At 46.8% G+C, this 566,373-nt stretch overlaps 19 protein-coding genes and 3 long non-coding RNA genes across 63 annotated transcripts; 13 read left to right on the top strand and 9 right to left on the bottom strand.

The window, feature by feature from the left end:
- The first annotated feature begins 6,083 nt into the window (after positions 1-6,083).
- On the top strand, positions 6,084-8,678 carry FRAT1 (FRAT regulator of WNT signaling pathway 1). The gene has a single exon (XM_017664919.3). The coding sequence runs from the start codon at positions 6,291-6,293 to the stop codon at positions 7,125-7,127; it is 837 nt and encodes a 278-aa protein (XP_017520408.2). The 5' UTR covers positions 6,084-6,290; the 3' UTR covers positions 7,128-8,678.
- A 6,815-nt stretch (positions 8,679-15,493) lies between these two features.
- Positions 15,494-22,719, bottom strand: FRAT2 (FRAT regulator of WNT signaling pathway 2). Its single transcript, XM_037015793.2, has 2 exons — positions 20,777-22,719; positions 15,494-19,987 (listed from the first exon to the last, which is right to left on the bottom strand). Exon 2 carries the CDS (start codon positions 17,535-17,537, stop codon positions 16,836-16,838), a length of 702 nt encoding a protein of 233 aa, XP_036871688.1. The 5' UTR covers positions 17,538-19,987; positions 20,777-22,719; the 3' UTR covers positions 15,494-16,835.
- Positions 22,720-41,331: 18,612 nt separating this feature from the next.
- On the bottom strand, positions 41,332-68,011 carry RRP12 (ribosomal RNA processing 12 homolog). Of its 2 annotated transcripts, XM_073240601.1 has the most exons (35): positions 67,218-68,011; positions 66,462-66,691; positions 64,073-64,156; positions 62,911-62,987; positions 62,221-62,326; positions 61,921-62,037; positions 60,762-60,900; positions 60,530-60,657; positions 59,578-59,676; positions 58,836-58,927; positions 57,060-57,171; positions 56,752-56,849; positions 55,446-55,560; positions 54,296-54,438; positions 53,966-54,087; positions 53,004-53,068; positions 52,751-52,913; positions 52,130-52,284; positions 51,796-51,863; positions 51,141-51,234; positions 50,244-50,402; positions 50,045-50,125; positions 49,722-49,827; positions 49,394-49,501; positions 48,720-48,877; positions 47,214-47,305; positions 46,883-47,044; positions 46,590-46,762; positions 46,226-46,357; positions 44,662-44,711; positions 44,312-44,569; positions 43,253-43,325; positions 42,585-42,652; positions 42,190-42,272; positions 41,332-41,828 (listed from the first exon to the last, which is right to left on the bottom strand). In XM_073240601.1, exons 1-35 carry the CDS (start codon positions 67,354-67,356, stop codon positions 41,726-41,728), a joined length of 4,152 nt encoding a protein of 1,383 aa, XP_073096702.1. In that variant the 5' UTR covers positions 67,357-68,011; the 3' UTR covers positions 41,332-41,725. The 2 variants fall into 2 exon arrangements, with proteins under 2 accessions (XP_073096702.1, XP_036871605.2); XM_037015710.2 differs by lacking the exon at positions 44,312-44,569 and having other exon boundaries at positions 67,218-68,001.
- An 8,557-nt stretch (positions 68,012-76,568) lies between these two features.
- Positions 76,569-80,843, bottom strand: LOC118971911 (uncharacterized). Of its 2 annotated transcripts, none has more exons than XR_005060662.2 (3): positions 79,140-80,843; positions 78,372-78,480; positions 76,569-78,290 (listed from the first exon to the last, which is right to left on the bottom strand). It is a non-coding gene; the product is annotated as an uncharacterized lncRNA (long non-coding RNA). The 2 variants fall into 2 exon arrangements; XR_012133093.1 differs by having other exon boundaries at positions 76,569-78,480; positions 79,140-79,728; positions 80,139-80,843.
- Positions 80,844-81,081: 238 nt separating this feature from the next.
- Positions 81,082-87,730, top strand: PGAM1 (phosphoglycerate mutase 1). Its single transcript, XM_017664876.3, has 4 exons — positions 81,082-81,347; positions 84,823-85,097; positions 85,666-85,846; positions 86,625-87,730. The coding sequence occupies exons 1-4, from the start codon at positions 81,209-81,211 to the stop codon at positions 86,792-86,794; spliced, it is 765 nt and encodes a 254-aa protein (XP_017520365.1). The 5' UTR covers positions 81,082-81,208; the 3' UTR covers positions 86,795-87,730.
- A 1,557-nt stretch (positions 87,731-89,287) lies between these two features.
- Positions 89,288-94,974, bottom strand: EXOSC1 (exosome component 1). Its single transcript, XM_017664886.3, has 8 exons — positions 94,865-94,974; positions 94,643-94,758; positions 92,687-92,761; positions 91,607-91,695; positions 90,817-90,850; positions 90,259-90,309; positions 90,045-90,129; positions 89,288-89,713 (listed from the first exon to the last, which is right to left on the bottom strand). Exons 1-8 carry the CDS (start codon positions 94,893-94,895, stop codon positions 89,607-89,609), a joined length of 588 nt encoding a protein of 195 aa, XP_017520375.3. The 5' UTR covers positions 94,896-94,974; the 3' UTR covers positions 89,288-89,606.
- Positions 94,975-95,083: 109 nt separating this feature from the next.
- On the top strand, positions 95,084-111,615 carry ZDHHC16 (zDHHC palmitoyltransferase 16). 2 transcript variants are annotated; one of them, XR_012133091.1, is made up of 12 exons: positions 95,085-95,280; positions 98,948-99,195; positions 99,356-99,550; positions 99,685-99,773; positions 100,104-100,132; positions 100,727-100,860; positions 100,991-101,038; positions 101,875-101,960; positions 102,586-102,709; positions 102,918-102,988; positions 103,782-104,345; positions 111,497-111,615. XR_012133091.1 is itself a non-coding variant. In XM_073240592.1 (11 exons), the coding sequence occupies exons 2-11, from the start codon at positions 98,953-98,955 to the stop codon at positions 103,894-103,896; spliced, it is 1,134 nt and encodes a 377-aa protein (XP_073096693.1). In that variant the 5' UTR covers positions 95,084-95,280; positions 98,948-98,952; the 3' UTR covers positions 103,897-103,963. The 2 variants fall into 2 exon arrangements, 1 of the variants encoding a protein (XP_073096693.1); XM_073240592.1 differs by lacking the exon at positions 111,497-111,615 and having other exon boundaries at positions 95,084-95,280; positions 103,782-103,963.
- On the bottom strand, positions 104,615-142,474 carry MMS19 (MMS19 homolog, cytosolic iron-sulfur assembly component). Of its 6 annotated transcripts, none has more exons than XM_037015789.2 (31): positions 142,316-142,474; positions 123,933-123,981; positions 121,869-121,969; positions 121,021-121,106; positions 120,538-120,612; positions 120,052-120,121; positions 119,560-119,688; positions 119,411-119,472; positions 114,351-114,437; positions 113,832-113,906; positions 113,304-113,381; positions 112,636-112,774; positions 112,232-112,386; positions 111,892-111,970; positions 111,502-111,627; positions 111,224-111,305; positions 110,822-110,922; positions 110,569-110,718; positions 109,493-109,648; positions 108,576-108,675; positions 107,954-108,056; positions 107,745-107,813; positions 107,400-107,493; positions 106,823-106,923; positions 106,619-106,675; positions 106,284-106,470; positions 105,895-105,977; positions 105,598-105,762; positions 105,456-105,515; positions 105,079-105,179; positions 104,615-105,006 (listed from the first exon to the last, which is right to left on the bottom strand). In XM_037015789.2, exons 1-31 carry the CDS (start codon positions 142,425-142,427, stop codon positions 104,979-104,981), a joined length of 3,060 nt encoding a protein of 1,019 aa, XP_036871684.2. In that variant the 5' UTR covers positions 142,428-142,474; the 3' UTR covers positions 104,615-104,978. The 6 variants fall into 6 exon arrangements, with proteins under 6 accessions (XP_036871684.2, XP_036871681.2, XP_036871683.2 ...); XM_037015786.2 differs by having other exon boundaries at positions 107,400-107,526; positions 142,316-142,473; XM_037015788.2 differs by having other exon boundaries at positions 107,400-107,526; positions 109,493-109,633; positions 142,316-142,473.
- Positions 111,634-114,344, top strand: LOC118971913 (uncharacterized). Its single transcript, XR_005060664.1, has 3 exons — positions 111,634-111,881; positions 112,618-112,804; positions 113,989-114,344. It is a non-coding gene; the product is annotated as an uncharacterized lncRNA (long non-coding RNA).
- A 163-nt stretch (positions 142,475-142,637) lies between the features above and the next one.
- Positions 142,638-190,887, top strand: UBTD1 (ubiquitin domain containing 1). Its single transcript, XM_017664823.3, has 3 exons — positions 142,638-143,364; positions 188,179-188,406; positions 189,785-190,887. The coding sequence occupies exons 1-3, from the start codon at positions 143,295-143,297 to the stop codon at positions 190,168-190,170; spliced, it is 684 nt and encodes a 227-aa protein (XP_017520312.1). The 5' UTR covers positions 142,638-143,294; the 3' UTR covers positions 190,171-190,887.
- A 1,447-nt stretch (positions 190,888-192,334) lies between these two features.
- ANKRD2 (ankyrin repeat domain 2) lies at positions 192,335-200,698 on the top strand. 2 transcript variants are annotated; one of them, XM_017664744.3, is made up of 9 exons: positions 192,335-192,527; positions 195,573-195,671; positions 196,475-196,633; positions 196,732-196,839; positions 198,217-198,315; positions 198,671-198,769; positions 199,568-199,666; positions 199,774-199,872; positions 200,399-200,698. In XM_017664744.3, exons 1-9 carry the CDS (start codon positions 192,453-192,455, stop codon positions 200,546-200,548), a joined length of 987 nt encoding a protein of 328 aa, XP_017520233.1. In that variant the 5' UTR covers positions 192,335-192,452; the 3' UTR covers positions 200,549-200,698. The 2 variants fall into 2 exon arrangements, with proteins under 2 accessions (XP_017520233.1, XP_073096697.1); XM_073240596.1 differs by lacking the exon at positions 192,335-192,527 and adding an exon at positions 193,189-194,638.
- Positions 200,699-201,119: 421 nt separating this feature from the next.
- Positions 201,120-224,914, top strand: HOGA1 (4-hydroxy-2-oxoglutarate aldolase 1). 5 transcript variants are annotated; one of them, XR_012133092.1, is made up of 10 exons: positions 201,136-201,668; positions 211,428-211,556; positions 211,750-211,877; positions 212,416-212,550; positions 212,785-212,881; positions 213,403-213,483; positions 214,553-214,686; positions 221,882-222,038; positions 222,604-222,654; positions 224,780-224,914. XR_012133092.1 is itself a non-coding variant. In XM_073240595.1 (9 exons), exons 1-8 carry the CDS (start codon positions 201,458-201,460, stop codon positions 222,607-222,609), a joined length of 921 nt encoding a protein of 306 aa, XP_073096696.1. In that variant the 5' UTR covers positions 201,120-201,457; the 3' UTR covers positions 222,610-222,654; positions 224,780-224,914. The 5 variants fall into 5 exon arrangements, 4 of the variants coding, with proteins under 4 accessions (XP_073096696.1, XP_073096695.1, XP_073096694.1 ...); XM_073240595.1 differs by lacking the exon at positions 221,882-222,038 and having other exon boundaries at positions 201,120-201,668; XM_073240593.1 differs by lacking the exon at positions 224,780-224,914 and having other exon boundaries at positions 201,138-201,668; positions 222,604-222,832.
- On the top strand, positions 204,915-211,370 carry C7H10orf62 (chromosome 7 C10orf62 homolog). The gene has a single exon (XM_037015723.2). The coding sequence runs from the start codon at positions 205,056-205,058 to the stop codon at positions 205,734-205,736; it is 681 nt and encodes a 226-aa protein (XP_036871618.2). The 5' UTR covers positions 204,915-205,055; the 3' UTR covers positions 205,737-211,370.
- MORN4 (MORN repeat containing 4) lies at positions 223,960-235,028 on the bottom strand. 13 transcript variants are annotated; one of them, XM_073240597.1, is made up of 8 exons: positions 234,571-234,714; positions 231,001-231,890; positions 229,865-229,940; positions 228,011-229,013; positions 227,773-227,870; positions 226,110-226,224; positions 225,573-225,682; positions 223,960-225,314 (listed from the first exon to the last, which is right to left on the bottom strand). In XM_073240597.1, the coding sequence occupies exons 5-8, from the start codon at positions 227,837-227,839 to the stop codon at positions 225,166-225,168; spliced, it is 441 nt and encodes a 146-aa protein (XP_073096698.1). In that variant the 5' UTR covers positions 227,840-227,870; positions 228,011-229,013; positions 229,865-229,940; positions 231,001-231,890; positions 234,571-234,714; the 3' UTR covers positions 223,960-225,165. The 13 variants fall into 13 exon arrangements, with proteins under 13 accessions (XP_073096698.1, XP_073096700.1, XP_036871643.2 ...); XM_073240599.1 differs by lacking the exons at positions 228,011-229,013; positions 234,571-234,714 and adding an exon at positions 234,760-235,025; XM_037015748.2 differs by lacking the exon at positions 228,011-229,013.
- A 3,182-nt stretch (positions 235,029-238,210) lies between these two features.
- PI4K2A (phosphatidylinositol 4-kinase type 2 alpha) lies at positions 238,211-269,815 on the top strand. 2 transcript variants are annotated; one of them, XM_017664684.3, is made up of 9 exons: positions 238,221-238,781; positions 245,515-245,715; positions 255,574-255,705; positions 256,081-256,234; positions 261,513-261,574; positions 263,073-263,172; positions 263,907-264,040; positions 264,469-264,528; positions 267,392-269,815. In XM_017664684.3, the coding sequence occupies exons 1-9, from the start codon at positions 238,347-238,349 to the stop codon at positions 267,551-267,553; spliced, it is 1,440 nt and encodes a 479-aa protein (XP_017520173.3). In that variant the 5' UTR covers positions 238,221-238,346; the 3' UTR covers positions 267,554-269,815. The 2 variants fall into 2 exon arrangements, with proteins under 2 accessions (XP_036871650.2, XP_017520173.3); XM_037015755.2 differs by lacking the exons at positions 263,073-263,172; positions 263,907-264,040 and having other exon boundaries at positions 238,211-238,781.
- Positions 269,816-270,825: 1,010 nt separating this feature from the next.
- Positions 270,826-279,102, bottom strand: AVPI1 (arginine vasopressin induced 1). Of its 3 annotated transcripts, XM_073240590.1 has the most exons (4): positions 278,944-279,091; positions 278,603-278,853; positions 273,301-273,597; positions 270,826-271,428 (listed from the first exon to the last, which is right to left on the bottom strand). In XM_073240590.1, exons 3-4 carry the CDS (start codon positions 273,585-273,587, stop codon positions 271,269-271,271), a joined length of 447 nt encoding a protein of 148 aa, XP_073096691.1. In that variant the 5' UTR covers positions 273,588-273,597; positions 278,603-278,853; positions 278,944-279,091; the 3' UTR covers positions 270,826-271,268. The 3 variants fall into 3 exon arrangements, with proteins under 3 accessions (XP_073096691.1, XP_073096692.1, XP_073096690.1); XM_073240591.1 differs by lacking the exon at positions 278,603-278,853 and having other exon boundaries at positions 278,944-279,102; XM_073240589.1 differs by having other exon boundaries at positions 278,603-279,051.
- LOC140850372 (uncharacterized) lies at positions 273,574-274,279 on the top strand. Its single transcript, XR_012133090.1, has 2 exons — positions 273,574-273,709; positions 274,084-274,279. It is a non-coding gene; the product is annotated as an uncharacterized lncRNA (long non-coding RNA).
- A 12,581-nt stretch (positions 279,103-291,683) lies between the features above and the next one.
- Positions 291,684-294,683, top strand: MARVELD1 (MARVEL domain containing 1). Its single transcript, XM_037015721.2, has one exon. It carries the CDS (start codon positions 291,836-291,838, stop codon positions 292,355-292,357), a length of 522 nt encoding a protein of 173 aa, XP_036871616.1. The 5' UTR covers positions 291,684-291,835; the 3' UTR covers positions 292,358-294,683.
- ZFYVE27 (zinc finger FYVE-type containing 27) lies at positions 293,721-401,839 on the top strand. 11 transcript variants are annotated; one of them, XM_073240586.1, is made up of 15 exons: positions 293,721-293,853; positions 302,892-303,004; positions 307,397-307,594; positions 310,725-310,795; positions 312,456-312,642; positions 315,148-315,243; positions 316,371-316,483; positions 317,222-317,367; positions 317,948-318,019; positions 319,467-319,487; positions 319,616-319,760; positions 323,539-323,585; positions 323,889-323,970; positions 362,390-362,440; positions 401,706-401,839. In XM_073240586.1, the coding sequence occupies exons 3-15, from the start codon at positions 307,398-307,400 to the stop codon at positions 401,837-401,839; spliced, it is 1,362 nt and encodes a 453-aa protein (XP_073096687.1). In that variant the 5' UTR covers positions 293,721-293,853; positions 302,892-303,004; position 307,397. The 11 variants fall into 11 exon arrangements, with proteins under 11 accessions (XP_073096687.1, XP_073096686.1, XP_073096688.1 ...); XM_073240585.1 differs by lacking the exon at positions 293,721-293,853 and adding an exon at positions 297,856-298,206; XM_073240587.1 differs by lacking the exons at positions 293,721-293,853; positions 302,892-303,004 and adding an exon at positions 303,049-303,921.
- On the bottom strand, positions 331,405-339,188 carry SFRP5 (secreted frizzled related protein 5). Its single transcript, XM_017664511.3, has 3 exons — positions 338,416-339,188; positions 336,171-336,248; positions 331,405-334,518 (listed from the first exon to the last, which is right to left on the bottom strand). The coding sequence occupies exons 1-3, from the start codon at positions 338,933-338,935 to the stop codon at positions 334,172-334,174; spliced, it is 945 nt and encodes a 314-aa protein (XP_017520000.2). The 5' UTR covers positions 338,936-339,188; the 3' UTR covers positions 331,405-334,171.
- A 39-nt stretch (positions 401,840-401,878) lies between the features above and the next one.
- GOLGA7B (golgin A7 family member B) lies at positions 401,879-412,918 on the top strand. The gene is made up of 5 exons (XM_017664575.3): positions 401,879-402,010; positions 409,032-409,157; positions 411,616-411,768; positions 411,855-412,014; positions 412,789-412,918. The coding sequence occupies exons 1-5, from the start codon at positions 401,999-402,001 to the stop codon at positions 412,806-412,808; spliced, it is 471 nt and encodes a 156-aa protein (XP_017520064.1). The 5' UTR covers positions 401,879-401,998; the 3' UTR covers positions 412,809-412,918.
- Positions 412,919-413,055: 137 nt separating this feature from the next.
- Positions 413,056-560,835, bottom strand: CRTAC1 (cartilage acidic protein 1). 4 transcript variants are annotated; one of them, XM_037015780.2, is made up of 15 exons: positions 560,394-560,717; positions 543,151-543,350; positions 476,778-476,974; positions 464,528-464,664; positions 459,274-459,430; positions 450,399-450,533; positions 447,042-447,187; positions 444,312-444,448; positions 440,650-440,732; positions 439,730-439,830; positions 439,180-439,348; positions 429,927-430,072; positions 428,591-428,633; positions 426,550-426,693; positions 413,056-413,531 (listed from the first exon to the last, which is right to left on the bottom strand). In XM_037015780.2, the coding sequence occupies exons 2-15, from the start codon at positions 543,348-543,350 to the stop codon at positions 413,167-413,169; spliced, it is 2,160 nt and encodes a 719-aa protein (XP_036871675.2). In that variant the 5' UTR covers positions 560,394-560,717; the 3' UTR covers positions 413,056-413,166. The 4 variants fall into 4 exon arrangements, with proteins under 4 accessions (XP_036871675.2, XP_036871676.2, XP_036871679.2 ...); XM_037015783.2 differs by lacking the exon at positions 413,056-413,531 and adding an exon at positions 425,450-426,087 and having other exon boundaries at positions 560,394-560,628; XM_037015781.2 differs by lacking the exon at positions 450,399-450,533 and having other exon boundaries at positions 560,394-560,738.
- Positions 560,836-566,373: the final 5,538 nt, after the last annotated feature.

Below are 566,373 nucleotides of genomic sequence, written 5' to 3'. Positions count from 1 at the left end.
TAGGGCCCAGACACAAGTTGCATGAGCCCAGGCAAAGAAACAAAAAGGGCATCAGCAGTGGGGCCAGAAATAGGGCATGACTACTGGTAAAGGAATTGAAGATCTTGTGGAATAAGAAGTAAGCAGAGTTAAAGGCCAGATTGCAGAGCCTGGGTAACCTATGTAAGGCAGTGATTTGAGAAGGGCCGACTCTGGCATCAACCAATACCTGGCTTTGAATCCTGGCTCTGACCCTGGAGGGTTTGTGTGATCTCAGGCAGTTTTTCTTATCTCTGGGCTTAGTTTCTTTATCCATGAAAGAGGGAAATACCAGACTCAGAGGTTACTGGAAGACTAAAGGAAATAATATCTGTGAGGCACTTTTCTGTATAGCTAACAGGTACAAAGTCTCTTTTTGGGGTGATACAAATGTTCTAAAGTTAGATTATGGTGATGGTTGCACAACTCTGTAAATATATGAAAAACCTTTGAATAGCACATTTTAAATGGGTGAATTTTATATAAATTGTATCTCAATAAAACTGCTAAAAAATAATCCGTATGTGGTAGTGTTATTTCCACTCCTCTGACACCAAATGCAAAGGAGTATTTTTTTCCTACATTATATATATATATATATATATATATATATATAAAACAATACAATATTATACACAGCTGTAATAGTAGTATAACTCCATTCAGGTTACCAGACCCAGTTCCAATGTATATAAGTATGTGGGTATGTGGGAGAGGGTCTTCCTGAAATTCTCGAACACCAGCAAGGTGTCTGAGAACTCAACTCAGTTCCTATGTTGTCTACCTGGAGACAGCACCAGATTCCCCAGATTAAAGACTTGGTCCTACCAGACTGCCCTTCACCCCCAACTCCAGATGCCAGTCACAAGCCCCAGGCAGTTACCCGTGCCTCTGACCTACCGGCTACAGGTTAGAGGTACCCATGATCTTCCCCTTAGGTTTGATTAATTTGCTAGAATGGCTCACAGAACTCAGCAAAACACATTTACCAGTTTAATAGAGGATACTGTTAAGGATACAAAATAACGGCCAGATGAAAAGATACATTGGTCCCGAATAAAGGAGTTTCTATCCTCCTGGAGCTTGGGGCCTGGCTCAGAGGCATGTGAGAGGTGTTCTGATGCCCCAGGCGTAAAACTTGTTCTCTGACCAACAAGTAGGATATGATGAGCAGGATAAGGCAGAACAGAAAGCAGAGAGCAATAAGCTATAAACTCTTCTCAGGGGTTTTCGTGAAGGATTCATTGCATAGTCATGATTGACTAAATTATTGGCCATTGGCTAACTCACCTCCAGCCCCCATCCGTGGGTGGGTGTGTGGGGTCCAAAATTTTCTCATTAACATGACAAAACACCTTTCCACCTTTAAGACTGCAGTGTTTTCAGGAACTGTGGATGAAAACCAAACGTATCTGGGAAATATGTATTTCTTATGACTCATTATATCGCTGGTGATTACTATTATTATTTGCTTTGTTTCCTGATTTGAATACTTCCCATAGGCTTGTCTGACTGGCATTGCTCTCCAAACCACGTTTGTCGATTTTCTGATATTAGAATCGTCTTTAAAAAGTTCCCGGTTGGCTTAAACAGAAATAGAATGTTATTTCTTTCTCCCATAAAAGAGATCCAAGGTAGGCAGGTTAGGATTCTATTTGTGTCTTCAGACATTGACGATTCCTTCAGATTCACTGACTGCTCTTTCATAGTTTAATATGCTAGCTGCAGCTCCATCTATCACATCCACATTCTGGGCAACAAGAAGAAAGAAAAAGAGAAGGTCTTGGCTTCCTGCTTCCAAAAGTACCACACTACACTTACCACTTACATATATCTCATTGGCCGGAAAATAAATCACATGGTCCCAAACAGCTCTCAGAGAAGCTAAGAAATGAGGTCTGTGGCTATGGTGCTGCTACAACTTGGGGCTTTTAAAAAAGGAGAGAATGGTAATTGGGAGGCAAACAGCAGCCTCTGTTACAGCTACAACTTAATAAAGGGAAGCAGAACACAAAGAAACATGTCTGTAAATGCACAAAATATCTTTGAAAAGAATACACAAGAAATGATAATACAGTTTGCCTCCAGGGAGGGAAATTGGGTGGCTGGAGACAGGGATGAAGGGAGAGCCTTAGCAGCTACTCTACTGAGAGGTGTTTAATCATTAGCACCTCTTTGCATCTCAGTGTGAATCCCCTAATCTCTTAAATTCTTTCAGTACAAATCTCTCCTCCCCAACCAGCCCAGCCCCTCGAGCCCTCCTGCCTGAGAGTTGGGCAGCAATGAAAGGGGCAAGCCTGTGTCTGCCTGGCTGCTTCCAAGGCCCATCCCTCAAAGATGCTGCTGGCCTCTAAAATAGCATCAAGCCTCATTCCTGCCCTACACCTTGAAATCCTCCACAGTGGGCAAGAATTTAGTAAACCCACAGTCGTCTGTTTACATCCTTTCAACGGTGGGTATGAGTCTACACAATTCCCCTGTCATACAATAGGCAAACTGCCAGCAGGGTGTAGACTTCCTCCCTTCCTTCTTCTCAACAGTCAGCCCTGAACCCCCATGCCCTGGCCAGTTCTAGAGGAAGTCACAAAAGTAATTATCCCTTTTCAGCGGCTTTTTTTTTTCCTAACATTTTATCCTAAAAATTTTCACCCAACAAAATTGAAAAATGTTGACAGTGAACTACCCTATTACCCAGCACCTAGATTCTACCATTAACATTTCTGAGTACTTAAAAAATTGAGATATACTTCGCATCTAAAACGCACTTTAAAGTGAATGTTAAAGTGTACATTTTTGAAATCTATACTTCCATGGCTTTTAGCATATTCACTATGTTGTGCAAACATCGCCACTAATTCCAGAACATTTTCGTCATCCCAAAAGAAACCCCCTACCCATTAGCAGTTAGTCCTGTTCCCCTTCTCCTCCCTCCTCTGGCAACCATCAATCCACCTTCTGTCTCTACGGATTTGCCTATTCTAGATATGTCAAATAAATTGAATCATAAAATATGTGGCCTTTTGTGTCTGATTTCTTTCACTTTGCATAATGTCTTCAGGCTTCATCCATGTTGTAGCATGTAATAGTAATTCATTCTTTTTTATGGTGAGTAATATTCCATTGTATGAACAGACAACATATTATTTATCTATTCATTAGATAATGAACATTTGGGTTATTTTTGGCTATTATGAATAATGCTGCTATGAACACTTGTGTACAAATTTTTGTGTATACATGTTTTCAATTCTCTCAAGTATATACCTAGGAGTGGAATTGTTGGGTAATACAGTAACATTAACATTTTACTGTACATGATTTATGATAATCTACCTGTCTTAACAACCCTTCTATCCATATATTAATCCATCACACATTTTTGTGTATTTGAGAATAAATTGCACATATCAGTACAACTCACCCTTAAACTCATCAGCATGTCTATTAACTAGAATTCAGTATTTGCTTTCTCTGTTTACAGAAATGTACATACAATGAATTCTAAGTGTATGATTCGATGAGTTTTAACACCTGCATACACCCGTGAAACCCGAATGAAGATATCAAGATATAGAACACCACCACCACCCCCTCAAGTTCCCTCAGTCCTCTTGCCAGTCAGTCCTTGCCCCCACCCCACCCTCTCCAAAGGCAATAAGTCTTCTGATTTTTTTTACCACCATAAATTAATTCTACCTGTTCTGGAACTTCATATAAACAGAATCAAAAGACATGTGCCCTTTTTGTCTGGATTCTTTCACTTTGAGATTCATCCATGTTACTGCGTGTAGCAATACACCAGTCCTTTTTGTTGCTGATTAGTATTCTGTCATAGTTGTATGAATGTACCAAGTTTATACATTCATCTGCTGATAAATACTTGAGCTGTTTACAGTTTATGACTTTTATGAATAAAGCTGCTATGATCATCCACCTGTAGTCCTTGATGTGGAACTATGTTTTTATTTCACTTAGGTAAAAATCTAGGATTGGAATGTATCATAGGGTAGGAAATCTAGGATTGGAATGTATCATAGGGTAGGTATATATTCAGTTTTTTAAGAAACCACCAAGACTTTTTCCCAAAGTGATTGTATTATTTTTCATGACCGCTTGATATACGATGCTTACAAACTTTGAATCAAAGAATAAAAACACGAATTTTTTCGTAAAGTGCTACTATTTTCATCTTAAATCTTAAATAATTAGTTTCAGGATATTCTAGTTAATAAATGGCTGCCTTGTACACATTCTCATATCAACAATTATTTAAAATGAGAGAAACACCCTTTCATGATAAAAAAAAAACACACTCAACAAACCAGGCAGAGAAGGGAATGTCTTCAACATGATAAAGACTATCTATGAAAACCTCCAGCCAACATCATACTTTATGGCCAAAGACTGAATGCTTTCTGCTAAGATCATGATAAAACAACTGTCTGCCTTCACCTCTTCTACTCAACATTGTTCTAGAAGTTCTAGCCTGGGCAATGAGGCAAGAATAAATAAAAGGCATCCACATTAGAAAGGAAGAACTAAAATGATCTCTATTTGCAGGTGACATGATTTTACAAATGAAAAATACTAAGGGAGGAATCCACTAAAATGAGATGATGAATTTTTATGATACCCTGTAGAATTCAGATTTCCAAGAAAAATCCAGTGGCTTTCTTCAAACTGCCTCTTCCCTTAGTCTCACCTTCTTCCCTCCATACTTGACCAAAATAAGCCCCAGTCTTTTTTAACAACTTCCCATCTGTTCCCTTCACCCCATCCTTCCCTAAAGGCTTGCTCCTGTAATTGCCATCTTTGGAATTGCCCTCTAAGACCCTTGTTTATACTTACCTGGATGCACAGGCTCAGGCTCTTCTTCTAGCACTCTCTTTCTGAATCAGGCTACTCTCCTGCTCAGTATTTTTAAGTAGCTCCCTACTGCTGCCTTCTGTGTGTGTGCTTGCTTTGTGGCAATTTTAAAAACAGCTTTATTGATGTAGAATGTTCACTTAAAATTCACTCATTTTAAGTGAACAGTCAATGATTTTTAGTAAATTTACTGAGTTGTCCATCATCATAATCCATCTATAATCCGTTTTAAATATTTCCATCACCCTGATAATATCCCTCCCCCGGTCGGCTTGTAAAGGATGGGCGCCACCAGAAGCCTACCTACAAGTGTAGTATTTGGAAGTTAGGCCTGAGTGGTTTGAGATTTTGAATATGGTCTAAAACCTCCAGGCAACGTGACGATAAAGATCACTTTGCTGACCCACCTCCGTTTAAAAAATGAAGCCTTGGTTAATTATTAAGCCAACCATACCATGAAGGGTTAAAAGCTGGGTCATATCTCCATTTCTATCCAAACAACTCAACTATTTTCCTCTCCTGCTACCCGCTCAAAGACAATACTACCATATTGAGCGGAGGCATTTTTTAAAAAACTTTCTAGTTCACAGCCCCTCCCAAGAGGAGCGACCTCCTCCTCTCAGGTAATGCCAGCCTCAGTCCAGCCCCAGCACACGCATATTCCTGATCAAGAAACATTAAACTGTGCCCTTTCTTTGCCAATTCCAACTCTACTACCCCCATTGCACCACAGGGTCCCCTTCTTCCTTTTCATCACTGTCAGAGTTTCCTTAATCTCCATACAGATCCCTAACCTGACTTCTCCTCTCCATCCTTGCCTCACTGGCTGGGGCTTCACTTCCCAGGCGCTGGCACTCAGGACCTCAAAAGCGCAAGTGCCAAAACCAGACAAACTGACGCGCCTAGACTAGGGGAGTGTATGGGTGTGTGAGTGTAAGTGTCTGTGCTTGTGTGTAGAAGAAACCAATAGAGTCCACGTTGGTGTGCCTCTTCTGGGAATGCCAGCCACGCCCGGCTAGGACAGCAGGGATCAGCACCCTAGTGCGCCCGGGCACACAGCACTGAGGGATGTTGAACTCAGAGAGAGCGAGGCTTCACCCGGGACCGCAACTCAGCGGTCGCCCCATCCCTCAAATGTACGGCGCACCCCTGCCCCGGCGCGGTGGTAGGACCCGGCGGCGACGTCACCCATTGTTTACAAATCAACCCGAGCCGGTAGGACTCCGGCTCCCGCGGCTGCAGGCGCGCGGCGCGACTACCCGGTGGGCTCCGGCTTCCGCGTCCGCCCGGCCCCGGCCTCAGCGCCGCGTCCCCCTCCGCCGCGCCCCACCGAGCCCCACCGAGCCCCGCGGGCAGACGAGCCGCCAGTGACGCCCGCAGAGCCCCGGGTGCCCGGGAGGGGGGCCATGCCGTGCCGGAGGGAGGAGGAAGAGGAAGCCGGCGAGGAAGCGGAGGAAGAGGAGGAGGACGGCGGCTTCCTCCTGCTGGAGCAGTCGGTGACGCTGGGCGGCTCGTGCGAGGTGGACCGGCTGGTGGCCCAGATCGGCGAGACGCTGCAGCTGGACGCGGCTCAAGATAGCCCGGCCTCCCAGGGCGCGCCCTCGGTGCCGCCGCTGCGGCCCCCGCGACCCCCGGCGGCGGTGCGGGCAGACAAGGCCCGAACTCCGGCGTTGCCGCTGCTTCTGCCGCCCGCGCCGGCCGAGGCGGTGGGTCCGGCGCCCCCGGGGGCCCTGCGCTGCGCCCTGGGGGACCGCGGCCGCGTGCGGGGCCGGGCTGCGCCCTACTTTGTGGCCGAGCTCGCTGCAGGCCCCAGCGCGTTGTCCCCACTGCCCCCTCAGCCCGGCCTTGACAGGCCTTTGGGAGCCGACAAGAGGGGTGCCCCGCAGCCGCTATCTGGTCCGTGTCGGCGAGGATGGCTGCGGGGCGCCGCCGCCTCCCGCCGCCTGCCGCAACGACGTGGACCCCAGCCCGAAGCCCGCACCGGCGACGACGACCCGCACCGGCTCCTGCAGCAGCTAGTGCTCTCGGGGAACCTCATCAAGGAGGCGGTGCGGAGACTTCATTCGCGACGGCTGCAGTTACAGGCAAAGCTTCCCCAGTGCCCGCTCCTAGGGCCTGCGTCGGCCCCGGTGCAGGAGCCCCCTTCGCCCCACAGCCCTCGCGCGGCCTGCAGCGACCCTGGCCCGTCCGGGAGTGAGGCGCAGCTCAGAACTGGCGACGGCGTACTTGTCCCCAGCAGCTAACATCCCGGGAGTGGCTACAGTGCCAGCCTCTGCGCAGAGGGCAAAGAGGCTCCTTTGAAGGCTGTATCCCTACTCAGACTTGCTGAACTCGCGCTTTTGGAAGCGGGAAAATAAGCTAATGACGTGGAATCAGAAAATCGCTAATGATTTCGCGGGGAACTGCGGCCCCAGTGTGTTTGAAAAGCAGGACTTCTTGGCCCTATTTAAGGCAGATTACAGAGCACACCCAAAGCTCATAGTTAACCGGACCCCTTATTTGGCTTGACCAATCCTGGCGGCACAGCGTGCAGTTACACGCAGCCACTCGCAGGGTGCCCTCCAGCCCCGCGACCATGTGGCCACAGCCCTTAAGTCTCAGGATCGCCGAGCACCCGAAGGACTAGAAAGATCCCAGTAACTTGCTTTCCATTTCAGGGCTGGTTCCTGATCCAATCTGGGGGAGGGAAACACGAGTAGACTATCATTTAAGGGAGTACCTCCAACTGCCAGGCATGAAATTTTACGACACTTACAAAAACCATCTCGTGTCTTTTGGGGTGCTGATTCTTAATACAAAACACGCGGTACCGTGAAAGGACCTTTTTGGGAGTTGAATAGGAGTAACCTTTTTTCTCCTTTCGCTTTGCAACTGGCTGCAGTTGTCAGAGCTGCGGGGGAAGGTCGTAAGCCAAGGGTGAGGATGGGAGCTGGGGCGGGAAAGGGTAGTGGTGAGGTGCGGAGTGAACCTTCCGTCCTCTCCAGAGTATTTTCCCAGCCTGCCCGCCCCTCCTTGGCTTCAAGGTCATTCTTTTCCTGGGCAACCCCCACTGGGTTGTGGGGCTCTAGCAAGGCAGAAGAATAGCCCGGTCTGCCTGTTACCGGAGAACAGCTCAGTGTTTTGCAGGTGCTGGAGTCTCCTGAGGACACGGGCACCGCCGCCACTGCGGGTGTGGGGAGGCGGGGACGTGCTGGGCGCCGGTGCCACCCGCGGGCCGCCGCGCCCGAGGCTTTCACGGAAACTGGTCTGAGATGTGGCCTCGGGGCCCTCCTCCCCCTCTGCTGTGCTGCCCCTACGCTAGCAGGGTGGCGCTGGCACTCCTTGGGGCCCGGGCAGGGGGCTGGAGAGATGCCATGTGACGGGCACTCCAGGGACAGAGCCTCGCACAACAGCTTATAATGGACTCTCCGGGGCCATTTGCAATAACAGCTGCAATTCCCTGGGTAGACTGAGTTGATTTCCTCCCTCTGCCCCTCCCCCAGTCATGCCAGCTCGCCTTTGTAAGTGAAGGAAACCGAGTAGAAAATACGACCCTCCAAATGGAGAAAGCTGCAGGCTTTGCCATTGTGAACAGTGGTGAAGTGCTTTTAACATACTGTGCACTCACTCTGTGGGATCTGAAACCTTTTGTTGGTGTTTTAGTTTTATAAGATTCAATGGCTTGTTCATCATCCAGATGTGGCTATTGACATATCTACACTTCGAACCGGAGTGTCTGGAATTGTGGCTATCCTGATCATAGGATTTTAACTTAACTGAAATACCTGTTTCTAATAAATATGCCGGGTTTTTGGTTTGGTTTTATTTTATACTTGCTGTTGGTGGGAAAGATGCACAGAACACATTTCTCTGATTTCCATTAACATGAAAACACTTGAAATCCTTGTCCGCCTGGCTTGTGGATGGTAATTAGAGTGCCTTTGTGTCTGAGCCGCTCACTAGTTAGACAGAGTCTGTGCAACCTGGGTGTGTATCGACGCTGGCATGAAATTAAATGAAAGTGAGGTCAGGTTTTGGACCAATCCCATTCACTAAAACCAATGATGGAGATGTTTTATGAAGCTGCCTCTGACTTAGCAAAGGACATCAGATCAGTCTGCCACTGCAAGTGGAGAGGCTTATGATGTTTTCCTTCTATTGTGGTTATTATGAAGAGTTGTTCCACAAGGTGGCCCTTAAGCCTGGGGCTGCTCAAGATGCAAACCTGCGGTGGGAAAGCTGGCAGGGTGTGTATGAAAGGACTTCGCTCTTTGCCCTTGGCAGGTCTGCTGCCATTCTTTCCCTAAGAATTCATAGTGAGGGTAACAGCCCATCTCAATCCCTCCGGTTCTGAGTTACTTCAGTCTGTTCCCTCCACATGCTAGGCAACAAGAATTCAGGGTTCAAGTCCACTTACTAAATGGGGACCTTGCCTTTGTGGGCTTCAGTCTCCTGTGTACAACAGATAAGAAATGAGATGGATGAGAAAGTGGGTTCATAGTGACTGGCAAGTACTGGAGATGAACAGTCTCTAGGCTTTTCTTGCCCAGGACTGTCCCTTGGTAGCCAAACAACTGAGTCCTCTGTTTCTCACGAAACAAGGGCAGGCTACGATTCCAAAAGTACTTTCTGGTTTGGGTGGGTATGATTTGGAGTCCTGATTTTCTAACTCCCTTTTGGACTCTGCTTGTTGTCCATACTTACCCATTCTCTCTCTTAAATACACATACAGACCCTGATGAACACACCAAGCCAGTCATTTCCCACAACCTGCCCAGAAAGGGTCGTGGCGGGCTCAATCCAGTACTGCCCAGCAAGGGAAGGGTGACTTCAGAGGCTCCAACAAACTGATGGGGGTGGGGGCCTTCATCAACGCAGTAGGCTACAGCTTCTAGGTGCTGAGCAGAACAAAAGTGGTCAGCTGCTGGCTTCCCCTAGCACTGGAGTAGCCCTGAGGTCCTTAGCCCATCTTCTTAGTTGGGGTGGGATTTCACAGAGGTCAAAGGGTTAGAAGGAATCCAGGGCTAAATTGGCCATTATTCAAGGCTACTTCAATAGTGTTGGCTTCTTGGAATGACTGATTAAGGCTAGACTCCACTGTAGGGCTCACACAGTACAAACCCCTGCTTAGAAAAGGAAGACTGGAGAAAACTAATGCCTATTGTCAGGCACTTAAATGCACTACAACCCTACAACCTCCCATCTTTTTAAAAATTCTGCAAGGTCTTAATAGTCACCCCCAAATCCTTTTTTGGAATAAGGGTTTACACAAATGACTTCTTAAAATTACTAGACCATTTTTCACGTAGAAAAAATGGTCTAGGAAGGGGACAGGACAGAGCGACCTACCAAAGTCATTTATGAAGTCAAAGACCTAACAGTCTAAAACTCAGGTCTCCAGGCTTCCAGTTCAGGCCTCTTCCCAATAGCTTAATGCCACCATACATTCAGTATTGTTCACTGCGCGACTCCAGAAATATACTACAATGTGAAAAACACCCCTCCAGTGTGGTGAACCTGCCATTGGAACCCTCAAAAACCATGCCCCAGATCCCAGGCAGAGCTCGGGAAGGCCAAGTATGTCTTAACCATTTTCTAACAAAATATTTGGCATCCTATACAGACTGATGACCCCAGAAAATGGCCTAGGTGAGATAAAATACCAAAGCTATAAACTCAATGAAAAAAACACAGATACTGGCAAATCAGTGATTTGGAGAAAAGAATGCCACACCTCACAGCTCGAGAGTCCGCTACCCCAAGGTTTCATTCTAAATTAGGCATAAATGCTACAATATTTGGATTCAATTTTTACCGTTTTTTGTTCTTTCCTTTTCCAGCTCAGAAGCAGAAACATGGAGCAAAGAACAGACACCACTTTCCTACCCAGCAAAGTCTGTGTTGAACCCTGTGATCCCTTCCCTCCAATCAGGAAAGAGTTGCCCTGGCAACCAAATTACTAACTCACTCAATTAGCTCCCCGCCTTCCACCAATGTTCAGTAATCACAGAATGTGAGCCCAGGGAAAGCTTCGCCTAGGCGGTCTAGTGCTACTACCTCATTTACAGATGGCATCCTAGAGAGGTTGCCACTCGGACGGAGGTGCACTCCATTTGAATACCGTGAAAACTGGTGGAGGCAAAGGGACAGAACTCTTCCATGTAGCACTTCCTCCTGGTCTTCCATCCATCACAGAAGGGAGAACAAGTGATCTGCCTGCCCTTAACGGTGTTTCCCAGAAGGGTAACAGATAAGAGCGTGAGCTCTGCCGGGAGCCCCTCATTGTTAAGCTGTTGTTATTTGGGACAGGGTCCTTAACGTCAGTAATCTCATCTGCAAAAAGGGATATGAACAAATCCTACCTTGAAGAATTGTGTGAAGATAAAATTAGACAGTGTATGGGAAGAAAATAAATAATAAACACTCAAATTGTGAAACAATAGTTCCTGGAAGGTATTGCATGAAGACCACTACTTAAGTCTTTTGTGGGAAATTCTGCCTCTTACTGACTTCTTCAGTCTGTATCTTAAAAGGCATACACCTGTTTCCTCTGGAGAGACCAGGTTCTTGAGCATATAGGTAAGTGCTAAAGAGAAGTGCAGAGGAAGGGACACAACAGGCTAGAGGTTTGATCAGACAAGGGTGGAGGCACCCTTCTACCCCAACCTTGAAAGCAGCTCAGAACTGGGACTGGCAGAGTAGGGACAGCAGGAAGTATTACAAAGGGGATGTTTGTGGTGAGGATAACCTGGGGCCACAGCTCTTAACACACCCTATCAGAAAACCCATCCTTTTTTAATTAAAATTTGGTGCTCAACTATAGTTCTGCACGCCTACCCTATTCACTCCCATCTATAATTGGTAGTGAGGAAATCGTGCAGTTTCTTTGCAAAAGTGATCTTCATTTTGTTCTTACTCTTCATTTCATTTACTGTCATTATAGGATTATCTCAGGACCTCATATGTGCATGTTTTCTTTTCCCAGAGAGATTATATATTCTTTGATGGCACTAGAGTGACAAGATGAAGAGGATGCTTTAGGCAGATATCAGGCAACACAGCACATGAGGGATGAACTGAAGTTGAGGGGGGATCATTGATGGTCAGCCAGATCAGTTGGATGGCTGTTAGAACATCCAGGCACCAGGCGATAAGGGCTTGGGTGAGAAGAGAGAGGAAAAGACAAGGGACACGTGTAAAAGAAAACCCATAGGCTTCTCAGTATGGTACTGTGTAGCTGTTAGAAGGTTGTCTCTGGGGGCAGACTGCCTGGGTTGCAATCCTGGTTCTGTCCTCTAAAGCTCCTTCCTGTGACCTTGGACAGGTATTTCACCTTTGTAACTTCATGTCCCTCATCTGTGAAGTCTGATAATAAAACTGCCTCATAGGGTTGTGAGGCTTCCCTGAGTTAAAGCCAGTAAAAATGCTTAGGCCACTGCCTGCATTTAGGAACACCACCTGTGTATTGGCATTTAGTAAATATTTGCAAAGCAAACAAATAGGGTGATTTCAACAGACTTGTAGAGACCAAGGAAGTAGGTGCTTGGGGCACAGATATGAGTTGTGGTGCCTACAAGTTCCAAGAAGATGAGAAAGGAGGGACAGTAGCTAAAAAGGGAAAACAGGGCCAACAGAAGGATTTGCTCAACTAGGAGAGACCCCATGCTTGTCTGAGTGGGAAGGAGAATGTGCCAACAGAGGAAGGGAAAGGAACATGCTATAAAGGACTAGTTTCCTCGATGAGGAAGGAAGGATGGGGGTACCTAGTCTGGACAGGTTTGAACATCAGGGTTCAGGGGGATTGCAGGGGTGGGTGTCCCACATGGCAGCGCCTTATGTCACAAACTGTCCTACCACAGTGAGGCCGGGGACCTGACAGTTGGCTATTGAAACAGCCTGGTATAAACGTTTCATGCCTGGGATGGCTGGGTATGTTTCTGTTGTTTTTGAGTGAATGAATCCTCCTTCTCTGTACCTTCCATTACAATAGAATGAAAACTGAATCTGATACCAAGGAGTTTATTAACTGCTCCCCCTTATCAATTGACTGACTCATAGGAGGAGAAATTCACAACCCCCAGATGATAGATAGGCCATACAGGCAGTTTGTTTGACTTATTGATCTGAGTGGGTTAAAAAAAATCACAAGCTGGCTATCATCTTGTTACCTTTGCCCTGCCTTTTGCCCATTTCTTTTTTATTGTCTAAATCAGATTCCACAGCCTAACATAGGTGAAAAAATGGTTTCCTAGGCTTTCTTGAAGGTCTTCCCCAGACGCAGGAGTCATAGTCACCTTTCTCCAGATGTACCACAAATAGACTTTTCTTCAGCTGGGCTACGGAGGGGAAGAACTCACAGTGCAGATGTTCAAAATACACTATTTAATGGTGCTGATGAAGTGAAATTGGATTAACTTCAGGGTTCAAAAAAGATAGTGAAAGTCACTGAGCAAGATCAGATTCCATATACCCTGGACCTGATGACAGAGGATTATGCAGAGATAACACTGGTCCAGCTGTTCATATGTGGGTACCTGGGCACGTGTGTAGACACACTCACATACCCACTAATCTCTTACTCGCCCTTCAGCCTCCTTGGGCTTTTCTCTTGGTTCTACTCTTACTTTCTCTCTGCTCCTTTTATTTACTCTTCCTCCCACAGAGATTTGATGAGTTGGTCTTTGTAAAGTGCTTAGAACAAAGCCTGGCATGTGTAAACACTATGTACATTAGCTAGTATTATTAATACTTCCCAACTGACAGAAACTCCCAGGCTCCATCCACCCCTTAGCAGTAACTGCCAAATCTTTATCTTGAGCTCTGATCTCTCTCCAGCTCCTAGTCATTTATGAGGCAGCAGAGTGCTGTCCCTATAACTTCCCATATGAAACTTCTGATCAGCCTCCCTCAACACACACACATACACACACATACTCACACAACCAGCTTCTCCTTGCCACTTCCCTATTGTTCTGATCCTTCTGGGCTTAAGACTTGGAGAATGTTACCAGGGAAACCTAGGCCTTGGCCCCTTTAGAAGACAGTTTTCTCAATGCTGCCTGCTCCTACACCCTTGATTCTGTGCCCAACAACTCCAAGGGACTGAAGATATCCCAGCAACAATCATTCCTGGGCCGAGTAGTAGAAATGGTCTCCACCACATCACGTGTGTGGTGGAAATGGCCATTGCTTCCTTGAGCAGCTTTCCCAGGCCCAGGCTCTCTACAACCTTTGCAAATAACTGGATCAGTGGCAGAGGCTGAGGTTCATGAGGAAAGGTTTGAGTAAACTCGGACAGAAGACAAGAGGATTGACTTAAGATGAGGTCAGATCTGGCTCTACCACCACCAAGTCCTTCCTCTTCCCATTGTAAAGAGGGAAGTAACATCTTATAAAAGGTGCCTACCAGAGTGCCTGCCCATATGCAGGGCTCAGTTCCCTTTCCCTCCTCCCTCCACCTTGCTTCTCAGGTCCTGTAGATTTTCTCTCCTTGTCTGCGGTCACCATGCTTCATTCCTCAGGGCTGTTCTGGCCATGGTGCAGACCCACCGGAAATCTGCACAGGGCAAGACCTCACCATCTTGGCCCCATGCCCTCATCTTACAGACAATTCAAGCTTCTAAAAGCAGCAGCCATAAACCACTTGTTGTCTGTGCCTCCCTTATGCAATCTTATGGCCCCAAAGCTGCTTGTCGGTTCTTCCACAAGATGTCAAACCTTGCCTCACTCCCAGGGCTCCTTGAAAGAAGGGACAGTGGTGGTGCCAAGAATTATTAGCAGCTATCATTTTTTGAGCACTTAAGTGTTCCAGGCACTTCAGGTCCTTGTTTAACCCTCCCAACTACCCTATTAAGTATTATTGACTAGAGACGGGAAAAGCACAGAACCATGATCTGACCACTGTGACACAGCTGGTAAGCAGGAGGGTTGAGTCAAACTGAGTCACTAGCAGTCCCTACAGCCCCATAGTGGGAGAGTGCTGGGCAGGCAAGGGAGGAGGAGGTGCTGAGCAGGAGAGGTCCCCAAGGAGGGCTGGTTAGCAGAGCTGGGCTATACCAAGAAAGGCTTCTAAATAGGAAGGGGCTCAGCAAGGTTCCATACCCGAGTAAGATGGGGCTGAGGACTGAATAAGGGGTAACTTTGGTTAATCTAACCCATGCCTGCTCAAAGCAAGCCGTTTACAAATGATGGATATATTGCTGTAAAGCCATTTTCCTTTCCTTAGGTCACTGCTCAAGATTGGGTCTCAAAGGAGAAATCAGGCTGGCTTTGCCTGTGCCCTCCCCATTCTTCACACACACAGAATCCAGAGGAAAACTCACCTCCATCCACCCCCACCAGACACAACAGGTCACTTGGCTTCTGCCCTCTGGTCTAGAAAACATTTCTGGAATATGTTCTTATTCCACAAAAGGAGTGGAAGCCCATCTAGTAGCTTTAAAAAACCTGGACTTAATTGTTTGATCTTGTAGAACATCAACCCAGAAGTACTCAAATCCTACAGCTCTGTCAGGATTCTGCTGAGCAAACTGGCTCCAACCATTTGCCTAGGTCTCTCGAAGTGCATGCTTCATTATTAAGTTACCCTCCTTTTCTTTTCCCCACCTTCCACCAAAAAGCCAAACTATGCTCCAAAACAAAAACAGAATTTATTCAGCAGACATTTTAATTAAGAAATCCTATAAATCAGGACCACCACAATTTCAAACACTCCGGTGCGAAGTGTACATCAACAGCTACATCTGGAGGATGAACAAGCCATTGAATCTTTTTTAAAAAATTGGTTTAGCTACCTTAAAGTTTGAGGGTGGCACCTTCCTTAAAGCACCATCAAGTTTTCACAAGTAAAGCCAGAGGTTTCTCCTCTCCGAGACTCACATTTTAAACACGGCTTCCAGTCATTCACAAAGAAGAGCTGTGAGAGGTGAGGATCCTTGGAGACTCAGGGCCCTGGCTCCACAGAGAGCCAGGACAGAGCATAAGAAACAGCCCCGGGGGCTCATCCAATCCCATGCAGACACCAAAGAGGTGGAATAAGAAAGGCCAGCTGGGAGAACAGGAGAAACTCAAGGGATTGTTTACTGCTGTTTCTGAGAAAGCTCAAGGCACAACCAAGAGTGGCCTCAGGGGCAGAGGAAAAGTAGTAGTTATGGAAAGCACAGAAAAAAACAAATAAATCTCCCCACACGACCCTATCTGCCTGTGCATCCTTGGGAAACTCCAAGAGGTAGCAAAGCAGACAGGGCTCTTCTTGAAGCAAAATGAAGAAAATACTACTGTAGCTCTCCCAGGAACCCCCACAGCCTTTCAGGTACAGCAAATCTTGACTTTGAACCACAGCTGACAAGGTTGTCATTTAAAATTCTCCACTTTCCTCTGACCCCTTAATGAAGTTCACATCTCCGGCCTCCACACCTGTTGGGTGGGGGAAAGGAGGGAGCGATGCTAACCCACCAACCACCACGGTTTTACTTTCTTTTTCCCTCCCGAAGTTCTTTGCACAGCAGTTGTAGCACCATTTTCACCGAGCTCCTCCACCGGAAAATAAAGAAAATGTATGCGTGCCATTAGTTTTCAAGTATTGTTATAAAGCCCTCGCGATTCTCGCCCCTTGGAGCCCTATCTTTAAATAATCCAAGCACACGACGCCCCCAAGGGTTCAATCAGGTACAAGTCAATGCAAGTAGCTGCCATAGTTCTCCCAGTTTATCCCAGGTCCTTGGCCCCGAGGTGGCCGAGATAATTCTCACGCGCCGCGGACAAGCTTTGGCCCGTGCATTTTTCCCCATGCTCAAGTGTTCTCCGGCAGCCTCACCGGGGCTGGTACCCTCGCTTGGGAGCTCTCCGCACGCGCCTCCCAGCAGCCTAGGCGGTCGCTCCCCGATCACGACGGCGGCTTCAGCTCAGGGATGGTGACAGGAGGCTGTTGAGTATGCGCAGAGACCTCCTCTTCCTCTTCCAAGGCCCCCAGGTCAGTACAAGGTGCCAGAAGGCTGCAGGGCGACGGAATCCGGTCCGCTGCGGCCGCCTCCGGGTCCAGGGACGCCCGTGGGGCCCGTGACTGCAACCGCGGCGACGGCTCTCTGAAGCCTCCGCACCGCCTCCTTTATGAGGTTCCCCGAGAGCACTAGCTGCTGTAGGAGCCGGTGAGGGTCGTCATCCCGGGCGCGCGCCCCGGCTGGGGGCCATCGTCGCTGCTGCAGGCGGCGCGAAGTGACGTTGCCCCGCAGCCATCCTCGCCGACACGGCCTGGGAAGGGCGCTGAGGCCTGGGGCGAGCTCAGCCACAAAGTAGGGCGCAGCCCGGCCCCGCACGCGGCCGCGGTCCCCCAGGGCGCAGCGCAGGGCTCCCGGGGGCGCCGGACCCACCGCCTCGGCCGGCGCGGGAGGCACAAGCAGCGGCAACGCAGGAGTCCGGGCCTTGTCCGCCCGCACCGCCGCCGGGGGTCGCGGGGGCCGCAGCGGCGGCACCGAGGGCGCGCCCTGGGAGGCCGGGCTATCCTGAGCCGCGTCCAGCTGCAGCGTCTCGCCGATCTGGGCCACCAGCCGGTCCACCTCGCACGAGCCGCCCAGCGTCACCGACTGCTCCAGCAAGAGAAAGCCGCCGTCCTCCTCCTCTTCCTCCCCCTCCGCTTCCTCGCCGGCTTCCTCTTCCTCCTCCCTCCGGCACGGCATGGCCCCCCTCCCGGGCACCCGGGGCTCTGCGGGTGTCGCTGGCGGCTCGGCTGCTCGCGGGGCTCGGTGGGGCGCGACGCTGAGGCCGGGCCGGGGTCGGGGCCGAGGCCGGGGCCGGGCGGACGCAGAAGCCGGAGCCCACCGGGTAGTCGCGCCGCGCGCCTGCAGCCGCGGGAGCCGGAGTCCTACCGGCTCGGGTTGATTTGTAAACAATGGGTGACGTCGCCGCCGGGTCCTACCACCGCGCCGGGGCAGGGGCGGCGGAGCGACGAGGAGCTGGGGCGCGGGTACGTGCGACCAGCGCGGGTCGCGCCCAGAGCCTTCCTGTGTTTAATCTCTCGGTACCTGCCTGTAAGAGGAGCCGGGCGTGGGGAGAGCTTCTTACTCCCCTGGGCCGCAAAGCAGCACAAGAAAAAGGTGACACCGAGGTGCCCTGGGTTGGTTTCTCCCACTGGCAAGCACACACCCAAGCCCTCCTCCTCGGACGCTCCCTCCCTCCCCACGTGTCGGCAACTCTTGGGCGGGCGGTCTCCCAGCGCACCCGTAGGGGTCCGCACCCGGGAGTGGAGCCCGACTGCTGGGCGCCGCCGTGGGGTTTCCGAGTGGTGGGCGGCGGAAAAAGAGTGGGGAAGCTGGGGTGCAGAGGGCCCATTGCAAAGCAGGGCAGAATCGTTCTGAGGTCGGGTCCTTAGAGCCTTTCTCTTCCTCCCAGTGCTCCAGTCCCCAGGCACAGCGTAAGACGGACGCACCACCGCACCGCAGAAGAGTTGACTTCGTTCATTTATATAAAAAAAAAAGTTCAAATAGACATGAAGCGGCAGTGGAAAAAATCTCATAATCATAGGACTCAAACATACTGCACATTTAAAAAGTTTTTCCTTTACAGCCTTTCTCTTTGAAAGTATATTGTACAAACAATATTACACTTTCCCACTTCACATTACACTAAACGGTGTTCACGCTGTTGCATAACTTTGAAAACGTATATTACATAAATTTCCATCAAGTGGCTGTACCATAAACTATTAATTCCTTTAGCGTTTTCTGTTTACCTAATTTCACCGTTGTGTGTGACCTAACATTTTTGTGTGTAGGAATTTTTCCATGTTGATTTTTTCCTAAGGACATATTCCCCAGCAGTCCAGCTGAATTTCAGGTCAAAGAATATGGATATTTTAAGGTTCCTGATAAATTTACCAAATTGTTTTACAAGAGCTGGGTAAATTTACTCTCCCATCATTAGCATGTGAGCATACATTATTCATTGCAACTTCACTAATATTTTGAGTATTTAAATTTTTTTATTTCATAGGCAAAATTGACATCTTTCAGTTTTCATCTTTGGTTTTAATTAGAGCAGTTTTTCTAAATATATGTTAACTAACTGCACTTCCTTTTTTGTGAATTATTTCCCAGTAAGTTTTTATTCCTCAGTTTTTCATATGTATTTTCATGACTGCTTTAACCCTTTCATAAATTTTAATGTAGTCAAATCTACAAAATCCCTTCCTTTGAGACTTCTAACAGTGCTGAAGTTAAGAGTCTTCTTGATACTAGAAAGTTATTAAATATTCAGTTCTATTTTCCTTAGATTTTTCTAATGCCTTGATTTTTTTCAAATCCGTCTGGGATTAATTTCGGTCTTTGGTGCAGGGAGACAATACAAACAATTTTTTTTCCCCAGCGACTTTGTCAGTCAGGGCTGTTATTTCATCATTAGGACAGAGGTGTGTGGGCAGTGTAAACACAAGCTCTGTCCTGGGAAGCTCCCACTTGCTGGTTAAAATGAGAGGAATGGGTGGGGCTACGAAAATTTTGCTCAGTCTGTTGTATAGAGTTGAAAGAACCCTGAACAGGTTGTACAGAGACCTAGATTCTAGTCTCATTCCTGCCTCTTCTTGAGTGTGTGGCTCCTGGCAAATCAGTTTACAAGTGTTTACACTTGTAAAATGGAAAAAATACTCTGTCCTGCCTCCCTCTGAGGATTGTTGTTGGGATCAAATAAGATAATGGGAACAGGCTTTGTTAGGCATTACACAAATGCAATGTGGGATGAGATCCAATGATTTACTAACAGAGGCCTGGCTCAATTCCAGCGATTCCCTCAAGGAAACAGCCAAAATATGAAGGATAAAGGTTCCTGCTTGTAGCCCACTAAATAAATGTACCCTGAAGCCATTACTTCCCTGAACTTGCCCAGTCCCTGGAATTCGGCCTCTCTTGTACCCTGACCTGGGATTGTTTCAGCTTTCCTGAAGTTAGCCCAGGGGCTCCCAGGCCCAAGGTGTGTCACTGTGACTAGTTCTGCAGGTTTTGGTGATGGATCCTTTCCAGACAGGCAGTCTCCCTCCTCCGTCTCCATGGAGGGCTCTTCACACACTTTACTGAAGAGGATTGGAAGCCATTCCCCTCTGAGAGAGTGATTCTCATTTTCATTCCGATGGTACTTACTGGAGAATTTCAAAGGGAATAAAAATTAGAGGAAGGCTTATGGATTTCAGTACAGTTAAATGGTAATTTTTCTCCCTCCTCTCTGTAAAATGATGCCTGCCTGTAAATAGAGAAAAGCAGTTTTATGCTCCATTGACTTTAAACATTAATGGAGCTGGTGTAGCTATTGTCTCTAACCCAGCATCCCTGGAAGTCGTTTTTGTCTTCTTGTCAGGGTAATTCCCATAGTGTTCTTTAGTACTATAGGAAATGGAGCTTTGAGATGACATTAAAAAAAAAAACAACACTTCGCTTTGTAATGTTGCTTTTGTGTAGAGATTGCTATGTAAATCTGCCAGGACTTGGATGTTATACTCTTCATTATAAAGATGAGTTCATTATAGAAGACCAACTCCATTTTCTGGGGGCACATCTCTGGAGAGCTCTGAGAGAAAGGAGTGCTGTGCGGGGTCAGTGGGAGGCTGAGAAATACCCTGGATTAGGAATCACAATGCAAGATACTAGAGAGGCTCAGATGCAATTAAAAGTAATGAGAGGGTATCAAAAAGGGAGGGGATGAGAGCTGTGTGCCTGGCAGGCTACCTGTCTGCCTGGAAAGAGACACTCACAGAGGCTATTCAAAAATCACTTGTGGAAGAATACAGAATTCAAGGGGTTTCTGCATTAGCTTAGACTGCACTGAAATACTCTCCTAGGAGTTTGTCTTCCAAGGACTTTGCTTTCAGTTATCTTCACTCAGAGCCACCAGCCTAGGTGAAGTAGGATGGATACTGAGCTTGAAATCTTACCTGGATCTGGTTACTTCATCCTTCTGTGCTTCAGATTCTGAATGTATAAAATGGGAATGGTCCCTTCTTTACAAAATTATTACATGACCTGTATGGGAAGAATTATCACATGGAAGTCAGGGAGGGGGGAATATTGGAGTCAGGCTCTGAGGAGCAGAAGTAATCTTAGTGATACTCAAATTGAAAAAAAGGTATTGTGAGATTAGTTCTTTCTCTCACCACGGTTTGTTGAGGGTTTGGGGTTTTTTTGGCTCTTTCTGGGCTATATAGTTCTTTCCAGACTACTTTGTAGCATTTGAGGCTTGAGCATCACCTTCCACTGCAAACCAGAGATCTAGGAAGAGCTGCAAGCTGTGTCTAGAAGTCTGATGGACTATTCAAAGTTTAACCCAAACTGGACCCCGGAGATGCCTGGTGAAGAAAATTCCCAGGGAGTTCATCTGCCTCTCAATCTATCTCAGACATATTGATAAAGTACCTTGGTAATTTGACTCCCAACCCTAGTACAAAATTCTCTTCCCTTGTACCAGAATATCTGCCCCAACAGCAGGACCAAGAAAACATTCAGAGGTTTGGAGAAGGCATGCTATACAAGAGGAGGCATGGAATAAGGACACTGTTAACAGCTCGGAAAGAAAGGATGGAAAGGATGATACAGATTATTAAATACCACTACTTCAAACAGCTTTCCTAGATGCGAAGAGAAGAAAAGCAGAAGGCAGTTGAGGTTGAATCGAAGGTGGAAAGGTTTAGAGATAGCTGTCATTATTGCCTGTATCATAGAGATCTTTCTGAGGATACTAGCACAGAGAAAATTACAGCATAGAGAATAATTATGATGACAAGAGTCGATTTAGCTGTAAACCTTATTCTCATACTGTTTTTCTTTGTAGTAATTTTAGGATCATTATGCAGCAGCTTGGCTAGGCTACTCTGCTAGGACAGACTGTATACCAGTATTTAGATCTAAGTTCTGTGATGTCTTTTTCTTGCATCTTTCTATCTTGATACCAGTAATTTATAAGGAATCTATGCAGTTTGCATTTGAATGACTTCACTGTACTTTAGTTCACCTTTTAATTTTAGTTCCAAAGCAGCACTAATAATTCTCTAGGGTTACCCCTGTGTCTTAGAAGCCTTAAACCAGTAAGATAAAATCCAACATCAAGAATTTGAAGCCAACTAACTTATGCAGAAGAAATATAAAGAAAATACCTGGTGGTTTGGCTAGAGCCTTGTGAGGACAGGAAGAATTATAGTTTTCAAAAATTTGAAATGCTGTTTTCAGTAGCAAATAAATGTATGTATACAGGATCTTATCAAACTTTGAGTATGTTTTTTAAAAAGGAATTGTATATTGGTTTGTTATGATTTCAAATCCTAACCTGATTATGGCTTAAGTGAAGTTGTTCAGATCTAAGGTTACATTTGTTTATATTGTGGAGGAGGGTGATATCATCAAAATTGGGCTACTGAGTGCTTATTGATACGAACGCATGGAGGACCAACAATGATGTACCAGGCATTTAAACTTTAAATACCAAGAATTTATAAGTACTTATAAAGAGTGTTTGATTTGGGCAAAACAACTGTTTGTTCATCTATATAGCTCTCCAGGGACTTCGGGGCATTAGCTCCAGCCCTAGCAAGCTACTTACTCCTTGCTAACAATAGTGAAAACCATGCGGCAGCCCCATGTAGGAAATCATCATACCTGACAACACAGCACCTTTGTTCTGTTAGCAGTGAGTTCTAGCAAGCGACTTCCAATTCACGCTGGCAGCTAGACATTAGCTGTTGGTCAGCTAAGCCGATTCTTCTAAGAACCAACTTGTAGAAAGGTGTACCTTAGCTAAATTTAGACTTTATTTCTTTCCTCTCCCCTCTTGCCTGGAACAATAGTGTAATAAATCTATCATTGATTTGGAATATACTTTTTATTCGCTTATTAAAAAACCTTATCCTAGATGCTATGTCTTGTGAAATATTAATTATAATTCCTACAGTGAACCTGTGTTAAATAAATTATTGGCAAAGACAACCTCAGTTTCTGAGCATAATTTCTCCAAACAAAAGGCAAATTCTATGCTGTAGTCCATCAACAGATGAATGAATAAACAAAATGTGGCATATGCATACAGTGGAATATTACTTAGCCATGAACAGGAACGGAGTGTTAATATACTATATTATGCTAAGTGAACAGAGCCAGACAAAAGGTCACTTATGATTCCAAATCTAAAATATCCAGAATAGGTACATTCATAGATATAGATAGCAGGTTGCCTAGATCTGGGGCCAGGGGGAAAGAGGGTGGTGAGAATGTGGCAGGGAGGGGGAATGCCCGCTCATGGGTACAAGGTTTTCTTTGGGCAGTTGAAAATGTTTTGGAACTTGACAGAGGTGGTTGTTGGCATAACACTCTGGATGTACTAAATGCCACTGGATTGTACACTTTAAAGTGGCTAATTTTATGTTATGTGAATTTTATCTCAATAAGAAAAATTCAGTGCTGTATCTGGTATTTGAACTAGTTCTTTGTAACTGCAATCTATCTGCTGATATGAAGTAATCCTGGCTTCATGCTTCCAGTTCAGGTTGCAGATCTTTTTCAACTTTGCGGTCACATTGAAAACACCAGATCACCTGATTCCCTCACTCCCACTACATTGTTTTCCTGGCTGAGGTGAATGGGGTCGTTGTTCTCCCTCAGCATGGAAGTAAAGGCTAGTCCAGAGGCAGGCAGGGGAGCACGGCAGCCTGATGAAGATCTTTAGTGATCCTTCCCATCCCAAAGCTTTCTCCTGGTTCTCTCCCTCTCTCCTTTGTGCTAAGGATATGTGCTGGGGAAGTGGATACCATACAGTGCAGTAGAGGGGAAGGGGTTGTTTTTAATAAAATGACTGCCATCATGATTAACACAGATCAGTGGTTAACAAGGGGGTAGAAGCAGGGAGCTCAGGGAAATTTCGGAAGATGATAGAACTCTTCAGCATTCTGATAGTGGTGATGGTTACACACATCTACATGGGTCTTAAACCTCAGCACTGTACACCAAAACAAGTAAACAAACTACGTACACAGCACCATCTGTTGCTTATGTTGGTGGTTGCATAGGTATATACATTTGTCAGAGCTCAAGGAACACTTACGATGAATGAATTAATTATATGTAAGTGATACCTCAATAAAGTTGATTTTTAAAAGTTTGCCTTAGAACACAAAGGCCAAATGCCCTATGATTTCTCTATAAATCGCATCATATGGGGAAGAAGGAAAGATAACAAATGGGCCACTGGTTACAGGCCATCCCAGGCCTCATGGGAGAGAGAATTTCTTGGCAGAGTCACTATGGCCTGGGGCACAGCTTGGGAGGCTGTAACTCCACCCATCCCATCACCCAACACATTGAAGAGCATCTGCACTGTCCAAGGGACTGTGCCCCCATCCAAGGCCACAGTAACAAACCACAGAGGCAGACTTTATAAAGCCTCAGTTTGTGGTGGACCAAATAATGGCCCTTCAGGGACGTCTTATGCTGTAACCCTGGAGACTGTGAATATGTTACCTCACATGGCAAAAGGGACTTGGCAGATATGATCAAGTGAAAGATCCTGAGATGAGGAACTTATCCCAGATCGTCCAGGTGGGCCCAATGTTACTCATAAGGGTCCATATAAGAAGGAGGCAGGTGGGTCAGAGTCAGAGAAGAGAGGTGCTGATGGATGCAGAGGCTGTTCGGGTTGCTATGGTCGCTGACTCTGGTGGAAGCGGCCTCTAGAAGCAAGGGAACAGGTTCTCCTCTGGAACCTCCAGAGAGGCACACAGTCCTGCTGACACCTCCATTTCAGCCAAGTAAGACCCACTTCAGTCTTCTGACCACCAGAACTATAAGGTATCTGTGTTGTTTTAAGTCACTAAGTTTATGGTAACTTGTTACATCAGCAACAGTGAAGTAATACCCAGTCTAAAACAGAAACTTGTGAATCAATCATTATTATGTCCTAACTTAAACATGGGCTAGAAAAGGATTAGGTACCAAGTGTGGTGGTTCAACCAAGAAGGAACAACTCAGCCCAGTTATAACGAGTTAGGAAATGACTTCCTGTGAATGTAACCCAGGCTGACACCTCAAGGATGGTGTGGTAAAGCATTCACAAAAACCCATTCCCTCTTCCCTGGGAACACAGCTAGAATATGTTTCCCAGACTCCCTTGCAGTTAAATGTGACCAACTGACTGAGGTTTAGCCAGTGAAAGGTGAGCATAAACTGTGGGCTGACCCATAAAAACCTCCCTTAAATAATCACCTGGTGCTCCTTCCTGTTCTTAGAGAGGTGTCAGTGCCCAGGACAATCTTGGAAGCCATTTATGGAAGATGGCAACCTCTGCCCCTACCACCATCACACAACATCTAGGAACACCAGTAAAGACTGCTGGGAGAATTTGAAAACAACTCTACTGTGTTAAGCACTGAATTTCTGAGATTTTTACCACATCTAGTTTACACTAATACAGATGGGAAACGATTAACAGGGAAAAGAGGTGGCGAGAGTTGCACACCAAAGCAACTTGAACAAGCTCAGTATGGCTGGACCAGTATCTGGGGGAGGTAGAGGGGAGTGTGTGAAGGCTGGGGTGAAGAGCAAGCTGCACTGGTGAGCACTGGGTCAAGTGGTGAGCACAGGTGGGCCAAGACCTGATTTGCATTTTAAAAGAGCAGTACTTGGGGGGTGGAGCCAAGATGGCGGCGTGAGTAGAGCAGTGGAAATCTCCTCCCAAAACCATATATATTTTTGAAAATACAACAAATACAACTATTCCTAAAAGAGAGACCAGAAGACACAGGACAACAGCCAGACTACATCTACACCTGCGAGAACCCAGCGCCTCGCGAAGGGGGTAAGATACAAGCCGCAGTCCAGTGGGACCCGAGCGCCCCTCCCCCCAGCTCCTGGTGGGAGGAGAGGAGTCGGAGTGGGGAGGGAGTAGGAGCCCAGGACTGCTAAATACCCAGCCCTAGCCATCCGCACCCAAGGGGAGACACACAATGCGTGCGTGGGGTGCTGGAAACTAGGGAAACAGGACAGTAAGACCTGTGAGTGGGTCCCCGCAGCCAGCACCCCTGGGACAAAGAAAAAAGCAAGTGCTTTTTGAAAGTCTTAAAGAGACAGGGACCCTACACCTGGACGGAAACGTCCTGGGACACTTAGCCCAGCTGCTGGGAATCTTGGGGAACTCCAGGCACCCTAACCTCCTGGGCGGCAGCACAGCTCAGAGGCCTCTCACGGAGATAAACAGCCTCCCGCCCATTTTCCCTCCAACGGGGCTCTGCCATAGTGGAGAAGCAGCCTGAGGCAGTAGGGCAGAGCTTCTCTCACAGTGGCAGGGTAAGAATTAGAAACCCCGTCTGCGCGCAGCTGCCCAGCACAAGCCACTAGGGGTTGCTGTTCTCCCAGGAGAGGAAGGCCACAAACCAGCAAGAAGGGACATTCTCCCAGCCAACACACGCACCAGCTCCCCACAAATACCTTTATCGCCATGAAAAGGCAAAAGAATTTGATACAGACCACACTAACCCAGACATTGTTCCCTGACAAGGAATCTGGGGAGATAGACCTAACCAATATCCCTGAAAAAGAATTCAAAATAAAGGTCATAACCATGCTGATGGAGCTGCAGAGAAATATGCAAGAGCTAAGGGATGATGTTCGGAAGGAGATTACAGAAATGAAACAATCTCTGAAAGGATTTATAAGCAGAACGGATAAGATGCAAGAGGCCATTGACGGAATAGAAACCAGAGGACAGAAACGCATAGAAGCTGACACAGAGAGAGATAAAAGGATCTCCAGGAATAAATCAATATTAAGAGAACTGTGTGACCAATCCAAATGGAACAATATTCACATTATAGGGGTACCAGAAGAAGAAGAGAGAGAAAAGTGTATTTGAAGAAATCATTGCTGAAAACTTCCCCAAACTGGGGGAGGAAATAATCGTTCAGATCACAAGTACACAGAACTCCCAACAGAAGGGACCCAAGGAGGACAACACCAAGACACATAATAATTAAAATGGCAAACATCAAGGACAAGGACAGGTTTTAAAGGCAGCTAGAGAGAGGAAAAAGGTCATCTACAAAGGAAAACCCATCAGGCTATCATCAGACTTCTCAACAGAAACCTTACAGGCCAGAAGAGAATGGCATGATATATTTCATGCAATGAAACAGAAGGGCCTTGAACCAAGAATACTGTATCCAGCACAATTATCATTTAAATATGAAGGAGGGATTAAACAATTCCCAGACAAGCAAAATTTGAGGGAATTTGCTTCCCACAAACCACCTCTACAGGGTATTCTAGAGGGACTGCTCTAGATGGGAGCACTCCTAAAGCTAAACAGATGTCACCAGAGAAAATAAAATCACAGCAAAGAAAGCAGACCAAACAAATACTAACTAAAGGCAAAAAATAAAATCAACTACCCACAAAGGCAGTTAAAGGAAACACAAAAGACCACAGAATAAAACACCCAACATATAAAGAATGGAGGAGGAGGAATAAGAAGGGAGAGAAATAAAGAATCACCAGAAAGTGTTCATAATAGCTCAAAAAACAAGTTAAGTTAGGCAGTAAGATACTAAAGAAGCTAACCTTGAACCTTTGGTAACCACGAATCTAAAGCCTGCAATGGCAATAAGTACATATCTTCCAATAATCACCCTAAATGTAAATGGACTGAATGCACCAATCAAAAGACACAGAGTAATAGAATGGATAAAAAAGCAAGACCCATCTATATGCTGCTTACAAAGAGACTCACCTCAAACCCAAAGACATGGACAGACTAAAAGTAAGGGATGGAAAAAGATATTTCATGCAAACAACAAGGAGAAAAAAGCAGGTGTTGCAGTACTAGTATCAGACAAAATAGACTTCAAAACAAAGAAAGTAACAAGAGATAAAGAAGGACATTACATAATGATAAAGGGCTCAGTCCAACAAGAGGATATAACCATTATAAATATATATGCACCCCACACAGGAGCACCAACATATGTGAAACAAATACTAACAGAATTAAAGGAGGAAACAGAATGCAATGCATTCATTCTAGGAGACTTCAACACACCACTCACTTCAAAGGACAGATCCACCAGACAGAAAATAAGTAAGGACACAGAGGCACTGAACAACACACTAGAACACATGGACCTAATAGACATCTATAGAACTCCACATCCCAAAGCAACAGGATACATATTCTTCTCAAGTGCATATGGAACATTCTCCAGAATAGACCACGTACTAGGTCACAAAAAGAGCCTCAGTAAATTCAAAAAAATTGAAATCCTACCAACCAACTTTTCCGACCACAAAGGTATAAAACTAGAAATAAAGTGTACAAAGAAAGCAAAAAGGCTCACAAACACATGGAGGCTTAACAACATGCTCCTAAATAATCAATGGATCAATGACCAAATTAAAATGGAGATCCAGCAATACATGGAAACAAATGACAACAACACAAAGCCCCGACTTCTGTGGGAAGCAGCAAAAGCAGTCTTAAGAGGAAAGTATATAGCAATCCAGGCATATTTAAAGAAGGAAGAACAATCCCAAATGAATAGTCTAATGTCACAATTATGGAAATTGGAAAAAGAACAAATGAGGCCTAATGTCAGCAGAAGGAGAGATATAATAAAGGTCAGAGAATAAATAAATAAAATTGACAAGAATAAAACAATAGAAAAAATCAATGAAACCAAGAGCTGGTTCTTTGAGAAAATAAACAAAATAGATAAGCCTCTAGCCAGACTTCTTAAGAGAAAAAGAGAATCAACACATATCAACAGAATCAGAAACGAGAAAGGAAAAATCATAACAGACCCCATAGAAATACAAAGAGTTATTAGAGAATACTATGAAAAGCTATATGTTAACAAGCTGGAAAACCTATTAGAAATAGACAACTTCTTAGAAAAATACAACCTTCCAAGACTGACCAAGGAAGAAACACACAATCTAAACAAACCAATTACCAGCAAAGAAATTGAAGCGGTAATCAAAAAACTACCCAGGAACAAAACCCCCGGGCCAGATGGATTTACCTCGGAACTTTATCAGACATACAGAGAAGACATAATACCCATTCTCTTTCTCCTTAAAGTTTTCCAAAAAGTAGAAGAGGAGGGAATACTCTCAAACTCATTCTATGAAGCCAACATTACCCTAATACCAAAATCAGGCAAAGACCTCACCAAAAAAGAAAATTACAGACCAATATCCCTGATGAACATAGATGCAAAAAATACTCAACAAAATATTAGCAAACCGAATTCAAAAATACATCAAAAGGATCATACACCATGACCAAGTGGGATTCATCCCAGGGATGCAAGGATGGTACAACATTCGAAAATCCATCAACATCATCTACCACATAAACAAAAAGAAAGACAAAAACCAAATGATCATCTCCATAGATGCTGAAAAAGCATTTGACAAAATTCAACATCCGTTCATGATAAAAACTCTCAACAAAATGGGTATAGACAGCAGATACCTCAACATAATAAAGGCCACATATGTTAAATTCACACCCAACATCATACTGAACAGTGAAAAGCTGAAAGTTTTTCCTCTGAGATCGGGAACAAGATAGGGATGCCCACTCTCCCCACTGTTATTCAACATAATACTGGAGGTCCTAGCCATGGCAATTAGACAAAACAAAGAAATACAAGGAATCCAGACTGGTAAAGAAGAAGTTAAACTGTCATTCTTTGCAGATGACATGTTATTGTACATAAAAAAACCCTAAAGACTCCACTCCGAAACTACTAGAACTGATATCAGAATACAGCAAAGTTGCAGGATACAAAATTAACACACAGAAATCTGTGGCTTTCCTATACACTAACAATGAACTAATAGAGAAATCAGGAAAACAATTCCATTCACAATTGCATCAAAAAAAATAAAATACTTAGGAATAACCCTTACCAAGGAAGTGAAAGACCTATACCCTGAAAACCGTAAGACACTCTTAAGAGAAATTAAAGAGGACACTAACAAATGGAAACTCATCCCATGCTCTTGGCTAGGAAGAATTAATATCATCGAAATGGCCATCCTACCCAAAGCAATATACAGATTTGATGCAATCCCTATCAAATTACCAACAACATTCTTCAACGAACGAGAACAAATAGTTCGAAAATTCATATGGAAACACCAAAGACCCCAAATAGCCAAAGCAATCCTGAGAAGGAAGAATAAAGTTGGGGGGACCTCACTCCCCAACTTCAAGGTCTACTACAAAGCCACAGTAATCAAGACAGTTTGGTACTGGCACAAGAACAGAGCCACAGACCAGTGGAACAGAATAGAGACCCCAGATATTAACCTATATATGGTCAATTAATATATGATAAAGGAGCCATGGACATACAATGGGGAAATGACAGTCTCTTCAACAGAGGGTGCTGGCAAAACTAGACAGCTACATGTAAGAGAATGAAACTGGATCACTGTCTAACCCCATACACAAAAGTAAATTCAAAATGGATCAAAGACCTGAATGTAAGTCATGAAACCATAAAACTCTTAGGAAAAAAACATAGGCAAAAATCTCTTGGACATAAACATGAGCGACTTCTTCATGAATATATCTCCCCAGGCAAGGGAAACAAAAGCAAAAATGAACAAGTGGGACTATATCAAGCTGAAAAGCTTCTGTACAGCAAAGGACACCATCAATAAAACAAAAAGGTACCCTACAGTATGGGAGAATATATTCATAAATGACAGATCCAATAAAGGGTTGACATCCAAAATATATAAAGAGTTCACGCACCTCAACAAACAAAAAGCAAATTATCCAATTAAAAAATGGGCAGACGAGCTGAACAGACAGTTCTCCAAAGAAGAAATTCAGATGGCCAACAGACACATGAAGAGATGCTCCACATCGCTTATCATCAGAGAAATGCAAATTAAAACCACAATGAGATATCACGTCACACCAGTAAGGATTGCCACCATCCAAAAGACAAACAACAAATGTTGGTGAGGTTGTGGAGAAAGGGGAACCCTCCTACACTGCTAGTGAAAATGTAAATTAGTTCAACCATTGTGGAAAGCAGTATGGAGGTTCCTCAAAAAACTCAAAATAGAAATACCATTTGACCCAGGAATTCCACTTCTAGGAATTTACTCTAAGAATGCAGCAACCCAGTTTGAAAAAGACAGATGCACCCCTATGTTTATTGCAGCACTATTTACAATAGCCAAGAAATGGAAGCAACCTAAGTGTCCATCAGTAGATGAATGGATAAAAAAGATGTGGTACATATATACAATGGATTATTATTCAGCTATAAGAAGACAAATCCTACCATCTGCAACAACATGGATGGAGCTAGAGAGTATTATGTTTAGTGAAATAAGGCAGGCAGAGAAAGACAAGTACCAAATGATTTCAGTCGTATGTGGAGTATAAGAACAAAGAAAAAGTGAAGGAACAAAGCAGCAGCAGAATCACAGAACCCACGAATGGACTAACAGTTACCAAAGGGAAAGGGACTGGGCAGGAGGGGTGGGAAGGGAGGGATAAGGGCAGGGGAAAAGAACGGGGCCTTACGATTAGCATGTATAATGTGGGGGGAGGCACAGGGAGGGATGTGCAACACAGAGAAGACAAGCATTGAGTCTACAGCATCTTACTATGCTGATGGATAGTGACTGTAATGGGGTTTGTGGGGGGGGGGGACTTGGTGAAGGGGGGAGTCTAGTAACCATAATGTTCTTCATGTAATTGTAGATTCATGATAAAAAAAAAAGTAGTGGTACATATACACAATGGAATATGATTCAGCCATAAGAAGAAAACAAATCCTACCATTTGCAACAACATGGATGGAGATAGAGGGTATAATGCTCAGTGAAATAAGCCAGGTGGAGAAAGACAAGTATCAAACGATTTCACTCATATGTGGAGTATAAGAATAAAGAAAAACTGAAGCAACAAAACATCAGCAGACTCACAGAACCCAAAAATGGACTAATAGTTACCAAAGGGAAAGGGACTGGGGAGAATGGGAGGGAAGGGAGGGATAAGGGCGGAGAAAAAGAAAGGGGGTATTACAATTAGCATGTATAAATAGAATGTAGAGGGGGGGCATGGGGAGAGCTGTGTAACACAGGGCAGACAAGTAGTGATTCTACGCTGATGGATAGTGACTGTAATGGGGTGCGTGGAGGGGTACTTGGTGAAGGGGGGAGCCTAGTAAACATGATGTTCTTCATGTAATTGTAGATTAATGATAACAAAATTAAAAAAAAAAAGAGCAGTCTTGGGGCCAAGAAGGAGCAAGCCTCAAAGAAGTGAACGTAAAGGCCAGATGCCAGTTTTGACTGATGGCAAGATAGAGGCCTCCTGCAGGAGGATGGGCTCGAGAGTCTGATCTGGTGCAGCCCAACGCCTTCCTGTCAAGCCACAGCCCAGTTGTTACTGCAAGCCTGCCTTCTAGGCAGCCCAAGTTCCATTTCCCAAGTCTCACAGGCCCAGTGTTTCACAGAATCTTAGTGAGTCTTTCCTAAAGAGGGCAGGTCACTTCAAGCAGGCCATTCTGAGTTTCCCTCCCTGAGTAGTTTTACTTCTCATTTCCTGGGAGAGGAAAGGACAGGAAAGTCCACGCACCTGTAGAGCCAGACATGCGGGTACACTTGAGGCCTTCTCTTTTGCATCTCAGATTGCTGCAGGCAGGCACCAGGACCTCCTTGGAGAGAGTGCTGTTCTGATCCACAGACCCACGTGACCTCATCTGGGAAAACAGACTTCACCCACTGCCTGCCCATTTGGAAATGCAGGTTTGCAGATATTATCTAAATCCATTCTTACCCATGGCAGGCCTGTGTCCCTGGGTCTGGTGAGCTGTCTGTGGCCTGTAGCCTCCCTGTGTAGTCCTGATCAGCTTCAGCAGGGAGCACTGGGTTGAGAGTTGAGTGGCCTGGGTTCTAGCCCTCATTCCTCCAGTACCCACATGCTGGGAACAGCAGTCCCCACTCTAGGCCTCACTGTTCTTATCTGCAAAGCAAGAAGTGTGGACCCAATTCCCGAAGGCTCCCCTGGCTGTGGGATGCTGTGAGAGGCCCGGCTATGATATCCAGACCTGTAATTCTGAACCCTTTCTCATATTCCTCTCACAATGTCAGGATGACCAGAAGCTAGTCCCTAAAAGGCTGACAAGACTGGCAGGCATTTCTGTGGTTTTTGCTATTTCCAACTCTGTAAAATGGACATAATAAAACATCTAACTCAGGACCTGCTCTAAGCAGGGACTGAAGAGGCAGCTGGCAGCCAGCATCAGCTTCTCAGCCCCAAGTGAGCCATGGCTCTTGCCTTGTGGCCTGCCCCGCCGAATGCCCACCTCCAGAGGTCTTCTAGCCTCGTGGTTCATTCTTTTCTCTCCTCTACTATGTGGTTTTAGTAATTCTTGCCTAGCAAGCAGTCTTAATGTATATTTGGTTTTTATTATATAAGTTGGTGGATGTAGATTAACTACACATTTAAATAAAAACTGCTATCTCCCCTAAAAGACAGACAAACCTTGCCTGGTTAAATTAGATAAGAATTTAGGTAATAATACCTAATATTTATTTGTAGTTATTACATGCTATGTACCGAACTTAATGCTTTATGTATATATTTTATTTTATCCTCAAAACAAATGTATGAGTGAGGTATGAGTGAAGTTTCTCTTAGGAAACTGAGGCTGGAGAAGTAGAGTAACCAGCCCAAGGTTGCACTTCAGAAGTGGGGGACTGGACTTAGCAGGAGCAATTATCCCAATTTGCCTGGGCCTCTCCCAGTTTTAGCCTGAAGGTCCAGCATCCTGGAAACCCCCCAGTCCCAGGCTAACCAGGACAGTTTGTCACTCTTGACTCATTCTCAGCGGGGCGCAATGTTGCTCCTCAGGGGACATTCTGTAATGGCAGTTATCATGATGTTACTGTTGCTGCTAGATAACCTCCCACCTTCTCCTTAACACGACATCCCTACAGAAGTATTATTATCTCTACCAAAGCACGTCCCTCCTCCCAGGAGGGAAGGGGGTTGATTTGGGAATACTCAAGATGAAGGGCACCTACGTTTTATTTTTAACCAGAACCCACTTTCCTGCCTAGGTTGGGGCTCCCTGGGACATACTGCTTTGACAATCAACTGGTCAGAACCATTTCTGTGGGCTCTGAAGGTAGGGCAGGGTGTTTCAAGATGTTATTTGATTTTGGTTTTATTCAACTATGATGAGAAAAACAATCAGGAGATGACTGCCATTGAAAAGGCAGCTCGTTACTCATAGGTCCCGAGATCTCTGAGCCTGCCTGTCCCATGCCGCCTTCAGCCAGAAGAACAATGGCTGCCTGTATCAGAAGAGCAAAATCAATGAGTAATTCCCTGAGCTGTTGCCTCTGAGAGTTTGGTGCTCTCCTCTAAACCTGGATTTTTTAAAGGGGAATTTCCCTTTCTCTTTTCTGAACAATAAGAATACATTGCAAATAAAACTGTCTTCAAACATGGTTGAATAGTGGTTTCCACACAAAGAGAAAATCCTCTAAAAGGTAAACAAGTATAAGGTAGGAACTTCAGGGGCCAAGTGTTTTTAAATAGTGGTGACTACTCTGCAGAAGTGGTCTGAAGCCTCAAAAAAATTAAACAGGATTACCATATGATCCAGCAATTTCACTGCTGGGTACATACCCAAAATGGAAAGAATTGAAAGCAGTGACCCAAATAGATATTTGTACACCCATGTTCATAGCAACATTATTCTCAATAGCCAAAGGTGGAAACAACCCAATTGCCCATCAATGGATGACTGGGTTAACAAAGTGGTATATCCATTCAGTGGGATACTATACAACCTTAAAAGGAGGAAAATTCCTACACGTGCTACCACATGGATGGGACTTGAGGACATTATGCTAAGTGAAATCAGTCAGACACAAAAGGCCACACATTGTATGACTCCATGTATATGAAATGTCCAGAATAGGCAAACTCATGGAGACAGAAAGTAAATGGCAGGGGATGGTGGCAAGGGGAGTAGGGCACGGGGAATGACTGCTTAATGGGTACAGACTTTCTTTTTAAGGTGATGGAAATATTCTGGAATTAGTGGTAGTGGTTGTTCAACACTGAACATATAAAAAAAAGTTATATACTTTGAAAGGGTGAATTTTATGGTATGTGAATTATATCTCAATAAAGCTGTTATTAAAAAAGATAACAATAAAATACCATGAAAATTAATTAATTAAAAATTGGACAAAAGATTTGAATAAGCATTTCACTAAAGAAGATATACAAATGGCTAATGAGTACACAAAAAAAGATGCTCAATATCACTAATCAAAGGGAAATGCAATTTAAAAACCATGAGATTCCAGTGCACGCCCACTAGAAGGCTATTAAAAAAGAGAGACAATACCAACTGTTGGCAAGGATCTGTAGGAAGGTGGGAATCTTAAGATGTTGGTGGGACTGTAAAATAGCTGCTTTGGAAAACAGTTTGGCAGTTTCTTAAAAGATTAAACATAAACTTAGCATATGACCCAGGTATTCTACTACTAAGGCACTACTCAAGAGAAGCAGAACCATACACCTGTACAAAGACTTGGATGTGAATGGCTCATAAGTGCGTTAATCATAATAATCCCAAACTAGAAACAATCCAAATGTCTATCCACTGGTGAAAGGATAAACAAAATGTGTGTATATCCATGAAATACTATTCAGCAGTGAAAAGAATGAACTACTGATACATGTCAAAACACATGTGAATCTCAAAAACTCTATGCTAAGTGAAAGAAGTCAGACACAAAAGACTACATATTTTATGATTCCATTTATATGACATATCCAGAGAAAGAAAACCTATGGAGACAGAAAGGACAACAGGGACTGTCTGGGACTGTGAATTGGAGCAGAGAGTAACACCAAACAGGCATGAGGGAACTTTCTGGATTGATCGAAATGTTCCAAAACTAGAGGCTGGTGATCATTGCACAATCTATAAATTTACTAAAAGTCATAGAACTGTACCATAAAAAAGGGTTTTTGACAACTGAATGAACTTTGTCCAGCCTCTGCAGTCAGTAAACAAGGGGCCCAGCTTCTCTCTGCTGAAGGTAAAGTTCCCTCCAAGCACAGCACTGAACTTCAGGTTTCAGTTTGCATACCACTAACAGCCACGTCTCGCCCTCTCCTCCACTGGCACCACCACCCAGCACCAGCCAGCACCCCAGCCTAATGCACCACCTGCTCCTGCCAGGATTGTAACAGCAACTTCCCAACAGGTCTCCTTGTTTTCCCTTGCCTGTTCCAATCTGTGACTCACACAACAGCCAGTGAGCTTTAAAAAAAAAAAAAGCAAGTCAGATCAGGTCAGTCCTCTGGATACTGCCCCCACCCCCAGAGTTAAGGCTCCATGCAACACCACAAGCGGCTTCTCTAGTCTTTGGCTGCTCTGCTCTCTACCCTGTTGCCCTGGTAAAGCACCCCTGGCCACCAGTCAGTTCTCTCAAGAGGCCAGACTCTTTTTGGCTCCAGGGCCTCTGCACAAGCTATTCCTTAGTCTGGAGCATGGCCCAAAAGCGCATGAGAGTTTTATGTAGCAGCACTGCCTCCCATCCCCAACTGCACACATAGGCACACACACTGCAAGTAAAAACAGTGAGCCTGGTAGGCAACAGAGCTTCAAAAGCCCACCTTCCAACCAGATTGCTGCCTGGAGGCCTGGCATCTGGAAATTTTGGAGTGAGCCCTAATTAATCATTTAGGCAAACAACCTAACCTAAAAGTCTGCTCACCCTTCAGGTATTGGATAAACATTTTCTCCAGGAGACCTTCCCCTGATGGTCCCCTTGTCTGTACCAGATCCATTCACAGTAGCTGCACTTAGACTTCATAGTACTATTCTGATTATGTGTCTTACTTACTAAATTTTATCTGTCCCTTCCTCATAAACTCTATGAAAGCAAAGATCTTGTCTATTTTGCTGACTACTCTATTTCCCATACCTCACAAAATGCTTTTTTGGAAGGAAGTCTTTTGCTCAAAATGAAGGTGCAAGTGTGTGTGTGTGTGTGAGAGACAGACAGAGAGAATAATAAGGTATGTGAAGGCAGAAAATGTCAGGAAGGAAAGACTTGCAGGCCATGTCTTTCCTTCCAAAAAAGCATTTTGTGAGGTATGGGAAATAGAGTAGTCAGCAAAATAGACAAGATTTTTACTCTCAAAGCAAGTCCTAGGGCCTTGGGGGTAAAGAACCTGCAAGATGGCGAATGGCAGAAGACTCTGGCATCCCAACTGCATGCCCATTTTGAACTTCACAGCCATAACTCCTCGCAACACCATGTACTCCCTGGGGCTAAGTTACATAGGTTGCCGCAGATTTGGCTTGAACTCTGGAGGCCTAGAAGCCACCTTCTGCCACCTGCGCAATTCAGCCTCTGGGTTCTTAGCTGTAACGTGGGAATCATGATGGCCATAATCATGTGACTGTGGAACCGGAAGAGATGGTGGGTGTGAATGCATTTGGTAAACTGGAGGGTTCTGTTCAGCATGAGTTGTAACTGCCTCTGTACTTGTGTAAGGGATTCATATCTGGTAGGTGTGGATCAGGTGTGACTGTGCCTCTGGTGAACTCTGGAGGGAGAGGATCATGTGACCCTGGTGTGGGCAGGGTAAGATTCTCTTCAAAATATATTAGATGACAGTTTTTGTTAACTGAGTATTATTTGTTTTGGAGGTGTACCCCATCTACTTGCTAGGAGTTTAACTAGCTGTTGGAACGATTAAGGAAAGGATTTTCAGATATTGTCAGACAAGGATCCAATCAATATATGTGGCTGTGCAAAATCTGCTTGGGTAATCTGCACCTCATCATTTTTATGAGCACATTTACAACTGAGGACTGGTCTCAGGTTATTGGCTATGTTATGTACTTCAGGATTTGTGGCCTCAAGCCCAAGAGCTACAGCATAACAATCAATCCAGTTCAAAGCAAGACTTTTCAAGTGTCCTAAACCAAGAGAAGAGCCACAAAGGCAGTGCTGGTTATCCCCAGCACCATTCACCCGCCCATCTGCCAGCCATCAGTGCCTGAGAACCTCTCTGAAATCCCGACCTCAAATTGTGTCAGCTCCTTAATTGGTACCTGTAAGTCTCAGGGTGCCATCCCTAGAATCTGGAAATCAAGCTGCTCTCTAGAAGTGAAACCTTTCAAGTCCACATACGGTGGATACAATTGGTTATCTGTACAAGGCCCTAGAGAGAACAAGATGTCTCTCCAGTGAAAGCCAGAAGAGCTGGGCTTGGAACTAAAGCTAGGAATGGCTGCATCTGAAAGAAGCAGGAGCCGAATTACATCTCAGAAAAGCTTCTGAACAGCAGGTAAGTGGCTCCACAGAACATAGAAGACACCGGAGAAGGTGCCTGCCTTCTCTGGCCCTTTCAGCAGCACTAACAGAGGGGGAACCTTGGGCAGGAATGTCCTGTGGAGATGATACTGTCCCACTCACACGATTCCCTTTGTCCTCATACTAACGCTTCCGGTTTTGGCTTCCTGTGCCTGGGAGAGTATGTACTGAGCTATTACCATATACCCAGTCTTAAGTCCCTTGGCAGTTACAGGTCTCATTACAGATTTTTAAATTGTAATTTTGATTAGGCCTCTTGAGTCTGTTTTCTCCTCTCTTAACTTGCACAGCTGATATCCAGACTTCAGCCCAGGAATGAGTACGCAGCCTAAGTATTTGGGAGAAGGCCACCACGCCCTCCACCCACATTCTTAATATTTACTAATTCTTGACTACAGCCTCAAAATCTTGCTCTAGGCACTTCCATGACTTGGAATCATGGGACTTGGATTGGGAGAAAACTTCTGCAGGCCTGGCCCTGTATGATTCCGCCTACCTCTCTACCAGCTTGGTAAATGTGTCTAATGGCAGCAGCTACATGCAGCATTTTAGGAAATAGTGGGGCCAGTTTCCAGTGTCCCAAATCAGGGTTATTTCTGGAGTACAGTCATCTCTCTATTCATAATACATATATTGAAAATAGAACAAAGAGCAGTCAACGTGTCATTTTCCAAATATTGCTTTGCACATGATATAGCACCTAGTGATGGCATTAAATCCCTGCATACATCAAAGGCAACATACTTATGGACTCAAAGATCCTTTGTAAATAAAATGCTGTACGTCTGCTGGGTAGATGTTTAAGCTGGACAACTGAAAACAATGTTTGTGAATGTCCACATTGTTAGGATAAAAACCTTGTGAGAGTTACATGCAAATTTAGAATATAAACTTATATTTTAAAGCTCTATTTTGGTATAAAAAATCCTCATATATAGAAGAGGGAGGAAATATACTGGGGTTAACAGAATTTGGTGGAAGAATTCTACCCCCTGCCTTTACTTTTTTCCCCAAATGTCCTGTGACTATTACTTTACAGTATAATGAAATATAAAATTCATTCTAATTTTCTAAGTTACCTGTGAAAAAACATAAGCAACCAAGAAAAAAAAAGGGCTACTTGAGCATTGTAAGCAATTTTCACATGTTGCAAACAAAACAGAAAAACGCGATCATGCACATGGACTGAGGCAATCTTGCAAATGCGACATTTGACCTAATATGACGACCTCTGCCAAACATGAACTGGGAGAATAATCACCACCAGGCCTGCTGCCACAATCATGAGAAGCTACATTTCCTGAGAAGGAGTAGGGTTGGTTTAACCTGACCCACCTGTGCCCAATGGGGGACACAAGCAGACTGCTTTTGCAAACCCGCAGTGTTGCCCATGTCCTCAGTCAACACAAGAGTTGCTCTTTTGGCACAGTCAGGTGGGGTATGTTCTTTCTTCCATGTCTGAGAACGAGGAGATGGATGGACCCCAGAAAAGAAAGCTTGAACAGTCTCAGATTCTGACTTTCCCAGAAGCATAATGAAATTAAAGCAGTAAATCTGGATTTCGGGAAGGTCTTCAATTTTTTAGTTGCCCTGACATTGAATGAGCCCTGTGTTGTTGACAACTCCTGATTCCCTTTCACTCCCGCTGTTGAAACAATAGTAGTACTGACTTACCTGACAGATGTTTCAACCACCTTAATTTTCTGGGGCACATTAATTCTTGCTGCTACCAAGATAATTTGAAGTCTACTTCCAAAAGAAATTATGGGAGTTCAGCACACCACCAACCTTCTAGATCATCTGCCCCTCCCCGCCTTTGAAAGAAAACAAAACTCCTTGGAAAACAGGCTCTAATAAGCAAGTTGGCTTCAAACTCTCTTAAAAGACACCAATACTGGGCAATTGGCTCATACTCCTACCTATTTACATGAAGTTTCCTACTGCATGTGGTTAACTTTCTGAGAAAGGAAATAGGAAAGGGCTGGGATAGGCTTAATTAGACTTACCTTGTGGCTAAAGTGTAACCACAGGGGTCATGGTTAGACCACCTTGGCTACTAACAGCCACCTCTTTTTGACCACCTTTCCTGGTTGCTCACCAATTCAACTGTGAACAAGGTATGTAAAGGGCGCCACCTCTGGGCGAAGTGTGGTTCTTCTCAGTTTCCTAATCCAAAATCAGTGGGAGGAAATGCCCTCATTTGGGAGGGCAAAGGAATTAAGTCAAGACTTGAGCTCCCTTGGAGGAGGAATGCACAGAGCCTCCTGGGAGTATTATCTGAACCAAGGGCATTAAACTAGAATTATGTGTATGTATGTGTCTCATGTTTTCATCTCAAATGGGCAGAGAATCTGAGATGGGAAAACCTTCACTGAATGTCAAGGGACCATTCCTCATATTTGGGTGTGGAGGGAAAACCCTGGGGTCTTGTTTCTTGCTGAAAAAACACACACAGGTGTACCCTGGACTGATGGGAAAGTGACCTTATGAGCAATGGGAGGTCAGCACCTCTCCCTTCTCTGCTCTAGACCAACAAAGCTGGCTAGTGGGAATCATGTTGCTCTTTGCACAACTTGATCCACTTGTCTGGGAAAAAGAAAACGTGATGATCAGGGAGGTGGGTGATCAGGCTGAACTTGGCACAAGGAGGGGCTCAGTAAACTCTGTTGAATTAATGAACAAAGGTGCTGGGGGAAACCTGTGCCCAGGGGCAGCCTGGCACAGAGCTGCAGCTGTAAACAGCTCTCAGCTGTTGTCTCCTCTTTCTATTCTGAGTCCCTGGTGCTCAATGACAGCTCCACAGACCAGCCCTGGAGCATTCACTGCCTCTCCTGACCCCTAAGTTTCACTTTCTGACTAGGACTGTAAAGTCAAATCAAGGAGACCTCCTGAACCAGTGGGTGAACGTGGGCAAATTCCACAGCCTAACCTGGGGCTTTCATGCTATGCCCTAGACTCGATGCCAGGACTTGGTCAGGAAGGGGTCAAGCCACTGTTGCCAACCACTGGACACTGTTCCTGTCCCTGGAGGGGGCAAGTGGTGAAACACTGTCTCTACAGGTAATTCATGGTGGTGCATGTTTATTCTACATCTGGTCATAGCAAATCTCACATGTCTAGACCACAGAGCCAGGCTGAGTGCCATGTGGCTACAGGCAGCTGGAGGAAACAAGACCGTCCACTCTGAGCAGGAAGCACAGCCACCTTCCTGGCCTATTCAAAGACACTAAGGCCACATTCCCATCTCCCAGCCCCAGGGCCATCTCTAAAGTGTGGTTTCTGTTTGGAGCTCTCAAAGTCCTGCGTGCCTCTCTGGAAGCTAAGCCTTGGTTCCAACAGTCATTCCAAGGCCAAGCTCTGCCAGAGCCTCGAGCCTCTGGAGTTGGTGTCAAGACATCTTGGGGGCTGAGAAGAGGACTTAGGCTAGACCTCAGAGGAGCCCCAGGGACCTTCGGGCTTCAGGGCCGCTGATCCTTTCTGCGGGGTTTATGGCCCACCTGGGACCCCCGCTGGGAAGCCTTCACCAAGCCTTTGAACTGTCCTTGGAGCTTCACCTTCTTCCTGCAGGGACAAGGAAGGGAAGGGTCACATCTCGCTGAGAACAGGAGGTCTTGCTTCCCACGTTAAAAGATGGCCCCCCCCAGCACCAGCAGGAATAGGGGAGAAAGGGTGCTGCCAGGAAGCGGGCAGCACATGACAGGGCAGGCCATGTACTACAGTGTTTAAAAGGGCAGCTCAGCTCAGGTCAACAGTACATGTGGGTACCAACTACATGAAGATGTATGTGAAAAACCAAAAATAAAAAACTAGACGAGACTTGAGCAATTGAGTTGAGAGTTTACTGAGAATGAGGCCTTCCTTTCTATGGAGCCTGGAGCTCTGGCCCTAATGCCACCATCCCAGCCAACCCCGCACACCATACCTGCAGTTGAACTTTGTTCTGTTGAGGGGGATATAGGCATAGGGTTCAAGCCGACCTTTCCTCTTCATGTCACCCTTTGCTTTCTGCGCAGTGAGTGAAACAGAAAAACAGTCAGCTAGAGTGTGGGGTTCCCCTTCCCCCTTCCTCCTTCCCCTGCCCTGGCAGGTCTGTGTCCTCCTTTCCCTTCATTCTCTGCCTTAGGTGGCACCAAGGAGTTCCTGTAGGCCTGGAATGCCACCCAGAAATGGCCCTGAGTGTAAATGCTACCAAGACTGCAGCCTCCATCTGGCTGCACAGAAGTGCCTCTACAGAAGGGTGATGGGCACAGCTGCCCTCATCCTTCCCCAGTGAGTCTGTCTGGGCCACTCCTCCTCGCCCCAACCCACGGCTCTCACCTTGGCCTTGTATTCGGCCCCAGGCGTAGCCTTCTTGGCCACAGGGCGATGGATGCCAGAGCCTCCAGCTAGAGTGAGAACACAGGGACATGAGTCAGACAAACCAGGGCACTCCTTTCTACAGGAGCCTCTGGCCCTCCAGAGGTACAGCAGGAGCTCTGCTCCAAAGGTTTGGGTGCAGGGACTGCCCTCGGGGGAAGGAGGTAGGGTGAGGCAACATAGGTGCCTCTAGCCTTGGTGCCCCTAGCAGCTGCTCTGGGGAGAGCAACAGTCTGGGAGCCCAGAGGGGCAGGCCCGATACTACTACTCCCAACGGCCACCTCCAAGACAGGCCAAAGTGGGCTCCCTAAACTGGCCTGCTCAGCACTGGACGAGAGAGGTAAACACCTCCCAGGAGAAGTGGTGGGTTGCAAACCTCCCAGAGGCATGTGTGGTTGGGGAAAAATATAGGACTCAGGGCCAATTCTCCTAGCCCCCAGGCAGTCTCTCATCCAAGCCCTTCTTGGCCCCCAGCCCAGTCTTGGGTGACACATCAGCCAATCTTTGTTGGTAGCAACTGAGTACAACCAGGCCATGCAACCTTGTGGCTCTGCCTTCAAGTCCCCTGTCCCCTGTCTAATGCAGGTGATAGGGGACAGTGTCCCAACAGAGGAAAGTGGGGGCCTCACCTTGGTACTGAGGGGGCATCTCCAGCTCCTCGTCATCAGCCTCTTTCTGATGCTTGAGCTTCTGATGTTTTTTCTATGAAGCAGCAAGCAAAGGTTGTGAACAAGGGGACATGATCATCCTCATTAATAATAATAGCACAAGCAGTTGTAGCCTGAGTTAGCAGTAAAGGCCCTCTGCCAAGCACTAGATCATCCCCCGCTTACAGATGAGAGAGTAAGTAAGCGTCCAATCACATGGCTAGGGAGCACGGAAGTGAGGCCCCAGCCCAGGTGCTGACTGCAGAGCTCATCTTGGCTGCTTGGCTGCTTGGCTGCTCGGCCAGTCCAGTGAACCCCTACCCAAGAGCTACACCTGCCTATCTGGGGCCCTGACCTCAGCTTAGCTAGGCAACACTGCTATTCAACAGCATCCCACAGTGGGCACCCTACATCAGGGTCTCCAAGACCCAAACCCACTCTCTGACTCCCTAACTCTGATCCTTTATGTCTGGTTATTACCCAGTTCTCCAAACAGAATCCCGCTTGGGTGTAATGCTCTGATAAAGAAGTTCCTCGGGCCCTGGTGGGCAGATGGGCATTTGGTGAGGCATATGGGAATTCATGAATATGGTATTAATGAAAATTGTGATTTGGGAGGAAGTTTATCAGACATGGACTCATGTACTTTCTATGTCCAAACTCATCAAGCTGTCCCAGTAATTCTACCAGATTTACAGATGAGGAACTGAGGCCTTGAGAGAGGTCAGGGAGAAGCCAGGATGGGACTCCAGAGCCTGCATCTGTACTAATAATGTATCAGCATTAATACCAGGGGTACCCAGGAAGGCCGGATGCGCCGGCCAGTCTGAGAAAATGGAGAGAGAAAACTGCTCTAAGATGCCCCAGCAATGCTGTTCACTGGGCTTGGGAAAGGCAGGTGATGGACGGGTGCAGGCTGGGGAGCTGGGAGGCTGTGCTCCATCCGGGGAGGTAGCAAGGGGCTCAGGAAGACGGGAAGGCCAGGGTTCAAGTCCCCAGTTTGCAGCTAAGAACCCCTGTGACCTTGGGCACACTACTTACTTCCTGCAAGTCCTGTCTGGAAATGGGGATGATAGGGTCCCCATGTCCTGGGGGGAGCAGGTGAGGTAACACGTGGGGTCCCTCTGCACTCCACCACAGTGGGTGCCCCAATCCCATGCAGGAGCCTGTCCCAGGGAGCACACAGGCCAGCTGTGGCCCTTCAGCCTGCACAGCACGTGCCCTCAGTGCAGACAATGCTTTCAGCTGGACACCCAGCCACCTCTGAAGGAAGCACTGGGTGCTGCAGAGCTCCCCGCTCTGCAGGGGAGGGGAGGAAGACGGTGTGATGGGCTGTCAGCCCAAGGCTTAGGTGTGAGGGGCCAGGCCCTCATTCAGCAGGAATTACTTACACTCCTGACATCCATGCTTTCCATGAGGTCTGCCATCTCTTCATCCTCCCCTGGAGCCAAAAGGAAGAGAGGCCTATTAAGATTAGCATGTATAATGTGGGGAGGTGGGGGGCAGGGGAGGGCTGTGCAACACAGAGAAGACAAGTAGTGATTCTACAGCATCTTACTACACTGATGGAGAGTGACTGTAATGGGGTATGTGGGGGGGACTTGATCAGAGGGGGAGTCTAGTAAACACAATGTTGCTCATGTAATTGTAGATTAATGATACCAAAATATCTGTATCTATATCTATATCTAATAAATATATACATAAATGGAAGGAGGGAGGGAGGGAGGGAGGAAGGGAGGGAGGAAGGGAGGAAGGAAGAGAGGCCTGTGAGCACTCAGAGTGCCCATTTTCCTGAAGCACATACAAATTACACCTTGCCTCTTCCTGGTTCATCAGGCTAAGGGAGCTGGCAATGCCAGTCCCAGAACACCTGCATCTTCCGAGGGAAGTGAGAGCCCTGAACGCTGCTCCTTTCTCCTTTCCCATCCTAGGCCCCAGGGACAACAGTCCCTGCAGGAAGTGACGGCTCCTCCTCTGAGGTAAATACAGGTCTTTGTGAGACTCTAAGAACACCGAGGCTTTCTGGTAAGTCAGTGATACCCCAGCCCCCAGACATTCTGCTCTGCAGGGAGTACTGCTTCATTCTCCTACTTGAGAATACCCCACCTTTTTTTCCTGTCCTGTATGTGCTGGGTCCTGTGTGGGGATATAAAGTATGATGTGACCCGATGACAAAGCAGCACAGTCACTTTTACACCAAGCACACACATATGCTGCTGCCCGGGTTACCCATTTTGTCTTCACAACAACCCTCTCAAGAGGGTATTGGCATTATACCCATTTCAGAGTGAGGGAACTAAGGCACAGAGAAGTCAAATAAATGTCCACAGTCACACAGCAGGTAAGCTAGGTGCAGAGGACACCAGTCAGGATGCTGTAGTGACTCAAGGCGGTGGGAACCACAAAGAAGAGGAAGGCAGGTAAATCTTAGAAGACACAGGCTTTTGTGACCTACCAGATGATGCATGGAGAGAGGGAGCAGGGAAGACTACATAGGCCTCAAGAGTCGTTATGCGTGAGTGTTCCTGGAATCAGGAAGTTAGGAGCACCTGGCTCTTTCCAACTGTAAATGAGCTTCAGGGTCTCAACCAAATTTATGTTTAAAAAAGTAAATAAATGAAAAGGTGAAGGACGAGAAGAAAAGAAACCCAGTGGAATAGAAGAGAGACCAACAGAGTATACCACATATGGTAGGAGGAAGTACTGCATTTTGAAAGTTCCAACCATCTGAATTACATGTATATTGTATGAATGGCTGGGTTACAACATAAAGAAATTTCCTAATGTGGCCAAAAAGTTTGAGAAAGTTGTCTCAGACACCAGCTCCTTGTATCTGGTTTTACCCATGCTCCCCCAAGAAGTGGTAACTGAATGAACGAAGGAGCAAACAGTGAGCACAGCCCCAGCCCAGGCCAGCAGCAGCTGTGTCCTGAGACGGGTGGGTGGTCCTACCTTTAGCGCCGTCCTCTTCCTCCATCTTGGCGGGGGCCACGTCCTCCTCCTCCCGGATGATCAGCCGGCCATCGGCACTCACCTTGAAGCCATGGTCCTTCTTCTTGCCCTGGCCCAGCCCAGGCCGTGTGGCTGGTGTGGCAGAGTCGGGCAGTGAGGAGGTGGAAGGCCAGGCCTCACCCACTCACACCCTTCATAACTACCAGGCCCAGGCTGTGCCCCAGCAGGCACCTACTGCACTGTGAGGTGCCTATGTGAGGGTGTGGGGTACCCGCTGGCTCCCATGGAAGTCTCCCCCACCGTGGGACCTCGCACCAAGGCAAGTCTGTTTTCTGAGCTCCTGGGCCAGTTGCTTCTTGCTCACCTAGAACTCGCTGGACCACCCTAGGGTCCAGGAAGTTGAGGGGCTCGTCCCCTCCACCGTCCTTCAGCCACACCCGGCTCCTTTGTCGGGTCAGCCTCCGTTGCTCCTTAGCCTGGCTCCTTTCTTCTTCCTCATTGTCCTCATCCTCTGAGTCGGCCAAAATCTCCTCAATGCTAAGGACAGGGAAGCCCCACGTCAGGGTGTTCCCAGGAGAGGCAGGGCTGCTAGCACTGCCCCTGCCTCTTCTGGGATTTGGGGAGACCAGGCCTCCAGGACCCCGCCAAGAGGCTCACCTATCACCTTTGCCCTGGGTGGGCTCTTCCTCTTCCTCCTCCTCCTCTTCCATGGCAGCCTGGTTCAGAACGCGGTGCCTCTTGGCCCGGGCCTCAGCTTTCCGGATGTTAAGCAGGACTTTGTGGTACTCCTCAGGCAGCAGCCCCTTCACCAGCTCAAACCTGAGGGGAACGGAGGGCTGGTGAGGCGCACTGGCCAGAGAGCACTAACCACGGTTAGGAGGGTTGGCCAGAGCCCTTCCAGCCCAGCCAAGCCCCTTCTCTGCAGGCTCCCTTGGGGTACTGGAAACCCTAATCTCCTCCCCTGCTCCTCTGCATTCAGTGCACAGACCCAAACTTGCGGATGAACTTGGTGAACAGGTTCCGAAGCTTCATGCGGAAGTGCCGCCGCATATCATCTGAAAGCTTCCCGATGGCTTCCATCTGCCAGGCAGAGCACCAAGGTTTCAGGGGTGCCCCAACCCTGTCTGCCCTTTGACTGCTGTCCAGACCAGGGACAAAAACAATCAGGCCCTGCAGTAGCGCTGCTCCTGTCCCACCCCTTGGTCCAGTCACGCTTCCAGTCTGGACACCCTCCCATCTTTCCCCTAAACCCTCCTTTGTGACAATCCCAAGCACCACACCAAGATGACAGCTTTAGAGTAATGTGAATGTACTTGGCACCTTATATGCATTATCTCACTGAATCCTTAAAACAACCCAGTCAGGCAGATTCTATCATCATCCCCAATTTATTATAGACAAGGAAACTGAAGAAGAGTTAAGTGGCTGCTAAGTGGCCACAGAGATAGGAGTTACCCTAGGTCTAAGTCCAGGGTGTACACTCTGCCCCCCACACTGCCAGGTTTCTCTTGGTTCATGTCCTTTCTACTGCCCTGTGCTTATCTTAGGCTGTACTGTTTGTTCTCAAGCCTTCATCCAGCCTCGGGGGACCCATGTGTCTCTGGGGGCAGATCTCATATCCTGCAGTGCCTCTTGACGGGGCCAGGGGTTAGGGCCATCAATCCTTTGAAGGGCTTTTACAAGTTCTCAGAACCAGTGATAGTTCACTGCTCTAGCCCTTCTCCTCATCTTTGTTCCCCAGTCAGGCTACTCCTCATCTTTGTTCCCCAGTCAGGCTACAGGCTTTGGAGGGTGGTGGCAGGCTATCCTAATTACCATCTGCCCTTTCTTGCCTTGACCCAAGGCCAGATATGAAGACAAAAGGCAAAGGACAGACCTGGAGTTCTGACTGTGAATCAATCCAGCTGCACATGGGAAACTGAGGCAGTAGATGCAGTGGACAGAGGGTTTGGTTAGTCCCAGCTTACTGTCCACATTATACCCAGCTGGAAGGGGCCAGGGACCCAACAACAGAGGGCTCTTCGAGCCCTTCTACAGCCCAGCAGGGGCATCGGAAGGAGACTCCTCAAACACTGGATGTCAAAATGTAAGAGAAGAAAAAACAGGCGACATGGGGGCCCTGCTGGGGAAGAGCGCAGAGTCTCAGTCCTGAGCTTTGGGTTCTGTTCCCAGCGTTGCTCTCACCAGCACTATGACAGGGGGATATCTCTGGTCTTAGTTTCCCCATTTGTAAAAACCTGAGAACTGATTTTGCCCTGCAGAGCCCTTGCCTCCATGGAGGGGCTGTGGGATGGGGGGTGACAAGGGGCAGCACTGCGCCCCTTCCTCGCCCCCACCAGGCTGCCATTCCCCTGCTGGTCTCTCCCAGGGCCCCTGCATGACCTTCTGTTCTGTAAGGAAGCAGCTAGCTAAACCGTTTTAAATTTGCTGGCTCACTGGGTTCACGCCTATTGCTCAGAGACCATGCTGGGGGAGGGAGAAGAGGAACACTCACCACCAGCTGCACCTGCTTGGCCAGGTGTGACACGTCCATGACAACCACAGCCACCTTGATGAAGCCCAGCGCTGATTTGACCACATCGCGGGTGCGGGAGGCCAGGAGCAGGCACACATTCTCCAGCAGCTGTTCCACTGTGCTGGTCCCCATTAGACCTGTGGTGACCAGAGGGCCACTGTCAGAGACACCAGAACCGCAGCCAGACCCGAGATCCCTGCTAGGTTACAAGAGTAGGAGCTAACGCTTGGGGGACTTGTGTGTGCCTGGCACAGTCCTACTCATTTTGCATGGTGGTGTCCTTTTGACCTTTTGCCACCCTGTGAGGAGGTGCTATTTTTCTCCACCACTTAGAGGGAAGAGAGTGAGGTTCCAATAGGTTTGTAAACTTACTCTAGGTTTCATGTGGTTACTAAGTGGCAGAACCAGGACTAACATCTGGGCATGTGGGACCTAACCGCCACTCTGATACACTCAATGGCAGAACACAGGGCAGCTGTGGGGAGGGAGGAAGGCCAAGCTGAGTAGCAGTTGGAGGGGGGAGGCAGCTGGGCTTGGTTTCAGCTCTTCCTCCCCCATAGGAAATTTCCCCATTCTGGTATGGTAGCTTCTCTGTCCTGACCTTCTAGGCATTTTCCTACCCTGAGGGTTTCCTTCCAAGAAGCAGCATTTACCTTTAAACTCAAAAAGGAGGTGGGTCAGGGCCAGGATGCTGCAGCTGACCATGGTCACAGCACCCACCAGGCCGGGATAGATCAGGACGAGGTAGCGCTGTAGGGCTTCTGGGAGGGCAGAGACCAGGACAAGTGGCACCAGGGCACAGGCTGCACACTGCATCTGGGGCCCACCAGGTAGGGGGATTCCCCGCCTGAGGAGCAGCCTGCCCAGGTGCAGAGCCAGGCAGCTCTCCCTACCTTTTCTTTCACCAGTGGTTTTGAGGGGTGCCTTCCCTAGGCCTGTGAGCATAGCTTCCTCCCCAGTCCCATGTCATCCAGGACTCACCTTCCTGGTTCGGGCCAAACCGAAGGAAAGCACGGCCCATCTCCACGAGCAGGGCAAAAGCGTTCTTCCGAGCGCCCACGGACACCTCCTTGGTACACAGGATCACCTGCCCAGACGGCCCCATGGGCACATATTCCTGAACCGGCCACCCTGGGGTTGATGGCCTGAGGCAGGAGGCAGGTAAGGGCACCCACCACCCCTAGGCAGAGAATGGGACCACTCCTGCCCCCAGTACTGCCCTCCCCCAATCAGGACAGGCCCTCAGGAGCCACACTCCAAGGAACCCCTCAAAACCCAGATATTCCTCACTCTGCACCCCTCACCTCTGGGACGAGCGCAGTGATGAACTCCTCGTGCTCAGCTGAGAGCTTCTTCACAATATGTATGAGGCACTTCAAACGGGGCTGTGGGCCAAGGAGGGAGCATCAGTCAGAACCCCGCAATGCCACCCACTGCTCCCATGGTGGTCCTCTCCTGGGGGTGCCCACCCTGCCCTGGGAGGGGCAGCCCTGGAGTCCTCACCCTCTTGGCAGGTGAGGAAGTGCTCCGCAGCGAGTCCAGTAAGGTCATCTTTAGGTCCTCCAGGTGGCTCTGCACGAAGCGGGCTCCAGGGCCCTGCGGGCTGGCGCACACCTCCTCCAGCACACGGTAGGCCTTTTTCTGTACCCCATGGGCCTTGCTCTGGGAGATTACGTGGTGAGTGGGGATGGGTGAGGAAGGCGGGCTGAAGGTCCTCCACCTGTCCATCCATTCACTACCCTCCTCCTGTCCAGCAACATTCACAATGGCCAGCCCTGGAGGGGATTCAGAGAAGCGGCCCCCCTCCTGCAGCCCATGTGGTCTGACAAGAAGGCTGGTGGAGTCTGGACAGTGAGAGGCTAACCGTGCCAGGCAAGGGATGCTGCAGGGAGTGAGATCAAGTCAGCCTTGCCTCACTACACTCACCCCCTCAGTAACGCTCACCGCACACTATAAACTCCAGTGCCTGGGATGCATCAAGGCCTGCATGCCTCTCTCTCTAGCTGGAGCACTCTCCTCTCTCCTTCCTTACCTAACTCCTTGCTGTTGCAAAGGAGCACTCTGTCACTGCATCCAGGGCACCTCTCCTGAGGTCAGCAGCCCTGCCCTGGACTTCAGTGTCCACCTGCATCTTCCACCCCGTATACTCCTCACACTGTTGGGAAACTGCCTATTACACTGCTGCCATAGTGGCAGCTTTCCCGAGGTCACTAGGGCCTGAGTTTTGCCTGGCCACACCTACATACATTCTAAACAGAGCACAAAGGCAGCCACTCCACAAGAAAGCAGATGGGGACCTGATCCTGGGCAGCAGCAAGGGATGGAAATGCTCCTGCCTTTTTAAGCAGCCCCCTTCTTTCCGAGTGTGGTCATGTGGGACTTGCAGGCTCCACGGCTCACCTCCAGGTACGGTCGGATGGTGGAGTACAGCTTGCTGATGGCGGCTTCATCAGCGTGAGGAGCCAGGGCCACCACCAGGTCCAGGACAGACAATCTGCTCAGAGGCAGGAGACCAAGGAGGGGCTTAGTGGGGCGTAGAGCAGGGCGCAGACTACCAGTGCTTATGTCTACTGTGTTCCAGGGAGGCAAGAGAAGTCAGAGTGAGCAGAACAAGGTGCCTCCAAGGAGCCAGTGAATAATCACTGCTTGCATCTAAGTTAGCACTCATAAGGTAACACACACTGTTCCAGGTGCCTAATGTGTTAACCCCTTCAATCCTCACAGCGGCCCTGTTACAGATACTATCATCATCAAGCCCGTTTTACCCATGAGGACATAGAGGCACAAAGGAGCTAAGGAACTGTCCAAAGTCACACAGCTGGTAAGTGATGGAGCTGGGATTTGAACCCAGGCAGTGTGTTTCCGAGGTTCTCATCCTTCCCTAGCCAGGTGTAATGCCTCTCCAGGAAGACAGAGCCAGTCAGACCTCATGGTAGAGCAAGGACATTCACTATCTCAAGACTTTCCTAAATAATTCTAGAGAGATTCCACAGGGCTTCTGCTAGACATGTCTTCTAGCTCCCTGGGCTGCCCCAGCTCTAGTGAAGCCTTTTACCTGGTAAAGGCAGAACTAGCAGGGTCGAGCACCTTCTCACTGGCTTTTTCCAGGAAACCATTCACCAACTGGCAGCCACCATGGGATGAGAAGGAGGGAGTTGATGAAGAAATACAGATGAGCAGTGGGTCACAGAATCAACACCCTCTTCCCTCCTGCCCACCATTTGGAAGCCTCCAGCCCAGCTCAGGCCAACCAGCCACACTGGTATCCGGTCCCCTGTTCCCCAGGCGACAGAGGCCCAGGTGAGCCCTGGTGAGTACGGCCTTCCCAACAAACATAACCCAACACTCACCCACCTCAGAGTATTCCTCCCTGCCTTCCGCCAGCTCACCTGCGGGTCAGTAATGGTGAGGTAAGCTTTGATGGTTTCTAGCACAGGCCGGCGAGGGGCTGGGGTGTCTCCAGCTGCAACAGGCTGCCCATACAGGTTGAAGAGGATGGGCAGAAAGTTCTTGGCAAAGCGGCTCACTTCGGCACGGTCGGCCTCTGGCAGGAGGACCAAAATTCGCATGAAAGGGGCAGGAGTTGACCCCACCTCAAAGGCTACTAGGGCTGCAGCCCAGAGGCATCATTTTGGAGGACCCATGACAGGACCTGGAGTCACGGGCTCGGGACTTCTGGGGAACAGGAGTCAATGAGGGCAGATTACCGAGAACTAAGTGCCACCATGGTCTGTGCTTCCCCATGGCTCCTGACCTGGGGGGTCAACCAAGTGTCAGCCTTTAACACTGACCGGGTAACCCTCAGCATCTGTCAGCACACTGAAGCAAAGAGCAAAGGGGTAGTTTTCAGTGTCCTACTAACTCCTGAGGTCCCCTCAGAGGCCTCAGGCCCTTGCAGAGGATAAGCTATAGTTCAGGCAGTGAGCCACAACAGGCCACGGCAGGGGGTCAGGACCCATGCTGTTGCAGCCATCATCCTAGCAGCCCCCCAAGCCAGAGGCCACACGCACCTGCCTCACAGCCCTTGGCAATAAGGGTGCGAAGGGCCTGGCACACAGTGACCCTCAAGTCTGGGCGCTCGCAGATAGCTGTGCCCAGTGTCCGTGCCAGCCCTCTGAAGGACGCAGCCACATCTGTGGGCTTTGTGCAGAACCCAGGCAGGAGGGTCCAGATCTGGGGAGTGAGGGGACAGTAAAGGAGAGTGACGCCCAGCAACTCATGACCCCGCACTATCCAACCCCATCCCACCAATTGACCCCTTACCTGCCACTGGAGTGTGTCATAGATCTTAGACTCCACTGTGCTACCCGCCTGGGCCAGGTCCATTGCTGGAGTGTGACACAAGGACACAGCATGACCCTGGGCACCCTCCTAGCCCAGCAGGCCTGATTTTTACCAAAACCAACAGTCCAATGATGATAGGAATTGGGTGACTACCCCTCCCCATAAACTGAAGTATTTGTTCATTCTGAAAAACTGTAAGACTATAAAACAGAGGATGCCTCCCCATAATCTTGCTCCCAATGGATAGCCAGTTTCTTCTATTTTTTTAAACACATGCAGACTTTTGAAAACATAAGTAGTATTTTATACTGTTCTAAAACCTTGTTCTGAAACCTTGTTTTACTTGACAAAGTTGGTGACACTTTTTGAGCAATTTCTACATGGCAGCCTGTGTAATGTTCACTTATGTGATTATTTCATTTAACCTTCACAATGTCACAATTATGACCCCCCTTTTACAGATGAGAAATAGACCCAGAGTTGAATAAACTTGCCCAATGTTTCCAAAATGTGGAGTGGCTAAGCTGAGATCTGAATCTAATCTGTTCAACTCACCATCTACTAAACAGGCCCACTTTCTTTCTTCACGATGACCACAACATGTCCATAGTGGGGTTTTACCATCATGGACTTAACGAGGACCCAACTGAGGGACATGTAAGCTGTGTCAGACTTTTTGCTAAGAACATCTCTGCATAGATATAAACTGGTGTGTACTTATGCCCCAAATACTTCAAACTGGTCTAATTATGTCCCTACTGGGAGAGGCGGCCAATGTCTGCCTGCCACAGGGCAGGGTCCTATAATGGGGCAGGGAAGCAGGGTACTGAATGCCTCGCCAAGCCTCAGAGCAGGGGGACACTGCTGAATGCCCTAGGACTGGGGGTGCTGCATGAGGAGACCTTCCAGCTCAGGTTCCAGGGCTGAAGTGGGGCCCATACCTTTGCTCTTCAGAGTGGTAGCCAGGGGCAAGAAGTAGGTAGTGAAGAAACCAAGTCGTGTTTCCCGGACATGGTCCCGGATGACGGGCAGCAGCCAGCTCCGTGGGAAATCCAGAGTCTCTCTGGGAGAAGGTAGGGAGGGCCCGGTGGGGAAGAGATGGTGGCTTGGAGGGCAGCACACCCAGAAGTGCATCCCCCACTCTGGCCTCTCCCGCTGATTGCCACATGGCATAGGGAAAGTTGCCCCAAGGCAGAGACGCCCCCCCTGAGGAAAAGCAAGCTGTTTGCTCTCCTGGGGCTCACAGGGAAGCCAAGCAGGGTCACACTTACTCAGAGCCGTCAATTTCCAGAGGCACAGCCCCTAAAATCACCTCGGGTCCCATGCTGGCCACCGCGGCCCCCACAGCCTGGTCTAGAGCTGCTGTGTGGGGGAAGTGCGGGGAGAGCCGCAGGTCACACAGGGACTGGAGGCACTGGAGCAGAGAGAGAGAGAGATTAAGAGATTATACATTGAGATGTGCTCCCAGGGCAGGCACCACAGCTGAGTTCTCTCCAAGAGGATGAGGCCAAGAGCAAGGACCCAGGCGACACACTCTAGGTCAGAGGTCACAAACCGATAACCAAATTTAAACAACTGATGTGTTTGACCCCTCCCCCAATGCCCCAGGATTTTTAAAAATTTTGTATTCATTAATAACATGTAAAAAATCAGAAAATTTTATATACAAATGTAGATTTCGTTTATCTTGAAAAATGGGAAGAAAGGTCTGGCAAAGGCAGACTCACACAGAACAATTAGCAAATTAGAAGGCACTGAGGAGCGGTTGCTTCTTGAGAGCTGTCACCCTCTGGTTCACCACAGCCCTGCAGAGCCCCACGGAGAATCTCACTCCTCAGAACTGTCTAGACTCTCACAGGAAGCCAAGTTTGCCAACCTAATCTATTAGGGCCCAGGCCAGGCTTCTGGAGGAAGGCTGGCTCCTTTCATCCAACCAGCCATGGGGACAGTCCACGGAAAGGGCCGCGTGACACTGGGAGCTGCCCCACCTGCAGATGCAGGGGTCTGCGGCCCGTCCTCAGGCCCCTGCCCTCTCCCAGAGCTGGGGAGGACCCCTAGCTGATCCCTGATCCTTAAATGTACTCTGGGCTATAGAAACCTCTCTGGAATCTAGGGTTGCTTAAAATACTGTAATCACTCATTACAGAAAATGAAGAGAATTAGAAATTCAAAGAAAACAGGAGTGAAAGAATCACACTGGTTCCCTATTCAAAACCATCAACTTCAACCAGGACTAGTGAGCAGGTAGAGGGGAGAGGGCCTGCCCCTCTTCTTGTTTCTCCCACATTGGCCCAGTGACCTTCCTGGGCACACAGTCCTGGGGGAGGGGGAGTAAAGTGCAGAGATAATGCACAGGCCCGTGAGGAGCCCACAGTCCAACAGCACCACCTCCTTCCCTGGCCCAGCAGCTCCAAAGCTCACCTTCTTCATCACAGGATGAGCCTGCCTCCCACATGCCTTGAAGAAGACACACAGCAGCTGCAGCACGGAGCTCCACGCTGCATGGAATTTGTATGTCAGGCCCTCCTCCACTGCCCTGTCAAGAGAGCAGGCAGTCAGGGCCATGGTCATGCTCACCAGGGCCCCAACCAGGAAGTCCATGACTGGTCAGGAAAGGTGGGGCCCAGGAAAGGCCGAGGAGGAAGAACTAGTACCTACAAAATGTCCCCTGTGCTAGGAGTTTAATTTATGTGATCCTGGCGTTTAAAGAAAAATCTATGAGGTAGGCTATTTGTTTCATCTTCAGACAGGGAAAAGGAGGCTCAGAGAGATGAAATAACCTGCCACAGTCACCCTGCTAATGGCTAATCTGGGCTTGCAAAGCCCGAGCTTTGTCACCGTCCCTGCTTCCTCAGTCTGACCTGAGATGGAATGGCAGGGTAGCAACAGGTGGTCTGGGAAGTGGCAGAAAGTTGCAGCTTGTGGGCTGGGCTGGCTAGCTGCTGGCCCCTCCAGCCTATGCACCCTTGGTGGGCTCCACCTCCCAGTGTAGCCCCCTAGAGATTTTAGGCAAAAAAGGCCAACAGGGGTGAGAGTGGGAAAAGAGGTGAGCTAGGGGTAGGGCAGCTCTGTTCCTAAATTGTTCATCCCAGATCTAGTCACAGGAAACAGGCCTATTTCCTCACGAGAGCCATGCCCCAAGCGCCACACCTGGAGCTGACAGACCAGGGAGAAACACAAAGGATCCCCGCCCTTTTCTTGGGACACCTGTGTGCTTGGTGCTCTGAGGCACCTCACTGCCTGCTGGGAGGCGAGGGTGGTCAGTGCCCATATCTGCATGGATTCTCGCCTAAGCATTGAGGCAGCACAGCACATGAGCAAGGGCGGACTGTGTGGTCAGGCTGTCACTTTCTAGTTGGTGACCTCAGCTTGTGCACTGGTAAAATGAAGGTCAGTATCTATCTCCAAGGACCGACCCTAAGGACCATCAGCAGTTTCTACTGAGTGCTTTACTATGTGCCAGACACTGTCTGAGAACTGTACACATCACCTCATTTAATCCTTATCTCTGTTAGCAACTCTGATGAGGACCCTGAGGGACCAAGAGGTGGAGGAAATGTCCCAGAGTCCATGCTCATGAGCACCACGTGACGGCACCTACGTGGGGCCAGCACTCAAACTGACAGCTGCTGCTCTGGCAGTGAAAGTGAGAGGGGCCTCTGTCATTACAAGGAACTTTCAAGAAGGTACACTTTATCCCTTCCTATTTCAGATGCTACAGTCTTACCTGAACATCTTGGCAATGTACTGGGCAGGGCCTGAGGCCGAGAAGGTCACGGAGCCAATGCTGGCCATGTGAGGAGTCACACCTTCCTTCAGAATCTCCTGCAAAAAGAGGCCATGGCTGTTTGGGCACAAGATGGCCCCCCAGTGCCACTCAGCCCTCCCAGGTAACTGCTTCCTGAAGCTTCTAAGAAGCCCATCCCCATCCCTAGAACACAGCTGGAGGTCTGGAGCAAGTTCTGGGAGACAGGGCAGCCAGCATAACCTCATGCACTCTCTGCTTCCCCCACTAAAGCTGGGAGTTCTGCATACCTGGAGGCTCTGAGTGGCAGCTGTCACCACCTGCGAGTGGGCAGACAGAAGGCAGGTCATCGCAGTTCCAAAAAAGCGAGGGAAGTGGCCCAGCCCCAGGTCCCACTGCAGCCTGTCAATATAAAAGACTTTGATGGTGCCAGGGCTTGGCCCTTGGGAACCCAGGTGGCCCAGGTCTGGCAATGGTCACTGATCTGCAGGGCTCTACAAGGCCCTTCTGGTGGCAATTTTTTTAAAGTGCTGTTGTTTAAGTAATAGCTATGTGTGGCAAAAAATTCATACATGTCTTCAGACTATAAAATGAAGAGCATGCCTTCCCTACAACTTTCTCCCAGGCTGACCCTCGGATGCACTTCCCAGAGGAAAATCAAGATTAAGTTTCTCAAATACTGTTCCATAAGTTTTTACACACATATAAAATAACATTTGCTAGCATTTATGTAATACTTATCATATTCCAAGCACTGATATAACACGCATTAACTCATTTAAACTGGGATTAACTTCCATTACAATTCCCATTTTATCAATGAGGAACTGAGGCACAGAAAAGTCAGGTAATTTTTGCCCACCCAGAGGGGGTGTGGGTGTGTCCAGAATTCACACCCTGGTAGTTTGGCTCCATAATAGGCAAATAATCACACCATCTATCCTATTCTGTACCTTACGTTTTTCTCAGTATATCTTAGAAGTCTTTCCATATCAGTGTGCACACATCTAATTTCTAACAGCTAACTTACTAATTTCTAACAGCTGTGTAATATTTCACTGTTTGTATTTAACTATTCCCCTCCTGGGCTGTTTCTAGTTTTTTTTTGTTTTTTGCCATTATCTATAGTGCTACAACAAACATCCTGGGACACGGACTGTGGCACAGCTGTGACAGCGACAGCCCTCCTATGTAGTAAATCCTGAGAAGTAGGGAATGAGGTTATTTTGCCATTTTCCAGCACCTCCAGAAAAAAGGTGGACAGTGCAGAAAAAAGGACATGTGTCTGGCAGATACAGGCTGGAGATCTGGCTTTGCTCCATGGCAGCTGCCTGACCAGCTAACACATTTTCAGAATGGGCCAGGACCTTCCTCATGCGGTGGTTGTGATCAGTGGGATGAAAAGCAGCAAAGCACTCAGCCCAGTGCCTGAGAGAGAGCAGGCCAAGGGGAACCCTTCCGTGGGGGGAGGACAGACGTTGTGTGGTGGAGCCTGGGCAGCCTTGGAGACCCTTGGTTCAGGCTAAATGCAAGTCACAACTGATATACTTATTTTCTTCTCAGGCTTATTCTGGAAAAGTGGAATTATCAAGCAACCACTATTAAGTGGTCAAGCTCAACTATGAGTGTTACAACAGAGACACAAAGCAGAAACTGAGTTTGCGAGACTATGACTCCCCAAGGGAACCATTAACCCAGGGGGGCGCGGCGCGGAGCCACAGAGAGGGGATGTCCTGAGAAGGAAACCAATTGCACAAGATGACAGCCAGGGGGTGACACGAATCAGGTTGGAACTTGGGCCCCAGCCCGGGTGTGGTGCTCTCAGCATGTCTTGTCACCCCACACAGCTGGCTGGTAAATGCTCTGGCAAGAAAGGCATTGGCCTGGCTAATGGAGGCTGTAGGATCTTGCTCCATCCTCCATGAACAGCAGAGCTGGTCTTCAGCACGCTTGACAGAGAAATGCTGCCACCCTCTCTCCAGCTCCTGGTTCCTGTCCCTCTCATCTGCACTGCAGAACAGGTAGCCTGGCTGGAGGACCTGGGACATCCTCCGCAATGTCCCTACCTGACCAGGTTGATGTGGGCTTTCTCCATGACCTTAAGCCAGGCCAGCAGGGGCTGTAAGTCATTCTCGCTGGGAACATAGTCATATAAGGCCTAGAAGCAGGACAGGGAAGAGGAAGGTGAAGCAAGTGCATTCAGCAGTAGCCTAACGACAATGACCTCTCTCCATCCCGACACCAGCATGTTCAGTGACAGAGCTGCACACGCAGCCCCAGAACTCACAGCCCCTTAGCCTTCCCAGCTCCTGCCTTTCCAAACTCCATGAAGCCTCTTCCAGTCTGTTTTTATGGGAGAAGAGTCTCTAGAAGCAGTCAAGTAAAACTTGGGTCACATGACCCTTTGTGAACCTGACAAAGGCCATGGAACCCTTCTCTGGAAAAATGCACATGGGCACAAACACACACATTTTGCAAACAATTTTGGGAAGCATTTATGTTCCTTTCCCCCAGATCCATCGAAGGATCCCTAAAGTTGACAGCCACTGCTCAAGGTATCTGTTAACACCATGAGACTATGATGAAATAGTTTAACTACCACTAGGTCAAGAATCAGGGTCCCCAGCTTCCATGGACACTGAAGTAGCTTTGGTGGCCAGTCTCCCAGCTGCCCACCTCCTTTTGGCCTACCTACTGGCCGCCTCCACTGTGGCAGCCCAGCCTGGTCCATTCCACCTCACTCTGTAATCAAGTAACAGTGCCCCCCACTTCACTGACCCTCCCTTACCCCCCACCACCAGGCCTCACCGTGATGATCTGGGCATTGAGCTCTGCTGACAGGGTACCTGGGCCAGGCTTGGCATGGAAAAGGCTGTGAAAGGCCTGCATGGCACAGGCTGTCACCAACTGGAGAGGACACACAGGCTTAGTAGGGAGCCACAAAGCCCAGGGCTGTACAGGGCTCCTCAACCTCCCACTGGCCTACCAGTGGGCTAGTGAGGAGACCTGGGCCCCTGACTTCAGACATGCTCCCCATACCCGGACACAGAGAGGACTGTCACTTTAGTAAATCTTGGCAGTCACCAAAAAATTTTTTAATGATTCAAATAAAGACAGTGGAGAAACACGAACAAAATGTTTTTAATATAAAGAGCTAAAAAAGCACATTATAAATTGTTTGTATACTATAATTATGGCTGTATGTTCACATGTTTTTATGTATGTTTATCCAATGAGAAAACTTCTGAAAGGATACACAGCAAGTTGTTTTAAGTGGCTTTTTTCCTTTTAAACAGTGGGAGTGTTATTTACATAATAAATATTTAAAAATATGTATGTGAACAAACACAAGAAGAGAATATATAAAGATGAAGAGAATTGTGCTAGGATGGCAGAAATGGACAGGATTGTTTTTATGTACCTTTGAGGTCACTACACTGATTTGCTAGTGGGCAAAAGAAGAAAAAAGAACTGCCGCCGTGGCTGGAGTGGAGCTCCAGGCTGGGAGAGGACTGATGCTTTGCCAGCCCTCACGGTGCCACCCTCACTCTGCCCCGACCTCTGAGGCCAGGCCCTCGCTGGACCAGATGGCCCTGTCTAGCCGGCACCAGGAGGAGATGGCGTCCTTGGTTGTAGCACCAGCAGGGTTGGGGCAGGGAGGCCCCGGGCCCCGAGCACCAGCACTGTGGGCCTGGGTCTGAAGCTGCGTGTCCCCACCCGTGGCATGTCCCCGCCTGCTGGCTCTCAGGCCTGAGCTCACCACATGGCTCAAGGTCATGACCCTGAGGAGAGTCTCACTGCAGCTCTTCACCAGGCCTTCCGGGAAGCAGGGCAGCAGGTCCTGCAGCAGCGTCAGCAGGTGCAGTGTGGTAGTGGCCTCTTTGGAGCCTGGCAGAAAGAAGGGAGCTGAGACTCCAGCCCACACTCAGCAGCCCTGCCCTCCCCCACTGGCTTCTGCCCCCACCCACCCTGCCCTCCACCTGGCTCCCTACCTCCAGATTTCTCAATCTCCTGGATGCAGAACTTGGCAGTGGAAATGGCAGCAGGGTGATGGGCAGGGGTCTTTTCACTAAACATGAATTCACTGCCCTTGAGGACAGAGCACACTCCATGCTGGGCAGCCTTCCGGATCTGAGGGGCAAGGAGAGTAGGGAAAGGGCTGTGTGTGTACAGACTGCGGAGCTGAGGAGTAAGATAAACCTCAGCTCCAACCCTGCTCTCCTAACTCACCCAACAGCCTTCAGCAAGTCAACTACTGAATCTCTAAGTTTCCACGTTCTCATCTTTACAGCAGGGATTCAGTCGTTCACTCAGTCACCCACCCAGCAATAAATACCAAGTGCCCATCAAGTCAGTCACTATTCTTGGTGCTGCCAATTCGGCAACAAACAGAGCAAATGACTCACATGATACTTAGGAGGCAGAAAATAAACAAATGTGCGCCAAAAGGCAAAAGAACTTTGCAGATAATAAAGCGGGGGTTGCTACTTTTTATACGGTGCTCAGGGAAGTCACTCCAGTGAAGTGACATTTCAGCAGACACCTGAAGAAAGTGAGGGGAAGACCACATGAATACACAGGGAAGGAGGCGGAGCCCACCAGGGAGAAAAGCACTTAGCACACATGGACTCCTATGACATGAGCACTATTCTGTGCTCCCGCTCTCAATTTCAGGAGGAAACAGGAGTGGCCCACCACTATTTACTGAGCACCTGCTATAAGCCAGGAACTGCACCAGGCTTATGAAGAACACTGAAGTCTCCCCACCCACTTGCAGTAAGTTTGGTATTATTATTCCTCTTTTACAGCTAAACCAAGTAACTTGCCCAAAGTCACAGTATAAGCAGTGAATCCAGAATCCACTTGAGGTCTATGAGACTCCAAAGCGCTGCCCTATCTCCCCTCCCACCCTCCTGCCACTGTAGCTAAACTAATGAGGCCCTGACTAAGGAGGCAGCAGAGACTGGGCAAGGCCTGACAGGGAACCTCCTACCTGTCTAGAGCTAAGCACCTGAGGCCTCAGGGGCAGGAAGCAGCTCTGGGCAAGTCTAGTACTCAGGGCAGCCTCCCCAGCCCACCCGGGCAGCCCGGCCAGCCCAGCCTACTGGAGTGGCTGGCCCCTCCCATATTCAGGGGGCCCAGCAGCCTCACCTTGGGCTTGGCATGCACAGTGAAGCTCAGCAGCCCGTGGTACACCTGCAAGGTCACAGGGTAGCTCCAGGCCTCCAGGTCCTGCTTCCGCAGAAGGGTGGCCAGGCAGGACAGGACCTTGAGACAAGAGTCAGAGTCTCTCAGCCAGGTGGAAAAAGAGCCCAGGTTCTCAATGACTCCAGAAAATCCCGAAGGATCTGTCTGAAGGTCCACAGAGTGCCTAAGCGCCTCCGAGGGAGCATACAAGCTTCAACCAAATCAGATGGGCTCTGGAAGATGGCACAAAGACAAAACACTAACCCATCGGAGGGCAGAGGTAGAACCAATGCTGGCCTGGGCTGACATGATATCCATGAAGGCTTTGGAGGTATCAGAAAACTTCCTGATGAGCACAGGGCTGGGTACGCTGTGGGGAGAGAACAGAGAAGGTCGGAACCCGAGGGGTCTCCTAGAGCGGCTGGGGCAGCCCTGGCCCTGGTCTGAAGGAGGGAGCTGGACAGAGGGAGGCAGTGCTGGCCCAGTCACTCACTCAGTGAGTGAGCAATGGTCAGGACAGAAGCTCACCCTCGTGACACCCAGTTCAAGTGTCCCTGCCATGGCACCCGAGCTCCCCACCTCCCTGTTCTCCTCTGCCCATTCTCTGTACTGCCTAGAGATGGGCCCTTAGAAGCTCACCCCAATCCACCCTCTACCTACTTCCCAGCTGACTGCAGGCCTCCAGGGATCCTGGCACCTACATTCCTCCCCACTCTCCTGCCCACTCACTGCACCAGGCCTGCTCCCTCCCAGGCACCAGCACTCACACCCTGTCCCCTAACATCCCAAGCCACCCTGGAAGCCTGATAATGAAGAATGCCACCTGATACATAAGTATCCTCCTGTTCTTTTTAACAAGTCCAAGTCCTGGTGCTCCCATCCATCTGTAGATTCTGTAGAGAGATTCTCCCCTCTACAAAAAGATTTGGGGTTCAGAGAGCAGCCAGGACTCACCGCTTCAGGACAAGGTTCAGCAGGTAAGCAACAGCAGCCAGAGACTCTGGGGATTCCACCGCTTCCATTGTTGTCATCTGAGGACCACATCACAGGGTGTGGATGGGAAATGTGTCATATGGGAAAATGGAGTCTGGGGGCACCATGTGCACAGCACAGTACTCATGACTAAGAACCCTCCTGTCAGAGGTTCAAATCCCAACTCTGCCACTGTGTGACTTTGGACTAGCAACTTAACCTTTCTATGATTCAGTTTCCTCATTTATAAAATAGGGATAAATGGTTGTGGAGTTTAACTGAATTAATATATGTGAAACACTTAGTGTCTGGCACATGACAAAAACAGTATGTTGCCATCTAATTTACTTCATTATTCTAGATCAGAGGTTTGAAAACTTTTTCTGGAAAGGGCCAAGTAATAAATATTTTAGGCTTTGCAGGCTACATATGGTCACTGTTGCATATTCTCCTGCACTGCATATTATCCTTTAAAAATGTAAAAGCCATCCTTAGCTCTCAGGCTGTTACAGGCCTTGGGTCAGTTATGCCCATGGGCTGTAGTCTGCCAACCCCTGTTCTAAAGAAGTGCTTCTCAAACTCTTACACCCTTAAAATTGAGGATTCCCCAGAGAGGTTTTGTTTACATAGGTTATATCTACTGGTACTTACCATAAATGTGTGCCATAAAAATTAAAAGTGAGAAAATTTTCAAATATAAAAATATACAAGCACAAGTCCATTAACTGTCAAAATAATGTCATCAGACATCATGTTACTTTTGGAAAACTCCATGGTGTGCTCATGAGGCCACAAGAGTGAAAAAGGTAAATGATGTGCTAGTATTATTATGGAAATAAGTTTGATCTAGGACCTTGGGAACCCCAGACCACATTTCGAAAACCATTTTTCTAGAGGATCCCCTGGGCCTAACTCAGGTAGTTCCATGGATCAAAGGCAGGGGAGGCGGAACCAGAGTAGTGGGTTTTTATAAGAACAATGTAATAAATGCCACCAGCCTTACTAAGCCACCTGAGAATGACTGAAGCATTCACCTGTTCAAGGTTGTCCTACCCAATTTCCACACGTCAGGGGCACCCCCTTCCCTCTACAGGTGGAATAACCTGCTCCTCTGAGTACCCACCCCCAAGTCATACCCACTCACCAGTGCAGCAAAGTACTCAGTCTCTGTCTCCTTCCCTCCTTGGGAGCGAATCACCTCGGTTACAGCAGCCAGAACAGCACAGATCTGCGCATGAGGGAGAAGGCACCTGTGACATCTATTTTAGATCTAACCCTACCGCAGGGTAGCCTCTTTTCCTTGCTCCTTAATAAATTAATCTCCTGGCAAGGCCTAGTGATAGACAAGATGAGCTGCCTTCAGAGCCAGGGTATACACCACAAGGCCTAGCAAACAGGAAGACTCAGACATATTTGCCAAAACCCCATCTCTACGACTCTATGTCTTACTGAAATACCTGCACAAAATTGTAAACATTTACGTACAGGTGTGTTCACCAGAGCAACAAACTGGAACAACCAAGCAGCCAACAACAAGGGATTAATAAAGTACTATTATTAAGAAATAAATGATAGATTCAAATGCTACTTAACTATTGAAAAGAATGAGGACCAACTCGGTATCAACTTAGAAATACTGTTCAGTGGGGAAAAAAAGTTGCAGAACAGTGTAAATGAAATATAATCAGTAAACCTTAACAAAACACGGGTAAAAAATATACAAAAAAGTCTAGAACAGTAATGTTAATTATAGCCTATTGAGTACTTGAAACGTGGCCAGTGTGACTGAGGAACTTAATCTTTAATTTTTAAATTTTAGTTAAATTTAAAAACAAACACTTGATCCCATTATTGGAAAACACAGATTTTGAACAATTGGGTATATGAATTTACTGTTGCAACTAAGTTTTATGAACTCAAAATACAAATTAAGTATGTCTAATGAAGATTTAGCATCCAAATGGAGAGGTAAGGATAAAATACTGCTAGATTTTGAAGATGTAATATGCTACAACTAATATAAAACATCTTATTTTTTATATTAATTACATGTTGAAATGATCTTTTGGGTATATGGATTAAATAAAACACATTATTAAGACTAATTCCACTTGCTTTTTACCTTTTTTAGTGTGGCTACTAGATAATTAAAAATGACATATATAGTAGTATGGGGAGATGCACTATGTCCCGCTATCAGTAACTACCATGAAGGAGTTAAGTTGAGAGAACAGTTTTCAAGTTTTATTCTACTTACATCACAGGTACCATTTATAATTTGACATTTTTCATTTAAATATTGAAATATGAATGCATATAATTTTTAAGTATTAATAAGAGGAAATGAAATTTAGTTCTTGTTAGATACAATATTTCTAATATTTTCTATTTATTTCACATTAATTTACCAACAGATGTTCCTTGAAAATACTCTATGTAAAAAGTTCTGTGTTAACATGGATGGAGCTAGAGGATATTATGTCCAGTGAAATAAACCAGGCAGAGAAAGACACATATCAAGTGATTTCACTCATTTGTGGAGAATAACAACAAAGCAAAACTGAAGGAACAAAACAGCAGCAGACTCACAGACTCTAAGAAGGGACTAGTGGTTACCAAAGGGGAGGGGAGAGGGAGGTTGGTAGGGACGGAGGGAGAAGCGGACTGAGGGGCATTATGATTGCACAGGGTCCAGGGAGGGTCACAGGGAAGACAGTGTAGCACAGAGAAGACAAGTAATAACTCTGTGACATCTTACTACACCGGTGGACAGTGACTATGGTGGGGTGTGTGGGGGGGACTCTATAATATGGATGAATGTAGTAACCACAATGTTGCTCATGTGAAACCTTCATAAGATTGTGTATCAATGATACCTTAATAAAAAAATAGGTAATAACTTGTTATTTTTATAAAAAGAGAAGCTCATTATAAAAAATTATAATACAGAACATTCAAATCACCTAGAGTTTCACCATCAATAAATAAATAATTATCATTTGTTTAACACCATTATCACATAAATGTCATGTAAATGTTATATAAATGCTTTTTTCCACTTGGCATAAATTCCCTGGAGATTCATCCAAGCTTTTGCATGTATCAAGAGCTTATTACTTTTTATCACTGAATATTCTATGGATATATCACAGGTTTAGTCACTCATTCAAGGACATCTGGGTTGTTTCCATTTTTTTGCTATTACAAGTAAAGCTGCTGTGAACTATTATGAGGAGAAAAAAAAGAAGTTCTGTGTTAGGCATAGCTGACAAGAGAAATGTTTGGAAAATATTTCTACCCTGAAGGGCTTTACACATGAGCAGGAGAGATTTTATAAAAAGCAGAAAGTGGAACCTGCCCTCGGAAAGGTAATAAGTAGGGGACGCACTCGTATTACAAAAGATGGGACAGATGACACATCATCCAGAAATACCAGCTGATGTTAGCCCACTGCAGTCAGCCAGCGCTGAAGAAAATAAATAGTGGGAGTCTGGCCCCTCCACACTATCCCAGGCCCTCTTGATCCCTCCTACCTCTTTGTGGGCAGCCGAGTTGGACTCCCAGAAACGCTGCACTTTGCTGAAGGTGACGTTTGTGCAGTCGGAGAGGCCGCTCAGGAAGGTGGTCGAGGACTTCTCCGTGAGAGCCGGCACCACCTCTTCTTCTATGGCAGTCTCGGGGGCTTCGCTCCCGCCCGGGCGCAGGGACCCCGACTGCAGCTCATTATGCAACTTCACTGCATCAACTGTCAGGTCGCTCTTACCTGAAAACCGGAGGTACAAGGTAAGGCCCCCTCTTTAACCTGAAACTCCTTTTGGCCGAAAGAACAAGAATCACCGGTATGAAACAAACCAGCCGAGTCCAGGACCCCAACCCCAAGAGCCTGAATTCCGCACATGGCCTGCCTCTTAAGCCCATTCTACTTCTCGAACTCAAAACCAGAAAGCGAACCCTCCAGGTCAAAGTTTCTGCTTCCCTGTTACGATGGCAAAGCGTCGGTGGATGCCGGCTGGCGACTGCACTCAGAGACTTGGGAAATAAACGGAAATGAAAGCGCTTTGCAAAGAGCCTGCCGAAGTTAATTCTAGCTAAGAGTCCCAAATCATATCCGTGCTACCCTAGACAAGTCACTGCCCTACGGTGGTCTCGATTTCCGCGTGCTAAATAGGGAGGGTGGGGCCTTTAGGCTGCAGATAGGAAGGTCTACAAAGTGAAAGACCCAATGCCTGGGGTCCGAACTTCCGAGAACCCGGCCGCCGCCGGCCGCGCCCGGGTCTCGATCCTGCTACCTGAGGGCCGGCTGAAGAAGCGGCTGCGGGCGGCATGGCGGTGGCGGCAGATGGCGGGGTTGCTGTCGCTGCTATGGCCTTTCTTCCAGCGCTTCAACTTTGCCGAGACACCAGAGGGCAACTTCCCCGAGCGACCCATGTTGACTACGCCGGTACCGAGCTTAAAGGACCAGCTTCTTGGGACCTAGAAACACGAGCATGACGAGCAGGACCCACATGCGTCTGAAGCCGACTTTACTGCCTCTTCCTCCTGCGTAACTTCCGGATTTGAGTGAGTTAGTACGGCGAAAGAGTCAACATCCGGTCTTAGCTTTCTTCCAGGCTCGGGCTCCGAGGAGATCCGTTGTTAGGGAGGAAGTTCTGTTGCTAGGGAGTCCCCAGGACCCCTCCAGGCCCACGATTCTTGGCCAAAGGAGGGAGCTTTATAAAATTAGATTCCTTTGGAGGTTGAAAAGCAAACGTACGTTTATATTATTTTTTAAAATCTAGTATCAAAAGTAAAGCATAGAAACAAATTCATTTGAGAGTCAAAACCTGGCCAGATCTTAAAGAGTGGAAATCAGTTTGGCCTGAAAAGAGAAAAAAAGCAGCCAGTGATGCTCTAAACACAGCTATTTTCATTTAGTAAACTGGATACCCAATTGCTAAACTGTCCTTGCCTTATTACCACACTCAATCCCCTCTTCTCCTAATTCCACATCAGATCTGCAACCAATTCAGAGCAGATTTCCACTCCCCTGCCATCCTCCCCAAAATCCTTTAGTCAGATCTCAAAGCTTGCAAAAGATGCCTCCCTCCCGTCTCTTGCAGCTCAGCATATCAAGATTCCTCCAGAATTCCCTTCCTCATTTTGAATCAATAAATCTGATTTTGCCAGATTATGGCTTGATCCTGGTGGGTTTCGGCTGGTAAGGCCAAAAGGGAGTTCACACTTACAATATAATGAGTCATAATGTTGTGGGCAGCTGCATCTGGGTAGGTCTCCCTCTGTGCACTAGGTGAAGCACTAGGAGAAGCTTCAACCTGGATGGCAGAGAGTTCTTGACTCTGAATTAGAAAGAATTCTTGGAGCAGGTCGGAGGAGTGTAGGTAAGGAAGGAATTCATTAAAGCAAGAGTAGCAGGGAATGTCTGCTGCCCAGGCAGCAGAGAGCAAGGAAGAGCAGAGAGATGAAAGAGAAGCTCATTGAACTTCCCGGCATGGGAAGAATCCCTTGCTCATTCCTAAAGTCACGATGTCCAGTGTCCACTTGGATCTGCAAGGCATGGGAACCAAGTCTCTACTACTCTAGGATTTGGGGGAGCTGCAGAGCACTGGATGGAGTGAGATTATGTTCTGAGAACTTCTTAAAGGCAAAGAAAGGAGATTTTTAGGCAGGCTAAAAGAACATGATCATACAGCTGCAGTTTTGTCTGGGTCACTTGCAAGCCAGATCAGAGATCTCAGTAGCCCCTGCCTACTTGTCTGAAGTAGGACAGAAAGAGTGAAGACTTGTGCTTAAGTCTAGAAACTAGAATGAAATAGCAAAGTAATAAAGATGCTTACTGCTGGAAGAGTGCAGAGACAAAATGCAATAATTTAAGCACAGAGAAGTCTTTATTTAAAGCAAAAAAGTATACACTTGAAGAAAGGGGAGTGTGGGCAATTTCAGAGAGGAGGTGCATTTAAAGACAGGATTCTGTCTTTTAAGGCTTTCTAGAATGGGGCAAAGGGTGGTGGAGTGGAGTGGGGGCAAAGGCTTGATAGGTGTTGTCCTGATGTGTCTCCATGAGGTGTCATCATCTATAGTCAGCCTTCTAGATAATTCTGTAAGATAAACTTACACAAGGAATTTACTGATCTTATTCTTCTCTAAGACGGTGGTTTCCCTCAAGCACTGAGAACATATCAGTTAGGACTGCTTGCCCTGCCTTAAGGTAGGGTGGGTTATTGTCTGATTAGCAAAGAATATGTTAGGAATCTTCTTAACTCCCTGGTTTTTAAAATGGAATCTTAGACTTCAGACAAACTCTTTCATTTTTACTATACTATTTATATCTTGGCATTTTTAATCATAGACAGGAAAAATTAATCATGATGCTTGTCCCATGTCCCTGCCCTCCCTCAATAAGAAATACATATTTCCCAGGTTATTTAGTATTCAATCACAGTTTGTGAAGGCACCGCGGAGTGTTAAAAGTGAAATGGGTGTCTTGTCATGTTAATGAAGACTTTTGGACCCCGCCCAAGGGCAGGGCTGGAGGTTGAATAAGCCAATGGCCAATAATTTAGTCAATCATGACTATGCAATGAAGCCCTCACAAAAGCCCCTGAGAGGAGTTTACTGCTGTCCTGCATCTTGCTTCTGAGTTGGAGAACTTCTACACTTGGGGAATCAGAATGCCTCCATGTGCCACTGAGCCAGGCCCCAGCCCAGCAAGGACAGATGCTCCTTTATTTGGGACCCTGTCCTATCTATCTCTTCATCTGGCTGTTAACTTGTATCCTCTACGGCATCCTCTATTAAGCTGGTAAAGGTAAATATTTTCCTGACTTCTGCGAATCGCTCTAGCAAATTAATCAAACCTAAGGGGAAAATCCTGAGAACCTTCAACCTGTAGCTAGTAGGTCAGAAGCACAAAAGCCTGGGACTTGCAACCAGTCTCTGGGTTGGGGGTGGAGGGCAGTCTTGAAGGACGGTGGCCTTAACGTGGTGCTGTTTTCCTTTCTGTTATCTAAGTGAGGAGGCTTTGGGCCCCACAGAGCTGGGTTCTCATTTCAGAGATGGGGAAGCACCCCAAGGTCAAACAGTCAGTCAGTAAGCAGAAGCCAGGAGATCCAACTTTTAGCCTAGAGTATCTATCTGGTACTGTCCCCAGGCAGATAGCGTGTGGGCAAAATTGTAACATTTCCAGAATATCTCGCCTGGGTTTAGTACATCTGCATATCAACAGGCGTTCAGAGGTGTAAACAAGTAGGCTTTAGTACATTTGCATCTTTCCTCAGGGGTGGAGAAGTTCGTTTCCATGTCAATGGGTAATTACCTGGGCAACGGAGGGCTTATCTATACCTGAGAGTTGAGGGGGAGGGCTGGTGTGGTTGCTGCTTGAGCAGAGAATAAAGATGGCCTGGGACTGCAGTTTGTGAGCAATAAACAGGTTTTAAACTTTATTTCTCCCTTTGACTGATTTTGGTTTTTAGGGGTATTTTGCCCCGGGATTTCCTTTCCCCAGACTTACATAGTGTCAAGATTGAATTGAGTTCTTGGACACCCTGTTTTGATGTTTGCAAATTGCTTGGTGTGTATGTGGGAAGACCACCCCTAACCGCCACCCCCAACACACGTATTGGGATTGGGTCCGAGAACCTGAAAGGAGTTATAATACTGTTACACTGCTGTAATATACTATTGTTGTATATGTATGGAAAAACACCCCAACAACATGGATGTATTCATTGTGTGATAATTCACTGAGCTGTGCACTTAAAATTTGTACACTCTTCTGTATATATATTACATTCACTGGTTTACTAAAAATACAAAGTGGTCCTTGCATGCAGAGCGGAGAGAGCACAAAGACTGTTAACAGCAGAGAAAGTAGCTTAGCGCTGACTCTGGGCCCCGTACCTCTATGGCAGCAGTCAACAACAGCAACTTTCAGCCAGGGCCGTTCCTGGGACACGGTCAAAGATCTGGGAGGGAAGGCTGAAAAGGGGAAACTGCTGGCCTGGAGAGGAAGAGGCAGAGAAGTTTGGAAACTGCTGTAAGCAAGCTGGTGTTCTAGATGTGGCAACAGTTACTGAGAGATGATAGAGAAAGTGTAGGATTCTAGTCTAGACTTACTTTACCGCATGACACTGAGCAAGGATTTATCTTCTCCGAGTCTCCCCATCACATTCTGTAAAGCGGTGATAATGCCAGAAGCCTCTGGGTTCCTCTGAGGAATCAATATGAAAGTGTGTGTGTATTTCACAATATGCACAACTCTTTGAGAACATCTGTGGGACCACGTGAAGGGGGCGGTGCTGCACCTTTGCCACCAGAGGGAGCTCTGCCAACAACCAATTAAAGTTAAAACCCTACTCTGAGGCAGCTGAAGCGCTGAACAGGTTGGGATTTTGCAAATTAGATGGGAAGATGAAAAGGCTCAGAATAGTGGCAGCCTTCCTATCCTGTTCCTAGGCAGCAGAAACTGCTGGTCTCCAAACTGAGTCTGTATTATAACCGGATACAGTCCCTGGATGAATCACCAGTCTGGAATGGGCATGAAGGGCCTATGGGCCACCTGCTGGCTTTCCATCCTGAGGCATCTACTTATACCTTCTCCAGAAGGCATGTGCTTCCAGGGGAGGGGTCAAGAGGCATCCAGATGGCCTGAGCACACTCTTCCACACTGTACCCCAAGGCTCATCTTTCTGATGAAGGATCAACCTCCCCAGTCCTGAATTCCAGCAGTGTCTCCCACCCAGGGGAATTAGCTATCTCTATGATCAGCCATACTACAGATGGCTAACAAGGACCACTCAAATTTGTAGGAGGGGTTAGACCCTATGGGTTAGAATCCAAATATTGCCCCTTGGCTATGTGACCTTAAGCAAGTCACCTTGTTCTCTAAGCCTCAACTTTTCTCCCTATAAAATGGAGATAAGAATGACTACCCACAGAACTTAGGACAACTAAAGAATACATGTAAAATACTTAGTATACATCTGGCACATAGGGAGGAGGCAATAAATGTGAGCTAATTATTATTGTCTAAAAAACTCTTCTTGAAGAGTTCCCAAACACCTTCCTACCTGTTATCTAAGTAAGTGCAAGATTCTCATTTTACAGACAGGGAAACATGGTTCCATGGGGTTCAGTGACTCCCCAAGGTCAAACAGTCAGTCAATAAGCAGAAGCCAGGAGATCCAACTCTTAGCCTAGGAACCACCAGTGTAGCCACTGCCCTTGAAACCTCCATCTGCGAGGCTCATGTAGTCGGGGCAGGGCTGCTGCACCCAGAGCTCTGAGCCCAAGGCAAGCAGGAAGGCCATTTTTAGGTTAGCAGGGCTGTAATCTGTTATGACACTGACCAGGAGGAAAGGGAAGTTGGGGGGCTTATCCTCTTGCCTCAAAGAGGAAGTGATGGTTTGGGTGTTTAACTTAGAGCTCAAGTTGTGGGGGAGGGAGAAGGGCTTTGGCTAGGCAGCCCATCATGACCAAGGTGGTCAAGTTGCTGCCCCAAAGGGTTTTCCTAACTGCTGGAGCCATGTTAAAGCCCAGGCTTTGGGCTTAGGCAAGCCCACATTTGGAGCCACACCTTAGGTGTGACTGAGTGACTGAGCTTTATCAGCCGCAGTTTCCTTATCTGAAAATGAGGCTGCTGTTCTGAGGCTAAAATAATAAGAATGCTTAGCACCATGCCTGCACATCACTGTGGCAGAGAGCTGAGTGTCCCTCAGCTGCTGGGGCATTAACATTCCATGTGGCCAAAGAAGAGCTTTCAGGAACAAGAAGAGCTTGCTTCCTAGAATTAGTCTGGGGGGACAAGTAGATGGCCTGGTGTACCAAAGAGGACACGTGTTTCCCTCTGAGTGCAGAGGACTAGAATCAGGACATGGCAGATTTGCTCTTGCTTAAAAGGGGAACTCTCTCCAAGGTGGAGCCCACCCTTTTTTCTCTCAGACAGTAGGTGTCCATGAGTGGCAGAAGGGAGTCTGGGTAAAGAAAGACAGCATAATCATCATTCTAACTTGGTGTCTTGGTCCCCCCCCAAATTCATTCTTACTCCAAAATTAAATCTTTCACTATTTACTACTTCAAACCCCTCCTTGTCAGGGCCTCTGTATCAGTAAGGAATTATGTTCAGCTGCTATAACAGAGCTCCCACTACAGTGGCTTAAACACACAGGGTTAATTCTTTCACATTGAGGAAATCAGGAGAAAGGTGGGCAGTCCAGGCTGGCATAGTGCCTCCACAGAGTCTTCAGGGTCCTGGGCTCCCTCTCCTGTTCTGTTCCATTCTCCATGGTGTGCATCTTCCATCCTCGGTGTCACCTCATGCTCCAAATACAGGCTGCAGGAGCTCCAGCCATCACACTCAAAATCAAGACTCCGTGAGAAGGAAGGAAGGAAGAGCCAAAAAAGGTGCACCTCCCAGCCAAGTCAGTTCCTTTAAGGCAGTTCTACTTACATCTGATCAGCCAGAACTTAGTCATTTGGCCGAACTTGGCTGCAGAGGGAGCTGAAAAATGTAGTCTTCTAATTGGCAACACTGCAGCCCTCCCTTCTCCCCCCTGGGGATTCTATTTTTAAGGGAAAAGGGAATAATTGATATTGGATAGGCAATGAGCAGCCTTTGGCTCTCAGCTAGGTGTTAGGAGGACTAGTTCTGATCAATTTAATTCAGTTACATACCCAAAAGTTATATGTTGAGCACCTATTATGTGTAAGGTATTGTACTAAGTAAGCATATGAAGATATGTAAAGATGCTTAATGATCCACTCTGCTCTTAAGAGAAACTTGCAGGTTAATCATGCTTAGACAAGACATTTATAAATTGAAAATGTTGCATGTAATTCTTTCTAGGGCCCTTAGTAATGTTAATGTTCACTGATGCTCAATTCACAGAATTGCATTTTGTTTCTTTGCCTCCCTCCTATGAACCCCTGAGGACAGGGACCATGCCTGGTCCACTCTTGTACCTTCAGAGCCTGCCACAGTGTCTGGCACACAGTAGGTATGCAATGCATCTGTTGCCAAATGAATACATGACACAAGCAGAGCACAACTAGAGGCACAAGAGAAGTTCAGGTGAAGCTTTGGGGGTCCTAGAAGATGCCCCCACATTGGGGGGCTGCAGAGGGCTATCTTTGATGAGAAGGTGACTTCTTGAAAGTGGAGTGGGTGAGAAGATGGGGAGCAGATCCTGAAGAGCCTTGATGGCCAGTCTAGCACATCTGGATTTTAATAGAGTTTTTGAAGGTTGCCATCTGGGAAAATAACTTACAGGGCTTGTACTTAGAAGTACTGGCCCTTCGTTTACTCAACCAATACATATTGCTGCTGAGCATATGGGGCATTGTGGCAGAGAGGAGGAGAGGAAAATAACATTTAGTGGATGTCTATGTGTCAGGGATTCTGACATATGATGATATCAACTACCGTTTATTAGCCCGTACAGAGCTGGGCACTATGCCAAGCAACTCACATGCACAATCCCGCTGAGTCCTCACAACCACACTGCACAGGAGGTGCTATTATTATCACATTTTGCAGATGGGGAAACTAAAGCTTTTCACTTGCTTAAATTCCCAACAGCATTAAGTGGTGAAGTTGGAATTGTAACTTACGTTACTCCCAAGTCCTGTTCTTCACAACTATCTAGTTACAAAGAGATGAAAGTAGCCTAGGTCTTATGTATAGCACTCACGGGCTGGTGGGGGTGACAGCAAGGAAACCCAGGGATGATGGTCAGTGCAGTCATCCAGATATGCCCAGGAGCTATAGGAACCCTGGGCCTGGCAGGGACAAGCCTAGGAGGAGAGTCAGGGACAACTTTTAGGTAAGAGCCGTCTTGGTCTCTTTGGGCTGCCATAACAGAATATAATAAACTGAGTGGCTTATAAATAAAAGAGATTTATCTTTCACAGTTCTGAAGGCTGGGAAGCCCAAGATTAAGGCACTGAGGTTCACTTCCAGATTCTGAGACCACTGTGTCCTCATGGCAGAAGGGGCAAGGGAGTTCTCAGGACTCTCTTTTATTAGAGCACGAAGCCCATTCATGGGGCTCCACCCTCATGCCCTCATCACCTTTCCTAGGCCCCGCCTTGTAACACTGTCACACTGGGAGTTAGGATTTCAGTGTATGGATTTGGGGGGGACACAGACATTCAGCCCATTGCAGTGATGTTGGGGCTGACTCCTGCAGGTAAGCTGGAGTTGACCAGGAAGGTGAGGGTTCAGGCTGGGCTCAGGGCACAGGGGCCGGCAGGAGTATGACGTGTTTGCTCTAGAAGTGGCCAGGACTGGAGTCGGGGATGCCAGTACAGGCAAGAAATGACGAGGCATGACGCTGAGGCTGCAGCAGTGGGGGCAGAGTTGGTGGGGACAGATTGGAACACATCTGTAGGAGACAGAGTGGGCAGCAGTAGCCAACTGACCAGTGGTAAGGGAGAAGCAGGGTGGCTGTGTGCAGTTATACAGACTGGACTGCTCAGTTTCCCAGCTGAGGGATCTGCAATCCAGTCCTCACTGGGGCCTTGTCTAGCAGAAGCGTTGGCCCCGAGACTAGCAATAGCCTTAGGAGTGAGGATAAGTTTTTCCCAGGAAGGGGATATTCCAGAATATGAGTACTGATGGAAGAGAGCACCTGCCAGTATCTGAAGGAGGGCAGAACAATGACTGTAGGGTGCAATCTCTCAGAGCAGAGCGTGGAAGTGATCTGTAGGGTGCTGGGAGGTGTGAAGGTCAGCGACCAGTACACTTAGAGGAGAGAGGTTAGGAACTGGGTGGCAAACCAGAGTGTGGCTGTTGCTGATTGGAAGGCTTTCAGAAGTGTGGTCACTGAGGCATATTCTCTTTGTTCAGTTAAATGGATAATTCTCTTTGTTCAGTTAAATGGATATGAGTTGTCATTGATTAAATGGTTTAAAACCCTTTGTGGAAGTTACTTGTTGCCAAGGCAACAGGACAGTGTTTAGGGTGTGAGAATTTTTTTTCCTCAATTGACTTCTGCTAGCTCAAACCATTGACTCTGCCAGTGGCGTTTGCTCAAGGGGATAAATCTCCAGAGGAATTTAGAGTCTGGGGGCTTGGGGGGGCACCTATCTGGTCCAGGCTATGGCAACAAGGTCATTTCTGTCATCTCCCTCCCTCCAGGATCCTGGGGCTGGGGTGTTCCCAGTACAGGGATTAGGGAAATTAGTTGCATAGCAGGGCAAGGCCCTGGTGCGGGGTCACATATGAAATGTGAAATGGGACCTCGGAGCCCAGACCACTCAGTCCCTTGTCTTGGGAGGAGATGTGAGGCACCAGGGGACAGCTTGAGGCCAGGCCTCACAGCCAGTTTCTGTCCTGCCTCCGCTGAGGCCTCTCCTCCCTCACTCCTTCCTGTTGCTTGCTGGTCTAGCAGGAGGTACAGTGCTTGCCCAGCCACACCCCTGAGGGTCAGCCCTGGAGCTGCTGGGAGACTCAGCTGCATTAGGACTGGGACTGAAAGCAGACCGCTGCTTCTCTGCAGCAGCAGCCATTTTAGAGTCTGCGAAGCCCTCCACTCACACCCACCTCCCTGCCATTGAGCAACGGCTCTTGGTGGCTAAAGCTCAGGCTGGTTTTGTAAAAATAATTTTGAAAACTTAAAAGAACCCAGCTTTATTGAGATATAACTCACATACTATCCATTTCACCATTTAAAGTATAGAATTTAATAGTTTTTAGTCCAAAGATAAGTACACCCTTCACCATAGGCAATTTTAGAACATTTCATAACTTCAGAGAGAAACTCCACATCCCTTTTTTTTTTGTTGTTAATCATTAATCTACAATTACATGAAGAACATTATGTTTACTAGGCTCCCCCTTTCACCAAGTCCCCCCCACAAACCCCATTACAGTCACTGTCCATCAGCGTAGTAAGATGTTGTAGAATCGCTACTTGTCTTCTCTGTGTTGCACAGCCCTCTCCGTACCCCCTCCACATTATACATCTAATCTTAATACTCGCTTTCTTTTTCCCTGCCCTTGTCCCTCCCTTCCCTCCCATTTTCCCCAGTCCCTTTCCCCTTGGTAACTGTTAGTCCATTCTTGGGTTCTGTGATTCTGCTACTGTTTTGTTCCTTCAGTTTTTCTTTGTTTTTATATTCCACATATGAGTAAAATCATTTGGTATTTGTCTTTCTCCGCCTGGCTTATTTCACTGAGCATAATACCCTCTAGCTCCATCCATGTTGTTGCAAATGACACCCCTTATTTTTTATCTTTCAATCTCCCAGTACTAGGCAACCAATAAACTACTTTCAGTCTCTAGATTTACCTATTCTGGACAGTTCATGTAAATGGAATCCACAATATCTCACCTTTTGTGTCTGGCTTATTTCACTTAGTATAATGTTTTCAACGTTCATCCACGTTGTAGCAGGTATCAGAACATCATTCTTTTTATGGCTGACTAATGTCCCATTGCATGGCAATAGCATGGTTTTGTTTATCCATTCACCAGTTGATGGACTAATGCCATTAAAAAGATTTGTGTATGAGTTTTAATGTGGACATATGCTTTCATTTCTCAAGTGTACATCTAAGGAGTGGAGTTACAGGATCATATGTAACTCTGTGTTACACCATTTGAGGAACTCATGTGGGTTTCTGATAGTTATTATTTCTTGTTGATATTTCTTAGGCAGGACAATTCTGAGCTGGCTCCTATTGTTACCTCTAGGAGACAATCATTTTCCTCCACTGCAGTCAGAAACATGATAGCCACCAGCTTCCCTGCTCTACCTAAAACAAAATACTTAACAGACACACAGGAAACCTGGTCACCCTGCTGTGGGTTGAAAGGCACCTTTAATAAATAGCTTTCCTTAGTCAGCCAGTAAGTAGTTACTAAACGTTGACCTAAAAACATTTCTGACAAACTTAGAGAATGTACTTGTGCAGGCCTTGAGAATGTGCCCCTCAGGTCTCACACAGCTGATGAACAGAGGGTCCCATGGGTCACTCTGAAACTGCTCACAGCATTCAGACAGAGGCCACACAGCCCACGGCTGTCCAGCTTGACAGTATCCCTGTGTGAAGGACACAGAGGCAGGCCTGTCCTGGGAAACTGGGCACTCCTCTGGTGGGTGGTTTGGGCTCAAGGATTCCCTGCCAGATAATCTTTATGAATTCCCTCACAAATGTACTGCAGTCTCAGAGGCCTCCACCCGCCCAGGCTTCCCAGTTCCAGCTCTGTTTATCTTCAGATGGCAACTATAGTGGCCGGAGTGTGAGTCTTACCCACCTTGAAGCACTGCTTCTTTTTCTAGGTGCTCAGTCTTGAGGCCTTGGCTTCCATCATCTGGGCTCCCTCTTTCCAAGGCCAAAATGCTCTCCTCAGACACCAGCCGAGCTGGGGGGATCAGAACATCAGGTGATGAGTTTGCAAGATGTTCAACAAGAAAGACCTGCGGGGTTCTGGCAGGGAGCCTACCGAATGGCCGCTGCCTTCCTCTCACCCAGCAGAGAATTTGGCTTGCCCCGCTGCAGCTCTAGATTGAGTCCTTCACAGAATGTTCAGTACCTGATAAAGGAATTATTCTCTGGAAAAAATAAATGGGAAGGGAAGGCTGAGAGAAGTCTTTATTGTTCTAAGGGACAGTGGAGGATAATGTAGCTGTGACCACTGATTATCCTCATCTGAGTTTTTGTAACAGCATAATCAACAATTTGTTGGTTGTTTGAAAGCTGTTAAAATCCTGGGAATTTCCCTGAGGCCTGAGGAATTCAAGCATGGTCTAGAAGGGAGGCTGTCTGCCCTAAGAGCTCAGGGTTTAGAGGCTGGCTGGAGGCCTCATGTAGAGATGTGGGCTTCTCATTGATGAGTGCCCCCGGCCCAGAAGCTGACAGCTAAGAAAGCTCTGGAGCACAGATCTCCACCCCCACACTTCATGCTGGAAGGTGACTTAATTTCACCACATTGACCTCTGCAGGGCACAGAGGGAGAGCAGTGACCTGGTTAGGAGCCATACCGTGGGTGCCTCACGCTGTTCCCAGGAGCCGGCTCCCAGCTGTGATCAGAGCCCCTCACAGCTGTTTTGCTCTCAGGATAGGTGAATGCTCTCCTGCATCCACCCACTTCTTTAGGAGGGCCCAGGAATCAGCCTTAACAAATGTCTGTATGTCTTATGTTTAGTAGAGATAACAATTAAGATTTCTTAAAAAAGAAGTAGCGAAGGGCAAAACACTGGTTTATCCTTACCCTTTACTGACATCTGAGAAAGCTCTTTGATTGGCTTTAGGCTTCTTCCCAAATTTGTGATGTTTTGATAGATGGCTGAATGAATCCCCATCTCTGCCCAGGAATTATGGTTTCCAGCTGCCAAGCCTTCACGGCCTTGGTACAGTCCTGTACAAAAAGTATAGTCTGGGAAACCCAGGATAGGGCTGGAAAAGCTTTCTCTGTGAGGGCCTGAGCATCAGGATTGGGATGATCTGAGAAAAGGAACCACTAGAGAGAGTTTATAGAGAGAGAGTCATTCAAGGACACACGTGGGCCCCACTGGGACTTGAACAAGGGGGTCTTTGAGGGCAGTTCTCCCTTCACAACCATGGGATGCTGTGAGCTCCGGGTGCAGTTTTTAGTGCTGGACCTTATACCAGTCACCTCTGGTTACTGAAGTCCCATCTTCTCTCCACAGCAGAGGAGCGAGGCAGTGGAGCTTTGTGGTTAAAGGTCACGCTAGGTCATGGAACTGCTTGGGTTTGAGTCCTGATTTCTTGTCCACTTCTGATCTGTGACTTTGGACAAATTATTTCTGGGTCTAGGTTTCCTCATCTGTGGAATGGAGCTATAAGAACACCTACGTCATATGAATTGCTAAAACATTGAGATAATACAACACTTGACACACTAAACTTTCACAAACAGTAGATGATATATTTACAAACCGTCTTAATGCATTTTGGTTCATGTTCCCAAAGTGCTTTTTTCTCTGCCTCTCAAATCTTTCCCACTCTTTAAATGCCTAAAATGCATTTCCCCCCACCCCCACCCCCACCAAATGTGGAGGCTTTAGAGAGTGACAGGCAAGAGCATATATGGACTTGGGAGCCAGCCAGCCTACACTTGAGCCTGGGTCCTATAACCTTGGGCAAATGACCTCATCCCGCAGTTTTCTCATTAAGTAGGGAAATGACAGCACCTGCCTCCTAGAGTCATTCTGAGGATTAAATGAGTTGTCATTTGTAAAGCACTTACATTGCCTGGATCATAGAGATGGAGATTAAAAACTCTTCTGGAATCTGTCAAAATACAGCACACGGCACAATTTCAGTTAGCTATTTACATGTGCATCTTGTTTGTTGTCCACCTGTTGTGAAGGGCAGAAAATACATCCAACCAATCTCATGTTTGACCTTGACTCATGTTTGGTGCTCAATAAAGTGGCTAGATTGAAAAACCAGGAGACAGTGCCACGGCAGCAGAGAGCTGTGCAGATAAGCAGATGTGTAAACTGCTGACTGGGTGTAGGGGAGGAACGACTCTCCTCTTCCTGGAACTTTCAAAGGGGCCTAGAGGTTGACTGTTGGAGGCCCAGGAGGCACTGATTAGAGGCGGTGAGAGACTAAAAGAGGTGGAATAAACAGTCCTGTGTTTGATGAAGAGCAGGGCTTAGGAACCGGCAGTCAAGCTTGTCTCCTTAGATGTAAAATAGATCAATGTCCACTGAAACGAGCTAGCAATAGTTAACTATTTACTGAGCACCTTCCAGGTAGATAGGCATCAACTAAGTATTGTGTCCATTTACAGATGAGGCTGGGCATGGTTAAGTGAATAATAAGAAAATAATAATAAGCAAATAAATTATTACAGTGAAGATCCATTCAATGTGTGAATCAAACATTGCATAAGGATGGAAAAGTAACCTGGCAACAGCTATGCCCCGTTCAAATGACAAGAACCATTTTATTGCAACGAATGGGTTATGAATGATAGAAGTCCTAGGCTGGCGGGTGACTCTGAAACACGCGGGCCAGCACGCACGTCCGGCGCCGCCCAAAGGTCTCGCCGCCCTTCGTCGCTTACGTGCGCTCCGTGACCGCCGCGGCGGCCGCGAGCGTGCCCCTTCCCCACGGCGGCAGCTGCGCCTGCTCGGGGCGCATGCGCACCCCCAGTCGGCGGAGGGCGGCCCCGAACGAGTGGAAAGATTTGGGCCAGCAAGCGCGCGGCGACGGGCGGGGAGCGAGCGCGCAGGCGCAGCCGGGGGCCGGACTACGACTCCGGAATCTCAGCAAGCCCCAGTGTGCGCTGAACTCCGAACCGAAGCCATGGCCGCTTATAAGCTAGTACTGATACGGCACGGCGAGAGCGCGTGGAACCTGGAGAACCGCTTCAGCGGCTGGTACGACGCCGATCTGAGCCCGGCGGGGCACGAGGAAGCGAAGCGCGGCGGGCAGGCGCTGCGAGGTGCGGAGCGGGCCGGTGCGGGTCGTGGGAGGGGGCTGTAAGGCCCGGGCCGGCGCGGTTGAGTCTCGGCCGCTGGATCGCCCCCGCGCCTTCCCGGAGAGGGCCGAGATCTTGGGTTTCACCTCTCCATCAATTTATTTTGCAATTGAGAAAATGGGTCCAGAGTAGGGAATTGACTTGCTCAAGGTCACCCGGTGGAGTGTGAGGGGCCGCGCCAAGAAGAGGACCCAGGGCGGTTGCCTTGCAATTCACTGCGCTCTCCATGACACCGGCTTGTGAAATTCCCGCTTTCTGGTCTTAGCATTAAGTAATTCGGAGACGGGTTATTAAATTGAATGCCGGTGTCTTTCAGCAACTGTAACCAAATCTCAAGAGGCAACTGCGTATCCCAGTGAAGTGTGTGCACACACTTATCCCCGACTGTGGGGTGGTCTACAGGCCTCAAGATACCGAGAAATACACGTGTTTATGTGGGCCTTTGCTGTTCAGTATTCCACAAATCCAGTGTTGAAATTGTATCCAACATGTAATTGAGTGAATGAATGAATGAATGATTTGAGTAGATGCTCTCCACAACACCGCAAAGTAGACAGATTTTATCCCCTTCCTTCCCATCCCTTCCTGGCCCTCTTTCATAGTAGGGAGAAGTGAGAATTAGAAAAATAACTAGTCCAAGGCCCTGTATTATTCCTAATCCAGTGCCTTGACCTCAGTTTTAGGTTGAGTGACAGGCGCTGGGCTTAGATGGAAGTGACAGTGAGGTAAGCTTGCCCATCCAGGCTTGACCCCTGGGGCAGTCAGCTCTCTGATTTTGGAATGCTAATAAGGAAGCATTTCCTGCTGCCTGCAACTCAAATCTCTGGACTGAGGAGATGCTTCCACTGGCAATTAGGGCAGGTCCTGCCCTGCTCCCTTCTAACCTCTAGACAAAGTAGCAGCTTTTTAGAAGGATCATGATGTCTGGTTGATGAGGAACAGATATGTGGCCCCAGATTGCTGTCTGTGGCTTCTTGCCTTCACTATAGATGCTTTTTTTTTTTTTTTTGAGAGGGCATCTCTCATATTTATTGATCAAATGGTTGTTAACAACAATAAAATTCAGTATAGGGGGGGTCAACGCTCAATGTACAATCATTAATCCATCTCAAGCCTAATTCTCGTCAGTCTCCAATCTTCTGAAGCATAACGAACAAGTTCTTACATGGTGAACGAATTACTATAGATCCTTTTGAAATGAACTAAAGGTTTGGAAAGTCTGGGGAATGCAGTTTTGTTGGAGGTGCGTGTGAATGCTTTGGGATGGCCTAGTGTGACCTCACCCCATTTAGGAGAGCCCGGGAAAGAGAAAGTGCTAGTAAAGGAGGCCATTTTCTCTCCTACTGTCTAACAGGAAGAACTGTATGGGTCTGTGGTTATTTGCTAATGACTATCCTCAGGCAAAGCTGTTCTCTAAGGGTGATCAAATGGTTAGATTTGTTCTCTCTCTTTAAAATAACGATCCTATTTCAGTTTTTAAGTAAATGTTGGTAGCATTACTTTCAGAAAATTCTATTTAAAATCTTAATATCTATATTGGCATCACAGATGATTATATTAAAAAATGAAAGACCAGAAGCAGAAACTCTTAATGACAAAGACCATTATGAATAATCTAATAAATTGAGACCTAAAATAAATAGAATAAACTCACCAGAGCCTTAAACGATACTAGGATTTATAAAATCTTGATTCATTTCAGGAGGAGACTAGCAAGAACTGGGTTTCCTCATGCAGTCTTACTCCTGGGAAAAGATGAGCTCCACTCCATCCCTGGGAGTGTTCTAGGCTATGCTTTTGTTTAATAGGCAAGTTAAAGGAAGAGGCTTTAGAGTTCCCTATTAAGAGCCCTAAGGGGAACTGCTTTTCTCCTGGGGGGACCTATTGTGTGTATTACATGTGAGGCACTCCATTGCAAGTAGAAATAATTGCAGTGAAACAGCCAATAGCTTTTCATTCTGGGAGTGCGGGCTTGCACTATGGATAGCCTCTTCCCAGTGACTCAGCCTTTACTGGGAAGCCTTTCTCCCTTGATGGTTAGGGGAGGATATGGTAACTGAGTCTACTAGGACTTGTTCTGAGGCTGTGATGAGATCTGTCATCTTTTTCCTTGTAGGTGGCATGAATTTCCTGGTGATTAATCCTTCCCCCATCAGTGTAGTTCTTACTGGCTGCATTCTCAGTTGAATGACTGACAGGAAGTTACTTCACATTTCATTAATTACTGTTAGCAACCTCAATGTGAGGCAATACCCTGGAAAGTTTGTCTTGAATTTCAGGGAACCTTGTAGCCTCTTGGAGGAAAACAGGAATGTTTTCTTGGCCTATTACATAAGGAAAGGGACATCTCCCCACTAAGTAGGTGGCAGAATAATCTTTCATGAAATACAAAGTAAGGTAAGATTAATCGTTGTAACCTTGTGGTTGAGCCAACATAACTCTTGGTTACCACCCCTTAATAACTACTGTGTATGGAAGAGTGATGCTTTTACTCCAGTGAGTGATTTCTCCTAAAGCTGGTTTCACAGTTTAACTAAGTAGGTATATTCCTCCCAGGAATAGGCTGGCACTTGACTTTAGCAGAGAGGGGCTGTGGATGTAGAGAATATGGTGATTTCCATCCTCTATAGTGGAAATATAATTTTGTGCAATAACTGAAGTTAGCAGCATCCTCTAAGAGTTCTTGTTGTGTCCTGATTTTTGGAGGTTCAAAAACCCATTTCCCTAGACAATTTCAGAAGTGACAATTCTAACCTAAATTACAAACATCAGGATCCTTAGGAGTGAGGGAATTATGGAGGTACCTAGAAATGGTAGTTATGAGTTGGATTCTGGAGTCACACAGCCTGGGTTTTAGTTCCTGTCTTGTAACAGCTGTGACCTTCAATAATCTGCTTAGCTTCTAGTCTTTATTTTCCTCATCTGGTAAAATGGGTTGTAGGGATTGTAACCTCATAGAATTATTATGAAGTCTAAATAAAACCCGAAGTATTAAGTCCACTGCCTGATACATGATAAGCTTGAATATTAGCTATTACTGTTTTTACTAAGATAGTCCCAAGTTTTCAGGATCATTTTCTTGAAAGAATGGAAGCAGAAACAAATTCTTAAAATGTGTGTCCGCACAGCACTCTGGGGATTAGGATAAGTAGCACAGATGGAAGGTTAACTGGCTGGCAGAACAGTTAGGTCTTAGGTTAGATGAATTATTGGGGAACTGCTGGGAGGTATGTTGTCACCTGTAACATAAGTCAACAAGGTTTATCTTCCCTGAAGGCACAATACTGTTGTTGTTGTTGTTTTCCTGCTAGAATATACAAAATAAAATATTTAGCCAAATAGTTTTCTTTTGGACTACTTGTTTGGGAGATTTATATGTAAAAATTCTGGTTCCAGAGTGGACCTGATTAGCTCATCACTTTGAATTTAAAATTTCCAGATGCTGGCTATGAGTTTGATATCTGCTTCACCTCCGTGCAGAAGAGAGCAATTCGCACGCTCTGGACAGTGCTGGATGCCATTGACCAAATGTGGCTGCCAGTTGTGAGGACTTGGCGCCTCAATGAGCGGCACTATGGGGGTCTGACTGGCCTCAATAAAGCAGAAACTGCTGCCAAGCATGGTGAAGCCCAAGTAAAGATCTGGAGGCGCTCCTATGATGTCCCACCACCTCCGATGGAACCTGAGCATCCCTTCTACAGCAACATCAGTAAGGTATGGACAAACCAAGGCTTGGTTCACTCCACCCAGGACCCAGGAATTAGAATCTGGGCCTCACTCTTTTCCAGCTTTTATTAGTGTTCTATCTAGTCCATTGAGTTTATAATTTATGATAAAGTAGTTAGTTGTAATCCCCCTTTCCAAAGAATGACCTTCGTTTGTTAAAAACTTTTGTTGATGGTTTATGTTGTTTATCTAAAATGAATTTCTATCTGCTTTCTTATATCTCCATTGCTATATTTTATGAAACCCAACCATAGCCATAGATATGGCCTTCCTAAACCAATTACAAGATAAAGTGAATTGGGAAGAGCCTGTAGCCAGCCTACCTTCCTCCCAAACCTCCCTTTCTACGTTGTGTTTTGAACTGTTAATCTCAGTGGGAGGAATGGGGGAGAGAGGGGCAGGATAATAATTATTCCCTTCCCCAAGCAGTCAGCTGCATTCTGTGCACAGATGAGAGAACTTCACCCATCACTTTGACCCCTTAGGGGATGAGGAATGGGCAGAACAGATACAACTGTTCATAATTTGTGAGCTTGGATTTTTTGTTACTGTTTAGGATCGCAGGTATGCAGACCTTACTGAAGATCAGCTACCCTCTTGTGAGAGTCTGAAGGACACTATTGCCAGAGCTCTGCCCTTCTGGAATGAAGAAATAGTTCCCCAGGTCAAGGAGGGGAAACGGGTACTGATTGCAGCACATGGCAACAGCCTTCGGGGCATTGTCAAGCATCTGGAGGGTATGTACATTTTTTCAGAGGAGCCCTCAAGGAGGGATAAAGCAGAACTGGCGCTAATCAGGGACTTATTTACTGTGAAGGAGACCTTCAGGAAAGGACCAGACAGAGTGATAGCTTTAGACAGTCTAGATTGACTCCTAGTGGAAACACATCTTCTACCCTATTTCTCAAACCATTATCTGCAAAAGCAGAGGTGGCCACACCCCCTGGGTGCTTGTTATACATGCAGAACCTCAGATCCCACTTCAGACCTGATTCCAAGCTGCCTCAACCACCCGGGTGATTAAGAATCACATTTAAGTTTGAGATGTCCACCTCTAGACTAGGATTGCAGTTGGAAATGTTGATAAAGTTAATCACAACCTTGTACAACTTTATACATGAATCTGTTTACATCTTAAATTGTTTCACCTGAGGGCCTAGAGGTCCAGATGTACAGGTTTTTGGTAGGCTGGACAGACTATATAGGATATTTGAGATGTGTATAGTCCTTCTTCACTCTGGGTTTCCAGGTCCCACTTTGGGAGAGATCTACAGTATATACTTTTCATACTCTTCTTGATTTTCAGTGGCTGAGGAGTAAGTATCAGGGACATCCCTTGGGTGTCTCACTAGGCTGGCGAGCTGACATGGGGTGGGTAGCTCATAACACACATAATTACTGTTATTACAAATATCAGAAAGGATGTCCTGTTTTAATTTCTACCAAAGTCTTTTGTCACCCGGAGGAGTGATGTGGATTCACATCTTGTTGGCTGATCATGGTGGGTATTTTCAGGTCTCTCTGAAGAGGCCATCATGGAGCTGAACCTGCCTACTGGTATTCCCATCGTCTATGAATTGGACAAGAACTTGAAGCCCATCAAACCCATGCAGTTCCTGGGGGATGAAGAGACTGTGCGCAAAGCCATGGAAGCTGTAGCTGCCCAGGGCAAGGCCAAGAAGTAAAGGCGAGCCAGCAGACCGCTTTCCCCAAGGACACCCTCCCTGCCCGTCCCATTCCTCTGCGCCTCTCCCCTGCACATGTCACACTGATCACATCTGTAGGCATCTTAAGTTGTAGCTGCAGGTGGGGACTGGTGGCTCCCAATTTGAGGTTAGCTGTTTTGGCTCTTGCACCCACTCCCTTCATACAGTCTGGTCAGAATGGCACCTCTGGGACCTGGGTCCTCCTTCCCAGCTGAGGGAAGACTCACCCAAGAGAGGATAGTAACTGGTTTTTGCTAGTGCTTTACTACTAAGGACCTCCTTAAGTGGGGAAGCAGAAGGAACCACGCTAAGGCACGACCAGTGCAGAGAAGTGGGGAGTCTGTTTGTGTTGCGGGAGCCAGTCTAGTACTGCTGTGTAGTTGGGTGACTGGGAGGGATGGGGCTCCAGTCATTCCACTGGAAGATGAGTGTAACCTGAACAGTGATCACAAACGCTTTCTCCCTGACCGCTTCCTCCCTGACCGCACAAGTTTGGGATCAATCCTGAATGTTTACGTGTTGCATTTGCTTTTACAAAAAAAACCCCAGTAATATATATATATATATATATATATAATAGAAAACAAGAACCCTTTGAGTTTCTAGTGGCAGTTGAAATATGTCCACATGGTCATCATAAAATAAGCCATTCCTCACACCAACGTGGGATAAGCTCCTTGACTTTAAGGTGTAGGAGCTCATCCTGCTGTGTGTTTTATAGTCCCTCCCCTGCCTTAACTGTTTTATGGCAGTAAGATGTCTCTTGATCACATCCAAATGTGTGTCTCACTGTGTCTGATTGCTGAATCATATTCTAGTTGCTTGGCTCTGCCACTTGGGCCCAGTACTTATTTTGAGCGTAATTGTACTAAATCTTTTTTCCAGATCAGTATAATAAAGGAGTGATGTGCAATATTTTCTGTGCAGTGTATAATCTCTCTTTTCTGAGGAAATAAGCTTGAACATTCAACTTGAAATGTCTCATTACCAAATCCTTGTATGATGGCAACCAGTCACAACTCTTACACAGCCCGTTTCAAAAATTGTCTCACTAGGCTGGCGAGCTGACATGGGGTGGGCAGGTCTTCCTGCCTGAGCTCTCCATTCCTATGCCTCTAGTACAGCTCTTGCTTAGTGGTGCCAGTTTCTGAATACCCCTTGACTGGAATGTCAAACTCTCAAACTCCATTATGTCCTCCTTAGAATTAAAGGTAAAGCCTTGTTTACTAGATTGTTTTTAAAGTCAATCCTTTGTATTAGCAATTTGTACAATATGCTTACCCTTTGACCCAGCATTCCACTTCTAGGAATTTGTTTTACAGAAGAATCATAGGCTTGCACAAAGATACACGGTATAGCGGTTTTCTCTGCAGTACTGACTGCAAAAGAAAAATCTGTAGATTTAAAATACTTAACAATAGGAGACTGATTAAATAAACTAGATCAAAGTGCCTAGCATAAGTCCTGGCATTTAGAGGATACCTGATAGAAGGCAATCAGATATATATAATAATATATAACAATAACATTGGCAGGTACTAAGCACTTTCACGCATTCTTCCTCATAATAATCCTGTAAGGTCATAAACAGATGAGGAAACAGATTTAAATAAAAATAACTTGCTAAGTATCAATGTCCACATCCTGATTACTTTCATATAGAGTAGTTTTGCAAAATGTCACTATTGTGGGAAACAGCAAAGTGAACAAGGATCTCTCTATGTTATTTCTTAAAAGGGCATATGGACCTACAATTAGCTCAATAAAATGTTCAATTTAAAAAAAAACCCAACTTACCCTGCTCAAGGCTAGCAACTAGAGGATACAAACCTAGGTGGGTTGATTGCAAAGCTCACCCCAAACCACTGTCACTACACATGGAAGGTAAGAGCTCCTTGAATAACATCTCAAGAAGTGACACCTCATAATTCATCTGTCCTCCCATTACCTGTGTGACCATTCCATGCTTAACCCTTGTCCTCTTCTCATCCTCAGACTTTTGTGTTCATTCCTCTTCTGTCCTTTGCTCAGCTTCTCTCTGGCTTGAACAGCTTCACTTCACTTAGATCTAAGTTCTTTAATTCCTTTTACTTCATGTCACAAATCCTTCCATGGCCACCTCCCATGATACTGCTGTCCCTCTAACATTTCCCCTAAATCAGCAATACTATATAAGTTACTTTCAGACCTATTTAGATGCCACCTGAATCATCATGGATCCTGTAATTTTCACTAAACCATCATCTCTAAATGAGGGAATATAAAGTACCTGACCTAGAGCCTGGCATGTAGTAAGTACTCAATAAGCACAAGTACTTAAGACATAATATGAAAACAAAAAAGACGAGATTAGCCTTTGTCCAGAGCAAGTAAGCACGTGACTGTGTCAGTTAATGGGTGCCACCAGGCAAACCTCTGCTCTAAATCTTGAAATGATTCTTTTCCCTAATCAAGACAATAGACACCATAAAATCCTTTTAGCAAAAATGTTTTTGTTACAGTAAAAAATATGAATTTGTAAGACTGTCAGGACTAGGCTATTTCCAACACCTTACAGTTTGTTTGCTGGTGCCTCCAAAAGAAAGATTTAACACTCAAGGGAATGGAATCTACTGAAAGGTTCACAAGAAAATTATTCCACCTACAAAGTAAGTTCCTGGTAGATTTTCCTACGAGGTGGTTGCTGGCCAGCCCCAGGTGTCTGAATAAAGACAATGGCATCTTGATGTTACTTTGATACATGCACTGTTAGAAACAGCTCATGCTCCTCCAAGTGGTAAAATGTGGCTTCTTAGGTCTGCAAGAATTCAGGTTGTACTCGGGCCACTTTTCGGAATTCTTTAGTGTGGGTCTTGGGGCACTGCATCTCACACCAGCTGATGGGAACCATCTGGACACCTGGAAGGGAAAAGCTGGTGTTGGAGCTAGGACCTCAGATACTTGCTTGAGAGCCTTCTCTTTTCTTGCCAACTGGGTATGAACTGAAGCGTCACTAAGCTACCTAGTGAACCTCACCTCACACAGAAAAAACCTTGTTAATGCCACTGACTTAAGGAGTGAGTTCCCCTTTTCCTAGGATTTATATAAGATCATTTTAGTCTCAGTAGTATATACACTCATATTGCTTCCTAGATAATTAAAAAATAAGGAGAACAAAGAAAAACAACGGATTAGTCTCAACTATAGCTCCCAGGGAAAGGTAAGTGTGAGGAAGCATGGACCAACTCACCTGACTCACTGTGAGCCACCACCACCCCCAGCTCATTTTCAGCAGTGGTCAGGAGGTAGTTGGATTGTGCATCACCTAGGGAGATCTAGTACATACCACTGGTGAAGGAAAATGACAGGTTATAAATCTTCCCTCCCATAACCACTTGAGTTGTCTCTCTACTTCCATTTCTTGTTTTGACAAAGGACCACAGTCTGCTGGGAATAAAGGATACCACTTTGGCCAGGACAATATCTCCCGGGCGGAAACTCTTATAAATTTCAACCTGTAAAGAAAGAACAGGAGTGTTAACTGAAAGCTCTAAATCAGGTCCACATGAAATTACTAACCCCTCTGGTAGAGCCACTTTACTTCCTAATCCCAGAGGATAGAAGTCGTCATTGCTCAAGTCAATCAACACCTTTTATTGCTTGTACAGCATCATCATATAAATGAAAAGATTTTGAATTCAGTAAACTGATCAGGAATCTGACTTGGACAAAAGGTACTGTAGTTGCCTCTGGAAGGATCCAGAGAGTAAGTCTGAGGGAACAGCAAGGAATAAATACATGACCTCAAAGGCAAAAGTAAACTAGATCCTTTCTGGTCAACAGAGTGAATAAAAATCATATGGAGAGGAAAGAGACAGTGAGGTGAATTCCACACTCTGCAATAGGCAACACCTTAAACTTCCTTGGACTCCACATTCCTATGGATCTTTGAAATTCACTGGACTAAGTTAAAAGGATTGAGATTCTCAAGCCATGGGAGAAAAAAAAAAACAACCAACAACCTTGTCTTTTTCAGTAGCTCGGACATCTTCCTTTCTATAAAAAAGAATTAACACAAAGATTAATTATTTGTCAGAAAGAATTTTTCTGCAGAATCCTAGTAGACAAAGAGCTACAAGAGCAGAGAGAACAAGTCATAACTGGGACCCAGATGCCACTCAGAGGAGCACTCCCAGTCCTCACCAGGAGGTGAAAATCTCCTTTCTCATTGTTGGCTCACATGGAGCAGCAGTATCCTCTGTATAGAGAAAAGCAGATCAGACTTGGCAGGAGAGGATAAGGAACTTTGCTGCCTTAGGAGAGCTTGAACAGAGGCATGATGGAGCTACATAGAACCCTGACGGCAGAAAGGGCTCTCAGAAGTTAAATGATCTAGCTCACAAGAATTCTTTGTCCTTCCTCAAAGAACCTGCAGGATAAATAAATCTACCATTTCACCCACTAATACTTTTAATGTCTTACAATCCTTGATTTAATGTACAATAAGTTAAAAAAAAAAAGTACTGCCTAAAATGCCATCTATTTTGTTTAATATGAATTATTCTGCACTGCTAATCGCCAGCACAGCACAATTGTTTTAATTTATTTTAAAGCCCTATCTCATTTTTCCTTTTGTTCTAGCTCACATATCATGCTTTTTTTTTTGGACACCACCTGGAGAGAATCAGAGCACAGAGAAGAGAAATAGGCAGGAGTACTACTAGTAATTGTTCCTAAAAATTCTAGTCTCCTGTTCTACCCTAATCTTATTCCAGATACTGAGACACATGTGAAGGCAAGACTACTACTTACCGGATAGTTCCTCGAAAAGAGTTCTTAAGAGGTGTGGATCCCACATATAGGATGTGCACTTTGGCAAAGCGTGAATTGATGCTAGAGACCTGTGGAAGAGAGGAAAGATCAGCATTAGGGTATGAGCAGTTGTCAGCTTGAGGAGGCAGCAATACACTAGGAATTCCAAGGTTTTAATCCAAGCAACTCTAGAAAATATAGAATTTAAGATAAGTTAACTCTTACTTATCCCTGCACAAGTGACATATGTAAGTGGAATAAGATACACTCTGGCCACCTAAAAGTGTTATTGCAGGAATCAAATGAAATAATATGGTGTAGATTTTGAAAAATACAGACATCTAACCTAAACACAGGGCATCACGGCAAATCTACATCTTTACAGATCTTGCTAACAGGCCTGTAGAGTGGACGAAATTTAAGTCTACATTTCAGCTGTTGTGTAATGTTTGGATCACTGCCTCTCCAGTTATTTTCAGAAAAACATATAGATTTCCCGGCGCAACTTATAAAGAGAGAAACTAAAAGCTAAAGTTAATTTAACCTGGCAGAGAGTAGGGATGGGCAGGGAGTACTGATGTGTTATATTTACTGATCAGTACAGCATTGATTTGTACTTCCCATGAAACACTAACAGACTTTAACTGAAATGCTAGAATGTAAGATCTTTTGGTTTTCTTCAGAAAAAGGTGTCAGCTCCAGACATTCAAAAACAGGCCTCCTTTTCACCCTTTGGTACCCATTTTGCAAATGACAAACTCAGTAAAAGAACTATGCTTGCTTGAACTTTGCTGCCCTGATCAATATCTTAGAAATCTCTAGACCAGCAAAGTCCAGTGCTGTGATGATAGAAATGTTCTGTGCTGACCAGCAGGGCAGCTCTAACTACATGTAGCTACTGACTATTTGAAATGTGGCCAGTGGGACTATGGAAGGGAATTTAAATTGTGGTTAATTTTAATTCATTTCAACTTAATGGCCATTAGCCAGTGGCTACCATATTAGACAGGGCACTTCTACAATGATCATGATTTCAGCATTGGACAAGTGTCCTAAGCAGGGAGATTAGTACCAACTTACCTTACAGGTTACAACAGCCCCCACATCTGGCAGCAATTGGGACTCTGTTTCTCTCATCACAGATATGACAGGAAGCTACAGAGGAAACAATAATTCATGAGTTTCATGGCTGAGGCCTGGGTAAAGGTATTTGTGGCTCTAGAGTAACACAGAAATGCCTTGGTCCATAGTTGAGGAAATAAGGGAGGTGGCCTACAGATCTGTGCCCACAGTAGAAAGCCTTAGAAATTTTAGGAAATAGGAGGGACAAGGGGGGCATAGGAAGAATGTTGCTAGAAGTCATCATCTAACCACTTTAGATTAGTTCTAGTAGGTTTTTTGGTTATTTTCTTGGAATTCTTTAGTATACAACCATGTTGTCTATAATCATGGATATTTAACTCTTTTCTCCAAAGTTATACTGCTTGTTTCTGTTTCCCATTTTATTGTACCAGCTAGAATCTCCAAATAAATGTTATATAATAGTGGTCGTACTTGATTACTTTTATTTTAAGAGAATACTTGTGGAGTTCTCTCTTTGAGCATGACATGGGCTGTTGGTGTTAAACAGATGTTTTTGAATCTTATCTTTTATTAATCTCTCCCTTGTTCACTATGCTTCAGCTCTCCTGGCCTTTCAGTTTCACCAACGCACTAAATTTTTTCTCATCTCAGGATCTCTGTTCAATTTGTTCTTTCTGCCAGGACTGTGCTTTCCCCACCCACTTAACTCTTATTTATCCTTTAGATTTGGGTTGAAATGTCACTTCTGCTGATTAGTGGGCTTGCTTGTTACCTGTTCTCATGGTACTTTATAACATTCTTTCAAAGCAGTCATCACATTTATAACCATACATTCATATGACCATGTATTTGTTTACAATTTGTGTCTGTGTCCCTTGATAGCAGAGATCATGTATATTTGGCTCATTACTATATCCCCAGAGGTCAGTACTGTGCCTGGCACATGAAAATGCTCAACAGATATCTATATTTATGAAATGAGTAGACTTAGGAATGTTAAAGACATGCCCAAAATTGACTGAAGAAATAAATAAGCCTCATTTTACAGATGAGGAAGAACCTAAAACCGGAGAGTTTAAGTTCCTTACCCAAAACAGAATCCAGGTCTAGTTAGCTGGTACTTAGGTGTTCTGATTCTGAATCTTTCTACTCTGTTACCTGTCTTTATGCTGCTCCTCCAAATCTGCTTACCCGATCCTGAACTAATCCTAGATTAGCCTCTGAAGCAAGGGAGGATGATATTACTCACGCATTCAACAAAAGTTTATTGAACATTTATCTTGTGCTAGGCGCTGAAGGTATGGTGGTGAGGCCTGCTTTCTCAGAACTTAGTAGGGGAAGAGTCTATTGGGGAACATACAACTGAGGGTTTAGTTACATGCTGAGATAAGTGCTTGGAAGGAAAATAATTTTTTTAATTTTGTGTTTAAAAACTCACACACAAAAAAAGGTGTTTTGGGTTTTAAAACCCAAGAAAATTCCTTTACTCGACTAGTGGGTCTAGGAAGGCCTCTGAGATAGTGATTCTAGAAAGGCTATCTGAAAGGTAAGAATTAAATAGGCAGAGAAGGAGAGGAGCGTTCCGGATGGCTGGCAGGAGAGAGCTTTAGCGACATTAGCGACACTGAAAGAAGCAAAATGACTAGACTGCAGAGTGAGGTAGGAACAGTGGAGCGAGATGACGCCGGGTAGGCTTCGGCTCATTGTCAGGGCTGAGCTCGCCTCTGCGCTTCCCCTACTTTCTTCCGCGAGTATTTGCAGCAAAAGGAAGCAAGATCAACACAACTGGTCTGTGGTGGCTAAGTGCCCAGCTGCGGGGACCGCAATTGGAAAAAATTTAGAGACCAATTTAGAGATGCACTTAGAAATACCTCCGCAGTACCCTGACAGCGAAAACAAACGCAGCTTAAGAGAAAGGCAGAGACGGAGGAGTTGGGAAACCGCCCCCTTTACCGTGCCGTTCTCGCTGCTCTTCATCAGGCAGCCAGCAAGCGACGAAAAGATGCAGCCGTGCCGGATGTAGGTGCCGCTGCCAGGGCTGCCCTCCTCCAAATTACAGAGGCGTTCGCCTGCAGGAAAAAACGCTGCATCAGCCACGATACCCAGAAGCTGTTGGCCATCCAGCCCTCCTGTCTCTGTGCCATCCAGAATTGGCTATGGGCACAGCTCACTCACCCGGGATGCAGTACCTCACGGGTGGCGCCATGACTGCCACTGTCCTAAACCGGAGGATAAGGAAGCCGACTTCTCATTTGCCAAAATACAGGAACAGTTCCAGAGTAAAAAGCACGCCAATTGGTGCTTTATATCACGTGTTCTCCTGGAGCGCCTCCTGGAGCAAACTCCATTTCCCAGGTTGCCCCGGGACAGTCCGGGGGCGGAGCCCCCAAGCTCCTGAGGTTGCGCTTGCGCCTGGGACCAGGATGGGCTGGCGGTGGGTCCGTGTCCGCAGCCTGTCGCTGCGGGCGGCGGGCCATGGTTGGTCGGGCTGAGGCGATCCGGGTCTGGGTGCCGAGCTGGAGGGGGTGGCAGTGAGCGGCAGCAGAAGCTGTGGGGTTTGAATTACTGATTGGGGAGTCGGCAGGCGGCAGGTAAGAGCAAAGCCGTCGCCCTTGCTCTCCAGTCCTGCCCCTTCTAGGGTCGGGCCCTGTTGGGGGCCTTAACTGCAAGCCCGAGTTCCTGCTCTCTCCTCACCCTGCCTTGTGCGGCGGAATCCTCCACAAACCCGCGGAGCGCACTCTCAGTTACCAGCAGCCGTAACACCTAAGGCTGGAAGGCCGTCCACCAACCCAGTTCGCCCATTTCACATATTTGGAAACTTGGATCCAGAGATAAGATTTGACTTGTCCAGTGTCTAGGAGATAGTTCAAAGTAAAGCCCAAGCCCGAGCCCAAGTTTTTTGGCTCCCAGCCCATCTCACTTTGACCACGCCATCCTCATTGAGAAATAAAACCTTTCCCCAGCTTTTTGACTGCAGCTTCTGATCTTGCAGTCGGATCAAGTCGTGTGGGCCCATCCTTAACTTTCTCTCTTTCCAGCATGTTAGTCCGGAAGGGGAGTCTGCACACGAATAAAATGCTGCTCTTACGGATGACTGACATCTTTTGCTTGAGACTGCAAATATCCTGAGAGCAGCATCGTTGTCCAGATATTTGCCACGACTTTGATCTGTTTCCTCTGCCTTGTGGTGGCTTTGGAATATGTCCTTTCCTGTGCAAACCCCCACTCTCACACCAATCCGGTTTCCTCTAGGGAAACGGTGGCTTAGAGTCTGGGGAAGAGGGCAGTGCTGTGGCCTGCAATTCCCTCTTATCTGATGGCAGATGGCACCAGGGACTCACTCTACTGCTGAGGAATCACTATTCAGGACTAGTGCTTGGGGTGATAATGGAGCTGTGCTTTGCTGTTTCATCTCCTGTTCATTCTGATCACCAGACCCCCACCCCCCAATTTTTTGAGTTTTGCTTTGCTTTACTTCAGTTTCCTGAGATGAAGAGTTTGCATATTCAGTTGTGGCCCCATGAACTACATATCTCATATGGCATCCCCATAGCCCCCAAACCGCACTAGCTAAAATGAGGGTGCAGGGAGGTGGTGGTGGTGGTGGTGGGTGAGTTAGGATTGGGTTGAGACTTTGTTCACTCAACTCTCATCTGTAGCCCTGAAATTTCATTTGTATCTCTGAACTACAAGCTTTCTGTTTACATGCATGGGTTGATTTCTGGTTGGACTTGTTTTCTAAAATGCTTTCTAGCTCTTGGGTACTATTATGATTCTAACAGTTGTTTCTATTTCTGTATTGATCATAAAGAATGATAGCACTTTTTGTGTTAACACATTGGCAGGAGTGCCCTTACTGTTATTTGTTGGACAGATAGACATCTGGCCAGCCTCTCCAGTACTGCAAACCTCCAGATCATTCATTCAAGTATTTATTGAGTGCTCCCATGAGCCAAATATTGTGCTAAGTACTTTTTATTTATTTATTTATTTTGGTATCATTAATGTACAAGTACATGAAGAACATTATGTTTACTAGGTTCCCCCCTTCATCAAGTCCCCCCCACATACCCCTTCACAGCCACTGTCCATCAGTGTAGTAAGATGCTGTAAAATCACTATTTGTCTTCTCTGTTGTGCTAAGCACTTTATAAACATTTCATTTATACCTTAACAAGTGTATAGAGAGAAATCACAAAGAGTTAAAGCTGGCAAGGACTTTAGCATTTAATGCTACCCTGTCATTGAATGGGAACACAAGGAAATTGAGTCCCACTGGGTTCACTGACTTGTCCAAGATCACAGAATTACTTAAGGGCAGAATTGAACACTAAGTATTCAAGTTATGGGGCTGATGAGAATTGGTAAGTCTAGTCTTTGAAGCAGGCATTTCCTATAGAGCTTAGGAGTTCCAGAGGTGTTGAAAATATGAAAAATGGAGAATCTGAGAAGAAAGATATTTTTGTAGACAGGAGCGATGGCATATAATTCTTGTTCATTATAGATGAGGAATACATTTCTTTTGCAAGCCATTGCTGTAAAAAGTATTTTAGCAAATAGGAAACTCTCCATTAGCCATAGTAAGGGAATGAACAGTGGTGTGAACTATTTTGTCTTGGATTTGTTTTAAGGTAAAATGTGTCTCACTCTTATATTTGACTGTGGTTGTATGCTATTTTGAAAATTTATACTTTGCGTCAAATCATGATTCTAGACAATAGGAGTCTAGCTCAGAGAAGTTAGAAAGTTTGAGCTTTTCCTTTTTTCTCTTTTCTACATTGCCCCTTTGTTCTCTTAGCTCTTAGGAGGTGACGGGAATGGCTGATTTCTTTATCCTGGTGCAGAGTAGGCCTCTACTGAATTGTCTTTCTTCTTTCTCTGCTGGCATTTGTATGCTGGATTTCTTTTTGCCTTAGATTGTTACAGAATTACTGAAGGAGATAATTAAGTGTTTTCTTTGAAAGCCTTCATGGTGATGAGCCAGGGTGCAAGGAGTACCTTGATCCAGTTACTGAACTGAAACCATCCCTACAGTGGAGCAGCCTCCTCCAGTTTCTGCTGGGTTTTGAGCTGCCTGTTAAATAAGTCAGTGGAGTTACTCAGGACAAAGTAGCTATAGGAGAAAATTAGGTAATTTCTTTTCTGGTAAAGACTTAAATCTGCAGAATGTGACTTATCATCAAAAGAATCTGTGCTTTCTGTTCTGGGCATTGCCTGGGTGGCTGACCTCCCATGGCTGTGGGATGAGGGGTAAAAACTATATAGAGGAGATGAAGGTACTTTCAGAGGATCTGTGCAAAGGGCCAGAGAGCCTGGAAGGCTGGTTGGGAAGTTGGGGGTCAAGGGAAGGAGCCACAAGAAAGGTTCTTGAGTGTCTTAACTAGAATAGCACAGAGGAGAGTCATCACTGATAGGGCAGGCCCTATGGTCTCATGAGCCACTAGCATGAAGGCCCGTTTCCACTACCAGTGTCTCCTGCCTGTGGTGATATTCTGCTCTGTGTATCTGAAGTTGGCTTGGCTTCTGTATCCTGGAACTGGAATTAGAGACAAAGCACTTTATGTCATGCAAGTAGCTGAGATGTCCTCACAGGAGACAGACTCCATGCTATCAGGTTGTGTCTGGTGGCCTGTAACATCAGCCCAGAGGGAGTAGGAAGGGTGAGTATCTTTTGCTAAGACTCAGATAGCACCAGGGAAGATGTAGGTGCAGATCCATATGCTGTGCATTCACTCCCCTACTGGCCGTTGCATAGTGAAAAGCACTTGTTAGGATGTAGGTCCATGGCCCAGGGCAGACAAAAGACCTCTGGAAACCTCTGTACAGTGGTCATGCCCACAGACGTGGGGCGGCTTTGTGCTTATTGGCCATCTAGTGGTCTGTCTACACAGACTGCTCCAAAGAACCTTGTTTGGCTTGGAGCCACCTACCTCTTTTATTTTTATTGTGGCCCTTTACTCTAGGTGTGCATCACTTTGGATTTGCTGTGCACCCACTTGGTGTAATGTTAAGTAGGATTTCGTCAGACTCAGAACCTCCAGATTCTACTCCTAGTAATCTGGTTGGGACACTGACACCACACATTCTTTAAGAGAAGTGAAGTGACATTTCTACCTCCCATAGCCAGGTGACTGGCCCAGCTAGGCCTGTCTTACGTCTTAGCCTCTAAGCTGGTGCTCTGGGCCTCCCCACTGGTGGGTAGGGAGGGAGGGAGGGGCAGGACCTAGGCTGGCCCCTCATAATGGTGTGCTCTCCTAGGAGCCATGTGGGGCCAGCGGAGCCTGCTGCTGGGCCCTGCCCGCCTCTGCCTGCGCCTGCTTCTGCTCCTGGGCTACAGGCGCCGCTGCCCACCTCTGCTCCGGGGCCTGGTACAGCGCTGGCGCTATGGCAAGGTCTGCCTGCGTTCCCTGCTCTACAACTCCTTTGGGGGCAGCGACACTGCTGTTGATGCTGCCTTTGAGCCTATCTACTGGCTGGTGGACAACGTGATCCGCTGGTGTGGGGTGGTGAGTGATGCCCAGGGACCAGGAAACGGGATGTTTGGGGGTAGCAGAGACATGTGTCTGATGGACCCACACCAGCCCCGTTCCAGGGAAATTCCTTTATCTACTCTGCGTGTTTGGCAAGCTCTCTCACTGCATCTGCCTGACCTCCCTGTGTTGCCAGGTGTTCGTGGTGCTGGTGATCGTGCTGACCAGCTCCATTGTGGCCATTGCCTACCTGTGTGTTTTGCCCCTCATCCTCCGAACCTACTCAGTGCCACGACTCTGCTGGCATTTCTTCTATAGTCACTGGAATCTGATCCTCATCGTCTTCCATTACTACCAGGCCATTACCACTCCACCTGGATACCCACCCCAGGTGGGTTCTTGCCAGGGCACATGGAGGGAGTGAGCTGCAGGCTTTGGGGACTAGTCCAAAGCACTGGGAGGTATCTTTTGAAGTGCAAAATTGGTGTTGCACAGCTGTCATGATGCTTTTCTCTCTTTGCACAGGGCAGGAATGATATCGCAACCGTCTCCATCTGTAAGAAGTGCATTTACCCCAAGCCAGCCCGAACACACCACTGCAGCATCTGCAATAGGTAGGGCTTGGCTTTATCTCTGTCAACCCTGCTGTGGCCCTCTGGCTGTAGCCCTAGGGCAATACCTATACCTGGAGTTTGACACATTTCTGAAGCTCTGGTCACGTACCAGGCTATATTGTGACACCAGGTCCTCAGGATGGTCTATTAGGCATTATTATCACTTTTGGAAGCTTGAGGTTCAGAGATGAGTTACCTTGTCCCATATCATGTCTTCAAACTCTGTGCCTTTTCCACCTCAGCAGGATGCTGGTCCTTGTAGGAAAGGATTGGCACTGATATCTCAAGAGCCTTGGTCACGGTAACAGAGCCTGTGTCCCTCCCTCACAGGTGTGTGTTGAAGATGGATCATCACTGCCGTATCCTTTTACCATCACGTATGCCTGAGGCCTCCCTTATCTCCAGAGCACCACACAGAGTTAAAGGCCACAACCCAAGGCTTCCAGCATCACCCTGCAGAGAACACTGGCCTCATGAAGAAGAGTTGTGGGGGGGGCTGACCATCTCCTGGGGGAAACAGGCTCTCTCAGATGGGTCTTGGAGTATAAGGCATCTAGTCTAACCCCTCTTGTTCTGTAGACTTTCATGCTAACATTTGTTGGATGGAAAGAGATGTTTGAGCTTTAGTGGTTGTCCACTGGATGTATAGAACCACTGGTCCTGTTCTGCTGTCCCACATAGATGTCTCAACCCATGAGGGTTTTGGCAGATTGATTTTCCTGAAGGATTTCAGTTTTCATGATTTCTTGGTGGGGCTTGTGAGGGCTCTGAAAAGTTTTAACACTTTCACCTCAACCTCTGGAAATAGCCCCATATTTTCTGCCTTTGGAGAAATAGGTCTTGGTGACAAGAAACCCTTTGCTTGGATGATGTCATCATGAAGCAAGGATGAACCAGAGGCCTGGACACCCCCCTGAAATTATGTTTGATGTCCTTAATCCTTCCCCCACCAGCCTGGCTAAATAACTGTGTGGGCCACTATAACCATCGGTACTTCTTCTCTTTCTGCTTTTTCATGACTCTGGGCTGTGTCTACTGCAGCTATGGAAGTTGGGACCTCTTCCAGGAGGCTTATGCTGCCATCGAGGTGAGACCGTAGGAGCAGGGCAGCTCAGGAGAGCTTTGGGGTGTGGAATCTGTCCCTGAGGAGTGGGGCTGGTAGCACCCCCACCCTAGAGTCCTGAGAGTATAACCAGCACTGTTTTCCATCCCATTAGAAAATGAAACAGCTCGACAAGAACAAACTGCAGGCGGTTGCCAACCAGGTGGGCTGTCCCCACCCCACTGCCTCCTGCTGCTCAGGCCAGGGGGTAGAGAGCTGCCTAGGCAACTGCTGAGTTGTAGAGTTGGCTGAGGGGCCACTTGAGACTAGATCAGGGGTGTTCTGGGAGGCCGTCTACTGGGCAGACAGTGGCAGGGGGGCAAGCTAGAAGTCCCTGGTATGTGATAGTTTTTGGCTCTCTATCCTATCACCTTCCTTGGGCTGAGCAAGGACTCTGCCTTGGTGGTGGCCTGAGCAGCAAGGGGTCTATGTTAGTCTGTGTAATGGGGTTCCAGGGGACAGAGGTCAGGCTGGGCCAGTCTGATCATCTTTCACTCTTGGGCTTCTGCACCTGTGGAAGGGTCATCCCTTCTCCACTGGCCTTCTAGGACTCCTTATCCTGAGCAGATCTGGGGCTCATGATTGTACCTCTGCTGCCTTTTGGTCTTTGGTGAGGCTCACAGTTCTCCCTCCTCCCATCATTCCATTCTGGGTGTGGGTCTGGCCCCCTCTCTTGGGGACTGCAGTCATACGGTAAGGGAGTTCTAGCTGGGGAGCAGAGTGGCTTCCCCTGGAGCCCCATCTGTGTTGTCGAATCTAAAGGCCCAGGCTTGGCTCCTCCTGTGCTTTGCCATCTTGTCCAGACCTGCCCTGCCCAGTGTTTGTCGACGATGATGCTGCCAGTCTTGGTCCACCCATCTGGCTGCTGCCCTGACTCCTCTGTGGTTTAACCTCTTCTTTTCTCATCCCGGGCTTGGATCACTTCCCTGCCTGAAGGTGCTGGGGGCTCTGGTGACCAGCAGAACAAATGAGTGAGACTTAGCTGTTTTCTTTTTCTAGACTTATCAGCAGACCCCACCATTCACCTTCTCCTTTCGAGAAAGGGTAACTCACAAGAGTCTCATCTACCTCTGGTTCCTGTGCAGGTATCTCTCATTTTTGACAGTCTGAAGAGCTTCAGAAAAACCCTTTGAGGTGCCTGTATGCAGGCAGAGACCCATCCCTGTGGGTTGCTACCATACTCAGTCTAATTTAGGTTGGTGAAGAGTTAGCACTTAATTTTCTTCAGCCTTTTGGGGCAGGGAACATTAAGGATAATAGCATTGAGCGTTACGTGCCAAGGTAAGTTAGACTACCCAAAAGTCAGGCAGCAGCCTTTTATATATGTGAGAAGCTACAGATCAGAGGGGTGAATGATTTGTTCCATGATACACAGCTAGGAACAGCAGACCTGGAATCCGAATTTTGTACCATCCCATTCTTTTCCCTGGTGCTCTGCTACCTTCTGCAGTCTCCCAACCATGGATATTTTAAGAAAAACAGAACATTTTAACTCATCACATGGACTTATTTTCCCACCCCTCTTTCCACATAATTTATTCTTAGCCTATTTAGTGAAGTAAAAGTTCACGTAGGTATTGGCTGGGAGATAAGGAAGACTTAGGCAGAGGGCTCCCTAACCAATCATTATTGCTTAGCTCAATTTCAGACCTACTTATAGCCTCCAATCCCATCTAAGCTACCCACCAATCTTTGCCCCTCTTTTCTTAGCTCCGTAGCACTTGCCCTGGGTGCTCTAACCATATGGCATGCTGTTCTCATCAGTCGAGGTGAGACCAGTATCGAAAGGCACATCAACAGGAAGGAGAGACGTCGGCTGCAGGCCAAGGGCAGAGTGAGTAGTGTTGAGGGCTTGGGATGGAGGCTGGGTAACTGAACCTGCTGTCCTGAAAACAGAGGCTGTTGTCAGGGCCAGCCGGGGTAGGCATCATAGAAGGCCAGAACTTGCCTAGCTGAGCTTCAGTTTAACCAATTTGGGCTCAGGTATTAGAAGGGAATTAAGTATAAGTGGTTTGTTAAAACATGTTTTTTTTTGGCTCCAGGTTTTTAAGAATCATTATAACTACGGCTGCTTGGATAACTGGAAGGTGTTCCTGGGTGTGGACACAGGAAGGTAACGTAAAATTTCTAGACCAGTGCTAGTCAATAGAACTCAGCAATGGAAAAACTGTTCAGTATGCCTGTGGGGTCCAAGACATCAGCCATGAGCCACATGTGCTACTGAGCACTTGATATGTGGCTGATGAACTGAATTTTTAATTTAATTTTCACTAATTTAAATAGGCACACATAGCTAGTGGCTACTATATTGGACAGTGCAGTTCTAGACTCTAGGAATAGAGATCATTGCTCATTTGAGCTTAAGGGGCTTAAGACTAAAACTGTGTAGTTTAAGCAGCAGATGACAACAGAATCCTGAGAGGCTTGTTCTTAAGAAGGAACCTCTAGGTAGGCTATGGTAGCCACCAAACCCCTCCCATTAGTATGGCAATGTCTGGAGTTCAAGCCAGTAATTTGTGGGATTGAAGTAACCTATTTGTGACAGAGGCCCTAAGACAAAAAAGTGAAGCTAGCTCTTTCAGCTCAAGAGACAAAGGTGCATCATTTTCAAATTGCAGCTACTGAGGCTGTAATAATTAGGTAGCCCTAAACCTGCGCTCCTCCATTTCCCAGCCTGATTACATTCCTGCCTGTCACTGCTTATTTTCAGTGGCCCCTGAGAAGTTTAGCTTGAAACCCAAGGCACCAGAGGGCACATGTATTGGACAAAATTTGAACTTTGTTACTTTTGAGATTAACGCCAGTATTGCTCAGGATATCTTGATGTATCCTTGCTGAGGAGTGAGGATCAGGAAGGAAGACCAAGGATTCTTGGAACTCAAGAGATATTCTATCTTCTCTTGTAGGCACTGGCTTACCCGGGTGCTGTTACCTTCTAGTCACCTGCCCCATGGGAATGGAATGACCTGGGACCCCCCTCCTTGGGTGACAGCTCACTCAGCCTCTGTGATGGCCGTGTAAGCTGGACTGCATCAGCCACAACTTGAGCATCATTCTGCTTCCTGCATTGTCTCAAGGGCCTCCAAAGGTAGCTCCTTGAAATCCTTGAGCAAAAAGAGCCAGTGGGCCTGCCTTAGGGTACCATGCAGGGACAACTCTTGGACCAATCTCCTGGCCACTGTAGGAACAAGAATGATGTGGAAAAAGCCTAAGACTGATGTCCCTTTACTCAGGCAAACAGAAGCTCCAGCCCCAGACTGGAGATTAGGCAGCTAGCCACCTTGCCGGGTGCTGACCCCAACCTCCTCCAGGTTACAGCACTGGGTTGGCCACCATCTCTTCCACTTGCTGTCTGAGAAAACACCTGAATGATAGAGCTGAGATCCTGGCTTCTCAACAGGGCAAAGATACCAGGCCTACTGCTGAGGTCACTGCCATTTCTCACATGCTCTGAAGGAGCAAAAATAAAGGTATTTGGTTTTTAAAGATATGTAGCTTCTCTCTCTTTGCCATTACTGCAGAGCTGGGGTGGGGGTAAGGGTGGGGGAGTCAGGGTCCAGCCTAAAGAGCAGGAGTTCTGGTCGTGTTCCCTGGGCTCCACTTGGAGGGGGTTGGATGCACTGAAGAATTCTTGGCTAATCCCTATCATTACTGTTCCTCCAGCTTATGCAGTGACTTCACACTTCTGGTTATGTGTTACTGAGGCATAAGTGGGAGGGGGACGTATCTGACAGCCCCATTATCAAAAGAAATCTTTATTCTCCAGCAGATACAGACATCCACTGTCCCTGGTCCTCAGGGCCACACTCATTTCATTTACCCCTCAGCAGCATATCTCCTCTGACATATAAATGGAAGAACCCAGGACCAAGATTTTTCTTCAAACACAAGTAGTCTCATACTCAGTTACTTCACAAATCCATTGGAAGTCATTTCCTTTTGTTTCTTGTACAGCCATGCAACAGAGGCCCAGCATTTGTGCTGTGTCTATGGGAAAGGCAGTCAGAGGCTGGTGGTCTCCCTGCCTCAGGTGAGATGGCTCGGTACTTAGTAATTTCCAGGTTAGATTGTCTGTTAGAACAGTCTAGGCCGGGACTGAGGGCTCAGCTGCCAGGGCTTCCCAGCAGAAACCTGTAAAATGTTGGTGGCATTAGTGGTGAGGCTCATTTTAATCCCACCTTTCCCCATGACCTAGAAACTCACCATTCTCCCCTGGCTGACACTGCTTCCTTGCGCACCAGTCTCTTCTTGTCATCGAGGGGTTTGGCTAAGGCCCGGATCACCTGTGGTTTGTATGGCAGCAGCTATGGAGTTAAAGGAGCCAATCTTAGCTTTATTCAACCAATGCAACTGAAAGAGCTGCTTCTTTGACTCTATAATATCTTCCTATTCTTTAGTGATTCCAGAGAATGCAATGTGGCAGGACAGCCTACAGCAGGCAAATCCTTGCTTGTCTGTATCTTGCAGTTCATTCCCCAGTCACATAGCATGGTGGCCAGCCCTGCTTGACTAAGGCAAAACGGTCCTTCTCTGGCTCTTATGAGAAGTTTAGGCCAGAGAGGGACACCTGAGGTACTCACCACAGGGGTAGGCAGGCGAGTGAGGGCATGCATACACTGCAGTGCAGCAATCCGGACAGCCTGGAACACAACCATAAGGAGGTGAGGGGAGACCCCTGGAAGACAGACGTAGGTGCCAAAGACTTGCTGGGGCTTAACGCACCATGGAAGCACTAGAGCTGAGGGTTAGAAACTTGGTGACCAGGGTGTCAACATGAAGGCTCATGACTTGCGGTGCTTCCAGTAGAAGAGGCTGGAGGCAGCTGAGGGTGGAGAGCTGTACCACACAGTCAGGGCAGGACAGGGCCTCCAGCAGCAAGGAGAGCAGCTAAGGGGCCATAGGAAAGGCAGGCATGACCACACATGTGATGAGCCTACTGCTCTTCCTCCTCCCCTTTCTGAGCTCAGCTGGGGGCCAGTGGCTTAGTCCCTGCTTAGAGGCTCTGACTGCAAGGCTTACCGTGGGCAGCTCTGGTAAGAGCACAGGCTTAGGCAGCCTGTTAAGTACATGAGACAGACCTTTCAGGTAATTTGGCTTCACATCTGTAAAAAATGGAAAAGCTTAGGAAGAAATTGATCCCAGACATACAGCTTGAGAATTCACTTTAATCTCTGATGAATCTGGACATCAGCCTACATAGAGTTTTTTATTTTTAAGTCCCTCAGGCTCAGAACAAACAAGATACACCCATGAGAGGAAAAAAGTGGGATTAAAGTCTGGAAGATTAGCCTTTTAGGTACACACTACAGCTCTATGGTAGCACTCAGGTCTTAAATTATTTGAGGGAATGTGGCCTGAGCAGAGGAGAGGTCGATGTATTTGGGGACTTTCTTTCAGACTGTCCTCACCTTGGGAAGCAGCATGGAAGCCCTGGACCAAAGCAGGCACATTATCTGTGAAGAACCGCTGGCGGAACATGATCCGCACGTCAGCGTGGCCAGCACGAGTCAACACATCAGTACAGTCAGACATGAGCAGAGAGAAGCCATCGGCAGCTGCTGGGCCTAGTTCTGGGTCACTCAGGAGGCCCACGAGCTGGAGAAAAGAGAGCCTTTGAGGTGCATCAGGGGAGAAGAATCTTAAATAAACTCAAGGAGGATGGCAGTCATTTCTAGGAGGAACAGGATCAACAGGGAAGTTCTTACTTAGGTCCTAGGTTTTATTGTATCCAGAATGGACTTACCCGGTCTGTAAGGCAGGAGCTGAGAGGATGATATCTGAGCACTAGGGCCTTTGTTACCTGTAATCAGAGAGAAAAATAAAGGTCAGGGCATGACACTCAAACCTCAGAGCCCTGAGAAGCATGCTTATAGTTCAAAAATAGAGAAATTTTACTTAACCAGATATAACTGTCTCTGTCTAACAAGAATTCATTCTGACTCCTTACCCAGAGAAGCAGTGCGAAGGCTTGACTACGATAGGGCCCAGAACTCAGGCCCGTCTCCACTTTGTCCATAGCCAGCTGTAGGAATTCATCCAGCTGTTGCCCTAAAAAGGAGGGAGGAAATGCTGATGCAAAGGCTACATATTTTTCCTTTAACAACAAAGGATTAAAATTATTTCAATGCAGAGTTCCCGGAGAAGCCATTAGAAAAGAATCCTATTATTTTGGCTCTGGGCTTTGCCCACTCAGTTCTAGACGTCAGCATGAGAGCTTGGTGTTATGATAAGACAGGGGTGCTGGCCTTCACAAAGACTTGTCTACTTCAAATAACGAAGCATCCCTAATTGCTCCCTGTATGGGGCAAGATGACGGAACTAGAGCGCTCTTCTTGTACTCCCTTATCTTATGTCCTGTAATGCTTTGCCCAACTCTGATCTTGACTCTTCTCCCAAGGGCTGTCTCTTGAGAGGACCTATTATATTACTGGCAGCTCTTTTTTTAAAGAGAATGAGGACCGAACTTCAAAATGTCATCATTAGTTGACTGAGGAAGGCTCCTGACCCCAGCTTCATCCTGGTACCTGCAGGGAGCTTGTTGAGGAGTCCTGCAAAGCACTTGGTGGCAGCAGTGGAGGAGAAGGTGCAGCTGTGGTAGCAGCTCAGCTCTAGAAGTTCCTGCATGAGTTGGTTCAGCTGAGGGATTTCCACCTACAGGAAACCTGACCATGTAATGGACCCCGCACTCCAAGAGAAACATGGTAGGGAAGTAACAGCAGGGGCCAGGATGAATAAGAACTAAATTCTCCAGTGGGCAAAGTAGAAGATCAGCTTAGCCTGTGACAAATTTCAGCCTGTTAGTCACTTGGGATCCAGCTCCCCTTGTCAGGGTTATCCTAGGGCACTCCCCAAATGTTGGGCTCACTCACATTTCGAGGCAGGGAGCAGACAAAGGCCATAAGCAGTGCAACCAGCCGCCTCTGTGCTGCGGAGCCTCCCTGTAAGGAAGAAGAGCACTATCAGGCCTGTCCTGTCAGCAATAGGCTTGTCTTCCCAGATAGCCCATCCCAGATTAGCCTAAAAATTTGAAGGACGGAAGTCCCAAGATTGTCCCCAGTCTGATCCATCTGACCCTCACCTGGAATGGCTGGAATCTGCAAGGGAAGCTGTTTTCAGGCAGAAAGGAGATGTTGCCATCCAAGAAAAGGGGCACAATGTGGCCGACACTCTGGGCAGCTAAGCTGGGGGTAGAGCACTAGGTATCACCAAGGAGCCAGGGTTCTAAAGCAGCCCTGGGGTCACATTAGTCACTGAGTTAATGGGCCAGAACATGGTCATTCACACATTCAACAAGTATTAATTCAGAATACATTATATACCAGGAACCACTGCCATTCTAGGTCCTGGTGATACAGCAGTGAACCAGACAAATCAAATCCTTAGTCTCCTGGAGCCTACAATCTAGTGAGAGAACTCAAGGTATATTTTTAAAAATGCTCCATAGGTGGTTCTTATGCCCACATGCAGCTAGGAACCAATGGCTTCCCCAACCACGGCTCCCCAACCCCCCACAGTCCAATCTATGGTGCTAAAAGCCCCTTTCTTTTGCTTTGCCAACAAAACTTATAAAACAAATAACTGCCTCCAATGCCTCCACATTGATTCTGAGTTCAAGGACAGCTCAGAAGGCAACTAGCTGATGCCTCTTCCCAAGATTTCTATCCTTCTTGGGATCAAGCCACGTCCATAATCATACTCACTCTGGGCTCAAGTGGGTAGTGGCAGTGCCAATGACAGACGCCATGGCAGCCAAGACCTTATCCTCCAACAGTACTTTTCTCAGAACTGAGTGTTCCTTCTCTGCAAAATTGAAACACACACACAGAATCACAAGGCCATGACTATGGTTCAGATGATTATGTCCTATAATCGTGACTCTGGGGCTTGACTCTAGTCACAACAGAGGCAGTTTTTAACCTGTCGTCTAGTGGTGGTGTAGCCCTTAGAATCAGCAAGGTACCAGATGCAGGAGTGGTTTAACTTGGGTCACACAGCACTCTTTAGAACTTTGTGCAGTCCTTAGACTGGGCATTAATGGAAAGTAAGGCTGCCTAAAATGAGCACTCTTAACACCAGAAATTGTTATGTTAGTCTTTTCAAACACTTAAAGATAACATGGATTTCCCTTTATGGGTTCTTGTTATTATAGCAGCTACCACACGTTCATTACTATCCAGGCTCTATGCATTTCCTTATTCAATCTCACCAACTATCCTGTGATACAGATGTTACCCGCCCCCCACCCTTTACAGGAGGAAACAGAGGCTTAGAAAGGCTAAATATCTTCACCTAAGTTAGAACAAGGGGTAGAACTGAAGATGAAACCCAAGCAGATCAGCCCGACTCCAGAGACTAATTCTAACTAAACAAACTACACAGCATTTAAAGGGGGAAAGGTGTGCTGCTAACTAGTAGATTTGGGTTCCTGCCTTTGGTCAGGTTTATACCCTTGGCTTGAAGTGAAATCTCACCATGGGGACAAAGGATTCAAAGGAAGCCTCTGCTGCTACAAACTGCAATGCAGGTGATACCCCAAGGGTGGCAGCGCTGTTCAATGTCAACACTAGGGGGAGGCCCAAGTCCAGAGGAAGGATGGGGGTGAGGTGGTAAAAGTTACCTGGCAGGGAAGCCTGCACAGCCAAGGCAAGCAGGTGAGGTACAGCTGTCTGATGGAAATACCAGCAGCTCTCCGGGTCCTGCTGGCATTTTTCTGCCACCTGCTGGAGGCTCTGACAGACAGCAATAACTTCATTTGTCCCTGCAAACAGATTCCCTGTGCGGTGACAGAGTTCTCTGTAAGGTTTTCTTAAAAGCACTTCTTAAAGATAACAGAATAATCAAAGACAAATGACCAAAGAAACCAAGAATGTCTTATAAAAAGCCAAGTCATTTTGTTTCCTTGGCTATTCTTTTTCATCTATTCAGTTTTCAGAGCTGAGACCTGCTCTGTGCCAGCTGTGTGACAGAAGCATTCATTTGCATTTTTCCATTTAGTTTTCATGACAACACTAGAAGTATCATTTCCCCCATTTTATAGAGGAGGATGTGGAGTCTCAATGAAACTCCCAGTGGTTTTTCCAGGGTCACAGTAAGTGCAGCCAGGAATCAAACCCAGGCCACACTCTGAGTGTTGTGTTCTTTCTACTATGTAACGGCTGCTAGATCAGTCACCGTTGACAATCTACCACAAAGGGTTGGGCAGCAAAAAGAGGGAGCTTAGGAAATTAGTGAGAGTTCATGGTGAGCACACAGTAGCAAGAGCTGCTGTCACTATGCCTTGGAGCAGTTCTCAAAGTCAAGGGTGCTTACCAGTTGCCCGGAGAGCCTGTTAAAATGCGTATTTTGATCAGTGGGGCCTGAGAATATTTTGCACTTTTAACAAGCTCCTAGATAATGCCCATGCTGCTGGTTGATGGACCATATTTTGAGAAGCATGGCGTTGGAGTAGTACTTTTCTCTTCTGACTCCACAATAGAATCACCTAGGCACTCTTAACAATTATTGTTGCCCCAAAATCCCATCCATCCTCAGAGACTGAATCAGCTGGAGTGAGTGAGGCCCAGGCATCAGCACTTTTAAACAACTCTTAAGTACAGCCATCAGCTGAACCACTCACTGCCTTACAGGCATCAACTCCAAACCTGACTATGGTTCCCCATTCAGCCCAGCTCCTCGATTATCCCTGGGAGCTACCTTTGTTCATCCAACAGAGGTGCTGCAGCAGCAGAGGTACGGTCTCCCTGACAATGCTCGGGTGGGTTGACACAGCTGACAAGGCTTGCAGACAGCACAGGTGCCGGGAGCACTCGTTGAGTCTGTCCCCTCTGGCCAAATCTGACTCCCCTAAAAGGAGCACAGCAGACAAGGTTTCACTGTGTGAGAGCACATTCAAGTCCTCCAAGCCTCCCTGGGAAGGGGTGAGCTACAGAAGACTGGAGACACATACCTATGCACAGCTCCTCAGCAAGCTTGGATACTAGATGGCTGCTGAAGGCCCCAGGGTAAAGAGTGGCCAGGGTTCCCGATGCTTCCAGTGCTGCCACCCTGCTGGGGTACAGGGCAAATGAGCATTAGCAGAGGCTTAAACCACGGTTCTCTTGGCTGGGACTGCCATTCTGCAGATTCAGGAGCACGGGCTCCCAACACCACCTTGCTGAAGAGCAGGGCTCAAGCACTACATTACTAAGACAGGCTTCTTAATGCCCACGAAAAGAGAGCACTTCCACATCTTAGAAGTGGGAGTTAGAAGTCAGAGCCAAGCCGAGTCCACCTCCCCTACGGAGAGCCAAGGGCCAGACACACAGAGCCCGGGAACAGACCACTCTCTCTCGCTGCTTTAGATTCTCACCAACTCTGGGAATCCTCCTCCAGGAAGCTCAGTCTGTATAGGTGACCCACTGCCTGGTCCATGTCCCCAGAAGACAGGAGATCTATGTTAGAAGGAAACACGAACACCATCTTTCTTCCCCTGTAGCCACCACAACCCTTCCAAAAGTTCTATTAGAAATCCCAAATCAGCCAGAGTTGTGGTTTAGAGCCAGGGAATTAGGACTGCTCTTCACTTATGACAGAAAATTGTAAGGAAGGGACCAATATCCCCATGTTTTATCTTTCCCTTTAGTGTACCTGGCTGGGCACCCAAGACTGTCAGTGTACGGATGCCAACAAGCTGAAGGTGGGTGCTGGGGTCTGTCAGGGCCATGAATACCAGTGAACACAGCTGGTCCTTGAAGCCATTCAGAGGCCTTTCATCTGGAGAGAGACAGTGTTCCGGTTAGAGGGAAGCCCTGCCTCAGCACTGATGCAAAGACACCTTGGGGCATAAAGTGTCCCAGAAGTACACTGGAAAAAAAGATAAACAGGTCCCATCCATTAAGTGTTTTCTTGTACTACAACCTCAGAACAACAGGACCACTGTTCTAGAATACTTCTCTGTAACACTCTTTGCCTGCCATCTTTTATAGGGTTACAGTGCTCAGCCACCCACAGGATACCACATTTGGAAGGTAACCTCACCCTTGTCTTCACAGCTCCATTTCTGTTGCAGCTTCAAAAAACCCAGGATCATTTCAAGGATTGTCCGCCGTTGGCTGCTCTGTAATGTTACACGGGGTATTGGAGTCAAAGAATATTTTGATGAATTTCAGTCCTGCTACTTTTTAAGTGGGGAGCATTATTTATCCTTGTATGTAGAGTGTTGGAAAAGGAGCGAACAAGGAAACCAGCAGCAACTAATGGGAGCAAAAACACAAGACCTACTATTTGAGCTCAAGCTCAACACTTGGCTCATGCTCTATGAGAATGAGACCCTACCAAGGTTATCCCATCATTTCCTCAAAACATTTGGTTTCCTTACCTGACTGTGCTTCTGGAACTGTTCCAGCAGTAAAGGCAGTACGTTGCTGGTGATATGGTCACAGGCCCGGGCAGATGCACCCGCAGCTGCCTGCAACAGTTTGGCACTAGGCCATACCAGTTTCATGTCCGGTTCGCACAGATGGTGCCTGCAGTCTAGAGGGGCAGCATGTCACAAACTGGGGAGTAGGGTAAATGCTGCCTAATACCTCTGCAGCCCTCAGAATTTGGAGCTTGAGACCTGGGACTGTTTGCTAGCAGAACAACTCAAATTATTTTTAATTCAAAGTAGGGCTCCAGAACCCAAATCATTGAAAAATGGGGGCTACTCATGAAAGGTCATTGGCTTTAAGGAATTTTCTCTGTTGTGCTCACTCCCCTTTGTAGCTGCCATGGCCCCATTACCCTGTAGAATGTTGCTAAGGAAGGAATCAACGAGGTCCTCAGCATCAGCCCTCAGCACAGAGCGAGACAGACACGCCGTCAAGGAGCGGAGGGCTGCCAGGCCCTCGGTCTCCACCCGCTCACTTGCTGTCTGGAACACCTGTCAGGGAGGGATCCCACAGCTACTGAGGTGAGCGTGCACCAGGTGAGACTCCACCCACCCACTGCCTATTTCCTTTTGGGTGGCAGTTGAAAATTTTAGGGCACAGCAATGGAAACTAATCCCTTAAATGAGTTTCTTCTCAACAGGTATGCTCTCACCAAGTCCTCAGTCCCACTAGGGTTGATGCACATACTTTTTGAGGCAGTGGTTATTGGGGTCCCTTATCCTAAGTGTTTTCCTCTTCCCCTCTATTCAGCATGGTGCCAAAGGCACCATGACCTATGCTCCTTTCTGTGGAAGGACAGGAAGTAGACACAATGCAAAGGTGAGCATGCACTATAATCAAGTAGCTGACCCTATGCACATATGGACTCTCTTCCTTGTCATTCAACTATAAATGTATCCTTTTTGCTTGCTTCTTAATAACTGAGCATAACACCAGAAGCAAAAGAGTAGGGTATGCTCTTTCTCCTCCTGCCTGATATCCGGGGGCTAACAGTCATGAGTTTATCTCAGTAACACTCACCTCTCTTCGGACTGATGCCCAAAGGCTGGGGAGGAAGTCCTTTAGTTCCTTCTGCCCATACACAGCACAGCAAGCATTCTGCCAAGGAAAACACAGGTATCAGCTATCTATATGCTCAGACTTCCTAGGATATGTGTTGGTGATATAGTGGTGAGTATAGCTGCCTTCATAGGATATGCAGGCATTTCAGCATAATGGCACCTGAAGGAGCCTGGCTCTCAGCAGGAAAACCAGCAGGATTTCATAATAGTCCTACCTAAGTCACAGAAAAATAAGAGGTTCTCCTCAATGATGAAAAATAAGCATAAAGAGGGAGGCCCAGTCAGCCTTTCCTCAGTAGCCACCCAGTTACTATAGCATAAGACAATATGCAGCTGCAGGTTTTCAGTCAACATATAGGCTCAGATCCTCAGTATCCTCTCCTGAGGTCCACTGGACTGTTCCATGGCTCTCCAAGAATCTGTAATCCTTTAGAACTCCTCAATTATCTAAATTGAGCTGGATCCTGGAAAAAGAAAATTCACTCACCAGAGTCTGCAGAGAATCCAGCTTGGCACTCAGAATCTCAGAATCCACTTTCTCTATCAGCAAAGGCAGAAGGAACTACAGGAGAGAAGGAAGAACTGAAGCTGGCGACAGGTGTGTTGACACCACAGCAAGGCCAACCATGTCCTTACTCCCACAGGTCCCCAAAGGCAAGGCGCCACACTGAGGAGCTGCACAGAAGTCAGGAATTACGGATGTAAGCCGACTTTCCTGACAAGCTGTGGCCAGACTCCCAGTTACCTGAAAAATGGGCTAGTTGGCAAAGTTATAGGAGTTCAAGAGAGAGCACCAAATATGGCTTGAATTACTACTTTAGATGAAGAGATGGTAAAGTTTTCTACTTTGGAGTCTGAAGATACTTGCCATGCAAGTAAGTATGAAGACATTTGCAGGATGCCATACCCTAAATTTCCACTGGCCCTTTCTCCCGGTGCTTTTGCTGTCTTCCTTCAGATCCTCCTATGGGCTGAGACAACATACTCTAACCTTGGTCAGACCCACCTCAGCAAATCGGGGTGTGGAAGCCAGCACAGCGCGAAGACTCAGGATGAGATCTTCTCTCTGGATACCATGGGGATCATTTGGTGGCTAGAAAAGGGAGAAGGGCTGTGGGTTTGCACAACTCTCAGGACTCTTGGGACCACCCGTGGACAAGGGATTGAACCTGGCAAACCTGAAGAATAGGTGATCTTTACATTAATCTGGTCAAAGGGTGTGATACAAGGCAGGAAGACATGCTTGCTCTTTTATGTTCCATAGGAATTTCTGTCTGTTGGGTGCTTATTTTCTTTCTGATCTATCATCTTAGCATCCAGAGATAAGCATCCTTAATCTCTGGTGCATAACTTTCTTTTGTGTATGTATGTATTATGACTACATGTTAGTAGACACTGTTTCCCTTTAAAACATATACACTTTTTAAAAATGTGATTGTTTTGAACATGTGGTTTGTAGTCTAGTTTTTCACTTACTACATTAGGTACATTTTTCCATGGTATTAAATTATCCTTTTATAGAAACATTAGTTTTGGTGGCTAATACTATTTCATTGTGTGGCTTAATTTAAATAACATTTAAATTTATTCAATAATTTATTTAAATAATTTCCCTTTGATGGACATTTTCATTTTTTAACCCTTATAAAAAACTAATTTTAGTAGTATAAAGAGCATTCATTGTTTCTACAGCAAGAAGACAGATGGAAAACATGCATCAGATTTTCCTTTTCCTCGAAATGCCACCAAAAACACAGTAAAGGCATATTTTTAAGACATAAAGCTAAAGGTTGGAGAGAATAGGATAAAGAGATTTAGCAACAAAATTTTAGAAGCTGAAAAGCAGGTAGAAAAGACAAAAGTGACTTAACAGAGCCAAGACAACAGAATCTTCAGTAGGTTTATGGAAAGCTGAGTAACTACCCATACATACTTTTTGAGAGTCTTAAAAAGCTTTGCACCTAACTGACCATACGGGGTACCTTTGGAACTGGGAGTGGGGTTAGGGAAGCAATCTGACCTAGACTGCTTTCCAACTCCTCCCTAACTGCAGCAGAATCTGGAGACTTTATTCTCTGGAGAGAGTAAGAGACAGGTCTCTAGCCTTAGAGAGGTAAAAGCAGTTGAGGACCTGGCTGCTGTACCAAAAGAGGAGGTTTAAGTGATAGGGTACTGAGTGCTAAGATTTTTCCAGCCCCTTCCAGACTCATCTACTCTTAGACCTTTCCCTCTGGACAGATCTAAGGTGTTTTTCTAGAAGAATCTGACTAGCCCAAGAGGAAGAATACACTGGAAGTTCCCCAAACTGTCCATGTAAACCACTCTACAGTGAAGCTCATACTCAACAAGCCCATTCTATGTGCTCAGAGCTCCCACTCAACTTCATAATTCTTACTTTGAAATGTGCAAACTCCCAAGGATTACCAGATAATCTGAGGAAAGCCTCTAACCTGGAAGTAGAAGCCAAAGAAAACTGAAAATATTTGGAGGAAACAAAGGCCACATATGTGGGGAGAAGTAATATTTTAAAAATATCATAATGTTTTCAAAAATTATAATTCATCCATGAATGAATGAAATAAGAACATAATGCTATAATGCTATGTTATCAAAAAAAATTTAGAGGTCATCAACAATGAAAAAAGCCCCTTGGAATCAAAGCATGAGGGCAGAAATGAAAGAAACAAAATCAACTGAAGGGGTTACTGGAACATAAGCTGCTCCTGGGTGTTTCTGCCCTCAGATCCATTCCTTTGGCTGACCATCGCAGGCTGCCTTATCCAGACTCCCATACTGGCTTGGGTTTGGACAACTGGAGACACTTGTAGAAGAATGCAGGGCAGAAGAAAGGGAAAAGGTATTTTTCCCATCTATCTGGTTCAGTTGGCACCTTCAGCATGGGCAGCATGTCGTTCATGGCTCCAGCTGCACTAACAGGCCCACTGTGGTTCCAGATACTCTTAGCCCTTGGGGTTCAGTAACATCAACTCTTCCATTTCTCCCTTTAGCCTAGGGGTTGTATGGCTTCCTGCTATTAATACTCTCTGGGTTGCATTACTATCCCTGTCTGGCTTCTCAGCTCTCCCATCACTTGTATAAACAATTTCCTGTACTAAATTATTTCTGTTTTAAACACCCAAGTGGTTTCTATTTTCATGGATGGATTTTGATAGAAAAGATAAAATTGTGGAATTCTTTTAGAAAGTAACAAAAACATAGAGGTAGAAAAGACAAAGGAAAGGGTAAGAGATTCAGAGGTCTAACAAAAGATTAATAGGAATTCCAGCAAGAAGGAAAAAAGAACACAGAAAAGAAGAGATCAGTAAAAGAATGTAAGAAAATTTCCCAGGACTGAAGGACATGAGTTTCCAGATTGACAGAGCCTACCAAGTACCTAATACGATGCATGAAAACAGACTCACACTAAGGCACATCATTGTGAAATTTCAATAGATTGAGGGCAAAATCAACCTTAAGACCTCCCATAAAGGAGAGCAAAAAAAAAGTGAACACAAAGGCTTATAAATCAGAAGAAACTTAGACTTCTCCACAGCAACTGAAACCTAGAGGTAGATGTAACAATGCTTTCAAAATCTTGGGGGAAAAAATTCTCATTCTTCAACTTTACACCCATCGTATCAATAAGTGAGATGAAAGAATGAAGGCATTTTAGATTTACAAAATCTAAAAACATTTTCACTCACACTCTCAGGAAACCCACAAAGGATATGTATCACCAAAATGAGGGAGTAAATCAATAAATGAACATAGGAGATAAGAGATCTTATCCAAGAGAAAGGATAAAGGAACCCCTAGGGTGATGGTGAAGGAAGACTCAATATCAACTGTGCAACAGGAGTAGGAAGTAACCAGTTGAGACTGTATGGCCAAGTTAAGAATGTTTTTTACATTTTTAAACAGCTGAAAAAAAATCAAAAGAATAGTATCTTGTGACATATGAAAATGATAAGAAATTTAAATTTCTGTACTATAAATAAAGTGGCAATACAGCCACTGTACCATATTCCACTATCTATGGCTGTTTCCCTGCTAGAACAGCAGAGTTGAGGAGTTGTGACAGAGACCATACGGCCCACAGAGCCTAAAATAGTTGCTATCTGGCCCTTTACAGGAGTTTGTTGACCCTTGCTCTAAAATGAACATACAGGATGGTTCCTCTAAAGTCAAAGGAACCATCATTATACTGATGTGATCCACTATGAGGAAGACATGTTGGCCAAAACAGATTGATACAACCATAAAGAACATTTCTAACACAGTTACAATAAAGCCAGGTGTCTGTTTTAATTGACAAAAGCTTTCTGCTTCCCACAGACTTCAGTACAGAGGAACACAAAAATCTGCTTGAATATAAGATATTGTTCTATCATAATCTACAACCTTGTTTAACCTGGAATATCTCAGAGATAATATATAAGCAGTTGGGAGCAGTGATTATCTCCAAAAGGAAAATGGGTAGTGGCAATAAAGTGGTATAAAGAAACTTAATTCTCTATCCTTTAAATGTTGAATCATGATCATTGTTATTGCCTTTCAAAAAATGAAACATACTCCTCTCTGCTCTAGTAAATACATATATTTCAGCGATTCCACTTTTAGGAATTTATCCTATACTGCTATATCCATATATATATGTGAGATGATACACATACATAGATTGCAGCACTGCTGTAACAGCTAGAGATTACTAACAACTTTCACCATAGACAACTAGTGAAAATAATAGATATTTCTATGGAAAGGAATATTACATAGCCATAAAGAATAAAAAGCTAATTTATATACTGATATGGAACTTTCCCAGAGATATTGTTAAATGAAGAAGGCAAAGTACAGGTGTATACACACACACTCACACACAACTACATATATATATATATATATATCTCACAGATACACATACATATAGTGCATACATATATTGCCATTTGACAGGAGGGGGTTAAAGCATCTGCCTATATATGGATGTAAAAAGCTCTGTAATATACAGATAGAACTGATAAAATTGGCTGACAGTGCAGAAAGAAACCTGATGGTAGATTTTTCACTTTTTTGATTTTGAATCATGTAAATGTATTATCTTTTCAAAAAACCACAAAATGAAACAATGTAAAAACAGAGAAAGCTGGTAGACTAACAAAGAGCTTTCAAGACTTCAAAGGCCTAAGTTCTGAGTAAGAAACAGTGATACTGACTTTAAAAGAGATGAAAATAATTTTAGGAAGAGGTGGTCCTAAGCACCATGATGTCAACTAGAACATGTAATTGGAAAGAACTACCCACAACAAAGATGGCTATGTAGCTTTAAAGGCAATGAGAGTCAAAACTGGGGCACTGGCTGGTGTGCTGTGATGTAACTCCTTTCACTTCTTCCAAACCACTAATGCTTGCAGTACACATACCTATGTATTCCCAAAAAGTGAGGAGACCCCAAGTATTTGGGAACAGAAGGGATACAGAGATGCAGAGTGGGAAGGTCCAAGAAGGTCACAGCAAACACCTTCTGCACATGCAGAGATGATACTGTAGACTGTGTGTCTTACTTGTTTTGTCAATTTGTTTCCATTGCCTCAGATGCCCCCTTGGGCTCCTGGACCGTATCCTATGCCTCCTTGGAAACCAGCTGAAATCCTATCTGATCTGTGATGTCAGTTCCTCCCTACTCCAGCTCACTCTGACTGACCTCTGTCTTCTCTGAACAACTAACACCACTTGTCCTGGTCCATAACCTCATATTGTTACTTAAATGTTTCAACCTTCAAGGGCAAGAACCCATGTTTTACAATTTTGTAGCCCTCAGCACTAAGTACAGTGTTAAGAAGCCCCCCAGATACTTGCTGAATTGAATCCTTCCTTCCATGGTAAATGCTTCTGTATTTCCCAGTTTGCTAAAATATAATTTCATGAGGGCAGAGATTGTTTTGTTCATTGCTAGACCCTCAGTAGCTAGAACAGGGCCTGACACATAGCAGGTACTTAACAAATATCTGAACAAATGAATGAGTGAATGAATGAATGAATGAATGAATGAAAGGTGTTACTTACAGGGGTAAAATCAATAGGGAAGTAACAGGATGTCACTTCAAACAACTCCTCCACAAAGGGTCCTAAGGCAACAGAGGAAGAATGAGGTTGACTTACAAGCTTCACTCATCTGACAAGCCCCAACCTAATTCAAGGCTGCAAGAACGTACCCAGGCTATAGTCCCTGGAAATGAGGTCATGGACAATACAGAAGGCCACCAGAAGATTACGGGGATCCTTTTCCCCATCCATCACCTGGATGAAACCAAACGTGAAGTCAGCTCCTAGGCCCTTCAGCTCTGAGGAAGAGAGAACAAGGTCACTACTCTCCCATAGGACAGAAAGCTGGGCTTTCCTTCTGGTCTGTGTTCTCCCTCTATTATCACTGCCTGCCCAAGCAGATCCTTTCTGTTTTCCTATTCAGTAAAGAAGAGATGTGCAAACAATATGTAATTGTTATAGAGGTAAAAATTTAAAACATAAGCTTAAACTCCACTCTTTCTTTACTTTACTGGGCAGTTAGTAGACCCAGTTTCCCTTTATCATCCTTTCTCAGAATTTTGGCTTTTCTATACAGTCCCCAGGCTAAAATGAGTCCTGGTAATGGACAAATAAAAAAAGATGTGCTTGCTTTTCATTTTCCAGAGAGACCTGCCTCTTACCTTCTTCCCGGGTTCGCATGAAGTTGGTGATGATACTGTAGACTGTGTGTCGGTCCACCTGTGGCAGGGACTTAGGGTGGGAGATACAGTAAGTAAGTAATCAAAAGTGTTCAAATTATAGCTCAGCTGACAAAAATACTTCCCGCTTCACAATCTCTAGGTGGACAGTGCTCTTTATGCTGGTATAAAATGAGCCTAAGAAGAAATGCAGAGAAAGGATATGGCTATTGGCCCAGCAGTACAGCAGTGGGGCCAGTGACCAAAGCCTATCTGCTGTATGCCTTACTTTCTTTGTGCATAAGAAGACATAGTCAGACCAAATGGCATGCCTCCCTCTTCTTATAGTAGTAAGGAATAGCATGTCAGCATGATCGAGGAGCTGAAAGAGTTCAGAACTTAGAAGGCTGTCTTTTTTTGTCACCTAATCCTAATTTTGTCAAGGGCTGGGAGGTAGATGAGAACAGCAAAGTGATTATTATCCCTCACCTGTACGTGAACTTCCTGGAAGATGGCTTTAAGCACTGAGACAGCCAGCCCTGGGGGCAGGGCTACACACAGGCTCTGGGGGAGAATACGAGATATATAAGCATGGAGGGAATTCTAGCACACTCTTCAAGACACAACCCTAAAATAGACTGAATTAGCCACGGTGGGAATCACAATATTCAGGTTCAGGAAGAAGTGCTAACAGTGAGAAATGTGGTCTCTTTTCTGAAGTTATCATCAGCTCCTTCCAGTTTGGCTCTAAAATCCAAAGGATACTTTTACTCTCTAGACTAAAAACAGAAGTGTAGCTGGCTGACTCTAGTTTAGTCCCACATTTGTGCATCTGCTCTTCAGCACTTCAAGTCTCTCACCCCCACAGGGTAAGGAGAAAATTCACTGGAAAAGGGCTCCTGCTAACAGTATGTAATGAAGAAAAAGAAAAAGAGAGGGGGGGGTGGGGGGAGGGAGGGAGGGAAAACTCACAAGTGCCTTCAAACCCTGCAGGACAGACGGGATCACAAGATGATGGTCCTTCAGCCGGTTCTCATAGAACAGGATCAGGTGCACTACTGCACAAAACAGGGATTCAGCCATTAGTTTACACAGGCTGGAGGAGGGCCCACCAGCTTTGCTCCTTCCCAAAATTTGTAAGAGCTATTTCTGTTTGAGTTTCACTACAAATTTTCTCCTTCACCAAAAGACATGTCACATGTCCTCCCATTTCAGGGTGCCTTGATCAGTCCTTTCTCACACAGTTAAACCCATTCTCAACCCCCAAAGTTGCCCTTCTATAGAACTGGAGTTGGAAAACTTCCTTAAAGGGCCAGCTAGTAAATATTTTAGGCTTGTAGGACATAGCATCTGTTACAACCAGTCAACTTCACTTTTGTAACATAAAAGCAGAATAAAAAATAGGTAAATAAATGGGTGTGATCATGTGCTAATAAAACTTTATAAAAACAAGCTGTAGTTTGCCTACTTCTGCTGTAGAAGATAAATAAATTACTGGCTTTTTTTCTTACGACTTCAAAGAACTTTGATAATTCACCACTTTGCTGCTCCATCAATGAAACACTACTTTGTTCATTTTTCAGAGGCGAAGACATACTAAAAAAATTGTCTAAGGCTACATTTGAAATTGAAGTGTTTTCTGTCTCAATTTTATCATCCCTCCCACATATACCAGTGAGGAGTAAAGACCTTGATTTAGTAGTTCCCAGACAGCTCATGCCCTCCCTTCTTTCCTCCCTCCTTGTAAAGTTGACTTGAATAGACAAGGCAGGCCTTGGCTCAGCAATCTAGGAAGACACTCCTATTAGTGATGCCAGTACCTTCCTTCTCCAGGAGCAAAGAGTGACACTGTAGTAGCACCTGTGACAAAAGCTGGATTCCTCGTGCCCGAGTTCGGGGTTCTGGATTCTCTAGAGAGGACCTGGGGGAAAGTAGGATAGAGAGAGCCTGACATTACCCAGATCAAACTTTTGAGGGAATAAAAATTTTGCAATTAGTCACACCCAACTGCTGGACACGGAAGCCAGCCCAGGAAGGTGTTCTGGAGGCACTTAGAATTACAGATAACAGAAGACCAGGAGCTAAAGAGCCAATACTCAGACTGATTTGGCAGCAGCAGCAGCATATATGACAACATAGCCAACATAGTATCTGTCTCCAGACACTAACTGGGCACTGGGCTTACTCTTTCTCCCCAGCAGAATGATTGTGACATTCCTTTGAAACAGAGCTTAGCAGCTACCCTCAGGGCTCAACAGATGATTGGCAGTTGCAGCTTTTACCAAAACAGGAGGAGAATAAATACATTATACTGCTAAAGAAAAAATGCTGAAAGCAACACCAAGGTTTTTGGAAGAAAAACACCTGAGAACTGGAAATTTATAAGGTAAGATGATCAGAAAAAAGGTTTTAACTATTTAGGATTAGCTGATATAGGAGGACCTGAACTGAAGCAACAAAGAGGTGATTTATATTCAGAATGTCTCTATAGAGATTATATTTAAACATATTTGATAGAATCTAAGAAAGTAAATGTAGGAAGCAGAAGATTTCTAAAGGAAAGCTGGCCAGGACATTTGAGTGAAACCTCAAGGATATTGGTATCTATAATGAGGAGCAAAGCGTCAAAAATAAGTTTACTCTTGACAGGGTCCCTAGGACAGGCACTTACAGAAAGGTCCTTGCTCAGAAGCAGAAAACTGAGCATTTAAAAATGGACCAGGGCACGCAAATGCTCATGGCAGCATTATTCAGAATAGCCAAAGTGTGGAAATAATCCATGTATCTATCAACTGATGAATGGTTTAAAAATATGTGGCATATCTACACAGAGAATATTATTCAGCAAAAAAACTGATACATGCCACAAGGATGAACTCTGAAAACATTATGCTAAGTGAAAGAAGCAATCACAAAGGATACATACTGTATGATTCCATTTACATGAAATTTCCAAAATAGGCAAATCCACAGAGACAGAAAGATTAGTGGTTGCTGGGGGGCTGGGAAGAAGAGGGAATGGGGAATGACTGCTAAGCACATGGGATTTCTTTCTAGGGTAAGGAAAATGTTCCATAACTGACTGTGGTAAGAATTGCTCAAATCTGTGAATACATACATTAAATGGTGCATTTTATGATATGTGAATTATATCTCAATAAACCTGTTATTTTTTTTAAAAATAGACCAAGGCAACAACATGAGTAGAAAGGCCAAATGGTCTCTTATGTGGGAGAAATGCCTAATAGTGACCTGTTTTGTCACAATTTTCTAATTTTCTGTTTCAGAAGACATGCTGGCTGTGACAACCTTTGCAGTAAGACTTGTCAATTTAAACAGTCTACCAAGTATGAAAAATGAGGAAAATCGGCATTAGACTATAAGCACAGACTTTCTCCGGGGCTTGTAATATCTGGCTCTAACACTGATCTTCAGCTGTTTCCCTGAGCCTTTTTCTATAGTGGGGATCTGGTACAAGATCAACTTCCTGGCAACTCCCCAGGCAGGGCCCACAGGAGGTCTGAGTCACATCCAGGCTGAGGAGAATCCCATGGGGGCGGGTGGGTCTTTAAGAAGCACAGAATGGATCCCAGCTCTATTAAGTAACAGTTATTGGCCTTCATCCACCATCCTCACCCCAAACCTTTGGGCTGCCCCAGAAACTGATTGATGTGGCTCACAGGCTGTGTGCTCCTAACAGTTCCTTGGAAGCCTCAGTCAGCTGGCATGAAACTTTCCTCTGGGGAAACACAGCCTTTGTCTGATGTACTGATATGGGAGCAGGGTGGTGGTGGGCTACAGTAGGAGAAATTCAGGACCAGTTAGCTACAGGAAAGCAGCATGTACAAAGTAAGTTTTTCAGAGTGTGCAGGCAGGGCTCTTACCCAAGGGCTTCTACCACTTGTAACACTGAATAGCTTCCAGATTTCACATCTAAAGGAAACAAAACAAGAAAGAAATATGAAAAAACAAAAACAAAACCCTATCTCAAGATTGCATGTCTCTCATTACCAATGTTTTCTGCCTACCCTAGGTTTGTATCATGGGGCCCATTATGCTTGCCAAGAGTCCCTCCTACAGGAGAGGCATTACTGTAATACTTAAACTATGCAGGCTTCAAGTATGAAAATTGAAAAGAATATATCATTTGTATGTACCATGATTGTATACTAGAAAATATAAGAGAAATAAATGAAAAAATATTACAAATAACATAACTCATTAGGGTGGCTGGGTACAAAATTAATATTACGAAATTAAGAACCTTCACATATATACACATAACAGCATGTAAAATAAAATAAAGGAAAAAAGATCCTATTTACAATAGCTAAAAAAAAAGAAAAAGAAAAACAAATACCTGGATATAAATTTAACAAAAAAATGTGAAGATCTGAATGGTGAAAACTTGAGGATAACAAAAGAAAACTTGAACAAATACAAAGGCTTGCCTTATTCTTGAAAGTCAAGATGCCAAATCTCCCAAATTATCTATTATTTGAAGACAATCTCTATACAAATATCAGTAGAATGTTTATTTTGAAGGGAACTAGATAAGTTTATTCTAAATTTAGTGGCAAAAAGTAATACATAATTAGGCAAATTCTGAAGAAGAGTAACTGGAGATGGAGGGAAGGTAGACCTTTCAGATATAAATATTGTTATGAAGACACAATAATTAAAATAGTATATACTTTTGAATATATTTGAAGTTTTCCATTATAAAAGTAAAAACAAAAAATGAACTGGTGAGTACTGAGTTTATATTCAGAGAAATCAAAGGCACAGAAATAAAAGGCCTAGAGAGAGAGACAAATACATATGAGAATAGGATTTTTGAAATCATAATGGAAAAAATGGACTATTCAATAAACAGTGTTGGGATGATTGTGTAAATATTTGAAACAAAATAAAAAACACTAGCTCTGAGTCTTTCACCAAAGTAAATTTCAAATGGATTAAAGACACATGAAAGAGTTTCTAAGTATAACATAAAACTCAGAAGCATAAAAGAAAAGATTGGTTAAAATCAGTTACATTTTTAAAAGTTTAGACTTTCTGCAAGGCAAAAAACTATCATAAGACAAACTGGGAAAAATATTTACAATACTTCTAACAAAGGACTGTTTTTACCAACATATATAAAGCTCTTATAAATCAATTAAGAAAAAGACCAACAACCAATTTTAAAATGAGCAAAAACAAAAAAATGAACAGGCATTTCACAGAACATGCTCAACCATATTTGAAACAGAAATGCAAATTAAACTACACAACAATTTTGTTTTTAATCTACCAGATTGGCAAAGACAAAAAAGTCAGTAAACACACTTATGTTTGATGATGGTATGCAGAAACAGGCACTCTTACACATTGTAGGAGTATAAATTGGTACAGTCCCTTTATTGAGAACAATCTGATAATATCCTTGAAATTACAAGTGTACATATATGCTTTAACCCAGGGGATCCTCTCAAAATTTATCCTTTATACTTATAAAAGTGTAAAATAATGTATGTACAAGGTCATTCATTACTGAATTATTTATAATAGCAAATGACTGTAAACAACAAATGGTCATCAATAGTAAACCAGTTAAATAAATTATAATATATCCATATAATGGAATTCTGTGCAGCCGCTTAGGAAAAAAAATAAAAAACTGAAAAAAGGTTTCAGAGGCTATGTACATACTGATAATGGGATAAGATCTAAAAACAGAACAGTGTACATAAATAGTGCACAACATTGTTTTTAAATGGAGTCGGGATTGTTTCTATTTGTATTTATTTATATCTCTGGAAGATAAAAGGAACTAATAACACTGGTTGTCTCTAGGAAGGGATACTGGATAGTTGAGGGTTGAGAAAGGCTTTTTAAAAATAAATTAATGTTTTATTTTGGAATAATTTTAAAGAAAAGTTGTAAATATACTGCAGAGAGTTCCTGTATACCCCTCACCCAGTTTCCCTGAATGCTAACATCTTACATGATACATCTGTCAAAACTAAAGAGATTAGCATTGGTTCATCAGTATTATTTAAACTCTAGACTTTATTAGGATTTTACCAGTTTTTCTACTACCATCATTTTTCTGTTTCAGGATCCAATTAAGGATACTACATTGTAATTAGCCATCATTGAATCCTTAGTATTCTCTGGTCTGTGAAAGTTTCTGTCTTCCCTGTTTCTCAATTATCTTGATGTTTTAAAGAAGTACTTTATAGAATCCCTCTCAATTTGGGTTTGTTTGATGTTTTCATCATGTTTAGACTGGGGTTATGAATTTTGGGAAGACTAGCACAGAGGTGAAGTGCCCCTTCATATCGTACTATATCAGGTACAAGTTATCAAAATGACTTACCTAGCACTGGTGATTTTAACTTCGATCAATTGGTTAAGGTAATATTGTCCATGTCTCTAAACTACACATTTGCTATTTTTCCCTCTCTTATACTATTCTTTGGAAAGGACTCACTAAGCCCAGCCTACACTAAAAGGCAAGGGGGAGATAAAGCTCTATTTCACAGAAAAAAGGACCATCTGTCTACCTTATTTGAAATTACTGCACGAGGAAGATTCACGTCTTCTCCCCTCTTATTTATTCAGTCATTCAATTTATATCAGTGTAAGTCTCATGTATATTCATCTTATACTTTGGGTTATAATCCAATACTAGATTATTTTGTTGCTCAAATTGTTCTATCTTTGGCCACTGGGAACTTTTTAAAGTTGGCTTCTCTGTCCCGTTGACATGCCCTATACATTTTTTTAAATTATCATTGATATACAATCTTTTTTTTAATTTTTTAAATTCGTTATCATTAATGCATAATTACTTGAACAACATTATGGTTACTAGACTCTCCCCATTATCAAGTCCCCCCCACATACCCCATTAGAGTCACTGTTCATGAGCATAGTAAGATGCTATAGAATCATTACTTGTCTTCTCTGTGATATACAATCTTATGAAGGTTTCACATGAGCAACGTTGTGGTTACTACATTCACCCATATTATCAAGTCTCCCACACACACCATTGCAGTCACTGTCCATCAGCAGAGTAAGATGCTATAGAGTCACTACTTGTCTCCTCTGTGCTGTACTGACTTCCCCGTGACCCCCCTACATTATGTGTGCCAATCATAATGCCCCTTAATCCCCTTTTTCCTCCCTACCCCCTTCCCTTTGGTAATTGCTAGTCCCTTCTTGGAGCCTGTGAGTCTGCTGCTGTTTTGTTCCTTCAGTTTTGCTTTGTTGTTACACTCCACAAATGAGGGAAATCATTTGGTACTTGTCTTTCTCCGCCAGGCTTATTTCACTGAGCATAATACCCTCTAGCTCCATCCATGTTGTTGTAAATGGTAGGATTTTTTTTTAAACGGACATGCCCTATACTTTTTTCTTATTTTTTGTCACTACAAAATTCTATAGGCTCATCTTCTAATTTCCTTGCCCTAGCCCTAGAATCAGCCATATCTCCAAGAAGCCCTGGTTCCTTCTATTGGAGAGTGGTATGAGAAAGCAAGATCTGGGTGTGGCTGTGCTTGTTGCTATGGGGTGTCACTGCTTCTAGGCCCTCCTTAGTAGAGAGAGCTAGGAAATATACATATGTATTCTAACCCACATATACACACATATCTACCATTATTTCTATATCCATATATGAAACTAAACATAAGATCCTATTAAAGTCTCTAACTCTAACCAAGTACCACAGGGTCATTCCAACTTTCTTCTGGCTTATTTGTGATTTGTTTCTCTGACAGTGAGAAACCTGGTTCCCACTATCTACCATTTATTTATTTTTCCACCTTAGTGTAGCTATAAATTACTTTCAGAATTGTTAACCTCTGTGAGAAATTTATAAGCAGAGTGCAGTGTTTTATGTGTTTTGTGTTTAGCCTTATAGTTTCTAGACAAAATATTGTTTTTTCAAAGTCACTTACATCAGCCTTCCACCAACCCCCAACACCCTTTAGTAAGGATATGCCATACTAGTAGATTCATATGTCACTGTCTGCACTCCAGCTTGGGAAGGAGACTTCTCATTGTGTATCCCTTTGCACCTTGTGAGTATTGTCCATGTGGATATATTTATTTTTTAAAATGCAATTTTAACAGCACAAGTAATTCATATAAATCTAATAGAAGCATCTTAGGATATATTTTCAAGGGAGAAATAAAGAATAAAAGGTTAGCACTTCCTAAAGGTTTGGTTACATGAGGAGTTCTAGCTCACTAAGGCGTGGCAATAAGGGAATTACTTCCAGCAGCCTATTCTGGATTGCCAACTCACCTACCTCTGGACTTTGGCTAGAATGAAAAAGAAGCTTGAGAAAACTCCTAAATTTCCAGTTCCCCTAAGTCTGTGGTCTCAAGGCAATAGATGTGAGCTGAGCTGGTCGGAGGCTTACTCTGCTACTAGAGTAAGGAGAAGTCCAATCCAACCAAGTACAGGAGCACTCTAGTCAGGATTCGTAACTTGTGACTGGCACCAATTTAGACATCAGGCACTCTTAGCCCTACTGGTGCCAGGATGTGGAAGGCCCAGCTGCTGCCCCTGCTTCTGAGAAAAAGCTAAGGGAAAAACTGTATAGGCTGAAGAGTGGGGGAAGGAGCAGCAGCCAGACTAACAGGACAAACCAAGGAACTGATAGTTGGGTTCTATGCCCAATTCTTTTCTTTCTTTCTTTTTTTTTTATTAAGGTATTATTTTTTTTATTAAGGTATGATTGATATACACTCTTATGAAGGTTTCACATGAAAAAACAATGTGGTTACTACATTTACCCATATTATCAAGTCCCTACCCATACCCCCATGCAGTCACTGTCCATCAGTACAGCAAGTTGCCAGAGATCCATTATGTCCCTTCTCTGTGATACACTGTTCTCCCCGTGATCCCCCATACCATGTGTACTAAACATAATACCCCTCAGTCCTCTTCTCCCTCCCTTCCCACCCGCCCTCCCACACCCCTCCCCTTTGGTAACCACTAGTTCATTCTTGGAGTCTCTGAGTCTGCTGCCATTTTGTTCCTTCAGTTTTGCCTCATTGTTATACTCCACAAATGAGGGAAATCATATGGCATTTGTCTTTCTCCGCCTGGCTTATTTCACTGAGCATAATGTCCTCCAGCTCCATTCATGTTGTTGCAAATGGTAGAATTTGTTTCTTTCTTATAGCTGAATAGTATTCCATTGTATATATGTACCACATCTTCTTTATCCATTCATCTACTGATGGACACTTAGGTTGCTTCCATATATTGGCTATTGTAAAAAGTGCTGTGACGAACATAGGGGTGCATTTGTCTTTTTGAATACAAGAAGTTGTATTCTTTGGGTATATGAGAAGTTGTATTCTTTGGGTATATTCCAAGGAGTGGGATTACTGGGTCAAATGTATTTCTATTTTCAGTTTTTTGAGGAACCTCCATATTGCTTTCCACAATGGTTGAACAGCTTACATTCCCACCAACAGTGTAGGAGGGTTCCCCTTTCTCCGCATCCTCACCAACATTTGTTGTTCTTAGTCTTTTTGATGCTGGCCATCCTTACTGGTGTGAGGTGATATCTCATTGTGGTTTTAATTTTCATTTCCCTGATGATTAGTGATGTGGAGCATCTTTTCATGTGTCTGTTGGCCATCTGAATTTCTTCTTTGGAGAACCGTCTCTTCATATCCTCTGCCCATTTGCTAATTGGGTTATTTGCTTTTTGGGTGCTGAGGTGTGTAAGTTCTTTATATATTTTGGATGTTAACCCGTTGTCGGATATGTCATTTACAAATATATTCTCCCATACTGTAGGATGCCTTTTTGTTTTGTTGATGATGTCCTTTGCTGTACAAAAACTTTTTAGTTTTATGTAGTCCCATGAGTTCATTTTTGCTTTTGTTTCCTTTTCTCGAGGAGATGGGTTCAGGAAGAAGTTGCTCATGTTTATATTCAGGAGATGTTTGCCTATGTTTTCTTCTAAGAGTTTTATGGTTTCATGACTTACATTCAAGTCTATAATCCATTTTGAGTTTACTTTTGTGTATGGGGTTAAACAATAATCCAGTTTCATTCTCTTACATGTAGCTGTCCAGTTTCGCCAACACCAGCTGTTGAAGAGGCTGTCATTTCCCCATTGTACGTCCATGGTTCCTTTATCATATATTAATTGACCATATATGGTTGGGTTCACATCAGGGCTCTCTAGTCTGTTCCATTGGTCTATGGGTCTGTTCTTGTGCCAGTACCAAATTGTCTTGCTTACTGTGGCTTTGTAGTAGAGCTTGAAGTTGGGGAGTGTACTTCCCCCTGCTTTATTCTTCCTTCTCAGGATTGCTTTGGCTATTCAAGGTCTTTTGTGGTTCCATATGAATTTTAGGTTGATTTTCTCTAGTTCATTGAAGAATGCTGTTGGTATTTTGATAGGAATTGCATTGAATCTATAGATTGCTTTAGGCAGGATGGCAATTTTGACAATATTAATTCTTCCTATCCATGAGCATGGGATGTGTTTCCATTTATTGGTATCTTCTTTAATTTCTCTCATGAGTGTCTTGTAGCTTTCAGAGAATAGGTCTTTCACTTCCTTGGTTAGGTTTATTCCTAGGTATTTTATTCTTTTTGATGCAATTGTGAATGGAATTGTTTTCCTGATTTCTCTCTCTGCTAGTTCATTGTTAGTGTATAGGAATGCCACAGATTTCTGTGTATTATTTTTGTATCCTGCAACTTTGCTGAATTCAGATATTAGATCTAGTCGTTTTGGAGTGGATTCTTTAGGTTTCTTTATGTACAATATCATGTCATCTGCAAACAGGGACAGTTTAACTTCTTCCTTGCCAATCTGGATGCCTTTTATTTCTTTGTGTTGTCTGATTGCCGTGGCTAGGACCTCCAGCACTATGTTGAATAGAAGTGGGGAGAGTGGGCATCCCTGTCTTGTTCCCGATCTTAAAGGAAAAGTTTTCAGCTTCTCACTGTTCAGTATGATGTTGGCTGTGGGTTTGTCATACATGGCCTTTATTATGTTGAGGTCCTTGCCCTCTATACCCATTTTGTTGAGAGTTTTTATCATGAGTGGATGTTGAATTTTGTTGAGTGCTTTTTCAGCATCTATGGAGATGATGATGTGGTTTTTGTCCTTTTTGTTGATGTAGTGGATGATGTTGATGGATTTTCGAATGTTGTACCATCCTCGCATCCCTGGCATAAATCCAACTTGATCATGATGGATGATCTTTTTGATGTATTTTTGAATTCGGTTTGCTCATATTTTGTTGAGTATTTTTGCATCTATGTTCATCAGGGGTATTGGTCTGTAATTTTATTTTTTTGTGGTATCTTTGCCTGGTTTTGGTATTAGAGTGATGCTGGCCTCATAGAATGAGTTTGGAAGTATTCCCTCCTCTTCTATTTTTTGGAAAACTTTAAGGAGGATGGGTATTAGATCTTCAATAAATGTTTGATAAAATTCAGCGGTGAAGCCATCTGGTCCAGGAGTTTTGTTCTTAGATAGGTTTGTGATTACCAGTTCAATTTTGTTGCTGGTAATTGGTCTGTTCAGATTTTCTGTTCTTCCTTGGTCAGCCTTGGAAGGTTGTATTTTGCTAGAAAGTTGTCCATTTCTTCTAGGTTATCCAGTTTGTTAGCATATAATTTTTCATAGCATACTCTAATAATTCTTTGTATTTCTGTGGTGTCTGTAGTGATTTTTCCTTTTTCATTTCTGATTCTGTTTATGTGTGTAGAGTCTCTTTTTCTCTTGATAAGTCTGGCTAGGGGTTTATCTATTTTGTTTATTTTCTCCAAGAACCAGTTCTTGCTTTCATTGATTCTTTCTATTGTTTTATTCTTCTCAATTTTATTTATTTCTTCTCTAATCTTTATTAAGTCCCTCCTTCTACTGACTTTGGGCCTCATTTGTTCTTTTTCTAGTTTCATTATTTGTGAGTTTAGACGGCTCATATGGGATTGTTCTTCTTTCTTGAGGTAGGCCTGTATTGCAATATACTTTCCTCTTAGCACAGCCTTGGCTGCATCCTACAGATTTTGCGGTGTTGAATTATTGTTGTCATTTGTCTCCATATATTGCTTGATCTCTGTTTTTATTTGGTCATTGATCCATTGGTTATTTAGGAGCATGTTGTGAAGCCTCCATGTGTTTCTGTGATTTTTCATTTTCTTTGCATAATTTATTTCTACTTTCATAGTTTTGTGATTTGAGAAACTGGTTGGTACAATTTCAATATTTTTGAATTTAGTGAAGCTCTTTTTGTGGCCTAGTATATGATTTATTCTTGAAAATGTTCACTTGAGAAGAATGTGTATTCTGTTGCTTTTGGGTGTAGAGTTCTGTAGGTGTCTGTTAGGTCCATCTGTTCTATTGTGTTGTTCAGTGCCTCTGTCTCCTTACTTATCTTCTATCTGGTTGATCTGTCCTTCAGAGTGAGTGGAGTGTTGAAGTCTCCTAGAATGAATGCATTGCATTCTATTTCCTCTTTTAATTCTGTTAGTATTTGTTTCACATATGTGGGTGCTCCTGTGTTGGGAGCATAGATATTTATAATGGTTATATCTTCTTGGTGGATTGACCCCTTTATCATTATGTAATGTCCTTCTTTGTCTCTTGTTACTTTCTGTGTTCTGAAGTCTATTTTGTCTGATACTAGTACTGCAACTCCTGCTTTTTTCTCTCTGTTAGTTGCATGAAATATCTTTTTCCATCCCTTCACTTTTAGTCTGTATATGTCTCTGGGTTTAAAGTGAGTCTCTTGCAGGCAGCATACAGATGGGTCTTGTTTTTTTATCCACTCAGTGACTCTATGTCTTTTGATTGGTGCATTCAGTCCATTTACATTTAGGGTGATTATTGATAGGTATGTACTTAATTGCCATTGCAGGCTATAGATTCGTGGTTACCAAAGGTTCAAGGTTAATTTCCTTACTAAGAGCCTAACTTAACTCACTTAATATGCTGTTAGAAACGCAATCTAAAGGTTCTTTTCTTTTTCTCCTCCTTTTTCTTCCTCCTCCATTCTTTATATATTAGGTATCATATTCTGTATTCTTTGTCTATCCCTTGATTGACTTTGGGGATAATTAATTTAATTTTGCATTTGCTTAGTAATTAGCTGTTCTACTCTCTTTACTGTGGTTTTATTTCCTCTGCTGACAGCTATTAAACCTCAGGAACACTTCCATCTATAGCAGTCCCTCCAAAATAGACTGTAGAGATGGTTTGTGGGAGGTCAATTCTCTCAGCTTTTGCTTATCTGGAAATTGTTTAATCCTTCCTTCAAATTTAAATGATAATCTTGCCGGATAAAGTAATCTTGGTTCCAGGCCCTTCCGCTTCATTGCATTAAACACATCATGCCACTCCCTTCTGGCCTGTAAGGTTTCTGCTGGGAAGTCTGATGTTAGCCTGATAGGCTTTCCTTTGTATGTGATCTTATTTCTCTCTCTGGCTGCTTTTAATAGTCTGTCCTTATCCTTGATCTTTGCCAATTTTATTACTATATGTCTTGGTGTTGTCTTCTTTGGGGCCCTTGTGCTGGGAGATCTGTGGATCTCCATGGCCTGAGAGACTATCTCCTTCCCCAGACTGGGGATGTTTTCAGCAACTACCTCCTCAAAGACACTTTCTATCCCTTTCTATTTCTCTTCTTCTTCTGGTATCCCTATAATGTGCACATTGTTCCATTAGGATTGGTCACACAGTTCTCTCAATAGTCTTTCATTCTTAGAGATCCTTTTTTCTCTCTGTGCCTCAGCTTTTTTGTATTCCTCTTCTCTAGTTTCTATTTCATTTATCGTCTTCTCCCACTGTATACACCCTTTTAATACCCTCCATCATGCTCTTCAGCAATTGGATCTCTGACCTGAATTCATTCCTGAGTTCTTGGATATCTTTCTGTACCTCCATTAGCATGTTGATGATTCTTATTTTGAACTCTCTTTCAAGAAGAGCCGTAAGGTCCTTATCATTTAAATCTTTCTCTGGAGTTAATTTTACTCTGGACCAGGTTCCTTTGGCGGTTCAGATTTGTGTATGGTGCCCTCTAGTGTCCAGAAGCTCTACTCTGGAGCTGCTCAGCCCCCGAAGCAATGTCAGGGGTCACAGGGGAGCGGTATTAGTGCCTGGGGGGAGGAAAGAGCTGTTCCCTGCTTCCGGACTGCTGTGCCTGTCTCCACTGCCTTAACCAGTGGGCCGAGCACACAGGTATAAGCTTTTGTCCCAGAGCAGCTGGATATGGATCTCTGCTTTCCACAAGTGGCTGGAATCTCAGTCTTTCCAGGAATTCTGCCTGTTTAGTTTTCCAACCTCATAATCATGCGAGTATCATGAAAGCACCATGAAATGCAGGTTTGTGCTCCCAGAGCAGATCTCTGGAGCTAGGTATTCAGCAGTCCCAGGCCTTCCACTCCCTCCCTGCTCCATTTCTCTTCCTCCCGCTGGTGAGCTGGGGTGGGAGAAGGGCTTGGGTCCCGCCTGGTCACAGCTTTGGTACGTTACCCTGTTCCATGAGGTCTGCTCTTTTCTCCAGGTGTATGCAGTCTGGTACCGTCCTCTTTCCTGTTGCTCTTTCAGGATTAGTTGCACCAACTATATTTTCTAATTGTATACAGTTTTAGTAGGAAGCCTCTGTCTCTCCTCTCACGCCGCCATCTTTAATCCCTCTATTAAGGTATTATTGATATACACTCTTATGAAGGTTTCACACAAAGAACAACGTGGTTACTACTTTCACCCATATTAATTGAGTACCCCCGCCCATACCCCATTGCAATCACTGTCCATCAGTGTGGTAAGATTATGCCCAATTTCTTAATGGCAACATATAAGTGAAGAGAAATACTCATTTCTGGGTTACAAACCATAAACCTGTACTGCACCATTTGGGAGGGTGGAGAAGGGTACTTTTTTGGAACCTCTTGGCTAGAGCCCAGGAAACTCTGCCAGAAACCTTACCTAAAAACTAATTTCAGTAATAGCCACAGAAGGAGCTAGCAATTGGATATAAGAAGCTATAGGGGACTGGCAACTGTTACGAGGAAAAAACATTACTGAGCCAAATCATTCTTCAGCAACACCATCAAAGTCCTCTGTGGATGCTGGGACAGGGTCTATCTTTGGAAATACTTCAAGTGCTGTAAGACAAAGACTTGCCTAACAGGCTCCACTTGACTGCCTCTAATTTTTTCATTTTTTGGAAAAATTGAGATATTATTTACATTCATTGAAATGCACAGATATTAACTGTATAAACTGATGAGTTTTAACAAAAGTACACCAAGTAACCAATATCCCAAACAAGATATGGAATATTTCCATCACCAAAGAAGTTCCCTTATGCCTCCCACTAGCCAATTCCTACTATACTAAGTTGCCTCAAATTTTATAAATGAAAAAGACTTATCTTCAGCTTTCAGTATACATCACTATGAAACTGGCTGCTTTATAATTACAAAGAAATGTTCATTTGCATGTCATTCCTTGAATCCCAGTGTATGGGTGACCTCTTCTGGTGGAACTCTATACTTTAGTCTTTGTACCTTTCACAAGGATCCCATCTTGAATTAATGCAGCACAGACATAAAAGAAAAGTGAAGTACAAAAGTAATACAAAATTAGGGGAAAAAAATGAAGATTTATATTAGTTTTAGAGCTATCATAAAATAACAGTAAATAATAGTAAGGAAAATGGTAAGGTGGCAAAAAACTAGAATTGGTATTTTGAGGATATTTTTGTGAAGGTGACTAAATCCAGAATCTTATTCATTTGTCTACCTCAAAAACATCTTTCAAATATGATTCTTCCTTTTCATCCCTTTAACCAGACTCAGCAACAGCCTTCAAACTAGCCCTCCAATTGTTGGTGTGGTGATATTTGGAAATTTTTAGGTAGTGATGATGACTGTGGAACATTGTGAATATACTAAAAGCCAATTCATTGTACACTTAATATGGTGAATTTTATCTCTTTTTTTTTTAAATTTCTAATCCATCCATACTCTGGAATCACCTCCCCAAAATGCACAAATATTTCCCTGCCCATCATCACCATATCTGCTTATTGTCTAAAGAGCTGATTGCTTGGCTCAGTTTTCCTGAGAGCTACAAAGATGTCCTTCACAATTTAGCCTCCAAAACCCCTTGAGCTTCCTCTTTCATCATGGCTATCACTCAGTCACATGCAATCCCAACTTGTCAAGCCCTTCCATATCTTTAATTCTGTGAACATTCCCTTGGTTTGTAATTATTTTTTCCTGCCCATGTCAATATGAAGAACTTAAACTCTTCAAGACTGCTCAAATGTCAACTCTTTTGTGAAGCCTTCTTTGATTCCCAAAACAGAATCACTCCATCTTTTGTGTTTCCTCCATAATTCTTTAAGAAAATTGTCATGTGTGTTTGTTTATATTTATTTACTCAGCATTTATTAAATACCTATTATAATTCAGATACTGTGTTAGGGTTGGAGAGAGAAATACAGACAGGGAGCTATGAAGGAACCCACAGTCTGTTGGAGCAGAAAGACAATCACAGTATAACAAAACAAGTTCAATGTTACTATAGTGATATAAACAGAGACTGTAAACATAAGAAATGAGTAAAATTCCTGGGTTTATGGACCATCCATCACTAACTTTAAGTGATTAGTTTCTCTTGACACTAAACGTTCTCCCAAATGAAAAATACCTGAATATCTGGAAGTACTGTTAATTATGCACTAGGACTCCTGGCATGAAAGAAGCTAATAGTTAATTTTCCTAAAGGCAGTCTCACTGGCAGTAAGGAAAATAAGTGTAAATTCCTTTCCCTACAAAGGTAGACCTAAGTTTTTCCAATGTGTCCAAGATCTGCTCTCTAAAAATGGACCTACTGGCACCTCTTAACTACTCACACTTTCCTCAGCAGGGCACCAGTGTGTGGGGGACACTGAAGAGTTGTCAAAGGAGTATTTATATGAGATTGACACAGAATGCACAATCAGACCTCTGTCTGATGTAGCTGCAGCATCTTAAGAATCTGGAGTAGCAGCCAAGGGGGTAAGGGGGTAGAATGTGAAGGAGCAGGAGAGACAAAAATCCCCATCAGGACTCAGTTCCAATCAAGCCGTCAATATGCCCTTTCTGCTGAGGATGCCACAGACATTTCTCAGAACTATATTTTACTGTTCTTTAACAATCTTTTCGTTTCAGGAATTGTGGTCTCCTCAAGGAATCACAAATGTGGGAAAGTACATATAATAAAGACTAAAATGAAGGAAAATCCAGATAACTAATAGGAAGAAAATTTGTGCCTTTCATGTGTAAATTCAACATGCCCAAAAATCACTCTTCAAAATCAGCTCTCACCTCAGTCTATTTCTGGACAAAGAACTTCTCTCTTGCTCATCCTCTGGCTCAAAAGCTTGGAGTCATCTTAGAGTCCTCCTGCTCCTTCAAGCCCTATAACTAATAGAGTTAGGCCTCAAATTTCATAGATTCTTTCTTCAACATCTCTCATTCTACTCACTTATGGTAGTTTTTTATTGCATACCTACTTATGCTAGTCTCTGGGCAACTCTGGTGGTAGGAATAGGAGGGTAAGATGTGGAGATATGTACCAAAATAGCTACTGAAAAAGTGTGCTAATAAGTATATGAGTGGTTGAGAAATAAGTACCACAAAGATGAAGTGTGGGATGATGTCTGGTGGGAGCAATCAGGAAACACTTGGGGGCAGGGAGTGAGCACTCTAGCTGGGCCTTGAATCCTAGGTCTCACTTTGATTAGATGGAGCTAGTGGAAGGAGCTGGGAAGTAAAGCACTTGGAATAGCAGATCAAGGAAAGGTTCCAGGAGGGGAGCGGTAAGAGTAAACGCAGGAGCAAGGTAGTGGGAGCCTTGAGTGCCTGGCTGAGAAACTTTTAACTCTTAGGCTACCAGGTCATTTCTCTCCCATTATTTTGCACCTTTACATCTGACACCTACTTTCATGGAAATGCAGATGCAAAACCAAGTTTGTGTAGCTGCCTCTTGGATCACACACAGTTTATAGGAGAGGCTGCTGCTGTGGGTGGCTGAATAGAAAGCTGCTCCCTTCAGCACTAACAAAGCTTGACTTAGGCTAGGGAATTAGAAAGTACATCTTATTCTAGGGATGCTTCAAAACTCTGTTAGCCTGCAGTAACCCTAACTAAGGCTGTGATCTAAGAGTGAGAATACCAATTGAATCCTTCTCAAACTCCCTTTCATTATATGACTCCCATGCAAAAGGATGTATAATGACTTTTATCTATAATAGGTCTTTCAAATCCCTTTACCTGGAATCCAGATTATGCATGATCCAACCCCATCAAACATTTTCAACTTTATCTGTTACTCCCTTGTTATTTACCTCTTACACCTCCTTCCCTAGTCAGAAGAGCTAAATCACAACAGGGTGAGTGTTACAGTCTTCAGTGTGTTACCTTTAAAGTACACAATAATTTAGGTCACTTTTTTTCCAGGCAAAAAGAAATATAATTTTACAAAAATATTTACAAGAACTTTTCAGGCCTTATTCATACTGCCTTCTCAAGTGCACACTGAATTTGAAAAATCCAAAATTGCTGTGTTCACAATATACAAATGTGAAAGAACAGTTACAAATGACACTGGTGTAGTAATGTTTTTTATCCTGGTGGAGTAGGTGTATGCATTTTTAAAAATCAGTGAACACTTAAGACTCTACACTTCACTTGACCTAAATTTTATAACAAAATAAACTGTAAACAAATTCTAGCTAATAATATGCCTACCAAACTATTTAGAAGGATGTGTACTGATACCTGCAATTAGAAGGAATGGAAAGATACAGGATAAAGCAAGTTAAATTAAAATGGTAGATAAAGAATCCACTCCAAAATGACTAGATCTAATATCTGAATTCAGCAAAGTTGCAGGATAAAAAATTAATATGCAGAAATCTGTGGCATTCCTATACACTAACAATGAACTAGCAGAGAGGGAAATCAGGAAAACAATTCCATTCACAGTTGCATCAAAAAGAATAAAATACCTAGGAATAAACCTAACCAAGGAGGTGAAAGACCTATACTTTGAAAACTACAAGACATTCATAAGAGAAATTAAAGAAGACAAATGGAAACACATCCTGTGCTCATGGATAGGAAGAATTAATATTGTCAAAATGGACATCCTGCCTAAAGCAATCTACAGATTTAATGCAATTCCTATCAAAATACCAACAGCAAACTAGATTTTGCTGTTGAAGAAAAAAATTCTTCAACAAACTAGAGAAAATCAACCTAAAATTCATATGGAACCACAAAAGACCCTAAATAGCCAAAACAATCCCGAGAGGGGAGAATAAAGCTGGGGAGATTATGCTCCCCAACTTCAAGCTCTATTACAAAGCCAAAGTAATCAAGACAATTTGGTACTGACACAAGAACAGACTCATAGACCAATGGAACAGACTAGAGAGCCCTGATGTAAACCTAACCATATATGGTCAATTAATACATGATAAAGGAGCCATGGACATACAATGGGGAACTGACAGCCTCTTCAACAGCTGGTGTTCACAAAACTGGACAGCTACATGCAAGAGAATGAACCTGCAGTATTGTTTAACCCCACACACAACAGTAAACTCGAAATGGATCAAAGATCTGAATGTAAGTCATGAAACCATAAAACTCTTAGAAGAAAACATAGGCAACACTCCCTTGAATATGAACATGAGCAACTTTTTAATGAATATATCTCCTCAGGCAAGGGAAAAAAAAGCAAAAATGAACACATGGGACTACATCAAGCTAAAAAGCTTCTGTACAGTAAAGGACATCATCAGTAGAACAGAAAGGTATCCTACAGTATGGGAGAATATACTCATAAATGACATATCCGATAAGGGGTTGACATCCAAAATAAATAAAGAGCTCACATGTCTCCACAAACAAAAAGAAAATAACCCCATTAAAAAAATGGGCAGAGGATATGAACAGACAGTTCTCCAAAGAAGAAATTCAGATGGCCAACAGGTACATGAAAAGATGCTCCACATCACTAATCATCAGGGAAATGAAAATTAAAACCACAATGAGATATCACCTCACACCAGTAAGGATGGCCAGCATCGAAAAGACTAAGAACAACAAATGCTGGCAAGGATGCGGAGAAAGGGGAACCCTCCTACACTGCTGGTGGGAATGTAAGCTAGTTCAACCATTATGGAAAGCAGTATGGAGGTTCCTCAAAAAACTAAAAATATAAATATCATTTGACCCGGAAATCCCACTCCTTGGAATTTACCCAAAGAATACAGCTTCTCAAATTCAAAAAGACATGCACCCCTATGTTTATCGCAGCACTTTTTACAATAGCCAATATATGGAAGCAACTAAGTGTCCATCAGTAGATGAATGGATAAAGAAGATGTGGTACATATACACAATGGAATGCTATTGGGCCATAAGAAAGAAACAAATCCTACAATTTGCAACAACATGGATGGAGTTGGAGGACATTATGCTCAGTGAAATAAACCAGGCAGAGAAAGACAAATGCCAAACGATTTCCCTCATTTGTGGAGTATAACAACAAAGCAAAACTGAACGAACAAAATAGCAGCAGACTCAGAGACTCCAAGAAGGAACTCGTAGTTACCAAAGGGGAGGCATGTGGGAATGTGGGTGAGGAGGGAGGAAGAAAGGGATTGAGGGGTTTTATGTTTAGTACACATGGTGTGGGGGATCACTGGGAAAACAGTGTAGCACAGAGAAGGCAAATAGTGAATCTGTGGCATCTTACTACACTGATGGGACAGTGACTGCATTGGGGTATGGGTGGGGACTTGATAATATGGGTAAATGTAGTAACCACATTGTTTTTTCATGTGAAACCTTCATAAGAGTGTATATCAATAATACCTTAATAAAAATTTTTTTTAAATGTTAATGGTAGAAATTAGGTGGTGGGTGTACATGTGTTTATTATGAAATTCTTTGGACTTGGCTGTATGTTTGAAATTTTTTCTAATAAAACTGGGGAAAATGGCATTGATAACACATCAGACTGATAACACTCTATACTTCATAAAACTGTAAGAAGTTAAGCTTAGTGGAATGGCAGCATCAGGCATTTGCTCCTTGATGCTTCCCTGCCCCCCTGGCATATAACTCTTATAGCCCTTTTTATGGTGTAGTGTACTACCTTTTGCATAGTTCTCTCCCACCACACTTTAAGCTCCTGGTAGGCACAGATCTAATGTGCATTTATATTCCTATTGCTTTGCATGGTGTGTAGAGAATAATATGTGCTTGATAATGGAATGATTTTATAAAAATGGAATTGCTAGGGACCAAAGTATTATACTTACCACAGATTCACTTTATTCATTTCTCACATATTCTAAAAGGTAACATGTAAGAAATGCATCCTTTACATTTCCTCAAGCACACAAAATTTCCAAAAATAGACAAAACCCATATGTTTTCACAAGATTTTGTATTCCATTCCTTACACGGGGTCTGAAGACCTAACATTCAATAACTTTTCAGATTTTTTTTTTCTAAGAGTGAAGTCTCAGATTTCCAAGGAAATCTGGAATTTGTTTTATTCAAATTTTAGATAAGCTGTCAGAACTAAGAGATTCCTCAACTGGTCATAAACAGGAAACTGGAGATCTGCGAAAAAGATAAAGACAAACATGACTTAAAAAAGTCATGACGCAAATTAACCAAGAAGTTTACCAAGAAACAGAGAGACAGTCTTAAGGAGGATTCGCAGAACATCTCAAATTGCCCCCAGACTGGCATCCAGTCAGAGACTTGGCTGCCCGGCCACTCCTAACATGCCACGCGACTGGAGCTGATGCTACTCCCGTCAACCTCTCAGAAACAACGTGCTTCCGCGGCGTGAGCAACAGATTCTGAGCTGGAGGACCTGGGTCCGAATCCCAGCTCCCCCAACCTGCCTGACCTACGAGTCTCTTCGCCCTCATTGGGCCTGTTATCATTGAAATGGTAATGCTTCTCCTAACTCTGACCGGAGCACAGGCTGGCTATAAACGAAGAGAGAAGTAAAGGCGCTTGAAGGAAGATCCAAGCGACTTGCAATCTGTTATGGCTCTTATGCATGCCGTGATCATGGCCGGACCAATCTCTCAAAGTCACCGCGGTCCCTCACTCCCTTCCCGCCCGGTGCCTGTGCTGAGGCCGCTGCCTCCTGTCGGTCTCCAAGCGGAAGCCGCGCGGCGCCGTCTACCGTACCTGCAGCCACCTGGTCAGCCGGGCCCTCCTGCTGACCCATGACGAAGTCGTGCACGAGGTCCCACAGGACGCCCTTAGGCGCCACCGCCTCCAGAGCGACGGCGGCAGCCATGACGCCAGCTTTAGACACCGTGGGAGGGGAAGTGGGCGGTGGCAGGGACCTGACTCTGGGCGCACGCGCCTTCTGACCCAATCATCTGGCGAAGGCCTAGGGGGCGGGGCAGTCTCTGGATCACGTGCCTGCCGGCTCCTGGCCGAGCCGTTCCAGGGAGGGATGGTGCAGTCCCTCCCCGAAGGGCGGGGCCTGGAGTAGGGGCGGAGGCGTGGAGGAAAGGCGGTTGCTGAACACACAACCGGGGCCATTGAGGGCGAATAATTCCCGGCGCGACTGCTCGAGAGACCGGCTGCTGGATGGGCACCTGGCTGGGTGGGGCCGCGGGGCGGTACGCACCCTAAGGGAAGCCAATGAGAATATTAGGCCCTGCCCGAGGGGGTGGTGCCATCGGTCACATGCGCACCTGGGGAGGGCGGTGGCGGCGGCGGCGCCGCCGGGACCGCGAGCCGGCGGATGGAAGCGGGGCCGGGCTGGGGCGGGGTTAGGCAGGTGAGTGACAGGCTCCGGGGGGCCGGCTCCAGCTGGGATCCCTGAGAGAGCCGGGAGTAGCTGCGGCGGTACCCGCCCCCTCTCTCCGCCCCTTCAGCGGAGCTGGTCTCTGGCCGGGTACCGTCGTGGGCTACCCCCGCCTCGGCCTGGCCACCTGGGACTGTGCTAGGGAGTCGTCCACCTCCCTCTCCCCTCACCGGCAAAGTTTGTGGCGAAGCCGGTGCCGGGGCAGAGTGTGCCGGGGGGGAAATCGGGGCGCGCCCGATGCTGGGCGGCCGGAGCCGTTGACCCGGGACGCCGCCGTCCGGGACAGGAGCGCGGAGCCGCCGACCAGCCCGCTGCCTCCGCTGCATGGGGCCCGTCTGAAGAGCCAGCATGGGCAACTGCGTGGGGAGACAGCGCCGTGAGAGGCCGGTCGCCCCGGGACACCCCCGCAAGCGAGCAGGTAATGTTGAGGAAGGGAGCAGGGCTCCGGGCAACTCGCCAGTTGCCCAAGCCTTGGGCTTCCCGAGTGACCTCCCACAGCTTCTGGCTCCTGGGTTTCCCCGATGGCTGCTCCCAGTCAAACGGGCGCTGCCTCTCCTCCCCTGGCGGCTGGAGGAGCCGAGTTGGGGCAACTGCGAGCGCTGACCCGGCTGTGAGCCCAACTCTCTCCAACTGGGAAGCTCTGGGTGGGGGGGGGGGCAGGAAATGTTTGCAGACCGCAGCGGGGCCGGCGGAGGGGAGGAGGACCAGGGGCGTGGGCGCTGCTGGTCTGGCAGCCGGGCTGGGGTCGGACGCTGGCCCGTTGGGGCACGGCGCTGGCGGCCAGGCGTCCCCAGAACTCGGAGCGAGGGAGGCGAGAACTGTCGCTCCTTCCGAACACTGTGTCATTATCCGGCTGCAGATCGTGTCTGCCGGAATCCGACTAGCAAAAGCAGCTCAGGACTCTGGGAAAGAAATCTTTATTTTTCCCGCAGGGCTTTTTAGAACCTCCCGGCAGTCCAGGAGACTAGGAAAGGTGGGGTGCAGAGTGGGAATCGCGCTCGGGTTTGTTGGGATCCATCCCAGCCTTGGGAATGGGATCTGCTCGCTGGTAATCCGCGAGGGTCGGGCAGCGCCTTCTCACTTTCTTGGTACACTCCTCCTATCCTGGCGCTTTGCCCTGGTAAGAGGTCTGACTGTCGTTTCCCCGGGTCTTGTACTCACTTCCTTCTCTGAGAGTGTTGCAAGGACCTTCTGAGAATGATAAAATCGTGGATCTTAGAGATGAAAGGGACCTTCAAAACTTGTGTTGAGTCCAGGTAGACTTACCTCCTTCTGTCTGTAAAAGCCCAGATCCAGAGAGGTTGAGCAACTTGCCCAAAGCCACACAGCTGGCTAGCAGTACTGCTGGGGCTAGAACTTAGCCTCCTCTTCCACCCAATTACCACATATCCCTTTATGTAAGAGGAGCCACAGGCAGATTTTTTCATGAAGTGGAAACTCTAGTTGGAATTTCCTGCCTCCTTTGACACCAAAGGTGTATTGCTTGGGTCATGGAAACTGGGAAGGAGGATGAGGGGAAACATGATGGAAACAGAGAAGGATGTGTGTGTGGTGAACAGGATGACTTGTGGAAGGAGAAACATGTTTTTATAGGGGACGTGGGGTAAAATTTAACATTGAAATACTCTTGGCAACCCTGGCCATTCTGAGAAAAGTTGATTCTTAAACCTTAGGGCTTTCTTCCTTTCATTCATTTGTTCAGGTATTTATTATTTAGATGCTCAGTCCACATAACTGATTTTGTAGCATTTTCACTGTTGACAACCCTTCTCCTACTTGAAAACTCCCGTTTATTGGCATTAGACTGTCTTGGTTGTTATCTCTGATCACTCTTGCCTGCTATCACCTCCTCGGTGTAGGCGCACTCACAGTTCAGTTTGACATTATTTTTCTCCCATCACACTCCCAGAGAACTTTCTTACTCAGTCCCACAACTCTTCGTTCATTGGGAAGAATCCCTACACTGTATCGTCAGCTATTACCTCTCAGACTCCAGACTCATATCTGTAAATGCTCACTGGACACTCTGGTGTAGTTACCCTCAGATTCTAAAACCAAGCTCTGCTTCTCTCCCCTTCAACCAGCTTCCCATTACTCTTCCTTTCTTGGAGTTGTCTAAATTTATATACTTCGAAGATGCCCCTCCATATCTTCTGCCTCCCAGCCAGTTAGTCAGTGGGACCTTCTGGGCCTTCTGGTTCTTCCTTCAGCAGGTCTTATAAACCTGCCTGTTCCCACTGTACTTCACACCCTAGACACCCCAAGTTTAGCACATCTCCCAGGATGGAGTTAGTTCCCCACCAAAGGCAAGTTTATCTTCAATCATTCAGCCAGTGCCTGCATATGGTGGTCCCCCCAGATGTTTGTTCATTTAACCTGGTCCAAACTCTGTCATTCTATGTTCAGAAATGTTTTCAACTTCCCCACTTCTACAAGAACTTTAATTTTCAAGGCTGTTCAAGTCTGGCCCAGTCCTTCCTTTTTAAGGCTGGCTGGATTTTTTCCTCTTCTTTTACATGAGGGCCACCAGTGTTTGTGCATGCCATTTCCCCCTTCTTATCAAGAGCCCTTTTCCCTTCAAGATCCACCTCAAATCCCATACCTTTCTAGAAGCACCTTGCCTGATAATTGTCCAGTAGATGCGATTCTGCTTCTGAAAACTGCTGCAGACAAGTTATGCCATTTACCTAACAATTATCTATTCCATATTATTAGTCATTTCTTTGATATTTACAGCTTTATATCAGCAACTACCTTGCAAAGCCTTGAAGACCAAGGTTCTGTCTTATCCTAGTGTGTCTGTCTATCTCACACACTCATGTGGCCATATGCACACATGTTCTGCACTTAATACAAAGACTTGTACAGAGGAAGCACTCAATATTTGTTGATTTTAGAAAGGTAACCTGACTTCACCCTGCCATCTGAATTTCTCATGTAAACATTTTACTGAAGTATGTATCTACATTTTTTTAACCTGCTAGTGTATCGTGTTTTCAGTTCTGTGGGTCCCGCTATGAACAGTTTTATTCATAAAGTCCAAAGCCAAGGGGAAATCTGTAAGATGACAAGTTTGTTGTAAGGGAAAGAACCCTTCTTAACTTCACAGAGTGCACCTGGCATTCCTGTAACATCTGCAGCTCACCCTTTGACAAGGACATCATTTTATGTTGTAACACCAATGCCTAAAATTCCCCTAGCTCCCACTGTAACTCTCACCTCTCCTTTGCCGCTGGTTTAATGGGAAGAAACCGTCAATCGAGAGCTAGAACCTGAGCTGTAGTCCTAAGCAAGCAGCTGGGTGACCCTGGGCAAGACATCAAACCTCTCTGGGTTACACTTTAAATATCTCAGAAAGGGATGGAGTTATACAAGATCATTAGAGCTGTTATTATCGTCTTCAGAAAGGCAACTGTTCAAAACTGGAAGCTTATTGAGTTGAAATCTTATGCCTTGTTATGTCACCTTTTGGCCTTAATTCTATCTTCCTAGTCATGTGTTGGGCAGAGCCAGATGACACTCACTGGCCAGGCAATCTTGCATTAGCTAGAAAAATGAGATGGTCCTCTCATCACATTTAGTGTTGTGATTGTCCCTTTTTTTTTTATACTGTTACTTGTAGTGTATCCCCTGTAGGTCTGTTTTCTCCCCTTCAGGGGCTGGGTGGTCCTTGCATGCTTCGGAGAATACTTGGGATTTACTCCTTTGAGAGGCTCCCACCACCCCATGCATGTACACTGGGGTATATCAATATCTCTGCCCATGAAGTGGGTGAAGCAGCCCCTCCCCCAGCTGTGCTGGGGAGAAATAGAGGTGGTAGAAGAGGCAAGTCTTTTCCCCAGCTCAACCCTCTGAGAATGTGGCAGGGCTGAAACCCAAATATCTGACTCTGTTATGTGCCAGGCATATCCACTTACATTCTGGAATCTCAGGCTCAGTATGGACAGAGCTAGGGCCCTGTTTGGGGTTAGTTGGGCTTGGCACTGTGGTTGCAAGAGAGTTTGCTTCTCATTGTGTGGGCTGCTGTGGCTATTCTTGAGGGAGTAATTGGGTAACTTCTCCATTTGCTCTGTAAATATTTACTGAGTGCCAGGCATGTTGCTGGCTGTGAACAGATAAGATCCTTGGCCACATGGAGCTTCTAGTTTAGGGGTGGGGGGCAAACAATAAGCATATAGTCATACAAATTACATGTGATTATAGGTGGAAATCCTATATTACACATACAATTATGTATTATTACATATGCAGGTGACTCCCACATTTGTAATTTCAGGCCCATCCTCTCCAGCTCCAGCCTTATATATTCTGCTGCCTGCACAACATATTACTGTCTAAAAGGCTGCTTGCTTGTTTAACATGCCAAAGCAGAGTGGACCACCATCCCACCCCTGCTCCTCCCAGAGTCTTTCCCATCTCAGTTCATGAAGATTTCATTTTCCCAGTTGCCTAAGCCCCCAAAACTCTTGGGTCATCCCTCACTCCTCCCTTTCTCTCAATGCCACATCCATTTAATCACTGCTTTCTGTTGGCTTTGGCTTAAATCTGTCAAGAACTTGATTCTCACCGTTTTTTTCCACTTTCACTCTGGTCTAAGCTACCATCAGCTTCTTAACTGACCTTCCTGCTTCCTCCCTGGTCTCCCGACAGATTATTCTCATCCCAGCCACCAGAGGGATGCTGTAAACTTAAGTCAGATTCTGGGACTCCTTTGGTCCCCATCTCACTCAAAGTCCTTGAGTTGGCCTGCAAGACACGGTGTGATTTTCACCAGCTTACCTTTCTTAAGCTACCTCTTGCTCTTCATCCCCTGTGTTACCCACTGATAACTGAATGTATCCCTCCCTCTTCTTCTCTAGGTCTCCTCAGACATGCCTCCTCAGTCAAGCCCTCACAGGTCATCCTTTTAAAATCAGACCCCTCCCCTCTACTGCATGCTGTCAGCATTATCTACCATCCTTCCCTATTTTATTTTTCTCCATGGGAGAGTCACCATCATCTGACATTGGCTGTCTACCCAGTTGTGTGCCACTATGTGCCATCAGAGATTTTTTATCTGTTTGTATCCTGGTACCTAGAGCAGTGCCTGCCATATAAATAATAACTGCCTAATAAATACTTGTTGGATGAAATTAATGTGTCTAACAGAGTGGTGAGGCCTACAGATGAGCAGGAATGAGCAGACCAGATTGCTCTCTCATCTTAGATGGTGGTTAGGACAGGTATCTAATGAAGGGATTTCAACTGCAACCTCAGAGCCATTGTTTTGGGACTGGCTTTTCTCTTGCTGCAGGCCTGGGTGGGGTATCAAATAACGGGGATATAATTCCCTGTGGTTTGGGAGCTTCTTGCTTAGGAGATAACAGAGGTAAAACAGAAGAGCAGAGTGAAGCCCCCTATTAGGATCCTAACCATGCAGTGGCACTTTCTTGTCAGATCATGTGTGCATCTGTGTAAGCAGGGACCCCTCTCCAGGCACACATGTTATCTGTTGTCATTAACTCACTGGGCAAGGATGGAGTGGTCTAATAGATGGTGAAGCAAGAAGGTGGGTGATGTGGATTCCAGGCCTCTCCCTATCCATTGACTTGCTAGGGAATTTTTAGAATCATAGAATTTTAAAGCAGAAAAGGAACTTTCTTTAACCTCTTTTTTCTTTTCCAGCTATTAAAAAGAGAAGAAAGGTATATCTACTCCCTGCTGAGTCCACAGAAATGTGGTACAAGCTATATAAAAACTCCATGGGTTCCTTTAAGTTTTGAGTGTGTTGAGGTCAAGACATTGTAAGGAAGTGGTGAAGGTCAAGTGTATTCGAAAAAGGAGGCTGTCTAGTCTTTGCCACTTTCTTGAATGGTGACCTTGGCCAAGTCATTTGTTTTGTTTTGTGTTCAGTTGATCTTCTGAATCAAAAAAAGAAAGATGATAATATTTTGAGTTTACTTCAGAAAGATATTATGGGGATAAAATAAACTAACATTGTTTTTAAAATTACTTTCATGGCTTTACAGTCTCCTCAAAAATGAGGTCCCAACCTAGAGCCTCATCTGGTGTTGCAGAATAAAGCCTTGGTTCTCTGCTCCTTCCTAATTGTGTGTGTGACTTTGGACAAGGCTCTTGATCTCTCTGAGCCTCAGTTTCTCCCATTTGTAAATGTTTAAACTTTTGTACAATTAGTACAAAACTGCTGCGTGCAGTCCCAGCCTCCCAGAGAAGTTGTAAGAATCAAGTGAGATCCTGGATAAAAAGAGACTTTGTGAACTTAAAAAGTTTCTGTTATCCAAAGCTACAGGATTTTTACACGCAAAAATGATGACCAGTGATTTTCCCTACCAGAGTATTGAAACTTACTCTTTTTTAAAGAGAAAAATTATAAAAGAAATGTTTAAGAATATTTTTGGGTAGGAATCTTTCTGAATCAGATGGTATGCTTCCAAGCAAAGTATACTGAGCATGAATAACCTCCTCTTTGCAACTCAGGGCTGTTACATTTGTACCTGTATGTACAAAGCATCTGCTTGGTGGAGGTGGGGACCACAGAAGCTTTTTTCTCACAAGCCTTTATCTCTGAAAGAAAGGGGCTAGGGGTGAACTGGTGGCAGGCAGAAGAAAATTGCTGGGGAGAGCCCATTCTGTAGTGGCCTGCTTCAAGGTTCCAGGCAGCATTGGTGTGGGGAGGCTCTTGAATCCTTTTCTGGGCTCTGGAGGAGAACAGCAGGTCCTGCCTGATCAATTAACATGCTTATGACAGTGTGAGGCCTCTGGGCTTCTGAGACTGAAGAGCAGTGGGCCCCAAACTTAATGGTTCCTGGCTGCTGTGCTTTCCCGGTTCATGGTTCCACCTCTAACTGTTGCTCTGTCTTCTCCCTGGTAGCAAGTGGTCATTTCTTTTTTTCCCCATTAAAAAAATTGTAGTTAAATATTCATAATGTAAAATTGACCACTTTAGCCACTTTCAAGTGTACAGCTCTGAAGCATTGTTGTACAACCATCACTACCATCCATCTCCACGGTTTTTCATCTTCCCCAACTGAACATCTGTCCCCATTAGACACTTAACTCCTCCCTCTTCTCCCCTCCCCCAGCCCCCTGGCAACCACCATTCCACTTTCTGCCTCTATGAGTTTGACTATTCTAGATACTTCATGTAGTGGAATCATGCAATATTCATCCTCTTGTGACTATTTCACTCAGCATAATGTCCTCACGGTTCATCCATATTGCAGCATGTGACAGGATTTCCTTCCTTTTTAAGGCTGAATAATAGTCCATTGCATGTCTGTCCCACATTTTGCTTATCCAGCCATCTACTGATGGACACTGAGTTCCTTCCACCTTTTGGCTATTGTGAATAATGACCCTATGAACATGGGTGTGCAAATATCTGTTTGAATTCTGCTTTCAGTTCTTTGAGTATATACCCAGAAGTGGAAGTACTGGGTCATATGGTAATTCTATGTTTAATTTTTTAAGGAGCTGCCATACTTTTTTCCTCAGTATCCGCACCATTTTACACTCCCACCAGCAATGCACAAAGGTTCCAGTTTCTCCACATCCTCTCCAATACTTGTTATTTTCTAGGATTTTGATAATAGCCATCCTAGTGGGTGTGAAGTGGCATCTCATCATAGTGGTCACTTATTGAGATCCCATCTACTGGGCTCAAATAACAGCCCCTCAAAGTTCAGAAACATATGGTTAGGATTGTTGGAATTGTGCCTGAAAAAAGAGTAGATAGGCTTGAAGTGAAGCCTGAGGGATCCTCCAGAGAGGGAAGTACAGGAGTGTGGGTGGGTACATTCTGTGACGTCTTTTCTGGTCAGTCGAAATTTAGCTTGCTTCTGGGTTTCTTTCTACCTGTGTGGTCGATGACTGGGATGGATGGATGGATGGATGGATGGATGGATGGATGGATGGATGGATGGAGGGAGGGAGGGAGGGAGGCTTCCAGTTAACCAAAAGCAGGTCCATCTATTATAATTAATCTGGTTCCCAAAGAATGTGAATGCTGTCTTACTTGGGGTAAGCACCACTCTCTTTTAGCTCCCTTTTTTGCATGTGAGAAATGCAAGACTATTTCATTTGGTTCAGATGGGAGCATGTAGGGGTGAGTTTAAAGGTAGGGGGAGTTACAGTAGTATGGCAACAAGTGAGCTTGTCTGCTGCACCAGGCCATGTGCTTCTCTCTAAGCTGGGAACAAAATCTCCCTGCTTTCTGAGCCACAAGGAAGGGAGACTGAACTGAGTGTGCACCCACATCTCTGACCACCCCCAGTGTGTCCCTTACTGCCCTTGGAACCTATCAGGAAAAGGGCTGGAGCACCTTCTGCAGGGTACACAAGAATGAGGGAACACGGATGGCTTCTCATTTGTACTTGTCTCCTCTGGGAGGCTGGCACCAGAGCCCAAGCCTAGACAGCCAGTCACCAAGCAGTCTGGATCTTAGAGAGCCTGTGGACTTGGAGTTTTGCTGTTTTTAAGGGCTCAAAGAGATGCAAACAGCAACAGCTCGTCTTTGCTGGGTGTTTGCCACGTACCAGAAGGATCACATGCAGTGTGATCCTTTTAACAGGTAAAGAAATTGAGCCTTTGAAAGGTAACATCTCTTGCCTGAGGCCTTGTAGCTGTAAACGCAGAGCCAGGACTGGAACCCAAGTGATCTACCGTCATAACCTGAGCTTTTACACCCTGTAGAGTTTTTCTTTGCCAGAATGGGGGATGAGAATACATGTTTTTGTTTTTTAAGGGAGAGTTTATTATTGAGCATCTTCAAGCACCATGCTAGTCCCATTCAAACAATTGCCTCATTTTACCTACAGGAACATTTCTACCCATTTTGCATATCAGAAAGCTGATGGTCAGGAAAGTAAATTGATTGCTCAGAGCTCATTGCATTATGTTGCCTCCTTCCACCCCTGGGAAAAGAATCTGGGAAGTTGGCTGTGAAGTCTGCAAAGCTTCAAGGATTGTAGTCACTCTGCTTCCTTCCTGTAGCTGTTCCCTCCTCTTCTAATTTCCCAGCCCTCGGAACACAACCTCTATACCTAGGAGCCACGCGAGTCCATCTTCATGGACCAAGTGCTTAGCCCGTAAGAGGTACACAGTAAACCTGTGTTGACTGCTGTCTGAGGGCTGAGTGTGCTGGAAGCAGTATAATCTCAGCCAAAATTGTGTTCCTAAAGAGAAACACAAGTACAATGCAAAGCTCGTTGTTTCCTCCTCCTTCTCCCAGAATGAACTTCTACTTTCCAACTTCCAGATGCCAGGGAGGGGAAGAAAAGTGCCTTGGCTCTGCTGACTTTGAATTATTCCCAAATTGCCAAGGGAAAAGAGGCACCAGAGCATTGCATTAGCAAAGAGCTTGCAGGATCAGGTGCCACTCTTTGTAATTAATAGGACTAACAATCTCTTGCTTTGCTCAGCATTTTGCAGTGTTCAAAGTGTGTCCTTGTGTAATATATATCATTCGATCCCCACAGCCACCCTGCTTGGAAGGCAGGGCTGGAATCATTTTTCCCATTTTATGGATGATGATAGTGAGACTTAGTGAGGATGTTAAGCTGCCCACTTGGACAAGTAAGTGACAGTCAGAAGCCATGGGAGGCAATGGCTCTATTACAGTGGGAAAGCATCAGGTCAAAGCCTCAGTTTTGCATCTATGCAATGGAACAGGAGAAGAGCCGGTAGGATCATCAAGAATGAAATGTGAGGATGTGTGTGAAGTAATCAGCACAGTGCCCACACAGAACAGATGCTTAGGCAAATGATGGAAGTTGGGTTGTTAAGGACAATAACCAAGGTTAAATTCATTATTTCTTTGGGGACTTGTATTCTACTGACTCCTGTTCAGCCCGGAGTGTTAGGAAGAGCAGAGTGTAGACCCCCTTTAGAATCCTATCTGGGAAATCTGATTCTGGCCCCCCTCTGGCCCTTCCCCTAGAGTCTGTAAAGCAAGGGCAGACCACGAATTTCTTTTGATGCAAAATTTGTGGTCTTTCAAAGGGGAGTTTTATAACTTACAGTTGTTCTTTTGGTAGCAGGTAATCACAGCAATTATGAAAGTATTTTATTCATTTAGTATCCATTTGCATGTTATTATTCCAGCTCCTCCAGCTCAACCAAACCTTGGGGAAGTTGGTTTGGATTTTGAGGCCTCACTTTTCTCATCTATAAAATGGTGATAATAGTACCTATACCGTATACTAATGCATGTAAAGTCCTTAGAATGGTGTCTGGGACATATTTAAACAGTCGGTAACTGGTTCGTTCTTATTTTTTACTATTAGCACTGTGCTTGGCACCATATTCAAGCCAGCTGTCTATAGCCTTCTTCCCCAAGTTCAGATGCATGGCCAATGAAGTTCCTATGTAAGACCTAGCTTCCACTGTGTACCATGGTTTATCTGCCATTCTTGTAATTCTACTCATTCATTCAGGAAAGCAAATAGGAAGCCAGCTGGTCAAGAGTGATGTTATTATACAGATAGCCTTGAATCTAGCTTCATTTAAAAAAAAATGAATCCATCACAAAAATTTGAGACCATCCAGTCTTGTTAGTTACAAATCTCTTGCAGCATGTCCCCTCACCCCCAACTCTTGCTGATCCCAGCAACAACCAGTGGCTACTTTTCTGGGCTATCTCCAAACAGATGCAAACATTTTTTGCCTGGTAGGTCAAGGGTCTAGAGTGCCCTCAGTTTGCTATGGTCCACGTTCAGCTTGGCATAACATCTCTGGGTCCACTAGACTTCCTTTCTGGAGCCTGGCACATTTCTCTGATACACTCTGCAAATACCTGCTCCATGAACTTCCAAGAAACTGGTGATAAACATCCAGAGCAGAGCCACTTTTCCACTCTTGATACACAGCTCCCTGCAGCTAGATTAAAAATCTGTTGTTTTATAGTTAACTATATACTGCAATTTATGGAGCATTTGACTGTGGAAGCCATTGCAGTAGGTACTTACATACACATCTCATCTAATCCCCCTGGTAAACCAAGGATGAGATTATCCTCATTTTAAGGGAAAGCCGCAGTGATGGTCACTATCATGTTCAGGGTTACACAGTGAGAGATGAGAGATTTTTGAATTCCAACCACTGTTTTTGATTCTCAGCCCTGGGTTCCTTCCACACGTACCTATCTCACTGTCAGTTTCAACTAAGGGCTCACTGGAGCCTAAACAGGTATAGCTGGTTCACTGACATCATTGCCACCCATGACTAGCAGATAGTCTAGTGCTGCCAGTCCTCGCACTACACATCCTAAATGTGCCAGAAAGTGCACTTTGTGACATCCTTCATGGTTTGTTCCTCTTCCCACTTTTCCACCATTCCATGCAGTGTCTGCAAAACAGACATCACTGTCCTCTGTAACATGGGATATGCTGCATGGCATTGATTTTTGTCACAGCAAATGCATGCTGCCCTCAGACTGTCATTTGGCACAAGCATTTCATTTCCCAGGCTCCCAGGGCAGCTCCAGGAATCATCATCACTGAAATCAGTAGCATTTATAGGCACCCTGTGAGGTGTTTGACATCATTGTTTTCAATTTTCACATCAACCCTGTAAGTAGACACAATTACCCCCATTTTATAGATGAGGAAACCAAGGCTCAGAGAGTTTAAGCCCCTTGCCCACAAAAGTGGAGGAACTGATTGATATTGGAATCCTAGTAGTTGTATCCTGGGGGCCTGTATCTTAACTGCTGTGAGACACTGCCCCTAAATACACATGGTATTGGCCTTGTACCAGGAACCCGTAAGAGTGGAGCACAGCATGAAGAATCCATTTCTTTGCTCAAGTTGCTCATGGTGGGTGAGACTGAATGATACTAGAGCTTCCGTGGTTTGTTTTATTTTTTTCAAACCCATTTCCACCTGGACAGAGCCTGGGGGGCAGATCCATGATACACAGTGCTGCTGGGATGCTCTGCATGGCCGTATTTACGCCCCAGACTGACTTCCCTGTTGCAGTTTGCCCTCTCCTCTCTACGTATTCACATCAGGCTGATGGAACCAAAAGTCATTGACATTCCTCTTTATGGCCTCATTCAGGGCTGGCTGCTGAGGAGAAGGGAGGTCTTATTTGACTGGGAACTTACTGCTCTTATGGCTTTTTAGCAGGCCCCAAATGATTTTTTTTAAACATCCACATGCTGTATGCTCTGTTATTTGGGCGCTCTCCCTGGGGAAACAGGATGGGCTAGTCTTTGGTGTCAGTAGGCAGAAGGAAAGCTACATTGGGCCCTTTAATTTGCAAGTGACCCTTTCCTTTTGAAGCTGAGCCTAGCTCTGGATCCTGCTGTAACATGTGTCCCATGGAAGATCCAGGGCTTGGATGTCTGGGCCATTGTTGACCATCAGATACTTTTCTGCACCCCTGGGCAGAGATGCTTAGCCTGCTACTTTTGATAGCATCATTCCTTGGGTATTTTCTATGCCAGGGGCACTTGGCCCAGAGGAAGTGCCCAAGGAGAGATTTCAGCCTGCAGGCCCATTCTCCGTACGTCTGGCCCACCTGGTGCTAGTTTGGTTATGGTCCCCTTTTATTGGCTGGATCTGGGGCCTCGGTTTTAGAGGTGAAGTGATCCCTTTTTCGAAAGCTATGGGGTTGGCAGGCTTGCTCAGAATCCATTGTTACCTTTTAAGAGAAGAGAATTGGCATTAATGAGGAGTTCACGTGGAGGAACTGGTTCAAAGAGGTCAAACCACAATTCAGTGGTCTGCCCCATGCCGTCAGAAGTGGAGCTGCTTGGTATCAGACCTAGGGAATCTGACAACATTTTCCTGTCTTTTCTGTGTATATGTCCTGCCTCTTTACTGTGTACACATATTATACATGTATGTTTCATCATCCATGACAGCTTAATAGTCTGTCTCCGGAAGGGAGCAAAAACAAATAAGAGTGTGAGACCATTTCAAGCAAGACAATGTGTAAATAAGTGTAGACAAATAGAGACAAAGATAATGTCGGTACTTTAGAAAGGGTTGAGACAGGATACGGCAGGTTATTAAGGGTAAATGAAAGTTTGTAGAAGGGTTTGTGAGTACAGAGGTACAGTTTGGAGAGAGGCAAATAATAGGATTTTCTTTATTGTAAAAGTAGTATGTGTTCATGGAAAATATGTGAACAATACCAGAAAGCCCGAAGAAGAAAATCTCCTTTGGACTCCCACCACCCCATGCAGAGAGAGTCCCCATTCTCATTTGGTGTCTATCCTTTTAGCTTTCTTTCTTTCTTTCTTTTTTATTTTTTTAGGCAACAGAATCAAATTGGCTGTGTACACCAAGATTAGGGAAGGCCTTGAATAGTGAACAGTGAGTTCAGGTCCAAGGGAGCCTCTGCTGGTTCCTGCACCGTGGCATGCAGAGGAATGAAGCGGTTGGGGAAGAGACACCCACCATCTGTGAGCAGGCAGGACTGGAGCCTGTGGCAAAGCCAGGGCTCTTCCACCCCAGACTTGGGGCTCAGATTTCATGCTCCACTGTACAAGAGTCTCAGGTTTGCTGCTCACTGCTGCTGCCCAGGGACTCAAGGGAAAAAATTTCTCCTGAGTTGTCTCAAAAGCTTGCTCCCCCTGCCCCATCCCACAGACTCTTCTTTCCTATTTACCATACAGTTTCTTCAACAGAATTCTCCTCTGGATTTGGGGACGCATAGCCAGTTCCACTACACCACAAAGCTCTCCTGCTGCATGAAGTCATTTCAGGGGAGAAACTATATATAGCGGAGGCCTAGCATCAGGACAGCTCCATGTTGTCCGCACTGTTTAGCATTGCCCTTCTGCTCATGGAGCCAGGGTTGCCTCAGACTCAGCGCCATTAGGTGGGAGCTGTGCTATGTCTTCACCACTTTCTGTATGTCCCCCAGCCAGTGCTCACCCACACAGCATCAAGATTCTGGTCCAGCTCAGGCCCAAGTGAGCCTTTAAAGGAATAGCCTTAGCAGAGAGGCAACAGGGAGAGTCAGGGAGCCAGAGGTTTCTTCTAGCTCTGCCCCTTGGTCCCTGTGTGGCCTTATGCCCACGAATCCCTGGTTCCTCATCTGAATGATGGAGTTAGTGTGGTGTAGGAGCTTTGTACAATTTTTTTAAGCCACCAGGACCCTTTCAGATGCAATCTTACAGTGTAGCTTGATGTATACAACCAAATGAGCACTGCACTGGTTGACACCAGGGAGGCTGGGGCCCCCGGAGTTTCCTCTGAGGTCTTGGGGTCCTGTAGAGCACACATCTTGAAATTCCCCTAAGCAGTAGCTACCCTCTGAGGTTCCTTCCAGTCTTAGGATATATGGGTCTGGCCTTGTGATGGTCTCTGGCTAAATGACCCATCAGTAGGGATGCAAACTTTGTGACCTCATGGAGACTTTACTGGCCATTTTGGGTAGACTGAGGGTGTGGCATATGGATAGAAATCTTAGGGCAAACTTTTCTGTAGTGGAGGCAGTCTTGGGGATAGCATAGTCTGCAGATTGAGTTTACTTTCTGGCCTGTACTGCCAGGGGCTTTTTTTCTGACCTGCTCCTCCTGCCTGCCTTTCCTTTTAGTGCTGGTTTGTCCTAAAGAAGAGATGAAAATGAGGCTAGAATGCATTTCAGGCAAGGAAAATGCATTTCATTTAAGTTGCCTAGGGCTGCAAGTTACACATTGTATATGTGGACTATTTATAGAACATGGTGGTGCCTTTGGCAGAAATTAGAAAGCCAGGATCTGGGGCCAGTTTTCCTTTTTTCAGCAAGTTTGTTTGTCAAGCACCTACTTTGTATTCCTGGAGAACTGTAAGGGAGATCCCAGCTGAGTTAGGACCCCTTGATTGCAAGCAACAGAAACCAACTGAATCTAACTTAAGCAAAGAAGTGATACAGGGTTTCAGGGGGCACTCAAAACCCAACAGCAGGATTGCTGCCTGGCCTTAAGCAGGAATTAGAAAAGCCTTGTGAGACCCTTCCTCTTTCCCTCAACTCTGCTTGTCCTTGGGCTTCCTTCTAGTCTCTGCAGCCTGGTTTTCTCCCTTCTCAGCCCACATGGTACCAAGTGTTCCTGCAGCAGTTCCAGCCACACTCAGCTCCCCCAGTCCCAAGTCCAGATTCCCAGGGGAACGAGTCTGATTGGCCCAGTTTGGTCCATTCTGCTCCAGCCAGGGGATGGGTCACATGTGACAAAACGTGTCTGGCAGGGGCCACCCCTGACTCTTTGCTGGTTGGGGCAACTCCAGATAGTGGCTTGTGAGCTTCCCAGTCTGCCCCAAAGCTGTCTGCTCCTCCAGCCCTTAATGAAGAGTTCTATCCCAGGGAGGGAACCAGGTGTATGTAGAACATACAAGGAGATGAGAAGAGCTGTGACCCTTGGCAGAGCCTGCTTGTTGCCAAGTACACACTTCTCCAGTTGGGGCTGCCAAATGGAGGAGGTGGGACTCCCCAAACTGGTATTGACAGTGTTCCACACAGAGTTGAGACGCCTCCAGGTTAGCTCAGGAAGAAAGGGTTTGTTGGCAAAATTGCAGTGAGGCAGCTGGCCTCATGGGAGCCGGGGCTGGAGAGTGGTCAGGAATGGAGGTGGCTCTGTCCTTTGGGGGCTGGTAGCCTCTCTACTTTCATCTGAACATCTGTTCTTGACTTCCCTCTCTGTCGACCCAGCTGTCTCTTACTCACTGGCTTGTTCCATGACAGCACACCAATGCCAAGTACAGGCAGCAGGTGGGGGGTCTGAAAGGAAGCAAGGCTGCTCCTTTGAGGGCTTTGGGCAGGACAGGCAGTAACAAAGTCTTCTCATATCTCCTGCAGTCACAGGATGCTTGTGGACGTGGAGAGCAGAGCCTGGAAGATGGGCTAGGGGAGGGGGACCCAGGAAGAACGACTAGCCTAGCTAATGCAACAGTTTAGGAAGGGGCTGGGGGCACACCTGTGCTTCGGGGAGGGGGCCACAAGAGGTAAGGTTTAAAGGGCACCTTGAAAGCTGAGCTATGGAGCAGGGATATGGAGGTGGCGGGGAGTCACTGGGAATGTGTGACTGGGGAGTGCTGGGAACTTGAGAGGTACTCTGGACTCAAAGGATGAAAAGAATGGCTAGGGAAGGGATGGGGCGTGACACAAGACAGGGAGACAACTTCGAGGTCCAGTACTCAGGCAGGAGGGGAAAGGGTCTGTGCTGAGATGTCAGAAGTGGAAGTGGGAGGGGAACAGAAGCCCCTTTGAAGAGAGTGTCTGCTAGATTGGATGGCAGGCTGGTCAAAGCAGAGAAGGGCCAGAGAGGTGGTGGGCAGGGGGTTGGAGCACTCGGGACTTGGGGAAGGGAAGCTCTTTGAAGGAGAGAGTGTTAGCCTACAGAACAGCAGGGCTGTCAGAGAGCTGGTTGTTGAAGGTTGGTAGAACTGAGTCTGAAAGCGGAAAGGGAAGTCTGGGTCAAGGAGGAGACTTCTGGAGAATGGGTCCTGGGCCTACCAGCTCTGCTTCTCAGCAATGAGCACCCTGCCCAAGTTGCCTCAGCTTCCTCATCTTTCAAATGGGAACAGTGTCTGCCCAGTCCCTTCCTAGAGATGTGGGGAAGGTCAAAGGTTATGTACATGACGATGCTTTGTGCACAGGAAAGGCTCTTGCAGATGCAGGCCGCCCTCTTACTGTTGCTGCTGGTGTGAGGGCCTGCACGGTGACCCCTCTGTGGGATCAGGGAGCCTTCCTTCCTGGGCCTGTGACGATGTGACCTGAACCCTATCTCCCTACAGCCAGCCCAGACTTCCTGCTGGTGACATTGCTGCTGACTCCATATTACCTGGGGTTCTGCCTGGAATTTGGTGGGGGTTTGGAGAGGAGTACCTGAATGACTAGGACTCACTCACCACCCACCAACTCCAGCACTCCCCTGATGGGTCTGTGTGCGTGTAGAGCCCAGTGGGCAGGACTGAGCTGAGCTATCCTACGCAGAGAAAGAAAAGAGGCAGGTGGGGAAGTGGGGCACTGTAGTAAGCTTAACCCAAGTACATTTCAGAGGGGACCTGAAAGGTGCTTTCTCCCCGTGTGGGCCTCCTTGGCCTGCTCCCCACAGGGAACTTGTCTCAGAGTTCCTGGGAAAAGGGAAGTGATGAAACCTGCATCCTGTTTTGCCACCGGCCTAGGGAAGGGGACCCAGATGGGAACATAGACGGTGGCAGTGACCAGAATACTGGCAAAATCCTAGGGCCTGAGGAGTCGTGGAAACAGAGGGTTTGAGGAGGGAACCCAAGGTCAACGGGAGAGCCTGTGGCTCTCCTTCCCTTTCTGTCCTGACCTTTTTCCATCCAGCAGAGCCCCACAGCCTGCTTCTTTTTCCCCAGCTGCCCTCCGTCAGGATGTGACCCAGCTTTCCCCTGCTGCCCACATCCTGCTCTTCCTGGCTTCCTTCTGGCTCACCTGCAGCTTCCTCTCTTCAGGAAGGCCAGCTTCCTGTGCCCACCTGTCTTTGGGTTCAGGCTTTCCCTGTGCTTTCTCTTCCTCTCCTGCAGCCCCTTTGGCTATTTCCGTTCCCTTCCCTCCCACAGAGCCTCCGCAGGAGTCACTTGCCCCCCACCTTCCGCAGCCGGACTTTGTATTCTCCTGCCAACTCATATCCAAACTCGGCCCCTTGCAGTGTTACTTTTCCTAAAACACAGCAGCTGTGCATTTTGCTGGCCTCCCCAGCTATTCCTGTCCTCACCCACAGAGGTCATGTCATTTGTGACAATAAATAGGAAGTGAGAGTGAGAGGGTTGCCAGGTGCCTCGGGGCTGCCCATCTAGGTGCCTGCATTCCAACTGGGAAACAATAACAGTAATAAAAATAATAAAGCTAACATTTATAAATACGGTCTCTGGTCACTTATCATTTTCCAGGCACTGTGTTAAACATTTTACATGTATTATTTAATCTTCAAGATAACCCTTGAGGTAAGTTGTATGGTCATCCTCTCCCAGTTGAGGGAAACTGAGGCTTAGAGAGGTTATGGGATTTATCTGACATTTCTGGTTAGTTGACCAGAACTCACGTGTGTCTGATTCCTGTGTCCGTCTTCTAACCAAGGCAACAAATCTGCCTCTCAGTGGAGGAGGGGGTTGCCCCCAGACCAGGCATCCCTGCAGCCCACCTCAATCTCAGGTCTGCCTTTCCCCCAGGTGCCAGTGGCGGCTGGTCACTAGCCCACACAAGGAACCCTTGTGGCATTGGTCTCAGAGCTGTGCTCTGTTTCTCTTTTCTCTGTACCCCAAACAATGAAAAGACCTTCAAATGGTAGGGGTCATATTATTTCTCCTTGCCATGGAGTTGGGAAAATGTCCTCCTAGTCTTAACTTAATTGGACATTATCCTGATAAGGAGCTTCAGAACTAGAAAGAATGGTCTAATCTCTTGACTTCCCATCTGATGATCTTCCCACTTAGATCATGTTGTCATCCATTCTGAGAGTGCTAGAAATATGTCCCAAAGGTTGACTCTTCTACACATTCTGTGTTGACTTAGAACATTTCTACTCTTTGCAGTAGACCCTTTGTATTCAGTTCTTGTCTGTGAGTGGTGACTGTCAATAGGAGAGAGAAAAAGAGAATCAAAATCTCTGGGGACTGGGGCATATATGAAGTTCAGAAAAGCATATTTAGTATCATAATCACTTTCTAGATTTGGAAATACATGTCATTTTTAAAATGTAAACTATTGAAAGTAGAGTTTGACAAAAATCTTGCCTTATGGTACAGTAGTTCTCAAGTTGGGCATGGAAGTTTTTGGTGGCAGTCTGTGCGTGAAATCTTGTATATTTATCCAAAAGGGGGTGTGTGCTTAAAAAGGCTGAGAAACAGTCTTTCAGCAGGAGGCTGTACTGTCATATCATTCTGTGTCCTGAGGCCTTTATGAGAGCATCCTGCCTACCTCGTCTCAGTTGACCAGACCTTCCTGGGGCTGTGGGTGGCCTGGCCATTCACTTCCTGCTGTATGCCAGGTGAAGGAAATATCTAATGTAGAGAGGCCCAGTCCTGGTGAGTTCAAGGTATATACCATATATACCATATAGTTCGGATGTCATTGAGTCTCTATGTGCCAGGCCCCATGCTTGGCCCTGGGTATGCAGCTGAGCAAGACAGAATGGCCCTGCCCTCATGGAGCCCACAGAGTAGTGGAGATGTAGTCAGAATGTAACATGTACTAAGAAGTACAGAGTCAGAATGTAACAGTACATAACACTTACTACGTCAGAACATAACATACTAGGAAGGAGAAAAGAGAGTGTTGGGAGAGAATTATGGAATAAGGGAAGGCTTTCCTTGAAAAAGATGTCCAAGCTGACAGCTGAAGGCTGGGACTGAGACAGCCATGTTTGTCTCCTGTGGCCCACCCGTGGCCAGGGCTCCTCAGGACACAGGACGACATGACAGTACAGCCTTTAGGTGAATTAGTGAGAGATGCCTGCTCTGGGCAGAGGCAGCCCTGCTAAGGGCCCGTTGCTGGTGAGAGAAGATGAGCTGGGTTCCAGCCTCAGCTGGCTCCCAGTCCTGGATTATGTGCTGGGCACAGCTCAAGGTGGGGGGCTACCCAAGCTGGGTAGAAGGAACTGCACCAGTGAAGGCCTTGGACAACAAAGAGCTCGATGCCTTCCAAGAAGGGAAAGAAGCCATTGGAAGAAGCAAGTGACCACCTCAGTTTTATTTTGCCCTGGTGAGAAGGTATTTTCTCTTTCACAGAGAAAGGACAGGGAGGCTGTGTCTGGAGCTGCTAGGCAGGCTACCAAGCACTTGAAGTCTGGCTTCAACAGATCTGTAGTTGAATGTCTGTTCTGGCTTTCTTCCTATAGTGGATGTCCCTTCCACAGTGTCCTAGAAAGAGAAAAGGACCATTAGGAGGGAGTTCTGTGACCAAAGACCAAGACCCAGGGCCTGCCAGCTTCTATTCAGCCTCCCTAGGACAAGTGCCTTCTTTGTGCTGAGTTCTGTACTAATCTTGTTAATTTGGAATGTCATGGACTTTTAATCTTTTTCTTTGTCTTCTCACCTGGAACACACAATCTTTCGTTCACAGGTAGGGATAATGGACTCATGCAATTGATGTCTTGTAAAGCTCTCTGCTAAGTGAGAGCTCTGCTCACCTTGGGAAAGGTAGTAGGCAATGCTCAGGAAGTGGCTTTCAAGTTCAGTTCTAGGCAGTTGGACACACATGGACCATTAATTTATGGAGTAGACTCAACTCTAAGCTCTTGGAGGGAAGGATCATATCTTGCTGATTGGTGAATCTTCAGCACACAGCATGATGCTTGCTCACAGTAGGTGCTCAGCCCCATTTGGAAATGAATAGTCCCTTTCAGCATCTCTCCATGAAGGCGGTCCTAACTCTAACTCTGGTTTTTTGTCTCTTGCCCAAGCCTGCCATTGTACCACAGCTGCCTAGTGACAGCAACCAAGGAATGTTTGGGGAGCCTGTCTTGAGGATCTGGGACTGCTTACCAAGAAAACACAAAGGCACAGGGATATCAGGAAGGAGATCTTTAAATACTTATCCTCAAAGAACTGTTCTCATGATATTGTTACCATTTATGGAGCCCTTCCTATGTGCCAGGCACTGTGCTGTGGACCTCACATGTTCCAGCTTGTTTAATCCTCACTGCAATCCAAAGAGGAGGATACTGTCATCTCTGTTTGGGAAGGGAGGGAACTGGGGCTTGGGTTTGACAATCTGCCCATGATCACCTACCTGGGGTTTAGAATGGGTCTCTGACTCCCAAGCTCACACAGTTACTAAGCTTTTAACCACCACACAGTGCTGCCAGTGATTCTGTCATGTGATTTCAGAAGACAGAGCTGGCACTCATGGGTAGAAGTTCCAGGAAGGTAGTTTTCTGTTCCCCATCAGGACTGTTCCTCTTCCTAAAGGAGAGCAGTCTGAAATTAGAAGGGGCTGACCTCTGAGAGCCCAGCTTCCACTGCAGGACCTTCTGGCTCTGAGGGTTCTGCAAACACTGCAGCTCTCCCACCCAAACCTGGCAGGAACTTTTTCTGAATTAAGCTGTAAGGGCCACCCTCAGCCAGGCACACTGCCCGGGTCATCCCAGCCGAGATCTCTGTGTTTAGTTCCCCTTTTCTCCCTGAAGCCCCAGCTACAGGTCTGGGTCCTCCAACAGGAGCTGGGCAGTGCAATAGGATCTGTATTTGGCCCCCTTTGGAATGGGCCGTGCAACCACTTGGCCTGGTTTCTGGACCCTGGCATGGAGGCTGGCCCTCAGATGGGCTTCAGGGGAGGGCATATTGGGGTGGATACACCTCTCCCAGGCTCCTTGGGGAGCTACAGATGGTTGCACAGTTGCATTGATTGTCTTTTGACTTTTTGCTTTGCCTCACTGACTTCCTGTAGCCACATGGCCAACTCCAGGATGCAGAGGGGTGTGGTATGGTTCTAGAACCCTTGTCACAATGTCAAGTGAATCGATGTAGGTGGTAGCCTTTTTGTAAACTGCAAGACTGCAGGAGCTGGCCTGATAACTGATTGGAATTGACCCTGCAAGACATGAATGAGATCGCGTCTTCAGCAGCAGAGCATTGTGGCAGGACATTAGAGTTGGAAAAGCCCTACAGGTGATGTTGTCAACTGTCTGCCCACCCAGTGGAGTTGCTCCACTCAGCACCCTACCAGCTGGTCAGCTGGGCTTTCCTCGAGCAAGGCTAGCTTTTCATGCCTCTAGTAAGGAAAAAGTCCTTCCTTGCATTGGCCTAGCCCTCTACAGAGCATGTACCTGTGCACTGCCTCATTGTACCTGGCTGTGACCTTGTCAGTGGGGGGTCTGTGCTCAGTGAGCCTGGTGAGCCCAGCTGGGCCTCCTTTGTGTGTCTCACCTGCTGGTTCTGCATGAGCAGGTCTGCTTTCCTTTGGTGAGGTTTTCCTGTTTCTGCTCCTGGTATTTGAATCAGGAGTGAGCATTGGTGACCTTTCTTACAGTTTGGTGAGGGTCAAAGAGAGGGTATGGCCTTGCCAAAGAGGGCATAGGTCATCCCGAATGGGTGGCCAAGTGACAAATACAACCCAAGAGATGCTCAGTCTTATCCTTCACTGTTCAGACACTTTCTGCCTCCTCCCCGACCTCCACTATGTTTTATGGGCCAGATTTCTAAAGCCCTTTGCAAACAGCAAGGTCAAAGCTTTTGGCTTCCTTCCTCTCCAGAATGTACCTGGCTGGTAGAGTGAGGGTGGGGATGGACATGTAGGAGCCATATGGTTCCAGGAACAGGATGTAGTGGCTTGGAGGAGGGATCTGGAGGGGACCCAGGGTGTGACAGCTGAGCACTTTGGAGAAGGGTCACTGCTGCTGGGGGCTGGGGCCATTCTAGTGTCTCCCTCCTAATTTTCCTTTAGGAGATTTTTAACTCCCTGTCTCCTTTCTTTTTTCTTGTGAGGCACTCTTGAGCTGTTCTGCCTTCCAGCTCTGCCCACCTGGAGATTCCTAGGCCTTAAGGTTTAGTGTCCTTGACACGTCGTATTTCTTTTTATCATTTTCTCCTTCAGGGCTCTGCAGCCATACCTACCACTTCAGAGTAACTCTGGTCTGCACCTGGGAGCTTTAACATCAGAGTGTCAGCCGACACTGTGCGCCTGCCTTCTAGCCTGCCAGAGCATTTTATTGGTCCTTGTAGGAGGTGACATCTTACTCCACAGGGAATTTCATGAGAGTGCCTTAATCCTGAAGGACAGGTCCAGTGGTCAGAATTTTATGTCATGTGGCAGACCAAAAATGGCAGGACATTTGAGGGCAACAGAGGGTAATTTGCGTTTTTGTGGAGTACCTTCCATGTGCTTACTACAGCGTCTCCTTGCAGGGCCCTGTGAAGTAGCATCGTTATCTCCACTTTACAGATTAAGCTTACTTAGGGTCACAAGGCTGGTTAATGGGTATGATCAGCATGTGAATCTTCTCATGCTTGGCTCCAGAGCCCGAGCTCCTTCCCCTGGCCTGTGCTGCCTCTCGGCAGGGCCTCTCTCTCTTCACTGGTTCCTCACTAGCACCAAGCTCAGCACCTGGCATGAACATATGGTGATGGTTTTAGAAGGTGGGAGAAATCTATCAGGCAGGGGCTTGATGAGCTGGGTCTGTAATGGGTGGGAAAGTGATTCAGGCACCTGGGGGGCTGGAGGAAGGTAATGGCTGTCTTCTGTCCTTGCGCCTTCTGGTTGGGTGTGACTTACAGGGCACCAAAGCTCAGAGTTGCCATAAGTGGAATGAGGGCAAGGTGGTGCTGAGTGTAGCAGACCCAGAGTCATGGCAGGATTGTTGGTCTCTCTGGGCTCCTGTGGTTGATGGCGACACATGTTCCCTGGTTTCTGTGCCTCTGTGGGAGGTGGTGTCATTGAGATTATACTCCTGCTGCCTCTTCTCCCCACGGGGGCCAGCCCTTTCCCCCTTTTTCGTGTTCTCCCCTTCCAGAGGGTGACAGCCAGCAGATGGGTGTGAGGAGACCCACAGAGAGGCTAGAATAGTGTTTGCGTTTAGTTTTGTAACCCTTAACCCTTTCTTACCCATGGAGTCAGACTTTGGGGACCATATTTGTCTTCCTGGCCCCTTTCATCGGCTCAGATGCTGCCTTTTCCTGCTCTCATGGTGATACTTCACCCATGCTCATGCCTCCTTACAAGTTTCTCCTGGAGTTTTTGCCCTGACTTGTACAACCCCTTCATCTTGCCTCCCTTCCTGACACCGCTAGGTCTCCGTGGGCTGGCTGGGGGTTGGGGCTCCCCGTTCTCCTGCAGGCACCGAGAAAGGTATTTGAGGATGATGAAGACTTAGATCCCATTGGTGCTCAGCTCACCCTGTGAAGGCAAGCGCATTTATTAATGTAAAGCTATACTGCTGTATACAAGGGGCCTAATGAGACAGTGGCTTAAAGAATAAGTTTGTTTTTGTCTCAAGTAATGGACTTGATGTCCCTGACGTGAGCAGACCAGGTGAATGGGACAGCTCTGCTGCTTGTGGTCATTCTAGTATCTATTTCCTCTGGAGTTGTTACCCTATCACAGGACATTGTTGTCCACATCAATGAAGTTAGGCTGCTGCCATGCATAGGTTCCCACTGGTAGAAGGGAAAAGAGAAGGTGGAGGAGGCATCCCCACTGTCCTTGGCTTCAGGTCCTCTATGGCTCACATTGTTACAGCTCACATTCCGTTGACAAGAATGTGATCACCCTGTGACAAGAAGGTGGCCACCCTGACTGCAAGGGAGGCTGGGAAATGTCATCCGGCTGGGCTACCACTTGCTGAGGAGGAGGGGAGATTCAGGCAATTGACATTCTCACCGCAGAGGTGGAGAGTATTTTCTTTTGCGTGTGCTCAGAGAAGAGTTGTTTCCCTGCCAGTAATGTGCTTGCTATCGCTGACAGCTTACACGCATGCTTCTCTCCTTGGCAATCTGTGCACCAGACTCTATGCTCCACAGAGTGGGTGAACCAGAGCTGACTAAGGCATTTCCTTCCTTTAGCAGCTCAATGGAGTGTGGAGAGGGCAGGTCTTGCAGTGCTGATGTAGAGATTCCCTTGTTTGTGTGTGTGAGGCATTGGAAATATAGAGCTAAAAGGCTGCTTGTGGCCTCAATATGCTCTCAGTGTGTGGACTAGGAGATGGAAGTGAAGTGCGGGGGGCAGGTTTGGCTTGGGGAGTTAGGAGGGTTTCATAGAAGAGGTGACATTTGAACCAGACACAGAAGGGTTCCATTTCCACAGATAGAGGAGCAGAATCTTCAGGAGAGAAGACTTACAGCAAAGGCATGGAGACTTGGAAGCCCATGGAGGGTTAGTGGCTCAGGTGGGGTCTGAGTAGAGTGGGAGAGATGTCTGCATGGCTTACTCCTCCCTCCATTCTGGCCTCTGCACCTATCTCCTTGTACCTGCCTTCCCTGGCCACCCTTTCTACAGTTGTACCCTCACTCATCACTATTTTTCTATTCCATTTTTAGCATAATGCATATAAGTACCTGGCACTTTTATATTGGCTTGTGCATCTTCTGTCTCTTCCACTAGAATGTAAGCTCCATGAGATAAGGAGTTTAGTACCGTACCTGGCAAATAGCAGGTACTCAGATATTTGCTGAATGAATAAATGAATGAACAGAAATGTGTACTGAATATCATGTTTTTGGAAAACCTTGGTTTTCATGCTAAGGAGTTTGGCTTTTATTTTGTGTGCAGTAAGGAGCTACAAAAAGTGTTTGAGCAGGGAGTGACATAATCACTGTTGAGGTTAATGGTAGCAGCAGGAAAATAGGTTGGAGCAGGGAGAGGGTGCCCCTCCCTGGCCTTGACCCAGCTCCAGAGCAATGTACCCTTCAACCCGATGCCCTGTTTGTGTAGTCTTGTTACCTATTCCCGGGCATAGTCATTTTGTTTGTGGCCAAGCAGAGGATTCAGTCTCCAGTAGCCTTCATTTCTAGCAGTGGGGCAGATGCGAGCTGACCTTTGCCTTTTGGTTCCAGCATCAGGTCTGGAACCTGACCCTTTGGCCCCATCTGAGCATCCTGGTGCTCTGAGAAACAGCCCAGTAAATGGAGACTTTGGAAATTGCTGTAAATAATTCCTAGGTCTGGAGCAGGCTGCCCTGTGGTTTCCTGGTCACCAAGTGAGAAATGTGATGGGATTGCAGTAAGAGTTTGCAAACAAAAGGTAGTCTCCAAATGGGCCCAGACCAGAAAAGCTGAGGTTGGGGGGAAGGCACGGGGGAGAAGACACAGCCCTGAGGGCCAAGTCCAGCAGGGCATTGTGATGCCAGGGGCTGGGGAGTCAGCCACCTGGAAGGGGCAGCAAAGTGGGACACTGAGATTTAAAAAGGGGAGACATTTGAGGAGCAGGCAGCAGAGGACTGACTGGGTCCTGGAAAGCAGCCAGCCAAGGGAGCACCCTGAACCCAGGTGTTCTCAGTTTATGACCTCCTGGCTGTGGAGCGAACCTAGCAGCCAGAGTCATCCACAGGAGGATATGTGTTTTCTTGTTTGTTGTTGAATGTCATCTTCCTCCCAAAATGAGTCTTTTTCCCTTTATGTTCCCTTCAAATTGAGCTCCTTCTCACATTTAAAGCCCCGTTGGTGTTTATTCATGCCTCTTATGGCTTTCATCACTTCTGATTTTGTGTTCTTGTTTCTGGGCATATCTGAGGGACTCCGAGGGACAGCATCTCATGCATCTTTGGGGTCCACATGGCCATGGTAGGGTCCAGGGAAGGTTGCAGAGTGCTTCACATCTGCTTTCCCAGCTGGAAAGGTCAAGGCCAGTGCTGGAGTGAAGAGGGCTCTGCTCCTGGCCTTGTGACTGGCTCCTGCCTGGTGCTTCCCTGGGTCACCACGGTGACGAGATGCTCACTGGTGAGCAGACAGGATCCCCACACAGGGCTGCCAGCCTCAGCAGTTCTTGTCCTCCAGCTGAGTTAAAACAGAGGATGCTTTTTGAGCATCTGGGAGCCGAGCATGCAGGGCTCCCTCCCTGTGCCTTCGGTGGCTGTGCTGAAAACAGATACTTCCTGCTACTCTGGGTATGCCTCCTCTGCCTCCCCACCCCCTGCTAGATCCTGTCTTCATGGATCTGTGGTGGGGAGGAGGCTTGGGGCAAAACAGGCAGTCTTCTCCTAGCGCACAGCTACCTGCTGCACCCCGTCTGCAGAGGAGCCTTCCCGGGCTTTGCTTTTCCCTGGGTTTCAGCACCTTGGGTGTCTGCCTTTCTCCTAAGCACTGAAGGGGTGCGGTGTGGTGGGGAGCAGAGGAGGCTGTGTCTGTCTGGCCTCGGGCTGGTGGAGCACACCTGAGGGAAGGAGGCCTGACCTGTCTGCCCTGCCCCCCTCATGCCCCCCTCCCCCAAGTCTGACTCAGCTCTTGCTGGACACAGATCTTAAGCCCTCATCAGACTGGTCTTACAGAGGGCAGTCTGATGTTGGCCATGACCCAGTTGCCCCAGATGGGCCAGGCACTGCAGCCTTCTACTCTGGGAAGTCTTGCAGGCAGGGCCGGCTGTGACCTTTCCTGGCCACCCAGCCTTCTGCCTTCCCCCGAGATGGAGGCCTTAGGACCTCTCCACCAGGAGATCAGCTGCTCTCTGTCTTGTGACATGTCCCCTCTGTTGCCACTTTCTTGTTCTCACCCGCATCACTTCCTAAGAGATCTAAGCGCTCACCTACCCCACAGGAGATCCATACAGTAGCCTTTATTGAGCACCTGTTATATGCCAGGCACTGGCCCAAAGCCTGGGACTCCTAAGATGGGTAAGGCCCAGCCCTGCCCTTATAGCTTGCTTGAGGTGCAGCTAAAGCCAAGTGCCTTAAATGGGAGCTATATTGAATCCAGGACAGCTTGAAAGTCTTTCCTTAGAGGTGCCTTGTGAGTAGAAGGCACACAAAAGTCCTTTCCCTATAAGGCTCATAGAGTTTTCTATCAAACTGCCTTGAAACAAAAGCTTAAGGGACACACACCCATATACTCATAGAATCCCTATCTTTTTTAGAAGTCAATATTCTGAGTATTTTCACTGTAAGCATCTTTGTGGCAAGCATTTTCACCACATAACTAATTGGCAATTTTTCAATAAAAGATATGGTAACTGCTTGACAGTTTGGTTTCATTTCTTTATTGGCAAAGCTCCCATTCTTATGTTATATAAATCTTAACTAGCCCTCATAATGGACTACACAGTAAGAGAAGATGTGGCCGTCTTAAAATAGTGGAAGATAATTGTGTATATTGACTTGATAGAAAATACAGTGATAAAACTTACTGGAAATGTATAGTAAGAGAGTGTAAAGCCAGTTTGCATACTATACTGTACTAGAAAATGATGACATATCAATTACAGTGATAATAAGGCTCAGTTAAAAATGCATTACAGCATTAGCACCTCTTCCATATTTCTCATAGAACTTTGGGACGTCTGTCAATGACCATGTGACCAGATGCCAAGAACAAACAACAGTGTAGAAGGCTTTCACAAAGCAATACGAAGCTCAGTTACAAACATGCATCCTCGGATTTGGAAACTGACACCTCTTTTAATAAAGGGAGAAATTTTAGTGATAAAAGAAAATGTGCAATGCTGAAAAGGACACAATTCAACAAAAACATATAATACTGTGAATGGAAGACTTCAAAGACAAATGCTTAGGTATAACCCACAAAATATAATCAGTTGTGGCATGAATTAATACACACTTTAAATGTATTAAATTGAGAAATATGTAGTATTTCTCAATAAAGTCTATTAATCATTTTCATATTTCATTATGTCCATTTTAATGAGTGTCCCTCTTTTTTCATGCTTTTATCTTTTACAGGAAAATTGCCTTATAGCCATTTTATTAATTCTTCTACATGTCATTATGTCCTTTTTAATCTCTCCCTTTTGTTTTCTCTTTTACAGTAAAATTGCCTCATGGCCAGTTAGTTATATGGCAAAGTGCTTGTAGCAAAGACGTCCATGGCAAGGATACTTCTAGTGAAAATACTGTTCATGCAAATATATGTCCTAGAAAGTAAACAGCCCATCTCCCCACCTCGCCAGTGAAAAGACTTGTATGTATTCCCCAGATTTTTTTCCTGGCAGATGCTAACACTCTGTATAAACTTGGGCTCATTTGGAAAGCTGCCTGTTTTCCTGGGAAGCATACAGCTTCCAAGGGCTGTTGTCTGACCCCAGCCCTAGACCTCTGCCCAGAACAGACATAATGTCCAGCTCACAGACCTCTGACACTGCTCCCCACCCTCCCAGTTGCACCAAGTCAGCATCTGATGCCCTGTGTTGAGAGCCTTGATTGGCAATGATAGTGACTGTAAACATCCCCCCTCCTCCAGCCAAACAACTCCTTGAGCCCCAGGCTCCTTCTGCCTTGAAGAGGAGGACGGTGTGGGCATGGGGAAGTCTCACCTGGCTCTGGAGCTTGTGGACCTCTGGTTTTTTCCACCCTTTCTTCTTCCCTCTGGCCATCTCTCTCATCTCCTCTGTTCCTGCCCCATCTCCTGGCCTCAAGAAACTGAGTCACAAAGATGTCATAACCATCCAGATTGACCAAAGCATTTTTGGAGTTGGCATTTTATCAGCTCAGTGCAAACCACTAGTTTCATGTACTGATCAGGGGCTTTAATCGACAGATGGGCCTTAACATTTCCTTTTTAAAAATTAAAATGTAAATGTATTTGGAGAGAGATTCTTTTGAGACTCAGCTGGGAAGGGGGAAGGTAACAAAAGATCTTTGACTCAACAAGGTTGAGAGTTGCCCTACTGTCCCTCAGTGGCAGCACAGATGTTTAGAACCAGAGCTGGTCAGTGGGGTCTGAGGAAAGTAGAAGAAAGCAGGGAAGCCCTGAGGGTATCACAGGTAGAGTTTGATCCAGAAATGACCCCTGCTCACCATGTTGCAGATTTATGTTCCTTTCTGCAGTCCTGACTTTGTCAGGAAAGAGTGAGGGCCAGTGTTCACTAGGAAGACAGGGGGCCAGGGAGCAGGGTACCCATCAGGGCCCAGGCAGACTCATCTGGCCTCAGCCTGCCTTGTTGACCCGCACTTGTTATCCTGGCCTGGACCCAGGCCTTTGCTGCATCTGTACCTTCAACCTGGGACTCCTTCTCTCTCACCCTCCTTCAACGCCACACAGTGTTATTCCTCCCCCATGAAGCCTCACAGATACGCTCATTCCCTCCTTTGAATCTCTTCTGAATCTCTCTTTTGCCACTTTCTGCTTGTCTGGTGGTGTAATCACTCATTCATTGATTATTCATCCATTCATTCACCTTATATAGAACCTACCCTGTATAAGGTGCTCGGTGCCTCTGTGAAGAAGAGACCAGGGCCCTGGCTTTGAATGGCCAACATTCTAGTGGGGAAACAACAGAAAAATGAGTAAATAAACCACTGCAGAATTGGAATAGACACTGCTTAAGAGAAAAGGGGTCAGAATAGAGTGAGGGAGCCCACTTTAGTTAGGTTGGCAGGGAAGGCCTCTGTCTTTAAACCTTGAGATACAGCTAAGGCAATTAAAAATGTCATCCTCATTTTCTCAGGCCCCTTGAGTGCCTGGGAGGATCCTGAACACCGTTGATGCTCAGGAATTGTGTTGAAATGAACCTGGGCTGTGACCCTTTACCTGGGCCTTAGCACCCGTGAGCCTGTAATCATTGCCCTCTCCCGCCTTGGGCTCCCTAGCCCCACCTCCAGCTGCCATTTGACTCGGAAGAATTGGGTTACCTTGAGGGTGGGGGTCAGGGTCCTGTGAACTTGGTTGTGGGCCAGCAGGGCTGCTCCCAGGCCAAGCCTGTCAGCATCAGAGCCAGAATAGGGAGCAGAGGCTGATCTCCAGAGAGCCTGGAGGCTGTGCATGTGACTGGTCCTCTCACGTCCGGATCCTCCATCAGGAATGCCTCACCTGCCCCCAACCACTGTTATCCAGGGAGAAACCGAGGCCCAGAGCTTGAAGCTGCCTTTTCCTGTAGCAACAGCAAAGGTCCAAGTGGGGCAGGTCACTGCATGTGGGGCGGGGAGATAGAAGTCTGAAGCACAGAGATGAGGGTGAGACTGACCTCCAGCCTGCCCTCTCAGCTAGCTGGAGCGTGCTTATTTCCACAGCCCTTGTCAGAGTCCAGGGTTGGAGCTGGAAGCTGCTTTAGAGATGATCTAGCATTTATTCATTTAGAGATGAATAAACAAGGCCTGGTTGGTCAAAGTGTGGGCTCCCAATACACATTTCACGTACCTCTGTACTGGTGTGTGGCAGTCTGCCTGCTTGTGTGTGGGGGTTCTTTTTGAATGGAATTTGCATGTATCATTTTTTATTATGCATTTATTTTTTTAATGTGACACAGGAGAGCATATTATAGGGGTTTCCTAAATTACGTATTTTCAAAATCGTGAGCATGAACATAGTGTATCCAGAAAGGATCACTGCATCATTTGTGTGATTCAGCCCCAGCCCAGACAATGATAGGAGATTGTCTGGCTGGGGACTTGTCATGCTCATCCGGGTATCCACAGTGCCTGGCACTGGCAGATGACTATGGGAGAGACTGAGACTTTAACAGGATCCCCATAGGCTTTTGAAAGTCTCCTCCTGGTCCCACAGCACTTTTTTGCACAGACTCTTGTAGCTCTTCCGTACATGTGTGCTCATTGTCGCATGGGTGGTTTTGTCCAGGGGCCGTGAATTTTTGGAGGGTGAGGAGCTTCTCTGTGCCCCTCATGAGCCCCACAAGGTGGATACAGCTTGAGTCTTAGCACTAGAAAGGCCCTGGATCCTTTAGTCCGCGCCCCCGCCCCCCCATTTTATAGATGGCGGCCCAGCTGAGGGGCAGCAGGGAAAAGACCTGCCCCAGGTCACCGGGGCTGAGGTGTACCTCCTTCCTAGCAGAGTTGGGAGCTGCCCTGGAGGTAAAGGGCGCCTGTCCCTGCGAGGCCTGGGTAGGCAGCGCCGGTGGAGCCGAAGCTCACTTGTGCCTCTGGTGCCTGGGTTTTCTCAGGCCTGTCTGGGAAGTGTCCTGTCTGGGAGGGGAGGGCACATGGCTTTATTGTCCCTACAACAGATCCACTTTACCTCCCGCACATGATAAGTGGACGTCTGTGAAAGCCATTTGCTATTTTCTTTGAAACAAAGATTTTACTGCTTAGGAAACAGCTCCCCTGGGGCTGACTGAGGAGCCCCTCTCCTTGTTTTGTTTGGGAGCCTGGCCTTGTGGCCTGGCTGGAGGGTGGGGATGTGCTGTGTGTGGGAGGACTGGGGGGCCCTCCCTGCCCTTCTTTCGCCAGGGCCGGCTCCTAGAGGCTGCTCAGTCCCTGCCTCCCTGTCTACACTCTTCAGACATTGCCAAAATAAACAGTTCCAGATGAGGTGCCTGGGCAGTTGAGGCCTTTCCACACAGCCACCCCAGCTGCACCCCGGAGGGCAGGCACAGCCAGCACCTTTGGCTATTTCCTCTGCATCTCTTCCTGAGGGACTGGCACCTCCCATCTGGAACCTCCTGTGGAGAGGCAAGAGGGGCCTCCTGCAGTCTGGGCCCCCGCAGTCTGGGCCTTCTTACTCTCCTGTAGAAGTGAGGAGGCTTTGATTGTTGCGGGTTGTTTTAAATATTTTCTTTTTGTATTTTTTTGTATTTCACAGGAACTTCAAATAACTCAGCAAGGCTGTACACAGAATAAGACTCAGTAATAATTGCTTGTGCATTGAGTGAAATTAGAACAAAAGAGGGTCATTCATTAATTTGTCTTAGAAATGTTGCCTATGCACCCCTTGGACTAGCTCTTATGTACTGAGCACTTACTATCTACCAGGCTCTTGACACTCATGAGAAGTAGTATCTTTGGGGGGAATGTTCAGAGCCAGCTTGCCACTTAGCTGTGTGACCTTTGGATTAAGCGGTTAATAAAAAGGCTTTGAACAGTGTCTGGCACATGGTAAGAACTTAATAAATGTTAGCTGTGACTGTAATGTCATGGTTATTACTGTAGTTCTCAACATACCCTTGATGGTAGTGACTGTTGCTATAGCTATTTTCCAGATGAGAAAACTAAGGTTTTCAGAGGTTGAATAGCATGCCCAAATCATGCAGGCAAGGGACAGAGCCAGGGTTGCATCTCAGGCCTGGAATCTGAACTTCTGACAGCCTGACTGTACTGCTTATCCTGCTTCAGGCTAGGAGCTGGGCATTCAGATGCCAGCACTAACGAGACCAGGTGCTGCCTTGAGGAACTCACAGCCTGGCATGGAGGCTGACACATGCAGGGGCATCAGCAAGTGAATTTCCGGAGGCATCACATGGGGGAGAGTCAAGCCAGGCTGGGCGGGAGGCAGGGCGGGACTGGCAGCAACAGCGTATTGCATGCAGGACTGGCCGTAGAGTGTTGCCAGCTATGCCTTCCCTCCAGGGCTGGAGGCAGAACTTGTTCTGTGCCTGTCAACTGTGTCGGGGTGGGGTCAGGGGCAGCAGGTCAACCAACCAAGGTGTTCTTCCACCTGCTCCCACCTATGAAGGATGCACACCCATGTAGGATAGGGTCTGGGACAAGCCCTGGGCTGGGAGTAAGAGGATCTGAAACCACTCGTGGATTCCTGCCACTCCCCAGGGTTCCTGAACCTCAGTGTCTTCATCTATAAAAGGAGAGTAATAATAATTGCCATACAGGGTTGTAAGAATTAAGTGAAATGATGTAAAAATAAAAGTCTGTTTATAGCCCTGGCTTTAGTACTTATACAAGTAGTGATAATTACCACCATTTTTGAGCTCCTACTTCATGCTTTACACAGTATTAGGTGATTATACACAGTATCTTGTTTAATCCTCACAAAAGTCCTTCAAGACTTGTTGCTCCCATTTTATGGATATGGAAATTGAGGTCCAAAGGCTTAGCTCTCTGGGGTTACACATGTGAGGTGTGGAGCTGAGAGTCAGACCCAGGTTCTCTTTGATTCCCAAGCCACATCTCTGTGTTCCAAACCTTCTGAGTTCTCTCCCCGATCCCAGCCCCACCTCTCACTAGTAAGTCACTGAACCAGCCAGGAGAGGGTGTGGCTATCAGGGGGCCAGGCTGAGCAAGGCACTCCTGCCAGGCCAGCCACCCAGGCCTGACAGCTGGTGATAGGCAGGGATGGAGGGATGGGCTTTACCTGCCCATGGTCCTCCGATTCTGGTGGGAGCAGCAGGCTCCTCTCCCTGCCAGTCTGGCAAGTAAGTTTTGTTGGCCTATGAGTCACATAGAACGGATGAGTCAGGTTTTTCCCTTCTTGCCCAGAGCAGCTGTGGAGGGGGTGGGGGGTTTTCTTAGGAAATAGGACCTCCCTCTCTCTGCTCTCCCACTGTCCCCCTTGTTTTGGAGCTGTTATTTTTCCATCCACAAGTCTGTGGCTCAGCCCTGGAGGAAGAGTTTTATGTTCCTACAGAAGAGGGTATGTGTGTGCTGGCCATTTGGGCACGCACAAGCAGGCCTTGGCTGGGAAGAGTAGGGAGGGGAATGGCCTCCTTGTTAGTAAAGTGAATAAGAGAGCTAGTCCACAACTGTCTAAGCCCCTGCTCTTGGCCTCTTATTTTGATTTACCCTCTCCTTTCTGTGAAGAGGGGCTTAGCCCATAACCTCCTGACAGTGCAGCTGGGTTTCCCCAGGCCCCAGCTCCCCTCAGCTATCTGCTTTTTGCCTTATGACCAGTCTGGCTACGAGCCTTGAAAAGACCGTCCAGATGGTCAGCCTCAGGCAGGCATGGGGTTCTCCCTGAACACCCCCTTGCCAGGACCTCTTGAAGGCCTAATTAAACAGCTGAAACAGCCAGCCAGGCTAGGCAGCCTAGTTCCAGATCAGTGCTTTTCAATCCTGGTCACATATCAGAATCACCTGGAGAGCTTTTAAACCCCTCTGAAGCTCAGATACCCCAGAGCAATGATATCAGAATTCCTGGGGGTGGGTCCCAGGCAAACATGTTTTCAATATACACCACACAATACTGCCTCTTGGGAGCTTGCCTGCCAGGAGTTGATAGTCAAGTTGCAGGGAAAGCACAGTGTGCAGGGAACACACTTGGGAGGCAGCATGTGACTCAGCTGGTGAGGGATGTTCACACATCACAGGGTCAGGAGAGAGGTATGTGTGGGCCGCAGTGGGAAGAGGGCTTCTGTCCTCATCCTGATGGATGGAGGTCAGGACCAGGCCATGCTTAGGAGGAGACCGGGAGGAGGCTGGCCTGACAGGGCTGGAGATTCACAGGCTGTAGAGGAGGAAGGGGAAAGAATGAGTCAGGTACAGCTGCGTGCAAGGCTTGTGCCTGGCTTTGGAGGAGAATGAACGTGCTCAAATGAGAAGCTTTCTGTTGATCCACAAACTGAATGTTGTGGGTCCTGAGCTGTGCAACATGACAAAGTGTGTGAGCCTTAAAAAGAAGGGGTTCCAGAGCTCAGGGATGTCAGGCCTCTATGTGCACTTCACCCTTGATCAAGACACTTCTCACAGAAACTCCCCGGAGTATTTCAGTGCCCCTGAAGTTCACAGAAGAGCAGCATTTGCATTTGGCAGGTGTCCTTGGAGAGGTTAAATGCTAAGCTCTGGGTCATAGGAAAATGACCCAGGTCTCCTGACTCCCAAGTTCGCCCCACCTAAGACACAGACCTGAAAGAAAGACAGTAACTTTAGGGCTAGCTTATGGGGTGTGGACTGTAAATGAACACTAGGATTGAGAGAAGGTAGAGCACAGCCAGGGTGAGGATTGTGGGGTCTTTTCTGGCTTCAGCCCCAGTGGTCTGGGCATACTTGCTGCTGTGTTTGCTGTGGAGACTGAGGGGTAAGTGCTCTGAGGAAGCAAGAGGTGCCTAGGTTCTCACCCAGGCTGTTAGGTGAGTTAGGTCACTGAGAGGAAGGAGAGTGAGATGGTAAAGAATCTGGAGAAACAGAAGGAAATAGGGCTCTTCAGTCTGGAGAAGAGCAAAATGTCAACCCCGTTGAAAGAAGTTGTGACCTGTTTTGTGTTTTTCCGGAGAGCAGAGCTAATGGCTTCCAGATCAAAGTAATGTTAATAATGACAGTAGTGGCAAAAACAGTTTCAATGACAGCAATAAGTGCCTACCTCTGTAGCAGATATGGCACATGCGCACGTGCATGTGTGTGTGTATGTGCATGTGTGTATCTTCAGATTGAGGAAGCAAGAACCTGGTGAGGCTTAGTGCTAGGGAGACCGCACCTGAGGTGTTAGGTTAGTGCATTTATTATATATAATCTCGATTCAATTAATTAATATATATCTCCAATCCCCCAACCTACCTAAGAAGTGGGCTCTTACTTCTCCCTACTTTCCGGAAGAGGAGACTAGAAAGCCTAAGACATCTACCCAAGGTCGTGTAGCTAATTTATGATGGAGCTGATATTCAAACACAAGTCTGTCTGACTCCAGAGTCTGGTCCTTCAGCCTCTATGTTACTCTGTTCTACTGCCCACTACATAATTAGTACTTAGTGAAGGGGGACTATAAGACTATCATTTTTCTAACCATTTGATCCTTCCAGAAAAAGCAAGGCAGAGTGAGTGCCTCATCTCTGGAAATGCACACAGAGGCTGAATTGCCCCAGCAGGAATGTCACATGGGGTGGGAAGTTGCTCTCCATCACTGAGTCCCACCCAACCATGTGGAATTGGAGTCTCAGGCTGTGTTTCTATCAAGCCTGCAGGAGACCTGGGCACAGTCAGGCCCAGGTGTCCTGGGAGGACCCAGCTCATAGATTTTGTTCTTCCCACGGGGGAGCTGAAAGGTCAGGCAGACTCAAGACCCCTCCGCTCTTCTCCTGATGTGTGTTCTGCTTGCTGTTTTCCCCCTTGGTGTATTCATCTGGGTCAAACTCTTGACATTTTGATATTCTAGTTACAGTTTAGCTTTCACTGGCAGTGAATGGTTTGATAGAATTTACCTCCCACCCCCACCACACACACACGTACACACTCACACACACACTCACATTCAACCCACTTGGGCTGTGGGGTTTGAGACAGGTCACATCACCTCTCAGAGCCTCAGTTTTCTCATCTGTAAAATGCAGGGGCCTAGTCCCCAGGTTCTGCTATACTCCAGGGTACCTTGCTGGCAGACTCTGGAGTTCCTGTTCTATTTATTAGCTGCCATCCTCCCTCTTCTGCCCCAGGAGAAGTGCTGAGCCTGTGCTGTGCAGCTACAGCAGGGAGGCAGGCATCCAATGAGCCCACTTGTCCCTGCCACACTTAACCTCACTTAACGTCTATGCCCTCCTGCACTGTGAGATGGAGACCAAGAACTCACTACAGTAGCACTTTTCAGTTTTCAGAATCACAGCAACTTATGGGGGAAAAAAGGTAGCCTTTAATTATTTTTAATTGCATAATTGGAAAAACTATTATTGACGGTGTGGTTACTAATCAGAGTAGCTACTGTCTTCTCTGTACTCCTAACAGTTCCACGAGGTGGGGGTTACGTCCTCATTATGGTACAGATGGGAACGCTGAGGCTTAGAATGGTGAGGTGCCTGCCTGCGTGCACACAGGTGGTCAGTAGCTGAAGCAGACTGCCTGCCCCCCACCCCGCAACTCCATGTGTCCCTGAAGCCCGTGTGTAAGTGAGCAGCCAGACTGGAGAGACAGGCTGTGCGAATGTGTCTCTTAACTCATACTGATCTGTAATCTAGGTTGCCAGAAAACACATGTGCTCAAGTTCCCTCTAGAGCTACTAACACTGGAACTGTTCACATGAAGGCCAGAACTTTGTTGTATCTGGGAGCAAACACCAGTATGTGATGAAGATGGGGAACATATTCATTACAAGAAAGGAACTGGCTGTATTGTTTTTGTAATTCATTCGCTCTTAAAACAAGAAGTACAGTAATTTCTTAAATACCTGTTGTTTTAACTGCACTTGGGAAGTAAAGTGTTCTCTCCCGGCCAGCCTCAGAATAGGAGCTATTTGTTGTATGGCAGGTTAGATCCCAGAGTAGACCCTGAGGATTTGGGGGTTCTGTTTGTAGCTGAGATCAAATAGGCCAGTTTTCCATCAGGAAATGGGGGGGATTATGGGGGAAGTCAGCTTGGGTCAGTGCCCAGCCCTGGGATGTCACCTTTCACCCTGCCTGACCACATACAGCCAGAGGCCCCTGGGCTCCCACAGAGCAGAGTGCAGACCAAAGGTCCTCCTCCCTGTGAGCACACCCCAACAAATATGTCTGTTGTATGTGACACAGGGAAAGCATGCACTGTCTCTGCAGTTTTGTGTGCCCCCTTGTCCACAGCCCCCTAAGCAGGGGGCCTCTACTAGGTTTGTTTTTCTTGGCTACACTAGTTGCCGTGTCTCTCTAGTTGCCAAGAAGGGTCCAGGGCCTCACTGGACATGGTTTCTGACATCCAGCCCTTCATCCTCCAGCGAGTTTCCTCACTGTACACCTTGGGACTGGTGTCACTCCTGGACTCCCATCCTGCCACCCTCTCTCTTCCTAACAGGGATTTCTTCCAAGCAGCTCCACCTGCTCCCCCATCTCTAATCTTGCTCTCCCCTTTCCAGCTACTCCCACTTTTCCTAAACTGCCTGCTCACTTTATTCACTCACTCATTGGGCAGACCGTTATTGAGACCTGCTGCCTGCCAAACTCTGGGCCTGTCCTGGGATCCCAAGGATGAACTGGAGGTGGTCCCAGTCTCAGGAGGACAAACAAAATCATTGCAGAGAACTGCAGTTGCCCTGGGCTGGGTGCCACCACAGAGCTGAGTGCAAGGCTCCCAGAGGAGCCTTGATTCCTTCAGCTCTGCCCAGGACTCATCAGACATGCCCCAGGAGGGGACAGAGTTTAGGAAGCCTGGCTTGTCACTTAGCAACTGGCTCCACCATTTGCCCTCCCTGGGCAGAGGGAGTGAATGGGGAAGAAGGGCCCAGGCAGGGGAGGTCCCTGCTGAGCAGAGCTGGGCCAGCACTTTCCCTTTGAAGGTTACCCAGGCTCTGAGGGTCATCCTCAGCTAAGTCTAACTATAAATACCGTGCTTCCTGAAGGGATTACCTGGGCTCTGCTTCCCCTAGCTGCACCCTCCCCAGCCTGGCCAATCTTCTGGGACTTGCTGCTATCCTACCTCTTATCCTGCCACGTCTCTCCAGCCCCCTGCTTCCCAGCTGTGACTACCAGGGTGGCAGGGGAAGAAGAGAGACTGGAGGCTGCATCCTGGCCAGGGGACCCTTGCAGCCCAGGCTGTTGGGATGGGGAAATCCCTGTCCCTGCCTTCTCCTGTCTGGAGCCTCGTCTCACACCAGCCAGAGCAAGCCTAGTCTTGTCACATAATCAGTACTTCTGGGGAGTACAGTGTTGGCCCCATCCCTGGAGTAGGGGCTTGGGGATGCAGCTTGGTAACCGAGTGTGGAAATAGGGCTTGGGGATTGCTGCAGGTATAAATAGGGCTGTCTCCTGGCTTGGGTGGACCGACTGTCCTGGGAAATCTCTGCTTCCCTTGGCTAGCCTCAGTCTTGGTGTCGCATCCCAGTGGCTCAGTTGTAGCAGTCCCCAGAGCCACACTAAGGATCTCGTGGGGTCTGGAGTCAAGAAGTGAAGGGACTGTCTGACTTCTTCCTCATGCAGACCTTCCTCCTCATCCCTCTGCCTGCCCACTGCTGCCTTCAGCTGCAATTCCTCTAACATGCTCCCCACCCTGCTCACTGTAGTTCTGTTTTCAATGCAACAGACACTTGCTGAGAACTTGCATTGGGCCAGGCATACTGTGAGGCCCTGGGATATTCAGAGAGAAGCAGCCAGGGCCTATTGTCCTTTCATGGCTTCTTGAGAACTACCCCTTTAGTGTAGTCATTCTGAATTAAGCAGGATAAATCAGGTGGTGGGAGTGCACACACTCATGCATGCACACTTATAGGTGCATACCATCTCTAGGCATTGGAAAGGGTCTTTAGTGTTTTTTCCCCCACTCTTCAGGGCCCTCCCCTGGGGTAGCATTGCCAGACATCATTTATTATTGAGGCCAAACCACAGCATCCACCATCATTATCCTCCCCGACCCAAACACCGTGCCTTCTTGCTGTCTTCCCTCTTTCCTCTCCAAATCTGCTCTCAACGGCACCTTTGGAGGTGAGCCATTGAACTAACTAATATCAAGGCGTGGATGAGCGTGCCATTTCCACTTATGTTTTGCTGTTTACAAGTGTAGTTCTTCCATTGGTACCCAGCCCAGCCCCCATGACTCTGAGTCAGAGGGTCTGACGGCCCTGTAGGACTCTGCCTTCTTAACCAGCACCTTGGAGACCATGACACAGAGGGGCTGCAGACAACCCTTCCAGACCCAGCTTTTGCCTCTGAACTCAGAAACAGCCATTCTCTTCTCTGTCACAGTGTCTTTTGCTATTCTCTGCCCACCATAATCACAGAAACCCACAATTTTTGTGGGTGTTTTGTACCTCTTCATGCAGGTGTGTGCCTTGACTGCAGAATAATCTTTTGTTGTTTTTAAAATTTCTCTGCTGTTAGCTTCATTAAGGAGGACCATTTCTATTACTCTGTATTTGACCTCGAGCTTATCTAGGACAGGTGGAGACATAATAGAAGTCACTAAATGCTCTTGCTGCTGAACCCAGCAGTGCCTGCCCTGGCCCTGGACAGAGTCACCCAGAGCTTCCAGCAACTGAAATCCTAGGGACTGTGGGCCTTGGACTCTCTACCTTCAACCTCCCTCACCCCACTTGTCAAACTCTTCCTAATTTGCTATGGCTGATCCCTGGAACTTTATGTAACCTTTTTGCTTGTTAACAGCTTTCATTGTTGCTTGCTACTAAGTTATGAATGCTTCTTGTAGAAAACTTGGAAAATATAAGCAAAAAAAAAAAATCACTGGTAACTGCAGCATTTTGCTGTAAATCCTTCCAGTCTTTTTAATGTATATAGTTTTGCATACTTTTGTAGAAACAGAAGCTGGAGCACAGAGCACTTAATGTTCTGTGACCTTTTCTCAGAGTATCGTGGACATTGGTCATGTTACTCAGCATCCTTTCACCCTACCAAGTATGAATGCGTGGGGCTGCCAGAAATGCACAGACTTTAGTTAGCCTTTCTCTTGGTGGAGTGCATTTAGTTCGCTTCAAGCTTTCCCCTGTTTAAAACTGTGCTAAGTTAAACAGCTTTGTAGATAAACCTTCACCACACCCTTGTGATGATTTTCTTAGAATATTCTTAGAAACCAAACAGCTGAGCCAAAGAGATGCACATTTTTAAGTTTTTTAGTACCATACCAAGTGCGCTCCAGAAAGTTTGTACCAATTTGTATAGCATATGAGAGTGTGCACACCCTTTTCACTGCCCAATATTTGGGGCTCAACAGCTATAAAACCCCGTTGTTTTTTTTTAAAGTAAATTTAAAATACTCATCAGTTTGCTTTTATATTTGGATTAAAAGCTTCCTTTTCTGTTTTTGTCTATATCTGTGCCTAAGATTATAAGCATCAGTGTGTAGGGATCCAGACATTCTGGCATGTCTCTTAGTACTTGCCTACCTTGGGTCTGGAGAACCTTGCTGGATAGCGCTATGCTGTATTGGACTCACTGATGAAGGGAGCCCTCAACTGGCCCAGAGGTGCTGCGGCTGCCCCCTGCTGGCTGCGAGGTGGCATGACGGCTGAGAAGGCAACAGTTGGCCTAATGCTGCTCCTTTCTTACACCAACCCTCCTCTTTCCAGACCCCACCACTGCCCCATTCTAATATTTTCTAGTATTTTCAGCCTGAAAGGATCAGAGTACAGGGTGAGGAGTTAAGACGTTGGTCATGTTACTCAGCATCCTTTCACTCTACCAAGTATGAATGCGTGGGGCTGCCACAAATGCGCAGACTTTAGTTAGCCTTTCTCTTGGTGGAGTGCATTTAGTTTGCTTCAAGCTTTCCCCTGTTTAAAACTGTGACTCCAGATGCTGTTAATACTTGTTGAGGCTCACTTGCACTTTGTCCATCCATGGGTGAGAATCGTGTCTATGACAGCAAAGTGTGCTGCTATGTGGAGAGGAGGGGACTCTGAAGGTGAGGCATGCAAACACAGCATCCTCAGGTATGCGTGGCCTCCTGAGGTGATGACTTTGAAAGGTGACTGCAGGGCTACATTTATTTTAGAGTTATACATGGTTACACCTTAGGGTCAATAGTCCAGCAACCTCATTTATCAGGAACCTACCCAAAGCCTGGCTATTTGTGGGGTGGAGGTGGGGAAGTCATTGAGCAGGAACAGCAGATGTCCCAAAGTTGAGTTACTTTCTTCTTTAGGAAGCCTCTTTCTCAGAACCGGATGCTCTCGATTTCAACAGTGCTGACAAGTTTCCTGAACCCTTAGCTAACTGTCAGAAGCCTGTTAACTGGACATGACCTCCCCCTGTAGGAGCAGCAGGTAGACGGAGACCAGTAAGAAGTGACATCTGCCAAAGAGGAAGAAACAATAGAAATCAGCTCAAGAACTTGAAAAGCCCCAAAGACCAACTAGGTCACTGAGAGGAGAAGCAGAAGTCTCCACCCTGGAGGTCCTCGAGGGTCTCACTGCGCAGCTATCAATCTGGATGGATCAGAGCACTTGGTAGGGAGTCATCAATGCTAAAGGACCCAAGAAAGGAGTCAAATCGTGAAGAGGGCTACTGCTTTGTTCTAGGCAAAAACACCTCTGGGCCCAGCTTCCACAAAATACATGCCAACAGAACTGTGATTTTCTGTTTCTCCAATGTCTCCTTTTTTGCCTTTCCCACATAAGCCTGTGAGTGATATGGTTTTTATTTTTATGGCATTCTGTTTCACATTTTCCTACATGGAGAACCTCTAGTCCCAATGCCATTTATCAATAATCCATTATAAAGAAAAATCTCCTGTGTTTCTCCCCCACTGCTCACAAAGGGTACTTCTGACACCAGTTGTGTGGGTGTTTTCCCCACACCAAGCAATTCTTCAATTCTCCGTGGACACCAACAGGTCTCCTACAGTTCTGTTCAATTCTGATACTAACAGGAGTTAGCACGGATCCCACCGGTTAAAAGCTCAATCCTTCAAGACTGCTCCCCACTTCAGATGACAACCGCAAAGTTCCAGTAGTTCCTCAGGCTACCCATGACTTCTGTCCAGCTTAGCTACAGATCAGAAGTTCCCGTGATCCCCTCCACAGGTTTGATAATTTGCTAGATCAGCCCAGACTCAGGAAAACAGTTTACTTACTATTGCCAATTTATTACAAAGGGTATTTTAAAGGAAACAAGTGAACAGCCAGATAAAGAGATACATAGGGTGAGGTCTGGAAGGGTGTGGGAGCTTCTGTCCCCAGACTTGGGGTGTGCCAGACTCCTGGCATGTGGATGTATTCACCAACCTGGAAGCTCTCCAAACCCCACACTTCTGGATTTTTGTGGAAGCTTCATCACGTAGGCTTGATCAATTATTAACTCAATTTACAGCTCCTCTCCCCACTTCAGAGAATGGGAGGCAGAACTGAAAGTTTCAAGCTTATCATGGCTTGATCTTTCTGGTGGCCAGCCACTGTTCAGGAGCCCACCAAGAGTCCCCTCATTAGAACAAAAGACACTTGTGTCACCCAGGCAATTCCAAGAGATTTAGGAGCTCTGTATCAGACATCCCTCCCACTCAGGAAATTACAAGGGTTCTAGGGTCTCTGTGTCAGGGACTGGCTCAAAGACCAATACTAGCAGGAACCGGGGCAGAGAGAAGATATATTTATTATTTCTTGTCTGTTATATGTACGCACACACACACACACACACCATCTGCAATGCTCTTTCTCATTTTAAATTCATTTCTGTATATGCCTGGGTCAGAGTCTGGGCTCCTCATTCTCTTCCATTGGCCCATTTGTCTGTCCTCGTTCCAGTACTACACTCACTACAGCTTCATAATTAGTGGTGATAATGGTAGTGCAACTTCCTCCACCTTATTCTTCTCCAAGAGTATCTGTGTTCTTTTTATAAACTTTAAAATCAGCTTACCAAGTTCCATGGAAAAAACAAAAAACAACAACAAACCTCCCAGTTAGGAATTTTATTGGAATTGCATTATATTTATAAATCAGTTTAGAAGGAAATGCTTATCTTTATGATCTCTGAATAATGCTTCATCCCCATTTTCCTATTCCTGGAAATTCTGATTAAAAATGTTAGACAAGATGAATTTTAATTATTCTGTTTTTCATTAAGTCCTATATGGTTCTTTTAATTTCTGCTTGGTCATTCTTTATAATCTCTTTTTCCCTGTTCACATTTTTAAGGCTTTCATTTCTCAAACTTAGTATTTCATAATCTGTGTCTGATAAATCCCAGACTTTGTGAGTCTGATTCTCCTGTCTGCTGTTTTTGCTGGCTGTGGCTCATATTGCCTAGTTTCCTCCTATGCTGTGATTTTTTAAAAAAACAAAAAAACTATGAACTTATTGTTTATTTTCCTTGGAACTTTGTTTTGGGAATTCTTTGAGGCCTGGTTTGAAGTTGTTTTCCTACAAGGAGGATTTGCATTTCTTTCTTCTGCCCAGGGGCACTTTAAGTTGAACGTCTGGCTTTAAAAGAGTTTTCAGCCTGCAGAGGTAGTGGTAAACCCACAGGAGGCCATTTGTGGACTTAGTCTCACTTGAGGTGGAAAGCTCACTCTGTCACTTACTGAGTGGCTTTAGGCAAGTCATTTAGTCTCTCTGTCCCATCATCTGTGAAATAGTGATAATAACACATAGCACCTAAGGCTACTGCAAGGATGATGTATGTAAATGCGCTCGGATGGTGTTCTTTCGCACAGTGGGTAGGCAGTGAATGTCATTCTCTTCCCCTGAGGACGCCTGTCTCATGCCCCAGTCAGAGGGGCATCTGGTGGCAGTCTGCCAGCTTTAATTACACCTCTCACCTGTTGGATCTGAGCTACAGTGGGAGCTGAGCACTTAGTCCTCATTCCTGGGGATCATTCTGCCTTAAGCTTTGAGGTAACTTAGCCTCCTAAGCCTTTGAAAGATGCCTCTGCCCTCAATCTTGACCGTGGTCTGGAGCTGTCTTGGAGGTTACTTGGGGCTAGGTAACAAGAAAAATGACGTTTAACAGAATTGTTTTCTTCTTCAGATGCTGTAGGAATTTTTTTGACTGGTTGGTTATGGTTTTCTAAAAAAATATTCTTTGTAACTGTATGGTGGAACATTAACACAGGTTACAATTGTTTATCATTTTTAATCATGGAAATATATATTGATAATAACGAAAGTGTAAAATAAAGTATATTGGTGTGAAATTTTTTTAATCCTTTCTGTATTAAGGAATATAAGAAGTAAATTTAATAATAGGAACTCAACTATATTGAGAAAAATGGGGAAAAGGAAATATATCTAGGTGCCAACAGTGTTTATTTCTGAATGATGGAATCCTTGAGTAATTTTTACCCCCAGTGGTAGCATGGTATGGACAGCGAGCAGAGGGTGGCCGTGGGAGTCAGAAAGTCTTGCATTAAATTGGTACCTATGTCACCTTAGGCCAGTGACAAATGCTCTTAGATTCCCTGTCTGTTGTGTTTTGAGGATCAAATAATAATAAAACTTAACAGCATCAGTAACCCCAAGACAGTGTATACTTCTCTGACAAAACTAGTTTATATGTGCAGATTAGGTGTGTGCAGTGTCCAAACTCTCCCGTGATTCCAAGAAAGGGCCTGGAAATTTAAATACTTCATAGTCACTGCAGCCAGGGTTTGGGGTACAGGAGGCTGGGGGAGGGTGGGCTACAGCCCTGGCTTTAGAGATGCTGAGCCTCACCCTTTTGCCCTGCCCAGGACGCAATGAGCCCCTGAGGAAGGAGCGTCTGAAGTGGAAGAGTGACTACCCCATGACTGACGGGCAGCTGCGGAGCAAACGGGATGAGTTCTGGGACACAGCACCCGCTTTTGAGGGCCGCAAGGAGATCTGGGACGCCCTCAAGGCTGCCGCCTATGCAGCGGAGGCCAACGACCATGAGCTGGCTCAGGCCATCCTAGACGGAGCCAGCATCACCCTGCCTCATGGTGAGTGGGCAGGCCAGGGCTTTCTCCCACTGGAGCAAGGGGACCATCAGCACTGTTCAGGCTGGAGGAGAGCCAGTGGCATCAGGAGTTTCTATCCAAGTTGGTGTGGGGATGGTGTATGTATGGCTATTCACTTGTTCATTCAAACAACCCTTACCAAGCATGATGGATCAGGAGTGGGGACCCAAAGAAAAACGAGACATAGTCCCTGCTTGCCTAATGAGGAGGTGGAAAGGCATCAGCAAACCTCACAGCTGTGCAATGAGAGCAAATTGAAGACTTACTCAGGGTGCTTTGGCATCCCAGAACATCTGAGGTACCAACCTTCTGTTGGGTTTACTATGTGCTGGGCACTGAGCTAGAAGCTTCTACTGCATTATTTCATTTAGGATCATCACAGCCTTATGGGGCCATGTGAAGGAGAGGATAACAGTGGAACTCCAGAGTCACAGACCTGGGTTTTAACACCAGTGTCTGTTTCCTGCCTGTGTGACCTTGAGCAAGAAGCTTCTTGAATTTAAAGCCTCAGTGACTTACAACTGTAAAGCAGTGGTACCTACATCATAGGATGGCTGTTAGGATTCAACAGGATACATGTAACATCATTTAGTCCAGTCTCAGCACTTAGTAAATGCTCAAGGCACAGTAAATATATTACTACATTCAAAACCTTGCAAATAAGGAAATTGAGGCCCACTAGGGTATAAGCCGTGAAGAGCAGGACCTGTGCTGTTTCATGCACACTTGTAACCCCAGCACCCAGCACATATGCTCAGGAAAGGGTTGTTGAAAGAACAAATGGAAAGCTAGGGACTTTGCTGGGGTTGAACAAGCTACTACCTAGTAGAGCCAGAATGCCAGCCTAGGTCTTCCTGATTCTATCTTGAGCTCCTCCCAGCTGTCCCAGGGAGACATTACTGTAGGGTGCATTTAGGGACTGTGAGGTGGCCCTGACCCAAGTATTAGTCTGCTTCTGCTTGGGCTGCTATAACAAATACCATAGATCAGATGGCTTATTAAACAACATAAATTTATCCTCACAGTTCTGGAGGCTGGGAAGCCCTAGATTAAAGTGCCAGCTAATTAGATTTTTGGTGGGCACTGTCTTCTTGGCTTGTAGATGGCTGCCTGCTCTCTCTGTCTCACATGGTAGGGAGAGAGCTCTCTGGTGTTTGTTTTTTTAAGGACACTAATCCTGTTGTATCAGGGCCCCATCCCCACAACCTCATTTAACTTTAATTACTCCCAGGTGGGCCCCTATTTTAAATACAGTGACATTGGAGGTTAGGGCTTCAACAAATTATTTTAGGGGGTGGCACAATTCAGTCCTTAACAGTGGATCCACAGGCCAACTCAGACTGCCCTGCCCTTCCCACAGGGACCCTCTGTGAATGCTATGATGAGCTGGGCAATTGCTACCAGCTGCCCATCTACTGCCTGTCTCCGCCCGTGAACCTGCTGCTGGAGCACACTGAGGAGGAGAGCCTGGAGCCCCCTGAGCCGACGCCCAGTATGCGCCGGGAGTTCCCCCTGAAGGTGCGCCTGTCCACAGGCAGGGACGTGAGGCTTGACGCCAGCCTGCCTGACACAGTGGGGCAGCTTAAGAGGCAGCTGCACGCCCAGGAGGGCATCGAGCCGTCCTGGCAGCGATGGTTCTTCTCTGGGAAGCTGCTCACAGACCGCACTCGGCTCCAGGAAACCAAGATCCAGAAAGATTTTGTCATCCAGGTCATCATCAACCAGCCCCCACCACCCCAGGACTGATGAGCCCGTGGACTCCTGGGAGGAAAGGCCAGGGAGGGCCTCTGTGGGACTGAGAGGCCTCCAGCTGGAGCACTAGGTCCCCCACCCTGCTGCTGCCTTTGAATGCTGTTATTTTCTTCAGGGGCGCCTCCTCCCTGCCCTATGGCTGCTGGGCGAACTGTGAAGGGACCCTGCCTCCCAGGGGCACCAGGGGCCACAAGTGCCTGGCACCCAGGAAGCAATGCTGCTGCACACCAGCCTTGCCAGCTTTATCAGAGTAAAGGCGCACTGGAGCCTCCACCCTGCCTCTCTCCATCAGCAGGCTGGAGCCACGAGGGCAGCCCAGAGGCCCCGGAGCCCAGATCTGTCATCTGGTGCTGCTGGGTGTGCTCACTCTGGTTTTCTGCTCAGGGTCTGAAGCAGCTGCTGTTCCTGTCCCTGCCTCCACCCCCTGACTCTGCCTTGGGCACATGGCCAGTCCCCTGGAGGAGAGGGGACTGCTCGTGAGCCCTCAGGGTGGGGAGCCTGAGGCTGGCCTCTGCCTCCCCCTGCCCCCAGCACAATTGGCAGAGATGAGGCGGGTGGCTGGATGGCTGGGCTGCTGTGGCAGGCGTCTGCACAGGGCCATCTCTGGGCTGTAACCCAAGAAGCAGGGGTCTGCAGCCTGGTCATGGCCCCATAGCAGATCCCTGTGTACAAACATATCTGCATATTTATCAATAAAGCCTTTTGCTCCTTCCTTCTCTCTTGCCTGGCTTTGGCTCTGGATCCTCCTACAGCTCTGTGGAGCCCAGGCCTCAGTTCTGGTGTGGGAATAAATGGGTGTAAGGCCTTCCCAGCTGCTCTGGGTGCAGCAGGGAGTATAGTGAAGGGAGCCTTGAACTGCTAGTGTGTATAGGTCCTGGGGAACAGCCACTCAACCTATAAACCCACTTGGCTTACCCTCCAAGTGGTGGTGATGCTGCCTGCCCTGCTTCTTCCTCCAGTTGTTGGGAGGATAAAGGTAACAGCTGTGGCTGTGCTTGAAAGCAAAGGTGACATCTCGGGAAGGAGCGTTAGTTACCTGGCAGTCTGCTTCTGCAGCAGGAGAGTGCTGGCTTGCCGCCCCAGTCCCTGAGCTGGGCCCTCAGGAATGAGGAATGTATAGAAGTCCTGGACACACTGCCTCTCTGGTGATGTTAAAGCAAAACCTCTGACACATTTAGATTGTGAGCATGTGTCAGCTTGCTAGCAAGGGAACCAGAGAGAAAAAGGAACTGGTTCCTCTGCTTCCTTAGAGGAAAGTGTGCATGTAAGCAGAGGGGCTCTTAGATAAGGTGGTTTACCTGAGGGCAGACCATGTGGGTATTACGATACTGCAGAGCTGTGGCGCTTATGGTTCATTGGCAGGCTTAACCTGGGTCATGGAGACCCCGGGCTCACTCCCTCAGTTCCAGGTATGGAACTGAGCAAGTTCAAGTCTGCTTTTTCTCCAGTTAGGAGTATTTTTTTTTCTCAGTGAGCATGGCTGGCCCCCTTGTCAGAATGGCCTGATAGGGAAACTGGAAGGAAAGGAGGAGCTAGTGTCCTCATCAGCTGGGCTTGGCACTGTACACTGGCCCTTCCAGTGGCTTCCTGAGACCCCTCTTGAAGTAAGACCATCTAAGTCCTGTAGAGGCCCCTGAGACAGACTGATGTTTGTCAGGGGCTAGTGAACATGTAGCCAAACGCCATAATGCCTCGCTAGGGGGCACTGTGGGACCCAGAGAGGGAAAGGCCTACAGAAGCTGCGGGCAGGGGGAGGTAACTGCCCCTACCGTCCCTCCACTCTGGCACTCCAGCCCAGACAAGGCAGAATCTGCCCCACCCCAGAGCAAGCAGGGCCTCTTCTCAGGACAACATAGAGCACAGACCTGTATGAGGCCCCACATTTGGCTCTGGCTGGGCAGTTTCCAAGCGTCCAGCAGGTGGCACTGCCATCAGGGTAGGGGCAGCCAGCTGGTCCTTGGTGAAGCCCAGCTGCCCTGGCTAAGGCCCAGCTGGGCCCAAAGCACTCAGGACAGAGTCTGGGCCGGCTCCTTCCTGCAGGCCTTGCTCTTGTGCTGGGCACTCCAGGTCCAATAGGCTGAGGGCCAGGGGGCAACTATCCCTGCCTCTCCCACTCTCTGGGGCTGCCCCGGGTGAAGGTGACAGGTGGGGGAGGCAGGTGGAGAATTGGGCCAGTGAGCTCACGACAAAAGCGCCCAGTAGGGCGGGAGTGGGTGTCCTGGCCTATAAAGCCCCTGTGGCCTTGTGGCCTACAGAGGCAGGTTACAGACAGCACCATGGCAGGCTCCGAGGCAGTGCAGAGGGCCACAGAGCTTATCGAGCAGCGGCTGGCACAGGAGGAGGAGAATGAGGTATGGGGGCCCAAGGGGGTTCTGAGGAGACCGAACTCTGCTGTCAAGGGAAGGAAGAGCCTGGCTGCCACCCCTGTGGTGGGCAAGAGAACAGGTGTCACCATGGGCCCATCTGGCTCCATGCCAGCCCCAGCATACCCCTGGAAGAGGGGTTACTGGCAGTGGGAGACTGAGGCTTCAGCCCCAAGAACTGAGACAGTTTTGTGGGCAAGCCAAGCTGTGCTCCCTGAGACTGCCCACCTACCTGGGCTGCCAGGCAGCACAGAGCAGGACAGCTGGGGCACTGGTGGGGATGTGGAAGTGGGGAGCCCTGAGATGCCCCAGCTGCTGAGTGAGAGGCTGGGGCAGGAGGAACTCCAGGGCTTGGCCCTGAAGAAGAATGATGACTGGTAACACAGTGAAGGGAAGCTGGGGAGGAAGCGTGGATTTTCCCAGGAATGCCCTTCACACTTGTTGATGCCTTTGGAACTTGGGGCTCTGGTTAATTGCATTTCTTCTGGGATGAAGCAGTGGGAGGGATGCAGACTTGTCCTACTCTTCCTTTTATTTAAACTAATACTTGACCTATGATCTGCTCTGCCAAGTGCCAGGTGCTGTGAGGGATGAGGATCAGTTAAGGCCAGCCCCTGCCTCCTTTTTACCAATACCACATTTATTTCAGCCATTTGTTAGGTGCCATCAACCAAGAAACAAGGCAGAGTGAAGAAGTGATGAAATAGAGGTGTCAAATTCAAAGTGAAAGAGCTTAAAGGGTGGGTGGGCCCTCAAGGACTTCTCTGTGGGCAGCATGGCATTTGAGCTGGGCCTTCAAAGATGGTGAGTAGAGATCGGGAGGGAAGGGTATTCCAGGCTAAGGAAACGATGGGTGCTAAGCTTTGGGTGAATGAAAAACATGATTGGGAGTTTGTTGTAGAAGGCTGGGAGGAGAGGCAGGGCATAAACCAGAGAGGTCCACATGAAAAATATGCTGTCGGCAATGGGGAGCCACTAAATGTGGCATGAGAGAGAGTGATGCCATCTGACCTATCTTAGGAAGGCAGCCCAGAGAAGGATTTGTTGGGGAATGGGGGGAAAGACTGGCTCTAACAGGAGTGGGAGAAAGGAGATAAATCAGTTTAGAGGTAGACTCCATTCAAAAAAGGAAGAGTGACTGAATAGGGGTAAGGAAAAAGGAAGCAAAGTTGCAGGCTAAGGAAGGGAGGGCAGGTTTGCCAGGGAAGAGCTTGGCCTGAGTCTGCTGAGTGCTGGCCAGGGCATCCCTGAATCTCCAGGAATGCTGCTTCTCCTCCAAGGGCATGTGCACGTGGGCTGGGCAGCACCAGGCAGGTGAGTCATGCTGCTGTGCCATTTCTGGAGCCTTGCCACTGGACACAGAGACCTTCAGCAAGGGGACACAACAGTCCTCATCCATCCATTCATCCAACAAATGTAGCAGCAGGGCTGTTAGGAAACCAGGGGCTCATAGAGCCAGCCTCCCCAGCCAGGGCCTCCTCTGTGCCAAGCACTGTGCTGAGCATTGTATAGACCTTCTCTCATTTAACCTGTACAACAGTCTATGTCGGAAGGTGTGAGTTTTGTTTCATTTTATTTTACCAACAAGCATCTAATTAAATAATCATCTATTGAGCACCTACTATATGCCAGCCCGCAAAGACAAATCTGAGGAAACAGACTATAGAGTCTGGGCAAGGCGTGGGTGAGCATTAGAGTCCCCAGGTGTGCCCACCATACCCCAGCCCAGCAGGTTTCTCAGAGGAGAGCCTCTGTCCAGCTTGTGTCTCCTCCTTGACATGGAAGGGAAAGGAGAGCCCTGCAGGCCAGCCCAGGGGCTGGGCCTCTGTTGTTGGGTGCTCACTAGGTCAGGTTATCACTGAGGACTGGGTGAGCAGAGATGCTGAGCCCACCTGCCATGACCCATTCACTCATTCTTTTCCATTCTCCCAACATTTTCTGAGCACCTACTATGTGCTAGGCCCTGTTATAGTTGCTGGGGAGATCAAGAAAATTAAGAGCCAAGCCCACCCTCTGGATGTTCCAGGAGGAGCCCATGTGCAGTAGTAGCTGCAGCCGCAGGTCGCCCCTTATCCCTGGAAGAAGAAGCAGTGTTTCAGGTGAGGCCAGCACTGAAGAGATCCCAAACCATGTAAGCCTGCCATGCAAGGGAGAAGCATTCGGACAACAGGAAATCAGACCTCAACATGACCCTTGAAGAGCACAACACCAGAGCTCAGAGGGAAATGAGAAAGGCAGCTGAGAGCTCCGTGAGGGTGGTCATTCCTCCCCAGCTGCCATCTGGACTTGGCACCCTCCAGCCTGGACGAATGTTCCAGGCACACAGCGACGGGTGCCAGCAACTCACAAAGAGTGGTTTCCTTTAGAAGAGAGAAGGAGACCGTGAAGTAGTCCAGGCAGGTCAAGCCTGCAAATAGGGCGCTAGGGAAGAGTTTCACTGGAGTTATTACAATGAGAATAGGTAATATTTAGAGGCACTCCAAGCTGAAAGCTGGGGAGCTGGGGCCCCCATTCCTCAGATTCCCTGAGAACAACAATTTCCATGTTCCAGGATTTTATCAATAAAATATGAAGAAAAATAAAAAGTTGATATCTGACGTAGAGTTGCCAAATGTTTGCATTGCCAAGTAAGCCCATTTAAAAAGTAACTTTCATCTCTTAATACAATTATTTCATCAAAGTGAATTTTTAATGCCAAAAAAGTAAAAATCATCATCATCTTGGTGCTTAAAAAAGTGAATACATTTAATTTCATGAAAACTCACTCCAGGAGCTCTTAATCTTGTTTTACTGGGGTCAGTGGTTGCTGGGCGGGTATTTGAGCTAGAGTGGGGGTGAGGGTTGAGGTGGGGAACTGTGGGGAGTCCTGCTCTGGCCTAGGGCCCTCCAGGACCAGTCAGGAGTGAGGCTGAGGAAGGGCTGAGGTCCCATAGGAGAAAGTAGGTGGTGCCTGGATTGCCTGGAGGAGAGGCTACCTACCTCCCCAGGTGCTACAGGCAGGCCCTGGAGCACATCCTCTCTTTGGCTTATCAGAAACTCCGAGGGATCCACCAGAAGCTGCCCATGGACAAGCTGGTGTTAGAGGATGAGAAGCACCATGGGGTTCCGAGTACAACCTTACAAAAGGTTAAGGTAAGTGTGAGGAGAACCCAGCCCCTGTGCTCAGGGGATGGCTTTGCCCCTCCAAGTGTGGTCTCCAAACAAGCACCCAAGCACCCCTTGGGAGCTTGTCAGCAATGCAGAATCCTGACCCCGCCCCACACCTGATGAATGAGAATCTGCATGTGTACAAGACCCCAGGGAATTCATTTTGGAAGCCCCAAAGTGATGGGCAATGGAGTAGCTGTGCAGTAGGGTGCCATGCAGGCGTTAAAGGGCTGAGGGAGGCTGTGTGTGTGGACAGGGGAGAGCTCCAGGCTGGTAAGAGAAAACCAGTTTCCAGAGCATCATGTAGAGGATGATTGCACAGGACCCCAGTCTGATAGGACATCAAACCAAGCCATAACAGAAGCAATCGGAGGGAGAGAAGGGCCTTCTTTTCATATCTTTTATGCTTCTGGGTTACTTTTATTTTTAATATTAATCATGTACTACTTTTATGACTGTACCAAGCCAATGAAATTGCATAGAAAGCTGAGGATTCATTCATTCCCAGTCCTGGTGGCCTGGGCTAGGAAATGCCTCTGAGATTCCGTCATCCAACCCCCCACCCTACATGAAGCCTAGAAGCTTGGCACCTTCTAGGCAGCCCCCTCAAGTTTCCCCTTTCCCTGGTCTAAGCCATCAGTGTCCCAGTCTCATCTGCTGCTTCTAGTCCTGGGCAGGAGAGCTGAACCTGGATTCCTTCTTGAGAAGCTCTCCGTACCCTCCCCCTCCAGTTTACTCAGGGGACCCCAAGTCCCTAGCCTGGGTGTTGATGGGCCATCCCTATGCAGGGCCAAGAGCGTGTACGCAAGACATCCCTCGACCTCAGGAGGGAGATCATTGATGTGGGCGGGATCCAGAACCTCATTGAGCTGAGGAAGAAACGCAAGCAGAAGAAGCGGGAAGCCCAGGCTGCCCTGCAGGAGGCACCTCTGGAGCCCGAGGAGATCGTAAGGGTGCTAGGGAGGACACCTGTGTCAGCAGGGGAGCCGGGAGGGCCTCAGGTCACTGTGGGACAGCCCCCCATGGCTGTATGTGTGCTCTCCAGACTGGCCCTGTAGATGGGGAGACATTTCTGAAAGCAGCGGTGGAGGGGAACATGAAGATCATTGAGAAGTTCCTGGCAGACAGTGGTTCCCCGGACACATGCGATCAGGTGATCTTCCTACCCAGACATGTGCCCACCTCCTTTTCAGAGATGCCCCCAGATTTTGGATGTGCTCTTTCTCACACAGGAATTTATCTATGTCCTTAGACCGTTTTCAACTTGATGACAGTTTTCAACTTGAACCACTTCCAGAGTAACAAATAACTCTGTGACCTGAAGCTAGGCCTGTCAACTGTCCATGCCTCAGTTTCCTCCTCTGTAAAGAGGCCTACTTCCCTCAGAGCATGTTAAGGATATCAAATGGAATATCAGTGCCTTGATAAATATTTATGAATGAATGAAAAAACTCGAAAGCTCATGATAGAATATTATTTTTGGCCACATTGTATAATATACTTCCTTTTAGAATTATTTTATTGTGGTAAAATATATATAACATGAAATATGCCATTTTAGCCATTTTAAGTGTACAGTTCAGTGGGCATTGATGACATTTACAAAATTGTGCAGCCGTCACTCTTTTCACAGTGTTTCTGTCACCCATCATACTTCTTTTGTTTTCCCTGATACTGCCTCCCTCACACTAGGTGGGTACTCTCTCACACTCGTATCCTGGGATTAAGCAAATTAATGACCACCCCACTAACCTGCATTGCTATTGACATTATTATGTCCTTTCCATTCCTTAGACTCCAGGGTCTATCCCAGCATCTCCTGCCTCTGAGCCCTATGCTAGGAGGTGCTGAGAGCAAAAGAAAACAAAAAAGAAAAAAGCAACAGCTGAGAGTGGTGGGGAGACTGATGTATAACTAGATCATTAGAAATGGAAAGATATGCGCAATGGCCTATGGGTTTCAAGTGACTAAAGCAAGAAAGCTGACTGCAGTAGGAAAGGATGAAGTCCATTCCTTCCTTGGATCAGTAATCAATGTGCACCTACCCGTTCTAGCCCTGGGCTGGGGCATTCAGGGGAAGTAAAGTCTAGTAAGACTTGACCTTCCCTTGAACACTCTCCAAGTGGAGGGTTGTCTGGGCCTCCCAGGACAGCGCTGGCCTAGAGGTTTCAAGAAGACGATGGCACTTGAGCTGTATCTTGAATGAGTAGCAAGACTTTATTAAGCACTCACAGGAAGTAAGGGCAAAGTGGATATTCCTGGCAGGCAGAACAGGGCTGGCTTAATGTACTTGGGGGGCAGTGAGAAGATCAGGGTCCCCAGGGCATAAGAGGGCTCCAGGCCTGGTCTGGATAGAGCATGAGGTTCCTGGCAGAACATGGAAGATATGGGGACCCAGCATCAAGAATCAAGTAGGGGTAAGGTCCAGGGCTCAGAATCAAGTAGGGGTAAGGTCCAGGTCTCAGCTTGGGTGGGAGATAGGCCCAGGCTAGGGCCAGAGGTCAGGCCCTGACAGTCTCTCTGGGGATAGTTCCGCCGGACAGCACTGCATCGAGCTTCCCTAGAGGGCCACATGGAGATCCTGGAGAAGCTTCTGGAGAAGGGGGCTACTGTGGACTTCCAGGATCGGGTGAGCAAGAGGGCAGGTATTGGGTGGGAAGTAGGAGGTGGGTCCAGCACTAACAAACTCCCTCTCCTTGCAAACCTTTGCCAACCTGGGACACAAACAGGCTGCCTCAGGGTCAGCCCCACCCTATGTGACCTTGTGCAGGCCTATCTCCTCCCTGAGCTTCCCCTGTGAATCTGGCTTGTACTAGATGGGCTGCGAGGATTCTGATCTGCCTGGTCCATTGCCCAGGCACAGAAGTGCCCCTGCCCCTTCCCTGAACCCTTTCCCTGTATATCTCTTGACTGGGGTCCTTTCCTCCAGGGCACTTTCTTCCCTGAAGCTCTGCATTTAGGCCCCATTCTTCCTCTCATTCTAGCTGGACTGCACAGCCATGCATTGGGCTTGCCGTGGGGGCCACTTGGAGGCGGTGAAGCTCCTGCAAAGTCGAGGAGCAGACACCAACATGAGGGATAAGGTGCAATAATGCTCACGGATATTGGGGTGGCTGTGGGGTAAGGTGGGGGGTCAGAAGGCAGAGGGCAGAAAAACCCAAGAAGGCAGTGAGGTAGTGAACTAGTCTGGTTTCTGGAGTGATTGCAGAGCCCAGGGAGGGGTTCTTGCCATCAGCTGCAGGCCCTTGGGGGCCACCATCTGGGGGTGGGAGCAGGAAGAACAGAGGAGAGGTGAGGAGAAGAGATTTACCATCTTGGGGACGTTGGGACCATCCAAAAGATACAGGATTTGTTCATCCATGGAATCCTTCATCATCCTTTATCCATCTGTCTATCCATTCATCCATTCATTTATTTATTTGCCCACCATTTTGCTATTCATCCATTTCTTTGTTGTGTAATCTTGAATAAGTGTCTCTGGTGCTTATCTGTAAAACATTTTGAAGAATTCTTATATAAATTAAATGAGAAAATGTATGTAAATTATTTATTCAACATAAGGATGATGTTTTGTAAGCTTTTGCCATGTTTAATAATCTCTCAATAAATGGCATCTATTATAATTATTAGAAGAAGGACAAAGGAGTGAGCAGTTGCTTGCAGCTGGGTGAGATAGGAATAGTGGGCTTCCCAGGGGAGGTGGCATGCTTCAGAGTTAGACCATTGGATAGGATGGTGGGAAATTGTAGCATTTCTGCCCCTCCAGGGTGCAGGACTTGGCACTAGGACTTGGGGGAAAGATTAGGCTGGAGTTAGGACAGCTCCCCTCCCAGAGGTACCAGAGTCCAAGTCTCTTCAGTTCCACCTTCCTCCCCACCCAGCTGCTGAGCACCCCCCTGCACGTGGCGGTCCGAACAGGGCACGTGGAGATTGTGGAGCACTTTCTATCCCTGGGCCTGGAAATCAATGCAAAAGACAGAGTGAGTGTCCAGGTTCCCTCCTGCCCAGCTCCACCCATAGGGGTGCACACAGCCTGAGGGCTCCCACATGCCCCCATGGGCCACACTGATTGTCACACTGACTGTAGGAAGGAGACAGTGCCCTGCATGATGCCGTCAGGCTCAACCGCTACAAAATCATCAAACTGCTGCTCCTGCATGGAGCCGACATGATGACCAAGAATCTGGTAAGCTCATTCCTTCCATGAATCAGTAGTCAGTGTATACTGCTGGCCAGGCCCTGTGCTGGTCATTCGGAGGGAATATGGAACTCAGCAAGACCCAACCTGCCTTTGGAGCCCTCCCACAGTGAAGGGTCTCTCTCTCTGGGGTCCTACCCACCTTCCCAACTCTCTCTATGCTTGTCTCTTCCCAGAGTGTGAGTGCAGAGGAGGGGTGGTAAGAGAACTTCCCAAGGGCCTCCATGTAGACCAGGGGAGATCCTGATGTCCACATCCAGGGAGGCCCAAACCAGGGAGGAACAGAGCTGGACAGGCCCTAAGCACTTGGCTGGCACGACCATTCCTAAGACAGCACCGTGCTGGCTCCTGGTGGTCCTCATGCTCCCTCAGGATCCTATGTCTCCTGGTCCAAGTTTTCTTTGAGTCCCAGAGCAATCACCTCCAACATCGCCAGTTAGATGGTGATATAGATGAGGGAACCTCCTGGTACCGACTTCTGAACAGTGACCAGATCTCCTCCTGGCTCCCCCAGGCAGGAAAGACCCCCACGGACCTGGTGCAGCTGTGGCAAGCTGATACTCGGCATGCTCTGGAGCACCCCGAGCCAGGGGCAGAGCAAAATGGGCTGGAGGGGCCTACTGAGAGTGGGCAGGAGACTCCCCAGCTCATACCAGCCCAGTAAACACCTGCCCCAGGCCAGCAGGCACCCGTCCTGTCCCTGAGTGCAGCCAGAGGGTCATAAGAATGGACGCCGAGCTGAAGACCCACCATTCCTCTGTGTATGACCTGGGAGCACCCACCAGCTACCAAACTAAAAAAGTTGTTTTTGCTATTTGTGGTGTTTGCTTCTACATGTGTCTGAAATACTTATGAAAAAAGGAAGGATGAGAGCAAGGGTGAGCTCAAGGAGAAGGGTCTCTTGGAGCCCTTTGGCCCCCTGAGCTAGCCCGGCTGCTTTTCCTACCAAAATCTCTTCTCTTTGCTTCTTCCCTGTGCAACCCCCCCTCCCCAAAGATGCAGCGTAGATCAGCTTCTCAATGCACCTGTCTTGGGCCCCCGTCCTGGGGACCGCTGTCCTGTAGGGCTGTGTGTAGCCAGCATAGGCTTGTCATGGGAGGAGCCAGGCAGCAGGGACGGCAGCTGAGGGGCTGTGACCTCAGCTTCCCACCCAGCCGAGCTGTACCTCCCACAGGGCAGGGCCAGCTCAGCCAATCGGGTACAGCCTGGGAACTCCCAGACACAAGGCAGTGGGGGGCTTTGGGGCTGGGAACTGAGAGAGGAGGGCCCAGCCCCCCCACTGGAGATACCCTTTAGTGTGGTGACCCCAGGAACCAGACCTCTGGCTGGCCAGAGGGATACTGGATTGTGGCATTTCTAAAGCCGCTCCCTGTGGGGAGGGAGGACCCCCTAGGGCCTATAGGCCTAGCCTTTGATCCCAGGGGCACCCAGCCCAGGCCTTCCCAGTGCTAACAAGTCAGGTAGCAGCAAATTTTTAACTAGACACATTGATCATTAACAGTGGGTAGAAAGGAGTTCAAACTCAGCTTCCCTTGTGGGCAGAGACCAGCTGGGCCTTGGGCCTCCTGCAGAGATGCTGGGCCCCCAGGTCTGGTCATCTATAAGGCAGGGGCTGAGCAGGGGCTTGTCCAGAAACATGAGGGGCTGGGCCTCAGGGGAGGGGAGGAAGGTGGACATTGCGGGCATCTATCCCCCTGTGACCACCCCCTTCACTGCCACCGCAGAGGTGGACTATGAGAAACTGGAGGAGAATCTGCACAAACTGGGCACCTTCCCCTTCCGAGGTAAGTGGGGCCTGTCTGCTGTGGGACTCAAGGGAGATGTGAGTGACCCTGGTCTCCTCAGCCAGGACCAGAGGAGAATGCACAGCCTCTGGGCAGCTGTTCAGGCACAGCCAGGTGCCCTGGGAGTCATTTTATTATGGAAAAAGAGCAGGGGGCATTGGTCTGCCATCAGGAGACAGGGGGAAGCTCCCTGATGACTTGTGACCTTGACTGAATCTTGCCTGCCTCAGCTTCCCCCATTGTAAGCTGCTCAAGTGCCTTCTTAGCCCAGCATTATTGTAGGGATCAAACTAAATAATGACTGTGAAAGTCCTTGTCAACCAGGCATTCTGCAGATGTGAGGGCACCTGGAGGTGTCACACGGGGCACAGTGCCAGGCTCATCACCCTCAAAGCCTTGTTTGCACACTGTCCACTGGGCGAAGCCTCTGCTGGCAGATGAATTCCTGTCCTGAATCCTCTGACTCATTTACCCCTGTATACATGAGGCTTCCCCTCGCTAAGGTCACGGACCTCAACATACAACATATTTGTAACACTTCACGCAACACAACCACAGGCACAAGATATGAAGGTGGACGTGGTAAATTCTTCCCATCCTGCCCTGCCCATCTCGTCCATCACCATGACAGTTCCCTGAGGGAGCCCTCACTAGCCCCACTTCCCAGATGAGAAAGGTCACTCAGCTAATACATGGCTGGGCTGGGATTTGAACCTGGGTCTGGCTACACAGCCATGCTCTGTTTCACTCTGCTGTACTGACTGCTGAGTCTCTAGACCAGAATATTCTAACAGAGTCCAGTTAGCACCAACTTTGGGAAAGGAGTGGTTCTGACCAAGGGGGTATATGGAGCAGTAAGGAAGGTGGGCTTGATTTCAATCATAGCTCTGCCACTGCCTTAGCTGTGACATAATCTCTCTCAACCTCAGTCTCCCTGTCTGACAAATGGAGTAAAAATGTCTGTATCATAGGCTCACTGGGAGAAAAATCAGAGAATGCAAGAGGAAGCATGCTGTAAATTGTAAAGATTGATACACCCTAGAAGGTGTTGGTCCAATGATGACACTTGTTAGAAAGACAGTATGAAGTGACTCCACGGACAAAGCTGCTTTGTGACAGTGACTTCTGGCCTAAGACCCCATTCATCTCTCAGTGCTGAGGTGTTGTGACCCTTCCCAAGAGGATAGTGAATGCTCCATTGGAAGCCCATGTTAAGCAGTGGCACCAACTCTAAGTAAAGTTCTGCTGCGGCTCATCTCACTGGGGCCTGTAGGTCTGGGCTGAGGCCTAGTTCTCTTGAGGCAAAGTGAGAAGCTCCTTGAATCACTAAGAGGAGGGAAGATTCTGCTTCACCTTCCAGGTTCCAGGACAGCTAGTGCAGGGCATGGGAAGTGTGGTCCTTGCATCCTGTATCTGCCTGCCACCCAGAGCATCCACAGAAACCCCAGGCTCTTCTCTGGACCCATCCTTCCCTCCCACCCACTCACTCCTGCAGAGGGCGTGGAGGTGCCTGGTAGCGCGGGCTGGGGTGGATTTGGCAGGCTGTGGACCTCCCGTGCCCACACAACCCCACTCAGGCTCCTGTTCCCACCTTATCTCTGTCTTACCCACACACCAGGGAGGCAGTGGGCTGTGTAGAACGCTGGCATCTGCACTTAGAAGACCTGAGTAAGAATCCTGGTTCTGCCAATTCTTGTGACCTTGGAGAGTTGCTGAACCTCTCTAATCCAGTTTCCTCATTTTAGAATGGGAACTGAGTAGCAGGCTCAACACGTTCCTCCCAAGGAGCTCAACCATGAAGCCCTGGCACAGTGAACACAGACACAGACCTTGTCACTGCTCCCGGGGCACAGCCAGAAAGCCAGGAAGGGAGCATTAAGCAACTTCAGCTCTAAAATCAATGTTTCTCTTGTGCTATCCTGGCTTCTGCAGTAGGGTTTCAGCCCAACAGTCCGGGGCAGAATTTGAATAAAGAGTGTTCTTTTAAAATAAAAGTTGTAACTAGAGACTGGAGGGTGGAGCTGTTGCAGAGAGGACATTTGGCCCTAACCTCACTCCCACAAACAACCTCAAAGATGAACTTTGAACTGTTATTTTCAGATGAGGTTGTAGATGACTACAGAGCTATCCAGTGGGACAGGGGAGATGACAGTCCCCATAAAACCTTAAGCTTGTGTCTTACTCCCTTTGAATGTAGACTAGACCATGGTTTCTTGTGGTAAGATATAATATTTTTGTGGATATTAAAGCCATTACTTTGTTAAAGTATTTTGTTTAAAATATCACAGTTTTTGCAATCCTATTTTAGCATTTCTTCATTTTTAAAAATGCATTCGATGCCTCTGAGGAAACCAAATAGAGTGGCCCAGGCCTGTTTCTACCCCAAGAGGCCCGGATATAATTTGGGACTATGAGCCAGGTTCTCAGTTGTCTCTGCCTTTGGAGAGCCTGGCCAGGTGGCCCACCTGCCTGCAACCTGAACTGTGCCCAACCTGGGCGTGGGGTGGGAGTGTGGGCAATTTCTGGGTTTGCAGATGTATCCCTAAGGCAAGAGGGAGCAGCCCCCTTTCTGGAGTAACCCCAGAAGCTGGAACCTGGTGACACCTCCTGTCCTATCTGTCCTGCCTTCTCAGCCCACTGTTTGTATCCCCCAGTTGTGATCTCCCTTTGTTCTAGAACGAGCTCCTTCCTGGGCCCCTTTTCTTTCTGGACCCTGCTCCATAATGGGACTGGGACCTGCAGTGGGAATGAGATGTGCTAAGCTGGCAGCGAGGGTGGGCCTTAGGGTGGAAGGAGACACCAGCCTCAGGCAGCAGGAGTAGATGCCATCCCAGCCGAGGGAGGTCCTTCAGCGGTGGCCAGCCTAACCCAGCAGCCTCTACACCCTGGGGACCACCCGATGGGGAGGGAGATAAACCAAAGACTGAGTTGCAGCATGGGTCACAAACAGAAGGCAGAATGGACTCAGAATTGGGGAAGTTGCCCTTCCACCAGCCTTGGGGACAGCTGTCTGGGCGGGATCTGGGCCTTAGGCAATGCCTGCCAGGCTTGATGTGAGAGATGCTGTGGCCTTTCTGCACCCTGCCCCCCAACCACCTTCCTCACAATAGGGTTTATTGCTGAGGTGGGAGGGGCATCCTAGGGAGGTGCAGCAGGAGGTGGGGCCTGCCTGCCAGACACCCTTGGGGAGACTGCCCCTTCAAGCATGAGCCATACCATCCAGGCTCTCCCACACCCAGTGTGCACTTAGCTCCGCCTGCCGGGTGTAGGGTCCTGGAGACCTTGGAGCTCATCCAGCAGCCGTCATGCAAGGTGGTGCTGGGGACTGCCCTGTTACTTGGAGGTGGAGGCCTCCTGCTGTGGATTCAGAGGAAGAGGAGAAGGAAGATGCCCCCTGAATCTGCACAAGGTGAACACGAGTCATCAGAATGCCATGGAACAAAGAATGAGGACTGGATCAAATCTTACTTCAGCTGCCTTTCTGAGGAAAAACTGGCCGCCTGCAGCAATATCAGTGCTGCTGGCAGCAGTGCTATCGTTGCCCTAGCTGAGAGTGGCAGAGGACAGGCGGGCAGCACAGTTCACAGGGAGACCTTCGCCATGAAGCAAGAAGGGGGCACAGCTTTTCACCAGGAGTCCTTCACTAGCAAGCAGAGGGTGTCTGGGTCCTCAGGGCCCAAAGAGACCCACAAGGAGTCTGGAAGAGCCTCATCCACAGATGAGGCCACGTGGGCCACTGTGGCTGCCTGTGCCAAGGAGATTGACACCAAGGGACAGCATCTGGCTAACTCCATGTTGCAGTATGCCACAGCTTACCAAAACTCAGGCCACCTGGAGTCCAAGGACATCAACCAGGAGGAGCTGAAGGCCCTGGAGGAGGTGGAGATGAAGCTGAAAGGGAATTTCCTCAGCCAGCGGGAAACCACTATAGCTGGTGTGCACTACACACACAACTTCCCTGGCCACGGGCACCAAAGCCATCAGGGTTACCCAAGCCACCCGAGCCATCAGAGCCACAGCCTTCCCAGCCACAGCCATCAGCCCTACCACCCCTTTGAAGCCAAGTAACCACATACGAGATGCCCCTTCCCCCAGCAGGACTGGCACACAATTGTAGGCTTGTTTTCTGTCTTTGGGGCAACCTATGAGGCCCAGGGTGAGCTGCCCAAATCCCTTCTTCCTCAGGCCCCACAGGGTTCCAGGGCCCTTCTGACTCTCTGAGTGGAGTCTGCCACAGGGAATGGCCACTGGTGGAAGGAGAGCTGGGAGAAAGCAAAGCAGCTGAAACTCACTCACCAGCTCCTACAGACCTGCCAAGAGCAGACAAGGCAGATCCCAGGGGCGGCTGAGTGCCTGCAAACGAGCCAATAAAGCCTGGCAGACCTTCCATCTGTGTCTGGGAGCTGTGTGGCCAGCCTCAGGCCCGGGCAGGGACGAAGGGAGAGGCCCCTTCTCTCACAGCCTCCCCATGGGCCTTGGCCTGGGGTCTTCTCCCTGGGTTGGTGTAAGACTCCATCAGTGGGCTTCCCTGGGTCTTGATTTCTGGGGATGGGTATGTCCAGGGCTCAAAGTCACCACCCTGCTGTTGCCAGGAAAGGAGGAAATGGCCAAGTGTTGGAAGGAATGGGGAGAAACAGCTTTCAGAAGTGAGTAAGTAAGCAGGGTGAGACACTGGCCACCTATCCTCTTGGTGCCATTCTTATCCTGTTTACTGCTTCTCAGATCGCGTGGTGTCCCCCGCTGCAGTTCTCTCTTCCTGCCCATCTGCTGCCCGGGGCCCTCTGTGTGCCACCTGCCTTCAGAGCTGTTGTGCTATATACTCTCTCTGCTTGTTTATTTACTGCTGCTGGGGTTACCACTGTTGCTAGTACTACTACCTAGTAGGATTATTAGTACTACCAGAGCTCCCTCTTGAGTTTTTAGTACATGCCATACTCTGTGTTGAGTGTTACGGCACAACTCCATGAGGAAGGTATTATATTACCTCCATTTTGCAGATAAGGTACCTGAGGCTCAGAGATGTAATTTGCCTGTGATGGCCTAGACACTAAGGGATGTCGCTAGAGTCAGGGTCCAGCTTTGCCTAACTCCAAAGCCCACACCCCTCATTCTGCCCTCTGCTGCACTCCAGTCTGAAGCCCACTGTCCTCAGATGGGTCTACCTCGCACATACTTGTCCCTGTCCTCTTCTCACATGTCCTGACACTTTCTGGGCCTTCCTGCAAACCTGGGACTCTCCCTGACTCCTCTTCCTGCATCCCAAGAAATCATTTCTGGGGCAAGGGGTGACCCCCAGTTAGGCAGTTAAAGAGAGGCAACCATCTCCCCCATGAAATTGAGAAGTCAGCTATGCGGTGCTCTCTTACCTCCAGTGACTCCTTTACATAGAAGTTTCTTAGCATTTGCATCTATTATGAATTTACTAGTGGTTCCCAGCCTGTGGGCCTCAACTCTGGGGAGAAAGTGACCAGAATCATTGCACAGGTTGGATAAATCTGTAAATCCCCTAAAGGTTGCCAATTGATCTTATGAAGCATAATTAAGAGTATTTACATATTTTTGACATTACTAATAAGTGACTTTATAGAAATGTTGATATATACATGTATCAAAATACTTCCTAATAAAAATCTTAATTGGAAAAAATGGGCTCAGTCACACTAGAAAATGTTGGAAGCTGCTAAATTAGACAAAAGTCAAGAGGGGCAATTTTAGCTTCTGAAAGTGATTGTTAAAATGCACAAAATGCATGCATGTATATGGAAGACCTTAAATCTCTTATTACAAGCTTATTGTATCAAATTTCAGATTAGCTAATTATGACTTTGGAATCTAAGAAAGTTTCAAACTGGCAAAATTCAGATAAAGTCTTTAGTTAATTGTACCAATGTTAATTCTCTGGTTCTGATAATTGTACTATAGTTAGGTAAGACATTATCATTGGTGGGGGAAGGGTGAGAAATGTATAGAAATCTCCTGTACTCTTTTTACAACTTTTCTATAAATTTAAAAGTAGCTCAAAATTAAAAGTTAAAAAAGTTTCCAGACAGTTTAGTTATGAGTCATGTCAGGGTACTACAGTTGTGCTGTAAGGAGAATGGCTTCTAAGCAGCCAACTCAAATATATACTCTTGATAAGAATATTTTAACCCAAGAGAATGGGTTAAATCATTGTTCAGCTAGATACAAGGAAGAGTAGTTAACAGCACTGGACTCTTGTCTGAGAGTCAGCTGGAGGGTGGCGTCCCAGATCAGTGCTGAATTCTGCTAAAGCTCATCAGGAAATTGCTTAAGTGTTTTATCAGGAATGCCTATTTCTTTCCCATGGGAGGTTATGAATGACATCACACAAAAAAGTTCTGCCCTAGTTCAAGTTTGGGACAATTTTTCTCTTATATAACAAATTGTCAATACATAACAATACAGGCAGTGTACTAAATGTCATGGAGGCCACACTGAGGGGGACCAAACCTGATCTTGATGATTCTAGGCAAAGTAGGACAAAGGCTATGCAAGGAGAACAAAATGCTATGGAGTGCAAAGGGGAAGAGAATTGAGGAACAGTTTTGTGGACCTCACAGCACTTGAGGAGCTGCAACTAGAGAGGATGTTCCCAGCAGACGGGAAGAGTAAAAGCAAAGGGGTAGAGGCAGGAAGGTGGCAGTGTATCTGGGGGACCTTGACTGTCAGTTTGGCTGCAGGGGAACATTTAGAGATAGACCAAAGGTAGGAAGAAAAGCCAGAAAAGTGACTTAGAAGCTTAGAGCCCAGGAGGATTTAAGAGACCATATAATCCAATTTCTTCATTTTATGGCAGTGACCAGTTTGAGAAATTTTGCCTAATCCCACAGGTGGGGGTGGGGGAGATTGAAGGCTTCGGAGGGACCCCAGGAAGACTTTTCAGAGGAGGTGGCAATGATGATGGGACAAGGGGCATAACAGTAAGGGAGACTGTGATTCCTTTTGGCCACACTAAGTCCCCATGTTGCTTGTGCATCCCCAGCCCCCAACACACTCCTCTTCCCAGGCCACTCTGGCTCCCCAGAGCAGCCAGCATAACCATGGGGGCAAAAAGTAGCTTCTGAAATGAGTTTTTTGTCATAAATCTGGAGGAGGACTATGAAATCCCTGAAGGCAACCTCCCCTTCCACACCAGCCATTCTCTTCCACTTCAAATTGAAGGCTGCCACCTTCCTGATTTAAGGCTTGAGCACCTATCTAGACTCATTAATAATTACAGCTAACAGTTACTGAGTGCCAGGTTCTGTTCTAAGCACTTTACAAATAATATCTCAGTTAAGCTTCATTGCCACCCTTTCAAGAGGGTACTAATATTATACCCATTTTTCACTTGAGGAAGCTGGGGTTTTAAGCCATTTGCTCAAGATCTCCTAGCTGATGAGGGGCCACTCTGAGAGTTGAGCCCAGGTGCCTCTGAGTTCAGACCCTATGCATCTGACCCTGTAACACTGTTTCATGCTTCTCCATCCCTCACTACTCACTCCCCTCACTCCTGGCCCATCCAGGCCCCGGGCCTTTACCTCTCTACTTCCCTCTCTACACCAGGGGAGGCCTGTGGGCCCAGACTGGACCTCTAGCCAAGGAGAAGGAAGGGGATCCTTGTGACAATCAGTTCGCAGATTTTAAAGTGCTTTCATGTACATTTTCTTAAAACGTATAGGGCTTTAAAACAGCCCTATAGGAGTGTTTTATAAGTGTAAATAGGACTGAAATGATTCTATTGTCATCCCATAGAAAAGGAAATGGAGACTCAGAGATGTGCTGTGACTTGCTCAATAGGCAGAGGTGATTTGGGTCCATCTGACTTCATCACACCCCCACTTTCCTAGCCTGGATTTCTTCCTTCTGGGGAGTCATGCCTGGGTCAGATGCTCCCTTAAATGAGACAAGGGAGAGGTTTCCAGGAGTCTTCAGCGTAGAGGCCTGCTTCAGCCCTGACAGGGTGCAAGACTGGCTGTAGGCCAGGAACTGACCACCAGAATAAAGAGGGACTTGGGAGTGGATGACCATGGCTGAAGGGGTGGCCGCAGCAAGAACCCGCCCAGCCCCCTTCAAGGGAAGGCAGCAGCAGGGTTGGGAAGGGAGATGTCTCTGGCATTCACATAGAAGAAGCAGTGAAAGCTTGATGTCTAACTCTGAGGGTGCTGGTCGAGTCATGGCTGGGCTGGAGCCTGCTCCCAGTTGGCAGCTCCACACATGGAGATGGCGCACTGGCAAAGCACAGGGGCCCTGCACAGCAAGACAGAAGGAGGCAGCTAACCTGACATGGAGGAGCTGACCTGAGGAGCAGGCAATCTAACAGAAGCCAAAAGTTATTTGCCTACAGATGTTCCCTGCAATGTTACCAAGGCAAAACATGGGGAAAAACGCTAATACCCAGTGAGCTATTCTGGCAATCACTCGCTGGAATCTAATGGACAAAGGTTTGTGGTGTAAAGTTGACTCTACATCACACTGTGTCCCCTTAAGGATGACTCACGGGAACAATCTCTCTTGGTTCCAGTGCCAGGAAACTGTTTCTTCAGGGCAGCTGCTTTGCTTTTATCTTGAGTTCTGCATATCTGTCAGCTGAACACATTTCCCTTTTAGCTTTGACTGTCGGGAAGCTTCAAGTCAAATTTATGGCCCATCTTTCACAACTGTATGGCAGGGGATTTATGTGTCAGTATCTCTCCTAGCTTTCTTTACTTTCTCCTAAACAGTCTTCTGTTTATCAGTAATCTTGTATTCTGTGCTGTATTTGTCAACAAAATAAGGAAAATATTTTTGGAATGGAATAGAGAGGAGAAAGAAAAGAAGAGGAAAGAAAGTTAAGTGAAAAACGCTGAGAGGAAAATAGTTTCCTAACATTCCCGTCAGATTCAGTGGAAGAATATCAATTCTGCTGGTCTCTTATGGGCATAAAAGGGTTGACACCTTTAACTGGTATTGTTAGAAACCCCTCAAATGATTGTAAAACAGGAAAATGAAAATAAAATAATGAAATGTCACTTTTCTCCCAAAAAACTGGCAAAATTTCTTTCTGATAATACCAAGTGTTGGCATGGATAAGCACTATCAGACTCTTCTATGTGCTGATGGGGCATGGACTGGCTAATTAGTGAAAATTAGCTAATTGGCATGTGAAAATGCACATACATGTGACTCAGAGATTATACACCTAAGTAAACAGGAGAGAAACTCTTGGCTGTGGGCACAGAAAACTTTACAGAAAATGTTTTAGCATTGTTTGTAATAGCAAAGTTAAGAAGGAAACATTCTAAGTGTCCTCAGAGAGAGAAATAAATGATGATCTAACCTCATAATAGAATGTTACATAGTAATTAAAATGAATGAATCACAGCTACATGTACCACAATGAGCAAAGCTCAAAGCTTAATCTTGAGCAATAAAAGCAAACTGCAGAAGGTTATATGACTTTGATTCCATTTCTATAAAGTTTACAGTGACAAAAACCATATTACACCTTGTTTATGGGTCCACATGTATGTCTTAAGGATAGAAAGACATGGATGGAAACAATAAAGTCCTGAGTCAGGACAGTAAGAAGAGGAAGAAGAAGGTGATCAGGGGAGGTTTGTCATGGGTACATGCACGTAGATTATATGATGATCTACTCTTTTGGGTATGACTAAAACACTTCATTAAAATGAAGAATGGTGTGAACACTGCCATTGCAACTGGGTAAAAAATTCTGGTTGGGAAGATGTCCATGACTTTGATGGGCCTCTCTTGCAGGCTTTGTGGTCCAGGGCTCCAATGGCGAGTTCCCCTTCTTGACCAGCAGTGAGCGCCTGGAGGTGGTGAACCGTGTGTGCCAGGCTCTACCGAAGGACAAGTTCCTGTTAGCTGGCTCTGGCTGCGAGTGTGAGACCATAAAGCCCTGGGCCTGTGGGAGGCTGGATATGGGAGCCAGGCTCCTTGGCTCTGGGCTGGGTTCAGTCTATTTGTTCTGTCTCTTGAGCACCCCTTGCTTGCCCCAGGGTCCTAGCCCAGCCCTTCTTCCTCTTTCTTTCGCCTTCCGTGGCCTGTAGGGAAGACTCCCTCTTTCCTCCTGCAGCCACTCAAGCCACAGTGGAGATGACCGTGAGCATGGCCCAGGTTGGGGCCGACATTGCCTTGGTGGTGACCCCATGCTACTATAGGGGCCGCATGAGCAGCAGCGCCCTTATTCACCACTACACCAAGGTGAGTGTGACAGGTGGGCATAGGTTTTTAGGCTGACCACCAAGGGGAGGATGCGTGAGGCAGAGACAAGAGAAACTGGGAGCCGTTTCTCCTTCCTAGGGAGAGGAGACAAGAGAAACTGGGAGCAGAGTGGTGAGCCTGCTTCCCATGAATGGCAGCTATGGGAAAGGGGAGAGATTGCCACCACGTCCCAGCTGTGCAACATTGGGCAACTAACATAATCACACTGTGCCGCTGTTTCCTCCCCTCTCAAATGGGAGGAATAATAGTATCTTCCCCATGCATTTGTTTGGAGAACTAAATTGGATCAAAACATAAGGGACTTAGAACTTGGCCTGACACATAGAAAGGGCCCACTGAAGAGTGCCCATTATTACTGCTTACAACAGGGTATGGAGCTCTGTGACCTCTAATCCTGGAGGTGGGCTTGTCCAGGTAGCCCTGCAGTGACCAGGCCCAGACCTGTTGGTGTTGGGCAGAGCCTCAGGCTGCTTGGGCATGTGGCGGCTGCCCTCTCCCCCTCCTTTGCACCCCTCAGGTTGCTGACCTTTCCCCAATTCCTGTGGTGTTGTACAGTGTCCCAGCCAACACTGGGCTGGACCTGCCTGTGGATGCAGTGGTCACGCTTTCCCAGCACCCAAATATCGTGGGCATCAAGGACAGTGGTGGTGATGTGAGTGGCAGCAGCTCCTGGCTGGGTGCCCCTTCTCTTTTGCTACCACCTCAGGGCAGCTCTGGGGTCTGCTTCTGTCCTAGAGGCCTGCTTGCATTCTTTCGGTCGTGTGGACTTCCTGGGGCTGTTTCTGAGTTTCAGGGCCTGGGTTTCATTCTCCCACGCTTGCCCAGCCCCTTCTAGGCCAGCACTGAGGCTCTGGGCCCAGCTCTCATGCCCAGTTTGCTGCTGCAGGTGACCAGGATTGCACTGATTGTTCACAAGACCAAGAGGCAGGATTTCCAGGTGTTGGCTGGATCGGCTGGCTTCCTGCTGGCCAGCTATGCTGTGGGTAAGACCTCCCTCTGCTCTCACACTATGATGGGTGACCCAGATACACCCAGGCAGCTGGGGTCTGCTGGGAGAGACCGTCGGGGCTGGGGCTTGCTCTGCAGAGGGACTTGGCCATCCTGCCTACTTGAAAAACCTCAGAAGTCCAGTATGCTGCTTGCTTATCTGAATACTGGGTGCTTGTGGATGAACTTTTCTGGGCTGAGGAGGGTGGCCGTGAATCATTGCTGGCCTGTAGTTGGGATGCCTGCAGTTTCTAAGTCCTGAGCTCTCTGTTTAGGTAACAGATTTAGCTCCTCTAATCTCACCTTGTAAATCATTCGGTAAGGGCAGAGGCCTTGGGGCCCTCCCCTCTAGTCTGGGAGTCCATTTTCCTCTCTCCTGGTCCCAGGCCAAAATGAATGGTCAGACCCATAGGGTTAAGCCAAGAATCTTCAGCTGCCTGATCAGATTCTGTTCCAGTCCAGGGTCCTAGGAATGCCACCTAATTAAACCAACTATTTTTCTCTGTTCTGGGTCAAGGTCTTTGGGTTAAGGTTGGATTTGCACCCTGGAGGAGAGAGGATGGGAAGTATCTGTTCCCTTCAGCTGGATCCCCAGCAGGTAGATAGATTGGGTTACTTTCCCATGCTGCAGGGAAAATGCTTAAAAATTGCACTTGCTGCAGGGGGCAGTGATGGTTCCTATCTTCTCTGGTCTCCACAGACTCTGGCTTGTTGTATAGGTCCTTACACATCTTTCCTCTGCCATGTCACTATCTTTAAATTGCAGGGGAAGAATCAGAAGGGGACCCATGTACGCCTCATTCCTGAGAGTAGGGTAGATTATAAGAACACAGGGTCTGGAGGTCAGGGAGTCTGAGCTGGGATCTCAGCCCTGCCATTTAGTCACTGAGTACTGCTGAGTAAGGCACTCACCCTCTCTGGGCCCAAGTTTCTACTCTGTAAAGCAGGGAGGTGTTGTGAGAATTCAAAAGGGTCATCCCTGTGTCTGCATGGCGGCCAGCACATAGGAGGAATCAGTAAACAGCAGCAATATTAGCTTATTACAGATTTCCTGCTCTCTATTCTTGAGGCCACTGTCCTTAAGGGCAATCCTAACTAGCCTTAAAAATCACACTCACAGGCTGGCAGAAGTGGCAGGGCCTTCTGAGATCACAGCCAGCCCACGTTCATTGCCCAGATGAGAACAAAGACAATCAGGAGGTCTATGATTGTGCCAGTTCATGTAGCCAGTAAGAAGAAATACATGGTCTCCTGTGTCCAGAGCTCTTTCCAACCCCCACCACTGTGCCAGGCTAAATTCACTGGGGGGAGTGATATTTCAGAAGAGCACTCCACTCCCTTCCAGGACTGCTGAAACCAGAGGAGCATGAAAGTGTCAACCAGCAGCGGGGTTTTACTCTCAGGGGCTGAGGGTGCAGGGAAGGCATGTCCTTGAGTCAGTCTTCAGTCTCTCTTCCCTGGCCCTCAGCCTGCGGAACTCCATTTTGAATATGCCAACAGCCTTAGAAATCTGCGCGTGGTGGACTCAGGCTTGCCTTTGACATGGCCAACCGGTGATGTAGAAATCATATCCCATCTCCCCAGAATAAAGAGGGCTGGGAACTAGGGTTTGGAATTCTCTGTGAGAAGAGGCTCTAACTGATGTTCTGCACCTTACTCTGGGGCAGGAGCTGTTGGGGGCGTGTGTGCCCTGGCCAATGTCCTGGGGGCGCAGGTGTGCCAGCTGGAGCGACTCTGCCTCACAGGGCAATGGGAGGATGCCCAGAAGCTGCAGCACCGCCTCATTGAGCCAAACACTGCGGTGAGCTCCCAGCTGATGGCACCAAAAGGGCAGGGGTGTGAGGGAAGAAGTGGGGGTGGGTACTGTGTCTTCATAGGAGCAGGAGCCAGAGCAGGCACGGTGGCCCCAGTCTCTGCCCTTGCAGAAAGTCCTTTTAGAGAACATCCCAGTGTGGGGACTCCTTGTGCCTCCCCAGAAAAATCTTGACTTCAGACAAAATTGATCCCCATTGGTTCTCAAAATTAACTGTGCATTTGAATTCATTTAGGGAGCTAGTTAAAATCCTAATCCTTTAGGCCCAAGAATATGCATTGAGACATTCTGGGTGGTTATGATATCAATAACCCTAGGACCTTACTTACAGATACGTTGCCTAGAGAAAGTGAGCTGTGGGCCTTTGTAGCAACTTTATCAGGGGCCAGATCCTGAACAACAGAATAATTGGGAGTAGTAGAGGAACTAGAAGGCCAGAGATACTCAGAGCTCAGATTCCCAAGAGAGTTCTGTCTTCAAACAAGCTATTCTGCAGTCAGAGTCAGACCACTGTATCTTAGTGCTGTGCTGGGCAAGTGAAGGAGAAGGGCCAAGATGCAGGGCCTGTCAAGTGCAGGCAGTGCTGTGCACAGCCACATTGGAGTCTGAGGGAAAAAGAAAAATATGTGTCCCTGTAGACATGTGTTTATGTATATTTAAAAATGTTTATTTTGAGATAATTGTAGATTCACATGAAATTATAAGAAATAATACAGAGAGAACCCATATACCCATTCCCCAGTTTCTACCCTATGGTAACATCTTACAATACTATAGGACAACCAGGATTCTGACAGTGACAAGGTCAAGATACAGAGTATTTTTACACCACAAGGATCCCTCATTTATGCTTTTATAGCCATACCTACTCACCTCCTGCCCCCACCCCTTCCAACCCCTGGCAACCAATGTTCACCATTTTTATAATGCTGCCAGTTGGAGACTGTTATATAAATGGAATCATGTAGTATATAACCTTTTGAGATTGGCTTTTTTTCACTCAGCATAATTCTCTGGAAATTCAACTAGGTTGTTGCACATATCAATAGGCCATTCCTTTTTACTGATGAGTATTCTTTCATGGTATGGCTAAACCACAGCATAGTTAACCATTTACCTGTTGAAGGACAGCTGGGTTGTTTCCAGTTTAGGGCTATTTAACACTACTATGAACGTACATGTAAAGGTTTCTGCATGACCATAAGTTTTCATTCTTCTGGAATAAATACACAGTTGTTGGGTCATATGATGGTTGCATGTTTATTTTTCTAAGTTGCTAAACTGTTTTCCAGAGTGGCTGTACCATTTTACATTTGTATCAATGTAAATATATGAGTGACCCAGTTTCTCTGCATCCTTACCAGTATTAGGTGTTGTGACTAGTTTTTATTTTAGCCATTCTGATAGGTGTGTAGAGACACTTCACTGTGGTTTTAATTTACATTTCTCTAATGGCTATGTTTTTATTAAAGTATCATTGATATACAATCTTATGATGGCTTCACATACACAAAACAGTAGTTCAGCATTCACCCATATTATCAAGCCCTCATCCCCTCCATTGCAGTCACTGTCTATCAATGTAGTAAGATATTATGGAGTCATTAATTGTATTCTCTATGCTGTACTACTGTCCCAATGACCTACATATGTTGTGATTGCGAAGTATAGTGCCCCTTAATCCCCTTCTCCCTCTCCAGCCACCCTCCCCAACGCTTCCCCTTTGGTAACCACTAGTCCCTTCTTGGTTTTTATGAGTCTACTGTTTTTTTTGGTTCCTTCTGTTTCACTCTGTTTTTATACTCCACAAATGAGTGAAATTACCTGGTATTTGTCTTTCTCCATGTGACTTATTTCACTGAGCATAATACCGTCTAGACCCATACATGTTGTTGTAAATGGCAGGATTTCTTTTCTTTTTATGGCTGAATAATATTCCATTGTGTATATGTACCAGGTTTTCTTTATCCACTCATCTGTTGATGGACATTTAGATTGCTTCCATACGTTGGCTATTGTAAATAGGGCAGTAGTAAACAGAGGGATGCATATGCCTTTTCGAATCAGGGATTTTGTTTTCTATGGGTAAATTCCTAGGAGTGAATGACTGTGTCAAATTGTGGCTAATGTTATTGAACATCTTTTCATCTTTTTACTTGCTATATCTATATCCTCTTAAATGAAACAGATGTTTATGTCTCTTGCCCACTTTCTAGTTGGATTGTTTGTTTTTTACTGTTGAGTTTTGAAACTTTTTATCTTCTAGATACTCGTCCTTTGTCAGATATAGTAGTTTGCAGATATTTTCTTACAGTTCGTAGCTTGTCTTGTCATACTTTTTTTTTAGTTATTTTTTATTTTTTATTTTATTTTATTTTGGTATCATTAATCTACAATTACATGAGCAACATTATGGTTACTAGACTCCCCCATCATCAAGTCCCCACAACATACCTCATTACAGTCACTGTCCATCAGTGTAGTAAGATGCTATAGAATCACTACTTGTCTTCTCTGGGTTGTACAAGCCCTACCCATGCCCCCTCTACATTGTCTGCTAATCGTAATGCCCCCTTTTCCCCCTTGTCCCTCCCTTCCCACCCATCCTCCCCAGTCCCTTTCCCTTTGGTAACTGTTAGTCCATTCTTGGGTTCTGTGAGTCTGCTGCTATTTTGTTCCTTCAGTTTTTTTCTTTGTTCTTATACTCCACATATGAGTAAAATCATTTGATACTTGTCTTTCTCTGCCTGGCTTATTTCACTGAGCATAATACCCTCTAGCTCCATCCATGTTGTTGCAAATGGCAGGATTTATTTTCTTCTTATGGCTGAATAATATTCCATTGTGTATATGTACCACATCTTCTTTATCCATTCATCTACTGATGGACACTTAGGTTGCTTCCATTTCTTGGCTACTGTAAATAGTGCTGTGATAAACATAGGGGTGCATATGTCTTTTTCAAAGTGGGCTGCTGCATTCTTAGGGTTGTCTTGTCATACTTTTAACAGGTGTTTTTGCAGAACAAAAAATTTTTAAGTTTGATGAAATCTGATTTATTCTTATTTTCTTTTATGTTTATGCTTTTTGATACCAAGTTTATAACACTTTGCCTAGCACTAGATTGTGAAGATTTTCTGTTTTTTTCTCTAAAAGTTTTATAGTTTTACATTTTAGAAGTCCATGACCCATTTTGAGTTAATTTTTGTGTAAAGTGTGAGACTTAGGTAGAGGTTCTTTTTTTGTGTGTGTGCCTATGGATATCCACTTGCTCCAGCACCATTTGTTAAGAGATGATCTTTCTTCCATTGAAAGGCTTTTACACCTTTGTCAAAAATCAGTTGGGCGTATTTGTGTAGGTCTATTTCTAGGTTCTCTATTCTTTCCATTGATCTATGTGTCTGTCTCTGCAAAACCACACAAGATTGTTCTAAAATTTATATGGAAAAGCAAAGGAGTTGGAATAGCTAAAACAATTATGGGGGGAAAAAAAAGAGCATGTCAAAAACCAGTTGGACGTATTTGTGTAGGTCTATTTCTAGGTTCTCTATTCTTTCCATTGATCTATGTGTCTGTCTCTCTGCAAAACCACACAAGATTGTTCTAAAATTTATATGGAAAAGCAAAGGAGTTGGAATAGCTAAAAAAATTATGGGTAGAACAAAAAGAACAAAGTAGGAGGAAATAGTCTACCTGATAGAAAGATTTATTATATGCCAACAATAATCAAGTCTCTGTGGTATTGCCGAGGGTGTTGACTTTTGTCAGATGCTTTTCTGCATTGATTGATATGATCATGTGAATTTTTTTCTCTTGATTCTGTTAATATGTTAGATTACATGAATAATTTTCTAATGCTGAACCAGGCCTGCATATTAAACCTGGAATCCTAATTCTAATCGCCACTTGCACATGGTATATATTTTTTATATGTTGCTGAATTCCATTTGCTAATATTTTGTTAAAGATTTTTTTCTATCTATACTCATGGATGATATTGGTATATAGTTTCCCTTTTTCTAGATACTACCCTTTGGCTGATTTTGGTATCCTGGTACCAATAGTTTCAAGTGATTGGGAAGTATTCTCTCCTCTTCTCTTTTCTGAAAAAGACTGTGTAGAATTGGTGTTAAATATTCTTTGAACATTTCTTAGATTTTTCCAGTGAGACTATCTGGGCCTGGAGATTTCTTTTTGGGGAGTGTTTTTAAATTACAGCTCTGCACTAGGCCTCTACTGAGACCTCCCTGGCCAGAAGGGGCAGGAATGCCTCCTTGCAGGAATGTCTCCTTGTTGCTTCCCACTGTGGTCTGCACTCGAAGTTCTGACTTCCCTCACTAGGCCTCTTCTGAAACCAACCCCCTGGAGGGGGGGCACGCTCTACTCCTGCATCAGGAATCGGGGTAGAAGTTCTGGCTCCCAGTTCAGCCTTTGCTGGCTTGGTTGGGGGTGAGGCCTCAGTTATTTCTGGGGTGTTTGCTGGAGTAGAGTGGTTATTATCTAAAAGTTTTCTGTCTTGCTAAGCTGCCCCTTTCCCAGTCCTTGGCCAAAGAACAGGCTTTTGGGGATCTTACTGTCTGTGCCCATTGGCATTTTAGAGTTGTCAGCTTCATCAGCTCCAAGTCTGGACCAGGGCACTCACCACTTGTTGTTCCTTGGGTCCCAGGGGCCCTAGTTGGTCTTCCTTCACTCTACCTTTTGGAATCTCCTTATGTCTGTTTTTGTATAATGTCCAAGGTTTTCTAGTTGCGAGGAATAGGGAAAAGTACATCTATTCCCATCTTCTTAGAAGTGGAAATGGAGTGTTTTCTAAATGATTATCCCCCCCACCAGAACATTAGTTAAAAATTTTTTTGAAAAAATTAAAAAGTAGGTATGTTAAAACTTAAAGCATTCTTTTAGTTTTAAATATTTTATCTATACCAAGATAATAATTCATTATAATTTTATTTTCCTGGCTTGAATGGAAGCAACCTCATCAGATGTTTTTTTTCTAAATCTATTTCTAGAAAAAATTAACCATTAGAAAATACACAAAACATGTATAGAGGGACACACAGGTCTACTTTTGCTTCAGACTACAATATGGCAGGACATGGACCTATTGGACCCTTCTTTTAAAACACTGACGTTTTATTCATCATGATTCTTTTGCATTGATTTTGATTGTTTTAAAATATTACAGTAAGCATTATTTATCCTGATAACCGAGCTTTTTGGCTTCCCCTTAAGGTTTGCATCAGAAGCAATAGTGCTAGAGTGAACTGGGTAATGTGTTGTTCGGGTAAAGTGGAGAGTGGCTCCAGATCTCCCTCATAGCTTATATCTTTCCCTCAAAGGGGCAGAATGATTCATATTTAGAGAAAAAACAGCTGAGGAAGCAAGTATGAGCCTCCCTGGATGTGGAAGTTCTCATGGGAGAGGATGCTCTATAAATAGGATGTAAGAACTGCAGAAATGAGGGCCTTCAGCTGAGCCTCATCAGGGCACAGGCTGTCCTGTACATAGTGGACATTCCACTGTGGTGGGGCCTCTGCTCTCCCACTCCCATCCACCTGCAAGAAGGTCCTGGAACCTGCGTACTACCAGGACAGTTAGGGGAGGAGCATTCAGGACTCTTGGGGTCTGGTCTTGGAGTGGTGTCTTTCTCTTCCAATTCTTGTGACATGGAGCAGGTGTTGTTATCACCTCATTTTACAAAAAAAGCAGCATGAACTACCCCTTGGGAGGAGAGGATGTTCACTGCCATTCTTGCCATCTGCATACCGTTGTGTTGCACTCTCCCTCTGCACCTCCTCCCCTGCCAGCTCTGGGCACACACTCAGGAGTGCTTGGAACACCTTTCTGCTGCCTGGGCTGTAGGATCAGCCACCCCAAGAGCAGTTTGATGTCACCCTATTGCCCTGCCCTGCTTGAACATAATGTCCTTCCTCTGCCTTCCCATCTACCAGCTATAATTAGGACTTTCCATGGTCTTTACCACCAAAGTGTTCAACCCTTTCTCAGGGTCTGAGGAGGGTGCAAATCAGAGCTCTTCAGACACCTGTGGTGGGAAGACGTTTTTTTCTCTAGGTATTTGTTGTCTCCACGTTCTCTCCTAGGTCTTTCCCTTGCTACTCAGGTTTTGGGTGAAAATATCAGGTTGTCAAAACATCATGGCTGAGGCCAGGCCTGGGAGAAGGGAGGCTTACCACCTATTCCAAGAAAAAATTCCATGCTTGCTAAAGCCTAGTGGCCTCTGGCGGTAAATAGTTATTAGTCATTCATCCGTGGTTCTCAATCTTTTTACCCCAAATGAGCCTCTTTTATTATTTTACCCTTCATGAAATCCTACTAAAGGTTTACCTTTTCTCCAAATAAAACTTTATTAAGTAATAATTACTTACCTAGTTTTTAGGTAGTCTAAGATTCATCTAACACTTCTGATCAACATGAAATAACCAGTTGCTATGCCAAAAGTAAAAGATGCTTCACTTTCTGTAAAACTCCATGCATTCATTTTAAACTTTGACAATAGCTTTAGGACCTCATTACAATGGAAAAAAATTTTAGAGATCATGTCTTCCAGCGCCTTCACTTTTTAGACAAGAGAAGTTGCTTAGGCATAAGGTGCTGATACAAAGTTACATGGTGAGACTTCCTGGGATAACCAGGCATTGTTTTTCCCTTGCAAAATAATTTAGTTGCCATCTGGGAGGAGCTATGGGTGGGGTGGGGGCCCTGCTGCTGGGGCAATAGAGGTCTAGGCTGTGCCTGAGGTTCTCACAGAACCTACCCCTTCCTGCCTGGGCCCCAGGCCTGGTGTACCCTGGCTCAGGTTCCAGGGGAACTGGGCTGCAGACCAGTGATGCTCTAGTGCCCAAACCCCCACAGCATTGCTACCTCCTTCCATCCCACCTTGACAACTGAATGCCACTCTGCTCCCTAGTGGGGGGGATTTTTCTCCTAAAACCAGAGGAAGCAACTTCCTTGATCTGAAGTTTTGGCATCGTATTCTCCACTACCGACCTGCCTTCTGCTCTCAGTCCGGATTTCCATTTACCCTGTGCATCACAGATTTGGTAGTTACTTTACCAGGGGAGAAGGGTGGGAACCCTAACTTTATGAAAGTGACCCATCTCTTCATCCCAGATATGTGTGTTCAGGGATTCCTCAGTCTATTCTGACAGGTCTTGGTTCTCAGGTGACCCGGCGCTTTGGGATTCCAGGGCTGAAGAAAGCCATGGACTGGTTTGGCTACTACGGAGGCCCCTGCCGTGCCCCCTTGCAGAACCTGAGCCCCACAGAGGAGGAGGCACTGCGCATGGATTTCACCAGCAATGGCTGGCTCTGAGGGAAAGGTGGGGATGTGCCCAACCTAAGCCCATCTCAGCCTCCTGCCTTGCACCTGCAGCCTGAAGAGGAGTATGGGAGGCACAGGATTCAAGGGTCCTTTTCCTACTTGAGTCCTCCTGGTGGCCTGTTGCCAGGCACTGCTATGTGTGCCCATTTCTGATTCTCACAGCCCCATAACTTCTCACATTTGTATCCTACACTCTGGGTCTTCTAGAGACCTGCTGTCTGGGAAGAAGCAATTGCTTACTTGCCTCTCTACCATGCTTTCCCAGGCCCCAAGACTTGGAAACCAGAAGCCAGTGGGTAAGAGAAGGGCAGCTGTGCACAGTAAGGCGGGGTATCTTACTGAAGGGAAGACTACACAGACTTGGGGATACACACTCAAGTCTAGCACAGTGCAGTGGGAAGCCAGGGCTATTCCTAAGAACCCCACTCCTTTCTAGGAAAGTGGTAGGTTAAGAAACCTGATCAGAAAAGTGTCACTGGTCTTTGGAAGGTCCCTAAGCTGCATTCCAGCCACAGTACCCTTCCCTAAATCCATTTTGATTCATCTCATATTCTTGTCTCTAGCCTTGACCTGAAACGAGAGTGCACGGAGACAGCCAGTGGCTTCAAGAACGGGTAAATAACGACACCTGCTGGATGAATGTTACATTCTGGGAAACTGTTCTAGCCAATCCAGGTCTGAAACATTAGGGAAGGGGGCTTGGCCCGAGACAGGATCATCCTCTTTCAGACCCTCTGCTTTTATTGTTAAAAATAACTACTTTGTTATTGCAATAAAATTTAATAAGTTAAACTAGTGTGGCTATGTACAGACTGACACTCCACTGCTATGTGGATCCCTTAGACTTCCTGCCCAAATGTCAAAGAACCTCCTTAGAGGCAATTTAGCTCTCAAGATCTGTATTCTCCTGGCTGAGAGAGTCCCTAACACTGAGCAAACATAGGTATCAGATTAATGGCGGTTTAGGACAAGGTTTATTGAAGTGTTGAGTGGGAGAGGCAAAAGGTCCAACTGGGATATTTGGAAATGCTTTGTACATTAATCAAAAAGGCTGATTTCTAAAAAAATTTTAGCCTTATTCAGTGATGTCTGACTAGTAGCAGAAAGCCTGAGATATATATATTTTTTCATTACTCTGACTAAAAAGAAAGGTAACCAGGTCCATGATTAGGAGAGAATACAAAAGGTCTCAATCTTCAGCTGAAACTGGGCATCTGAATGGCCCTGAAGCTTGGGGCTTAGCACCTGGGCTATTCTCACAGGTAGGATGTGAGCTCAGAGGAGAATCAGGTTTAGGGATGGTACAAAAAGTTTGGGCTTTGGAGGCTAGTGTACTGGTGAAGTGCTCAGCCTCTGGGTTTAAATAGGCCTGGGTTATGTCTTAGCTCTGCCCTTTAGTGTCTGTGGGACCTTGGGAAGCTACTGAACTGCCTGAGTTCATCTGTTAATATGAGGATAATAATAGTACTCTCTTCTCAGAGCTTTATTAGATCCTGCATGTGAAGGGGGTAGGAGGGCAGGTGAGTGTCAGGTGTTCGCTCAGTCAGGGAAGTATTACTCGACTTGTTGCAGAGAAAGGGAAACCCAGGCAGGAGATGACTTGCCCGAGATAACCCTATAGGTGTGACACTAGCTGGTCTCAGGACTTAGGAGTGCTCAGGGTGAGAGAACACAGTGTGAAGTGCTTGGGAATCAGAAAGACTCGGGTACAGATCCCACCCAGCTCTGCTGCTTCCTAGTCTGGGCAACCTGAGGCTCTCTGGTTGCAAAAAAAAGCTCCTATCTTGCAAATATTAGATATTATGAAGTAAGGTGGGCAGTGTCAGTTCCAAGCCCCATCTACAACTAGCTTTTAGAAAGAGCAAATGGGTTAACATTCATGAGAACATGGAGCAAGGAAATCAAGAAAACTCAGGATAAGCAGTTCTGGTGATTTGTTTATTCCTCATCAACACCTGTTTCTACAGTACAATTCAGAGAATAAATAGAGGCACACAGATATAATTTCCACCACAGTCTGCTGTTAAGGAGACATTCAGTGTGAGGCAAGAGGCTGGGGGTGGGGTGGGATGTGCTGGGTCACAGGGTAACTGGATGCATCTGTGATGTTATAAGTCAAGATCTGATCCCCAGGGCTGATGGCCAAGCTCATGGTAGAAGATTATGGTGAGCCACATGCAAGGAGCCAAATGCTCTTTCAGTTCACTGCAGTCCTACAATAGGTCCAATTCTACCCAGATCCCAAGGGGTTGAGGTGGCCTGACCTACTGGTCCACTGAGAAGGAGCCGTGTCAGCCCAAGCCATCCCTAAAGACTGAATTAGTCTGTGGTAGGGCTTGAAGTGGCCCAGAGATGTCTGCCCTTTGCCCTGGAGTAAGTAATAAATATAACTTATAATATGACTGTTTACATCTGTTTCTTTCTTGACTATCACAAAAAGGAATCCTGTCCCATGTCTAAGTAAGGAAAGAGGCACAAATGGGGCACAAAGTAGCTGCTGGAACTCAGGTAAGGAAGGCAGCTTATAAAGTCAAAGTAGAGGGAAATAGCACTCTTGTTGAATCCTTCACAGGGGGAATACACAGACACAAACACAAGTCTGGTTGGACAAAGTGGACGACCTGGAGCCATGACGCCAACCAGCAGCGAACAAGGAGATAATGTACAGGAAAGTTCTGGCCTTGACATTCACACAACTGCTGTACTGTCTACACCACCCCTTTTTCCTTGTTTCTCTAGGGTAGCACAAAGCCCTGGCCCTAATTAGGAGGAAGGATCACCTGCCCCAAATATAGGCCGAATGAAGACACTCTGCATCCCTTGGCAGAAAATGAAGTAGAAGGCAGCAGCGGGTCTGCAGCGGGTACCCGAGGCATCAGCAACAGAGTATCAACACACAGGAAGGGGAAAGACCGAACAGCAACAACTGCTCCCGGCCCAGGGCTGGAATCCTCAGCACCTCCCTGCGATCGAATCCCTGACCGGCAGCTGATGGGGCACATCTCCAGGCTTCTGCTCCACAGTCATTCTCAGCGCCTCTCACATCTGGTTCGTTTGTTTACCTCAAGAGAATAACGGGATATTTGCTTCACCCAGTACTTGTCAGCTGGCGCACAAAGCCCCTGTCACGCAGTGAGATTTCTGGCTGACTTGGATGCGCTCTGAGCCCGCTGAACGACCACGGAACACTTCTCACGCCGCAGCAGCTTGTTGTTCTCAAACAGACCTTCATTGCGGGGTATTCCATGAGAACCGTCAGGGAAAGTCAGCAGGCCTTTGAGGGGCACAGAGAAAATATGGGAGTGACAGTCGCATCAAGCACTCAAGAGATTAGCCTGATATGCAGAGGCCAAGGAAGAGAAAAACTCCAAGCTCTATTCCAGAGTAGTCTGTCGGTAAATTCACTGAGTAGGCATTGGGGCATGATCCCTGAGGATGGGGGAACAGCCCTAGAAGGACTGAACCTGAAGAGGTGTACTTTCATTCATATAATGCTGGCCTAAGTCACCCGTCCTGCTGGGCTTCAACTTACCAAAACCATCTACTCTGCCATTTTTAAATTCCCCCTCAAAGGTCATGTTGTCATGTCGAATGAAGACTCCAACACCATTAAATTTTCCCTGGGCAAACTCCCCCTCATACCTGCAGAAACACAAGATGTTAGCCTTCAGGGGGTTAGTGAGCTGCTGAGGCTGACTGAGTAAAGCAGTTAAGATGTGTCATCTATTAGTGCCAAAGAGCAAAGCTGATTCCACTTGCCTCAGAGCTCCATCCAGCCACCCACCCCACTCCCATCCAGCAGAGAAGGGCCAGTGAGCATGTATGATATGAGGCCCTAATCTCAAGGAGGTAATGTAAGAGAATGGCAGTGGGGTGGAAGGCCACTCAGCACCTTGCCATTTCAAATTTTAGATCTATTTATAAAGTAAGCAGTAAAAACATGACTTATTCCTTGCCTGTTTTCAGAGGGCCTGGGACAAGTTCAGGTGTGACCAGATATTTATTACCCTCATTTTTAGATCAAAGACTTGTTAGTTTAAGGCTGAGACAGGAAAGATCCAGTACCCACCTTGACCCATCCGAGAAGGTCAGTACCCCGAAGCCATTAAAGAGCCCATTCTCAAAATGACCCAGGTAGGTGCCACCGTCTGCAAACATCAGTTGACCAAAACCATGTCTGCGGCCTGAGTAAAGAGAAGGACAGGTGTCAGGTCTGGGTGGGGCAGACTCAGAGTCTAACACCCCCTGCTTTCTGTCACCCCACCCACAAAGGAAAGAAGAGCAGCGGCCACATCAGCAGAATAGAGGACTATTTCCCAGAGTCAGGTACAGGAAAACCTAGCTCCTGGCCCCGTCCCATCTTAAGTACAATCATCAGATTTGGAGGGAGTCTCTCTAAGTATGAAAGATAAGAGCACTTAAAAATAACACTAGCTAACATTCCTAGTGCCTTTATTATGTGCCTGGCATTCTACTAGGCACTTTTATTTATCACCTTATTTAATCTTCCCAAGAACCTTATGAGGTAGGAACAATATTATTATTATTTCCATTTAACAGATGAGGAAACCAAGACTAGAAGCTAAATAACTTACTCAAGATCACAAGATCACAGAACTATTAAGTGGTAGAGCAAGAACACGAACACAGCAGGCAGCCTGACTCGAGAGCCCTCAACACTTACCTCGCTGTCTCTCTGAGGAAAAATAAAAGTACCCCCAAGCCCGACGAAGCTCCTGGGCAAACCTAATCACTTGGCTGGTGACATGGATTCGAGCTTTATTACATCAATTGGACTGCTCTTACCAGAACTGACCAGAAAACAGAGCAAGATGCTGGCAGAGCAATACTGTTCTTCAAAGACAGTACAAGGGGGTTCTTCTGGTGGATAAAGACTGCCCAGCAGAGCCTCAGGAAGCCTCTCCTCTAAAAGGCCACATTAAAGGGGACAGCAGGTGTTTGGGAGGCAGGAGAAAAGGCTAGGGATGTATGGAGACAAGGTCACAGCCCATCTGTACAATTTCTCCTCTCAAGAAATCATCAGCTGCAGGGATCTATACCATGAAAAGAAGGAGGCACATGTCTGGAAAAACAGCATGAACTGCTTTTCACTGGCACATGTAACTGTAGAAAGTCAAGTCTTCTCCGGGCTGTTCCTGGTCCTACAAGGACTGAAGCCACGAGGTTTTTAAGTGGCCAAACTATGTTTCTCAGACTATACAGAATTTTACCATTCCTATGAATAGATACCTACAAATGTAATGAGCTGTCACAGGAAATTCAAGGCAATGAATGTCATTTGCCCTTGAGAGTCTGCCCTAATTTCTACATCTTCTTTAATTTCTTAAGATTCATTGAAACCAAGTCATTGCAATGAATTCTGTACTTCCTAATTTACGGGCACTTAAAATAATTCATTGTACTCTGCTGGGTACACTTGCATTTATAAAGCCAATTCCCAAATAATTAATACCACTAAAGGATAAAAGGATGTTGAAACATTTTAAATTTAGAAGAGGAAAAATATAACTCACTTTTGGACTCTGGATTAACAATAGCATTTTCTAATTCCTTACTTAATCTGAAAATTGAATAAAGGAAAGGCATATTAACTCATATTAAATCCTGGACTAGAAATCAAGACTCCTAAAGTTGGCTTGTATATCCTGATGTATTTGTCCTTCAGCCAAATGAAGTGTTGTCTACTGGATACCCCCTGGGAGTGCTCTCACCCTCCTTCCACTCGCCACGGTATTCCTCCCCACTGGAGTAGGTGAAGGAACCTTTTGTCAGGGTCATGGTGACAGGTTACAGAAGAACAGGATAAAAGCTGCAGGAAACAAGCAGAGGAGGAGAACCAGTGTCATAGGATGGCTGGAGGAAAGGCCTGCAAAGCAATTTGACAGATACATTCTACAGGCTACCAGCCCTGTATCTACTACTTTGGATCCATGTAACAAAAATACTCACCCTCAAAACACCTACACCACCATCACCATCTCTGCTCCAGCAGTTTTATCCTCCTTGTTTTAAAAGTTATCAACCAGTTCCAATTTTCTAAATTTCTAGGATGGAAATTTAGGATTAATCTACATATATTTGCTTGACACCTATGATGTCCTGAGTTGATGTATAAGATACAGTTTCGATGAGTTTATAAGCTGGTCAATAAGACTACCAACTGAGATACTGAATAATGTAAGAGATAATAAAGTGTCAAGTTGAATGGCAGAGATTAACAAAGACAAGGGACAGGCAGAATTTAAAGCAAACAGTACAGAAAGCAAAGGGCAATTCTGGATTGAGAAAATGCAGGGAATGAAAGCACAAAGAGCAACCCAAGTGTGGATGTCCAGTAGGAAAACAAGAAACTAGGTCTTAATAGGGTTGAAAGTTTATTTAGGGAGTGAATGGAAATAAACTGGTGTAGGTACACTCAGCCTGAATCTTGATTCTGAAAAATACCTTTCAGATTTAATCCAAACTCCCTCATTTTATAGATGGAGAATAGGAAGCCCAGAGAAGTTAAAAGCTAGTCTGACCAAGCGGGACCTAGTGCCCAGGCCTCCCTTGATTGCTGCTGGTTGTTTTCTCCCGGTACTATATGCTCTGCTTTTAGAGTCAGGCTAGTTTAAGGAGACCTCTGACGCTAGGCAGAAGAGTTTATAGCTGGCAAGGTGGGGAAAAAAGGAAGACTCTAGGTGTTTTTGAACAGGGATGTAATATGAAAAGTATTTAAGGAAAATGAATGTGACAGCAGGAAGCAGGATTGGTTGGAACAGCAAATGCCTGCAGCCAGAAAAGCTTGCAAGGAAGAGACAGGATAATTCAGTAGACCGTGAAAATGAGCACAAAGTTTTCTCCCTCTGTTCTTGCTCTTTCAATGTGACATGGTAGATCTTGCATTAAGAGGCAGGCAGTAAGTTGATTCCTCCATCCACTGGGTCTGGGTGAGTTCTATGACTTGCTTTCGCTAATGGAACGTTAGAAAAAGGTTATGTAGTAGAGGTCTAAAAAAGCGTCTACACTGGGGTTGCACTCTTGCTGCACTTGGCCCTGTCCTGCCCCACTGAGTGAGCCCAGGCTAGGCTGCCAGGTGATGAGAGGCCACTTGGAGCAGCTGTCCCAGCTAACCACAGATGTATGGGTGAGCTCAGGCAAGACCAGAAAAGCTGCCCTTCTGAGCCCAGCCACAAATCAGAGAACTTCAGAATCAAGGACTAAATCAATGGCTGTTGTTTTAAGTCATGACATTTTGGGGTGTGGTGTTACTAGCTCAGCAAAAGCTAACCGAGGCCAAGTATGAGCTCATAAGGCCTGAACTGGGGGAATAAGAGGGTAGAGCTGAATTGTAATGGGATCAGAAGGAATGACTATAACAGATACATCACAGAAAAAAACCAACAACCCAGTACCATTTGGAGATTGGCTAGGTGTGGCTTCACATGAGTAGTAAAAGAATGCTTCTATTCAAGCATTTCCTGTAAGAAGGCAGTTAAGATACTCAAAATATCATTAAATATAAACAGAGACAAATAGAATCATATGGCATATTTAAAAATGCAATCCCTAGTTTTTTAAATTCCCTAGGCCTTTTTACTCATTCCCTTCTCTTTTCCAGATCTAAGCAATATAGTGTTAACCGGACCTACTGAATCAAATTCTGTACAGTTACAGCTTGAGTCTGTAGTTTTAGCAAGCCTATTGGTTCTTACATACTTGAAAGTTTGTGGACTACTACTCCAATAAATGGATATACTGTGTGTGAAAAGTTCTCTGACCTATAAATCACCATTGAAAGGTCCCCTGTTACAAATAATTTACCTAGAGTCCGACCCTCAGATGTGACTGAGTTCCAACAGGCCCAGTGCACCTCTTCTTCAGAGAGCTGGGGCCAGACCTGGAGGACAAAAGAGTAGTGGATTTTTAAATCTCTGTGGACCTGGTGCCAATGGCTAGCTCCCTTTTACTTCAAGTCCCAGAGAAGCCCAAATCACACACAATGTTACAGGTTGTACTGATGTCTCCATTACAGAAAACCAAGATGTGGGTTCAAAAGTAAAAAAAGAGATCTGGCATATTTTATACAAAAATGATGCTTTGAAAGTTCAGCTGAAATAAGACCTACATTAAGTTTGTTTTCCCCAATTGTGGTGGAGGACAGGGCTGGGTTATTTATATTCTAGGTCAGCTAACACAACCCTCTATAATCAGCTGAGCTAATTCCAGAGAAGCTATTTGAAATACCTTTATAATAGCAACTAACATTTTTTTTTGGTATCATTAATATACAATTACATGAGCAACATTGTGGTTACTAGATTCCCCCCATTCTCAAGTTCCCACCACATACCCCATTACAGTCACTGTCCATCAGCATAGTAAGATGATTAGCAACTAACATTTATTGACTACTTATTGTGTGGCCTAAGTGTCTTTTAAATATATCATCCAATCTCATCTCTCACAACTTTATGAGGTGTGTATTATTATTGTCACTTTTCAGATGACAAAACTGAGGTGCACCGAGGGTGAAGTAAATTAACTTAAGGTCACCCAGCTAACATGTACAAGTTAGAAAGAGAACCCCGGTAGTTGGCCTCTGGGGCCCATTCTCTGAAACACTATCCTATCCTATCCTGTCTTGTCTCCCAGTACAATACAGTGGTGCTGTGGACCCTGGGAGCACAAAGACCTGGGGTCAGATCCTGGTTCATTTTGTGCCCTTGAGTAAATTACTTAAGCATCTCTAAACCTCAGGCTCCTCCTCTTTAAAATGGAGATTATATACCTACTTCACAGAATTGGTATGTGAATTAAATTAAATAACATATATGAAACTACCTAGAATACTGCCTGGCCCTGTCCATTAAATATTCTTTTCCTCCTTCAAAAAGAGACACCTAAACTCACACATCCACTTACTATAATGTAAATCTCAGTATTAAAATGCTACCCACATCATTCACATTTTGAAAAAAAAATCAGCAACTTTTACTAATGAGGGTAACTTCTAAGAGGAAAAGCAAACTACAGTTGTCATTCATCTGTTCTTTACCAACATGCTCTGGGATATATTAATTTTGGCCTGAGTCATAATGATTTTTGATACAGATGGTGCGAGCCCAGCAATGGTCTGATGTGAAAACAGCCTGGCCTGAACAGAGCAGTGCTCACATCTTCTAGGCCCTGGCCGTATCTCAAAGCTCTGGTTTCATCCCAGCTACGAGGGCAGATGAGTTCTGATAGTCCCTGTGCTCTCACTCAAACATGGAGAAACATTCACTTCTGCCCCATACTGAAGGCCAGCTTGGTGGAAGCTCTTCCAATGATGTCCGAGAGTCACTCCCATAGGTCCACCAGGGATTTTCTCTTTTCCAGTTACACAGACCCTATGTCCAGGGTCTCTAACTTAGAAGATATCCCGAGATAAGGATCAGTTTCTTCTTGTCTTAAAGCCCCTCAGAACCACTGGGGGCTATTTTCTCAGAGAGATCACTGAACAAGGCACTTGGTGTGCCAGTTCTGTTCTACTAGGTCAGCATCCAATTGAGGATCACAAGCGTCCTCTTGTCAGCCCAGTGTCAGAGTGTTCCTGAGGTGAAGGTCAACATGACTCCCTTGCAGATACAACATTAATGAGAGGAAAAGAAACAGTTTTCCACCAAAACTGCAGATGAAAACTCTTTCCAGTTCAGATAGGCATTTTGATAACTAGAGGTCATCTTCAGCTCCTCTCCAAACTAATGAAGTCGAAGTACTAAAATGTCAGCTTATGCACATCCAGAGCATTTCATTCTTTCAAAGAAGCCAGAAGCTGAAGGGCTGTATCTTCTAATAAATCTTGTAACTAAACAACATTCCAAAACATAAAAACAAATTAATTATTTACACAGAAAGAAGATGAGGGCATTTTCTTTAAATGTTTGGCAGCAGTTAATTTGTCTTCATTCAAATCTTTGGAAGGAGTTATTGCAGTACAATTCGAAGAGTCAATTTAAGGGCACAGCAGACTCTTGTACTTGCTGACTTTTTCTCAAGGCTACATGAAACTTCCACATAGTGGCATCCCACCTTGTTTCAGAGAGGCCGGTAGGAGGTCCCTGAATACAGTGTTTCTCCAGGCTGAGGACTATCATTGGACAAAGTACTAGCCAGCCCCCCAAACTGTAAATCTAGGTACTCTTTAGGTATGTTCTTAGCTCTTGGGGAATATTTCTTTAAATATTTCAAAGAAGCCAAGGCAGTTTGAAAGATTATCTTATTACCAAATGTGACAGACTGTATTTTTCAAAGACATCTGTAACCATATCTCCTGTCTCACATGTTCTTCTATGTCCACTTCCTCATAAAATGGTCAAGTCCAACTCTCTCCTTTGAATCTGGGAAGGCTTTTGATTGCTTCAACCAATAGAACATGATGGAAGCAATGGTGAGTTCTGAGGTTAAATCATAAAACGTGATGGTATGTTTTATGGTATGCTTGTGCTTGGAGACCTGAGCCACCACATTATAAGTCTGACTACCCTGAAGCTACCATGCTGTGAGGAAGCCAAGCCACACAGCCAGCCAAATGTGTTGATGCTTCAGTTGGCAGTCGTCATCTTTGAATCATCCTAGCCTAGGCACTACATGTGAGCAAAGGAGCCTTCAGATGATTCCTGCCCCCAGCATCTAGATCCCATCAGAGGTATCATGGAGCAGACAGAGGTCATCCCTGTCCAAATTCCTGACTCACAGAATCTGTGAGCATCATATGGTTGTTCAAAGTAGCTAGGTTTGGGGTAATTTGTTACACAACAATAGTAACCAAAACGTCATCTCTCCACCTACCCTGCCAACCATCCTCTTCTCCAATTTGTTTTCAAAAGTACATACTACAAATTTCCATCCCTTTTTGATCTAGGGAGATATAGCAAACTCCCTTCAACAGTTGGCAAAATGATGTCCATTCCCAAGAACACAATCAGAAGTGCAAATTAAAGGGAACACATGTAGAGTCCATGTTCAAATAATCGAGATTATCATTGCCTGGAACTGTGTCAGGATTTTCATTTATGACTTCTGTAATTAGCCAGTGCTACAGGACAGCCAGTGCTGATGAAGATTGAAAACCCAATATTTTAATAAGGATGCAAATCAGTGTTTGTATTGGTTATTCAAAGAGCTTTTTCAAGAGAAGAGATGACCTAGGAGTTTAGGCTTTAGCTATACATATGGATTCTAGTCACAAAACCAAGATTCATGCTTCGAAAGAGATTTACCCACCCTTTCTCCTCTCTTGATAGATGGGTTGCAATGGATCAATGCAGACATTATCTAAAAGAGAATGACTGTTTCGTCCCTATAAACTAATACACTATTAGTCTGCACAACAGACTATATCCCTGCTATTTTTATTTTCTCCTGACCCAGACATTTCCAGAAATGGTAACTTTTGTTTCCATTCTGTTTGTCTTTTTTTTAATTTTAGAACTCAAACTTGTTAAAAAATATTCATGCATTCACAGAAACCTGTACCCAAATCCAGAGGATTAAAAAAAAACTAATTTAAAGGGGAATAGATTTCCAGTTTAAGAATACAATTTGAAGGCAGCCACCTTTACCCACATATACCTTCACATGTCCCTCTTAAGAGCCCCTCCCCCCAGGGTATGACATCTTAGTAAAGTTCTTTAGGTTATGAAGAAAGCAGTGAACAAACATTAGGTTTGTAAGAAACCTAGAACAAAAACTCAAACTCTCTTTTTAAAGTGTTTTAAATGGCTGAAATAACTGTTTTTATTATGTCTGTCTTTACTGTAAGCCTTCGACTTGAAAAGTAAACAAATATATCACTACTAAAGATCTTATTTGGGAAGACTGGGGGTCAGTTAGGTTGAGGAAATTGGGGAGAACATCCTGATACCAGAAAGAAGAAGAAAAAAAAGACAACTTGGGGTGACGGGGACTGCCAGGATACTATTCTATTTCATGCGGAAGGAAAATGCCTGGGCCACGTACTAGTGCAGCCTCGTTACTCAGATGGTGCCAGCTGGTATCAGATGATACCAGTTAGTTTGGAGATGCTAGACTGCAGGGAGGCCACCAGAAACGAATGGAGGCATCCCATTCCCCAAGCCTCCTCCGGAATGTGAGAGGCGGGCCCAGAGCAAACAAAGCCCTGGACCGCAACAAGGCAACATTTCCTTGCCGACCTCCCCATTCCTTCTCCCTCCGCGTTCCGGCATGCCTGCCCCACTCCTTCCCTCTGCTCCAGGTCGGCTCTCCGGCCGGGACGGGTCTTCCGCTCACACCGGTCTGCCATCCGCTACTGGCCCAGTCCCCTCCCACCCCGCTTGCTAACCCGAGTGCCTCCGCCCCAACTCTGGAGACTGGGGACCCGGCTTCAGACCCCACCGACAGCCGCCCTCCGGTCCGCGGGTCGGGGTGGAGCCGTGTTCCCCAGGCCCTGTCATCTCCGGCAAGGCCCCTCAGCCCCTTCCTCGCTGACCACTCTGCGGACCCTCCCATCCGCACTGCCGGCCAACCTGGGCTCCGCCTTCCGGGATGGCCGTCACGCCCCGACGCAGGACCCCGGTGGCCCGGACCTCCGCTCTGCCCGGCACGTCCCCGCCGCCTGCCTCCCCCCAACCACCTCCGCCGGTGCCGACCCCATGTAACCCCACCATCCCGGGCAGCCGCACCCGGCACAATTCCCGCTGCCTATTGGCTGTTACCTAGGCAACCGGGAGCACCGCCACTCTCCACTGGCCCAGCCCGGACTCGGCTCCATCTTTGTGCGGGGCAGAGCGGCTCCAGAGTCGCGCGCCAAATAACCGACAGAAGGGTGGGGGTGAACCCGTGGTCGCATCTCCGCAGCCCTGTTGGAGAAGTCACGTCTCGCGTACCCAGAGACAGCCTAGTCGAAATGTCAGACCTATACAAAGTAAAACGGGCCCTGCGCCAGAAGCAAGAGTGACCACCAACCCAAGCAGCTCCTCCTGCTCGGATCTCCACAGTTCTAGACCCCTCCCCGGAGTTTAAGGACAGAGCCTAAATCTGGCTTTGAAGGTGCAGCTTTGTAAATTGTAATGCGATAGACCCACAGCTGCAGTTTACTGAGTGTCAGTACCATGCCAGCAGTGTGATACCGGGACACTTTTGAATCAATTGTAGGGATTTGTGTTATTGTTGTCACTAATCAGATCCTTTGTGTTTAAAATATAGTGCCAAGGTTGGAGCAAATCCTGCCAAATGCCATGTAAACCCGTCCGTTTATCCATATGCCTATTTACTAAACAATGTGAATGCAGCATGGTACTAGGCTAGAAAAGACATGGTCACTGCCCTCGTAGGACTTACTGCCTAGATATGGAAAAGAAAAGGTTCGTTCACCTGAAGAGAAGGTGAGCACAAGAAAAGAGTAAGCAAATTGCTTCCCTGAATTGGGATTTCATCATCTCGAGAACATAAAGTTATCATAATAATAATAAAAGAGTTCCCAGGACTTGTATGAGAATACAATGTAAAATGCTCAGTATTGTGTCTGAGACATTGCAAATAATCAATACACAGTAGTTTTAAATTGCTTTAAATTCTGTGTTCAAGTCTCATTTCTGCCACCAATCGTGTGTGGCTTCAAACAAGGCTGTCAAGTTCGGTAGCCTGTGAAATGAGATTGGACTAGCAGATCTATGAAATTAAGTCCAGCTCTAACATTAAATGGTTAAACATGCTAAGCGGTGTGGTATTGACTAAAGATATAGTTAAAGTAGTTGAGAGAATGGAGGGTCAAGAAAACAGGTTTTATTAAATTGGAGAATGTGTATTAGAAAATATGAAGAAATAAGGTTAAATACATTTGTGGTCAAATTATGGAGAGGCCTGAAAAATTAGGGAGAAGATACGGTTTGCAAAATTTAGCTTCAAGAGCCAAATTTACAGACACTGGAAGTAGAATAGAGATTACCAGCAGTTAGGAGAAGGAGGAGTTACTGTTTAATGGTACAGGGTTTTTGTTGAGATTATGAAAAAGTTTTGGGTATAGATAGTGGTGATAGTTATGTAATATTGTGAATGTATTTAATGCTACCAAATCGTATATTTATGAATGATTAAAATAATATATATTATGTACATTTTACCAGAAGAAAAATGAAATTTTCTTTATCAGAGCAGTGACACAATGAAACCAGTGTTTTAAGAAAATTTATCTGGCAATGATACCACCAGGTGATCAGAGAGAGATTAAAAGAAGAGAAGCAAACTCAGAAGCTACTGTAATAGTATTGCTAAGTCTCAAAGCTAAAGTGGTATCAGTGAAGATGGAAAGAAGGGGGGTAAATATGAGGCACAGTTCATAGAGATGTGTAATAAGAAGCGATATAGTGTTAAAAGCATGGAGCTAGTTTTTCTGGATTTGAATCCAGCTATGCTAGTAACTGACTGCATGACCATAGACAAGCTACTCAGTTTCCAACATCATAGGGGCTCTAATACCAGATATGTGACTTAATCCACATGATGCACTTAAAACAGCATCCGCATATGCTTAGCATTTGGTAAAGTGCTAGCTCTTCATAGGTAATAGGGAATGTATTGACTCTCTCTTCAGTAAAAAGAAAATCAAGTTCTAAGAGGTAGATACATAAATAAATTCTGAGGGTTTTCCAGAGAAAAAACTCAGAATTCAAGGGAGAACTCTGAACCTTGGAGCTTTTCTTAACCATAATGAAGTTTTGGGGCTAAATGAGATGAATACTAAGAGATCTCTGTGGATATGGCCCCTGGGACATAAGAGGCAAATATTGCTTAATTACTTTGATGTTTCTATTGGAAAGGGAAATACATGTCTTGTAACTTAAAAGGGAAATTGAACCATCTGTTTGGACCTATGCCTAGGATGGTTTATTTGGCAAAGAAAAAGTTAAAGACACTCCCATAATACAATTAAACAATTGTTCTTTCAATTCAGTACTGATAGTTAGCTGTAGCAATAATTGGATTCAGTAAAGAATGATTATGAAATATTGGTTACTATGTGGCTGGTCATCTTTTGTGAAAACCCATTCTCTAGTTTGCTGGTTGCTTTAAGCACAAAACTAAAAACGGAAAACCACCCCAGTTATAAAAAGCTACGTTTTGTTGAGTGCTTTTTTACTAAGCACTATGCTAATTGCTTTACATACATTATCTGATTCTTAATCACTTGAGGAAGGGACGATTATTTCAATTTTATAGATAACAGAAAAGGCTTGGAGAGTTAAGTAACGTGTACAAAATAGTAAGTGTGGGGCTGGGGTTCAAACTCAAACATCTGATTCCCTTTTTATACCCCCCCACCCCCGCAACCCCAGTGATCTAATTACATTCTTCCTCTAAGACAGCTCAGAGCACAAACCCCACTTGGCCTTTGCTGACTCTCTAGCCTACCCCAAAATCGCTGAACTCCTATTACGGTTTTTTCGGCTTTCGTTGGCTCTTTTTCTTTTACTGCCTCAGAGGACTGTGTGTTTTCAGCCTGAGGGCAGGGACTGTATCTTCCTTCTCTATTCCACTGATTAAAATGTACCGAGCACCCATTGTGTCTAAGTACTGAGGTTTTAGAGTGGTGAATAAAACAGTCACGGACTCTCTCATGGAACTTTTTAGTCTAATGGAACAATATCTTACTTCAATTAACAAATAAAAATAAATTGTACTTAATAAAAAGCAATGAGCATTGGGCCAGGCACTGTGTAAGCTGCGTGATGGCTGGGACTTGAAAAAAACTTTTTATTTAGGTAGATCAGAGATTTTTGTTTCTTTGCTTCACTTTTGTCTCTCTAGCACTTAGAACACAGTAGGTGCTCAGTGAATATTTAATGACTAAGGGCATGATTGAATACAAATAAAAAGATTAGATTTTTCTAGTCTCACAGCTAGTTCACAGTACGCACTCAAATGAGTGACTCACTCGGTAGGTTACGTTATCGAAAGCTCCCAGAGACCTATCAGGAGCTGGAAGTTAAGGGCGGAGCTAAACTGGTTGGAACAGAAGGCGTGTCTGACCCTGGTTTGGCTCCTGGAGCATGCGCAGTCTTCACAGAAGGTGACGCGAAAAATGCGGAGGGCGAGCGATTGCGTAGGCGCTGATTTTGATTGGCTACCGTTGGCGCGCCAGGGGTCGTACTTATTCGTCGCCAAGTAAACAGGCAAGGTAGGGGCGGGGCTAAAGAGGTACCGCGACCTGGTTGGCCAGGCGGGGGTGGGGGTGTCGCGGATTGGTCCCGGCTGCAAGCAGCTTTGTGGAGCTCACCGGGTCCAGGAGCCGGTTGCCTGAGGGATGGACGAGACGAGCCCACTAGTTTCCCCTGAGCGGGCTCAACCCCCGGACTACACCTTCCCGTCTGGCTCGGTCGTTCACTTTCCGCAGGTGCCGGGGGGCGCCGTCCGAGTGGCTGCGGCGGCCGGCCCGGCCCCCTCTCCGCCAGGCTCTCCGGGCCACGACCGGGAGCGACAGCCACTGCTGGATCGGGCCCGGGGTGCGGCGGCCCAGTGCCAGACCCAAACCGTGGCGGCGCAGGCCCAAGCCCTGGCCGCCCAGGCCGCGGCGGCTGCGCACGCCGCGCAGGCCCACCGCGAGCGGAACGAGTTCCCGGAGGACCCCGAGTTCGAGGCAGTGGTGCGGCAGGCGGAGCTGGCTATTGAGCGCTGCATCTTCCCGGAGCGCATCTACCAGGGCTCCAGCGGCAGCTACTTCGTCAAAGACCCTCAGGGGGTGAGAGATGGGTGGGGACCGCGGCCGCAGGCTCCGGGGAAGGTGGGTCTGTCGGGGCAGTTTGGGGCTTCGCACAGCCAGAGAGAGAAGGTAGGTTGAAAGGCTGCAAAAGGGAGAAACTTCACAGTGCGGAGTCCCTTGGCAGGGTTTTGGAATGCCGCTGAGGACTGGAGATGGAGAATCTCTGCGGAATGAAGAAATAAATCAGAACTTATTTGGTGGGGGAGGAGTGAGCAGAAATTGAAAAGAGGAAATTGACCAGATAAACGCAAGGGGCCGATCTGAGTGGTGGGGCAATCGGCCTCTGAACAGAGACGCGCGGTGAGATGCTTCTTTCTAGTAGGTTCCTTAGCTTTAAACTACAGAGACTGCTCTTTGGCCATTGAACTACAGATTTGAGCCTTGGACCCGTTCTTTCTTTTTGCATCGAACCAATGTTGTTGCTCTTCGTTGAGGAGGACTGGTGATCCAGCAGGGGCCCTGAGGGTTCAGTTCCAGCTTTCTTTATTGTGGGGCTGTCTCCTGCCACTGTCCCAGGTCTCCTAATGGCAGACATTGGTGATAGGATGGACTCACCAGGTTTTTGCTCTCTTCTGGGAAATAGTTCAAATCCTTTTTTATTGTTTCTCAGATTATAATGTGGAGTTTAAAAAACATGGGACAGCCTGTACCTTTTACTTTCATTTCTCTCCCAAGACTATCAGCAGTTTGCTTTTTAGCTAAGGCAGAGTGTCAACTGACCTTTATTTTGTCCCTTGCATGTGTATAAAGGGGGATGGGGATGGGATGGGATTAGGGCACAGAGTTTCCAAGGCATCTGAGAGGTGACCTTTATTCTTTTGAAACTGCAGACGAATTTAAGTTATCTAGATCCAACCAGAGGGTCAGAAAATACTAAGTCTTCCCTGTGAACAATTGTCAGATGGGCCAGAATGGCTTATTGGAAAAATCTATTATTGTTACACTTATTAACATCTTGGGCATCAAAACTCCCTCAGATTTTCCCTGCGTCTCTCCTGTGTGAACTCTTTAGGTGGGTAGTGTGCTGTTTTGACAGGAGTGCCAAGTGGCCAGGATGAACTTTGACTTGTAGCTATTGGTTAGGTTCATTGAATGTTATTTTCTTAGATGTCATTGTTCCTGAATTATTATAAAAACCTGAAAGCAATTCTGCCACCAACTCAGTTAACTAAGTTGGGGAAAGCTTTGAGAGTTATAAGTCTTTCCAAGTCTTCCAACTCCAAACAGTGAGTTAAATTGAAAGTGCAAAGGGCAGCCATCACTTACAGAAGAAAAGAAAGGTGTGGGTCTTGAGGTCTAAATGTTAGCAAAATGCTTTGATCTTTTCTATTTGGGAACCAGAATGAGATCTAAGATATGAGTGGGTTTTTTTATTTTTAAAGATTTTTAATATGTTTTTTATTTTTTTAGCTTGTTGGTTGATAGAAGAGGGGGCTAAGATTATCTTTGATAGGTACAGGAACAGGAGGAAGGTTTCTGTTTTTCTTTCATGATGTCACAGCTCTGTTGGAAGTGTGTCATGTCAGCTGAGAAGTGATCTGGTGCGCTGACAGATGGGAGTAATATGGTCTCTCAGTTCTACCTTGCAGGTTAAGTACTACCACCTCTGTACATAGCCACAGAGAATGACAGTCTAGAGGTATGTTTCTTGGTGATTTGCAGGATCCTAGTCTCTAACTTTGCCTGGCCACAGTCCTTTCTTAGAGGGTAAGTCAAAACACATATGCCCTCACAAAACTTACTAATGTAACCATCCTGCTCCCATGGAGGAAAATGTGCTTCAAAGCAGGACTGCTTCCCAAATGCTGTGGTGTGTTGTACGGGACCACAGGCTCACTGTAGTTGGTCCTGTCATCTTTGGCTCTGCTCTAAATGTGTTTATTATTTTACTTAACAAATACTTAGATAGCATTTACTATTCATTAGGTACAATTTGAAGTGCTTTATAAATAATGATTTAATACTCCTAACACCTTTGGAGGTAGGTATTATTATTTTCCCTGCAGATGACAACAGTGAGGTGCACAGTTTAACTAAGTTGCTCTCACAGCTAGTAGTTGGGAGGTAGGACTCAGACCCAGGCAGACTGGCTCCAGAGTTCATGTTTCTACTAGGCTCTGCTGCCTAAGAGCTCATTAGTCATATGAATTTCTGGTTTCTCTTTTCAGCTACCATGTTGGTTAGGACTAAAGTTGGCTATGTATGGCAGAAAATTTAAAATAATAGTGACTTGAATAATGACAGGTAACTCTTACGAAAGTCTACTGGCTGCTCAGGGCTGGCATGGCATTTCATTTTTTCAGGGATGCAGTGTGAATACGCACCCTTCTAATCCAGCTGATCAGCCATCTCTAGCATGTGGCTTCCACTTCATGGTCTGAGATGGCTACTCAAACTTTAAACATCTTGTCTGCTTTTCAGCCAGTTGGAAGAAGGAAAGGAGAAGGAGAGTATGCCTTCCTTTAAGACAATTCCTAGAAGTTGCACCAGACTTTTCTCCTTACATCCTATTGTCCAGAACTTAACTGCAGTAGTGTCTGGGAACTATAGTCTTAATTTTGTCCAACTAAAAATCAAGGGTCCTGTGTCCAAGGCATAAATGGTAAGAGAGATTGGGGGCACTGCTACTTTTGGAACTAAACACCCTGAAAGGTTCTTTTTTTACCTATTTTATTTTATTTTATTTTTTTATTTTGGTATCATTAATGTACAATTACATGAGCAACATTATGGTTACTAGACTCCCCCCATTATCAAGTCCCCACCACATACCCCACTACAGTCACTGTCCATCAGCATAGTAAGATGCTATAGAATCACTACTTGTCTTCTTTGTGCTATAACTGCCTTCCCTGTGCACCCCTCCCCACCCCCGCCACATTATGTGTGCTAATTGTAATGCCCCTTTTTCCTGAAAGGTTCTTGAAGGTAACAGCCCTAATTTCATTTCCCAACTTAGGATGGTCTCTTCCTCAGGGCAAGCAGTGGGGACCTAGAACATTAGGATGGAAAATGCGAGATGAGAAGGCAGGGTAGAGTGCTCATATTACCCTTACTTATATTCTTGAGCTTCAGGCCTCATGTTTAATCACCTACAAAAATATTTTTTGAGCATATTCTTTTTTGTGAGGCCAGTAATACTAAATGTTCATTTTGCCAAGAATCATAGAATAGCGTGTGATTCACTAGTTTATTCAGAGGATAGAGTGAGATAGTGTACATGAGAGCCCCTGGCATAGTTCCTGGTGCTTAGTGGGAGCTCAGAATGTTTTAAGTTATATGCCTGCCTCTGGGTTAGGCTCTCTTGGATACATGGCACTGGATAAGGCAAAAATAGTATAATTTGGGGAAGATGTTTTCATGACCACTGAGAATAGTAATTCATTAGATCTAAAGCCAATTGGCATTTGCTTTAAAATTTTACAACTACTGCTCACATGTTCTAGAAACTTGGTTGTATATCAGTCATTTTTAACCTTTTAAAAATACTTTATCCACCAAGCATTTGTCATGAAAACAGTGCAATATTTTTTCCACTTTTCAAATATAAGGTATGTTATAATACTGAATGTGCTTCTTCCAACCACCTATGCTCTCCAAGAAATTCTGATGTCCTCACACCTGGTGGAGAACACTGATAAGCAAATGACAAACATAATTTTCTTAACTAAAATGTTAAGAGGTAGTCAAGTTTGTATATCATATATAGATATAGTTCATGAGATTTTTAAATATCATCTACCTGCTGTTATGGAGTTGTCCCAAGCTGCAAGGTGCAATGGATGAGGCAGGTTGGGTCAGTGTCACTGTATTCTATTTGGATCCCGTCTTCTTTCAGGGACTCATCTGTTTGGAGTAGCCCATCCCTCTCCTTTGTAAGATTTAACATGTAAATAAGGCTTCTCCACCTAAATAACTAAGCCTAGGAGTGTTCTTTCCATCCAGTCTCTAATAAAGAGTAAAGCAGTTCTCAAAGAGTGTGGCCCAAGGACCATTAGCAATCCTTAAGGAGTTCACAGATCAAAATTTTGATAATAACTTTAAAACTGTATTTGGCTTTTTTACTCTCATTTCCTTATGAATGTACAGTAGAGATTTCCAGAGGCTGCATGATGTGTGATATTGAAACAGTATTAAGGAAGATGTGAGAATACAGTTGTCTCTTATTAACCCAGACATGAGAGAGAGTTGCAAAAATGAATCATTGTCAGTCTTCTCACAAAAAAGAATTTTTGAAAATATAGTTATTTTTCATAAAAACATGTCACTTATGTTAACATATAATAGGTTTGTTTTTATTAAGTGATTTAATAAATAGTCTTAATGTTTACATTTTAATTTCTAATACAGCAAATAATCTTACCCACATAAACAAAAGCTCTGGGGGTTTTTAATAATTTTTAAGAGTTTAAAGGATTCTCGAGACCAAAAAATTGACGACATTCTACTTCACGTTTACCAAACTTTATAAAAAACTTATTTAAAGTTATTTCTTTATATTTCACTGTACGATATGAGTGATGTGCTTGAGCTGGTCTTAGATTTTAGCATAGCATAGTAACCTCTTCCTTGGGGCTGCTGGATAGATGTAGGAACCCCTTTAGGTCCAGGGTCCACTAATTAGTCGTGGGTCCTGACATCAGCCAGTTAGTGGCTTCTTACTTCCTTGCGCAGTTCTGTTTTTATCTCTGAGATGATGGACTGCAGCTACTTAAGCAAGCCATTCCTCACCCACTTTGTGAAAAAGGGGTTAATAAGTGGGTGTTAAGGAATGGTGTTCTAAAATTATTGGTATCAAACTGAAGCTTTCTCCCAAAGGTAATAAAGAATTGAAAATATATTGAGGAAGAATGGTGAGAAAAAGCAGGCAGTAGTTATTTTCCTTTTCACCAAATAATGGTGGGTATCTTTCTAATTTGAGTGGTTTTACAGTTTGTTTTCTGTGAATTAGGAGAGTATTCAATAACACAGTTGATTATGTGAAGTTAACATTAGCTTTGGAAATTAGGCCAGAGGCTGCTTTGTGTACCTGTCTGGGAAACCACAGATACTCACACGCTGTCTTACACAAGCTGGGTACTGAGCAAATGTTAAGAATTGAATTGAGCCGACACTCTGTCCTGAAAGGCTCCCCTTCCATTCTGAATATTCTTCTGTTCCTTCTTCCTTCCTGCTCTACCATTCTGCCATTTGTCCAGTCTAGATGTTATTGTTTAATGAAACCCTTGTAATACTGAGATAACCATGATTACTAATGCTTTTAGTGTCAGAATTCTTTCTGACCCTCCTCACGGTGGAAGGAGACTGAGAAGTTTGAGAGGTCAGTCTGCAAATGCTGCTTGGCTGCAGTCTAGGCCTTCAGGTTCCACTTTCTTTAAGTGGAGTATCTGAGCCTTAACCCTGGTAGTTTTCAGCACCCACCCCCCCAATAGACAATGTGCTTGTCTTCCTTTTACTGAGGACCAGCTTGCTGAACGGCACATTGGACCTCAGTTGAACTGTCGGGTTCTGGGACGAGCCTCAGCTTGTCCTGTGGCCTCACTGCCCAGGTTCCAGAGAGTTAGTGGACTCACCAGTCATTCTCTGAGGGACAAGCCCCTTGCTGCTGCTGCTGTGTGGTTCAGAGCCTAGGGTTCCAGAACTACAGAGATAGAGAAGAAGATTGCTAACAGGCCTCTTGTTAGCACTTTGGAAAAGAAAGACTGAAGACTTTTGATAAGAATACATGCATTTGACTTTTTCCAGTGAGTAAGTAAATTTGTCCGTCTTTAAGAATAAATGGATTCTTTTGGAGGGAGGAGGAAACTTCTGTACTACTCTTGCTCTCTCAAATCCTTGCAAGGCTTCTTGAAGGAACTGGCCTCAAGATTGACCAATTATTGTTGGAGACAAACACGTAGCCAATTCCTAATATGAGTACTTAGCAGGCAAGTGGGTGTGTGTTTTCTGCTGTGACTTGTCTTTCAGGAAGTGACACCCACAGGAAAATGTCTTATAACCCTGACTAGCTTGAGTTGGCTGTGGGGTTAGGGGAGAGGGAAAGTCATATGATATGAACATGAATCACTTAGTTAGCATATTTACTTTTCTTTCTTTGAAAGTGCCAGTTTTGGGACTGGAGGGAATGAGATAGATGTAAAACAACTTCAGAGGGCTGACTGGCCTGAGGAAGAGCCCTTCAAGAGCAAAGGCCACAGTGTTTACATGCTACAGCATCCCATATTTCCAGGGACCTTTGAGAAATTAAGTTACTGTCTGCTGGAGATGATGGATTTTAACCTTTGTGGCCTATGGGGGGATAGTAAGGCTCTTAGAGGAAATCAGCTATTCATGAAGGAATTTTCTTAACCTTATTCCATAATACCTTGTTAATTTCCTTTCAATCAATACTTTTATAAGTCTTTACATAACTAAAGCAGGCAACAAACAGTATATGAATGTACCTTGGAAGTTGGGGTTTGATGGTGTTAAAATCTGTTGCACCATATAGACTTGGCACTTTCTTTGGCCCCAGCCCTCTTTGGCAGTAGGTCTTAACTGCACACTTGAGCTGTATGTTCCCCTTATAAGCTGGGGAGAAACCAATGTCCAACTGTAAGGAGAGATTGTCTGCCTGGGCCCTGTCATTTTCTAGATTCCTGCTGACCAGGTCTGGGAGCTAGCTCCTTCAGTCAACTTGCCTTTAAATCTTCCTTTTCTTTTGTCTGTGTAGAAGATCATTGCTGTCTTCAAACCCAAGAATGAAGAGCCATATGGACACCTTAATCCTAAGTGGACCAAGTGGCTGCAGAAGCTGTGCTGTCCCTGCTGCTTTGGCCGTGACTGCCTTGTCCTCAACCAGGGCTATCTCTCAGAAGCAGGGGCCAGCCTGGTGGACCAAAAACTGGAACTCAACATTGTACCCCGTACAAAGGTCAGTGACCTGTCTCCAGGGAGCCTTCCTGCCTGTCCAGAGTTCCCTGGGCTGTGTTGGTGGGACCAGTAGATCCAGTGAGGACTGTTTATGCCCTGAGTCTAGGGTTCTCAGCCTTTATTGTGGGGGGTAGAGGGGTAGTAGATTTAGACTTATCATGATCTGATATCTGATGAAAGCTTTCCTGAGAAGGATATACATAAAACTTTTGCACACAAAGTTTTAGAAAGTTCACCAACCCTCTGATGTACATTTATGGACTTCATGGGTCTTCGGTAACTGGTTAGAGAGTTAGCTGCTTTTGTAGCTCACTGTCTTAGATTTCCAAGCTATTCCAGGATTTAGATGCAGTCTCGAATGGTCTAGCTAATGTCAGCTAAGTACTTATTGCAGGTCTGGCAAGAAAGACTCTAGGGTTGAGGGTTAGAGTAAAGGTGTGGCCTGGACCCCTACAGGGAACTGACATGGAATTCTAACCTATCTTTCTGCTATGGAATTCTGATAGTTGAACATAACAAAATCAGGGTCCCAGATCCAGGCTATCCATACTTAGAATAGATTTGCACACACCTTATATGTGTTATAGACTTAGTTGAGGTTCTAACAAAAGTTCTAGACTATACCTCTGCCCCTCCCTCCAAAATATGCTTAAATACAGAATTGAATACATTCAATTTCAGGAAGTTTATTGATGCCAGGTTAAGAACCTCTGTACCACAGGGTGTTCCATGAAACTTTCCAAGGATTATGAGGAAATGATCTGCTGGTCAGCATATGAATGTTTGAGGACACATCATTTAGTATGTGTCATTTAGTCCATTTAGTATGTAGCTACCTGAGGTTTAGTAAATTTAAGGTGGAACTCTAATCTGATGCCCTAAGGCTGCAGGAGCATGTTTGTAGTTCTAAACCTCTTTGAGAATCTGATGAAAGCTATAGATCTTTCCAGAAAAAGTGCACATATTTGTAGTTATTGTTTTACATTTAATTGCAGGGGACGTTTCATAGACAGTTGAAGTCCATCTACGGACCTCATAAAGACCACACCTCTAGATTAGAAATCTCAGTTTGTGGTTTTCTTGACAGGTTTAGATGGTTTTCTTTGCAGGTTAGTTAATGGACTCTGTGGGCAAAGAGACTGATCAGCAGATGGGAGCTTCCCTTCAAGCCTGTTCTTTTCTGTTTCCCAAGATATTTTAGAAGAAAATATGGTTGTTGTGAATGTTTAACCATGTCTGCACCTTTGCCCCCAAACTCCAAACAATAAGCCAACTAGTTTCTAAATTTGTAGAAGTCAGGGATCATTTCTTGAAATTTTCTTCTCTCATTCTCAGTGCCTAGCAAAGTGCTGTACTTATAGCAAGCATTCTGTAAATACCAGATGAATCAGTGAATGAGTATCAAGCCATGAGAGACAATACCAGAGGTCCCCCAACTTCAGGTCTATGAAGAGAGTGTTTTATTATAGTTCCAGACTTGTAGCTCCCATTTTTTTTTTTATTAAGGTATTATTGATATGCACTCTTATGACGGTTTCACGTGAAAAAACGATGGTAGAAAAAAGAAAAAACAATGTGATTTCTACATTCACCCCTGTATTCATGTCCCCCCGTTCCCTATTGCAGTCATTGCCCATTGTAGTAAGATGCCACAGTCACTATTGCCTTCTCTGTGCTACACTGTCTTCCACCGATTCCCCCACCATATGTGCCAATCATAATACCCCTCAATCCCCTTCTCCCTCCCCCTCCACCCACCTTCCCCCAACCCTCCCCTTTGGTAACTGCTAGTCCCTTCTTGGAGTCTGTGAGTCTGCTGCTATTTTCTTCCTTCAGTTTCGCTTCCTGTTATATTCCACAAATGAGGGAAATCATTTGGCACTTGTCTTTCTCCACCTGGCTTAGTTCACTGAGCATAATATCCTCTAGCTCTGTTCATGTTGTTTCAAATTGTAGGATTTGTTTCTTTCTTATGGCTGAATAATATTCCATTGTGTATATATACCACATCTTCTTTATCCATTCATCTACTGATGGACACTTAGGTTGTTTCCATATCTTAGCTATTGTAAATAGTGCTGAAATAAACATAGGGATGCATATGTCTTTTTGAATCTGAGAAATTATGTTCTTTGGGTAAATTCCTAGGAATGGAATTCCCAGGTCAACTTGTATTTCTATTTTTAGTATTTTGAGGAACCTCCATACTGCTTTCCACAATGATTGAATTAGCTTACATTCCCACCAGCAGTGTAGGAAGGCCCCCCTTTCTCCACATCCTCGCCAGCATTTGTTGTTCTTAGTCTTTTCAATGCTGGCCATCCTAACTGGTGTGAAGTGATATCTCATTGTAGTTTTAATTTACATTTCCCTGATAATTAGTGATGTGGAACATCTTTTCATGTGCCTGTTAGCCATCTGGATTTCTTCTATGGAGAATTGTCTGTTCATATGCTCCGCCCATTTTTTAATCAGTTTATTTGCTTTTGGGGTGTTGAGGTGTGTGAGTTCTTTATATATTTTGGATGTTAACCCCTTGTCGGCTATGTCATTTACAAATATGTTCTCCCATACTGTAGAATGCCTTTTTGTTCTGCTGATGGTATCCTTTGCTGTACAGAAGCTTTTAAGTTTGATGTAGTCTCGTGTTCATTTTTGCTTTTGTTTCTCTTGCTTGAGGAGATGTATTCAGAAAAAAGTTGCTCATGTTTATATTTAGATTTTTGCCTATGTCATCTTCTAAGAGTTTTATGGTTTCATGACTTACATTCATGTCTTTGATGCATTTCGAGTTTACTTTTGTTTATGGGATTAGCCAGTGATCCAGTTTCATTCTCTTGCATGTAGCTGTCCAGTTTTGCCAACACCAGTTGTTGAAGAGGCTGTCATTTCCCAATTGTATGTCCATGGCTCCTTTATCGTGTATTAATTGACCATATATACTTGGGTTTATATTGGGGCTCTCTAGTCTGTTCCATTGGTCTATGGGTCTGTTCTTGTGCCAATACCAAATTGTCTTCATTACTATTGCTTTGTAGTAGAGTTTGAAGTCAGAGCGTAATCCTCCCAGCTTTATTCTTCCTTCTCAGGATTCCTTTGGCTACTCGGGGTCTTTTACGGTTCCATATGAATTTTAGAACTTTTTATCTAGTTTGTTAAAGAATGCTCTTGGTATTTTGATAGGGATTGCATTGAATCTGTAGATTGCTTTAGGCAGGATGGCCATTTTGACAATATTAATTCTTCCTATTCATGAGCACAGGATTTGTTTCCATTTATTGATATCTTCTTTAATTTCTCTCATGAGTGTCTTGTAGTTTTCAATGTATAGGTCTTTCATTTCCTTTGTTAGGTTTATTCCTAGGTATTTTATTCTTTTTGATGCAATTATGAATGGAATTGTTTTCCTGATAGTTCATCATTAGTGTTAGTTGATCATTAGTGTATAGGAGGGCAACAGATTTCTGTGTATTAATTTTGTACCCTGCAATGTTGTTACATTCAGATATTAGATCTACTAGTTTTGGAGTGGATTCTTTAGAGTTTTTTATGTACAATATCATGTCATCTGCAAACAGTGTGACAGTTTAACTTCTTCTTTACCAGTCTGGATGCCTTTTATTTCTTTGCATTGTCTGATTGCCATGATGAGGACCTCCAGAACTATGTTGAATAAAAGTGGAGAGAGTGGGCATCCTTGTCTTGTTCCCGATCTTAAAGGAAAGGCTTTCAGCTTTTCACTGTTAAGTATGATGTTGGCTGTGGGTTTGTCATATATGGCCTTTATTATGTTGAGGTACTTGCCCTCTATACCCATTTTGTTGAGAGTTTTTATCATGAATGGATGTTGAATTTTGTCAAATGCTTTTTCAGCAAATGGAGATGATCATGTGGTTTTTGTCCTTCTTCTTATTGATGTGGTAGATGATGTTGATGGATTTTCTAATATTGTACCATCCTTGCATCCCTGAAATAAGTCCTACTTGATTGTGATGGATGATCTTTTTGATGTATTTTTGAATTTGGTTTGCTATTATTTTGTTGAGTATTTTTGCATCTATGTTCATCAGGGATATTGGTCTGTAATTTTCTTTTTTGTGGTGTCTTTGTGTGGTTTTGGTATTAGAGTGATACTGGCCTCATAGAATGAGTTTGGAAGTATTCCTTCCTCTTCTACTTTTTGGAAAACTTTAAGGAGGATGGGTATTAGATCTTCACTAAATGTTTGAAAAAATTTAGCAGTGAAGCCATCTGGTCCAGGTGTTTTGTTCTTAGGTAGTTTTTTGATTACCAGTTCAATTTCTCTGCTAGTAGTTGGTCTGTTCAGATTTTCTGTTTCTTTCTGGGTCAGCCTTGGAAGGTTGTATTTTTCTAGAAAATTGTCCATTTCTTCTAGGTTATCCAGTTTGTTAGCATATCATTTTTCATAGCATTCTCTAATAATTCTTTGTATTTCTGTGGTGTCCATAGTGATTTTTTCTTTCTCATTTCTGATTCTGCTTATGTGTGTAGACTCCCTTTTTTTCTTGGTAAGTCTGGCTAGAGGTTTTTCTATTTTGTTTATTTTCTTGAAGAACCAGCTCCTGCTTTCATTGATTCTTTCTATTGTTTTATTCTTCTCAATTTTATTTATTTCTGCTCCAATCTTTATTATGTCCCTCCCTCTACTGACTTTGGGCCTCATTTGTTCTTCTTTTTCTAGTTTTGTTAATTTTGAGTTTAGACTGTTCATATGGAATTGTCTTTCTTTCCTGAGGTAGGCCTTTATTGCAGTATACTTCCCTCTTAGCACTGCCTTTGCTGCATCCCACAGATTTTGGTTACTGAGTTATTGTTTGTCTCCATATGTTGCTTGATCTCTGTTTTTATTTGGTCATTGATCCATTGATTATTTAGGAGCATGTTGTAAAGCCTCCATGTGTTTGTGAGCCTTTTTGTTTCCTTTGTACAATTTATTTCTAGTTTTAGACCATTGTGAACTGAGAAGTTGGTTGGTACAATTTCAGTCTTTTTGAGTTTACTGAGGCTCCTTTTGTGGCCTAGTATGTGGTCTATTCTGAAAAATGTTCCATGTGCACTTGAAAAGAATGTGTATCCTGCTGCTTTTGGGTGGAGAGTTCTGTAGATGTCTGTTAGGCCCATCTGTTCTAATATGTTGTTCAATGCCTCTGTCTCCTTACTAATTTTCTGTCCAGTGGATCTGTCCTTTGGAGTGAATGGAGTGTTGAAGTCTCCTAGAATGAATGCATTGCATTCTATTTCCCCTTTTAATTCTGTTAGTATTTGTTTCACATATGTAGGTGCTCCTGTGTTGGGTGCATAGATATTTATAATGGTTATATCCTCTTATTGGATTGACCCCTTTATCATTATGTTATGTCCTTCTTTGTATCTTGACTTTCTTTGTTTTGAAGTATATTTTGTTTGATACAATGACTGCAACACCTGCTTTATTCTCCCTATTAGTTGCATGAAATATCTTTTTCCATCCTTTCACTTTTAGTCTGTGTATGTCTTTGGGTTTAAAGTGAGTCTCTTGTAGGCAGCATATAGTTGGGTCTTGTTTTTTTTATCCATTCAGTGACTCTGTGTCTTTTGATTGGTGCATTCAGACCATTTACATTTAGGGTGATTATTGATAGGTATGTACTTATTGCCATTGTAGGCTTTGGATTCGTGGTTACCAAAGGTTCAAGGGTAACTTCCTTACTGTCTAAGAGTCTAACTTAACTCAAATCCAAAGGGTTTTTTTCCCCCTCCTTTTATTTCTCCTCCATTCTATATATATTAGGTATCATATTCTGTACACTTTGTCTATCTCTTTTTATTACCCCTGGTGACAGCTATTTAACCTTAGGAACACTTCCATCTATAGCAGTCCCTCCAAAATATACTGTAGAGAAAGTTTGTGAGAGCTAAATTCTCTCAGTTTTTGCTTATCTGCAAATTGTTTAATCCCTCCTTCAAATTTAAATGATAATCTTGCCAGATAAAGTATTCCTGGTTCAAGGCCCTTCTGCTTCATTGCATTATATATATCATGCCACTCCCTTCTGGCCTGTAAGGTTTCTTTTGAGAAGTCTGATGATAGCCTGATGGGTTTTCCTTTGTATATGATCTTATTTCTCTCTCTGGATGCTTTTAATAGTCTGTCCTTATCCTTGATCTTTGCCATTTTAATTATTATATGTCTTGGTGTTGTCCCTCTTGGGTCCCTTGTGTTGGGAGATCTGTGCACCTTAATGGCCTGAGAGACTATCTCATTCCCAGATTGGGGAAGTTTTCAGCAATTACTTCCTCAAAGACACTTTGTATCCTTTTTTCTCTCTGTGCCTCAGCTTCTTCTATTCCTCTTCCCTAGTTTTTGTTTCATTTATTGTCTCCTCCACTGTATCTAATCTGCTTTTAATACCCTCCATTATGCTCTTCAATGATTGGATCTCCATCCTAAATTCATTCCTGAGTTCTTGAATATTTTTCTTTACCTCCATGAGCATGTTTATGATTTTTATTTTGAAGTCTCTTTCAGGAAGATGTATTCACTTTCACTGGGTCCATTCTCTGGTGGTGAGATTTTGCTTTGAACCAGGTTCCTTTGACGTTTCATATTTGTATGTGGCACCCTCTAGTGCCCAGAAGCTCTATTCTCAGGAGCTGCTCAGCCCCTGGAGCAAATGGAGGGGGTCACAGGGAAGTGGTATTGGTGCCTAGGGGGAGGAAAGAGCTGTTTCCTGCTTATCGGCTGCTATGCCTGTCTCCACTGCCAGAACCAGTGGGCTGAACACACAGGCGTAAGCCTCTATGCTTTGTGTTTGTAGCTGCCATAGGTGGGGCTTCCCTCTGGCTGGCCTGACACCAGGGCAGGGGCTGCCGGTTTACAAGCCAGGTACAGGCTAGCCGGGAGGAAGTCATAGCAGTCTGTGTATCCCCGGGGGGTGGGGTGGAGGGGCTTTGAGCTGTGTAGCCAGCCAGGGGAATGGAGTGCCTGAAGATTGTTTTAAGTTCCTAACCTGCTGGGCAGAGTGCACTCGGACAATTTTGTCTACCTCCCCTTTCTCCTGAGCAGTAAGATCTGTGCAGTACTTGCCCCATTATCAGCCATCTTGTTGTTAGGAAGTCTCTGACTGCCCACCCAGATCAGATGGATATGAATTCCTGTTTTCCACAAGCAGCTGGAATCTCCATCTCTCCAGGTATTCCTCCTGTCTTAGCTTTCCAACCCCACTAATCACTAGAGCACCATGCAATGTAGGTTCATGCTCCCAGAGCAGATTTCCAGGGCTAGGTGTTCAGCAGTCCTAGGCCTCCACACCCTCCCCACTCTGTTTCTCTTCCTCCTGTAGGTCAGCTGGGGTGGTGGAAGGGCTTGAGTCCCACCAGGTCCCAGCTTTGGTATGTTACCCTGTTCTGTGAGGTCCGCTCTTCTCTCCAGGTGTATGCAGTCTGGTGCAGCCCTCTTTTCTGTTGATCTTTCAGCATTAGTTGTATTAATTATATTATCATATTGTATGTGGTTTTAGGAGGAGGTCTCTGTCTCACCTCTCACACCACTGTCTTTAATCCCTTGTAACTCGCATTTGACATCAAATTCACTGCCTGGCCTTGCGCTGCTCACTCCTTCCCTTTATGCTTTAGTTTTCTCTTTGCATCGTTGAACATACTTTGAACATCTGATATGATAATTAATGCTCCTAAGATCTCCTGCCTAACCTGAAATCCTCCTGCTAGGCCCCTCCTAGACATTAGGAACTTGTACGAATACTCCTTGCTCATCACCCTGTAATTTCCTTTCCAGGTGAATAGCAGCCTGCCCCTGGCCCAAGACCTGCTTGCTCTGACTGTGCTTCCGGAGTACAGTGCCTAAGAATTAGAGTGCAAGTTCTGGTTTTACAGCTTTTTATTGGGTGAACCTTGGGCAAGTCACTTAAGCCACCCCCATACCCTCTGTCTGCTCAGTTTCCTCACTGTAAAAATAAAATAGGGATATAGATAGTCCCTATATTATAGGCTATTAGATTACATAATATAATCTACATAAAGCACCTAGCCCAGTGCCTGGCACAATGTAAACACCATATGTTTTAGGCTATGGTATTTTTATGAGTGTTCTAATCATTAATGTCCCCCCCCACAATCTCTTTCTTCCCCAGCTCTGGTCTTCCTTTTTCCCTGGTAGAGAACCTTAATAAGGCTTGAGGAGCTTTTGCAACAGAAAGTCAGCAACAACAAAAACACTCTTCCATGAGACTGAAATGAGACAGAACTTTGCGAGCTTAACATACAGCTACTGAAGAATAGTAAGAGGAAGTCTCTCCCCTCCTTGCCTCCCCTAACACCCTTGTGACAGGATTCTATCCAGTTGATCAGAGCATCTGTCACTGTGGCAACAGGGCTCAAGGTTGCAATGGGGTTTCAAATAGTAAGACTCTAATTCTCAATCAATAGCTGTCTCTGTGAGGTTTCAGGTTGTGATAGTTTCTTTAGCTGTAGGGAAAATGGTTTGTTACAAAGAGTGATCAAAAATAAGTCTGATGGGAAAAGGATGATTTATGGCTTAAGAGAGCCAGGGCTTTCACTGTGGAAATTGGCAAGACAGTGTTAGGAAAGCCTTTTTTTCCCTTTATTTCTGTGTCAGAGTTTCCTCAGCAGAGGTTTTGACATAGTGTCTTGCACACGCAGTTTAGGTACTTCATTAGCACTGGGTGTATGGGTGGATGGATGGGAGGGAGGGAATTATTTTGCCTCTCTTTATCTGTAAGGTTCATAGGCAGAATGATTAGTTATTTGTAATGAATTTTGCAAGGCTTAGGAGAAGAATTTCCTTATAAATTTGATTTTAGGTATTTATATTTTAAAACTCACTTGTTGCTGTCTCTGAAAGAAGCTTGTAACTTATTCTTTCATTCATTTACTAAATATTTAATAAGCATGTGCCAGGCACTGTGTTAGATACTGGGGATGCTAATATAAATATGATGTTCTCTTCCTCCCCAGAATTCATTAGTCTTAAGAGAGAATTTAGATATACAAATGGATAATCATAAAAAAATATGGTAGGTGTGATAATGGATGTACATACATATTACAGTGATATCACCACAATTTGACAGTAAAGTGTAATATTGGTGGCCATTGAAAAATGCTTTTTTGAATAGGCAATGCATGCATCTAGTGCAAAAATCAGAAGGCACAATAGAGTAAACAGAGAAGAGTAATTTGGCCTCTCTCCCACCCGTTTTCCAGTCACTCAGTTTCTTCCCTCAAAGGCAGCTGCTCTTGCTAGTTTCTTGTGTAATAGTCCAGAAATAGTCTGCAGGAACATGCATAAATATAGCAATTCACTAAAAATTACAACCTATTTTAATGTTTATTTTTTGAATGTGAATAATTTACATGTAGTACAAACTTCAAAAGGAAATTAAAGGGTATAGAGTAAATTGATAGAAAAATTCGTTTTTATCTGCAGAGAAAATAGGCATTGGGCCATCCTTTCCTAACCCAGGGGTGTCTATATTAGTCAGGTAATTCTTGCTAGCTGCTGTGACAACCCCTCAGTCACAGTGGCTTAAAACAGTAGGAGTTTATTTTTTACTCACATCATAGATCCATGCCAGTTAGGATCTAGATCTTTTGTTACTCCATGTAGTTGATAAGGGATCTAGGATCCTTCCATGATGTGGCTTTACCATCTCAGAGCCCTTCATTTCTATCCTACTGACTAGAAAGGCTGAGAAATGCATTCTTTCTGTGTGCCTTGGAAGAGGAACAGTACTGGTGAGCACCTAGCTATTCTCTACCATAGTGGTATAGTTCCTTATACTTGACTTTAACCTAAGTATCTCTTCTCTTTCCACTGTAGGTAGTATACCTGGCCAGTGAGACCTTCAACTATAGTGCCATTGATCGCGTGAAGTCCAGGGGCAAGCGGCTTGCACTAGAGAAAGTGCCAAAAGTTGGGCAGCGGTTTAACCGCATCGGGCTACCGCCAAAGGTATAGACTACCTGTGTGGCTTATAGGCAATATATTATAGTGGTATAAATCATTCAAGTGGTGAAGCAGGGTGCCTATAGACTTGCATAAGGACACATGAATAGCCTGCCCTGAGGCCCCTGTGTTCCTCATTTCTGTCAAGGGCCTAGAGTTTAGAGATTAATTTTCCAGAGAATAAATACCATAACTTTCTCATGTTACTTCTCTGGACCATTTAGATGGGTTTCTTGAGTTTGGATGGGAAATCACTTCACCAGGTACCACAATCTTCTGATATATAAATTCCACAGGGCCTTAGTGGGTGTCTGGTTTACTTATGGTGTCTTTGGACTTGGGCTGTAGGGAAATACCTTTATTCCTCCTTTTTGGTTGTAGGTTGGTTCATTCCAGCTCTTTGTGGAATCCTACAAAGATGCAGACTACTGGCTACGGCGTTTTGAAGCAGAACCTCTCGCTGAAAACACTAACCGGCAACTACTGCTCCAGTTTGAGAGGTTGGTGGTGCTGGATTACATCATCCGCAACACTGGTGAGCAGCTGTGGGTGGTCCCATGGCCTCTGCCAGACTGCAGTGAGGCACGGGAGGAGGCCTGGAAGCTTGCAGAGCTTGGTATCAGAATGCTTTATCAGGATGACTTTTCTTTAGTCAGAAGGATTATTCCACATTTGGGGAGAGTCTCGAGAACACTTTAGCAAGACAAACTTTGTCTAGGCATATCATGTGTGATTATCTGAGGTGGTGGGTGAGGCCTGGAGCCAGTATTTACATTTTACCCTAGCCTCTTTCCTGGTCTCAGACAGAAGACACTTTGGCTCTTCCAAAGCAACAGGACAACTAGGGATCAAAAATCCCTACATTCATAGTAGCAAGGCCTATCACAGGATAGTTTGTCTTTACCTCATATAAGTGGACTTATACAGTATTTGTCATTTTGTGGCTGGCTTATTTCACTTTGCATGACATCCTCAAGGTTCATTCATGTTGTAACATGTGCTAGTTTTCCTTTCTTTTTAAGGCTGAGTAATATTCCATTGCATGTACATGCCACATTTTATCTATTCATCTGTCATTGGATGCTGGTTGCTTCTGCATTTTAGCTATTGTGAGTAATGGTGCTGTGAACATAGGTGTATAAATATCTTTAGGACATACTGCTTTTAATTCTTCTAAGTATATACCCAGAAGAGAAGTTGCTGGGTCATATGTTGATTCTGTGTTTAATTTTTGAAGGAACTGTTGTATTGTTCTCCACAGCAGCTCTTCCATTTTACATTACCATCAGTAGTGCACAGGAGTTCCAATTTCTCCATATCATCACCACCACTTGTTATTTTCTGTTTGTTGGTTTTTTTTTTAATAGTGATAACCATCCTAATAGGCATGAGGCAATATCTCATTGTAGTTTTGAATTGCATTTTCCTAGTGATTAAGGATGTTGAACATCTTTTCATGTGCTTTTTGGCCATTTGTATACTTTTGGAGAAAATGTCTGTTCAAGTCCTTTGCCCATCTTTGAATTGGGTTGTTGTTTTATTGTTGTTGAGTTGTAGAAGTTCTTTGTATATTCTGGATATTAATTCCTTATCAGGTATGTTTTGCAAATATTTTGTCCCATTCTGTTGGCTGCCTTTTTATTCTGGTGATAGTGTTTTCTGATGAATTAATTTTTAAAATTTTCATGAAGTCCGATTTATCTATTTTTCTTTTGCTGTCTGTGCCTTTGATGTCATATCTAAGAAATCATTGCAAAATCTACTGTCATGAAACTTTGCCCTATGTTTTCATCTTAAGAATTTTATAGTTTTAGGTTTTAGGTTTATATCATGGATCCATTTTGAGTTAATTTTTTATATGGTGTTAGGTAAAGATCCAACTTCATTCTTTTTATGTGAATATCCAGTTTTCCCAGCACCATTTATTAAAAAGATTCTTTTCCTGGTACATAGTCTTGCCACCCTTATCAAAAATCATTTCATCAGATATGTGAAGATTTGTTTCTAGACTTCCTATTCTGTTCCATTGGTCTGCATGTCTGTAGCACACTTTATTCATCACTCTACCTTTATAGTAAGTTTTTAGTGGTAGTTTTGTAATATGTTTGAAAGTTTTGGAGGAAATGCGATTCCTTCCAGCTTTATTCTTTTTCTGGATTGTTTTGGCTATTAGGGTCCCTGGAAGTTCCATATGAATTTTAGGGTAGGTTTTTTTTTTTTTTTTCCTGCAAAAAATATCATTGGTATTTTGGTAAGAATTGCATTAAATCTCTAGTATGGCTATCCTAACAATATTAATTCCTCCAAATATTAACATAGGGTGTCTTTCCATTTATTTATATCTTCTAAAATTTCAGCATTGTAGTTTTCATTGTATCATCTTTTCACCTTCCTGATTAAATTATTACTTACATATTCTTTTTGTTTTTGATGCTATTAGAAATGGAATTGCCTTCTTAATTTCCTTTTTGGATTGTTAATTGTTATTGAACAATAGTACGTCTGACTTTTGTGGGTTGACTTTGTATTCTGATACTTTGCTGAGTTTATTTATTCAGAGTTTTTTGTGTGTGAAAATTTTAGGGTTTTCTGCATATAAGATCATCTCATCTGTGAGAAGAGATCATTTTACCTCTTCCTTTCCAGTTTGGTTACCTTTTATTTATTTTTCTTGCATAGTTGCTCTTATCTTCCTATACTTGTTGAATAGAAATGGTGAAAGCAAGCATCCTTACCTTATTCTAGATCACAGAAGACAATATTTTGGTCTTTCACCATTGAGTGTGACATTTGCTGTGGGATTTTCACATATGACTTTTATTATGCTGAGGTAGTTTCCTTCTACTCCCAGTTTGTTGAATGTTTTTATCATGAAATGATGTCAAATTTTGTCAGATGATTTTTCAGCATCAATTGAGATGATTGTGTTTTTCTTCTTTATTCTGTAAATGTGATATATTACATTGATTGATTTTCATATGTTGAACCATTCCTGTGTTCCAGCAATAAATACCACTTAGTCATGGTGTATGATCCTTTAATATGCTAATGAATTCAGCTTACTGGCATTTTGTGGAGGATTTTTTCATCAGTATTCATAAAGGGTATTGGTCTGTCATTTTCTTATAATGTCTTTGTCTGGCTTTAGTATCAAGGTAATGCCAACATCATAGAATGAATTATGGAATATCCCCTCTTCAGTTTCTTTGAAAAGTTTGCACAGGATTGGTGTTAGTTATATTTTAAGTGTTTGGTGGAATTCACTAGTCAAGCCATCAGGTTCAGGGCTGTTATTTGTCAAGAGATTTTTGGATTATTGCTTGAATCTCCTTACTAGTTATAGGTCTGTTTCTTTGTGGTTTTCTATTTTCTTCTGTTTCTTCACAATTTAATCTTGGTAGGTTTTGTGTTTCTTGAAATTTGTCCATATCATGTAGGTTAACCAGTTTGCTGGCCTAATTGCTTGTAGTATTCTGCAATAATATAATCCTTTTTATTTTGTAAAATCCATAGAAATGTCCCTACTTTCATTTCTGATTTAGTAACTTGATTATTCTTTTCTTTCTTAGTCTGTCTAGGTAAGACTTTGTCAATTTTATTTACCCAGTGAGACAACTGTTAAATTTGAGCATTTAGTTCATTAATTTATAATGTACTTATAGATATAATTGAATTTTTACCTGCCATTTTATTACTTGTTTCTGTTTTCTGATTCTTCTATGATTTTTTTTCTCACCTTTCTTGCTTTCTTTTAAACTATTTTATAATTATTTAATTTCCCCCCTCTTTTAGCTTGGAAGTTGTATATATTTTTTTGTTGTTTCTTTTGGTGGTTATCCTAAAGATTACCACTGAATCCTTGGTTTCCCAAAATCTAGTATTAATTGGCACTTTCTTCTTGGACAATGCAAAGATCTTAGACAATGCAAAAATCCTTAGGTCTGTTTACCCATTTCCATACTTATACTTCTGTCATGTATTTTAATCATATAGGTACATATATTGTGTGTATGTGTATACATAAAAACACATTTATGTAAAACTATAAGATAATATTATCATTATTATTATTGTAAATAAGTTTTAATAGGGACATTTGAATATACACAATCAAAATAATGAACTGTTTGAACCAGTTGTTCCATTCTCAGCAACCATCAATCCATGATAAATCCTGTCCTATTCACACTTTCATTTATCCTCATCTTGTATTATTTTAAAGCAAATCCAAGATATGATTTTATTCATAATTATTTTAGTATGTGTCTCTAAAAGATAACTCTTTAAAAAAATATATACTATTGTCACACCAAAGAAAACTAACAATATTTGTCTAGATTTACTGACATATTTACCCATTTTATTGGTCTTTATTTCCTCTTGCATTCTAAGTTTTTATTTGGGTTAATTTTCCTTGGACTTGGAGAATAGTTAATACTCATCTGCTGGTGATGAATTTTTTACTTTTTTGTTTGTCTGAAAATGTTGTTATTTCACCCTCATTTTTTGAAGGCTATTTTTGCTGGGTATAGAATTTGGGATTGGCAGTTATTTTCTTTCAGCAGTTAAAAAAATTCTGTTGTCTTATTGTTCCCATGGTTTCTGTGGAGAAGTCAGTTATTATTCATATTATTCTTGCCTCTTTGAAGGTAATCTGTCTTTTTCTCTAGTTCCTTTTAAGATTTTCCCTGTAGTTTGTTTTCAAATGTTTTACTGTGATATACCTTGGTATAGTTTTCTTTCTTTGATAAGAACAGGCTTCCTTGAATCTCTAGTATGAGATCTTTAGTCACTTTTGGAAAATCCTCAGCTGTTACCTCTAAATATTACACCTGCCCATTTTTCTCTCTGCTCCTAGGACTCCAAGAATGTGTAATTAGTATGTGTTCACATATACATCTTTTTTCCGGAGTGCTTCATTCTGCTGTTTTCTTGTGACTTATCTTTCAGAGCACTACTTCTCTCTGTAACACAGTGTGCTGTCAGACTCATCTGTTGTGTTCTTAACTCTGATAACTGTATTTTTAAGTTCTTGAATTTCTGTTTGATTCTTATTTATAGATTCCTGTTTTCTGCTGATATTTTTTAATCTTGACTTTCATCTTCTTAAACATATTAAGGATTTTATCTTGAACATTTTAGAGTCCGTATCTTCACTGTTTGGAGCTCCTATAGATTTATTTTAATTTTCTTTTGTTTTCTTTGTTTTTATTCATGTCATCATGTCTCCTCATACACCTGGTTATTTTTGAGTGTCAGAAATTGTACAAATAGTTGAAGGACTAGGATGCTGACATAGATCCTGTCTGGAAGAAGTTTTGCTTGTGGCAAGCAGCTAGGGGCATCAGCAATTCAGGATGACTTTACTTTCAGGTATTATGGGGAAACTGCTCACATCCAAGGTGTAGTCCTTCAGGTTTCAACCCAAAGCATGGGTGATTTACCAGGGCCTCCTCCCCCTTATCAGTCATCAGGCTACAAATTTGTCTCCCTAGCTCCACAAGGATATTAGAACACTGTCACATCTCTCAGCCTCTTAGCCACCTCTTCCCAAATCAACAGGTGCTAGAGAAGAAAAGAAGCAACAAATGCTGAACTCTCCTCTCTAGATTTCCTTACTCTCCCAGATCTTAACACTTTAACTCTCAATGGTCTTATTAAAACTCCAATGCCTTCAAGATATTTAAGAATATTTTATTCATGTTTTATAGTCATTCTCAGTAGAATGATTGGTCCAAACTATCTATTCTATCATTATTGAAAATGAAAGTCATTCTAGTTTTTTTCTACTAACTTCATGTTTCTGTTCACAGATCGAGGCAATGACAACTGGCTGATTAAATATGACTGTCCAATGGATAGTTCTAGCTCTCGGGTAAGAGGTCAATCTATATCTTGAAGAAGAGGATGAAGTGAAATATATGCATAATATAGAAGCACATAATGGTTAGATATTCAGATCCTGTAAGTTCAGAAGAATCAGGATAGCACATGTGTTTAAAATTGAAAGGTTAATATTTGGTAGAGCTTTTCTCAATTTGTTTTTAAAGGAATATCCCTTTGAATGATGTTAATAGGGATAGAATGAAGAAAAGTTCAGATAAGTTTGGAACCTATTATATATTTTATGCATTTCCTGGAGATTCATACTACATAGTAGCATAGTAAAGGTCTGAGAAATAGTGCATTAAATGAACCTATTTAATTTTGTTTGGTCCAGCAATTTCCAAACTTCTTGACCATGGAACAGTTTTTTCACAACAGATCACAATTCTACACAACATCATTTAGAAAAAGCTGCTTCCTGCAGCTTTCTTTATTTTCTCACTGCTTTTATCCTCCACCATACTTCTGTGGTCCTGCTTAGTGTATACATTTTAAAAAATTAGTGGAAAGGCTAACTGGAGAAGGAGAATGAGGTGGCTTTTATTCTTTTTTTTCCCCAGTTTTATTCAGATATAGTAGACATATAACATTATGCAAATTTAAGATGTACAGTGTGATGATTTGATGCATTTATATTGCAGAATGTTTATCACATAAGGTTACACACAATAAGATCAGCTAACACATCCTCACAGCGTTTTACTTCCCTCTCTAATAGTAGCTCTCAAATTTTGTACATCAGAATCGCCTGAAGAGCTTATACATATTCTTTAAGACTTTCCCTTATTAGGTCTGGGCTAATGCTCAGGATGCCACACTTTTAATAAGGTATCCCAGGGGATTCTAAAGCAAGTATTCTGGAATCACATTCCCTGTTCCTGTGATGGTCCCAGTGAACCTGAAGCATGGGGCCACATAGACAGTCATGGGAGTGTCTGACATGGGCTCTCATGGATAACCTGCCCCACTCTTTTGCATTCAACTCTTGTCCGTTTCCTTTTTATGTATCATTGAAGCAGGGGAACAGACACCCTTATGCAAGAGCAGTCAGCTGTTATCTTCCATGATTCATGGAAGATTATCAAGAAAGTGTGGTCACCACCAGTGAAGTGGCATCTGGGGTAAAAGTCCACACAAAAGGATCTTTCTCTTTTTCATGTTCTCAAGAAGTCTCATTGCCTTTTCCTAGGAGGAATGGCTTATAGTTAGCTTTTGTTGTTATCATTGCCTTTCATCAATCAAGGACTGTGCCAACTCCACTAGGGAAGTGCACCTGTTCTAAGACAAGAAAAAGGGACTCTGAGAACCTTGAATTAGCCAAGTCAGAGGTGCCATAAGTGTACAAAATTCAAGTAACAATATGAAAACTAGTTCAGAGGTTGAATAAGGATCAGTCCTAAAGGAGTTGAGATGGGATGCTTTGCTGCTACTTTAAAGGGCCTGAGTCAGATTGCATCCTAAGTATTTAGTCTTTCCTTGCTCTTCAGGACACAGACTGGGTGGTGGTAAAGGAGCCTGTTATCAGGGTGGCTGCTATAGACAACGGGTTGGCTTTCCCCCTGAAGCATCCTGACTCCTGGAGGGCATGTAAGTCTCAAGACCACTGTGGTCTGGCTCTTTTTTTGCTCAGTCTCAGTTTTGTAATCTGTGCCATGAAGATAATAATATCTCTATCACAGGATTGTTCTAGGAATTAATGAAATAATGCAGCTCATGCACTTTAGCACAATGGCTGGTACATGGCAGCTACTCCATAATGCAAGCTATTATTATAATTTTTATCTTACATTATTCCCATTAGAAGTGTAGAATTGAGTTTTCTTATCTTTATGCTTAGCATTTTTCTTATTCTTTCTGAGGACTTGTCTTACCATAATTTATTCTGTTTGTGTCCCTACATGTAAGTTGACACCCTGGAAGCCAGCACCTGCCCTGTTATAACTGAGAAACTTTTGGAAAGAAAGAGAGAGATATAAATAGGGTTCACTAGCCCCTTTGCAGTACTAATCTATCTTTTCAGAAGGAGCACTTCAGTGTCTCAGTGGCATGTGCATGCTTCTAAATGGGCTTGAATCTTGGAAGGTCATGTAATGTCTGGGAAAGAGCACAGGCCCTGGAATTAAGCAGACCTTGGTCTGAATCCTAGTTCCTCTACTTACTGTGTAACCTTTGCAGTTAATAGCCCTCGTAACTCTTTCTTTTCTCTTGTTTGTCCAGTAAGAGGGGTGTTCTGCCTTTTGCAGTGCTCTGAGAGGTGGAGGACATAGATGAGCAAGGACTGTATCAATACTAGCTGTGCCTTTGGTTTTTCTTCTTTTCAGATCCCTTTTACTGGGCCTGGTTGCCCCAGGCAAAAGTCCCATTCTCTCAGGAGATCAAAGAACTGATTCTTCCAAAGATATCGGACCCTAACTTTGTCAAGGACTTGGAGGAAGACCTATATGAGCTCTTCAAGGTTAGCTCTGGGAACCTGAGCCTTATAACCATATAGAAGAAAGAGTTTCTAATAGTTTTTATAATTGGTCCAAGAGAGAATGGCTAAATGGCTAGCACCCTTCTGATTTGTGTTAGCCATTGAAGAGCAAGATTCCCACATGTGCACAGCAAGATCTCTTTTGGGTTGGTTTGAAAACACATTGGCAGCTCTGATGAATCACACTGGTGTGTTTCCTTTGTGTGGTGTGGCTGCAGTGTATCTGCTGAGCTCATTTTCACAGGGAGCACGAGAGCCTGGAGTTCTGTAGTTAATAATGAGACTCAGGGCAAGATATTTAAGCCTTATAAGCTTCAGGTAGGTTGTCCTTAGAACATTTCTAATTGAGAAGGAAAATGGCTTCTGAGGGACTCAGGCCGATTCTATCTCCTTCTGCCCTTCTTTTATAGAAAGATCCTGGTTTCGATAGGGGCCAGTTCCATAAGCAGATTGCTGTCATGCGGGGACAGGTAAGCCTGGGGCTTCCTCCTGGTGTCATCCAGGGATCTCTTTGGGAGGGTTATATGCTCATGTTGAGTAAATGTGTAAAACTTGTATTTTACACCCATTTTAGTTGATGCCATGCATGTTTGTGACTGCCCTACCACATGGGAGAAAATGCTAGCCCTTCAAATCTCCCACGTCTTCCACAATATCCAGTGTTTGGTGAAGCACTTACTAGGTGCTTAACTGTGTGCCGCTGGATAGTTCATTGGTAAACTGACCTAGCAGTCCCTGCCCTCATGTTGCTCAAGACAGGCCATATGCCTTGGTAGTTAAGAGCTAGGCTCTAGAGTCATTGCTTCACCATTTATAAGGTCTGTAACCTTGGGTAAGAGCCTCAGTTGCCATAGCAATCCTCATTTCATTATAACCATGTAGGCCATTATCTAAAGTGGCAAAAGGAAAACGTGGGTGGTTGGGAGAGTTCAGTTTTGTCTTTCCCTCTTTTGCTCTTAGTGTTCTTTGAGGGCCTTTTGGCAATTTATAACCTAGTGCACTTTCCTCTGAACACTATAAGATTCCATGAACATCCAGTGCCTCCCAGCCTGTAGGTGGCCAGTATACCACTTGCTTATCAGTCACATGTTGGAGCAAAAATGAGCCTCTGCCTTACAGAAATCTGATGTACCACAGGGGAATGAGGCCATAACCTTCTCCCTACCTGAAATGTAATCATAGGTGGGCTATGTGGAAGCCATGAGCTGAAGGGTAAGGGTGAAGAAACCCCGGAGAGATGGAGTTGGGTGATTATTTATTATTTATTATTCTAACCAGAAAGTAGATGCCGAATGCAGGGTCTGAGGGAAATCCCCTTTAAATAAAATTTTTAAAGATATTATTTATTCTTAGCATTATGTGCCTGCTGTAAAATTTTCTTCAAATTTTTAGTATGATAAAGTTTCAAACCTTAGTAGAATTGAAAGAGTGGGATCTTCTCCTAGATTCACCAGTGGTTACATTTAGTTAGCCAGATTTGCTTTATCTCATATTTCTATATTTAGTTACTACCTTTATCTCATATTTCTATATTTAGATATTACCTATCTAAATAATATGTCTGTATAATTTCTCTCTTTAATACATCTATATAATTTGTCTCTCTCCCTAGTTTTTTTTCTTTGCCAAATCTTTTGAAAGTAAGTGTCTACAATTTGACATTTTACTACAAATACTGCAGCACACATAAGAGGTATCTTCTAACCCAGAGAACCCAAGGAAGCACAGAAGATCCAGCCAGCACAGGTTTCAAACCCTCTTTCTCTTAAGGTGGATGGTCTCCTGCACAACCCACTCCAATTCCACTTGAAGCTCCTTTTTCATTCTTTGTCCTGAACTTTTGCTCAAGAGTCTTTGAAGCAGTGTAAGGTGCTGACAAGTACCAGAACAATTAAGTGAAAAGGGAACTCCCTACTGGGAGGGTCTGTTTCTGACTTCTGACCTCTGTTCCAGGTGAATCTCTGTGTCATTAGCAGCATTTGTGGGCCCAGGATATTTGTGGCTTCAGGGCTGTGTGTGTTAGTGTGATCTGAGGGTGCAGCCTAGCTTACTCTCCTGTGTGTCTGAAGACGGGATGTGAAAATCATCTGTTGGTTTAAAGAAGGCTGTCCTAGGTCAGCTTCAAGTTTTGTATTGTCCCACCAGAGAAGATAAATGGTGGGAATTCTAATTTTAACAAGGGGGAGATAATGTGTTCCCATGGACCCACATGTGAAATATCTGTAAATACAGACAAAAGTTGGTAAGGAGCTAAAATACAATGTGGTATCCGGATGGGTTCCAAAATAGAGAAGGAACAGTACTGGAAAAGCTAATGGAATCTGCTTTAAGTCTGGAGTTTGGGTAATGGTAATGTTCCAATGCTAATTCTCTAGTTTTGGTAAATGTACCATGGTTATGTAAGATGTTAAAATTAGGAGAAACTGGGTAAATGGTGTACAGGAACTCTTTGTACTATCTTTGCAGCTTTTCTGTAAATCTAAAATTATTCCAAAGTAAAAATTTTATTTAAAAAAAAGATGATGAGACAGACTTAGAGGGTGAATCAACTGAAGTATTAGGCTTTTTTAATACATAGTTTTTGCAGGAAAATCAGAAAATAAGGATAAACAACAGTAAATAAAAATCACCTATAATTCCTTAATTCAAAGACAGTCACTTCCAACTTCCAGATGTTTTTCTCTTCAGAGAGTTGGATGGGAAGATAGAATTTTAGAAAATAAGGGAGGGGCCACATTATAATACTGATTACTTTTCTTATCCATCTAATGACATTGTGATCAGCTTTCTATGCCAATTTTTTTAATTGGTTGTTTCTTATCCCTTAAATGATTAACTGGTCCCATACTCTTGGGCAGTTTTATCATTTTCACTGCTGTAAACAATACTGCACTGTATTGGTTGAAACTAAGTGTTTGTGCATATCTGTGATTATTTCCTTAGCTCTTAAAAATGCAATTGCTAAATCATAGGGTCTCTTCACTTTTAAGCCTTTCTTATCCACTTGCCTTTCTTAAAAACTGTCCCATACTCCAGGTCCACAACCATGTCTTTGAACTCTGTTCAACTCTGAGTCTTCTGTATCTTTACTCACAGAAAGGGCAAAAAATAGTAGGTGTTCTTTTATTTTTAAAACAGCTAGAGAGGTTTCCATTTTCTGTATATTCCCATTTATATTTCTACTTTTGTAAATACCCTATTTGTACAATTTTTCATTACTGTGTTGTTTATTTTTTGAATGATTTATAGGAGTACTCTATCTGCTAGTCTCCCTTCAGAAGCAACCAGGATGCCTAGGCCTTTCCCTGACTGATCTCATTTTCCCCCCTGCAGATCTTAAATCTGACTCAGGCCCTGAAAGACAACAAGAGTCCCCTGCACCTTGTCCAGATGCCACCTGTGATTGTCGAGACGGCCCGTTCCCACCAACGATCTGCTAGCGAGTCCTACACACAGAGCTTTCAGAGTCGGAAGCCCTTCTTCTCATGGTGGTAGCCCAAGAGGCAGACAAAGACATTGCCTGAGACTTGGGCTGGGAGGAAGCCTGGGGAGCAGGTTGCAGGAAAAGCCAGAGAAGCCAGAGGAGAGCAGTGTCCCTAAGAGCCCTCCTCCTCTGCTCACCATCCCGTCAGGGCTTTCCCAAGCACAGGGAGAAGCACAATCAGAGGGACAGTGCGCACTCTTGGGCCTTTCTGAGCTCTGGGGAGGGCTGGCACTCCATGCAAGTACTCCAGTGCCCGGGAAGGAGCATCTCCCTGCCATCTCCTGAGGGCAGACTGGGAAATTCCCTTCCTTCCCTAACACCCTGCTCTATTGTAATTCCTCATTATATTCTGCATCAGAAAAAAACAAACAAATACAAATTTAAATGCTAGTAGTAAAACCCAGGCAGAATCTCAGATCCTCTCATGTCAGAAACCTCAGATCCAGGCCTAAATTTGCATGGGCCCAACCGTGCAGGTGCCTCACAGTTCCTTACTCCTGTGGACCAGCTGGGTGACTCTCAGTGCTGGAACAGACAGAAGCTACACCTTTTCTTTGTGATTTTGCCAAGTCTTTTTTCCCTTCTCCCCCTACCAGTGCAGTAGGCTGAAAGTCTTTAAACACAATTTTCCTAGTGGGGATAGTTTGCTGTAGAAATCCCAGCTGTCCTGCATATGACCGTGTAGGTAAGTTCTACTGCAAAGGACCCACCCTCTCTAGTCTAGACCTTTGGCTTGCTGATCACTCAGGCAAAAGCCGAAGGAAGGAAGTTGACTCCCCAGCATGTGGAAGTGGCCCACATAACCTAATAGTATGTTGGGAGCCGCAGACTTAGCCCAGTCTTGCTTCCTGAGTCCTTGGCCCTAGCCAGAGGACTCTCCCATAAACTGGACTAGTCCTGTAATGTGTTCCTGTTGCTTTAGATAGTTTTTCCTCAACTCTTTCTGACTTAGGAGGTCTGGAGAGGGTCTTGAAATGGTTCTGCGTCAGGTCTCAGTTCATAAGAGGGAAGGATACTAGATCCTTGGACTTGTTTTTATGCAACCACTGTTGCTTGGTGGAGGTAACAGCGCTTGTATTCTGTTTCCTAATTGGCAGCTTCCCTTTGCTCCCTGACTTGTTCCAGGCCAGTTTTTCCATGCCTTTTTGAGAAAAGCAGGGCCCAAAGGAGAGAGGCCTTTAAAATGTCCCCCAGTGCCTGCACAGCTGTGTATCTTCCTGCTTCCATGTCTCTTTTCCCTCAGCTGTACCCCTTGCCAGGTGTCTGAGCCCTTTCTACACCAAAGCAAAGAGTGGTCTCAAAAGGAAGTAAAAGATGCCATCTGTGGCTAAGGGGCAGCTCTATGCTACTGGACATTCCAGTTTTCTGGTACCCTGCGATTGGTCAATCAGCATTGGAAAGAAACTATCCTAAAGGTTTGAAAAACAACCAAAGAAAGGGACCGAGGACTATGACTGTGTGCCTTCTGCTTGCCCATCTCCCACCATCCAGGAGGCAGAGCAAAAATGTACAGTCCTCTCATTAGCTAGGCCAGGCTGGTCCCTTCCATTCCAGCCTCCAGGAACCTGTGTGTTCTGGGCTTCCACCTAGCTGACAGGGAGAGCCTCTGGGATCTGGATATGCATGTCCTGTGGACAAAGGTGTGGCTCCCTGCAGGCTACAGCCCTGACAATCCCATTTAGCCAACTTGGACTCTGGCCTTTGGGATCATGTTTGCAAGAATGCCTGCTCCTAGACTGCAGGAGCATCAGGGCTCCCAGAAGCCAGGAGAAGACCCAGGTTTTAGTTCCCCAAAGACATCTTTACACAAATGTGTTAGTAAAGCTCCCCACCTGGGTGTCAAGAGAGCCTAAGCGGTCTGAGGGAGCCTGGTTGCTTCACCCAGCCCAGCAGATCTGCATAGTGCCCTCATCCAGGCGAGTTCTGTGATAAGGAAATTGGGTCCAATGGAAGAGGGATCTGGTCCCAGTGCTGGCAGACAAAAGAGGGTGAGGCATCCTTTCCTGGCCTGTCTCCATTCTCCTTGAAGCCTGTACTCAGTTGCCTTGAACATGGACTTGTGGAGAGCCAGGGGCCCAGAATGCCAGGACTGGCTTCTGGGTGGTGGTCATGGGATATCTCAGACAGAGGCCCTGTGCCCTGGTGTCAGGGCGCAGAGGCCAGGCCACAAGAGAGCTGCTGCCTCGGTATTCTTCTTCTAATGCACTGTAGGAATTGTATGTAATGTATTGAAATCAATGCAAATGTATGAATAACAAGTCCAATTCTGACCATTTTTGTCTAGTTTTCTTTGGGGAAAGGAAGACAAGATAGAATGCAATTTTGAGGACAAAGAACCCTGTATTTCCCTGAAGGTGCTGAGCCCTATCTGTACGGCTCCATACAGGTTCTTATTTCCAAAGCCCAAAGCTCTGAAAACCCAAGTTCATTTGATACCAAAACTGCCCTGAACCTACACTAACATGAAGCTATTTCAATCTTCATATGCCCTTTAGTGTGAATATTTGTTGCAGAGATATTGTTTTATTAAGAGATGTTCCCTAATGAGGGATTATGCAATATTTGCACTACTTCCTAAAAGTCAAAAAATTCTGAATAACTAAATCACCTAGCCCCGAAGGTTTGGGCCAAGAAATGTGGACCAGCTTCTCAGCTTCTCTTCTTGGCCATCAGAGGGCAGCCCTGCTCTGAGTGTGCATCACTGCCCACTGAGGCACACAACCCTGGCACTGTTTAGTGATGGATAATCAAGCAGATAGGTTGGGTGGGGAGGGGAGCTGAATGCTAATGAGCACATAGTATGCTTCTTGTGAGGCAAAGCCAAAATAGAAGTCTCACGAGTTTTTAAGAAAGCCCAGATAATGCAGGGGGCTTCAGAATGATTGAGCTATCTGTTGATCCACCTTGGGATGGTTGGTCCATGGGGAGAAAGGAGCCATTTGAGTGGCTGGCACCCACCACTTGACTATAGGCTCACCGACCACTATGCCGGGCTGACCATAAATAGCTTTCCTCCTAGAGCTGGCCAGGGGCTGGAAGTCCCCTCCCCTCTGCTGTGGATCAGTACTGCCTGCAGAGATACTTCCACCTCCCAGTCTGACAGCCTCTGAAAGAGGAAACTTCAGCACAGGGGCTGGGGAGGGGGACAGTGAGAAAGCAGAGATGGCCAGCCCTATTTTCTCTTTCCTGAGAGCCCCCTTCCCTGCAATAAGCCCAGCCCCTCATTCCCTGGCTCCAGGATATCCATTTCAAGAGCCTCCCCTTCTGTGAGAGACTCATACAGTTACTGATACAAATATTTTTATTTTGCCACTCAAACCACAGGCTGCTTGTGCTGGCCTGACAGGGGTGTGGGACACACTGCTCGACCATAGGTCACAGTAGTAGCAGGAGGGTTAGTTGCAGGAGTGGTCAGATGCTCTGTCTGAGTGCCCATCACTTGGGGAATATCATGCAGCCCAGGTTTAGTGTTAGTGGGGAAGGACTGAGGCAGAAATGGTCACTGTTTCTCCTTAGTGTGGTGAGGAATGGGTCCCACATAACAGCACACAGTGGACACCTCCAGTCCTGTTCTCAAAGGAGTAGGCCCGTGGCAGCGGTCTTTAATTTACCCAGATGGGGCTGCCTGCCTCAAGGCTCTCTGCCCGCTTCACTTCCCTCAGCCCTTTGGCAAAAGTTCCTATGATTCCTGGGGAAGATACTGCTGTTCCCAGCCCTTTCCCTGGATCAGTGTCTGATTTGATGCAGATAACTTGTAGGGCCTGGCTTTCTCCAGTTCCGGCGGATCCTGGCACTTGTCCTTCTAGAGTTCAGATACTGATCCCTGGAAGCCGTCTCCGTGACAATGCTCTGTGGGTCAGCCAGTGGAGAGCAGGGCTCGTGGATTCTGCAGAGAACAAGTGTGTGATAGGCCAACATCAATAGGGAGGACAGAATGGGGACTAAAGAGATTTCGGTCATGGTGAACTTTTAAAACAACTTTTGGGGCAAAATGAGACCAGGAACCCTCCTGAGAGCTAAATGACTAGGCAAAGCTTACAGATTTCTCTAATGAGAACTGAACTAGATCAGCGTGTGTGACATTCATCAGTTGTTCAGCACCCTCATCCTATACTCAATGGCAGACACCATTAATCAGTCAGGACACAAGACTAAAGGAACCAAGTGTCCTTAGCAAGGTCTTTTAAGTAGGGATTACTAATCAGTTGGAGTTATATGAGCAATAAAAAAATAAAGTGATTTGCTATCCCCAGACTTGATGACCTCGGAAGGCCTGTTCAAGTCTAATTCTGATTGTGGGCCCCAGAGACAGCAGCTAGGGGAGTGGAGCCCAGGGTGTAACTTGTAGCAGTTGGTTTAGCCATGTGGTTCTGCTTGCTGTCCTGGGGCTTGCTGTCCTGGGCTGTCAGTGAACTAAGCTAGGAGGTGGATGACTAGGGAAAGTTTAGTTTCTCAACAGTTTTTGAACATTTGATACCCATGTAGAACTTCCCTATGCTATGTTCTCTGTAACCCCACAGCCAAGATTTTAACCAGGCTTACTTTTTTTTTTTTTTTTGAGAGGGCATCTCTCGTATTTATTTATCATATGGTTGTTAACAATAAAATTCTGTATAGGGGACTCAATGCACAATCATTAATCAACCCCAAGCTTAATTCTCAACAGTCTCCAATCTTCTGAAGCATAACGAACAAGTTCTTACATGGTGAACAGTGCAAGGGCAGTCATCACAGAAACTTTCAGTTTTGATCACGCATCATGAACTATAAACAATCAGGTCAAATATGATTATTTGTTTGATTTTTATACTTGATTTATATGTGAATCCCACATTCTCCCTTATTATTATTATTATTATTATTAATAAAATGTTGAAGTGGTAGGTAGATGCAAGATAAAGGTAGAAAATATAATTTAGTGCTGTAAGAGGGCAAATGTAGATGATCAGGTGTGTGCCTATAGACTAAGTATTAATCCAAGCTAGACAAGGGCAACAAAACATCCACGGATGCAGAAGATTTCTCTCAAAACGGGGGTGAGGTTCTAAGCCTCACCTCTGTTGATCCCCAATTTCTCACCTGATGGCCCCCCTGCGACGACTGTGCCTGTCTTAGGTTGTTCCTCCCTTGAGGAATCTTACCCATCTCTGGCTAACCAGTCATCTTCCGGGGCCATACAGGGAAATGTAAAGTTGGTAAGTGAGAGAGAAGCAATATTGTTTGAAAAGGTTAGCTTTTTACTTTTTTGCAGATTTGTGCCCCTTGGCTTCTATGCCCAGCATTTGTCTTGAGGTATCTTTACCACTTGGAAGAATTATGATACTCGGTAATTTCGATATGAGGCACGAATTCTACTTAAGCATTGTAATTAGGAAGGAAGAAGAAAAGCTATAGAAGTACCAGACATAACCAGGCTTACTTTTGAATGTTAACCTGTTTTACAACTGGTAAAACAATTTCCCCCTGCCTCTCAAACAACAGTCCCTCCCACCTGGAGGTGGGAAAGAAGTGGGAAGGTGAGAATGAGGTGGCACTGCTAGGACCCAGGCATCCCTTCCCGTGGGAGTTCTCAGGATCGTTTATGACTCCAGTAGTACAATAATCTCAAGTGCCAACCACATGGTAGGCACTGTGTAGACCCTACAACCCCAATGGTAGGTACTTTACAAGGAGGCCAAGTCAGTAGCTCCAGGTCACACAGCCAGGAAATAGTAGAATGGGTGTCATTAGTGCTTCCCTTCTGTCCTCAGGGACCCACCTGAGGCGGCTGCAGTGGTGTAGTGAGTGGCCCAGGGGTTTCTGCCGTGGAGGCCTCTTCCTACGCAGCCTCCTTAAGGCCTCTGCCACACGGTGGTCCCCTGCACACTCCCAGATGATCTGTGCCCGTTCCTCAGCCATCTGGTCCCCACTGCGCTGAAACAGGCCCTGGATCTGCAGTAGCTCGGCGTCCTGGAAGATGTTGGCTGAGGCCTGCTTGCGGCCCCGGGCTTCAGCTGGGGCCTGCCAGGGGGACGGCTCGCTCACCACAGAGGCTGGGGTTCCCATCCTGGGTGCTCTGAGGAGTGAGAGAATGAAGAGACAATCAGCTCATCAGACCCTTCCTAAACATGGGGTCCTGACCAGTGCAAAGGCTTCTGCTGTTCCCATTCTTCAAAAGCCAGAGTGGAGTAAGTCTTAACTTAAAATCACTAATTTCCCAGAGCACCTTGGTGAAATAATGATAGCCAAACTTTATTATAAAGTGCTTATGTTTCTGGCACAAGTATTATCTCACTAAAGAGCCCCAGCAGCCTGTAAGGTTAAGAACTGTTTATCCCCACTTTATAGATGAATAAGCACAATGCAGAGAGTTGAAATTACTTTCCTGTAGTCACAAAGTCCTATGTTAAGTGCAGAGCCAGAAGTAGAACCTAGGTCTGTCTGGCTCCAAAGTCCATGCAGACCCCAGAACACCTGGATCCTAATGATGATGCCAGCAGCAGCCGAGATGTGAGTCCAACAACAACAACAGGTAGGTACTTTGCGCTTTCTCATTTCACAGAGGAGGAAACTGAGAAGCAAAATCCAGATGTCTCTCTGCTAAGGTCCAAGCTGGAATCCTACTTCTAGCCTCCACCACTTATTGGCTGGGTGATCTCCATGCCTCAGCTGCTTCCTGTGTAGACTTACCAGCTATACTAATACCTACTTCATTGAGCTGCTGTGAGGACTGAATAAAGATACAAAGTGTTAACAGCGCTTGATATTCTATCCTCCTTTTCCATCTATAAAACTGATAGGAGTCATCCCTTCTACTTTGAAGACCTGGGGATGAACGCAGTATGAAATAGACATTCAGATCTAACTACAATTCAAAGGAGCACAGAGAAAGAGGCAGCAGAAGCTACAGGATTAGGGCACTATCATGGGCAGAGGCTGAAATCCATAAGGAAGTGTTGAAGAGTTACACTCCTATCAGTGTTCCCCCCCATCCAGAAAATTTAAATTATCTCTCTCAATTCTGGATAGTTCACTTGGAATAATAAGGGCATAAGAGACTCACCCATCTTATCCTTGTCTCCAGTACAACCTGAAAAGGCTATGGGATTGGAAAGCAGACTGGAGACAAAGACGACCAAGGACTTTGGCGTTACACAGAACTGGGTTTGATTCCCAGCACTGCTGCCTTCCTAGCTGTGACCTTAGGTAAATTATTCAACCTGCCTGAGCCTGTTTGCTTACCTGTAAAATGGAGCTAATAACCACTTCTCAGGACTGTTATTAAGGATTAAATGAGTCTGGTATGGTATCAGGAACCCAAAAAGCTAAATCAAACACCCCTCTTTTGGTACTTGGCTCAGGGGTGTGATGTGGGCCCACGTTTTCCTCTATGCAGTCTGGCCTGAGCCAGCTGAGGGGCTGCCTGTGCTCCCTGCACCCCTCACGGCTGCAGCCAACCAGGGAAGAAGGACTGGCAGCAAGATCAGACCTCATTCCACAGCTAGATACGGAGATACCTGTTAGCCAGTTTAAAAAGGGGGACAATAAAGTTAGGATATGAATTTTTTATTTATTCTTTATTAATTCTTATAAAAAATGCAAACAGAACCATATAAATAAAAGCAGTACCTCTCCTCAGCCCACTTAGAGCAGTTACTCTGACCTGCCTTCTGTTCTTTTGAGAGCTGGAGCCATCAGACTCCTTAGATATATGTCCCTCCTGTGCCCTGGCCTTTCCTACCTCACCTCAATAGCCATGCTCCTTATTCCAGCAATTTCACACTCACCCGGCCCCCAGTTCTGGGCCTTGTTTAAATACTTCCTTGTTAAATACTTCCTTTAAAACACCCGACTCTTTTCAAAAGATTGAATAACTAAAAACTCAGAAGACAGATAAATTAACTGCATAAACATTTTGCTTTTTATCTGGAAGCAGGAAATCTTAAAATCTGCCTCTCCTTAGACAGTGTTAGGAGAATCCAGTCAAAACCTAGTGTATGTGGTAATTAATCCTCCCCAGAGCTGGATGATATAAATACACTGTGACCAGAAAACAGTTACCAAGTAACACTTTCAGGCTGATAAAGAAGTAAAAGCTAATTCTGGGACATTTATTCAGTACTGGGCAATATGTATATCATTTCATCCTCAAAAACAATTGTAGGAATCAGGTACTGTTTAATCTCATCCCCATTCAGAGAGGAGCAAATGGAAGCTGAGATACAGATACAAACAAGCCAAGGCCAGAGTCCAGATGACCACAGCCTGTACTTTAAAACCACTGTCCTGCCTTCACAGTAAGCCACTCAATGCACATTTCTTCCCATTTCTGCAAGAAGTGTCTCACTATCCTTACCTAATTCACAAAGGGGAACTGGCCAGTAGAAAGAGAAGAACAATGAATATTCCATACATAAGCAGAGGTTATAGAATTTATTTTAATCTTGTCACCAGTGTCAGGGCTGTTTACTAGGTGACAGGCTGCCCCAGCCTTGAAGCCTTGGCACTCTGAAGAGGAAGAGCCCCAGCTTCCACAAAAGAAATCTGGAACTGCAACCCAGCCCTGTGCACAGAGTGCTGGCTAGTGGGTCAGAGGACTGGGTTCCGGTCCTAGTTCTGCCACTCTGGCTGAGAGGCCTTAGGCACTTCATAGGGCCTCTGTGGGCCTCTTGTTTCCCTCGCACATCTGTAAGATGAACAGGTTGACGCTTATGGTCTTTGAGGGTGTGTGCCAGTGTTGCCAAGTCAGTGATTCCATGATGTGGTGAGGCCTGTATGAAAGCAGAGAAGGGTTTGCTTGTCTGCCAGCGCCTAGGAACATGTGTGGACAGGTCTAGCTAATTAGGAGCCAGGAAACTCCCCAACCAAGTAGCTCTCCTTTCTGCCCTCTTCAGTCTTCCCTGGCGGCCAGATGCTGTTTTGCTGCTGTGAGCTGTGGGTGAAGGTCTGGTAGAAGACAGACGGCTCACTGCTCTAAAGTACTCCAGTGACCTAGGCTATGGCCACGCCAGGGGCACCCTCCTAAGCTGGTCTGGGTGGTGGGAAAAGGGGTTCTGTCCCTTCTTTCAGACTCAGGCAATCTCACCCACCCTTCAGAGAGAATGACAAAGGGATCAAGCAGTAGCAGCTGCCTCAGGGAGGAAATAGCCAGGGGCCTGATTTCCCAGCTAGTCCCAGCCTCTTCTGCCAGGGTTGCAGGGCCCTGCAAGCCCCTGCCTCCAGCCTTTAGCCTCCAAATGCTGACTTAGTTCCAAATGCACCAGGAGAAACCATCTGGAAGAGTCTGAGGCTCCAGCTTCAACCACACCCTCCATGAATTTCAGTGGGGGGACCCTTGGTACCTCCAGACTTTGAGGCCCCTCATTCTTGGCTATGCCTCCCACTCTGGGATTCAGACTGCAGAGAGAGGCTGGGAACAAAAATCTGTGGCTTTCATGTAGGATTAGATGTAAACTTTGGGAAAACTGAATCAGGACACTTTTATTATCAGGAGAGGCTCTTCCTGTCTCATTCCATGTGTTACTTTCTCATGAATTTCCTGGTAAGTTGGTGTATATCTGAACAATGATTCTAAAATTGGAAAATGAAACCATGGGACTATTAAAATATTACAGATGGATCTTTCATTTCAGAGTTGACATAAAAAGAAAATAAGCATGGGTCTGTGAGCAAATGAGTAAGGATTACTGCAAAATATTTCAGTTTGATACAAACTAGCTTTAAAATTAATCCCCCCAAAGTAAACATCACATGTTGAAAATGACAGAGTTCAACTTCTTTTAAAACAGGCAATAAACTATAGAGCTCTAACAAAGTATTTAAAACATGACTCATCGCACAGTGAATTCGCAGTATATAAATATGGTGCACAATTTAGCATTCTTTGTAATAGGTGAAGCTCAGTTTAGACAGCTATTCTCACTATGGTTTCAGAGAGGCGCAAGTAACCAGGAGAGGCAGAATACAGTGTGAGCTAGGGGCAACTGGTTCCACACTCAGCTCGCCTCCTTCAGATAATCATGGAGATAATAGTAATCTGTAGTCAGAGACTAAGGGCATCTTAGAAAATGAATTGGAGGGTCTGGCCCAAGGCCCAAATCAACAACTGTGACCCTGGCCTGCTTCCTTGCACAGGCCTATGACTGGACAGCAGTCAAAATCTGTGGCTCCTCAAGTGAGAGGCCCAGTCCAAATGACCATGTGGGCCTCCCACCTGGCAGAGCCTACTCTCAGCCAGGTGTGCCTGAGAGAAGTGGACACACGTTGGCCTCCAAATCGCAGATATGACCTGGAAATAAACTCCTACTAGGTCTAGGAATAACTCTTCAAGAGTTCAAGAACCCTTAATTCTGGCTGTGCCACAGACAACTGGGTGACCTTGGCAAGCCTCAGTTTTTCCCTACCTCAGTTTGTTCATCATCAAAATGGTGAGAATAAATAACCCTTAAGGGGACAAGGGAGATAGAAGCATGCATCCCAGGACATTTCATCGTGAATGAAAGATGTTAAGGGAAAGACTATCTAACCACCAGGGACTATAGAATCATTGTCATTTTCATCTTCACCACTGTCATGGAACTCCCTCAAAAGGGATCTTCACTCTTGGGAGAAGAGGGTAAAGGGAGATGGATTCATCTATGGACTTTTAAAGCATAGCTGCTGCCATTGAGGCAGCTTGCTCTTGTCAAGTGCAGAACAGCACTTTGAGACGGGCAATCTCTAATCCCCCCAACACCCTAGGAGGAGGCACTGTAGTTACACCATCTTACACATGAGAAAGCGGGCTCAGAAATGTTAAGTAACCTGCCTGAAGTCACACAGGTGGTAGGTGACAAGGCTGGCATATGAACCCAGGTAGTCTGACCTCAGTGCCCACGCTCTCAACCACTGTTTTGTTCCTGCCAGATGGCTGACGAGGTCTTCAGGGGAAGGAAGGACCCAGGAGGCTCTGAAACCTCTTGGAGCCAGTTATCTTGCTTCTGCGGGTTTTGGAAGGTGCAGGGATCAAAAGTCAGGTCTTCCAAACTAATCTCTGTGCCCTCCGCACTCCACGACCCCGCGGACTTAGAGCGGTTACTCACCACGCTAAAGGGCAGCGCCGGCAGACCTCAAATCCGGATGGGGCAAGCTAAGATACGCCCACCCCAACGAAAGGCGGGCGCAGCTTTGGGCTTCTTGCCGCGTCGGTGCTCACAAAGACCGGGCGGCCTTCACACACAGGACAGCTTGGGCGGGGGTATCCTGGTCGAGGTCACACGGCGACATACCAGCACAGGTCGGCCCCCGGAGCTCAGATGTGACCGCTTCGTACGACGATAAGCCCTCAGTGGATCTGGGGGTTCGGGTCCCGGCGTTACGCCGGTACTGATGGCCTGCCCGCCTGCTCCCACCGCAACGCGAGCCGGACGGCCGACCTACGTACCTGGCTGCGCGAGGAGAGCCACCGCTGCCACACCCGCGGCTCCCCGAAGAAAGAACTCCCCAGCCCTGGAGCAGCCAATCCCCCGCCGAGCCTGGGCGTCAACTCGGAGCGAGTCTTCCAAACCAAACGCCGAGACTCCGTGGGCCAATCTGCGGCGGCAGAGGGGCGAGGGGCGTGCCCAGGCCCCGCCCCTCCGCTCCGCCCGCCCCGAAGCCCGAGGGCTAGGATTCCCCGGGCCCAATCAGCGGCGGAGCAGCGCCGAGGGGCGTGCCCATCTGAGCTCCACCCCCCCCACCTCCGCCCTCCCGCGGCAGCTCCTGGAGGCCCCTCTTTCATTGACGTAAGTCCCCAGGGAGAGCGAGGTTTTGCTGGCGTGAGAGCCGGGCGGGGCCGCATTCCTGCCTCCGGGTGAGGCGGCTGCAGGCCCTGCGAGGTACACGTGACGAGTGCCCCCCTCCCGAGCCCGAGGCCAAGTGAGCGCGGCGCCGAGTTCCTTGCCGCATGTGGCCCTCTGCGAATAGAACTGCAGTTCCTTAAACTCACCTCCCAGATCACTTGGCTTCTGGCTCTAACTTTGAAGGGCAGGAAGGGACTGTCTGTGCGGTGCTGTGATCAGCCTTGGGCTTCAAAGGCAGAATATCGGGGGTTCGAATCTCGGATCAGCTGTGCAACCTTGGGCTAGTTGTCTAAATGAGAGTTTTTCAAAGGTTTTATTCATTCAGGAGAGGGACCCACCCTGTCAAGTTCCTTGACTAGCAGGAAGTAGGAGCAACCTATAAGTCCTTGCTTGCCCTGGAGGAGTTTACAGCCTAGTAGGGGAGACAGATAATAAAAAGCTTAAAACTTACAGTTGTGATTACAATTATGATAAACATTTGGCACTAAGAGGGTAAATAGAGGAGCCAAACCACTTCCGGAAGGTCCTAGAAGGTGAATAAATAACATTTAAACTGTGGTATAAAGGAGAAGTTGATGAAGAGGCCTGGAGTAAGACTAGCAAGGGGAAGGAAGAGTGGCGGGTAAACAGAAGTCAAGAGGAGGCAGGCAGTGATTCCATTTGATTTTCTGAGGGGAATAAAGCACATACTTTGTGCCGGTAAAGCCAGTCAGCACTTTACAAATATTAGCACATTTCATTCTCATTACAAGTTTGTGTTTTTAGAAGGTCATTTGGCTGCAGCTTAAACGTGGATTGGAGAGCTGTGGATGCAGGGTTCCAATAAGCACTTGATAAATGGCCTGTTAACTTCCTTGGAAGATGAGGGGCTGTTTGTGCCCTGGTTCAAAAGTAGTCAGGAAGGGTGCCTGGGAATAAGTAGCTAGGTCCCCCAAACTTCTTTTTCACTTCAAAGCTGACCTTTGTAGTTATTTAAGTTTGATTCTCTTCTGTAAAAGTTCTGAGGGGAAAGTATAAGAGCCAGCTAACCAGGATTTGTGGATCCCTTTTTAAAGGTGGAAGGGATGTTTGGGAGCTGTTCTTCCTCATCCCTTGGTCTCCAGTTCCTCTGTCTTGCATAGGAACACCAGCAAGTGCTTTGCTGTAGTTAAAAACATTTTAACAGTAGTTTCTCTTTGCTTTTCCTAAAGCCTTGCGGAAATATCGAAAAGAACAAGAAATCACCAGTGTTCATCTCCAATAACTGGTGCAAAGCCTTTCAGCCAGCAGTTTGGCTAAGGAGACTCCTTAACCTTCCTTCAGAAGCTAGGCTTCTGAACCACAGACTCTCTTTACCCCATTCTCAGCAGTAGGAAGGTCAAACTCTTGGCATATAATAGCGCGGACAGCCTAGGAATTCTGATGCCATGAGCTCACTGTAGGAATTGGGAACTTGTGGCTTCTGGGTCAGATGTGATTAAGGCTGGGTGGAGAATATGTGGTATCTCCAAACATTTTTGCAGGCATGTGACCGCGTGCCTACCACACAATCGAACCGCTTCTATTATAGCTTTATGATTCATTATTTCTAGTGAGAAGGCAGGTCACTTCCGCAGTTGTGTGGGCTATGCAGGAATGGGAAATTTGGGATCTACAGAATGCGTCTGGGATCCACGCCCCTCAAGGTCCTGTTTAGCGAAGGTCAACTCTAGGGAATGGAGCCCTGGTGTAATTTAGACTAAGGCTTGGTTTTACCAGGAATCAGATTAAGGGAAGGCAAATGAGGCATATTCAAGGTAAGGAGTAATATTTAAGGGGGCACCAAAAACTCAGTAATTAAGGTAAATATTTTAATGTAATAGTTTTAAAAATCAAAATTAATATGAAACATCCATGGTGAACAAGATTTAAAAGACAGTCTGTGTTTTATGACCCTGTGTTATTTTGTAACAGGAACAGTCATTTCCAATCAGCCACAGTTCCCAAGTGGGTCACCATTGCATCTCCTGCCAATTGGCTTTATGAGGATTGACAATAGTGCCAATAGATTGGGCAGCACAGGGCTTTGTATATGGTCATGTTCTTTGACTGTAGGGCTTTTATCCACTTTTTCCATTTGACTCAAGATTTGGAAGGCCATTTCGTGAGTGCATATAGGGGTGCACATTTTTCCTTTTGCTTCAGGCTCCAATAGGTACTTCAGTAAGGTACTAGTTTTTAGCAGAGTCGAGTCTAGGAAAGAGGTTCTAGCCGTTCAGCCTTAGACAAATGACTTGACTTCTCTGTTTCTCTATTTTCTCATCTATAAAATGGAAATAATCATACCTACCTCTCAGCACTGCTCTGAGGATGAAGCGAGCTGTTGTAGGCACAGTGCTTAATATGAACCTTGTTACAGTTGCTAAACCAGCATTTGACTTCTTCCTTTTCTATCCTGCAGGAGTTAATTCAAACAGCTGGACAGTTACAATGGTCCCCCAGTAGTGATGAGATTTGTTCCCCTAGGTTTCTTATTGGTATCTGTCCTGTTCTGGAAAGAGAACTTTCATACTCAGCTGAAAATCATCAGTGTGACTCTTAGTCAACTCTGTTTTTCTTAATAAATTATCTTGATCATTCTAAACTTTTTTAAAAGCACCCTTCTTTTAGACATTATATAAGGCAGCTTACTACAACCCTCTTCTCTGAACTTACAACCCAAATAGGCCCAAAATAGCAAAGTCCTACAGGCAAATGTTACATTATAGAAAAATACACCATGTCTATTAGAATTAAAGGTCAGTATATACTGGTCAGCTTGGACTGCCATAACAAAATACCATAAATTGGGTGGCTTATCCAGGAGAAATTAATTTTCTCACAGTTCTGGAGGCTGGAAATCCATGATCAAGGTGCCAGCTGATTAGGTTTGTAGTGAGAGCTCCCTTCCTGGCTTGCAGATGGCCACCTGTTCACTGTGTCCTCACATGCTGGAGAAAGAAAGTTAGCTCTCTGGTGTCTCTTCTTGTAAGGACACTAATCCTATCAGATCAGGGCTCCGATCTTACACACTCTCATTTAACTTTAATTACTTCCTTACTCCAAATACAGTCACACTGGAGGTTAGAGCTTCAACATGTGAATTTGGGGGGAGCCATTCAGTCCACAGCAAGTATGAACTCATGTTTTTTAATATTTACATAAGTAGATGTAGAAATAAATGTAGATATGAATGTGTGCATATGTTTATATGTGTATGTGTTCATGTATACACACAAACACATTTCCCAGCTGTATCTACTGAGGGGACCTAGAAGCAAAGACACTCCAATAGGGATAAACACATTTAGCAACCACATATTGATTTCTCAGTACCATTCTCCACAAAAGGAACCACAGCTCCTTGGAGAAATGATTGCTTTGACCACTGGGGTTGAGAAAGTTCAAGATGATTCTAGAATATGTTGTGCCAGGAAATAAGGAAGTACTCAAAAATGATAGGCAAGTCAAAAGGACTAGGAATTAGTTTATAAAGACTCTGATTAGCAAATGCATATCATCAAAATAAAATATGATAGTAACAGATTATAACCCAATGAGTGAAAGTACATAAATCCTCAGTAATATAAATAAACAAATAATATGTAAAGAGAATAGCCTTCCTTATAGTAGAATGCCAACTAATAAATGTAGAAGAAATGACACAATTAGAAATTCATCAATGGCTACTTAACATCCTTGTGGCCAATTATAAAAACAAGGACAGTAGTAGTTTTGCATATTTACTTTCTTTTATGCATATATGGCATTTTTGTGCATACTAACCATTTTATTTTTCCTTCCATTTTCATTTTATATGTAAATTTATATGTAATTTGTTGGAAGTTAATATTACAGTTTAGACCTTAGGTAACAGTATATTCTGTGGGACTATGACAAAATCTGAGAAGTACTTAATATAGACTGTTGGGACTGTGTACTCCTCATTTTGGAGAGATGGTAATAACCTTTTCACTCGTAAGAAAGAGAGCTGTATCTCACTAGGTGAAAATGTGGAGTAGTTTCATTGTTGTATGGAAGTCTACATATACACAGGAGGCTGCATATGGAAACAGAGTCTCCAAAGTGGTGGACTGTCCCAATTATCTCTGTGATAATGGAGCAGAATCCCATAACTATTTCTCCTTCCAGCTGACACAATGCTCGGCTTGGTCAGTAGTGGGGGCTGGCAAGATACTGCAGAAGGAAGGGGTTTCTCTCTTTGGTTCTGGTGTGTCCTCTCACCAGGATCCTGCAGCTTTTGAGGTTTCTCTAGGGTTCATGGCTGCAGCACGTGGGGCTTCTTAGGTGTCAGGTTCTGCAGTGGTGGGGGCTCCTGCCATGTGGGCAACTTCTTCAGCGCCTGGGTCTTATAGCACATGGCAGCCAGGAACACGCAGAGGTTAGCAGCTTCCCTTAGCACTCCCTCGTGTGGCTTTGCAATAAGCTTTGAGGTGCATGCGTAGCTTTCTGTGAATGATTTTTCCCAGCATCCTAGATGTTAGATTTCCAGCAAGTTCTACAAGTGCAGCACCTTAGTGACTTCTCTGTCATTCATTGAGCCACAGTCATGACCTCTCTAATGAGGTCTGTACCTCAGCTCTGGTGGAAGGGAGGAGAAGAGAACTCAGCTTGGAGGTTCTGGGGTAGTGTCTGCTCCTTGCATCTTCTTTTCTGGTATTCTTTAGACATCTCTTTAACTTCTTGTTCGCCAGTCCCTCAGCATTGCAACTCCCATTGTAGTAAATAATTCCTTCACTGAAGTTTCTCTGTTCAAATTACTCTGTGGTCGCTGTCTCCTGATTGGACTCTGGCTGCTAGAGTAGAGAATGGTCAGACTGGCAGTGTGGTGAAGGATGAAGAACATCAAGTGGAGCAAGTTTTTGTCTTGCAATCCAGTGATACATTGAAAAACCACTGAGCCATGTATCAAAGCTCTTTTAGATAATTATATTGATATAAAGCTAACACATACTGAGCTCTAAGCACTTTACACTTATTTAACCCTGCAGCAGCCCTCTGAGATAGTGCTATTGCTGTAATATCATTAGACCAATGAAGAAGCTGAGGTTAAGACACTTGCGGGCTGTCATCTGTGTTCCAGTTACTACAGCTGCATAACGAGCCACCACAAAACTTAGTGGCATAAAACAACCATCTTGTTATATTCATGGATCAGAATATTTTTAAATGTACTTGGGATTTTGCTTTTATTCAGGAATAGTGAGGCCAATAAACCAGGAAATGACTGCTATTGCAAAAATAATTTGTTACTCACAGTTTCCAAGAAGAGGGGACATGCCATGCCACACAGGGCCACACGGGGAAGCATCAGGGTCAATCAGGAGGCAGAAGGAGCAAGAGGAAAATGTGGGCATAAACTTTTATTGTAGTTTTTGTGGGAAAGAATGGGTGAAGCAAACCAAGCAGGCTAGGCAGGTTTATAATTGGCTGGTTTGAATAATTCCAGTTGGCTCAGGGGGCATAGGGACTGTTTCTATTTGTCTGATAACTGACCCTGAGATGATTAGAGCAGAGGAATATTTCCTTCTGGAGTGCAAGAGCCAAAATAGAGGAGGTGTTTTGGAGTCTGGGCTCAGAGTTGGTTGGTTTGCATGTCAAAGGCATGCTGCAGGCAAGCTGTTGGCTGTCTCCAGGAATTAGCTAACCCTGGGAGGGCAGTCCCTCCCTGGATCCAAGGCCCCAAGGTGTCAAAACATAAAACACAGAAAGTAAAAATCATGAATGACACACACAGACTCATGCAGCACACAGTGAGAGTGGCTTGTCTCTGCTCCACAGTGTCAGGGCTTTAGCTGGAGGTCTTGAATGCTGAGGTTGACTTGACAGTTGGGGTTGGAATCATTTGAAAGCTCATGTCTTACATGTCTGGTGCCTGGGTTGGGGAACCTTAAACACTAAACTGTAGACGGGAGTACTTCAGTGTGACTTGAAGCAGGTGACCTCAGAGTAGCCAGCTGTTCCATGGTGGCTCAGGGCTACAAGTGCCAGTTCTACCAAACAAGGCAGAAAAGGCATTGCCCTTTGTGACAGGATTTAGAAGTCATAAGTAAGTGTTGTTTCTGCCATCCTGTTACTTACAAATGAGTCACAAGCCTGCCCAGATTCAAGGGAAGAGGACGTAGACCTGACCTCCTTGTTGTGCCCAAAGTCGTGAATCCCAGACCACCAAGGAGCCAACACCGATGCAAAAGCAAAGAGCCCTTATTCTAGCTAGCTAGAGCTCAATCTCTCATCTACACCAACGCAGTGGCAAGATGCCAGAGAAAGAGAGCGAGTTTCAATACTACAAAGGTTTTATGGGGTTCTAGGGCAGTTGGTGGGGTGATGGTCGTGGCTCTGGCTGATTGGCTGGATCTAGGGGTAGTTGGTGGGGTGATAGGTCGTGGCTCTGGTCAATTGGCAGGGTCTAAGGGTGGTGGGTGGGCTCCTTGCTGACTGGAGAGGTGAGAGACCAATCTCCGATTGGCTGAAATAGGATCCAGGTCCCGATTGGCTGAAATAGAATCTGGGAGCTTGCCCTTTCACTCCTGATGGGAAGGGGAGTCAAAAGAACTAGCAACCCTATTTTTTTAAACATATATATATATATATATATTTTTTTATTATTAAAAAAATTTTTGTTATCATTAATCTACAATTACATGAAGAACATTATGTTTACTTGACTCCCCCTTCACCAAGTCCCCCCCACACACCCCATTACAGTCACTGTCCATCAGTGTAGTAAGATGCTGTAGAATCACTACTTGTCTTCTCTGTTGCACAGCCTTCCCCATGCCCCCCACCTAAATCGTAATGCCCCCGTTTCTCCCGCCCCCCCCTGCCCTTATCCCTCCCTTCCCACCCATCCTGTCTAGTCCCTTTCCCTTTGGTAACTGTTAGTCCATTCTTGGGTTCTGTGATTCTGCTGCTGTTTTGTTCCTTCAGTTTTTCTTTGTTCTTATACTCCACGTATGAGTGAAATCATTTGATACTTGTCTTTCTCCACCTGGCTAATTTCACTGAGCATAATACCCTCTAGCTCCATCCATGTTGTTGCAAATGGTAGGATTTGTTTTCTTCTTATGGCTAGCAGCCCTTTTTTTAACCACTGCAGGGTGCAACTAGGATTCAGAGTCTAACTGCAGGGTTCTGAATCCTACTTGCTTCATGACAGTGCTGTTGTAAGAAACAGGAATCTGTTTAAGTTAGTTCAAGTGCAGATGTAGCGCGGAGGTTACTGTAAAGCAACAGTGAGTTCACAGGTGAAGTCTGGCTGAACGACCTGGAACAAGTTATAGGCAGCTGTTCTCTCTCATCTCTTGTCTCTGCAGAGCTGCCTATGATGCTAAATTTTAGGCGCCAGATTCCCTGGGCTATGGGGTACCCAGATATTGGGTGAAACATTCTGGGTGTGTCTCTGAGAGTGTTTTTGGATGAGATTAACATCTGAATTGGTAGATTTGCCCTCCCTAATGTGGGTGGGCCTCATTCAGTTAGTTGAAGCTGGGCTAGAACAAAAAGGCTGACCCTCCCACAAGTAAGAAGGAACTCTTGCCTGACTGTTGGAGCTGAGACATTGATTGTTTTCCTGTCTTTAGACTCAAACTGAAACACTGGCTCTTCTTAGGTCTTGACCCTGCAGCCTTCAGACTAAACTACACCATCAGCTCTCCTGGGTCTCGTTTGCCAACTGCAGATCTTGGGATTTATCAGCCTCCACAATTGCATAAACCGATTTCTTGTAATAAATCTACCAGCTATCTATCTGTTCTGTTTCTCTGGAGAACCCTAATCACTGCCCTCTCTGTTTCTGCAGACCAGTTTCCTCTGCCAAATGAGAGTTTCTATTTCCCCCAAATTTGCCTCATACACTAGCTTTGATTACCCAGAACTGGCTCCAATCAGGAATGACCATTCAGCCAAATTCCAGGAGAGGGAATCCGGTAGGCCCAGCTTGGGTCAGAGGTAGAGTAGGAGAGGCAGGGGCAAGGCCTTATAGTACAAATATAACATCTATATCTCTAGGCTGTGGATTAGGGGAGAAGGCTGCACAAGGGAGGCAGGCCTCCCAAAGCACTGCAACTCCACTGAAGATTCTTGTTGCTTCTCTTGACCCCTAAATGCCATGCTTTTGGCTATTCTGACATCTTCCTGATGGGTCAGGGCAAGGTCCCCTTAGATCTCTAATGGCTTTTGTGACCTCTGATCTCTTTGCTGTGTTTACCTATTGGGTTAAGGGGGGATTTCTCAGCAGCAGAGAGAAAAACCATTGTTGGGGAAAATCTCCATGATTCACCACATCCTTAAGAGTTCCCAGTGATAACAGAAGGTTCAAGCCCCAAGTGGTAGTGGAGGAGGCACAATGTTTGCTTTGTGGTTTGAGAGGGTAATGTCTTGTAATGAGTCTTTTGTGACACTGGACCTAAGGGGAAAGTTTATGGTTAAAGTAGATTCAGGAACTCTAAGGCAGCTATAGTGTTTATAGTTGTCTGGATATCTAAATTTAGTTACTAGCTTAATCTGGATTTCATTCTCCTCAACTGTCAAGTGGAGATAATGAATTACCTATCTTTCAAGGTTGCTACAAGGGCTAAGAAGAAATGCACTCAGCACAGAGCCATCATCTGATGGGAAGTCTGGGCTCCAGCCCAACCCTTGGGCTCCACTAAGCACCAACTGTGGATGGGGTGGAGAGTTGGGGGAACAAACCCCTCTTTCCTGGGGCCTTCCTCTATTTCCCTGTTATAGGCTGAGAAATGGGAACAGCATACACAAGCTCCCTAAGAGCAGATCTTGAAGCGTATAACAACCACACCTGCTTTTGTGGTTTTTGCCTGGCCCCTACCTGCTGACTATCTCTGTAAAACTGGGACAACTCTCTGTGTTGCCACTCAGGGCAATCATGGCCTTGCATTCTCAGCATATCCCACGGCAACATTCAGAGATGCTCAGGATCCATGGTGGTCTGCTTCACCCACCAAGTCCTATCCCCCATCTCTGCTTGTCAAAATTATATCCATTCTCAAATGACACAAATAACTCTTTCTTGAAGCTTGCCCCAGTCTTCCCATCGCACATACTCTCTCCTTTCCCTTTGTATTTTCCTTATAATTCTCACCTTTTGTGTCCACAACTGTCCCTTCCCTACCAGAAGGGTGCAAACAGGTCGAGGGCAGAGCAGGAGTTGGTCCTCATTCCTGAATTCCCCACCCAGATTGTTTGTGTATTTATTTGATACCATATTTGTTGAGTTGTAGGACTCAAGATCTTTCTGCACGGTTTTGCTTTTGCAGAAAGTCTGCTCCACCGCCCCTTGGAATGTCTTCAGGATTCCAGAGGCTAAAAATAACTCCCCAAAGCCACTGCCTTGGCTTCCTTGTAAGGAGCAAGATTTAGCTCCAGAGGCTGAAACCTTGGGCCCACCAGGTGGCGCCCCACCCTCAAATCTCCAGATGCCTTTTTTTAGACGTTGGAAGCATTCTGTTCTCTCCCTTTCAGTGTTTATTCAGATAGGCAACCCCCCGACTCCTGCAGCCACATAGTTTGTGTGGCATAACACAGTCATCAGGCCAGCACCCAGTTTCAGCCCCTCAGGGCCTGCCCATCCTAGCTCCAGCCCTGCTCAAGACTGGAACCCTGAGGATGTCCAAGGATTGCTAAGGGATGCTGAGGGAAAAGCCCCGAAGTTGGGGTCAGAAGACCGAGGTGTTAGTCCTCACATTCACACTCACCACCCTAGTAACAACTAGTAAAGTTGTTTTTCTTTGGACAAGCCACCTAAGAGGACAGATTTTATTTTAAAAAAATAACAACAATAAGGGAGAAATGTGGGATTCACATATAAATCATGTATAAAAATCAAACGAATAATCTTATCTGACTTGATTGTTTATAGTTCATGATGCGTGATCAAAACCGAAAGTTTCTGTGATATGACTGCCCTTGCACTGTTCACCATGTAAGAACTTATTCACTATGTAAGACCTTGTTCACCATGTAAGAACTTGTTTGTTATGCTTCAGAAGATTGGAGACTGTTGAGATATAGGCTTGGGGTTGATTAATGACTGTGCATTGAGTCCCCTATACAGAATTTTATTGTTGTTAACAACCATTTATTTTATCAATAAATATGAGAGATGCCCTCTCAAAAAAAAAAAAAAAGAGTAGCTGAGAATAAAATATGGGAGAGTATTTAAAATATTTAAAAGCATTTTGAATGTGGACCTGGAGTCAGCCACACCTGGGCTCCTGTTTAAACTGTCACCTGTCAGCTCTGTGAATATGGTCAGCTTCCCTTACCGTCTGAGCCCTGGTTTCCCCATCAGTGAATCAGAGCTAACAGCAGTTATTTTACAGTTGGCAAGGATTAGATTGAACAGTGAATATAAAGTGCTCATCATAGCACCTAGTGTGTAATAAGCAATCAAGTAATATAATCACATATATATTATGTAACCCTAGCCCCTGCAATAGTGCCCAGCACTTCATGGGTAAATGAAAGGATTTCACAGATGAGAAAACTGAGGCACAAAGAGGTTAAGTATCCCTCCCTGCCCCCCTCCACCAGGTCCCAGCACTAGGACATGGTGAGGCAATGATGCAAAGCCAGGTAGTCTGCCTCAGGGCCTGTACCCTGAGCCTTGACACCATGCTGTCTTATGTGTGTTGTGTATCACCATTGGTTCATTTAAGATACGCATTCAGCTCTTCCCCAGGTACCTGCAGACAGAGCTGTGTTGGCAGCGAAACGCATTAGCTTCTTCTTGAGAAATCATATAGCTTTTCTCCCTGAAGGGAAGCCAGGCTGCAGGAAGAGGGACCTGCATAGCCAGACCTGGGGCCAGTGGACTCATCCCATGACCAGGAGATAAGGGACCAATTCTGCAAGGTAGGATCAGCTGGGGGTCTGATGCATGCTGGTCCCAAGGGTAAGAAGTTCCTCTCAGTTCCATGGCTGTTTCTGCAGCTACTCAGCCATTCACTCCATTAACATATACTGAGTCTCCTGTGTGCCAGACAGATGTGTAAGAGATGGTAAGCAGTGGTTATAATGTAAGCAGACTCAAAATGACTGCAGAGGGATGCTCCTAGTGGGGGCCTAGAAGAGCCAGTAATCAACAGCCTGGGAAGTTGGATAAAAGAGAGGAGCATTTAAATTGGGCATTGAAGAATAAACAGGAGTTTACCAGCCAAGTGGGGACTGGGAATAAAGGGCATTTTGAGCTTATTTTAGGGAACGTAAGAGTTTTGGTGGGGTTGGCATGCTGTGTGGGAGCATGGGTAAGGAAAGGAAGTGGAAAACCAAGAAACTGGAAGTCAGTTGGGGCCAGTTTGTGAAGTATGTCCATAGAAGAGATAGAACCCTATCCTGTGGTCAGGGGAAGTAGTACAATAAACAAGCAGGTCTGTGTTTTAGAAATATGCCACAGTGCGCAAAAGTTGGATCAGAAGGGGAGAGGAGAGAGACCAGCTATAATTACCAGCTTTCTGGTCTTAACCCCTTTAAGGCATCCTTTCCCTGCCTCAGTAAAATGAAGAAACTATACATAAATATATCTCAGGTTATTTTGAGGCTTAAATGAGAATACATGTAAAGCTTAATGTAAAGCATCATTTAGTCTCCATTACAGGCCATTTTGCTAAGCACTAGAACTTTGCTGTCTCTTAGAAGGGGGTTTGTGTCTGGCCATGTTGGGTAGCATATACGGAATGGACTGACAGGACTTTGTGGCATGTGGGGCCCCTGGTGGGTGCTAGTTCCTTTCTCTTACTGCAAGGAGTCAGATGGCTGAGACAAAGTCTGAGAGCCCCACTTTGAACAAGTTGTCTGAGATGGACACAAGCAGAATATTCCTGATGTCCAGGTAAGAATGGATATGAGTTCAAGACCATCACCGTTTGCCTCCAGCGCCAAGGGCCAGGAAGCTGGGGTGGCCACCAGGAACCGAGAAAGAGCCCAGTTAGAGGCTGGGAGAACGCTCCAGAAGGCAGCTTTCCACAGGAAGAAGCCTGGACGGGGGCCGGGGAGGCAGGGCAGGCAGGGTGGCCCCAGATGTGGCAAACTTCGCCCATTAGGACAGAGCGGGAGGCCCACGGTTGGCTGGGGAGTGCGGATGCTCTCCACCCTGCCCTGGGGAGGAAGGAATCCGAGCTGGGAGTCTGGCGCCTGCCGGAAAGCGGGGCCAGGGTATGAACAAGACCGAAAGGGAGATGGCAGGAAGCCGGGAAGAGCGAGTGGGGGTGGAGACCCGGGAGGGGAAGGGAAAGGGCGGGTAGAAGGGGTGGAGAGAGGGAGAGAGAAAGTAGAGGGCTGGGAGGGAGGAGGAGGGGAGGAAGGGTGGGGAGAAGGGGAGAAGGGGAGAGGAAGCGAGGACGACTAGAGCCAGCGAGGAGGCCGCGGCGGGCACGTCGGCCGGGCCGCCCCCGCGAGCAAGGCGCCGCCATTCCGCTGCTCGGGGCGCCGCCGCCGCAGCCCGCGCGCCCGGGGGCCATGCTTCCGCCGCCCCCGCGCCAGCCGCCGCCCCAGGCGCGCGCGGCCCGCGGTGCGGTGCGCCTGCAGCGGGCCTTCCTGCGCGGCCCGCTGGGCGTGCTGCGGCTGCTGCAGCTGGTGGCCGGCGCCGCGTTCTGGGTCACCATCGCCACCAGCAGGTACCAGGGCCCCGTGCACTTCGCGCTCTTCGTGTCCGTGCTCTTCTGGCTCCTGACTCTGGGCCTCTACTTCCTCACGCTGCTGGGCAAGCACGAGCTGGTGCCCGTGCTGGGCTCGCGCTGGCTCGTGGTCAACGTGGCGCACGACCTGCTGGCAGCCGCGCTCTACGGCGCCGCGACGGGCATCATGATCGACCAGACGCAGAGACACAGCTACTGCAACCTGAAGGATTACCAGATGTCCTGCGCCTACCACGCCTTCCTGGCGGCTGCCGTCTGCGGCGGCCTGTGCCTCGGCCTCTACTTGCTGTCGGCGCTCTACGGCTGCTGCCGTCGCTACCAGGGTGAACAGGAGGTGGCGTGAGGCCGCCGCGCGCGGGGCTGGGACCCTGCGGAGGACAGCACCCCAGTCCTCCCGCCGCCGCCCCGCGCCCGTGTGCCGTGGCACCCACCCCCTGCCTTGCGTCCCCGCCGCCTCCTACGCCCAGGCACCCTTGTCACGCAGTTCCCGCCCGACGGCAGCGCCGCCGCCCTGAGTCCGGACAGCTACGCGAGATGCGCAGCCTCCAGGGACCAGCAAGGCTACATCCGAGAAGCGGACGCACACTCTCGGACTGACAGCTCTGTTGCGAACTTCGAGGTTCCTCCTTCCCTTCCCTGCTGAGGGCGAGACGTGGACAGGCGCCGCGTAGATCCGGGGGAAGTTACCATATCGCAGCCACTCTGATGGCTGCGCCATTGCCTCTCTCTCCCGCCCCGCGGTCGCAAGGGCCCCCCTTTTGGTTGGCCCCTCTTCCAGCCTTAAGTGCTGCAGAAGGCGGCGCGCAGTCGCGGGCGGAGCTGGGACAGTCCTCCACTGGTCCCAGGATGAGCGACGAGTGTCGTTTTAGTTTGGGATTGTTTGGGCGCCTTACGCAGCCCTTCCCCGCCCATCCCTCGGTGCTTTGATGTCGTGGGTGGGGCCCACCTGCAAAGGTGAGGATGCATAGAAGTAGGTGTACTATTGCACTTTCGGAGGCTTTTCTCGCCCCAGCCAGCTCCGCCTTTGTCCTCGCGGTTCGTGGAGGCCAGGCCCAAACGCACACTAGCATCCCTGGCCTCAGCTTCCTAGCCTTCGTCCCACAGGCTTCTCTGCTCCACCCCCGCCTCCCAGCAGCTTTTCGCATTGGGGATCCCACACGCCTGTCAAGGAATGTTAGCGTGAGTCCCACCCCTTGCTCTTGGGAACAGCCATAATATGATCAGGACGCCGTCTACGGACTCCCAGTCCCGCGCTGTTCACATTAAAGCAGTGGGTGTTCCCGGGAATCCTGGCTCGGGAGCTACCCTGGGGGTTTCACGGCCAAATGGGTTGGTCAAAGGTGCTATCTACCCCTGGAGTTTCACGATGTTCATTAACATATCACAGGCTTTGCGAAAGCCCAGTGTAAAAGAAGCCCAAGTAATTTAGTGTACAGTGCTAATTAACTGCCTCTGGACCTGGACCAGTTTTTCCCACCTTAAGGTTCTAAGCAGCCCTGTGCTGTTCCTGCTTGCATTCATTCCTAAGGGGTCCAACCCTTTGACTATGGTCTGACTGAAGATTTGGACTGCTCCTCCTCTTTCCCAGGACGGTTGGAAGGTCTGTGAGGGAAGAGAGCTGTTCTCGCTAGGCCAGTGGGAGACTTGGGAACTGGTGGATTTGAACATTCCTTTACACTGTTTGGGAAATGAAGCGAAGGTTATCCAGATGGTTTCCCAGTCAAAAAGCATGTCACCTGTAAGAGATCTTGACATGACTGTGAGCAGCTGGCAGGAGTGGTCACTCACCAGAGAAAACCCTCTAAACCTGGGGTGAACAGCTGGCCCAGCCTCTGTAAGGTAAGATGCTTCTTGGTTTTTTGGAGGCGTCTTAGGCCTTTGAATAACAAACACAAAAGCCCCCTCCTTTTCTAAAGGTTTAAGGGTTATTACTCAGAGCAAGTTGGAGGGGTGACAATAATAATGACAATGTCCGAAGAGTTGTGACAAGTCAACTTTTTCTGCTAAATCTTTACAAGGATTTAAATGCTCTTGGAAAAAATTCAGCCCTCTCTGGATTAGAAGCTAGAATAAGAGGCCAGAATGGTTTTTGTGAACACGTTGTTAAGGCTCAGGTGGAGAGGTGTTTGGTTTCTCTGTTGTAGTTGTGATGATCTGGGAGGGGTGTGGGAGTACTTATGTAGGTTTTACATAGTCACCGCCAGGGCATTTATCTAGCCCTACTGTGTGCCTGGAACTGGTCACAGCCCTCAGACATACTCATTTTGTTCCCTCAACAACCCTAGTGAGGTGTGTTATATTATTCTCATATTCCATATGAGGAAAAAGAGTCACAGCTAGTTAAAGAACTTGCCGGGAAGTCTCCCAGCTAGTGAGTTGAGTAGTGGATCTAGAATTTGAACCCACGCAGTTTGGGCTGTTCAGGACCACACTGTACTATATATATAGTGGGGTCAACACATGTTAGATTCTGTTAATATGATTATTTAAAAAATGTTTTTGAATTGTTGTAAAATATACGTAAAATTGACCATTTTAACCATTTTTTAAGTTTACATTCAGTGGCATTAAGTATGTTCACATTGTTGTGCAGATGTTACCACCATCTACAAAACTTTTTCATTTTGTAAAACTGAAACTCCGTATTCATTAAAACTGTGTTCTTTGTTTGTTTGTTTGTTTGTTTGTTGTTTTCTCTCTCATGGGAAATTCCAGAACATGAAGCTCTTTGATGTCTCAGTTAGGCTGGGGTCCGGCTGCCATATTCTAGGCGGGGTGCCTGTTCCCTCAGCTCCCCTGCCTGTGCCAACCAGAGCCTGGGGTGGGCTTTGCTGGGATACTTGGAGATGCAGTTGGAAGCCCCATGACTTTAGCTCTTCTGTTGCAGGTTTCCATGTTGCTGAGGCCATGGGGATTTCCAGAGCTGGTCATGCCAACCCCTCCTAGGGCCTGTTTCCCTGGGTGGGCAACACCATTCTGGCCTGGGCCAGCAGAGGGTTTCAGAGTGGGGAGAGATACCAGCCTCTGCTCAGCAGCTTCCCTTCAACACTTTCCAATGGAAGATCCAAGATGGGTGAAGGTTCCAGACACCTGAAACTGAGCTGTGTGACACTGTGCCCTAAATGGTGGGATTTAGCTCCAGCTTTTCTTCCTTTTCTTTTTTTAGAACACCATCTAAGCTACATCCTGAGCTCAGATCCAGCCCAGCTCTTGGTGCTTGGTCCGTGGTCAGGTGACCTTCCTCAGGAGCAGAGACCTCCTGGGCCTTCATGGTACCTTATCCATCCATACGTGCCTGAAACATTCTAGAGCTCACTGGCTTTTCCGCTTGGCCTCCAGCTGCTTCTCCAGCTGTGAGAAGGACTTATAAGAGAACCCCTACATCCACCCCCACCCCCATTGAGGTCCTGTGCCATAGGAATGGCCACTTGACCTGGCCTAGAACTTCTGGATACTGGAGGCAGTCTCATCGGCCTGCCTCTTAGGCTCTAGGACTCAATCCAACCTGAGACTACTGTGGGCTGTTCCCAGCCCAAAAGTCTGGGACAACTTGTAAACCCAGGAAAAGATTTTTTTCAGTGTTCTACGAAGGCCAAAGAGAGGGTGGGTGTGGGAGGCGTGAGGGCTAATAGGGAGTGGAGACCGAAGTGCCTCATTTAATAGTTTAGTGGTGATTACTGATACGTTTTTCTGAATAAAGTTTGGTTTGTCTGATCTTACTGTCTGTGTCTTCTCTCCTGGTGCCCTGTAGTTACCCGCTGTGCCAGTTAGGTATCCCCAGCCTCCTTCTATCTTCTTATGCCACATTGGCCTGTTGTCTGCCTCCTCTCTCCCTCGCTGGCTTTAGTTTTCCTTCTTGGAGGGAAAGGAAGATTACTTCACAGGTTTCCAGTACAGTTAGGGTAGGACACAGGAACCAACACTGCCTGTGTCTGTCCCTGATGGAGCCTGGCAGGAATTCCAGAAGCTCTGATCCTGTTCTCAATGGGCCCTCTGTTTGGGGAAACTTTATTGCCAATGGGTAGGTACAGAATGACTGGTCAGGGAGCTAGAGGGGTCCTGTTCTAGTCCCACTCCATTTTCCAGAAGCGGAAATGAACCCCAGGGTGGAGTGGCAACTTGCCTAATGTCACAGAGCTGAGGAGGGGCAGAGTGGGGTCTCCTGGAGCCCAGGCTCTGGTTCTTTCCCACAGAGCACTGTGCCTGCTCTGGTGTTGCATTCTGGACACCCTCCCTGCCCGCCCCACCCGGCCTCTATGTTCCCCCTCATTCCAGCCACAGCCTGCTGACTGAGGTGCCCTGGAGAGGGCAGGAGGGCAGAGTTAACAGGCTTCCTTGCCGGCTTCTCTGTCCTGTGCTCTGGGCCCAAAGTCTGCAGCTACCTGCAGATCTCAAAACCCACTTAGAACAGCTCCAGGCAAGTATCTGATGCTGTGTGTGCTCCACACCCACTTTCTTCTAAAGCACTCTTCCCAACATAGCACACACACTCACTCACTCACTCACTCACTCACTCACTCACTCACTCACTCACTCACTCACACATGCCCTCCTCTTCATGTTTGGGTTTCCAGGGGAGGAACACACAGAGGACCCTCCCTTACTCCCCTTCCCTCTTGTGTATATTTGTGAATTTCACATAAAAGAAAAAGGCCTTCTTTTATGTAAAGTCTGGTAAGCCCTCTGCTCTACTTTAGCTGGGTGGAGAATTTTGCAATTGAAAATGTGCTTCTACTTGCATTACCTTATTGATCTTGTCCACAATCTTAGAGGTTGGTATTGTCACTCCCATTCAGTAGAGGAAATAGAGTCCCAGAGAGGCAAAGGGCCTTGTGCATGGTCGCACAGGTGGGCAGTGGTAGGCCTGGAACTGGGAGGTAGCTGTTCTCTCACTCCCCTTGGTAACTGGTTGCTAAACCCTTGTGGTCCCCTGGTAAACTCCGAAGTTGAGTGGAGTTTAGTTTTCCCTCCTGGAGACCAGGTGTTCAGGAGCAGTCTAATCTGACACTTCCTGTTTAATGCTGAGGGCACTTTGAAATAAGGCACTGCTCCTCAGGGACATAATTGAGCCCATTTGAGTGGGGAATCTGAGGGATTTGCTCATTTATGGCTATTGCTTTTCTAGGATAGTGGGTGGGGTGGTAAATGGTGAGAAAAGAAGAGTCAATAAACCTACATTTTCAGAGATGAAAGGAAAGGGCAGGGATATAAGAAAGGTCTGGTTAGTACTATTTATGTTTTTATCATTTTGTTTATCACAGTAGTTATTTGTAAAATAAAATATCAATATAATCCATTTAAATATAACAGCAATGTATACCCATTAAAAATATTAAACTGTATAGAAGTTTACAAAGAGAAGACCTTCAGTCATCCTAATCTCATGCCCTAGAGATAAACCATTAACTATAAACTCCTTCCTTCATTTTTATAACTAATCAGACATACATGGATGGACCTCCACACACACATATACATAAATAATTCAGATTCTTCTACAACTTGCTCTTTAAAATTAATAATGTAGCTCTAACCTTTACTATATGTTCAATAAATATAATAAATAGTTCTAACCCTTTCTCAATGTTCATATAAATAGTCAGAGACTGCAAAAATGTTGTGGGCTTTCTGGAATCTTTGTAAGTTTCTCACATTGGTTAACTTTGTTACTCCCTTGGCTACTTCCTATTGAGACCTTAATAAAACCCTCAAAAGACAGGGGTGGGTCCTTTTTTACCAAATGAGGAAATAAAAGCTTATAAGGGGAAGTGACTCACCCAGCTGGGGGTGGGGGGGGCTCTTTCTACCACCACTGCCAAGAGTGCAAGGAGGGGCCTGAACACTGGGGTAGCTGTATCACACTTCACAGCCAGTTTTGGGATGAGGAATGCTGGGGACTAGGGTTAGTTGGGGCAGCTGGAAAGAGGTGAGGGGGGCCTGAGACTCTCTGGGCTCTGTAAAGCAACGGAGAGGGATGCTGGGAAGGTGGTCAGAACCCAAGGAGAGCACCTGGGCAGAGCCAGCAGGATGCTGTACGCCCAGCCTCCACAGTCGTCATCAGCCTGGAGAAATCCCAGGTTCCTAATCTGAAAGCCCTTTCGCCCTCCCTGTTCCATGACCTCATTCCTTCTGAACTGGGTGGCTTTTTGGATATATGTACCAAGGCTGTTGTGTTCCTGCCCCAGTACTCAGGTAAGGGCAAATTCCCAGAGGCAGCTCTTCTGTGACTTCAATCCTGCATTTCCTTGGGGAGAATGCAGGTTCTCCTTGCTACCATCTCCAGGAGTCTTGAAGGGGGTGCGCTGACCACCCAGTGGTAATGCACTTGTGAGGCAAGTCTGGGAGGAGGGGAGAAAAGGGAACTGACTTAATGAAGTTCTGCAAAGAGCTGAGAACATGACAGAGGACACCTTATGTAATCCTCTTATCCTCACAAGCCCGTGAAGTATTAAAGACCCTCATTTAACATGTGGAGGACAGGCTCAGAGGGTAAACTGATTTCCCCAGGGCACTGGTTGAAGGGACAGAAACAAGATTCAAACTCAGGGCTGTGCTGCAGCGCCGCGCTGCTTCAGATTTCCCAGCAGCCAAACTGTTTCTCCCAGCCATCCAAAGCCCTTACCCAGAGCTCTGCTGGGTTTTGTCATAGTTATATTTTGAGCAAAGGGAGGAGAGAAAGACTGTAAAAAAAGTTACACTGTTAAAAATATGAATTACATTAACTTCTCTCTTCCCAGTTTACTATTAAGTTAGATAGTTACCTTCAGGTTTAATTAGCTACTCTGCTGAGGTCCCTGGCCTGCCCTGGAGACGTCTATCTGCTGGATTAAGAAGGATGTGTGAGAGTGATTCTCCACCCAGTCCTCCTCCCTCTGTGCCCCGCACCAGAGGTTTGGCCACCTGGCCTGACCCAGAACTTGGATATTGAAACCTCTGCCTGTCAAAATCTGCTCATATACTTGGTGTGTCTCCTTCTATGTTTCCCAGGCTGCTTGCACAGCTCTAATTTTTAGGTGAGCTCAGCCTGGGACGTCAGAGGGGAGCCCAATGTCTTATTAGTTGTCTAGTCTTAGACAATTTACAAAGCTCTTTGTGTCTCAGCTCCATCAATTACTAAATGGTGATAATACTAGTACCTCCCTCACGGGGTTGTTGAAGGGCTTATGCTGCACATGGAACAGAGGGCCTGGCAATTCTTCAGAGCAGTTCAGCTCCCAGCCATGTAATATTGTTGGGAGGACTTCATGTTAATGTTTGTAAAATGCCATGCCTCAGCTACAGTAAGTGCTCATAAATATCTAGTCCCTTCTTCCCCACTGCACCCTGGCTCTCTCCCCATCCAAGGAACGACAGTCTCACCAGTCATGGATTGACCCTTCTGCTGTTCTTTCTTGTGTCCAGACTTGAGTTGAGCATTCTTGAAAAGATGGCACAGCAGTGTTAAAATTATTGTTTACCTGCCTGAAGGTCAGAACCTTTTCCTTCTCTCCCAAATCTGAGAGTGTTCTTTGCCCTCCTTTTTATTCCTTTTTGCAGTCCTCAGACCCTCTGTGCCCCCAGCAGTTCCTTCTGCTGCCTTTCAGCCTGGAAGGAGGACTCAGACTCACTGTTCACCTCTCATTTCCTTGGGTTCCAGTCTATCTGGAGAGAGATGAACTGACTGTGCGTTCTCAAGTGTCACTAGGAGTTTGCTCACAGTCCCCTCATTGTGTGATTGCTAGATCTTCTATGACTGCATTCAAATCAAAATTTGTCCAAGCACAGGGGGCATTTCCAATAACAGCAAGGGGGCTGGCCTCCCCAGCTGTTTCGTATCTGGACATTTCACAACATGTCTTTTCCTCACTTTCCTGGAAGACTGTTATGTTTACCAGCATGTTGCCTTCTCCCAGCCATCCCTAGGAACTAGTGAACTTGCTGGGTTTACTTTTTCCGTTTAAGTTAAACTGATGAACGACTTCAGAGATCCTAATGCAGGGTGCCAGAAGACCAAGGTGATAATAATGACATTCTTGATGATGGCATTAAGAATAAAGATTACATGATGTCCCTATACTCTTATATTTGCAATGCACAAAATATTTTTGCATTATTTCATCCCATCCTCATATGAATACTAAACAGTGTAGATAACACCTACATTTTATAGATCATGCTCAGAGAGGTGAAGTGGTTGCCTAGATATTTCTTTAAAAAAAAAAACCAAACATTTATAAGGATATACTTGAGGTACATTAAATTGCACACAGTTTAAACATACACTTTAATATGTTCTGACATATGTATACACTCTGAAGTCATCCCCACAGTTAAAACAGTGAATATATGCATAATGCCCCAAAGCTTCCTTGTGCCCCTTCGTAATCGCTTCCTACCTCCCCCACTCCAGACAACCAATGATCTGCTTTCTGTGACTACAGATTAATTTATGTAAGTGGAAAGTACCTTATGGCCTTTTTCTTTTTCTGGGGGTAGGGGGAGTATCTGGCTTCTTTTATGCAATTATTTTGAGATTCCTTCATTATGTTGTGGTAATAGTTTATTCATTTTTATCACTGGATATCATTCCATTGTATGAATATACTAGAATTCGTTTATCCATTCACCCGTTGATGGACATTTGAGCTGTTTGAAGGTTTTAGTTATTGCAAATAAAGCTGTAATGAACACTTATGCACAAATCTTTGTGCGGACATATTCCTTTTTTTCTCTTGGATAAATAGCTAGCAGTGAAAGGGCTTAGTTGTGCGGTAGGTATATTCTTTTTATTATTTTAAATGGGCTATATTACAGATGAAATTTGTTTGGTGTATGTGAGTGTGTGTGTGTACATGCTATTGCCTGGTATTTGTATCAGGGATGGTACATCTGGACTCATAATAAATTGGGAAGCTTTCTATCCTGTTCTGCTCTCTGGAATAGTTTAACTATATCATTGTATTGATGGGTTCAATAAACTTTGTCTACAAAATAATCTGTGCCTTTTAGAATGTTTGTTAATTTTTAAAATTTATTTAATGGTAACTGGTCTATTCAGATTCTTTGGTGGGTCACCTACTGCCCTTCCACTGGTGGCATATTTATTCAAGTTGCCTCTCCCATTAACTCTTCAATTCAAAGCTAGAACTTTTTTGAGGAAGAATTCTGTTATTCATGCCTATATTCCCATGAAAGGCAAATAATAAATAGTCCTTTGGTGGAATGAATGAATTTTGATGTTTAGCTGCTATAACAAATACACCCCAACATTCCAATAGCTTAATATGAAAAAAAAATCTATTTGCTATTCACATATGAATCTATTTCTTCCTCACACAATTGTCCATTGTGGAAATCTCAGGTCAGTAGGAGACTTTCCACTATGTAATGACTCAAGGCCTCAGGCTCCTTCCACCTTGGCATTGAGCTGGCATTCGGGAGAAGAGAGGAGGGAGCAGTTTTCTCACTTTAATGCCTTGGTTTACAAGTGACACTCATCGCTTCCCCTAACTTCCTTTGGGGAGTCACATGACCTGACCTATACGCAAGGGACTGTGAAATGCAGTTCCTGTTTGAGCATCTGCTGCCCAGCCACAACGCTATACCATGAAAGGAGGAACAAGACTTTTTGGTAGACAGTTAACTGTCTCTTTCATAGGAGGCCACAAGGTTTTATTGCTGAGGTTTTCATTGCCTTGCTCTGTGAGACTTTTTGTGCCTGTGTCTGATGAATGGTTGTTTTTATGGCTGCCAAGAGCTATTGAGTAAGAATGTAACTGCAGACATTCATTTCCTTGCTGTATTTATCCAATAACTCACTGTCTCACAGCTGGAAAACTCATTACTCATGAGTACTTCTTTGCCAGGTACAAGAACATAAAGATGTATTTATTGAACATTTTTCAGAGCAATGATGGTAAACTTAATCCAAAAACATACTTAAGTATTAAGTTTAAATACTAGAGAAGATCCAAATACTAAAGAGAATCTGAAAATACATACCAGTCAAATATTTCTTTCATTTATTCACTTACTTTTTAACTGAAACATAATTCATATAACACAACATAACATAAAGATTTTTAGTTTTTTTTGAAAGAGTACAGTTCAGTGGTTTTCGTTTGTCCACAAAGTTGTGCAACCATCACCACTGTCTAATTCCAGAACATTTCCATCATTCCAAAATGACTCCCTATTAGCAGTTACTCCCAATTCCTTCCCCCTACCAAGTGCCTGGCAACCACTAGTCTATTTTCTATATTTATAGGTTTGTCTTTCCCGGACATTTCATATAAATGGAATCATATAATATGTGGGCTTTTGTGTCTCACTTCCTTCATATAGCATAATGTTTTCAAAGTCCATCCTTACTGTATTATGTATCAAGACTTCCCTCTTTTTCATGGTGAATAATATGCCACTGAATGGTTATATCACACTTTGTTTATCTGTCATCCTTTCATTAAAAATTTTTTAATCGTGGCAAAAATACACATAACCTAAAAGTTAACATTTTAATCATTTTTAAGTGCACAGTTCAGGGGCATTAAGTATGTCACATTGTTGTGCAAACCATCTCCAGAACTCTTTTCATCTTGCAAAACTGAAACTCATTTGATAATAACACCCCATTCTCCCCTCCCCCCATTCCCTGGCAACCATTATTTTACCCTCTGTTTCTATGAATTTGGCTGTTTCAGGCACCTCATATAAGTGGACTCATACAGTATTTGTCTTTTTGTGACTGGTTGATTTCACTAAGTTCCTCAAGGTTCATTCCTGTTGTAGCGTGTGTCAGAATTTTCTTCCTTTTTAAGGTTTAATAATAGTCCACTGAATGTATATACCACATTTTGTTTATCCATTCATCCATTAACGGACATTTGGGTTGCTTTCAGCTTGTGGCTACTGTGAATAATGCTGCTATGAACATGGGTGCACAACTATCTCTTCAAGACCCTGCTTTCAGTTCCTTTGGGTATATCTAGAAGTGGTATTGATGAATCATATGGTAAGTTTATATTTGATTTTTTTGGGGAACTGCCATATTGTTTTCCATACTAGGCGGCATCATCTATATTCCCACCAACAGTATGCAAGGGTTCATCTTTCTACATCCTCACCATTTTTTTGTTTTATCCATTTATTTTTAAAACAAGCTTTCACTGAGTTCTTACTAAGCCAAGGCACTATGCTTGGCAAAAACTGGGGCTGCCAAGGATGTTAAGTTTCAGTCTCCCTGGCCTCAGGAACATTGGGGGAAATAGTCACATTTAAGAGATAGATTGAAATGCAAGGTGATAGGCACTTAATAGAGATAATCAGAGTTCTATATAAAGCCAGAAGATGAAGTAAGTAATTATTTGGGGAAGGTTCACAAAGGACTTGACATTAAAGCTGGTTGTTAAAAGATGAGTGGGAGGAGGTTAGATGGAGGAGGAAGGATATTCTAAGCAGACAAAGCAGCACATAGTAGCCGCCTCCAAGATGGCCCCAATTAGTCTCACCTCCTGTAGTCATGCTCCATTACATACTGGGACATTGAATAGGTCTAACAGATAAAAGCAATAGGATATTGCTAAGATCGGTATGTGACTTCTGAGGATATATCATAGAATATTTTGTGGCTCCCTCTTGGATCTCTTGCTCCGGAGAAAGTCAGCTGCCATGTCCTGAGGACACTCAAGATGCCTTCTGGAGTGAAGTGGAGAGAAACTCAAACCTCCTTTCAGTCAGTCAGCATTCAGAATGTCAACGTCAACTTGTCTGCTGTGTAAGAAGCCACTGAGGAAGCCAGTCCTCCGGCCCTGTCAAGCCTTCGGATGACGGCAGCCCTGGCCAACATCTGACTGCAACCTCATGAAAGCCCTGAGCCCAAACTGCCCACCAAGCTGCTCAAGATTTGACCAAAATCATCCTAAAGGCAAAGTGAGATAATACATATTTATTATTCAGTCAATAAGTTTTGAAATAATTTGTTACACAAAGAGGTAACTAATACATCTAGAAGGATGAAAACTAATACAGGTAGAAGAATGAAAAGATCTTGTATACTGTGGAAATGGTGGCATGAGAGACGACAGCCAGCATTCGGTTTAGATCCTCCTCTGAAACCCCAAGGTGTGTGTAAGAGTGGGCGAGGGAGCCCTCTGGTGGAGGTAGTGTGCTTAGACATTCCCTTCTCCTCCCACTCCTCTATATTTTCTAGCTTTTTCTACCCAGTATTTCCCCCTAGTATTTCTCCAAGGGCCATGGGGAAGATTATGAGTCAACTATGTAGGCCATACACACCCTTGCTTATAGATGCAGAGGCTAACCTCTGAAAAGGGTCAAGTTAGCTATCCTCTTTTATCTTCTCCCTTAGTCTCTTCCTCCTATCCACTACCCAGGGGGAAAAATCAGTGGCATTAGGATTTGAGGCAAAGAATGAAGACTCAGAATGTTGGAGAAGGGAAAAAAGGAACTAGGAGAACTTGATTATTAAATTTAGAGTTAGACTCCAAAATGTTGAGTTGAGTTGACCAATCTCTAACTACCAGGAGACGCCTTTGCTCATTGATATTGGCCGTGACTGTTGTCCCTTTCTGGTCTTTAGAGCCTTCTTGTATTCTTTAATGTTCTCCCTGCAAAATGTCTAGGTGTTACTGAATAATAACTCCCAATTCTACAGCTACCAGAAGAAAGAATCAATAATACCAGTAGTCACAGCTAGCCTGAGGCGGGTGGTCCAGGCTAACCTAGGGAGGAGGAATTGCAAAGAAACTGAAATTTACCTTTGGAGTAAATGACTCACCGTGGAATTTCAGGTAGTTGAGACAGAGAAAAAAAATCTTTCTATACTTACCCTAGATTGATCCTAAAGGAAGAGAGGCAGAGTCCAGCACACAAGCCTGGCCCAGCCACAAAGTAAGGCCCATTCCTCTAAGAAGTAGGGGGATTTCTGAATGTAGCTTAGTGGTGTGTGAGGAATTGAGATCTGTCTACACTCTTGCTGTTTGGAGGGAGGGAAGCAGTCACTTCCACTTGGGGCAATCAGGGAAGGGGTTCAGATATTTGACTCCTGCTTGGATGAATGGTTTGGATGTGGATCCAAGTAAGAGTGGGGGAAGGGCATTCCTCCCCAAGATTACAGCACAAGCAAAGCGATGCACAAGCAATAAAGGGGTTCAGCTGGCCTTAGTTAAGAGGCTCCTTTAAGGGAATGGCAGGGGATAAGCCTAGTAAATGCAGATTAAGGTGGGTAGTGATACGGTTGGAGGCACCAGGGTCAGATGACACATGAAGTTCAAATCCCAGTTCCCAGTTACATATTAGCTGAGTGACATTGATCCTTAACATGTTTCAGATTCCTCATCTGTAAAATGGCGGTAAAGCTGATAGGGTCCAGGTAAGATTAATGGCTAGAGAGAGCTTATTCCAGTGCCTGGTACCTGGTAAACCTTCAGTAAGAAAGCGCTGTTATTATTAATACAAAACCATCGGATGCACGATTAACCCTGGGAAGAGGATGGACTTGGGAAAGGCTTGTACACAGTACAAGCACAGCACCTTGTACACAGTAGCTACTCAAAAACACTGAAAGGAATTGCATTCTCCGCTAGGCATCCGGCATATAATGTTTTTTGCCTTTTACTTGGCTACACGGTTTCGAGGGGGGCAGTTAAATGCCAAATTTGGGGGTGTGCATAGGATGCACTCGTAAACTCTTCAGTTTAGTCTTTCTCCAACTGTTCCCTACCGGAATCCTTCAGAGGGACGCGCGAACCTCGAGGTGCAGGGTCCCCAAGCGCGTACTCCCGAAAGACTACGCAGAATTTTGCGAATCTCAGTGGCTCAAGGTTAGGGTTGAAGCAGCTGGGGACGCTGAAGAAGTAAAGGCACGCAGACGCAGTGCTGACGAGACACTCACCTGTGCTAGAGAGGGAGGAGCTAAACTCCGGAGGCGGGGCGAGCGCGGTGACGTCACGGGCACGCTACCGCCGAGCAGTTCGCGTCCCGGAAGCGGCGGCGGCGGCGGGACGCCGAGGAGGTTCTTAGACCTGCTGCTCGGCCCTGGGAAGAGGCGCGTCGCCGGGGTGGGGCGGTTCTGAGGAAACGTTTCAGGGCCCAGTGGCCCTACCAGTGCCCTCTGGTCGTCCCCTCCCCTCCCCCACCAGCTCAGCTATCGCGTAGGTGAGGTGTCACTCCCCTTCCTACCCAGCCTCGTGTCTCCGCCCAGTGTGCGGAGTTCAGTGCCAGAACGCTGCGGGGGCCTCCACCTGCTGGTCGTGCGACGTTGGGCGTGGCCTCCCCCGGTCTGGGCCGCCGGGTCTCATCAGGCACCCTGGGATGCTGAGGTGGTGGTCCAGGCCCCTGCTGGCGCTGTGCCGCTTCACCTTCTCGTAGGCTTTTTCCGTGCGCCTGTCCTGGGGCTTTTCGTCCTACCTCTGCCCGCGGGGATGTCGTGTTCCCGTAGGCCTCTTAGTTAAATTTCCCCACCCCCACCCCCATCAAGTCGCAGCCTATAACAGACTGGATTCTGTTGCCCTGCGCTGAGGTTCTTCCCTCCCGTTTTCTGCTTAGCATTTGGGGTAGGACTTTGAAATTAGGAAAGACGTTGAGGATTCCTGTGGCTATCCTCGGAGAGGGAAGATGGAAATGGGGCGTTATGTACCCCGTGGGATTCAAGGAAGGGAAAAGGGAGGGTAATGAACAGGGATGGGCCAGGAAAGGAGAAGGAAGGGTTAGAAGATGGGCAGGACAGGAGAAGGTATGGGAATCCTAGAGGATGGGCAGCTCATTCATTCATCCATTCATCAAGCATTTATTATGAACCTACTGTGTGCAGAGATAGTGGGGAATGGGAAGGCATTGTCTTTGACCTGGTGGAGCTCAGAGTTAAGAGAAGCAGCCCCACAGGAAAGCAGGAAATTTTACCTTGGTGTAATAAATGCTGTTAGGGTGAGTACGTGGTCCTTTAATATCATTGGGGAGGGTTTCCCAGTCCAGACGGGGTTGTTGGCAAAGATCTTGCAGAGCAAGGAAGTGATGTTTAAGCTGATATCTTAAGGATGAGTAGGAATTAATCAGGTAAAGGAATGGGAGAAAAATATTCCAGGTCATCGTTTTTCTTGAGACTTCAGGCTGTCTCTCTCCAGCAACCATGTGTGCTTGGTCTTTATGGTTTATACTCTTGATGGGTCTCTGGGGAAAAAAACATTAGATGGAGATTCAGAAGAGCAGGATTTTATATCTGGGTAATTCAGTTCATCTTGCTGAACTTGTTTCTTCTGTGATGTGGGCATTCCAGTGGCAGCCCTGCCTGCCTCACAGATTTATTGTAGGCACCAAGGAAATAATGCAAGTAGAAGTACATTGGGGATTGGAAGCAGAATGCAAATGTCAGAAATTATTATGTTTACAGGATGCAGACTTCAGAGCGTGAGGGGAGCGGGCCAGAGGTGAGCCCTGGTGTGATGTCTGAGGCTCTCCCAGAGTCTCCACCTGCCCCTGCCAAGTCCCCAGCGTTTGATCTTTTCAACTTGGTTCTGTCCTACAAGAGGCTGGAGGTCTACCTGGAACCTCTGAAGGATGCAGGTGATGGTATCCGGTACTTGCTCAGGTACAGACTTTTTAGAATTGCTCTGATCCGCTGGGCTTTCTGCCTTCCTGCTGTCTTGTTGTGCTGGCCATTATGCAGTAGCTGGGCTGTCATTTCTCTCCTAGTGAGGAGCAGTTCTGGGAGGTCTTTTGGGCTCCTGGGCTCACTCCATGTCCAGCCCAGGAGAGGCAGGCACTGGAAACCGTCTGGCTTTTCACCAAGGCTGCTGCTTTGTGGTTCAATAAGCTCATATCTCAGGACTGCTAGCTAGCCTTGTGTATTGGGCCTTCTAACTCTTAGTGCAGCTTTTTGTATTTCTTCTCTCCGTGTTAGTGTAATTAATATTAAAACTAAGATAACTTTAAACATAAGTTAAAGAAATGCGGGTATCTATGAATAAACAAGTACCATTTTCACTAATCTGTTAAGGATTATGGGTCTCAAAATTTTTTGTTTCTATTTTGCTTTGATTTTCATCTTCCATAATTTCCTTTTTCTCTTTTCAGCTCATTTTATTTCTTATGTTAAAGTATTTTAAATTATAGATATATACCATTCCACTCCCTAAATACTTCAGTTTGTTTCTAAATAATAATGACTTTTTTCATAATCAGAGTAAAATTATACCTAACAAAATTCACAATTCCTTTGTATCATCCTATACCCAGTTCATATTCAGATTTCCTCAGTTGTCCCAACATTTATTTTGGCAAAATCAGATTCTAATTCAGGATTGTGCATTCTGAGATTATTATGTCCCTTAAGTCTTTTTCAGTCTAAAACTGTCTCTTCATGACATGGGCTTGCCAAAGAGACTGAGCTGCCTGTCACCCAGTTAGGTTAGGATCTCCTACTTAGATTTGTCTGGCTGCTTCCTCATGGTGCAAACTGGAAATTAGATTTAAAGGTTAGAACTTTTTTTTTTTGGCAAAGGTCATGTGTTCCTAATAGTGGAAGTCATAAAACCTGGTTGTCTTAAAAAGTAGACATTCTGAACCTGGAGCCTGTGAGTGGGGCTTTAGGGGTCACTGAATCTACTGAAACTGCATGTAGAATTGTGTACGTGCACATGTGTGTACTTCTCGGGAGAAGCTTCTAGTTTTCATCAGATTCCTATAAAGATCTTCAACCCCTTAAGATGCCTGAGAGAGACAAGTAGGAGGCAGGGTGAGTAGAGCTGGGTTAACCTCCAAGGGTGTCATTGAGTATTCATTCTTACTTAGTCTGGAAATAATGGGAGATTTTTTTTTTATTCTCTGAACAAGGCCCTAAATTTTTCTTGTGCACCCTAGAACCTCTTGAATTTTTGGCATTTTTCCCTAGAGATGAGCTAGTCAGTATTCCAGAGCAATGTTCTCTACTGTTAGATAACTGTATTCTTGGCACAAGAGATAGGGAAGACGAGGAGGGGCTCATTTTGTAATTCTACTATGACCAACTAGCTGAAATGAACTTCACTCCTCCTTAGGGGAGGGGGTAAGCTGGTGTTTTCTACTGTGCGTGCATGCAGGTGCACGTATGTGTTTGTATGTGTAAACATACCCATCACAAAGTACTTGGCAAAGCACAGAAGTTAAATATATCCTCCTTTTCCGCCCCTGGTCTACTAGGGTTGCTTGGCACTAATGTGTTAGGGTTTTCTGCTTTATGAAATTAGAAGTCTGAGGATGTGGTGGGATTGATTAAAGCAGGATGGAGGAGAAGCAGCATTGGGCCTAAAGAGCCCCCAGGAGCTTGTGGTCTCTGTGCCACTGGGAGACAGGAGCACTTGTCTGTGAAAATGGCTGTTAGATTAGTTTATGCTTTTGATTGTTCTTTTCATAGTAAAGATTTGACTTTGAAGAGGGAACCTAATCTTGAGCTTTGTCTATTAGGGCTAAAGCCTAGAGCTGCATTCAATTTTTAAAAGACTTCTCTCTTCTGGGATCACTCCAGAAGGTGGGTCAGCATGAACAAAGTATCAGTAAATATGTCAGCTAGAGTAGGAGAGGCTTTAAAATGAGAGTGACTTGGGTAGCCATGTGCTGTTTTTTATTTCTGAGATGGGACTGACTTTAGTCCTGACTTTTAATTTGCTTATTCTGAGGCCTAATAAGGGTGGTACAATGGGAGTGTGTTGAATTTTAAAAGAAGGAGGTCATTTCATTCCCTTACTCATACTTTTATTAAAAAATAAAAGTATTTTATAAAAAAATAAAAGTAGCTCGTAAATTAGTTAACCTCATTTAGTAAGTGTAAATACCCCAATTAGAGCAAAACAAACTACACTGAAGCTCTGAATACTTTGCTTGCCAGCAAGTTAGCTGTTTATTTTTCTGTTTGACTCTCCTTTGATGGCTGGCTTTATATACACAGACACTGCTTTTAAGAATATAGGTGACAGTGGCTTCATTATTATGCCTGTGCTCTTTTTTCCCTATGAAATGTTGTTTATCAGGGACTAAGCCAGTAGCATTAGCTTGTCCTCAGCAACCCTAGTCTCTGGTCTGTCTTCCCGCTTTGAGGGGGCTCAGCACTTTCGTCTGTTCCAGTTCACTTAGGGCATGTTTGCTGAGAGAATACTGTACCCTGGTTTCAGCTTCATTGGTAATATGTTAAAATCTTTATTTTTTCTCCTTTTGAATTAATATATCTTAAATTCTCAAAATTTTGGAAATAAGAGAAACTCACAAATGGGGTCAAAGAAATCCTTCACATTTTGTTCTCTTGATTTCCTTATTAGGTGACTCTTGCACAGTGAATATATGTTATGAAATTGTAAAAAAAGAAGTAAAGGAAAATTTTAAAGAATGTTTGTTATTTTTACCTCCTAAAGAGAATAGAACCTTACCAACACAGGTTAAACAGTATTAAATGTATTTCTTAATAGCTATATTATAAATTCTTTCCCATCTGGGACAACGTTCTACAGATCTTCTAGTTCTGAGAGGATACCTTTTCCCTGTTCTCACCCTGTAGGGCTTAATGTGTGACCTTAACTCCTCTCCTGGTTGCTTGTCTAAGTGAGAGCCCACTTTTCATCTCTCCTTGACATCTTGAGCTCCAGCCCCTCTCTTGCTCCTGATTTTAGTGATTCACCTGTGCTGATGCATCTCCCCTTCCCAGCTGGGAGAGCCGCTTTGTTTAGTGACAAGGACTCTCTGTGTTGTAGGTGGCAGATGCCTTTGTGTTCCTTGCTGACCTGCCTGGGCCTCAACGTCTTGTTCCTCACTTTGAATGAGGGTAAGAATGGCTTCCAGGGTCCAGGGTTTTTTTTGTGAATGTGGGAAGAAATTCTGAGAAGCAGCCATTTGTCTTTCCTAGGAATTGGCCTCTAAGTGTCTGCTTAATGTCAGAAAACTGGTTCTGGAGAGAGACACTCTGGGCTAGAATCCTGGCTGGGCCACTGGTGTGACCTCGAGCAAGTTCTTTAACCTTTCTGTTAAAGCCTAATTTTCCTCATTTCTAAAGAGAGGATAATAATAGTGCTTTCCTCCATGGGTGGTTGTAAGGAGTGAGATACCAGTGTATAACACTAGGCATGGTGCCTGACACAGTAAGCAGCCAATACACTATAGTTCTTCCTATTGTTTCCTTCTTGACTGTGTTGATACATGGATTTTTTCCATTTTGGTTTCTGATTCTGGGGTTATTTAGGGGCCCAACATGGGGTGAGGGTACTGGCAAGATAAACTGGTAAGGGATTTTTGCCTCCTCTGTTGATTTTCTCTGGCTCAGCAAGTGAGCTTGGCAGGGGCTACTGGGCCATCACCGTCAATGAAGGGTCTGTGCTGGAAGCCTTTGAGGTAGGTGTGTGGACAAGTATCATTGTCTCCTACATGAACGTAGGCTCTGAAGGGCCATGGCATACCCTTTTTTGTCCTTCTGGTCACTGAAAAAGCTGCAGACCCATTTTTTTGAATATTAAAATAATCTATGCTAGTACACCGTAGGTGGCTCACTTACGGAGGGGACTGCTGGGTGCTCCAGTAGGGGTCCCAGCTGGTGATGTGTCCCAGGGGCTTTTTATGAAAAGGTATGCCATGGCCCAGCTCTTTCCCTAGTTGGAACTGGCATGTGGCTGCAGCAAAGCCCAAACCTCTCAGGGGAAATTAGTGAAGGGTCTGGGACACAATGTTTTGAGGAGCTGGTCCTTTGTTCATGTATTCATTCTTCTTTTGAACTTGTATTTCTCACATGTCTCTGTTGTTTTCTCTGGAGATACAGATTCAGTGGGTTGAAAATAAATCCAATTTACTAAGACCTCATCTTCTGTTTCTTGGTAGGACTTTGCCTGATTGAAACTCAGGCTGTTAGATTTTTCTGAATGTATTTCTAAAACAAATCAGTTTGTGTGCCAGGTATTTAACAAGCATTTACTCTGTGCTCAGTGCTTGTGGGCATCATGTTGCATGGGGGAAGTTCCTTTGGATTTTCTCTCAGCCTCACAATTTTTCAATCCACAGTAGTCTGTGGTATCCTAAAAGCCAAAGGAAAGGCTTCCAGTCTGCCCAGTGGCCCAGAAGTCAGACTGTCAGTCACTGGGAGCGCCCAGCAGCCCCCTCTGGGAGTGAGCCACCTATGGTGTACTAGCATAGATATTTTAATATTTTAAAAAAATGGGTCTGCGGCTTTTTCAGTGACCAAAAGGACAAAGTTCCATCCCTTCAGAGCCTATGTTCGTGGAGGAAACAACGATACCTACAGCCTGTCATGGGTGGAAATTTCTGAGAAATAATAAAGCTGCGTTAAGGGCTGGAGAGTGAGGGGGGAGATAATGCTTCATCTGAGGTGATCAGGGAAGGCCTCTCAGCCCCGGAGGAGGTGGGGGAGCACACATCCGGGTGCGCAGGGGTCCCTGGGCCTTGCTACCTGTTTACCTGCAGTGTTATGGATTCCTTAGGTGCCTGGTACTCAGTGGGCGCTCTGGTGATTTCTGTGCCTGCTGTCCTGGGTTACCTTCAGGAGGTTTGCCGGACTCAGCTGCCTGAGTCTGAGCTGATGCGGAGGAAGTACCATAGCGTGAGGCAGGAAGACCTGCAGAAAGTTCGCCTGTCTCGCCCCGAGGCCGTGGCCGAGGTGAAGAGCTTGTGAGTATGGAAGAAGCCAAGGACGTGGGGGACAGCTGAGTGCTTGCTGTGTGCCAGGCAGTGTGTTAGGCAAACCACAAATGTTACTTCCTTTCATCTTTTTAACAGTTCTGGCAGGTAGCTACTATGACTTCATTTATGGATGACGAAAAAGGCTTCCATGGTTGGATGAGAATCCAGACCTAGCTGATTTCACAGCCTGTGTTCTTTCCATTGGCACAGTTATTTAAGCATGGGCACGCATAAGCCACTGCCTGGGTTCAGATTCCAGCTCTTTCATGTGCTTACTGTGTAGCATTGGGCTAGTTGCTCAGCCTTCCTGTGCCTCATGTTCTTCATCTGTTAAATGGGATAATGATATGAGGCTTACCTCATAGGTGGTTGTGAAGATTAAATGGGTGTTTGGTACCCAGGTGGTGTTCAATAAATATTAGTTGTTGTCACTACACCATGGAGAAACCTAAATGTGACAGAGCTGGTACTTCTGAGGAAGCACCTTAAAGTCTTAAAGTGTTGAATAACATGAACTGTAGCATCTGCAAAGCTTCAAAAAAAATTTATAAACAGAGGCCTGGGCTCCACCCCAGACATGCAGAGTGAGTTTTCTGGACTGGGGCCTTGGTATCTGTGTATGTGTGTTGTGTATATTTTTTATTGAGGTACATATAATAAAATGCACAAATCTTAGTGTACAGCGTGATGAATTTTGACATGAGTGTACACTCATGTAACTATCACCTAGGTCAAGATACCAAACATTCTCCCTAATTCTTTTCCCCTTTATCAGTTTCACCCATCCCTCCTTCTCCCTCCTCTATGGCAACCTTCAGTATGTTCTCTGTGTCTGTTTTGTTTGGGTTTTAGATTCCACATATAAGTGAAATCACAGTTTTTGTCTTTCTGTATCTGACTTACTTCACTTAGCATAATACCCTGTAAGTCCATCCATGTTGTCTGGGTATCTGTGTTTAAAAAAAAATAACTTTTTACTTTGAAATGACTTAATGTAAGAGTTTCAAGAATAACACAGAGAACCCCCATATGCCCTTTACCCAGATAGAACAGTTATTATTAACATTTTGCTACATTAGCTTCATCTGTCTCTCTACACAGACACATTATTATTTTATTTTGAACCATTTGAAAGTAAGTTGCAAACGTCATGCCTGTTTACCCCAAATATTTCAGCAGGTATTTCCTAAGGACAAGGACATTGTCTTATATATCCTCAGTCCTGTATTCAAAGTTAGGAAATTTTTCATTGATAACATTAACATTGGTATTGTTACCTAATATATGGTTGGTTCATAATCACATTTTACCAGTTGTACTAATGAGGTCTTTTATATAAATTTTCCCTGATCCAGGATCCAATCCAGAATCATACATTACAGTTAGTTTTTGTCTTTTAATGTCTTTTATGTCTTTCTGTAATCTGGAGTAGTCCCTCCCTCTTTGTTTCTCATGAACTTGTCATTTTTTAAATAGAAGAAGTTTATTATTTGGTAGAATTTCTCTCAATTTGGGGTTGTCGGGTTCCTTTGATTAGATTCAGATGATGCATTTTTGGCAGGGATATGACAATATTTTGTCATTGTCACTGTATCATGTCAGGAGGTACATAATATCTGCCTCGTTAAGAGAGATACTAACTTTGATCCCTTGGTTAAGGTTTCTGTACTGTAAGTGATCATTTATGGGTATTACCTTTGTCAGTTTATTCCTGTGATGGTTGCAAAAGTAGTTTTCCAGTTGTCATTATTAGCTGGCATTCTACTGTAAGAAACAGCTTTTTCTTATCAATATGAACTCAAGATTTTTTAATTTTATTCAATGGGTTATAATCCATTACTGTCATTATTATTTGGATCTCAGAGTGTCCTAGATTTGGCCAGTAGGCTCTTTTGAACCGGCCCCTGTGTTCTTTCAGAATGGCCCCATCATGTCTGAATGCATCCTAATGGTACAATAGGATATTCAAATTCATCTTATACTTTCCCTGCTCTAGGTCTAGAATCAGCCATTTCTCCAAGGATCCCTTCAGAAGCCAAGATCTGGGTGCAGTATGTGCTCATTGCTCCTGAGGGTGTATCCATTAAAAAAAACTCTCCAAGTGCATCTGCCTTACACCCAGGTGGAGACATGTTGATCTGTACCCTGCCATTTATGCTCACAGTCCCAGTATATCTGTGAGGGGGTACTATGCTCCTCATGGATGAGGAAACTGTTGACCTGAAAAAGTTAAGTAGCTGCCCCAACATCAGCAGCTAGGAAGAGACCAAAGCAGGAATTTTTTTCCTGTTTCTACCTCAGTTAGGTGTTCCAAAAGGGGACCGAAGTATATATGAATTGTCTCCCAACCTCGCTGACGTCTCCTTGGGTTTGAAGAGACTGGCTGTCTCTAGCCAGTGATGCCTGTTGAAGTTCTAGGCTCTGCTGCCCCAGATGGCTGTCAGGCCCCATGGGCAGGCAGGCAGGGTTCACAGAGGCCCCCTGTGTCTGCAGCTTGATCCAGTTGGAAGCCTTCCTGAGCCGCCTGTGCTGCACCTGTGAGGCCAGCTACCGTGTGCTGCGCTGGGAGAACCCCTCCGTGTCCTCACAGTGAGTGCCGCCTCTGCCACTACCCTGGAGGAATGGGGGACTCGGCCCCAGCAAAGCCAGCTGCTTTGAGAGGGCCCCTGCCCCCTGGCTCCGGGGATGAGAGCCCTCAGGGCTTTTGTGTGCAGACTTACACATAGGTTTGTGGGCTCAAATGCATTGCTTTTGTTTAGATACTTCTTTTAGGTGTGGTAAAAATATTTTAATAATAGATATGTAGCTCAGTATATAATGTCCCACCCTGATGTAGCAGCTTACCTCATGTTTAGACTGCCTTCTAGAGTTTGTCACGTGCATCTACTCTATAAATGTATAGCTTCATAGTGTATGTAAGATTTCCTTTTTTTACTCTTTTCTTACCATTATAACACGAATGGTTTTCTTTGTTGCCCCATAGCTTTTGGAATTACTTGTAATACCATATTAATATAGAGTGAATATACTATAATTTATGGAACCATTTCATTATCCATTTAGTCAATTTCTACTTTTTATTACTAACCCTGTAGTGAACATTGTTATGGGTTTAGCTTTAATCTCTTGAAATTTTTTTCCTTAAAATAAATTCAAGGATGGAACTACTGGATCAAGTAGAATGAGTGTGTCTGAAGCTCTTTATATGGGAATAACAATGACAGCTACTTTTTATGTAGTTTTCACCCTGCCAGGCACTGTGCTCACCGCTTCGGTGTATTACCTCAGTCTGCATAGTAACCCTGTGAGGGAGGCATGGTGTTAACCCCCATTTTACATGTGGAGAAAGTGATGCTCAGAGAACCAAGGGACTTATCTAAGGTCACACAGCGAGAAGTGGCAGAAAGGGAATCAAATCCAGGGCTGTCTTACCCAGAGTCCAGAGCCTGAGGAGTGACGAGTGTTGAGCCGGGTCTTGTGGCCCCAGCCTCAGGCTCTGCTGCAGCCTCACCAGTGTCCGTTGTTAACAACCAGTGACTTGTTGGTAGGTGTAAATCCTTCCTCCTTGCTTTATTTTCCACTTAAGGAGATCTTAGCAGTGTATTAACTGTGTTCCAAGTTATTTCTTGTCTGAGCCCCTATTTGGTTGTGCTCCAAATTGGTTTCCTTCTGATCTTAGGAATTTCTGATCCTGTGGGTCTTCTCTCTCGATCCAGGTTCTATGGGGCTCTTCTGGGCATGGTTTGCATGCTGTATCTGCTGCCGCTGTGCTGGGTCCTTGCCCTTTTAAACAGCACGCTCTTTCTGGGGAATGTGGAGTTCTTCCGAGGTAAGCCCTGGAGAGCCTGGCAGAGATGGGCCCAGCTAGCTCTGAAGGTTGGGTTAGGCTTCCCTGTTTCTCTCTCTACAGCTGGTCATCTGTTTGCTGTGCTTTCCACAAGGGGGCAGTACCACACTAGGGTCATCCCTTGGAGGGCTCTTCTGGACTCCACAGCCTGAGGAGTTAGGTGGCATACAGGGCAGGCTGCTACTGTAGGGGATCCTCTCCCTTCCCAAGGCAGATGAATCACTGCTTACATGGTATGGTGGCTTCTGCGAGGTGAAGGAAGGATGTTTTCCTTGTGCTGCTGCCCACCTCCCAGGATGCAGCCACCTGGAGTTGCTGTCACATCTCTGTGTGATCCCATAGTACCCGTCTGCTGTCTGGCTTCTAAAGCAGTGAGGCAGTCTGGAGAGGCCCTGAGTCACAGAAGCCCAGGCCTGTAAATATGTTTGGGTGATTTGCTATATTTGTTTTCTTCCCTGTGGTTGGGTAATTAATTACAGAAGCCATAATTTATTGAGTACTTACTACATTTAATTTCTCTGTAATAATCTCATGGGGTGGGTTGTGGTATCTCTGTTTTGTTTATGAGGTTTAGGTTAGGTGATTTGTTCAGAGTTAGGAGGGCAACTCTTTCCTACAGCAGAGAAGGGGGTGCTAGAGGAAAAAGCCAGTCAGCTGCAGAAAGTACCACTTACTCCATCCTGTTTCTGCCTCCCACCCCACTCTCTGCACCCTGGGTAGTGGTGTCTGAATACAGGGCATCTCTGCAGCAGCGGATGAACCCCAAGCAGGAACAGTGTACCTTTGAGAGCCTACCACCACCAGATGCTGGGGGCAAAGGTGCCCTGCCGGACTACACACCTGAGCCCACGCCCACGCCCACAGAGGTGAGAGCCTGCTTCGGGCAGGTGGCAGGGCCTTCCCAGTACCAGTGTGTGCATACCACAGAATTCCTGGGCTGGCCTCTTGTAGTTCCTGCTGCTTCCCAGGCCTCACCTTCTCTGAAGTTCTTAATAGCAGTAATGATGATAGCTACTCCGTGCTTCATTGAGTGTTTCCTCTGCTGTTCCAAGTCTTTCCAGATACTAACCCCATGAGGTGTAGGTTATTTCTGAGCGTGAGGTGGTTCTCATTTGCAGAGGAGCAGGCAGAGAGAGGTACAGAGTGGTTGCCTAAGGGTGGTGGGCCCAAGACTCAGACTAGGCCCTATGGTTCTAGAGCCCATGCTCTCAACCATTGCTCTGCACAGCCTGCGTAGATCTGTGTGTGGCCTTGGTCCTTTCTGCCTGTCCTCGCTAGTCAGTGAATTTTCTTTCTCATGACATCCTTTTTTCTGGCAGTTGTGCCATTTCCTCTGGGGTAGAAACAGATGTTTTGGGAAAACTGGATGCTGGCTTAAGGGAGGGGACTTCAACCTGAGGGGGCAGGGCTGCCTCCCTCTCCTTCAGTAATAACCTCTCTTCCCAGGACCTCACACCAGGCAGTGTTGAGGAGGCCGAGGAGGCTGAGCCCGATGAGGAGTTTAAAGATGCCATTGAGGTGAGTGGCCTTTCCCAGCACCTTCCACTGTCCAGGTCAGAAGTTGGGTGGTCCTGGAGCTGTGTGGCTTCTTACATCCTAAGTGTGGATTTTTAAAATTCTCATCTATTCAAATGAGAAGACAGAACTTGCCCTGAGCTCAAACTCACTGGGTGAAAGGCTCACAGAACTTTCACCTGTCCTGTCACTGATTTGGTTGTCTGTCTGGGGTTCCCAGGGTGGGGTGGCTTTGGGAGCTCTGGAGGCGCCCTGCCTGGGGAGGTGGATCGTTCACCACTTTGGCTGGAGGCTGTGGGCTTGGTTCCTTTGATGTAGGGAAGGCACATTTCCGCCAGTGTAGTTCCCTACGTCTCTGACTTCTCTTAGGCAGCAAGAAGTCTGAAATATGTCGCTTTTGGGGGAAGGGAAGGGGGCTGGAGAGAGTGGCTACACGGCCAAGTGCTAGGTCAGAGAAAGTTACCATCTTCCTGATTCTAAGACAGTGGTTCAAATTGGTGATTTGTAGAAGTGTTTTATATGGCACACACACATTAAAAAAAAAATTCTGAGTCAATTTAAAAATGGAGATTTCAGTGAAAACTCTTGATTTTCAGTTTTTCTGAAAAATCAGAAGCTCTGGTAGCCTTGATTCTGTAGTGATCAGTGTAGCTGAAGAGTGACTGTCCCCTTTAGAAAAGTCACATAGCCCCACCACTCCCCATCATCCCTGATCACTGAGTCTAGTGGCAGTTGTTATTTATTGTTACATTTGCTCTACTATTTTTCTTATGATAGAAAATGATATCTCTCTATGTTTCTTTATAAAGTGGGAAATTGAGATTTAAGAAATGGGGGTCTTGTGAGTTTTTACCAGGCCTTTGATTTACACCTAGCCCACCTCATTCTTATGTCAGCCTCATCCATATAGGCATTTAAATTTTCAGTTACTAGAAGTTTTCTCTGAGACTTTAATACATGGTTGTAGACTGAATTTTCGTGGTGGTGGTAGGGAGTACATACAGCAGGGGCTTTCAAACATTTTGTTCATAACCCACAGTAAGGCATAGTTTACATCTTGACCCAGTCAGGGGTTGGAAACCTGACTTAGTTGGGAGCACTTATGTCTGTACAATAAGTAAACTTAACTGAATCAAAAGTTTCCTGAAAAATACACTGTAAGGAAATACATTGAAAGAAAATACATTTTCTGTTTTGTTCTATTAAAATAATGACCCACTTCATCAATTTCACCCAGTTTGGAAAATAGTAGTATACAGCTTCTCTCAGGCTCCTTTGATGTTGGGGTCCTTTTATGGGGGCTTCTGTTAATGTTACCCTTTAGGACATGCTCAGACAGAGCTCAGAGTAGTGCTGCTTTGTTCCTTTTGCTTGGGGGTCCCCCTCCCAGCAGCTTCCTTCTTCTTGCAATCTCTCTCTGTTCTCTTCTCCCTCGCTCCTTGGGAGGCAGGAGACCCACTTGGTGGTGCTGGTAAGTAAGATCCTTGGTGAAGTGGGCAGGGGCTGCCTCATGGGGTCTGCCAGGCTGGGGTGCCTCTGTGCACAGGTCCTGGGGCCCTGCCTCAAGGCGGGCAGGACTGGAAGGAGCTGTTCCCACAGGAGGATGATGAGGGTGCCCCATGCCCAGCAGAGGATGAGCTGGCCCTGCAGGACAATGGGTTCCTGAGCAAGAACGAGGTGCTGCGCAGCAAGGTGTCACGGCTCACGGAGCGTCTCCGCAAGCGGTACCCTACCAACAACTTCGGTATGACCAGGGAGGAGCGGGGGTGGGACTGGGGCCACCACAGCCATGGGCCCATTCTGGTTTGTGACAAAAGCTGTGTCCCTGGGATGCTGGGAAGGTAGCAGATGCATAGCAGGCCTGTTGAGGGAGTGAACATGGCTTCTTTCTTGTTCTTCTGTCCTTGCTGAACATTAGCTTGTGGGAAGAAGAGAAACTTATTACTGGAAATGCCACTCCAGGACTGTGGAGAAGTATAATTCTGAAACAGGCAGGACCTCAGAAGGCCATGCAGCATAGTGGCTGAGAGCAGAGTCTGGGGTCTGTTTTTCTCGTTTCAATTCCAACTCTGCTGGGTGTCCTTGAACATGTTACTGAGCTTGTCTGTGCCTCCAGTTTTCCCTGTGTTAGAGGGGGATAATGATCATTCCTACCTTGCAGGGGTTAGTACAGGTCTCAAATGAGATAATGTTTATTAAGTGCTAGCATGGTGCTAGCTGCTCTATAGTAAGTGTTAATAAGGGTGCTGTTGATATGAGAGACTCTGGCAGGTGCCTAGGAGTCTTTCTGGATCTTTCCTTTCCAGGTGGAAGCAACTTGAAGCAAGCAGTATCTTTTTCTAGCCTGATAGAGCCCCAACCAGCCAAGCTCGCAGATGGCCAGTCCTTATTTTACTGGCGGGGGTAGTGAGGGTGGGTTGAACAAGGCAGCTTTGGAGAAGGGTAGACATGACTGTTTGCAGAGGTTGGAAACCTGACTCAGATTGGGAGCAGAGGAGCTGAGCCGACAAGTCATGGCTGAAGCCTAGAGAGCAGGTGACTTGGGAGTCACTCTGGTCCTGAAGAAGAGCCTTGCTTCTGCCGGGGGTCAGTCAATGGGGAGGAGGCTGGGGCGGCTGTACTGTATGTACTGTTGTGAGTGAGTTTTAGGGTTTGTGCCCTGAGAGAGGCCCCTGGGATTTATCTTTGAGGAATTGACCTAGGGCATCAGGAGCCTGCCCTCCTGCCCCTGCAGCAACAGGGGTGTGGTTTTCGCAGGATTAGAGGTTCTGGACGTGCTCTTTCTTTCTGCTGCGTGAATGTCTCCCTGTCATTGAAGGTCCCTTTGTTTCATTTGAGACCATTGCTGACTTCTGGGCACACTCTCACTTCAAAGCACTTTCGCATATACCCTGTCATTTAGTCCTGATGGCAGGCATGACAGGAACACATGGTTCTTATGGGCTTAGAAGCTGCTGGGTTCCAGATGTCCCAGGTGACACCACAAGGAATTAATGCTCTTGCTCTGGCAATTGATTTGTTTGTATTTATGCTTTCAAGGAAGGGCCCTTAGATATTCCTTTTGGGCAGGGGAGTAAACCCGGGATGAGAAGAGTGATTTGCCTATGTCTTCAGCCAGTAAATGGCTGAACTGTGACTCAAATCCAGGTGGTCTGATCTGGCTCCTGTGTTCTTTCTAACTCATCCTCCTCCTTTGCTCTGGTGTCTGAAGGCCCCTGGTTTTGTGTCTGTCCTTTTTCTGTACTTGGCTTTTGGTTCAGGTAATCCCTGTCAGGACAGGCAGAGGCCTTTCAGGCTCCCGCGAGGATGGCAGAGGTTCTTCCTAAGCCCCTCTTAGCCCCTCCTCCTTCACAACTGCCTGCCACCCCTCCTTGAGATGTCCTCAAGCTCCTGGCTATGAGGCAGGGGTAGTCCCTCAGCTCCTGGGTCTGGCTCCCTCATGCCAGTGTGAGGTAAGCTGCTTTGGGGCCATTCCATTCTGGCTGCTGGTGGATGAAGGGGACACATGGAAGGGATGAGGACAGGCTTCTCAGGAGCTTCTCTGTGGTCTCCAAGTGGGAGAGTCCTGGGGGAAAGGGCTTCTCTCTGGCCTGGAGGCTTCCTGACCATTTCCCTGGTAGGCCCCATGTGGTCCTAAGCTGCTCCTGCCCTTAACCGCCCCATGGCATCATCACATGGTGAATCAGGATCTTTGCCAAGAATGGGGGCATGAAGAGTTACGGATGTTGGGAGGGAACAGGGGTGCTCTCCTCCATGTTATTGGTGGAGCTGTTGTCAGCACACGGAACCCACCCTGGCCCCAGACCTGTTCATTGGTACGTGGTTGTTTTATTAGACTACGTGGCTGCCTTGGGGTGCTTGGCCCTGGCACTCTATTTAGTTGAGAGGAATTGACATGGGCCAGAGTGTCAGTCTTTGAGCGGCTTCTCTCCCTTGTCCCATGCCCCTAGGAGAAGCGGAGGCAGACTGCCTTGCCCAAATTCTGTGTGGGGGGACACAGTCTTAGGGCAGCCTATTTCCTGCTTTGACACCACCAGTAGCACCCACTGTGCTCTTCTCTCCTCTGCGGGGGCCATGAGCTGACTGACAGCAGGGGCATCTACCTTAAGCACCTTGGCCTTAGAGTTCTCCTTGTTTTAGCCAGGGCCCTTCTTCCCTTGAACACAGGGAGTGTTCCTTGGCAAGAGCTGCAAAGGAAGCGATTCTGGCTGGACAGAGGAAGGGACCACATGTAGCTGTCAATATAGCTTTGGGCCTTTGTGTGAAGGTGAGGCCTGGTGCTCTGTGCCTGGCTGGACAGGTCTGACAGCTCCCTGAAGCTGATTTGCTCTAGTCAGATCACAGGAGGCCTTTGGGCCCCAAGTTCTGGAAATGTCCTCCAGTAGCCTTATCTCTTCTCAAGTTTTCCCAGGACCCAGCTCATCTTCCTTCTGGGCCCACAGCCCTTGGCTGGGCTGTCTGGTCCCCTTTTGGCAGCACTCATTCCTCCTGTGGACCCCTGCCTTTCCTCCCTGACTCAACGCCTCCTGCCTGCACGGAGATTTCTGTACTGAACCATAGTATTTCTGGGGGCCTCCCTTGGAACCTTCTTTGTCCTTTTCAGGGTTTGCTTTTGCTTCTGGAGCCGACTGAAGTCACAGGGGCCCAGTGTGGCCTTTTCCCTTGCCTCCAATTTCAGTTTGCCTCCATCCTTTCAGTTCTCACTCACCTCCTCCATCAGACTGTATACTTGTTGCAGTCTGCCTTTTCCATCTTCAGTTTTCCTGCAAGCGTGGGTGGGCGGTGAGCACAGCTTCTGTTAGGCCTGCCTGCCTTGATGTAGCCTCAAAAGAGCAATCAGTCTCCTCTTTCCCCATCCTTCATCTCTTCTTCACCCCTCCTACCTCCTCCCAGCCATTTGCCAAGCTGCCACTGACTTCTCTGCCATTGTCTGAAACTTTGTCATCTTGTTGTGTGTCTGGTTGTTTGCCTCATCCCACCCACCATTCAGAGTACTCTTCTTGGAAGGTGCCTGGTTCCGAGCTTCTCTCCTGATCATCAGATGACAGCAGGAGTTGGGGTTTTACGGGGCATTTCTGTCTTTATGTGTGGGTAGAGTATTTGTAAGGCAATACTTTGAAAGGGACCTATTAGTCAGGTTTCATTTGAGGTCATTGGAGCCGCCTTCTCTGAGGGATGCCTGTTGTCAGGTCCCTGCCATCTTGATATGATTTCCAAGGAGTGAATTCTGCTGGGTACTCTGATTCTGGCTGGACCTGTGGGTGGGGCCTCTAAACCTGGGAGGGTGCAGGGACTGTCAACTGTTATAGTCTAGAGACATTGATGCCCAGCAGCCAGCAGTTTTTCCTCCTCAATTTGAATCCCTCTCCCTGTCTCTGGATCTGGACTTTGCTCCCTTGCTCACTGCTCCCAGCCAGGGAGTTTGGGCTGGTCTGGTGTCCTAAGTGTCCCCATTTAGAAGAGGCAGGAGCAGGTGAGAGGCCAGGCTGGGTCAAGGCTGAGCTGCTGCCTCTGTTTCTCAGGGAACTGTACAGGCTGCTCAGCCACCTTCTCAGTGCTGAAGAAGAGGGTAAGTCTCTCCAGGGTGTGTTTGCTGAGGATTTGGGCCAAGATACAGGGGAGAGGTGGGGAGTCATTGGGGCACATTGGGCCTGGCATCTGAGCTTTGCTCAAATGAATGGGTCTTCCCTGCCCCTGTGCCCACACTTTCATCTGCCTTCCCATGGGATGGTGTATTGGGCACCTCACAGTCTCACAGTGGACCCAAATCTCTTGGGTGGGATTGGCTGGTGGAAAGAAAGGGGGCATTGGGGGCTCCAGGTACCCAGGGATGGGGGATGCATCTGATACTGACCTTGGCTTTTGTCTGCAGCGGAGCTGCAGTAACTGTGGAAACAGCTTCTGCTCTCGGTGTTGCTCTTTCAAGGTGCCCAAGTCCTCTATGGGGGCTACAGGTGAGTGGTGTGGGCGGTGGCGGTCAGGGCAGTGGGAGGGCTTGGCTGGTTCCCGCCTCTTCTGAGGGGTGCTGGGTTGTGGGACAGGAGCTAGGGGTCAGTAAGAGGTCAAATGAAATTGGATCCAAGTCTGGTTTGTAGTAACATCTCCTCCATCGCCCTTTAACAAAAAACTGAAATATTTGAGCATCCCAAATAATATATATATAGTGTATCTGAATTATAAAGCATAAGTGAATACCTGTGACGCCCTCACTGAAGTTAAAAAATGGAGCACTAGCAACACCATGGAGCTCCCCAGCGCCATTCCCACCTTCCCGAAAGGAAACCAGAGTCCTTAATTTTACACTTCTTGTTACCTTGTTTATACTTTTAACAACAGCAACAAAAAGTAATTTCCTTTTTAAAAGCTGTACATACTCACAAACAACACAGATAACATAAAGGAAGAACACTGTTTGCACATAGGGTAAATGCACATGCATATTATAAAAAATGGGTACATATGTACTGCTTGGTGATATAATGATAAATCAAGGTTTTTTTTTTCCCACTGGGCATGCAAGTAACATATGCTTACTCTGGAAGATTTGGAAATTACTGTACAGAAGAAGGAGGAAGAGAAAATAATCCTGTAATCTTAACACTTAGGGATAACCACTGTTAAAACATTTTGGAAAATTTTCTTTTGACATTTTACTTTGAAAACATTTTTAAAGGTGCTTTGTTGGTGTCAGAATAATTTCTACCTCCTGCAACACCTGGGAGGGGCCTGCTGTTGGTACAGTCACTCCCAAGGCCCTCAGTTCCAGGGATAGAGAGGTCTTTGAGGGCAGGCTAGTGAGCTGGGTCAGTGACGATGTGGGCTGGGCAGTGGGCAGTCTCTGTGGGGCTTCTGGGGATGGGGAGGTGGTTCTGGTAGTTGGGGCCATGAGCCAGAGGGCAAGAGGAAGCATCTCACTATGTTCTTCCTCCTTTTCAGCCCCTGAAGCCCTGAGAGAGACTGTGTTTGTGTGTGCTTCATGTAACCAGACCCTGAGCAAGTGAGAAGAGGGGTCAGGGTCCAAGCAGGCGCCAGTCACTGGGGCCAGCAGTAGACCCACTCCCCCTAACCCTTATCCCCATGAGGTGTGTGCTGGGCAAATGTGGCCCGGATGCTAGGTAGGCTTTCCTTCTCTGCCCTCACTATCTCCAGTGCGATCCTAGAGCCGTTCCCCACTCCTGCAGATGGCTGGTAATGGCTACCCTCTGTGCCCAAATCACAGAGAGGAGAGGAACCCCTGGAGGGCCTGGCACGTTTACCTTGCTCTACCCTGGGCTGGTCAGGAAATACAAGCTAGAGGGCAGAGTTAGCCAGGCTTAGTCTCAACTGGGATTTCTGAGGATCAGGACATTTCTCCACATCAGGGAATTCCAGGAGACCGAGATCAGAGATTGGGTAAAGAGATTTTTTTCTCTTGCTGGGTGCTGGGCCAAGCCCTTGGTCTTTGAGTGCCAGCAGAAAGGTTTGGGGATGCCATGCTGCAACTCTGCTGTTTGAATGTCCCTCCAGGCATCAGGATCTCATTTTCCTATCAAAGGATGTGGCAGGGCTAACAAGACCAAAAGTGCTTCTGGAAACAGGGTTGAGGTTCCCAAGTTCCCCCAAAGGAGGACATGTTTAGGAGGTCCTGGCAGAGTCCTTTGGTATTAAGGAGAGCAAAACGTCCCAGCAGCTCAGAGGACCTCAGCCCCACCTTATGGACACCTTGACTTGCAAACTGTCAGCCACATACCAGCCTGTGTCCTCAGCAACTCTGGGTAGATGCTGGGCATTCAGATCACTTCAGCTCCTCCCTGCTCACAGCCTCGTGCACCTTCTTGACCCAGAGCTACATTTCCCTTCTCAGCCCCTCATCTCATGGGGTGTGAGACCAAGAGAGCAGAGCAGAGGTCCTGAAGTCCTTGATCCTTGGGGTCCTGGGAAATGAAGGATATTGCTGGCTAGGCCCTACATTCCAGGGCTATTCCCCAGCAGGACAGTCTCAGTTTTGAGATAAGGCCACTTGGGGTTCCCATCCTCTTTCCAACAACTTCATTTTTACTTCTGGACTCTGAGGGGCTCAGTGTCTCTCCCTAAGCCATGAGCGAGCTCAGGCATTCTTTCCTTCTCCTGGAGCTGCTCTGCCTTTTTGAAGTATTTATTTATTTATTGCTTGGTTCCTGGGAATGTGCGGCACAAGGAATGGGATGAGGAGGATGGGTGGCGGCTTCTACCCTAGGATGCTTCCCTGGAGTCATGGGCTGCCTGGGACCCAGACCCCTAAGGAGGCAGACTGGGGAGACAGGGACCACCCAGGTTAGCTTTGGGGCCACGCCAACCAGTCTAGTGAGGGCTGGACAGCCAGGGGCCTGCTCCAGGCCAGGGGGGTACAAGTCCCTGGAGAACCACATGGGCCTTGGTGTACCCCCATCCCCCAGCCCTTTGTCCTGTTCAGAGACATGAGTGAAGTACCCCGTGCTTATTTACACTGGAGAGGACCTAAAACACCAAGAGGACCTAAAAGGATCTCTGTGTATATGGAGAATTGTCAATAAAAAGGCCTCAAGCTTCTTATGTTTGTGTCCTGGTCCTTGTGCTAACCTGGAGAGCCAGATCTCCCCAGCGCTGGCCGAGTTTGCAGGCCTAGGCTGTGCCTGCAGGTCAGGGCTGGAGGGTGAAGAGGCTGAAGTCTGGGTGGGAGCTGGGGGCACAGGAGGAAAGCTGTGCCTTGTACAGGAGGCTCAGCATGATTGTTGGATTGACTTAAGGCTCCATCTTGTGACCAGGTTGTGAGGGCTGGGGCTTGGGGTGGGGACCAGAACTGGGTCAATGCCAAGCAGTACAGGCTTTCGAATGAAAAGATTCTAGCTAATCCCTCTGAGAAAGGAAAAAAGGATCAGCTCTTGGGGATGCTGAGAGCCACGGGAAAGATGATTGACTATAAGATCGGCAGTATAAGCAGCTCTCAGTGCAGGGCCGTGTGTGGTGTTGACTGCATGCCCAGCACTGTGCTAAGTGTCTTACACACAGTATTTCACTTAATCCTTAAAATGGTCCTGTGAGGTAGGCACTGTGCTTCTCCCCATTTTCTAGGTATGGAAATTGAGGCCCAAGGAAGTTAGTTAATGGCCATGAAAGGCTTGGGATGGCATTGTGCAGACCAGAGCTGGATATGACCTGCCTTCCAGATGGTAAGCTGGGGCAGAAAGGAGGGGAGGAGAGACTACCTCGGAGAGATAAGGTCAGGTTGTCACATCCTCATGGCCCCACACATGTGCAGCTCAGTCTGCAGGGTGCCGGGGTGTCCTTGCAGCACGCTGAGGCCTTGGTCTGTTCTAGATAGGATTCTGCCTAGTCTAGGAACTTCCCCTAGTATGGGGGAGCCACAGCAGCTCCTGAGGGTCCTTGAGAGGCAGGGGGCCAGCCAGAACCTTGCCCTAGCAGTTTTTACAGAAGAGCATGTTGACTTTAAAAAGTATCAAAGTGGCCTCAGCAGCCTCACAGTCCAGAGGGACAGGAAAGATGTTGGGGGTGTGGAATATAGAGGCTTTGAACCAAAGGGCACAGCAGTGATAGTGCAGGCCCAGGGAAGAAGTGGCCGTGGCTGTGCCTGCGCATCTAGTGGATGGCGTATGTCACGGATAGGTCAGTTGGAAGGATGCTCAGAGATCTTCCAGGGTAGCCCCTCACTGCAGATGTGACACCACATGCGTTGGACGAGGTCTGTTCCTCATAGCGATAGAGGATGGGACCTGAAGGGACTCCCCTTAAAGCAGGAGCGGCCAGCATTAGCTAAGGGTAGTCTGGTGGCAGTAGAGGCAGGTGCAGCCACAGGCATGCTGCACACTTAGCCCATCTCTACCGTCAGCTGCATCCATGCTGGAGTCAGTTGCCACAGGGGCACTGCCCCCAATCCTTTTGATGCTGCTTTCCATGTCTGGGAAATGGGCATGATAGTGCTATCTGCCTTGTAGTGCTGCTGTGAGGATTAAATGGGATAGTCTGCTTGAGGTGGGGAGTAGGTGCTTGGCATGGTAAATGTTCAGAAATGCTAACTCATTACTACCATCTTGGCAGTCTTCAGGAAAAGAACAAGCAACTCTGCTCTGGATGGCTTTAGAACAGCAGTTTTCTTGTTAATGAGAATAATCTTAGGTTATTATTCAAGAAAGAATCTAGAGAGAGGCAAGGAAAGAATTCTAGAGAAGAATCTAGAGAGTATAGTTTGAAAAAGCAAGCAAAGGCAATATAATTTTATTTTGGGAAAATGAAAACAATTCCTAATTTGGTGAAACAGACTATAACATGAGTAGCTGGTGAGACCTGGGATACAAAGGCATGAAAAACATATTTTTCATCATTTGGGGTCAGTAGCCTCACAGAAGGGAAGCCAGGGGCCACTTCCTTGTCTCCTTGAGGGGCCTTAGTGAGAACAGACCTGGGACAGACCACTTTAAAGTCCAGGTACCATACTGGGACAGTGAGGCCATGGAGGGACTTTGCAGGACTGGGTGGTGCCTTATATCCTTGTCAGCAGCGTGGAGAGGACTCAGTGTGGGATGGCCTGGAAGACAGATTGTCTGTTGTAGAATTGGATGCTTGGTTAAAAAGATGCCCTCCAGTTCGTTCTCAGGCACCCAGTGGGAGGGGAGGGCAGCAGGTTCTGCTACAGCCCTGGTAACCTGCTGGGGCAGACCTGGGACAGACTGCCAGCTCCACAGCCTGGCTTGGGTTGAGGGTTCTGTCAAGCTTTTCATGGTTTTATAGTGATAGGGAACAGCTTCCAGTGAGCCCTGGAAGACCTTGAACCAACTGGCTGTGGTTTCTGGGGTCTTCAGGATTTGTGGTGGTTGATCACCTGCTCTCAGAGCTGAAGCCAAATGAAGCCTCATTTTCACCCCTTTGTCTCCATGGAGCCTTAGAGGAACCCTTTTGAGAGGCTCTGGCCCCGGCATCTATCCTGTAGCTTGTGGCTCTAAGGTCATAATACTTAAGTTTATTGGGTGCTGTGCTAGGCAACATGCTGAGGAGTTGTCAATAAAAAGGCCTCAAGCCTCTTAATTTGTGTCCTGGTCCTTGCACTAACCTGGAGAGCCAGATCTCCCCAGCGCTCTCCTCATGGCAGTCCCCGATACTAGGTCCTATCATTAACTCCATTTAACTGAAGAGTAAATGGAGGCCTGGGAGGGTTGGGTAACCTGCCAAAGGTCACACAGCTAGTAAGCCGTGGAGGCAGGATGTGAATGGCGCCACAGGGGCTTGCAGATCCAAGAGAAACTGGGTGAGCATCGCAGCTCTGGCTGTCTTTATTCCCTCTGCTCTGCCTTGCCCACACGCACTGCAGGAGCTTCTGAGCCACTGAGCTAACGCTGCCCACCCAAAGCCCTAGCGGAGTGTGCTCAGCCTCCAGGGGAACAGAGGCAGCCTTGTGGTGGGAGCTCCCCTCTGCTCCAAGCAGCCCCTCCACCTTTCCTGGCTGGGTTTGTTTCCATACTCCAGAGCCGCACATTCCATTCTCTGGCACAGCTGGAGGCTGGGGATTCTGGATTCCCCCGGCTGCCTGCTTTCTTCAAGGCCTCAGAACAGCCTGCCGTCAGGGCTGGGACACTGGGTCCCAGCCACACACATTCCAGCAGCAGCCACCCCCCACGTTGGATTTCCCAAGGAGCGAACTTTAGCCAGGATTACAGCCGACTAAACAGTTGTGGGATGAGAGCTTCCTTTGTGGCCCCAAGAGGCTGGATGCTGACGGGCTGAGGCAGGGGGTGAGGGGGTGGCTGCTGGGTGTTGGTTGGTCCAGGGCTGGCTCTTCTGCCACTGTCAGGACCTTTGGAGCAGGATCTGAGCAGGGCTCCCAGACATCTTCCTGTGAGGCAGGGTGGCAGAAGCATGGTGGCCTATATATACACCTGCACATCCCCTTCTACCTCCCCACCACCTGTCTCTGGCTTCTTGGCTTTGCCCAATGAAGGTAGTAGTACAGTTAAGAGTGTGGGGTCAAGTCCTAGTAAGGCCACTATGTACAAGCTCTGTGTACTTCAACAAGTTCATTAACCTCTCTGAATCAGCCTCACCATTTAAGTGTTATTAATGATATCTTCTTCAAGGGGCTATTGGGAGGCTTAAATTAGAATGCCAAAGAGCTTCAAATAGTGCCTGCTACCCAGCCTGGGCTTGTTATTTCTTAGCGTTCTATGTCTTCTCCCCTGTATTGGCTTACACAGCACCTAGGGATTTATTTTCTGAAGTAAAACCCCAAATGTGGGTTCTAGCCTGTCTTGCCAATGGGTTTCAGCCCCTAGCAAGTTCACTATTGATTCAGTGTGACCAAAGAAATGACAGTAGAACATTCTTGGGGTGAAAGGGCTATACCCAACTTTATTTCCACAGTGGCAGGTCAATCACTAAAATCCTGTTCACTCAGAGTGAGTCTGCATGCAGCAAGCCGGTCTCTGCCTGCACATTCATACTGCACAGCCATCCTCCTGGCCTCTGTCCTCAGCGCTGCCACAACTCCAGCCTCTGCTCTGCTCTCCTGCACCCTTGCAACCATGCTACAGAGCACTGGGCAGAGCTCTTTATACAGAGTCAATAATGACGCATTGCCCACACACGTGTTGTGAGCAAGCTGACCAGGGCCAGGTGAGAATCCTGGCCACAGGAACTTTCATTTTACCCACATAGCCCCTTTCTGAAAGTAACAATTCTGGCTTTTAGATGAGATGTTCCTGTCTTTTCCATGCCTTCCTGCCAGTAGTGTTTCTTAGTTGGTTAACAAACAAATTAGGAATTTATTGAGCACCTATTATGTGCAGGCACTATGCTATGTTAAGGCCTTTGGTTAATCAAAATAGTAATTACCATCTAATTACTAATAAATATCTTCTAAATGCTGGGCATTGTTTCCAGGTACTTTTCATACATTTCCCTACTTAACACTCAGCCACCTTGTTAAGCAGACATTATTGCTTCATTTTACAGCTGTCAATGTTCCCAGTATCATATGGTCACTGAATCACAAGATTGGAACCCATAACTGGGCGCTACTGCCTCTTCTTGCCCCATCCTGGGTGTTCAGCGGCCTGCCCCAAATCCTTTTGTCTTCATTAGAACTCTGAATTTGTACCCAGCTGAAACACTTGATTTCCTCTGCTCCTTTGCAACTAGGGGTGGCCATGTGACTTAGTTCTGGCTGGCGAGCTAGAAGTGGAAATCTGCCAGGTGGGACTTGTTGGGAAATTACTGTTTTCCTGATTAAAAGGACCAGAGGCAGCTGACATGCTGCTTTTGTTTAGCCTCCCCCCACCTTGCTGCCTAGAATGTGGTTGAGAGGTGGGGAGGAGGAGGCGCCATCTGTAACCTTAAGAACAAAAGCCGCCCCTTGGCAGCAGGAAGACACAGTGAGTCTGGATCTGGACCTCCCACCTCTCCTCCTCCCTCCAGGCTTCTTGTGTGGAGAAGCCCTGTTTCTTGGGGTTTTTAGTCCACACAGTCAGATGCAGCTGTTCACCGATTCGCATCCTGGGTGCTTGCTGAACAGCACTAGCTGCCTGACTCCAGGCAGGCCGGGTGGGAGTGTTTCCTGACCGAAGGACATGAGGGCTGGGCTCAGGCTTTGCAGAGCCTTCCTGGTCTTTGGGAGGATTCTTCTTGGTCTTAGGGAAGAGACTGCTGGGGGGTCTGACAGCAGATTTGGGGGACAGAGCTGATGCCTTTGTGAAGGGTGGGTGAGCAGTGCCTGACTGGAGCTTCCTGCGAGGAACTAAGGAAGCGCTGGCCAGCTGCCCCCACGCCCTCTCCTCTCCCTCCCTGTCCTCTCCCCTGCCCTCTCCCTCTCCCCTCCCTCCCCTCCCCTCTCCCTTCTCCCCTCCCTCCCCTCCCCTCTCCCTTCTCCCTCCCCCTTCCCCTTCTCCTTCCCCCTCTCCCTTGCTGCCAGCACCTGACAGAGGTCAGTATTATGTTCTGGCCAGAGGCAGCCTGAGTCCTGTATGTTCAATGGAAAAATAATCCCTGCTCCTAGTTGACCATAGAAGTATCTGTAAATATTTGGTCGGGGTAGGAGGCTGGAAGACAAGGGGCAGATTCAGGGAGCCAGGTAGGCTGGGCAGCGCTCGGGGAGGGTGGGTGGCAGAGGCTTCCTTAGGGGTGAGGAGAAACAAGCAGGCCTCTGCCGCCCCTGGCCTGTGGTGAGGCCACCTGACTGCCCAGGGAGTGATTTATGGGCGGGCTGTCAGACCACCTGTTGGCTCACACAGGCTCCGCAGCAGAGTTTGGGCCCTCGGCCTTGTTTGAATCTCTGTAGCAGCTTGCTCCTCTGAGACCTGCAGAAGCCAAGGCTCTCCTCACTTTGAGAGAGCGTGGCTCCATTGTTGGAGCAGCAGGCCTTGACTGGACTTGGCAAGCCAGCTGTATCTCCACTGGTGAGGAAGCCTCTCTGGGGGTGTCCTCAGCCCCCTGCTCTGGGCACATCTGCCCTGTCCTTGGCATCTGCTGATGGACACCCCACACCCCACCACTGCCAGGGACTTTCCCTTGGCGCCATCCCCTCCAAATGCTGGACATTTGAGTGACAGCAGCCTGGTGTCTATGTTTCAAGCCTTCTCTCATCCCTGCTCCATCTAGCAACCTCCACTGCTCTGGGCACACTGAAGAAGCCGCTGCATTATAGCTGGTCCCCTCCCTGTATGCAGGACTAAGACCCCTCCAGCCTGAGGTAATCCTAGCCCCTCACCCTCCTGCCTCTGCTGTGGCTCCTCTAGATTGAGGTTCTCAACCCTAGCAGCACACATGCCACGAAGCATCTAGAAATGCTGATTTCTGAGCACCCTGCAGAGGTTTGGATTTAATCGTTTTAGATTGGAGCCAAGTATTTTGTAAAGTTCGCTAGATAACTTGAAGCTTTACATGTTAAAATGCAGACTCTGATACTGCACGTCTGGGGTGGGGCCTGAGCTGTGTTTTTAACCAGTTCCCAGGTGAAATGCTCTGGGCCAGGAACCATGGTTAGAGTGGCATTGGTCTACACCATTGTCTCCCACAAGTCAGGACTGGTGCCCAGGGGTATTTGTGTGCTGAAGGGGGAATTGTGACCCATTTAGGCCTGTGGCTCTTCCGAGTAGTTCCCTGCAGCCCAGCCTTGTTGGGCTCTTCGGAGCAGGCATTGTACACATTGGAGAGATGCATCAGGGCTGTGGGAGCCTTCTGACCATGGGAGAAGGCTGGGAAGTTTGGCAGCTCTGTCCCCGCTCAGGGACTGAAGGATGGTCATCTTCATCCCTTATTTAGTCGGGGGATAAGAAGGGCAACCCTTGCTCTCAGAGATTGTACAAAAACACGGGCATCTCTCAGGCATTCCAAGTATGACAGTGGACAGGCGGCTGTGACAAGGGCCTCTTGAACCTCTGGGGAACCAGCTGATGAAGAACTCACCTGGTCAGAAACAACGGTTGTTTCCTTTGATTTAATTAAAAATTTAGGGGAACCCCCCCCAGACCCTACCTGTATCAGTCTGGTACCTATGCCCCCCCCCCAAAGTAGGAATAATTTACTCATCCTCAGAATAAGAGGAATATGCAGAGGCTGAGGAATGAACTCCAGGAAGTGAGCCTATGGGAGGGGGCCTGGGCTGGGTTTCTCTCCAGTCCAGTGGGAAGGGAAACAGGCAGAGATGAGGACGTGTGGCTGGAGGGCAATGTGACTCTAACACCCTTCCTTGGAGTAAGGACATGTGAGGGGGCAGAGAGCTGTCCCCCAAGAGGCTCAGCTTAATATCAAGACTTCTCTTCAGGACGAGGTCCCACCGGCAACTGAGGAGCAGACACCACGGTCTGCTCTGGAAGCCATCTTCTCAGGCTGCTCAGAGCCCCTCCCTGCTCCCTTCACTCTCTCCTTCCTTTGCTCTCTTTCTGAGACCCTGGGGTTTCCCCCCACATGAGAAAGCCCTGCTCCTAAGAGACAAAGCCCCCAAGGACCCCAGAACCCCAGTCAGAGACAGCCCAGGCTGCGTGCCCATCCCTTAGGGCCTGTGCAGGTAACACCTCTGCATGAACCCACTCTCCGGCAGGGGCTGGGTCAGCCTGGGAGTAGGGGTTGGGGCAGGTTGGCAGGAGAGAGTGCACCCCAGGGGCAGAGACAGTGGGCAGGGCACAGCTGGCTGGGTAGGGCGGGGAGGAGCACCCTTCAGTGGGGTTCAGCAGCCCCATAGAAGAAGGGGTAGTAAAGGGAGCAGGGGTAGGAGAACATGAATTTGACTGCGAACTTCATCTCCTTATTCTTCTTGTCCCAGCGGTAGATGGCCATGAGCAGTAGCTGTCCATCCACTTTGCGGCCCATGACCAGGAAGCTGCCAGCCAGGCTGTCCAGCTGTGGGCAGGGGCAGCTGGCGCCATTCTTCATGTGCAGCAGCAGCCTCTTGGTGTCCTTGCGCTTCAGGGGACCCGGCTTGAGCAACTTCTTCTTTTTCTGGGCTCCAATCAGTTTCCGGTCCCCATTCTCTATCTTGATCTCCTTGATGCGCATCTTGAGCACTGTGTGTGTTGGGCGGTGGACAGAGGTACAGGGTGAGCACAGTCAGGCTTGTTCAGGATGTCGGTGGCCCCATGTTGGTGTTTCTGCCTGAAGTCCCAAGCCTGGGGCTTGGGAAGGTGGGGCATATAGATGTACATTTTAATTTTAATATTTATGAAGCTCCTGTCATGTGCTGGACCTTCACAGACACGAGCACATTTCATTCTCTAGGTTTGGGGGGTAAATGAGTGTGGAGAGGTTGTGGCTGGCCTGAACTCTAGAGGAGGGATTGACCCGAGGATTGGCTGGCTCCAGAGCCTGTGCCTTCGCACCAAGCACAGCCTCCCCAAGGAGAAAATACTGGGGGTGGAGCTGACTAGTTGGAGGGGAGTTAGCAGAGAGAGTCCTTGGGAGGGAGGGAGGCTGGACTTCATGCTTTCTGGGGATGCTTCCAAATGGGATTTCTGTGTGTGTATGTGTGAGTATGTGGGTGGCTAGAGCGGTGGTGGGATGGTACAGCTCGACAGCTGGCTCTGTAGAGGGGCCCTGCTCTTTACCACGTGCTGGTTTCCATGGGGTGACCCACCACATACTGAATGCAGGGTTGGGAAGTGCTATGCACAACTAGCTCGGGATGGTGTGAAGACACCACTGTGATCTGTGTGAGACTGTACAGTGTGGGAGGGAGTATGGGTGTGTGGTGCTGCGTTTTTATGCAGGAGAGTATATTTGTAGTGGTGTCGGGGGCAGTGGAGGGCGGTAGTTGAAGGCCAGAGAGTGTCAGAGTATGGCCATCCGGGGTGTGCTGAGGGGGCCGCAGAGAGCCTAATGGGCTGGGGGCGGGGAGTCCTCAGTTTGGCAGGGAGTCACTTAAACTAGTGCCCCCTCTTCTTCAGGCTTCTGGGCCCCCAACTCAGCAGCCAGGGAAGAGCCAGAGAATAACTACCCACTGAAGGACATTATTATGAAATCTCTTTCCTTTGCTCTCTTTTCTGCCCCTACTCCCTCTTTTTCTCTGTTCAGCACACACACCCTGCAATAGTAGCATTCTCTTTCCAGACAGACTAACTATATAAAAGACCTGCTGAAGTAAGGATTTCATCACTCTCTTTTTTATAGACAGGGAGGCTAAGATGCAGAACAGGAGCTGACTTGGCATAGATCACATGCTGGGCTCTGTGGTCCATGTAGGAGCCAGGTCTTGACTAGACTTGGCTCAGCTATCCTGGGAATGGGGAGGCTCCAGGATAAAGTTGTGGGACAGTTGAGGCAGCTCCCCCCCTGCCACAGGTGCCCAGGGATGAGGGGGCTGCACTTCTCTCTTGGAGCCCCTCTCTCCCCTATGCTGCCCCATCCATCTCCAGGTTAAGCCTGCTATCTCAAAGAGAATCCAGCCCTGGAGGCCCTGTGTGACAGCACCAAAAGAGACCTAGCCAGGGATGGTTTTTGAGGCCCATGGCCCTGAGGGACTTCTGAAGCCCCTGAGACAACCTGCAAAAAGAGGTGCACTTCTCTGGGGAGAGGGTTCATGGTTACCATCAGATTCCAAAAGGGGTCCATGATGCGATAACTGTTAGGATTCACTGTGCTGGGTGTGAGCACATCTGTGTATGTCAAGGAGGAGGGATTGGGGGTGGCATCAGGGCAATGGCTGGGTGGGCTCCATGCTCACCAAAATCGCTGGAACACATCTGCTCCATGAGGCCGTCAGCACTGTGCTCTATCTCACACTGGGCGCAGATCTTGGTCACTGAGGAGAGAAGCAAGGGTGGGATCACCGGAGGGAGGCTGGTGAGGGGATCTGAGTTCAAAGAGCTGCTTAGTGTGCAGGCCTCCCCACTGATGACCCCCCTTCCCTGCCAAGCCTCAGCTTCCTCATCAGGAAATGGGATGATAACACCACCTGCTCAAGAGAGGTTGTGAAGCTCAAAAGAGAAGTCTGTGCAGGACAAAACTGCCCATGTGGGCATGATTGCCCTGTGACCCTGGCAGCTGCAACCATGCTGTGTACTGGTGTCTTCTAAATTTCATCTCATTTAACCCTCAGTCTGTGAAGTAGGAATAATAATCTGTTCCTTTTTCAGAGAAAAGGGAATGGAGGCCCAGAGTGGCTCCCCAAGTCCACAGAGCTAGTGTGAACTGAGCTTAGAACTCAGGATTTGTGACTCCCAGGCTAGTGCTGGGGTGGCAGAGTCTGCAGGGTCTTTGTAGGAACACAGGGTGCAGGCAGGTGGGTAAATGATTGATGCTGGCAGGGCAGGGACTGTAATAAATGGAGGAGCAACCCTCTCTAAAGTGGGCAGCTTTGCATTGCCCAAAGACTTCAAGGAAAGCTAGAACTCCTTATTTTTCTGTGAAATAGTCTCATCTGTTTGCCACACAAACAGTTCTGGCTGCCTGTGGTCATCAGGCCACCACACAACACCTGACCTCGGCCCCCCTATGCCTGTGCCTCTAGGTAGGCACCCATCATGGGGGCATGGGTGTTTCACAGAGGGCGACAGGGTGAGAGCAGGGCCAGGTGGGATTTGGAGTTTGAGATTTCCTTGCCTTCCAGGCCGTTAGCGTTTGGGCCTCAAGACCAGGAAAGGAACCATGCTAGGATCCCAGCTGGGGACTGTGCTGCTGAGCTCGCCCTCTCTCTCCCCTGTTTCCCAATCCCATTTCCAACCTGAGAATAGAGGGGTTTCCTTTCTCTCAACACTCTCCAGCCACAGGACCCCCTCCCCACCACGACTCTCAGGGGAGGGCATGGGTGTGTACAACAGGGGACTGTGTGGGTGAAGTAGTCCTGAGAGGGTGGGTGGGGTGTGGTGGGGTTCATTTGCTTTCTGGGAGCGGGGTCGGATAGGAGAAAGGGGGAGTGGTGCTGCCCTGTGGGGGAGCCCCAGCATTAGGGGCCCCCCCGACTCTCATAACTGCCCAGGCAAAGCTTTTCTGCTTGGTGCCACTTGTTATGCTCCTGTCTGGTGCCCAACCTGGGCTTACTCCTCCTGGAAGGAGTTTGGCAGAAGGCAGGGGAAGGGTGAGGGAGGCACACAGCAAAGGGGAAGCTGGACTTAGGGGTAATGGGACTGGTGGGAGGGGGCACAAGGTGGCAGTTAGGATCTCATAGGATTTCGTGAACCTGGGATCTGTTTCTACTTTACAGATGGGAGAATGGAGGCTCTAAGTTAAGCCGCTCACTTAAAGGCTGCTTATTAGGGGCACAGCCTGACAAAGCTCTCTTCAGCACAGAGCCTTACCCAAGGTCTGTAGGTTTGGGTGGTTGAGGAGGAGAGTGAGGGAATTTAAGGTTCCCAGGTGCAGAAAATGGAGTGGGGACTGCATAAACCACAGCGCTGGAGCGCACTGAGACCTGTCTTTTGCTATATCCCTTCCCTTGGGCCTCAGCCCCTTCCCCAGTTTGCTAGGAGGGGTGAGGGAGATGCTTGTGTGGTGCCCCGGGGGTCCATTGCTGTGGAGGAGGGGAAAGGCCTTGTGTGTCCACTGAGGGCATTGTTGGGTTGAGAGAGAGGCTTGAAGACGCTTCTCAGGATGCCCCAGGGTGGCGGGACAGCACTGGGGTCACACTAGGGATTCCGACGGCTCAGAAAGGTGGGCGCCGCAAGGGACGCCAGAGGGGTTTCCAGGAACAGAGCTGGAATGAGGGAGAACCTCTGGAATGTCCAGAGCTGCAGGGGGGGCACTACTCTGGCAATCCGTGGGGAGGTAAGAAGATTGTGGGGAACAATTCCCGGTGCACGCCAGGCTGAGCAAAGATGTGCATGCGTGTGTGTGTGTGTGTGTGTGTGTGTGTGTGTTTGTAGAGGGTGTGGCATCTCGGGGGCGTCTAGCGGAGCTGTGCTAAGGGGCCAGGGGAACAGCATCCGTCTGGGGCCCGTTGGAGCGCGTGGGGGCGGCGGCGGCGGCGCTACCTGGAGGCGCGGTGGCGGGCAGGTGCCCGAACTGCACAGCAATGCAGAGGTCGTTGTCCAGGGGGAACTTGTGGCAGTGCAGCATCTCGGGCCAGGGGAAGCCGTAGGCCTCCATGAGCGGCGCGCAGCCGGCGCGCACGGCCTCGCACAGCGAGCGGCACGGGTAGATGGGCCGGTCGAGGCAGACGGGCGCGAAGAGCGAGCAGAGGAAGACCTGCGTGTCCGAGTGGCAGCGCTTGGCCAGCAGCGGCAGCCAGCTACTCGCCTGCTGCTTGACCTCGGCCAGGCTCTCGTGCTCCAGCAGGTTGGGCAGCCGCATGCGCTTGTAGCCCACGGTGTGGCAGAGCGGCAGGTCGGCGGGGATGTCGAGGCACTGCGGCGGCTTGGAGTACGAGCGCCCGTGCAGCGGCTCGGCCTGCCAGCTGTAGTAGTCGTACTCCTCGCCGCGCGCCGGCGCCCCGAGCGCCCCCAGCAGCAGGGCCAGCGCGGCCGCCCGCACGCCGCACGCCGCCGCCCGCATGGCTGAGCAGGCCCCGACGCTCGCTGCGTGGCGCCCCCACGTGCCTCGGCGTGCGCCCGCCGCAACGATGTTTCCCTGCAGTTGTCACCGCCGCTGAGGTCGCCTAAGTGGGTGGCAGCCGTCGCTCCGCTCCCGGGCGCACTGAGTGATCTTGGCGCCTCCCACCTCGGGGCTCCAGCCCCGGACTCGCCGCGTTCCCCAGCCAATCTCCTGCCGCCCGGCTCACCCGCCAAGGCGGGAAGGCAGGGAGGCAGGGAGGCAGGGTGGAGCCCCGCAGCCCCGCAGCCCCTCCCGCTCGCTCCCGCCCGCCTTTCCCGAAGCCCTGGTCTCTCCCTGTGCCTCTCCCCCGGCTCCCTCGCCTCCCTCGGCATTCTCCGCTCCCCTCGCCTTCTCCATCCTTCCTTCTTATCTTCTCCGCAGCTTCTCCTGGTCCTTTTCTCACTCACTTCACTTGCTTATCTCTTCGTCTCGGCCTTTCCCCCTCCGCTCTGTTTTCTCTTCCCTGACACCTCGGTTCTCCCTTCTCCCACCAGGAGGCTCCCAGCTGACCACACCTTCCAGGTCCAGGCGAACAGGTCTTCTCACTCCGCAACCCTCAAATATTTATCGAGTCCGTCATGGTCGGGTACCGGTCTGGCTGCTGGGGAACCAGAGATGGATATGACCCAGAACCCACCTCCAGGGACATCATAGCCTAGTGGGGGTGACGATAATCATAACCACTGAGTGCTATGGACACTGCACAGCACTTTATAACCCTATTAGCTAGTATTTATTGGGTGCTTACTGTGTGTAAAGTCTCTTCTATGCACATTGGGTAAATTACCTCATTTGATTCTCCTATAGTGCTGTAAGGTGGGTAGGTATTCCCACTTTACAGTTAAAGGTACTGAAAGAGAAATTAAGTAAGGATTGGTGTCAGGATTCAAACCCTGGTAGTTTGAGCCAGAGAGTCAGAGCCCAGATACAACCCAGAAGTGTGGATTCTGGGTCTGCAGGCATGATGACCGCGGGGGGCTGAGAGGTGAAGGAACAGGCCCTTGGTCAAATAGCTGATAGGAAAAGGAGCCAGGGTGGTCATCCCCAGCACCTCTCTGTGCTTGGAAGTTTCCTGCAGGGCCAGGGAGTGTAGTGTAGTATAGTAATGGTGCAAGAGCCTGAATTCTGCAGACAGACCGAGCCAGGTTCAAATCCAAGTGCATACATGCTGAACGATGTTGGGCAAGTACTTAGCCATTCTGACCCTCCATTTCCTTGCTTGTAAAATGGAACCACCTCAGCAGTTGTTTTTGTGAGGGGCATACCAAATGATGCATGGAAAGAAAGTCCCAGAACAGTGCTGGTACATGATAGGCACCTAAGAATATTCGATCTTCCAAGGGGTGTGTGACTTCAGAGAAAACGTGGTATGTGTTCTGAAAGCTCCACCTGACACCTTGGCTCAGGCTCTGATTTGTAACTCTGAGCAGCAGTTCTGCCCTATATGCTCCTGCTTACCCCTCCCCTGACTCCTATCCGGGCGTGGCAGGGCTTCTGCTTTCCTGGGAGGTGTGGCCTTGGGCGCTGGTCAGGGTGTTGGAGCTCCCCAGGTGGTGTACAATGTGCTGGCTCTCTGGGCAGCTGGTTGCCTGTGTTCTTGATGACAGTGCTTGCCTGGATAGAGTGAGGCATTGTTCCTGCTGCTGGTTAAATAAGAACTACACATGGTCCGGAGCCTGGTGAGTCTGTACCTGGCAGTTCCAGGGGCTCAAAGGGCAAGAGGGCCAACCTGGAAGCCTTCTGGAAGAGAAAGATGGGCAGTCTTTACCTGGCAACTCTATCTTGGGTCCCCTGAGGCTCCCTGACATAGGTTCCATGATGAAATCATAGAGGAACTCTGTTCACATGAATGGAGCTCAGATGGGGGCTGCCCCAGGGGGCATTTGTTCAGGAATGCTCTCTCTCTGTGGCCAGGTCAGTTGGTTACCCTGGCTCTGTGCCAGAGAAGGGATAAGGCTGCACCCTGATGTGGTATGCCTTTCTGATGAGGCTGGACCTATGCAGCTGGTAGAACACCTGGCATGCTGAGTGTCTGGGCGTCTGTCCATCTTAGAGTGTCTGCAGTCTGTTCTAGGCACACATTTCCCCCAGCTGCTGGAGGGGCCGTTTGTCGAAAAGAATGTGTCTTTGTGGTCTGTTGTGAGCAAAGTTCTATATGGGGACCTCTTAGATCAAACTGGTTAATTATGTTATGAAATCCTTTTTGTTTCTACTTTTTATGGCCTACTTCGGTAGGCATCCAAATGTGGTCAGGGTTGCCCTGAGGGTCCCCAAGTTCCTTTCAGGGAGTGCATAAGGTCAAATTGTACATAACATGAAGGTCCACTCAAAGTACAAGATAGATCAATGGATTTTAAGGAAACAGAGTAAGAAAAGTTTATTGATATGGATTCAGGTACTACATCACAACTAACATTTAAAGAACTACTACATGTCAATTTTTTGGTGGTTCAAAGAAGAATATCCACAATATCTGAAAAGGCTATTAAAATATTCTCATTTCCAACTACATTTGTATGTGAGGCTAAATTTTATTCATATACTTCAACCAAAACATGTAACAACAGACTGAATGCAGAGAGGTAGGAGAATCTGTCTTCTATTAAGTGAGACGAGAGAGATTTGCAAAAATGTAAAGCAATGCTATTCACAAAAATGTCATTTATGTTAACATATAATAGGTTTATTTTTGTTATTTTATATGGATTAATAAATTATCTCATTATTAAATCATGATCTCATTTGGTCCTCTAATGATTTATTTATCTCATTGATCCTTAAGATAGCCCCTTGGAGAATGTAGTGCAGAGTTGCTCCTTCCCACCTCACAGATAAGGAAACTGAGGCTCAGAGTGTGATAGAGACTTACAATAAATAAATTAAAAATTTAAATAAAAGTTTTAATTTTAAGCATGTTAAATATTGATAGGTGTAAACCCATCTTAACAAAAGCTCTTTGACTTAATCTAAAAACCTTAATAATTTTTAAGAGTGTAGAGAGGTCCTGATAAAAAGTTTAGGAACTACTGGTTTACTTATCCTGTTCATTTCTGACTGAGGTGTATAAAATCTACTTTGTGAGTTTGCCAATTTTTCCTTCTTTTTTCTTTTGAGTCTGTTCTGCTTTATATACGTTGAAGTTATGTTGTTAGGAACATAATTCATGATTATTCTATGTTCTGGTTAGATTGTAATTTCTATTCATATGAAATAGCCTTCTTTGTTTCTTGTATTACTTTAGTCTTGGGAATAATAATTCCATGAACCAACATTCTTGGAGACCCTATGGTCCAGGTGTACACATGACAGTCTCAGTCCCTGTCCATGTGCAGGAGACAGACACACAAAGTCAATGTAGCATAGTGGGAAGAGTCTGGGCTTTGAGTCAGACTGACTGATGGTGAATTCTGAGCAATTCCTAGTTGTGTGTCCTTGGACAGATGTCTATTGCCTTTTTTTCTTAAATTTTTAAAATATTGGTATCATTAATATACAATTACATGAGCATTATTGTGGTTACTAGATTTCCCCCATTATCAAGTCCCCACCACATACCTCTTTACAGTCACTGTCCATCAGTGTAGTAAGATGCTATAGAGTCACTACTTTGTCTTCTCTGTGCTATACTGTCTACCCATGCCCCCCCACACTCCCACTACATTATGTGTGCTAATCGTAATGCCCCTTATTCCCTTCTCCCTCCCTTCCCACCCACTCCCCCCAGACCCTTTTCCTTTGGCAACTGTTAGTCCATTCTTGGGTTCTGTGAGTCTGTTGCTGTTTTAATCCTTCAGTATTTTCTTTGTTGTTATGCTCCACAGATGAATGAAATCATTTGGTACTTGTCTTTCTCCGCCTGGCTTATTTCACTGAGTATAGTACCCTCTAGCTCCATCCATGTTGTTGCAAATGGTAGGATTTGTTTTCTCCTTATGGCTGAATAATATTCCATTGTGTATGTGTACCACATCTTCTTTATCCATTCATTTACTAATGGACACATAGGTTGCTTACATTTCTTGGCTATTGTAAATAGTGCTGTAATAAATATAGGGATGCATATTTCTTTTTGAGACTGGAAAACTGCGTTCTTAGGATAAATTCCTAGGAGTGGAATTCCTGTGTCAAATGGTATTTCTATTTTGAGTTTTTTGAGGAACCTCCATACTACTTTCCACAATGGTTGAACTAGTTTACATTCCAACCAGCAGTGTAGGAGGGTTCCCCTTTCTCCACATCCTTGCCAGCATTTGTTGTTCCCAGTCTTTTCTATGTTGGCCATCCTAACTGGTGTGAGGTGATATCTCACTGTGGTTTTAGTTTGCATTTCCCTGATAATTAGCGATGTGGAGCATCTTTTCATGTGCCTGTTGGCCATCTGAATTTCTTCTTTGGAGAATTGTCTGTTTATATCATCTGCCCATTTTTTAATAGGGTTATTTGCTTTTTGGGTGTTGAGGAGTATGAGTTCTTTATGTATTTTGGATTTTAACCCCTTGTCAGATATGTCATTTACAAATATATTCTCCTATACTGTAGGATGCCTTTTTGTTCTGCTGATGTTGTCCTTTGCTGTACAGAAGCTTTTTAGCATGATGTAGTCCCATTTGTTCATTTTTGATTTTGTTTCCCTTGCCCGAGGAGATGTGTTCAGGAAAAAGTTGCTCATGTTTATATTCAAGAGATATTTGCCTATGTTTTCTTCTAAGAGTTTTATGGTTTCATGACTTACATTCAGGTCTTTGGTCCATTTTGAGTTTACTTTTGTGTATGGGGTTAAACAACAATCCAGTTTCATTCCTTGCATATAGCTGTTCTGTTTTGCCAATACCAGCTGTTGAAGAGGCTGTCATTTACCCATTGTATATCAATGGCTCCTTTATCGTATATTAATTGACCATATATGCTTGGGTTTATATCTGGGCTCTCTAGTCTGTTCCATTTGGTCTATGGGTCAGTTCTTGTGCCAGGACCAAATTGTCTTGATTACTGTGGCTTTATAGTAGAGCTTGAAGTCAGGGAGCGTAACACCCCCTGGATTTATTCCTCCTTCTCAGGACTGCTTTGGCTATTTGGGGTCTTTTGTGGTTCCATATAGATTTTAGAACTATTTTCTCTAGTTTGTTGAAGAATGCTGTTGGTGTTTTGATAGGGATTGCATTGAATCTGTAGATTTCTTTAGGCAGGATGGCCATTTTGACAATATTAATTCTTCCTATCCATGAGCATGGGATGTGTTTCCATTTATTGGTATCTTCTTTAATTTCTCTCATGAGTGTCTTGTAGTTTCAGAGTATAGGTCTTTCACTTCCTCAGTTAGGTTTATTCCTAGGTATTTTATTCTTTTTGATGCAATTGTGAATGGAATTGTTTTCCTGATTTCTCTTTCTGCTAGTTCATCAGATGTCTGTTGTCTTTGAACTTTAGTTTTTCTTCTGTAAAATGGAGTTAATAGCATTATTTACTGGGTAATGGTGAAGACTTACTAGATAAGAGATGAGGTAAGCACCCAGCAGAGTGCCAGGCATATAGTAGCTCTGTGGTCAGTGCATTAACAGAGCCATGAACCAGGAGATCTGCCCCGTTTGTGCCTCCTTACAAGGCTCCCAGGAGAGGCAGTGTGTGGCGGTGGGGAGTGCACTAAGCTTGGATTCAGAAGATCTGAGTTGTGTGTTTCTAACTTCACAGCAAGTCCCTCCCACCCCTGAGTCTTAAGTTTTCTCATCTGTGAAGCGGGGAGAAACACCTCTGCCCTGCATTCTCCATGGGGCTATGTTGAGGATCAAATGAGATAATGAACAGAAAAGGGGTTGGGGTGATGATGGCAGTGAAACTGAGTTTGTTCTTGGCCCAAAGTGGGACCTCTTTGATCCAGCTGTTAGGAGGACCTGCCAGCACAGGCTTGCCTGCTTCCCTAGAGGACTGGGATGCCCAAAGTAATGAGAGAAAATCTTGTCCTTAGTCTAGAGTCTCCTGGAATTATCTGCCTTTTACAATCTCAGTGTTCCCCTACCAGGACAGCTATCTTCATAACAGCTGCTGTTGAGCCCAGGGTGATGGTCTATGTAATCAAGAGAACTGCTAGTGCTAGCAGGGACCTATTGCTATTGTCTGCCAGTGTCCCCGACCCCCCACTCCTTTCTATAAGAGGAAACCAGACCTTGGCCTTCCTGATTCCCAGTCTAGTGCTCTTCCTACCACACCTAGAGCACTGTTTTATTTTTCATCATTTTAGCTTTGTCTGTTGCAAAATCATCTGTCCCAGAGGCCCCCAGCTGTGTGCGACCTTCCTGCTATACAGCCTGTGCTCTGGGCAGCAGCTCAGGAAGGCCTGCTCAGGATCTCAGTGCCCTGGCAGCAGTGGGGGCCTGGCTGTAGAGGGGCTGAAGCTGGGCTCGCTGTCCCTGAACCAAGGAGCCAATGAGGTGAGCCATAGTCCTTCCTTATATGAGCCTAGACACACAGGCAGGCTCTCTGATTGTCCTGGATCTCATGTGGCTCAGGAACAAAAGCAGAGACCAGACTAGTCTTGGACCCGGGGCTTAGTCTGGCTCTAAGAATGCCTTTCAGAAGTACAAAAGGAAGTGGGGGAGGGGCAAGCACTGCTAGTACCCTCTGGACAGGCCTGGGGATAGAGAGAAGGCTGAGTAATACTCTCCTCTTCTCCCTAGGTCCCTAGCACCCCTGGGATCCCTGAGGTTGTGGCTAGTGGGCAACCTCAGCTAGAAGCACATCAGAGAGGCAGCCAAATATTTTGGTTAAGACCATGAACTCTGGAATGAGTCTGGACTCTCATTTAAGCAATGTTACTTGACCTTGGGCCTCTCTGTGCTCTGGTTTTCTCATCTGCAAAATGAGGATAATAACAGTAATTCCTAATAGGATTATTGAGAGGATTAGAGTTCACTTAAAAATCACTTAGAGTGGTATACACAGAAAGAGCTATCAATAAATCTAACTGTTAATGCCTTTGAACATTGACGTGACAATGGTCTTCAGAGACAGTCACCAAATTTTGTGGCCCCTCGCTCATAAATTTCTCCTGAGTCTACCTGCACTTTCCCTTTCTTGCTGTTCTTCCTCCTCACTGTTGTCCTTCCTCACTGCTCTGGGCTGAGCTCCCCTTCCACGGTTTTCCACTCTGCTGGAGTGCAGGGATCGTTTCCCACTGCTAACCTGCTAGCCTCACTCCTCTGCCCAAGACCCTCAGTTACTCTGATTGCTCTTAGCATAAAGCTCTTACCAAGGCTCTGGTTTGGCCAGGCCTCCTTGCTGGGCACACTTCCTTTGCAGCCCTTTCCCACAGGTCATCATACCAGTAGGTTTATTTTCTCAATTCCTGGCTTCCCAGTAGGCTGAGGGTTCCACAAGTGCAAGTCCTTTTCTTCAGCCTAGCACATGGGAGTCACGTAGTAGGTGCTCAATACACATTGAGCGAATGACCAAATGAGTGGATGAATACTTGGTGGAAGGAAGTGGCTGAAACAAGGAGTCCTTGGAGTCAGGGGTTGGAGCTAGCTTCCTTTCAGGTTTTGTTTGGAATTCATGGGTCATAGATTGACTGCGGGGAAAGCTGTGGGGGCTAGTGGAGTAGGCTGAGCAGTATGCCATTCTTGCTGAGGGGCTGGGAGTGGTGGACAACCCCCCTAAGCTCATGTTGACTTCCCTCCCACCCTCTGTGCTTTCCCATACATTATCTCATTTAACTATCCCAGTAGCACTGTGAAGGAGGCATTATTATCCCCATTGATTGGAGACCCAGAGATGTTCAGTTCCTTGCCCAGAGCCACATGGCCAAGAAGCAGAGGCAGGCCTGGAACCCAGGACCCATTCACCCCTGCTGTGGCTTGTGGATTCCTGCCTGCATGTGAGAAGTGGCTGGGGGAAGTTCTAATCTGTTGAGCACTGACCCAAACTGCCTTGCAGGGGAGGAGGGCCTTAAGGCCAGAACAGACACCTGGCACTCAAGTGACTGAGGATGCTGCAGATTTGATCCTGGCTGGGAAGCCACTGCCCTCGGGGAACTCAAGGTCTAGGGGCGTAGCCAGCAATGAATAATACATAAATAGCTTATAATCATAACTAGAATGATTTGTTGGTTCAGGGGTGGAAAGGTACTCCAATGCTTCCTCTTTGTGGAAAGGAGAATGAGCACTGGACACTGAGTCAAAGCACGTATTAGGCTTGTGCTGCTACCCCTCATGGGCTGTAGGAACTCAGATAAGAGCTATCTCCCTGTACCTCAGCTTCCCCATCTACAAAACACAGACTTTCTTTTGCAAAATTTGTTGGTAAGTTTAAATAAGAAGTACCTGAAGATACTTAACACTGCTGCAATGTAAGTTTTCAAAGGATTTTGTGCAGTTACAGGAGGCCAGTGCATGGCCCCACTCTCTCAGGTCCCGCTATGGCTCTGTGGGGTCCTTGGGACCCCAGTTTATAAAATGATTCAGCTGAAGGCTATACTCTATCCTGAAGGCTATACTCTATCCTGGTGGTTCCTGTGAAGGTGCTGCTAAAGGTTCATAAACTATTCTCCATGTTTCCCCAAATCAACACAGAATGGTTCATTTGCCCTTAAATAAAACAGCAGATTTCTTTGAGTTTGGCTGGAATTACAAGCTCTTAGGATGGAACTCCTTCTCTCATGTTGAACAGAAGTCAATTGGCAGTCCATGCATTTTTGATTAATTTAAAAAACAGAGGCTGGGAGAGGGAAGTGAGTGACCCAGCAAGGGGAACGCAGGTCAGAGAGGCTCCAGGGGCCTTTGTGCTGGGTGCAGGGGAGGAAGTCAGGAGCCCCCGGGAGGTCCTCGAGGGCAGGTCCTGGAGGGGAAACCCAGGGCAGGAGTGGTAGGGGTGGAGGCCAGTTGTTGGCAGAACAGGCAAACAAAGGCCTCATTAAGGAGAGGGTGCTGGTGGTGGGGGAGCTGGGCAGGGCTGAAGCCAGTGAATCTCCTCTCCTCCACCCTTAGCAATGGAGCAATTGTCCTCTACTGGGAGGGAGCTGGGGCCTTGGCCTGGGAACTGCTGGGCACTTGCCCTGAGGGCCTCCGAGATGGTCGCACCTTCTTTGCCTGGTCCTAGAACAGGTCTTCTGTGCTTGATGCTGAGGGTTCTTGCCACAGTAGGAACTACCTGGGCCTGGTTATTCCAGCTGGGGATTCAGAGTATGGGCACCTATACAGAAAAGGGGCCCTTCCTTCCTCCCTACTGCTGGGAAACTGAGGCCCTGAGTAGTTTTGTCTGAGACCGGGACTTAGCCCACTGCTTTTAGCTCTCCTGTCTCTGCTCGCCCCCTTGCGCTGTGGCCCTGGGCTGGTTGCTTGACTCCTCAGATCTCAGTTGTGTTATCCGTAAAATGAGGAGGGTTGGCTCTAAGTCTTTCTCAGATGCATGGATAGCCTGCCTGTGCCTTGGTTCGGTCATTGGGATGATGGGCTGCTAATGGCATTTACTGGGCAGGGGCCAGGGATGCTAAATTGCTGCAGTGCCCAGCCCAGCCCTGCATGACCAAGGGTTGTCCTGCCCCAAACGCTGGTAGATCCCCTGTCAAGATGCACTCATAGATCAATGCTTTCCACCATTGATGTTTTTAAAGTAAGGCGATCCTGTTTTCAAATTGAGACAGGGACCATAAATGTAGTCAGAATAGGGTGAGGGCCTCTGGAGGGGGCAGGGCGAGATATTTGCAGTCAGAGCAATGTAACTACATGCAAAGAAACCCCCCTGCTAAAACTCTATGTTAAACATTGAGCTCTAGAATCATTCTTCAGTAAAATCAGTTAATGTTCCCCAGATAAAGAGGAGCAGCACATGTTTTATTATGCCAACCGTTTATAATCACGTGTAAAGTTCTCTTTAGCATACTAAAAGGCCCAGGCCTATGTGCTGTCTTTCTCCTTCAGATCTGATGAAGTGATTTTGCAAACTGGGCAACTAATTTAGCAAGTAAGCCCAGGCATAAGCAACACAGTAAAAGGCAGGAAGGATTCCACCTTAAAGATGAGATTGCATTTTAATACCCAAGAAGTTAAGACGTTAGAAATTCTTAACTTACTCTTTAGCAAACAATACCTTGGCCCACCTTGGGGGCTGAGCAGGTGGCCTTGTTTCATATGCTCCCAGACCAAGATGCTGGTATCTCAGGGAGAAATCATCAGAGGAAGTTACTTGTGTTAAGTTAATTCTAAATATTCAGGGACCACTTAACAAGTCCACACCCCTAAGTTTTTTCATGTTCTTGAAAAATCCTCAGCTGCCTATAAAACTCCCTAGACCGAATGCACCACTACGGACTCTCTTGTCCCCTCCTGGCGTGAGCTGGGAGCTCTGTCCTTTCACTGTATCTCTAAATAAAAGCCTGTACCTTGGTCTCCTACCTTGACTGTTTGTGAAGCTCATTCTTCGGCTCCGCAAACAAGAACCCCGGCATCAAAATGATGTGGCTGTGGGAACTCAGCAGATAGAGCAGGGGTGGGCAAGTGTGGTTAGGGCTGGGGCAGGGCTAAGAGCATTCCTGTACCCACAGCAGGCTCCATCCAGTGTAAACTCTCCCCAGGGCCAAACACAGCTGACTGGGCCCTAGGTGGCTGTTCTGGCAGTTCTGATCGGCCAGACCTCTGTTCTGATTGGTGGGAGCCTATTCGGATCTGCTGAACATCTGCTGGAATTCGTGTCTGCACTGTACTGGTTGTTACTCTTCACCCCTGCACCCACCCCGTTTTTTTTTTGGTTTTGTTTAATTGTTAGAGGTATAATGGGCAGATGAGATTTGGAGTTAACTTCCTGTAGCTGCGAATCGTTCCTGGCCTCCTGGGTCACCTGGGGCTGGGCAGGCTGACTTGGATGGTTGTAGGACACACCCCACAGCCAAGAAAGGAAAGGGGTTCCCAAATCTGCCTGTGAAGAATCACCTTGGAAGCTGATTAAAATACACATTCGGATTGCTGGGCCACCTGTTCAGTCCACAGCGCTCACAGCTGCTTCTGATGCAGTGGTTTGGGGGTGAGAAGTGCTGGCCTCAGAGGGGCCCATGCCTGCTGGCCCTCGTCTGTCCCTCCGCCTGCTGGTCACAGCCACTCTGCAAGGCTCCTGAGTCTCCTTGAGGCTGAAGTGAGAACTCAGTCCTTCTGGAAGCCCCATACAGCCTGACCCCTCTGCCTGGGGATGTAGTTACTTGGGCTCATGTCCCTCTCACCTTGCCCAGCACCCAGCTCAGGGCTCTGATTAATAATGTTAGCAGACATTCGCTTGTCCAGGCCTGGTGCTAGGTGCTTTATCATCTCATTTAACTCTCAATTATCCTAGAGGTAGGTGTTACTATCATCCCTGTTTACCGATGAGAAATCAGAGGTGACTGGGGGACTGCCCAAGGTCACCCAGCTGGGACTCTCCCAGGTGGATCTGAGCCTAGCACACACATTCTACCACAGGCCTGTCACCCCTCCCCGTGGGATTTCACAATCACCCTTCAGTGAGTTAGTCTGGCATGGTGCTATTATTAGTGTTATTATTAATGAGGACTTGAGTCTTAAGGTTTCCCAGGGGTTTGTGCTTAAGGAGAGACCCTCATGAGGACAGTAGTTGAGACCTGCTGGGGTCCTGGTGGGAATAATTCATCTTTATAGGGTGTTTGGGAGTCACATCTGTTATTTTGCTTCATCCTTACAGCAATCAAAGGAGGCATGTATAGTCAGCCCCCCATTTTAGAGATGAGGAAACTGAGGCTCAGAGAGGTCAAGGAAGTCACTCAAGGTCACCCCCAGGCAGTAAGTCATGGAGCTGGAACTGAGCAAAGCTCTGACTCTCCCTACATTCCACACCTTTCCCTTGTCCCACAAGTCCAGATTGTGCCAAGGCCAGGAAAACTTTTAGGCCTTTTTAGCCGGAGGTGTGTCCCTCCCAGCCCACCCTGGAGGGCTGTGAAGACAGCTCAGGGTCCACGAGAGACAAAGAGGTCTGTGCCCTCTTGACCTAATTATGTGGCCATGCAACTTGGGGTCAGGGAAAGGTGCATTCTTTCCCTCCGCTCATATTACCCAGCCTCTGGCTTCCTGGAATTTTTGTTAAAATTCCAAATCTCTTGGCAATAAGTCCTGTTCCCCACAGTTTTTGCAAACAGGAACCAAGCACCCTTCACCTTCCAGACTGAACCCTTTCACACCCTTTCCTGCTTTAAATTGGTGCCAGGGTCCCTTTGGGAGAAAGCAGATGCGAGAGGAAACCAAGAATCAAGATATGTGAGGACAGTCAGACAGCCAGAAAGTGTGGTTGCTTCTTCCTGGGCTTGTTTCTGAGGTGGGCAGAAAGGGCCCCAGACTTGATGCCTAGGACTCCAGTGCAAGTCCCTGGCTGGCCACACTGCCTGTGCAGCTTTGCGGTTGCACTGCTCTCTCTGGGTCCCAGTTTCCCCATCTCTTAAAAGAAAATAACAATGCCATCCTGGTGAGAGGGTCAGAGGAGATAATGTATGTGAAGAGGTTTTAGCACTATTATTATTTGATTGCCTGAAGATCAAGTTTGTTTAAAACACTGTGCAGAGATGGAAATGTTCTGTTTCTGTGCTCTCCAGTTTGGTGGCCACTAGCCACATGTGGCTAGTGGGCACTTGAAATGTGGCTGATGCTTCTGAGGAACTGAAGTTTTAATTATTTTATTTTTTTAGTGAGATGAAATTCACATAACATTAACCATTTTAAAGTCAGCAATTCAGTGGCATATAGTAGAGTAGATTCACAATGTTATGTGGCCACCACTTCTATCTAGTTCTAAAACATTGTCATCACCCCACAAAGAAACAGTGTTCCCAGTAAGTGGTTTCTCCCTATTGCCCCTGCCCCAGCCCCTGGAAACCACCAAGCCCCTCTCTGTCTCTGTGGATTTGTCTATTCTGGACATTTCACAAATGTAGTCATATAGTGTGTGACCATTGTCATCACCCCACAAAGAAACAGTGTTCCCAGTAAGTGGTTTCTCCCTATTGCCCCTGCCCCAGCCCCTGGAAACCGCCAAGCCCCTCTCTGTCTCTGTGGATTTGTCTATTCTGGACATTTCACAAATGCAGTCATACAGTGTGTGACCTGTGCCTGGCTTTCACTTAGAATATTTATGTTGTAACATGTATCAGGACTGCAGTCCTTTCTAATGGCCGGATAATATTATTTTAGTTAATTTAATTTTAAATAGTCCATGTGGCTGGTGGCCACTGTACTGGACAACCAGGAACCTTTGGAGTCCTTTTGGGTGACAGAGGAAACAGAACCTCCAAGTGTCCCCTGGTACCTGAGGGGACCCCATGGGGGAGGAGAAGCAGCCTGGAGAATGAAAAGGCTGAGAAGGTCGCCCAGGTTCCCCAAAGGCACCCAGAGCTGTGGCAAATGACTAACAGGCCATGTGTTTGGTACATTTAACCCATTCCATCCTGCAGTGCCTTTCACGTAGGCCTGTCTTTCCATCCCAGTTCTACAAAAGGGAAGACTGAGGCTCAGAGTGATTAACTCACTTGTCCAAGGTCACACAGCTGCTAAGTGGGAAATAATGGATTTTTGAACCTAGGTCTGGTTCCTTTCCAGGGCCCATGATCTTCACCACTAGCCACATGATCTTTTTACTCTGATCCTGGGAGCTGCCCAGACGAAGGCAGATCCAGGGTCCCAGCTGCACCCACGTAGACCTGCACACCTAGAGGCAGGGCTTTCTAGTACCATCCATGTCAACCTTTCTGAGCTAAGATTTACCTGGTACTTGGGTGCCTCTTTGAGAATCAGGAAGGGGTGGCTGATGGGACATCTCAAAACAGGATTAGGGAGTAGCCTCCATCAATTCCCTATTGTTTACCAGTGAGTAACCTGGCCTGTCGGGGCTCCCAGTGCCCTCCGTGGGCCCCCCACTATTAGTTGGTCTGGGAAGGAGGCTCTGTTAATTGCAGATGCAAAGTAAACAGGGCTGGGGTAAAGGGTCTGGGAGCAGAGAGCTTTCCTTGGCTGTGCTGCCCTTTGCCCTTTGGGAAGGGGCAGGGGGAAGAGGCAGAGAGGGAAGGGGAGGGAGGAGTCCTAGGAATTTCTTTGGGGTGGAGGAGGGAAGACTGGCTTCCTGGGGCCCCACAGAGTCAACCTGAAAATAAAAGCCCTCTGCTAGGTTCCCTCTGTGCTGTGCCCTGTGCAAGGGATGGGAGCCCGGGGCCAGGGAGGCTCTGACATCCATCCGCTTTCAGCCTTCCCCTTGTGCATCCATCCAGCCATCCATCTCCTCATCCCTTCCTTTCAACACCCTTCCATCCTTCCTTTGTTCCATTCATACACTCTCCCCTGTATCTGCTTTCTTACCTCCTCCTCTCATTTCTTTCATCCATTCTTCCCTTATTCTACATCTATTCATCTGAAAACCCCCTGCCCTCGCACCTCCTTGCTGCTTTCTCCTTCCCCACCCCTGGCTCATCTTCAGCTCTCTCCTTTCCTCTGCCTAGTGACCACGTGTTTCTTGAGACAGTCAGGGAAGAGGTCAGTGGGTGTCCCCTGAGCCATGGGGTTCTGAGTCTGGGCCTCTGCATGGGCCTGGTGGACTTAATGGCCTGACTTCAGCCATGCTGGCCACTCACTCAAGGTTAGATGGAGTCTCTCCCTGAGGGAGGATAGAGTCTTGTTCCTTCAGCCTAGGGCCACCTAACGGATATCCAAAGGGGGACACTTGAGAGTGGAAGGGGGTGCTACTAACAGTCACACCTGGGCCGTGGAGCAACCTGGGACCGTTCCGGGCACAGCAGTACATCTGGTCCCCTTCGTTGGCCCTATTCTGTGACTCAGGCAGTCTTTCTGTCCCAGAGCTAAGCCTGGATTGAGGGGTTGGTTCTGTGAGCAGCAACATGAACCATTTAGTCAGAGTTTGGTGTCTGACCTGCTCTGGTTTCCAGGTCCACACTCCAGTATGACATGGGACAGTCCCTATAGGGCTTCCAGAAGTTGTTTCATCCTGACAACACTGTGTGGAGGGCCATGAAATTATCATACTCCTTTTACAGATGAGGAACGTGAGGCTGAGTGTGAGGGGTTTGCTAAAGCCTCACAGCCAGATAAATAAATCTGTAAACCCACTCTCAGGTCACTCAATAAAATAATGTCAGACCTACAACTCTGTGTCCAAACCCCAAACCTGTGCCCATTTTATAGATGCAGTACCTGAGGGTGGAGTGGGCTGTCCGGGGGGGGATTTGGGTGAGCAAAGTGGGGCAGCTCAACCTCAGGGCAGGCATGGGCCTAAGGACTCCAAGAGATGACAGCAGAATGCAATAATGGCTACCATTTATTGAGCCCTATTAAGTGCCAGGCTGTGTCCTACATGTTCTAATACATTTGTGGTGACCCAGCCAGTTCAGGTGGGAGAGCAAGATGGCAGCTGGAGAACAGACCCCTTTGGTCCCCTCTCCTCCTGCTCCCTGCCCTCCTGCCGAGCTCTCAGGTTGATCTGGGGGGCAGAATGTGTCCTCCTGGGGCCCTGCCACCACCCATTAATCCCTAACTGCTGCAGCTGGGAGATAAGATAGCACCAGCCCATTAATCAGGGCTGCCTGGCAGGGAGGGTGGGGGTGGGGTGAGACAACACCTCACAGGTGGAGATAAGCTCCCTCCTCCTGGCTCCCTCAGGCCAGGGGCAGTGGAGCATGCTGGGAAGCTGGGCCTTCAGGTTCCAATCCCAGGTATCTGGGTAGGTGGGCAGGGCCTATGGTGGGTGCTGGGGCAGGTGGTGCTGGGAAAGGCAGCCAGTGTGCAGGCTGGATTGAGGGGACCCAGGGGAGCTGGCTTTCAGCCTCACTGCTCCCTCAGCTGCCTCTGTGCCCTTAGATAATCCACTGCCCCCCTCTGGACCTGTTTATGTATCTGGATGGAAGGGGGACTGGATTATGTGACTTGGAGGTCCCTTCACTGTGAATGTGTTCAGTGAAAAGGCACTGGGGCAGGTGAGGGTGGGCTCACCTGATAGTAGTAGGGAACAGAGACACTACCTTGGCTAAGGGGCAATAGACCGGGTGGGATTTGTCCCAGATCATGTGTTGGTCACCCTCACAGGAGAGAGCAAGAGGGTGGTGGTGGTGGTAGTGAGGCTAGGATGGGATAGGAACAGGGAATGGGCCCTTGAGCCACTGTACCTTTCAGGGGGCCATGCAGTACTCTGGTTAAGCACCTGGGAGCAGGAATTGGAATCCGATTAAAATACCAGCCCTGCTCCTGCCCTGTGGTGAGATCTTCGTGGATTATACAACCTTTCGGCGCGTTAGTTTCCCCATCTGTGCAATGAGGATAATAGCATTTCCCTCTTGGTATGTTTGTTAGGAAGACAAATGTAAAGTGCTCAGCTCCATGCCTGGCAGATGGTAAGGGCTTAGTAAATATTAGTTGTTATTCTTTCTTTCATGGTCAGCTCCACAAGGCCTGGGCCCTCTTTCAGTGCAGATTCTGTGTGACCACTGCTGTGGTGGAGATTTGGGCAATTGCTGGTCCAGGGGGTGGATTATAAAGTGTATTAGTTATATTTTTGTAACTTATAAACAGCAAACTTAAAATGACAAACATTATCTCCACTGTTTCTGTGGGTCAGGAGTTCAGGAATGGCTTAGGAGGGTAGTTCTGACTGAGGATCTCTCATGAGGTTGCCGTCAAGATGTGCTCCAGGCTGCGATTATTCAAAGGCTTGACTGGGGCTAGAGGATTTGCTTCCAACTTCACTCATGTGGCTGTTGACTACTCAGGCAGCTTGAGTGTCTTCACAACATGGCAGCTGGCCTCCCTGGAGTGAGTGAGCTAGAAGCAAGCATGGAGGAAATGTGGTGCCCTTCATGGCCTGCTCCCTGAAGGTGCACACCATTGCTTCTACTTTATTCCAGTCCTGAGAGGCAAGCCACTTAAGGCCAGTCCATACTCAAGGGAGGAATATCAGAGACAGACACATGTGATAAGATGATAATTGTGAACAACAGCTAGTCTATGACTGGGAACTTGACACACATAACCTCTAATCCCACAACCACTTATTAATCAGGAATTATGTTTCTTTTACAAACGAGAATATAATGGTTCAGAGAAGTTAAGTGATTTTCCCAAGGTCACCCAGCCAGGAGGTGCCCATCATGCTGTCTGGTCCTGGGGCTGGGCCATTCCCCACCCCAGCAATGCCCTAGCTTCAGTGACACCCAGGCTAGCCTTTGCTTTAGAGCCTCATGAAGTCACATAGGATAATGAGGCTTCCGTGGATGCAGAATCAGAAATAACATGGGAGGCACACATGCTCAGGGCATGTGAAGAGCAGGGACTTTTAGAGTCATACTGACCTGGGTTTGAATTCTGACTCCACCACTTACTTTGTGCCTCAGTTTCCTCACCTATTATGGTTGTAAGTCTGGGGAGAGAAAATCCTGAGGCAAAATACCTCTAAAAACCAAAATCAGTCAAAGGGAGAAATAAAATTTTAAATTCATTTGTTGTTTATGAACTACAGTCCGGGCCCTTCTCTCTTTCCCGCTCCAGCAGAAGCAAAACTGGCACCACCCCTCACCTCTCAGGTACCTATAAGGCCTCCATTGCCCAGGTCATTACCCATTGACATGGAGATGAACTTCTCTCCATCCCTGAGGAATGATGCAAGTGCACTAAAGCCATACTTCTCTCCACACTTGAACACCTGTTGATATGCAGATGTACTAAAGCCAGGAGAGAGATTCTAGAAATAGTACAGTCTTACCCACAATGGTACAAGTAATAGTATCCACTTGGTGCACTGCGGCAAGGATAGCTGAGGTACATATGTATGGGTATGTGGTGCCAGCCCTTAGGGCCTGCCTTCCCTCTGAGTAGTTCTCTCCTGCTGGAAGCAATGTCCCCTTCCTTGTCCAGAACCCCCATCTAGGCCTTGCTTGGCAAAGACACAGTATCTGAAGCATGTTGCTCCTTTGACAGCCCTGGGGGTAGGGCCTGAGGCTCCAGGCCTTCAAGCCTGAGGGGAGGAAGTCCTTCACCACCGCAGGACTCAAGCCAGGCTACTGACTTCTCCCATTCCTTCCCACCCTCCTTCCCCGCTGGGAGCTTCCCTGAGCCCCCGCCACCTGCCTTCCCAGCGTCTCCAACTCCTCCAGCGTGGAGGGATATCCATGCACTTTCCCACTTTCACCAGCAGAGGGAGAAGGTGCTGTGTTTTGAACTTGGGAGAGTCCAACTGCGTGGAAGCCTCTCAGTGTGGGGCAGTTGGGTGATTTGTAACGGAGCTGGCAAGGGTGGGGACTTCAGCCCCTGAAGGGAGGAGTCTTGAGCCCTAGGGTCAAGGAGAAGGGGCCGTGAGAAAGGAAGAGAAAGGATTGAATTTTCTGGGCTGACATCGCAGCTCTCAGCCCCTGCCTATTGGGATTCAGAGGAGGAACAGAAGTCATCATTTTTCACTCCATAATCCACTCAGCAAAAGTCATTGCATACCTACCGTGTGCCTGGCATCCTGATAGGCACTGGGAGCCCAGGTCAGACTTGGACTCAAACTGACATTTGAGTGGGGAGGCTGGGACAAGACAAGATGTACAAATGGAGTAATTGCACGTATGCTGTAAAACAAACAGAGGGCTGAGACAAGCAATGACTGGGGTCCTGTGTTTCCACTTGCTCACCCAGGTGACCAGGTGGGATTGAGGTGGAACTAGTCTGTGAGTCTGGAGTGGGAACTGCCTCCTCCACAGTACCCTTCTTAACTGTGGGTTCCTGTGTCACCAGAAATCACAATTCCCCATAAGAACCCAGCAATGACAGCAGGTAGGGTGTTTACTGCATGCCCCCTGCAGAATCACCCATGGGGAAATCCCACTGGAGGCCCTAGAGTCAGGCCTGGCTTCCAGTCTGGCTTGGTCACTTAACAGCTGTGTGGTCTTGGCTAAGACACATGACTTCTCTGTTTTGGCATCTGCAAGCAGTGATAAGGATTACCTACATAGTGTGAAGCTGGGATGTGTTCCTCTCAGCTTCTCTCTGGCCAGCCAGGAGGCCTTAGACATGTGTATTCATTTTCTATTGCTGCTACAACAAATTTCCACAAATTTAGCAGCTTAAGACAATACATATCTATTATCTCAGTTTCTGTGGGTCAGGAATCCAGACATGGGTGAGCTGGATCCTCTGTTTAGGGTCTCATAAAGCTACAATCAAGGTGTCAGCCAGGAGTGGAGTCATCTGAGGCTTGGGGTCCCATTCCAAACACATGTGATTTTTGGCAGAATTAACTTCTTTGTAGCTATGGAATTCATGGAGGCCGCATCTTCAAGGCCAGCAGGAGAGAGACCTTCCTTCTGTGTCACCTTCTTTAAAAGCACTCATCTGATTAGGACAGGCCCACCAAGAAGGATAATCTTTTTGATTAACTCAAAGCCAGCTGTAATGTTCTATTATATTTACTGGTTCCACTCACACTCAGGGCCAGGGGATTATCTCAGGCCTCCTTGGAGTGGGTGGGAATCTAGGAGGCCATCTTAGAATTACTAACATAATGAAATTATTTTGACTAATAATCACATAATAAGCAGTAATAATTACTCTTGATTTTTTCTTTAGTTTTGAAATAAGCAAACACAGAAGAAATTTTAAAGATATTGTTCAAATTCAGTAAAGTATTTCATGTACAAATGAATAGTGTGCTTCTCAAATATAAGCATGCCACTTCTCAGTTCACACCGCTCCATAGTTTTTTATTTTAAACACAAAATAAAACTCCAAGTGGTCCCATAGAATGACAGAATTGAAGGACCTCAAGTTTTAGTTTTCTGTTTTCACACTCAGTGGGCCATCCGTTTTAACTTTGAATGTACTGTTTAAATGCAGGAATGTATAGTATCAAGGTTTGGGACACAAACTGTGCCTAAAATGAGCTTGAGCTTGAATGATTTGGAGCAGTTAGGAACTTATCCTAGAAGCATACAGGCGGGAAGCAAGATGTCCTTTAGCAGGTGAGTGGATAAATAAACTATAGCACATCTAGACAATGGAATATTATTCAGCAAGAAAAAGAGATGAGCTGTAAAACCATGAGAAACCATGGAGGAACCTTCAGAAGCCAGTCTGAAGAGGCTACATACTGTATGATTGCAACTCTATGACATTCTGGAGAAAATAAGTCTATGGAGACAGTAAAGGATCAGTGGTTGCCAGGGGTTAGGGGAGGGAGGAAGAGGCGGAGCACAGGGGATTTTTAGGGCAGTGAAACTATTTTATATGATACTGGGATGGTGGACCATATTGTACATTTGTCAAAATCCATAAAATGCACAGTGCAAAGAGTGAACCCTAATGTATACTATGGATTTTAGTTATAATCGTCTATCAATATTGGTTCATCAATTGTAACAAATGTGCCACACTGATGCAAGATGTTAACAATAGGGGAAACGACTGTGCACTGTTTTTCTGCAAACCTAAAACTGCTCTCGAAAAATAAAATCCATTAATTAAAAAAAAAATACCACATGTGTAGCTAAGTCTGTGTGTACCAAAGGCTGCCCAAATAACCAGGAGCTTTCTGAATTAACTGTCATGTAGAACTTGACACTTATTAAAGCCTAAGTAATGAAAATGCACTCGTTGGATGTTAACATTTGTTAAAGCCCAACAGTAAACTGTAAGCACTTGCTTATAATTTAGATCACAAGAAATTTTTTTAGGGAAGGGGTATTTTATTACTGATAGAGTTTAAAACTTCTGGTTGGTGATAATAAAATGGAGACCGACTTTTAGTTTGTTTTACTAACATTTAAAAATTCTCTGCCATTGCACCCCTATATTGCCTGCACTGGTTGTGGGGGACCACCCTCACAATACTGCTCTTGGTCTACCACTGCCAACAGGCCAGAAATTCTTTAACTTCCTACTGCACTTCACTGGCCATGTTAACAGACAAGAAGGGAACTATTTCTTTTCTCAGGTCTTTAAAAAAACTTTTTATTTTCAATAGATTTTGTTTTTCAGAGAAGTTTTAGGTCCACAGCAAAATTGAGCAGCAAATACGGAGAGCTCCCATATGCCTGCTGTTCCACACATCACACAGTCTCCCCCACTATGAACACTACAGCACAGAGGTGTGTTTGCTACAATCAATGAACCTGCATCGACACATCACTGTTACTCAAAAGCCCATAGTTTACATTAGGGTTCACTCGTGGTGTTGTATTTCTATGGTTTGGACAAATGTGTAATGGCATGTATCCACTATTATAGCATTGCCAGAATAGTTTCACTGCCCTAGAGTCCTCGGTACTCCACTATTCATCCCTCCCTTCTTCATATACCCTGGCAACCACTGATCTTTTTAATGTCTCCATAGTTTTGCTTTTCCAGAATGTCATAGAATTAGAATCATACAGTGCAGCCTTTAAAGATTGGCTTCTTTCACTTGGTAATATGCATTTAAGTTTCTTCCGTGTCTTTTTGTGGCTTAATTGCTCATTTCTTTTTCTTGCTAATAATATTTCATTGCATTGATGTGCCATAATTTACTTCTCCTCTCATGTCACATGCTCCTTCCTAAGGCAGTCACTGGCTAGGAGAAAGGAATGACCACAAGTGATTGACAAGTATCTGTCTTGGAGCAGAGGAGAATTCAACCTCCACTGAATCTCAGGGCAGCTAAATGTGAAGAAATGCTTGAAGAATTAATTAACAGTGGAGTGGAGAAATGGTGGTTGGGTGGTGACCCACAATGCTTGCTCCAGGGACCACATCTTTTCTTTTCTTAAAACTTTTTTTATGAATTATATATTTTTTCGTTATAAAATAATTCATTTTAGAAAAACTTGAAATATAAATAAAATAAGATAGAACAAAACACACCCACAATCCCAATTTCTGGTGATTACTATTAGCTTTGTAGAGTATCTTCTCACAGAATTTTCTGTTGAGCTGTAGTGACACATGTAATAAGACATTAAATCGTGACTTGTCCTATATACCAGCTTTGGCTGAGGAAGGAAGACAAAGGTATCCTATGCAGGAGTTGTAGGGCAGACACTGGCTGGGAACTGGTGAGATGGCACATCCACATAAAGGGTAAAAGAGGATCAGGGATTGGAGATCTTTTTGAGAGAATTCCCTTGTAGAAAACTGTGTTATAAGTTCCAATCCCTTGGGCATTGGGGTCTGCTGAGGGAGAGGTGGCCTGGAGCTGCTTTAGATTTGGCTAAAGGACCACTTTGGGTGATAGGACCCTAACTGAGGATCGGTGTGACTGGCCACTGGAAACCAGATGCTTAGTGGAGAGAGAGAGTTAAGTGCAGTATAACCCTTCAGAGGACCTCTTTTAGGACCCAATTCTGTTTCTCCAGGCTTCCTCAGGCTCTTCTGCTGGGTCTCTATGCACCTTCCCAGTCTGGTGTCCCTCTACTGGTTTTTGTATATATCCCCCCCATGTCTCAAGATAAGAGTCCCAACCCTGTAACCAACCCTTCCTGTGTTTTGTAAAAATCTGTCATCTCAGGCTTCAGCAAGGTGTCAGTAGGGTCTCCCTCTACTTAGGATTTTGCTGGTTGAAAATTTGGAGAAGGCTTTGACAAAGGAAGAAAAATTGAGTCTTTTTCTCCCAGGGCTGTGACCAGTGTTCTGCTTAATTAAAGGCAAAATCACTTTATTACCATAAAAAATTCCCACAGGATAGATTCACATGAAGAATGCTTTGGCCACATATTTTTTGTCCTTCTGGGACTTTGATTAAAAGTGTGATAGGCCTTCTTGCTCTATCTTCTGTGTCTCTTACTCTCACTTTTGTATGTTCTCTCTTTAATCTGTCCTGTCTTTGCATCAGTCTCGATAGTTTCTTCAGACCTAAATTCCAGTTGACTAATTCTCTTTCAGCTGTATCTAATCTGCTTTTAATCCCATTCCTTGAGATTGTAATTTAATTTTTTTGAGCTAGAATTTCTATTTGGTTCTTTTCAAATCTGCTATATGACTTTTTATATTTCTAGTTCCCTGCCAGATTTTTCAAGTTTGTATTTTTATTTCCTTGAACACAGTAAGCATAGTTACTTTTTAGTTTGCATCTGATAATACCAATACTTCATGTACTTTTGGGTTTGCTTCTATTGTCTGTTATTTCCTCATTTCTTCTCATGGATGTTGGAATAATATCTTGAAGGCATGGATTCAAAATCCAGGAATTATTTTTATTTGCTTCAGCCAAGTGCTTGGGGTATTACCATTCTGGGACCACCACAATTCAATTTGAAGGCTTGATATTTCCTGATAAGAAATCAGAGTGTAAGTCTTTGTAAGGGCTGGTTATGTTAAACTCATCCCCTACTTCTTCTGCACCCCATCCAGCTGTGTAGCCCCAGTTCTGGGCAGGGCATGAGTCTTCAGAGTTCCCACCTATGACAAACTCTGGTTTTTACTTCTTTCCTTCCAGCTCTGAGGATACTCAAAGCCCACCTTCTACTCCAGTACCTGTTTCTCCCAGGTAAGCAAATGTCCTCTGGATGAAAGCAGCTTTATAGGCTGAGTTTATCTCTCTGGACTTTTGTTTTCTCCCAGATCCTATCCCAGGAATTGCTTGGTAGTTTATAATATTTGGTGTTATTAAGATTTTTTTCCAATTTTTTGGCCTACTTTTGTTTTGATTGTCCTCAAAGAACAACTGGCCTCAATTACCTTGTACACTGTGACCAGGAGTTCACATGAAGCATGAGTGGCTGTGACCTTACTCCTTGAGAAATAGCAACACTGGCCTTATTCACTAAAGGAGGCTTTGCTGCTTCTTTTCTGGGTTTATTTTAATCACGACTTTGCTCTGTCTGGGCTGAGAACACATCTGTCTTCGTCATGCAGGATGAGTAGTGCCATCCTTGTACAGTTACTTACTTGGCCGAAATATTTCTCTTTCCACAAGCAGAAGCAGCAACAGTCAAGGAATCAGGAGATTTGGTTTCAGTTCTGGCTTTGCCATTTGTTGACATGGAAAAGGAAGTTACTTCCTCTTTTAGGCCTTTGGTTTCTTAATAGTTTATATGCAACGTGGGATTAAGAATCAGATATTCTAAGATTATCTCTCAAGATAATTGCCTATAAAAATTCCCAACATGCTGCTTGACACATTTAGATGTTCAAAAATGTTTGATGAATATTAATCTGAATCAGTGACATGACTATATCAATCTAGTTGTAAATACTAGAAAAATTCCCAAATAACAATAGCTTTCAAAAGAGAGTTTATTACACTGATGGACAGTGACTGTAATGGGGTATGTGGTGGGGAATGGGGGGAATCTAATAACCACAATGTTGCTCATGTAATTGTATATTAATGATACCAAAATATAAAAAAAGAGAGTTTATTTCTCTTTCATGTAGCTGGCATCCAAGCCAGTCTAGGGCTGGGTGGTGACTCTACATTTTTCAGGGCCTCAGACACCTTCTGTCTGGCTGCTCCTCCATCCCTAGTGCTTGGCCTTGTGGCCCAAGATGCTGCTCAGGCTCCATCTGCATTTTAGGCAGCAGGAGATGGAAGGGCAGGAAAAAGGCATTCAAGGGGACTTCTTGGCAGTCTGCACAATATACCTGATTAATCTCACAGGCTGGACTTTGCATATAGCTTACATGGAGCTTCTGGAGAACTAGGGAAACAATCTCAGAGCTGGGTGGTACTCAGCTATTTGTAGGGTTCTTTTTCCAGGCAAGACAAGGAGAAGGGAAATTGGTAGGCATCTGGCAGTTTCTGCCACAGTGACCTTGACTGAATTACGTTTTCTCATTGAACTTCAGTGTCTCTTCTATCGAAGCTGGTATTGGGGGTGGGGGTGGGGCACTACTGGCATTTTGGGTGGTGCAGTTCTTCACTGTGCAGAGCTGTTCTAATGCAGTGCTGGACATTTAACATCCCTGGGCCATGCCTATTAACTGCCAGTAGTATCTGTAGGCATTGTGTCACCAAAACAACCCCACTCTTTTCTCACTGCCTCTTGGGGATGATACTGCTCCTTTTGAGAGCCACTGGGCAAGATGATTCCAAAGCCCTTCTAACCCTTCTGTGAGAGCCTGTGATTCTAGGACGCCTGGGTCAAGTTCATCTGTCAAACTGGGCAGGCAGAGGGGAGAAGATGTGAATGCAAACGTCTACTTCTTCAGTCCACCCCAGCTTTGCAGTCGGGGAAAAGGAATCATGCAGCTAGAGTCAAGGTCATTGGCCTCCAGGTGGTCAGAGAAGGAGAAAGGACAGAAGGGAGGAAGAGGCCAGGCCAAAACTCTCCAGAGAATGAGAGGGAAGGGAGGCAGGAACCCAGAGCACCTGATCCCAAAAGGGGCCCATTGCCCCTCCCCAAGGCCCTTCACTGTGCGCCTGGCAGGAGAGATGGCGGGAGGGATGGCGGGAGGGCCATCTCCTGAGAAGCTGGCACACTGGTCTCCATCTGTCATGATGCCCTTATTAGCAGCTCCCACGTCCATTGGCAGGACCTCATAAGTGGGGCCCATCTGACCTTTGGGGCAGCAGATGCTATGTTTGGCAGGGCTGATCAAAGAACCTGGGGCCCAGCCCCTTCCTGCCCCTGGTCCCTGCCAGGAGGATGGTTAGGTGGATCGTGGTGTGCTCATCCCAGTGGGTTCTGGTGGAGCCAGAGGGAGGGTGTATGAGGCTCGATTCAAATCTGCCTGGATTCAAATCTGGTTCCCACATTGGTTTAATTGTGCAACATTGGACAAGACTTTCCTGTCTTGCTTGTTCCTCATCTGCACAAAGGAGATAATAATGGCTCACAGGTAGCAGTCCTTGCTGTTCTGGGTGGAGCCCTGCCTCTCTCTTTGTTCCCAGCCAGGAGATTCTGATGCAAACGATTTCCTTCCAGGGTTAAACAACATATGGTAGGCCAGAGCCCCTGCTCTCTACCACCCCATGCTGGAGAAAGGCGTTCCCTGGAGGGGGTGGGGAGTGGAGCAGACGAGGCCACAGGGACAGCAGAGCCAAGCAAGGCTCCACTCAGTGTGGGCACCTGAGCCTTGTGTAGACAGAGATGCAGATGCAGGCCTGTGGGCAGTGTCGGAGTGTTGCCTTCAGCTGCATCATGTGCTGAGAGCCTGAGGGAGGAGTTGGCTCAGCCTGAAGTATAACGTCCTTGTAGCTGCCCAGGCCATAGACGGGGAAGTTTGGAGTGGCCCAGAAACTCAGGGCCTGACTTGCTTGTTGCTGGGGAAGATTGTACGTGGTGTGAATGGAGTAGGTCTGAATGGCTGGGCAGGCAGGGCTGGGCCCTGAGGCAACAGCGAGGCCAACCGAGCCACGGTTCAGGACACCCCTCACACCCTCCACAGCACCTGCTCCTGCCTGCCTGTGGAGAGGGAGAGTGAGGACCACGCTGGGGGGCAGCGGGGGCTTGTGGCAGATGTCTTGGATATGAGTTCAGAGACCTGAGTACCGGTCCTGGGGGTGGCATTCATTGTCGCTGGGTATAACGTTTACACTAACATGATAATCATGGCACACTTATTAGAGATGTCAGTGAATAATGACTATGAATTAACAAAGAGAATAACTGTTTTTAGTGCTTACTATGTGCCAGACACTGTGCCAAATGCTGTCTATGAACTGTCTCCTTTGATCCTCCTAGTGATCTTACAGGGAAGATACCATCAGTCCTGTTTCAAGGAGGGAACTGCACTGTGAGGGCTTCAGTGACTTGTTTAAGGTCACACAGTTGGTGACGGGTAGAGGCTGGGGCTGGATCCCATTGTATCCACTGCATAGGTTACATGCTGGTTGTATATGCCGTTTATTAGCTGTGACCCCTTTACTCTTTGGACTTTCTTTAGCTCATTGGCAAAAAGGTTTTAAATATGTTTATCCTGATTATGTCACAGGGTAGTGCTTGGAACTAACTGAATGAGGGATATGACAGATATCTGAAGTTCATCCAATATTCAGTCAATGATGATTGATTGAGCCCTTATCTTGTGCTGGTTACTTTCTTCGGGACCAGAGGTACAGCAGTGAACAGAACAAGCAGGGTCTCTGCTTTGGCCCCCCTCCTGGGATCTAAACTCTAACATGATCCTGGGGTAGGGAGACATACAGTAAACAAATTAATGAATGAAAGGTATGGTGACTGCTCATAGTACTCAGTGCTCTGAATACGGGACAGGTGATGGGGCTCACTCTCCTTCAGATGGCACCATCTGAGCAGGCGACACTTGGAGTTGGAGCCCGTTGACAGAAAGAGCAAGCCATGCAAAGAACATTCCTGGTGAGGGATCGTGAGGGCGGTCTGGGCTGGGGTAGGCGCAGGGGATACACGAGAACAGTGTGAGAAGGAGACAGGCAAGGGCAGGACCGGGCTGTGGGAGTCTTGTGGGTATTGGCAGGGAGTCTGGGTCTTACTTGGGGCAATGGGAACCCAGATGTAATAGTTAGAAATACTAGGTTGTTGAGAACTAGACCAACAATGGTTTATACAAAGATAAGTTTGTTTTTCTTACTTGAAAAGCCTGCTGCAGGTTCAATGGCTCGACCACATTTGGGCTGACCTTCTGTCACTCTCTGGTCTGTCCCCGCTGGTAGTAAGTGGCCGGCAACTCTAGGCATTACACCTACATACAAGGCAGATTCTGTTTACTCTTATTAATCAGCACTGCTTGCAGTTCCTAGAAAGGCCAGAATGGGAGTCAAGTGCAGGAATGAGCTTTTCTGGACCTAACAGTGGAGGCAATAAGGCGGGTTAGGGCCTGAGGTGCTTTTCATTTGCACACAGGCATAGGATGGTCCAGCCTGGGGCCTGAGATTCTGCATCTCAGACAAGTTCTTCAGAGATGCTGATGTGGCTGGTCCATTGCCCACACTTTGAGAAGCAAGGGTAGACACCATCGGAAAATTTTAAATAAGAAAATGGTTACCTTATTTCTGTGGTTCTGTGGAGAATGCACTAGAGGGGACAAGATGGGGCACCAGGAGGCTAGTTAAGAGGCCAGAAATCATAGTCACTTGAGTTGGGATGGTGGCAGGGGAGATGGCACTGGTGGATGGGTTTAAAAATTTTATCTAATTTATAAATTGTGGTAAAGTATATATAATATAAAATTTATCATTGTAACTATTTTTAAGTGTACAATTTGAGACATTAAGTGCATCCACAGTGTTGTGCAACCATCACCACCATACATTTCCAGAGCTTTTAAATCACCCCAAGCAGAAACTGTGACCTCATTAAATCCTAACTCCTCCTTCCTCCCTGCCCCCCAGCCTCTGGTAACTTCTATTCTATTTTCTCTCCCTAGGACTATTCTAGGTACCTCATGTAAGTAGAATCATGCAATATGTGTCATTTTGTGTCTGGCTTATTTCACTTAGCATAATGTCTTCCAGATTCATATTGTGGCATGTGTGAGAATATCATTCCTTTGTAAGGCTGAATAATATTCCATCATGTGGAAATACCATATTTTGTTCATCCACTCCTCTGTTGACGCGCATTCAGTTGTTTCCACCTTTTGGTGAACTATGAGTAATGCTGCTGTGAGCATGGTATACAAGTATTGGTTTGAATCCAGTGGTTGGTTTTGAAATGTGTTTTGGAGTAGGACCATCAGGACTTGCTGACAATAGGAGTGAAAGGAAGAAAAAGAATTAGGAATGACTCCTGGTTTTTGGTGATGATGTGGCATTTATTAAGATGGGGAAGAAGTTGTAAAGTGCTCTGCAAGCATCAGGTAAGTATGTTTACTTTATTCAGAATTGTTTTAAGGAGTTATCAACTAGGAAATTGCCCTACTTAAGGCAGCAAAATATCACCTTCCTAAGTCATTGAAGTGGGCCTGGGAACTCAGGCTTCCATATTTCTTCAGTAACTGCCTGATTTAAATCAGGACTTGGCATTTGGCCCACAGACCAATCCAACCCACCACCTGGACTTGAGCTGCCCAAGAGCCAAGAATAGTTTTCACAGTCTTAAATGTAAATGTTAAAAAAAAGACCATGTAGCCCTTTAGCTACAACAGTTGTTCAGTTTTGCCTTTTGGCTCCCAAAGCCTAAAATATTTACTATCTGACCCTTTACAGAAAATGTTTGCCAACCCCTGACCTAAATTAATTGATTTGGCTCAGACTGAAGAAGTGTGCTCAAGTGGAAATAACAAAACCAAACCAAAGCAAACCCCTCCTCACACTGTTGACCTACTTTCAGTAGTTTTTCCCTTCCAAGCCTCTGAGCTGTGGTACCCCATGCTTCCTACCCTGCACCCCCTCTGCAGGTCACTGCGGATACCAGCCCATCAGCTGACACTGTGAAAACTGATTAATGCTGGCACAGTGCTGTTTACCAGGAACAAGTGATTTATTTCAGCATCTAAATTTTAAATGGTGTCTATGCTTCCCAGGAAGCTGTCTGGTTTAGAAAATTGCTTATAATAAATGCATGCAATAAATCCATTATTTTGAACCTAAAGAAAGGTGCTCAAGTTTTATAAGAGAAAATCAGTTTCTCCTCATCCTCGCTAAATACATGTTGTGTAAATAATTAAAAACAATGGTTTGAGTGGGTGCTCAATTATCAGCTTGCCAAAATGCAGTCATGGCTCTTATTTTTCCAATTAATCATGTAAAAAAATCCATTTGTTGGGATCTCCCTAGTGAGGCCTACTCTCCACTCCTAAATTACCCGTGAATCCACAGTGTTTCCTCAGTCCAATGGGCTCAGCTGGGCTTTGAAGTGTCGAGTGGGAAGGTATCTAGAGGGGGTGACCTGTCCACTCACGGGCCCTGCTTTTTCAGGGTTTTGACTGTTGGCCCAGGTCTGGATGGTCCTGCACTTTCTTATCTGCTACGGCAGGGATGCTGGGCCTGCTTCTCCTACAGGTTGCAGGCTGCCTGTTCTCGGGCTCCTGAAGTTCTAATTCGGTTCGTGCTCTCTCAGGGCCTAAGGCATTGGGTCCTAAGAGCTGTGCCCCTTACTTGAAGCTTCCAGGCCCAGATCAGGACTAGATGCAGGGCATGAACATGCCTCCTCCCTTTGGAGCCTGTGGTGTGTGATTTTAAGCAAGTCGATCTTGGCCAGCACTGAACCCCTCCAACTGAAGAGCTTTTCACCGCATCCCTCTTTGAGGGGGCGGGGCTGGGAAGGGACTTCCTTCTAGGGACTTCCTGGACCCTTTGCAGATTTGGCCCCTGTTCCTTAGAAATCACTTCTGCAGTGATCTTTGTCAGGCCATAGGAGGTCCTGGGCAATGAATGTCTATTTGCTTCACCTTTGCGTAACTAAGAGGGGTTCCCAGGAGTCTGTTCCTTTCACTGAGAACATTGGTCCCATGGTGATTTCCCGGCTCACCTGGTTGAAGTGACAGCAGTTTCTGTCTTGCAAAGTTCATTCATTCATTCATTCAACAGATGTTTATGCAGCATCTCCATGCCAGTCATTGCCCAAGGCACTTGGGATACTCCAGTGAGCAAAACAAAGACCCCTGGCCTTATGAGGCTGCATGGGAGTGTGTTAAGTTTTTTGCTCTGGAATATAGCACAGTGCTGAGGGGCCCCAAGGTGGGAGAACAAATTTCTGTATGCTGTGCGTCTCAGGGGCTGAGAAAGGCTTCACATGACAAGACCTTTGCTGGAGTCTTCATGCCAAGTGGGATTTGCCAAGGCACACAGGGGTAGGGTTGGGGGATGGTGTACATGTGTGAAGTAAGCGAGAGTTGGTGAGTTCACATTGGGAAAACCACATGGCTAGAGCCCAGGATGCTTTGAGAGTGCAGTTTCCCCACAGACTTCCTGTTTTTTTTTTTTTTGCAAATAAATCAGCTCCAGGAGGGGCTGCCAGGGAAAAAGGCACCCAGAGGTGGGCTGGCCCGACCCTGAGGGACTCCGATGCTGTGGAGATGCCTGGGACTATGCATTTGCAGCCTCACTTTCAGGGACACCAGCAGTGAGCAACTCTAGGGGCTGCCATTCACAAAGACTTCAAGGTGAGTGGCGCCCCCTATAGTTGGACCCTGTCACTAGTTCCCTGTGGACTGGCTCATGGCCTCCAGGTCTCTGCCCAAAGGCAGGTTGTGCAGGCGCCTGCTGCAGAGCGGCCTGTCTGCTGTCTCATCCCTGACTTTTCCAGCAATCACATTGAATAACCTCTCCTCCCTAGGTGCCTGTGTGCCACACCTCCTGATTTAGGACCAGAATTCATTAGCACCTGCTTTGTTCTCTTTCTGGCTACCTCCTAGGGTGGGGTCGATTCCCTGGGCCTGTCTTTCTGAGCCAAAGTGGTTCTTTGTATACAGTGCTTCTAACTGTGGACTCAGCCCTGCCATGGGGGCCTCTGAAACAGAAGCTGGTGGAAGTGAAGGCCTGGTGTCCCAGTTGGTCCATGAACCTTGTGAGCCTGCATCATTCAGTTGAGAATACAGACCCCACCTCAGATCTACTGACTATGAATCTCCAGGAGTGGGGACTGAAGTCAGCTTTTTGGACATGCCCCCCAAGTGGTTCTTATGCATGTACAAGTTTGGGACTGCTGTAGAAGAGAGAAGCTCCTTAGCATTCTGGGGAGCTGGGGCTATGTTTCCTTGATTGCATTTAATGTATTTGCCACCCAGAGATAATGGCATCTTGGCTCTGGCCTCTGCTTGATGGAGTCTAGCTTTCCAGAGTCACTGCCCAGAGGCTGTTGTTCCTGGTGGAGAGGGTGACTCTTACTTAATGCTGCATCTCCTTTGCTAAGATTTCCAGTCTGTGGCTCTGGTTTTGCCCTCCGGAGTCACATCAAGCAAGCCTAATGTTTCTTCCAGATGGTGGCCCTTCAGAGAACTGACAGCTGCTGTCATATCAGGATCCTTGGGTTTTTTGACCAGTCTTTATCTAGTGTGATCTCCTGACGCTTTGCCCTCCTGGGTGCTGTCTTGAATGATACACTGTGCTGTGCATTTTCTATGTATCTTTATTTAATTATCCCAATATCCTGATACGTTTGTCTTTATCTTCATTTTACAGCTGAGGAAATTTAGGCCTGAAAAGAAGAGATTTTCCTGGGGTTACATGATAGTTTGTGCCGGAGCTGTGATTTGAACTCAAGATTGCTAGAACACCAAAGCCAGAGCTCTATTATGATCCCCATTTTACAGATGGAGCAACTGAGGCTTAGAGAAGTTAAGGACCTACTTAGTTTACACAATATTAAGTGGTAGAGCTGGGATATGACTCCATTATGCCAAATACTGCCTTCCCATATAATAGTCAATGTATATATAAGAACCTCTGCTGCTTACCACAGGGCCTGGCAGGCACATAGTAAGCAACCAAAAGACACCTTTGTTAATATAATTGTTGATATTATTTTTAGAGCTTGACACTGCTCCCAGCTGATAGGAAATTACATATATATATACACATCTGTATTATATCAAAGGAAATACATGACCTAACTTGAAATACTATAAGCTAACTGAAATTGCAGTTGTTGAGAGTGCGGAAGTTTCAAACCATCCTTGGGAGTGACTGGTACCATTCAATACCACTCCATAATGTGTGCCAAGCGCCTGTCCCATGCCCAGGATGAGAGGGCCCCTGTGTCAGATCCTATGGCTGTCCACTCACAGCCAAAGCCTTTTCCTTGCAGATGGCTCAGATTTGGTTCAGGTATTAGACAGCCATGTGCTTCATGACCCTTTCACCAGCAACAAAGGCCAAATGTTCGTTAGCCCAAACCAGTCATTCTTGCCCCTAATTGCACATTAGCATTACCTAGGGAGGTTTTAAAGCTATGCTGAGGAGAGGCACCCCAGAGCAATTAAACCAGACACTCCCAAGGGGTGCGTGGGTGCCTCCAGGTGATTCTCATGCGCACTCAGGACTGCGTCTAAGCCTGTCAAGAGAATCCAGTCCTCTTGCTGGGGGATGCCTTGGGTCTCGGCATGTGATGCAGTGCTGGCCGGAGCATGTGGAACAGTGCCTCTGGGCATGAAAGTGACTGTGTGTTTCTCCTCTCCACTCTAAATACTTCACTTCTGACACCTGTGGTTGCCAAATATGTGGGGTTTACTGGTAGCACAAGTAGTTCTCTGATGCCAGCAGCATGTCCCACAGTTCGGCTCAGTTCTGACACTGTCTACCTGGAGTTGGCATCACAGTCCACAGGTTCAGGGCTCAATCCCATGAGACTGTCCCCATCCCCCTGCAGACACCAGTTGTAAGTCCTGGTTGTTATTTGTGCTCCTAACTCACAGTACATTGGAGGTTCTGTTAATTTGGGTCCAGTTAATTTGCTAGAATGGTTCACAGAACTCGGGGTTTCCTTACTAGATTACCAGTTTGTTAAAAAAGGCTACAACTCAGAAACAGCCGGGTGTAAGTGCATAGGGTGAGGTGTGGGGGAAGGGGCCCTTTCCCCGTGCACCGCTCTCCCAGCCCTCTATGTGTTCGCCAAGCCGGGTGCTCTCTGAACCCCTTCTGTTAGGGATTTTATTTTTTCTCTTTTTCTTTTTTTAGCAGAGGTTTCATCACAGAGGCACAATTGATTAAATCATCAGCCACTGGTGATTGAATTGATCTCCAACTTGGCCCCCTCCCAGGAGGGTGAGTGGTAGGAATCAAAGTCCCATCCCTCTGATCACATGGCTACATGGCTGCTTCCCCTGCCAGCCAGTCTCCTATCCTGGGTGCATTATCTAGGGGCTTTCCAAAAATCACCTTATTAACATAAACTCAGGTGTGGGTGAAAGGGCCTTGTTATGGATAACAAAAGATGTTCCTTTCACCTTTGTGGCTCTCATCACTTAGGAAATCCCAAGGGTTTTATGAGCCCTGTGCCAGAAACAAAGACCAAATATGTATTTTTTATTATATAATTACAGTATCACAGAAAAGCACCTGGGAACTTTTTAACAGTTCCCAAGACTGTTCCTTCCTGCCTTTGGATGCTATTGTGTGAGCACAGGCCGTTTGTCACTGCTGCAGGCCTCTTACGACCATGTCGGTAAAGCCAAAAGAATGCCAGGGAAGCTGACCCCAGGCTCTGCTTTTCTAGAGCCATTAAATTAGCATAATTGGTCAACCCCTGCCTCCCTGCTTCCAGTTTTCTGAGATAGTGTCTTTATTATGGGAGCTACTTTTAGCTGGGCATTCTGTTACTTGCAGGGGACAGCATTCCTGTTGTCATGGGCCCTACAGAGTGTACAGTGCTGGGGTGGTAAGGAGCACATCCGGGTAGCATTAGGTCACCACAGAGCAGCAGCCAAGGACTCAGGGCCAACCACACCAGCAGGGTGGACATGGTGGGAGAGAAGGGTTAGTGGGAGCTGCCGAGGGAGGGAAATGCTCATGGAGAAGGAGGAGGGTTGGGGGCAGGGTGATGGCAAAGGAGGAGGGTGGGGGACAGGGTGATGACGAAGGAGGATGGTGCTGGGGAGGGTGACGGAGAAGGAGGGGTAGGGGAGGGTTCTGGGGGAGGTGGACTTGAGATTCTAGAAGTGATTCAGAGCTTGGCTTTGAAACCTGCCGCTACCACTTACCAGAACTGAGCCTTTGGGAATCTGATTGAACTTCTCTTGGCCTCAGTGTCTCATCTGTGAACGTGGGGATGATAATGGGGCCTAAATCATGGGGCTCCGTGAGGCTTTGGAAGGACTTTTAGCAGGGTGCGTGGCACATGGCAGCCTCTCAAGTGAAAGGCGCTGGACGGTTATCTGTGGGGCACGGGCCGCTGTGCGAACCCTGGTTGCAGCTGCACTTCTGCCATCTATCCTTAACAGGCTGGGGCGCTTTGCTCCCTCTGCAGGTCTGGGCACACCCACGGCAGGTATCTGTGAAGAAACTTGCTGGCAAAGCAGATCTTTCAGGAATGTTTCTGTTTCTTTTTGCTTGTGGTATGGCCTTGTTCTATGTGGTCCTAGATTTCAGGCCCAGCTCCACCCCTGAGCCCCGATTTCCTCCTTCATATAGATCCTGAGGTCCACAGACTCATGGCTTTTCTGGCCATGTGTTCGGACTCCCTTATCTTATAGGGCTTGAGGTATCCCTTCTGACCTACCACAGTTGGATACTCTGAGGATAAAACCTCCCTGCTGATAAATTGACTCACAGGCTGCTAAGAGTCTCCAGTTTCTCCCCCGAGCACCCCTGACAGCAGAGGAGTGTGAACACAGTTCGAGCCACAGTGAGAAATGTATCTGAAGCCTTGTGTCTGATCTTTAATTCATGTGGATTTTGCAGCTTACTTTCTGACTTGAACAGGTCATTATAATATAAAAAGTTTATAATAACTTAGCATCAGGAAAGAGTAGAAAGAGCTTCCGTAGCTGCCGCATTCATCAATGCCTGGACTGCAGTTGCACGCAGTTGCAATGACCAGCTATTTTTTAGTATTAGGCAAAATTGAAAAGAGAGCTCATTGCCCAGCAGGTTAGCTTATCTCCTCTGCCCAAGGTTACAGTATGTCAAACCTCCAGGTCCCTGTGGCTGTGAAGGGCAACAGTTCTTTTTGTGCTAGCTTTGGGTGATCACTGATCAGAGACACCTGGAAAGACATCAAAGCGGTGTGCCAGAGGAGCAGGTTCAGGCTCTGTTAGTGGGCCAGAGAGCCCTGGAAATGCTGGGAAATCATTTGTTGGCCTGGTGATGCCACTGAGCTTTGCTACTTGCTGCCTTCGACCGGCCTGCCCCTGCTTCTTATTTGGTCCCATGCATTTAAGTTGAATCCAGTGGTGTGTGTATCTGCCTCTGCCCTTTGGGTCAGGTAGGATACATGTAACAGAAAACCTAAATAGACAGTGGCTTAAACTATCATAACACTGAATTATCTCAGTAAAAGTCTGATCCAGAATTGACGAACAGCTCAAAAACGTCAACAAGGACCCAGGCTCTTTTGACCTCTCTTCTCAGCCACCATAACAGTGTTTGCTTTTTGTAAGCTTACTACCTTTTGATGGCAAGATGGCTGCCACAGAGCTGCCATCACACCCTCACAAACCGCATTTAAGAGAGGAAGAGGGGTAGTTTCTTCCATTCAGTGTCTATCTTTTTAATCAGGAAGCAAGAAGCCTTTTAGCTGTCTTCATGTCTTATTTGACTAGGACTGTATCCTGACTACAAGGGGAACTGGGAAAGTGAGAATCTAGTAAAACACATGAGGTTACTGTGTTGGCCTTAGCCCAGTCATGATTCTTCTAGAGCTAGAATAAAACTATGGTCTGTAGTGAAGAGGAGGGGGAGATGACTTTAGGATAGGCACTAACAGTGTCTGCATTCTTTCTAATTTCCTGTGTCACCATCAACCTACTGGCTCAGGTCGTTGGGCCCACCCCATGCCTGCTGAAGAGAGCTCGGGTTCTAGAGACAGGGTAGCACCCTTTTGCTTCGTCACACCCTTCTTTGTAGCTATTGATGCCCTCTTTGGGGTTTGTTATAAAATTTGTCAAAGGGAAGAGATGTCCTCTTGCCACAAATCTCATAGAGTTGCACTTCCTGCCATTTCTGTAGGATACAGCTGCGCAAGATGGAGATAGTCCTCCCTTCAGTGCGTCTCAAAGCCTGCTGACTCTTGAGAACAAAGATTTTTCTGAAGAAAAGGCCGATCATTAGCTCCCACACAAAATCATTCCCAAACCAAGTTAGGGTAAAATGACTGTCCTAGTAATTGGCTATTGTTATAGACAAAGAATTCCACAGGTCAGTATTGCTTTCCCTAAGAGAGACATGTTTTTTCCTGCAGGCACAAGCAAGGGTACAGACCTGGTGGCCCGATGCCAAGATTTGAGTCCTGGGATGACCAATGTGACCTTGGGCGGGTCCTGGAAGTTCCCTGAGCATCTGTTCATGTGTCTCCAAAAGGAGACCTTATAGCCACCCCCCCGGGTTGCCGTGAGGATGGGCTGAGGGGCCTGAGGCCCGAGAACTGTGAGGGGAGAAGGCTGCAGTGCTGGCAGGCGCCACAGCCACTCCTTGCCTTCAAGGCTTCTTCCATGAGCACGTTTTCAATTATGTGTTTGCACCTGAACTTGGCTACCTGCTGGCTGACTGTTAGAAATCAGTTCCATGGCTCATTTAGGAGCAAGGTTCTTACACCTCATTGGCCTTTTTGCCTCTTTTTAAGCTTTTCCAAAGAGCTGGTCCCAGGTCTCCAGCATCTTGATTTGTGGGTATCTGTGAGAAGCCTTTCCCTTCTTTTCTTCCATTGCTGTCTTTTTCTTTCATTGTCGAGGTAAAATTTATGTACAGTAAAATCCATCATTCTTTAAATGTACTGTAGCTTATGTATTTTCCCATATGTATACACCTCACCTGTGTGAGTACTGGATCAAGATACAGAACATCTCGATCGCCCCCTCCCGGTCAGTGCCCCACATGTCCCCTACCCCGCCTGTCACCCTGTGAACCCAGCCAGTCCTCGCATCATTCAGGAACTGTTCTTGAACTTCATATGAAGTGACATTACACATCCTGTACATCACATCGTTCCCTCTGCACCTTCATTTCTATTTTTCTTTGATTAATTTTAGGCAGCCTATCACTTGCTCTTCCTGACGGGCAGAGCGCCTCCCTTCAGGCACATCACCCACGATAGTCCGCTTCTGTCCCCTGAGATGGGCAGAGCGCTCGGGCCTGCCTGTCGGGGTGTCCTGGGACACTGGAAGGCCTGCAGCAGCGTGCAGTCGCGATGTTCCCCCTCCTTCCCCTCCCAGGGCAGCTGGGAGGTGTTGCTGGTTTGGGCCGGTTCAGGGCTCAGAGGGGCTGGGCTGCGGGCTGAGTGCCCTGAGCAAATGTTTCTGAGCAGTGGCCTGAGTGAGGACAAGCTGGGGGGTGGGGTTCTAGAAACAGAGCCTGGAGGGCTGGGTCCAGGTCCTGGTCAGTGGCAGGAGAGGCGGAGGGACTTCAGGGTGGGAGTGGGTAACACTGGAGACCCAGGAGAGGTCTGCTCCACAGGGGATGCCCATGGGACAACCAGGAATGCTAGAAGGGGCGGTTACCAGGTGTGGGCAAGGTTAGGCTAGGAGCGAGGCTGACAGACAAGGCTCACCGTAGGTGTGGTGGGGCTGAAAGTCCCCTTTTGCCTGCTTGCCACACTGTATGTTCACTTATTTGCTCACATAGCAGCAATTACTGGGAACCTCTGGGGGTGTCGGGCGCCTAGGTGGAAGGAGGGACACAAGGTCTCTCAACCCGAGACAGTGGCCCCCTGCTGTCCCCAGCCTGCACATGATGGCCACTTGCATCCAGGCTTGGGCCTCAGCCATGCCAGCTTTGACCCCTATAGTTTAAAAATTGGAACTGCCTATACAAATCTGACTTTTGGCTTCTCTGCATAAAAAGAAGATTTGGCAACCTTGGTCTGCAATCCTGCATGACAGCAGCTGGTGGGGCTGAGAAGTGGCTGCTGCCCTCCCTGCCTTCCCAGACAGACATGTTCACCGCAGTTTGCTGCAGTCCCCACTCCCTGTGGCATCACGCCTGGTCCCCCTCATTCACGGCCTACCTGCCTGGCCACTGTGGACATTTAAGCTGATTTGGATGAAAGTAGTTAATGCAGGTTTCACAGGAGGGCAGTGGGTCTGGATCACCCGATAGAGTGAGCGCCTCTCCAAGTCTCAGACGCCTACTCCTCAGGGTGAGTGAGTTTATCAGACCCTTTCCTGAGAGCAGATTTACAGCGTGTGCTGGGGGTTGGGAGGCAAGTGAGAGGCGACGAGGCTGAGGTGACAGCACCAAGGCCCATGGAAATGGTTCTCAATGTATGGACCACCTGGATCATAGTCACCTGGGGGCGCTGCTTCAAAACATAGATGTAGCGCAGCAGAATCTGGAGAGGAGTTCCCCAGGTAATTGTTGACGTTACTCACATTTGCAAGCCACAAAGATGGGGAGGCTGGGACTTAGAGGGCAGGGGGATTGGACTCTTCATGTTTTCTTGGGTAAGCTCTGCTGATGGAGCCTTGTTCTGAACATCTACCTCCTGGGCACAGCTGAGGCCCTGACCAGGCTAAGGGCATGAGAAACCTCCTCTCCAGCCTTCCTGCTCCTACCCCTGCACCTGGAGGAAAGGTCATGCTTACCTTTGCCAAACTCTGTCATTCCCCAGGACATTTTAACTGTTATCTGGGCAGGGGGCCAACTCCAGGGGGGCGGTGGGTGGCTGGCTAGCAGATAAGGGCCACCTTGTCTCCCCTTCAGCTTCTCAGACAAGTGGCCTGACAGTTGCCGAGCCCTGGCCTGGGGCTAGGTCCACGGTACCATGCAGGGAAGGAGGAGGATTTGGTGATTTGTTCAAAGAGAAGATGCTTTTCTGAGTTGGGGGCAGGGCAGGGCCCCTGGACTACTTTCCCCTTCAACCAGCCCTGGAATGTGGCTGTTCCAGGCTCAGTATGATGACGTGCCTGAGTCTTGGCCATATTAATGACACTGCTGTGCAATGGCTGAGCCTTAAGTGAAATTGGCATGTGACAAGCAGTGGGTAGGAATGAAAGTCCACGCTGTTGCTTTCAGACTAATGTCTCAAATGAAACATTTCTGGGGTCAGCTGCCGGAGGAGAGGGCATGGGAAAGAACTGAGCCCCTAGCTCCTTTCTGCCTACAGAACAGAGGGTGGAGGGAGTAAAGGCTATTCTAGTTTCTCAAATCCCATCAGATTCTCATCAGTCAGGCCTGGACCAGCTGATCCCAGTGATTTTAAGAGGAGGTATTATTCTCTCTTTCTCCTTTAAGCTAACTAGGTCCCTGGACCTAAAACAAGATGAATAGTATCTCTTTGTCTCTCTTTGTCTCCATGTCAACACACACACACACACACCAGACTTGCTGTGATTCCAACAATTGGGACACACACACACACACACACACACACACACACACACACACACACACACACACACACACACACACACACACACACACACACACACACACACACACACACACACACACACACACCCCTCCCACCCACCCAGACTTGCTGTGATTCCAACAATTGGGTCACTGGATTCAACCAAAAAATCTCATGGAAGGAAATGGTGGCATCTGTTTACTCAGTCACATCATACTGTGGATTCCTCTGTCACTTTCTGGGGAGCTGGTCCCAGCATCCTTGTAGACCCTTGCCTCCTGGCAAACAGACAGCTAATACCACTGGACCATGCCTCGGGGGCTTCTGAAGATGTGGGGGAACATTTAAAGTGAGTCTTGGAAGACGCCAAAACTTGCTATTTAATTTGTAACCTTATGCAAAATAATTGTTGCAGGGGCTTCCAAACCGGTGACAATGCTTTGAGCAGCTTTTTGCAGTGGTGGCAGAAGTGCACTCTGTGCTGCTGCCAGCACTTTCTGCCTTCTCAGGGTGGTTTGTGCAGGAGCAGTGGGGAGGGAAGAGAATACCAGGTCCAGTGCGGGGACAGCTGGTTGGAGGCCTGCCTGGCTGCTTACAGGCTACCTCACCTTTGGCAAGGGGCTTAGCTCCTGAGTCTTGCTGCCCTCATATACATAGTGGGGACTTCTGCTTCCATTCAAGATGGAGTAACGGACTGGATTTACCTTTTCATCTGAAACAATTAAAAACAAGCAGAACAAAGAGTTGAAACAATGGTTTTCAGGACACTGGATATTAGGTCACAAAGTTCAGGGACCCGGAGTGCTCAGTGATGATCTCCGCTTACTGCCTTGTGAGAGTTTCTAGGTCCTGGCATAGGGATGAGGAGGGGGGCTGAGGCCAGGAGCGGAGACCTGCAAGTATACTAATGTAAGGTGCTTACACTCAATGTGACCTGCTACCATGTCATCTACAGGCGGACTGTGATAAAGACAAGATGACTTTTACACACAATAAAGCAACCATCCAAATTGCAAAGGGATAGAGCTAATAAGCCAATGAAGGAGATAAAACAGAATCATCAAAAATGCTCAGTTCAAAACAAGATGAGAAAAGGGAATAAAAAACAGATGGAACAAATAGAAAATAGTAAGATGATAAAACTTGAGCTCAACAATATCAATAACCATATTCAATGTAAATGGTTAATATAATTTAGAGTTTTTGTTTTGGATATTGACCCCTTATCAGATACATGGTTTGCAAATATTTTCTCCCATTCCATGGGTTGCCTTTTCATTTTGTTGACTGCCACCAAAAAAACACAGTTTAAATGTAAAGTCACAATTGTGTTTAAAGTAAAAGGAAGGAAGAAGATACACCATGTTAACACTAGTCAAGAGAGAGCTGGAGTGACTTTATTTATTTATTTATTATTGAGGTACAATAAAATCACATATTTTAGTGTACAGATTGATGAATTTTAACATATGTCCAGATGAAGGTATCAAACATTTCTTTCCCCCTTTACCTCTTTCACTCGTACCTCCATCCCCCTTCCCTATGGCAGCAACCAATCTGTTTTCTGTGTTTATGAGCCTTTCTGTTTTATTTCTTCACTTGTTTTGGTTTTTAGATTCCACATATAAGTGAAATCTTAAGATATTTGTCTTTCTCTGACTAATTTAACTTAGCCTAATACCCTCTTGGTCCATCCATAGTGTCACAAATGGCAAGACTTCATTCTTTTTTAGGGCTGAGTATTATTCCATTGTATGTACATACTACATATTGTTTTTTAGACTGGCTATATTAATATCAGACAAAGTAGATTTCAGGACAAAGAATATTACCTGGGTGATTTATATCTATATATCTGTATCTAATCTATAGGAAACATCAATCTTTACCTCACTGGGTTTTGCTAAGAACTAAGTGAGGTAATATCTGGGAAACTGCTTCATGGACTGTAAGACCTGGCACAGGTACCATTGGACCTTAATTATTAGGAATGGGACTATCTGAATCCTTATAAACAGCCAGGTAGCTGGATTAAACTATTTGGCTCTCAAGGGAAAAAAAAGGAAATACCAGACAGTGGCTCTGAGGGGGGCTGGGTAGGGCTGGCCTGAGTAACTGGGGCCCAGAAACATCAGTGCAATAGTGTCTGGACCTACGTGTCTTAGACCCGGCAAGTTTAGTGGAACCTATGGTAACAAGGGGCTTTTCTCAGCTATAGGAGGAGAGATGGGTCCTCTGGGCCCCAGAAACTCTGGTAATGCCAGAAGATGCTTGACGAAGAAGAAAAGTAAGACAGTTATTATGCTAAATCCTTTTGAGCCTTTTCTCCTTTACCAGCTGGGGAGAGCAGGTGGGGAGTGGGGCCTGCCGGCTGGAGGGAGCCCTGGGGGCTGCTCCAGCTCCCCCTGACTGCCCTCCACGGTGCCTGGTCCTTGGAGTTAGGAGCTCTTAGCCCTGCCCCCTGAGTCATACAGAGCCTTGGTTTTCTTATCTAAAGAGTGGGGTGATAGTGCTCTCTCTTCCAAAGGTTTCATGAGAATGAGGCAGTCCTTAACAAATGCTGACATAGGACACAGAGTTGCTGCTGGGCCCCCTCTCTGCCCCTGCTCTTCCCATCTCACCCAGTGAGATTTGCTTTCCCTTCAGACCCTCTTCTGCTTTTTCCTGGCCGCCTTGGAACCCGTGGTTCTGCCTTGCTCTGGATTCTCCTTCCTGACCCTTGAAGGCAGTGCTGGTGGTGAGGGGTAGGGACTAGGGTGAGGAAGGCATGAGGGCCAAGTGAGACTAAGGTTTTTAGTGTTTCACTGGCCTTTTTTTTTTTCGATGCACAAAAGCTTTTATTTTTTTTTGAGCAACATTGTGGTTACTAGATTACCCCCATTATGAAGTCCCCACCACATACCCCATTACAGTCACTGTCCATCAGCTTAGTAAGATGCTATAGAGTCACTACTTGTCTTCTCTGTGCTATAATGCCTTCCCCATGCCCCCCCCATCCCCGTGTTATGTGTGCTAACTGTAATGCTCCTTATTCCCCTTCTCCCTCCCTTCCCACCCACCCTCCCCAGTCCCTTTCCCTCTGGTAACTGTTAGTCCATTCTTGGGTTCTGTGAGTCTGCTGCTGTTTTGTTCCTTCAGTGTTTTCTTTGTTCTTATACTCCACAGATGAGTGAAATCATTTGGTACTTGTCTTTCTCTGCCTAGCTTATTTCACTGAGCATAATACCCTCTAGCTCCATCCATGTTGTTGCAAATGGTAGGATTTGTTTTCTTCTTATGGCTGAATAATATTCCATTGTGTATATGTACCACATCTTCTTTATCCATTCATCTACTGATGGACACCTAGGTTGCTTCCATTTCTTGGCTATTGTAAATAGTGCTGTGATAAACAAAAGGGTGCATATGTCTTTTTCAAACTGGGCTCCTGCATTCTTCCTAGGAGTGAAATTCCTGTGTCAATTCCCAGGAGTGGAATCCCTGTGTCAAATGATATTTCTATTTTTAGTTTTTTGAGGAACCTCCATACTGCTTTCCACAATGGTTGAACTAGTTTACATTCTTACCAGTAGTGTAGGAGGGTTCCTCTTTCTCCACATCCTTGCCAACATTTGTTGTTCCTAATCTTTTTTGTTGGCCATCCTTACTGGTGTGAGGTGGTATCTCATTGTGGTTTCAATTTGCATTTCCCTGATAATTAGCAATGTGGAGCATCTTTTCATGTGCCTGTTGGCCATCTGAATTTCTTCTTTGGAGAAGTGTCTGCTCAGATCCTTCACCCATTTTTTAATAGGGTTATTTGCTTTTTGGGTGTTGAGGCATATGAGTTCTTTATTTATTTTGGATGTTAACCCCTTATCAGATATGTCACTTACAAATATATTCTCCCATACTGTAGGATGCCTTTGTGTTCTTCTGATGGTGTCCTTTGCTGTATAGAAGCTTTTTAGCATGATGTAGTCCCATGTTCATTTTTTATTTTGTTTCCTTGCCCGAGGAGATGTGTTCAGGAAAAAGTTGCTCATGTTTATATTCAAGAGATTTTTGCCTATGTTATCTTCTAAGAGTTTTATGGTTTCGTGACTTAACATTCAGGTCTTTGATCCATTTTGAGTTTACTTTTGTATATGGGGTTAGACAATAATCCAGTTTTATTCTCTGGCATGTAGCTGTCCAGTTTTGTCAACACCAGCTGTGGAAGAGGCTGCTGTCATTTCTCCATTTTATATCCGTGGCTCCTTTATCATATATTAATTGACCATATATGCTTGGGTTTATATCTGGGCTCTCTAGTCTGTTCCATTGGTCTATGGGTCTGTTTTTGTGCTGGGACCAAACTGTCAGAGCTTGAAGTCAGGGAGCATAACCCCCCCGACCCCTCTGGCTTTATTCTTCCTTCTCAGGATTGCTTTGGCTGTTCAGGGTCTTTTGTGGTTTCATATGGATTTTAGAACTATTTTCTCTAGTTCATTGAAGAATGCTGTTGGTATTTTGATAGGGATTGCATTGAATCTGTAGATTGCTTTAGGCAGGATGGCCATTTTGACAATATTAATTCTTCCTATCCATGAGCACAGAATGTGTTTCCATTTGTTGGTATCTTCTTTAATTTCTCTTATGAATGTCTTGTAGTTTCCAGAGTATAGGTCTTTCACTTCCTCAGTTAGGTTCACTCCTGGGTATTTTATTTTCACTGGTCTTTTTAAAAAAATTGTGGCAAAATTCACAGAACAACCATTTAAAAATGTCCAATTCAGTGGCATTTATTATATTCACAATGTTGTACAGCCTCTACCTTTCTTTAGTTTCAAAACTTTTTCATCATCCCAGAGAAACACCTGTACCTATTAAATATCACCTCATATTCCCTCCCTTCACCATCCCCTGGCAACCGCTAATCAGCCTTTCCTCCCTATGGATTTGTCTAGTCTAGTCATTTCATATATAAAGAATCATACAATATGTGTGACCTTTTGTGTCTGTTTTACTCAATATAATATTTTCAAAGTTTATTCAAGTTGTAGCATGAATCAGTACTTAATCTCTTTTTATGGCCAAATAATATTCCATTGTATTCTATACCACTATTTGTTTATCCATCCATTCATTGATGCACATTTGAGTTGTTTCCACCTTTTGTCTATTGTGGGTAGAGCTGTTTTGGATTTCTGTGAACAAGTATCTTCTTGAGTACGTATTTTCAGAATTTCTGGGTCATATGATAACTCTATGTTTAACTTAAAAAATGTTTTTTATTGAAATATAGTTGATATACAATATTATATTGGTTTCAAATGTACAAAATAGTGATTTGAGAATTATACACATTATGAAATGATCACCATGGTAAGTGTAGTTACCATCTGTCACTATACAAAGATATTATAATATTATTGGCTATATTCCCTATGCTGTACTTCCATCCCTGTGACTAATTTATTTCATAAGTTGAAGTTTGTATCTCTTAATTCCCTTCACCTATTTCACCCATTCTCCTTCCATGTAACCAACATGTCTATGAGTCTATTTCTGTTTTGTTTGTTTTGATTTTAGATTCCACATATAAGTGAAATCATATGGTATTTGTCTTTGTCTCACTTATTAGACTTAGCATAATACCCTCTAGGTCCATCCATGCTGTCCCAAATGACAAGATTTCATTCTTTTTTATGGCTGAGTAATATTCTATTATATACACATACCAAGCTTCTTTATCCATTCATCTATTAATGTACATTTAGGTTGCTGCCATATCTTGGCTATTATAAATCATGCTACAATAAAAGTGGTGTTTTGATATTTCGAAATTTGAAGCATATCTTTTCTAATTGTTTAATTTTTGAGAAACTGCTAAACTATTTTTCCATAGTGGCTGACCTCCCTTTAGTTTTAAGATTATTATTCTGAGTGCAAAGATAATTTGCCACCATAGAACATTTAGAAATTATTTATTGAGCAATTTTGTTAAGTTTTAAAGTAATTTTAAAAATTATATTACAAATCATGCTTATTGTAACAATTTAAATAAATTTCTGGAAGAAAGAAGTTTCTTTTATCTGTCCCCCCACCACATCTTACTCCTTTCCCTGTGGCTGACCAGTGTTAACCCTTTGGTCTGTATCTTTCCAAACATTTTCCAGGCATTTATATAGTTTTTGAATTTTTTTACATAAACATGTAATATTACCCATATTATCTTGCTCTGAAATCTTTCTGTCCATTTCTTGTGAATTTCGATTGTTCCGCTGACTGTCTTGGAGACTGAACTTGTCATGTTTAAAAGAAGTCTGGGCCTCAGGTATGGACAAGGTTGTCCTTGGGTGGCTGGATAATGAATATATTGTAATTTCCCTTTTGTTATCTGCATTTACGCATTAAAAAATGAATATGAATTTCTTATTAGAAAAAAAATAGTAAATTTACCATGGGGGAGGGGTTGGGATGGGTGGGTGAAAAAAGTGTAGGGAAGAATTAAAGGCCTGAAGGCCCAGTGCACAGCTTGTACCTTAATTTAGCCCTTACTTCATTCCTCCTTGTTGCATAATGAGTTGTTTATGTGTTTGCCTCCCTTGAGGGCGGACAGCGGCTTATTCATCTGCCTCCCCGCCTTCTCCTGCAAGGGCATGCCGGGTAGACAGTAGGTTTGCTCCACTGACAAGCACCCCCTCCACAATTGTGGCTGAGGCTGCAGAGGAAAGGGTGGGTTCCCAAGACCCTGCTGTGCCCTTAGTTCAGGTTCACAAAAGGATGTGCAACTTCTTGGGGGCCAGGCCCCGGGCAGTCACGCTCCCTGCGGGGGCATCTGGGCCAGCCTCCGTGGGAAGCTGGTGTACAGGGCCAGTTGTTTATGGTGGCCCCAGCCAGGGTGCCTGTGGCAGGCAGCACCCAGCTGAGGAAGTAATTAGAGTGCTGCCAGGAGCAGGAAGCAGGGAGAGACTTAGGGACTCCAGCTCCCTTTCCAGAGAGATATAAATAGCCAGTCTGTTGGAGGTGGAGAGCAGACCACACAGGAATGGAGGTGGGAGCAGCCAGCGCCTGAGGGTACAGGGGTGTGAGCTGTCTTCTTGGGCCTGTCTGTCTGTCTGGTTCAGGAAGGTGCAGTGGGAGTAGCCCTGGCCAGGAAGGGGCAGAGGGTCTATGCTGGGAGGATGCCCTCCTTTTCCTGCTTGGCGTCCCCACAAGGTTAGCCTGCCAGGGTGCATGTTCCTGCTTGGGGCTCAGACCACTAGTGAGAGCATCATGACAGTCCCCCAGACACTTGCTGGTCCCTGCTTCCTGCCTCAACCTTTCCATGAGGAGCTATTAAGGGTCAGGGTGGGATTCCAGAGCTCAGGAATACTTACAGCATTTCCCAGGGAACAGTCTCTGCTGGCAATGGGCAGTTTTGTGCCTGACTCACCTGAAAACACTGTATAAATAACCCAGAGGAGGATGTGAGCTGTCGGTCCCTGTAGCCCCCATACTCTGTGTGTGGGTGGCAGGCACAGAGGGCCCCAGGGCTTCCTACACATCAGGGAGCGGTCTGATCAGGAGCCAGGGCCAGGGATGCTGGGAGGGTTGCCAAATTCCAGTGACTGGTATTGCAGCAATTCTGGGGTCCCAAGGAGTCCTTGTGTCAGCTACACTGTTGTCAGCACCCCCAACTCATGTGGGCTGCATTGGGGGTTTCTGGCTGGGCAAACTGAGCCAGTTTGGATGAGTGACCTGGGATGAGTCACTTTCTTTCTCTGGGTCTTGGAAAACTGGTCCTGAGGGTAAGATGGGAGGGTTGAACTAGATGAGTGCCAAGGTTCTGTCCAGCGGCTTCATTTTTTGATCCTGTGTCTGGCACACTGTAAGTGGGTTGGCTGGCCAGACAATCACACAGTCACAAGGTGGGGTGTGGGGGGCAGGAGGAGGAGCAGTGACCCACATCTGCTGCCCCGTGTGCTGGACTGGGAGCCTCCAGGCCAAGGACAGCAACTGGGAGGCCAGAGGTCCGAATGGTGTGCTTAGGTAGGACCTGATCATTGTTCCTGAGGAAGAAGAGACGTTTGACTTGTATTGCCCCAGAAGGCTGACTAGACCTGGGAAGCTAGCATGGCCCATGATCTTACTGCTAAACATTTGTGACTTGTCAGATAGTGAGACCCGTGTTCTTCAGTGGATGTAAGGATGTGGAGGAAGGGATCTCTTCACTGAGTCAGTAGTTCCCAGCGTGGCCGGGAGTCTGTTAATGATGCCTACTGAGGGGACTCCTTGGGGAGTCCTTGAGCCACATGGCCACCCTGGAGCCTGTGATTCTGTTTCTGTGGGGCTGAGCATAACCCAGCTTCCCTGCCCTAAATGCAGCACACCATTTAGGTTTCAAGTATGTGCAGCCCCTGGCAATAGTGACAGTAGATGAAGATCAGAAAACCACCCCAGGAGCCAGGAATATGCAGCTTCATCAGCTGAGTTGGTAGCCACCACAGAACCCAGACAAATGACTTCCTTGTTGAGTACTGAGGAAATAGATGTCAGGCACTAGGCCTTTTGGGATTATGTGCTGAAAGCGTTTTGGTATGTTTTGTGGGAAGCCTCAGAGCCAGAGGGCCTTCAGCAAGACACTCTGCTCTGTCAGCAAGTCCAGTTCAAACTCAGCCATGCATGAGCAGAAGCCTGGTGCAATAGGAAGAGCCTGGCCATAGGCAAATCTACAGCCTGGATCAGACTCCCTACTCCTCCTCAATTGCTGTGTGACTTTGAGCTAGTCCCTTGCCCTCCCTGGGCCTCTCATTTGGAAAGTGAGAGAGTTGGACTTTCAAGTCCTCCCCGCCCTGACATGTTACAATACCTCAGAAGACCAGAAGCCAGGATATTTGTCTAGTTTCTGCTCTCAAACTTTGTTCCAACCTGTTTTGTTGCTGTGGAATCTCTCCTCCTCCTTACTTCCAAAGGAGTCCTGCCCCCCTCCTTTTTAATTTCCCAATATCTGCTGAATGTACAGCTGGCTTGGCCAATTAGGAAGGAAGGCCTTGTGGCAATGGAGCCAGGATAATTGGAGGAGAGGGATGGAGTGAGCATGTGGACATAATCAGGCAGTGGGAACATGCCAGGAAGCCACGCATGGCAGGGCTCCAAGGTGAGCCTGGAACCAGAAGGGGGTTCTGGGTGAATCACTGAAAAAGTCCCCAAAGGGTATGAGGACTTCTGAGAGCATGGTGGACAAGTGTTAATGTCTAGGACACTTCTGGAGACAGACCTGGGTTAGGGATAGGGGTGGGCAAGGAGCACTAATCCCATGCCTAGGGCCAAGCGTGGCGTTTGCACTAGTTCCAACTCTAATAAAACCCATGCAAGAGGATCTGCCCTAGTTTACGGATGATAATAACAAGGCCCTGGTTAAATATGTTCTCACAGCCACACAGCTCATGAGAGGCAGAACAGGATCGGCTGATTCTAAAGCACACAGGGCTCCCTCTCCACTGTGTACCTCTGCTTCTGTGATAAGGATCATTCTCCTAAAGTGTGATGGCAGCCATCACCCAAGGTTCTGCATGTATCTGACCCAGGTCAGGGGTATGTGTGTCTAAATGAACGTGTGTGAAGAAAATGTGATTTAGAATAAAATTACACTGGAGAAAGTTGAAATATCCTAGGAGAACCCAGTATGTGCCTGCAGGATTCGAACCTGGTTGCAGAACTGTTGGGGAAATGGAGGCAGAGAAGCCTTAGCCCCCAGCCTTGTGCTGTGTGGTGCTCGGGAGGCTAGCTGCAGGGTTGTTGCAAAGCCTTCAGTTCTGGGAGAAGGGCAAGAGCCACTGTGCTGGAGGCAATCAGGAGGCCTCCCTGGAGGCAGAGCTGGAGTCGGCTCTCCAGTGATGAGTGGGAGTCCACGTGGAGGTTAGGAGCGGGAGAAGACCAGGCAGCTAGGACAGTGTCTGAAGAAAGCTCAGAGGCCTGAAAGGATGTTCGGAGTGGCTCCATGTGGCTGGAGGACGGGGCTGGGTAAGAAGTCAGGGTATGGGAGACAGGGCTGGACATGTGATGGGGCCAGATTGGAGAAGGGGTGTTTCACGTGCCTTTCTGACTTTGGCTAAGCCTCAGTTTCCTCAGCTCTAAAATGGGAAAAATAAGGCCCTCTCTCTGTCAACTTGTGAGATTTCACCTGGAGAATGAGAATGGAGTGGGTGGTGCTGGGCCTGGTGCAGGTGCTGTAATTGCTGGTTGGTGGTGATGATGATGGTGGTTAAGTATAATAATAACAGTTGGGCCTCCTGCTTCCCCTTTGGTCTTTTGTTAACACAGTGACAAGAGTGACTCTTAAAATGTGGCAGATCAAGTCCCTCCTCTGCTCACAAGCCTCAGGGGCTCCCAAAGCCGCAGTCCTCCAGCCCCTGCATGACGTGACCTCCCCCTGACCTTCCCCTGACCTCTCTCCCCACATGGCTGGTGCCTTCCCTCCCCATCACCCTGTTGCAGTCACGCTGGCCCTGTGCTATGTCTTGAACATGCCAGGCTATTCTTACCACAGGGCCTTTGCACATGCTATTTCTTTTTATTAGCCTCCTCCTCAGGAATCCATATGGCTCACTTCCTTTAGTGAGATCTTTGGCCAAGCTACCTAAAATTGCAAATTGCCTTCCCCAAGCCTTCACTCCCTACTCCTTTCCCTTCTTTATATACTTCTTCACATTTACTACCTTTTAACTTGCCATATATTTATATTATTTGTATTGCTTATTGCTTGTCACTCTGTTAGACTATAAGCCCCAAAGGCAGGGCTTTTTGTCTGTTTTGTGCCCTGCTGTATCCCCGGCACCTGGCTCAGAACTGGTGCTCAGTAACTGTTAATTTTATATTATTATCTCGGGAACACAGAGGGTAGGTTAGGTCAGCATCCCCCTGATTGGTGTGGTGGTCCATGACCTGGGCCTCCATGTTTGCCCTGCTACTTTGGAAAGGCATTTCCTCCCATCCCTCCTGTCTCTTCAATAGGAGACTAGGAGCTGCAGGCTTCTAGCTGACAGCCTGGTCCCTCTCTGCAGGCTTTCCTGCTTATTTCAAAACACAGCCCCCTCTGCTTGCTCTGGAGATCCTTCCCTGCCAGGAAATTCAGTAAGCTTGGGGGTGGTTGGCTGGCAGCCTGTGTACCATCTCATTTCAGAGGCAGTTCCCTGGTTCCCAGAGCAGCCCAGTGTCTGGGACCCCCAGAGCTCATGTGGTCTGATTTAGATCCTGGGAGCAGGGCCCCAGCTGCAGCCCTCTTCATTCAACAGGCCCCCATTCTGAGGCCTCTCCAAAGCTATGGTGTTTTGCATGAGCAGCACTAAATATGATGTTTGGAGCTGCAGCAGCCATCTTGCAACTATAAGGCAGTAAGTCTGAGGATGAGAAATCAGTATGCTTAAGATGTCATAGAGAAAGGATGGGAAAAGTCGGGGTTCTTGAGGACATTGCTGAGCCACTGAGCTAATCCTGGAATTGACACCTAAGAACAAGACTTCTTGTATGTTAATTAAATGTCTTTATTGCTCAAACCATGTTAGTAGGATAATATTTTTGCAGCCAAAACATCCTGAGTGATAGGGGTGACTTTGTGTGGACTTCTTTCTCTTGCTTCTGTTACTAGGTTCACTAGCTCCTTTTATAGTCTTCCAAACGGCACTCTCCATAAAGAGTTAGTAATGCAATTCCTGCCAATCCAGTTCCACTTGACCTTTCTGTAATGCCTCACACTGTTCATCCACATTCCCAGAGGACTTCGCCTCCTTGGGCCTCTGGGACATTCCAGAATCCTGGATCTCCAGCTGCTGTCCTTTTCTTCTTGCACTGACTCCTCACCATGAACTACCTGTGCTGAACACCTGGCACAGACTAGGAGCTGAATGTGGCTCTTTCCAGAGGTCATCTACAAAAATCTCATGACTTACGTATTATCATCCCCACATTATGGATGTGGAACCTAGACTCTGTGAAGTTAAGTAACTTACCTAAGGCCATCCAGTTAGTGACACAGCTGGGATTTGAACCGAGGTCCTTTTGACTTCAACTGCACCATCTTTCCCAAGGTTAGATAGTCTGTCCCTTTTTCGAAGCTCTGTTTACCTCTTTTCAAGGTCAAGTGACCCATTTTTTGGTGTCAACTAATCCTTTTATAGAGACCTCTGCAGTCTTAACATCTAGCCTTGCACTATTTCCTTAGTCCTAAAAAAAAAAAAAGAAACCACTGATGCTTCTCCTGTCCATTAATCTGGATGTGTAGAGTTACCTAATCTGCCTTTGTGATTTCTGACCGTCTTTCAGCCATGGATGGGTGGTCCTGCAATCTCTCTGCCTACCCCTCCCTTCTGCATCTCATGCTCAGTTAGAAGTAGCGGCTGTGGCAACTCTCCTTTTAAAATGGTCTTTGAGTCTGCCCCTTTGCCCTCATTCCTAGGCAGTGACCCCAGGCCTTGCCTCCCCTGCCACCAGCACCTGGTCTAGGGCAATACTTCTTTCCTCCCTGCTCTTCCCGCTCCAGCCGCTACCCCCTGATCTATGCCTGAGATGCTCCCAGATGACCCGTTCCAGTACACTGCTTTCCTTAAGTCCCTCACTGGTGTGGCTCCCTCAGAGGCTCCCCATTACCTTGCTTTAATGGCTCTTCCTTGTTTGGCTCCAGCCTGTTTCTCTGCAGAGCAGTACAAACTGGCAGGCCGTGGTCTGCTGTTTCAGAGAAACCTTCCTTTTCCTTAGGTTCCAGGTGCCCCTTTTATAATCCAGCCTATCCTCCTCTCAGTATCAAACACCTCATCTTTCAGAAACCACCTCTGGTCCCTTGGGCCAGAGGAGGACTCCAGCTGTGAGATCACTGGGATCTCTCCCTCTTCAGCTTTCCCATAACACTCACTGTCTCTGTGGGCTCCTGGGGTACCTGTCAGTTGCCCACTCTGTCATGGGGTCTAAGCTGGGTCTCCCAAACAAGACTATAAAGCCCTTTATGATTGAACCGTGCCTCTCTGCCTGAGGCTCAGTGGTTAGGAACTGAATGGAGACACTTCTTTTCCTGTAAGGCACCTCACCTTCCTGTACAGATACTGATTAATGTCCCAGGTACCATTTGGAGAACGGAGAATGTAGCTGAGGAGACAGAGTTCTTGCGCTCAAAGGGTTTGTGGTCCAATAGGGAAGACAGACAAATAAATTTTAGAAAGTGTGGTTGTTTTGTAGGGTAATCATAGGGGTCTAATCATAGGGGCACCTAACCATGGCTAAAGTGCCAGGGAAGCTTCCCCAAGGAAGTAAATTTTACTTTTTATTTTCTTTTTTACAAGTCTTCATAATTTATTATTAGACTCAACAAAGAATAACAATTGAATAAATATAATCAGATCAAACAAAAGGTAGGGAAAAAGAAAGTAAAAATGGTACCCAGGGAAGTGAATTTTAAATTGAGACCTGAAGAGATTTATCCAGATGAAGAGGGGAGAAAGAACATAGAGTATATATGAAGGCTCAGAAATGATACAGAGCATAGCATGTTTGAAAGACTGAAAATGAAAGTCCAATATGGCTGTGGCTGGTGTGGAGAGTGTGAGGTGAGAACGGGCTGGGAGGGACAGGAAGTGGCCAGATGGGCTGCACCCAGGACAAATAGGAGCCTAGGGTGTTGTGGCATTGGTGCAGAGAGGCTGCTACATTTTAGCTAAGGAAGCCTAGAGATTTAGGGAAATATCAGGGGGCCCAGAGGGAGGAATAGGTGACATGGAGGCAGGAAATGGTGAAATGGCTGGCAGAACTTGGAAGATTGTGGAAACATTCCAGTTGCTGGAACTTGCCCTGTGACCTGGCCAGTGGTCAGGAGTTCTAAAAGCTTTCTAGGAGTTTACCAGGCAAATCATGGTGAGATAAAAGCCTTGAGAGAGGTGTCTGTAAGGTACTGTGTTGGGAGTAGAATGATTCAAGAAAGGCTTCTTGGGACTGATGGGCTTTGAGATGCATCTGGAATGTAGGACTCACAGAACTGGGGTGTTGGGCTCAAAATTGTGTTCTCTCCTTCCCACCAGTGCCCAGTCCTTGGCTAATGGGCTCTGGTTCTGGGCCCATGGTAGCTAGTACCCTCGGAGGAAGCACCTCTACCTCTCTGTCCACAGCAGGAGCTGTCCTTTGGAGAGTGGGGTTGGCAAAGCCCCCTCCTCGACATTCATTTTGTACCCAGTCTTTACCAACCTAAGCAAATAGCTACTTTTCAAGGCATTGGACCAACTTGTCCAAACATACAAAGCCAATAAGTGGGTTAACTGAAGTCTTTATCCATTATAGCACCTCCCCCACTGTCCAGGAGGATTTTGTATCATCTATCAAATAAAGTTTTCATGTATACTCATTCCTCCCCATGGAACGAATCAGATGTAAAATAACTGGTTCTAACACTGTCTCAAAGAAACCCTGCTTCTTTCTCTCTCTTTTCAAGAAAATTTTGCTTTAATTAATTCAACAGATATTTGTTGAGCCAGACATAATGCCAGGCATTTGGGATACATCAGAGAACATAACAAAGATCCTTGCCTGAGCTTACAAGTTAGCAGGCAAGACCAGCAGAGGACATAATAAGTAAGTTATATTGTTTGCTAGAAAAAGTGATGAATGCTATAGAAAAAGAACAAGAAGAACCAAATGGAATCTCTATTCCCATGAGCCAACCTGCGCCAACCTGCCTTAGTGGGAAGGATGGAGGAGAATGAGCGGGAAGGAAGAGATTGGATGGGGCTTCTGTCTTTTGCTACAAGCTCTTGTCCCTGCTTGGAATTTTAAACTAATTGCATGTATTACTTTGATAAAAATAAAGATAAAGTTCAAAGAGTGCTGTAACTATATTGGGAGGTGAGGGTGGCAGTGTGAGCTAAGTTCTCTTCTGTCACTGCAGAAAACAGGACAAGTTTTCTAAAGTCAATAAATCAAGAAATAGAAATATAGGCATATCATTTAGTAATGTAAAGAAAACTACCATAAGAACTTATGGCAGAAACTGCTAAAGAGTGAAGAGTCATTTCTTCTAGGGAAGAAACAACTGAAGGTAGGAAGTTATAGGGAATAAGCAGGGGACTCTTGCCTTTATTATTTATTATGCCTGGGTTACTTTGATGAATTTAAAAAAAACATATTCTTCTGAGCCCTGGGGAGCCTATGGGCAGTATCTTGTGGACTACTGTAGGGAGAGGAGAGGTGGTTGAGTAGGTAAGCTCTGCCCCGGTTCATCCAAATCCACTTTCTTTTATTTGTTTTCTATGTCTGACTTTCATGCAAGATTTTGTTCGAACAAAGGGTTCTGCAGCTGAAATTGGTTTGAACTCCATGGTCCCTTTTGGCTCGCATAACTGATGATGCTTTTTAAGTACCTCTCTTACCCTTTATGCTCACACCTATTTACTTGCTCAGAGAATTTTCATCACTTAGAAGCTTTGCAGTGTCCTCCCAGTTGGCTATGGTTTGAAGTGATTGGTGAATTTGTGAGCAGTTTTTGTGCTATGGAAGTGAGACACTGTGTCAATCACTCTGTGATTGCTACTCCAGAGTGCCTCTGCAGCCCCTGCTAGAACAGGGGTCTTTTGGGTACTCTGCCTGGCTTCCAGCACAGTGGCTGTTGTAGCGACAAGTAAGCATTTTGGCTAATAGTCCCAGTATCTGCAGTTTCTCCTGTGGTAGCTGTGCATTCTTACAGAAACTTGCCTCCCACTCTACGTCCTCTAGGGAAGAGAGATAGAGGGAGAGAGTAGGACAGGGAGAGGGAGATGGAGAGACTATGAATGAAGTTAAGAAAGGGAGGCAACCCCCCATTAGCTTAGTCACGTCCTAGTGACTCCACTTCCAGACATGTGTCACGGTCTTCCTGCTCTGGTACTATTTTTAGGGCAGGTCCCCTCCATTCATGTTTCTGGGGCTTTTGCAGTCATTCCTGTTGCTGCTTGGCAGCTGCTTTCCTGAGTTTGAAGTTCCAGAGGTTCTGTGTTTCCAGGCACCTTTCATGATTTCTTGTCTTTGCACACCATATTCCTTCATGTGCTGTCTGGGACTGACACTAATCCTTGAAGTCCAAGTTCAAATGTCATGTAGTTTGTAAAACCTTTTCTGTACCCCAACTCTGAGGGGACTGTCTCCACCTCAGAACTTGTCACAGAGCCTAGTTTCACTTGATTATATTTTGGTGTCCTTGGCGAGTTGAGATCTCCAGCAAGGCATCTCCATAAATCTTTTTCTGTTTTCTTCTTGAAACAGGGAAGAGTCAGGTAACATCTAGAGAAAGGCTCCTTTACTTGGAGGGATCCTCTCAGGGGAGGGGGAATTATTACCACCATTTTATATATCAGAGAACCGAGGCTCACAAAAATTGAGACTTGATGATCACATAGTAAATAGCAGAGCCAGGGTTGAAACCCGTGTCATCTGACTCCAGGGATACTGTTTCCTACCACATGCTTCCTTGTAGTCCCCTCAGTGTGCTCTGAGATGATACCATTTAAGACCTTCGGACCACAGTTGCCCCTCAAACATTCATGCAGTTATTTTCTAGACCCAAATGCTGAGAATCTCCGTCTCTCCCCTGCTTTTTCTTCCTGAAATATGCTAGCTCTTTCCCTGTCTCCTCCACAGTCTGCAGGAGCTCCTTTCACTCTTATCTCTTTCCAGATACCATGATTTCCAAATCTTTCACTGGGCTTCTTTCTCTGGCTGTGGTCCTTTTTGGGAGACTTTCCAAGGCAGCTGCAGATTGGAGGGTCATAACAATGAATTAGTTAGTGGATCTTCTCTGATGTTATTTTGTGGGCACACTCATTAATTTACAACAAAACATCAAAGAGCTAGGCTTGTGCATTGGACTGGTCTGTCCTAAGGCAGCTGGAAATAATGATTAGTCCGATGAAATCCCAACATCTTCTCCTGCCTCATGAGTTAAAGTCCAAGTGTTTGAAGTGTGGGAACATCCCGTCCTGTAGCATCCCATTACACCCCGAGTCAGCACAGGATGAAACTCTCCCCACTCCAAATGTGGATCTTTTTCCATGGCCTTCACGTTGATGCCTCTGAGCCTTTAGGTCTGTCAACATTGTTGTAACAACTTGGAGGCAATGTAGTGGTAAAAGGCTGAGGCTTTTAAAGTCTCTTTGCAGTCAGAGGAGCTGGATATTAAAAAGAGACCATTCATACTTGTGGATGCACTAAAGAGTCCTAGTCCTGTAATTTCAGTGGGAAGAACTCTCTTTGGGCTACCCAGGAAGAGTGCCTGCACCATGCTAGGCACACAGCAAGCTTTTTATACATAGTGGTTGACTATAGTTGTTGAAGAAGGTCATGACGCCTGGAGGCTCTAACTAGTTAAATAGGAGTAAGGAGGAGAGCTCAGGTCTTTGCTTATGCTACAACCTCCTTGCATCGGTGGCCATTTACTCTGCTTCTTCCACTGTAACCATGGTGGAAAATTGTCCTTCTCTACAAAGCCATCCCCTCCATGTTTGCCCTGGATTCCATCCTTTGCTGACTTCAAGGGCTTGATTCTGCAATTAACCCTCTCTTTTCTGAGCTGTCAGTGTTTCCCTTTTTACAGATTATGCCTATTAGCAAACAAACAAGCTCTAAGATCTCCCATCTTAGAAGAGCCTCCTCTGCTCCAACTTCTCCCTTAAGCCACCATGCTACTCTTTGCTTCCCTTTATAGCAAAATGCCTCTGAAGAGATGTCTATGCGCTCAGTATCTCTACTTCTATTCCACCATTCTAACTCTCATACTCTCTTTAATCAGGATCTCATCCTTATGTTCCACTAAAATAGCTCTTATCAAGGTCATCAGTGACCTTCTTGCTGCCAAGCCCAGTGGGCATGTCTCAGTTCTCATCTTATTCTACATGTGGGCCACGCACTCTGCTGGCTGGTAAGGCTGTTGCCAGGCTTTTTGCTTGGCTCCAGGACACCATTCTCTCTCTTGGGTCTCCTCCTACTTCACTGGGCACTCTTCTCAGTCTTCTTTTGTCTTCCTGTAAGTAATGAAGTGCCCAGGATCAGTCCCTGGACAATTTTTCTGGCTATATCCACTCCCTAGCTGAACTCATCTAGTCCTGTGATTTTAAATACCATTCACATACTGATGACTCTTGATGTTATACCTCTAACCCTCTACCTCTTCCTTGAACCCCAAATGCCTACTCTTCTTAGATATATAATATGCACATCAAACCTCAAACCTACATCAACTAAACACAACCAAAAAACTGCATTCCCTGTCCCTTCAGGCTTGCTCATCCCTTAGTCTCTACCCCCTCAGTAAATGGCAACTCCTTTCTTCCAGTGATTCAGACTTCAAAACGTGGATCATCTTTGACTCTCTTTCATACCACACACACCTGTCTATCAACAGATCCTGCCAGTATTACCTTTCAATTATATCTAGAGTCTGACCACTTTTCACCACCTCCATTGCTTCTGCCCTAGGTTAAGCTACCATATCTCACCCAGACTACTCTAAGAGCCTCTAATTGGTCTTCCCACTTCTATCCTTGCCTCTCTCCCCCCCTTTCTTCCCTAACCCTAACATCCAGAGTAATCTTTAAAACACTGTGATTAGATAGTGCTACACCTCTACTTTAACCTTCTAAGGCACGCTATCCCACTTTCTGAATAGTATCCAAAGTCTTTATCAGGGCCTACAAGCTCTGTAAGACCTGGCTCCTGCTACCCCTCTATCTCAGTGACCATCTCTCCCCCACTTGTCCACTCCAGTCTAGCTTCACTGGTTTCCCTGCTATTCTTTAAACATGCCAGGACCACTCCTGCCTCAGGGCCCTTGTTCTCTGTCCTCTAAGTCTTGTCACTCTTCCCTCAGGGACCTGCTTGCTAAGTTTTTTTACTTCATTCAGGCCTCTGTCCAAATTTCACATTGTCAAAAAGGTTTTCCTGGCTCTTCTTTCTAAAATAACCCTCTTCTGTCACTCTCTCCTTCCTTACCATGCTTTACTTTTCTTCTTAGCAATGATTGCAACTCAACATTTTTAACACTTATTTGCTTATCTGCTATTGATTGTTACCTCCATTAATATGTAAGTTCAGTAAGAACACTCTTTGTACATTTGTCATCACTGTATTCCAAGTTCCTAGAATAATGCCTGTTATAATAATAGACCCATCTAGGTCTCTTGTCATCAGGTGAGAAGAGTGGTTTCCGGGTAGTTTCCTAATTAATATGATCAAAATCAAGTCTGAGGAACTGGGAGAGATGTACATGGAGATCATTAGGTATTTACTTATTACCAGTGACCACCGTGGGATTCACAGATATTTTGTTTGTTCCTTGGTGCCAAATCATTTGCTGAACTCTGAGGTGGCATGAAACATCTGCCTTTAACTCGTTTGGCATGTCACTTCTCCTCTGGTACTCAGTGTGTCCATCTGTGAAATAAGCAGTTGGAGATGTGGTTTCTGTTCTGCTACTTCATGGTCTGCAAGGTGCCAGAGAGAGGTGGTACAGTTAGCTCTGGAGCATGGCTCTTGTATTTGAATTCTGCTTCCATTCCTCACACCTTGGGCAACTTACTCAGTTTTCTCATTTGTAAAGTGGGAATAATAAAAGGATAACAATAGTATATTTAATTCAAAGAGTGAGAATTATATAAGACAATACATGTGCTGTACATAGCATATAGTCTGGCACATAGTAAATGCTCAATAAATTTTACCTATTAAAAAAAGAAAAGTTCTAATGGAAACTCATCCCATGCTCTTGGCTAGGAAGAATTAATATTGTCAAAATGGCCATCCTGCCTAAAGCAATCTACAGATTCAATGCAATCCCTATCAAAATGCCAACAGCATTCTTCAACAAACTGGAACAAATAGTTCTAAAATTCATATGAAACCACCAAAGACCCCAAATAGCCAAAGCAATCCTGAGAAGGAAGAATAAAGTTGGGGGGATCTCTCTCCCCAACTTCAAGCTCTACTACAAAGCCACAGTAATCAAGACAATTTGGTACTGGCACAAGAACAGAGCCACAGACCAGTGGAACAGGATAAGAGTCCAGATATTAACCCAAACATATGTGGTCAATTAATATACGATAAAGGAACCATGGACATATAACGGGGAAATGACAGCCTCCTCAACAGCTGGTGTTGGGAAAACTGGACAGCTACATGTAAGAGAATGAAACTGGATCACTGTCTAACCCCATACACAAAAGTAAATTTGAAATGGATCAAAGACCTGAATGTAAGTCATGAAACCATAAAATTCTTAGAAATAAACCGCAAAAATCTCTGACATAAACATGAGCAACTTCTTCATGAAGATATCTCCTCGGGCAAGGGAAACAAAAGCAAAAATGAACAAGTGGGACTATATCAAGCTGAAAAGCTTCGGTACAGCAAAGGACACCACCAATAGAACAAAAAGGCATTGTACAGTATGGGAGAATATATTCATAAATGACAGATCTGATAAAGGGTTGACATCCAAAATATATAAGGAGCTCACGCACCTCAACAAACAAAAAGCAAACAATCCAATTAAAAAATGGTCAGAGAAGCTAACAGACAGTTCTCCAAAGAAGAAATTCAGATGGCCAACAGGCACATGAAAAGATGCTCCACATCACTAATTATCAGAGAAATGCAAATTAAAACCACAATGAGATATCACCTCACACCAGTAAGGATCGCCACCACCCAAAAGACAAACAACAGCAAAAGTTGGCGAGGTTGTGGAGAAAGGGGAACCCTCCTACACTGCTGGTGGGAATGTAAATTAGTTCAACCATTGTGGAAAGCAGTATGGAGGTTCCTCAAAAAGCTCAAAATAGAAATACCATTTGACCCAGGAATTCCACTCCTAGGAATTTACCCTAAGAATACAGCAGCCCAGTTTGAAAAAGACATATGCACCCCTATGTTTATTGCAGCACTATTTACAATAGCCAAGAAATGGAAGCAACCTAAGTGTCCATCAGCAGATGAATGGATGAAGAAGATGTGGTACATATACACAATGGAATATTATTCAGCCATAAGAAGAAAACAAATCCTACCATTTGCAACAACATGGATGGAGCTAGAGGGTATTATGCTCAGTGAAACTTTAGAAGCCAGGTGGAGAAAGACAAGTACCAAATGATTTTGCTCATATGTGGAGTATAAGAACAAAGAAAAAACTGAAGGACAAAACAGCAGCAGAAACACAGAACCCAGAAATGGACTAACAGTTACCAAAGGGAAAGGGACTGGGGAGGATGGGTGGGAAGGGAGGGATAAGGGGGGTAAGAAAGAAAGGGGGCATTACGATTAACATGTATAATGTGTGTGGGGGCACAGGGAGGACTGTACAACACAGAGAAGACAAGTAGTGACTCTATAGCATCTTACTACGCTGACGGACAGTGACTGTAATGGGGTTTGTGGGGGGGGACTTGGTGATGGGGGGAGTCTAGTAAACATAATGTTCCTCATGTAATTGTAGATTAATGATACCAAAACAAACAAACAAACTACAAAAGACAAGTTCTGGGGAAAAGTTCTGGGTCATTACTATTAATGTGTTTTAAGGGCAACAAACTATCCTAGAATATTAGATAATATGGAATCTTTAAAGGTGTGATAATGTTGTGGTCAGGTAGGAGAATGTATTGTTAGGAGATGCATGGTGAAGTACCTAAGAATAAAGCTTCAATTGTTGCTTGCTTCCTAATAAAGCCAAATATATCTCTGTGTTTCCATATCAATCTATCGAGCAAGTGTGGCAAAGTGGTAATCAATGTTGAAACTAGGTGAATAATATAGGTTATTGTAGTACTCTTTCAACTTTTCTGTATGCTTGAAAATTTCAAAATAAAAGGTTGAAGGAAAAAAAATCCCCTGGAAATTGTCTGATGTCCAACACTCATTTTATAGAAAGAAGCTTGAGTCTGAAACTTATGACCAAGGTCATACAGCTGGAGAAGCCCAGGCCAGAAGAACCCAGGTCTCCTGGCTGCCCGTCTCTCCCTTTGTGTGGGTGGCCGCTGCTGACCCTCAGGCAGCAGAGAGCTGCAGAGAAAGGAACACACTCAGCTTTCCCCAAGAGACAGAGGAGTATTAAGGGTGTGTAGAAAGGCACTTGTGTTGGTGTTTCCTTTCTGTTTGTTAAGTGAAGAGGTAGGTCATCTGGTTAGAAGGTGTGATGTACAAAATGTGAAGGCGGTGCCAGGGCCAGGCCTGCCATCCTGGGCAGACCAGTTTGGCACCATGTACTTGTGGTTTTTGAGTAGTGGTGGTGGTGGTGTGTGTAAACTCTGGGATTTCAGAGCAGAGAAGAAAGAGTAAGGGGTGGGGCCAGGGCCAAGAGGAGCAGCACGGAAAGACTGGCTTCAATTCTGATGCTGCCTGAAAGAAGGGACCCCAGGGTTTTGCTCAGGATGAGAAGTGGGCACATACGTAAATAAAGGAAACAATTCCCTGCAGTCTTCAGCATCTGCCGCCAGCTAATACGGTTCAAGGCAGTGAAAAGGAGAGATGGGGGAGAGGAGGCAACGTTGATGTACGCCTGAGGAGAGGGCCACAGAGACAAATAGGGAGAGAAGAGAGAAAAGAGGAAACCAGGGCCACGGTGGGGGAGGCATTGGGGGAGGAGTGCTGGAAAGGTAAAGAGGCCGCACCCGAGGGCACGAGAATTAGGCGAGGGCTGTCCGCCTCCGCAGGCTGGAGCGTCTCGCCCCAGAACAGTCCCGCCTCTCTCCTCCGTCTTTGGGAGTCCCTGGAGGCCGCGGTAGCAAGCGCGGAGCTCCTGGCGCTCTTACTAGGGGGAAGGGCGGGCAGGAGAGGCGGGGCCTCCGGGCCGGGAGGGAGCGAAGCCTCTGGCCGCGGGCGGGCGCCGGAGTCTGGGGGCCGCTGCTTCCCCTTCCCGGTCCGCGGAGGTTCCTGGCCCCTCCTCCGCCCCGAGTCCCCACCCTCGCCGCCGCTGTCAAAGATAAACCGGGCCTTTGCCTGCAGGAGCGGCGGCAGCCCGCGACCCGGCGGTGAAGAGCCTCGGGCGCGGCCTCGCCTGCCCGGCCCGGCGCTCGCATCAGCACCGCGGACAGCACAGCTCGTCGTTGCCAGTCTCTAGGCGCCAGCCGACCCACTAGCCCACCGGCGGCCGGGCCCGCGGCGTCCACATCAGCACCGCGGACAGCGCCCGGGGGCCCCTCGCCGCTGCCAGTCCACCGGCTCCCCGAGTCAGCACCGCGGACAGTCCCCCTACACCGGCCCGGAGGCAGGCTTGGAGCGGTCAGCGCTCCCGGAACATGGCCACTGAGGTAGGTGTTGAGCACCGGCCGGTAGGCAATGCCCCATTGCTGCGGGATCAGAACCCCGCTAGGGGCGGGCGGGGCGGGAAAGGGAGACGAGGGGTGGGGTAGCGTGGGATGGGGTGGTTTCCCCAGTAGGGTTCGGGGGGTTGTCAAGTGGCAGGCTGGAGAAGGAGAGCTCATTGTGAGGGCTCATATCACCCCTGACCTGTCAATCTTCCCCATCTGAGTCCTGAAGCTGCCTGTGCCACTTGTTGGCACTAGCGCCAGGGTGGCTCCAGGGCTCCAGCTGGGGTTTCCTCTTTCCCTGGACTGCAAGTCTGAAATTGCTTCTCCACAGCCTGTGCCTGTTTTAGGGGAGGAGGGTGGCTGGCTGCTGTTGCTATGCAATGCAGCCATCCGGCTTCTGAACCCAAAAGTCTGGCTGAGAGATGACAGACCTACTACCTCCACATCCACATTTCCCTCATGGGGGAGGGAGAGGACAAAGGATCCCTAGGCCCAAACCCGGACGGCTGGTTGTAATGATGTGCCCGCACGAATCCCCACCTTTGCATATCACCCCTTCTTGCCTTTTCACCCTGTTCGAGTCTCTTGTACAGACTGTCCCCCTTTATCCCTGTGTCTGATGGGAGGAGCCTATTCTACAGGGTGTGCCTGGAGGTGTGTCACCCGCAAGGGACTTGAAAGCTGATCTGAGGGACCTGTTGGCTGAGAGCAGAAGCTTGGTGCAGTGCTTAAGAGATTAGGAATTATCTCCTCTACCCCCTCATTTCATGAGGGAAATGGAGCTCTTTATGTTTCTGCTTTATAAGTAGTAAAGCCAACACATGGAGAAGAGGGGGACCTGTTTGATACACAGCATTTTAGCAGCAGAGCTAAAAGTTACTTCCTTTGAATTTTTGGAGTGGAACCCAGGACACCACGGTCTCTCAGTTCTGATCTTGACTTCTTTTGTGGTGTTTCCTCATTTCCACCTCAGCTGAAACACAAAGGAGGACTGCAAAGGTCTTTGAATGATTCTGTGCAGTGTCTCCCGGCATCCTGGTAAGCAGAGTTAACATCAGTACCAAGTGTTAGTGTTGTTACTCTGCTGTTGTCACCACCACGGAACAAGCCTCAGTTGCATGGCCTCACCCAGTTTTCTAACAGGGCACAGAGTTACTCAGGAGAGTTTGCCCCAGAACCTTGTAAAGAGGCAAGCCCTGAGAAGACCCTTGGAGCTTGGTTTCTAGGGTAGAAGAATGCAGAGGCTCCAAAAGCACCAGAGATACTGAGAAAAGCAGGAAGAACAAAGGGAGAAATGGCTGAGGATCTGGCCACCTTCCAGTTAGGGCTGCCAGGCTGCAGCAAAGGCTGCCGGTGTTGGGCAGGAAGGGAAGACTTAACCACATGGGCATGGCTGGGCAGCAGTGTGAGCAGAGAAGGCAGTCACATCTGAGATGTGGTCTCACAGGTCCCAGGAGGCCCATCTGTCCCATCTCAGGTTTGCTGTGGTCCGCAGATTCCAACCACAGGCTTACTTCTCTAGGTTGAGGTGGTGCCAGGAGGCTGACTCTCCCTTGGGAGAGGCTCTGCTCATAATGCCTCTGAATACAGCGCTGTCCTGTGTACAAAGCATTATCACATGTGTGATCTCCTTTGAGCTTTACAGCAACCCTGTGAAGTGGGCAAGGGTGGTGTTATTATCTCCAATTAACAGATGAAACAACTGAGGCTTACAAGCCCGCCTCATCCATGTGAAGGAGCCAAGGAAGGCATCATTACCCCATTTCATAGATGATGCAGCTGGAGTACTGAAACTTATTCAAGAAAATATGTCTAAAAAGTGTCTAGGCAAGGACTAGAATTCATTTTCTGCCTCCCTGGCCAGCGCTTTTCCTGCTGGATCCAAGTGTACCAGTTAGCCAAATTGTGTTGCCCAACAGAGAGGAGAGCACTAGGGTTGCTGACATGAGGTTATGATGGGGAGAGGGATGCAAAGTTCAGGAAGGGCTGGAGTGTGGGGACGCAGGCCCCCTGGCTGGCCTGGCTGGGTCAGCTTGAGGGCAGAAGGACAGAGGAATGCCCAGAAGTGATGGAGAACTGAGGACACACACTCACCATTCCCCAGTTTGGCCTTGGGTGGACCCCGATGGCTATACCGAGGGAGGAAGCCTCAGCTCTGCCAAGGCACAGGACGTGCACATTATCTGGGCTGTGGAGTGAGTCATTCTCCCCAGGCTGCTTTTACTGTCAGTACTGAGTTAAGATTACCAGGAAAATTCTATTGGAAGAAGGAAAACCTCACGCCAAGCTTCTGTGGCCAAATCCCTAGGATTCTGAATGGGAAGTCCTCAGCTCCAGTAGAAGGTGTTTTGAAGGGAAGAGAGGGAATAGGAAGAGGGAGGAATAGAGGGAGGGGGACAGAAAGAGGGAGGGAAAGAGGGAGAGAGGGAGGGAAAAAGGGAGAGAGGGAGGGAAAGATATATGGAGAAAGGTTGGCTATCCCTGGATCTCTGGATGGAAGGCATGGAAACTGGATCTTTTCTACTCCCTAATTTCTGTTTAGGAGTTAGCACTGAGGGAGGGATGTGTGTAGGAACTCAGAGGAGGGATGAAGCCTCCTGAGCGACACACTGATCTCACTTGGGAAACTGTAATGAACCCATTTCCTAAGTGACAAACCTCTGCATATGTGTGTTGCTGGGAGTAGGGTCTGCCCTGGGAAGTAGTCCAGATGACCAAGGAAAGCTGAGAGGTGCCTGGTTGGGAGGGGCTTCTCCAAGTGGTGGAGTGTGGCCCCTAAGAGATTTTTAAATGCACCCAAGTAGCATTATCCAAGCGTTTGGAGATTTCATCTCTGAGGCATGGAATTAACAACCAGCAGACAATAGGCTGGGCTTGGGCCCTGGTGTAGGCTGAGAAATAGCGAGGCCCCGGGTTTCCATCCGGGAGTTGCTACATGTGACTCATGATCCTCACTCCTCCTCCACACCAGCCAGGGCGCATGGTGTTGGCTCATCAGCTGAATCTTCTGATTCTTGAGTTGAGTCTCAGATGAATCCTCTGGAAATAGCTGGTTTTTAATGAAGATGGAGATGTGGGCCAGACGGGATCTCTTCTTTGCCTCGGGGTGTCATCTGCACTCCAGTGCTTTCTCCTCCCCACCTTTGCCAGATTGGCTTTGTCAGGTGTACAGGCCCTGAATATGTGACCTGCCATACCCAATCTCCAGGCAGCCTCCCCATCTCTGTTGCACAGCAGTTCGAAAATTGGTGCCAGTAGGTTCACCACTGATACTCTCTTTGTTCCTCATGAAATGCCTCTTGGTCCTGTCCTTACTTAGCTACCAGAAGACTAGGGGATGGTGATGGGAGAGAGGGCACAGTGGGGAAGGTAAGAAGTATATGAGAAGGCCAAGTGCCTGAGTCAGGCCTTAAGGCAAGGAAGCCCCTCTTGGCTCTCTCCATCCACCCACAGCAAGAGCTGTTGTCTCACAGAGAGGGTTGTGCATGTTCTGGGATTCTCTTATGAGATGTCAGGCAATCTCTCCTGAAAAACCCCCACCAGCTTCCTGAAATCTAAGTATCTGGCAAGTGGCATGGAGCCTGGCTCTAGCTCTGGTCCAAGGGCCTCTGCCATAGGAATCCTTATTCAGAGGTTCAAAACTGGCAGCTCTAGGAATGAATCTGGTTCAGAGATGTGTCTTATTTGGTCTGCTCAGTGTTTATAAATTTAAAACTTTATTGGGGACATTTAAACATCAGGATATTTGATGTTAAGGAAATCTGGTTTTATGACTTCTCTTAAAATGTCAGAAGTGTGGCAATCTGGGCACACATTTTCATGTGGCAATGATCAACTGCTTTCTTGAGACAGGATAGAAATTCTCTAATTAGTCACAGTCCCCACCTGGTCCATTTACATACTTAGCCACTATAAACATTTGAGTTCATAATCTCTGATAAGGCCTCTAGAATGTCAAAGCTGGGAGGAGGTTTAAGTGATTATGCAGTTCTGATTTCTCAGTTTCTGGTTGAAGAAATGGAGGCCAGAGGAGGGAAGACTCTCCCAGGGTCATGTGGCCAGGACTAGCACCCAAGTCTGCTCCCTGGTCAGTGGGCCATCTTTCCACCAGGGCATTTTGGTATTTCACAGCTGAGCTGCATGGATGGAGAGAGCCAAGAGGTGCTTCCTTGCCTTAAGTCCTACTTTTCGCCAACTATAGATGAGTCTGTGATGTGTGTGCTCTATATAGATCTGGGAGATTAAGGCTTTGGAAATGTGTTTGATATCATCTTCCACCAAATCCTCAAGATCCTACAAATACTTTACAAGGAGGGAAGCAAATTCCTAGTCACCCAGAGTCAGGACAGTATTGTAAGGCTCAGGATGTTTGGGGGTTGGAAAGGGTGTTGATCCTTCCCACTCTGGCTACCTGAGAACCCATGGATCAAAGGCAAGAGGAAATAGGACTGTGTTATATAAAGTAGCACCCTAAAATATTAAAATTTTAATACACTAGAAGTGTATTTCCTTCTTAGTAAAGTCCCAGACAAGCATTTCTGATCAGCAGGTGGATCTCCTCCAGGCAGTAGTAATTCAGGGACCCTGCCTCTTTCCAACTTGTAGTTCTATCGTCTTTAACACATGGTTCCCTTGGTTTGTGGGAGGGCAAAGATCACAGAGGAGGGGCTGGTCTTTATGAGTTAAGCCTATGCATGACATTCATCTCTTCCACTCATATTCCTCTCAGTCATATTCAGCCACACCTAACTGCAGGGAAAGCTAAGGAGTAATCTGTGTGCCTAGGAGTATGTGGCTGTGGTCAACAGCTAGCCAGTCACTACAGGCACATGTCTTTACAGGAGCACACAGTTTATATGCGCGTTCAGGCACAGAGAGAAAGGATGCTGTCACAATGACTGAAGCACTGGTATTTCCTTGTCTTTCCATTCTCACCTCCACTTCTCTTGGTTTAGACCCACTTTAGTGTTCCCGTGGACTATTATGAAACATAGTCATCCCTCCAACTGCCCCAGTCATGCCCACTTCCTGTGCAGCCCTCACAGAGTTGCCAGAATGATCCTCCTGGGACCCAGGGGATTCCATCCTCAAGACTGACTGGGCTCATGTCAGTTGGTTTGGAAGGATGGAGGAAGGCCACAGCCCCTTCCTTTTCTTTGGAAAATCCAACAGTATGAAACCTTAACCAGACAGAGCAGACACATTAGTGAATAACATATTACTGAAGTATTCTTTATTTGTTAAAGTTATCATAGAGTCCTAGCAGATATCAAGGGGACTTCCTCAATTCAAACCTTGATTAGAGGAATCAGAAACTTTAGAGGTGAGGAGCACTTATGTATCACTTAATTCAGTCATAATACTTGGGATCACATCTGTTACATAGGGCAAGGTTCACCTGGAATTCATCTAGTATTCTCTGATTTCCACCTTTTCAGGACCTTGATCTACCAATTATTTGCTCCTACTACCATACTGACAACCTTTCTCTTATTACTTATTCTTTCCCCCAGCTTTTTCAGCAAGATAAGTATTTCCATCTTAAATCCTCTTTTCTAGTAGAACCTCCCCCCAACTCATTGTGATCTAGCTCACCTCTGTACTCACCCCCAACTACTCTGATCTAATCCACTCCACGAACCAACTCCAGTCTTGCTGAAATCTGTCTGCCGTCGTGGAGTTGACTGTGTTCTCTGCTGTCTTTGTTACTCTGCACCAGCTTCTCCCTCTGCCTGGGTTGCCTTTTCCTCCCTCTCCCCACCCACTGCCTGCCCCTGCCGCTGGAAACTCCTGGCCATCCTTGATGACTCAACACAGACCTCAGGAAGCCTTTTCTGAGTAAGAGTTTCTGCATAAGATATTACTTCTTTGTGGCATTTATCTCAGTCTAATTCATTATGTATTTACTTGTCTTCCACCCTGGAGCTCACAGACTGTCTTTTGCTCAACATCCCTAGAGCCTGGCAATAGAAGGGACTTAATAAATGAAGGCTGAGTGACTGAATGGATTCACCTTAATTACACAGGATGAACTGGCTGTGTGTTCACTCTGCCTTTGGGGCTTGGTCTCCACGTGGTTCCAGTGTTCGGCATATTTCACCCAGGGGGAAGCTTGTCTTGAATGTGGGCGACTGAGGCTGGAAGTGAAGAAAGAGGCCCTGTCCTTCTATGGAACTGAGCCCACTCCCCTCAAATGCTGCAGTCTGTGCCAATGTCAAGTCCCAGGTGTGGACAGGGACAGAAGTCACGGAATTCCTTCCTATCAGGGCATGGTGTTTCTTTAATTTCTGGCCTCATCCCACTTTATCCAGTTTTCTCTGGGGAAGTCTGGACGTCTTGTCCCCTTCCTTCCTGGATATGAAATGCTGGATATGAAAGCCATTTGTGGTGCTCTCTGACGCATAACTTGGCCTGCACCTGAATCCCCCTCTGAGTTCATGGGTATATCAGGTACTACTCTGTCCCACCTGCTCCCCTCCTCCATCCCTGCTGTAAGCTCCACCCAGCAAGGTCTGATTCAGTCTTGCTCAGGGCACAAGGTCCGACATGTGAACATTTGATACTTGTTGAATGAATGAAAATGTAAAAGGCCCCACTGTATGTGTGTGTGTGAGAGAGAAAGAATCAGAGAGAGGGAGAGAGAGAGAGAACGAGAGAGTGAGTAAGTACAAGCTGGTGGGAGCAGGAGAGGGAGAAGGCTCTGGACCAGCAACCAGGAAATCTTTTTCTCATAAAGTTTGTTTCTGGCTCTGTTGATGGTTCCAGAACCTCTCATTTTGGCTCAGCTTTGGCCCTGCTTCAGGCTTTTCCTAAATCTTTTTGGGATAGCTTGAGGCATCTTCTTGGGTAAACTCCACAGTCCTGCCTCCCCTTGGCCTTCCTAGAGCACTTACAGGGTGGCTAACTTGTCCTGATTTGCCTGGTTTTAGTGCTGAAAGAACCATATCCTGAGAAACCCCACAGTCTCAGACAAACCTGGACGGATACTCACCCTGGGTGTGTCTCCTGTGCACCTCTTCAGGTCCACAACCTGCAGGAGCTCCGGCGAAGTGCCTCACTGGCCACCAAGGTCTTCATCCAGAGAGACTATAGTGATGGAACCATCTGTCAGTTCCAGACCAAATTTCCACCAGAGCTGGACAGCCGGGTAAGGACGTCTTTTTCTAAAGTTGGAACTTTTTTTTCTTGGACGTCTTTTTCTAAAACAGGCCATGGTGGAACTGAAGGGCTTATTCAAGTGTATTTTTTTTTTTTTTTGCAGGATAAAAGTAATATATGACACATGACTTGTTCAACTACTTCAAATGGAAGAATTAAAAAATGCCCTTAACATTGTCTTGCTGTTGCCCCATTAAAAGTTAGAGTTGAAAAAACCTTAGAGGTTTTCCCAGCCCAGCAGCCCTCAAAGTTCATTAGCATGAGGATCACTGGGAGAGCCTGTTAAACACCATTTCCCAGGTTCTGTTGGATGACATTAGGTATCATCAGAGATGCTGACTCAGCTGTTGGACTGGGTTCAGGAATCTCCATTTTCGCAGCAGTTCTCAGTCCCAGCTGCACATTAGAATTCCCTGGGGAGCTTTAAAAAAACCTGATGCCCAGGCTGACAACCAAGGTTCCTGCCCACAGCCTCTCTCTGCAGACTGGCTGTTTCATGCACCACCAGCCCCTTGCAAGGCATCAGCTCCTGCTGCTGAGTTTTGCTCCTGGTTCTGGGAGAGTATGTAACCCTCATCCCAGGCTGCCCATTGGGGGAGGGCAGAGGGCAGGCACTGATCCTTTCATTCAGCAGCCCAGGCAGATCTGAATGGGTTTGGAAAGGTGGGGCAGGACTGCCTGTTTTTGATCTGACCCCTAACCAGCTTTCAGGGAGTCACATGTGTCTCCTCATCTTAGCATGCCTACCCTCTGGGGTGGGGTGACCCTGGGTAGAGCAGCACAGCTTGGATTCATAGCCTAGATGGGCAGAACTTTCTCTGTGTGTTCATTCCAGAACTGTTTAGGGACAGTGGCTGGGAACTTCAAAGCTTCTATTTTTGGGGAGACTTTTGTCCTAAATAGGTATGAGAAGTCCCTAACCTGTGTGTGGACAGTTCTGGTACTGTGGGGGGAGTGGGGGAGGGGGTGCTCTGAGGAATGTAAAAGGTGGGTCTACAGACACTGATGCCTGCTGAGTTTGCAGCATGACTTCCATTCTGGTGCAGGGTTACATGGTGAAGAGCACAGACTTAAGTCAGAGCCATATAACCTGGGACACATTCATTCAGAATTCGGCAAGTATTCACTGAGCAAAACTGTTTTAGGCCCTGGGGATATAGGAGCAAACTCATGGAGGTCATTTTCTCTAAGAGGCTATGAAAAGTAAAACAGCAAGCAAGTGAATATGTAGTAGCCCAGGTGGTGACAAATATTAGGAAAATAAGGGGGCAGGTCAAGGGGATGAGAGCTGGGGGTGGTGAGTCATGACTGGAGGGGATCTGCGGGTTAAGGCCACACCTGAAAGAAGCAGGAATGAGCTGGGGGAGGGGTACGTCTTGGGAGGGAACTGCAGCTGAGGGCACTGGCATAAAGGCCCTTTGGCAGTTTGGGGAGCAGCAGGGTGGTCAGTGTGCCTGGAGTGGGGACTGAATAAGAGAGTAGGAGACAGGCTCTGAGGGGGTGCAGGGCCAGGCCTTTGGAGGGTCTTGTAAGGCCTTGTAAGGACTTAGGGGATTTTACTTAGAGAGAGGAGAAAAGCCTTTGAGAGCTCTTGGTCAGAGCTGCGACATCATCTGACTTTAATGGGCTTGCTCTGCAGGGCTGTGGGCGGGAAGACCAGCAGACAGGCCAGAGATGATGGTGGGCTGGCCCACGGAGCAGAACTTTGATCAGGCCTTACTTGTGACACAGCGATGATGGTGGTACTTTTCCTGATAGAATTGTTCTAAGGGTTAAATGAAATAATACATTACAAAAAATGCATGAAGTACTTAAAAATAGAAAGCGTAGAAAGTGCCTAATAAATATCAGCTATTATGATTATGGGTGCAGGCAGGACAGCCTTCCAGTAGTCCACAGCCCAAGGCTGTTGTGTCCTGCGTGACCCCAGCAAGGAGGAAGGGCTCCCTCCTGGAGGGACACTCCTGAGCTCTGGCCCAGGCAGTCTCATGCAGTGGGAGTACCACCCACACATGGAGAGCCCCTACCAGTTCAGTTCCGAACTCTCTAGCCCATCAAAATGGGGGAGTCACCAAGTCACTAGAACTCTTGCCTGATCTTTTGCAGAAATATTCACATCTGGGATATCATAGGAGTTCTCCATTTTCAAGGGAAGCCAAGTAGCTATTCTATTTCCATATTATAGATGTGGAAAGTGAAGCTAGAGTAGTTAAGTCGCTAGTCCAAGGCCGCACAGCTAAGAGTCAAGTCCGCACTGGGTCTCAGGTTCCCTGACCCTCAGTTGAGTGCTTCACAGGCAGCTGCAGCCTCTCTGGTCTGGTCTGTGTGCCCCACTCCCCCTTTCCCAGCTGGCATGGCCCCTCTAATGCCACCCTCCCTCCCATCTGGGACTGTCCACGCTCCAGGGAGGCTGACTAAGCCTGCTTCCTGTCCTTTTCTCCCTGCAGATTGAGAGGCAGCTCTTTGAGGAGACTGTGAAGACCCTCAACAGCTTCTACTCAGAGGCTGAGAAGATCGGGGGTGGCTCCTACCTGGAGGGCTGCCTGGCCTGTGCCACGGCCTACTTCATCTTCCTCTGCATGGAGACCCATTACGAGAAGGTGGCTCCCTCCCTGGCTGCCCCACGGCCCCTCCTGCAGGGCTCCCTTGTTGAGCTCTCACCCTCAACCGGCCTTTCTCCTTGCAGGTTCTCAAGAAGATCTCCCGCTACATCCAGGAGCAGAATGAGAAGATCTTTGCCCCTCGAGGCCTCCTGCTCACGGACCCTGTGGAGCGTGGGATGAGGGTTGTATCCTTCCTGGCTGTTCTGTGTGAGGGCCCAGAGCTGCCAACTCATGGTCTCTCTGGTAAGGCTACCAAAAATGGGGGCCACCCTAGGGGCCTCTTCTCAGGGATTTCCTAGGATTTCCCACATTACTGGTCATTGGTCTCCTTCCCTCATGTACGTGATTGGTGCTGTTTGTGAATCTCAGGGTTTCCTTTCATTGAGCTGCATTTAATCAGTGCTTAATACATGCCAGATATCACATTAAGTGCTTTGAAACTATGATGTAACTATCATGTAATTCTCATAACACCCCTATAAGGTGGGTAACTCTCCTTATTCTCTACATGGATGAACACACCGGCTCAGGGTCACCCAGCTAGTGGATGTCAGAGCCAGGGTTTCAGCCCTTAACTATGAGGCTCATTCCTCAGGGAATATGCAAACCTCCATGTATGTTTACCTGTCCAAAACCTCATGTAATCTCATTTAATCTTGTGTGTATGGGTCCCACTGTCTGCTTTTCACAGAGCAGAAAAATGAAGTCTTGGTGGGAAGCTGGTCCATGGGTGGGTTTTGTGCCTGTTTACTCCACCTAGAAAAGTGTGGTCAAGGCGAGCATGTGTCCCACCCCCAGTCAGCAGCAAGAGAGAATTGTTAAAAAATAAATTCTACTGGAAAGTTGAGAAGAAAAAGTGAAAAAAACACACATACCAGAATCATATGTTTACAAAGTCCAGTGAGAGGTGCCTCTTTTTTATTGAGCCCTTTACAAGGTGCCGGGTATTATTACACATGTTATTTCATTTAATCCCCACAAGAACCCCAAAATTCTATTATTATCACCGTTTTACAGATGTGATGATTGATGGGTAACAAGTTAAGTGACTGGTCTATGGTCATCGCTGGAGAGTGGGCGAGCTGGGAGTCGACCTCAGGACACCGGAGTCCTCACACTTCCTGCTCAGTAGCACCACCTGCCTGGGCACACTGGCCTGGCATTTGGTAATTAGACCCGCGGGGAGGGAAGCCCAGGATGAACTGCCGTGCGCCCAGCCCTGCCAGTCTCCCACCTGCGGGCGGAGTGAGCGCAGGCGCCCTGGGCTTTGGGCGGGACCGCCCCCTGGCTTGGGCGGGGTTAGAGTCTAGCAGGCGGCCCGGCTGTGCGTCCCGCTCCCCAGCTGGCCTCCGTCCCCCAGCTCTGTGGCCCCTGCTATGCAGCTCGCAGCGCTCCTTAACGCGGCCGCAGATCGAGATTTCCATCTACGAGGACCGGTGCAGCAGCGGCAGCTCCAGCAGCGGCAGCTCCAGCGGCAGCAGCGGCGGGGGCGGCGGGGGGGCCCGGTGACTGGCCGGGAGTCCTTGCAGGGAGGTGTACGGCCGGACTGTGGGCCTCGCAGACCTGCGGCGGCTGCGCTACCAAAGCACCCGCTTCTGAGCCATTCTCTGGGTCCAGCTTGGCGGGAGGGGGGTGACTGGCCCCGTGAGTCCGCAACCGCGCCCCACCCACTCTGGCAGGAAGTCCATGTCCTGACCTGATCTGGCTGTTTCCCGATGGGGCTGGTCCGGGCCACGCGGATCTAGATGCTCCGAGGAAGGCTGTGGGTGGGGACAACACAACACAATTTGGACGGCCCTTTTCTTATGCAGTGCCTCTCCCAGCACCCCTGGTCTGTCACACAGAATTCCATCCTGCATGATTCCTCACCCCAAATCCCATGTCCGCCAGGACCGTCTTCCCTCGGGGCCTGCTCCCATGGCCATCGCCCAGTGCTCGCTCTCTCTGACGCCCGCCACAGGGTCTCTGCCTGCCTGTGATCCTGCCTCCATGGAATTCGAGGTCTGGGAGATGGGAGGGGTCAGTCTCTGGGCGCTGCGGTGGGAGATGTTTGGCCCCCTCCTGACCTCTTCTAGACGTGTAGCTTCCTGTTCTTCACTCAAAGCCTGGAGGCCATCTTGGCTGTGTGGAGAAGCATACAGCTTCTGAGATTTTGTGGGACATCGGGCACTGGTTGCGGGCACACAGCTAGGGCTGAGAGGTTACATGGAGGTCTGGAGAAATACTTCATGGAGAGATGTAGTCTCAGGGCGTTTGACCCCCAGAATCAGAGCCGACTTCCTGAGGTCAGAAGCTGCATGTATGTGAGAGTGAGTATGTGCACGGGCAGGCACATGTGTGTGAGAGACTCCACATGTGCGTGTGGGTGTGCACAAGTGTCTTCCCCTTGGTTGCCTGGCCAGTGTTCCTCTCTGGAGCCTGTCTTATCTTCACAGGTGATGGTCTGAGCTGCTTCCCTGTGCGGGTTCAGTCTGTCTCCCTGTAAATAATTGTCCTAAAGCCCCTTGACCCTTGCCTCGGGCTGCCAGCTTGGCTTTTCCATGTGGCCTGTTCCCACCTGCAAGGTTCTCCCCACCTTGTGACTCTACTGTGTACATTCTAGCAGTGGAGGAGTTCAGGTTCTAGAAGAGCAGAGCCCACTTTCTGGAGCCTTCTGTGCCGCTCTCCTAGCACCCATAACAAGATAGCAGGGCCACACACACTGCATATTCAGCCTGCCCAGTCTCCAGGGCTCTCTAAAGCTGTGTACTCCAGGCTTGCTTGGATGATCAAAGGAGCCAGCCACCTGCAGGCGAAAGGCAGGCTCATTTCTTGAAAGAGGGGTATCCAGCCAATGAGGCCCTGGCTGCCAAGGCCCAGGGGGCCGGTGGGAAGGAAGCAGTCCCGACCTGGTGCCCTGAAGATGGACAGAGGCTGCCTCCCTCAGCTGGCAGGAGGTGCTAGGAGCAGATAGGAAAGACCTGCCGCTGCAGATAGCTTTCCGGAACCAAAGAGGGGTCTGATTTTCTTTTGGATGCATGAGCAGCATGTGGAAAGGAGGTGTCTACCCAGAGAACTGGGGGGTGGCCCAGCCCTTGAGCCTAAGTGGGTCCTGGTCCAAGGATCCCCTTGGAGCACAGCAGCCCAGTGGGCTCCACAGTGGCCCTCTGAACTGTGGACCAGGTCTGTGCCCTCCCTGGCCCACTGTGTGGTTCGGCCTTGGGTCCGACCTGTGCGTGTTTCGTGGGATGGCTGGGCACAGGTGATGTGGTGACCTTTTATTTTATTTCTTTTTCCAATAAAAGGACTTCTCCAGTTTGAGGCTCTGGTGCTCCTCTCTCATGGTGATGGGGGGCCAGTTTTATGGCCCAGGACACAGTGAGAGGATGCTCTGTTGCCCACCCATTTTATGCCAAGGAGGCAAGGCTGAGTGTATTCCTGAGGAGGCAGCACACTGACGTGGGCAGCACACACCCTGCTACTTGGGCTGGTAGTCTAGTGGGGAGGCAGGCACTCTGGATCCTCTAATCTGGGCCTTAATGGGGGCACTTGCAGCTTTGTGTGGGGAGAATAGCTTGGGCTGAAACCAGGTCAAAAGTAAATAATGAATTGATCAGAGAAGTAGCCATTTCTTGAGCTCTTACCCTGGGTTGGGCCCTGTTAGGGGTTGGATCACACTGGTCACTCAGTTTTAAAGACTAGGAAAGTATATGGGTGTTGAAACCTGACAGGGTTGTGTCTGGGTCATTTAAATGAGGCAGAATGGCGGTCCAGAGAGGTTGAGTGATTTGCCCCAGGTCACACAGCTGGTTGATGATAGTGCTAAGTTTAGAACCAAGTTCTTCTGACCCAGTGCTCACTCTGACATGGGGATAGCACCCAGACGGAAGTTGTCTGAGGCTGCAGGGCAGCCAGAGTCACATGCTCAGGTTTGAGGGCCAGGGGAGGATCTTACCAGACTGTGGGGACAATGGCTCCCGCCTCTGGGTGGGGGTTCGGGGGATTCCTTCTGTGTGGTGTTGAATGGAACTCTGGGTGGCTTTCATGCTTGGACTTACTGCTCTTAAGGGGCAGCTGGGCCTTTGCCTGAGCCATGGGATGGGCGGGGCTTGCTGCCTTTGTTCAAAGCTGGGATGTGTGTAGGTTGGCATAATGGAGACTGTTTTTAATATGTGGGTAGGTTCATGCTGTCTGTCCTGTTTGCAGTGTTGTTAATAAATAAACAGTAGTAGCTAACATTTATTTAGCACTTACTGTATGCCAGACACTAGGCTAAGACTACAGAATTCATCATTCAATCCTCACAACACTCTGTGGTGTAGACTGTTATTCCCATTTTAAAGATAAGGAGACTGAGGTTGAAGAAAGTTAAGTGACTTGTCCAAAGTTATACAACTAGGAGGTGGCAGAGTTTGGCTGTGAATCTAGGCAGCCTGACTTCAAACTGTGGGGAAGATGATAGATCCAGACCCTTCAGCAACTTGAGGTCCTCTACCATCCTAGGGTTAGGATTTGGCAGATTCCCAGGGAAGGGCTTGGAGCTGTGACTGGGCTCCCAGGGAGGGCTGGTACCTCCAAGCCCAGGGCATCGTGGGAGTGTGGGTGGGCTGTACTCCTCATGGATGGGTGGGGCCCAAGAGGCAGCTGGGGAGAAGCCAAGTGATGGGTGGCTCTCTTGGCCTGGCTTTGCTCTGCTGATTATGGCCTCTTTCCTGGGTCTGGTCACAGCCATGTCTCCAAATCCCCTTTGTCAGCTGGGGACAGGCCCCAGGGAGCTCTGGGCTGTGGCTCCTGCATCAATTCCCCTGTTCTCTGTTTTCTGGCTTTCTTTGGCCAAAGGTAGGGCTGTGTGTGAAAACCACAGGGTTTACATAAGATCGTGGTGCCACTGAGTGGCAGAATTGTGCACTGCACCCCAGAATCAAAGTGCTCCCAGCCAGAGCATCTCAGCTGCTGGGAGCCTCCCCACAATCCCCCAAGCCAGCTGCTCCCACCTGCAGGAACGTTTCCTGTGGCTTCCAGAGGTGCAGGGCAAAGGAGTCTAGTCGGTGGTGATTTTAGGTCCTTACGGGCAGACCCTGGGGTCCTACCTTTCTCCTGGGGGTCTTGGCAGCCTGGGAAACCCCACCTCCTTTTTCCACAACTCTGGCAGGGAGGAGTGTCCCCAGCAGGAGGCACCTACACCTGGTTTGGGCTTTACTATCACCAAGGATGAAGTTGATGCAAATACTACTCCAATTGAGACCTGAACTGTTGTTCAGGCTTCATGACAGTAGTAGCCTATGGTGGAGACTCCAGGAGCCTCAGTTTGCCCAGTCATTAAAATGGGGATCCTGATACATTACAGAATTGCTTAGACTGGTGCTCTCATCCTTGGCTGTGAGTGAAGTCACGTGGGGTGCAAGAAAAACCACAGATGTCTGGTCCTGTTTCCAGAGATTCTGATTGCATGGTTCTGGGGTGCAACCTGGCAGCAGGATTTTTTAAGTTCCCCTGGAGATTCTAGTGTGAAGGGAAGTTTGAGAACCCCCTGGTTTTGACAGTACCTAGAGCCTATGAGCTTTTCACAGGCTTCTAAAAATGTCTAAGACCTGAATAAAGAAGTTTATTGATTTGTGAAAGCAGCTGCCCTGGGGTGGGGGCAGTGAATGGAAGAGGACCTGCGGGAGCTTCTGGGTGCTCACGATGTTGTGTTTCTTGTGCAGAGCTCCAGTTGCACAGGTGTGCTCACTTTGTGAGAATCCATTGGGCTACTTATACTTCATATTTGTGTGCTTTTCTAAATGTATGATACATTTCAATAAAATTTACCCAAAAGTTCATTGGCTCCAAAATAGGAAAAGTAAGTTCAAAATTGAAATTAATGTTTTATTACATATTTACATATAACAATGTCAGTCTACGCAATTCAACTCAACTCATGTGTGTGTGTGTGAATTTAATGTGGGTTGTTGATGTATATGAAAATGTTGATATGATGAGGGGTTGGGTCTCCAAAAGAGAAGGTCCTTGGTGCCTAAGAAAATCTCAAAACAACTCACGTTTTGATTTATCCAAGGACACACACACACACACACACACACACACACACATCCCCCCTCATCGAAAAATAAAGGTTGAGAATGACTGCTTTTGAGGAGTCAGTGAGGAACCAGCTGCGAGTGTGCCTGGCATGATACAGGCGTTTGGTAACGTCAGCTTGCACCCTTCCAAGGTTTCCACATGGCCCTTCTCAGGGACTGTGAGAGGATTTATCCTCATGGCGGTGTCTGGGCAGGCTGTGCCAAGCTCGCAGCTCTTCCTCAAAGAGGCCACTTAAAGGGCCTGTCATTTCAGTGTGTGCTGAATGGCAGGACTAAGTGAGCAGCACCCTGGAGCTGCACGGGGACTTACAGTTCTGAATCAGGGATGATGGACGAGGAGGAAGAAATGAAGGGCGTCTGAGGGCTGAGCTGGTCCACAGACCCTCAGTAGTTCACTGAACTCTGCTGAGCCTCAGCTTTGTCATTTGTAAAATGAGAGGATTATGAGAATGTGTCTTTGTAAGTGATAATCTGTTTCTCCAGTGTAAGATATTATTATTATTGCTTAAGTGACACTAGGACCTCATTATACAGTGGCCTCATGATATAGATTTATAATAGCCAGGCTTCAGATTCTTGCATAGAATAAACAGATATTTATCCAAGGACTCACTGATTCCCTAATACATGCCAGAAACTTTCTGGCATGTATTATTACATGTACCTTATTATCCCACTCAGTGCTCCAACACTCTGGTGGGTGGTTATATTTGAACTCTTATTTTATAGATGAGAAAACTGATGTTCCAGGTGGTTAGGTAGCTTGACAAGCACCCACAGCTGGTAAGTATCTGAGCAAAGACTTGAACCTAAGTGTCTGACTCCAAATCCCACTCTTATCCTGCCAGTGTGTCCCAGTCAGACAAGACTGTTCTACCTGGATTGACTCATAAAGACAGATTCCAGACCCAGAGAGGAGCAAGTGACCAAATGCGGCACAGAAAAGTCCGCTTTGCAGAGGCATGAGGGGCTAGTTATGTTGGAGTAATTCAAGTTATTGATTTCTGTAAAGGGAAACTGATTGGGGATGAGCTACCACCTGAGAGCAGTGCTGGGCGAGGCCCTGGAAGGGGAGATGTTACACACAGCTCTTGTATGGTGACGGCTTTCTTCCCTCTGTCCCAGGTACTCCGTAAACTCTCAGGTAGGGATCTTGACTTACTCATTTCCACCACCTCCCTCCCCAGGTGCCTGTCACACGGCTTCACCCTTTGCAGCTGAATGGGAAATGTAGCCCATCACAGTCTGGCAGGAAGGGACAAGAAGATAGAGATGTGAAGTCCTCAGGCTCCTGGGGACACAGAATCATCTTAGGCAGATGCAGGCGGGTAAGTGGTCACCAAAAAATACAATTCAACTACAAGAGGTCACTGACCATTCAATTAAAGGGTAGAGGCAGTGATCCCAGGCCATCCTCTGCGCTGGGCAGCTGCTTTCCATAACGCTGACCTGGCTGCAATCTTATGGCTCTACAAATGACCTCCACCTGGCCTGGGAAAGGAGGGGAGGAAGCGTGCATCCCAGCCCCACTCAGCCTCTGCGCAGTGCTCCCTAAACACCATTATTCTAAGGTGGGTAAATCCTTGTGGGGCTGAAAAGTCTGGAAATTCTGGGCGTGGGGCCCTAAAGAGTGAAGTACTATGGGTGGATGGATGGATGGATAGATAAGTGGATGGATACACATATGGGTACAGGGAAATGACTGATGGATCAGAGGTGAGTGAGAGGGCTGCCTGGCCTGAGATCGATGCAGACTCTGGAGAGGCAGGTGAATGGATGGGTGCCCGTCGGCCCTGTGCTTCCCACTGCAGATCTAAATACAGGGCCAGAGCACCTCTAAGGGAAGGTGCTGAGCAGCCCGGGACCCAAATGAACTCTGCATTTGAAACTCTGAGTGATGGATGTGTCTTGTTGGGAAGGATTCTTACAGGTATGACATGGCCACTGCTAGAAGTGAAACCAGCAGATTACAAAGGGCCTGGAACAGATTTTATAATGGTATCTGCATTTTCTCAACCCCAGCACTGCACTGAGCGCCTTCCATGTTGAGCCTCACTGAAGCCTCACAGGACTCTGTGAGCTCGTCATGCCTCCATTTTGTGGATGAAAAAACTGAGGCTCAGAGGGGTGAAGCACTTGTTTAGGCTCACTTACAGAGTGTGCAGTAGAGTGTCTGGGATTCAAGCCTGAGTCCTTCTGATCCCAGGGTCTCAGGGTGAAGAGAGAATTTTGATTAAGAAGGAAGGAGGGGAGGAGGACCATGGATTTTCGAACCAGCTTTCTAAGGAAGAATGTGGCATTTTGGCACACGAGACACCTTCTGCACCGGGGAAAGGCTTTGAGACCTCCCGGTTTCCTTCTCCCCTTCCCTCTCTATGTCTCCCTCTAAGGCCTATAAATCTTGAGCCCAGGGACCTGCAAGTGCAGAGAAGATACATATGGCGTTCACCTCCTCCTAGAGCCTAAGCTTTACCCCTTTGCCGTGGTTGGGGACTTGGCTGTGCTTTTCTCCTTCCCTGGTCTGGGGTTGGGAGGGTGGCGGGAGAGTTAGGCCTTAGATTTTTAGGGTGCAGGTGCATTAAATAATTCTGGGGTAAATCCCTCATGGCTGCTCTGGGGCTGGATATAAGGGCAATGAGTCACCTTTACAGGACTATTCTGGGCCCTCCTTCTGGCAGGCAGGTGGGGTTGTGAGGTTCTGGGCAGGGACTTCCTGGGAAGGGGTGATACAGATTCCCCTCTGTCCCCACCCTCCTGTCCCTGTCTGCAGCCTCCTTTCCCTCAGCTGAGCAGGATCCTCTGCACCTGGTGCCTGCGTGCAGCTCTGTAATCCTAGCTGTGTTCTCCAGTCCAAGCATGGTTCCTTGGCTTACTTGGTGGGCACTTAGGCTGACTCTGATTCTGTGTGGGTACAATGGAAGCACAAGTCCTGCCCTCATAATTCAGAAATTGTTGGTACAATTGTGCTTCTGAAATACTTTGAACTTTCTGGAGAAAAAGGCCGGCAGAGTGAGCGAGGAGGAGCCCCAGGCAGGCGCTGGGCCCCCAGCCAGGCTGTGGTCCTTGGGAGAGTCACTGCTCCTCTTTGGGCCTGTTTCCACATCTGAAAAGGGTGGGGCAGGACTCGATGACTTCTCGGGTCCCTCTGGACTTAATCAGCTAGGATTCTGGGATGATCAAGGGCCATGTCCCCAGCCAGTTGACTAGTTCCTGGCGGTGCCTTCCTTGTGCACCTTAGTCAAAGCCACACCTTCCCTGCTTGCTTTACCTCATCTCAGGTTTGTTTTCTTGGGGAATGGCACTGCAGGAGAACTAGCTGAACACACCCCTGTATCTTTTAGCCTGGGATTTATTCCAACACAAGCATTTTGGGGGCAGGGGACAGAAGTTTCTCTGTGGACTCCTGGGCGACCTGGGCCACAGCGGGCTGTGCTGGGAGGCACATAGGCTTTGGCACTGAATAGACCCAGGCTCCATCCTGAATTTTACTACTTAATATTAGTAATGTTTCTAACTGGCTGGGGACTGACTATGTGCTAGGTACCATGTCAAGTGTTACCATCACCTGGTTTAATTCAATAACTCTGGGAGGTAGGTATTATCCCCATTCTAAAGATAAGAAAAGTGAGACAGCTCACCTACATTAGGTCTTAAGCACCTCTGAGCAATGCCCACCCTGACCCACCCTATTTAAAATGGCATTCCAGCACTCCTGTCTGCCTTAATGCTGCTCCCCCCACAGCACTTACTGCCTTCTAACATACTGTATACTTTCATTATGATGTTGCTTAATGCCTGCTATATGTCACCAGGACGTTCTGGAATCTTTGCCAGTGTTGTTCGCAGATATCTATCTCAAGCACTAGAACAATGCCAAGCACAGAGCAGGTGTCCAAGCAATGTATGCCAAGCGACACCTGGTTCAATAGTTTGCCCTGGTAGTTTCCTGGAGATTGCACCCCCTAAGGCTTAAGAACACAGGTTTTGGAGCCAGACAGCTGTGGGCTTGAGTCACAGCTTTTGCTGCTTAATTAGCCATGTGACCTTGGAAAACTTATTCTTTCTGAGCCTCAGCTGTGATAAAATAGACAAGTAACATTAATTGCTGAGGATGGGTGTAGGAATCAAAAGGGACACATATGTGAAGTTCTTGGCATACAGTAGGTATTCCATAAATGTTAGCTCCTTTTCCTGAGGAGAGTTTTTTTTTTTCTTCTCACTTTCCTTTGATGGCCTGCCCTTTGACCACTTGGCTGTTCAATAGCTGTTCCTTAAGAGGACAAGCTGCTGAAGGAGGGGTTGGCATTACCTGTAGAGTTAAGCAGCTCGTGCTGCCCCACATCCTTCTTCCTCCTAGAATGCACCTGTTGCTAAGGACACACAACACCAGCCCCTGACAGGATGTGGCTGGGGTCCTGGCCCACATGGGAGGAGAGAGATGACGCTGACCCTGGGGAGGGAGAGAAAGGGAGGGACTCGGCTTGCCTCCTGGGCTGAGAGTCTGGATGGGGGTATCATTCAGGAGTCTGCCGGAAAAACCCAGACAGCTTTCTGAAAGGCGAAGCGTTTGTCCTCCTCTCTCTGTGTGGCTCTGGAGAGAGACCAGCAGCCCTGTTTGGAGGCTGGAGTGGCGTTCCTGCTTGGGTATAGGCTGGCAGCGCTGCTCAGGGCGGGATGCCCAGACTCTGGGAGGGGGCCGTAGCAGCCAGAGTGACACATAACCAAACTCCTGGCCCTCAGGACGGCTCCTCCCCAGAGCAGGGCTGGCAGCACAGTGGACGCTCCAAGGGGCCACATGGTGTGATTCATGATTCTGTGCCCACCAAGGCCAGCCAAGCTAGCTGGTGAGGGGACTCAACACAGGCGCTGCCCGCTCTTTTCGCAGCTTAGGCAAGACCATGGGGGATCCCAGGCCCTCCAGGGACTCCCTTTCTTTCTTCCCCACCCATCCCTTCACCCTGGGCCGATGGGAGACCGTGGCTTTGGTTAGCTACCGCAGCCAGCCACTCCAAATGGAGAAGGAAGGAGCAGCTTTAGGCCCGGGGCTGGGGGCAACCCTGCCCTGCTGGAGTCCTGCCTCTGTCCCAGCTGCGTGATCCCCCGACAAGCCACTTAGCTTTGTAAACAGGGGTAATTACATCACTTTCTTCTTGGGATTGTGAGGATTAGACAAATTGCTTCTTGTAAAGGGCTTAGATTTCAACCCAGACACGCTGAACTCACTAAATGTAAGCTATTATTGTCATTTTAAGGGCCCATTCCTGGGAAGAGGCATGTTCTTGAGCAGAATAAAAATGGTATTATTATTATTATTATTATTATTCAGCTTTTCTTGAAAATGGGAAGCTCTGGCAGCACTGGCCCACCTTCCTGCTGGCCCTGCAGAGGGGCTCCTTTGTAATTCGCATAATCCCTTCTAGGCCCGGCCATTATATGTCAGCCCCTGAGGGCATCTGTTATTCCTGTTACAAACTCAAGTCCAGTGTGAAACACTGGAGCCCTGGGGGGCAGAGAAAAGGCTGAATTGTCTGTGCTCAGAAGCCGAAGGCCAGGGTACAGGTCCCTGTGGGCCTCAGGGGAAGGAGAATGAGAAGAGGAAGACAGCAATCTCGAGTCTGGCCAGTTTGGGGGGTCCAACACAGACAAGTAAGTGAGCTGGACCTGCACGTGGCTCAGAAAGCCTGGATTCCTGGCCCAGGGGGGATGCCTTGTTATTTGGAGACAGGTCATGTTGACTTGGTTCAGTCCCTGCCTGTTCCTTGTATCTTTTAGCCCAGGAGTTCTTCCAGCACAAGCACCCTGGGGGCAGGGAACTGGACCCCTTCATTGGAGGGATCTTGTCACACTCCTCATGGGAGGGGCCCAGTGCTGTCACACAGCAGGTTCTCAGTGATCCTTGCTGAATGAATATGAGTGACAGATGCAGAGAGCTTTCTGTTCTAGCAACCCACGAACTTAGCTAGACTTGTTAGGAAGCCCCTCCAAATCCCACTCCCATCCCACACACTGGTCTCCCCCATCTGGCTGGAGGAAGACAGTGTGGGGACAGTGACGATGTCACTTTTACCTACCATTGTATGCCCAGAACCTAGCTCAGTACTTGGCAAACAGCAAATACTTAACCAATATTTGTTGAATGAATGAATGAATGAATGGATAAGTGAGTGGAGGCCAGAGTAAGCCTTCTTACCCTAGTTTTGGGATCTTGTAGGTGTGTTCTCAGCCGCTGGAGGGATTTGGAACTTCCCTTTGTAACTCATCTGGTCCTACCCAACCAGTAGGGTAAAGCACCACAAATATACCCTGTTATAAGAAACCCAACATGCAGGGATTTGCGGTTATTACGTATAAGGCATCCTCTGAAGTTTGCTGTCATCTGAACCTCCTGGTGTCCTTGGCAGTCTGTCTCACTAGGTTCTTGTCCCTTATTTCTTGTACTGTTGTGTGTGGGCAGTCAATGGACACTGGTAATTGTCATTCACGGTTGTATTTGGAACCATCGCCTCTGTGGGTTTTGGGTTTCACTGATCTCACCATCTCAGCTGCTTGTCCATTCCTAAAAGGCACCAGCTTCCAGAATGACTAGGGAATAGTTTGGACAGTGAGGGTCCTGTCTCTCACCCTCCCAGCAAGATGGTGTGATGGGGGCTGCCTGCTCTGTGACCTTGGGTACACCACTTCATCTCTCTGAGCCTCATCTCCGGGGCCCTTTCAGATCTTTAATTTCTTTAATTCTATGTCAGTACACTCAGGAGTGGGCATCCCAGAAGTGGATTGATTTTTAAGTTGGTATATGCTTTTCTGTGAAATTGTAGCTGTTTTTATCTTTAAACTTTTCATTTATGCTCCTGTCCTGAGTGTAAAAACAGCACCTGCTGTGAGAAATTCATATTTTGTGATTTATTGGGAGTATTATTATTATATCAGCAAATGGTAGGGCTTTTTTGTTAAATATGCTTTTAAAAGGCTTGCTGCATTCTCAAGTGTGATTTTATTACATCTTGGGGTGATTTTTTTCTCCATGAAGAGTAGATCTGTGATTTATAACAAACCTTCTCAATTGAGGCTGGTTGTGAAAGTATTCTATGGTGTTACATCACCCCCAAAGGATGCTCTGGTTACAGAAGCTTCTTGGTTTCTAAGCATATTGCAGAGGTGATCAAGCTGCAAGTTTCTTTCTAGAAACCAGGGCACCCTGAGACTAGTCATGCCTATGTCCAGCCACACTGAGGGGTCTTAAAAGGAAACGGCCCTTAGGGTTCACAAGCTCTGCACTCTTGTCATTTAGAGTAGGGATAATGAGGGCTCAGAGTGGAGAACTGACTTCCCCCAAGCAGAAGGCCTAAAGTACTACCCTTTGCTTCTCCCACATCCCACAGCAAATGTGAACCTTGGTGCACATACCCAAATCATTGCTCATGCCCGGAGCAGACACTTTCCCTGTTTCATGATTTGCTTTCCAAGTGCCACACGTTGGGAGGGCTGCTGCCAGTTCAGCCTTCCATCTAGCATCTACTTGCCCCAGGTATATTTGTTTTTCACCAGCTAGGCACTAATATCCAGCAGAGAGTTTATTGGCATAATTTCTCCAGAAAGAGGCTGGAAGACTTTGCAAGTTCTAACTTTAACATGTTTATCAAGAGGGCCAAAGGACCACCCTTTCCCCTCCCATCATCACCACCAACCCCAATCAGGCTTTCGGCCACAGGAAGTCAGGGTGCACAGAGCAGAAACAGCAGAGGCCAAACTAGCAGGTGCCTGATACACTGTCAAATCAAGCAAGCAAGCAACCACCTGGGAGCCATCTTTGTTAAGGGCAAAATTAGCTGCTCAGGACACTGGAGGATACAGAAAAGACAGGACTATCTTGATTCTTCTGAAAGACTGAGGGAGGGGGTAGAGGGAGACTTCCCTTTTCTGTTTTCTGAGAAAACATGCAAAGAAAGGCTTCACAAACAACTAAGGTTACACAAGCAGCAGCATCTCCCAAGCTTCCCTTTTCAAAGATGGCCACCCCTGCTGTCCATTCAGAGGAGCACGCAGCAGAATCTACTGGGCGTGGAGAGACAGGCAGCAGGAGAGATTTAGCTTTCCACAAAGGCTGTTAGCTTTTTTTTTTCTTTTATTGATGGGATTTAAAGTGCATATAACTGAAGGCAAAGTCCAAGGCCTAGAGAAAGATATGAGGCCCCAGAGAGAGGCTCAGAGATTCTAAAGGCGGCAGAAGGATACCCACCTAAAAAGGCCACTTGAGCTGCAAAAAGGATGGGGCAAAGAGACAGAAAATGGGAAAAAGAGAAAAGGGGTGGGCGTGGGGAAGGGTTGGGGGAGGCATTTGGGAGGAAGAAGACAAATACCAGTTCAGAAATTCAGACAAAGTAAGTAGTAGGAGCTAGTTTATACCCCAGGTAGGAAAAGATGGGCTGACATTAAGGTAGGAACATTTGTTTTAGGAAATGTGAGAAGGGGAGAAATAAGAAAAGCCATGTCCTATGGCCATGCTGCAGCACCCACGGGCCCCTCAGATAGTGGCAGTAATGGTGGGGCTTCTCCAAGCCTCTGCCATGGTCTTCTCTGGAGACCCTGTGGGGTTCTAAGGAGACTCCATACAGCCAGGAGAAGGCCGTAGCTCAGGACCTTGATCTGAGGCCTCCCCAGAGTCCTCAGGGGATGACAGTGTCCCTTCGCTACTGGACCTCAGCCAGGCCCCACTCACCCACGCAGGCTGTGCCATCCTCATTGGGCTCGTATCCCTGACTGCACCTCTTGTTGGTCCGGCACCGGTAGCTTCCATACGTGTTGACACACACAGGCTTGTCTCGAGGACACACAAATGGGAACTGGATGCATTCGTTGGTGTCTAAAAAGCGAGGGGAACCACTCACCCGGGAGGTGTGGGGCAGTGAGTCCTTGCCCAGGCTCTGTTGTCCCACCCCCTCTGTGACCTTGGGCATGTCCCTTCTCTCTAGTTGAGGGCACTCGGGCATGGTCCTGGGTCTTCTACCTGTTACACTTTCTCTAGGTGTTCCCTCATACATGGATGACTCCAGTCTTCCTTTCTCCAGCCATAACCTCTCCAGGCTCTGGACTCAGGAATCTGTCTAACATGCATCTCAAACACAGTAGGTCCCAAATGGAACTCTAGATTGTCCACAGCCCTCAAACCTTGTCCACCTCCATTCCCATCTTCCCTAACTCAATCAGCACTACCATTATCCACCTAGCTGCTCACGCACAAATCAGGGCAATCTCCGCTGCCTCCCTTTCCCTTACTTCCTGCTCTTCTCTCCACCAGAAAAACCCTTCCTTTGGCCTGACTCTTGTCATCCTTCAGGTCTCATCCCATAGGCCCTCTTCCTGACTACTCTGTCGAGAACAGTCTCCAGAGAGTGAAAGCGTTCTCAACTGTCCTGCTGTCAGGTCATGTGCTTGTGGCTTGTCTCCCACTGGAACGAATGCCCTGCAGGGCAGGTGTTTGGCCTGCACTCCTAGCACCCTGCATGGGGCCTGGGGTGGAGGAGGCATCATCTGCTGGGTGATGAAAAGAAAGAGGCAGCCGGGCTGGTGATCTCACAGGGTCCCTCAGGTGTAGTACACATTACTGTGTACATGCATGGCCTGTTTGGAGTGGCCAGGATGGGGACAGGGAGAGCTGTGGGACTAAATTCCTCCTCAAGCCACGCTGAGAGCTGTACTCCGCCACTTCCCCTCCTGTGGTCCTTACCCCCTGCAGTGCCCTCCGTCAGAACACTTTGTTTCTTCTTCGCCTGGTGAATTCCTCATCACCCTCAGGTCTCAGCTTAGATTTTGCTTTCTCTGGGGTGGAGCCCCACCTTTGTGCTTCCACACTCTCTGCCCCTTCCACCTCCCCAGACCTGCTCACACTGTGTGGTCACCGCTGTTTACTTGTGTGCCTTTCCCATTGGCTCCAAGCTCCCTGAGGGCAGGGACTGTCTGTTCCCTCTTGTATCTCTGTAGCAAACCCATTTGTGTGAGGCTGAGGAGCATGTGTAGCATGGACTTGGGAAGAATACTGCCTGAAGGTTCAAGGGCTGGAGGCGTCCTCGACCTGACCCCTCATTGTAGGTCATTGGGATGGAAGACACGGGTTGAGGGTCTTCTGGATGCTGAGTCTCTAGGCTGCTCCTCTCCCACTCCAGGCCCTTGGGGGACTTTCAGAAGGTCATTGGGCCCTCATGGAGCTGCCATCCTGTCAGTGCTGTGACTACCTGCACCCCTGCTCCCCTCCATTCCTGCACAAGGCTGCAATCTGTCTTCCGTACTGTGACCATACTCCACACCTTGGTTTGCTTCAATGCCCCCTGGCAATCCCCACCTGTGTCTGCCAGCCTCCTTGCTTGCTCTCCCACTGGCTGGCCAAGTTGAAGCTACCAGACCTCCATGGAAGATGTGTGCTCACCCCAGCCACCCCAGCCCAGTAGCCAGGTCTCCCTGTGGGCACTGTGTAGGCAGTTGGGTGTCTCCTCCACATGCTCATTCTCTCCATCCTCATGGCAGGGGAGCACTGTCAGTTCCCCCAGCTGCACTGATTCAGCCTGCTGGTTGCTAATATCACTTACACCTCAGCGAGTGACATGGTGGTTGTCTTGGCATCTGGAGCCCCAGGGACAAACACCATGCTCCCCATCCCACCTTTCCTCCCCATCTACACCTTGAGCCTTGCCGTGGCTCAGGCTGATATTCCTCAGGGAGGCTCTGGCCTCTGCCCCATCCCATGGCACCTGCAGGCAACTCACCCATGCAATGGCCGTTTTCCTGCTGGGAGAATCCTTGGCCGCACTGCAAAGTGGGCAGAAGCAGAGACACTAGTGAGCTCAGATCTCATCTCGGTCCCCTCCTAGTCACAGATGCTCTTGTCACCCTGATTCCTGAATGAGTGCTCTTAGCTCTAGGCCTGGGAGGAGCCCCTCCCTGCCAAGGCCCCTCCCTGCCAAGACCCCTTCCGTTGCACTTAGAGTAGAAGATGGGGAAGGCTGAGGACAGATTTAGCCCAGAGACCTGCTCATTTCCCTCGTGGGGCACACATGTACCTGAGCTGGGACACCTAACAGAATCTGTCCTTCCTGTGGCATAACCCTGAAACCGAGGCTGCGTCTCGGCCAAGGCAAAGTGTAATGAGGGCTGAGAGAAGCTTTCTGAGGTCTGCTTCCACCCCACACTCCCTTCTCCCTTCTCTGAGAACCTTCCCCACCATGGGTATCTGCAAGCCAGGCTATGGCCCTCCTCTCCGGCCAGGCTGGCTGGATGAGTGGTGGACATCCCAGCAGGTATGAATCAAAGGCCTTGTGGCTAGAATTTGAACTAACAGAGATTTGGGAGCCAGGCTGTGGGAGTTTGCTGTTTGGGGGTTTCAGGGACAGCAGCCTGGTGGCACAACAGGAGACTTGAAATATAACACTTTACGCAAGTCAGGAAATGTCAACAGTACACATGGAAGAATGGGGGGAGCAGGTGGGGGTTGCTGGGGAAGGGTAATGCCCCCCCAAAGCCAGTGTGCTAATGACAAAGGTCCTTGAGCTCCTGGGGGTGAGGCCACCCAGCTGTCAGGGTTCCTACTCATCCTGGGTTTTCCCTTGGATTTCCTCTCCTCTGTGTGAGTTTAAGTGGGTTCTTTGCAACCAAGTGATTGCTATGACTCTGGGAAGCAGTCCAGAGCTATGCCTCCAAGAGTCCCCAGAGGCCCTGCTCCACCTGCAGAGGCGACAGGAGGCTTATCAGAAACTCGGGGAGATCCAGAGGTAACACAGAAGACTTGAGGTTACTTCCTAACTCTGCTTACAGCTGGCTGTTGTTGCCTTGGTGAGTTCTCTCTTGGTCTCGGTTTTCCTCCTTTGTAGAATGCATGCAAAAATACTTGCCCTTACAAATAGTTCTGTGAGGAGCAGAAGAGATGTGGTTGTGATACCACTGTGCAAACTACAAATGGAGGGATCATTAGGAAGCCTGCCCTTTGCTAAGATTTCCATCATTGGAGAGTCAAAATCTGCAGGTACCTGGGAATCCAGCTTCAGCCAATGGAGTTGTGGGCAAGGCATGCTTTTCTGGTCCTGAGGCCCAGATGCTGTGGCTCACCTCCAGTGGGGCTGGGTCCTGAGGTCTGTCCTCATCCCGGGGGTAAGGGATCTCCAACACTGAGTTCATCTCCCCACTGGCCACGCTCCGGCTTGTCATCTTGCCATCTGGCCACGTCACCTCCACGCTGCTGGCTTCATCCTTCCCTGTGGGATGGAAGGAGAATGGAATTTAAATTCTATCTAATTAAAATTAATTTATATTTAAATAGCCACACATGGCTAGTGGCTACCAGCTACCATATTGGGCAGCACAGCTCTGGGACTTACATTCTGATGTATAGGCCAGTCAGTATGAGGCTGTTTTAGGAAAAAGGGTAAAGCCTGGTGGTGAGCAGGTTGACTTTGGTACCCTGGGTTCAAATCTTGGCTCTATCACTTATCGGACATGTTGGGAAGAACACGGTGGAGGCTGGGCATCTGGCAGAGCTGAGGACAAATCCCAGCTCTGCAGATGACCTGCTACTTAATTGCTGGCATGTCACTTTTGTGTTTTCACTTATACATATTTGTTTATAGCCTGCTAGGGGCTAGGCTTTCTTTTATCACTGGGAATGTCCCAGTTTTGAGGAGCTTTCACTCTAGTGGGGATAAACAGGTAAGCAGATGCACAAAACAATAATGTGAGATATTGACAAGTCTGTGAAGAAAAGAAAAATAGGGCCACAGTACAAAGGGGAACTGGGGGTTGACTGGGGGCCTATTCTGGTTAGGGGGGCCAGGGACAGTCTCTTGGAGAGAAGGCACTTGAGCTGAGCTCTAAATAACAGCCAAGGCTGTAAAGAACGAGAAGGTGAAGGGCACAGGAGAAAGACCATTCTACAGAGCTGAGATGTTTACAAACACTAATGGTGAAGCTCAGAGAGTATTCACGGTGAATGCATCCACACACATCCTTAAAATAGTAGTTACATCACTGGTAGAAAGCAGGCTGGAAAGATTGGTCAGGTGTTTAGGGATTGTCGGAGTTGGCTCCATCTCTCTACTTAAGGCAACGGCCGTCACTGGTCAGGCTGATTGTGGTGGATCGGGCTGGGGAGGCGGGTGAGCTGGACCTCCCCTGCAGGGAGAGGCTGTTCTGGTCAGTCAGCTGGGAAAGAGTGCAGTGCTGAGCACAGGTAGGAGATATACATAGCATATACAGATACTCTCAGAAAACAAGTGATACTGGAAGGAGCTGTTGAATTTATGGTGGCTTTTGGTCATTATTGTCCACCAATAGAATTTATAGTGATAGTCCCATGGGAGCAGAGAGTAGTCTGTGAAACATGTGTAAAGAGGGTTCCCATAATTTGGAAAAGGGTTGAAAGCTGTGTCTGGACTTTGAGGGGGCCTATGTGTAGGTGTGGAGGTCTGTTCTGGGGTCGGGGGCCGAAACTACATGGGGTACAAGGGCCCAGTCCCAGCACATCAGTATGGGGCTCTCAGAGGAGGTGGCACCTTGCTAGCTGTGTCCCCCAGCTTCCTGATCCACTCTGGTTTCCTTTTGCCTCACTGCTGCGAGTTAATGAGGGCAGGGACCAGCTGCCACACTCCAGAAAAATTCTCCTGTTTACCTCATATACCAGGCAGTGGCTCCTGGAGCAGAGACCCCCACCCTGAGCACCAGGCAGCTTCTCTTCCCTCAGAGACTCTCCCCTTCCAGGCCCGGCCTTACTGGTTCTGGGGTTTACTTTTTTAAGCCAGAAAACAATTCTCATAAACGCCTATTACCCTACTCCCTCCTTCTACAATAATTCCTTTTGGGGAAGGGGTGTGGAAATGGGATTGGAGCAGGGGTGTCATCTGCAGACTTTTCTGTTTTGAAGTCGTCTCTTAAAGAGGGTTTGGCATTTTTAGGGTGTTACAGTTCCCAAATTAAGTGGCATATGTACAAAGTAAACATGTTTCCATCAAAAAAAGGAGACAAAGAGCAGCAAATGTTTCTCACCTAAGCCAACAGAACAGCTACATGAATACATTTTCCAGCCTGACTGAAGTGCCACAAATAACTCAAAAGAGTTGTCAAATATTCATAGACGATCACAAATTTACATCCTGTATTTGCAGCATGGAGTTTTGAGCACTGCTTTCTCCCTCCAGACCCAGGGAGGCTCAGGGGCTGACATAATGAAGCCAAGGACCACAGGTCTCAAGAGAACTCCCTGCTCTGCTGTTGATTATTCTGTTGCCTTGGGCACCCCTTGGTGCCCGAGTTTCCTCATCTGTAAGATTGGGGTGTGACCTAGTCCTTCTGCCTTGGACTGTGAGCCCTGCCCTGGATGACTGTGACCCTTAGCAGGGTTGTTTAGGCATGGGGGACAGTCTGCAGGTCTCAAAGGGTTTTCACTCTTTGGCAATAATACAGGGGTACAGGTACCCCAAACTGTACCAGGAGATTCTTGCTGCCAGCACATTGGATCCTCACGGCAGTACCAGGAGGAAGGTACTAGTTTTATACTTTCCATTCTAGAGATGAGGGAGTTGAGACTTGGAGATGTGACATGAATGGCTCGTAGTTACGTAGCTAGGGAACGTCTGACCCCCAAGCCCGTGTCTGCTCTGCCCTTGTTCCTGCTGCCCACCCCACCCTCAGTCCCACCAGAGGCCACACATTATGGAGGGATCTGGGACTTCACGGGAAGGAGACAGACCCAGGCCCCATCCTGAGGAGCTGAGTCTGGAGGGCAGTGAACACAGTGGCTGTTATAATAAGCTGGGAAAGGGCAGCCATAGCATTGGGACCATTTGTGAGAGAGGCAGATGTTAAAAGTCATTTCATTTAGGTACTGCAGTAGGAATAAGAGATTGTGAGGCAGGGAAGGGAAGAAAGGAACATTCCAGGCAGGGTGCACAGCATGGGCAAAGCTACAGAGGTATGAAAAGGGCCCAAGTGTTTGAAGATCAGGGAGAAGTTCAAAGTCGGGGAAGCAGAGTATGAGAATGTGTGTTAGGTGGGTGGGTGGGAGAGGATATGGGGAGGAATTGTGGAGTCTTTATCTGGGTGGCCAACTTGAATTCTCCTGTCTACTTTGCAAGACAGGCATTTTATCCCCACTCTCCACATGTAGACACTTAAGCTTGACAAGGTGAAGTGACTTGCAGGGGACTAAGCTAGGACCGGAATTCCAGGCTCCTGTCCCCAGGCCTGGCTGTTTCCTTTGCCCCAGATGTCTCAGGTCTTCACGCAGCCACACAAGTGAGTGGGCCCAGCTCCCAGACACTGCACAAGGGCAGCCTTTAAGCTGGCCTGTCTTCCAGGCCCGTGTGTCGGGGACCTGGTCAGCGAGCAGAGGAGACCCCATTAACCAGCACAGCTGGGAGGTCAAGAGCAGCAGGGAGTTGCCCCTGGCAGCTTTTAAAGGACAAGGCCAAGGAGGCACAGATAATTGCTCTTTTCAGAAGAATTACAAGCAAAACAGATGGTGGGAATACAGTTGGTGGAATATTTTTGCACTTTAATAAAGCAATTTTTATGTGGGCCATTGAATTTTCCTTCCCTAAATGAGCACCAGCCGGCTTGGAGGCAGCTCTGAGTCACTTGCAGACAATTAGCTGAAAGAAAGGCGGTGTGTGTGTGTGGTGGTGGTGGTGGGGTGTACCATCAGTGCCTGGGGTGGGCTGGCTGAGTGGGTGAGCCCCCCAGTAGAGGCTGGCAGAGGCAAGGAGATGACTGGCGCCTGTTGCCATTTTCTGGTTTGGTTGAGCAGTCTCAGCTGTCTGCTAGGAAACAGAGCCAGAGTGTGGGATATGCAGGGGTGGGTATGAGTAGCTAGGAGGTAGGTTTGGAGCGACCAGGTGCAGTGAAGCAGTCAAGAAGCGCTGAGAGCAGAAACACTTACTATGATTGTGGCAGGCCATCTGCACCAGGAGGAGCAGGGAAAGGCTGGAGCAGGATGGAGAGAGGCTGTGGAACAGGCCAGGGGCTCCACTGAGCAGGGGTGGGTAGGGTGGGGCTGATGCCCAGGAAGGACAGCTCCACAACATGAGGTGCGGAGCTCTCTGCACAGCACAGCAGGCTGGGCTTCCCCAGACAGTGAAACATCCAGCGAGGTCCCTGAGCAGTCCCTGTGTGATGTGATGCAGCCCGGACCCTCGGGAGAACACCTGTAGGTCTGAGAAGCTGAGTCCTGGGACCACAGCTCTGTGCTGACCAAGCAAGGCCTGCCACACTGGGCACGTCCCCAGCCAGCACAGGGATGAGGTGGACGGTACATGAGGGGAAGGCAGGAGGTGGTCTGCTGAGAGCACATATGCACCCACACACATGTCCACGTACCACATGCTCACCACACCTTGCTGCCAAGTCAGGAGGAGGCAGGGGGTGATTTGTGGAGGGAGGCTGGGAGCAGGGTCAGCTGGGCAAGGCAGGGCTTTCTTGCATTCACGTTCTGGTCAGGCCCTGTCTCACCCCAAACTCCAAGAAGCAAATTGCTTAGGATTGGAACCATCGGACTATCTGTCAATAGGAGACTTGTTAAATAAATTACAAATGCCACCACACAAGGAAGTACAGCGCAGCACTGGAGGAAAATATAGGAGATACATGCAGACTTGGAAGGATGTCCAGGATATATTATTAAGAGAAAAAGGAAGCAGGTTTGGGAATAATAGGAAGAGTATACAGTTGATCCTTGAACAACACAGGTTTGAACTGTTGGGCCCACTTACATGCAGATCTTTTTCACAAATATATTGGGACATTTTTTGGAGATTTGTGATTATTTGAAAAATATTTTCTCTAGTTCACTTTATGGAAGAACAGTATATAATACACAGTACATGCCAGACATGTGTTCCTCGACTGGTATCGGTAAGGCTTCTGGTCAATAGCAGACTACCAGCGGTTAAATTTTTGGGGAGTCAAAAGTTATACTTGGATTTCTGACTGTACAGGGGGCTGCTGCCCCTAAGCCCTGCATTGTTCAGGGATCAACAGTAATAATTTTGAAAAGTGGCAAGGAGTACTTATCTACCAATGTGCTCCTTTGTATGTTGTGAAAATGAATGCATGAAACTGGGAAGAGGCCACCCTGACCGCCTTATTTAAAGCTGCTCCCGGCCTCCCCACAACTCCTGGTCCTCTTACCATGTTCTGCATTTCCTTTCTTCATAGCCCTGAACATTGAACTTTTTATTTACCTAGTTATTATGTTATTACATATTATCTGTTCCTCCTCCTTCCACTAGAAGCTTTGCCTACTGATCATCTCATAGTAGGTGCTCAGGAAATAAGTACTGATTCAGTGAATCAAGTGGTATGGGGTAGGGGTAATGGAAAAGGGAGAACAGGTTACTTTCTACTGAATATTCCATAGTGGTGAGATTATGGGCTATTTTTAGTTGCTTTTTTATGATGTGATATTTTCTAATTTTCCTATAACCCATACACATACACATTATTCTTCCAATCAGAAAAAAAATTAAATCCTTCTAAGAACAACTGCAAGTGAGGCTCTCCCTGCAGGCTCCTGGTGCCAGGGGACTGCCTCTGCTAGTGGCTCCTGGGTGTCTTTCCAGCCCTGCCTCCCACAGCACACCTGGCTTTGGCTTCCTGCCTCTGTTCTGTCTGCCCCTCCAGCCTGGCTCGGGTCCCCCCTCACTTCAGCACTGGCCTCCATCTCTGGGCTCCACTCCCACCTGTTCCTGTACTGTGGACATGCTGGGCCTTTGTTCAAGCCAGCCCCGCCGTTGGGATGCTCTCCTGAGCACCCACTCACACCTTCTAAATTCCTGCCATCCTTCTAGACCTAGCGCTAGGCCCACTTCCTGGGAAAGCCACCCCAGAGTAGAACTAATTTCTCCTGCCCAGCCCTCTCACAGGCACTGGGCCTGCAAGATGGCACTTCCAAAGCTGCCCTGTGTGCTGGTTCCTGAGTCCATCTGCCTCTTGCTCTGGCCTGTGAGCCTGGAGAGCAGGGAGCATCTCTTCTTTGTCTCATGTGTCTCTGTCCCACATCTCTCCGTGCCTCTTGGTCCCCTCCCTCAGTCTGTCTGTCTCCCCACTGTTCTCGCCTCCCTCAACCCTTCCTTCCAGGAGGCCTTTCCCATCTCCTCCCATCCCACTGCTGGCTGCTCCCTCTAGCGGGAAGGCCAGCTCTGTGCTCCATTCACAAAGGAGATCCTCATGGATGTGCAGCCTTGGAACTGCAGGGCTGGAGCCCGGCTGCCCTTCACTGTGCCCCGGGCTGCTGGCCCTGCAGCCTGCTGAGCCACCTTGGTGTGTCTCACCACCAGGCCCAAGGCAGTGGCCGATCCCCAAGAGCAGCCTTCTTGCAGTGCTTCTCTGGGAGTGGATCTTGGTAAGAGAGAGAGGAGCCTGCAGGGAGATACGTAGAGCACTTTAAGCCGGAGTTCAGACCCAGGACAAATCCCGTGGCCTTGCACATGAGCAAGAATCGGCCACCAGGAGGGGCTCCCAGCTAGCGGTGTCCATAACCCTGCAAGGGCGCACAGCTGTGAAGAGGCGCCAAGGCCTGTGGGCCCCTGGGATCCCATCAAATGACCGGCTGAGGCTGCTCAGTAGAAGAAGCAGTTCTGCCCTCTCAGCAGGGCCAGACACTGGCCAGAGAAGACACCCAGTGAGGCCCATAATCTGCATCTTAAAACCCATGGGATGTCCAGCCAGATACCTGGATAAACACCCACTATACCTGGATAAATGTCATCTTGGTGCTTGGATGGCCTCACCTGGGTCACCTGCTGCCTGAGGGGCTGTGGGTGTCCAGGAAGAGGGAGGCAGGGCTGGAGGGCGGCCCTGCTGGCCCCATCCAGAGCAGCCATGAGCCATAGAGTCACAGTGGTCAAGAGCTCAGACTATGATGCCCAAGGGGTTAGGTCCAAATCCAGCCTTCCCTGCTTTCTGGAGGTGTGATTTGGGGCAGGTTACTTAACCTCAGCCTCAGTTTCCTGGCCTGGGAAATGGAGGTCATGATTTATCATGCTGTGGTAAGAATGGAATGAGGTATCTGATGCAAAGCACATAGCCCAGTGCCTGGCACATACTAAGTGCTTGGTTAACATTGGTGACTGCTCTTTTACAAGAAAGACTCTGTATTTAAGTCATCTTGTACCTTTAGGGCCAGCATAGGAAATGGCTGCTTTAAAAGACTTAAACACTCCGACTGCAGGCAGACCCATCCAGGGTGAAATAGTCCAGGAACATGCTTATCAAACCACGCCTTTTTTGGGTCCCCAAAATATTTATCTTTTTCTTTTTCAGACTACATAAATACTATGTGGGCCTATAAAAACTGGAAAACATATAGAAGAAAATAAAGATTATATACTCAGGCAGGTCTGAATTTCAATCCCCCGCCTTGCCATTTACTTGTCATGTGACCTTGGGCAGGTTTCTTAATTGTCCTGACCCTCAGCTTTTCCTTTACAGAATGGGGATGAAGAATGCACATCTCACAGGGTGGTCATGAGGATGAAATGAAATAATAAGAGTGAACTGCTGCCGTGCCTGGAATGAGTAGGAGTTCCTACATTAACCCAGCCACTCAGAAAGAACCACTGTTCACACTTTTTGCATTTTCTTTCACTTTTTTTCTATACACATATGATGTGTGTATAATATCAACATATCCATATATATTTATTAATTGGAGACCATATTGGCTATTCTTTTCACAGTAATATTCAACCACCTTATGACATGCTGATAGGGGAGGGTGTTTGATTTTGAACCTGGGTATATCCGACTCAAATGCTTTCTTAACCATTGTGATTCAGTAAAGGCACTCTTGGCTCCCCCAGCATTGCTCAACATTTTTTCCATTATTGCCCCTCCTTTCAAGAAGGCTTTTTAGCCTTTTTTCCCCTAGTTCCCTCCCCCAAGCTTTTCTTTAAAAACATTATAGTTTGAAATAATTACAGATTCAGGAAGTTGCAAAGATAGTACAGAGAGGTCCTGTGTCTTTCGTCCTTCCCTCAGTGGTGACATCTTACATAACTACAGCACAATCTCAAAACCAGGAAAGCAACATTGGTACAATGTGTGCATATAGTTTTATGCTGTTCACACATAACTTCACACGTGTACATTTGTGCACCTACCACCACAATAAAGACCCAGAATGGCTCCATCACCACAAGGCCCTCCTGTGGGCTATCCCTTCACAGTCACCCCCACCCCTGTCCTTTTCACCATTCCCAACCCCCGGCAACCACTGATCTATGTTCTGCTTCTCTAATTTTGTCCTTTTGAGAATATTACATAAATGGACTCAACAGTATGTGACCTTTTGAGATTAGCCTTTTTTTCCACTCACCATTAATGCCCCCGAGAGTCATCCCAGTTGCTGCATGTGTCAATAGTTCATTCCTTTTTATTGCTGAGTAGTAGTCCATGGTGTAGATGGACCACAGTGTGCTGAACCATTAACCTACTGGAGGACAGCTAGGTTGTTTCCAGTGCGGTTTATTACAGATAAAGCTGCTGTGAACAATCTTGTATAGATTTTTATGTGGACATAAGTTTTCATTTGTCTGGGACAAATGCCCAGGAGTGCAATTGTCGCATAGTAGTTGTGTATTTGGCTTTTTGTTTTTAAAGAAACTACCAAATTATTTTCCAAAGTAGCTGTAACATTTTACAGTCTCACCAGCAATGAATGAGAGATCTAGTTTCTCCACATCCTTACCAGGATTTGGTATTGTCACGATTTTTATTTTAGCTGTTCTAATAGGTGTGTACTGATATCATTAATACTGCAGATATACTCTATATCTGTACCTTTTTACATACAAAAAAAATAGGATTTTTTTCACTTTCTGTCTCCCAGCCAATAACCAGTTTTACACCCTTGAGGGTGACATCACTCTCACTGAGAATGCATGGCTTCCCCAAGACTTCTAGCCAAGGGAAGGCCCCAGGGGTTTGGTGAGACTTTAATCACCAAGCCAGCTCCCAAGAGGCTAGGGAAACAGCTGGTTTAGACAAGTTAGGTGCAGGCCAATGTTTGAAGAACGAGGCCATAGCCTTGGACAAATGGAGGATTAAATACTCTGAGAGTGGGAGGTGAACTACAACAGAGGCACCTGAGTGGGGAGCCCTGCAAGGGGGCATGAAACTCCCTCTAGGGCTCAGGCTCCTCTCAGGGCAGGGCTGCCTCCAATAGCGGAGTTGGCCGCGGCTGTCACTGTACCGTGGTTCCTGGAAGCTGCTGGGCTGTGAGTCTGCCATCACTAAGCACACTGGGGATGCAGCTTCAGGACCTGCTGTCCTGACAACAGCTCACTTCCTGGCCCCTCCCCCGGTCCCGACTCACCTAAGCCAAAGTGTGCCACGGGCTCCATCTCGCACAGGTAGCCTGAGCCACCGTCGATGATCCTCAGGTGGGCCCCGCTCTTCTTGGTGTAGAGCACGACCTTAGCGCCCCTGGCGAAGGCCCCGAACCGGGTCCGAGGGACTACTCGCAGCCAGTTGTTGCTGAAGCCCTGTAGGGAGGGAGGCAGGCCCCAGCATCAGTCAGGCAGGCGTGAGGAGCAGCGAGGTAAGGGAAAAGAGGGGGAGAGGGAGACGAGGAAGAGAAGAAAAGGGGCAGAGGAGGGAGGGGAGGAAAAAGCCAACAGACCCAGGAAAGACAGTTTCGGGAGAAGTGCCAGTGGACAGCAGAGGGGCAAAGGGCTTCTCCCAGGAGGCAGCCTTTCTTAGAGGTTTACCGCACTGCTAGGAATTTATTTCCTTCCTCCAGGCCCTGGGGTTCCCATTTCCCACCATGCCTGTCAAGCAGCATCCGGGCTTCTCTGTGTTCACCCACCCTAGGCCCTGGAGAGTTCACTAGGCTGGGCTCTGTGGGCCCCAAGGTCCATGCCCACCTGGCTACCCTGGAATACAGACAGTGGCTGAGCCATGGACTCCCCGTGGGACAAGATGAGGTCCAGCATCCCATCTCCATCGAAGTCTGTCACCACGCCCCCTGCAACAACACAGACTTCACTTTGGCCACTGGCCAGGAGACCCACCAGGGAGAGAGGCTCTCAGCCAGTGTCATGTCGTGGGGTGTGTGCCTGAGGGTGGGAGGAAGAGAACATAGCACTGGGAAGACTGGGGCTTGAGGCCATCTCCACTGTTTTCTAGCAGCTGGCTCATGATAGGAATTCACAGGAGAGGGGTTCCTTTCCTTCTCCTGGACTTGCATGGAGATAATGCATGCAAATTACTCAGGCCACGAGGATTCTTCCTGATCTTTCTATTACTGTTTTTGTCAGTTTATCAAGTGTTTGCATATATACAGTCTCCTTTTGGTTCTCACTACAAACCAGAGAGGACAGGAGGGCAGATATAATTATCCCCATTTTATGGATGTGGAGAAGAAGCAGCAGCTTATCTAAGACCACAAAGCAAAGCAATGGCAGGGATGGGTCTTGGGAATCCTGATTGAGTGCTCTTTTTCTGACACGTGGCTGAATGACAAGAAGGGAGGGGTCTGACTGCAAAACCCCCACCCTCCCCTTTCTATTCCCACCCAGCGTCACTAGAAAACTAGGGCCCATGGATTCCCAGACCCCGCCCCACCTCCCTGGGACCCTCCCCTCCTCTGCTTCCTGCCTGGTGCTCCCAGGGCTGCTCCTCTGCTCCCAGTGGACCTGGGCACTCAGCCCTCTGAGTGGCAGGGACAGGAGGAGCCCTGCAGAGGGATCTGGGGCCCAATCCCTCCTGCCCTCACCCAGGGTAGGGGTGGCATGGAGCCCAGGAGTGGGGAGGAGTGCAGGCTGGAGCCCTCAGGTTCCCTCACCTGTGCCCCGGCCCTCAGGCTCCAAGGCATCGCCAGGATTGAGCTCCTCAAGGAGGGGGTCACCATGTTCCCTGCGGATGACGCTGCAGGAGAGGAGACAGGCCCGTTCATGGGTGAGCAACATGCTGGTGAGGCCCCACCGGGACCCCTGGACTTAGGTGATGCCTACTTCCTCCATTCTCTGTCCCCTGAGCATCCCCAGGTCCTGCTGTACACGGGCCACCACCTGGATGCCTTTGGAGCCACTCTGCTCACAGAGCCCATTCCCTTTTTGGGTTTTAATTTACGTTGGTAAATATTGATTTTTCCTTCTCTAATGGATGAATTACAGACAGCCTGGGGAAGGGTGGTTGATGGATGGAGAAGCGGCAGGGACACAGCTACCTTCAACTGACCTTCCCTTCCCTTCCAATGGCCCTGGGTTTCTGAGTTCTGGATGCTACCCAAGGTTCCAGTCCCTTTCGAATGCCCCTCCTCCAAGCCCTCCCTGATCATCTTGCAAGAAGCAATGACTTCCTGCTCTGCCTTTATCACTTTCTGCCTGTGCTAAGGCTCTGTATGAATGTCCCTTATCTCCCCAGTTAGACTGAGTGTTTTGCAGGCTTGGAACATGCATTATTTATATTTGAATTTCCCACAGCATCTAACACAGTGCCTGGCTCTCAGGAAGCTCCAAGCACATGTCTATGGGACGCATGCATGAATTCCAGAGGCAGAAGGAAGGAGAGGGGTCCCTTTGTGTTGCAGGGGTTCTATTTTGAACTCTGAATCACAGTAATATTTGCCTCAGAAAAGTCCACTGTGAAAGTCATGCTCTTTCTCCACACTAGATTTTTGCAGCCTTGCGTACTCTGCCCTAGATGCATGGAGCAATGCTGGAGGAAGACAGAGGGCCAGGAGGGATGTGTATCCCTCTCCCTCTAATACTGCAGGTGGCTGTTATCTGCCCAAATCAGAGCCACCAGAGGGCTGTGTTGCAGCCAGTGCTTTCAGGAGGGGGCCGGGTCCCCTGAGCTGGAGCTATGTGGCCAGATGGCATACAGTGTTGTCAGAACTGCAGAGTGTTAGCAGGGTTGAGCAGGTGTCCCGGGAAACATCCTCTGTCCACATGGGACACCTGAGTTGAGAACATCCATGTGTGCAGCCTGGGCAGTGGGCAGTGTGCCTGGTTACACATGGGCATGTGCTCATCTGCTGGCAGTGTGAGCCTCTAGCCTGCTAACCCTGCAGTCCACTTGTGTCCTGAAGACTCTGCCACAGCTGGGCACAGACATTCCTTGGTTCACATGACAATGCAGTCAAGGGTTCCTAAGGACACAGCCCAGCAATTCCATTGCATTATGTATTTGCTCAACAAATTCTTCTGCAGTGACTTCTGTGTGCCAGGCGCTGCGTGGGAGCCTGTGGCTATGGTGTGCATCAGGAAGGATGGAGCTCAGGGTCCATGGTGGCAGGGAATGTCATGCAGAGATTCCTTCTCATGAAGGCCGATGGGAGAGTGGGGACTAGGGGCATGTGGAGCTGGGCAAGGTCACCCATATTTGGGTAATCAGGCCAACTGAGACTAGAAGGTTAAGTGAGCATGAGTCCCTTTGAGGAAGAGGGAGGGGTGAGGGGCAAGCATGGGAGCATGAGGGGCCAGGCCTCGTACAGCCCAGAACTGAAAGAAGCTGGGGGTGTCTGGTGCCTAGTTGTAAACAGAGAAGTGGAGTGGCCAGGTTGGGGACAAAGCCAGGCAGTGTGGGATGTGTCAAAGACAGGGTGATGGGACCTTCTAAAAGGTGGAAGAGAGCTGTGGCTGAATTTGCATTTTCAAGCTTGCTCTGCAGGACTAGATGCAGGGATCGTTTCTGGAGGAGCAGGAAACCCCTGGATAGAAACCCGGAGTGGTGTCGGGGTAGGGAGATAAGAACGGATCAGAGGCATGTTTCAGTATATCAGTAGTGTGACCAGATGCACCCCAGCTGGGAGAGCCTGTTTATGCCTGTTGTCTGCCATTATTAATTATACTCTCATTAAGCATCCAGTTTGGGCAATGAATTCCCTGGTTGCCTACACATCACTGAAGGCCTTGCAGGCTCAGGCATACTGACGCTGAGGCCCCAGTGCCTCCTACAAAGAGCCCACTGCATTCCGTTCAGTGACAGGGACAGGTAGGGGTTGAACTTTCAGAGTTACCAGCTGAGTGGCAGCCCCAGCTGGAGCCCTCATGCCCTCCACTGTGTGCTCAGGGCCCAGCCATCTGCCATGGGGACTTGGGGTACAGTCACATATCTGGGAAGTGGCTTCCACTGCTGCTATGTGGAAGCGAACACATTACAGGGTGACTAGTCCACGACAGCCCTGGGCCAGCCAAAGGGAGGCTGGGAGGTTTGAGAGAGGTTGGGCAGGCAGGCAGACGGGGGTGCTTGGTTTCTTGGGCCACTGAGACAAGAGCACTAGACCCCTTGGTGCTCAGGGGCCCTGGCAAGTGACACTTTATTAGCCAGAGAAGGAAAGCAGTGTCTCTGTTAACGAGCAATTGATCTTCTGCAATTAATCTGGAAGTTGTGAATAAGCTTTTTGCAAGGCACCTAATTAGTAAATCTGGTGCCTTTGGGGGGTGATTACATCCAGTCAGGATTGATGCTTTGTTAATAATTATATTTTAAAACACACTTAGTCACAGCTCTAGCCTTTTATTAGTAGCTGGGGCCTCCTGGGGGAGGCAGTGGGGGCTTTGGGGAGCCAAGCAACCGATCTGGCCCTTTTCCTGAACCCAAGGCCCTGAGCCCACCCTCCCCTCCCTACTTGGTCCTGAGCTCACTTAGCATGTTTTAGGCCAGGAACAGGGCTGTCTCAGGCTACCTGGGTCCTGAGGTTTGTTCCCAAACAGCAGTTCTCAAACTTTAGTGTCATGAGGATCACATGATGCCTGGGGCACTTGTTAAATGTACAGATTCCTGGGCCCCACCCTGAGATTCTGATGCAGGAGATCCAGGTGAGACCTGGGATTCTGTACTTTAAATAGCAATCCAGGTGATTCTGATGCCCAAGGTCTCCCCTCTTAGAGATACGTTGCCATAAAAAATCTAACCCTTCCTCCCTAGATGCCATGCTCAGATGCTTGCAGATTCCTTCCATTCCGCAGCTCCCTTTTCTTCATCTACCATTAATTGTCCCAGCCAGGATTTTGCAAAGGATGTTTTGCAGAGTACCAATCCCAAAAGAAAAATCTTGGAAGACAGTGTCCTATGATCAGATATATTTGGAATACAATATCCACCTTTTAGAAAGTAAAAGCTCTCATGTCATGTTGAAGGCTCTGAGAAGTCCTGCAGTCAATAAACCTGCCTGCCTTTGGTTAACCCTGGTGTACCCCAACAGATTTGACTCTCTAACCCCTTTTGTTGTAGCGTGGATCTCTGTGCTGTAGAGCCTAGCTTCCAGGCACAGTGTGGCCCATGCCCCACTCCAGCAGCAGGAGACCAGCTTCCTACCCAGGAATTTGCCCTCCATCCCTGCAGCCTCTTACTCAAACCTTGTCCTTCCCTTCTCTTTACTTCATCAGGGGCACCTTTCTCCACCTTAGCCTTTGGAACTCCCCTTCTGAGTCCTACACTCTGCACTCGGACTCCCGGTTGCCAAAGGTGAGCAGCCAAGGGCCAGGCTGAAGCGTCTACCGGAAGAGGCGGTTGGCAGAGGCGCTGCGGTGGGCGAAATTGTTGAAGAAGATTTCCAGCTCCTGATCGTTGTCAAAGTCGGCAGCGATGACTGTGCGGACAGGAGAGGGCATGGAAAACTTGGGTGAGGCGATGTCCTGGGAGGAGACAGGGCTTCAGGTCAGTGGACAGAAGCATGGGACAGTGGTAGCAGGCCAAAGGCCAACTCCCCCACTGGGTGTATTTGTGTAGGTGCGATCCAAGGTAAAAGACAGCTGTCCGAACACTTTCTCTCTTACCTCCCCAGGAAGGGACCTGGGGTGGCTGTATGTAGGACCACACCCACCTCAGGCTGCTTGGAAATGAACAAGGAGGTAAGAGGAACAGTCCACCACCGGTGAAGCACCTTGCTGTTCCCTAGTCAGGATCACACTTAGCCCTCCCATCAGTCACCTGAAGCAGGGCAGGTATTAGCATTCCCATTTTACAGGTGAGGTAACTGGTCCTGGTGAGGAGGGGAATTGCCCAGAGGCACAGCCAGTGAGTGGGGCTGTAGCCAGGGCTTCTGCTCCAGGTGCCATGCCTTTCCTCCTCCGCAGTGAGGCAGAACCTGGCGGACACTGGGGAGTGCTGCGCATTTGAATCCAGGCTTCTCTGCTGACTAGCTGTGTGATCTCAGGCAAGTTAGTTAACCCCTCAGATCTCACTTTCCTCATCAGTAACTTGGGGGTAGTAGTAACGGCCCAGCTTGGGAGGACAGCATGTAAATTTCTTGGCACAGAGTGGGCATGACAGATCACTGGCGATCTGTCCTAGCCTTGCCCCTGTGATCAGCCTCCCGGTTAGCTGTGTTTTTGCCTCCTCTACTGTCTTATGTTGTTTTCTGGGAGCCTTTTGATTTTTTCTGAGACATTTGCTTTGGGGGGCTATAGTATCAGGCATATCTCTCCAGGACTCATGGGGAGACCCCAGATCCAGAAAAGCCCAGCTTGGACCCCAAATGCTGACAGGGCCTTGGTGGATCTGGCAAAGGGTCCCAGGTGTGGGACTTGCTTTTGAAACAGAAGAAGAACCTTTCATTTCTGAGCAGAATATCCTTTATAGATGGTTTTGTCCCTTAAAGATCCTGGCAGCCTGTCTGAATCTCAGACCCATGTGGCGAGGGCTGGGAAGGGCACAGTAGTATTTGAGACTATTGCCCCTCTGCCTCTTGCTACAGACCTTCTCTGTTGACTGCAGGAATGAGCCAGCCTGGGACAGCTGGCAAAGTGCATGTTCTGGGGAGGCTGAGGAGGTGACTGTCCTCATCAGGGCAGTTAGGAGTCTGATTAAGAGCTTGGCCAGCTGGCCAGGGTGGGCTGAACAGGGCCTTAAGAGCTGGAGAACAAAGAGACCTCAGGATCTCTAACTCGTTATTATTCTATTGATCCTATAAAAATGGAAACCTACATAGCCCTCTTGGAGTCACCCCACTGGATGCCTGGGCTTCCGAGATAATGTATGTAAAACGCTTAGCACAGTTCCTGGCACATGGAAGGCACCTGACGAATGGGGCGTCTATTACTATTATTGTTGCTCCCGTGAGCTCTGGGAAGGGGCCATACAGAGGGCTAGCAGGGTTCCTCAACCACAGCGCATCGCCTTTTGGGACTGGCTCATTCTTTGCTGTGGGGCTGTCCTGTGCACTGTACAGCATTTAGCAGCATTCTACCCACCAGATGCCAGAAACACTCGCTATTCCATTTGTCCCAGTAATTGTCAAATGTCCTGGGGTGGGAAGAATCACGCAATTGAGAACCTGGGTTACAATAAAAGACTGAATGAAGATAAAAATCATCCAGGATCCCAGGACCAACTGCCTGAGCCCAGAAAATACCTCCTCCCCTCCCTGAGAGCCTGGGCCTGGGTCTCAAGCCTCTGCAAGGAGAGGGCGACTAGGCTCGAGTACCACCAGTGGCCGCCCACCGGGGAGGGAGCCTGTGGCAGCCACCCAGATATAAGGTCCCTGGAGACTCCCCTGGGACCATCAAGCCTCAGAGAAATGCTGGAACCTTCTCACTCCTGCAGGGGTTTTTGGTAGGATCTAGGTACTTCCAGAATAATCCTGACTCCCTGAGATCGGCTTCAACCACCCCATGCCCTCCATAGCCCTCCCTGAGAAAGCCACAAACTCAAGCTGAGGCACCTCCATTACTGTCAGCAAACAGCCCCTTTGACAGATTCTTGGTATCACAGTCTATTGCCAGCTCAGGGAGGGGACACAGGGAGGAGTTTGGGGTCACTTTGCCTACCATCTGACATTTGTCCTTAGGGGACAGTTATTGGGAGCTCTGTGGCCCCAACCTTACCCCTCTCCTGCACTGGCACCCTTGGCCTGAACCTCAATTTGAAAAGCTCAGACCAGGACTGTAGATGAGGTTTTCTAAGAGCCACCTAGACAAACACCCCTGAACCAGAGATTGAGGTCCACGTCAGAGGGCTTCCTCTGCCCTATTCCCACCCACCTTGGAGCCTGCTGTCATTCCTCTGCCAGTGGCTCTCTCTGTCCCGGGCAGTAGAGACATTACAGCAGCCCAGTCTGGAGCCCATCTCATCCCCCAGAGGTCACCTTCCTTAGGGCTCCTTTGCCCCTAGGCTCTGCAGGGCCTTAGGCCCCTTCTCAGTCTGGCAGGGCAGCATCCCCAGGACATGCTGGGGCCACTCCCAGTGCTGGGTGGTGGAAGGGAGGGAGGGAGAGTGTCACCTTCTTACCCGAAAGCGGACCTTCCCATGGGCACTCATCTGCAGATAGAGGCGGTGGGGGCCATTCCAGTTGCCATAGACAATGTCCACTTTGCCATCACGGTTAAAGTCAGCCAGGGCAATACCTCGCCCATGTTGGTGGGGGTCATCCACACCTAGGGAGAAAGGGCAGGACCCCTCAGGGCAGAGCCCCTGCGGGCTCCATGAACACTCACCTGTCAGAGCTCCGGGGAGAGCAACAAGGGAGGGCGCCCATTGCACTGTCCCTGTCCAACTGGGGCAGGTGAGGAGACGTCTCAGAAGAGGGGTGGGAAGTGGGGCGGCCGGCCACCTGGTTGCAGCAGGAACCAGAGACTTGTCTTCAGTGTGCATTTGCCCAGCCAGCACACTATTTCTGCTCAGTGTTGAGGTAGCGTGGGTTGGGGGAAGGAGTCAGGTGGAAGGTCTGGAGGATGAAAGGCCTCTCCAGCCCCCCGACTCTGCCACTAGAGTATGTTAAGTTGATCACTACTCTTTTCTTAAACCTCTCAGTGGCTCCCCAGTACTCTTGGATCAAGTTCAAATTCCTGCCTGGGGAGCACAAGGCTCCCGCCAGCCTTATCTGGTCTTGGTCTGGTACCACTCTCCCCCCTTACTCATAGGCTGTGGCCACCCCATGTTCCTTTCATTCCTCAAATGAGCCAAGCTCCGTCCAGCGTCTGGCCCCGCGCTCTAGCTGGTCTCTCCCCTGGGATGCTCCTCCTCCGCTCTCAGTTACCTGGCTCCTGATTTTCTTTTGTTCTTAGCTACAAACTACCCCCGGAGGGGAGCCTTTCCTGACAACTTCCATGAGGACAGCATCCAGACCACCCTGTTATTGGCCTTGACAACCTTCCATTCCCCTCCTCCGTTGTGCCGGTCAGAGGTAATTATGCTCTTCTGTGGTTTACTTGCTTAGGGCCTGGCTTTCCCATGAGGCCCTGTGCTCCAGGACGTTAGGGACTACCTTTCTGGTCACCTGTGTTCACAGAGCATCTCTCTCAGTGCCTGCGGTGACCTGGTAGTTTTCAGCAAATACTTGCTGAATGAATGAAGAGACATAAATAATTTGACAGAAGGCAACTGGGGACATTACTGACAGCAGAGGAAATATTGCACCATGACAGAGAAATCCACAGTGTGCCTTGTGAGATCTGGGAAGGGAAGCTTACGTGCCCAGAGTCACCTGCTTACTCTGTCCCTGCATCTGTCAGTGTTCAGTGGGGCTGAGCTGGTCCTCAGAGGGTAGCTTTGCCCAGAGAGATGGCCTGACTTCCTAGCTGCCCAAGGCAGACATGTTCCCTCAGGCTAAGCACAAACCTGAGGTGGATGCTGGCTCCAAATACCCACATTGACTCTTTCAGAGGACAAACTGCCATGGTCATCAGGTACCCAGAGATGGCAGATGATAGGACAATATAGTGGGGGGTGGGGATTACAGATCCCAGAGCACAGAGAACTCTTGCCAGCTACAGACTTAGAGACCCTGAGGATGGGAGCAAGGAGACGGCAGGGGTGGAGTTATGCCCTCACCCCCCAACCTTGGAGGCTGAGCATCCTCTTGGAGGACGGATGGGTAGAAGTTGGAGGGAGAGGAGGCAGTAAGACCCAGATTGGAGAATGAGAGTTTACAAAAGAATGGGGGTAGCCTCCAACCTCTAGGATTAATACCCCATTAATTCTCTGCAAAACTCCCAGCCCTAACATCAGTGGCCTTCTGTGTTGGCCCATTTCTCTCCTATCTACGAGGCACCTTGACAAGGAGCTGGTTCCCTTTCACAGGACAAATCGGTGCCAAGCTGCATTTCACAGCAGCATCTGTTTGGGTGATGAATGCCCTCCTGACATGTCTTGTTAAACCCCTGCAATCATTCTGACTTTCAATTACAGGCCTCACACCTTTCCTTTCTCCTCCTGCCTGATACCTTCTCCCACTCCAACTTGTTCGCTCACCTCTGCTTCCATCTCTTTAACACCTTATCAAATCCTCTAGGTTTTTTCCACCAGCACCTCCCCTCCATTTTATGATTGTTCAGCAGTGAGAAAATTTGCTGCCTGAGAATATAGCACCAGGAGGAATGAGCCAGGTGAGAGGACAGGCCAGAGGAGCTTTGCCTGGGAAGAAGAGGGAAGGGCAAGAAGTGGAGCTGACAAGCTACAAGATGGGGGAGGGTGTTCAAAATGGGAGCTCCTGAGCATAGAGCAGGGAAGTCAGTACTTGTTAAGTCACAGAGAGTGGGTTGGCATACACTCAGGGGTTTGATGCTAGCTGTCAGCATGAGCTGGTGCTTAGAGGACCTTTGATCTATGTGTCTACATCCCCACTTACCTCTCCTTCTGGAGGCAGAGCTAGTTCCTATGCTGCCAAGGAGGTGGTAAAATCATTCCATTCACTGGTGTTGGGAAGGTTCTGGGTGGGGAGAAGTGGCTGAAGGGCAGGCTGATTACATCTGCAAACTTGTATTAAGTGTCCATTCAGCAAAATTTACTAGGTGATCACTACATTATAAGCATTGTGTCAGGAGTGAATAGTACAATGTCTAGTCCTTCTGGACAGATTACCATAGCAACTCATAGGCTGAGTGAGAGAGAGATGCAAGGACAGTGGGAAGGCAGAGGAGGGAGGGCCAGTCTCTGCCAGAAGGCACAGAGAGGGCAGGAGAGGCTTTCCAGGTAGCAAGAGAGCTGAGCATTGACAGATAAATAGAAGTTCTGCAGATAGAGGAGAAGGCACATTAGGTAGAGAGAAAAGTAGGTGCAAAGGCCCTGTGGCAGATGAGGGATGAGCATAAAGGGAGGAAGGAGAGTAGAGCTTGCAGCTTGGAGAACTATTTTGTGTGGATTTTATTCTGCTTCTTATTCATAGCTATTTGTTTATTTGTCTGTCTCCCCTTCTAGAATGTCAGTGCCTTTTGTGTGTGGGGTTGGGGGTAGGATGGTCTTAGCCTTATTCAGGTCAGCATCTCCAGCTCTTAGCACCAGGCAGGCACTTAGCTGGGGCTCAATAAATGGTTATTGGATTGAACTGAATGTTTAAGATAAATGTGGTGAGGGGAAATGGAGAGGCTGCTTGGAAGGGAAATTGATACTAGGAGACTCAAGCAGGGCTCAGAGGAACATGGGCCAATTCCAGTTGCTGGAAAATAGATAATGGTCAGGGGTTCCAGGCAGGCTCTGCTCCGCAGCAGCAGACATCTCCTATGGCCTGAGCTACAGGGGAGGTGGAATTGGAGGTGAAAAGCAGTGTTGCCCTGTGTGGTGCAGATGATGACTCCCATTCTCCCTGAGGCCTGTGGGGTCATACTGGAGCCTGGGGGCTGAGCGGCAGAGGGCGGGGGCTGCACTCACCAGCTCCGGCTGCAGCATCCACGAAGGTGCCGTCACCCTGGTTGTGGAAGAGGAAGTTGGGCCCATTTTCGTTGTCACAGAAGATATCCGATGCACTACTGCTGAGGATGGGGCCTACGCTGACACCCCGGCCCCCTAGGAGAGGACGAGGGCCCACAGTAAGTGGCAGAAGCAAAGCCCCATGCCTGTGGGGAGCGCGGAGCTGCCTCTGGGGCCTGTGAGAAGCTGCCACGGAGGTGCCTCAGAAAGCAGCAGGGGGAGGGACGGTGTCTGGTTCTCTGGGTGCTTCCCTGAGCCCAGATCTGGGCTTGGAACCCCACATACCTGTGTGAGGGCGACTGCCCTGATGATGACGTGAGGAGCAAAACAGATCACTTAGCACCAAGGGAATGACCCTACGACCCAAGGAGCACAGAGGCCCCCAGATGGAGCCTTGCCTTCCCTTCCCTTTGGTGACTGGATGACAATCCTAAAACCAGCTCTACCTGCAGCATTTTTATCAGTCACAGATTTCCATGACAACCCAATTTCTACTGGTCAAGACACTGGGTGTATTCCTGTTCTAAGAACCTATATATGTTCCAGCTATAGGTACAAAGCCACTTACTGTGCTTTGACGTAGTAAACAATTGGGAACAAGGTGCATGCCCATCAGCAGTGACTGGTTGAAAGGGCTATGGCCTATCCGTGTGATGGACCATTCTGCAGCCACTAAAAAGACCATGAAGATCCATATGTATTAATTTGGAGGACACATTGTTAAATGAAAAAGCAATTCCCCAAGTAATGGTATTCTAAGATCTTACTTTTATTTTCTAAAATAGGAAAAAAAAGTGATAATTCTAAACATGTTTGTGCAAGCTTGTTCTTGAGTTTGGGGGAAAGTAGGAAAGGCCACTGTTAGCTCAGCCTACCTAATGGGGTTGGATTTGGGGATGGAAGGGGAGATTGTAGGTGGCCTTTTAAAAAATGTCTTTTTTTTTTTTTTGGCTTGTTTCAACAAGGAATTACTTCTGTAGTTTGAAAGGAAAAAAATCCAATGAAGTATATATTTAAAAAAAAAGAAAGAAATCAAGCCAGCTCTATATATTAGGATTTGAGGTCTCCAAGATCAAATTTGAGCTGCCCAAGTCAACAAGGCCAATACGAAGATGTTTTGAACAAACCACCCCAATCAGTGGGTTTCAAATCCAGCCCTGAGGGCCACACCCTCAACAGTGGAAATTCTGTGCAGAAAACTGCCCAAGCAGGACTAGGACATGGATTCTAGTCCCCAGCTTGGCTTTTTAGCAGCTGCATGATCTCGGGCAATTTATGTTACCCTTTTAGGCTCAGCTTCCTCATATGGGGATAGATGACCTGCTTTTCCTATTTCAGGATTTTTAAGAGGATCAAGTGAGGTGAGATACATGAGAGGTCATTGTGAATCCTACAGCCACGATCCTCCAGCATTGGGTCTGGGGACCTGCTGTAGTGGTATCAGCTGGGAGCTTGTTAGAAATGCAGAATCTCAGGCCCCTACCCAAGGAGAACCTGCCATCAAATAGGACCCCTAGATGCTTTATGTGCACAAGGTGGCTTGAAAAGTACGGTTCTACAGGGCTGTTCAGTGCAGTAAGAATAGTTATCAGAGCAGGCAGAAGAATTTCTTTTCTTTTTTTTTTAGATAAATGAGCACTCAGACCTGGGTGATGTTCAGCCAGGCCTCCCTGCCTGCCAGGCTGTGGGTGGGACAGAGGTTTCCATAAAGCTACTGCTAATTTGGGATGGAGGTTCTCTGGGTCCCCAGGCTCCTCCTGTCCTCGGAGAGATGCCCCTGGGCGAAATCATGGGGCCCATCTCAACTGTGGGAGTGGAGCCTGCCTACCAGAACTGGTGCCTGCAGCCAGGGGGACAGGGTGGGGCAAATGGCATTATTGTCACTCTTGTTGCTCTTATGGTTGGACTCCTTGTTAACACATTCTGGGACCTGCTCCTTGTGGATTCCTCCAGGCAATATAATTAGTTCTCAAGGAAAGCCCAAGCCTCATGAAAATTGAGCCACGAAGCACTCCAGGGGCATGTCAGCACAGGCTTTTCCTTAGGAGAGCCACAGGGTGGGACGGGAAGGATTTCAGATACCTTTCCTAAAGCCAGCAGGCAGGCTGCCTGGCTATAGCCTGGCTGCCTGGCTACCACTTGTGCTCATTCAAAGAGGAGCCCCTGAGTGGCTGCTGGCAGCTGTCTCTGCCAGATTCCAGTCCAGGAGCACGCTTTGGTGACAAACCCACAGCCTTGCCTGGCTCCCAGAAATTCCAGGTGGGGCTCAGGGATTTGCCACCATGCAACTCCATCCTTCCTTCCTTGTTTTGGAGTTTTCTGATTTCCTCTCTGCCTCTGGCACCTGAGCTGTGACACATTCCCTTCATTTTCTACAAAGCAAGTTATTTCCCTCTTGGACAAATTTCTAAATCTTTCTAATTAACTAATTGGGTTGGGTTGAAGCCTTGTACCATTTGTAACCTGTAATTATTAGAAAATTGCCATGGTAACCACACTACTAATTAGTGACAATTTATTGCCATGGCAACCGGACCATAACAGAGATGTTACCCACAACTCCTTGGCAAGTTCACCGCACAGTTGGGGAGCAGGTGAGTCGACAGTTGGGGGAGGGCAGCCTCTAGGGCATTGGCACCAGCAGCCTCCAGATGGAGCACCAAACGGGGTCAGAAGCAGGGGCAGCCAGGTGTCTGTACCCCTCACTGTTGCTGCAGGAAACTCTACTCCTGGGTCGATCATGTAAGTCCTCTTCAAACCAATAAAATCCATCCATCCTAGTGTAGCCTGACTCTCGTTCCCTGCCTGGTCAATGGCAGAGGCCCCTTACTCAGCAAGTATCTTCTACCTGGACCTTTCTGTCTCCCCCAGCTCTTCTTCCTCCTCTGTCACACCCACTCTGTCCTCCCCCTCCTAAGGTTCGGCGCACACCTATGGGGCTAACCAGGGGGCAGTTAGGAGCATCTTTATTCAGCCTTGGAGAATGATGTCCCTATAGGGAATTAAACTCCACTTTACATCAATTAATTCTTTTATACTTGAGGCCAGCACCTCTTGGGGGCAAGCAGTTCCCCAGTTGGGGCTGGAGAGGCAGCACTGATGGTGGGAAAGACCGGGGATCAGAAAGTACAAACTGTGTGACCTTGGGCTTGGCACTGAACCTTTCTGGACATCTGTTACCTATAACTTGAGACTGATCATGATGAGAAATTCTTCTCAGGGCTGTCATAAGTATTAAGTGAGCTGGTTTTTGGAAGTTACCTTGGAAAATGTCAGGAGCCACAGTCATTAGCGGGGACTATTTCCCTCCTGCTGGGTAAATAATATCCCTTTATTTTCCCAGCACTTTCAAGCTTCAAAGGGCTCCTTGTTCTGCTGTTGGGTGTGAATGTTGCTGCCTGCCTATCCCTTCTGGGAGGCTTCTCACTCTGCCCACCAGAGGAGAGGTGGAGTCACAGGGAGAAATGCCTACCCACAGCCCCCTCTTCCTTCTGTCATATCCTGGTACCCCTTCTGATGATCTGCTCATGGGGCCTGAGTCCCATGGGGCAGCCTTGCTTACCCTCAGAAACTGCACCCCTGAGCCCCTTAACCCTGCACTCTAGTGATGCATACACAAGCCCAGATTTGGGTGCAGGTGATCCACCTCTCAGACTGCATCTGGGCCACTGTGGGGTGGCATGCTGAAAGACCAGATTGCATTTGGGGGCAGGAGGTGGTGGGGTGAGGATGGAAAAGAGAGGTTGTGGGAATGGGGGTAGCATGCTGCTGAGCCACCCCAAACTGTGGGCCAGAGGATCCCAAGGCAGGGGGATTTGGCATGTTAAGGAAAAGCTCCCAGGTTCTGGCCTGGCGTCTGTACTCTCTCAGGCTGCAGGAGCTTGGGAAGTGTGCTCTCTGGGCCTTGGTCTCCTTCCCTGTAAAATGGGTGAGGGAACAAGATCTCTAAGGTGCCTACCAGCTTGACTTTTCAGTGCCTCCTCCAGACTGGACCACAGGAGAAGTATGGTTGGGAGCAGATTCTTGGGCCCACTGGGAGTCTGCACTGTGGAGGCTCTGAGGCAAAGCCCGCTGGCCAAAGAACTTGGACCCGTGGGATTAAAATGCTGAGATCTTGATAGAAATATGATTCTGGTGGATGCCAAGGTCTATAGGCTGCTGAGAATATCTCATATTTCATAGAAGAGCAGCAAAAACACCAGGAAACAGGGTGGCAGGATGGGCAGGGCGTGTGTGTGTGTGTGTGTGTGTGCGCGCTGTTGGAGAAACGGTGTGGGTAAGGAGAACATGGTAACAGGGTATCTCATCCTAAATTTCCTGAAAATTCTGACACAGAATAATGCTGTGTTGGTGCTGGTGTTTCCCCCATGAGCCCCCTGTGAGCTGTCTAGGTGCTGGGCTGTTTCTAAGTGTACGGTGTACAGGGTTTCAGACAAGGACATCGCCACTCCCAGTCCTTCCCTGTCCTGGCAGGATTCTCATGGGAGGTGGGCAGAGTACAGGCTCTCTCATTTGCCTGCCCGGTGGAGGTTTCCAAACCTCAGGCACCTGGTGGGTGCAGGGAAAGTCACGTCTCCCTGTGCGCCCCCACAGGTGATGAGGGGGTTGGCAGAAGCTGTGTCATGAGGAAGGCAGGTAAAGGGGTGGCAGAGCCACTCCCCTGGCTACCTGTCACTCCTGTCCTGTGTGCTAGGTGTCCTACATCTTTCATTTTGCCCCACCATTTCTAGGTGGGGAAACCGAGGCTCAGGAGGCACAACCACAGCCAGCACTCAATGGATCACAGTCCAAAAGCCCCGAGCCTGTGCTATTCCCACAGAACGCTCCAATGCTTTACTGAAGTCCTCGGCAGAAGGGATTCATGCTCCCAGCAAGGCCCAGAGTGGCCAGTGGCAATGTGACATTTCTTTAAAATCTCTTATTATAGATGAAGAAAATGCATACCAAGATCACATTTGTATTGTATAACATATCTGTGTTTTGAAAGAAAAATGATGTCCCTTCTTGTCAATCATCTAACACATCTGACACCCTGTGTATCCTGGGGTTTTGGGTTCTCCTGGCAGGCCTGGGGCTGCACTCCCTGGGGGCTCTGGGCCCTGGCTAAGGAGCCTGTCCCTGCAGCCTTGCCTGTCCCGCCTGACAGATCTCACTGCGCTCCTGCTGCAAGGCCAGGCCTGCCTGGGGACCTGGGAGGCTCCATGGCCCCCACTCTGCCGGCCCTGGTCACCTCTCTGGAGCCGGCTGGTGGGGATCCGCCAGGTCTCAGCTGGGCTTTAGGCAGTTCTGTCTCCTCCAATAATGACTTCCTATAAATCAGATCTGCCCTCTGTTTTGTTCTACACTGCTCCCAGCCAACAGTGAAATTCCCCACCCAACATCATAAATCCACCTTCATTTTCTTTCCAAATTTCTTGTAAGGCTTCTTTAATCACCACCTTGTAGCCTGGACAGATGCTCCCACAAGGGAGGAGGCCCAAATGAAGAGCTCCTCGGGAGGGCTTGGAAGTCAGGTGTAGGGAGAGTCAGGGTCAAGGGGGATGAAGGCAAGAGAGGTGGATTCCAGTGGGATGGGGTGAAGATGCCCACGCCTGAGCCCAGGGCTGGAGGGCAGGCTGGGGCACACATGGAGAATGCCTCCAGCGTGGGGCCTAGGCCTGCTGGCTTTGTGCCTCTGCTTTGCCTAGCATGGCATTCCCTTCATCCAGGAGATGCCCAGCAGAGGGCCCTGACGTCACTCTGGAGGGGGCTGCTGATGTTTGCTGCACTGGGGCACTGTCTGTTTCCCTGTGCCGGGCATGTCCTGTTTCCCTCCTTTCATTCTCACCGCATCCCCATTTTGCAGGTGAGAATACAGGCCCAGAGAGGTTAGTACATTGCCCACAGCTGCTTGGGCAGGAAGACGTGGTGGTGGCAGGATGTGCACTTGGCACTCCGACTCCAGATCCTGTCCTTTCAGCAGCGCCGCTGGACTGCTAGTTCAGAGCTAGTTCAAGGTGCTGAGAGAGGCTGAAGAATGTGCTGACGAACATCTCTTGGGGACACAGGGGCAGTGCTGACCTTAGTCCCCACCTTCTCCCTCCTTGGGTTCCATACCAGGCTCTGTGCTATGGGGAGCACGAGTTCTCAGAATTCCCATGCAGGGCAGCTCCCTGTACCTTCCGGGCTCTAGAGGGGGCAGCGGCTGGGAAAGTCGGGGCTTGGGATTCTCCTCCAACCGGGAACCCTGTGGGCGTGGCCTTCACTCGGTTCAACTCCGCGTGAGCGGCTCTCACTGAGTCCCCCGAGAGTGGGCACTCTGGCCACTAGATGGCACTGCGACCCAGCGGAGCGGCGGCGGGCGGTGCAACTGGGTCCAGAGAGGAGGTCTCCCCTCCCCCGTCCCAGGAGCCCGACAGCTTGGTGTGGGCAGCGCCATTGCTCTGCCTGCCCACCGCGTTTGTTGTTACGGCATCTCTCTGCTCCCCTGAGCAGCCCAGGCCAGGCAGCTGCTTCAGCCGCAAAACAGACCATAAAAAGTCCTAAACGCCAGTCTCTGGGGCTGTGTTCCTGGTGGGCTCGGCTGAAGCAGGATCCTCAAGCTGGAGGTCATCAGCAAAGTCAGCTGGTTATTGCAGTTTATGCCTCAGGGGAGGGGGCTGTAAGTGCTGGTTTCTCTACAAACCTCCTGTGTGACCTTGGGCAAGTCCCTTCTACTCTCTGGAACTTGGTTTGTTGTTTTGTACAACAGGAGGTTCTCCAGGCCTCTCCAGCAGATGGGTGTTGTGTGGCTTGGCTCAGGGAACCTGTGGTTCTCTGGCTGTGCATCTGGCCACGGCTTGCTTCCCTCCCAGCCTGCTCAGGTCCCTGCCCATCACTACCTTCTTCCCACCCCGCTTCCCAGGCCCCATGGCATCAGCTTGGGGCTGAGCACTGGCCACATGCCAGAGCCTCAGCAATCAGGCTGGGCTCTGGTGGTGGTTCTTACATTTGGGGTCCATTCCTGGGACTCAAGGGGGTGCTCTGGGTTAGTTTTCCAGCCAGATGTCCATGTGTCATTAATGGAGTGACAAAGGGGGCTGCAGGGTAGAGCTGGGGGGCTTGGCAGGCAGGGAAAGGGTGGGTTGGGGAAGGCAGGCAGACACAATAGTAACTTGGCGGGCTAAATAGGTTCTTGTCAGCCAAATGGCTTTTGGAAGTCGGCAAAGCAGCTCTAACGTGTCCTCTGGGCATGCCAGCTGCCCCAGCCTCCTGCCTACTCCACAGAAGTGCCATCCCTTCCTTGAGCTGCCCTGTCCTTCCAGCACAGCCCATTTGGCTGATGTTCCCATTCCTATCCGTGCTCCTCAGCTGTCTCCTCTCCTTCCCCCAACTCCATTCCTGCCAGCCGCTCTGCCAGTCCAGCCAGTGTCAACCATGTCCCCTTCATGCTCAAACCCAGCCGCAACCTTCTGAATTCTTGGATTCTGTGTGTAACCCTCTCTCCCAGACCTGGCCTCCCTTCCATCTCATCATTTTCAAGTGCTTCATCTCCCCAGCCCTCTCTCCATTTCCTACAGGCACTTAATTGCCCAGCCAGCCCAATGCACAGAGCTGGGAACTATTAAGGAAAAATCAACTGTACAAATCTAGGTTGAAGCTCCTGCATATTTATTTCTTTTCCTAGGAAAACATAGTTTATTACTTACCCTCAGCCTTTCTGCCACACATTCATGTGTGGAGCTCTTGAGCACTTTGATGGAACTTGAGCTGTGCAAACTATTTTACTGTCTAGTCATTTGTTCCCACAAACTTTGTCAGACAGGTCAACATCAATCACTTCCCCGTCCCCCCTTTACCAAGGTGGAAAGTGGCTAGAGAAAGTCATCATAAACTCGGGAGGCCATGATGACCTAGGGCTTTGAGATTATGCTATCACCCAGCTGTCTGGGGGCAGGGGGGCAGCCCAAGTCCTTCCAGCCTCCAGATTCAGATTCAGGCAGGCTGCTGCTTTGGAAGCCTGTAGTCCAAGATAGGATGGATATAGGGGGAAGGTCAACCAGTGAGAGAGTTTCTACATCCAAAGGGTAGGTGTGGGGTGAGTGGGGCCCAAGATCATGGGAGAAGTTGCTGTGCACAGCTCTGGCTTCCTAATTTTTGGCACCCCAAACAGGAACTGGATTGCTCTGCCATCAGCAGTCTACTGGCAGATTATCAGAGTTTAGTCAGCAGCCATGCTGGAATTAGAAAAACAGCCTTCCCTAGAATGATCTCCCTGTCAGAAACTCTTGACAATAGAACCCCTATCCCGAAAGATGTGGGGGGAGCATGCTTCAAAAAAAGTGCTGGAGAGGTTTTGCAACAAGAACACCATTCTTTGGGCTCAGTTATCCAAGACAGGACCCAGATGAAACTTAGGGATTTAGCACTCAATTCCTGGCTACTCGTGTGTAAGTAAATAATTTCATCTGCTGTTTGGCAATAAAGAATGCTTTAAGTCTCAGCCCTTGTGATTTGTCAGTTTTCTCCTGCAGAACCCGTTCACCCATCATTTGGGTTACAGCAGGGAATGGGGCAAGAGGTTCCATGAGAGGATGACATAGGGTGTTCTCACCCTATGTCCCATGTCCCCCACTGGGCCCCCCAAAGCCCACACCTGCCGGGTATCTCATCAACCCTTGGGACGGAAGTATTGGAGGAGCCTCCTGAGATAGGTGGAATGGAATAAAGCCTTCATCCTCCCCTTCCCCAGTGATACAAACCCACCCTCTCCTGTGGTCTTTGATGAACTAGACTCAGCCTTGCAGGGCCCGGACCCCAGCCCCAGTTCCCAACCCCCCACCCCCTCAGCTCACAGCCTTGGGGTCACTCTGCCTACCTGTGTATTTGCTGACCCCAGCCTCAGCAGCCACATCTCTGAGCGCCAGAATGCCCCGGGAGAGGTCACTGGCCTCAGGGTCCATTTCAATGAGAGCATCAGGGCCCACGTTACCGTAGGCATAATTGGCGATATAGACGGAGTAGCGTCCGGAGCCCTGAGGAGGAAGGGAAGGAGGGTGGGTGATCAGGCCCACTGGGGCTAACTGTGGTCTTTCTCCCCATCTCTTGCAGGACCATCACTCTGTCTGGGTTCTTCTAACCAGGTCTGGTGTGCATGGCCTTGCAGGCAGTGCTCAGTTCAGCTCCACAAGTGCTTCTCACAGGGGCTACAAAGTGCAGGACACCCCACTGAGTCCTACAGCAAAGCAGCCCTGCTTCTCCTTCTATCCTGTTCCAGAAGAACACATCGCTCTCTCTCCCCCACCACCACCTTTTTATAGACAATTTTCTAATGTGCCTCTCTCCAGCTGAGCTCTCTCCACCTGCCAGCCAGGGTAGCTGCTCAATAAATATTTGCTGATTGATTGATCTACCAATTCCCATTACTCTCAGTCTCCCCTCTCCCATCTAAGCTCACTCCAGCCAAGATGACAAGCAAATTCTTAAGCCATCTCCTTCCACCCTCCTCACCTCATACTTGTTCATTCCTTTATTTTGGTAGCACAGGAGGCTCAGAGAGGCAGGGGTCCCTCTTCCCTCTCCCACTCCCTTGTTTTCCCCATATCACCAGAAAGAAACATTACATTGCTTCTGCCTCTATAACTGTCTCAAATACGTTTTTTCTTTGTATCCAGGAGAAGCCCTGGGCACCTGCTTCTCACCATTCCCTTCAATAGCCAGAAATGCTGCTGATGAAAGATTCTTTTCTGCCTGTTGTTATAATGGTGGTTTTTTTTCAATGGATGCCTCCTTTCCCCCCAAGATCCACACAATTTCTAAATCAGTTTTCTAGGTTTCCACTCATCCTTTTCATCATTTCCCTCCAGTTAATCATGTAGTAGATATTTCTTGGGCTCCAACGACATGCAAGGTGCTCTGCTATAGATTCCTTAAGACAAAGGCTTCATTCTTAGGTTACTTTTAGTGGAGTTGAAAGGCAAGCTGTAAACACAAAACCACCCAAGTGAAGCAGCTGAGCTCAAGGCAACCAGAGCATGCTTGCTCCATCACCACCTCTTCTTGGCCCTTTTCACCTGCTTCTGTTACTTGCCCTGTGGCCCCATGAGCAGAACCCCTATCCCACCTACTCACCGACTTCATCATTTCTACAGGACCATTTTCTCTGGGGAAGCTAAGGAGGAGCCATTTGGGTCTGTCTGACTGGTGGGTAAAGGCAACAAAGCAGCTCAGGGTCTCCTGGGGGGTGCGGACATGTCAACAATCTCACAGTTATAGGCATCATTAGGAGAGGATGTACAGGATTTCCTGGGTGCACGGAAGAGGGGCTCCTAACCCCGAGGAAGGGCACCCAGCCATGGGATGTTCAGAAATGGTTTTCTGAAGAAGTCAAGGTTTTCACTTCACTCAGCCAAATGAAATGGAGGGGAAAGAACCTTCTGGGCAGAGATGAGACAGAATGATGTATGTAGGAAAACCGTAAGCAGTTTGTTCAATGTTGCTGGCATGTAAAATGCAAGGCAGGGCGGGTCAGGGCATGAAGCTGGAGAAGTGGCAAAGCTGTTCCCTACAGGCTTTTACACTCCTTCTCTTTTTGTACCTGAGTCTCTATCCTACTACCCGGGAATCTATGCTTTATAAATCTTGTTACTGAATGTGGTCCCTGGACCTGCAGCCCTGAGGTCATCTGGGAGCAGGTCAGAAATACAGACTCTCAGGCTCTGCCCCAGACCTGCTGAGTCAGGATCTGCCTTTCCACAAGACCCACGTGCCAAACTGAAGCTTGAGATGCACTGCTTTGCAACACGGCTTCACTTTGTGGGGAGAACTTTAAAAGGTTCTTGCCCATCAGAGTAGTTCAGCATATATATGTGGAATGATTGGATGAAGAGTGAGCGAATGGGACCACAGGGGAAAGTGCACCGCTGCTGTGACTGTTCTGTACCCTGCCAGTGGTTAGCAATCTCATTAACAAATGGGCAGTCAGGTCCAAATGCACTGAAAGGCACTCTTCTAGAAATTAGGATATTTATAAAATTCGGTTATACCTAGTTCCTTACCTCAATGTACTGGGGTGATAAAATTGACAAACACAGATATGTCACAGTTGTAGAAATTTGTAGGAATTCACATGTGAACTTGACCACAATAATTCTGGGCCAGAGAGATGATTCCAGGGGAAGGACCCTGCAGATCTGGGTCCAGCACAGTGGATCTTACCCCTTAGCCAACATCAGAATCACCTGGAGGGCTTGTGATATTAAATGCTGGGATCTGTCCCCAGATATTCTGGCTCAGGAGGTGTGGGGTGAGCCCTGAGAATTTCATTTCTAAAAAGTTTTCCAGTGAAGTTGCTTGAAGGAGCCAGACTTCAAGAACCTCTGGTCCAGGGCTATTAGTGTGGGTCCTAGGCCAGGCTCTGCCCCCACCTGGCTCTGTCCTTGGGCACGTTCTTCCCCTCCTTTGGCTGCATCTCCTCATGTGTTAAATGGGATCATATTCCCCCTGCTTCCTGGCAGGGTTATTGAGAAGATGAAATGAGACAACACACATGAAAGGTGTTTGAAAGATAAAAATGCTATATAAACATGAAGCATAATCATTATTGATCTGGCAACGCTTCTTGTAAGAGATCGGCTTTGAGTGGATCCAGAAGGGTGGGTGAGTGATGAGGCAGCTGAAGATGAAGGGCAGGCAGGTGCTCCAGGGTTGGGACTGAGAATGAATGAGGGCGCAGGTGGGGAGGAGAAGAAGAGCGTGCCATGGAGTCCGAGACATTTACCTGGTGCAATGGCTTGCACACTTACTCCTGCATCAGAACCTCCCACAGGGCTAGCTGGAACCCAGATTTCTGGGGCCCAACCCAGGGGTTCTGATTCTTGAGATCTGGAGAATGGAGTGGGGTGGGGCCCGATAATTTGCATTTCTAACAATGCTGATGCTGCTGGTCTGGAGACCACACTTTGAGAACCACTGACCAGGCAGACTTAAAGACCCCAGGTTGGGGGCTGTGGGGCTGAGGGAGGAGCAGGGTGAATGCTGAAATAGAACCTGTGGCTAGAAATTTGTGTCTGATACCTGTTCACTAAGAGGCAGGGTAGCCTAGGGGTAAAAAGGCCTCTGATTCATTTTTTGGCAGGCAGGGCTCAATCCCTGGCTTTGCTTGCCACTTCCTCGGTGACCAAGGTCAAGTTGCTTAATTGCTTGAAGCCTTAGTTTCTGTATCTGTAAAATGGGAATAATGATAGCATCTACCTCACAGGCTTATGAGGATTGGGTGGGATGATGCACACAAGCCACATAGTACAGGGCTTGGCACGTTGCTAGTTTAGTGTTAGCCACTGTGGTTAAGAATGCTCTTGTGTTCTGTGGATGTTTTGTTGCCCTTGTCTAGCTTGGATTAATACTTAGTCTATAGGCACAGTATTTGCCCTCTTACAGCACTAAATTATGTTTTCTACCTTTATCTTGCATCTACCTACCACTTCAGCATTCTATTAAAAAAAATAATAGTAAGGGGAAAAAAAAGAATGCTCTTGTGTTTTCCTTTATCACGCTCCATTCTTCTCTCTCAACTTCTAGATTGGCCTTGATCTCTCCCTATGCCTCCCCTCAGCAGCCCTCACATCCTGGGGGACTGCCAAGGTGGTGGCTACGCACAGAAAGCAGCCCCTCTCCTGATGGCAGCCCGACTCTAGGGGTTCCTTCCTTCTAGTTCTCTGAGGCTGGGACTGAGCAGGGACATAGCAAGCTGCTAAGTGCCTGCCTACTGTGCTGTGTGCCAAAGCCTCCTTTTCCCCCCCATTTCACGTGGTGCCTTTGTCCTGTGGTTGAATGCATGAGTGTGCAGATGACCTTGTTAGGACAAAGAGTGCATCTCTTTGTGATTAACCTTCAGGCCCTCCCACCAGCTCTGAGAAGGTTCCCACCTTCGTGGAACGTGAGAAGCCTGTTCCTGTAAGAGCAAGTCTGGAAGCAGGAAGAACCTCGGAAGAGGCTCCCAGCAGCAGCCAGGTCTGACACCCCAAGATCCTCCCCACTCTTTGGGCCCCACTCACAGGGCTGCCTCCCATCCCCTCTCACCAGGCAGGAGTCCAGGTGGCACAGATTCAGGTCAGGGCTAAATGTGGCTTCACAGCCCAGCCTGGCTTCTCTTCCCAGCACCAGCTTGTTAAGAAATAAATATTTATACCTGGCACCTGCCTTCCCCTAGGCCTGGAGGCCCCTGCTGTGAAGATTCACGCTGAATCCCCAATCCCCTCAGTGGCATCTCAATCCCGAAATGAGCCGGCCCCCTTACCCCTGCCCCCAGAATGGAGGCCACAGATGCTCCCATGCAAGCTGGGCAGCAGCTGGGTCCCTGATTTAGTGATGATGCCTATAAAGCCAAGGAGGGGGTGGCAGGGGAGCAGGTGACAGGAGGGATAAATCACCTCCATAGCAAGCCTCTGGCTCTGGCTGGGGCTGCTGGGCCTTGAGCCCAAGGCGGGGCCTCCCCCACCAACAGGGCAGATGGCTGCAGCTACTCCTGCCCTTCCTACTCGGCCCTTCTTCCCCACCCACTTTGAGTTGGCACTTTTGCAGAGGGTGGGCTAGGAGGCACAAAAGCTTTGCTGGAGCTATGGATTATCTACAGTATTCGTACATGCAGGCATCACCATCCATGAACCCCTTTGTCTTGCCTCCATTTGTTCCATAAATATTAACATGGGGCCCTAGGGCTCAATGCCGAGCACAGTAGGCACTTAAATATTAGTTGAATAAATGAATGAACGAGCACAAGGTTTAGAGCAAGAAGATTCTGATTTGTGTCCTATCCATACCACCAGGCAGGTCACTGCTCTAAGGGCACCAAGGCCCTCCTCTGTCCAATGGATACAATGATGACACCCCTGGCCAGTTTTCCCACTGGTTGCTGGGAGAAAGGATGTGAAAGTACATTGCAGTTCATCCTGTAAGTCTTAGTTAGGATTTAGCGCCTGCTATGGGCAAACAAACCCTGCAGGAGCTGCTGAGAGAGTACAGCCTTGGGCTCTGCCCTTTCTGTCTGGGGGCATCTGCCAGTTGGTTCCTCTCCTGGCTCTCACAGGGCTTTGTGCCCCCCTTCTTCCCAGCCCCCCCATTCCTGAACTCACCGTCCTGTCCACGCAGGCCACAGAGCGCCCAGCAAAGAGGCTGGCCACGCCTCGGGCCACATTGACTTCATCGCTCAGGATGTCTTCCCACCGGTTGTTTCGGAACTTGAACAGCTTGTCTGTATATGTGGCCACCCCTGGGGAGAAGTGAAAAGTGAGGGCTGGTGGGTGGTGGAGCAGGAGGCAGGTGTGACTTGGGGAGTCTGCCACAGGTAGATTTTTCACCTGCAAAGTGAGCACTCTGCACTCACACAAGCAGGGGAGACTCTTCTCTGTTTGGGGGACACTCAGGTGGTTTCAGGTGAGAGAAGAAACTGAGGCTTATGCAAATGGCCAGCCCCAGCCTTAGGGATTACAGAAGAAATGGTACTGTTGCTGTGTGTCTGCGACCTCAGCAGCTGGACTGGACATTCTGTGCCATGTCCCACAACGTCACAGAGGACATCTGGGATTGCCGGTATGCCAGTACCCAAACGTGACCCACAATGGCTCTTCCACCAGAGGTTTCCCGTTACACTCTCTGTGGGATGACGAGACCTGATCTGCATCTCAGAAGATGGCCCTGGGTGGAGGGGGTTCCCTATGTCCAGACCAAGGAAAGGCTGGAAGTGGAGCCCTGACAGGTGTGTCACCTCTGCCCCTGTGGGGACCAGGTGGCAGCAGTGTCAGCATTCAGGTAGGGTGAAGGGTTTCGGCGGTGCTGGGAGGCCCGAGGGGGTGGTGGTCTTCCCCTCTTTGGGATCCTGACCCCTCTGAGACCTGGATGGAGGCTAAGGACCCGCAGGTCAGGGAGCTGCACATAACCTGCACATCGGTGGCGCACAGCATGCCAAATGTAATTGCAGGAGATCTGTGGCTTCCTGAAGCGCATTCATGGTTAAGAAGCTTTGTTCTAAGCACTTTCCATGGCTGGAGGCTCGAATCCTTCTAAGACTACTAAGGCGGAGCTTGCTCCTCCGCCCTCACTCTTAATTTATTTCTTGTTTGTGTGAGACCCAAAGCATTCACATTTTAGGAGGGATCATGTTCTGCCCTCAGGGACTAGATGGGAAGCACAAGAGGGGAGGGGAAGCAGAAATCTGGGAAGGCCAGCCTGGGGAAGAGCGGACTTGGGGACAGAAGTCCTGGATTGGACTCGTTGGCTGGTCCAGGTGAGCGGCATGGGCTTAGAGTGACAGGAGCTTCCTGGCGCAGCGGCCAAGACCTTGCGGTTTAGAGTGAATAAGCCCAAGTCCAGTCTCGGTTCTCCCCAGATTCTACTTCTAGGTTCTAGTTGTTGATTTTGGAAAAGTTGCTTAGCATCTCTGAGGGTGGGTTTTCTTATTTGTAAGTGGGGATGACAATAATAACTGCATTATTATTAAGGAATAAAGAATAAATGGAAGGTTAAGCACAGTGCATCCCACTCCCCAATGTGGTAGGTATTAGACAGAAATGATTATCCCCATTTCACACAGGAGATGCTCTCTGAGGCCCTTTAGAGCCTTCAGCTCCTACTGTAGGCATTTGGTGGGAGTCAGTGTGAGAATGAGTGAGAACAAGTGAGAGTGGGTGTGAGCATGTGTGCACAAGGGAGGGCAGTGTGTGAAGGACCCTCAGGTGGCTCTGCCCAGGAAGGAGGGGACAAAAGGGTTTGCTCCCTGAGGGACCTCATGCGGGGCCCCAAGGCCATGGGACCTGTGGGGGCTGGTGCATCATCTGTGGGCTCTGAGTTGGCCTCAGGGACGCTGCCCAGACCCCAGGGAGCTAGCACTAGGGCAGAACCATCGTGCTGCCCGACCCTCCCAGAGGTGCAGAGGGAGGGAAAGGCTCTTTACCAGCAGAGCGGGAAGCAGACCTGGAAGCCCCGCAGGTGTTTGCTCAGGTGCAGGCTGGGGCCTGCATGGAGCTGGGATAGCCGCGGAGCTGGGGGCAGACAGAGCACAGGTGCCGACGCCAACAGCCTGAGCCCGGGCCTGCTCTGACTCCGGTTAGCTCCAGGGATCTGAGAGTCCCAGGTAACAGCCCTGCCTCCCCCATCACAGCCCCGCTGTGGGAGTTACAGAAGATGCACTAGAGCCTTGGCCCAGGGCCAGGTGGGCTGGACTGCTTACCTCCTCAGGTCCCAGCCCCTTGTCACAATTGCTGGGGACCAGATGGGTTTAGAAATTTAGTTTTTTTTCCTTCATCTTTTGGAAGGTAACAGTGCACATACTGTTTATTATAGAGCACCCCCAGCAGGGATGGGGCAGCACCCTGTAATTAAATACATTGATATTTCTGTAGTGAGCATGTACAGTGTAGGGGGCAGGACAAGGGAAAGGCAGTGCATACAGAGAAGACAAGTAGTGACTCTATATCATCTTATTACGCTAATGGACACTGACTGTAATGGGGTATGTGGGGGGGACTTGCTGGGGGGAGTCTAGTAACCATAATGTTCATGTAATTGTACATTAATGATAGCAAAATAAAAAAATATATTTCTGCAGTGAAATATATGAATATTCACACTAAGTGGGATAAATAAAGCCTATAAATAGCTCACATCAGTTCAGGACAGGTTTTGCTATCAATTCACATTTCCATGAACTTTAAAAAAAAGCCCTTGAGGCTTTCGGAGTGTTTCGGGTTTCAGGACTGCAGAAAAGGGACTGTGGATGACGTAGACTGCCATCTGCACGGCTGTTCTGAGGCAGTGGCAGCCTTGTCACATTCCGTTCTTGGTGCCAGGGGTCCTCTGAGGCTTCCAGGTCTCCAGCCTTCAGCAACAGCAAGTGACCCTTGACCTTCTGTCAAATTAGGGCCCCTTCAGACTGCACCTCCAGCTAGTCTAGTTCCTCTGAAATACTGGGGCTAAATGCTTCCAAAGCTTGGGCCAGGCTGGGAAAGCAGCTGCAGGCAGCTGGAGTCCTGCAGAGCTAGGGTGGGTACCTCTGCATGCAATGGGAGAAATTTCTCAAGCCTTTGAGTTCCTGCTGCAGCTAGACAAGGGGAGCACAGGGGCCCAGGGTGACTCTGTCCCCCTCTATTTGTCTCATTGCCTCCATTCCTCCTGCTCACCCAAGACAACAACATTTCCTGAGGTGTGAATTGTGGAACCTGGTCTCTGTGAGCAGCCAGGAGAAAAGATTTCCTGATCATCGGAGTTCGGGGAAGACCATGTCTTCCATCTACCTCTGGGAGATTCTCAATGCACATCAGTGTATTAAGACATTGAAAAGTCCTGCAATAAATTACCAGCTTAATTTTACTTAATACAGGCTTTCCCAAACATACCTGGCTATGGGACTTCTTTTTTTGCAGCTCACCTATTAGCATCCTGTGGAACTAGCACTATTCTTAGCAAATTGTCATTCGAGGGCGCTAATGTCCAGCCAGGCTCTGGGCTTTGTGGCCAGAGGGGTTAGGATGCCCTGTTAGCCTCTTACCCTGTTCCAGCCTCCTGGCTTCAGAGCTGACCAGGGATGCCCAGAAGAATAAACTAATTAAAGTAAAATGTGCAACAGCGATGCAGAGCCTTGTAGATCATAAATGGGAATGGCAAAATCAATGGCAGCCCTTCTGTAGGCAGAGGCCCGGAGGCCTGGGCAGGGAGAGAGATGGGAGCCTGTGATTTAGGAAGAGCAAATGCTCTGGCAGCTGCAACCTGGGTAATTAGGTGTGTCAGGAAGACAGATAAACAGCGAGCTGTGCAGGTCGATGGCACTGGCAATAACCACCAGCATTGGCCCCGGGCCTGTGTCAGCATGTAATCCTGCCTCTGGCTCCTTGTAGCTGCACTCTGCCCCAGGGTCCCTCACTGAGTCCAGTGTGTGTGGGGGTTGCAGCTGCTTGGAAAGAAGAGAGGCTGTTAGTTGCGGGGGTGGGGGGGGAGGTTCTCCTGAGTTCCTGGGAGACTCTGAGAAGGCAGAGACCTGGGCGAAACAGGAGGGTGTTCAAAGACAGGGCAGGGGGCTCTGGAGTGGCAGCCCCCATAAGAGGCATATCCAGGGACTCCTGTTCCCACCCTGACTTTGGCATCTTGGCATTAAAGGAGACTTGAAGGTCTCAGAATCCAGTGGAACTGTCAGTTGCTGCCAGGTGGCCTGCTGGGGAGGCCCAGCGGATGAGGCTCAGGTGCCCACCATGCCCTGCTGGGTGCCAGGTGCTATAGGAGGCCACAGGGAAGCAGGCATCTTTGACCTAGACTTAGAGCGCTTACAGTCCATTTGACAACAAACGGGATAGGTAGAGGAGATACCATTGGACCATACTAAAAATCACACCACTTAACATTTCTACAGCACTTCCTATGTGCCAGGCATGCCACATCTAATCACTTACTAACTCTCATCACAACCCCACCAAGGGTACTATTTTCATGCCCAAAGGCATAAGAGGACCTGAGGCATAAAAGACAGGGGACTTATCTAAGATCCCACAGCTAGCAGAGCCCATGGGGCAGGTGCATCTTAGAGAGGCCACAGTGATCAGGGAGGGCCTCATCATGGAGGAGGCACCTGAACTGGGCCTTGAAGGGTCAGAGTAACAACTGCAGTGACTCCCACTTATACAACACTTAGTATGGCCAGGCTTTGCATGGAGCATTCTCTTTTATAAGCATCATCTTACTCAAATCCTGCAGACACCTTGAAAGGTAGTATAGTTCCATTTTATAGATACAGAAATTGAGGGACAGAGAAGTTAAGTCAGTTGCTCAAAGTCACAGAGCTTGTAAGTGGAGACAGATTCAAACCCAGGTCTTTCTGACTCCAAAGTCTGTGCTTCTGAGCACTGCACTCCATGGCTTAGTCAGGCAGAGAGAAGGGGGCTGGGGACCTGGGCAGGAAGGGTGGCATGGACACTGAGTTTGCCTAGAGAGGAGGGTTTATGCAGGTGGAGGAGGAGAAACATGGCAAGGCAGGAGAGACCCAGTAATTGCAGGACTGATGGTAAAGGAGCCACTGGTGGTTTCTGATTTGGGAAGATAGTATTTCTAGAAGGTTAGCCTGGCAGTAGAATGAGGGGTGGACTTGTAAGGGAGAAAAGGAAGTGGGGTGGCCACTTTTGTATTAGCTCATGCTCAACCCAGGAGGACAATGGGAGTGAAAGCACAGGGCAATAGAAGGCTGGAGCAGGAAGGGCAGGAGGGATTGGGTGGGTGTGCAGGCGAGAACAAGGGAGCAGTCCACAATGTGGGAACAGGGACTGAAGCAGGGACATGGGGCCTGCTGGGGGCGGGAACAGGAGCTTGGCTTCCGAGTTGGCACGTGTGGTGGTCACAAGGTGGCTGAGAAGGCATAGCTGAGGGGTCACGGCCATGAGGGATGGCAGCCTGCAGAGCAGTGAGGGTGGAGATGGGGCAAAGGGGAAGGACCAGAACCACAGACTGAGTCAGGGAGCAGCCACAGGAGGTGGAGAAGAAACAAGAGTCAGAGATAGAGGAGTCATGAGACAAACAGAAAAGGGGAAGGCTCTGCACCGAGGGCAGTGGTGTCCATCCAGCAAATGGTCCTTGATTCACCATCCTGTCCCCTCAGCACCCAGCTCTGCCCAGAGAGTACCTTGGAGCCACTGGGAGGGTGGTTTGGGTCATAAAGAAAGTGCTCTTCCTAAGGCTCACTGGCCAAGCGCCTCCTTCCCCAGGGGCTGCCCACACCCTGGGGAGGATGACCTGACCTGTGGTCTGTTACTGGCGACAAAAGGAAAGGCGAGCAAATGATTGTGGCAGGGCAGAGGGCTCCACCTCCAGCCTCATTCTTAAGGTAAAAGGTTACTGCCGAACAGCAGGATTGGCGAGGTAGCCAACATTGCAGGCCTGGGCTGACCCTGGGCAAGTCACAAACTTGTCTTATTCCTATCTGTAAAATGGGGTAATGAGTATGGCCACCTATTCATCAGGCTGTTGTGAGGATTATATTAGATAATGTATGTAAAGTACTTAGAACAATGCTTGGCACATGACAAGTCAAAAAAAAATAACACATGGTCCTCATCACCATTACCACCACCGTCATCATCTTCCAAGGAGTTACCAGACATGACCACTGCAGGTCCTCAATAAGCTACATCCCAGGAGGCAACTGTGACATTAAGAATAAAATGCTTTACAAGACTTAGTCACTGGAAATCCAGCATGATAGCCTCAGAGGAGGAAAGAACTAGTTTAGGCAAAAGACATTTTTAAAAAAGAATGAACCCAGTCTTCTCTGTGTCCCTGATACAATTTCTGAAAGAAGGAAAAGTCTTCCTCTTTCCATCCTAGGGTGAAGAGGAAAATCTGATCAGCCTCTGCCAGGTGCTTCACCCACATTTGCTCAGTTAGCCACAGGCCTGTCAGGAAGACAGATTCTTCATTTTACAGAGAGAAATTGGGACTCAGAGGGTTAAGTCATTTGCCTAAGGTTGTACAGCTGTTGTTAAGTGGCAATGCTCAGCTTCAAACTGTGGTCTGACTGCAAAGCACCGTCCCTGTATTAAAGAGCTTGGGCGGGGGCTGGTGGGGGGCAGGCCTTGGCTACCAGGGAACCTGGTTCTGTGGTAGGACCGAGGAAACGGCCTTCAGGCCCCATACTCTGTATGGGTTGCTGTGACAGCCTTGCCCCACCCCTGCTGCTTATGGGCCATGTATGAATGAGGCACAAGGGTGGGAGGAGCCTGAGCAGTTCGTAAGCTTATCTCCCCAAATGAGGCCATGCTGGGGGAGCAGAAAATCAAGACTTTGCATCCAAGGGAAACAGGGCTGGAGATCAGGAGACCCTAGGAGCCTAGGAGAACTGGGTGGAGACTCAGCACAGAGTAGCTCAGACTTCACCAGGTGCAGGAAGTCCTGGACATCCTGTTAAAATGCAGACTCTAGTCTAGTAGGTCCTGAGTGGGGCCTGAGATTCTGCATTTTCCCAGCTACTGTCAGCACTGCTGGGCTGTAGAACCCACTCTGAGTAGCAAGGTGTAGAGTATCTGGGTGCAGTTGGAATGGGTGACGGAGCTGCAGGATAAGGGGTGCACTCTCCAGGAGAGATGGCTCATCTGCTGGGCAGGCGGAAGGGGCTAGAAGGAAGACCCGCTGCCAGCTCCCTTTATTCATTCTGGCACAGTGACCACTGCCTCCTGTGACACATCCAAGTTCATAAAAATAAAAAATTTCCACCATAAACGAAGACAAAAGAAAAATGACAAACCGGGGGAAACTATTTGCAACTTATATTACAAACAGAGGTCTAATTTCTCTCTAATTTATAAAGAGATATTACAAATCAATAAGAAAAAGGCTAATAATCAATAGAAAAAATGGGCAAAGTCTATGAGCTGACAAGAGATCCAAATATATAAAAATATGCCCAGCCTCACTCCTTCTAAGAAAAATGAAAATTAAGACTGCATTTAGGTATTAATTTTTTCCTATCATATTAGCAAATATTTTCTAAAAATGACACATTGTGTGGGTGAGAATGCTCACTCACATCAGGGCTGATGGGAATGTAATTGGGACTGTCCCTCAGAAGGATGACTTGGCAATGACTATCCAAACTGCACATGTATATTCCTTTGGCATAGCAATTCCATTTCTTTTTCTGTTTTTTAGCAATTCCATTTCTGTGAATTTACCTTCCAGGTATACCCACAATTGTGGAAGGTGGCATGTTGCACAAGCTTAGCCATGTGGTGGCACTGTTTGTGAGGGCAAAAGATTGCAAGCAATATAAACAGTATAAATGTTCATCAATAGAGGATCAATTCAATGAATGGCAAATCTCTTCAATGGAGTACTATACAGCCATAAAAAGAATGAGAAAAGTGTGTGCTGCCATGAAATTGTTGAATGAAAAAAAGCAAGGAACAGTGCTGTGAGTAGAGCATGCTACTATTTGTGCAGAAAAGAAGGGAGGGATATGTAGATTGAAGAGAGCAGATCATCAGTGACCATTCTGTTGAATGGAATGAGTGAAAATGAAGTATGTAGTGGGGTTTGCAGTTCATGCTGACTGACCCACTGTCCAGGCCACTGGTACCCCCGGCTAGGTCACTGCCAAGTCAGGCAGTGAGGTTGCTGGGTGGCCAGAACAGGACCCCTGGGGGATGGGCTCTGATCAGGAGCTGTAGGAGGTCCTGGGTTCCTGGATGTGGAAGGAGGTGCTGGGGCCGACCTTTTGACCCCCTTTGTCCTGTCCACTTGCCTACCTGGTTTTAACTGAGTAGAATTGCCTGAAACTACTATTTTTCCAGATCAGTTCAGCCATAAACTGGTTTCCTGGCCTAGGCCTTCCTGGGATTGTGGTCAATCTTCCTCTGTTCCCTTCCCTTCCCTCTTTGCCCATTCTTTGCCCTTGACTTGCACCCCCTGGTGCCCTCATCTGAGTGGCATCTTGTTTATACACTGGTCTTTCTCCTTCTCCTAGAGTGTCTCCCTCCCACGGGCTGGGAGGGAAGCCTGGGGCCCCTCTGCCCAGTGGGCTTCCCAAGGCTCTGGCTTTCTTCATGCCACAGAATTACATCAGCTATTGCTTAGAGAGCACTGGGCAGGCCCTAGACACCATAATAAGTGCTTTTCACTCATTATCTCGGTTGTTCATTCAAATATATGTGTTAAATGTTTACTAAGTGATATAAGCACTTTGTTTCTGGAGATACAGCAGCAAACAAGTTTCTGTCCGCATGGAGTTCAGCGTACGTGTGGATGGGAAGGACAGCAAATACATGACATGCTTCCAGACAGTGACGGGTGCTATGAAGAGGCATAAAGCAAGTAAAGGGGTTCGACTTTAAGGTCCAGGCAAGACCTCATCTGAGGAGAGAACTGAATGCAGGGACGGAGTGGGCCCCAAGAATGTGGTGGGAGATGCATTTCAGGCAGAGGGAACAGCAAGTATGAAGGCCTCAGAGGGTCTGCGGTGGGCAGAGGAAGAGTGGAGGAAACAAGTCAGAAAGGCGACCCGACTCACATCGGGAGGGGTGTTGGAGGTGATGGCAGACTTTGGATGTAGTCTTGGAGCCACTGGAGGCAGCTGAGCTTGAGGCTGATGTTTATCCTGTTCTACAGATGAAGGGGTTGAGTCAGAAAGAGGTCAAGTATCTCGCCCAAGGTCACCCAGTAATAAGGAGCAGGTCCCTGACTCCCACTGGATGCAGCCCTCTTCCAGAGGCTCCGACTGGCGACATTCCAAAGGCTGGCTGAGAGAGGGGGCAGGGACCACCCCTCCATGGGTCCCAGCAATGCTCCAGCACAGGCTAAGGGAGTCCTAGTCACAAGCCATGGGCAGGGGTGGTCTGGCTGGGGGCTCCTGGAGAGGATCTCAAGTTCCCCATGGTGGGCAGGGTGGCAATGGCTATGCATGGTGCCAGCTGGACCCAGGGAACTGTTGACTCTGCACAAATGTCCCGGCTCCACACCCCGCCCACTGTTGATGAATCAATTGAATCACTCAACTGAAAAATTAACTCAAACCCACAGACATCCCTCAAACCCACAGAAGGTCACCGGGAGGTGCATGCCTGGGCCTCAGGCCGTTGGACACTGTCACTGTCACCCCAGCCTGGAAGGCCCAGCTCTGCCTCTCCCAGAGGAACACTCTCCTCAAACCCAGGAAACCCAGGATCTCTGGGGCCAGGGGGGCGGTGGGGGTGGGCTCCCTTTGGCCTGAGTCCCTTTGTCTTCCCTCTGTTGGCAAATCTCTCCGACCTAATGGGTTGTGCTCCGTCTGTTCTTCCTGGATGGTTTATCACGTTTTGATTGTGCTCTTAGGCTGCACCAGAGTGCGACACAAATTGACCAATACAAGGGGGTTGGGACAGGGGAGTCAGATACCTAGAGAAATATAAGGCTGTGTTGGGGACAGAATATAATCTTCACGAGGACAGGACTTTTGTCTGTTTCATTTATGGGGTGCCCTCAGCACCTAGAATAGTGCCCAGCACACAGTAGGTGTTCAACAAATATCTGTCCACAGAATGAATACATTGGAGAATGAATGGGGCTCTCGTTGGTCTGAGCATGGAACTAACATGACTCTGGGGTAGTGGCCCTCGACCTTGATTGCACATGGCAATCACCTGGAGAGGTTAACAATCTGGTAACTGGGTTTTACCCCCAAAGGTTCTGATGCACCTGCACTGGGGTGCACTTTGAGAACTGTGAGTGTTAAAAGCTCCCCAGGAGATTCTGATGTGCAGGCTGGGCTGAGTACCACTGTTCTAGGATCCACAGTGGAACACTCTAAGAGCATGGGAGGGGCTGCTGCATCAGATACCCATCTCAGGTGTTCTGTGCTCAGTGGGAAGGGATGAGAGTCCATCTTCTTCCTCTGGCATCCTGCCTACTGAGCCTGTGTTGAACATCCCCCTTCCACAGCTGTCTCCATTTCTGCTTTCCTGCCCTCCAGCATCTTTGGGGGAACTCACCCCTTCCACAGCCATCCCATTGCTGTTCCCCTTCTGACCTTGATCAACTTAAAGGGTTGATCAGCCCATCAATTAATTGTGTCCTAATCCAGTCTTGGCTTGGTTGGAGACAGGGCAGTAAATCCAGGCCGGGAATCATGCCCTGATATTTGTGTAGGGATAATTACTATCTCTCAGGCCTCACTGGGTGGCAAGATGAGATGAAAACCCATAAAACAACATGCAGGGCTGTGGCTCATTGTTTCTTGGCTGCCCAAGGCTGGCTGCCAGCCAGTCAGTCCCGCCTGCCCCTGCCCCTGGCACGGGCCCCAACTTCTTCCCTCCCATTCATGCAATTGGCAGGGATCAACATCAGGGGCAGCCTAGGGGCTGCATCCTGGCTTGGGCTCAACAAGCAGCGGGGGCAACGTTATGGGCCCAGAGGAAAGCTAGTGTTGTGGGGAGAGAGGAAGGAAAGTTGGTCCCCATGGCTAGGCAATCACCTGCCCTCAGGAGGTTGGGTGGGTCTGGGATGGTGAATACGTAGGTCCAAACCACAGGGTGTTGTCCAGACCAATCCAAGGGACACATGCCCTTTGGAAGAGTCCAATGCATATCTAATTTGGCTCTTAGGGACCCAAGACCCTGCATGCTCAAGGAGGACACTGTGGCCTGGACTTCCCTGCATTTGTTACAGCCCCACGAGAGCAGACATCATTCCCAGTGGGCCAAGCTCAGGCCCAAGAGACTGTGAGATTCAGGGGCTGGGAACCACTTTAATCTGCAGCCACAAGAACACAGCTCCCCAACTCATGAAACACAGATAGCCACTTAAAGCCAGGCTCTCCACTGGGCCCCGGGGAAATAGAGAATTGAGTAAGGCCACAGAGTGTCATGATTAAAAGGATGGGTCTGGAGTCAGACCCCTGGGTTTGAATCCTGGGACTTACAAGTTGTGTGGCTTTGGGCCAGTCATGAGACTTCTTTGTGCCTCGGTTTCCTCAGTTATAAAGCAGGATACACTAGTACCTACCTGAGTGTCTGTGAGGCTCAAATGAGATGACTAATGTAAGGTGTCTAGATCTGGGCCTGGCACACAGTAGGTGCTACTTAAGTATTAGCTGTTATTATTCTTATCATTACTATCAGCCTTGTGGGCAAACACTTCCCTCAGTCATCCCTTGGTGTGCAGGGCCCTGCGGCTCCAAGTGTGGCCCCTGGACTATCTGCATTGTCACTGCCTGAGAGCATGTTAGCAGTGCAGGACCTGGGGCCCCACCCAGACCTGCTGGGTCACAGTCAGCATTTATACAACACCCCCAGGTGACTAGGGCAAGGTGCTCTGGGTTAGGAAAGTCTCCATGAACTCAAGGTCTGTCTTTTTCCAAGTCATATCCTAGCATTTAGCCCTTCTGTGGCATGGATAGGTAGCCAGCAGGAATTTGTGGGGTGAATAAATGGGCTCAGCCAGAAGCCATGGGGGGCCCTTAAAGACCTCAAAGCATGTGGAAAGGTCCCCTGGAAGTAGCATGGAGGGCCACCAGGTGGGAAGGGCTGAGTGGTTGAGCCTTGGCAGGAGTGGTGAGAGGGAGAGTAGGGGATGGGTTGGGAAGACTGGGGGCTACTTGGACTGGGGGATGAAGCAGACACAGAGCTGAGGAGGACTGGTCTCTGCTCCAGGACCAGGGCCTGGAACACTAGAACAAGCTTTATGCACAGAGAAGAAGGGGTAACCTCAGGGGGTGATCCCTCTGCTGGGACAGAGCGCTGTCCTGGGGGCAGCAAGTGACTGTGCCTGGGGGTGATCATGGCAGCGGCCTGAGGAAGGCCTGGGTCCTGAAGGCCCTCCCCTGCTTGGTGTTGGGAGGAAGAAGATGGGAAGCAGGAAGAGGCGCAAGGCCCCAAACCTTACCTGAGAAGGCATTATTGGTGTTGAGGAAGTAGATCTCCTCACGGCCATCCCCATCGATGTCACAGGCTGTCACCCCGATGGCATTCCCCTGACGGTCCCGCAGAGCATAGTACGGGGAGCTGCGCTCATCCACTGCGATGTTCACCAGCCGTTTCTGCGCCCGGTCATACTTCAGAACCAGGTTGGGGCCGTTGTACCTGGAGGGGAAGGGGAAAGGGGTTTTGGGGAGGAGTAGCTGAGCCCACCTGGCGCCCCCAACCACAGCAGTGGGTCCAGAGGCCTCCTGGACAGGTCAGTGTGGGGCAATTCAGGCCAGAGCATTCTGGGGGAACACTTGGCAGCCTCACCTCTGGGTCCCTAGGTGGTTGATGAGTGTCCCCAAAACACACAGGCCCAGGCAAAGTGAGAGTCAACTGGAACCATATGGGACATGATCTAAGGAGCAGAGTGGCAGAGGGGAGTAGGCAGCCAGTGACAATCCCTTACCATGTGCTTCGCTGAAGAAAACAATTCCTGCTAACATCTAGCTTGCTTATTTCAATGTAAAGTCCCTTTCATATTTATGATCTCATTAACTCAAATCTAACAGCAATCAAATGAGGCAGCCATGGGAGGCTGTATTATCAACCCATTTTACAAACGAGGCAACTGATGAACTTCATCAGGGAAACTGAGGCTCAGAGAACTGAATGCCCTTCCCAAACTAACACAGCCAGTAAATGTCAGGTGCTGGGACCTGAAGCCAGGCCCTTTCTGTTACGCCGAGAGCCCTTGCAGGAGTGAGCCCTGGAGAAGCCAAGGTTTGAATGACTCTCCTGACAGAAACTGCCAGCAATTAAGTAGTAGTATGAAATTAGCATCTCAGATGGGAGATTGTGAACATATCTAAAGTCATTAGGTGGACCTGCTGGATCTCCTATTCTAAGGAACTCAAAACAGAAGTGCCCATTCGTCCTCATCTCTCCCCTGACTCACTCTCCTGCAGCAGCACAGCCTCCCTGCTGCACAGAAATGCCAGGTATGCTCTTGCCTCAGGCACTTTGCACTTGCTGTTCCCTCTGCCTAGGATGCCTTTCCTCCACATCCTCATGGCTGCCTCCCTCCTCCTCCTGACCCGGGCTCAACCGTTCCTGCTCACACTCCTGACCCCGCAACCATCACCACCCTGTACCTTATTCCCCACCCTGCACTCTCTCTTCACGGCTTTTACTGCCAGCGGACAATTCTGTTTTCTTGTTCAGCTCTCCCTTCTCTGATCCCACTGGGGTATCAGGTCCACAGAGGCAGAAATTTTGTCTTTTTTGTTCCCCAGTGCCTGGCACACAATAGGAGCTTAATAAATGCTTGCTGAATGATTGAACGAATGAAACCTCAGCTCACATCTGAGTCATAAAGGCCTGGGTGTCCCACGGTCAATTTATTTCCACTGCCTTTCCATCTAGAGAAAGTGCCAGCCCAGGGTAACCCCCGACAGTACAACCATGAATGTCTGAAGGCCCTCTCCCCCATCTTGGGAATACCAGTTTGCCAGGCTCTCCAACGGAACCCAGCCAACCCCATCCATTAGTCCCGGCCTCTTGCCTTCGTTTTAACCTGAGAGAATACATCGGGACTGATGCTCAGCCGGTGGCTTCCGGAGAGGCCCAGCTGAGTACACAGGGCGTGTGGTGGTGGGGTGGTGGTGCAGGAAGAACTCTCCAAGGTCTTTGAGAGAAATCACTTCTTGCCTTCCTGAGACAGTTCCAACTTGGTGCTCTCCTTTGTCACCAAGATGCAGAGCCAGGAAAGTTTGGGGAATGCTGAGCAACTGGCCGGGCACCTTCTGTCACCGACAGTGTGTGAAAGGGGAGATGGAGCTCTTTGAGGGCTGAGGCAGCACCTGGTAGTGGAAGGTCACGCCTTAGATGGCTTGATGAAGAGTGTCAGGGCTGTGTGTCGAGGGCGCAGCATGACCTGTGGGTCGTATCTAGGCAGGAAAGACAGTACTTGGGTTCCAGCACTGTGAGCAGCTGGCTCCAGGCCCCAGGGACAGTAAATATCTCTGGGTGCTGAATACTAGCCCTCAAAGTGTTCAGGTCTTTTGTTTATTACCATCATTACTGTTCCTTAGACACTACAGTCCTAGAGTGCTGGGCCTTGTTGAAAGCACTTCTATATGCATTGTCTCATCTGAGCCCCACACAATTCCAGGAAGAAAGTAGCTAGGTTGTTTTTTCTAGAAAAGGAAACTGAGGGTCAGAGAGGCAAAGAGAGCTGTCCATGGTTACACAGCTCAAGGGTCCAGAACCTCTGTTCGTCCCAAACTGTCTATGATGCCACCACTCTTAGTCTTCTGTATTTTTTTTCCTGGCAGCTTCCTCCAGAGTAGCAACCATGGAAATACCCAAGAATTTCATGTAGACAGTGGAGATAATAACCCTACATTTCTATAGCACTTTATGGTTTACAAAGCACTTTCTCATCCTTGACTTCATGTACTTCTTGAAGGTCTTGACTCTTCCAGAGATTAGCTTTATAACCTTAAGCTGGCCTATCTGGGTTCTGGGCTTCTCTTCTGCAAAATGAAAGAGTTGTACTACATCAGAGGGTCAGGAAATGTGTGGACAAATGTGCCCATGGGATTCAAACAAGAGAATTTCTAGGTTGATGCATTTTATTTTATGCATCATATTCCAGAAGATGTTTAAATAAGGATTTCAGAGCCAATGTTTAAAAGGCACTAGAAGCTCTGAGAGGGCCTTTCCTGGTATAAGTCTGGGGTCCTGGAGTCTAACTCTAACTTTAGGAGGTGGGCAGAGCAGGTATGTCCCCGCTATGGCAGAGGAGCCACCATATAAGCCCAGCACTGAAACCCCTCCTTTGCACCCCCTGTGCCTTGGGTCTCCCAGAATGTCTTCACCATCCCCTAGAGCTCCCTCCCAGTGGAAGGTGAGGCACCATGGGCTCTACACATATTGGAGGCCATTCCTTTCACTCTGAATCTGGGGTGGCAGGTGTGCACACGAAGTCCCTTGTCCTGTGGTGGTGGCCTGGGGGAGCGGATGGCCTGGCTCATCTCTTCTGTGAAGAACCTGGGGGTACTATTTCCAGGGCACTCCCTAATGGGATGTGGTGGGCTGGCTAGGCCGACTCAAATTCCTCCATCTGTTACAGAGTGAATGTGTGACCAGCAGCTCCTAGGTGGGCTCTTGACAATACACGGAGCAAGGCCAGCAGGCAGTGCATGAGGCTGCCATCCTTTCCCCACCCAGGCTGCCCGGACAGACATCCAAGCTTCTCACCGTCTTCCCCAGGATAACTGGCCTCTCCTCTGCGGCCCTCTTTCCCGCAGAGCTGATGCTGCAGCTGGTTTCCTCACCATCTCCTGAACAGGCTCTGCCCTTTTTGGTTTCTGTGACTTTGGTCAGCTGCAGCCACCCCCTCTTGGGGGGAATGTTCTCCCCACCCTCCAGTCCTTCCAGGACGCCTGCCCCGACTGCCTCAGCTGGATGTGATCTCCTCTCTGGATCCCCACGGCATTTTGCACCTTGCTTAATTCTACAGAGATGTTTGTGTTCCAACATCACTTCCCTTCATTAAAACAAATGCTTCTTGAGCCCAGGCAGCATGTGGCTGCATCTCTACATTTGCTGTGCCTACAGCAACAATACTTGGCATAGAGAAGGTACTCCACAAATGTCCAATGTAAGAATGAGTGAGTGAGGGGATGAATAAATCAAATAATCACAGGTAGCATGAGTACAGCAGTCACCATGTGCCAACCACCCTTCTGAGCACGTTATACCCACTATTGCATTTTATCCTCATGACAATCCTAGGATTTTACAGATGTAGAGACTGAGGCACAGAGGTTAGCCACTAACTTGCCCACACTCCCTCTGGGATGTCAGCCTTCATGCCGACAACCCTGGGGAGAAGGGTATGAAGTATGTGGGATTTCAGGTTTCCTCTCTCCGACACCTGCCAGAGACTGTTGGGTACTTCTAGAAATTCTTCAGGCTTTGAAGCTCAGCTAAGTAGAGTTAGGAAGTGAGACAGGGTCCCATGTTCTTGAAAAACAGCTGTGACTTCATGATATCAAAGGCTGGGCCAAGCAGGCAGAAGTGACTGTCTCGGTGGCAACTGGAAAATCTGCTTGAGAGACAGCAGCAGAGCACAAGCCATAGTTGTGTGAGGGTCATCCAGTTTTGGTGCCAGTCCACTGGGACAGGACTGCTGTGTACAGGGAGGGGCTCTGGGGTTAGGCCAAGAAAAGCAGCCTGGGCGTGGGGTCCTGGCCCTGCCCCTTCCTGGCTCTGACCTTAGCTTGTCACTCAATTCCTCTATGCTTCAGTTTCCTCATTTATAACATGAGGCTGCTACATAGCTCTCAGGATGGCTGTGAGGACAGGAGAGAGTGTGTGTGATAACACTTGGTAAACTGTGAAGTTACCCAATTATAAGTTCTCATCGCTGTTAAAGAAAAACAAACCAAGGCACAGTGTCTCACTTTCCAGCGATCATTTTGAGAGTTTCCAACACATTCTAGTATTTCTCATCCAAAAGTATCCCACCCTTGATCTCATCCTCTGGGGGTGTGTTTCTTTATTCCCCATCATAACTAAACTTCTCAGAGAGTTGTCTTCACAAGCCATTTCCACTCTCACCACTGGTTTACTCCACCCTGATTCACCTTCTGCCCCAACCCCAGCAAAGCTGCGTTGGTTACTGTCATGGGTGGTTTCTGTGTGGCCACACCTGGGGCGCCCTTTCTGGCCTGGTCCCCCTTGGTCTCTCAGCTGCATTCGGCACGTGGCCTGCTGCCAGCCTCCACTGCACCACTTCCCTCCGAATGCTATCTGCTGTCTTGGCTCTGCGGATGCCGCCCTCCTCTGGCTTTCCTTCTCTCTTTGGCTACCCCTCCTCTTCCTCTTTGCAGGTTCTCTGCCCTCTTCATGCTGGAGTCCCCAGGCCTGGTCCTGGGCCCTTCTCTCTCTGTCTCCTTTCACTAGGGCATAATATCCACGCCCATGACTGACAACTTCCAGATTTATATCTCCAACCCAAACCCCCAGGTCGAGCTCAGACTCACAGATCCAGCGGCCCACCTGATATCTCCCCTTGCACGCCCCACCGTCATCTCTGAAGGAATGTGCCCGAAGTGGACCTACTGATGGCTCATTTGCCTCCTCCCAGCAATGAGCACTCAAGTACTAAAGCCAGAGCCCTGGTGTCAGTCTTGCTTCACCCTTGTCCTCACATCCAACTCATCGGCCAATCCTGTCATTTCTACCTCTTGAAACACTTCAGTCTCTTCTCTTCTGTCCTCCCCCACTGCCACCATGTCTGGAGAGCCCCTTCTCGCTGATTCCTTGCTTGCCCCTGCCAATCTAATTCCCCTAGTCCATAGCCAGTCTTCTTTTTAACACATAAATCAGATCAGCCACTCTCGTGCCTTTGGTGCCCACTGTGGTGGAATGAAAACCAGACTCCTTATCCCATGCGGCCAGGGAGACGAGCCTGGTCTGCCACCCGCCCTCAGACTCCGTTTGGCTCCTAACATTCCAGCAGCCACGGCGCCCTGGCCCCGCTGCAGGGCTGCTCCCTCTGACCAGAACACTCCTCCACACCCCTCCTGCTGTGCCCCACAGCTGCCCCCTTCTCATCCGTAGGTCTCACCTTCAAAGGACAGACCCTCCTCATGGGTATTCCAATTGCTGCACCCTCTGCCCTCTCCTGTCTGGTAACCTATTTATTGCCCATTTCTCCCAGTAAACCATAAGCTTCATCAGGACAGGGACTGTGTCTGCTTTGTTCACTTCTGTCTCTGTATGACCCAGTACACAGTGAGTGCTTGATACTTATTTGTAGACAGAATGGCAGAGAAGAGATATAAGATCATCACTGTGCAACTGAGCAAAAGATCGGCTCAACCACCAGCCTCTTGATTGGCCTTGACCCCCACTATGATTAGGTCCCAAAAGATAACAAACAGTAATGACAAAGAGGAGGCCAAAAGCTGGTATCCTAGATAAGGGTGAGAGAAAATAACAGTCTTGTAGTTAGATACAGAGGCTCAACCTTTTTTTCTATGGAGAATTGTTGGCCCATGTGAATAAAAAAGTCACATTGGCAGTTACATAAAGGGAAGCCAGATACAAAGATGAAATAACTATTTGGTACTTACTGTGTACTAGATGCTATGCTAAGTAATTCACATCTATCTTATTGTATATAAATAGAAAATTTTTCTAATCCAAATGATATACAAGATATGCTCTTCTGAAAATTAAGAATGGGGAACTTTTTTTGTTAAAAAAGGAGAATAATGAAAGTTATACAGCTATTTGACATTATGGTTGGGGAAGAGAGACAGGGCAGAAAGAGACAAGTGTATACATACACAAAATATTGCAAGATAGAGACACACAAGAATTTACAAAAATGGAAACTGAGGGATAGTGAAGCCCTGAGCACAGAGGGAAACACACACACATAAAAAGCTAAAGAGACTGGCCTATACAGAAACAGAGATGCAAGGAGAAGGGGAGGTGCAGACCTAGGGGGATAACAGTGAGAGACCCCTGGAAAGACGCAACATCATGGAAATATCAACAGGACTCTGAGATATTCTCTGATAATCTGTGATAACCCATCTGTAGCTGTTTTGGACATTCCTCCAAGGATTTAAAAAAATGCATGGCATTCTCACAACAATGGGCACAGGTATCTTATCCTTGGCCACCTTAATACCCTTCTTTTAAAGATGAAGAAAGGGAATTTCAGAGAAAAGTGACTTTCTGAAAGTCAAATAGCTAATCATTAGACAAAATAAGCTGAAAGACAAACTGATCCCTTAATCTAAGTCAGGGTATATCCACAAAGTCATGGCCTTTGGGTCAAATCTGGCCTGCTGCCTATTTTTGTAAATAAAGTTTTATTGGAACACAGATAAGCTCATTCATGACATATCATCTGTGGCGGCTTTTATGACATAATAGAGTTGAGTAGTTGTGACAGAGATGGCATAGCTCAAAAGTTGGATTTACCATCTGACTCTTTGCAGAAAAAGATTTCCAACCTTTGGTTTAAAGAGTTGTCAGCCTTATATTATGGGTGTGTTACAAGTTCAAGTGATCATTCTCTTAACAAAGTACAAAATTATTTAGGAGCATGTTGTTAAGCCTCCATGTGCTTGTGAGCCTTTTTGTTTTCTTTGTATAATTTATTTCTAGTTTCATACCTTTGTGGTCTGAGAAGTTGGTTAGTAGAATTTCAATCTTTTTGAATTTACTGAGTTTGTGGCCTACTATGTGGTCTATTCTGGAAAATGTTCCATGTGCACTTGAGAAGGATGTGTATCCTGCTGCTTTTGGGTGTAGAGTTCTGTAGATGTCTATTAGGTCCATCTGTTCCAGTGTGTTGTTCAGTGCCTCTGTGTCCTTACTTATTTTCTGTCTGCTGAATCTGTCCTTTGGAGTGAGTGGTGTGTTGAAGTCTCCTAAAATGAATGCATTGCATTCTATTTCCTCCTTTAATTCTGTTAGTATTTGCTTCACATATGCTGGTGCTCCTGTATTGGGTGCATATATATTTATAATGGTTATATCCTCTTGTTGGACTGATCCCTTTATCATTATGTAATGTCCTTCTTTATCTCTTGTTACTTTCTTTGTTTTGAAGTCTACTTTGTCTGATACTAGTACTGCAACACCTGCTTTTTTCTCCCTATTGTTTGCATGAAATATCTTTTTCCATCCCTTCACTCTTAGTCTGTATATGTCCTTTGGGTTTGAGGTGAGTCTCTTATAAGCAGCATACAGATGGGTCTTGCTTTTTTATATATTCTCTTACTCTGTGTCTTTTGATTGGTGTGTTCAGTCCATTTACATTTAGGGTGATTTTTGAAAGAGATGTACTTATTGCCATTGCAGGCTTTAGATTAGTGGCTACCAAAGGTTCAAGGTAGCTTCTTTACTATCTAACTGTCTAACTTAACTCACTTATTGAGCTATTATAAACACAGTCTGATGATTCTTTATTTCCCTCCCTTCTTATTCCTCCTCCTCCATTCTTTATATGTTAGGTGTTTTATTCTGTAGTCTTTTGTGTTTCCTTTGACTGCTTTTGTGAGTAGTTGATTTTATTTTTTGCCTTTAGTTAGTATTTGGTTGGTCTGCTTTCTTTGCTGTGATTTTATTTTCTCTGTTGACATCTATTTAGCCTTAGGAATACTTGCATCTAGAGCAGTCCCTTTAAAATATCCTGTAGAGGTGGTCTGTGGGAGGAAAATTCCTTCAACTTTTGCTTGTCTTGGAATTGTTTAATCCCTCCTTCATATTTAAATGATAATTGTGCTGGATACAGTATTCTTGGTTCTAGGCCCTTCTGTTTCATTGCATTAAATATATCATGCCACTCTATTCTGGCCTGCAAGGTTTTTGTTGAGAAGTCTGATGATAGCCTGATGGGTATTCCTTTGTAGGTGACCTTTTTTGTCTTTCTGACTGCCTTTAATACTCTGTCCTTGTCCTTGATCTTTGCCATTTGAATTATTATGTGTCTTGGTGTGGTCTTCTTTGGGTCCCTTGTGTTGAGACTTCTGTGGGCTTCCATGGTCTGAGAGACTATTTCCTCCCCCAGTTTGGGGAAGTTTTCAGCAATTATTTCTTCAAAGACACTTTCTATCCTTTTTTTTCTCTCTTCTTCTTCTGGTACCCCTATAATGCAAATATTGTTCCGTTTTGATTGGTCACACAGTTCTCTTAATATTCTTTCATTCCTGGAGATCCTTTTATCTCTCTCTGCCTCATTTTCTCTGTGTTCCTGTTCTCTGATTTCTATTCCATTAACGGCCTCTTGCACCTCATCCAGTCTCCTCTTACGTCCTTCCAGAGATTGTTTTATTTCTGTATTCTCCCTCCTAACTTGATCTTTTAGCTCTTGCATATTTCTCTGCAGGTCCATCAGCATGGTTATGACCTTTACTTTGAATTCTTTTTCAGGAAGATTGGTTAAATCTATCTCCCCAGACTCCCTCTCAGGGGTTGTCTGGGTAATTCTGGATTGGATCAAATTCTTCTGCCCTTTTATGTAATAGAGGTAGTCATAGGCAGTTGGCATGTGTGTTAGCTGGGAAAACAATGTCCCTTCTCTGCTGCCTGTGCTGGTTACCCACACATGGGGAGCAGCTTCCGGTTTTATTTCCTGAGCCACTGTGGGCAGGGCAGCTGTCAGGGCAGCCCAGAACCCTGCGGGGAGTGGCAGGTGCACTGGGTGTGCTCTCCTGAGAGAATGGCGACCCTTAGTGCCCTGTCCTAGCTTCCTCTGTCTGTGCTGGGCTGCCATGCACTGGTAGGGCCTCTGAGTCTAGCCCAGGTGGCTGTGGAGGCAGCTCTGGGTGGTTGCTGTGGGCATGGCTGCCCTCAGGCCACTCCCCTGCTATGGCGGGGCCGCACCGGAGGGGAAATGGATGGGAGGCTGCTTATTGCAGTGGGGGCTTCAGAGCTGCGTTGCCTCCCAGGGGGCTGGGGTGCCTGAAATTACCCAGGATTCCCAGCTGCTGGGCTGAGTGTGCTGGGACACTTCTGTCCAGCTGTGAGGCTCTCCTGTCCCTTTAAGGCTTTCAAAAAGCACTTGCTTTTCTTTTGTCCCAGGGGTGTCAGCTGCGCGGACCCACTCGCAGGTTTTACTGCTCTGTTCCCTAATATCCAGCACCCCATGCACGCATTGTGTCTGCACTCTGGTGCGGATGGCTAGGGCTGGCTATTTAGCAGTCCTGGGCTCCCTCTCCCTCCCCGCTCCGACTCCTCTCCTCCTGCCGGGGAGCTGGGGTATGGGGTGTGCTCAGGTCCCACTGCGCCGCGATTTGTATCTTACCCCCTTCATGAGGTGCTGAGTTCTTGCAGGTGTAGATGTAGTCTGACTGTTGTACTGTATCTTCTGGCCTCTCTTTTAGGATTAGTTGTATTTGTTGTATTTTCAAAAATATATATGGTTTTGGGAGGAGATTTCCACTGCCCTACTCACACCGCCATCTTGGCTCCTCCACCCAAAGCACAAAATCAGAAAAAGCTTTAATAAAAATTAACTTGGGGCCAGCACTTGGGAACACACGATTTTCTGAAACAAGTATTCCAGGGAAAACATAAGTTGAATGTAAGAAAGATATTAGATATGCGATGGTGATTGTGAGGCGGAATAATCTATGGGGAAAAAAGAGACTAAAAAGAGTTGCCTAAATGAGAATAACATTCTGAACCTGGGGCTTTATCTAAGGCTAAGAAATTAACAAGAACATGTGCCCCCTAAGTGAGTGCAGTGGTTAAAGGGGTGTGGAAGATGATCTCCAATGACAGCTGCCTTTATTTTCTTTCTTATGCACAGGTTACTCCACCCATCAAGAGGTGCAATCTAGTTTGCTGGCCCTGGAATCTGGGCTGGCTTTGTGACTTGCCTTGATTGGTAGAGTATGGTGGAGGTGATGTCAGAGGCCTACCAGCTTTTACTTTGTCTCTTAGGGAAGCCATTTGCCATGTGAAAAATTTGACTACCTGAGACAACCATGCTTGGAGGAAGCCCAGTCTAGCCCCATGGAGAAGCCATGTGGCAGGGCACGGAGGCTGCCCACCATGGGTGAAGACTCTGTGGGCCATCCAGCCCAGCACAGTTGAATGCAGCTGAGTGAGTGGCACCAGCTGATACCAGGTAGAGCAGAAGAACCATCCATATGAACACTGCCCAAATTCCTGACCCACAGTTGTGACAAATGATAAATTGTTTTTAAGCACTACATTTTTGGAAAAGAAAGTAGATAATGATGACTTATCATTTCAGACCTGAGGGGAAGAGGATTTTATTCCTGGAAGTAGGAAAAAGTATATTCATAAATCTCTAGGAATTCTAGTGGAATTCTCTAGGGTAGCCATTTTAATTCACAGTAGGCAGGTTTCCCCAAGGAAGGACTGGATCCATTGGGCTGATGCTTGGATCTCGGATATCTGAGAGTCTGTGCAGATTGGGAGGGTGGAAGAGTTATAAGAAATACAAGGATTCCAGAAACCCCTGATTTTCACCTCTACTTCTCATTTTTCTTTCCTTTCTAGCCAGATCTAGCTTTCACCCTTTTTGAATGCACAACCTTGAACATAGATCATTTCTTTGGAAATGTGTGTGATTTTTTTTCCTTTTTACATATTTAATTCTTTGAAAGCCATTGAAGTTAAATAGGACCAGAAAACATGGAAAAACATTCAAACATGAGATTCACAGATTGTATCCTGGAACAGGACAGATCCAGAGGCCAGGTATGAGTTTAAAGGAATAGAAACTTTGGTAATGGAAGGGTTCCAGGTGTGATGAGGAATCCAGGGATGGGGATTTAACAGGGGAGTAAACTGGTTAAGTCTGGAAATGGCATCCCAGAAAACAAATAAACAAATCTGATCCTATATTAGTAGCTAACCAGGGTAGAGAAGTCCCTACACAAAAGTGCAAATAAGAACGCAACTTTAAGCTGAAAGATAAAAGCCTTCTGTCAAAGGGGTGGGTGATTTTTCAAGAGAGGGATGTTTGGCATCAAAAAGTCAGAATAATCTACAGAATAATGAGTGTCTGTGTTCTGTAAAAACTCCATGCAGACTGATTAATTTATGTCTTGTTCCAGAAAAGATCTGTGCTCAGCATGTGCCCTGTGCACTTGGAGTTTCTAATATTGTGATGAGCACGGAAGCATCTAGAAGGCAGAGGCTACCATTTGCAGCTCTATCCCTCACCATACCTAGGACAATGCCAGGAAAACACAGGTGGTCTTGTTGATGTTGACATTGACAACAGCAATGATAATGATGATAAAGACCATGACTCCATTCCTCAATGAATTCCTCAAGGATGAAGCCAGGGATGCAGGGATGCTGTACACTATCGAAGGAGGGATTCAGGTGAGAGATGGAGGGCATGTTAGTCAGGATTCTTTGACTTGCGAGTGGCACGCGCTCCACCTGAACTAATCGAAGAGTTTATTGGCTCAGATGTCTTAACTGCCAGAAGAGCAAGGTTACAGCTCGGCTCTGGGGTGACTGGAACCCGGGCTCTGACCATGTGCTTGTCAGGACTTCATTTCTCCTTCCCTGTCTCTCTTCTCCCTGTGGGTTGGCCTCATCCTCTCACACCATCCTTCTTCACGAGATTTGACACGTGGCAGCACTCTCAGCCTCGCCCCTCAGCTTCAGCAGCGAGTGGAGATGGGAAGGGCTCAGGCTGGGGCACACATCCGTCCTCAGAGCCAGGAGCTAAAAGCCTATGGCTGACAGTCTACCAAAGCTAGTGAGAACAACGTCTCAGGAGCCACGTATTTTCAGGAAGACAAATGTCAGGAAGGATGAAGGATGGGTCTCTAGATAGACAGTCACTCATCTGGGTCTGTACATTCTGGAGACAAACTCACCAGGGCCTCCTGACAGATGGCAATGATTCCCTGGCGCCAGTAAGTCCCTGTGTCCTCTGGATACATCTCAAGGTCCCTCCACTCTCCTCCAGAAAGAGGTAAACACACAAAGTGAAACAACTGCCCGACTATGTTCTGGAAACAGGTCCAGATCTTGGCCTCCTGCCTGCTCCTCAGGCCTCTATTCAGGTAATACTGCTGGCCGCGGGAGGCAAGAGGGCACTGAGAGTTGGCAGCAATGAGCCCGGTGGGGAGCGTGGGGGGACATGAGGTAAGCTCTGGTCCAACACTGTGATTAACTGCTTGATGACAAAAGACTTTAAATGTCTACTCAAACTCTCTTCCCTTCATGCTGTAACTACCTAGAAGCTTTTAGCTAAAAAGCTGTTGGTCTCTGTCTCTCTTTTGGTTAGGTAGGTGGGCCAATTTAGAGGCACGATGGTGGGGCAAGCAGCCCATGGGTGCTTCAGTCTTCTTTAGGAGTAAGAAAGATAAACAAAATATTCTGAGATGAGTTCATTTCACCCTTCTGGGATCCTGTTTCCAGACTGGGCACACCTCAAGGCACATGATCAATTGCCTGCTCAGACAGCCACCAGCCTAATATGATAAATAAGGAGTGGTCTTAATCCCAAGCTTTCAGAGGAGGGAGAGGTCACTTCTGCTGGGATAAAATCTTCATAAAGAAGGTATATTTGATCTAGAACTTGCAGGATGTACAGAATTTTAATAGAAAATATATGAATTGAGTGTTTATAAAAGAAATCATGTGAGCTATAAAGCAAATCAGAGAAGAGAAAATTATACTTGGGGAATAGATAGTGGATCCGTTGGGTGACACAGAGCTGTGTGTTGGATGACCCTGGAAAAGAATGGAAGGGAAACTGGAAAGCATGTACTTTCCAGCATGAACAAGGCAGCTATGATGGGAAGATATGGCATGTAAGCTAAGACTTTAGATTTTATCTGGGAGGAAATAGGGAGCCATTGAAGGATTCTGAATAGGTGAACCATTATATCAAAGTACAGTTTTGGAGAGTTGTCTGGTGGCTATGTACATGAAAGTTTGACCAGGGGACAGAACTGAAAGAACAGCTCAGAAGAATGGAAATTCCCCTGAATTATTCCAAAAACTTCTGAGCTAACTGGAGCATGTTTCTGTTCCTTATAAGCAAATGACTCCTAAGACAGAGCAGAGTCAGGAAGGCACAGAAATCAGGAAAGTGAGGGTTAAAAAGGGAGGCATGGCAGACAATGCTAAAAGCTTTTAAGAGGTCAAAAAGGCCAAGGATTGGAATAAGCAAATGGATCTGGCAATTTGGAAGCCACTCATGACCTTCAAGAAGTTGCTTCCTTAGAGAGGAGAGAGGAGCTGGACTGAGGGCATAAGAGAGTGAACTGGCAGCAGGGTAGATGACTCACTGAGGACAAGAAGGGCTCAGGAGGGCCAAGGATACTGGCCAGGGGACATGGAGGTTAAGTGTTGGTTTCACCAAGCTCTGGGGCCTGTGTAAATTTGTGGGCAAGAGGAAAAGCCCCAGGAGGGCAGTGGATTCAGAGGGCCCCTGGGCAAGAGGCCTAGGAGGTGGAGGGCCCAGAGTCTAAAGTACCAGCACATGGGTTAGGCTTGGATTAAGAGGGAGGAAGCCAGGACAGTTAGGAAGACAGGACAAGGTGGGAGAGAGCGACTAGAAAGCTGATGCCCAGGGCCTTGGTCTGCTCTTAGGTAAATAAGAGGTGAGCTTCTTAGCTGAGAGCATGGTATGAAAGTCACAGCTTGAGGAAAGAGGAAGAAGTCAGAATAGCAACTGAGCAGCTAATACATGACCATTTTCCATGGTAAAAGGGACATGTAGCATGAACTGCCTCAGAAGGTGAACTTGGGACAATTTGGGGGTTGGTGAGAGGCAGAAGGCAGGTGGCAGGGCAGAAGTGGTCTTTGAGGGTACAGAGAAGACAGGCTCTGTGCCAAGAGTGGCTCAATCACAGCAGGGAAACTGGAACAGGGGGCCAGGGAATCAACTGGGGAGAGGCAATGGCAGAGGTGGAATGCAGGCAGAGCTGCCTCAGGGAGCAGAGCTCAGGGTTGGAGAAGTGAGGGCAAGCATTTGGGGTCTTAGATCCTGAATTGGGGCTGTTTGCCCTCAGCCCTTGAGAGTGGCTGGGTGAAAGTGGAAGGAGTGAGGTGGGTTCTGTTTGGGTAATGCAGGGCAGCAGAAAGTACACTGGTCTTGGAGTTAGAACAGAAAGGTTGAGAGACAGTTACAGCTCTGCGGTGAGAAGCTTGGCTCGCTCAGAAGTCAGACTACCCAAGGGCAGATCCCTGCTCTGCAACCCTCTAGCTGTGTGGGTGTCCTTGGACAAGTCACCCAGCCTGTCCAGACCTCAGTTTCCTGATTTCAGCTCCGTGTCACAGGGTTGTGCTGAAGATTAAGATAATGCCTGTAAAGTAGTTAATACAGTTCTGGGCACAGAGCAAATGCTCAATAAACGCTAGTTAGTATGTCTGCCTTCTTCTCCCATATACACTCAGTGCCTGAACATAATGGGAACCTGATAAATATTTTTGAAACAATGAATTATTACGATTATTACCTATGCAGCCTTGAGCATAGAAACTGCAAGCTCCACGGAACACTGGACTATATTTTATTCTTCTAGTCCCTAACACAATATTATGTTTGATAAAGGAACCTGCTTACATTCACTAGGATTCAGTTTCTTCACCCATAAAGTGGGGTTAATAATATTTGCTCTACTTCAAGGTCAATCAACATGTAAACCATGATACACCTGTAGTTTCCGTATGTGTGTGCGTGTGCATACACATGTATGCACACGCACACACAATATATGGCTGTCTGCAGCAAGAGGCAGCTGCCTGGGCCCCTCAGGGAGCCCTTGCTCTTCTACCTTATTTGTCAGGAGTTGAATGATGGGCCCATTGAGCTGCAGGAATGCCCTGTGAAAGGAAGATGATGGGAATTTGTTGAGGGCCTGGTCAGACGTGGCTGTGTTTTTTTAAAGCAGGGATGAAGTCCGGAGCTGGGCACTGGACTACACAGGGGGTATGCAGGAGGCTGCTTTGAGTCAGCCTGGTCTGATGCTTGCATTAGACAAGCCAGGCAACACAGGTCATTGGCCTTATTGAGGAGCAGAGAACAGAAAGGTCTTGGCTGGTAAAGGGCAGGGGTGGGGTGTGAAGACAAGGACCAGGTACGCTTCTGTTGATCTCAGCTCATGGGGGAATGGAGATGGCTATCTTCTGCTTAGGAAAGACCTGTCCTATCTCAGGGCTCTGTTCACCCAGAATCCTGGCCCAGACCTTCATGACAAGGAGCTAGCCCCCGGTGACTATCTATTTGGAATTTCTCAAACAAGTCACTGTTGGAGCCCCCTGTCCGTTGTGCCTGTCAGGATTCATGGGGCTGTATTGGCCCGTCCCCCTTTGCCCACCTGGATCTCCACACGCTCTCTCCAGACCATGTGGATATGCTTCCTGATTGCTGGACTCCACACCCCACTCACCCTGCCTACCCTGTCCCAGAGGGAAAATCAAATTCCTTCTAGTTTTCCCTCACATTGCTGCTAATGGGGGCATGCCTGGCTGTGTCTTGAAGAAAGCCTTCCGGTTGCTATGGAGTATTAACTGATGAATTAACTCTTCATTTTGATTTAAAGGGAATAGTCCTAGAAGAGACTCTTGCTTTAAAAAAAATAAAGCCGTCAACTATGAAAGGTGTTTGTTCAGAGGGGTCTTTGTTGCCAAGCTGGCGTGAACTCCCTTAGCCATACATTAGCACTAATCAGAATCTGGCTGTTGGGAGTAAATATGCGTTAAACTTTAGCAACAGAAAATGTTGTGTGTTAAGTGTTAGTGAGAAAGTACCAAATGTACCTAGATATTTATTCTTTAAAGTGCTTTCAGTATAAAAATTATCTACTTGAATAGCAATTTAAAATAAAGTTATTTTAATTACAAATGAAAGGTACATGACTATAAGATATTAGGTAGTGCAGACATTTTATGTTTGAACCATCCATCTAAATTAAAGCCCTTACTAGAGCAGGTACATTCTAATTACAGTAGAAGACTAGCAGGAAGATCCTCACTACTTAAAGTAGGGGTGGGGACAGGTGGCACGGGCAACATTTGGGAGCATATGAAAAATGCGAAGTCTTGGGCCCAGGCCTGTGAGTCAGAATCTGCATTTTAACAAGGTGCCCAGGGATTCATAAGCACATTAAAGTTTGAGAAGGGATGGTCTGGGTCAGTGTTTCTAAAAGATTAGACTATAGACCATCTACATGGAAAATACCAGGAAAACTTATTAAAAATGCAAATTACTGAGCTCCACCCAGGCCCACTTAATCAGAATGTCCAGACAAGGAGTCCAAGAATCAGCATTCCAATGAACTCCCAGGTGGGTTTTGTGTTCACCATAGGGTGAGACCCACCCCTAGTCCTCCCCCTCTCGTTGAGATCCATTAAGGACCAGCTGCATGTAGCATTCTGAGTCCAGTAGGAGGGGATTTAGATAGAGGTCATCTCTGACACTTAAGAGGTTTATAGCAAGATCGCTGCAGCTGATCACAGCGCAAGCTGTGGCATAAGTACCTGGAGTGATTATATTATTGACTAATTCACACTGCATTTGAGTCTCCCTTCCACACTGTAGATATATGTCCTCCTGGACGGTGGAGAACAATAAACATATTGTGCTCACCCTCCCCAGCTCTCCTCCTGGAGCTGAGCAGACTCCCACGCCAAGGGACCATTCATTCTTTTGGGCTACAATCCATTGGCTCATCCACTTGAGTGCCCTGCTCAGAGCAGACAGGAAACCAGCTATTCATTTCATTGGCCTTTTCCTAAAAACCTTCCCTCTCCTCCTTGTGCCCACCACCCCTACCCATGGTCAGCAGGGCCCAGCCCTCTGCAGCTCTGCCCGAGGTATTCCCAACATACAGGTCCGGAAAGGGCCAGATTAAGCCTAGGCATCTGCAGGCTGTCAGTCCCTGGGGATGGAGTGGGCTTTCTTCTTTTCCTTTTGATGTCTGCATTTGGTTCCTTCAACCGTGACACTCTCTTTTAGAGATAAGAGAAAACCAGCCAGCATCTTTTGAAATTCAATATACAGCAAACGGCGATGGGGCTGTGTGTGATAGGAGCTTGGCTGGAGGTCTCTGTTGAGCTTCAATAAATGGCAGGGAGGCTGGTCCTCACCAGTGGTTCCTTTAGTGTAACAGTGTCTAGTAGGGCTAACTCAGCCCAGATCCCAGGACTCAAAACACCCTAAGCAGTTGCATAGCCCTTTCTTAATACAACACTGACTTAATCCTCTCTGAGATCCGATGGGGTCATTATTTACCCCTACTCCTCCTTTAAATGCAAAACTAAGGTCAGAGTTCAGTCATGTGCCTGTCACACAGATGGAAAGTGGCAGGGCTGGGCCTTAAATTTCATTCCTCTGACTCCACACTGTAGTTTCTTTTACCCAATCACAATGCCTTATTTTTATTCTATTCATGAACGAACATATTATTTTAACTAGGCTGGGGATTCCTTTTGGCAAAGCCCTCCCCCCCTTGGCGGGTGAGGTGACCGCAGAAGTTACTGCTTCTTTACTTTGCAGCTCTGGCCAGTTCTCAGAGGTGTAGGTGAGCTATCAGTGCTGGACGACTCCTGTGGAGAGCGCTCCATGGCCTGGCTGCCGGGGAGCCACCCTGGAGGAACATCTCTGCAGCTGAAGAGTGGGCAAGACCAGGCTGGGCCCCAGGCCATGCAAGCCTCCTAGACAGCACAGACCTAACCTGGCTCAGCTTCTGTTTTAATGTTCAAGCCCAACAGTGAAGTGGAATGAGGGGCGACGGGCTGTAGTGACAGCAGCATCCAGGAGGCAGTACTGCTTGAGCCGAGAGCCCCTCCAGGCTCCATGTGGATGGTGATGAAGCTGGATGGTGACAGCACAAAGACTGCTCCTGTCCACACAGTCATTGGATTCAACAGATAAATGCAGACCTGTTGCCAGAAATGACAATCTGGGTCTTACAAATTACGGACTCAACGTGGTGATCACTGGAGCTGAGGTTCAGGAGGAAAGTGGAAACCTGAGCAGGAATCTTCAGTGGCCAGAAGACTCTGCCCAAGCCTGGATGGGTCTTGAAAGAGCTGAGAGGCCTCCTGAAAAAGCCTGCTTGTGCACGTCCAGGAGGCGATGTGCACCTTTCATGCGTTATTCCAAGGACTCCAGTGTGGATCCTACTCCTCTTTCTTGAAACAATTTCCACATACAGATTGTGCACTGGGGCACGGGGGCCCGTATCAGATTCCTCAGGCTGCCATGAGAGATAACTCTGAACAGGGTGCCCGTCACAGTTCTGGAGGCCGGAAGTCCGGAATCACGGTGTGGGCAGGGCCACATGCCTTCCGGAGGTTCTACGATAGAGGCTCTTCGCGTGGCTGCAGGCAGTGCTTGGCCTGCCGCCGCCTCACTCCATCCTGGGCCTCGCGGGCATATTGCCTTCTCCTCTCTCAAAACCCCCTCTGCCCTCTTTTAAGGAATTATGGGACTGCATTTAGGGCTGGCTGGGATAATCCAGGATAAACTCTTCTCAAAATCTTTAACTTAATCATAATTTTTGCCACATAAGGTAATGTTTACAGGATTCAGGGCATATCTTTTAGGGGGCCACCATTCAACCCACTACAACCCCCTCTGAATTATCTTATTTTTCCATAAGGTGTTTCAGTTAGGGTAATAATAGTAGCTGGAGAGGTGCTTCCTATGCCCTAGCTCATGTAATCTCCCAATGACTCTTTAAGGCCAATATTTGTATTCCCATCATGAAGGAAGAACAGAAGCTCTCAAGTCCACATTCCTTCAGCTTCACCAGAGGTATCTGACTTGTGTTCTTTATGGCCCCAAGGTCCTCAAGGACTCTGAGGGGAAGAGGAGAGGGTGAGAAGGGCCTGGAGCCTCTAACCCTCTTCAACCACGGCTGTGCCACTCAGATGTGATTTAGATGTCAGGAGGCTGCAGAAGATTTTCTTTTTGTTCCCAAGGGTTGTATTGAGCAAATTAAGTTTGCCAACCACAGCTCCTTGCATTGTTTGGACAGGGGCCCAGGTTCAAGAGCTCCCATATCTAGAGACAGACACACTTGGGCTCAAATCTCCTGTCTATCCTGTCTTTGTTCTGTGTCCTTGGGCAAGTTATCTAACCTCTCTGAGCATCACGGTTCTCATCTGTGCAATGGGAATAATAATGGTGTCTATGTCCAAGGTTTGTGGTGAGAACTGAATGACATAATGCACCTAGAAAACTTAAAGTGTGCTCAATAAAGCATAGCTGTTATTTTCATTGATATCTTAGTTGGCTTGTGCATTTCTCTACCGATCAGCTCCCTTGATATTCAGTCTGGGACCTCTTAAAAGTGAAAATGTTTATCCAGAACAGGTGGGTCCAGCTGTTTTCCCTCATTAGAGCTTCCAGAGGAGAGGGCTGGTGTCAGCCTAGGGCAATGAAATGCCACGCAAGGTCACTCTTCCAGCTCACATATGAGGGCGCTGTCATCCACTTTATGTCCAAACGTCACATGCATGTGCGAGGTAATGAATTCAAGGTGCAGCCATTGCCTCAGACAGGAGTCCCGAAGAGGCTGTGATGACTTGTAAAGACTGGGCCCTGGAGGGAGGCATGGGACTCCTGACATCTTTGATAATCAGAAGGTTTATTTACCGACATCTGCTGGGTTCTAGATGACCCTGGAGTAGGCAGCTGCTGCCTCAGTGGACAAGCACAACTCCTGTGAAGGGCTATGTAAGTGGCAAAGGGAAGCTGACCTGCTTCTGTTAAGGGCTTATGATTACATTTGCTTCCAGATGAATGAAACACGAGTTCCAGAAGGCAGGGTGACTGACACCAACCTCCCCAATATATTTCAAAACATCTGCTTTAAGTACAGGTTCGGACTGAGTTTTAAAATGTGTTATAATGAGAGCTTAGCATTTATTGACTGCTTACTGCCTGCCAGGTGCTGGGCTAAGGACTTTGCCTGCATGTTCTCATGTTCCCCCAAATAAACCTATTATCCCTCTTTACAAATGAGGCACAGGAGGTCAGGCGACTCCCTGAGGGTCCCTTCATTGTGAAGTGGCAGTGCGCGGTGCGCGGTGCAGTCTGGGTCTGCGCGGGTCTCTGCAGGCTGCGCTCTCCATCCAGCCTGTGACCTGACTCCAGGAGCAGTGCTCTGCATTTTCGCGTTGGACAGGATCTTATCCTCATCATTAAATATAAATGTTATATTCAGTAATACTAGTAATTAAGCAAAACAAAACCAACAGAAAATACCACCATCATCAACAAAACCCGAACGAACAAACAAAAATGTGCTTTGGGCCCTAAATCACAGAAACCTACAACCGTTGGCTCTGAAAAGGAGCAAACCTAAACGCACACCTAGACTGCTTCTTTCAAGGTACAGCAGCAGGCCGGGCTGACAGGCACGCTCTCACGCGGAGGTGTCGGGGTGAGAAAGTGCACTTTGAGAAGCACCGCGCTCATTTTAAAAGAACAAGCAGCACTCTGGGGAGAAGGAAATGCTCCTAAAGGGCCAGGGGCATACCTGGCTTTGGCGGGCTCTCTGCAGGGGGCCAGGACAGATGTCGTAGGAGGAGAGAGGTAACAGAGTTGAGGCCCGAGAGGGTGGGGGAAAGGAAGTGAGTGATAATAAAAGGAGTATGTTTCTACTGTGGCCTGGGGAAGGGGGCTTGTTCCTGAGAGCATTGGCGACATGTCGACAGGAGAAGCAGCTGCCCACTCAATGAATGCATATCAGGAGTGATGTGCACTTCAGCTGAATAATCTCATTTAATCTTAACAACTCTGTAGGAATTATTATTACCCCCATTTTACTGATGAGGAAACTAAGGCTCAGCAAAGTTAAGCAACTTGCCTGAGGGTGGACAGCTGGAAAGCAGCAGAAGCCAATTCAAACCCAGACCTGTGGGGCTTAGAGCTCCCAGTCTTACACAGCTTTCTTCTTGCCTTTCTCCTGGCTGGTCCCCTGCACACAGTCTTCCAAAGGTGGCATAGTTTTGATGCAGTGGGGACAGTCTCCTTGCAATGACTGTGTCTATATATATTTAAAATATGATGGCTCTCTAGGCCCAAGAAGTTGGGTTTAAAGTGTGTGAAAGTCAAAGTCGTTAGTGGGGTGGAGGAAATGGTGGGGAAGGGGCTAAGCAACAGGAAGTGGCAGTGACATCCATTAATGCCCTGGAGCCTCTGGCCACTTCCTATGTCAATCAGGAAAAGTGGGGTTTGCATCAGGGGCACGTACCACCCTCCATCCCTGTACCACCTCCCAGGGCTGCAAAGTCTTTTCCTTCTTGCCTCCTCTTACTTTTGCAAAGATCCTGATGCAGCCCCAACAGAAAAGTGGGGGCTTCTGGAAACAGGGTATTCATAAAATGGGTAATTCCATGATAAACCTCTGGCCCTCTCAGCCTTGGGGCATCTTAGGTGAAGGATGCGGTTTAAAGATGAGAACTGGGCATTCTGTGCTTCTCAGGCTGGAGGAGAGGATGGGCACATCACATGCCAGTTGTCAGAAGAAAGGGGACAATTTCTTCCCTTTCCAAGACATTTCAGTGCATTTAATGGAGAGAACTGTGGGGGAATGTTAGAAATTTGTCACCTTTTTAAGAAAGCAGTGCTCTTGCTGCCCTAATTCATATCCTAAACCACATCTGGAGAGTTTAGAGCATGTCCTTTAAAAAATAAATGAATAAACTTTATGTTTTAGTTCAGTTTTAGATTCACAGCAAAACTGAGCAGTAAGTACAGAAAATTCCCATATGCCCCCTGTTCCCACACAGGCATTACTTCCCCCACTATTCACATATACACCAGAGTGTTGCATTTGCTACAATCAATGAACTTAACACTGACTCACCATTAGCACCCAAAGCCTACAGTTTACATTAGGGTTCACTTTTGGTTGTACCTTCTATGGGTTTGGAGCATTTCCTTTATTTAATTTGATAGGAAAACAGGGATGATTGGCATGCGGCCACCTACTGGGATGAGCCCCTAATCCCTGGGTTAGCCCTCACAGCCACACCTTTGCCAGAAAATACAACCAACAGGTCCCCCAGGGGACAGATAACTATAAAGTGAGGCAGAGAGAATCTACATGGGTGAAACTAACAGGAATAAATCCTGTGGGCCCCCAAAATTAGGGACTACCTCTCACTCCTGCTGCTTCAAGGTGGGCTCTTCAGTGGTGTATTCTCACCCCAGCAGACACTGAGAGATGGGGAGGCTGTCTGGAAATCCAAGAACAGCTGGACTCTCCGTTCAAGTCTTAGCACCTGTAGTAGTAGCCAGTATAAAAGAGCATCAGGCTGCTCAGCGATTCCACAGAACAAGCAAGCCTTGGGTGTTAGACCTCGGTTCAAGCCCTGGATCTGTCAGTTACCAACAATAAATGTCAGATTGCTAAAAGAATTACACATGACACAATGAGTATCAAGCCTGTGGCTCAAGGGTTCCCCAAACCACCCCAGGTCCAGTGATTCTCTAGGAGGATTCTCAGAGTTCAGCTTTTGGGACTCATGCAACAGTGAAGGGTTACAAAGCGAAATAAGCAAGCGGCAAGGGCACACTGAGCGAAGCCTGGAGGAACAAGCTTCCATGAGTGCTTCCCCAGGAGAGTCACAGAGGCCGTGCTTAATGCCTCCAGCAACAGGTGTGACAACAGGCGTGAAATGTTGTCAATCAGGGAAGCTCATTAAAGACTCACCGCCCAGGCTTTTTGTTGGGGGTTGGCCACATAGGCACTCTCTGCCTAGCTTATACCCAAATCCCAGACTCCCAGAGGGAAAGCAGGTATTTGGCATAAGCCACAGTTTGTATAAACAGCTTAGGTACAGTGAGCCACTTTTGTCAGTCCTGGGGATCGTGGGAACTCTCCCCAAATCCAAGTTCCCATATGCCAGCCAAAGGCCAACCTTGCAAGCACGGTGTTCTAAGGATAACAGCTTTTGGCCTGCCACGTTAACTCCTCTGCATAGCCTGCATCACTGGCATGTAGTAGACTGTTCAATAAATTGCAGCTACCATTGCTGCAGCATCACAGTTTTGCACTTTTCTCTACAGGAAGGAGAGCTCGTAATCCCAATCCTGGTGTCTTCCAAGTCATACCAGGTGCCTATTTAGAAAATGAACAATGTGTGAATGTATACACCAGTGCACACACATACCTGTAGTGCAGGTGTGTACCCAGGATGCAGTAACTGCTTACATAATAAAACTTTTCCTCTTCAGAACTGGAATAATCATTCTTTCATCTCTGGTCTTTGTTTGCCACTTAGAATTCTAATTAGCATGCTTTCTGGATCTTCTGCTGAGTCACTGATAAAAAAAGGGTTCATCAAGGCAGGACCTGGGACAGAGCTCCAGGCACTCTACTTAAAGCCTCTTTCAGGCTCTTGATTCAACCTTCAAGGCATGATCCCTCTAAGAGAACAATCATTTGGCTCTTGGGTCAACATATTAGAATATTACATGGGAAAGCTGTTAACTCCTTCATTGAAACAAAAATCAACTATGGCTACAGGACTGTGTCAATCTACCAGCCAAAGGCCTCCTCGCAAGGAAACAAGGAGAGTTGTGTATGGATTTTTCTCAGCAGCCAGTGCTGGTTCCTGGTGATCACACATGGTGTCCCCCAAATTTATATGCCATTTGTTCAAACTTTTCTGTTCTTTAATTGACAGATACATTCTCTCTTTCTCTTCCCGTTTAAAACAATTTGCCTGTTCTCCTCTCTGCACCATTTTCCCAAGATCACCATATGTCATTAAGAGCACAGCTGTGGTTTCCTGGCACGGGGAAGGCACCTTGTCTTGAGATTTAATTTCACATGACCAGATGTGCACCTCACCTGCCTGAGGCTGCACTTAGTAGGTTACTGGTTCTACCTGTTCAAGTTGGGAGGCCCCTCATGGAGAAGGTGGAAGTCAAGACGTGTAAAGTTCTACCTTCTTTCTATCCCATTATACCTCTCCCCAGGCCCCCAACAACCTATTCTTTTTCTCATCCTTTCTTACTTCTAACAAAAAACATAACAACACTGTACTTCAGGACATCAATGATTAGGAAAAACAGACATGAAAACCCACAAAATTTACAGAGGGTTATTATACTAATCTGCATTTGTATGTTTAAAATTCTTCAGCATAATTTTTTTCCAAAAACCAATGAAAATAATTTCAGTGATATTAGAAGACGTAGTTATCAGTCTGGATCTTGGGTCAGAGGGAAAGGAGGGAAACATGTGTTCAGGGAATAGACCAAATAGACAGAATTGTGGAGAATTTGTCAACTTCTTGAAGGCCTAACCATCTTAAACCCAAAAGGGAAAATGCATTTTCTCTTAGTTCTTCCTCCCTTGGGGTGGTGATGGCTAAGGAAGAGAATTTGGACTCCATTTAAGCATCAACACCTCCATGCTCACATGTAGGGACTCATGCCTCCCCTACAATAAGCACCTATGCCAGGCTTGCATCTAATTTAATGGTAACAGGTTAATTTCCATATGTGCTTAGTACTGGTGTCTTTTTTATGTCTACTCTCTTTGGTGGTCTTTTATTTAGAACACAAGGTGCCAGAAGACAGTTTCCATGTCTTTAACTTTCTTCAGAAAACCTTGGGACATCACTGTGTTCAGGAACTATGCAATCCCTGCTTCTAGTGTGAGTCTCTGTGCCTGCTCTTCTCCTTCACCCAGTGCCTGTCTGTAGTTGGGCCCCAGGCTGCAAAGGCCAGGTCTCTCTGTCCAGTTTCTTAGTCAACACTCCAGGCAAGAGAAAGGAGAGGCTAAGAGATCAGAAGCAGCCTTTCCGAACAAGACCAGGAGGGGCAGATCACAACCAGCTACACAGATGTTTCTGATCCACAGAACACACGACACCCTGCATCAGTAAGAAACACTCAGAACCATTTTTCAAAACTAGCAGCTGTACAGGAATGAACTCAGATAACTGTTTACTAGGCACATGGACTCATTCCACCCCCAAAGAGCTTCACAGTCATTATTAAACAACACATTTCAGAACATAATGTTATTAGGCTATTGATTGTTGTTTGTTTCGATGTTTAATTCAGTAACAGCTCGAGTTGTGGAGAGCTTCAAATGAAATGGATGCTCTGGAGACGTACACAAACGTTCTAATTTTCCACTGGGTTTCACAGGGAGCTTTGGCAACCTGTGGCTCCTGGGGACAGGGGCTCCTGGCGCCACAAGCTTCTTACAGGCAGGGAACTCAGCGGCTAGCTGCTGAGCAAGGCTCTGCGGTCTTTCAGTGTAGAAAATAGAAAAGGCGGAAAGTTCCACATGAATCCAAACAACATCCGCTCCCTCTGTCACCACGCATTAAATGATGCGGGACCGAAATTCAATACACACCTCGGGCACTCTTGCGGAACGGTACCTGGCATCTCGGCCACGTCAACATCCCAGGAAGAATAGCAAAGCAAAAAAAATAATAATAATAACCCCCCTCTCCTCTGAACATAGAGAAGAGAGAGCAGAGTGGGAGACCCCCACTGGAATGGCAGGGCTGACACTTCTAAAAGCGCAGCTGGCCCACACTGCAGAGCTCTTTCTTGCCCGCAGGACCCTGGGGGTGCAAAGAAAATCCTGCAGGCCAGCTTAGTGGAGGGCCAGCCCTATGTCCTCATGGCCCTGTCTTCACCATTTCCTGTCCATTCTGCCCCTAAAACCAGCCCCCTACCATATCCCTAATTAGTGCCTGCTTCTGCTTTCTGTTTCATCTCTCCTTTTGTCTGGACCGGTGGTTCTCAAAATGTGGTCCTCTGACCAGCAACATCGGCATCTCCGGGGAACTGGTTAAAAATGCAAACTTCTCATATCCCACCCCAGCCTTGTTGCATCAGAAACTCGGGAAAAGGCTCAGTAACCTGTATTTTTAAAAAGGCCTTCTGGTCATTCTGACACACATTCAAATTTGAGAACCACTAGCTTGGACTATTGCAATAGTTTGTAACAGTCTCCTGCCTCCAGTCCGTCCCTAGCCCTGCCACCAGAGCCACCTTCTAAAACAGACCTGATCAGCTTTGAGGCCTGGCACAGCCCAGCATATAGTAGGTACACAATATACATTTATTGACTGAAATCCATCCTTTGCTTTTAAAATTTTGATGGCTACTCATGGCCTCTAGAAAGTAACCTAGAAACTCCTCAGTAAGGTAGAATAATACTTAGCTGATTTATTTCTTTTTAGTACTGTTTTTATCATAGTTATTATTTGTGGAGTACTTACATCATGTCAGTCAATTTGGTAAATACACTATATTATGATATTTATTCTTTTTAAAACTGAGAGGTAGAGGTAGGTAGGTGCCCTTTACAGATGAGAAAATTGAGGCTCAGAGAGGTTATGTCATTTGCCTAAGGACATGAGTTCAGTACAGATTTGTTTGTCTTGGCTCATGCCTTAAAGGCATTTCCTTTCAAAATCTGACCTCAGTGACTTTTCTGTGCTCTTCCCACTTACATGCTTTCAGGCTTTTATGCTATAAGCCTCTGTGAAGTCTCACCTGATCCTTCTTCAAGACAGAACAGACTACTTGCTAATTATATTACTGATTCAGTGCATTATGGTGGGTGGCTGAACATTCTTCAATGAGTCTTCCCTGAAGTGTGGTCCTTGGATCACCTGTAGCAGAATTACCTGGGGAGCAGGTAAGAAATGCAGAGCCCCAGGCCATTCCCTCCACCTCCAATCTAACACAGTGGGCTTCGAGTGGGGCACAGAAATGCCTCTTTCCTAAGCACCCCCCACACTCCTCGTGGTTGCTCTGCACACTGATGTTTCTGGCACACTGCCCTGGAGTGCGAGCTCATCTTGTCCATGTAGGTCCCCTGCAGCAAATGCACAGGGCTGCTCCTTGACAGGCCATCAGAGAATGAATGAATGAGCCCTTCTCTCTTAAACGGATTGAAGTGGGGTGGGGTGTCCCATAAAACACTCACAGGAGAAAAGAAGCCACAGCAGAGATCGGCTCTCCAGATGTGGCACCAGCTGTTGGCATGCGAGAACAAGCCTGAGTGTGAATAGAAGACACATTTTTCGAGCCACAAAATCTTGACATATCGAGTTTGGCAAGCTTGCCAGCCACACAGTGTTGATAATGTTATTAAGGCTGAATGTATTTGCCTGACCTTATCAGGCCTTATAAAGAGCACAGGAGTCTAATTAAGTTCAGATGCCAGCATCTCTAACTTCTTTCTCAATAGCTACTGAGCCCATCATTTACTCTGATGTCCCTGAAATGATTGGTCTTTAAAACCAAAGGAAGCAAGTCATTAGCATGTGCAAGGTGCCTGTCATGATTTGTGGTAAGACCAATTTGGCGCTCAGAGATGGAGCACATTTCTTTCTCCCTGGTATCACACCGGTCTGGCTGGTAGGAGACCTGGCTTATCACCCCATCACTCCCCATGGAGCTCTGCCCTGTCTCCTTCTATTCAACATGCACACAGATGAATTGGAAGGGGACTCTGATGGGCCTGCTGGTCAAATGGGTGGATTACATAAAGCTGAAAGGAAGCCAGGTGCTTGGTGTCAGAGCCAGGATCCAAAAGGGGCCTATGAGTTAGGAGTGACTTACAGGGGCTGCTGGCAGGTCTTTTACTTGGCCTGTCACCACCCTGGAAACAAATATTAAATAGTAACTTAAAATAATAACAAACACTTATCGAGTACCCTGTGCTAGAAACTGTTCTAAGCACCTTCACATATATTCATATATTCATTTAATCTTCATCACCATTCGAGGTAGGTTCTATTGTTATTTTCATTTTTAATATGAGGAAACTGAGGCAAAAGCAGTTAAGTAACTTGTCCAGGAGACTGTCAACATTATTGGATTGAAATTCTCTTTTCAGTTCCACACACCAATCGTTCCTTTTTTTTTGCAGCAGCAGCTGCCAAGTATACTTGAATATTTCCACTGATGGAGCATTCATTACCTCCAGAGGCAACCCTTTTTATTTTTTTTGTAAGGTTGTTCCTAATGTTGACTGTAGTAAAGCTGTTTGAAAAAAAATTGGGTAGTTGAGTTGGAGATACAGATGTGAGTACAAGTTGTTGAAGTCACTATAGGCTATATTAATAGAGATATAGTGTATGAAATGAAGGAGGTGACAGGGCCCTGTTCTTCCCTGAGCTGTATAGTCACATTCAGAGTGTTCTCGGCAAGTCAGTGAGCTTGGGAGGCAAGTTATGAAACTGAGTTGTCTGGAGAAGGGTGATCTGGTCACTGAGAGAAACTGAAACCAGGACTCAGGATCTGATGAGGGAGATGGAGATAATTGATTTGAAAATGAGAAGATAGATGGGTCAGGGGGAGAGGTTAGTGTGATGACTGCGCTGGTGAATGGATTCAGGCCAAGGACAGAGCCATGGGGAGCAGCTAGGCAGGAAGGATGATTTTCTTGTTTTAATATACTTTTTAGTTTGTGATAGATTTAGATTTATAGAAAAATTGCAAATATAGTACCGAGAGTCCCACATACCCCACACCCAGTTTCCTCTGTCATTAACATCCTACATTAGTATGTTTCATTTGTTACAATTAATGAACCAAGATTGATACATTATTACCTGAAGTCCATACTTTATTCAGATTTCCCTAGTTTTCACTATTTTTTCTAGGCCCAACCCAGGATACCACATTACATTTAGTTGTCATGTCTCTGTAGACTCCTCTTGGCTGTGACAGTTTCTTACTTTTTTTTGGTTTAATGACCTGGACAGTTTCACGGGTACTGGTCATGTATTTTGTTGAATGTCCCTCAACTGGGATTTTCTTGATGTTTTTCTCATGGTAGACTGAGGTTATGGGTTTCTGGAAGGACCACAAAGGTACAGTGCCCTTTTCCTCACTTCATATCAAGGGTTCCTACTATCAGCATGACTGGTCCTTGTTGATGTTCATCTTGACCCCAGGTCGAGGCAGTACAGGCCAGGTTTCTCCACCGTAGGGAGACCTCTTTACCTCTCCTTCTGTACTGCACCCCTCGAGAGGAAGTCAGCATGCCCACACTTAGGAGTAGGGAGTCATGCTTCACCTCCCAGAGGATGGAGGACCTACACACATTATTTGGAATTCTTCTACATGGGAGATTTGTCTATTATCACTTACATATTTGCTCAGTCATTTATTTATATCAATATAGATTTGTTGTTGTTTATTTTATACTTTGGTTTATAACTTATACTTTGTCATTGCTCCAGCTTTGGCCATTGGGAGCTCTTTCAGTTGGCTCATGGCCTCTTTGGTATATCCCATCACTGTGGTTTTTGGACCACTTTCTTACATTCTACCACTACTGGATGCTCCAGGTTCATCTTCTATATTTCCTGCCCTATTCCTAGAATCAGCCATTTCTACAGGAAGCCCTGGTTTCTTTTATTGGAGAATGGTTTTAAAAATCAAGATCCAGGGCCTAGGTGTGCTCATTGCTACTGGGGTGTCTCTTCCTTCTAGGCTCTCTCAGGTGACAGAACAGGAAACACATATGTATATTAACCCATGTATATATACATACCTATAAATATTTCTGTATGTAACCATATGTGTCCATATTAAGTTAAACATTGGTTTGCACTGATGTCTCCCACTCTATTACCACATGAATAATTCTATCTGAGAAAAGGCTGATTTTTAAGCAACTGCAACAACAAAAAAACATTCTGTGAGGTGATGGATGTAACTAATTTTGTTGTGATAATCATTTCACAATATGTATGTGTATAAAATCAGGATGTATATTTTAAGTTATACAATGTTACATGTCAATTATATCTCAATAAATCTTGGGGGGGAACTTTAATATTAAAAAAATGTTCTGTAAAGTTGGACCTGGTTGTTTCCATAGGTAGTGTGTGCTCCATCACCAAGTATTCAGGCAGACCAGGCAGCTACAAGGAAAGAGGAGATAGAGTGGGCAGAACTGGAAAAGCAAGTCAGTTTAACTTGTTCAAGGTCTCTTGCAGCCCTATGACTGTTGAGATAGAAGTGCCATATAAGGGAAGAGTATATATGGCATCCCAGGAAGATTCATTGTCTTCTAGCTTTTAGAAGTCTCAGCTCCAGGCAAGGAGAAAGAGCTGGCATTTAGGACAAATAAAGGAAGCACTATTCAACAGGCAGGAAATTTATGGCATTTGTTATCCAAAGAAGAGAAAATAACCTTAAAATATAAATGAAACTCAAAGAGGTTTTAAATTCATTGATGACAGAGCCAGAATGGAAATGAGAAGGGAATGAGGCTGGCTTGTAGGAGGAACATGAGCCAGGAGACTGACATCTAAGGAGTTAATCTTGCTGCTCAGTTAGGAGTCCAGGGTGTGCGTAGTCAGAGGGATAGTTCTTTCCATTTTACTACTGCAGCCCATGATCTAGTCAGGGAAAACAGGGCAGCCCACAGTTTAAGAGAAGGAGATGAGGACCTGACCATCCTGAGCACGTGGAGATGGCTGAGTTTCCTAGAAAGGGAAAGCCACCTCAATGCAGGAAAGAGGAATCCCTCTTCAACTAGCAGTTCTTCTTTCTTGCTCAAGTCTCATCCCAAAAGACTTTAAACCACCTCTCAAGGAAAGGAAAGAGATGAAGGGATAAACAGAGACTTCTTCCACCTGCGGTGGTCCCATCCCCAAAGATTTTGAGCCAGTACATCTGGAGTCTGGCTCAGAGATTTATTTTTTAAATAAGCTCCCTTAAGAGATCCTGGTGCTGGAATTTCTCAGCCACACTTGGTGCTGTACTGGTGGGTCTCAATACCAGAGTTTGCCCAGGACAGTCCCAGTTTATGCTTCCTGTTCTGGGTAATTATTAATAGGTCTCCCTTCCTCTCATGTCAAAAGTGTCCTGGTTTGGGTGACAAATTATAAGGTCACTATTCTTACTACTGATATGTCCCTGAGCCACACAGGAAAGGAGGCAGGTGTTGGCAAGGCATTCTTTTTGGCCAAGCACTGCTCTTCCATCCTGGCTCCAACCTGAAAGTGAGGTTTCTCCATTCAGGGTGGGGAGAGGTTTGTGTTGGGACAGGAGGGGGTTCTAGAATCTCCTGGAGTCAGAGGCTCCGGGATCAGGGAAAAATAGATTGGTAAATTTCACCGAGTGTATCAGTGTGCCTCCCCTGCCCCAGCCCCTTAAGAATCACTGCTTAAGGATGGAGCTGGTGGAGAGTGACAGTGGGACTGCCATTCTGGCCCTAAGCCTTCCTGTCTCTTACTCCTCCTTTCTTTCTCCCCAGCCTGCATTTCCCCCTGTCAATATCAAAGGGCTGGCAATGTGCTTTGCCCTGTTGATGATGGCTCTCTAGATTAAAGAGTTAGCTGATCTTTGGTCAAAAGTAACCATGGAAATCTGAGATATTAGCCTTTGCCAGCTGGGGATCTCTGATGGGAAGCTCTGATTCTCCCCACGCTCAGCAGAGATGGGATAAACCACAGGTGACCCTACAGAGTCACTGATCCAGATCACAGGTTGGATCATGTCTTCGCACCACCCCCTGCCCACTGCCAGCCTGGTAACCCTCGGGGTGCCAAACCATGCCAACGGTGCAGGCCTCTCCCCACACTGGAGATGGCAGGGTCAGTCACTGGGCTTCTCCCCTCTCTCCATCCATTCCCCACTCTGTGGTGACCTCACACAGTATCAGGGCTTTAAATACCATCTATATGCTTACAACTCACATTTATCTCTCTATCCTAGACCTTCCCTGAACTCTTGACTCATATATCCAACTGCCTACTTGACATTGCTCTTGAATGTTTAATAGACATTTCAAATGTAACTTGTCAAAAACTGAGCTCTCATCACCCTTGTACATCCACTCCTGCTGTCTTTCCTTTCTTGACTCATGACTTCCAGCTGCTCAGGCCCAGACTCCTCTCACCCCCTACAACCAACTCATTAGTAAATCCCATCTCCTGTACTTTAACATAGACACAGAGCTCTCCTGCCAGCCTCTGGTTTAAGCCCCACCGTCTTTAATCTGAGTTAATATAAGCACTTCCCATCAGTTCTCTCAATTTCCTTCCTTAGTCTATTCTTGACACGGAAACAGAGCTACCCTTAGAGTCCAAGTCATATCATGTCACCCCTCTGTTCAACATCCATCTCCTACTGGCCTCAGAGAAAGGAGCCAAAGTCTGCGCAAGCAGCCCTCAAGCCGGCCGGCATGGGCTGCCGCTCTGGTCATGCTCAGACCTGGTTTCTCCTCCTCCCTGCTTCCGCACCCGAGCTCCTGCCTCAGGGCCTTTGTGTGTGCTGGACCCCCTCCCTCTCCTCCTCAGGGCTGGCCTCAGACTCCTCTGTGAAGCCTCCCTGACTCCCAGTCCTTACCCTTCACCTCCCTCCCCCAATTTATCCTTTCTCCTTAGCACTTATGACACCAAACATATTACCCAGTTTGTTTATTTTCTTGTTTGATGTCTCCCTCCCTCACCAGGACAGGAACACCGCGAGGGCAGGGGTTTTTGGTCTGATGGTTCACAGCTGGATCTCCCATGCCTAGACAAGGCCTGATGTAAACCAGGAGGCATGGCATGAATGCTAATGACTGTGTGAAGGAATCACTAATCTATAAGTAGTGCATATGAAGCAATAAGTAAAACACTCCATCTTTAATAGGAAAATGATCAGAGGACCCAAAAAGATAATTTATGATGAGGGAACACATCTGGCTAATGAAGATATAAGAAAAAGTTCACTTTCATTAGGAATGTTCAGAGAAATGCATATTAAAACAATGACATGCTATTTTTCTAGTATCAAAGTAACAAAAATAAACCAAATAATAATATCCAATACTGACATGCTAATACAATATAGAGTATAAATTTATACAGAGTTTTGGGAACACAGTTTCACAATACGTATCAAATTTTCACAATATGTATTAAAATTTTCTTCATATCTTTTGATCAATGACTAGGATCTATTCTGGAGGGATAGCCCAAAATTTAGATAAAAGCTTATGCACACCTATGAATGAATGGATAAATAAAATGTGGCATACACATATGATGAAATATTATAAGCCTTGAAAAGGAAGAGCTGATCCATGCTACAACATGGATGCACCCTGAGGACATTATACTAGCTCGTCACCAAAGGACAAATACTTTATGATTTGCCTTATTTGAGGTACTTAGATGGTCAAACTCATTGAGACAGAAAATGGATGGTGTTTGCCAGGAATCTGAGGGAGGGGAAACAGGGAGTTAGTGTTTAATGGGTATTGAGTTTTAGTTTTGCAAGATGAAAAATGTTCTGGAGATGAATGGTGGTGATGGTAGTATGACACTGTGACTGTCCTAATGCCACTGAACTGTACACTTAAAGTGTTTAAGATGGTAAGTTCTATGTTATGTGTATTTTACTACAATTAAAATAAAACCTGTAGGACTGAACACAGAGCTGCTTCTAAGTTCACCAATAGTTTATTTATATCCCCTGGAGAGATAGAAAGCCTAACATATGTTTGTAAAGAAAGTCTTATACCACATTAATGTGTTGCTTGTGGTATACACGTATCTCTGAGAAAAATATTTAAACCAAAAACAAAATTTTAAAAAGCTTATGTATACTACTTTTCACTGAGGTACTATATATAGCAGTAAAAAAATAAATTAATGTAATACTTATTGATAGGGAAATAGCTGTGCACATTGTGGAATTTCCATGTAATGGAATATTATACAGCTGTTAAAATTATCTTGACAAATACTTTTATAACTTGGAGAACTACTGTGGTATAATTCTGAGAAAAGAAGCAGGATACAAAATTTGAAATACAATGAGAACTTAAGTTTGAAAAAAATGACCTGGCTTCATTTCATTGATTCTAAGACACAGCTTTTTTTTTTTTCCTTCACATTTTAACCTATCTGAAATGGGATCTATCTCACTCTCTCTGAAAAGAAGCATTGTATCAAGTGTAATTGCACATTCTTAGTGGTACATAAAGTAATGATATGCTCTCAAATGATGGTGCCTTAGATTTAATGAAACACGGTATATGGAAAGAAGCCTAAAAGTAATATGGCAAGATGTTAACAGTAATTACGTGTGTTTCTTTATATTTTTCCATATTTTAAAGAAATTTTATAATGAGCTTATATTACTTTTAGAATCAGAAGGAAAAAAGTATGTTAAAAATATCTCTTCAATGACTGTTCATTGCCTGACAGGAAAAAGCACAAACTCCTCAGCCCCTGTACCCTCTGGCTCCTGTCTGCCTTTCAGAGATCTCTCCCTCCCACTCTTTTCAGATACCTATGAGCCAACACATTATTCCTGCTTCTCCAAACACTGTGTGGTATTCCAAGCCTCCAGGTCTGCAACAATGCTCTTCTTCCGGCCTGAAATGCCCCCCTCTGGCTTCCCACTTCTGTTGCTAAATTCCTATTTATTTTTCAATGACCCATCCCCAAATCCTCTCTTCTGTGAAGCCTTCCTGTTTACAAGCTTTTGAAGAGGGCTTTTAATAAGAACCTGTCCCTACCGTCTTGCCTTCCAGCCATACCATGAAAATCCAACTCCTTCCCTGCTCCCACTGAAACTTTTCTCCCAGGTCACCACTACCAACCTGCCAAGTTCTAACTCAAGTGAACACATCTCAGTCCTGCTTTTTGAGGCATCTCATGGGCACCACTTTTCTTCATCCTGAACCCCTTTTGACCTGTTGCGTCAATGAAGTCTCATTTTCCTGGAATGTTCTCCTTCACTTAACTTCTCCTTTCCTGGCCATTGTCACTGCATCTTCTCTTTGACAGTCACTGAAATGCCAGTGACCCCAGCCTCGATTCCTTGGCCCCATGGTTCTTACTTAGCAGTCCAGCAGGTCTGAGGGCAGGCACTAAGGGTTTACACGCCTCCCAAAATGGTATGCAGAATTCTTGACTGTGACAGTATGCACATTTTTACCTGGGGAGACAGCCACAGCATTCTTTGTCTCAGAAAAGATCCCATGACCAAAAGAGAAAAAAAAAAGGTTCCAAATGATTGCCCTACACATTCTCCAGCGACCTTATTTACTTTTTATTTGAAGATAAAATACCACTTATATTTTTATCTCCCCTCAAAGAACTTCTAAACGATGGGCACTGTGTGCTGTGTGTGGGAGATATTTTTGCATGGGGAGGAGGCGTTTCTCTTAAATTACAACCCAGCTTGCTCTGCCTACACACGTTAGGAGGAGGGGAAGCCTCAGAGACTCCCAGGAAGGGGGTGTCTGTGTAGTAGGAGGATGAGGGGAGAATGCGGAGCTGCCATGAATCCATGACCCCAGAGGAGGGAGCCAGCCAAGCATCCACCCCGATGTGTAACACACAGACAAACTTTGTTGTACAGTTTCTTCTAATCACAACACCAAAGGCTGGCGGTTCACCACTGCTTCCTGCTCAAGCAGCAAGGTCATCTGCTTATAATTTGGAGAAATATCAGATACTGCACTGCTTAGGGCATTCAAATAGAAGTCCTTCTTCGGGACTGGCAAGTCAGACATTTTAAACACTTTCCAACTGTCTTAAAAATAGGAAAAAAAAATTAACTGAGAGGGGAGAAATAGCTTTGGTGGAAATTGTCTCCAGAGCTATTTAGCTCTTGAAGGTATAAATGGATTTCATCTCTCATTCCTGGGCATCTCCCCCGCACCCTCTGTGCCCCACCACACTTCACCTCTGCTCCTCCTCTGGGGTCACCCCTGCCTGGTGGGAAGGGTGGGCTCCGGTAACCAGCTGGCTCTGGATGGCCTCCTGTTCAGGATCAGAAGGACCAGCTTGGATCCTAAGGCCGGCATTTATGCTCCCTGCTCAGAGATAGGAAAAAAGACCCTTTCTTCTGCTTGATATATTTAGTAACGACCTTAAAGAGTCTGTGAGGCTGAATGAATTGGTGCATCTCTGTGCATTGGAAGCAGCTGCCACAGCGCAGACAGGAGGAGGGAGAGACTGGAGGGAAGAAGGGAAGGCAAGAGGGAGGGAGAGGAAGGTGGGGGAGAGGACAGCGGAGAATGAGGAGAGTGGTGGGGAGGAAGCCAAGATGATGCTCAGCGGCAGCAGCGCTCGGCTGGTGTGCGCAAGCCTCTGGCTGTCTCCGGTCGCAGGCTGGCCTGGGATCGATTCCTGGGTGACTCTGGAGGGGTCAGTGCAGGGAGGGGAGGTGGTGGACAGAGCCTTCCGTTAAATCTGGCTAAATGGCAGCACTTAAGGGCCGTGTGAAGGAATCCAATTTGCTCACAAGGAACGTCTCCAAATTTATACGTCGGCATTTAACACAAAATGTTCCTGGACCAATCCCAGGATGGAGAGGGACCTGGGGCCTGGCTGACTGATTCAGGGGGCCCTCACTCTCCTCCCAGAGACTGCAGGGTGGGGAGGCAGGCAGCTCCTGTCCTGACCTGCCTCCTGGCTGGAAGGTTCAAAAGACTTTAGACCTCCCAGCTCCTGAGTACAGAGATGTGCCAACTTGGGGTGGGGCGTGGTGGGGAGGTGGGTGGGGGAGGGAGGGCTTGCAGATTCTCTTTCTCCCTTTTCTTGAGAGAAGTAGCTGAAAGATTCAACATCACTTGGCATCAAAGAGGAGAAAGAGGGTTAACCCTGTTGGTGCTCTGGCCCAGGTCGGGATTGGGCCATCTCTTCTTCCATAAGGACAGGGGGTTGCTGTCAGTTGGCAGCACTTCTGTTTGACCTGTCAGCCACATCTCCTTTGCACAGTCCTAAGGGCCCCTTGGTGGGAATGACAGAAATTTGCCCCTTCCTCCAGCACAACCTCATCCTGGGAGCAGGGCTGCTGGGATTTCTGAGCCTCCACTCACATGGTGAGGCCCCCTAAATGCTATTTTCTACTCTGTACCACGAGCCTTTGTCTCTCAAGGGAAGAAACAGAGAACACCTGGCAGAGCCTGTCCTGGACATCAGGGAAGGAACCGGCTCACTGCTGCCCCTTGGGGCCATGAACAACCCCAAGCCGTGAGGCTGTGGAGGAAAGAGAATTGTCTCCCTGTGCGGGGCTCCCTTCCCCCAACCACATCTTACATCTTAAGACACCAAGCGGACCGTGGACACTGAGCCCAAAGCCCCAGAGGAAGAGAGACAAGCTTAGCTGGCCTCTGAGGACTGGGAAGACTCTCCAGCACTGGGGAGTGGCCAGCCTGGGAGCCCATTCCTGGCTTTCTAATGCTCAGAGAAGTAGGTGGCAGCAGCTCGCTCTCTGGGAGGGCCTCGCTGATTAGGTGGCTCAGAACCCATAGTGAGGGAGTAAACAAACATCTTCAGTAGGTCCTCAGTGCGTACTTTGCTTCCAACAAAGCTCAACAGAGTTGATTACTGATTTTAAAATGAGAGTAAGAAAAAAGAAAACCAAATGTCTTGTACATAGAGTTTAGTAGTTACCAATACAGTTAAATAGTTACTAGCTTGGCCACTGGCTCCAGGCTGCCTGGGTTCAAATTCCAGCTCCCCCCAGAGTAGTATTTGGCCTGGGGCAGGTTACCGGACCTGGATTGCCTTCACCTGTCTCACCTGTAATATGGGTATGATAACATGGATGGCCACTTGTTAATGAGATAAGCAAAATAGTAAGAGCTTAAGAAATGGTAGGTATCGTTTGTTTCACTAAAAATGCTCATCTCCAGGTTGAAATTCTGTCTAAGCCATGGGCAAACCAGACCCACTGGCACCCCTTCTAAGAACTCTTTCCAGTGAGAATCAGTCTCTTTTCCCATCCAGTTCCAAGCCACAGTCTATTCCTGCCTTGAGTCCTGAATCTACCGCCTTCTGTTCTGTGTGCCAGATACTTGTGGGTGTGGCTCTGGGGCTCAGCTGCAGTAGATTACACTCTTCTTGACAACAGGGACTGCACCTTATACATCTTTGTTTCTCTTCAAGTGATTAGCAAAGTTCCTTCACAGAGCTCAATAAGTATTTATTGAATTGAATAAAATGTAGACAAACACAGGTCAGCTCAGTCATTTTTGTTAAATTAGGCTCATGGATCACCTCTCTAAAAGGTATAAAGTAGATAATTCCCTGAGCAACTCAAGAATCTTTGCTGGACCTTCAGGATGTTACATGAAAAGTGGAAGTGTTTGCCAAGCATTTCTACACAGTGGATATTCCCCTGCAGTTTACTGCCAAATTAGTATTGGTTTGCCTGGAATTTATGGGTAAGTTCTGAACAGCTGGACGAGGTGGGCTCCTGGCAGCTAAGAGGGCCCAGGTTAATTGATAAAGGGGCCTGTGGATAAAACGAAGGTTCCTGTGGCCAGGATTCTTAGCTGGCCCTGGTTGGCTAGCTCACTACACATGTGTGGGCAATGCATTGTTATTGACTCTATGTAAGAGCTCCGCCCAGTGCTCTGGGTAATGTGTTCATGGCTGCAGGGCTGCAGGAGAGCAGAGCAGGGGCTGGAGTGGTGGCAGCACTGAGGACAGAGACTGGATCGGCTGTGCGGGCAGAGAGGCCCAGAGGTAGAGACTGGCTTGCTGCATGCAGACTCTCTCTGAGTGAACAAGATTTTAGCGATTGACCTGCCACTGTGGGCATTAAGTTGGGTATAACCCTTTCACCCTAAGAACATTCTACTGTCATTTCTTTGGTCACACTGAATCCATAGTGAACGTGTCCAGGGCTGAAACCCATTGGCAGGACAGGCCTCCACTCAGGTATCTTTTGTGACAGGTTCTACAAGTCCTCTGGCAAGCTGCTCATCATGCCAGGAGCTGGAGTGTGATGTCTGTAACACTATGGCTGGGGAGGAGAGCAGCAGCTCCAGGACACTGTCTGGCACATGAGCAAGGCTCAGAGCTCTAATTGCATGTCTGTGGTTTCTTTTTAGGATGGGTCCTGATCACCCAATAGGGCAGGGCACTGTGAAATGTCCCCTAAATCAAGTCTTGTCAGATTTTTCCCTCTCTGGATAACAGTGGCTAGTGCGATGATGTTCCTGCTGTTAAAAAGAAAACCAGCTGTTTACAATCTAAGCTAGTTTTTTCTAGGACAATCTTAATGTCAACTCTCCAGGGTTGGAGAGCCCTGGGGAGGGACACCAGCTCTGAAGCCCTGATAGAAATGAAATCTGGTTATCAAGGCAACCAGCGAACTAGAAGGCAGCTGTGCCTTGGAAACATAACCGAGAAATGTTGGCTGTACTGAGTTGGTTTTGCTATCAAAACTGAAAACTGAAAATAACTCAAGAAGTTGCCTATCAGGATTGATGAGCACTTTACGAGTGTAAATCAGAGTGGCAGGGAGCCAATATGCTGCAGTCATCAGTATGTATGGCCTGACCTGAAGGCTGCAACTGAGACAAAGGCAGGATTTCAGACCAGCAAGGATTCCTGAAGGTGCAGGGCTTTCCCCATGGCCTCTTCCTGGGTGTTAGGTCAGCATCTGGGAGGACTTCAACCTCTGACCCTGGACCCATGGGTAAGTAGGGGGGAGGTCAATTCCAAGGATCAAGTAGTCAGAATACAAAATAATGACCTAAGGCCTTGCTACTCAAAGTGTGGTCCATGGACCGGCATGAGTGACATCACCAGGCAGCCTGTTGGCAAGGCAGACTTGCAGGTCCCACTCAGACCTACCGAGCAAGAGTCTGCATTTTTAGTAAGGTCCCAGCGATTAGTGTGCACAGGAAAGTCTGAGAATTACTGCCTTAAGCTTCATTTCTTACTAACCCTGTCACCTTAGCGTCACCCTTTTACTCTCTCCACCTCAGTTTTTCCATATGAAAAATGGGGATATACACTGTCTTTCCCTTCACATCACTGGGCTGTTATAAAAATGGATTTTAAGGACTTTACAGCACCAGGTAAATATGAGTGTTGCCCATGTACCAAGCTCGACTTGCTTTCTGTTCTTCACGTGCACCAAACTCTTCCTGCTTCAGCAATTTTTGCACAGGTTGTTCCCTCTGTCCTGTGACACTAGGAGTCAGTCACCTCCTCTGTGCCCTTATTTTTCTTAAGAACCCAGTTGTGACATTTTTGGTCCCGGGGCTCTTTTCTCTGGTCCTTGAAAGACAAGTTTTGTCTTTCAAGTCGCAGCTCAAATGTCCACCCTTCAGAAGGGCCTTCCTGCTCCTCTTAGTCTAAAGCTATACCTTCTACCACATCACCCTGATTTGCTTGCTTCAAATCACTTACAGCTCTCTGAGATCGTCTTGGTTTTTGTGTGTTTGCTGGATCCCTACTGAAGCTCCACGAAGGTAAGAATCTGTTCTGACTTGTCTCCCATTCTTCCAGCCATTAGAATGCTGCTCTTCTATTGAGGAGGCCTCACATACATTTTACTGAATGATTTGATGAGTTAAGGACTGTGTCTGCAAGTGTGTGTGATGACTTACGCCTGAGGGCAGCGCTGGGGGAAAGGGACTGGTCCTTGACTCATGTTTGGGTGCCTCAGTTGTGTCTCCACAAACACCCGGTCAAAGGGTCTAAGACCCAACCGAAAGCTCCGTCAGGGAGTCTCCCTTGCAAAGCAGTTTTGCCTTGACCAGGAAGCAGGGCTGCTCTGTCCTTATGCTCACATGGCACGTGAACCCAGTGACAGCCAAAATGTTAAAGCAGTGGTCTCCTGACCAGCAGCAGCCGCCTCCTGGACAGACTGCATCAAACTACAGGCATAGGGTCCTGCAGTCTGTGTTAGCAAGGCTCCCTGTGATTCTGATACACAGCAAAGATTAAGAACCACTGCAGTAAATGCAAAAGAATTTCCCCTCTTTGTCCAGGCTCTGGCCTATGAAGCCCCTTCAGGGCATGAAATTCTGGTGTTCAGTGGGGAGCTGGGGAGTAAATGGACAAAAGGACAGGTGCTACACCCTGCTAGGTATTTTGCTTTTCTCCTTTCAGCCTTACATGACTTCCTCTGATAGTTGGGCTGCAAGTGGGAGACAGTTGGTCGACACCGAGTGATTCTTCTTTTACCAGTGTTTTTTTAGAGTGAGTCAGGCTGATTTAATTTTAATCAGCCGAGGCAGCCGAGCAGCGGCTCTTGGTTCTGACTGCACTTTAGAATCACCTGGAGTGCTTTAAGATCCTGATGCCTGGGTCCCACCCTAGTCTGATTAAGCAGAATGTTTCAGGGGTGGAGCTGGGAACCGGGATTTAAAAAAAAAATCCTCCAGATGATTCTAATTTGCAGCCAGGCCTGAGAACCACTGCAATATTTCAAACACTGTCTCTTCCAAGCTAGCCTGAATTTAAGAATCTCCAGGGTTACTTGTGATAATTACCAGTTTCTCAGTCCTTCCCCAGACTACCCTGTCAGGGAAGCCGGAAGGGCCTGGGGGCTCTCTTCCACAAACACCCAGGGTGATTCTTCTAAGCAAGCTGGGGACACACTGTTCAAATGGTCTGTGTGAGCTCTGGGATTGAATTCTAGCTTTGCATCTTAAATTGACCTCGGAAAAGTTCCTTAAACCTCAGTTTCCTCATCTTTAAAATGGAGGAAATAATATCTATCTCAGAGGACTGCTGAGAAGTACAATAAGATTCATGCAAAGTGCTCAGCACAATGCCAGGCACACAGTAGGTGCTCAGTGAATACGACTTGCTACCCTCACCCTTATATAAGGTGGGTTTTGGGAAGCCATATCTAGCAAAGCGCTTGCTTCCATTTCAGTTGTGGGCAAATGTTTGGATCCTGCCTCCCCTTCAAATCAGGGACCATGTCTGCCATTTGTTTCCAACCCTCTTGAACCTTCATTCCTATATTCTACACCCCATGAGTTCCATGCTTGCCAGCTGCAGGGTGGGTTTTAACCCACCATCGACAGGACTGTAAGGAAGTCCTGGGATTCACTTCCACAAAACATCACAATTGGGTTCTTGAGAAAAACAAGGTGGTGGAGGAAGTGACTGAATACAGGTATCACATAAGTCAGGTTGGAGTTGGAAGATACCTTAGATCATGTAGTCCAAACTTCTCACACCATGTTAGGAGGTGTAAGGCTTTAATTTCCAGCACACTGATACTAACTCAGAGGGAGAGAAATTGAGGCATCTATAAACCAGGGCAGAGGCTCAAATTTGGCACAAGGAGGTCGATGGTAAAATGACCCCATGAAAGGATCTAGCATTCCTCCAACATTTTACAACACATACAGATTTAAGTGCTCCTCCCACGCCGCCAACACATACACAAGGAGTAGCCATTGGCTCCTTTGTTATTTCTGGGTGGAGAGCTGCTAAATAAGAATGAAGCTGTCACTGAATTCTGGAAAGAGCATTTCAGAGACCTCAGTTAAGACAATTATTGAGGAACACGTTTTCAACGCTATTCTGCAATACCAGACAAAAGAATCTGCAGAATCCCTCTGATTCTTGACAAGGTGCAGAAAACCATCAAGCAGCTGAAAAAACAAGACATCCGGAGCCTATGGAATTTCTACTAAAATTTTCCAAATTAGGTGAAGAGAAACACATAATTGCTCTCCCTGTTCTCTTCCTGAGGATCTGAAATGCTGAAAAAAATTCTTGGGTGACCCTATGGGTGCTATGAGTATGATCATTAAAAGTTTTTCCTGATTGTATAAAAAAGTACTTTGTGCAAATTTTACAAAAATTGGAAAAACACAGAAAAGCATAAAGAAAAAAAATTACCTCTAAATCATCCACCTAGGTAACCAGAATAACTGTTAATACTTAGGTCTATTTCCTTCTAGTTTTTTTTGTGCGCATTAAATGTTTTATGAAGGGGGGACCATACTCTATCAAATTTTATATCATGCTTCTTTTCCATAGTAATATCATGAATATTTACCTCATGTCCTTAAATATTCTTTGAAGAGAATTTTTAACGATCACATAGTATTTCATCATGTTGGTGTTCCATAATTTACTTAGCTATTTTGTTATTAATGGATAATAAAGTTGAATCTGTTTCTCTCTCAATTTGCTATTATGAAAACAGGGAGCAAATAGCCTTGCACATAAATTTTTGACCATACGTTTCCAATTATTTCCCTAGAATTACATAGAAGTAGAATTATAGAGTCAAAGGGTCTGTATTTTTGAGGCTTTTGGTACCTTTTGATAAACTTCTTTCTAGAATTTTGAATTCCCACTGGTATTTCATGACAATATCCACCTCATCACATCTCTGCTACCACTGAGTTGTATAATCTGCCCAAATTTTTGCCAGTATGCATTGAAAATTCTTAGTGAAGTTGTATAGTATTTTCCTATCGTCCACTTTCATCTTTTGTGAGTTATTGGTCATGATTATTTTAAGAATTCAGAGAGCAAAATCACACGTGTCACCATATAGGAAACTCCTGCACAGGACTGTTCATAAGCTTTCTCCCAGCATCTCACAGTGGCTTTAAGTCATGCATACTTAGATTCACAAATGGTTACTTTTGCCTCTTGCCAGTGTCAAGAAAAATCCAGAAACCATAATCCTATTCTTTTTTACCTTATCTGATTTCATGAAAGCCTCTGACTCACTCAAATGATAGCTACTGTTGGAAGATGCTCATCAATACAAATGTCCACCAAAATGTGCCAACATTTATTTTCTCTATGATGCTTTACAGGCAGAAATCTTTGATAATGTGTACACTTTCAGCCACTTTAAGGTTATCACAAAAGTCAAACAAGGTTGGATTTTCTTCCCAATGCTCCTTGACATTTCTTTTTTTGGTGGTAAGTTATGTCACTAACCATCTTCCAGCATGAAGTTAAATCAGTTGGTGGACAGTAAATCTCTGCTGACTTGAAGGAAGAAGTAAAACCCACTCTGATCTAATCAAATCTAATCATCAAGCTCAAAAATGTGGCTGCCACTGCTTTAATTTCAGTAACAGATCTTCACACAACTGTCAACATCATTACCAAAACACATCAGAAAATTGGATGAAAGTGCAACATGCAGACAATCATAATCCCCCATCATCAATCTTGAGCGGTCCCCAGTTGACAATTCAGATTAGGGGTGAGCCTCTAGGGGATACACTTTGTAAATCAACTTCACAAAAGGGTAATATTAATCCCAGAAACACCTCAATTGTGCGAATTCAGGTGCTGGCCAACTGAGAAATAAGAATGCAAAGAGTAACATTTGAACAAAGTTTACAATCTTGCCTCTCTCATGGATGACATGACAGATGACTAAGATTGAAGGAAGTGGGAGAGGTGTTGTCTGTGAAAAGTTCTTCAAATATATAGAGTAAATGAGCAACTTTTGACAAGCAAAACCCAGGAGCACTGTGCAATAGTGACCAACAGCAATTCCCCTGGGTAAAACACATGGATCCTCAATTCTAGACTCCTAACATGAACCGTGTATGACTAGTGTGATAGTGAGCATGCTCAGGAGAACAGCAGAACAATGCTTTTGAACATAAATGTCAAATGAATATGAAGCATGCCAAGGGGCAGCGGGATGTCCACCATGGGGAGGGAGCCCACTGTTAGAATCCCCTCAATTGCCAGGAAAGCCACAGAGCATTAGGGCTGAAAGGACCTTAGGAATTTCCTTACTCACCAATGAACACTTACTGAGTATCTCTACTGTGTCAGGCACTGTGCTTACACTCAAGAAAACAGGCTCAGAGAGGTTAAATAATTTGTCCAAGGTCAGACAGATAGTTAAAGCTAAGACATCACTGAGAAACTAGCATTTCAATTTTTTATGGCAAGAGATAGAAAAAGAATGTTTGACAGAAATGAGTTACAGAACAAATAAATAATCCAAGACTGTCTTGGAGCCTCTGCTGAAAGTGGAGGTTCTTCTCTCCTTCCCCTTGTTGGGCTGTGATCTTTTGATCACAAAGAGATGGAAACTGCAAGACAGCTAGAGACAGAAGTCAATTCTGAAAGCTTCATTCTTCCATTTTTTTTTTTTTTTACCTATCAAAAGAAACATCAAGAATGGACCACCTTCTCCTGCTCCTTTCCTGAAAGTGGGATTCTTCACCTTTTGGGATGAGCCAGGACCCTGGACCTGGCAATGGCCTTGGGGTGTATAACCATGGATTAATCCTTTCCTCTTGTTTGACTGGTGACCACATCAAGATGGGGGTGAGGGTCAGGGAGAGTGTATTCCACTCACTCTAATGTTTCGATTTGGGGCCCACTGTGTCATCCAAACATATGTGCACACAACACACACACACATTCTTACTTTGGGAAACTTATGGGCAATCCTTTGCTTAATCTAAAAGAGACAAAAAGCAAGAGGCATGACACCCACACGAGAGGCTCTAAAGCAGGATTTGCTGGTGGATGTTACGTGTTCTTGTTTTAGATTTGCAACCCATCATTGGACAGAGGGCACACATCGGACTCAAGAACAACAGACAATAGCCACTGCCTGTTAAACCTCATTTACCTCCAATGTGAAGGGGAGAATCCTTCCATGACCATGTCTGAGGAGTGGGCTTGAGGGCGGTGTTCTCAGGCTGTATGCAAGGGATTTTCCCAAGGGTCTTTAATGCAAAGTCTGATTTTTAGGTTTAGAAACATGTCTCCACTATGAAGTATGACACTATAATGAGATGAGCCATTAATAAACATACCAGAATATATCCGTCCAAATGTGCACCCCCTGCCTTCTGAGCAGTCATCCGAGGATGCCAGATATTTACCCCAAGGCTGCTGCCATCCTTCCAGATACTCTGGGGACTCCCTTGAGAATTTTCTTCAGATAGATGCCACATTGTTGGAATAAGCACAATGGTGGCAGATTCTCATCCTGTGAGGCTGGATTTCATTTTTGGAAACAGTCAAAAGGCTTTCTGGCATTTGTAGCCAAGTCTAGTGAATAACCAGCTGATTGAGTTGGTAATGTTGTTTTGGATCCAAATTGAGGCATAGTTATAAGGTGATGTGTTCTTGTGTGGCATGGACACAGCCCCCTAAAGCTATTTCAGATGAGGAGGCCCTGCTTTGTGTGAGCAATGGCAGCACCACTGGACGAGGTGTGTGACCTTCCAGCAGGCCACTGAGAAGGGGACAGTGCTAATCTGGGCAGGTGGTGCTTGCTGGGGGTGGTTTGGTTATTAATAACAGAAAGTGATTCTGCCTAACTTATGTGAAAAGGAAACTGATTGGCAGGCTGTAGGGGAGCTCACTGGCTCCAAGGGAAGGCTGGAGGATCAGGCTTGGAACAGACAGCTCCAGAAGGAGCTGGAAACCTCTGCCAGTCTGACTTAGGTACTCCAGGGAAAATGACTCAGTTTCGAACGTTTCTTCCATCCTTGCACTGCTCTGCACAAAAATGAGTGTCGGGACATTCAAATTGGATGTGCTTAAGGCTTGTGCCCATCTCTTGGCTCTACCCCTTGGCAACTGATGGAAGAACCTCCAGGGATCTTTTTGGCTTCTATAAACTGAGGGCAGTGTTCCTTGATTGCCATTTCTTCAAAACTGCCCATAAAAGGGAAGAAGCAATTTCCCATAAGGGAGGGGTGGTGTTTTTAAGAAGAGAGAGTAAAGACTTTTTGCTTTACCATATTTTCCAGAAAGGCAAATATGAACCACAGTTACCTGCTACTATTATTACTACTTATGCATAATGATACTGATTATATTAAGCTTTGCTCTATTTGTCAACATTTTTCTCACTTGTAAATTACATTGGCCTCGTTAGCCATCTCTAGTTCCATAGACTGAGGGAAGCATTCCCTTTCATCTATTGTCACCTAAAAAATACGTAAGTCTACAGTCTAGTCCATCTTCTCCAGGTAAAGCCAGACCTTCTGCCTCTCCCTCCGAGCACACATGAGTCCAGGGACAAGTTAAGTTCCTCTCCTCTTCCCAGTAAAGAGAGCAGGTTCTGCTGTCTGCGTGTGTGGCTGCCATAGCTCCATATGGCAGTCACATGAGGCCACACTATGAGGCCATGGCTGTGAATGAGCTGGAACAAGAGTGAGACAGCCTTTAGTCAATGTAAAGGTGCATTTTTTCCTCTGTAAAGTATCCAGGTCCCCTCTGCAGACTGCATGTGTATGCTCCCAAGAAAACCAGCCCAGCCTATGCAAGGGAAAACCACCTTTAAAACTGCACACAGAGGGAAGGCCATGTGCACACACCAAGACCATATGAACATACAAGGCAGGCCCTGAGGGCCTCTGGGCAGGTGGCCCACTCACCCCAGCCTGCCCTGCACTGAACAGATCTCCTTGTGAACTGCCAAGGGCTCTGGGAAATACATCTGACCTCAGTGTCTCTGGCCAACAAAGGACAGAAGGCACATAGCTCATTACTTCCCCACTGAGTTTCTGGGGAATTCTTCCAAGACAGAGCACCAGAAGACAGTCATAAAGGCTGACTGCAGCCCTCTACCATGCTGTTTGTGGAGGCTCTTCAAGCTACCGAAGCTTCAGTGTGTGGGAGAGGGTCAGGCTGTGGGAGAGAGGATGTATGAAGGGAAGATGAGGCTGTAATCTCACCCAGGAACACTAGCATCTCACAGGGGGTCCCCGGAGTGGGAGGAGGGCTGCTGGAGGGTGAAATGCACAGAGGGCAGGGACACTCCAGGCTCACAAACAGCCCGCCACCCTCATGGGAGAGTGAAGGCATGGGGCTGGCGCCTGAGACGTGGCAAGGACTGTCACCTCTCTAAGCCTCAGTTTCCTAATCTGTAAAACCAGAGGAAGGCCTCCCTTTAGTGGTTTTATCAGAGAGGGTGTATGAAAACAATCCAGCCCAGCACCCGCCTCACACAGCAGGCCCTCAATGAAGGACAGCTGTGCCTTCCTGAGATGCCAACGTGACCCAGAGCAGTGCTATCCAGAGTCTGAGGTTTCATGGCACAGTAAAATTTCTAAACAGAGACTGCAGCACTCTCACAGGATTGCCAATGTTTTATTTTGTCAACTAAGGACAACAAAAAACAATAACTATCTACAATATGATAATCATAAAAATATTTTTAATACCAAAGAAAAAAGCAAAACAGACAAAATCTTAGAATAAAAACATCAGTTCTTTAGATGTAATATTTTTAGCTTTATGAAATAATTACATCATCCTCATTAAGTGAATTTTCACACAAAAGTGAAAACAACTTTATTCCAGACTGGCCTGGCTTAGGAACCAATGGCAGGGAGGAAAGAGTTTGGGCCTTAAAGCCAACCAGGGCACAGTCCCCTCCCAGCTCTGCTCCTGCATAACTGAATGGCCTTTAGTAAGAGCCCAGCCCTCTGGGTCTACTTTCCTCCTGTATAAATTGGAGATGATAGCACATCCATGATTAATAATACGTGTGAAGGGCAAAGCACAGGGTTAGGCACATAGCAGGTGCTCATTAAATGCTAATACCAGACCCTCCCAGTATTTGAGAGGACTAGGTCACTTCTATTTTTTGAGACTCTTAGTATATTTTTAAAATATGAAGTAATGCTAAAACAGGGTTGCCAAAATCATTCCCATAATTTAAAAAATATTCACATTGGAAAAAATATTTGGAATACATCCACACACAAATACGTAATGCATCCAACAGAAATACAGGAAGCTAAGAAAGTGAGAGTGAAGTTGGAGCCCTGAAGCCGTGGAGCCCCTCAGCCTCTGTCTGGTTAACTCCTTCCTAAGCCATGGTTCTCATGGATGACACACTGAGAAATTCACAGCACTGATTTACTCATCTCTCTTCTCTTTTGTTCTTTTTCCCTGACTGGAGTTCACCTGGAACATTTCTCCAGACCTTCCTACCTTTGGTTCATAATTTGGAGCATGCACATGTTCTTGGAATTCTAGCTGGTGTCTTTTTTGCATCACTAGATCTCAATAGGTTTCAAAAGGACTAAAATTGAGGGTTAGAAAGGAAGATAAATGGGTGCTGAAGTGGATGATTTAACTGAGGGACTCTAGAGCATGCTGGGAAGGAGAAGGGTCTGTGCCTGAGGCCTCTAGGGTGGGGATGAAGGCGTGCCAGCACAAGGCTGTGTGAGATGTTCCCAAAGGCCATGTGTGTGCCCATGGGCACCAGCGAGTGCACACCGTCTTTCTGGACAGAAATTCAAATTTCCTGTTGCTGTTTTTATTGCTGCCTGCCCCATTAGAATGTTAGCTCCGTGAGGGCAGGGCCATGAATGTTTTGGCCACCTCTGTGTTTCTAGTGTTAAATACAGGCTTGGGCACACAGAGGTGTTCAATGAAGATTTGCTGAGAAGTGACTGTATCACAGCTGTTTGACTGCTGGACTCTGCTCTCTTGGACCTAGGAACAGAATCCCTTATATTTAGAGGATCAATATTTCCCCCTTTCTTAACCAGATGGTTTCCTTGAAACACAGCGATGGGTACATGACCACTCAGCGTTTTTTTGTTGTAACTGGAACTTTCTCTCTGATGGGCAGGCTGAGAAGATATATGCCCAGGAGCTGCTGGTGATTTTGATTTCAAACTGAAGGAGAAAGATGCTCTGAAATAATTAGGCTGACAGGCCAAGGCAGAGGCCAGAATGAGAGGCAGAAAGTCAGGGACAGTGATCCCAGCTGTGTCTGGACTCTGGCTCCTGTCAGTCCTGACAGCCACTTGCTTCCCCATGCCTGCTTTCTGGAAGCTCAGCTTTCCTTTGAGTTATGTGAGTTACCCCAATACGACGCCACTTGATCCTCTTTTTTGTATTTTGGCAGGGCAGAGGATAAATTGGCAAGGGTTAGTCTCTATGGAATCAAAAGGGTTCTGACTAATCCAGTTCATTAAAGATGGGGATTGACCAGAAAGTAGCCCTCAGGTATTTAGGTGTTTGCTGTTAGGTAATAAGACTGAGAGATCTCACAGGTGGATGTAAAGTGGGCCAGTAAGAAATGGTGATGGTGATGGTGGTGGCGGCTAATATATGAGCACTTTCTGTGTGTCAAACACAGGACCAGCATTTGTGTCACTGTTTTGTTTACCTGCTACCACTGTGCTATGAAGTAGGTTATTAGTTATTATGGTCTTGACCTTATGATAAGGAAATCAAAACTTGGAGAGATTAGGTAACTTGTCTTAAGGTCCCACAGCTAGGGAGAGAAGGAGCTGGAGTTTTAGCACAGGCTTGCAGACCCCATCATTTCTCTGGCTGTCTTGAGCACACCTCCTCTCTCTTCTCTTCCTTTTCCAACTCCTCTCTTCTCTCTTGTATTTTCCACCTTTTGTCTGAAGTCTTTCACTTTCTCTTCTCCTTTCAATGACCCTTCTTTGGCTCCTTTTAGCCCCATCTTTTTGACAGTACATGAGCACATTTTCTGAGACCATGATTTTCAACTCTTTTCAAGTATGAGGATACACATTCAATGTTAAAAAAAACCCTCCATATAATAGTAGCTGTGCTTTAGTGTCTATTGATAAAATGCCCATGCACAGATGGATTCCCAGATGCCTTGTAATAACTCTGTGACCTCTAGTTTGGCATCTGCTACTTTAAAATATATGGGAGAATCCAAATAACCATCCCTCTTACTGCTACCTGCTTGGTTTATTGCAATATAGAAAAGACTTATAAATGCTACTACAGAGCTCCTTTTTGCTCACCCTCTGCCTTAAGGCTACTAATTTCTTCTGAAATGTGGTCTTTTTGTCCCTCCTTTAATACATTTAATTATTTAAGAAGGCATGAACTATGATACTTACATTTTATATATCACATCTTGATTATTCAGGGGCTGATTAATTCATGGGCTGCCCCAGTCATGTCCTCTTTTCTATCCCCATTTGTTTGAGCATTCCATTTCTTATCAGCATCTCTTAGTAAAAATGGACAGTGGGAATGAGAAATGATTCTGGTTACAAATTATGAATTTGGATGAAAGATTTGGTTGGGGGAAGTCGAAATCCTTTCCCCAAATAATAATTTCTTTAATTCATCAGGCATATTGATTCTCTCTGAGTTCAGTGAAGGCAGGAGTTGTTCTTGTTCATTACTAACCTCCAGGGCTGGGCACATGGTGGCTTAATTTAAAAAATTGTAGAATGTATGAATAAGAGATGACTATATAATAGGGGTAAATAAACTTTTTTCTAGGTGGGACATTGATTTATAGGAAACTGAGTAAAATATAAGACAACTTATTTTAGGTTTGCATGTCTGCAGACAATGCATTATAAAATGTTTAAATGACTGTGTTAAAAATTAACAACACAGGATAAATAGTTCTAATTGAAAGAGCAAAAATGCTCCACAGGCCATGTTATCTTATCCTATTGATGGAAAAAGGGATGGAGAGAGAGAGAGAGGTTGCTAAGATGGGAGTCGATCCAGGTAAACTGCTACTGTTATATAGGCATTAAATACACATAATCACCTTTTGCACACTAACAATTGAGCATTTAGTATGTGTCATGTGCAATAATAAGCAATTTACATGCTTTTTCCTACCTGTCTTCATCACAGTCTAGGAAGTATTATTTGGTGGGTATCAGAAAGTTACCAGTGTCCCTTGAAAATATCTTTAGCTCTCAAATTTTTGAATAAAGAATGAACTTGTCTACTCTTTACTTCCTACTTTTTGAAGATTTATTTCCCCATGAAATGTTAGGTACATTAGAAAGATTGACATAGATTTTAGATATGTCCTTGGAAGCTTTGAGATATCTGTTATATCACTAGCTCTTGCCTTTTGACATGAATGAGTTATATGAAAAAGGAACTTTTATAATGACACTTGCCATGCTTTTCAAAGTCTTCCTAATTTGCAGTAGCAAAATGGTTTGCATGTGGGGATGCAGCGAGTGAAGGTCAGGGTTCAGCCTCTGGACCTGTTCCAGGGCTCTGGTGCTGTCCATGGATCAGGTGCTGAAATGGCTCACCCAATGCCTTTCCAAACCGGAGTTGGGGGAGTGCATCCTCAGCTATAGCCTGGAGCAGCCACAGCTTTCCAGAATAGGGACACAACTTTAAAAGATACTGGAGGAGCTAGCTAGAAGTAAAATCTATCTTATTTGGAGAGAGTTGGGGGAAATGGCTAGCCTCCTTCTGCTTCCTTACATAATCTGCATTAGTGTGGAGAGAAGAATATGGACAACAGATTACTGATGGAAAAGTATATGTTTAAAAAAAAAAACAAGGCTAGCATTGGTACAACTGAATAGTGGTACATTTTGAAGAACTTCTCTGCTTCTCCGAAGTGATAGACAGAAAGTGGGAAGAACCAGGACTGGAGGCTCAATGATGATATCAGTATCTTGGGACTACTCAGTCAACAAACAATTATTGTTGTTTAATGAAAGACATTACTTGGCTGTAATGAGTAGGAGAAGAACAAAACTGTGACATCATATAGAAATTCCATGCAGGGAGAAAAAGCTTATTACCATGGCCTCAGATGAAATTCAGTATTTGTAAGAAACTGGAAAAACTGGATGTTCACTGTGGAGATGAGCTACAAGGGTGCTGAGTATGCAATGAGTTTCCCCTCTATAGCTCATATGACATTCTGCTCTGTTATTTCCATGGGTGCCTTATGCCTCTTGTGACTACGATGACTTGAAGGAAGGGACTGTATTCTTGTATCTGCCAAAATACTGAGCACACAGCTATGCACGTGGCAGGTAAGCATGTAGGATTTGTTTATTGAATTGATTGATGGTGCACTCAAAGCTAAGGTCCTTGAATCAGCCACTTTTGAGTACAGTTGGTGTTTATTATTTTCATTAACCCCCTTACCTAAGACCCTCCATCCATCCATAAGACCCCTGCCTATTTCTTTTCATTCATTCATTGAACAGTGACTACATGCTACACACTGTAGTGTCTGTAAAGGTGCACGGATGAAAAGGAGAAAGTTCTTGTCTTTAGGAGTCCACAATCTAAGGGAAAGTTTTAAGAAGAATTCTTGATCGAAGTCTGTATATAGAATGCTTACTACTTAATTAAATGACATTCTGGTATTTCTTTGGCTTGAGTTTTTAAAAATGTGATCCAGCTAGCAAAAACACCTTCAGAAACATAGGTTAACATTGATTACAGATTGTCAACTGTTCTTGTATATTCATAAGAATCTTTCCTCTGACCAGATAGCCACAGAATCCCCTTTAGGGCTAGGGATGGTTATGCTCTGGCCTGCAACACAGCATCAGATAGGGTGCTTGCTCTGGCCTGAAAAGGGGCGGCCTTGTCTAAATTTATAAGTCATAGTTTTAGTATTAGATGAGAAAAGTATCACTAGAAAAAAGCAGGGAGAGGAAGATTTTTCAGAAGTATGAAAGGTCCTCCCAGAACTGCAGGAGAGGTATCGGAGACCATGGCCTTGATGCCCTCAGGATTCTCCTTCTCTTTGGATGTCATCTTCATTTTTTCAGGTTCCTCCACAAGACAGGGGACATGGATATATCCATGGTAGTTCTGTGATATATCCTTACAACTCACGATCCAAGAGCAAAGGTAAAGCTTTCCTTCACTGATTCAGGACGGAAAATCTCAGATCAAGACACTGACTTGACAATCATAAGTCATAGAGAACCCCAAACTAATCACCAGTGGTCAAAGGGATACTTTTACTGGCAGCTCCACAGGATCTTTTCATTAGAACAGTTCTCCAAAAGAGAAGGAATGTTCTTCCCAAAAGAAAGAATGAAGGTGATGTGGAGATCCAAGGAGAAGATTCTGCTACCCTGTCCTGTGTGACAAGCCTACAGTGCAATGATGCTTTCCAGAATAGATCTCAACCAGGGAAAATCCTCATTAGCCTGCTCATTTTCCCAAGACTCACTCATGGCTACCATACAGAGTGACTACAACATGAGGGCATGTCAAAGGATACTGGGTAGTTGTCTGTGACTTCCTATGGCTGTAACCATCCTATAAACAACATGGACAGATGGCCGCTGAGGGGGAAGGGGGGAAGGGGACCTTTTTTTTTTAATTCTCAGAATTTGTCTTTTCCTTTCTTTTTTTTTAAATTAAGGTATCATTGATATACAATCTTATGCTCAGGTTTCACATGAGCAACACTGTGGTTACTACATTCCTCCTATTATCAAGTCCCCACCATATACCCCATTACAGTCACTGTCTATCACCATAGTAAGATGTTATAGAGTCACTACTTGTCTTCTCTGTGCTATACTTCCTTCCCCATGCACCCCCTATATTATGTGTGCTAATCATAATGCCCCTTAATCCCCTTATCCCTTCCTTCCCACCCACCCTTCCCAGTCCCTTTCCCTTTGGTAACTGTGAGTCTATTCTGGGGTTCTGTGAGTCTGCTGATGTTTTGTTCCTTCAGTTTTTGCTTTGTTGTTATACTCCACAGATGAGTGAAATCATTTGGTACTTGTCTTTCTCCACCTGGTTTGTTTCACTGAGCATAATACGCTCTAGCTCCATCCATGTTGTTGCAAATGGTAGGATTTGTTTTCTTCTTATGGCTGAATAATATTCCATTGTGTATATGTACCACATCTTCTTTATCCATTCATCTACTGATGGACACTTAGGTTGCTTCCATATCTTGGTTATTGTAAATAGTGCTGCGACAAAAACAGGGGTGCATATGTCTTTTTGAATATGTGATCCTGTTCTCTTAGGGTAAATTCCTACGAGTGGAATTCCTGGGTCAAATGGTATTTCTATTTTGAGTTTTTTGAGGAACCTCCATACTGCTTTCCACAATGGTTGAACTAATTTACACTTCCACCAGCAAAGTAGGAGGGTTCCCCTTTCTCCACATCCTTGCCATCATTTGTTGTTGTATTTTGGTTGTTGGCCATCCTAACTGGTGTGAGGTGATATCTCACTGAGGTTTTAATTTGCATTTCTCTGATGATTAGCATTAATTTTCATTTACTCTGATTATTAGAGAAGATATGGAGCATCTTTTCATGTGCCTGTTGGCCATCTGAATTTCTTCTTTGGAGAGGTGTCTGTTCAGCTCCTCTGCCCATATTTTAGTCAGGTTATTTGCCTTTTGGTTGTTGAGTCACATGAGCTCTTTATATATTTTGAATGTCAACCCTTTATCGTATCTGTCATTTATGAATATATTCTCCCATACTGTAGGATGCCTTTTTGTTCTACTGATGGTGTCCTTTGCTGTAGAGAAGCTTTTTAGTTTGATATAGTCCCACTTACTCATTTTTGCTTTTGTTTCCTTTGCCTATGGAGATATATTCATGAAAAAGTTGCTCATGTTTATATTCAAGAGAGTTTTGCCTATGTTGTCTTCTAAGAGTTTTATGATTTCATGAGTTACTTTCAGGTCTTTGATCCATTTCAAGTTTACTTTTGTGTATGGAGTTAGACAGTAATCCAGTTTCATTCTCTTACATGTAGTTGTCCAGTTTTGTGAACACCAGTTTGAAGAGGCTGTCATTTTCCCATTGTATGTCCATGGCTCCCTTATCATATATGAATTGGCCATACATGTGTGGGTTTATAGCTGGGGTCTCCATTCTGTTCCATTGATCTATGGGTCTGTTCTTGTGCCAGTACCAAATTGTTTTGATTACTGTGTCTTTGTAGTAGAGCTTGAAGTTGGGGAACATAATCTCCCCTGCTTTATTCTTCCTTCTCAGGATTGCTTTGGCTATTCAGAGTCTTTTGTGGTTCCACATGCGTTTTAGAACTATTTGCTCTAGTTCACTGAAGAATGCTGTTGGTATTTTGATAGGAATTGCATTGAATCTGTAGTTTGCTTTAGGCAGGATGGCCATTGTGACAATATTAATTCCTTCTACCTAAGAGCATGGGGACAGAACCTCTTAAATACAACTTTCTTTAGCTGCACATACCTTCCCGACTCTTCTTGGTAATAGAAAAATAAGCTTTGGATATCCTCAATCTACTGACAACTACAGACTTCTGTTTCCATACATATGATAGATTGCAGAAGGACCCTACCATTACAAAACAAGTAGATTCCAGATAAAACATATTTTAATGTGTTAGTAGACCCACAAACTTAAGGGAAACCTGGAAAACTCACCTTACCCCACAGAAAAGTAAGCCAAAAATAGATCTGGCAGCAATCAGTGTTAAACAAATAGAAATGAGTGGCTCAGAGCACTGTGAAAAGTATTACTAAACCTTGAGATGGCAGTGTGGTGGGGATGCTTAATCTATATTAAGCTAGGACCTGTGGAGTGAGCTGGAGAGTTCCTAGGTCAGGAGGGCCCCTGGGCCTTATCAGAGGGCACAAATCCTCTCTGGCAAACAGCATCTCCAATTTAGGCACACAGAACTCCCACATTTTAAGACTGAGCAAATATAATAGGAAGGAAAGCCACCTCAAATAAGCAGCAGAAAAAAACAACAACAAAGAACACATTTAATCCCCAACAACTGCAGATAATAGACTTGTCAAATACAGAGATGTCTATGAAATGCATAATGGAACAAAGGATGAAATAAGTAAGCAATGATTAGGGAGATTTGAAGAAAGACCATATTAAACTGCTAGAAATGAAAAGTCATTTTTGAATTAAAACTCAACAGTTTAGATTCAATTGAAGAAAGAATTGGTGAACTGGAAGATATACCTGGAAAGTTACCCAGAATGCAGCAAGCAACACAGAGAGGCAGGAGATGAAATAATATGAGAAAAGTTAAGAGATTTAGAGGCTAGAATGAGAAAACCTGACAACATCTTGAAGGAAAGAGAGAGAATGGACAGACTTTTAAAAAAAGGATGGCTTAAAACTATTCAGAACTGATGAGAGACTCAAATTCTCTGATTCAGAAAGCACAAGCTGGGTTTTAAACAAAAGAAATTCATATTGATACATATAGTAGTGAAACTGCAAAATCCAAAAGATGAATAGAGACAGAAATGAGAGACAGATCACCTACAAAGGAATAACAGTCTATTAATAGGCCTCTCAGCAACAAATGGCAGCCAGATGACAGAGGAATACTAACTGTCAACCTAGAATTTTGAATATAGAAAATTATCTTTGAAGAATGGAGATACAATAAACATATTTTTAAATTAAACAAAATGGATAGATTTTACCAGGATCTGATATTCAGTAAAGGAACATCTAAAAGAGGTGTATCAGAAAGAAGAAAAATAACCCCAGAAGGTCTTTCAGAGATGCAAGAAGGGAAAAGAAGCAAATAAAATGGTAAAAATGGATGTGAATAAAAAACATTGTCTTTAGATAATAACAATAACAAGAAAAATTATTGTAACTGGTAGGGTCTGCAAAGGTCAAGAATAAAGTACTCTGTATACTAGGAAGGGATGTTAAATATGTACTAAAGTCCTTGTCTAGTTATAGAAGGGAGTTAAAGTAATTTTAGAGTTCAGTAAGTTCAAAACATACCATAAAATTTCAAAGGAAACACTAAAAGAACAGAATGCATAAATCCCAAATCACTTAAAGGTTAAAAATGGGATTTAAAAAACAAGAATCCCTCTTATCCCCCAAAACCCCCTCAATCAATCAGTATCTTAAAAAGCAGGAAAGAAAAAGAAAAGCACTGAAAACACAGAAATTGGAAAAATAAGGTAATAGAAACAAGTTTAAACATATCAACGCTCCCATTAAATGGAATGGTTGAAACTCATCCATAAAGGGACAGACACGGTCAAACAGTTGGAAAAAACTTAAGCTATAGATATGCTGCATATAAGAAACATACATAAAACATGAAGACTTTGGAAAGTTCAAAGTAAAAGTATGCAAAAAGATATTCCTGGCATACACTAACAAAAACAAAGATGGAATAACTATAATAATATTGGACTAAAAGCATACTAAAGGATAGGCGGGGTCACTTCATAATGATAATGGTTCCACTCACCAGAAAAACAGAATTCTAAGACTTATTGTGATGATCATTTTGCAATATATACAATATCAAACTATTATGTTGTACACCTGAAACTGATTGTTAATTATCTCTCAATAAAAGAGCATTCTAAAACTGTACCTTATTAATAAAGTAACATATATACATATATATATATAAAACACATAAAACAACACAGAATTACAGAAAGAAATGGACTCCCACAGTAGGATATTTCAAACCAAGCCTCTCAGCTTTTAATAGGCAGAAAAATATTATTATGATTTGAATGACACAATTAAGAAACTTAATTGAATGGTTGTTTATAGAATAGTAGTTCTACCTTTCACCATCTCTGTGTCACTCAGCAAATCTCTGGGCCTCCGTTTCCTCAGCTACAAAATGGGGACAACCCTACCGTGCTTTCATCAAATCTAAAGTGTCATTAGTGATGAGACTCACCATTATTTTACATATTTCTAGGAAAGAAAAAACTGCCAGTTATATGCAAGCTGCCAATCGTAGGTCACATCCCAATTTCAGTGATGTTAAATGTGAAAAAAATGTGTGACTTGCACTCAGTTAAATACTACATACTATATGGACTGCTGTGCTGGTTAAAATGGAATGACGTAAGTAAAATCCCAGACATATGTTGCTTCTGCCCTCCACCCCTTCATAGTTTAAGTCTGTAAGCAGGTGAAGGTAAATGAGGGGAGAGCGTGGCCCAAATCTGAAGTGTGGAGTGTTTGTTTTTGGTTTCTTTGCATCCTTGCATATTTTCCTAGATACCTGCCCCTCAAAAATAACTGCTTTCTCAGAGGGAAAATTAAGTCATAACCATAGCATTCCTGAAAGAAAATGACTCATCAGGGTATGAAGAAGAATGTGAGGAAAATGCCAGAGGGAGGCAGGGGTCAGATCGGGCCCCCCAGAGCGCAAGTGATTCTGGGAACAGAAATGGCACGTGTTCCAAAGAGAACAGGGGAGGTGTGCTGGGGGAGGGGTGGAGGCAGGGAGAGGGCTTCCGCTGTGAGGCTGTAGTGGTGGGGAAGGGTGGGCCTCTCTCCAGCCGGCTGTGTTCCTATGCCTTTCGGAGCCTAGGTGCCTTCTGGTCAGCCCACCACTTAAAAAAATGGGGAGATGAGAGACTTACAGGAAAATGACTGGAGACAGGGATACATCCACTTTCTGAATGGATTTAAAACGCAGACTACTAAAAGTAGCTTTGCTGTTTTCAGCAGAGGCAATTTTAGTGTCTTAATTATATTACTATTTTGGAATGGCTTTTTAAAAATACTCTTAAATACTTTGTGAAAATCAGTATTTTGTCAAAAAGCTTTTTTAAAAAATAAAAATAAAAATAACAAACAACGCAATCCAAAGAAGCCAAAAGTTCTCTTTGGCCTGGAAAGGCCCCTTGTTAAACAGACCTATGTGGTCCCTGTCCTTCCGAGGCATCCAAACATCCCCTCTGAGGCCTTCCTGATTCTCATCCAGAAGTGCCCTCCACAGACTGCGACCTCCTAGAGGCTTGCCTCTCCTGGGGATGCAAACCACTTATGGCCTCACCCAGTTTGGGTATGCTTGTCCCACCAGGGACAGTGAGATCTTTAAATGCCCTGAATCCCTCTTCCCACCTTGAACCATCTGTACAGGATGGTGAACCAACTGTACAGGGTGTCAAACAGTGACCTGCAGAGTCATGTCCATGGTCACCAAGGAACAAAGTGTGCTTTTAGGGATTCTTTCCAAAACAGCACATGTTCCTGAGACAGGGGATTGTCATTGATTAAAAATAATACTTTTGTTGGTATATATTTCTCTTAAATAATATGCTTGTGAGTGGTCTGTTTCTTTTACTTCTGTGAAATTATTAAAATACTACTACTACAAGTCTCCAGGGTAATAGTCACTGAAAAATGACCCCAAGCCCCTGACCATGACCTCAAGTATCAGTTTCAAATGCTGCTGTAACAAATCACAACCAACTCAGTGGCCTAAAACAATACAGACTAATCATTTTGCATTTCTGTATGTTAGAAATCCATCATTGGTCTATGCTGAAATCAAAGTGTTGGCAGGGCTGCATTCCTTCTAGAAGCTCTAGGGGTATATCTATTTCTTCACCTTTTCTAGCTTCTACAGGCCACCCACGTTCCTTGACTGTGGCCCCTTCCTCCATCTTGAATGCTAGCAATGGCTGTTTGAGTCCTTCTCACTTCACCTCACACTGGCCTCCTCTTCTGCCTCTCTTTTTACACGTTTTAAGGACCTTGCAGTTACACTGGGTCTACTAGGATAATCCAGGATAATGCTCCCGTCTAAACGCCCTTAATTTAATCACATCTGCAAAGTCCCTTTGCCATGTAAGATAGCATATTCATTGTTTCTGGGCATTAGGACATGGACACCTTTATTGTCCAGTCAGAAGTTCATTATTCTGCCTACCACAGTTCCTGACACCTCTGCTTTGGATGTGTGTGTGGATGGGTAACTACGTAGCAGCCTGAGACCTTCGAGCTGTCAGGAGAGTCTGTGACTTGGGTGAGGGTTGGCATTTTTGCCTTCTGCTTATGGCTGCCCAAGACTGGGGAGGAGGAGGCTCAGATGCAGCAATGAGACATCTCCAGAACACCTGCCATGCACTCCTGCTTTAAGATGGGTTGAAAAGCCCTGCTCCAGCTCATGCTTATTAGTATTCAAAATCAGGGGCAGTCCCTGCTTAGCCACAGCAGAAGAGCTGCCACCCCACAATCATTCTTCCACGATGTCAATGACGATGAATCTCAGGGTTAAGGGTGAACCATTTAAGAAATATAGTTTTGCAGTGAAGGCTTTAGAAGAAGTCCTTTTAGCAGTTTGAATCAGAAAGTACTGAAGTTCCTCAACCCAGTTTTTAACAGCAAGAGCTTCTTTTGCAAATGTAGAATAGGCCTTTTTTTCCTTTTTGGAAATATTAGATCTAAATTGATAAAAGTTCAGATCCTGGAGCCTATGTGACTATACATTTAGTAGGTACTCAAACAGCTGCTGAATTCAATAATCCCAAAACTCACCTTTTATTTCTAGGTTATGAATAAATAGCAAAAGATTGAGACTGGAAACAATTTGGCAAAATCAAGATTTAAAATATATACATTGTTCCCTGCGTTTCTACTTTTGGGGTCTGTCTCAAAAATATTTGCATATGTGTGAAAGGATATTTGCACATGTGTGTAAAGATATGCATTATTGTTTGCAATGGTTACAGATTAAACACAACTTAAATGTCACTTGAAGTATGGCAAATGAATGCAGTGAATCCACACTAAATAACTTAAAAAAAAAGCTAGGTCTATATGTATGAACAGTGTACATATTATACAGTGAAAAATGCAAGTTTTGGAACAATAAGCATTGGTTTGATTCCTCCAAAAATTATATAGTATGTAAATACATATATGTAACATAGAAATTTCTGTAAGTATAAACACCAAACTAAAAACAATTGTTATTCTGGGAGGGAACTGAGATAGGCATGGAGTAGGAACGAGGGGTTGATAAAGGTAGATTTTTTTACTCTCATCTATATTGTGTGAATATTTATTTTACAATAAAATGTATTTAAGTGTTATCAAAATGTAAAATATATTTTAGATTCAAAGAGAAAAATAATCAAACATTTTAAATTGTCAAAACTGATGATTAAACCTATTTAAACGCTTTATTTTACAAAGTAACAGGACTGAAAGTTCAAAAGTATTTTTCCTATTCTGTTAAGAGTGTGTGATGACATATATCAAAATACATTTATATGGCTACTATATCTATCTATAAAAAGGCCATATATACATATATGCTGCATGTATCTATACATACTTATAATAAAATGCATAAATGCTGCTTTGGTTAAATCATAGATAAATATCTCATCTTTATTATTGTTCTGATTATTTATAATGGCAGAAATATCTCCTATATGATTATGATTAACCCAGTAATTGAATACAGTTTGCCTTTTAAATAATTTAATTAGCTTTAGTAAATTAAAAGTTTTCTGACATAGTTGCAAAATTAAGAAAAATGAAACACTGCTTTATGATATGTAACATCTCTTTAAGTGAAACCCTTCCAACTGTAAATAATGGTTAAGGTTTTAACAAATGAATGCTCTTTGTGTAGAAAAACCTAAATCATGATTTAAACTTTACAACAACTACAATCTTTCCATTTGAGCAAAACTTCTGTTGGAAAATGGTAGGGTAGGGGGGTTATCTCAGACCTCAGAATATCCCAGGAAACAACAGCTGCTCTAAAGGAATTGTGCAAGATTGACACCAACAGGAATTCCTTTCCAGACACATGAGGCTGTAGATTGGGTGTTTAGTTGCACTGAGAGAAGGGGAAGCCACTGGGCTTTTTATTTACTCAGGGAACCAGTCCTGAAGATCCTCAATGGTCTCTGCGTGCTCGGAGGTCTCTTGGGGTGATCAAATCCTCCCCTCACCCAGCAGGTAGGAGACCGCAATTATGCACCTGCAGGTTATCAGATAAGCCCTCTACATGCGGAGGCACTCGCCCAGCTGTGGCGGAGGAGCAGAGCCGGCTGTTCCCTCCCTCAAGCCCGCAGAACAAAGGGCGGTCATTTTCTGCTCCTCCCAGAGTCAGATGCACACACACGCCTTCCATCACAATTAACTCAAGAATCTGAAACACAGACAAACTCACCAGCAACATGCTCAAAATCAATGCCGTCAATACCGAGAACGAGGATAACAAAAAAAGCAAAACAAAACAAACCTGTTCAAAGAGTAAATACTCAAAGCAACAGGGCTCAAGTCAGACACACTACAAGGTCAACAAATCCAAAACAAGTTCAAGTACAGGGCACTTTATAAGCCGAAAAACTAGCCATTATCCCAGGGGTTGCAAACGTTAATGCCTTCAGGAGCCAGCTTAATGGAAAGGTCTATAAAAATAGAGAGTGGTCTGTCGTGAGCTGGACTATAGGGGCCCCAGGTAAAGGCATTCACATTCAATTTTTGAAAATTTCAACTATTGCTACATGATTCTTAAGCAGAGAGTCTACAGTCAAACAGAGAAGGAAACAGAGTTAATATATGGGTGTAGGTTGGATGAAATAGACTAAGGCTCAAAGTCAGATATGTTGCCAAGGAGTCCACAGGAAAGGATAGGCAGGGGAGTGACCCTAGCTGCCATTATTTGAAAAGATGGTGACCACTTGGTTTACAGTTTCAAAGGCAATAGCAAAACAGAAGTTAAAATAAATGCCTTATTAAGCTTGAATATGAGGGACTCAGATTATCAAATAGATTCTTGACATAAGCAATTGAGCAGGATTACAAAACTCACACACATTTCCTTAGAAGGCTCTAAATAAATGAAGCCTCCAAAAACTGTAGGTGTGGCCTATGGAAGGCAAGGGGTGGATGGAATGACCTCCAAAGGTCCTGATTTAAATATGTCTGTATAGTCACCCTTTGATTCTCCAGCCCAAAGAAGACAGTGACAAATCATCCTAAACTGAAGATAATAAAAAGTTGTATTTGCCTTTGGAATGTATTTTGGTACTTAAATTAGAATGTCTTTCTGACACTCTGAGAATTCATAATACTTCACAACAGCGACAAAGGAAGCCTGACCTGGAGCTGGGAGGGTGCCCAATTTCACCATCCTGTCCTCGATATAACATTTCTTCTTTCTCTGGGTGAGCAATATTAGCTTTCAGAAGACCCAGCGGCCCAAGCTTTCTCATACAGGGGCTGGCTGGCTCAACCCTTCCCTGGGAGAAGAGACAAGGGTCTTTCCTTGATCTCTGGCTGATTCAGGATCAGGACCCAGGATGGTCTGGTTCTGGTTTCTAAAGGATGATTCCAAGTGTTGCAGGACCCACAGGAAGCAGCTAGCTAGGCAAGGTTTAGACATCTACTCTAAGTGGATTACAAATGACTGGCTAGCCTCCCTACCAAAGAGGAATTAAAAACAAATTTCTTGAATTCCTTGGAAAGAGGAAAAGACTTCACCGAAAAAGAAGATGAAATGAATGCCCAGCACTAGAAAGAAAGAAGCTACACATTCAGGAGATGCCGCAGCAATCCCATGCACATCAGAGGATGGGTGAGATGGAGCCCTGCACTTGAAGCCCATCATCCAGGATGAAAGGAGAGCATGCTCACAGAGGTAACCGGCAGGGGGGCCCAGAAGGAGGGAAGGATGGTTGCCCCTCTGTTCTCTGCCCTCTGTCAGCTCCAAGGGTCCACCAGGGGAGGCTTGTATCACCTAGCAGGAGGCAGGGCCAAGCAGAACATTTTGGAAATGCATCAAAGTCCTTTAAGCAGAGACTCTGCCGAAGGAGCCACGGCCCTGGGAGGCAGCGTTTGACCAGGAGCACTTCTGCCTTATTTAGAGAATGACTAAATGTCATGGCAGTGAACTGAGACAAGCTCCTTGGCCCCACCCTGCTCAGGTCACCTCAGGCAATAAGGATTGTTACAACCTTTTCTATTTTCCCTTTTCCTATTACACTCTGGTCTTTAGTTTTCCTTATTTCCTAAAGGCCTGGAACAGTGCTAATTTAAAGGGGCTATAGAATTAAAATGAAATAAAATTAAAAATTTAGTTCCTTGCTCACAGTAGCCACATTTCAAGTACTCAGTAGCCACATGTAGCTAGTGGATACCATATTGGCCAGCACCAACATAATACCTCCATCATTATAGAAAGTTCTATTGAATGGCATGCTCATCTGGACTTCTAGGAAGTCTGGAATCTAGTACTTTCTAGTCTTCAAGGGCTAGAAGAAATAAATATATGAAAGAAGAAATGTACTTTACAAAGCATCTTTTCTATTAATCATCACCATTGATCCTCACCACTGCCTTGTGTGGAAGGGGTGGGTAATTTCAATATGCCCATTTTACAGAAGAGGAAAGCAAAGGCTGAATAGCTAAGTAACTTGCACAAGGTTCACAGCTATTGGGCGGTATGGTTAGAATTAAAACCTGGTTTTCCAGTTCCAAGATCAATGCTTTCTACTGTTACATGCAGCTGCTACCAATAATGTTACCTGCCAGTGACTTTGTTCAGTGCTGCCATAAAAGCTCAGGCCTCCCAGAATGAGGTTGACAAGCCCCTGTAGTGTTTTTATTGACTGGCTTTTTTTGAAATGCTAACTAAACTTTGTACAATGTAGTTTAGCAGCTCTATAGTTAGGGAGCCTTGAGGTTCAAATCCTGACTCATCCACTTACTATTTTCTTGACCAGGGCAAGTTGATAACTGTCTCTGAACCTTAATTTCATTTTATTGCATACATATTTTATGGTGATCTCAGGAGGATTAAATAAGACAATGCATGTGAATGACTTAGCACAGTGCCTGGCACATATTAGTGCTCCATAAATAATTTTTGGTGGTGACTGGCAGAATTTACAATGCACTGGCACTTGTAATACCTATTGAGGCTTTAGGACAAGAAGGCCTTACAACTATTCCCATCTTTATATACACCTGATATATCTGAATCGTAGTGAGTTAAGGGATTGACTCAAGGCCATGCAACTGGAAAGTTGTAGATCTAGGGCATGAACTCAAGCTATTTGGGTTCCAAATCTTATGTTTTTGTTGCTACACAATGTTATTTCTCAGGAGAGAGGGGAGCAGGGGGCACCAAGGCATGGCTCCGAGGAAGTTCAGCTCCCCTTAATTCCCATCTCCCCCACTTCTTTGAAATGGACAATTAATGTTTTCTTAGTCTTTTCTTAAAATGCTGTGGCAAAGGCAGTTTTGAGCATCCACTTCTACCATAATTGTCATGCTTAAGCTCCTCCTATACAGAGATTCTAGAGTCCCACTGGTAAGGAAGTAATACCTACGTAATAAAGAGGCTTAAGTATGAGGAGACTGCCTTGAAGCAGAGCATTTCAATTTCCTCCCTGCAAAGCCTGTGGATCAAGCACCTTCTTCTGATCTGCCCTCCATCCCTTCACTGCTATAGCGAAAGGCAAGGACATAGTGTATCAGAGCCTACGCTGAGCCCAGCCAAGACCTATGAGTGAGAATGCGTGCTGTTGCAAACCAATGGGTTTTGGAGTTGTTTGTTACTCAGTCGTATCACAGCAAAGTTGCCTAAATATATCTGTCAAACTCAGGGTGGGGGGCACTTACCCTGCCACAACGATCTCAAAGTCCCCATCGTGGTCTACATCAGTAACTGCCACACCATAGTTGAGCTGGGTAGGGTTGCTGTCATAGTCAGGAGGCAGAACTGAGTTTGTGACTGCAGTGAACATGGGTTCCGCATGCTGGGACCCCTCAGTGGGGGGCAGAAACCATAGCAGCAGCAGGAATAGTAACATCCTGAACATCTGAAACCAAAAGTTACCAATGTTACTGAAAGATCCCTTAGCCGGCGCAGCCCAGGAAAAGCTAATCCTGGATAGGCACAGAGGGGCCCTTCTCCCCTGTCCACAGAGGACCTGGCCATTCCTACACTGTAGCTTTTCCATAAGACCTGCCCCAACCACCCTCTGTAAAACTGCAACCTCCTCCCATCGCGCCTGATCACTCTTACCCTGCTCTGCTTCTTCTCTTTTTATAACACCTACACTGTGTAACATACTGTAGAATGACCTCATTCATCATGCTTACTCTCTGTTGTCGGTCTCCCTCTGCTAGAATGTAAGCTCCACCAGGACATGGATCTTGGTCTGTTTTGTTCACTCATGTTCATCAAGGAAAGACACTGTCTGGTACATAGTAGCCACTCAAAACGTAAATGTTTAGTGATTGAATGAAGGAACAAAAGAATGATAGGGTATAAATACATAGGCATGTCCCGTTATTCTGGGAGAAAGACTGGGGACTGAAGAAAATAACAGCTCTCCAACAGACCTGGGGGTGGGGTGAGACCCCCATGGGTGCCAAGGTCTGGAACAACAGTAGAGGCAGTGAAGGATTATCTTTCTGTGGGACATACCCTAGAGAGAGCCTGGAGGGAATCTGTGATTTGGCAGGTTTCCCCAGCCAAGGTCCCTCCCCAGCACAGCTGGTCATTGCTTCTAGGCCAGGAAGCAGTTAAGGAATGTATTCCGGCAAAATCTAGAGGCTGGCACATCATTCACTTGGAGAAATTAAACCATTGCATGTGTGTTTTATTATAAATTAATTATGTATATTCCATTGTATAATTCATTGTTGTATCTCTAACATAACTCAGGGTGTTGCCAAGCAGCCTGGGGCCACGAGAGCTGGTGGCACACACCCAGGAGACAGATGAAATGGCCAAGGAAGTGGAAGGACTCCACCCTGTCCTTGTATGCACAAGGGAGACACTTAGAATGCTACAGACGGCCTAGAATCAGAACTCGCAGTGTTCTAAAGGCTCTGCTGGAATAAGGCCCACACAGTGGTGCCTTCCTGCCTTCAGACAGCAGCAACCCCTTCCTGATGGACCTTGTCCTGCTGGCTTTTCTGTGCGTCTGGCGGCTGAGAGCAAGGCTGAGTGAGGCTGATTCTTAATGAAAAGAAGATCTGAAGATTGACGCTTCATATGGAGACAGACACTCCTGCCAACAAGTGAGTTTTGCTCCAGTTCAGAACCCAGAGACCAAAGGGAAGGACCCAGGCACTGCCTTTAGAGCCAAACATGATTTGGAAGCTTTCCTAATGCCTTAATGGAGAGGCTGGAGAGACACAGGGGCAGGACTCCAATTGCAGAACAGAAACTACCCTCGGCAAGCCTTCCTGGGGAGGAGGCTCTTGGAGTGCATTCCTGGGGCACATGGTGGGTAGTGCACTATTGGAATGAGGTCGGTCCAAATTACAGAGATGTCTAGCAGCTTCTACTGGGCTCTCTGATCACCAAAGGCAAATGCACCACTACACGAGTTCTGCAACTCAGCAGGAAGTTTGGGTGGAAAAAAGAAACTCAAAATTGGATCAGTGAGCAGCTGAGGGGGAAATTAGAAGGTAAAGAGTATTTAATAACCAGTGTAGACATGCTGAAATGTAGCATGGATCTGAAGGTCACTGAACTTTTTAAGGTATGATCTCTAGCATAGGGACAGCAAATGAGTTTCAGCTTGAGAGCCAATGCAATTGATTGGCAGTGGCTTGAAAGAGTACTGTGATCAGCTTACATTTCCAGTGGGCATGAAAGAGAAAAGCGGCGTCAGGTATGCCTTCTAAAGCTAGTTTCTCCCAGGTGCCATATCTGTAATTTGAGTAACTGCCACCAGGGAGGCAGGTACTATTAGGGTAATACAAGCAGCTGGCAGAAATGTTCTAATGAAGGCCATGAGGGGCAGGAACCACAATCCAGCCTCTTGATTTTTACCTTTTCCATGACAAGTAGAACTTTTAATTAGAGGAGCCCCATGAAAGAAGTAGCTACTCTGCGTTATCCATTTCCAGACAAATAAACTAAAGCAAGATTAAAAAGAAATAATACACTTGTGGGCCCACATCTATTTTGCTTGGTGACCTGAAACGAGTCACAGCCTCTTTGGACCCAGCTTTCTTCTCCCAAATGAGGGTTTGGGAATAGAGCTCTAAAGGTCCCTTCCAGCTCTAAAATTCTTCAATAGATTAAAGGGTTTTTTTAAAGAAGCAGACCTTCAGCAGTTTTTCTCCTCAATTTCTTCTATAAACTTCAGAGCAAACTGTGTGGTTTTTCTTTCTAGGTATATTAAGCATGAAACAGTATTTCAGCAGGTTCTACAGTTTGTTCCCTCATAGGGGCCAATGTTAAAGAGGAACTAGCCATCATTAGCGGGGAACCTGAGGTCACCTGGCATGGGCAGACCAGTGAATGGCCTCCCAACCAAGGCGGGTGAGAGTGAAGCAGGAAGAATATGCACCTTACACTTCATTCCTCTGCCACGCCAAAGGCACCCGGTGCACCCACGAGGGTTAAGCTGTGGGCCTGTCTTGATGGTGGATCAGGAAACAGTTGTTGCGAGGAAACTCAGGAAAAGGTCTGGTAAATATCCAATGAAGGAAATCCTTGAAATGCTCCTCTACATTGCTCAGAGTGGTGTCCAGACCAGCAGCATCAGCAGTAATTTGGAATTTTGTTAAAATGCAGAAACTTGGGCCCCACCCCAGACCTAATAAGTCGGAATATGCATTTTAACAAGATTTCAGGTGATTCAAAAGTACATTAAAGTTTGGGAAACACTGCTCGACTTTAGCTGTACACCAAAAGCACAGGCAACCGAAGGAAAAGTAGACATAATGGACTACATCAAAATTTAAAACCTTTATACATCAAAGGACACTATCAACAGAGTGAAAAGGCGAGCCACAGAATGGGAGAAAATATTTGCCAATCATTTATTGGACAAGGGATTAAAATGCAGAATATATAAAGAAGTCCTACAATTCAAAAACCAAACAACCTGATCCAAAATGGGCAAAGAACTTGAATAGAAATTTCTCTAAAGAAGATATACAAATGGCCAATAAGTGTGTGAAAAATATTCAACATAATTAATCATTACAGAAATGCAAATGAAAACCACAACGTGATACCACTTCACACCCATTAGGATGGCTGTACTCGAAACACCAGAAAATAACAATCCTTGGCGAGGACGTGGAGGAGTTAGGACCCTGTGCGTCGCTGGTGGGAATGTAAAAAGGTGCAGCTGCTGTGGAAAACTGCTATGCAGCAGTTCCTCAAAAAATCCAAAATACCATGTGATCCTGAAACTCCACTTCTGGGTACATACCCAAAAGAATTGAAAGAAGAGACTTGAAAAGATATTCGCATATCCATGTCATAGCAGCATTAGTCACAATAGCCAAAAGGTGGAAACAACGTAAGTGTCCATTAATGGTTGAATGGATAAACAAAATGTGGTATATACATACAATGGAATATTTTAAGCCTTAAAAGGAAGAAAATTCTGACATATGCTACAATGTGGATGAACCTTGAAGACATTATGCTAAGTGAAAAAGCCAGGCACAAAAGGACAAAGACTGTATGATTCCACTTACATGAGGTACCCAGAGTGGTCAGCTGCACAGAGACAGGAAGACTGGTGGTTGCCAAGGGGTGGGAGGAACACAGAATGGAGAGTTAGTGTTTAAAGGGGACAGAATTTCTGTTTGGGAAGATGAAAGGAGTTCTGGAGATGGATGGTGGTGATGGTTTCATGTAACACGAATGAATGTACTTCATGCCACTGAACTGTACACTTAAAATAGTTAAAATGGTAAATTTTATATTATATATATCTTACCACAGAAAAATACTGATACCTGGGTCTCATCCCAAGAAATTCTCATTTAGATGGTATAGGATGCAGCAGGTGTATCAATTTCCAAAGCTCTGCACTGATTCTAGTATGTTGCAAAATTTTAGGGACATTGTTCTATGCTAGTGCTTCAGTGTTTCTCTAATATCACTATGTACATGTATTACCTGGTGGTCCTCTTAAAATGCAGATTCTTGTTAGAATAAATCTGCAGCAGGGCCCAGAGTCTATATTTCTAACAAGCTCCCAGGTGATGCTAACAGTCCTGATCCATAAACTATATATTGAATAGCAAGGTTCTGTACTATAGCTCCAGAGTCAAGGAACCAGGCTATAGACTGTGTGAAGGTGTGAGATTAGTTCAAGAACCTACTTGTCTACCTCCAGATCTAAGATGATAAAATCAATCAAGGGTTCTGCAATCCCTGTAGACCCAGTTTCCCCTTACACTCACAATACTAGCTGTCTTCAGCTCTACGTCAAGTTACCACAATAAATACAGAGTGTCAAAAAGGGATTCTGACTCAATCTTTTGCAAAAAAGTAAGAAAAGGAAAAGGGCTGGAACTGGGAGTCAGGTCAAGGAGACAAGAGACAGATGCCATCAAAGGCCAGAATCTAGAGAGAAATGGGGTATGAACAGGAATTTCCAGCCAAGATAGAGATGCATGCCAATGTGTTCTCAAAAATCATCAAGGTGCCTGGTACCAGTAGGTGCTCAATTAATATTTGTTAAATGAAGAAAGGAATATATCCAAATGATTATGTGCATCAGCAGAGATTGCTTGCAGCTTGTCACGCAGTTATTTTTAAATTGTTTTTTTCTTAAAACAATGCTTCTCAAACAGTAACATGCTTACCAGTCACCTGAAGATCTCCGTAAAGGGCAGATTCTGACTTGGTAGGTCTGGGGTGGGGCCTGGGATTTGGCGTTCTAACAGGCTGTCAGGTGACGCCAAGGCTGCTGCTCTGCAGACCTCACTTTCAGTAGCAAGGCTCTAGGCCAGTGGTTCTGAACTCGAGATGCCCAACTGAATCATCTGGGGGAGGTTTTAGAAATATGCTGCTGCCCAGGTCCTTTGCCCAGTTTTCTGATATAATTGGTCTGCATATTTTTAAGTCCCCCCATGACGCTAATGGGCAGTCTGGGTTGAGAACCACTTCCCTGGACTCCTGGTCTCCAGATGGGAGTATAAACTGCTATTTGCTTTAAAGTGAAAAGATGTTTCTGCTTCCAAAATTCATCACCAGCTTGTTGAAGTATATAAAAATCTATTTAGCTAGAGAATGTCAAAGGAGGAGGCAGGATCTGGGGTTTGGGCAGAAAGCAGAGCAGGATGGTACTGACTGAGGCAGAAGGGCAGCCGGTGCCTGGAGTGACCTCACATTTTACATGGCTGGCTTGGGAAACCTGTCACACCACTGTGAACATTTGAATCTTTTGGGAGAACGTGCAGAAAGGTTAAAAATACAATAAAAAAGTAGGTTGAACTGAACTTTTTGTTTACCTGAATGCTTGTGTATCAATCGCCTACTGCATATGAGAGAACCGTGGGCGGTACTCACAGGCACAGGCGGTGCTAAGTAGTAAGGGGTGTAAATGCAACAGGAGGACATCCAGGGGGAGCGAATTATCAAAGGCAGAGTTTGGGCAGAGGGCTCAGGGCCAGAATCCCCAGTGGCTCCATGTGGGAAGTGAGCTGCTCCTGCGGGGGATGTGTGGGGAGGGGGCAAAGAGCAGTTTTAACAAGGGTGAGAGATGGTAGGACATGTGTTTCAGGCAGTGAGAATTGCTTTGTAATAAAAAGTTCTATGAAATGCTCAATAAGCAAACATCTTGAACAATCCTCAGCAGAAAGAGGAAAAAAGTCAACAAAATGAAGCCCAAGTCAGGGAACTGTACTTGGATCTCAGTCTCACCATTAACTAGCTGGTAACCTTAGGCATGTTCCTGAATCGTTCTATTCAGTGTTCTCATCTGTAACATGGGAGTCATATGACTGGCCAAGGTTTCAGGGGTTAGGTGAGCCAGTGAGCACCTCTCTGGCCAGGCTGGCCAGCGCTCACGGGTTGTCTCCTTTCCTTTCACACTAAGGTTAGACAGGCTCTAGACACTGGCTGTGTGTTATATGCAGTCAAACTCTGTTCCCGTGGCCTCGGGACTTTCCTGAATTGGGTCTAAGAACCAGTAACCAAGCAATCTGAATCTCTGATGTGGGGTCAGGTAGCTGTGGGGAGAGGCTTCCAGGGCAATTTTCAGGGCATGCAGTTCTTTAACAATTATTGAGAGCCAAGGACAGCACCCTCAACTCTCACAAAAGCAAGAGCCCTGAAGTTTTAGATGTTGGCAGGGAGCACAGACCCTTTCCAGACATTGTAGGAGGATAGAGACTCGGATCTGGGCAGCCACAGCACTCTGCCCTGCACAGGCTGGGCCCCAGACCTACACGGAGGCCCACAAAGGGCGCCTGGAACTAAGGCACCACTGAGAAGAGCCAACAGGAGCTGCCCCGGCTCACTCACCCACGACGACACTCCCTGTGGACCCTCGCTGAGCTGGCTTGTGCTTGGTGGTGCTGGGGTCACAGGGAGAAAGTCAACATTTGCCGTACAGGGTGAGGGGTGCTTTGGAGAGGGGAGCACAGAGAGATCTCTGAATTAGCAGGGGCCAGGACAGGAGCTGGCGAGTGCTTCCACAGAGGTCGGCGGGGGCACTGAGTGTTAAGGATGCTAAGAAATTCCCTGGATTGGACAGGCAGGAGGAGGAGAGGGCGAGGAAGAGCAGCAGTCAGCCGACTTCTCAGAGGTCTGCAAGACCCAGCTCTCACCGCGAGCTGCCCTCCCAGCACTGCCCATTTGAAGGTTCCTGTGCGTGGGTCACAAGCTGGGAGGAAGCATTCTTTTCCCATCCCTTGGGTTTCCATCCCGAGAACCTCTCATCAGATGGGAGCAGTGGCTCTCAACCTGGGGCAATTTTGCTACATCCCTCCAACATCTGTTGATGTCTGGAAATATTTTTGGTTGTCACAACCAGGGAAAAGGGGTGCTGCCGGCATCTAGTGGGGAGAAGCCAGGATGCTGCCACACCCTACAACACCCAGGACCGTCCCAAGGCAGAGACTTATCCTGCCCACAATGCCAGCAGTGTGAGACTGAGAGAACCCAGAATGGGGCAACAGTCTCGGCTCCCTCCTTCCCCCACTGCCCTCCTGAGGGGCAGAGGAGGGACTCTTCCGGTTGGTCAGGGTGGAAGCACCAGGCATGCAGGGCCCTTCTGGACTTGCCTCTCTGCAAAGGCTGCTCTGCCCTGTGCTGAGCTTGGGGGAGGCTCAGGCCTGTGCCCATCCTCAGGGAGGCTGCAGGGGGAGGCAAGGGTACCTGGCAGGCCCCACAGACCCCACTCCAAAGCCTGGCCTTCCAGACAGCTGTCACGATGGTGGCATTTTCATCGCAACCTGCCTGAGTCCGGCCTCTCTCCTCCCTCTCCCTCCCCTTGGTCTCTCTCAGCTGGTCCCGAGTCTGAGTGGGGAAATGCGACGCTGTTTGTTGGGCCCCTTGGAAACCCAACACTGTCTCTCAGGTTGTTAATCTGCTGGTGTACTTGGTTCTTCTTCCTTTGCAGTTACTGGATCACCGGGTCAACTCTGCTTCCTGAACGCCTCTCAGAATTGCCTAGCCTTTCCATCCCGCTGCTGGGGATCTGCCTCCTCTCTCCTTCACTGCAGGACGGCAGTATTTGCTGACTGTCCCCACTGCCGCCCACCTCACCCCACTGCTGCAAGCCTTCCCAGCTCCCACTCTAATCTCAGAGCTGGTCGTGTCACTCATCAGCTGAATTCGTGGGACCCTGTCCACAAGGCAAACAGATTTTGACTGCAATTTGATGTAACAAGTACTACAGGAGGAATGGGTGGTAATAACAGCCCTTACCCCCTATGGACAATGTGCCAGCACAGATGACCTCATTTAATCCTCATGGTGGCCTGTGACCTAGGTACTACTCTTGTCCCTTCACAGATGAGCACACCAAGGTGAAGAGAGCCTACGTAACTTTCCCAAGCTCACACAGCTAGGGCGTGATGCAGCTGGATTTGCACCTAAGCCAGTTGGCTACAGAATTGGTGTTTTTGGACACTAAAGTAAACAGTGTCTCTCACTGCACCAAACTTGTCTTAAACTAAGTGAGATGGGAACACAGTGCAAGGAACGAGCACCTCCGCCTGGGGCCAGCTGGGGAAGGTCCAAGAGAGAGATGGTGGTGAGCGGGGCAAAGGGACATGGCGGAGAGAGTTCCAGACTGAGGGGCCAGTGAATGCACGCTAGATAAGTGCACGGAGGCTCCATGTGGCTACAGCTTGGGATGAGGCCAGACACCAGTGTGAAGTGCAGCCGAGGAGGCTGGACAGACAGTGGCAGCCTTGAGAGCGACATCAGCCAGAGCATTGGGAGTGACCTGGCTGGAGTGGGGTGTTAGAAAGAACACTGTGACAGTGGGACATGGAACAGGCCATGGGCGGTAGGGCTGGAAGCAGAGTGGCACATTAGGAAGCAAATACTGGGTCCCAAGTGGGAGAGAAGGCTTGAGGCTGCCATTCAGTATCTCCTCATTCATTCACTTGGAATTCTTGTACACCTCCTCTGTAACAGGGACTGTTCTGTATACTGGGAACACAGCTGAGAACAAAATTATGTCCTTGCCCCTGGATTGCACATTCTAATGCCTCAGTCATTGGCACTTCTCACCCTGCCTCTGTCCAATGCCCTCTGCAGTGCCAGCCTGCAGGACAAACAACAGACCTTCTGCATCTGGCTACCCCCAGGGGCCACCAGGCCATATGTGTCTTCCCCAGTACCAAGAAAATACAAGGCTTTCTCCCTTCCCTCTACCTGGGGAGAGCTCCAGACACTGCCTGCAGCTACAGGCAGACAGAGAGACTTGGTCCTGCTCCAGAAAAGGTAGATGAAAACTCAGGGGACCCAGGCTAGGAGGAGGCACAGAGACAAGCAGGCTAATGAAATGGTGTTTCTGAAAGTGAGTGGGCAAATGGAGTCTCCTACCCTTTTGCACAAAGCAGAACAGGTCCTTAATAATTATTATTAACTGCTCAGACTTCCTGGTCTGTAAGATGGGGAATGAAACGTGTTAAGTGCTGAGCACAGTGCCTGGCAAGCAGTCCATGCATGGTAGGTTAACAGTAACTTCATACTATTACTACTGCTAATAAATGTTTGTTGAATGAATGAATACACCTCAGGAGGTGGAGTCCAGGCCCACTAGGCAATCCCCTTCTGGGAGTAGTTGCCAAAACTTGAATCAAATGTTTAGGACTGTCAGACTTGAAGGAATAGGTTTGCTTCTGTTACTAGTTAGTCTCAGGAGCCTAGTGGAGTTCTTTGACTTCTTAAGTACTGCTTTCCAAACACAGAAGCCCTTTCTTTACTGTAATATACACATTTATTCTTCAAACATTTAGTATGCCTATGGCCCAGCTTAGAAACAATGCCTAAAGCTGGCTCCTGACCCCAAGAAGCTGAACAGTACCACAGAAGACACAAAATGAGGGGAAAAGTTCAGAGCAGGAAAAGGCGCAAAGTCCAAAAGAAGCCCATAGGAGGGAGGGGTTAGTGAGTGTGGTGGGAAGGGCAGGCAGGGAAGGGCCTCCGGAGAAGGGCAACCAGGATTCAAAGGGAGCTGCTGCCTTCTGGAGGGAGCCCTTCAGATAAAAGGCCTGATGTGGCATGGCTTGGTGCAGGCATGGTGCAGGCTGCACATGTGATCTTTGCTGCTGGAATGCAGTGTCTGGGGTGTGCCCTGAGCGAGAGGGAGGGGGGAGGGTGCAGACCGTCCTGGGTGGAGGCAGCAGTTGGGGTCTGCAGAGCCTACCAGCTATGCCAAGGAGCCTGGAGTCACATGGGAGGAGAGTTGTTGAAGTCGGTTCAAGACATGATCAGACTTGCATTTTAGAAATGGCATTTTAGATTTGGGACAGCAGTGTGCTGGACAGATAGGCTGTGTTTCTGGAAAGTGATTGAGAGTAACACAGAGGGGATCTGGACATCCTGGGGGCAGGTGGGCATGGTACTAGATGATTTCCAAAGTTCTTTCCCAGGCCTAAGAGTCTACAGGTCAGGTTTTTTCCCCCTAAGTTACTTAAAATGCATTAGTGGACCTTGCTATTTAAAAGCATCCTCCTAGGTATCTTTCTGTGAAGCAATGACTCACTCCTTAGTCTGTCTTCAGTGGACACCCAAATTATCATCTATTTTATCAGCTTGGTGCACTGAGCTTCCTTGCAGAAGCCTGGTGGGAAGGTGCAGGGAAGGGGAGTGAGCACCCAGTGGGTGGTGAAAAAGAACAGAAACTTGGCCTTGCTCAAGGCTCAGAGCCGGCCACCACTCCCTGGGCTGGGCTGGCCCTGCAGGGGCTTCTCAAACACTTGATCAGTTTGGGGTTTCTAGAGGCCTGGTACCAAGTGCCAGCTCTGGGAAGGAGCCAGATGGAAAGCTGGCCTCATTAACCCAGGCCAGTTTGAAGGTACACTTTAACACCAAGGGCCACCTACATTCACTTATTCATTGGCTCATCCACTAAGCCCCGACAGAGATCCCTTCCCCACCAAACACCATGCCAGGCAGAGAGGTTAGAGTTGAGAACAAAAGAGAGAGTGCCTCCCTCCACACTGCTTGCAAGGCAGCTTTTCTCCTTCATGGGGTCTTTTATTTCCCCACTTGCAAAGCCTCTTTGGATATACATAACTTCTCAGATAAGAAGTGCATGATTAGGATTTCCAAGAGTCTGTTCTCAGAGACCAGGGTGCCCGGGCATGTGACATCACTTAGAAACAAGACAGAAAAGGCCCGTCTGCTCAGCTCCTCTGATTACATGGACTGACCTCCAGAAGCTGAGGGGCTTGTCACAGACATGCACAGGGAGGGGTGTAACCTCAGTCTTCTAAGCCGAGTCTAGAGTGACTTCCTACCTCCAATCCTGAGCACAAGGAGGGCAAGACCAAGGACAGGCCTTCTATGAAAAACCCCAACCACGGCTGCTCCCACCAGTCCTGCAAGAGCTCCTCTGGGGCACGTCGGGCTCCAAGGCCTGCTCCCCATCCTGAAAGCTGTCTCAGGATCTGCTTGACAGGGTGGGTCTTTACAGACAGACATCACCAGAGGGCAGGGTGGGGCTGCCCTTGGAGACACCTCCACTTGGGGGCTGCTCTCCAGGGAGGTGGAGGCTGTGGTTAGGAAGCCCCTGCAACCCTTCCTCTGGTAGCAGGACACCCCGAGCTCAGCAGTGATTCCCATGGCCTTGTTGCTGTATTTGTGGGGTGCAAACAAAGGTAAGAGTAACTGGAAACAACAGGAAGGGTCATTTCACACTCTCTGCACTCACGATCCTTCTGCGGCTAATTAAAGTAATATGTCAAAACGTCCCCTGGAAGAGATCTTTAAGAATATGTCTGTTAAGTAAACAAGGTTTTACTATTAATGACATGCCTTCCCATTCCTCCTTGAAGTTCCCTGCAGAACTTCCCTGTGCCAGGAGGGCTGAGCAGGAAAGGGTAGAGGAGAAGCCGCCACCTCCCCTTCTCAGAGGGAGTCGGGACAAATCCAGTCCCTTGTCATTCAGGGAGCTATCAGTTCCTCCTCCGGATGTTGATCAGATTTCCTGGGCTGGAACCAACTTACAGGGCCTGGGTACTGGAATTTTTCCAAGAAGAAAACATTTTGCTTCTAACAAAGTCAACATGATTTCTTTCAAGGAAAATTTTTTTCTTTTTTTTTAAAGTGCCTAGGATTTTTGAAGGGCAAATCTTTGGACTTTTCTGTAAAGATAATGGTTATGATATATTTATCATTTGCTAAGACCACCCACCATGACACACACTCACAGAGAGGCATGGGGGTGGGGGGATGATGCACCCAGTATTACACAATGAGTCAGTAGCAGAGCCAGAAATAGAACTTTACAAACTCCCAAATTCTTAATAATAGCAATATTAATAATTGTCTCTTTCTAGTTTTCTAAGTGTTTTCACAGCTCTCCTATAATCTTCACAACATCTTTGAGAGAGGCTGGGTAAGTCAGTCTCAGGAGACAGCAGCAGATCTGAGTTCCAGACCAGCTTTGACACTCGCTTGCTGTGTGACCCTGGCTGGTCTCTTTACCTTTCCGGCTGGCAGTCAGTGTCCTTACCTGTGAAATGGGAGAGTTGGATGAAAACACTTCTAAAATCCCTCTCACCCCTGACATGCTATGATTCTATGCTGCAATGCTCTAGCCCAGAGATTCTCAGCCTTGGCACTACTAACATTTTTAGGGCAGACAATTCTTTATGGGGGGACTCTCCTGTGCACTATGAGATGTTCGGCCTTATCCCTCACCTCTACCCACTGGATGCCAGTAGCACCCCACACCTCAGTCGTGACAGCCAAAAATGCACCGGACATCACCAAATGTCTGGGAGGCAAACTAACTCCTCTAGTCACTGACAAAGGACTTTGATAAGTTCAAGATCATGAGTGGTTCAGTGGAAGGTCTTCCTGGGCCCTTCTCTTCCCCAAACCCTTCATATTTTCTGCACACTTTTCAAAAACAACCTCCAAGTCCTTTGCTGCTTCTCATTTCTTAAACGCCCTCAGTGGTCCAGGGTGTGTTTTGTGTGATAATGAACCAATTGATTTCATGCTTTCTCCTAAGGAGAGTTTACAGGTTTATGTCCCCTAAGCAACCAGCCAGGCTCCCCAGAAATCCCTCGCCAGCCCTGGCTGGCCTGGAAGCCTGTATCTGCAGCCTGCAGGAGGCTCCATGAGCATGGATTTGTCAGCACTCTTAAATCACTGGGCTCCAAGGAAGGCTTCTCCCAGCACAGAGATCCCTCCTTAGGAATCAATAGCTCAGAGCCTTCCATCACATTCAGAATTATCCTGGGACCTGTAAAATTTCTTTCCCCCAAGCATGGCAGAACCCCAAAATGAAAACCCCAAGGTGGGGAAGGGATGAAGGTAACAAGGGAGCCCTGCCAAGAAAGCCTTGTCGGTTGGCCCAGATGTTGCTGTCAACAGAGGCTGACGTGCAAACCTGGACACTCATGCTCACGTGCTGGGAAAGGAAGCCCCAGAATGGTTCCCAGTGATCCCACAGTATCCCCTTCCAGCTGAATGCCTCCTTCCATCTTATCCAAGGCAGAGGCATGTTAAAGACTATCTTCCCTGATCTTCACTTTCCTACCCTCATCACCATTTTACAGAGGAGGAAACTGAGGCATGCAGAGGGTAAGTGGTTTGTCCAAGATCTCTAAGCCAGCGAATGGAGGAGTCAGATGCTAAGCCTGTGTCCTTTCCACTATGCTGGGCTGCCTTCCCAATGAGAATGGGGTAAGAATCAACAGTCTAGTGTGCTCATGAAAGGGGTGACTTCTTTTCTCAGTGTCTAATGCCACTTCTCAAACTGTAGATCCTTCTTCCCCCCAATTCACATAAAAGCCCACAGATCCTGTGCTATAGCTATATTTTACATAATTATAATCCTCTCCTGATCTAGACTAGACCAAGCCTTGGGAATGCAGGCAAATTTCTTCAGCTGAAGCTGGGGACTGCAACCACAGCCTCTAGGAACCCCACTTTTGAGGAGGGGGCTGTTGTTCTCTGGTAGTTCACATTATCCTGTCACCTCCTTGTTCCCGCTGAAGACGAAGACCAACTTGTCTGTGAGCCTGAAGGAGATGAGGAAGCTCAATCATCTTCTCTGGCAACAAGCATCCCTTGGGTGAGCCTTAGGGACAGAGGAAGATCTGCTTCTCAAAATTCTGGCTTTGCAGCAGTGGTTCCTCCTGAAGGTCGCCATCAAGTCTGCTGAGGCTCCAAGGGGAAGCCAGAGGAGCTCAATGCAGTGTGCAAAGGAGCAGGGTGGGGAATAAAGAGGGGGCAGCCCACAGGCCACTCAGCAAACCTTCCCAGGGCCCAGCTCAGCTGTCAACAGATAGACTCACAAAACAGAAAAAAGGCGATGGAAATGGTAGAGTCTTCCAGGTCACCCAAGAAGCACTAACATGAGGATTTTGCAAAAACAGAACATTCTAGCACTCTGACCTTGAGCTGGGAACAGAAAGAATGGGAAAGTGGGCAAATACTGGTTAGAGTCTCCATTTCATCCAGGATCTGAATTTTGGAGGTCCCATAGGCAGCAGTGTGACTGCAGAACAGAGACCCCATTCCAGCATGCCTTCGCAGAGGAAAGAAAGAACTCCAGCCTGGTTCTAAGACTATGAAGAAGGACTGGGCACTTCTCATTCTTCAGTGCAAGGATGGAAACCTGGAGTTACATTTCTTTTGCCTAAAAGACCACTTGAACAATGAGCTACGATAGTAGAGGAAAAGGAGGGAATAATTAGCAATTTCTATTACCTGTATATGTACATTACATACAAAAATTTCTAATACCTGTCATCATATACAAGAAGTTAGTGCTTCACCTCTTCACTCTGAATAACTTATCTGAAGGAAATTTCCCCAAATTTACTAAATTTATTAATTCACCTATGCCTGACCAGTCAGCAATTGTGAGTACCTACTGTGCAGAGAGCACGTATCCATTTCCATAGAAAAGAGGAAGCAGGTCACAGGAGTGGAAAGAGCTCTGAGTAGAGAACTGGGAACCCTAGAATCTAGCTCTGTCTCTTCCAGCAAATAGCCATGTGACCTTGGGCAAGATACTTGCCTTGACTGGGCTTCAGTTTTCTCATCTGTAAATGAAGTATGCATGTGTGTTGGGGATGGGATGGGGTTTGTTCTAGATGCACTTCAAGTATCCTCTCATCTAGTTCTTAATGCTCTTGGGCTCTATGAGCCTTTAATGAGTTCAAAGAACGACCGAGGCCAAGCACAAAAGAATGACCTTGGTGGATGGAGCTGCGTGCCAGCTGTTTCCTTGGAATGCTGTACTGGCACCTGCCCCATTGCATCTGAGATCACAGGACCACCTGAAGTCCAGCAAGGATGTGGCAAAAGGGCTCCAGTCATGAAAGTGACGGTTGGGGCCTATGAGCTTGCTTAAAGCATTAAGTTACTGCGGTCAGTATAGGGCAGAAAGTGGCAAAATCAGTGGTCCCCTGCTGGGTGCTTTTGGTGCCCCCTGCTGGACACAAAGGAGCCTGCTTTTACTTTTAAGCTTCCATCACCTCGGCAGGTGCAAGAAGATTGAGAACAAGAGACTGTCACAACCTCTTTAATAGGATTGCCTTCCTGGTAGGTGGTCCTCTCTCTATAAGAGACTGTATTTCACTCCCTAGAATTACACAGGCCATTGGTCCAAACATTCGCAGGGGCACTTCTGTACAGCAATAAGACATCTTAACTAAACATCGAGGTGCCAAGTAATAAACATCAGGGTTTAGAGCACCAGGTACAACCCAGATGGAGAGAAGGGAAGAAAGAGCAACAAGCAGGTATGTTTCTGTACAAAGCCCCAATGGAAAGAAGGTCAGAAAATGCAGGAAAAAAATGTTGACTGCAGGCATAGGATGTAGCTGGGTTTGGGGGTATGGACTGATAGCCCCCTAAAAGATTTCCAGGCTGAAGCAGTTATCCTAGGAGTTCAAAAACTCATCCATATTCAGGGATGGGGCATGAATGAAGGATATAGCCCCAACTGAGCAGCCCACCTTTGACCTTCTCTGAAGTCCATCTGTCCCAACTGGAAACCAGAATATTCTAATTGTGGTCCACTCTGCCAGCATCAAGACCCTAAATACCCTTCTTAAGTTGCCTCTTAAAATGACTTTAGGACCTGCTGCCAGAAGGATGTTCTTAATCAAGTCAGAGAGGGAGAAAATGCTTCCCCAAGGGCCATACTGGAACAACCGCCATGTTCCTACTTCTCCATCATTCACCTCCCTCTCCTCATGGCTGAGAGTTAGGTACAGTGTGACTCTGAATTTGCTCTAATTCAGTCTCGGCTATCTCCAGCCCCATGTCACCAGGGTCAAAAAAAATCTTCCATCAATAGTATTTCTCTTCCCACAATTCTCCCCTGATTGAAGATGGCACTACAGAGCTGTCCCCTATTCCTGGAACTCTCTTCCCTTCTTTTCCACCTGGCTTCACCTGGGAAGTCCTGCACCCATCCCTGAAGACACCTCAAGTGTGACTCAAGAATGTGTCCTGCCTGGAGAGCTGAAGCACCTCCTGGGAGGCACAGAAGACACACCAGCTGCACACCCCACTACAGCAGCAGTATTCATTAGTCATTCCCAAAGGAAGGGGAGCACCCTCGCCCCACTATCCCAGGATCATTTCGCTGGCCACTCTGGAAGGCTCCCACCCAGGCTGGGATGACTTTGGATTCTTGAGTTGGTTTCTGCAGAAATGGGACTAACCAGAGCTCCCAAATACTGTATTGCAAAGAAGAGCGCTGCATTGCTGGGCATGCCCCCAGGCCCGGCTTGCTGATCCACCGAAGCCCCCATGTGCTCCCACGGGGCCAAGGAGGACCCCCCAGTTCCCCTGGAATGCCTGAGGCTGGCTTGCCTGAAACAGGCTGAAAGCAAGGAGACCACACCTCGGCCCAGGAAAGACAGCCGGCAGCTACGCCGCTCGGGGCTGGCTCCCGGAGCTCTCTGCCACCCAGCGCTGTGCCCGGGGAGCTCAGCTTCCCTGGGGAAGAAGCGCCAGCTCCTCGGGTGTCTTCTCCATCCTGGAAGCGTAGGCACCCGGCCGAAGCCAGTAGCTTCCTCGGGCCGGAGCTGAGCCCGCCTTGCTGGGTGACTCCAATACCGCCAGCACATTCCCTCCTCACCCTCTCCGTCTCTGTTCCAGCCCCGGTGCCTCCTCCCCAAACAGCTGACCTCCAGCGCACCCCAACACCGTGCCAGCTCTGCCGGCCGTCGTCCCACACCTCCGTTCCCATCTCTCCTCTACCTCCAGCCGGGCGCCAGCCTTGCCCCCACCCCGCGGGGGAGGCTGTGTGCGCCAGTCGAGTCCTGTGCCTCTTGGCAAGTTGGAAGCAAAGCTTCCGCCGCCTTCGTGGTCTCCGCCTTCCCTGGTCCCCGGGCGGCATCCCCGCCACCCCTGCTGGCAAATGGGGAGGGGCGCTTAGGGCGGGAGAAACTTTGTCTGAGGGGGTGGGAGCACCGGGGCGGGTACTCACGCCGGGGTCAGCGCTCGGAGCCACCCTCGGGCTCTCTCAGCCCCACCGCCTGGGGGCGTCGGAGCACGGGCGCTCGCTGCCGCCTCTGTCGCTGCCGCCTCCCAGCTTCCAGCCCCGGTCCCGGACTGGCCTCGAGCCTCCCGCCCCGACGCCGCTCGCTCGCTTTATACAACTCCACTCGAGCGCGCCGGGGCTTATGTAAAGGCTGGCGGAGACCCGCAGCCAATGGCGCGGCAGCTGGAGCTGGGGGCCCGGGGGTGGGGGTCGCCCGCGCGGCCAATCGCGGCCTGGGGAGCCCGGGGAGCCGGGTGGGGGAAGGGGGCGCCTCCCCGCACTGATTTAGGAGCCGGGATTGCGGTGGCAGCAGCCGGCAGCCCGGCCGGCCCGGGGCGGCAGGCGTTGGAGTGGGCGGCGGCGCAGGCGGCGGCGAGGGCGGGCGCCCCCCGCGCCCCTCCGCTGCGTCGCGTAACCTTCAGGAGGCAGCGGGGCCTGGCGAGGCGGGGCGCGGGGCCCCGGGCCGGCGGGAAGCAGGAGTCCCTCGGGAGGAAGCGCCGGGAAGGAAGGCATGAGGGAGAGGAGGGCGGCGAGCGCCGGGGCCACCGCTGCGCGCAGTGCCGAGGGTGGCGGCGGGAGCAGCGGCGCTGCCTTCCCTTTACACCCCAGATAGCGATCTGGCGTCGCCCGGCCGGGCTGGAGCTGCCGCGCAAACCGCGCTGATGGCGAGATTTCGCGCTGCGGAGCGAGCGCCGAGCCGATCCTTATCCGAGCAGGGAACGTGTCCGAGCGCCTCCCGGGGACTGCTCAGTATGGAGAGCGGAGCTTCGCGACGGCCCCAGAGGGCGGGGAACGGGCGAGCACAGCTCGGAGATCAGGCGGCGGCGGCGGTGGCGGCTGCGAGCAGCATCTTCTCCCCCAAGTCCTCCGCCCGCCCGCGGGCAGTGCCCCCACCCCACCCCACCTAGCCCCCCGCCTCGGCACTGCGGGGTCTGAGCCCGGCCCACCCACTCTCGTCCTGTGCGTCTTTCCAGCCTCCCTCAGCTTTGCTCACACGTACGGGTTCCCCCCTCTCGGCCCCTGCCGCTGCGGTGGGCGGGATGGCCTAGCCTCTCCTGACCAGGCGCGGTGGGGCTAAGCTTGGAAACAATGCATTTGGTCAGCAGTGTCCCGGATACCCGTGTTCAGGGCAAAATGGGCCTACGTCGATAACATTCCGAAGTCAAGTCCCTTGTTTTGCGTTTAAAATAGAGCCCTGCACATACTAAACGCTCACTAAGGATTTAATGAATGAATCTTGAGCTTCCATGAAGAAGGTATTTGGGTCTCTGAAAGCTGGAGCACAGGGCTTTGAAAGAGAAAGACCCAAGAACATTCCCATCTACTACTGATGATGCCTTTGTGACCATTACCCTGGCGTCTGGGTATTTGACTCTTAAAATGACTCCAATGTGTTCTTTTATGAAGGGTGGCACTGCCATTCAGTGCCTGGTCCCAGACCCAGTTATCCTCAGATTTTGAGCTGAACTACTCGGACCTACTTTGGGCCGTTTTCAGGTCTCTGTGATTGCCCTTTGGAAAGGAATAGCTAAGTACAGGCAGTCTCTCTAGCTTTATGGACCCCCGTCTAGTTTAGGTTCTTAACCCTTTGAGGGTTGTGGACCCTTTTAAGAATCTGTCAAAAACTACTGAATCCTTTCTCTAGAAAAATATACAAACACACACATTTACACACAAACACACGCACACACACACCCTGGGAGTATAATTTCAGGATCAGCAGGAACCATGATGTCTCTTGGGGGCTCTGCCCATGTCAAACCTGTTCCTGTAGGAGTCTAGGGCAATCATTTATAATCATCCGCCTTTGGGGATCACAGAACCCTTTTAAGCCTTTCAAGAATCTGATTAATGGTAGGAGCCTGTTTCTCAGAAAATGTTCATGCGCATACTTAAACACATGTTGGCATGCCATTTTAGGGGGTTTATGGATCCTTAAAACCTTATCTAGGGCCCTGGATTAAGAACCTTCACCTAGCAGCAAAAAGCCTCTGCCCCAAGGGCACACCTGATCTCCAGCTCTCTCTATAAGGAGCTTGGTCAGCTCTCACCCTGCTGCTTCATGCCACTACCCTGTTCTGGGGGCATCTGAGTCATGTGGTGATGGCTCTGGCACCTGAGAGACCATCTCCACACTTGTCTCTGTATCTTGGTCCTTGCTACCCTCTTAGTGTGGAAATAAGTTGCAGGTTGTCATGTTCTGTCTGATCTACTTAGCCAGAAACTCCCAACTCAGGGAGACAGCAAGTGAGTGGTAATTAACCAGTTTCACTCAATCCCAAGCATCTGAGCACCCCTTTCTTGGTTTTTGTTCTCACCTCTCTCTCTGCCGAGAAGCTGTGAGCAGCAGCCCCAGCTGTGGAGCCTCACCTCACCTAAACCCGACAGATTTAGTAACTTGCTCGGTAATTATCAGCATCAGCCATCCAGATGTGAAAAGGCTCTCTGCACAAAACAGCTCTATAATTATCGCACACTGTCCTGCAGCCAGCTAAATAAGGGCACAATGGACCAGAGGTGCTGGGGGAGGACAGAGAAATGCAGGAAATGATGGAGACATTCTCTCCAGGGAGTTATCCAGGAATGTGGTCTGGTTTCTGCACTTGAGCTTGTGAGGGTTGAGCCACTGGGCAAGGAGTCCTGGTCCTATAATTTCTTTCCTCTGGGGTCCTCCACATGCCTTCACTCAATTCGTGTCTGTATCCACTCAGATCTCCAGCCCTCCCTGCCCATTGCACTGAAGACGTTCTGCCCTCACAAACTGCCCAGCCACACCCTGCTTTCTAGAGCACATGCATGCTGTTATGGACTGCACTGGGTCCCCCTCAAATTATATGCTGATACCTTAACTTCCAATGTGACTGTATTTTGAGACAGGCCCTTTAAGTAGGTTATTAAGGTCAAATGGGGTCATAGAGTAGAACCCTAATCCTTAGGCTGGGTGCCCTTATAAGAAAAGAGAGACTCCAGAGATCTTCCTCTGACTGGTCATGCACAGAAAAAAGGTCACATGAGGACACAGGCAGAGGTGGCATCTGCAAGCCCAGCAGAGACCTCTGAAGAAACCAAACCTGCCAGCACCTTGACCTGGGGCTTCTGGCCTCTTTCTGTGAGAAAAGAATTTTCTGTTGTTTAGCCACCCACTCTGTGATATTTTGTCATAGCAGCCAGAGCAGACTAAGACACATGTGTTTTCAACACACTCCTTTCCCCATCCAGCTTGTACAGTCTCCTCCCAATACTTGGATGCCAGCCTTCTCCACTCTAATGAAGTCTCTCTCCATATTGTCTCCCTCCAAACCTTGTCCATGTTTACCTGGAACACTTGCCTAAAATGTTTTCTCATCTTTCAACACCTAAACTGAGTCTCAACTTCCACACCACCTTTGAAAACTACTCTGGCCAGTGAGCTTTGCCTTTCAGCTCTCTTGCAGGTCTGCAATATCTTAGCACTCTGTTATGCAAGTTGTCCTGGTTTTTCCCTAATTGTTTCTTATGGGTAAAACTTGGCCTTCCTATCAGGGTGAAAGCCCCTTTAAGTCCAGAGTTTGTACCTTATACTTGACTACCTCATAGAACCCTGCATGAAACTGGGCAGAGTGAACACACAGTGTTTGCTGATTATTCCAATGAAACATACTACTTTTGAAAGAAAAATACAAGAAAGGTTACATAGCACTTCATTCTCTGAAAGCTGGACATTTTTTGTGTGTCATTTCAGTTATCTTGAAAGCCTGTTGGATCAGGAACTAGCTCTCTCTTATAGCCCAGGCTACAGGAGGGGTTATACAACTTACTCAGAGACACACTAAGTCAAACCTTTTTTCTCCAAATCAGATTTGCTATCCTTGGTTTCCATGTGATCCTCTGATCTACTTGGCTGTATTCTCATTCTCCAGATGGAGAGAAAATGTCAGGGAATCTCAGATCTTAGAGAGGCTTCTGTTCCAACAGATTTGTTGCAAAAGAACAGAGAGGTTTGTAGAGTTCTTCAAGTCAATATCAGAAACCCTTGAAGCCAGAAGCGTTTGGGAATAAAGATACTGTACATTCTGAAACATCCCCTATGAGATCTTGGAAAGCATCTTGTAAGTGGCCATTTTAATATTTCTGCAGTGAAATACATGAATGTTCACACTAAGTAGGTGTGAGGATAAAGTAGCTTCATGTTAGTTTGGATTCAGATTTGTCACCAGATGAGTTTTGGCACCAAACTTGCAAAAAAGAAAAAAAGGAAAATCCACTTTTTGATTTCAGAGATTTGGGAATTTGGAACTGCAGATAAGAGATTGCAGAATGGTATTTCAGTCTTGGTTGTCCCCAAAGAAATGAGTATTTCGTGAGGGTGTCAGCAGTAGCCAAAGAGAAACCATGGCATGGACGAAGTGTGGAGTTGAAGGAAGTGTGAGGAAACAATCCCTTCTCAAGCCAAGTAGTGTCGGGCTGTAGGCCCTTTTTTCTAAGGAGCACACATTTATAAGGTGGCTGGTGAGTTTCAGATGCACTTGTGGTAACAGTGGCTTTTCAGAGGGGAGCACATGCTACTGGCAAACCTCTCCAGGTAGAGGGGGCAGAACTGGGAAAGGGAGACTAGGTAAAGGAGGACAATACAGAATCCTAGAAAAGTCTGGTTAGGAGGGTCAGAGCCTCGTAGGGTTGGGGGGAGTCGGGGAGCAGTGATGCAGGCAGAGGCCTGGTCATCCTGTTCGTCTGTACCCAAGTGGTCTAGGTGCTTTGAGGTTTTCCTGCACTGAAGTGGGTGGCTTTGCAATCTGAGGGGCTGGCTGAAGAGGGACAGTAAAGGGGAAAGCCGTGGTGGGCCCCTGCCTGCACAGCTCTCTATGCCTGCTTGAGATGCTCAGCCAGCAGTACCATCCATGGTCAGGGCTCCCTGGAGCCCAAGGTCAACAACAGGGAAGCTTCATCTCGAATCTAAGGCTAGTCTTGTTGCCCACGGTGGTCTTGCTCTGCCTTTGTTCCCAGCTGCCTTTTTCTTCTGACAGAGCTCTGTCTGGTGCCCCCAGCTTCAGTAACTGGGTCTGTATCTCGCTTTCCCATTTGGGTATCCTACTCTAAGACCCAGCTTCCCAGGGACTAGGGTTCTGGGGTCCAGATAATACTCTACTTCCCCTCCCATGGCTGAGTCTTTACCACCTGCTGCCTCGCATTCCTGACATCAACTTCTTTCTGGAGCCTCTGCCAACTGTCTCATGCCAGCTTCCTTTGACACGCCCCCAACCTGGCCTCACTCCTTCCCACCACCAGCTGACAGGCCCTCCCCAGATCCTAGCCCTGCCTCTATGGGTAGATCTTCATCTAGGGTACAGTCCCTCCTGATCTGGCATAGCCAGTTGCTAACTCAGCCAGTTTCTGACAGATAGGAGCTCATGGACATGGTTTAAAGAAGGGAAAAACTCCAAACCTTTAACAGCTGGAGTGGTAGCTGTGGGAGCTGCTGGGCTAGGGTCCCCCAGCCAGTGTCATCCTAAGGGAAGAGAGAGAAATGGGTGAAAAGTGAACAGGGAAGGAAGGTAATCAGGAGGGAGTGAATAAAAGGAGGCAAAAAATCAGGGGGAAAGAGAAAGGAAGGGAGGATGTTAGGAGAGGAAGCAAATGGTGGTGGGAGAATGTTTCTAGTGTCTTGAATGTCTAAACTGCGTGTGAAGATCTTGTCATCAACATAGGGTCAAGCATTGACACAGAAGAAATTGGAAAGGGTGATTGAGCCAGGGTGCATGTGCAGTGGGGGCCTGGGAGAGAGGGAGGAGACATAGGGAAAAGAAAGAGGGAGGAATGAGCAGATAAACTATCCTGGGAGCAGGTAAGTTGGAAGTGGAAGGCTAACAAGAACAGCTGGGCAAGAATTGCTGGCATCCAGGGAAAAGAATCCATGTTTGAAATTTGCAAGGGACATGACTTTTGATTA

Source organism: Manis javanica, chromosome 7, assembly GCF_040802235.1.
Source record: "Manis javanica isolate MJ-LG chromosome 7, MJ_LKY, whole genome shotgun sequence".
NCBI classification, from domain to species: Eukaryota; Metazoa; Chordata; class Mammalia; order Pholidota; family Manidae; genus Manis; species Manis javanica.
This window is presented reverse-complemented; position numbering and strand designations above follow the sequence as displayed.

What these genes read in the sequence shown, in the direction of transcription:
- FRAT1 (XM_017664919.3), top strand. Translation starts at nt 6,291, where the DNA reads ATGCCGTGCCGGAGGGAGGAGGAAGAGGAAGCCGGCGAGGAAGCGGAG.
- FRAT2 (XM_037015793.2), bottom strand. Translation starts at nt 17,537, where the DNA reads ATGCCGTGCCGGAGGGAGGAGGAAGAGGAAGCCGGCGAGGAAGCGGAG.
- RRP12 (XM_073240601.1), bottom strand. Translation starts at nt 67,356, where the DNA reads ATGGGTCGCTCGGGGAAGTTGCCCTCTGGTGTCTCGGCAAAGTTGAAG. An exon ending in TCATGACCTTGAGCCATGTG is followed by an intron (nt 59,677 to 60,529) that starts GTGAGCTCAGGC and finishes TGTCCTCTCCAG; the next exon opens with TTGGTGACAGCCTGTGCCAT. An exon ending in ATGACACACTCCAGTGGCAG is followed by an intron (nt 52,914 to 53,003) that starts GTAAGGGGTCAA and finishes CTCACTCCCCAG; the next exon opens with ATCTGGACCCTCCTGCCTGG.
- PGAM1 (XM_017664876.3), top strand. Translation starts at nt 81,209, where the DNA reads ATGGCCGCTTATAAGCTAGTACTGATACGGCACGGCGAGAGCGCGTGG. An exon ending in CGGCGGGCAGGCGCTGCGAG is followed by an intron (nt 81,348 to 84,822) that starts GTGCGGAGCGGG and finishes TAAAATTTCCAG; the next exon opens with ATGCTGGCTATGAGTTTGAT. An exon ending in TCTACAGCAACATCAGTAAG is followed by an intron (nt 85,098 to 85,665) that starts GTATGGACAAAC and finishes GTTACTGTTTAG; the next exon opens with GATCGCAGGTATGCAGACCT.
- EXOSC1 (XM_017664886.3), bottom strand. Translation starts at nt 94,895, where the DNA reads ATGGCGCCACCCGTGAGGTACTGCATCCCGG. An exon ending in GGGCTGTTGTAACCTGTAAG is followed by an intron (nt 91,696 to 92,686) that starts GTAAGTTGGTAC and finishes TCTCTTCCACAG; the next exon opens with GTCTCTAGCATCAATTCACG. An exon ending in ATATTGTCCTGGCCAAAGTG is followed by an intron (nt 90,130 to 90,258) that starts GTATCCTTTATT and finishes GGTATGTACTAG; the next exon opens with ATCTCCCTAGGTGATGCACA.
- ZDHHC16 (XM_073240592.1), top strand. Translation starts at nt 98,953, where the DNA reads ATGTGGGGCCAGCGGAGCCTGCTGCTGGGCCCTGCCCGCCTCTGCCTG. An exon ending in GAAGATGGATCATCACTGCC is followed by an intron (nt 100,133 to 100,726) that starts GTATCCTTTTAC and finishes TTCCCCCACCAG; the next exon opens with CCTGGCTAAATAACTGTGTG. An exon ending in TACCTCTGGTTCCTGTGCAG is followed by an intron (nt 101,961 to 102,585) that starts GTATCTCTCATT and finishes CTCTTTTCTTAG; the next exon opens with CTCCGTAGCACTTGCCCTGG.
- MMS19 (XM_037015786.2), bottom strand. Translation starts at nt 142,427, where the DNA reads ATGGCTGCCGCCGTCGCTCTGGAGGCGGTGGCGCCTAAGGGCGTCCTG. An exon ending in GCAGATTCCAGCCATTCCAG is followed by an intron (nt 107,814 to 107,953) that starts GTGAGGGTCAGA and finishes TCTTCCTTACAG; the next exon opens with GGAGGCTCCGCAGCACAGAG. An exon ending in TCAGCTCTAGTGCTTCCATG is followed by an intron (nt 105,516 to 105,597) that starts GTGCGTTAAGCC and finishes GTTGTGTTCCAG; the next exon opens with GCTGTCCGGATTGCTGCACT.
- UBTD1 (XM_017664823.3), top strand. Translation starts at nt 143,295, where the DNA reads ATGGGCAACTGCGTGGGGAGACAGCGCCGTGAGAGGCCGGTCGCCCCG. An exon ending in ACACCCCCGCAAGCGAGCAG is followed by an intron (nt 143,365 to 188,178) that starts GTAATGTTGAGG and finishes TGCCCTGCCCAG; the next exon opens with GACGCAATGAGCCCCTGAGG. An exon ending in CAGCATCACCCTGCCTCATG is followed by an intron (nt 188,407 to 189,784) that starts GTGAGTGGGCAG and finishes CCCTTCCCACAG; the next exon opens with GGACCCTCTGTGAATGCTAT.
- ANKRD2 (XM_017664744.3), top strand. Translation starts at nt 192,453, where the DNA reads ATGGCAGGCTCCGAGGCAGTGCAGAGGGCCACAGAGCTTATCGAGCAG. An exon ending in CACAGGAGGAGGAGAATGAG is followed by an intron (nt 192,528 to 195,572) that starts GTATGGGGGCCC and finishes TTGGCTTATCAG; the next exon opens with AAACTCCGAGGGATCCACCA. An exon ending in ACACCAACATGAGGGATAAG is followed by an intron (nt 198,770 to 199,567) that starts GTGCAATAATGC and finishes CTCCCCACCCAG; the next exon opens with CTGCTGAGCACCCCCCTGCA.
- HOGA1 (XM_073240593.1), top strand. Translation starts at nt 201,458, where the DNA reads ATGCTGGGCCCCCAGGTCTGGTCATCTATAAGGCAGGGGCTGAGCAGG. An exon ending in GGGCACCTTCCCCTTCCGAG is followed by an intron (nt 201,669 to 211,427) that starts GTAAGTGGGGCC and finishes CCTCTCTTGCAG; the next exon opens with GCTTTGTGGTCCAGGGCTCC. An exon ending in TTCAGCTGGATCCCCAGCAG is followed by an intron (nt 213,484 to 214,552) that starts GTAGATAGATTG and finishes ACTCTGGGGCAG; the next exon opens with GAGCTGTTGGGGGCGTGTGT.
- C7H10orf62 (XM_037015723.2), top strand. Translation starts at nt 205,056, where the DNA reads ATGCCCCCTGAATCTGCACAAGGTGAACACGAGTCATCAGAATGCCAT.
- MORN4 (XM_037015754.2), bottom strand. Translation starts at nt 227,839, where the DNA reads ATGACCCTGACAAAAGGTTCCTTCACCTACTCCAGTGGGGAGGAATAC. An exon ending in ACCTTCTCGGATGGGTCAAG is followed by an intron (nt 225,683 to 226,109) that starts GTGGGTACTGGA and finishes GTGTTTCTGCAG; the next exon opens with GTATGAGGGGGAGTTTGCCC. An exon ending in TGGCAGAGTAGATGGTTTTG is followed by an intron (nt 225,315 to 225,572) that starts GTAAGTTGAAGC and finishes TGCCCCTCAAAG; the next exon opens with GCCTGCTGACTTTCCCTGAC.
- PI4K2A (XM_017664684.3), top strand. Translation starts at nt 238,347, where the DNA reads ATGGACGAGACGAGCCCACTAGTTTCCCCTGAGCGGGCTCAACCCCCG. An exon ending in TGGATAGTTCTAGCTCTCGG is followed by an intron (nt 261,575 to 263,072) that starts GTAAGAGGTCAA and finishes CTTGCTCTTCAG; the next exon opens with GACACAGACTGGGTGGTGGT. An exon ending in TCCTGACTCCTGGAGGGCAT is followed by an intron (nt 263,173 to 263,906) that starts GTAAGTCTCAAG and finishes TCTTCTTTTCAG; the next exon opens with ATCCCTTTTACTGGGCCTGG.
- AVPI1 (XM_073240591.1), bottom strand. Translation starts at nt 273,587, where the DNA reads ATGGGAACCCCAGCCTCTGTGGTGAGCGAGCCGTCCCCCTGGCAGGCC. An exon ending in CACCACTGCAGCCGCCTCAG is followed by an intron (nt 271,429 to 273,300) that starts GTGGGTCCCTGA and finishes TGTTCTCTGCAG; the next exon opens with AATCCACGAGCCCTGCTCTC.
- MARVELD1 (XM_037015721.2), top strand. Translation starts at nt 291,836, where the DNA reads ATGCTTCCGCCGCCCCCGCGCCAGCCGCCGCCCCAGGCGCGCGCGGCC.
- ZFYVE27 (XM_073240581.1), top strand. Translation starts at nt 306,322, where the DNA reads ATGCTGAGGTGGTGGTCCAGGCCCCTGCTGGCGCTGTGCCGCTTCACC. An exon ending in AGTTTAAAGATGCCATTGAG is followed by an intron (nt 318,020 to 319,466) that starts GTGAGTGGCCTT and finishes CTTGGGAGGCAG; the next exon opens with GAGACCCACTTGGTGGTGCT. An exon ending in CCAGTACCTGTTTCTCCCAG is followed by an intron (nt 362,441 to 401,705) that starts GTAAGCAAATGT and finishes CTTTGCCTGCAG; the next exon opens with GAGCGGCGGCAGCCCGCGAC.
- SFRP5 (XM_017664511.3), bottom strand. Translation starts at nt 338,935, where the DNA reads ATGCGGGCGGCGGCGTGCGGCGTGCGGGCGGCCGCGCTGGCCCTGCTG. An exon ending in GCCCGCCACCGCGCCTCCAG is followed by an intron (nt 336,249 to 338,415) that starts GTAGCGCCGCCG and finishes TTCTCTCCTCAG; the next exon opens with TGACCAAGATCTGCGCCCAG. An exon ending in GATGTGTTCCAGCGATTTTG is followed by an intron (nt 334,519 to 336,170) that starts GTGAGCATGGAG and finishes CAACACACACAG; the next exon opens with TGCTCAAGATGCGCATCAAG.
- GOLGA7B (XM_017664575.3), top strand. An exon ending in CACCAGAGCTGGACAGCCGG is followed by an intron (nt 409,158 to 411,615) that starts GTAAGGACGTCT and finishes TTCTCCCTGCAG; the next exon opens with ATTGAGAGGCAGCTCTTTGA. An exon ending in GCCAACTCATGGTCTCTCTG is followed by an intron (nt 412,015 to 412,788) that starts GTAAGGCTACCA and finishes ACCGTTTTACAG; the next exon opens with ATGTGATGATTGATGGGTAA.
- CRTAC1 (XM_037015780.2), bottom strand. Translation starts at nt 543,350, where the DNA reads ATGTTCAGGATGTTACTATTCCTGCTGCTGCTATGGTTTCTGCCCCCC. An exon ending in ATGGGAAGGTCCGCTTTCGG is followed by an intron (nt 444,449 to 447,041) that starts GTAAGAAGGTGA and finishes GTCTCCTCCCAG; the next exon opens with GACATCGCCTCACCCAAGTT. An exon ending in CGTGGCACACTTTGGCTTAG is followed by an intron (nt 430,073 to 439,179) that starts GTGAGTCGGGAC and finishes TCCATCCCACAG; the next exon opens with GGAAGGATGAAGCCAGCAGC.